The sequence below is a fragment of the Tinamus guttatus genome, unplaced genomic scaffold (assembly GCF_059628265.1).
Source record: "Tinamus guttatus ecotype Peru unplaced genomic scaffold, ASM5962826v1 Tinamus_guttatus_pri_ptg000446l, whole genome shotgun sequence".
Taxonomy (NCBI): Eukaryota; Metazoa; Chordata; class Aves; order Tinamiformes; family Tinamidae; genus Tinamus; species Tinamus guttatus.
Window position 1 is genome coordinate 21,312 of NW_028288980.1, and position 576,716 is coordinate 598,027.

Sequence of the window (576,716 nt, forward strand, 5' to 3'; positions counted from 1 at the left end):
TCTTGCAAATCAAGAAAACACTCTACTTGTAGATATAATAATCTCTGGCTGCCTATTTTCAGAGAAGAAGAAGCAGTTCTTTTTATTGCTTATTGAATGTCACCCGAACTCCACTTTCACTTCAGCTTTGTGCTGCTGCTAGCGAGCAGGACCCCTTGCATTTCACTTCAAATCCAATGAAAAATAAGTGATGCGGCCTCTGATGCAGCCGGAGGAGGGAGGAATGGGCACATCCACGAGCTTATGGGGCCTGCAGGGACCTGTGGCCGCCGCTCGAGGCAGATCAAAGAGATGGACCGACGTCTGCAGGTGATGTGTCCCTACCAGCCAGCAGGAGAACTTCTCCTGGCTGCAGTTTCCTTGTGCGGGATCCTGCGCCATGTTGCAGTCCCTGCTGCACAGAGCTGCATCTGACCCCATCAATCCGGATTTTTGTGCATCCCGAAGAGCCAATGGTCACGAGCCAGGAGCGGCGTCACGTGCCATGGAACAGGCCCTCTACCACTGCTCTTCTGTCCTCTCCAAGTCACGCCGTTAGATCATAGAATCATAGAATCATTAGGGTTGGAAAGGGACCTTTGGACATCATCTAGTCCAACCTGCCTTGTTGCATTACTGCAAAAATGTGTTTTTTGCCCATCTCGGTGCTGTTTGTATAAAGGGGCCACACTTGGGGTGGTTCCCTGGTGGTTTCCCTGGCCAAGCAGCCACGGTGAGGGCTGTGCTTGCCTCAGGTGGGAGCAACCAAGGTTCAGCACCTTCTCCCATCCCAGGAGCTGCTCGGAGCTGCCTCCATCCTTTGGACAGCCCCTAAAACTGAGTAGTCCCAGCAGAGTTTCAGGGCACTGCTTGGTTTCTTTATGGAGCTACAGAGTTAACGTGGTTCAGGAAAAAGCCTTACAGCCTAACTTGGTCTAAGGCTCAGGAAGGGAAAACCAGATTTAAAACAACTCAAAAGAGATACCTATATCAAAAAAAAATCTTGTGAAAATTGTGTTTGACTCAAGGTTCCTATTTGTATGAATCTTCTCATACAAAACAAGCAGATCCCTTTTTCTTCCCAAGGTAAACCTCCAGGGGCAGTATGAATGTGTGCCGTGGAGTTACAATAAATATCTGAGAAGATTCCTGGTTCACTGTACTCTTCCTTTCCCTCCCTTTTTCCTTCCCGTGGGTCCCAGAGGCAGAGAGCTGCAAAGCGAGATGTTCTTCTGAGCAGCATGAAGGGTTGATTTCAACGCCTGATTCATCGCTCGTCCCATGCAACACCTCCAAATCTCATTTCCACATCTTCCTTCTGGACACATCTTGAGCACGTGTTTTTGCAGGGGGGACGTGAGCAGGGATGAGAAGAAGACTTCCTGCTATTTTTCCCTGCTTGCTCGTAGCCCTGTCTTAGCTATCGGCCTGAGGAGGACAAACCTTGCGGCCAGGTGGCAGCTTATGCCTTGCCCATTTCCAAGTATGACCTTTAATTGTCCCTAATAGTGTGGTGCATCCTGATTAGGACCGCTGCAGGGCCAGGCTGCCTCTCGTGAAGGACAGCAGCCGATGCCATGGGACGTGGGGACACTGCAGCCCGCAGGGACGTGGGAGGCCTGGCCGCACCTGCAGCAGCACAGATGGCCCTGAGGGTTCTGCCTCCTTATTGCAGCCTGGATGAATTTCTCCAGAGGGTGAGAAGTCCTTGCTGGAGAGGGAATATTGTCAGGATTGCACAGGTTGCTTATCCGAAGAGCAGATAACTCGCAGATGGCCTTTACCCCCACAAAACTTGCCGAGGAACAGGGAAGCGGCAGCATTGCGGGTTCCTAACCAGTGCAGCAAAAGCATCCATATGATCTCGGAGCGCTTTTTCCCCATAGCCGTGGGATGCCCATGAGTGGGACAACAGGCATTCATCGAAGACGTCTGCGTTTATTTCAGACTTAATGAAGCTAACCCAGAAGCGGGGACGGACCGTCACACCCGGGCTGCCTGGGCTTGTTGCTCAGAGGACTCCAAACAAGCGAATTGTCTCAGGTGCCAGGATTCTCCCGCTTCCTTTTTGACAATGCTTTTTTTTTTTTCTCTCTCTCTCTTTTCTCCTCCCTCTTACAGCGATTCCCCCTCGGCGTCCGCGGGAGCCACGTAACGGCTCAGCGCGGGGCCCGGAATTATTTCACAGGAGCGAGCGCCGGTTGCCATGGTTTCCGAGCGGCAGAAACTCCAAGGTCATTCCCTGGAAATGCCAGGAGCCTCCCTGGCCTCGCGGCGCGGCCCTCCCGCGCCTCCGCTCCCAGCCGGGCCGCGGGAGCCGCGATAACGCTGATAAGAGGAGGATGGGAAAAGCCTGCACCGTGCCGGCGGGCAAACAGCGTCGGGAAGCGCTCCGGAGGAGGCTGTTTTCCGGGCCCGGCGATGGAAAGCGCCGCTCGCCGCTGCACGGGCGGTTTGGGTGCACATGAGGATTCTGCAGGGCTGGGTGCGCGGCCAGGGTGAAGGCGAAGCAGAAGGTGACGTTGCAGGGGCAGCCTGGTGGGAGCAGCCGCACAAATGGGCAAGCAGATGAAAACAAAGCGCCTAGGGGAGGAAAATACAATTGCAGTCACTTTCATGGGGAAAAAAAATATATATGTATACCTGGGTATTGACCTGTGTGCTAGTGACCACGGAAAGCAATTCGTGCTAAGGATGTTCTGGATCCCTCCCAGCACAGGGATCACCTGCAGAAGTGGCAACCTCTGCCTAAGCACTTACCAGGTCAAACCAGCAAACAGGTAATGCTGCTCAGGCATTACTTTAGAAGTAAGAGTTTTCATTCTGGCAGGAAATTACTACAAAAGGCTTGCGATTCGCAGGACTTTTGTTCCCATCTGTAGAAATGCCCAAGCCCAAGTATGCATTTGCAAACTGTGGTTTGCTGAACTAGCATTGTGGGAAAAGAAAACGCAACCTTCTAAGATGTGGCCAAGGCCGCCTTAGTGCAGTGGGCATGTTTCTTTACATGATGGGGTGCACACATGATGCCCTAGTAGCCTATGACACAAAAAAGAGTGACCTCCTTGTCAGTGCAAAAAGGAGAAAATACCAAAATTTAGAAGTCGCCTGGAGAACACCTACATTTAAGCAACAGAGGGTCACTTTGCAGTGGGTCACTGGATGCAGTATACACAGCTACAGCCCTCCAATGCATCTATCAGCATCTAAATTCCCAACTATTTTCCCAAGATTTTCCCTGAAATACAAGCCTGGCAGCCCCACTTCTGCATTCAAGATGCTGAAGTGCACCCAGCTGTGCTTCTGCACCTGCATGCAGCTGTGCTTCCGTGCCCATAGCCGGGCACGGAGCGCTCTGTGGCTCCCAGCCTGGGATCTCATGGGTGCTGCCAAGCCCGAGCCCTGCTCTGTGTCTTCTTCGAGGGCCCTTATCAGAAGCACATGCAGAAATTCCACAAGAGACAGATAGCCAGGGTTGTCCACAGCCTGGCACGCACAAGGCAGCCGGGACACCCAATAGCTGTGACCCTGGCCAGGGAATCTGAACAACACCACCCCGTCCGGACCACCTCTGCCTCACTCTCTGTCCTTGGAGGAACCATGTTGACCTCTCTTCTGAGCCCGGCTTTCCCAGCTTCCAGATTATAGGGATACATTCCCACACGGGACCAATGGCATTGGAAAGGGCTGGCAGTCGCTTCCCAGTGGCTCCCCAGCACGTTGCCTTTGGGGCCTGCAGCCTTTGGGCCCCCTCAGTTTCCTCACCAGTGCATCTGCTGGACTGTCTGATCTTCGTTTGCAGGATCAGGACATGTTTGCTGGGTGAGCTGGGTATCTAAACTCATGCAGCAAACATAAGCATAACAAATGTAAGCCCTCTTGACTTCTCTCCCTCCGTTACTCCAGTTTTCTCCTGCATGGTACCTGAGCAGTAGCATAACAAGCTGTTGAACAGTTTTTCCTTGCCAGATAATTTTGGCCTAGTTCTGATTTGCTAAATTAAATGTTTGGGCTCCCTTGAAATAAATCTTGTAGAGGATCAAGCACATAAGTCATGCACTTTATGTAGCTTAAGTACCTCCTGATGGTTCCCCAGGTCGAGTACTCAGCTGGTCTCCTACTTGGGTGTGTAGGTGGCTTTTCTCTGGTGATGAAGGTAAAAAAGGGCAAAGATATAAAAAAGCAGCATTAAAAACACATAAAACAAAAAACAAGAATGTCAAAACTTTCCAAATCAAAAGTTAAATTCATTCCAGGCTTACAGGCCTACATAATAAAGAAGATGTGCATATATGCATACAAATAGCTAAGTTTTGCACAGACATGTGGATGCCTATATACTCATCTAAAATTTTCCATCTCATCTCCACCCAGTCTTCCATTAGAAATCATGTATCTACAGATTTTTTCTTGTATAGACTATAGCTGTTTGATGAAATTTAACACTACTCTGCTTTCCAGCAAACGACCACCAGCCCACCAACTGTGAGACCAGAAGTCATCTCCCACGGCTCACAGGAAAAGCAGGAGGTGGCAAATCACGCCCTCCATCCATCCATCCATCCCCTTGTGTGGACTGCAGAGAAAAATGCTCTTTTTTTCAGCCTGCTCACCGTTATCTCAGTGTTCAAATAAACTGGAATGAACAGCATAGGCATGTTGTGGGAGGAAGACTTCACCTCTCTTTCTTTGCAGGGGAAGGCCAGTCAAACCACGAGACCATCTTGTACTAATAAATATTTTCTGATGCAATAAATGGGGAAGTGTGCTTTCAGTTCCTGCTTCCTATGTGAGGAAGACACATCGTCTGCACCAAATTGAATTATAGACTAAGACAAGAGAGGAAGAAAGAGCAAAGTCTATATCTGTTTTTTTACATCACCAAAAAATAAAGGAGCAATTCTTCCATTTCAGATCAATAAAAGGCAATTGAGATGCATGCATCGCATTAATAAAATAATAAGTCTAGGTAGTTAAAAGTTGTATCTTTCCATCTTTGCTTCCCAGATGCAGCTTTGTCCAGCCAAACTGCAGCTGATTTTAGAGCCAAAAGACAAAATTATTTTCTGGTTTGCAATTCAGGCAGGGGAGTAATACAGACATAGAGCAATGTTCTGTAACCACATCCTGTTGTGTCTCACGTGAAGCTCAGCTCAGTACGGGGGGCCATGCCTGTGATTCAGACTCCTCTACAGGCCTGGAAGCCTCTTCTCTTAATTGGAACTGACCTCATCTCAGACCTCATAAAACAAAGCCATCCTTTTCACCCCAGATCACCAGGTGTCCAAGATGTCATTCCAACTCTTCCATTGCATGCCAGCCACCCGCTGTCTTTCCTCCAGCAGCCTGGCTTTTCGAACTCATGAATTTTCTGCCATGTTCAGCCATGAATAAGTGAGATTTTGGGAGCCAGGGCAGAAAACATTTGCAAGGGGAAGGAACCACTGCATATTTGACGCTAAACTACCTGCTGTCTGAGCACTTCCAAGGGGACCTCAGGAGATAAGTTTGCCCTCTGTCCAGACGTGCCTGTTGCACCAAGCATGAGGGGAGTGACGCTTAGGGACAGGCTGCCCTTGGATGCCTCCCATGGATCTCATCTGCCACCGTCTCGCTTCGCCCGTGGGGCACAAAGTGGAGCCCATGGCCACCACAATCTCCTCTCTTGTCTCCTCACTTGTCCCTCCCTTCCCCAGGCAGCTGCTCTTGCCCTGACTTGCTGAGCACTTAGGCTGACATTTGTGCTCCACAGCACAGCCAGAGAGGCCTCCACCTTGGCCCTTGTCCAGCGTTTTGTTCAGTGGCAGTGGAGGAATCTGTGGTGGGTCCAGCTGGAGGTCAGGCAGCGGCGATGGGGAGAAAGGCTGTTTTCACAGCACGAGTTCATAGCTCCCTTGGCCCTTTGTGCTCGTGATGCTGAAAAGCCATAGCCATTCTATTGTTTCTGGCCCTATAGCAAACCCATTCTTCCTCATGCCCTTTCTTTACTACTCAACTGACCTACAAGCTGGGAGCAGTTTGTCTCTTAGTGCCCCTGTAGAAGCACTGCTTGGCGAATGCATCTTTAGAGCCAGAGACACTGGGCTGGGTTCTGTAAGGCCTTTTGTTCTCTTTTGTTTTGTTTTCCATCTGACCTGCCCTCTTACAGAACAGATCCCAGACCAAAGTGCTGGAATGGCAAGGCCGTGACAACCAGACACAAACAGAGATGACACTGTGCTGGTAGAGACAAGGTTAAACAAAACCAGATTCTGTCTGTGGTTCTTCCTGCTTGCCACTTATGCGGGCTAGGCAGGCGCCATCAGCATCTTCACCTCACAACCATGGAGACTTCAAAACGGGTGAACATGGGTGTCCTCCGTTCTCTTCTACGTTGGCTTTTTCTGAGAGGACTAAATGACTGGTCCGTTATTCACCTCCCCTCAGTCCACTGAAGCCTTGAAGTCACAAGATATTTTTAAAGAAGACATTGGATTCCTCAGGCTGCTCCATTCTTGCTTAAAGCTGAGACCAAAGTGAGCTGGATAACAAACATTGGCCTGTGGAACCGTGTGAGTCTATGGAGACATAGCTGAATATAGAAAATCATGTCATTCTGTATAAACATTAGCAGCTCTCCCAGTTCTGTTGGAACAAGTCCACTGAGGTCATGAATTAATTCACAAGGTTTTCCCATCCCATAACAAATTTTTATTTAACGAGACAGTGTGTGTGCGGGTGAGTGTGTCCAGGCCAAAAAAAAAAAAAAAAGATATGAAATCGGTGAAATTGAAAACTCAGGAAATGAGAGCCCTTGTGCGTAGACATTTCTTGCACCATCAAACAGACAATTTCTTCTACTCCATCTTGCCAGAATCTCTTGTGCACACTTGGCTCACCGACAGCGCAGCTATTTGTCTACGGATCTTCTTTGTTTCACTTTTGCCTAGAAAATGAGCAGTTTTCAGGAAACTGGTGTGTAACATCACGAATGTCCTCAGGGAAATGGCCCAGAAAGAGAGACTTCCTGGGATAAGCTTCGCTATAAGACTGAGGGCAAGTACCAATGTGTTCGTTAAGGACTGTGTAAGCAAGGTTAGCACTTGCATCCATATTACCTTCTCAAGACAACCTTCAATTAGTATAGCTGCCATTTTACGCTGAAATCCTAAAAAAAACTCTCCAGGAAAGGGCCTTTTCCTACCCAGGGTCCCTCCTAATTAGCATAATGACTCTGGATTAGGACATTGCAAATCCAGAATGTCAGCAAAGTTGGCAGGCAGCCAGTTTGGGGTACACTAGTGAATTTGGGTACGAATAAAACTGTTTAACTTAAAATCCCACATGCTGGGGAAAGGACAAAGACAAGCAGCAAGTCTTCTGCCCAATACATCCCTTTTACTGTGCTGTGCCATGGAGAGGACTGAGCACGTTTTCCTCTGAGTATTTGTCTAGTTAATTTAATTTTTTCCCACAGCCTAATCTTTTCTGGAAGCCATCACTTGGGTCTGCTCTATTACATCTCATGAAATATGAACATTGCAAAAGTCTAAAACGGAGTGCAAAGCTAGTAATGACTCTTGGAGGGAAGGGCTGCCAGTGAGAAGGGTGAATAACCATTTTTCAGAGAAAATCTGCAAAAAGGGGCTCTCTGCTTCAGCCTCTTGCCAGTATCCAAAACACTGAAATGAAGTGTAGTTACAGGCTTCAGCAAACCAAAGCACTGTGCCAACATGCAGACTCAAGCACAAAACTGTCCAAAATACCGAAATACAGTTGCTTACTCAGAAGCAGCCTCACTCCAGCACCATTTATGTGGGTGGATGTGGCCATAGGAGGGTGAGGGGAATGCGGGGATGAGAGGAAATCCTTGCAGTGACTCTTGGTGTTGAGTATCTCAGGTGACTTAAAAACTGGATCTGTTTGTGAGGAACATAACCTGGAAGTGCAATGATACTGCTATGAGCCCCATGTGCTCTTCAGGGGTTCCTCATATTTTGAAGAAAGCAAGAGATTTGGGGGCGCATAAATCTACACTTTTATCAGGCTTTCATGAAATCCGAGGTGTGCACTGAGGTATATGCTTTTCTGACCGACAGTTTTTCCCTTCTTTTTTTAATAAGTACTAAAAGGGGAAATTCTGCGTTATACATCTATAAATGTCCTCTCAGACCTCAGCACCAAGTAATCTTATAAAGTAACTTTTTGGCAGAAGCAGGTCAGTCCGTGGGTCTGACACGCTGCTGATTTGGTGTGCAGATGTGGCACTCACCCAGCCCAGCTGCTGGTGCAAGCTGGGTTGATGCTGTAGACTAGAGGCGGGATTTTTTCGAGTCTTCCTAAATCCATGCCTGAGTATGCTGCTTTATCTGCCTTATGAGGAGGACAGGAGGTGAAAACACAGACCATCAATTTTCATGCAGCTGTGTTGTGTAGGAGTTTGATTTGCCTTTGTGCAGATGAGTAAGCAGCGAAGGAGCATCCAGCTCTTGGCTCAGGCTGCTAAAGTATCAGTACACTTAGTATTTCTTTAGCTTGCAGCTCAGACCAAGGAGTAACAGTTTCATCTTTAGAAGATGGAAAAACATGGGAAAAGCCCATATATTTCATCTGAAACTGAGATTTGTGTCCCCCGGTGTGTGGGCAGGCTATATTCCCAAGACTTCAGGTGACTGAGTGAAAAAGATGCTCAGCCCTGTTTGTTGGGATATGTTCTGCTTAGCCTGAACCACACACCGAACAGGGAGAGACACTTCATCTTTACCTAAATCTTCAAGAGTTGGGAAGAATGTCTGTGGAGAAATCAAGAAAAACTCAGTCTGTCTTGGTACTTATCTTCAGCCTGAGCTGTTTTATCTGCTTGGTAGGCTTGAACACTGTGCGTGAGGTTGAGGTATGGGCATATGCACCAATCTCTAGATTGCAAAGAAAAAAATAATTGCAGCGACTGGTGAGAATGAAGACTCTCTTGCTCACTGATGTCAGCAGCAGCTTGAATATTGCTTGTTCTTTCTGCATTTTTTTTACTGCTTTTTCTCCTTTTGAGGCACCCCATGTTGAATAGCATCTCGTGCTGATGATGCAGATAAAGAAAAAGATCTTGTATGTTAGCAAAGACTGAATGCCCAGGAAGCTGTTCAGAGCTGGGATGACTGGGGTGTTCTGTTGAAAATGTCACACTAACAAACTAACACACACTAACAATGCAATGAGTTCATAAAGTTTGAAAAAGGACTAACAAAAGACAAATGATGTAAGAAAGACAGTAAAAAAATGGAGTCATTCATTATTTTTTCTGTGTAGCTGGCAGAACAGAAGTTAAACAAGGAATACTTGCTTGAAGCCAAAATCTTCCATTGTCCTGCTGGTCACTCTCTCTGCCTGCTTTCTCTTTGATTTTATAAATGAAATGTTGGAGGGATTGCTGTGCTCAATAACTTGCTGCAGAGCTTTCTTCTGAAAGGCTAGAAGAGTTTCAACCCCCTCTTTTTTTTGAGGTCAAACCATGACTTTCCAGAGAAAGAGGAGAGAGAAGAGCATGCATTTGCTATCATCACTTGCCAAACACAGAAGTGATGCCAGAGAGGAGGCTCCTCTTCTGTCCTCATGGACAGCTAAAGCCTCCACTTAACTATCCCTACAGAAAAAAACAAAACCGAAACCATGGGAATGGAGGGGCTGGCAGGGCACCAAGTCGTGCTAGGTGGGCTGTACCCATGGTGCATGCCAGGATGAAAATTAATTTGGCAATAGCACTTGGCACTGCTATGCAGCCTACAGCTGCTTCATCCTTCCCTCCATATGTCTTTAAGGCTACAGCTGCTTCCCTTTTAGAGGCTAAGCTGGAGTAAAGTCAACAGGTGGAGGTTCCCAAGCAAATTGCCTCGTCCAAGTAAAGCATGGATGGTCTGGCAATAGGGGATGATGGTGGGGCTGCTCTTGGGCAGCATTGCTCATATAACCTTCAAAGATGCAATTTCTGTTTCTATGAAACCACTGAAACCCTGGCCTTTTTCTTTTCTTCATGATGGTAAAAAAGAAGTACACACCAAAGAGTTAAATGAGGCACCTCGCTTGGCTGCAGAGCCTTTCAGCGAGTCTGTGTGAGAACTAGATCCCTGTCCTTTGACTGTGCAACCTTTTCTTTCATTTCTGTAAGACCTTTGACTTTGAACTGATAGTTATTTAGCAAGACAATCTTCCAACAGGAGCAATAACCATTACAAAATGGTTACTGACTAAAACACAATAGTGGCCTTTTGATAAAGCACCTTATATAAACCAATGAATCAATGTCTTTGAATCTCATCCATTCCTCCTTCATGCCCACTCTTCACGTTTTTCCCCCTCTGTAGGATTAATTCTTCGTTATAATCTAAATGCTTACTTTTTGGTGAGTTATAAATCCCAATTGAATATCCTTTTTAAATATATGAATATAGATGCTGATGTACGACACATGCAACAGATGCTAAACATTTTTTTTCAGCTTCATATGTCTCTGGCTAGAAATATAATCAAAGAACTCAGCTTTTAAGGCAGGAAAAAATGGGCCTCCCATGGAGAGCAAAAACTAGGAAATAGCTCATTCTAACCTGGAAAGAAACTGCTGTTTTCCCCAATTCTTTTGTTTTCTGTTGTTTTCTTTAGCTATGCACATCAAGACAGAGCTAAATTATTTATTCTAGTGTTGAACATTAACATGAAAGACAGGAGGGACTCACTGCCTATGGCCAGGATTTCACTGTTTCCTGTGGTTACCAGAAATACTCACAAGACTGCCTGACATAGGTCTGATATAGCTGTCTAGAAAATAATGAATGGTACACATTATATACTGGGTTTCATATACTACGGCTAACCACGCCATAGTGCTGTATAGAAATGGAGGAAATATTCACTGAAGTCAGCAAAGCTGTGGTGGAGTGGTTAAACTGGACATATAGAGCTGAATAGTATGGCAGGAAGGAGATGGCTCTATCTTGGTATGTTTCTTTGCAACGATTGGCCCAAGGAATTGCTTACCATTGAAAAAATCAACTAAAATCAAAAAATACTTAGAGTTGTATATTTTCCATTATTTGTAAGCTGCCTATAATGTGCTGATGTCTCTGTGCCTCTTGTTGCCTCATCTGATTGCACAGTTTTATACTCAAAGCATTTACTAAGCCCTTCTGGATGTATTTTGAAGTTACCTGTCTATCAGAAAGAACATTTTGGTCCATGGTAAACATTACAAATTCTTTTTAGACATTCAAAGACAAATCTTGGAAATGGGATTCAAACTCATAACAGACATACATGTATGGCATTGCACCTAAAAACTTTTTAGAAGTGCAGCTGCTATTTCTATATAAGAATTTCACTGAAACATGTTTCTACATGACAGTCTAGTGCTTTACAGTCCGATTTTCTCTCAGAAAAAAAAAATCTGTATGAATTTTATTGAAAAGGTAAATTCAGCTTTACCCAAAATGTCAGGTCTAGACCCTTCTGTGAAAAAATCAAGAGGTATAATTATAGGTTAAAATTTAAATGGGTTTAAGTATGTATTAAATAACTGCAAGTTAATGTCATATTTCATTACAATTCAGAAGCTCTATAAAGAAGTCCAGCCTCTGATTTCTACGTAAAAGCATAAAGAAGGTTGCTTGGGTAGATAATCCTCTTATTACATTGCCAACATTATTTCAGAGCTTGTTACGTGGAAAAAAGAGATCCAGATTTATACTTATGAAATTTCCTCCATTGGCATCTAATGCTACTTATTTGGAGATGAAGACGAAGAAACAGCTCATTCAATTATCTGCACTGTTCTTGCCGTTCATGTAGTAATGTTGTCAACTGAACCAGGAATAAGAACCACCGACAGAGGAACTATGCTGGAAGGACTGGCTGCTGCCCAGCTAAGCTGGTAGGAACGGGCTCTGACAGCTGCACTGCTGATAATTAAATGTACATCTGACCTGAACGGGATTTGCAAGCACGTGTTAGAACATAGTCTTCCATGAACCAGTTACTGAACTGTTCATTCTGCACATTATTAAAATCACAGACTGAATTTGTCACTGTCTCCAGAAAGGTTAATATGCTAGTAATTCAGTAGAAACATGAACATAAAATAATAATAATAATAATAAAGAAAATATCCCAGCGTCTCTCAAATAATGAGTCAAGTTCAGCCTGAACACTCTAGCTTTCAAGCAAGTTGCAGCAGATGAACCTGGGGACAGCACTAAGACATCTGAAAAACATTTCATGACTTAACCATAGCAACCTCAGTAGATTGCTATCTAGCTAACAAACACAGTGTGCAATTGTTTAAAGGAAGGCCACAGTGAACAAGGCACTGAAGACCATCTCCTGCCTGTAGCAGATTATCCTTCAGATCTCCCTGATAAGGAAGTAGAATTTGGCCTAGGGACTCTCCAAATAAAGGACTAATTTAGAACTAACGTTATCCTGCCCTCCTCACTTTCCTGATTCTTTTTAGTTGCTCTAAAGAAAAGCTCTCTCTTTTGCTGCAGTTGATGATAGTTTTTCTTTTAAAATTAAGCTGGCAAAACTTAACCCACTGTTTACTGGAATATGTAAGTTAACCTGACCCCCTCTATATCATCTTTTTTATTAATTAGGATTGGTATGATAGACTTTCTCTCAGTTTCATCACATATTTTACAATTAACTCAGACCATTTCTCTGTCTTTGGTCTTAATTAATTTTTAAAGAGCCCCTGAACTTTTGATGCAGAATACGCCTCTTTCTTTGTCTGCACGAGTTTGTGTTCTTTTCTCTCTCTCTGATAGTTCTGCAGTCCTGTAGAGTACCAAGCAACAAGCAACTTCTAGTGAGCAGATATCGATTTATTGGCTTACACAAATCTTTACTTTTGATCTTTTCTGCCTGATCTTCATGAGCATGATGCAGATAACCCTCCTTGCATTCCGAGACAGCACATGTTTAACTAAACGTAAGTCTGTGACTTACTGCAACCATGTACTAGTTCTGTTCAAGGAGGTGATTTCTCAGGACAAAGCCACAGGGAAGGCAGTCTTCTAGCATGACTTAAACAGTTCTTAACATAATCCATGTAATAGAAAACCCAGGCAATCTGGGTTTTCTCTTCTGAGAAAGTGCTATCTCTTCTGAGAAGTAATAAGGAATGAACAAAAAATCTCCATCCATGCATCTTGTATTCTGCTGGTTTTCCTTAAAGGGCTAACCCACAGAAATGTCAAATGGGGGTCACTTAGCCCAGCCTCCTTCCTGAGATGCTAATCAGATCAGCTATGAATTTGTCTACATGAGTCCTAAAAACCTTCAAGGGCAAAAGAGGTTTACTTGAGAAACTCGACCCAGGTAAGTCCGTTGGGCTGGCATCCAAGAGCATTGAGAGAAGTGGCACCGTCTATCATCTTTAAATGGCTATCAAATAGATCCCCAAATGGAGATCAAATAGATCCCCAAAGTTGGAGCAAGGCCAATGTTGCACCCATCTGTATAGAGATCAAGAAGGACAATCTAGTAAGTTAAAGGACAGTCGGCATTTGTGGGTAATCATCTCAGCTGTCCCTCGGAAAATCAGAGTCCTCTTAAAAGCCATTCTAAGATTGAGATTCAGCCATTACAAAGGTCAAGAAGGGTGTAAGGATCCTTGTAGACTAATGTTGAGTCAACAGCCTACATGAACCCATGGGTCATCTGACATAGAACTGGGGATGACAGATATAATTTGAGAAAAGATAGGATCAGAGTTTCTGCAAGGAGGCACTTTTACCCCAAAAGCAAAGTCAGACTATGTGGCAGGGACACAGAGGGATCGTGGTGTCCCATGTTTGGAGGAATCAAGTCCCAGATGGACAAAGCTATCTGACCTCATTTCTTTGGGAAGGAGGATGGACTAGAGACCTCCTGAGGTCCCTACCAGCCTGAGTGGTCCTGGAATTTGGGGAGGTCATATGGCTTCTCCAGATAATCTAATTCAGTGCGTCTCCTGTTGAAAAGGTTTTTCTTGATGTCCAGTCTGAACCTCCCAAACCTCAATCAGTAATAGCTGACCTTTGTCATAATATTTTCCACTACTGAGAAGAGCTTGGCTCCACCACCGTTGTAAGAAGTCAACTCCTCCAAATGGAGCCTGCTCTTTTTGGGATCCTCTGAGTAAACTCGCATGTGGCAGAATTTTATAAGCCATTTTTGGAAATCACTGGTAAGAGAGAGATCTGAACAGAGGCTGCTTTTCAGAAAACCAATAGTAATGTCTCTGTATTTCTCTCTTCAGCCTTTACAGAGCTGAAGAATAAGAACAGAATATTAAAGAATAAATAAATACCTGATTTCTTTGCAGGCCCATCTGTGAAAGAGAAGAACACTTTCAGATTCTGCTTTGAATAAAGATATGAGGTATGTCACGTGTAAAAGACTCCAGGAGTAAGACTTGGGAATAAAGTCAAACTTAAAGCCAGGAGAAAAGTTGGAAGAAGGGATTGGCATCCTTTTCCAAGAAAAATTTTAGTACTTATCAGACAGTAATAGCTTCAGGTTAGGTTCCTAGTCATAAATTCCTCTCAGTTCTTGCAGTCAAGTGGCATGCCACAGCGCTGTTTCTGAGCTCTAGGCTTATGTTTCTCACAGGATAAGGTTCAGAAATGTGTTCCACATCTCTGCTGCTAGGATGTGAAGGGCACCTCATCTAACCTCAGTAGTTACTGGAAAGGATTTTCTGGCTGAGATGATGGTAGAGATCAGCTAGTGCACTAGTAACTCTCCTTCCTTGATCTGTCTCCATTGCACAAAGCAGCTGCTGATTTTTTAAGGTGAGTGGGTGTAGCCCAAGAGGTTAAAGGCTTCTCAAGGGTGGCTTACACTGCCATTTAAAACGACAGCATGAGACCTTGTTCATGCTGACTTCAAAATATGCAGGTTGGGAGAGAAGACAGTATGTGCGAAAACAGAAAGGGAATGATAATATACTAATGCAGTATAAAGAGAAATAACCAGGATGTTTCGGGCTGGAAGAGGTATCCTGGTTAATTTAACAAGAGAGGCACTGGTTGTAACAGATGCTTAGGAAATAGGATAACTAACACTATGGCTTACAAAAACTTATGGTGAGTTGTGATCCCTGTCAAGTACGAAATGCCAGGCTTTACACAACTGATGGATATGCTGCAACATAAATACAGATAACAAGCTGCTGATGACAGGAGTGCTCTTTTAGTGCTTACACTCTGGGCAAAACAGTCTGAAGATGTAGATGAGCATAACCAGGATTTAAACCCGCACCTGGCCTGCAATAGTGAGGCTAGTTTCTTCCTTTCTTCAAGGAGTCGCAACAGAGTGACATGGTAGTTAAATGGCTTTCCATTTGAAGAGACCTGAATCAATTGCAAGAATAAGCATATTAAAATTGATTTTCTGTCCAAGTCTCTTCAGTTGCAACTATAGAGAGCATCAGCCTCCTTTTTGCCGTTAGAATTGCTTGTAAGAGGTAACCCCTACTATTACTATGCCATGCTGTGAGTCGTTCATGCAAATGCCAACATTGCTCATTTCGGTGTTTACAGATACAAACATATGTTGGCATATATATTTGCTAATGATATGATGTAACTGCTTAGTTTCCTCTAATGATTAAATTATGTCTAATAAGAAAACAGCATTTTCATCCTGAAACACTTTAAGCCTTGTAGGTAAAGACTGGCATCAGTCAGCCTGAAGCTATGTGGTACATGCTAATTATCAACAAGCATTGTTATAGATATATATTAAGTCCTATCTTTTCTCTTGTCTTGTTTTGCATTTAATCTAGTTTTTATTATTACATTTGAAAGCAATAGCGCACAGGATTGTAAGGTCAGAGGCTTCACTGGGAATATGAATATAAATGGACAAAAACATAAGTAGATTACACAATCCAGAACATCTTGTTACCAGGTTTAAATAAGCTATGTACATGCTATTTCATTTTTATATTATCTATTGACTGAATCTTTCCTGGAACTGAAAAGAAAGGCAAAACATAACTTTGGGTTCTCTCTCTTCTTAAAGATGAAATAACTGTACCTGTCTTCTCTGAAAGGCTCATACTTTGGAGGTAAAACTATACAAAGACAAAACAACAGAAACACGAAACCTATGTTAGCTAGACAGCTACAACCCTTCCAGCTAATCTTGGCAGACAGACTCACTACATGATGCAGGATGTGTCCAGAAAATGGGGTCAGGAATTTTTTATTCACAAAGTGTCTTCATGTTGACCACATTTTGTACAAATATCTGTAGCTCACAAAACATCCCTGGTCAAAACAAAAATAAAAATATCTTCTGCTCAAGTTCACGTGTTCCCCAAGTGAAAACAAAAAACGAACAAAAATGAACCTGAGACTCTCAAACTCTCAGAGCGTGGGCTCTCCCACACATTATCTGTATGTAAAGTTCAAGCAAAGGGCTAGAAGTTTCCCATTCTTTTTCAGTTTCGTAAGTGAGTTTGAAACAAATCTGGACAACTCAGTGCCAAAAGGCAAAATCTTTCTTCCAAATCCATTGTAGAATAAGAGGAAACTTAGTTCTCTGAGGAAAATGTTTTCCAAAGACTTGGATGGGAAATCTTCTAGAAACTAACATAGGGCAGCCTAAAGTTAAAAAAAAAAAAAGAAAAGAAAGAAAAGGTAAGCAATTCTGCAAAACAATGTCTGACCTGCTCTTATTTCCCTGAATGCAACTGTTCTGCAAGGATTTTTTTCCCTCTAATTTGAATTGCATTAACATAATCAGAAATAAAGGGCAATTTATCTGTTAGGCCTCTGTCTGCTCTTCTGCAGCTCTGCCTAATGAGAAATAGGATGTGTCTCCACTTGCACAAGTGTGTGCCAGAACTGTGTTAGGACTCCTTGTTTTCAAAAACTACTAGATATTAAAGTTCATTTCATGTGGAACATGACACATTTGTTTTTAATCACAGAAGGGCTAATTCTGTACTTCTTTTGTTACAAGTTGTTAGATATCTATTTTTACTGACATAAAGATGTTCTCAACTGCTTACTCATCCCTCAAAAGGAGTTAACCAGACATTCAAGATCGCTTGCTGACTTAAAACACTTTTATTTCAGAAAGGAATATCACATTAAGGCCATGTAAAATGTCAATGGTTTCCTGCACTGAGGCATTGCAATTATCCTCCTCGCAGAGAGGGATGAGAGACATATTTTGCAGAAAACACAAAGTATGCTCAGTCACAGGGAGTCTCATTAGAATGGGGTGGGTACCATTTAGGAGACTTGGAGGACAGAGCAACTGTTGGTCTATGGGAAAATATTTCAGGCAGTGACTTGAAGCACCTGTATTTTTTTTTTATTTCTCTCATTGCAATAGAAGATAGTAAGTTAGAGAAGAAGGATATGGCTGGATGGATCTTAGAGCACTTGAATAACATGTTAAGGACAATGTGTATCAAATAATTTTCAGATACAGGTAATCTGCTCAGCTCTGATGTGAGAGGGAACTCTGTTGCTCTGTGAAATCAAGTCATAAGAGTTTCTCTTAGCTATGTTGTGCGATAACTCAATAGTAGAGAGAATGGTTTTGATCCCTTACTGAACTAGCACCTGGTGATTATTGACTGTTTATCAGTCAATAAATTCATTAGCTTTAATTTCCAGAAGTTCAGTGCAAGGCAAAGGTCTAAGAAAATGACTGCAGGGTTCTATCTCTACCTATTTCCGTCTCCATACAAATTCTGGTCTAAATACTGAGAGCTTTCTGAAAACACAATAAACAGAGAGATAGATCCACTTCAGCATGTAGTGACTAAATTATGCTTCTGTGAAATCTTCTATCCAAAGCATCCAAATACAGGAAATCCAAAGCATTTCCTATAGTTTACTGCTTCAGCTTGCCCATGGCAGCTGCAACTGGCAGCTGGTTAAAACAGATCAACAAACCACTCCTTACTACAGTGGGATTTTCCAGGAACAGTGTCATTTTGTTTTATTTCCATGCTAGGCTTGAATAGCAAACACTGAACAGAGATTATTCTTATCTTACGTCTGTTTTTTTTTTTTTTTTCTCATCGCCTTCCACTTACTTTGTTCTACATGAAAGCATTATGGTACGAATTTGAAGAGTTTGAATTTATTAACAAAATAACTTATTGATAAAATGATCTGTCACTAAAAGAATTTAATATGTAAAGTGATCATGAATGCATGCATTAGTATATACTCCTTGCTCTGAGTCTCCACTGCTCTCAATGGGAGTTGAGAAAATGGAAATTATGACTAATTTTTCTGTGCGATAGAACTTGTTTCCTTGGAAAAGGGTTTAGATTCTGGACTCTTTTATTGTGATGTACAGTAATAAAAAAGTGTTTCACAGTTACGCAATGCATCAAACACAGTAAGGGGTCAGATTGCTCGCTGCATAGGAACAGGCACCTTGAAGTTTTCTACCCTACAGCAAGACCTGACAACATGGCAAATGAGCAAAAGGACTAGTATGGCAGGTAAAAAAACTTATTTATTTGAGGTATGCTGGCAAGCCTCTTTCTGTTCTGTGCACATTGAAACAGCAGGAGGACCTGGTCCCACATCCCAGATACGCTGGGATACTTTACCTACTAAACACAGATTGGCAGCAACACTGCTTTTAGAAAAACATTTTAGTTTTATTGCAAAGCATAGTAGCATTATCCAAATCACTTCAGCTACTCTGTGAATTAAAAATGAGGTGAAGAGTGGTGCAAAAATCAGTTCCATTTCAGGGACTGCCACTGTGTAATACTTTGCAGTGATAAACTACAAAAGTCATTTCACAGCATAGTTCACGATAAAAAGCAAATAAACATGGTTAAAATTACCAACAAAATCTTGTAAAATAAAATGGCAAATTAATGTAATAAAAATATAAATTTAAGGTCCATGTAGCTGGGTACGATTTCACAAATTTGTGCAAAAAAAAAATCCCTTTCAAATATGAAAAGCTGAAGTTTTTCTGCTACATCTTCTTTCTAATTCATGTTCTAGCAGAATATATATATTTTTTTTTTGCTCTGAAAACTGACACATTTCTGAGAAACAAAATTCTCACCCTCAGACTGATGGAAAGGAAGGAAACATATCCACACCAATTTCATTGCAGGAATGAGTCACCTTTTATCCTTCAACCCTGCCTCCAAACCTACATACCTCCATTCTGGGCAGAACACAAAAACTACAGATTTATTCTTCAGGTTGGAGCATAGACTTGCATCAACTAAAATGTGGCTAGATCTATGAAGTGACCATCTATTATCTCCAGAGGAAGGGCTTTTTACCTGCTGTTTTTTGGAGCAGCAGGATTTGATATTTGAGATATTTCCAGTGCAAGAATTGACAACAACCACCTGACACAGGTGGTGGAAGAGCCAACAAAGAGTGGTGCTCTGATGGACATCAGGCAAGGATGGGCTGTTTGGGGATGTGAAGAGTGGGGGAAATCTTGGCTGCAGACACCAAAGAGCTGGAGCTCAGGATGCCAAGAGGAGAGGACAAGGTAAAAATCAGAACCACAGCCCTGGAGAAGAGCAAGTGTTGGCCTGTCCAGGACCTACCTGGAAGAATCACATGAGAGACCAACCTGGCAAGAAGAGGGGTCCAGGAGAGCTGATTGATTGATTTTAATGGATGCCTTGTCTCTGCTCTCTCCTTCTGCTCTCTGAGAGCAGAAAATGAAATAAGCAGTCGGGACTTTATTTACTTATTTATTTACTTACTTACTGTGGAGGAACAAGGAGGTCCTGACTAAATTCAAACATAAAAAGAACATGCACAAGAGGCAGCAGCATGTTCAGGTGACTCCAGAGTAATACAGAAACGCTATCTGAGCTTGCAGAGATGGGGTTAGGTAAACCAAAGCCCATATGGAGATGAATGAAGAGCTCACACTGGGTGCTGATCTGTGTGGAAAAAAAGGACCTGGAGAAGGCAGAGGTGGTGAATGTCTTCTTTGCCTCCATCGTTATTGGTCAAAGAGCTGCCCTCAGTAATCCCATGAGCTGTGGAGCCCTGCTCTGCCTACCCCGTTCAGATGAGGTGATCTCCAGAAGTGCCTGTCAGCCTCAACATTTCTGATACTCTGTGATTCTTTAATCAGTAACAATTGTTGATGAACTTGCTGTGATCCAATCGGGACTCTGTGAAAGTTACTCCTTTAGATGACACTCTGAACAATAAATGCATGTGTTTGTTGGCTGCTTTTGCAAAACCTTCTCATTATCACAGAGTGGCAAAATTTTAAGCACCTGGTGTAAAGTGCTGGACAGTTGTCCCAAGGTCAGAGGTTTCTTGGTTTCCGACTGCCAGGAACTTTGGCTAAGATCTTTCAAAGACTGATTTGAATATTTAATGAAAAGCATTGTAAGCATCTGTTATTAATTGCAATGGATAAAGTTAAAAATGAAAAAAAATGTCTTGTAAAATCAAGGCCATGCAATGTTACTTTGGCTCTTAGTATAGGTATTTGCAAGCTTGGAAGGATTTCTGACCTGTTAAGGATAGCCTGTGCCCCATGGATAAAAACTCTATGTTAGTGCCAAATCGTGCTGTGTTCTGGTATGTTTCCTGTTTGTATTTTTTTTTAATGCATTATGGATATAATGTCAAAAGAATTTGATAATGGAGTCATCTTCTGTTTTCTCCATAGGAAAGGTCTTCCATCCCTTTCAATTATATTGTGCTCACCTTATTTTTTTTCTAAACCTTAGATTGAAGAGGTTTAACTGATCTTTCTCTGCAGTTTGTGACCTAGAGGACAAACCGTTTTGCTGGTCAGAGGACACTCAGTCTTCTACTTTGTTTTGGCCATCAGCCTGCTGCACGGCTTTGAGTAAGGTATTTCATCTTCCGAATTGCCTTTGTGAAATGGCAATAGCAATATTGACACCCCTTTGAAAAGGGCTTTCAAATCTACTGACGGAAAGCTCCATGTAAGAGCCAAAGAGCAGGAACTGAACGTGCTGTGCTTCAGTGCCAAAGAACCAGCTTTCGGTGCTGGAGGAGATCAAAAACCCTCTGACGCATGAATCAAGCTCAGCAGAGATAAGAACATATTAATGCCATTATACAAGGCACTGGCAAGATTCTCCCAGCAGTCTGTGTGAGTTTGTTGTTGCGCATACTTAGAAAAGATTAGCCTAAGCTCAAAAAGGTGTAGGACAGGGCTGATGTAACGATTAGAAAGGCCTCTCTTATAAGAGATGGCACAAGTGGTTTTGACTTATTTGGTCTACCACGAGCTTTGTTTTCTTAGAGGTTACGACTTCTGCTTAAAAACACACAGGAAAGAAGGAAGAGACACGAACAAAAAAGAGGGAGAGGAAGGCCCTTAACCAGTGCTGGCATGGGAATAAACAAGCAGCTCCTGCAGATCTCAGTCAGAAAGGAGAGATTTGTTCCATTCAGAGAAATAAGGAAATGAGCAAATAGTGCAGCCAGGCCACAAGGAAGTGTTTGGTCCATTTACAAGCAAGGCTGCATGATGTGATTGCTGGTGGTAGCAGGCAGCTGGTCTCCGTTACTCGAGAGAAAATGTGCTATAGAGACACCATCCATCCTCCTGCCTCTGCTGCTCACTATTCCTTCTCAATTCCAATATCCACATCCACCCCAGCCTGGTCAACAGGCATTACTGCCCCAATCAGTAATGACACCCAAATGCCTGAAGCTGAAGTGAAGTCCTATAGATATGTTGTTTTAAAGATCACTGTGTGTCTAATGTATTGTAGCTGCACGCCCTTGACTGGAGCAAGGGAAGCAAAGAATTACTTAAATGCAGCTATATGCATTGTAATGACTTGAATAAATGATGAAATAAGTGGTGAGAGCTTTTGACTGTAATTAAAGCCTGTGGAAATACAATTAGAAAAAGAATATTTTGTCTAGCAAAACAAACATATATGTGTATATTTTGCCAGTGTCAAATTATTTGCACTAATCCTTAAAAAAATATTCTTCTGAGATTACTCGGATTTTGCTTTTCCAACTGATGAAATCAAAAGCAGATCGAATAACCATAACTGCCACAGATGTAGCTGCTATTTCTTCATAATCTGTCTGCCTTTGAGCAAACTGTAACATAGATGGTGAGATGCTGGAGCCTGTCCAATAATGAAAAATTCTCCTCAAAGCTATAGTATGCTTTCAAGCTTGCCTGGGCTCTGAAAACCATGTTTTTGCAATCATCTGGTTTAACTCTCTCACTGCTGTCTTTGCACTGTTCAGATGCTGAGTATTGAAGGTCTGTGACAAGAATGGAAAATTTTTGTATTTTCTCTCTCTTCACCCCAAACAGACAGTGGACTGGCCACCAAGGAAGCTGTGTTTGAGGAGCCTCCTCATGTAACCCATGTGCTGCTGGAGACCCAGGAGTTCACGGTCTTATCTCTGCCCTGAAGGATGGGAGGGTGACAGGAAGATGAGAGGGTGCAGAGTGAGGGGAGAATGCAAAAATGCTGGACATCATTGTATAAATTCAACAATAAAAGCAAAGGGATAGTGAAAGGGAAGGAATGCATTTTCCTTTCCAATTTTATTAAAAAAAATAGAAAACATAGGAAAACTTCTCAAAGACTTGCAAACTTGAAACATGGTTGATTTTTACAACTCACCGCTTCCTCACTTGACTGTGGTTCCTTCTCCCTCCTATGATGGTCTGAGTTTAAAACTCTCTTCACCTGCCTGTCAAGGATGCTCCACTCAGTCCAGTGGATCTTGTCACTTCCAAGCAATCCTTGATCCTCAAAGATGGTCCAGTGGTTACATAAAACACTCCAGGTCTATCCTGGGCCTATCAGGGAGATCTTCCTCCTTTTTTTCTTCTAGGCTTTGCTTAGCTTGTAAAACATAGCCCCACAGTCAGTACTTGAAAAATCCTGCAGGATAACTGTTTCTGGGGAACTGGTCTTTCTCCACATGCAGCCTAGGGCTCCATCAGACTTGATGCTCTTCTGGCAAAGGGCATCTCATGTTGCCCAACTGGAAGGAGCAACTATGAGCTGCAGGGTGCATAGCACCAAACACCTCTCTCACATTATAGCACAAAGTGAGACAAAAATAATAAGAGAACAGCATGAAAAACAGTCAATAAATAGTGAGAAAAACACTGACAGACATGGTGGGCAGAAGGAAAAAGTGGGGGAGGTGCTTGTGGGGGCTGAAAAACTCTGTTCTGATATGCAATGTTACTTTCAAACTTGCATAACACTGATATATAGTAGTGACTACATATAGTCTATGTAGTTTATGCAGTTTCGATTTTCTGATGTCTATATTTAGCAAGATGACATCTGTGTTTTGAGCTTTGCAAAGGACAAATATTTTATGTCTCCAGATCTAAGTCTTGAGGTATTATTTATATTTTAAGATCTAGGTCTTAAATGAAATCTTGCTGTGGACATAAATTAGAGGGCATGTCAGTGGCTCTGTAAAAAGAAAATCTGCCCTTATCTCCGATTATTTCATCAGTGCTTTAGGTTGCCTTAGAAAGGAAAGATGAAGCCTAAAGACGGAAGAAGAGAAAGCAATGCTGAGATTATCTGAATATCTAAAATTTGTCTGATGTCTATTAAACTGCCAGTTTTGGAAAGGGTCTTCTGCTTTAACATCTCCTAAAGGAAGAATGGTAAGACGTATCGAGACGGCAACTAGTGTGAATTGCCCAGAGTGAATGTGAAACTGAACCAGCTCCTAAGCACCCATCAGCACAGAGAGAGGCCCTCACCAAGCCAGCCCTGGCCTCAGCAGCACCACTGGCACCTGGGCTGCAGGCAAAGGCAGCAGAGCTCCAGATCCTTTGCTTGCCCTGTTTGGACGGCTGCCTCTTGGTGTTGCTTGGCGTGGACATCACCAAGGCCTGCTCACCTGCAAACAGTTGCCTCGGGGGCTTGACAGGTTGTGAAATGAGGGTACTCGCGTTGTACAGATTGAGTTTCCACTCCTTGAGGCATTGCTGCTTGTGCTGAGCTGGTATCTAGTGTTTAGGGAGCTCAGTCCTAAAGTAAGATGTGCATATATATCTGGCTTCTTATCACAAACTTATCACCAAATTTCTCTTCCGATTTCTGGAGTATTTGCATTCTTGAAGGATGGGTAAAGTTGGCATCTCCCTGGATTCAGGTCAGTGCAGCACTCCTAATATAACCCAGTGCTGCTTACATGCAGCCCTCACATCCTACCTCTGCCAGGCACTACCTGAGGTGGCAATTGCCACTCATGGCCTCGCCCCAAGGCTGTGTCACCTGCTGCTTGCAGACCCCATCCCTTCTAGGAAGTGGTGGGGCTCTCCGGAGCTCTCTGTTGAGAGGTGGGAAGCTCCTCTCACCTGATCAATCTACATCCTAGACAGTGTCTCGTCTTCACATGCACCCGGTGAACCCTTGGAGCATGACAGTGCTGCATCTTCCCCCCCTCCCCTAAGGGTTTGTAGGAAAACATTATCATATGAAAAACACACGTGAGGCCAGAAGCGTCTAGCAGAGCGTGATGTTGGACTCCTCTGGATCTTGCAGCCACTGCTACCAGGGCACACACATTTCTGGCCACACACAGGATTGTGGTTCGTGACCTGCAGCAGTTCACCAGGCCGCGATGAGCTGCGCATCCGCAGGATCCGCATCGGCCTGCGGGCTCCGGAAAGCCACAGACCCATCCCAAGCCCCATCACCGCTCAGCCAAAGGTTTTCCAAAGGATACAGACAGAACCATCAGTCTGACCCTTTCTGCTAGCTAGCTAACTGAAATGTTTCTTGGTCTGCTGGGGATGTTAACGCAAGATACAGCCAGAGCCAGGATGCAGATTAATCCCTGGCAGGGTTGGTTTAACACGCCAGGGAAGTGATGGAAACAAGGATTTCTTTCTCCCTCTCTCACAGCCATCCTGCAGAGCTGTGTTGCCCAAGGTGAAATATTTACCTGGTGGACAACCCAGAAGCAAAGAAGGGGAGAGCTGTGCTTGATTAATAGAAAGTATTGTATATAAATAACTGAGCTCCTTCTGCGTCAGCTCCTTCTGTGTCAGCTGGGGTGAGCAAAGGGACAGATATGATAAATTTCATTTGTTTTTGCTCACGGCTAGTCACAGCTCTCCAAGATGGACGGGGTGAGAAAAAGACTGTGAGTCTCATTGCCGCCCTTCTCTTCTTGGAGACGGTTTCTAATCATTAAAGGTTAGTGTGGCTGCACCATGGATAAGTAAGGCTGTAGCAAAGCTGCTGCAAAATTGGGGTAAAACTGATTTTCTTAAAGAAACCCAGTGCTTTCAAAGGATTTGTGCCACGCAAAACCCAGTTGCTTCCCAGAACTTTCTGATCTTATGTCTTCCCTTTCCAGTAAGAGGTGATCTGTGTGGAAGTGGTGAGTCCAAAGCAACCAAAGACAAGTGATGAAAACCTAGTCAGGATTTTGGGGAGGTTGTGGGGGTGCTGTGAGCAGCAGGAGGAAGGCAAGGAGCTGGTCTTTGGGGCTGGGACATGCAAGAGCTGAGCTTTGCTATCAGTGCCTACAGCGGTGTGTGCTGCTATAAATAATGGTTGCAGTCACCAGAACGAACCTTTGCTTTCCCTGTGCCCCTTCCCTCCACGCTGTGAGTTCACACTGTGAGCGTCATTAATACAGAAACGTTATTGCAGGAGACGTTATTTGTCACAAGCATCTCCCAGGAATGAGCTGACCTCCGCTGGCGCAGGGGCACTTTCCAAGACTTCACGGTATCAGAGCAAGATGAAATCACATTGCTACTGAGCTATCAAGACATCCCATCCTGGCCAAGATGCTGCTCGAGGAAGAATAAACTCAACATCATTAAACTGCGCATCTTCAAATGTGTAGCTCACCATACAAAAGCCAGATAGCAACTTGTACATGTTTGCTTGTTTCACCAACAATAGATCTTTTAACTAAAAGGTCTTTGAATTGAAAGCACAGACTTCAGAATACTTGTCCATAGCCTTTCAGATTTTGCCTTTGATAATTTTACACGAAGAAAAGCAGAGGGAAAGTCACGAACAGGCAGGTCAGAACATGCCTTGTATTTCGTCTGGTCAGTATGGTACTTTGTCACTTCTGGCAGCAACTGTGGTTGCAGGGAGTTTGCTTAAAAGGATTGAAAAAAATTTAATGTTATTACATGGATATATAATGCATAATGCATTATTATGCAAGGGAATAACGCATAATGAAGATATAATGCATCAGCAGGGTGTAAATGTATTCAGCTATTCTAGATAACTTTAAAAAAATGGAAGTATCTCAGGGTTTGCTTTCTAAGAACTGACATTTCAGTCTAAAGTTAATAGAAAATTCTCCACTTTTTCTTTCACTCCCCACTGATATGTCCAGAAGGTTATGCATTAGCTAAGCAGAAATTAGAAAAAAATAATTATATTAATAAAATAAAATAAATCAGCCCCAGGAATGCAATTTTAATTTGGTTCATTTTAACATTTTTATTATCTTTCCTAGACCTGTTCAATAATACAAGAAGTTTCTTACCTAATATTCAAAGATTTCAGGCCTGTTTTTGTTTGGCGTAGGGGTGAGTTTCCCTAGCTTCCCCCCACCTCCCCGCAGCAAAGGAATGGTCAGCATTTGTAAAAAACTGTATAGCTGATATCTGCAGTCTCAATGCCATGCATCACCTTGTGCTCCAAATGCAAAGGCAGCATTAAAGACTATGGCTAAAGTTGCACCACAGGGACCCTGTCCATCAAAAACACGAAGAGGGAGCCAGGCCAGCGTGTTTCCCTGGAGCAGCATCCTGCTGGGACATGCCCGGGGGAGCAGAGGTGCTAACCCCAGCAAGGTGCTGCAGTAACGCACCTCTTCTGCCTCCGGCATCATCTCCAGGTAAATTCAGAGCAAACCTGGGATCCCACTACCCGAGGTGTCCCCCATCTGCTGAGCTCAGCAGCTGCAGCATGAATTTGGCACTGAAAACTGGTGTGGAAAAACAACAGCGTTTTGAGTGCCTTGATTTTGATCAGCTCTGGTTTCTAACGCAGCTGAGTTCATGGCAGGCAGTAACTCATGTTCGCTTTCCTCTCTGAACTCAGGAGGTTTTTCTGTTTTACAGTAGAGAACTGAGGCAAGAGGTGAAGCAACTTATTAAAAGTCAGTCAGGAAAGCGATGAAATAGAAAGAGCCCAGGACTTCAAAATCTTAGTCCTGATAATTAATTAGGGAATTGTCCTTCCTCTCTTCTCACAATGGATGTTTGCTGTGATCCTCTGAATTATCACAGCATGGCTTTATAGTTCAAATAAAGGAAATCTTTTTTAAAAAAAAAAAAGATGGATAGAATAAAATCTTGACTTTTAAAGAAATTTAGATACCAGCTTCAGTGTCCTCTTAAATGGTTTTAAGCATGCAGTAAAGTGAATATTAAGAAAACAGGCACCTAACTGACCTGCTTACTTACCCTAGTGCCCCTGAAGCCCACAGCTAAAATCCGCCAGTGTGCATTTTCCACATCAGGCATAAATTCTCTGCTATTTGTAGGCGTTAAGAGGGAGGCATCTCCCTATGTGCCAGCAGTGGTGGGAGCCGCACCAGGCAGGCAGGAGCCAAGGCCACCAGGCCGGACTCTGCCAGCTTTATTTCTGGCTGAGCACTGAGATGGCCCAGCCTGCAGCAGCCCCATGTTCTGAGACGTGTTCAGAGATGCTGCGTGAGGAAGACACTCACTACAGTTGATTGATAGCACAAAACTGGCACGAGGAGACCATAGAAACCACCAACGCGCCTTTGACTGCAGCACACATGAACCTTGCCACTAAACAGCTGAGCACACCAGGCTGCCAGTGCAACTGATTCCTTAAAGTTTGCTGTTTCAGCAGTCCCTCCCAGCTAGCAGGCTTGTCCACTAAGCCAATTTATCAAAAAGGTAAACAAAAAGAGGGGAATTTCTGCTGGCAACTGTCCGTTTAAAGACGAGAATAAATACTGCCGAACATTTTGCTCCTGTGCTGAGCAGGATCATCAAATTAATTTGTGTCTTAAATGCTCTGGAAAGCGTTGCCAATCGGGCACAGTTCTTGTTATAGCTGCAGGGAACAGACCAGCTCCAATGTTCTCCAGCTCTTCTGGGAAATGCATATGTATGTTTCATAGTGTGCCTAAGCAAATTGTAACGGCAGAACATCAGCTCCAAGGCTCAAAAGCTACTGAAAATGAATGGGATTCTCTCCATTGACCTGACTGGGTTTTGGATCACAGCCTGAACTGTTTTTGAGCCAGTCTATCTGGACTGAAGCATCCAAAGCTGTATGTTTTTCCCAACACTCATGTTATTAGGGGAGAGTAAAGTATACTGGTATGACAGCGAAGACCGCAAAATATTTTTTTTCTAGACCAGCCATATTTTCCCTCAGACATTATTGTAGAGTCTGCCACATCATCTGAGAAAGCTCTTAGATTCCATCTTTATGGGGAATCTTGAAGCTTTCCACTAACTTCTAATCAGCAGCCAGATGCCGCATATCTTAAAATACATCGCTAAGATAGACTCCCTGAAGCTGCTAGTAAACTTAGAGTTAAAGCAATTTTTGGAAAAAGGTGTAAGAGTGAAATTTATAATTACAGCTTGATTTGTGCTCAGCTGTCATCCAGGATTTGCTGTCTAACCAACATGGTGAAAAACAAACTTATCTAAAAATCTAAATAAAAAACTAGTGAACTCCTCTCTTTCCAAAGTTTTCCAGGGATTCTTACAACAGACCTTGCTACTTTACAAGTTTGAGTTTATTTCTCTTTTGCCTGATTAATGGCTTGCACAACGCTTGCTATTGCATAAAACAATTTGTCAAAATACTTTTGCGAAGAGATATGTAGCTATAAATCTCGCAGAATGCTAGACCTCTGATTAGAATACTATTATTCTGTGTTTATATCTGTGAATGAATAAGGATGCACTGCCTCCACACTTCAAACATTGCGCAGGTTTCCCTCTGTTTTACCATCCCAGCTTCAGTTTTTAAGGTGGGAAAATCTATTTACTGTAAACTGAGGTGCTTCATGCCACCACTAGTAAAGCGGCAAATAGTATTTTCATTATGCGTTGTCTTAAACACTTTGCAGCTTGGATATAGCCTAAGTATTACTTCTCTTCTCTTTTTTTTTTTTTTTTTTTTTAAATAGGGTGTTTAGACTCCCCTGGCACATGATGATGCTTGAAAGAAGATGAAGTTTCCTTGCAGACCAAATAGCAGCAGTAAATGATGAGATCGCTGGCCAGATAGATAGATAGAGCGTACATCCAAAGTGGTGGAAAGATCAAGGAGAAGGCAAAGGGGAGGTCTCCATGTAGCCTGAGAAACAGCCAGGTGGCGTTCTGATTTGAGAGTTGGCTAAGAGATGGATGAGGCCAAGAACAAGGAAAAGCTCTCTTTTTTAATGCTGTGCTCCAAGAACTGTGAGTGGCATATACATTTCTTGTAAGTGAATACAATTTTGGATGTGCCAGATGATTAATTCCTCTTCCGCTAGGAAAAGACCCAGGCAGTTCTGCACTTTGAACTCACCAAATCAAAAGTGATACTGGGGAAAAGAAATTGGTAATATTCTACAAAAGTTGGTGGTTTTGTTCTACAAAAATAGATGCCTCATTTTCTCATTTTCCATTTTTTTTTTAGTGCTGGAGTTACTGTCAGAATCTGGAGGCTGCACGTGAATCATATATGTGCCACATTCAAACCTCATGTGAATAGTTCAGAAAACATGGTGGAGATTCTATTCTAGTACTTGATATAACCATGAGAACACTTTTTACATGGTATTTTGTCAACCCTAGAAATACATACCTGCTAAGATCAGTGAGATTCTAGTGTGCTTAATTTTTAAAATGTGAACACTTTAGTTGCTTGGTGGAGCTATTTTTCAGGCAACCAACAGAAGAAATGAGCTCGTTAAACATTCAAGGAGAGGAAAAAATCTTAAAGGTAACATACATTTTGACAGCATCCTTTTAAGTAATTTTTGTGTTTCTGCTTGAACTCCTTCATAAGTTATTTATAAGCTATATCACGAAAAAACCTAAACCATATGAAAGAACAATTTACAAGCAATGAAATCTATATTAATATCTGAAAAAGTGTATCTCCTAAAATAACAAGACCAACAACTATGCAGTGTATTCTTTTCAGGTTTATCCTTTTCTCCTTGGCTCCCTGAAACTACAAAGCAAACACAGAGGGAAAACTTTCTAGGCTGGTGCAATTCACTGCAAGTCAAATTCTGCAGGGTGCTGATTGCCCTCTGAATTGCAGGTTGACTCTTTATGAGCATACATGGGCATACATGTATGAGCAGTATGTCTTACCATATAACAGACATCTGCCATACATCCAGTGGATATTCTATACGCACATAGAGATGTTCAAGGTGCACTTTACTATGCCTGTGTCAGTGCCTACCCCTGGAAGGCTTTTAGCTTAAGCAGAGAAGGCTCCCATGCCTGCAATCTGCAGTCTGCAATCTGTCTTGCATCTGCTGGAGCCAATGCAGCCCCAGAGGAACATGTAATTCCATCTGCAGGATCAGGTGGAAATCTCCACACACTAGAAGTGAAGTGTAGCAGGGGCTTTGATTTGTCCAAAAAAGGAACTAGTGATAATACAGAGTCATGTGAGCTTCAAGGATGCTTCATGGTACTTATTTACGCATTTATTAGTGGTCTTGTATTTACTGCCAGGAGAGATACTGCTTTGTTTCTGCCTGTATGGATTTCAGTCACCCATCTGCTCAGAAAAGATGCCAATTCTTTCTGCATTTCTCTCCTGTGCAAGAACTAAATTATTAGATATTAATGTTTACAGTCCTTCCACCTTAATAATGGAAGTTTTGGGAATAATGAAAAGACAGAGCCATTTTTCTAAGCTAGCACTGGTCATACGGCTTTATGCATATATGGCTCTCTCTATATATGGTTTCATACTGAGATCTTAATTGCTTACTTTATTTTGCCTTTCTTTTCTATTGGTATAGGAAAAAACATGAAAAAGCACATAGGAAAAGGCAATAGTTATTTGGCTTCAGCAAGCCTGGCGCTCTGCAAAGCCCTTGGTCCTTTTTCCTGCCAGTTGGATGGAATTATGCACCAAAAGACTGGTGTGCAGCTCTGTTGTAAGCCTGTAAATCTTATGGCCAAGCACAAAGCTGACAACACCAGCTAGAGGATAAGGCCTCCTGTTTGGCTGGTGGAGAAAAATGTCTGGAGTGCAGCATCACCTCGTAGCTGAGCAGAGCCTTGGCACATTATACAACACGTAAAGACTACTGTTCCCTGCCTAATAGAGCTAATAGAGAAAACAAACAAACAAACAAACTCACAGAACTATAGGGCACACGGTCTCCCGTTTGGAAAGACAAAGTGTACAGCACTGTGTTCTCTGCTGAGCTACTGTTGACATCAAGCTTTTAGGAGAGTGCTGTTTAATGCGCAAAGCAAATTCACTGGAAGATCCCTCCATATTTTAGGAGAACAAAATAGTTGAAGGGATGGCCACATACAGAGAACATTGATTGCATTGCAGCACTTGGCTCTACAGTTTGAGGAGGTGGAGTGGCCTCCACCCTTCTGGATAGCAGTGAGTAACAGCTTTCTGCTAGATGCTGAAGAATGGCTGCCACCACCCGAATTATTCAGGGCATTATTCAACCTGACAAGATGAAGATTTATTTTCTCGGACTTTTCTCCTTAATTGTGATAGGGCTGCTGCATGATGAAGAACAGCTGCCTTGCTGCAGCATTGCTGCACTGACCCTGGCCACCAGCCCCAATCCTGGGATGACCAGCCCCAATCCCAGGGCCACAGAGCAGCCTGTCTCCCCTATTCTGCAAGAATACCAGCGCTTATTAAAAGAAGAAAGTAAACCTTTAACACACTCTAAGACACTAGAGTGGTTTGATCTGGTTCCATGCATCAGACTAGAACAACCATCTTACCCTTTAATAATTGCCTATTCAGTTTACAAAATTGAAGTTATCTTCTCTAGCATTTCTTAAAATACAAAGACAAAAGCAGAACCCACCAGGAGACCAAAAGACATTTAGATCAACACTGGAAAAACCATAGTTGTTCTATTTCTTCTTTTAACTATGTCCCCTGGTTTTACATGGGTTGCTTTGGGAAACACTCATGTCAAGCATCTCATAGAATATAAAAAGTTGTATAAATAGTTCAACATTTTTCCACTAAGCATCTTCCTTAGAGGTGTGGAAACAACAGATGAAATTGTAATCTAAATCATCATCCTTTAGGCTGAGATGCCACAAGAATGCGTATCTGTAAAACCTGGGCAGTGATTTGGCTAGTCTGCGATATTTCAAGTAGTGCATTGTATTTATAAAATCAGTTTTCCATCTTGCAGGATGTGGCAATATTCTTTCAAAACTCATTCATTGCATCTTGATTCTAATCTGTGCAGAAGTACAGCTCTTCTCAGCTAATCAGCTCTTGTTGCAGGATGCTGTCATAGACTCCCTGAGTAAATATAGCTTGCTTGCCATTAGGCAAAACATTGGGATAGGAGCGGAGTGGCAGCTTTATACTTTACAGAGGCCTTGGGGCTGCGCAGTAGAATCTCTATAGAAGCATTTCCAGTTCAAAGATCTGACAGCCCAGTTCCTGACAGCTTAAAGTATTTGGGGGGAGAGCTGCTCTCCAGAATTAGAAGTTATCTGACCTCATTTTACTCTGTGATTCTAATGAATGAGGGGAAGGAGGAATGATCTGTCATAAAATTGTTCCTAATTTGGTCTAACCCACTCAGAAAGCAAGACTGAAGCAGTAGCAGCTGCAAAGCACATATACTGTGTCCATACCTAACAAGAGTTAAGAGTTAAGTTCAGCTAGGCCACAGCTGCACCTTGCTCTCCTGGTATCCCTTGTATTTTATCTTCTTGTCTCACATTCAAAAAGTCTGCTTCAAAGTGTGTCAGGAACACTTGTCGGCTTCTGCAAGTGCACTCCACTTCCCATAGCACCGTGTGCCGAAACCGCCTCTCTCCTTCCCTCATTAGCACATCAGTGGAGCATCTCGCAAGCGCAGTAAGAAGCCATCTCTTCGTGCACTTCTTGGTGTGCTGAAACCAAGACGAATTGAAACAGGTAGCATGCACAACTGAAGAACAGTGGTATTTCAATTAGATGGTGAAGAAGAAGGTGAGAGGAAGTTTATGACCTCATCTTCTTCCACTGCAAAAGTAAGTTCATTCAACAGCTCAAAGCAAATATAAAGAAAGCATACAGAATCATTATTTAGAGTGGCCAGTGCTCTTGGAAATGTTCTCTTGTTCGGCAGCAACAAATCTTCCTATTCAGATAAATTACACAGCTATGAAATGAATATGGTCTCCAGTTAAGTTAGTGGCAAAACTTCTCCATTGATCACCATGAACAGATTTAAATACTACTCAAGAAACCAACACGGCCTACAAGAATCAACATTTTGAGCAAAGCCATTTCACAGGCTTTGTGAAGGGACAATACTGTACAAAACTACCCAATATCAAAAACTGAGAGCTGAGACTTCAGCTCTGAGCACTCAAATCACATTTTATTCCCATCTTTCAAACTACTTTTACTCCTCTACATAAGTCCTATTCCTCTCCTGAGACTATACACAAGGATTCTATGGAGTAATAGGGATTATTGAAGAGCATGGCAGGTCCAAGTGGTACAATTAATCTGCCTCTTTCTGTTGTAGGTCAGCTGACCCTTACATGAGCAAGTCCTCAGAAATCAGGCAGGTCTTCACTGGGTGTCTTGACAGTGAATCCCACCTTATGGCATCATCACATGTACACGTCAGATGTACATTAAATGGATATTTGTTGCACTGAAGGTGCCACACGGCCATTCCTGTGTGTCTCCAAGTCATATGTGACCCATTTGACATAAACCAGTTGACAGACATCTTTCCAGATAGGTCAAAGTTTCAGCTGTTATTGGGATATTTCCTGCTACAAGTTAATGCCCTGTGGATAACAATATATATAAAATACATTTACAAATATATAAACATTTACAAATATATATATATATATACACACACACATATATATATATATATTCTATATATATAATTCAGAGAACAAAGTGTTTGAATCACTCATCTTTTAACATCTCTTTTAAAAAGAGCATGCTCAGCTGTTTAAAGATTGTTAGTAAACGTAGCTTGATTGCTAGGAAAACATTTACTGCATTAAAATGCTGAACAATATCCACAGACTGTTTTCTAGTGATTAATTTGCAGTTTGTATTATTTAATGTCTGTGTTGTTAGCATGTCTGCCAGGCAGTGATGTTGCCCAATGTCAAAACCAGTGTTAAGCTCAGCTTGTTCTTCGACGTGTGACTCTGCAGGGCAATAAAATACTATACTTCACATAGCAATGACAACCTCTCAGGAGATGCTATTGTATTGTGAAAAGCCATTGTGTTATTAAATTTAGTACATCTATGGCTCCTAAACCTTTTGTCATGAGACAAATATGAAAGTCTCCAGTTTCTCGGATAGAGCACTGATAATGACATATATGATTAGAAAAAAACCATAAGGAGCTGTATGAAAGAAGGCCTGTATGGTGACAAATAATATGGTACTAACAGGTGGAGATTAATGCTTGAGGAAAATTCCTTTAAGGTTTGAGCTATAGAGTACCTTCTTCCCTAGCAGGCTGGTGCCAACTGCACAGAAAGAAGAGGCATTTTGCTGAATGCCTTACTTCTCCTGCCTCAGTATCGCCTTTTATTTCAGCTTATCTGAGCCAATCTTCTGCAGAAAGCAATGTGTTTAAAAGAAAACACCTTAGCCAGACCAGAGACTGAGCAGCAAACAAGCCTGTTGCTTTTGCTGGTGTGTTCCTAGCCATCACATCACACCCTTAGACCAGTCACCACTTACTCACACAGAATGGTTGGGGTTGGCAGGGAGCTCTGTGGATCATCTAGTCCAACCCCCTGCTCCAGCAGGGACACCCAGAGCACGTGGCACAGGGTGGCATCCAGGCGGGTTTGGAAGATCTCCAGAGAAGGAGACTCCACAGCCTCTCTGGGCAGCCTGTTCTGGGCTCTGTCACCCTCACAGGAAAGAAGCTCTTCCTCACATGGAGACGGAACTGCCTGTGTTTTAATTTATACCTATTACCCCTTGTCCTATCACTGGCCACCATCAAGAAGAGTTTGAACCCATCCTCTTCACATCCTCCTCTCAGGTACTTATTGATCAGATCTCAGATCTCTCTTAAAACTCCTGTCCTTAAAAGAAATAAGAATATTGACATAAGTCCATACACTGCAACTGCAGGATGTATCCTTTTAAGTTTAATATAATAAGAAAATTAAGAAAAAACTTCCTGGGCACAACAAAACAAAGCAGAATACTGATTGGATTCTGTGCTCATTTTTTCGGCAGTGCTCAGTGTATTTTTCCTATATTTCTTTTTTCAATAAACCTTCATCAGAGCGTTTTTAGAAAATAGTCACACTTTTAGTCCCAAAAAGACAGCTTCATTCCAAGCATTTCACTTACAGATGTCATTAAGACATACTGAGTGCAAAAGAGAGCATTTATAAACTAAACAGCACTCTGTGGCATGAATATTAACAGGATTTCCTGACTGAAACTTAAAATGATTATATAAAACAGTACTATGTCCTTGAGATTATATACGAGCAGAAGACAAAGGCTTCATTGCTCGTGTTACTATATAAGAACAGAGACCTCTGAGTTTTCAGATTTAATGTTTAATGCTAGGTTTGCTTCGGTGAGATTGCCGCAGGACTAGATGCTGTGGACAGGAGTCAGCCCTCTGCTCCTGAAGTCACAGGATGGCCCTTGCAAGCCATCTAGCACAAGTGGAAGGAGGGATATGCAGGCCCTATTTTCTATGTATAAAGAAGAGAATAAAAAGCTAACAAAATGTAAAATCAGGCAGTGTCAGCGTGCGGTTTTCATAGCCTCCCATGGAAGTAAGGGCAGTAGCAGGAGAACAACTTCCTTTGCATCAGGGAACACGCTGCAGTGAAGTCTTCTAGTCATTTCATAGAAACATAACATGTGCATTTGTAGACTCTGTGGTTTTGAAGAAAATCCAGCTAAAACTTACAAAATTGGAAAGGCAGTTTGCCCGCTTGACTTTTTTGTTCTGTTCATTGTGTGCATTTAAATGCTTACAGTCCTCTCAACCGTGGCCACATCCACATGGAACACTTGGAAAGCAGCGAACATGGTGCTGTTCATCTGCCCAATGATCTCGTAGCTTGGGTCATTTTGCAGGTCAGACTACCACGAACACCTGGGCTGATACTTTACTTTTTTCCCCCCTTCCCTCCCTGTAGAAGAGTTTATTGCAGCTGGAGATGTAAGCCAGTCATCTAAGCACCTGATATTTGCGGTAGGGCAGGTAAAGGTGAAAAATCCTCCCTGATGCAGTGCTATTGACTGTCAAGGTCTACCAAAACAAACCTGTCCTGATTACCAGTGTCGAAGCACTGTATGAAAACAGCACAGCTAACAATCAGTTAAATGAAAGGCAAGACACTTGCCACATCCTACACTTCATTAATTCGAGTCTCTGCAGCATGTCTGTTATTCAGGCTGGAACGCTGAAACGGCAAAGTCTTGAGGCAAAAGGGACAGCATGTCAAACCTTGACACCAGAACTCATCCGTGCATCTAATGTTGCTTGAACTAGCAGCACCACGAATGACTTCAGTACATGCAGGACTTAGTCCTGACACAATTATTTCAGTAAATTTATTCAGCTGAATGGCAAGTTAAACACTTAAAGAGAAAGAGATGAACTACTGAATCACTCAGTACATCCCTCAGAGGTGACCTATGACTATAGGTTACTGCTACACAGTACTGATAAGGTGAAGGGTAGAAATATATTTTTAATGCTATGAGATTAAGTTATTTCTTATCAACTCTGATAGGCCGGTACCCTACTCGCTTCAGCCCACGTACAGCTTACGCAGCTGACCAAATCTATGTAAAGGAAGATGCAGGTCTGTAAGGAATCTGATAAGATCTAGAGCAGTGAAGCAGGATGGTGTTATTTAATTTTAAATTTAAAAAGAAATTCTACCTTTCACTACTTCTATACTGGCTCCATCCCAAAAGAAGAGAGTCCTAATAATTGCATCAGGCTTTGACTCAGATTTGCGGTTTGCTGTCAACCTAAAGCCCTTGACCTTTCCTTTGGCTCTTGCCAAAGGAGGCTGGTCAGAGAACAGCTCTGTAGGAGCAACCCTTGGTTGCCTAGAGCAGGGGGATTTAGAGTTCAGAACTCAAAAAGCTATTTAAAAAACAAGAAAAAAATACTGAAATTGCTGTAAGACAAACAAGACATTTGTCTGCTGCACAATATCTTGCATTTCTCTTAAAAAATAAACTCTTACATGCTTAGCAGCAAAAAACATGAACTTCTCTCTGTGAACTTGTATGTTTCTATGGACAGACCTGAGAAATGGAGTAATGGAAAACTGATTTAACATGCCACACGGTCATGAGAGAAGGGGGAAAAGGCCAGTAATAATCAATTCCAGTGAATTTTAGTCTAGAGGCTGAGCAAGGGGAGTATCTTGCCTAAACTGAGTGGTTCCAAAAGACAATTGTTTGTATGTCTGCAAATAAAGTCAAAGCGAATTAAACCTCAGAACTTGTTTTGGACTCCAGAAGAAAATACCAAGTAATATCTTCTATAAAAACATAAATAAAACCCAGAAATTTGTATTCCTGCACTGATGCTTTCAAAGGATTAGGTCAAGCACAAAAGCCTTGTGCACTGTGCAGCGTCTCGAATACAGCAGAGGAAATGAACACCTCCTGTCAGGTAGGAACCATCACCAGGACCTATGGGAAGAGAGGGTGTCAGGAACAGGATCTGATGGTAAGTCTCTCCTTCTTGGTTGAAGGCCTCACCTACGATCTCTCCTGCTACCTACCGACACTGACAGTGTGCTGTGTTGAATGTGAGGCACAGGCACCTGCTTTTCCACAGACTGATGTCTTTATGCACAACTGCCTGCACAAACGACACGGGTCGCTGAATGCACAGGTCAGCTTGGTATCTTCAGACAACGTGCCCACCCAAGGGCCTCAGCCAGCGCTGAAGCAGCAATGCTGAACATCAAAAGATGCAATATAAATGCAAAGTGTGTGTGAAGAGTGAGAGGGGAAGACAGGAGAAAAAGACACGCATCTAGAAACAGTTTTATAGGCAGGATGCTGTTTCCTGGAATGTATATTTTTCTACTACAGTTTACTTACCATGACAGACTCCCAGGAACACTCTGGAGTAAAATCTGCAGACATAATGCCCTATACATTGTTATTATCTTGGCAGAGCTTAATAAAGCCAAGATTTATGCTTGCTCGCCTGCAGATTTTTTTTATTCTTTTCCCTGCAAAGACAACAAGAGCAGTTTCACCCAAAAACCCAGTCCTGGCTTTGGAAGAATGGCCATTTCTGAGAACATAACATTTAATCCCATACAAACAAAAATAAGACATCCTGAGTGAGTGGCTATTTTGAAGGTAGGGAGCCAAAACTTTTGTGTACAATCCAGGGAAGTGAGGAGAGGGACACAAAAAAAATAATTCCAGACTTTTTGGTAATGAGACATTCTAAATTAATATTCAATGGCTTTGGAAAAGGTAAGCCTACCAGGGCAGACTGAATGCTTTAGTAACATAGATCTCCCCAAATTTCTCTCCAGGAGTTTCAGGGATGGGCTTTCAAGAGCTTCACACATGGAAAAAACATGCATTTTTTTTTGCATTTTGTGGAGTCCCTGTGTGGCTTACTCTGGCAATCCATAAACAGGTGTGTGACCAGGAAGGTCAGTCTTCAGCATTGACCTTCAGCAAAAACACACTTTTCAACTTTCCGTGCAGAACCTGGCTCTGAACAGAAAAAATACAGGGCTTGCATGCAAGAAAATATGTCCATCACTGCAACAACAATATGGCACATCTCAGTGAGACCTTATAGGATGAAAAAGGGTTTTTTTAAAAAAGCAAGATTGAAGTAAGGTTGATTTTACTCATTCATGCTCTCTCCTTTACCTTACTCAAGATAGCAAGGCACTGGGACCCCAGTGCAGCCTCTCATGGTGCAGGGCTTGAGAAGCAAAGACAGGGGACCACCTACACCCAGACTGAAACAAAGACTTATCCCATTGAAAGATCATGGCAGAAGATCAAGAAGAAGGAATCACAGGAATAATAAAAACCCACATACAGATGAAGCAGAGGAAATGATTGCCAAGGATTCAATGAGGAGGAATAGACTGAAGAGACAGATGACCATAATCTGCCGCAGACGCTACTGACACATGCCATTAGTGCAGACCTTCTCCCACTGCTTGCTGCTTGTGGTGTCCCCACAACCAGACGTGCCCATTCATGCCAGCCTTAATAATACTTCTGTTACAATCTTTGAAACTCGCAGATTTGCCAAGGTAGTGCTACTGAGAGGGAACAGAAAGATTTTTTACTTGCTTAAAGATTTTGGGAGCCTAATTTTAGCACTCCCCAATATTTTCCTGACTTCAATTCAGGCTGTGTGTTAATTCCCAGATGTGTAAATTGGATGATGACCAATTTGACCTATTTGCTGCAAGTTCATGGGGTTTCTTTGTGCTGTGTGACATGGTGCTGAGCACAAAGCAGCACTGAATTTGGCGTCATGCATCAGCGCTACAGAAGTACTGAAGTTTTTTTAAGATAGGCAGGGACAGGTTTAGAGTGGGGATACAAAAGCCACACTGACCTGACAATTCTAGTCCAAGACATTGTTTCTCCTATAAATGTTTAAATGTAAATCTTGGCAAGTCCTTATTACAGTGCCTGTGCAAACACAGCTTGCTACCCTCCGTACCCATTTTTAGTTAAGTCACAGAAACAGCTTATGCAGCATTTCCTGTAATGTTCAGGTCCACTTTTACTTTTAGGGCACAGAGATAAGAAGTGAGCTCACTTTAATTATGCTTAGAGATGGATGGGGATTCAGTAGGTGTAAACAGTAACATCAGGGCTCGCAAAAGCTGTTTTGAGTACTTCTGCTGCAACACTGACTCACACAGCTTCTCCAGGATAAGCACCTACTGTGTACAGTCAGAGTGTCCAGGGAAACACTGAATACACAAAATCTGTGTCATTAAATTACACTGCTCATTTTAAAATACAGCTGTAGAAAAAAATAACTGACGGAATCACAATGCTTAAGGTGCAAGTATGACTTTGCACTTAAACTGGGAGTTCAGTACTTACTGACTCTTGCTGTCTTTGAAAGTCTCTCCCTTAATTTGAATTATATCTATAGCTCCATATTAAATATTAACTACAAATGAGCAACATAAGAACACCATTTTTATGCAGCCAAAAATAAACGCTGAGAATCTGTTACTCTTGGCTTTTTTCTGCATCAAATTATTCACAGAATCTCAGGTTTTGATTAGCATTTGCATGCAAGAGACTCTGAAGTAGCACTGAAATTCAACGGACCATCAAACTCTTTCTGAATTTTCCAGGAGCAATTTTCACAGAATCACAGAGTGGTTGAGGTTGGCAGGGACCTCTAGAGATTGTCTAGTCCAACCCCCTGCTCCAGCAGGGACACCCAGAGCACGTGGCACAGGGTGGCATCCAGGTGGGTTTGGAAGATCTCCAGAGAAGGAGACTCCACAGCCTCTCTGGGCAGCCGGTTCCATTTTTGGAGATTCCAACTTGTACCTACATAAGCAAAACACAAAGGACAAAAAAAACCCCAAAGTTGAACCAGGCCTAAGTGCATTTTGAAGTTCTAACCATAGGAGTACAGAAATATGGGTTGCCAGTTTAGTGTATTTGGGTATTTCTTTCTGTGATGAAAAGATCCAGCAGTGCAGCTGCAATGGAGCAAGTTCTTCCACACATTTTTCACAGACTAGACAAGACTGATCAGAGAAAACAAAAAAATCCTATGTTGTTTTTGAGCAATACTTTTCATCTTTGCCAACTCTGTCAAAATCTTCAGATGCCCCTAACCAAGGAGAACTAAATTCAACTCATTTTGCAGCAATCAGCTACAGAGTCTGACAAGGCACTTGCACAGTGGGAATTCCCACTGCTGTATTTTCCAATACCTGTTCCATGTGATTGCAATAACCTCAACCTTTTTCTCTTCTTTGTTGAAAGAAATCAATTGCATGTTTGACATGACTGACCTTTCTCAATATGTATGCACACAAGGAGTACATTGTGCATTTGCTAGCTCCAGTATAACCTTTCATAGAATTATGGAATCATAGAATCATTATGGTTGGAAAAGACCTTCAAGATCATCAACGCAAACATCGATTGCATCCAACTCCTGTAGCAAGGAGAGACTGAAGCATCAACCATGAAGTGACACCACCATCTCTCCAAGCCGCTCACAGGTAGCACGATGGGTTTGACAGAAAAAGATCTCCAGATGTTGTTTCACATGATGATGCCACTCAGTGCTAGGCACCTCAGCACCGAACACCCACACACTTAAGTGCAGTCATTTCTCCATGTGCAGAGAGACTCTGTGGTAACACCAGCCCTCTGGTGTGAACAGGAAGGCAACATCACGCAGCACAAGCACAACACACAAACCAAGAACTGTGTGTTTTCCTAATTTAGCTCAAGTCTTCATCCGGGGGCTACTTTCAAAGGCTTGTTTTTGTCTCTGTTCCTGTCAGCGTGGCGGTCTTTTTATAAAGAAGGATTACAGAGAAGGGATAAATCTTAATTTATTTTGTAGTCAAGAGTCTACTTATCAGATTCAGTTTTCCATTTCATGCTAGCCTGAGAAATCTTCCTTCAAATGCCTCTTAAAGCAGAGATAGTAAAGGGCACCAGATAACAATCTAATGCCATCTTATTATCTAATAATTTTGGCACTGATTCATGCAATATGCTTCAAGGCTATTTGAGACTAAGTGTAAAAAGAAACTTAGATTCGTCATAATATTTTGCCTTCCTGAAAATGATCTAATAAGCATGTACTTTCTATTAATTTAGAGGAATATGTGACAGTGCCTTGATACTTAACCAGCCTCACTATAATTTTTTTTTTGAATTAATTTCCTGAGAAGTAAAGCTTTCTTGTCTTGCTACAGAAGTAATCTCATTAGTAAGCAATGGCTTGGCCAAAGGGGTAAACTCTGCACACAGTGATCACTGCAGCCCCTCTCTGAAGCCCTGATCACTTAGATCAGAAGGCAGGATGCAGCCCTGCACAAAAACCCAGCCTGAGTATTTGTGCTTTGCTCAAGCACAGTCTAAGCCTTCAGGCTAAAATCTACCCCTGTGCAAAGGCCCAGCACAAGGTCTACTGGCACCTTTGAAGCAGGGCATGAGAAGACCCCTGGTTCGGTATGACCTCACTGAGCAGTGCAACAAATCAGCCCTCTGCAAGCTGCTTTGGGGCGGGAAGGAGGTTTTTTCACCAACTTCCCAGCAACAGATTTTGCCTGGCACTCCTAGACTTCTTTCGACAGCCAAATACATCAAGACTTGCATTCCTCCGTCTTTCACCATCCCCAAACCGACCCATTCTTCCCAAGTCATCACCTCCCAACATCAGCATTCCCCTGTCTCCAAGTTTTCAAGCTGGTCCAGCTCACCCTTTCCCTCCCCATGCAATTTTCTACCCACTACTTACCCCCAAAAGACACTTAGTTGCCTACAATCTTTTTTTTTTTCCTTTTGCTCTCTTATTCACATTGTCATTCTCCCCACACGAGCCATTTTGTGCTCACATGTCACTGCTGATCTCTCATCAGCAGACTGGCTTTATTTTTTTCCACTCCCCTCACCTCTTTCCCACTCCAGAGTGCTGGCGTGTCATCTCTGCTCCTCTTCTCCTCAGCACCACTCTCTGCTCCTCCAGCCTCTCTTCTTCACCCCTACGGCCCCACTCACTATTTGCATCTGCCAGGTTTCTCTTTTTCTTTCAGTCAGCTACGTATTCGAGGATGTGCACGCAGCACACACACATACAGAAAAAAACCCACACCATAAAGGGCCTCACTTCTAGGAAAGAAGCATCAAAAAAGAAGAGAATAGGACAGGATACGGGGATATCTGTAGTTGATATGGAGGGTATTTGTAGTGTTTTACAAACATTACTCATTGGAACCCAGCAGACACCTTCAGTGTAGAGGAATTAATTCAATAGCATTTTTCAATAGGTATAGGAACAGAACAAGTACGCTAGATGTCAATAAAATGAGCAAACAGATAATCCCATTAAACCTATATTTTTTTAAGTTTCTTTGGGTTACTTCAAAAGCCAGCAAGTTATGCTTTAGACAACTGCCCTAGTCAAATGCCAGCCCACATTTGTACCAGGCTGATCAACTGAATAAAAGAATTTATTCGAATTTCAAGAATTTGCAGACTCTCAGTCACTGGTTAGTTTTCTCTTCAGTGAGAAATGCAGTTTACAGCTGCAGGCCTCCCAAGCATGCAGTTTTAGACATTTTGAGATGCTGAAGTCTGTTTATAATAATAATAAATGGTCCATTCATTCTTTTCATGTGGATTTCAATGATTCACCAGTTCCCACAGGTTCAGTCTGCAGCACGAGGTGTGAAAGCATTAGCCTACCAAAATATCTAGTGTCATTACAATCAATTAACAACCGCCCTGCATAGGCAGGGAATAGTCCTTACCTTCTAGGATGGGCTTTCACCAGCTGCAGCAGATCCCATTTTGATTTTGATCATTTCTGTTTTAGAAGCTATAAAGCATTCCACACAGACAACCAGTTCAAGCTTGTCCAGAAATTAATGTTATCAAATGGATTGCAAATTGGCAGAAGGAGTGAAAACCTGAGGTAATGACACATGTCAGTGCATTTTTCTCATGAGGAGCTCTATGGACAGAGGTGACAGGAAGCACATGAGACCCAGTGCCCTGGGTCTATTTGCGTTATAGTCTGGAGAAGAAGAGAAGTTCTCTGGTATTCATAATATCTAGCTATTTAGTGAGAATGGAGGAATTAAATAAAGATCAAAGAAAACAACAGAAATTAAAGCACAAGATACAAAGACAACTTGTCCAGGAAAAAATGCAAGTTAATAAACACATATGTTCTGTAGAAAGTAACACCAGATCTTTCAGAGTAACTGCCCAAGGCAAACCACGATGGCTTAACCATGGGTTTGCTAACAGAGAGAGAGAAAAAAAAAAACTTCAACACAACAACAAAAAAAAATACGGAAATTGGAGAGGCCTTTTCTTCTATCACAGCAGTTCCTTAAGGCCAAATCACAATTCTTGGTATGGGCTCAGAGCCACATCTTGCAGCCACCAGGAGAGAGCGCTAGGAGTTTTGGTCTGGTATCAGTGAGGGAGAAGGTACCCTCCACATTTCCTGTTCCAACCATGCCACTCCATATGCCACAAAAAAAAAATACAGTGTCTGGAAGGGGAGATCCCAAACGGCAACAAGATGAGAGTGGTGATCCCACATTTCTTGTTCAGACCAACAGAAGGGAATTATTTCACATAACCCATGCGCGTCACGTCCTCCTTGCTGTCTGTGTGCAGCTGCATGCTTAGTGCACCACTCTGCTCACAGGCTCGTGGTGTGTGCTCTGCACAATGTCCCCAGGGAGTCACTCCCAGGAGGAGTTTAAATCTGGTTACTTCCATGCGTGAAGATGTTCAAAGTGGGAACGAAATTCAGAGAGTCGCAAAGCATCCTTAGACACCGGCTGACCTCCCCTGAGGGGATGGCAGCAAGAAATTCCATCTTTTGGCTCCTTCACATATGAGGCAAGGAAAACGTGACAATAAAAAGACTTTGGAGGAAACAATCTCCCACAGCACTGGCTAATCTAACTAAAAATGACCCATTTCTAATTCACTAGATAGCATGTAACTTTTATATCTGTATAGAGATCCCTCACTGTCAGTAGGTGTGTTCCTTTACAGCTAACAGAAAAATAAAAATTAAATGCTTCTTCATTGCAGAAAAACTCACTTACATTCCTGCAAGCCTTACCAGTGTACCTTAAGAGCCCTCAAGATCACTCCAACTAGAGGAATGAAAGGAACATTCAAAGTTTGCAATAATCCCTTTCCTCAAGAGTAAGAGGGAGTATCAGACGTGGCTGCAGCTTTCAATACATTATTAATACAAGCCACTTGGCAGCATTTGTTTCTCTGAGATAAATCTCATCTGTTAACACAGAAAGAAAAGGAGGGAGACAGCTGGTCAGAACCGGCCACAGGAATATTTGCTGTACAAAAGCCAACCAAATCAAAAGCCAGTATTTTTGCACAGAGAACTATAAAGTGTGGACATAAAACAAAAGGCACAGAAGAGTAAATACTTGAAGAAAATGCATTCATTTACCAATCTCAGAGAACAATTGTAACATAAACTACAGAAGCAGCTCCGCGACAACGCAAACTAATTGAAGTATTAAACCATCTAAACAAACCTCTTATCAAATAAAGCAGGCAGCAAAGGAGATCACGAATCTTGGGTTTAGTGCAGTGGTTTTCAACCTGCAGATCCCTGATTCCCTCCCAGGAAACACATACACCTTGCACAGCATGAATGATTTTCCTACCAACATTTTCTTTTGCATAGAAACCATACATGGACCATGTGGATGTGTATATAGACTCATGTGACTGGGATATGCACATACAAACCCCCGACTTCATGGTTCACATTACCAAAACAGAGAATAGTCATCAGCGCAAAAAAACATGCAAGTACAGGTCTGCAATCTGTCAAAACCCCCTTAATGTGCTGGGGACTGGATTCAAGAGAATGGGAGCTAGGCTAAATGATGAAAAAAATAAAACCAAACCAACCAACCAAACAAAAAACATATATGAAAAGGTTGCCTAAAGCTCTTCAGTATGAAACTCATATTTTCATGCAATGAAACATTTTCAAGTTTCAATGAAAGACTGTTTTTTTTAACCCTGTGTCCACTGGCAGAACTGGGCAGAAAAAGGCTATATGCTAATATAAGCCAATAAATTAAACAGCATGCACGAACACTCCGAATTACTAAATCTCAGGGATACATGCCCAGAGCAGGTAGTGCTCTCCCAAACAATTCGTGTGCTTAACACTGGCCAAGGACCATTCCCAATACTTTCCCTACTGCAATGCTTTGGATGTTGCCCCTCTCCTTCTGAAATGAAACAGAATGATGTTGGCCTGACTGAATAAGTCTTCCAGGTAATGTTTAATTTATTAGCATAGATAGAATCAAGACATTTGAAATGAGATTAGGTTTTTCAGCTAATTTGCTCAACTACCATGTTAGATGGGAGGAAAGGAGAAGGCCAGACCATTGAACAAACGTTCCAGGACAGGCAGAAAGTCCTTGTGTTAGCTCAGAAATAATTTGTTCCCAAATACCTGCAGAATGATTTGATGTGGGGTCAAGAATGTAAGATAACAACCAAACGTCATCTTACGGGGTCAAATCAAATCAAATAGCCCATCAAATCATTTTGCCCATCAAATGGGCCAAATCCCTGACTCAAATGCCTAAACACAGGCAGCACGGGATGGGGGATTGGTTTATGTTTATCAACACTGTCATTGTCACAATCAAAAGCTCAGCCATTTTTTGTGGCATTTAGTGCTTACTATGCCAAAACTGGGAGTAAATCAACTTTGTGTATTAATTAAGATCCCTAATTCTTCACCTCGTGTGAGGACCCCTATTCACTGCATGGTGGTCCTCAACTGCAGTGACCCAAGGTCACTTTTCCCAAGGTAGGAGAAAGCTGCTGCAACCGAGCAGTTGGGTGCTCCTGGGGGTGCATCTACAGCAGTCCAAGATGTATTAACTTAGTGTTTCATCTTCTCACCTTATCTTTCCTCAAAAGAAGCAGTCCCCGGGAGTGAGCTGGTGGGGAGAGCAACCTGTTTTACCTGATAAAATAGGTGAGGTGTGCATCTGCAAATGTGGAGAAAGACAGTGACCAGGAAAAGAAGTGGATCTTCTTCCCAGCCATTTCATGGAGAGTCTTTCTGAAAACTGCTGCCCCAGGCACTGCTATCTCCTGGCAGAGCCCTGTGTTTGTCCCAGCGTGGCACGGCTGGGGCAGAGATAGGGAGGTCTGTTGGACGCTCTGGGTCAGGACGGGCTGCATGGGGCCAGTCGTGGTGTCCTTGAGCTTGAGGAGAGCGACACACATTGCAGGGGCTTTTTCAGAAAACAGTTCAGTGACTGTAGGGAGGAAATTTCCCTAAAAACTCAGTCAAAAAGATTCCTGCACTTCTCTTTCCCTTACAGAATGGGGAAAATCTGGGTCTGTTTATTCCATACCAATCATCTTCTCTCAGAAGCTGTAATGAAGCTTAGTCATCTGTTTCATATCCTTGGTCATACAACTACTCTTTAAGAGTAATAATTTATTTTGTGGAGCTGAAATTTCCCTTCTACTCCCCCCTCCCAACTTCCTGGAACATGGTATCACTCTGATATACCATACTACTCACACTGAAGTTCTGTAAGCAACATTTACATAATCACCAGATGACCCATTCATTCCTGATAGACCTAAGGCTTTCTTTAATCAAGTCTATAGTTCCTCTGTCATGTATTCCTTGCTAAGCAGGCCAGATTTATCTTAAAATGTCAAGAGCCACTGTGACTAATTAATTATTCTACCTTATCAGTCTTTGAGGAATGGCTTCAAAACCATTGAAGATCCTACTTTGAAACCATATTGTCATACATTAAAAAAAGAAAACACTTAACATGCTCAAAATAACAGAATTATAGGCAAAAGAATAGAAATAAGAGAAGTTCTTACAGAGTGCAAAGCCCAGTAACACATCATCAGTTTCACACACTTCACAGGTTTTTGTTTCTGAAGAACTTGTTTTGTTATTTGCCATGTCCTGCCTTAACAGGAACAAACATGTACTTTTTATAAACGCTGAGAACAGAGAACAACCTCCTCAAGCTAGCAGAGCTTCTCTCTCTGAAAGGACAGGTCCTTTTTCTATCTCTTTCCCAATCTCTCCCAGTCCCACATGTTTTTCACCTCCCACTTCCAGGTTTTAGAAGCATGCCATGTGCTTTGATCTTCAGTCCAAAAGCCCCTTTATAATCTCAAAGTGTATTAAGTGCAATCAGATTCCGGAAGGGACAAAAATAACAAAAGCATTTATATATTTTCTTTCTTCCCAGACTAATGAAATTAACTGACAAACAAATAAAATGGAAAAGCTGCACTAAAGCAAGACAACCCCTTCCTTGAAATGAAATTGTATAAATACCCATCTATGTCCATGTATCTGAGACTAAGCAAATGCTATTGCATTTTTAGCTATGCTTATCAAAATATTTAGCTATGTTTTATCAAATATTTGATCAGAGTGTATGTTAAAAAAAAAACACTGAAGAAAGCAAATTATCCCTCAGCAGATTTCCACAGTACACTGAGACTTCTAGAAACATTTTTATTATATTCAGGGCTATTCAAGGTGCTTAAAAGATGGTAACAGATGTTAGAGCACTCGCATTAACAGTGCTCTTTCTTACTTAGCTATAAACATGGAGAACTACAACTTGCCTCCCCTACAAAATAAAGCAAGTGGAACTGGAAGAAGAATGTAAAAGTTAATTTCTCATATGTATCCATCTGACATTTGTATTGTTTTGTACTGACATTACCTTCTTTCATAGAAACACTAGTTCTGATAGGGCATGCAGTGCCTTCTGCATATAGAGATCCCACATAGTGTGAACTGAACTGGAAAGATATATATACAAATTATGTTTCTGGTCATACTATAGTGTCAAAGGGAAAATACTTCTGTGTTATTTACTCCTCTTCTTCTCCCATCATGGTGAGAATTGACCGTTTTTTTCACATTTAAGAAATGCAAAAGTCCTTTCTTAGAACTCTTGGAGGGTTTTCTGACAGAAAATCACACTGAATGCTTAGGATGTTCCTGTTGCCTTACAGCAGCCTGCTGTAGAAAGCATTTGCATGCAAAATAAAACAATGTCCTCTTTTCAAGCACACTGGAACTGCACAAATCAATACACTGTGTTGAAATCATGAAATCGGTTTCATATGTTCCTTCACTGAAGAAATAAAGAACGAGCAAATGCCACTCAGCAAAAAGAATAAACAGCATTTCTCTAAAATATATTGACCGGAATGTTTAGTATTTTGAAAAGGATTGTATATGTTTAATTAAACGGGAATATCACTTACCATACAAGTTTGCTGAATGACGTTATGAGGATTTTTTGCATAAACCTTTAGCAACCAGATTTTGTTATGGAAATTGCTTCATTTTTATGTTTAAGCCTGTGTATACCACCCTTTTCTTTCTCCATCTGCTAAGAATGGCTAATAAAGCTGCTATTGCTTAGAAATGAGGTAAGCCACCTCTGTCTCTACGTTCTTAAGCGCCGTATAGGGAAAGGGAAAACAGTATTCGACAGAGCTGGTGTTTTCATTCCCAGAGCTTTGAGAGAAAATGATGCCTCTAAGAGTGCGGGAAACGGCTGTTCAGTAAATATAACCTGGAAAACAATATACTGTGATATCAGCTGACTGCAGCACACATTGCAACAACAGCGGGAGGCCAGTGGTCCAAATATACACAGGACTTCCCCGGGACCTCCAGGGGGAAGGAGACCGAGACCAAGGTTGAGCGAGAGGCATCAAGGGAAGGACACATTGTGGAAGAGCTGGGAGAGAGTCTATGCACCCTCAGCAGCGTGAAAAATCATCTACTGGAGTTACTAGCGATTTTCCACAGCTGTGCAAGGGTCAGAATGGAAACATCTTAGTCCTGGAGAAGCCTCGAAAGGAGTGAGTCGGGGCATCAGTAGCCTCAGTTCCCCCTTTGGCTCTAGGGACCATCCGTTTGCTGCTGGATGTGACTGTCTTCTCAGCCAACATCTTGCCTGGGAATGTAACCCAGATTTTGGGCAGTGTAGCTGTCATGTTGAGGGAGCCTGTCCTTGTGTGCACAGACCAAAAGGATGGTCCCGGCGGGAGCACAGCCAGCATTGCTTCGGGCCCTTCGATACAGGAGCTCAGCAACTGCTGCCAGCAAACGAGGAAAGTGTGCTCGCCACCAGCAATGTCCCTTGGGACACCAGCGTGCCTCCAAGGCTGATCTCCAGAGGAGCCAGCATGGCTGAAGAAATGCTGATTAGGGAGAAGAAATCCTTTGAAGAACTAGCCAAATGACAGGCCTTATCCTCCGTACACCCTTCCTCAAAGCACATCGGGCCCTCAGGCTATTTGTATTAAGCCTGGAAGAAGTCCTTTTATCACATCCAGCTGAGAGTAGGAGTCATTCCTTCTCCGCAGATAAGCGGTGGTCACAGTGACCCAGGCACGATCACCGCCGGGCTGCATTACTGTAATTCACTGTGCCTAAGGCTCTGTGCAGCTGTGCCAGATGTCTCCATCGCTGGGGTTGTGATGAGCACACCGCGGCCCTGCTCAGCTTCACTTGATGGACCCCGGGCGACTCATATGGCAGCTTTGCTCTTTGTACTTTGCAAATTTAATAGGTGGACCAAATAGCTATATGCCTAAGATGTCAGATTTCAGCCAGACATCTGCCTAGTGAATTTCTTGAGGCATTGCAGCCCTCAGGACTAACATGTGACAAGCAAAACACAAGATCTGTCCAGATGAGATGACCTAACTCTGGAGTAAAACACTAGAAAAAGGTAGTTAAATAGAGAAGCTTAGAGCTTTCAGTTAATTCTGAAAAATCTTCCTTGCCCTGGTGCTGCTTAGGATTTTTTGTATATATGAATAGCACCTTTTCCTCAGAATTTTCATAGCATTTTCAAAACTTTGTGTGGATTTGCCCTCACAGCTGTAGAGCCATTTCTGAATTAGTAAGTGGAATTATTTTGTGCTGATGACAAAAGAAGGATTATTATTGTTGTTGTTGTTGTTATGAAGTTGTCATTTTTGGGAATGCCGCCATCTAGGCTGGCGTCACAGCCCTTTCCTGAGTGGCAACCATAAATCTAAAAGGCATGGACACTCAGCGCCTAACGGGACCATGCTCACCTAATGGGTCCTAAGCTGCTGGCCCCATGTAGTAGGCTTGTTGGCTTCTTCGGATGGAGCTACAGGATCTCTCTTCATTGTGCAAATAGGTTTGGCGTATTATGGACGGAGAAGTTTGTCCATAGAAATCATCAGTTGCTTCCAACGCTTGTTCAGGAAATGCTGCCTTTACTTATAAGACATATAGTGAAAACGCTGTGCAGGTAGTCAACAGCAGATACTACTAAGTGGGGATACACAGTCCACATTGCCAAATGATATGCCAAAAAGAGGTGGCAAGATTTACCTCTACTCAGGCTCTTACTTGGTCTTTGCAGTGACCTGAGTGGAGGGTCTTGAGCCAGGTGGGGGATGGCTTGTGGTTGTGAGAGCTGGAGCTGATCTGGTGGTTTTGGAGAAAGAGAGGGATCAGACCAAACAGTGTCACAGTCTAAAGGGCTAGAAGATGTTGTGAGAAAGTGAGCATGTTCCTTGCTGGAAAAGCAATGCAGGTGCCACTTCATCTACTCAAAACTGTTGTGCTTATTGTCCGTAATTAAAATCCTTCAGTTTAATTAAAGAGGGAGCGGACCTTCAGGTCCACACCTCCTACTGCACAGTCACAAATACTGCACAGGCAATAGGTAGGTTTGGCAAATTACCTGACTAATGAATTATTTGAAGCAAGCCTGAATCTGGAAGGAGACCTGAAGCAAAGCAAGTGCTGCTAGATACAGCAGAGCAGTAGTCCTAATAAAAGGACATCCAAATCTCAGATTTATTGTTATCTCATTCCCTAAGCGAATTAAGAACACAGATCTAACTAGTTACTTACATAGTTAGCAAGAACAGGTTATAGCTTGAAGAGGATGAAAATCCTCATTCCATGAAGAGCTTATATTCAAGTCTCTAGCACACATTAAGTCCATGCCTTTGGCTGCACACTTTTCTGTTACCTCCTCCTCCTGCTTCTGGAGGTCACTTTATTTCCTGGCACACATGAGAGGTGCCCTAAGGCTCTTTCTAAGGCTCTTTCTGCGTTAGGCTGCATTATGGTCTTTTGCCTGGTATTGCTAAAATTCACCATGCTCTGGCTAAACCGGCCTGTCTGCTCTTAGCTGCTCCAGACTGCCCTCTAATCTGAGGGAAGATACAAGTGTTATCCACTAGGTCTGTAGCATCTAGGTATGCTTTTTCCAAGGGTCATCTGTCCTGCTAGTGCCATTTCTTTCAAAATAGCTGGATTGCAAGAGAAAACACAAGAAGAAAGTCACTGCTCAGAAACCGACTCAAAAGATCTGTCTGATACATCTGCCAGATGAAAGGCACAGACACATAAGAAACATAGCTCTGCAAATGTCTCATGGCCCACAGCTAGTGGCCCATTTAAGCACTATCTGTGTATTGTCCCTTTCCGCTACAGTTTACATTGTTCTGCTAGAAGTTAATAATTTACGATTCCTAATGCTGAAAGCTTGCAGTGGATAATCTGAGAAGATAAAACATTTATAGCCAAATGAGGAAGATAAAGGCATTTCCATAATCTGCTCCTGGTCAATCTTGCAGAGCTATGCTATTCCTACAGCAGAGCTAAGGGATCTGTGGATGACTTAATGAATTTAGGATAGTCCAACGAAAGGACTGGGTAGCTGATGCCTCAGAAATTTGGTGCAAGCTGTAGTAACGCTGAGCCTGGTTGTTTTACACCATTCTTGGCATTCTTTGAAGTCACACTTGCCTACAGTCCTAAAAACAATGATGTGTTTCACTAGTGCAGGTGTCTTGCATGCCTTCATTTGATTGCTCCTTGTCAGACAGCCCACTGCACAAACCAAGCTTTACCTTCTGCAAAACACAGAGTTTGTCTTTGTTCTTCTTGTTTCTACTACTATTTACATCTCTAATGAGCAATTCTCAGAAGAGAACGTTTGACTTGCAACTGGAGACAAACGATGCCTGCAGTACACCATGCAGAATATCTACCTCGAAAGCCTCAAGAAATAATTCACATCAATAACATATCTGCATGATGGCATTTCACTTACAGATAGAGATGATGATGGCAATAATGATAACACTAAAATCTGCTGCATGCCAGGTGAAATCTGAGCTAGGGGGTAGAGATTTTCAGCAAGTTCTGTTCTGGAAAGAAAGACTGTAAAGTCAGCTTCTCATCACCTTTTTTAGCTGAGGCTGGCAATATCAGATAATGACGAATATCTTGAAACAATGGGTTAAATAACATTTTTACATCTTGGTTGCTGCTCCCCTCTGAGATACTAGAGGCTATTAAAGCATATTATAATTACTTACCAAAATTTATCATTTGTCAAGATCCAGTTTCTGGAAATAAACGAGACGAAACTCACAACAGTGGGTGAAAGACAAGTGCACTCATTGGTATCCTTTGTTTTAGACAAGAGCTCTTCTACAAATATCTGTAGAAAATTCCTTTAGACGTACACATACAGTTGGTCAATTAGTCCAATCCAATGTTCTCAAGAGGGCCCATTCTATAAACAGGAGAGAGATTAGGATTTGAAATACCTGAGATCAAAATTTGATTGCAAAATTGTCGGGAAAAATAAAGAATGGAAGAAAACTAAGACTTGGACCGCTCCACTGTAAATTTTGTAACCTCTAACATCATATTTGACAATTTTAGCCAAAAGCCACCTATATAATTTGCATATAAGGCATCTTCTCATACAGAGGATTGGGAGTGTAACTGAAAACGTTTCTAAAGACACAATTGCAGCCTATCTGGAGCGACCATCTGTGTGCACATAGACAGATTAACATTTCGTATGCTGCATTCCCAGCCGTTTCGCATGTACCAGTGGGAGAGGCCTTTGATGTCTCAGTTCATAGATACTTGATCCTGATTACACCATATTTGGCATGCCCTGGGCATTTCTTTCGCAAAAACAAAACAAAAAACAAATGGTTACAGATACTTCATAATTCATCAAAACAGGACAATTGTCATGTCTTTGAGCTCATGTAAAAACTCAGCGAACAGGCTTGTTTTGAGAGATATTATGCATTTAAATCTTCTACCCTCTCTATATGAAAGAGAAGCCCATATAAAGAACAAAATAGACCCCAGCACTAAATAAATATCGCAAGGCACCTAGGCACCTAGAAACAATATCCAGAAATGTATTGCTAATATTCATTTTGACGAAGGATGTGTTCTCTGTCCTTTACTACCACCACAAAGTCTCGTCACCCATCTACAACACCTGATGACCAAAAAATCCTGCAGTGCAGTATTACATGTAATCTATATGGCTCCCTCCCTTACCAGAGTATCTTTTCCAAAGCATGTTGCCTGGTAAAAGCAAATGCTGCAGTTTATTTCACCCTTGCTGTGCAAGCCCTACTTTATGCAGTAGAGTCAGCTAGGATTAGGCAGGCTAGAGACAAAAAGGGAGGATAAGGAGTCTGGTGTTAAAAAGGAAAGGAAGAATAAAAATGCTATTAAACGGAGAATAAACGTGGAAAAGAGGGGTCACTTGAGCAGTGCTAGCAGCGAACACAAGTATCACTGGAGATTCAATCAGGAGAAGGAGGCACTGGAGGGAGAGAAGGAACCAGGAACAAGAGGCCCTAATATCCTAGGCACTTCATGTGCTTCTCTAGCTGATTTGCTCTCGAAATCTTTCATTTTCCCACGCAGAACACAGGAGGAAAACCAGTGCAAACATGGGCTTACTGTGTTGATAAACTCCTTTTTGTTGTTCCTTGTCAGCCAAGGGTGGGATTTCACAAGGAACACACCAAGAATACTCACTAACGCTGCTGGACATTCACCCCTTGTTGGGGGGGGGGGAAGCTTCTTTTTCACATAGCCACATAGCTGCTAATGCCAGCATAAAGGAGGTGGCAGGAGTGGACGGTCTGAAACGTCAGGCTATTGTGGAAATTAAGTTCGGAGCCACTGAGTTGTTCCTGGAGGACAAACATCTGCAAACATCAAGTGCAGGGCAGGCTGCTGGGGCACCACACTCATCCTTTGCCAAATGTCGCCTTGCTCTGGTGCAATCTTCCTCCTCCTCCTCCCTCCAGGAATGCATGGAAGTGGCATAAACGGGAAGGAGAGGAGATGCAGTCCTTTTCAGCATAAATCACTGCCGATTAGGCAAATCTCTTCTTCAGTAGGACAGTCCTCTGAGGAAATACACATCACGGCTTTCCAGCATTTTGCCAGTTAGGTGCTTTGCTCTTTATGCCTGAATGAATAACAGCACTTATGTCAAAGTACGAACATGACCCAAAAAGAGATATTTTATTTATTGGATAATCTACCAAAAAGCTGATTTTGATGCTCCTGCCGTGTCAGTGTTCAAGGCTATTAAATAGATTGCACTGTCAGCATGGAAACCTGCTTAAATGCTGAGGCGGAGATGATGAATTTGATTAGCTACAGAAACAGACTATTTTATGCACTGTGCAACCTATGTTTGCTTAGAGACTGTGAAAGTTTAAGAAATCTTTGACAAAACAGGGCTTTGAATGGAGAAGCTGAGGGCCTCACTTCATTAAAGGCTTTTGTTACATGGAGCCTGTAGCCCAGGACTACCATGAAAGTTGTCTTGTAACTTAATAAATACATACACACACACATATACATATACACACACATACAGACACATATACATACACAAATAATTTTGTGGATCTGTCCTAGCATTACTGATGGGGGAAAGAAAGAAAGACAGGGTCTTGTGAAGTTCTTTCAGTCTGAAAGTTGTGTAAGAAGATGCTTTTATTCAAGAATTGTATTTACGGATTGCCTAATCCTAAAAAAAATCATGAATAAGTCCACTTGTGGACAAGCTCTTAATTCGGAGGTCTTTGCTCTGAAGGATGCAGAGTTTGTGATGTAGTTAAAAAATTCTTGAAAAACTGGTCTGTTTGAGCAATGTGGTTCTTACACCTGGATTAAGAGACAGTTACAGGCTATGGCAGAAAGCATCTGTTAGGCCAAGCTCTCAGGCAAACCTTTCTGTCCTTTTGCATTTGCTGCCTCGGGGGAAACAACTGCTAGCAACTGTTCTCAGCACTCTTTGAACCTCTAACGCAAATAAATATCAAAAAAGACTTCTGAAATCAGACTTGAGGGTTTTTTGTTTGTTTATTTGTTTTCTAAATAAGATAGAACACAAAGGCAGAAATAATTTAATTGGATCGAGAACTTGACCATTTTTGCTCAATCTTTATCAAGGAATGTCTCATAGGCTGAAAAATAGAAAGAGTCAGATCATGTCTCCGTGATTTGACGTAAAAAACAGCTTCATTAGTTTAAATCGGATGATCACTTTGGATGATTGTTTTGGAGGGTAAAGTGATTAAAAATTCTTGTCTTCATTTGCAACCTAACTTCTAAATCATTGTGAATAGGTAATTCACAGGCACAAGAAAGTGTTGCTAGGTGGAAAGAGACCAGTTTTCCCTCCTTCTTTCCATCACTATTGGATTAGTAGTAGTAGTACTAGCAGTACTTGCAGTACTAGTAGCAGTAGTAGTAAAAGAAATGCAAAATCTTGCAATAATAACAACACTTCACTCATTTCACCTATAAAAATCTTCATCTTACAACAAAACCTTGGCAGGGAGCTAATTAGAAATATAGAATTCTTTAACTGATGAGCTTCTGACCATAAGGGCATTTTCAATTTCTCACAGCATCCCAGATGACTTTGCTACAGAAAGGCCTACCTGAAAAGCAAGAGAGCCTAATTGGAACAATTAATTGAAACAACATACAGTTAATTTCAATTATGAGACTGCTGCCTGCTCTGCTGTCCCTTGTTGTGAGGGCTGTTGCATTGGGATTTCATTCCAACAGCCTCCTTTGTAAAAGCCGTGTGAAGCTCTCATTTGTTGCTGGTGGCTACTGTATTTACTATTTGTGTTATCATTAACACGTACCAGCTCTGCTGCTGTACCACATTCCCACAACTGGTCTACGAGTCCAGGGTCAAAACATTTGGGACTGCTAAAACAAGTGTGGCTTTGCAAAACTGAAGTACCCATCCCACCAGGAAGAAAAAGTTAAAAGTCATTCACTTACATGTATTGCTTCTTAAGTCTGCCAACATAAAATTTCCACAAGAAAAGCCAAAATACACTTCTACAAAAGAAGTCCTTTCCCAGTGAAATACCTAGCTCTGATACATACCAGATCCTGGGGGGGAAAAAAAAAAGAAAAAAAAAGAAAAAAAAAAAGAGCCGCAAAATGTGCATTGCACAGGCAGGCTATTCACAGTGCAATTTTGTGCCTAGCAAACATTGAGCCATAAACTCTTGCCACCTGCTCATCATAAAGCAGGAGCCTCCTTGCTGTCACTTGTTTTTTGCCCAGAGAATCAACACGTGACAGTTCATACCACTCTGCACAACATGGCCTTGCCTTGGTGACCATGCCTTGTAGAGCTGCCTTAATGTCGCTGCATTTCCTTCATCCACTCTCTTCCACCCTCCTTTGTGATTAATGAAGTTATGGACCTTTCTCTGTGAGCGTAGAATTTTGTGCTGATTTTTTTTTTTTTTTGGTCAGTGCAGAAGCTTTTGTACACGGTGGATTGATACTATCTTCACTCACAGAAATTATCTGACCTCTATCCAGAAATAGCATACGTCTCTCTTGCATCTGCATACAGCTGGTCTTGGCCTCAAGAGGGTATCCAAGACTTCAGCTTCTTTGGGGAGAAACTGTCTGATTCCGCCACTAGCCTTCATTTCATATGCCGCGATGACTCCGAAGTCTGCTGCGGGGATCTTACATAAACTGCTCATTCAGCAAGTCTGTGCTGAGCTGAGGACATGACTAATTATAATTCTATATGGTTGAGTGGATCAGGACTGCACTGTTTAAGAAAGGGCTGCCTGCAGAGCCACGTTTGCTCACAACAGACACCAACATTTTACCTTACTTTTCTCACGCACTGCAATCCCCACAGCGCATCAGAGAAAGCCACCTGGAATTATTATTTTGCGTGGTTCACCCAGCCCTTTTCGTGTGTGCTTCCACAGTCCCCTTCTTAGTTCTTGCAGGAAATGCAGTCTGGAGCTGTGTCTCATATAATCTCATCAGCTGGAAAAGCAGTGTGCAGCCTTCCCAATTATCAGCTGTGTTTGCAGCTCTTTGAGACGCTGTAAAAGAGAAAAATGAAAAGACCAAATAACTATCCTGAATAATCACTTAATAATATTCCTGCCTTAAATGCACTTTGCATATTTTATCATTTATTTTGCCAATTGTAGACAATTATAAATTGAAAAAGTAGCATTCCCTTGTAAAAGCTTTCTGCACAAATGGGCTTCACATGGAGATAATCCTAGTCCTGTGAAGATTATTTGAGGGAACAAGAGTTGCCCTAACACTCCAGGGTTTGCATCAAGAAGATCCTTTCAACTTTGCACAACGAAGTGTGCCAAATGTGCTCATTACGACTGACACAGGAGGGAAAGTACGTTGCCCTTCCCTGAAACGCTTAGATTTTCTGGAGAAAATCCAGCATCTTGTAACCATGCCATGTTGGGTAGAGAGGGTCCTCAGTGGACAGACGCACGGCCCAGGAGATCAAGAGCAATAACCCGTGTGCACCGACCCGCAGAGCAACGAAGGTGACAAAATCACATGCATAAGGACTTAGCAAAATTAAACATGGTGGTGAATGGAAAGCTGGGGTGCAGGAATGGTGTAGTAAAGGTGACCTAACAGTGAGCTTTCCTAAAATATTCTGGACCATTAAAAATCTCTACGAAACTGACTGCTGCAAAGGAAACAGAGGAGGAAACTGTGAACCTAAAACTGTGTGAGAAAATATGTTGTATCCTCCTATTTATGAAGTCTTACAAGCTTTTCTGTGCAGTACAGCCAAGTACTCAGGAACTGGGTGGAGGTTTCTCATAAGGAAACTCATCCAGTGGCAACAGTGGTATTAGCTATAGCTGAAAAGGGCCTCACACATTTCATGGGAGAGATCTCTATTCATATATAGATATGAAAGACCAGCACTCCAGATACTTTGGTGTATGCTTAGCTTAATTTTCTTCTTCTGGTACATTTTACTGTTAGCCTTGTCTGTGCCATTCAAAAGAGATAACAGAAAATTGAAAACTTCAAGCCATTCCTGAAAGCAGAGAGATAAGGATAATAAAATCTCATTTATAGGCATAAATGGATCTATCACTTATGGAAGTAATTTGTCCTCTGATGTACTCCTATTGCACAATTGGCTAGGTGCAGACAACATCAGCTGTCTTTTACAGCTCAAATATTGATTATAGCTGCTAATAATAACTAGAATCAATAATCTGATCTGGAATGTCAAGCTATATGCTCTTACAATTCAAAGATGACACTACCTTTCAATGCTGCTCGTTTCTTTGTGTTTACAACATTACATCATAGATCCTAATTCAGAAGCTTTTCGGTAATCTGAATTTCAAGTGATAGATTACTTCTCTTGATAGCCCTCAGGTTATCACAACAGTAACACCTGCATGTGATTCCCAAAATTGTGTAAAATAAAACTCTACGAGACCTATAATCATTTCAAATTTTGTCATAGTCTCTCAGGAATTCTGATATTCTCTTAAAGAAAATGAATGTGCTTGGGCACTAAAGAACGGGTCACAGCCTTGGCCTTAATACATTTCATTCTTTGCATAGATTATATATGTACTCTTTGTATTTTCAGCCTTATTTATTTGTACAAGAAATATAACCTGTGCTTCTGGCTGCAGCACGAAGTTTTTTATTATGGTCATTTGCTCACCAGGTGCCTTCTGCACCCAGGCGGGCTCCCTGCACTGCCCTGGCCCCACAAAGGCACATGGTAGTGTTAAGGCACTTAGTGCAACGGGACGGGACTTGAAGGCATCTCTAGGTACTGCAACAAGCATCTCCCACACTTGTGGGTGAGACACAAATACAAAGAGCAGATGAAATTTGTCTCAAGAGACAAACAAATACCCAGAACATGAAACTAATCATGCGTTTTCGCTGAAACACACTACAGATATAAACGTGATTAGATCAGCAGTCACTGCAGGAACTTAAATCTATGTGGAAATAGATCTGTACAGAACCTGATGGAAAATCTGGGGCACCGTGCTAGCACTGCCATGTATTCATTTTTTAAAAAAAATTTTTTTCAAGTTTCTATGCAGACCTATGACCCATTTATGTTCCCAGTGAAATCAATCGCAAATTTAATAGGTGCTCTATTTTTTTTTTAATTTTAATAGGCACTCTATTTATAGAACAATGTGTAACTTAAAACTGTGAGTATTCTGGTTTCGCTACATCTCCTGCTCCTCAAGGAATACCTCTTGCTGTAGAACTAAGTGGTATTTTATGGCAGTAATTGTAAAATTGGCCATGTACTGTGCCCCAAATGCCTGTTTAGTACATTATCTCACTTGGGAGAAGAGATTTTTTTAAGATAATATGATGCCACAATCACAGTTCATCATTAAGACTTTGCTTGGTTTTGACAGAGCATTCCTCAAAACAATATGAAATTCCTTTAGATTTCCTAGTCTTTGACTTCTGCCATGCTGAGTCTGCCCAAGTTCAAGGGATATCAGAAAGGCTCTGATGACATGTGAAAATTGGAAAATGTGGAGCTACTTCCCATTTGTCAGTCTTGTACATTTCTCTGCAATGTCAAAGGTGCCTTCCGTGATGCACTTCACCTTCTTTTTTAAGGTTATCATCTAAGCAAAACCTTATTTTATTTATTTTTTGTTATTCCAGCTGGGAAATAGCAAAGTGGCTTACTTTAGGACTATTTCATTGGAAGAATTTTACTCTGATATCCATGTTGACTGAGGAGTGCAGAAACGGCCAGAACAACATGTCAGATTTGTTGTTTTTGCGTGGACCTGATACCACTTTCAAGAAAAATAAAAGCCACTCTGAGAGACACAGATATTGTGACGATTAATGTTCGTGGGCACGTAAAATGGTGCTTGTGGGTCCTACACTTGACACGTCTGACTTAGCAGGGCCTTACTAACGTGCCTTTAAGTACATATATTTCAAAACTTCAGTCTAGATTTGCATGACCTTTAAAACAATTTAAATGACCCAGTGCACAAGTAATTTACAACCTTTCTGAGCTGAAATAATTTTATTTAAAGAACTTCAAAGCACTCTGTGCCCTTTAGTCAATGTTGGCATTACAAAGGCTGCCGGTCCCTGGTCACGCAACCTTCTCTCCTGAGTCAAATTGTACCTGCTGCATTAGACAAACTATCCAATTCTTTTCTGTGTTTTGTTTTGTTTTGGTTTTTTTTTGTTGTTGTTGGTTTTTTTCCCTAACAAAAAATCCTAGAATCCAGTTTGACCTTTAATTTAATCAGTTTGTCCCTTAATGCTAGGACCAACCAATCCTATTTGTTTTGGGCAATATTCCTATGCTTATCTTGGTTCTGCAGGGTGAGTACGACATCATTATGTGTCTTCCAGTTTTTTAACTGTCATGCTGGACAAACTTACAAATTTGGCCATGTTTTTTGTTTATACTTGAAAGGAATATTCATGTACTATAAAAATCTGGCCCGGTTAAGCTTGGCAATAAACCTTAATCATTTTACCCACATGAACATAATTAATGAGTGCATTAGTTCACATCATTTAAAACTAAAATTCAAAACATAAAATTCAAGACAAGTAAAGCCTAATACAGTTTCCTCAATTCTAATTTGGCTGCTGCAGCTTTTACTCCGTTCTCACATAAACGTCAGCTGTGCTATTGCAATTATTTACTGCAACACCAGTGGCTTGAGCACCAAAACACTTGTTATTCAGAAATTCAAAGCGATTTATATTACTTGCATTTTTAAGCCATACAATTAGAACTTAACTTATGTCTCTCTCTGCTCCTTTTCTTTTTCCCTTTCTCCTCAAGACTATTCACAAAGCCGGATATATGATGCTCCATCTCTGAAGATGTGTAAGGTCATGCAAACAGAAAGCAAAATGAGTGTAGACTACCAAACTGAAAGGCAAAACCTCTGCACCTTCTATGCAGAGAAGTAACAAACCATGCAGGGCCAGAGCAGGGTATATTGGTCTGTACAGCAAATTCCTGCATGTCAGTGGGTGCTGCATGTTAAAGAAGAGGTTGATTTAATGTATGATGCCCAGACCTATTTGCTTTGGTATATATTTGTCATATGCAATTTCTTCCTCTGTTTGGAAATTGCCAATATTATTCGCCCTTAAGGCACCATGCAGCTTTCTCACTGTTCATAACAAGTTATCTAAAATTGTGTTATGAATTGTGATTCATGAATTGGATAATGTTAAAGAAAAACTCCCATTAAAGGTACCACCTTTTAAAAGTCTCCCCAGGTGCAGAAGTCCTACCAGGACAGAGCCAGACTCTTCAGTTTCAAGCTTCTTGGGATCCTGCAGCCTGTAAAATACAGGTGACAAAACATCCCTCCTCTCCTTGGGGCCCCTTGGGAAACATATTAAAAATTGCAAACTCCTCGGTTTGTGATACGGGTCATTAGTGATCACTGAGGATACCCTATTATCCTTAATCTGGGCCATTAAGAGTAAATTAAGGCCCTTCTGTTTGTCTGCAGTGTTTCAAGCAACAAGAGCATGGCAGTATTCTGTAATGAAGCTGTTTTCAATGTTGCATGGCTTTCGCTCATTTCACCTTTAAACTAAGTAAACAAATAAGTAAATTAAAAAGAACTAAGCAAAGCACTACAAAAGAGATGCATTAATTTAACTGAAATGCTGTATCATTTGGAAATGGCAATGTAAATAACACCAAAACACAAATTCCTGTAAAAACTGTCACAGATCGCTTTCTCTATTATTATAAAAAAGCATGGAGCTATCCTACTGTGCTAGATGTTAGGTCTGTTTTTAAACTCGAACTAGATTACAATGTTAGTGGGTCATAATGGAGCTATTGTTCTGCCACCCTGTACACGCCAGTTCAATTCGACTACTGATAACAACTCAGCTCCTGGAATTCAGGTTGAAGGAGAACGCTACACCTTTATGTCAAGTCGTCTAACAAATGCAAGTGTGAATAAACCATATACTTCGAAAGAGCAAGCACAGAGATAAGTGCTTCGTTCTCACATTAATGTGGGAGACAACAGCCTTGGGCATAGCTGTGATGAGTCAAACTCTGTCTCTGAAAGAGCCTGCACCACGCTCTGCCCTCATCCTCCCTCCCTTCCATGCAAAGACCCCGGACACCAGGGCTCGCACAGGGTGATTTATTTGCAGGACTTTGGTTTCTGGCACAACGTTTTCGCCCGGTGTCATTCAGATCAATGCATAATTGATGCATTAACCCCAGACACCAGTACAGGCTGGGGACCGACCTTCTGGAGAGCAGCTCTGCAGAGAGGGACCTGGGTGTCATGGTGGATGATAAGTTGACCATGAGGCAGCAGTGTGCCCTCGTGACCAAGAAGGCCAATGGGATCCTGGGCTGCATTAAGAAGAGCATCTCTAGCAGGTCGAGGGAGGTGATCCTGCCCCTCTACTCAGCCCTGGTGAGGCCGCATCTGGAGTATTGTGTCCAGTTCTGGGCTCCACAGTACAAGAGGGATGTGGAGCTGCTGGAGAGAGTCCAGCGCAGGGCTACAAGGATGATCAGGGGCCTGGAACATCTGCCCTATGAGGAGAGGCTGAGGGAGCTGGGCCTGTTCAGCCTGGAGAAGAGAAGGCTGAGAGGGGATCTAATCAGTGTATATAAATACCTCAAGGGAGGGAGTGCAGAGGACGGGGATGGTCTCTTTTCAGTGGTGGCCACTGATAGGACTAGAGGAAATGGCCGGAAACTGAAACATCAAAAATTCCATAGGAACTTAAGGAAAAATTTCTTACCAGTGAGGGTGACAGAGCACTGGAACAGGCTGCCCAGAGAGGTTGTAGAGTCTCCTTCTCTGGAGATCTTCAAAACCCGCTTGGACGCAGTCCTGTGCCACGTGCTCTAGGTGTCCCTGCGTATGCAGGGGGGTTGGACTAGATGATCTCTAGAGGTCCCTTCCAACCCTAAGCATTCTATGATTCTATGATTCTATGATTCTATAATGTGCATCTCCGTGCAGTCCCAGGATTGTTCTGCATCACAAAAGAGCTGCACCTGAAGCTTTCAGCTCTGCTACTTGAAAACTCCTTGAAAGGTCCTTGAAAACTGCTCCACGCATGAAGATAAGCATCTGGCTTGTTTAACTAAGAATAAAAAAAACTTTGTAATTCAAATTTGCAAAGCTATACCCAAAGCCTCCTGTGCTTGTCCAAATAATAAGGCAAATCTAGTGCTTTCAGTATATTGTTAACCTCCTCCCAATAAAGCTTAATGAATCTTAAGTATGAGGAGAAGAGAACGGTGGATTAGAAATGGAGAAAAGCTAACAATGTGTTGCTGTTGCAGAACAATGTCTGAAGTCTCCATTGTTGGAGGGCTTTAAAATACATTAGACAAGCATCTGTCAGGAGCAACACAGGAACATCTGAGCCTTCCCTAGAGAAAGGGGCTGGATCAGAAAACTATAGAAGGGCCCAGACAGACGATTCTTGGGGAAGGAGGCTACATATACAAACATATATAAAAGTTTATCTTAAATAATTTACCTGCAGCTGCTCTTATCCAGATGCCAAACATACAAAGGGAAAGTCAGAGCCAGACTTGACCTGCCTCCAATCACAAATCTCGCTGAAACTGATGGAAAAAAAATACGTGAAGGCTTTATGATTCTACCTCCTGTTACCAGCATCCATGGTTATTAAAACAGCTACAAAAATTATCATAAAAACAAATAAAAATAAGAGTTTGTTGTGTCATAGTGATGACAGATTTCTACCCATTTGCACCATCATAAATTAAGTTACTAAACAGAGTTACACCTTTCCTATATCTTTACAAATATTTCTTTTTTGAAGCAGTTCTTTGCGCTGACCCATCTCCATCTGATACAACACACATTATGTTACGTTTGCAACATCTACAGAATGATGCAAATTATGGATATTTTACATGCTGTTTGTTAAAGAATTGGACTGAAATGATAGCAAATACTTAAAAAAAAATAAGAGCATAGCCATTTACAAAGTGACCATATAAGCACTTCTGCAGCTTCTAACTCAAACCTAAATAATACAACATCTTTGGCCAAAACTGAAGCCCGGAAATAAAAGTCTTCTGTTGATTCATTTTCATCCATACTAAAGGCAGAGCCACAGCAGCAGAACCACTGCACATTAAACAGATACCAAACATGCTTTGGCAAACTTCTTCTCAGCAACAAGTTAAGGATTTCTAGCAGTCACCAACAGTCAGAAAGAAAAGAAAGAAAAAAAAAATGGACACACATTTATTAAACCAGAGTATTAAACCAGAGTGCCTGGAGTTAGGCATATAAAACTCCTTAACTCGCAAAGTGAGCTGCAAGATGTTCCTGCATGAGATTCAAACATAGAATTTAGTCCCTGATGGTAGGCACACAAGTATTAAAATATTGACTTTATTAAAGCAGTGGGATTAAAATTGTACTAATGGCAAAAGCATGCCAGCAACTACAACATAACCAGAAAGCTCTCTCCACGCAAAAAAAGGTAAGAAACAGAGAGGACCTCAGAGCTGCTGGCATCTTGCTATCATCTTGCTCTGAGGTTAACCCTGTGGATCGGTTTTCTCGATCATAAGCTCTTCCCAGTCACTGTCACTAATGAAGACTTAGACGAGCCACTACATTTTTCTAATTTCTCCCAGGAGAGGACAAGAAATACAAGAATTTTCCCTTTTTTGGGTGTGTGTGCGTGTGTTTTTCCTTGGTATGTTCAGATACCAAAAGGGGTTCTGCCATATCCAAGCCAAACACGTGTGTGCCACAATCCTGTTTTTTTTTTTTTCCTAAAAATAGCCCAGGTAAAACCTAGATAAATCTCAAAATCTCATAGCTCTATGTGGCTGGTGGCAAGAGTCAAGAGGATAGCAACACTAACATGTGTCACCAACAGGGCATATGAATGACTAGAACCAGATGGGATGAGGCAGCAGAATCGGGTCATTACAGGTCTTTTCAATGCTGTCTTTAACTATAACCTAGACGGGAAATTTCACAGCAAGGCATGCTTAATGTCTTCTCTACTTGAAGGGGGCTCTTTGGCTGCAAAACGACATGATGCCCTGTTGGATGACCACAACTGGCTGCAGTGGAAGGAGGTGGGATTTCATGAAGATGACACAAAGGAAGCACCAGCTACACCAAATGCTCTGCAGGTGGCTGGAGATTTCCCTGCTTTAGCTTCAGGCCATTGCACATCTTGCCATCTTCCAAGAATGTGGATAATTCCCTTCTTTCATTTAAACTGCTATCCTGGCAATTATGTATAGTCTGTTAATCTAACTCTCCTGAGTCTTCCATTTAACACAGTTCCTTTAGTTTCTTTTTCTACACTACAACTTATTCTTCTATCATTATCCATTTCTGGTTTGTATCTTCTCTTTTTTAAAAATATTTTTTACATTATGGAGACTAAATTGCATTCACCATTCCAAATGTAGAAATATTACAGGCGTTATTAGAGTATTATTATTTTAATATTATAACTGGGGAAATGCAGTGAAATGCAGGGAAATGCAGGGTGAACTTCATATGACAATGAAAGATAACTTCTGAAATACCCATACAGCTCCCTTTTAACATGACAAATGTCACATCCTAAAACAGGAATTGTAGGAATAAAGTTTCAAGAATTCCTAATATGTCCCAACTACTGCAGTTTTCTTTACCTGCATGCTAAGAAACAAGTGTGCCATTCTTGTTATAATAAATAATAACAAAAACCTCACCCTGAAAACAGGATTTCATAGCAGAGACTGTTAACAAAATCTTTGCTCTAGATGATTAGTGATTCCTTTTATATCCATCAATGTGAATTTAAAATTTAAATCATGGAGCATACTTTTCCTCATTAAGGGCAAAAGCTTCAATAATGGAATACATCAGGAAAGGCACACATACAGCTGACTATAAAAACAGTTCTCAAAAAATGCAAAATTAGTCTGAACGTATACAATACAAGGGTATACTGTAAGAAAGTGTTAAAAATGGCATGGTCAGAATTGGCTGAATAATGGATTTGTAAGTATTTTGGGGAATAATCTTGCATTATTTTCTCGGCTTTTACTTGTGATATCCTATTATCCATTACTGGCTGTCTTACTGATAAAAATTTTGGCCTATTTAAAATTTTTATGTATTTATTTTTAATTCTATCAAAGATACCAAAAAAATCTACTAACTGATGTTAGTAGACTAACAAGTGGACTAATTTGTCCATCCAATCACAGGCCACAGACTATCTATTTCTACAGTAGTCGCCATGAAATTACTTGAGCACAAGCCAGTCATTAATAGGTATACCCTCTTCTGATACAGAGAAGCATTATTATCTCCATTTTACAGGGCAAAGAAGCACAGAAAAAGTGAGCTGCCCAAAAATGTTTTATACTTTTTTGAGAGACAGAACCTGAATCATTATCTCCTGAGATGTTGTTCAGCATCTTCACAGGCATATTCCTAAGAAAAGCAGACAATGTAGCTGCAGTAGAAAAACCTAAGTAACGGCTCATTATATGCAAATAAGATTTATTGTCTCATATCAGGAGCCTGTATGCTGTATTGGCACTGAAATGACTAATATTAGCTGTAGAGATTATGTTAAAATGAACCTCCAAGGGGTAACAGAGAAATGATGGAATAGCAATGATAGCAAAATGACGAGCTTGAAGAGGTATGTGCATACACTTTCCATCACTCAGGTAAAGAGAAATGCTTAGGACAGTATGATAGAATTGCATATCAATGATGTAACAGAATTTGAGAGAAAAGAGGGCTAAAACAAAATCTGCATGAGCTGGAGTCTCCTCTGGGTCAGCAGATGCAGGCAGCTCTGTAATGTTACAATGGAGAAAAATATGTCAAGACAGTGTATTATTAGAGCAGGCTTAAACTTCCCTTACACAGAGAACAAATGTTACTAATAGCTGTAGGTCCTGGTTATTCCGGGACACAAATGAGAGTAAATGTCTTCAGAGAGGAGCCAGTGAACCCACAGCGCTGCAGTTCAGCTTTGAGTTTATTTTTCCTGAGTGGGTAACATCTGACCTGGATGACATGGGCTGATTCACTTTCATTTAAACAAAATTATACACAAAATTAAGTTCTTCGTTGAAAAAAGATCAAACTTTGAAAAATGAAAAGAACCTAAGTGTTTAAGAGCTTTTAATTCCTTCAACTGTTCATCCAATCAGAATTATAAAGAAAAAATAAAAGAAGCAAGGTTCTATGCATAGCATTTGACATCAAGATTAAGAATTCTCTAAGTATAACTCTGTAATTAAATTAATACTTGATTTGGTTTTCAACAGACATGAAAAGTATCCTGCCAAATCTCAGATGGCTAATGGGAAAGAAGATACAGAATGACTGTAACCAAAATGAAATAGAGGTGAAACAACTGAGCTGGGGTAGACCAACTCTATCCCAAGACAAGGCCAGGTGCTGCAGGAGAATGCATGACACATTATTTTTTATCGAGGAAAAAAGCAGAGCTGCTCATTGAACTACTGATTTCCTATGAAACATGCTTTTAAAAAAAAATGAGAGGAAAGTCACCATAAATTGAATACGCATGCAAATCTGGAAAAAAAAAAAACCTAATATTGATTAACCAGAATTCGATGGTGCCCAAGAAATTTAAGTCTTCCTTAATATTGTGTCCAGTATTGTGTGCAGTTCTGGGCCCCAGAGTACAAGAAGGATGTGGAGCTGCTGGAGAGAGTCCAGTGCAGGGCCACAGGGATGATGAGGGGCCTGGAACATCTGCCCTGTGAGGAGAGGCTGAGGGAGCTGGGCCTGTTCAGCCTGGAGAAGAGAAGGCTGAGAGGGGATCTGATCAGTGTCTATAAGTACCTCAAGGGAGGCAGTGAGGAGGATGGTGCTGGCCTCTTTTCACTGGTGGCCACTGACAGAACTAGAGGTAATGGCCACAAACTGAAGCACCAGAAGTTCCACAGGAACTTAAGGAAAAATTTCTTAGCAGTGAGGGTGACAGAGCACTGGAACAGGCTGCCCAGAGAGGTTGTGGAGTCTCCTTCTCTGGAGATCTTCAAAACCTGCTTGGACGCAGTCCTGTGCCACGTGCTCTAGGTGACCCTGCGTGTGCAGGGGGGTTGGACTAGGTGACCTCTAGAGGTGCCTTCCAACCTTAAGCATTCTGTGATTCTATGATTCTACGATCATCACCTGTGATCTAGCCAGAGGAATTAGGAAAGCAGTAGTAAAATTAGTGACACAAAGTTGGCTAATCCATTCAGTAGAAGACTAACAGAAATGGCATAAATGGCTTTGGCCATGGGGATCAGGCAACCATCCTGCTTTGTCTGTAAAGGGGTATCACCAAAGGACAAAAGGGTGAATGCTAACCCCTTGTACTTCAATTTTCAGGGGAAGGAGATACCATAACACTATTTGCTGCAGTTGGAAAAAAGGTCACACAGGGCATTTCTAGCAAGGAAAGTATTAATGTCAGCATGCAAGGCAAGGGTGAGACCCTCTCTGGGTCAACGTCACCTGAAGCATTTTGTTCTGTCAATGTTGCAAATGCTGAATTCAAACTTGAGAGGGGCTCATCGCCCCACCGGAATGACTAGGGGGAAGATACATCTCAAAGAAAGAAACGGAAGGGGCTTGGCTGGTTTAGCTTAGCCAAAAGATAGCTGAGCGGAGGAGGAAGAAATATAAATAAAACAACTGGAAGTAAATTCCAGGTGGAAATTCCTTGCCATGCTGGAACCAGAAAACAAGGTGTTATGGACAAGCATTCCAGCAGAACTCCCTGGAGAAAGAAAGAAAAAAAAAAGTACTCCAGAAAGTCGTAACACGAAGCATAATCAATTATAAAAGAACATCTGTGATCTTGCTTTGCACAGATTGAGACTAGATTAGATGTAACGACCTTCCCTTCCTGGCTTCCGTTTTTTTATTATAAAAGCATACTTTTCCTTGTGAAAACAATTTTCACAAGGAAAAAAAATATGACATTATAATAATAAGACATATGCATACCTACCCTACCCAAGTATATCTTAAAATGGTCCAGGCCTAATAGAGCTGACTTTTGGTCAGCATCATGAAAAATTGAAGATATGCATTACTATAAACAATCTCATTTACATTGCATACTTGAAATAGACACAGAAACTGCATTTCACGGTGTCATTTCACAGAAGCAATTGCCTTGCAAGCAAAACGTAACAATGCTTCAGCATGCAGAACTTTATTAGCTCCCATACAAATTCAAAGACATCAGGATTGACAAATTTTAACGGAACCTAAAATTCGAAGGAAGTGCTGCTAAACTGCCTTTCCTCTGTCCCTTCTTGCACTTCTTGCCCATTCTGAGTGGGCTCTTGGTTCCGTTCAAACTCATATATTGCTTGTTTCCGTATAGTCCTCCAAAGCTGAGCAAACCCTTAAGTGCTCCAGATCCTCTGCTCGCCCGTTCATGGTAAGTGCAAGCAATCCTTCCCTCCACATAAATGAGCAGTGATGTCCTGGTGATTATAAATACTCAATTAAGAACACCTCTGTTAATGTGCAAGAACATCAGAGCCTACTCCAAACTTTTCGGGAACATTTCTTTCTGTCCCCCAACCTATTTCTTATGCTCCGGTGTTTTCAAGTGTTTAATTAATCACATTCCTTATTTTTAGTGCATAAAGCCATTTTTTATCCTTTGCAAGTAAGAATACAAATATTATATAGACTCCTACACAAAATATACACAGTTTTGGGAACTTAAGTGTCAGATTTCCCAGTATGCATGTGTAACTCCACAAAGGCCAACATTTACAGTTAGTCATGAGTGTACGTGAGGAAAAAAAAACTTCAAATTCCTCTTTTTTTTTTTTTCACTGGAAACATATACTTTTGGAGGAACTGTATCACATTGTCCTAGGAGATGCAATTTTCATGGGAAAAACCTTCAGAAACTACTCCGGTCTGGGTATACTGAAAACAAATCTTGAGCCACCAGCAAGATGAATCTGTATCTGGTTTGTCAATGAGGATAAAGGATTTATGTCAAGTGTCACATGAGGGTATGTTGCTTCTAAAGGATATCTCAATTTAGAACTTAACCATAAAAAGGGGAAGCATCCACACAGCTGAAGAACAGCTGGGCTACACCCTGAAGCCACATTCCCTCCCACCATGTAACACAGAAATAGAAGGTCTTTTCTTCCACAATTAAAGGGCTACATAGCATGAGTTTTAAAAAAGGAAAAGGAAGAGGAAAAGGAAGAGGAAAAGGAAAGGAAAGGAAAGGAAAGGAAAGGAAAGGAAAGGAAAGGAAAGGAAAGGAAAGGAAAGGAAAGGAAAGGAAAGGAAAGGAAAGGAAAGGAAAGGAAAGGACAAATGGAAGGGAAGTGAAGTGAAGGGAAAAAGCTTTATGATAAACATCCCTTTTGTTCGTCTTTCTGAAAAACAAAATGAAGCAACTTACTTGGTAGGAGTAGGAAAGAGTACTGTGCAATGATTCCAACACATAGTTTACAACAATCTCATTTGTGAGCTTGCTAAATATATACGCAGTACCACAAACAGAACATGGATTTGGTTTTAGGAAACAAATTTAACTACTTTCAGGTTCTGACACTAACATCCCTTTAGCTATTCTGATGTCTTCCAGTACTGTAATATTAAATATGAGGCACTTTTGCCTGCATCACACGTGCTAGCGCCTCACAAACAGGGGAAATTGGTTAGTACATGAGTGAAGTGACAGACGCATGGCACAGATGAGGAAATCCTGTCCTCACCGAAACCAGTGGCAAACTCAAGTTGATTGCAGAAAGGCAAGAGTTGTATCCCGTGTGCCTCTGTTAGGAAGAATAAATCTAAAAGATACAAGTATTTTCATTCCACTAGCTTCTTCAGAGAAGAACTATCCATTTTTCTTATTCCACTGTTCACAACAGAATATCATCTAAAAAGCAGTATTAAAGTCAATAAGGACTTACCAATCCTCTCTGCCTGTTGTCTACAATTCAGATGATAATGGGAAAGACTACGAGGACTTTTTTGCAAATGTTGGCTTACTCCTTGAAGGATATCCTGAGAACATCACAAGAAAGACGCTTCACAACCAGAAAATATTATTAATTATTCATATATGGTAAAGCTATGTAGAAAGCACAAACCATTGGCACGACTAGCACTTGTCACAACAGTGTAAAGCCTTCTGATAGTGTGAAGAGGAGCCTCAAAAAAGGCCAGTTGTGCATATATCTATTTTAAATTATTCCTGTAGCATGTCTCCTGTGTCTCATATGCTCTGTATCTGAGCTCCACTGCAGGCAATAGTGCAGACCCTGACCCTGCATCTCCAAAACTCAGCCATGAGGAACCTCCTTCACCTACAGCCATACTGGGATCCTAGCCCACACTGAGGAAAAAAAAAAAAAAGAAACCACACTCTCATATAATATATATTTGGAATCTTTTTTTTACTCATGAGACCTTTCTTTATTAAAGTTGGATACTGTAGATATACCCTCCCTTCATACTGTTCACCAAAGTCGCTGGAGGCAAAAGTTTCATTGATCGAAGACCTGAGAGTCAAGGAAACCAGGAAGAGAAATAAAAAAACTAACATGTTCATGTACTCCAGAAGGTCCTTTTTGTTCTTTTGCTCTTTATTCCTCTTGCAACTTGACTTTACACTATCTAACCAAATACGTAAATTGTCCCAAAGGACTCAAGCCTATTAGAAGTCCAAATGTTGTAAAGCGATGTTGGAAAGTTTCTGAAGCTCAACATCCACTGCTATTCCAAAAGAAAAGGTAATACGGTGCCATTTCTTATTACTTTTTATGTCTGATTGGTGTCTGATTGGTTCAATTAACTTCTTGGCAATATTTTTCAGCTTTTTAAAGAGAATGTCACTACATGTGCAAACATAATCACCAGCTGTGGGCTTAAATCAAGGTGGAGACTTGACTTCTCTAAAAACAATTAGCAGCACATAATTAGTTATTCATAATATTTAATACCTGATACCACTTGACATTTTACAGACTTTTGCACACATGAACAGATTACTCTTTGGCATATTCCCACACAGATGGCAAGTTTTCATCATTACAAATAAGAAATCTGATACCAAACTTCATTTCTGGTGAACTGAAGCTGAATGCCTGCTCCATATAAAAGAAAAAGTTCAGTTAGGTTCAGGAATAATTTTCTCTAAGTTCCCACAGCTAGTCCGATCTTAGAAGCTAGGCCAAGGTAACACCTAAATGTTTTTGGAATTACTAACTCCAAGTTCTGTATGTCACATATATTTATAATGCATACTCAATAATGTTAGTGCAAATATAGATTAGTGCAAATAGCATTGATGGATGCATGACATCCCTTGCAAGACTATGGCCGGTGTGATGGCACAACACGCCAGGACCTGGGGCAAAGATCTTTTCTGCCCAAGACCCTTTCCTGGAAACTCCTCTGCAGCCTGAGCGGGATCCGCTGCATTTTGATATGGTTTTGAAGTGCCAGGAAGTATTTAAGCCTAAGTTCTGCTCCGGACTCCAAAGCCTCAGAGGAGCAGACAGCATCCAGTAGGACGCGGAAGATGATCCCCACCACACAACTGAGCGCAGCCACGCACTGAGCAGGGGCAATGCAGGGGCACAAATAAATCACTTTTCTCCACTCCAGTAAACCCACAGTTGCCCACAGGCACACGAGCAAGAGCATTAACTTCTCAAAGGCTGCTGACAGCTACGTCCAACCCTGCATTTCTATAGGACTGGGGTCTCGCCGCGTGCAGCTGCACTCGGCGCACGGCTTATGAATTATTGCTGTAATGATAACGGGAGATTTGTGGGAATGCTGCTCGGCCCTAAGTAGTGCGGACCACGCAACAGCGAGCACCTGACTGAAGGCAGTATGTCATGCTGAAAACCTGCACGGAGCAGCCGCATTTTCGGCGGATCACTTACGCCAAGCAATCTTCCCGGTGACCCCGTTGAACCCCTCTTGTACAGAAGGTATTTTTCTTATTTGAAGCAGCTTATGTTTGTCAGGATGAGGTTGAATCAGCTAAGGCCAGGGATGCAGAGAGCAGGAATGGCATTCCCCACATTTACACTGGCAACAGAAAAATGATTCCCAGGAGTATTTCAGTTGCCTGAAATTATATCGTGCTTCATTTAATAGGTCTCTCATACACCAAATATTTGCCCATTTGGAGGACCTGCACACTCGCTCATGGTATCAACTGCAAGGGAGATAACCTGCTCGGCAGCCGTCCTTGCAGTTTAAGATCTGTCTTTAATGGAGCCATGATACTACCGGGTGTGATTCAAGAAGGGGTCCATTCTGTAAATAATATATAAAGAAATATGTTAAAACATCCAAGAAAGCTGGAATCTCGCAGACAGTTGTTTCCTCCAAAGAATCATCCCCATTCGTTCCAAAAAGACTTTAAAGTACCAGGCTAATGCTGCTTTAATAAAAAATTTATTTCCAAGGAACGAAGGAGCAACCACCTCCTCCTACTGGAACCAAGGAGCTTGGTGAGGTTTAATGCTCTACCAAAACACAGTGGTAATGCAAAACAGCAGCTCTGCGAAAACAAGTGAACGAACGAAAAACGGAGAATCACTAAACCTCAGTTACAAATTCTACCAGAGCAATGAGCAAAACCAGATTAGCTATTAAGGATCCTTTTCTCCTTTTTTTCTCTTTCACCACGACTAAGCTGGACGTTGGGAGGGCTACAAATGAAGGGCGACCCCCCCAGCCCTCCCGCTTCTCAATAAGAGGTTAAGCTCGTGATCACAAGACTTTGGCGAACGTTTTTGCGCCAATTACTAATTAACTACAGTGGCTGATCGGGTAACCTGAGCACCGACTTTCCTCCCCGGCAGCAACGACTGCTGCTTTTCAGCCCTGTTTTGCTGCGGGGGAAAGGACGGCAGGAGCGGGGCGGGAACACAGACAGACAGACGGACGGACACAGGACACACACGTGCGCGCCCACGGGGAGGGGGGATAAAGGGCCCGAAACGCCGCCGCTCCGCGCAAAGGGGCTCGCGGCAGCACCCGACGCCGCGGGGATGGGCGGGTTTTTTGCCTTTTTTTTTTTCCCCCCCCTTTTGGTGGGGGTGCGGCGGGCCCGGAGCCGCCCCCGCCCGCGCAGGCCGCCGCGCGGGCGCGCGCACACGCGGGCGGGCTCGCCGCCCCTCACCGCGCCGCCCCGTGAGTCACGGGCGGCCCGCGGCGGCTCCGCGCGCGCGCTCCCCCCGCGCCGGCCTCCCGCGCCCTCCTCCCGGGCCCGCCCGCCCGCCTCCTTTGTGCCCGGCCTCCCTCCCTCTTTCCCTCCCTCCCTGCCTCCTTCCTTCCTTCCTTTCCCCGCCGCGGCGATGCGGTCGCGCCGGCAGCGCGGAGACGGGAGCGCGGCGGCCCCGCGCTGGGCGCTCTGCCTGCTGCTGGCCGCGGGCTGCCTGCGCGCACACGGTGAGTGCGCGACCCGCGGAGCGCCCTGCCCCTGCCTGCCTGGCCGCGTCTTTAATGTCTATGCGTTTTTTATTTCTTATTTCTATTTCTATGCGTTTTTTATTTCTTATTTCTATTTCGTTATTTATTTTTATTATTTATTATTTGTTATTTTCATTTATTGTTTTTCATGTATTATTTTCCGTTCCTTATTTTTCCTTTATTATTTTTCGCTCGTTATTTTCCGTTTATTTATTTATTTCTGTTCTTTCTTTCTTTATTCTTGCGCGGCCACCACCCCCCCTGCTCCCCTGTCCCCCTTCCTGCTCTCCGCCTTTTGGGGGGGTTGTTGCTGGATTTCCACCTTCCTCCCCAAGTTGATCCCCACGCGGCAGCTCCCCGCGGTCCCTCTCTGCTGCCTCGGGTGAGGTGAAGGGCGGCGGGGGGCGGCTGCATTTGCTGGCTGGGTCTTGAGAATCTGGATCTTGCTGGGAGAGCCTGGATATTGCTGGGAGGATGGAGATCTTCCCTCTCTTTATTTTTTTTCCTCTTATGGTAAGGAATAGGAGTCCCCAGAAGGCACACAGCGGCTGTGGAGGTGCCTCTGGAAGCCCTTTGCAAGTCGGACTCAGTGGCATGGCCCTAGCTTGGTGGCATGGCCGTGGCTCCGGGCCACCTGCGGCCGCCCCAGGGCATCTCCACCTGGTGGCAAGGCTGAGCCTCGCCAGCGCAGGGTCCTGCCTGCGTGCGCGGTGCCTCCGGGGTTGTCTCCTCGCGTGGAGGACACCAGCAGTGGAACATACACGTTGGGTTAACTGGGTGGTCACATAAATGTGTTTTCCACACAGCTGGAGGAACTGAGCTCCACGCCGCTCTCCTAGGTGGGAGACGGGTGACGATGGGTGTCAGTATCAGTGTTGCATGGCCCTCAAGGTGCAGGTTGCTCTTGATCTTCTCATAGACCCCAGATAGGCTCGAGCCTATTTCTTTGATGGTTAGCGAAGCGCGCCTGCAGGTGACTGGATCCTGCAGTCCTGGCAGTATGCGATATTTTGGGCAGTGGGTCCGTCAGGTGGAGCACAGCTTGGGTCATGCTGCACCTCATACGAGCAGCTGTGGGGGAAGAAGAGAGCAGGGTCAGCCTGGTCACATCTCTTCTCCCACAGCCCTCGCATGAGGGGCCAAAATGGCACTGAATTTGGCAGTCACTGTTGCAGAAAATCCCGACAAGGGATTCAGGAAAGGACGGCAGGAGTCCACCAGAAGCCTAAGTGTGGTTCTGCCCAAGTGTCTGCAGCAGCTGCTGTTGGTTGTAGTTTCGGGCTCTCCAGGGAACAGAAGCTCTCAGGGTTTCCCAATCTTCGTTGCAAGCTTTTCTGGGGCTTGGTGTCAGATAACAGCACACAAGTGTCACATGTTTGAGGCTGCCTAGACAAGTAATGTGACAACTGGCGCAAGGGGCTGAGGCACGCGGTGAGAGCGGCGGTGACCAGAGAGAGCAGCTCCTGGTTTATCTTGGGCGGCTGTCAAAGCCGGGCACCTTCACCGTGCACACACCACTGCCTTATGAGCCAGGCTCTATTGAGCACATATCTAGAATCACTGATATTAACGTTAGCAGTCACATGTTGTGTAGCTGCTGGTTTTCCACCTTGTGTTTTCTCCTTCTCTTATCCTTAAGAGGAAAGGGGCTTCTAGTGTGTGATTTTCATAGGAAGAGGAGCTCTGAATTCATGGCTTATGGGTACTAAACTAAAAATCACAGAGTGTCTAATGACTGGAACTACAGGGAAACTCTCCGAGGGAAAGGAGGAACTCCTCAAACACACTAGATTTGACTTGCAGTGTTGTAACTAAGTAAGTGGCTACCTGGTATTGCTTAGCCTAAGAAAAAGGAGCATACGTAGTTCCTGGAAGTAACTTTTACCTTAACTGGAGCTTACTATAAGTGGCCTTTACAATTTGGCACCACAGATGATATGACCTTTACCTTCCCGCACCTGTGTGGATGTTAGGTGCTCCCTGCTTGTCAGGGGCTAACAGAAGTATTTTTGCTCTGACATTTCCTTTGGCGTAGTCCGGAGAGATGATGCTTTCTTGGAGACTTGCAGCAGTCTAGGTTGTAGAGTGAACTTTGTAAATTCCATCTTGGTTGTCGTTTCACTTTGTTGTGTGAACTTCTCCATTCTGTTTGGCCAAAGTGATGTTACACTTAAAGTCGCAATGTGCTGTGTAATCTTGGCGAGCCTTATCAGCAAGTTATTCCAATTTGAAATAGAATAACTAAGGACTCTGCAGTTATTTTGGGATCTCCAGAGTGGCAGGCTTAGTCTAATATCTCTTGTATGCTATTTTGGGAAAGTTTAGCTGTTCCCACTCTGCGAGCCGAAGTGAGGACATTTGAAAACTAACAGGAGGCAGTCATTTTGTATTTAGCTAGTAGTACGGCCATACTACTAGTTAAATACATGTATGGAATGGAATAACATGTAACCATGGTTTGCATGCAGAAGGCTACCTCTGACAGAAGCAGCTGGCCAACACATAGGAGATCTTAGTGCAGGAGCAAGTTGATAGCTGTGGTTTCTGCAGCCACGAGCACGACAAGGCAGTGATAACTCAACAGCCCTTGACAAAACGGTGGTAGCTTTGCAGAACCATGCTATTAAAAGGTTCACGCTGGTGTAACTCCCGTTCGGAAAAAGGTAGAGGGTTGGAGGTGTAGAGCACAGAGAGGATAGGAAATGTTTCATGGTAATTGTATTCAAAGAGTGCCAGTATAAACTGTCATGACTTGACTGAGTAAAACACTAACCTGCTTGTCAGATGCAACCTGTAAAACTGCTAAAATATTAGCAGAGCCTAATAAGCTGCTGTTTCAAATCTTTTACTTCTCATGCTAGAGAGAGCAGATGAAATTGCCCTTGTTTTCCTTGCTTGTGTTCTGTCCAGGACTTGTTGTTACCTAGTGGCTGATTGCTAGCCAATATAGTGTGAAATATATCTGCTTCGGTAGGCCGAAAAGCTTCCCTCTGCTTGGAAACCGCTTTGCATTTTGCATATCGCTCACAGAAGACATAAGGTAACATGCAGTGATCTACTATAATTAGATGCCCTTTGCTGGCCTTGGAATGCCAAGACAAAGCACTACCATTAAATGATGCAATAAACCAGGGAGGAGCAGGAGTCTTGCATCATGCCAGGCCAGTGCAGCCAAAGCTAATGCATAAGCTTGCACGCTTGCCTGCATGCGTTTCATGGAGCACGTTGAAGAGCATGGCTGCTGATGAGGCTGGTGCAGCTCCAGTGACAGCTCTAATAGAGCTTCTGGACACGGTAGTTTCCCTGAGGGATGGGGTCATTGAGCTTCAGAACTAAGATATTTTGGAAAAGACGGGTGGACAGTGAGAGTCACACAGTGTGCTAACAAGCTAAGATCCCTGTCGGTTGGGAGAACAGCAGAATTGGTTCCAGAAGGTAATGATAACTTATTTTGCTCTCTTAACATCGTATTTGACCTAACTTTAAGTAGCAAGAGCTGGATAAGTCATCGTACTTTGTTTCTTATATATTTAGGAGCTTTTTTTTCAGTGCTCTTGTCTGAGGACTTCATTAGCAGCCTGGTGGTGAAGGACTCTGTCCTTCATGATCATCTTCCAGACCGCAGAGCTAGTGCTGCTGGAGTAACTCATATCAAGAAAAGCTGTTGTTCAGCTACAGGGCAGATTGCTAAGCTATCTCACTGTGGGCATCCTGGGGGACCTGCTACAATGCATAAGCAGCAGAGTACTGAAATGCTAATTGAACTTGATGTTAGTCACATTTCAACTCGGTTTGCTCAAAGTTTGACAAGATTTGAGGGTGCAGTGCTGGGCTACGGACAGCAGAAATCAGTGTGTGTGCATCCCACTACCACTGGCCAATCTGGACAGCTCAGCAGCGAGACCACGAGGTGAGCTGCCTGCTGTCCTGCAGGCATGCTGTCACGCTGCCTAAACTCTGTGCCCGTGCTGTGAAAACCTCCCCTTCTCCTGGCCTGATTATGATAACTGCAGTCGAAAGTCCCAGAGCTCAGATGTGGTCTCCTGCTGATGGTATTTTATTAAGCTGGATATCTCCTCCCACTGCTGATACCAAGGAGTTTTGCCAAACGCTATCTGATCTCATGTTTCTCTTCTTATTGAAGGTGCAAGAGCAAAATGTGAGGAATCCCAGTTTGCGTGTAGTAATGGACGCTGTATTCCTTTACTCTGGAAATGTGATGGTGATGAAGACTGTTCGGACGGCAGTGATGAGACGACTTGCGGTAAGTACTAGGGCAAAAGCAGTATCTCTGTAGCAGTACTTGGTGATCGTCCTTTGTGTTGGAGTGGGTAGCGAGGTAACAGATTGGTAGGTGTCCCAGGGACAGGGTCCCAGGGTCCCAGGTGTCCAGCACCTCCATTTCCATCCGGAATAGAGAGCAGAGGATAAACTCCCTAGGGCATCCGAGGATCTATCTTGATGCCTGTATTCCTCTGAAGTAGTGAAGCTTCACTGAACATTGTGAATATCTGATGGGCTTGGTGCCTCAGGTAAAAGCTCAGGACTGAAACTCTTAATTTGCCAGGATAGTTATTGTGAAGAACAGACTGCAGCTCTTTTTCTCTTATTGCTTTAAGATGTGGTAAAAATCAGCTGCTGTTAGCACTTAGATGTGCTCAATCCATGCTTAAATATCTTCCCCAACTCTTTTTTTTCTCTTTCTGTAAGAAAGTGAGGCTGTTCAGCCTCCATTAACGCTAAGTTTACCTCTGGCTGGCAGCTCTTGCTTTAAGCACACTTAGGGGCAAGGGCAGGGTGACCAGATGTGATTAGACAAGGCAAAATGGGCTCCCTGGCCAACCCCCGTGTGTTCTGCCTGATCAGGTCTGAACGGGTACCCTAGGGCTATATAGCACTGCTCCTCGAGTGGCTCTGCAAGGCAGATGCCTCGGTGAGAAACTGCTGGGGTTTAAAATTCAAATATAATTATTATCCATATCCATCATTAATATCCATAGTCCTTGCTGCAACTCAGGTTTGTTGAGAGTAGCAGCTCTTCTAGCAGCATGGTCACTCTTAGCAGCACTCCTTCAGCTTCCGCTTGCAGGAAGGTGGATGTTTCTCTGCACCACTGTAACTCTTTGGGAAGTGCTGTCATTAGGCTGGTGGGAGAAGATGCTAGTGGTGCTGCATCACTTGCCTAGAGCAGCAGAGTCCATCCTCTTGCTGCAAAAACCTGGCTTAGCTGTGGTTCCTGAACAAGTGGCTGTCCTTCTCCCTTGCAGTAAAGAAGACGTGTGCTGAATCTGATTTTGTGTGCAACAGTGGTCAGTGTGTGCCGAACCGATGGCAGTGTGATGGGGATCCGGACTGCGAGGATGGGTCCGACGAGAGTGCCGAGCTGTGCCGTAAGTGAGCCTGGACCACCCGAGCTGGTGGGGAGATCTGGGAGATGGTGGGGAAGCTTTGGGTTTGCACCTGCCTGCAGCCTGGCTGTCCTCGTGCAAGAAGGAAGTTCTTGCTCTGGAGAGCACCTGAATAAGTGATAGCTTGGCTGTGGCCGCATCAGTAGCTGGACGAAACTTCTGGCTTGTTACAAGGGCTCGGTAAAGAGTGGGAGATATGTCCCTGTGGTTGGTAACTGATAGGAAGGTTCACCAAAGTTTTCCCTAACGGTGAGCACACTGGAGCCTTGAGTGTTACAGTGGCTTGTTCACTGAGCGACCATAGTCCTTTAGGAAGACTAGTTGCAAAATAACCAGACTGGGTGACTGGATATGTGTGGGGAAGAAAGCTAAAGTACAAAGACATAACTAGAAGCTCTTGGAATATACTCCGATCTTACGTGTTTTAGCTAATCCAGGAATATAGATCCTGTGGATCTATAGCGCTTCATTTGTCTGTATCAGTAGGATCTGCACTGAAGAGCAATCTCCATGCTTCAGCCTCAGGCCCTGCTGCTGCATGCAGTCTGCAACTGCATGTTACAGCTCAACCTTCTGCAGTACAACTGGTGTGCAATAACACAGCTACTGCCACAAAGATACTCCTGCTAAATATTAATCTACTAGGAAATGGGAGTTTTTATTTCATGCTGACACCTAACTGCAGTTGTGTCCAGAGCTGGAGCCTTTCACACTCGACTTCAGGAGGACTGCTTAAACCCAAGATCACTAGTTCTTCAGTTTCAGGACTCTTAAATTGAACTTAAACTTTTTCCAATAGATATGAGAACGTGCCGGGTAAATGAAATCAGCTGTGGGCCTCAGTCAACCCAGTGTATCCCAGTGTCCTGGAAATGTGATGGTGAAAGAGACTGTGACAGTGGAGAAGATGAAGAGAATTGTGGTAAGGGAAGAAGGAAATGGTGGCTGCATAACTCTATTTGAAATTGACTTGACCTGAAAGGAGCTAGCTGGGCAGTATACCTGGGAAGATAATTCTTCATAGTATCAATATCTCCTTAATAGTACATTCACGTTCATGTTGCAGACTTGTTCCAATGCTTCCCTAGTTTCCTAAGTTAGAGTTCATCATTATAAGCTATTCAATACTTACTGTCAAAACTAACCAGAAATTGCAATAGTTACAGGCTTAGTTGCATGTCAGGCAAACCACCACAACTTGTTCTCTGCAGTTTCTCAGCAGGTAACTCTAGTTGGTGATAGCATCTTGTCTCTTAAAGATACGGTAGTGACTTGTAACCAAGCTGTAGTATTTTGCTTGTCTGAAAGTACAGATTAGGGAGCTGGTTTCAGGTGTTGAGGGACAATTCCAGGGCAGTACTCGAGCACAGATATGACCTCTAGCCTCAGTTCAGCCGTTCTCCTGGCTCCTTTTGAACCGCCAGCATAGGAGCTGCCTGAGCTTGCTTGTGAGCAGAGCCACAAGGTTGACTTCTGTCAGCACTGCCTTACCCTGGCAGGCAGCAATATCCTGAACTTCACTCTTCTGCTCTACATCTGTAGGATAGCTGCCATACTTGGCAAGCAAGTGCCTATTTCTGCTACCAGTAAATCTGCAGGCAGTGTCTCTAATGGAGCTGATAAAACTATCAGCCTAGGCATACTGAGCTGCTAGCTACACTACTGCAAAATGAGCATAATTGGTACTGCCATAAGTTGTGTGGATGTGCAAAATGCCACAGGATCAAGTGGTGCAAAATCTTGATCTGTTTTCCCCAGTTGTCCAGGCAAATGGGCCACTGCTATCCTGGGGACCAACACACAGCACTTCAATTTCAAACTACAGTGCATGCTGACCATATGGCTATCTTAACCATAGTCTGTACTCCAGAGTTGGCAATTCTCTTACCTTCTATCTCTGATTCACAGAGTCTGAGCCTGTTCTCCCAGAGACTAGCACTCCAAAGGAGAACAGTCCAGCTGCTCTAGAAAAAGTCATATCTACCCAGTAGCACATCTGATGCCTCTCACTCACTGTAACAACTAAAATGTTAAGGACAGTCTCTGCAGGGTTCAGTTGGCCATCTGCAGGACACTTAGGCTCTCCCAGAGCCTAAAACAGAATGCTGACCTACCGTCAGCTGATGAAGCCAAGAACATGCAAAGCAAGTTGCCCTTCATAAGAAAATCTGCCCTATTGTGATAATCTGCTAATCTCTCTCTCCTATTACTCCAGGCAATGTGACCTGTAATCCATCAGAGTTCACATGCACTAGTGGGCAGTGTATTTCCAAGAGCTTTGTCTGCAACAGCCAAGATGACTGCAGCGACGGTAGTGATGAGCTGGAGTGCGTGCCCCCAACCTGTGGTGCTCATGAGTTCCAGTGCAAGAGCTCCACTTGCATCCCTGTCAGCTGGGTGTGTGATGACGATGCCGACTGCTCGGACCAGTCGGATGAATCCCTGGAGCAATGCGGGCGCCAGCCCGCTCCCGCCGTGAAGTGCTCCATGAGTGAGGTGCAGTGCGGCTCGGGCGAGTGCATCCACAAGAAGTGGCGCTGTGATGGAGATCCTGACTGCAAGGATGGAAGTGACGAAATCAACTGCCGTAAGTTAACTTGCTCTTTTCTTCTACAGAAGGTGCTCCTTTGGTTCTGTCCGTTCCCTCAGCAGACCTTTGAAATTTAACTCTGCAGTGGCTCTGTCCTTAGCTTCTCGGACCTGTAGACCAGACCAGTTCAGATGTGAGGATGGGAACTGTATCCATGGGAGTAGGCAATGTAATGGTGTGAGAGACTGTCTGGATGGCACTGATGAAGCCAATTGTAACAATGGTGAGTGTGGAATTGAGCAAGGGTAAAGATGTCACAGAATCTTTCCTGGAACTGGTGGTCACTCTTTCCATTATATCAGTCATTCAGTGCTCTGGACCTGGCAAATTCAAGTGCAGAAGTGGAGAATGCATAGACATCAGTAAGGTGTGTAACCAGCAAAGGGACTGCAAGGACTGGAGTGATGAACCCCTCGAGGAGTGTAGTAAGTGAACATACTCATTGCACCACATTGACTGAAAGCTACACTGTGATACTTCTTTGAATTTCTGGCTCTCAGACTGTGGGATGCCTATCTGCACTATCTTAGTGACAAGAAAGCAGCCAAAAGCAATCCCCTCAGTAGGGTAGCTTCACTCTAGCCCATCAGGCTACTAGAATAACTTTTCAATGGCTACAAAGCCCTTCAAAAAGAACTAAAACTCTGCTGAAGCTTCCAGGAGCTTCAGCTGTGTAACAAGTTGGTAGCTGCAGACCGCAAGCAACATGACGATGGCTGAGCAAAAGTGGACCTTGACCTTTTGGTCAAGGTGGACCTTTTGCGCATGGCTTCAAGTGCCAATAGGGTTTAGCACTTGTGACAGATTTAATTTGAGGATATGAGTATGTAGTAAAGCATTCCATGAGTAAGACTTTTAAAGACTAAATGTAAATGTGTTTGCTATCTAAGGAAAAGCCAATTCTCCTCTTCCAGACATAAATGAATGTCTTGTGAACAACGGTGGATGTTCTCATATCTGCAGAGACCTTGTTGTAGGTTATGAATGTGACTGCCCTGCTGGTTTTGAACTCATAGATAGGAGAACGTGTGGAGGCAAGTATCAGCTATGTTGACCTGGACCCCACCAATGAATGGTGTTGGATGAAAGCAAATGAGTTATGTTGTCTTTGCAGATATTGATGAATGCCAAAACCCTGGTATTTGTAGTCAAATTTGTATCAACCTGAAAGGTGGCTACAAGTGTGAATGTAGTCGTGGTTATCAGATGGATCTTGCTACTGGAGTGTGCAAAGCAGTAGGTAAGCATTTGCGTAAGATTTCCATACCTCCTAGGCATGGAAGCCACGTAATGTACCTTACTTGAAAGGAGGCACTACCTGTGCTGTTGCAGATGTTATGACCTTCTTCATGCAACTTGTAAGGTTACTCCTAACATCCCTTCCCGCAGACAAGTTGTGGGAGGGAGAGACAAGGACAGTGAAGCCATCAGTATCCACCTTCATTAGGGGAATGGCCAATGCTGAAACTCTTAATCATGTCTTAAAAGAATAGTTTGTGATTGCTTATCTAGAACTGCACATAACCTGTACACTGTTTTTGCAGGGAAAGAGCCATGTCTGATTTTCACCAACCGCCGGGATATCAGGAAGATTGGCCTTGAAAGGAAGGAATACATTCAGCTAGTAGAGCAGCTAAGAAACACTGTAGCTCTAGACGCTGACATTGCTGAGCACAAACTCTACTGGGCTGACTTCAGCCAAAAAGCAATCTTCAGGTAAACAGACTAAAAACTTACTTATAACCCTAGAGTTTCCCCTACGCATCTTGCATCTTTGGTGCTGAGAACTAGATTCATAATACTCTACACTGAAACACCAAGCACAGCTGGTGCAAAATCCAATCAATATCTATATTTAATGCTGATTACAATTCCTGTTAATAGTTGCTAGAACTGAGTGAGGAAGTACCTGCTGAAAGCTCTTTGCTTTGTACGTTGTGTCTGTATGTTGTATTTGCTGAGGCATTACCAAACAGCAGTACCTGTGGAGGGAGCGGTAAAAACAAGTGACTTTTGTCTTCCAGTGCCTCTGTTGATACCCGTGACAAAGTTGGAAAACATATCAAAATCCTCGAAAACATACAGAGCCCAGCTGGAATTGCTGTGGACTGGATTTACAAGAACATTTACTGGACTGACTCAGCCACAAAGACCATTTCAGTGGCTAGCCTAGATGGCACGAAAAGGAAGGCTCTGATTTTCTCCGAGCTAAGAGAACCGGCTTCCATAGCTGTAGATCCTCTCTCTGGGTGAGTATTTGTCCTGGTTCTCTAAAAGTATCAGACCTGCAAGCTTCTGTATCCTCATAACTGATTTTGGTATCCTTGATCTAGCTACTTGTTAAATGGTTATAATTAAGCCTTAAATACTACACAGTACTCTAGTGCATCATACAAAAATTCTACTTTACAGCTTTATGTACTGGTCAGACTGGGGTGAGCCAGCAAAAATTGAGAAAGCGGGAATGAATGGATTTGACAGACAGCAGCTTGTGACAACAGAAATCCAGTGGCCTAATGGAATTGCTCTAGGTATGTTGAACTGGTGTCAGAGCTATTCTGGACCTTTATCAATTTGTTCACCAAAAAAACTAAGGTCATCCTTTCATAGAACTGTTTGCAGCTGCTGAGAATAGTAAGTTCCAGCATGTTTGAAGGCATTGCAACAGGCAGCATTACTTCCCAGATGTGGAAGTGGTAACCCTTCCACTGTGTCTGCTGGAAGGGGCAAAGGCCACTTAGGCAGCACTGCAGCAGGCCTTCTGCATTCCCAATAATAAAAGATGAGGGTGGCTGTGGCAATTCTTGAACTTGTGAGTTCCTTGTGTGTTCTCCTGTGGCAGCAGTCTATGGAGATCTTCCCCACATAGATACTGGTTGATTTTTTTTTTCCTTTCTGCCATGCCCTTCTTCTAGATCTTGTAAAAAGCCGTCTGTACTGGCTGGATTCTAAGCTGCATATGCTCTCCAGTGTGGACTTGAATGGCCAGGACCGTAGACTTGTGCTGAAGTCGCATATGTTTCTTCCCCATCCTCTGGCTGTAACAATATTTGAGGTAAGAATAGGTTGCTGGGCTCCTTGTGTCTGAGCTCATGCTCTTGCTGACAAGTGACTAACAACTGTGTTGCAATAGCTGACTGAAACTAACCCAGAAATAATGAGATGCAATGACTCTGTCTTCTAGGACCGTGTGTACTGGATTGATGGGGAGAATGAGGCAGTTTATGGTGCCAACAAATTTACTGGAGCTGATTTGATCACTCTAGTGAACAACCTCAATGATGCACAGGACATCATTGTGTATCATGAACTTGTTCAGCCCACAGGTAACTTCATATCGTTTATAACTATGTCAGCATACGCTTAGGTGAAGGCCGTACTATTTGGGTGGTGGTGATCCAGCTGATAGAAGCATGGGAAAATTATCTTATTTGTCTATATAGCTTTCTACTTGTATGCTGTGTGCTAGCTTTCTACTGGTGTGCTGGGAGATCCTCCCTGGAAATGAGAGAAGTGGTAGCTGCAGTGCATCTTCCTCAGATAAACTAGGTAGAAGTCTAAAATTTGCCAAGAGAAATCATTCTAGTAGAGCAATTAACAAAACGTTGTGCTATACTTAGCATGCAAGCTCACTCCTGTCAGTTGTTTAAAACTAATTTGTACCCACAGGCAAGAACTGGTGTGAAGACAATATGGTAAACGGAGGCTGCAGCTACCTGTGCCTGCCTGCTCCTCAGATAAATGAACGCTCTCCAAAATATACTTGTGCATGTCCTGCTGGATACTTCTTGCAGGAGGATGGTCTGAGATGTGCAGGTAAGGTAATGTGACTGAAATGCTTTCCAGATTGGACAAGGAATGGAGTGAGGATACTGAACGTGTAAGAGGCCAGCAGGGCAGTATAGACAATATATATATTGCATGGGTTAGTCTAATGTAATTAATCTTTGAAGGGATGCTCCTGCAGCATGCATTACTCAAGCATGCAGTTTGCAGTGCTATTCAAAGTCCATGCTTGGCTTTTGCATCATCATCACTTGCAGTAATATCTTGCAGCTATATGGCTTTCTGCAGAGAGCAATATGGTATGCAAAAACACACCTAGTCCCCTTCTCAAAACATCAGGGAAACGTGGCCTAAGTATAAACTGGCTGTCCGTGCTGAGAACTGACAGGCTGAGCAAGGAAGTGCTTTCCGGGTGCAAACAGGCTGCTGCTCTCCTGAGCCCTGACTGTACATCAGGGTTGCCTGTGCAGTCTAGTGCAGCCAGACACAGCGATGGACCACTTGTTGTGTTGGAACATTGACTCTTGACTGCCACAGTCAATGTGAAAACCTTTTGCCCTTAGTTGGTGAGAGTAGTGGCTGCTCTAAAGGACTGATACATATGCATATCTCAAAGGTGACCAGCAAACAACTAAACCTCACACAGAAAACCTGAAGTGAGGGATGGAGTGGCTAATGGTTTTAATGATTCCCGCTTTAAACATCTGTAGGTTATTAACTGTTTAAGATGGTTCTTAAAAGCTTTTCATCAAAAAATCAGTTATAGCTGAGGGTGGATTTAGTAGTGAAATAACTAACATCGGTGTTACCAATTAAGCTAACAACCTGCATGATCATTGTGCCATCTGCTAAACATTCGCCACCATGGATGTTATAGCGGAGCCATCTCAGAACTTCAGGATTAACTGGGTTCTTGATCTATAATTAGTTTCAGGTACTGGAACAACTGTGACTTACACTGAGGCTAAAGATACCAGCACAGCAGAAAAATCTCCAACTGTTGGACTAGTTCCTGGAGGTACTGGTCCAAATAACTCACACTGTTAAACATGACAGAAACAAAATTCAAACTGACCCAATAGCCTGCTTGGAGTTTTCCTCCTCTGCGTGCATATAGGGAGTACAGGTCATGGATACAGTCCACATGCAACAGCTGGAGCCTGCCATGATTAAACTGGTTCACTTTATGGCAGAGTGGAACCCCATAGTGTCCGTGATGTCCCAGGAGTGCTCAGGAGATGAGCAATAATAATAAAAAAAACAGTTTCTCCTAAGATAAGATGAAACCTGCTAGGCTGTTCTAGCAATGCGTTATTGCATTAATACGATAGTCCGAAGCAGGCGCTCGGCTCAGTCTAGAAGCTGCTCAGTGTGCTGGTCTGTCGGTAAGCAGCCTCACGGTTTCATGAATTCTCGCGCAGGACTCAACATCAGCGGCACCGTGTCTGAAGTAGCTGCTGCCAGAGGGACGTCGGCTGCTTGGGCTGTTCTTCCCGTCTGTGAGTACAGCCTTCGGGAGCTTTTGGGTGTCCCTGTTGTGAGATGAGCCTCCGCTTGGTGCGGAGTCTGGCCTGATGCTGCCCAGTGCTTACGGTCTTCTTCTTTCCCCAAAGTATTGCTGGTGATGGCTGCAGTGGCTGGCTACTTCATGTGGCGTAACTGGCAACACAAAAACATGAAAAGCATGAATTTTGATAATCCTGTCTATCTGAAAACAACCGAAGAGGACCTCACAATCGATATGGGAAGACACAGCGGTTCAGTTGGCCATACCTACCCTGCAGTAAGTAAACCTTTTGACTTGTCTGAGGCTTTTGACTAATCTTTGGACTAGGGGCAGCAAAGACTGATGAAACAATGACTCTAATTTGGGCAAGTCTCTGCTGTCCAGAGCAGAGGCCAACTAACTGCCCCTGAATTAGTAGGCTGAGTAGAGTGAGAGTTCATCCTTTTGGCCAAAGGCTGATGTTTTAGGAGGTGTCTATCCCTGTGCCTTGCATGGAGTTACCCATAGCTGTACCCCGCAGAAAAAGCTCCTATTTCAGACTACCCTGTAGTGAGGCTATGCCTAGTGTGGTACTCATCACTAGTGCAAGGTTTGGCTAACTGTTTTCTGTTGTAAACAGATATCTGTTGTGAGCACGGATGACGATATGGCGTGAGCTTTGGATCGGCAATCACTTCATGTTTACTTACATTTTACACTTTTGGGGATAATAACCAGGCTTGTGGCTGAGACTTCCTCCATTCTTGGAAGAATGAAGATACTTTCTGTATGTATGGAACACTTATGTAAATACCTATTTTATACAGCTTAGCAACAAACCTTGTAAATACCTGTCCACAACAATTCAGCTTTTAGTGGTTACGGTTTTATCAGTAACCCTTGAATTGGTCAGTCAGTAACACCACTGGCCAAATATAAAGCACTTTCCATAGAAAGCCATATTCCAGCCACAACTTGTGCTATATACACCTGTACATATGTGTATAAGTCACTTGTAAATATTCCTAGAGAATCACTATTAAGCACTTTGAAATATTTCAAATGTAAATTATTGTAAACTGTTTTTTTTCAATGGTTGGGGCAATGGCAATAGGAAAAAACGGGTTACTATGATTGCCAAAAATTTGTAAACATAAGTAATTTTGTATGTACGACTGAAACAATCTTGTTTGCTACCTGGTAGAGGTACACATGTATGAATGCTCTTTAAGAAACCACTGTAAATCTTAAATGCAGAGGAGGGGGAAAAAATAAAAAAAAATAACTAAAAAATGCAATTAAATTGGTCTCCCTTCTTATGACATAAGTGAAGTAGAATATTTGGCCAAAAGACCTGTAGACTGACTCGTTTTATATTGTCAGGTATTGCAGTGACTCTAAGACCACTTGAAGTACTAGGGCCTTCCTCTTGGATGATCACAGGTCTGACAAATAAATGTGGGTATCCCTAGGAAGGTGGGATTCACCTGGCTACCTAGTCCAATGCTGGTAGCATGAAGGCTCTTCCTTAAGCACTGCACAAGCCTAGTTCCTTAGACAACTACGGAGGGATAAGGCTGTGTTAACTTGCAAATTCAGTGGCCTTCAGGCTACCAGTGGAAGGCAAGTCTTGGGAGAAGCTCAGTCATGCTTTGGTCCTGCCTTGGTAAATCATTCTCAGTAAAAACAGTTCTAAAATAGTAACAAAAAATCACAATAAAATTTGGATCAATTCCTGGACTTGGTTTTAATGCCTATTCTCGTTGCAGCTGTTCTTTCTTGTACTGTGAACTCCTTTCCTCACAGATGAGGATAGCTGCCAACTTCTGCAGATTAAAAATAAGTTGTTTCTAACGAACTCACAACTCCTCCGGGAGTTGAAGCCTTAACCTGGCAGCTCTTAAGTATCTGCAAACATTTTTATCTACTTTGCTGGCTAGCTTCTATAATAAGGTAGGAGAGGTGTGGTGTTTTGGGTGAATTTTCTTGGTTTCAGTAGACTAATCTTGTAAGGCTTATTAGTTTTTGGATGGAATTCAATTTTTTTTAATTAATTTTCCAACTCTAGATATTACAACATATTTCTATGGAAATGTTATAGACCCTAAAATAGATTTTTTTTAATTTATTTATGAAGTTGCATGGCAACTGAATACAGGCAAAACTCTGCCTATTTGTGTGTTTTGTTTTTTGTTTTTTGTTTTTTTTTTTTTTAAACAGATGATGTACTTCTCCACTTTCTTGGTGAAGTTCCTTGCTATCACTGGTTTAATAATAAATGGCACATTGAATAGACTAATAAAGATGCTTTCTCACATTAACGTTCAGTGTTGGAGTTGCCACTTAATCCCAGTTTTTCAGAAGCTGAGTTACAGAGTTACGGAAATTGCGGTTTTGGGATTTGTTTTTTATTTTACCCTCCACATACTGAATAAAATTATCAAAAAGGGTACTTTAGGGCATAAAAGTAGTTTCTACAGTCCGTAGAACATCTGACCTTTCATGTGTTCAAAGAGCACCAAGGTTATGAAGTGGGGGTGGGGGCATATAACAGGGCCTGTTGCTTTAATCCTTAAGTTTTATTCTGCTTTACCCTCTTGGTACCATCCACAGCATGCTTGGAGAGTAGGCAAGGATTCCTTCTGTAAAAACATACCCAACTTGAGTAGACAAATGCCTTGATATCTTTGCACAACATACAGATGTCATTCAAATATATATGTGAAAATATATATGTGAGGAAAATATGTATGCGAGTCGCTGACACTTTGTTTTAATGCTCCTTCGTGTGACTTTTTTGGCACTTGAAGGGTGGTATAGCTGCACTGAGAAGTGTCTCAGAAGGAGCCTGTCACAGCGCTTATTGCCACTAAAATAATTCTCATAAGTCAAACGTGTTTCCACTTCTCTGCTACAGGCTCACGTGTTCCTAGAGCAACGGGGTATAAGCAATCTGCTGGGTTGGATTTTATTGTCAGCATGTGACTTATGTCCCATAAAGAATTTACTCTCAATAAGATATGTAAACATAGTCTCAGCAGCTTATTTAAGTAGCATTCCATGCTGACTTTCTTACTCCAAATCTCTGTGGTTCTGAATACTATTTAGATACTCTTCAGCATCCATTAGCCACTGTGAGTGCAGGGCTTGTTATAAAGTTAGCTTCTTCCTTACCTTAAAATTATTCAAATTTCTGTACTATTATTCTGTTCCCCTGATCCCATGTCCTATTCTATCCTTTTCATCTGCCTTGGAGCAGTAATGTAAAATCTACAGTGCCAACAAAAATAGAAGAGGAAAGACAAAGAGAATTCTTGAATTCTTGCATATTACTGCTTCCCATCTCTTTTCTACCCCATTTTTCCTTGGCTATTTGTAGTGTTCCTTTTCCCAACGTTACTTTATTTTTCCTTCTATCTAATGGAAATAATCTACTTTTAGTCTACCAGATGTTTGCTGAAGCACAATGTAGATGTGTTTTTTTTTTTTTTTTAATGTGGTGCTGAATCTTGCTATACTACACCAAAAAGGGATGGGGACAAGGAGCTGGGCTTGGAGAAAGGGGATAGGAGACTTCAGCAGCTATAAGGTTTCCCTGCTCAGAAACACTTTAATTTATAACCTTGGATACAAGCAAAGGCCTTCTGCCTTCTGCTGTAGTCCCCACACAGCAACCCTGCTGTTGAAGAAATGTGCTGCTCCTTGTTGGGAGCTCAGTGTGAGTTTGTCACATGCTCAAAGGGTGCTTTTGGAAGAGAACTCCTCTACTGAAGTACAGAAGGCAACCTACTGCAGTCCTGGTTAGTGTTTTTCAGTTTTGTTTCTTTTGAAAAACTTAACAAATTTACCATATGGGAAAAAAAGAAATCTTAAGAGTAGGAAAGTGAGGAAAGGGGTTGCTGAACACCTGGAATTAAGACTGGAAGAATTCTGGTAGTAGTACTGCTCTACACGTCATGTCATGACCTTGAACAGTCAAAGGAAAATGATCGTATAGGGTTAGGAAAAAACCTTACTCCCAAGCTGAGCAGTGTGCAAAAGCCTGAATTAACATTATGACTTTTTTTTTTCAGTGAATAATGAACTCCAAAAGCACTATGAAAAAAAAAAGCCAAAGGATTTTTTTTTTTTTTTTTTTTTTGCAGAGATATCCTCTGTCAAAGATTAAGCAATTTTCAGGTCCTGTTTTTCTTACAGATGCAGTTTCTTGGTATTGTACTTCAAATGCATGGGAATGGAAATACTTTACTGTGCTGTCAAGGCATAGATTTAAAGTTTAAATACTTGGATGGGAACTTGAGATCGACTTAACATTCAAAACAGTCCTTTCCCTCCAGTGGAAAGTATTCGTTGTTGAAAGGTCTCCTGGAAAGGCTTGCAGGGAATACAGAGAATGCTGAAAGAGTTCGGGTGCAGCTCTGCATGCTGAGATCCCTGTGCAGCAGTGGGCACAACTAGTGCATTTGTTGCTTTTTGCTAGCTTTTTGCTAGCTGCATTTTTCAATACTCAGTGCATTTTTATAGTATATACACATGTATTTAAAATTCATCCTTTCTAATTCAGAAAGCATGTGATTTGCGTGGTGGATTCTGGCTGATGAATTCAGCACAGAAGTATGTGCCTTAAGAAGGTCTTCAAGGCCTGGAATTAAAAAGCAGTTTGTAACCAGTGTCTCACTGGGGCCTAGGCTTTCAAGTAACTTTTTCAGAAGAAAGATTTTGCTGCTTTTAATCTTGGCACATGGGGAAGAAGGTGATCAGGAACCATTAGCTCAGGGCAGATCAGGCCTGACTGTCACCTTTGCTAAATGACCTCATTTGTGTATGAGAGAAGAGCAGTGATGTCACCCACGTCAATGTTAGCAAGACCTAAGCAGTTGACACAGAGTTCCTGCAGTGCATGAAACAGAGTCCAGGTGATAGCAAACATTCATACCCCCTTTTGCAGAGTTTGGTCTAGGTCTTTTCATTTGAGCGCTCCATTGGTGGCAGCAAGCTTCAGTTTCCTATTTTCCTCACGTTGCAGTTGTCCTTTGTCACTCTTTCACTTGTTTTAATGAGGTTTCCTTTGTTATTCTTTAAATTCTATTTCTGCTGCTCTAACTTGCCAAATAAAAGAGTTTTGCAGAGGGAGTATCATGGCTTTGCAATGGCTGGGAAGACCTGGTGGTTAGAAACTTTTCTTATTCTCCTGAGGTGACACCAGTGTTGCCTGTTTTCACCTATGGAGACTATTAAATGTATAACAAAGCCTCCCTCCCCCCCCCCTTTTTTTTTCCCCTAATCCCAGCTGAAACAATTAATTTAAGATATGTATTCCCGCTTCCAGGTACAGTAATCTGTAATTAAGTGAGGCTTAAAAAGTGTTACTGTGCAGGGCGTTCTCCATGAGCTTGGCTGCGGAGGGCTTGGATGTTCTAGCTTGGAATTTGTTTCCTCCTTGAAAGAGTATGAAGTGATGTGAGTTTCTAACTTAGTCACTTAAGAGTGCTTCCCACCTTTTCTTACCCACCTTGTCTTACCACCTTCTCTCGGAGCTGTGAGATTTGATGCCTCCACATTGTAAAGCTCCTGCTATCTGGTAAAACTGGGCAAACTTGTAACCATAACACACCTGTCACCTTGCCTCAGCAGTGGAATTTGCAAAAAAAAAAAAAAAAAAAAAAAGCTTCAAAGGAATTGCATAGTCAACTACTATAAAATGACCTGCCCATAGTGAAATAGCTGGTGCTCCCCAACCCTTTTCCGTCCTCGGCAGCCTTCACTGCTGGTGTAGTTTATGTTAAGGTGACCTCAGAAAGTGAAGCTGTAAAGCTTTACAGAGAGCCTGACTTAAATAGTCTTGAGAACAGTATTTCAATATTTGATACGCTGCGTCCACTTGAGAGAAAAAGGTGCCAAAAAAGATACCCTTTTCACTATATCTCAGGTGCCAGCTCTGAAGAGCCACCAGCTGATGAAGACCAGCATTTTGTTGACTGTTATCTCAATTCAAAGTTACTCCACAAGCAGGAGGCATTCACAGCTATGATGTGACACCAGGTGAGGGCCCTTGTTGACTAGGTCAGATCGTTAGAAGAAGAAGCTCCAGGTACAGAGTGCAAATGTAGCTTGTTTTGTCACAAATTTCATTGGAAATTATCCTACCGCTTTCATCTGGGGCCGTAACTCAGGCTCTGCTGTGGAAGAAATCAGTGCTAATAAACAGGCTTGACGTTTATTTTGTTCTGCTGCTCGTTGCCTGACTCTTCGGTCGCAGTTAGTTAATTTACCAAACTCGGTGTGGCTCTTCTTTATGCAGTACTGTAGGGACAGCGTAGAAAAGAATGTGCCCTTAAATCATATCGGAGTGGGAAGAAGTCGAGCAGCCAATTTAGAACAATCACATTTATGGATTTATAAAGAACTGAAATAACCGCAACTTGTGTAAATCAGTTCAGGACTTTCAGAGTTCGTTATAACAGGGCTTTTGTTTTTGTAGTTCTTCCTGCTTCTTCTCGTTTACAAGCTGCGGTTGTATGCTTTAAAACAGGGAAACCCTGGTTCGTAATTAGGCTATGGTTTTCAACACCACTGTGGCTATGGGAAGGTTATGGCATTTAATTCTCTGTATTGCTTCTGGCTTTGGAAAAGTCATGGAAACTTGCTGAGTGTCTTCGTCTGCTCAGGCAAACAAACAAGGAACAGCAAGCAGGTAGAGGAAGATCCTGTGTTATTTAGGATTTTCAGACAGGAACAATAAAACTTGGTCTTTATTTTTTGCTCATTATGTAAAATCTAATAAGTTATTTTATTTTGATTGCACCATGGAGCACAGAAGCAGTTAAGGTTCAAGACAAAGCCATCGCATTAATTTGTCTTGCGGTGGCTTTGTATCCTGATGCAGGGATCCCGTGGGTATAGACGGTTATTTTATGAGCTATAGAGAGAGAATTCTAGAGAGAAGAGGAAGTAAGAACTGCCAGATACCAGTTTGACCAGGATTGAAAGTCCAGGAGATCAGCTTGGCACAGCTCGACTACTCAACTAATGACCACCAAGATGGTCATAACCAATCAGAGGCATGCACATGGTATATACAATATAGTAAACATGTGCTGGTGCTGCAACAAGTAGGAAGGAAATCAAATAAATGACTGCTTTTTCACTGGTACGAGCATACCTGTCAAACAGGCCAGTTTGCTGTTTACACTAATCTTGTGCATTCCCTGCATTCTCCTCTTTGTTTGCTCTTCTGCTCAGGGCATACAGCTTATTTTTGCCTCAGTGTTTCCACCTCTAGAAGCTGTAAGGGAATATGCAGATTTCACACACACAGGCAGGTTTCAAACAAAGAGGCTGAGTGCCCCCATTTAATCAAATTTCAGTGAAGACTTGAGATGAGTTCCTCCAATATTCTGCTACCGCTGTTAACCCAGAAGGTTGTATATCTGATGTGCAGCATGAAAACATTCGTTTCACTGCTAATTTTACATTTCTGCATGAAGCATGTTATGTTTGGGAGAGAAGATACAGCAAATATGTGTATGAAGTTCATTGCAACGCACAGACCAAGTGGGGACGTCTTTGTTCCTCAAGCTGCATTACACCCGTGTAAGATGCAGGCAACATGTTTGAAAGTTATGAAAAGAATAAACAGCAAAGATTATGTAATTAACTGGAGCTGAAATACTGAACTGTAGAAAAACCCCTGGAGGTTTTCTAGCCCAGCTTCCCTCTCAGAGCAGGCTGGCTTTAAAGCTAAGCCGTATTGCTCAGGGCCTGCTAAACCCCATTGCTCTTGTGCCGGGATGCAGCTGAGTGCAGCAGAGAGGTACGCAGCCCTTGGCCAGCTAAAAGCCTTCATTTCCCCCAAGGAAATCCTTTTCTTCCCTTCTCCATTCTCTGAAAACGGCTAAAAATCTCTGAGCTCCCAAATGAGACTAGATTTCTGCTTTATTGTTATTTAATCCTTGAGCAATACCTTGCCAAAATGGTAGTGTATTTCAATGTCAAGTCAGTAAGATCTTCTTGAATACAGTAAGCTATGATGGAGAAGAAATATTTTTGAGGGGTTTTATCTGTAATAATCTTCTACTTTTAAGCCCAGTGGAATAATTATTAATTAATGAATACTGGCATTTTATTTAAATGCAAACTGCCACAAAACATGGTACTTTTCTGTGAAAAAAACAGTAAAGGACCTGGATGAAAATGTTAACTAAGAAAGTGTCCTTTCTTGGCACAAGAGAGTTAATGCTTTCATTGAAAGTAGAGGTACTTAGGACATGCCTCAGAAAAGCTCCTGAGTGTATTTTTATATGCTGAAGGCTTCAACTTTCTGTTAAGTCAGAGTCACAGGCAATAGCTCAGAGGCTTTCTTTCTTCAGGTTACCTACAAAGTTCAAGAATAACTTGGATTTGCTGTTTGTTGTGTAAATGTCTCATATATTTGTCATGCCTTAACATATGTATTTTCAAAAGGATCAAGCTGAAAATATGACCTGAAGTATTAAGAAGGTAACATTACTGGCCTCCAGATATCTCTGATGTTTTACATTATTATTCCACCACATATATATATATTTTTAAGTAACATTCTTCTATAAAAAAATACATAATATATTGCTGCCTTTTGACCCTTGCATTATTATAGAGCATAAAGATTTTTTACTTAAGGAGACAGGATTTAATTAAAAGTATAAGGTAGGGTAGAATAGAAAAAAAAGAAAGTGTGTTATGCTAATTTGCTCAATTGTTCCAAAGACAACAAGTGAAAATACTAAGTTAATACAGCTTGTGTCACTGTACCATTTTTATCCTATTAACAAAGGACATTAGCATAAAAGCAGATGTACTGTATAACCCTGCTCTTCTATTGCTGCGTTAAAAGTGGAGAATTGAATAAAATCGGCTAGAAAACTATTCGATGGCTTTAAAAAAAACAGTAATTTGTTAGTTTCTTGTTAATGCCTAAAATGATTTTGCTTCTGTGTTAGTATTGCCTTCATGATCTCTTTCCCTTTTAATTTCTGCAGTGCTCCTAGCTCGCGTGTGTAGCCACTTCCCTCCCCTCCAGCACCCAAAATAAACTCACTGCTGACTCCCCTGGCACGGGAGTCCCCATTTTTGTCCACTTTTGTGCGCTAATTTAGTGGGAGTGCCAAGGGGAAGCAACACACCGTGAAACTCTGGCCAATTATCTGCATGCCTTTCATGTGTGGTCAAGTGCAAGAGGCAAAGCAGAGTAAAATCCAGTTTCCAAAGAGGGCAGTTGGATTTGTGGCATGAATAGCTTGTTTCCTACAGTACCGGTTGCATTTTTTTGTTGTTTCCCTCTACATTCTAGTTAAAATTAATTAAAATTCTCACTCCAAAGAGCTGTTGAAGAGAGGCACATGCTATCCTTCACACATGATGACCTGAGGATGGCAAACAACCTTAGTCACCATCGCATGTAGCGTTATGCAGAACGGAAAATAGTGTATTTAAGGAACAACTTAAGTGAAACAAAATGAGAGAAAAAAAAGGAGCAGCTTGCAAAAATCTTTGTGAGAGAGTGTCACAAATTATGAAAAGAAATGGTGTACATTGGGAATGTTTGCTGCCTATGTATCTTACCTCAAAGTGGGGTGTCATTCCCCTTACTGATGTAACAGCTTAACAATGTCATTTTCCAGGTTCGATAATCTGTAGGGAACAAATTACCTAATGTCTATACATTACCTAGTGTCTCAAGCTCAGCCATTCCCCAAGCGTTAGCAGAAAATCTGAAACTCTGGGCCTGAAACTTGTTTTTCTTATTCCAAAGTAGCAGCTCCGCAGCCCCAGTTTTAATCCTGAAACAGCAGCCAGTTAAGATCAATGGGACATACTTTGCACCTATGAATTCCCCAGTATCAGAATAGCCTAAGTAAGTCATAGAAATGAAGACAATTATTAAAGTGTGTCAGTTAAATTTTACAGCAACAGCTTCCCTTCATATTTAATTGCCAGGTAGACATTTGACCTGTGTAGAATATGATATAACCATTGCACAAGAGAACTTTCTCTGATGAAGTAAGGATCTGGAGTGAATAGTTATTGTGTAAGAATTTAATCCTCTTGATTTGATGGGTTTTGCAACAGTTAAATGAGCTTAAGAAACCAGTGAAGCTTTAAGGTCACACTCTGAGGATGGAATATGCCTCAGTGAGGAGGAGAATTCCTGTGTGCCTTTAGGAAAAGAAGTTTCCTTTGCTTTCTTGGGCTGAGGAACCCTTTACTGCCACATGGTGTATCACTGGCATCCACCACATTTGGGACTTTTTTACATGAAATTATGCAAAGAAAATCCTATTATGTACAATATGTTTAAATACTGCTTTTCTGAAATTAAACATTCCTCGAACTCATGTGAGTGAAAGAACAAATCTTCAAGGTTTTGAATAGCTGTATAAAATCATCAATTTTACTCTTCGTAAGCAATCAAAAAAATAGTCATCGGAAGCAACATATTACCTTCCATCATATGAAAGTACTTCTATATACCAATTATTATCCCGAGGAATGAGATGATATTGAAAATGTGTTGGCTAAACAAGAACAAATACATTAATCTCAGGAATGCCAAAAGAAGCATGCATTGATACCAAGTCTTGGAAAACAGAACAGCATATGATTAGTTCAGGAAAGGAATATGATTCAATTTTTGTTATGTAACAGAATAAAAACATTTAATGGTGGAAGAAATAATAAATACAAGAACATAAGCTGTTGAAGAACAAGACAATTTGCAGAAACCCACAGTAGGATTATGGCTTCATCTTCTGCATCCTGCAGCCCCTGAAGCTCTGACTTTGACATTGGTGCTTTTCTTGTGACACATCGTTGTGTCCATCCGTAAGAGTGTCTGTCACCCAAGACTGGTAGAGGAGAGTGGATTCTAATATTGTCCAACTAAGAAAGAAATAAAGACATGGAGATAACATTCATGCCTTTTTATCTGGCCGAAGACAACATTTTTACTTATCAAGAAATTTAATCCATGGAGATTTGTGTAGAAAGCAATTTTATAACTCAAGCTTTTGAAAAAAATAAGAAATTGCAGTTCAGCACTGCTTCCAAAATGTCATCTCCTTGACCTCTTCTTGCAAACACACATGCACATGCCCACAGTGGTTTTGTCATACAGACATAAAGTAATACTGATTTCCCTTTAAAGAGAACCGAAAATGGAAAGTGAATAAATGTTGTTAGACCAGCTGCAACTAGGTTTCCCTCAATCTGCCCCCTTTTAGTTTGTTCCTTTATACTCCAGAAAGGTCCCCTTTCTCCCCTTAAGAAAAATGAGCGAAGAAAATCAGGAGCTAAAATGTTCCTTATTTAGCATTTAGAGCATTAGCTCTCATGCCTGAATATGAACCTGTCAACTTAATTCTACTTTGTGGGAGGGATGCTTACTAGTTTGTATTCAGGTTTTCTTTTCCACCACATGCTGTGTTCTGAAAACGTATTATCTATATAAAGATTAATAAATAGGATTTCTTTCCCATGATGGAAATAAACATTGGTTTCTGTGCCAAAGGACTCTCCAAAAGCTAATTCCAATCTTACTCCACTTTGTATTATTTTAATTATAGAGTGTGTTCCAAAGGTATTAAATGATTGATTTATAGTTAGAATATGTCCATAGTTCCTATATATTTTATATGTATATTTTTATCTAAGTGCTTGTTCTGACCCTGCACAATTCTCTCATGATTATGCATCTTCGTCACACAAGCAGGGGGGAGGCCACGTCACTAACCTGAGGTTTTGCTTGCTTCACTGAAAGTTTTGAGGCTGGAAACCTGCAGTGACCAAGGCCATATGCTGTGCCACAAAGCTGAACAGAAACAAGCCTTTCCAGGCAGTTTTTTCCCCAAACACTTAAAAGACAACAGGACAAGACACTGGAGCCCAAAGGCTTCTGAACTGTCTTAACTGTGGCGAAACGCTCAGGTAGGCTGATACAAGGTGAAAAACAAAACAAAACAAAAATAAACAAAACTCAGCAAATCCTTAAGATAGGCATGCTTGGGAGAACCTGCGAGTGTGATGGCATCATGCTCATCTTCACGACAGTCAAGGCACCGTGCAGCGCTGGGCTCCATGGCCAGCTGCACACAGGGGTGTGATTCCACATAAATTCCTTTATAATAGGTAAAGTGCATGTGAATTTAATCTCCTGGGGTTACTGAGCCTCTGACTTTCTTCGCCAATTAATAAACCATGGTTTGTCTGCTTAGGTTTCTTGTCTTTCAGCCACATTTGTTGTCACTAATGACCTCTTCTCTACCCAGCCTCTTGGACATAAACCCCGTATTTTCTCATTTTCACTCAGACTGACACAATAGTTGCTTTCAGGAAAAATGGTCTTTAATTAATCAACTTATTAGCAGATGTTCTCCCCAGGCTCTAATTTTTGGTCTAAGACTGTATTCCACTTTCCTTAGGGGAGAATTTAAGCCTGGTGAAAAATCAAGCTGTAAGAACTGAAATCCCTTCCTTCTCTTATTGCAAACTTTACCTCGTTGCTCCACCGGAGTGTTTTGATGCTGTAAAAGATTAACTGTTGAGCAGGCAGACCTTGGGGTCTCTGCTGTGAGTACCAATTAGCGCACCTTCTGATTAATGTGAGGCTCATTTACAGACAAAAGAAATTAGGAACACCAACGTACTCCCACAGTGATTGCCAAGTGGCCAGGTAATAGTAATAGCTCTTACTCATCCCTTGCCTTAAGGAAAACTGGGGCAGAGAAAAAAATGGAGCAAAACTTCCCCAAAATTAAATCTCTCCCCTGAATCATTCATTTTCTCCTCTGCAGATCATAATTTCACAGCTGTCTACATATAGAGATGAAACATGTTGTAGTTAACTGTCAATCAATATAAGGTCACAGGCTGTGGCTGCCCAAGAAGGAAAAGAAATGTTGTCCAGAATTTGTGCAGATTTACTTCTGAAGCTATTAAGCAGTTCTCCTTACTGCAGATTTATACAGCTACTAAAAGCAGCGCCTAATCTTTCTTGCCAAAATTAATGAATGACTCAAGCTTATTTACATATCTACTGCTCTTCTTCTGTAGTAATTTGATCCAGCATCTTTGTGCCGTGTAAAATAACAGTAAATGAATTGGGAAACATAGGGAACACTTTTCCCTCTTTGTTTCCTCTTGCCACTTCTGCACTTTAATTAGGCTCACTAATGTGTCTGAAATGGCAGATACAGAGAAAACAAGTCAGCAGCAAACTCCCATCCTGATGCTGAGGGTCAGCTGAGCTTTTGCGTGCACATCAGCAAGAAGAAATCACAGCCTGAGCTAGGAAATTGTGCTGGGATTGTGCTAATACCAATGAATTTAGGTCCCTGGGGTGCTTCGTAGCACAGCGTGGATCCTTGTCTTGCAGATTTCAGCATTAGTCGTTAACAATCCTCCTCAGTAAAAAACATGGGTACTTAATTGGCTGTGGTCACATCCTGACATCCTGACCCCTATGATGCTACTGAAGTTTGTAATGAGGGCATATCTGTCTAGAGTCCATACATTTTAAGGTCCCATCTCCAAGGCTGTAAACAATAATTCTGTATTTAGAACAGGTGGCAGCTTTGTACCTATTGCATGCTAGCCAGGAAGGTAAATACAACAGTGTCATCGTTACTGTGGTGTTACTGAAATTCTAGTATAGCCCAAAGTTGTCATAAAAGGAAGGACTACCTTATGCTAAATAATGGACAGGAACAGGAAAAATGATTCTACTCTGAATGATTTGCAGTCTCTTCGTAACAGAGTGAAAGGTAATGCATCATTTAGGAAAGATGTATAATAACAACACTCTTGAAGAAAATATCAGATGTGCTGGTTTTTGTAGCATAATGTGGTACATACAACTGGATCTATTAACTTGCATGTAAACATGCAGTCTTTGGTGTGCATGGACATCCTCAAAGCCAGAGCCGTGAGCTCTGGGTCAGAGCAAAATCAACAAAATGACCTTGCCTTTTTTCCTTTTTTTTTTTTTTTTTTTTTTTTAATGAATTACAGTTCATGGATGAGAAAACAATGAAAAAGAGCTACAAAAACACTCAGAAATGCTTGCGTGTTTAAAATCATTCTTCAGGTAATGTTTATACCAGGCAGAATAGTTGCAATGATGCATTTTAAATGTCTATTATGTTTTATGTTAGGATCCTGCCAGATTTCAAAGACCATTTCCCAGTGGACTAACTCAGTACTGGCATTGTCTTATGAATATGTCAGCTGTAATGCATCGCATTATATTTAACACAAAGATCCCATTGAGACTGAATTCCGCCTTTTCCTCCCACTCCTCAGGAGCAGGGGCTGAATCAGGGAGGGTCCTGGCCCCAGTCCATACCATGTTTAGGATACGTGCATGCTGCGTGCTCCCAAAAGGGCCTCATGTTCTTGCTCATTCCCGGCTTCCCTCTGCCTTATTGAGCAGTGCTGCGGAGCCGAGTTGGTGTCCCTGCCAGCTGGGGACAGCTGTGTTTCCTTGATGGATGAAGCAATCCCTTCCTGATACTCTGTGGGAGCCCGGATTTACTGGATCATATCCTCAGCTGGTGTAAATCACCCTGAGCCCATTAAAATTAACGAAGGTGCACTGATTTACTCCGAGGTGGCTACCACAGAATCAGGTCATTAATGACACCTAATGCCATCATATTTTTACACCACCACACACCTCACAAAAAACAGGTTTGAATGGTTCACAGCCATTTAGATGCCCTGGAAAGAAAAGGGGTATGAAATGTCCCATAATTCCTGTACCAGCCACTCATTTCTGGAACTGTTGGTCAAAATTTGAATGCTACGAGTGAAGAAAGACTTTAAAAAAAAATAACATTCAACCAGCTTTCAAGGGAGCTAAAAAATGCACACACATTCAAGGACTTTGCACTACACCGTTCACAGCCAACAGATTTCCGTCTCAGAAAACAAGATATTTGAGACAGAGATTTCAGCTGATCTCCTTGAGACAGAGATTTCAGCTGATCTCCTGTGACTGATGCATTGACATTTGCAGGAATCCTCACTCTCTCCCATCAATTTATTATTCATCTTTCACCATTTATCCAGGGATTGCTCAATACGGTCTACAAAGCTTCTTAAGGTTATCTTGTGCCGTACGTTCCCTATTAGTATTCACCCTTCAGACTCTGTATTGTCATTGAGTAATTTCACATTTTGGCCAAATCATCTATGAGTTACAACTGGGAAATGTTTTATCCTGGGAATTACCGCGCTTGCAGTTCTGTGCCAAGTAGATAATTGTAGCAGGATATTGTGAGGTGACTGCAGGGGTAAGTACTCTGTTGTTCTCTCCTCCGTATCCTGCATGAATGCAAACCAAAATCAGATGTGCTTTCTCAGGCATAATTTGAGTCCTTGAACAGATTGATATTCTCAGAGGCCAAATCAAACACAATAAATCCAAAGCACTCCTGACTCCCTCTTACCCTGAGGCATACAAATGACAAGTTTGCACCTGCAAAATGAAGCACCTATAACTGATCACTGCGCTTTTCACAGTTTTACATTTCAAATGATCCTGCGCCTATGCTCCAATATCTCACCAAGTCAATACTTAATGCTGCTTTTGCTCCTTAAGCCATGATATGAATAGAGTTGGGTGGATAAAGATGACTTCAGGGCAGGAGTTTAACTCACAGAATCTTTATTGCTAGTGATAAGATAAAAGACAGAGGGAAAAATAGCTTCTCTCAGTTCCCTGGATAAGTTTATAATGCTAATTACTTAAAATTGAATCTTTTTCCTCATTATTTTATTAGTGCGTTCCAATCACTTTAGTCTGGAAATCTTTGAGATATAGCAAAATCTTGTAGTGCCAATTTCTGCATTAAAAAAATATAAGGCATGGTGTTGTTTGAATGGATCCCGAGTTTTAGCTGCATAATCAGCAAATCCATGGATTTTAGAAATCCAGTATGCACATATCATAAATTCTCTCAATTTTTCTGGTCTTTTTTTTAGGTACTTTGTTTCTTCACCTTAATCTATTCATAAAATTAAAACTACAAGGGCTATATTCCTCTTTTCTTTACAGGTGATATGAAGCAAGAGCTAGTGCCATAAGCTTATTTGTAAAATCATCTAAGCCCTATTTTCAGTGAGATTTTTAATAATTGATAGTCCATGCTGATAAACTGGCTCTCTTTCTTTCCTGGAGAACGGGCTCTGTCATTTTTCAAGTACAGAGTCATGAATATACAGCCCTTGTCAATTACTTACTTTATACCGTGATACTTGCTGGAATAAAATATTTTATTATTGGTGGCGGTGGTTTTAGCTTTTTGGATTTCATTTGTTTGATTTTTACCTGAAATTCAGAGGGGAGAATTTTGCAAATGCCCCCACACTGTCTTTTGTTTCCCCAGCCATTCATTTTGTTGTGTCGTCCTGGTACCAGGTTCTCAGTGTGATGGTGGATGAGTTGCTACATATTTAGGTTACGTGCCATCTGGAGTCTCATGATAGCCAGCTCCTTGGAGGGTGTTTCATCCTGGCTGTTGAGTCTGCACTATGTGTCACAGCTGACAACACGGCCCTCTTGGATATTGCAAGACATTGCAATCCGTTTTTCTGGACTGCTGCTTGGCTTAGGTTTTACATACCTAAAGATCCTTTAAGGGCAACCATTTGGGAGAACTCGCTGTTCTTGGCACAACATGTGAAAACGCCATCACTAAGAGAAGTTCTGTTCTCGCAGACCTCACTCCAGGTGTGCTCAGGATACATCTCTTCTAGTGCCAGGACCCATCCTCAGGTGTAATCCAGTCTTAGTGGGAAAATCACCTCCCTGCTTTGCAATCAGCAGCAGCTGAGGGCTATTCTTTGCTCTCTGTTTAAACCAAATTTTGCAGCCTTTGAAGTGACACTACTGTGAAGCAGGGCACTGCAGGTTGCCAGCCAAGGCTGCCAAGTTGTAGGATGCCAAGTTATTAAGAAAGAAATGTATATCTGGCAACCCAGCATCACTACCAAGTACAGTAGAGCATGTGCACTGCAATATTGACTTATTATTTCTCTTGGCACAGTTGCTGAGTAGGATGCTGTAGAGCATCATAACTAGGAACTCAGTGTTTACCCAGATCCCCTTTGTGCTTGATGTTTTATGAATACAGGACAGCGAAACTGTCTCTGCCATCACGACTGGAGAACCTCTCCAGTTTCCTTTGTCATCCGTAATGTCGGAGAAGCCTGTGAGCATCCCATGATCCCTGTCACTGCATAGCCTCAAGCCTGTCCTCCTCCTCTGGGCAAGAAGTGGCTGCCCATCCACCCAGCCCTGCAGAACAAGAAACTCTTGCTCCTTCATGCACACCACACAGCTCACGTGATGGCATCTCAGCTGTCTAGCCCCAGGCTCAGACACCCTGGGGAGCATGAGGATGATTCATTTCACGTCTGCAGCAGTGTCCCAGCTCTATTCCCTGGAGGGGATGAGAGTAATGTGTGCATGGATGCCAGCATCCCATCAGGCTGAGTTGTGTTAACATCCAGCAAAACCCATCACAGAGCCCTCAGAGGAGGATGGGGCTTCAGGATGAACAGGAGCAGTGCTGATCACCAGCACCAAAGGGGATGCCTCCTACAGAAGCTAAAAAGAGAGGATTAATCACAGGGTTATCTGAATTCCTTGCCTTTTGCTCTGCAGTCTGGCTTAACCTTTCTTCAGCCTGGTTTGCGAGGTGCAGACCTGAACCACAACTCACCTCTGCCAAGCCACGTCCAGACCTGGCCATTCCTAGCAGGTACATCTTCATTCATGTATTCGCACATATGTGTTCCTGGGGGAACCACAAACTCTTTTTTGAAACCATCTCCCTGAATTCATTGAGTCCAGGATTAAGACTGTGTCTGATCTCATCAACACATTAAATATTACGCTTATCACACAGGTAGCAGCAATAACTCTAGGATAATTAATTACCTCAGGTACTTGAGCTCTCAGAAAACTCTACAGTGTTTCTGTAAGTCATTAATATAATTTAACTGTACAGCGAACACAACAAATTAAAATACAGAAACAAATCAATCCTTTTTTTTTTCTGTTTATTAGACTTTCAGTTTGTCATCATCGTTAGCAAGTATGAGTCATCAGAGCTTGTTTATATTGCTCATGCAGGTAGTTGCCGTAGCACTTGGGATGCTGCATTTGCAGTCTGAACGCGTAGTATTGGCTTTACTAGGGACAGCTTACAATGCTGATCTTTAAATACTTTCACTTTTCTGTTGTTTTCCAATTTTTTTTTAATACAGAACTCCCTTGGGAATTTTCATAGATAAAAACCTGTTAAAAGACAATGGCATATTAATATCTATTAGCATGTCATCATGATATATCAGTATCTAGTAATATTTTTTAGTATTTTTAACTCTCTGAGCATCAAGACATCAATTAAGCTTAAATAAATTAAAAATATCAATCCAGTTTCTCCATCAGTATGACCTGTTACAGCTACAAAAAAAGGCTGAATTTCCTTCTAGTAAGCACAATGCCACACTGATTTACACTGTTTTATTTGGCCAGAGTATCAAGGCTGCAGAAGATTTGTATTGCTATCAGAAGTGAGTCGGGGTAGGCTTCAGTTTGACTAAATCCAATCCAAGCCCACATAAAATTCACCTAAGCATCAAAGAACAGTCTAATCCACCTGCTTTCCATTACCACCTTGTAAGGCACCTAAATCATAGAATCATAGAATCATTATGGTTGGAAAAGACCTTCAGGATCATCGAGTCCAACTGTAAGTCCCTCAACACAAAGTAAGTGCCTCATCTAGAGCTTTCTTTAACACTGCCAGGAATGGTCACTCCAGCACCTCCAGGGCAGCCTGTTCCAATGCTTCACTATCTTCCCGTGTAGAAAAGTTTCCTAATATCCAACCTAAACCTCGTCTTGTACAACTTGAGGCCATTTCCTCTTGTCCTAGGCACAAGGCACAAATCCACTGGGGTGCTCTTCAAGCATTTAATTGGCAAGTGTAGCACATCCTCCCCTTGTGCCCTGAAGGTATGGGACAGATTGACACTTCTTGGAGTTAAATAGGCAGCTGCCCAAACTGCTTTGGTCTCCCAGAGACACCTGAGGGCCTGAGCACAGCTGGTCTTGGCCTTGGAACTGGGGTTGGCAACAGATTTGGTGTTGGCATGGATGTTGGCCTTGGCATTGGTGTTGGCCTAGGCATGGGTGTTGGCAATGCCTTTGGTGTTGGCATTGATGTTGGCCTCGACACTGGTGCTGGCTTTGGCGTTGGTGTTGGCAATGCCTTTGGCATTGGCCTTGGTGTTTACAGAGGCCACGACACCTCTGCCTTTCCTTCCATCCCCTGTGACTGAGGCCAGACGGTCAGGCTCTCAGGAGACCTGTGGACAACCTTCCTTGGGACATGAAGCAGGAGCCTTCCTAATCCTGACACAGCCCTACTGCAGGGACACAGCGAAGGCTGAAGGGCCCCATCTGCACAGAGGGACCTAAAACCAACAGCTCTTTTCCTGGTGCTTGAAGGAGGAGGCAGGACTGCTGTAGGTTTGACAAAACTTGTATAGCTGAGAAGGGGGCTGATCAAGGGAGAGTCTTCATTTCAAACTCCCTCCCCAAGAAGCAGTGTCGGTTAAGGTGGATTTCTAACTTACGATTTACCGTCTGTGGTTAAATCCACTGTGCATGTGGACACATGTGTGTGTGTTTTGCTTTCATTTCCTTTATAAATTAGATTTAAGACAAATGGTATTCCTTGTACACTGCTTCCGTTACCCAATTATCTATAATTTCTCTTTAACAATCATTACAGTTCAGTCCCTCTGGATTTCTGCTAGCCTAATATTCATTAGCGTATTTGCTCACACTTGAGGAGAAAAAGATAGAAAAAAATAATTTAAAAAAAAAAAAGAAAGTGAAAGAAAACCCTAAAATAAGTGGATATTGCAGGGTTTGTTTAAGATCGAGATTCAGCTGAAGGCAGAGCTTATAACAAAACAGTTCCTAATTCTGTGTGTACAAGGCAGATGGCAAGCCGGGGATTTCTCCCATTCTCCTGCAAAACCCAGGGGATCTGTGTAGCCAAAGCAATGCAGATCTGTGTGGGTAATAGTGTCACAGGCTTTGGGGGAGCACACGGGGCAGAGCACGAAGGCCAGTTTGGCACACAGCAAACCTTTGGGAGCATCTAAACTGCAGACCCCTGAGAGACAACGCCAGGCAGTGCTGGAATTGGGACAAAAATGCTTTATTTGAAGACGTGTGCATCCCTCCAGTGTGTGCGTGGCAAGCTGAGAGCCTTGAGAAGTTTCACACCCACTATACATTGGGGTCTGTGCTCTGTATGAGCATGTTGATTTAGCTCAGTGGGAAGGTATGGAGAACGTGCCGGGACAGAGAAAAATATTTCTGGAAACCACTTCTGAGGAGCCATTCAGGAACATTTAGACATACTTTTAGAACTTTTAGAAAATACCAGAAATGCCAGCTTTGACAAGATTGCCTTTGCCTGCAGCCCAGGGAAGACTAGGAAGAAAGCAGAGTATTCAGAGAGCAGCCCTCTCCTCAGACATTTCTTTTTCTCCTCAGAGTAAAATTCTCTTCTAAGGCCCACAAACCTATCATTTGTGCACTGTAATTTGCCTTCCATAATTGCACCACAAGTTACACAGAGCTTGGGTTTCTAGTCTTGGCTTTCTTATTGCTTCCAACCAGAAACGAGAGCAGGAAAAAAAGAAAATTTCTTCTCCATCTTTTTTTTTTTCTTTTCCTTTTTTCTTTTTTTTTTTTTCCTTTTTTTCTACTTCAAAAATAAAGAAGTTGCTGCTTCTGGTGATGTGTTTGCATTGGTGGGGTTATGTTTGCCCAAACTATCCCTAGCAGCCAAAAAGGTCCTGTGTGCAATACATTACCTTTACACTACAGAGTGGTGAAGAATCAGCAAATACAAAGAATCAGACATTTGCTTAGAATAAGGGAAAGAGTGTCGTGCTTAAACACTCTTATCACTCTCCTGGGTTTTTGACCAATTCTGTAAAATCTGTCCCCACTCCCTGGCCTGCCTTGCTCCCTTCTGGAGAATTAAAGGCATATTAATTCTGGAGAATTAAATGACATAATATGGGTCGAGAAGCTAAATGGTGATAGAAACTGTTTTTCAGGACCCCTTGGTCCTAGCAGGGGATTTTAGTAAGCTACTGAGGAAGTTGTTTTGCACATGTTACGGAAATAACAGAGAAATGAGACGTACAAATGTACATATCAGGCTTTCAGTCCTTGAGGCCATTTTCAAAATTATAACATGCAGCATAAGGATCCTTTTCCTTTCTTTACAATTCTTAAAACAGTTTTCAAGCATGGGTGCTGACAATGTAGGCAATTCCCTCTGCTATTCTGTCAAGATCCTGGAATAGTTATTATCAGTTAGCTACATTTGATTTGTTTCTCCCCAGTCCCTCTCATTTGCTGTATGCTTCTCCATCACATTTCTCATCCTCCTTATTTTGCTGCTTATGAGCAACTCCCCACCCCATTCCATCTTCCTATGGGCCTAACACCTCTCCATCCAGCACGAATCTGGGTTGAGCACCTACATGAGGGCACAAAATGCAATCCAGGCAGCCCTGCCCCAATTCCAGCACAGGAATCATCCTCCCCATGCTCTTCCCCCCCAAACCTGGCTCTCCTGTGTTGTACAAACACTAGCAACAGTGAGAAGCTCAGCTGCACTGGTATTACCTTTGCTTTTCTCATATCTTCCTGAAGCCACCCCGATCATACATATTGTATTATATTGTATTGTATTTCTTTGCTGTCTCTTACTTTTCTAGATCTACCTACAGAGGCAAAATTTAGGTCTGCTGATAGACCTCTCCAAGCTCTCTAGGTCCTTTATTTCTGCAGTTCCACACCTCTGTGAAACAGTAGATGTTGGGCTACTGCGGTACATCCAAAGAGGTACCCAGAGGACTGAAGCTTTAGGATGTAGCTGCAGTTTTAGGATGTTATGCCATCATGATTTCAGTACACACAAGTAGTGTTTGTCAAAACCAAGAGAAGCAAAATCATAGCGAAGGACGAAAAATCTGGAGGGTCTGTTCAGTCTCCTGCTAACCTTTGCCTCAGCCCTGATGTTTGGTTAGTTAATTGCCTTGTGAGAGAGAGGAAAGAGACTTGAGGGCTTCGAGAGCGTTAGACAAAATCCTTGGCTGATGTAGACTACTGAGCACTGTTGCAACACTGTCATCCCATTGATAAACACAGGGAGATACAGGAAACCGAGCTGGGACAAGAGGAGAAGCCAGGCCCTCTATTTTGGGTTAGTCACTGTTGGAAGAGTCTCCAAACTCCAAAAAGGGAGTAAAGAACCAAGAGGGGGCAAAAAGACTATCAGTGTTTTGGTGAAAAAGGCTCAGAGAACTGCCACAATTTTTATTTTCCCTCCACCTGTGAAATTGCTTCTCTAGCCCACAATTACCCATGGCAGCAGCAGCGGCTTGTTCCTACGGAGCAGCTGCTAAACGGTGTCTTCCAGGCGAATCTGACAATAGTTATCGTGCAGAGGGCTCTCTTACATCACGTGGCAGCTCCAGGTTGACATTAAGCATCATGCAATTAACCTGTCATTATGTCTCCATCCAAAATTAGCATTCATAGTCACTAATGGGGATTCGTGACCTGTTTTTTGAAACAGAAGAGCAGAGTGTACTTTCTAAAAGAACACACTTGCAGTATGATTTTCTAAACGGTATTTGAAAAATGTTGTAATTGGGTTAAAAAAGGCATTTGATGCTCTGACCCCCTTCAGAAACCTTCTGTGTTGTGTAGCCTCTACCTGTTTTTTTTTTCCTCTTGCCAACCTTTGAGAGAAGAGATGCAGAAGGGAGGTACTGTTTTTTTTCTTCTTTTCTTCCAGACAAAGATTTTCAAAGGTATAGTCATCATTTATTCAGATATAATATCAGCAAAAGATCATTTTCCTGTCTTTTTAACCCTACAAATGATGGAGGGAATAACAATTTTTGAAAAGAACAGGAAAAAAAGAGTAGGGGCAATTGCCCTGAACATTCAGAGAATTCAGAGTAGTACAGACTTATTTTCCTATAGAAAAAGTTTAGCCTGTAAATCAAATCAACTGTGTGCAGTGTATATGTATGGAGAAAGTGGGAGAACAAAAGATAATGCAAACGGCCTGTTAAAACCACTCGTCCTAACCTCATGAAATGCCTGACAAACTCATCCTATTCAAGTAAGTGATTTATAAGTGACACATGGTTATGATAAGGACAGCAGTTCTGTAGAGATATTTTTGCACATATTCATACGTGTGTGTGTGTGTTCCTGTGTGTGTGTGTGTAAAAACACATAGGAAAATCTGGCTATAATCCAGCATGAAAAAGCGTCCTCTGTCCTTGCAGTGACCAGTGCTTTGCTAGGCAATAAGGTAGGTTGAGCGATTTATTACAGAAATTCTGTTTGTATTAGAAAAATCACTTCTGGAACTTAAAATCACAGATTAGCACAGCCTGAAGCATCTCTGTCAGGAGCAAAAGCTTTTCTTCCACTGCACAAAGTATCCAATTTCTTCTGAAAAACTCCAAGAGGAGCTTGTTTGTTTTTTACCAGGCTTCCTTTTATTCAAGGAAATGCTAACAATTTTACTCCTGCAGAGCAGGGGAACAGCTCAGCCATGCGATCAAGGCTCCAGCACGGTGCAGGCCGAGGATCCGGAGCCACTCCGGAGGCAGATGTCAGAGGAAAAATCCAAGGAAGTGCAGCTGCGCTCCCAAGGCACCTGGGAGGGCCAGGATGCGCAATGACATTGAGCAAACAAAAATCCAAAGGACTGCAGCCTTGGAAAATCCTCTGAGGATTGGAAAACTGGCTATTTTGGGACACTGGAAAATAGATTAGGAAATCGACTATTGCCTTGGAAATTTGGGTTTAGAAAACCCTTGTTTGTGATGGCAGCTCCACCCAAACACGAAGGTCATGCTCAGGTTGTGACGCAGGGCTGGACATGCTCATGCCTAACCTGAGGAAGAAGAGGAGGCACGTCTTCATCTTGCTTGGATCTGGCAGCTCGTGGCCAGTTAATTCAGATTTGGGCTGTAGCACAAAGAAGACCTGCGCACAAGGGCAATTCAGCTGCAAAGCAGCAAGTGAAAGGTTGATAAGGAAGGTGACTCATGGTAATTTACTGCTGCTTGGATCATCAGGAGAGGAAAAGCTCAGGAGGGGAATTCTCAAGAGAATTCCAGGTGTTAGGAAATGAGAGTGGACTGCATGGGGATGTTACCAGGATGGACATGTTTGACAAAAGAAGAAACTTGGAGAGGTCTGCTGGTGGGCTTGCAAATTGTGCATGGAACCAAACCTGGCGCTGGGCCCTCTCCAAGCCTGCAGGGCCCTCTTGATGTGATGTGCATGAATGAGTTGTCTTTCTTCCTCTTGCCAGCTGATTTATTTCAGTAAATTCTCACCATGCAGCATCAGCAGTTCTCACCGTGTTGCCTGAGGGAATGCATAAATCCTGGGGAATGGCTATTGGGGGTCATGGCACATGTATCTATAAGATCAACCTGTAATTGAGTCCAGCATAACTCACGATTATCTTGTCACAAGGAATTTAAGGTGGGCTGAAACTGTTTGCTTTGTCATTATTTTTGGGGGGAGGGGGATATTGTGGTAATATGGATCATCATAAACTGCATCGGGCCGGGATTTATGAACACAGCCTGGGTGTCTGGTTCCTGCTAGGGGAGGGGATGCAGCAAGGAAATGCAAGGAAGCAAGAGTGTTTGTTGAAAGAGCACCAAGACAATGGAAATTCAGAGCATCCTTTGTGGCTCACAGGACGGGTGGCTCTCCAGTACAGCTCAGCATCCTGACGTCCTAAACAGGAACAAGCCTCATGCTGTGAGACAGCCTGGGAATGGCGCTGCCAGCTGGTGCATTGCTGATTTTTCATTACAGACTTTTTCTATATATTTCTGTTTTGTTTTGCAGCTCTATCACTGGTGATGTTTCGGGTGCTTCAATAGCAGTAATATTAACAGTGCAAAATATTGCCACGTTAAAAAAAAAAAAAAAGAGGTAAGGGTGCTGATAGTCATAAGGAGAGCAAAACCTTTGTAGATGTATGTCAGCACCTTCTCTTTTGGTGATCCAAACAAAAATCTCGGTGCAAAACCAGCAACTGAACTCTGTCACCAAGAAAAGAGCTTATTTCTGCAAAGGAGCAATGCTCAGAAAGCATAAAACTTGTCACCTGAGAAGGCCACCCCTCCAGTACCCATTCAGTGGCCTGTTAGTGACATGGTTTGGTCTCTACTAGCTGTTTGCTTCCACCTTCCCTACCTACCGTTGATATCAATTAGCTCAGATCTGTTCTTGCTGCTGCTGCTGTTTTGTGCTTTTAATGCGTGTTTCTGTTCTCTGCAGGCTGGGACCAGCTGCCTCTGTCTCAAGTGCTGTTCATGTTTATGAATGAGCTGCTGCATGCAATCAGCAAGCGTACAGGAAAGCAGAGCAATAGGTAACACAGAAGATACTGGTTCATTCCTCCGTGCTGCTCTTTTGCTGCTTAATTAATTTTTCTCTCAGCCTTCCTAGTTATAAAACTTGGCCATGAATGCCTTCAGCTAGAGGAACGTGGTGGTGTTTTCCTTTTTTTTTTCTTTCTTTCCACTTTTTATTTGCATGCTTTCTGCTCCAGCATGTGGTAGATAGATATTTCCCCATTGTTCTTCAAGTTCTTGCAAGTCCACCTGACATGTAGCTATTTCTGGGTACTTGGCCTGCTGCACACCACAGCCATCACCAATGAACATGTTAGGGCTCAGTCCCATGGGCAGATCCTCCTCCCTTAGAAAGTCACTCTGCATAAGCAGATCCGTGATGTCTATGTCCATGCCCTTAGCCTGCAGCAAATGCCAGGCATCCAGTTTGCTTTAGATCACTCAGAAAGAGGGCTAAGTGAAAGTTGCGCTATTTTGCATTTCCCGTGGGCTCTGTGCAAGCAGCCTCTGCGGCTCATCTGCTGCATATTGATCCGTTACTGCTCTGCCTTGGTAACCTCAGCTGTGCTGGCATCCTGAGACCCAGGTGCATTAAGACCGTGAAAAACACATGCAAGTTTTTCTTTCTTTCACCCTGAATAATATATATGCTACCCTGTTTTCTGTGGTAGCTCTACCCTGCTCACTAAGCAGCTAGCTAGTCCTGATAAAGCTTCAGAAATATGTGCTATGTAGGGATATGACTTAGGCTTTTTTTCCTTCCTGCTAAGAGTGTTTTGGGCCCATTTGCCCTGCTCCTGTCAGTCTTTGCTTTGCTGTGATTTATCTTCCTATCATGTAGGTGTCTCTGTGTGAGATGTCCTGTTAGTGCAGCTCCCTTATGGCTATCCACATTCATGCAAACACTGGCTTGCATCTGGCTGGGCTGCCAGGAAAATGTCTGTGTGCAAGGGCTGATTTCTTTTGAAGACCTTTCTCTTTTACCTTTGTGTAGCGGCTCCCTGAAGAAGACCTAGGCTGGGATACAGCAACTTCACCTCTTCTCGCAGTGTGGCTCCTATAAAATAGTGAATGAAAACTTGGTAGCCTTCCCCCTCAGAGTTCACTGCAAGATCTTAGCCAGACTGTACTCCTCAAGCAAGGCATGGTTTGACTCACAGGTTAGTGGTACAAGCTTCAATCCATTGCAATGCCACCTGCTTCTACTGCAAAAGAATTTGAGTGATTCCTACACCCTACCATCCACAGTCCTCTCATATTTGCTAAAAGATCTGTTTTACTCTGTTATTATTTTTTTTCCTTTTTGCTTTCTTTTTCCTTTCTTCTTTTTCTGACAATAACTATGATAAATTGCTGCACTGAGAAGTAGAGGGGAAGACCACAAACCTAATTTTCCTCCTCCTCAAGTCACCCCTCATGGTTTTAACTGCCAGCCAGTCTGACTGCAGCCTTGCTATGCTTTTTGATTAATGTTAATTGAATAATATCAATAATAATATTAATAGGACATGAATAATTATTGAGACAATTGAGACATTGAGTCACTGTAAGTAATATTCTCCTCATTGTCAAGAGAGCTTGAGAACTTGCTGGGCTTTAATGAAAATCCCATATGGGGTCTTTAAAATAAACCCCCAAGTATCTTTTCAGCATGTTCTCCAGGGATAGCTTAGTATGTCATTTAAGTTGTCTACTTTTTTTTTTTTTGCACTTTTAATTCAAAGATGGAAATATTGAGTGAACTCAAGGGTTCGAGAGGGCCAGAGCAAGTGATATTAAAGGCTTTTCCTGGCCTTAAAACATATAAATGTATGAACAGGTCCTCCAGCAAGGTAAGAGCCAATCCACTTAGGCCTTACAGAGCTATATGAGCTCTTTAAGGTAATTTTAAATAAAAATTCCTTTTTTTTCTTTTTAATCCAAGAGAAAGCAAGCATATTCAACTTTGACCTGATTTGCTCAATGAAAAGGCATTGTAGCTGTTCCCTTCAGCAAAAAGTCAGTATTTTCTAAAAGGACAACTGAAAAACCTGTCTTCTAGTGACCCTCCTGAATTTCAATTGAAGTTTTCTTTTGTGAAATTGGTGTTCTCAGGAAGCTTTTTTCTAGCACACTCTCTGGTTCATTAGACAGCATTCGTCTCCTTCAGTGACTGCCTAACCTTCACTTTTCTTCTTCAATCCACAAAAGATTATGCAATTCTTATTATTAACACTTAACTTTTCATTCGATCCATGGATGATATATTGAAAAATATTATAATGAAAATAAGCAGCATATCGAATAAGGTTGCTAAGAAAATGAAAATGAGAAACTCATCCATCCATTCCATTATTTTATCTGGGCTAAAGGTCCTTAACGTCTGAGAATCAGATGTTCCACTGTGTGAGAAATGATCTTGCAAGTAGTGAGCCACAAGCCTTACAGGCCCTCCTCAAAAGTGAGGCCAGCGAGTCTGTTAGAAAGCACACAAAATGCCAGCATCAATGCCAGCGGGACCTGAACTCTAAATTGAACCAACAATGAGAACCATTCAAGGTTTTTAAAGAGTAAAATGATGATTTTTCAAACTCATCTTATCTGCTGTCTGATGTAGTTAAGAAAAAGCAAGTCTTGAAAATGCACATCAATTTGTATTGTTAAAGTTACTAACAGTTGTTAGCTACTAAAGCTACTAACTAGTTGTTAGTTGTTGTTGAAAGCAGACTGGTGTCATTCAAAAAAAAAAAAAAACACTGATAATCCCTAATAAAGGCCCTGATAATCCTTAATATAGGTACCTTACCTTTTACATCAAGAAAGAATGGGCAGTGGGGAAGAATTTGCACAGTAAAACATTCTCAAGCACATCTACATTTGAGTTGCTGAGGCCTATCCAGGCCTTAAGCTGTGTAACAAGAAGAAATTTAAACTATTCAGAGTGATGCTCCTTCAGGATCTAGACTGACTACAGAGATCCTCTGTAAGGGGCCGCTCCAATACTCACCTGTTTGGTACTATCATGTCCAACAGAGCCACTGAGAGAATACACAGAACCTAATGGTGAAAGTTATTCTGGGGGAAAGGGAAGGAAGAAAAAAACACTTTAATGGTTACAACCCACTAAAGGATATTAGTAAGGCAAAGTATGAAGGTAGAAGTAATATTTTCTATTAGATCAACTGACAGAAATCACACTCTGAAGAAGCACTTTTTCAACAAAAGCACATCCATCTTTTTCCCTAGTTATGTCAGCCAATCTAATAAATCCGCGAGTCTCCTTCTCTTATATATCTTGTTTCACATCATCTTCCAGCATTTCATGCAAGGACACAAATGTGGGCAGAGCTCAGACCTGTCAATCTAAAACAGCTTTTCAGAGTACTTGCTGCCTAAGATCTAAGAAGCTTCTGAATCATTGCAGCTGGACTGTTTCCAGATCAGAGTCAGGGTCTTCTTCCGAGGCCTGAGGACCCATAGCTGCTCAGATTATGCCCTTTCCATTGGCACATGGGCTTTGAGATGAGGAAAAAAAGAAAAAACAGAAAGCCCAGGTCCTCCCCAAGGCCAAGGAGGTCTGCATTTTAGGGAAAGGTGTTGCCTTGAGTTGTTCGATAAAAGGCATTAGTGTTGCAACCAGTTCAGTTTCTCATTAACCACCTGAGATATTAAGCAGTGTGTTGGAAACCCCTTCAGCCATCCCCTTTTGCCACTACTGGTTCCAGCACCCAGCAGGTGGGAGGAATCCTATTTGCTTACCTCTGTAAAGCATTTTAAGTCCTACTGTCTTCAGTGAGTAAAGCCCTGTTCAATATCTGCATGATAACTATTCATTGTTTTTATTACGGAAAATTGAAGAAATCAGTATCGTTCTTTCTCTCCCTTGCTTTTCCTCATGCCTTTGCATTTTGAGATTGTCCTAAGCCTATATACACTTGAATTAGAGAAATGTCTGTTTTCTACTAGCAATAAAACTTTACATTTTTCCCCCCTACCGATTTTTCATAGATTCATGGATCCATAATCATTCACGTCACAGACTGAGGGAGATGAGGCTGGGACAGGATAATAGCCTCTAAATCCCCTTCTGTAAGCACTCAGATCTTCCCTGTCAGCAAGATTAAAACGGTCAACAGCAGTCTTCGCGTGTCTGTATCTCACACTGAGCTTTCACCACTGGACTGGTGACTGGCAGGGAGAAAAACACAGAACTGCTGCTGTGCCCAATGCTACTGAGATAGAGACGGAAGAAAGCAGAACTGTCACCTCTTGCGATTTTTCCAAGGACAGGTGAATGCAAAGAAAAGGGAAGAGTAAGGAAAAATATTATGCTGCAGTTTAACCAGAGGGGGCAGTTTCTATTACCAAAACATAAAGTAAGAGAGAAAGAAGTATCAAATGCTCTCCCAGCGTTTGAGGTGGGGAAGGAAAATGAGAGCATGCACTTGGACAAGCAGAGCAGCTTTCCCGACATCGCTCCGCTGAGCTCCCAGCCCCTGCTGCTCCTGGGACCCGAGAGCAGCTACAACTACTACGTGGACGATGAAGATGAGGAAGAGGAAGAACAAGGTAAGTGGCCAAGCGGAGACTCCCTTGAGGGAGGAAACAAGCCCTCCTTGCCTGCTCCTTGCTCCCCTTCGCTACCCGCGGGAGCCCCAGTTCCCTCCTCGTCAGTGCTGAACATCAACGTGGGCGGCCAGAGCTACCGCCTCACCTACCAGGCCGTCGCCATCTACCCCAAGACCCGCCTGGGCCGCCTGGCCACTTCCACCGACCGGCGCTGCCAGCTGGGCTTGTGCGACGACTACGCCGCCCAGGTGGACGAGTACTTCTTCGACCGCGACCCGGCCGTCTTCCAGCTCGTCTACAACTTCTACGCGTCGGGGGTGCTGCGCGTGCGAGACGAGCTCTGCCCCCGCAGCTTCCTGGAGGAGCTGAGCTACTGGGGCGTGCGGCTCAAGTACACGCCGCGCTGCTGCCGCATCTGCTTCGAGGAGCGCCGCGACGAGCTCAGCGAGCAGCTCAAGGTGCAGCGCGAGCTGCGCTCCCAGGCCGAGGCGCAGGAGAACGAGCAGCTCTTTCACCACATGCGCTACTATGGCCCCCAGCGCTGGCACCTCTGGAACCTCATGGAGAAGCCTTTCTCCTCGGTCACCGCCAAGGTGATGGCCGTGGCCTCCAGCTTCTTCGTGCTCATCTCCGTGGTGGCCCTGGCGCTCAATACTGTGGAGGAGATGCAGCAGGTGGACCGGAAGAGCGGGGAGAGCCGGCCCGTCCTGGAGCACATTGAGACACTGTGCATCGCCTTCTTCACGCTGGAGTACCTACTGCGCCTCGTCTCCACGCCCGACCTGCGCCGCTTCGCCAGCAGCGCGCTCAACGCTGTAGACCTCATCGCCATCCTGCCCCTCTACCTCCAGCTGCTGCTGGAGTGCTTCGCGGACGACGACCAGCCGCGGGGACGGGGCTCTCAGCATGAGCACGACATCGAGAAGGTGGGACGAGTGGGCAAGGTGGGACAGGTGCTTCGCATCATGCGGCTCATGCGCATCTTTCGCATCCTCAAGCTGGCCCGGCACTCCACGGGGCTGCGTGCCTTTGGCTTTACCTTGCGCCAGTGCTACCAGCAGGTGGGCTGCCTCCTGCTCTTCATTGCCATGGGCATCTTCGCCTTCTCTGCCATGGTCTACACGGTGGAGCATGACGTCTCCAGCACCAACTTCACCAGCATCCCCCATGCGTGGTGGTGGGCTGCCGTAAGTAGAAATATCTCACCTTGCTGGGTACCCAGAGGCGCCTCCCTCCCCTTCCCTTCACCCCTAGATTTGCTGTCGATCTCGAAAACAGCAGGCTGAGATCAGCAAACATCTGCTCTGAATTCTGAGCTTACAGGACATATGCACTCACTCATGCATGCACACACACTCACGCACCTCTTCTGCAAGCTTAAATCAGGGCTTAATCAGGGAGATAGATCGTGTCGAAATTCCCCTCTCTCCATATGCAGATGGGGCTTGTCCTTTAAAGGAGAAGCGGGCAAACAGACAGGAATAGATGGTTGCAGAAGGACGTGTTTTTTGCATTTTCATTTCTGCTGGTATTTTTGAATAACTCCGTTGACCCGACTAATGGCTACAAGAAGCTAACACATAGTTTAGGTGCTATTCAGCAGGCTCTGGACAGTCAAAATTGCAAATTTAAGTCTTTCCCAGAGCTCTGGCCATGAAAAATGCACATAGGGCCAATAATTGTTCTCCACAAGGAACTATATCCTTTTCTTTAGCGGGCACCCCCTAAGACATAGGCACATAAAGGAAACGTGTGGTATTTGTACTGTGCCGAGACTTGCAGAAAAGTAAACCAAAAAGGCACAGAACGGCTCAAGGGGCGGAAAAGGATGAATTGCCTGGTTCGAAACTCACATCAGTCAATAGTGACAGCAGGTTAATGTCACCTTGCCTCTTATTTTTTTGCAGCTGCTGCACGGAGTACAGCAATTTTAGCCCTGTCGCAGACAGGGGAGATTATCACACTGCAAAAATGCAAAAACAGTGATTGGAGAGAGGGTAACTGTCTGAATTCCAGCTGACGTGCCTCAGAAATGGAGACAGGATGATACCGTTTTTAGAGGCTGCTGTGGAGGGCAGTGCTCCAGGGCATGTGGGCACATCTCCCTGAGAGGTCTGACCTGTCACTGATCCATGCTGGAGGCAGCATTTTCCAAGTTGGTGGTTTTGTATCTTTCTGGGGCATGAAGATTTAGCCAGGGATATTGAGCCATTCTGGTTTCCCCACCTGCTCTCGCGAAACAAAAGTCAAGACTTTTATAGCGTTTGGGACCCGTTTCCACCGCAGACACATAAGCAACCAAGGAGAGCCATGCACTCACTTCCAAAAGGTCATTTTTTTCACCAAACCACTTCAATATCACTGGCATGGTAATGCTTTCCAAGGTAAGCCATGGAGACAAAAGTAACAGCAGGTCATGGTCCCTGTGCCCACACTCTGGCAGGTTGTGTGGCTCACACTGTTCTGCAGACACACAAGTGCACCCACTTGCACAAAGGTGCTGAGTGTCCCCCAAGCTGAACAGTGCATGTGGGAAAGCATCATGTCACCCTCAAGTGACATGCGGAGGGCATGGAAATAAAAAATCCTACCTCATATGTAACCGGAATAAGGTGGTTCCTTATGTCTTGTGCAGGATATGTGTAAAATCTATCGGGCTCACCTGTGCAAGCTGCTGGACTCACTGTTATGCTGAAACTCCTATAAATCCCATACAATTACATATATGAAAAAAGCCTGTTTAGCTCAGCAAGGGTCTCCCGAAGAGGAGCACCTTGCAATTCTATGGCGTAACTCTTTTTCCAGCCTATTTATTCTTTAAGAATAAAAATTGATGTATTCAGATCATTCAAATTTCAGTGAAATCCATCCATGCCCTCAGCCTCACACACCCCAAACTGCAGTTTTCCCTTCCACACTGCCATAGGTAATACAGAAGAGGATGCCAGTGGAACAGGACCTTATCACAGGATAATGACACTGTCCTGGCTGGTAGAGATAAACATCTTGCCTCCATCTCAGTATTTATTTTTGGAGATATTTATCCTGTATTATCATTCAAATCCAGTGACTTAATTTCCATTAAACCAAATGACTAATCCCTTTTATTCCGCAGGAAGCACCAGGTGCATCCTACAAATATGCTTATCCAGTGTTGTCTCATGCACCCTAATGCTTTCTTCATTTGAAATAACATTGTATTTAGCATGTTAGAGGATGGCAGACGGCACATTGTGACCTTCCAGAGACTTATTTCAGTGCTAAAGCCACAAGGGCATTTCAATGAAACCCCTATTTCCTGCACTTTAGCTGTTTCTGATAGAATTTCACATTACCTTTTCACAGCTGCATACAGCATCTTCAGCTCCTGTGAAAAATATTAAATAAGATTGCTTGGCTGAAAAATATCCCTTGTTTAAGAATCAGATTAGGAAGTGACAGATTGCAGTGGCCTTAAAGTCATGCCTAACAGGGGGGAGGGGGCAGGAAAAGAGCTATATTTACTAAATGTAAGGATTATAAGCAAACAAGATACGTGCTTTGGAAGCATGTAACTTAGGAGTTATTTATGCCAGTAGTTTCAGTAGTTTGGGAGTTCATCATTCAAATGCAATGTCCCCATAAGCAAACACTTCATGGACATGTGGTAGCCCAAACCAAATTATATCAAGACAGGATTGCAGGACTCTCTACAGTACCCATCACATATAAAACACAACCCCTCCACATGTAGCTAAGAAGAAGAATTTATGAAGTTTCACAGGTAAGGTGATGGCAAGATTTGCCATCATATAACATGGAGATGCTAAATACACTTCCATAAAAAAAAAAAAAAAGGAAGAATTAAAAGAAAACACACAATTTGCTCCATCCCTGAATCTTTTTTCAGGGCAAAATTCAGCCAAGGTTTCCGTGTACCTGTCAGATGAAACAAACAGGAGTGGTCCCTATTGAAGCTGTTCATGTAACAGGCTTCCATAACTTCTGACATATAGCTGAGCAGGAAAAACAAACAATTTACCACTGTAAATGCATATTGTAAGCATATGCAGCAAACAAAGACTTCCGGTCACCTGAATGAGACCTTTGTTTCTTTTCTTCTTTTTTTTTTTTTTCCCTATAGCTCCTTACAATCATGTACCCATTAGAGGGAACTTTATTTAGGAGCTTTAAACAAAAGAGCTCTGCTGGGCTGCGTCTTCTTAGAGTGCATATATTATTGAAATATATTTTGCAGTTAGCTGAAGCTTTCAGTATGCTTTTCATTAAGCTTTTCATGAAGAGTATGTACTCTTCCTTATATACATGATATTTGTAATATATGGCATACATATGGTATATATGTAGTATGTGTGTGTGTTGTGTGAATATGCTTGGAATATATATAACATATGACAAAGTTGATTTTTCCCTACATAATCTGCATCCAAGTTAATCCCCAGAGCTCCCGTAAGTGTGCAGGGTTCAGGCTCAAAAGCTCATGCAGGAATGGGCTGCAGGAGCGGGGCTGCCGGAGGTGCCGGGTTTGTGCAGTCAGGGAGCACCTCGAGCTGCTCACCCTGGCCAGGAAAACCCCCCCACTGGGCAGGATGGCTGGGAATTTTGTTTGGAAATTTCCTCTGCAAGACAAAGCTTTCAAAAAAAAAACACCAAAAAACAAACAAACAAAACACTTCCCTGCAACCACACTGTTTTTTTTCACTAGTGTAAGAAAGGATTTTCTTTTTAACAGAGGGAAGACAGGTGGCACAGAAGAAAGCCAGTGTTTTGGGTTTATGACCCAAAGCACAACAGTGCTAACTTCTAAGTTGTCTGTGAGCACACCTAGACAAGGGGATGGCCACCCTTGGCTAGCACACCTAACGCTGGTTTGCCCGCAGGTGAGCATCTCAACGGTGGGCTACGGCGATATGTGCCCAGAGACCCACCTCGGCCGCCTCTTCGCTTTCCTCTGCATTGCTTTCGGCATCATCCTGAACGGCATGCCCATCTCCATCCTCTACAACAAGTTCTCAGACTACTACAGCAAGCTGAAGGCCTACGAGTACACGGCCCTCAAGAAGGAGAGGGGGAAGGTGGACTTCACGCGGCGGGCGGTGAAGAAACTCTCCGAGTGCTGCGGGGAAGGCGCTGGACGCCCCGTGCTGCGGGCCTGATGCTGGCTAACGCGCTGCGATGTCAAGGCAAACAAATCTGCTGATTCCAGAATTGAGATGACGTTGGAAAGGCTCCTGAAACCGCTTTTCTATGAGCTTTCGAACACGGGAGAGCGGCGTAACCTGCGCATCGGCAACGCCTGTGCAGCTTAGGCATCCCACTCCTATTTTCGCTGTCATGTAGCTATGGCTTCGCGTGCCAATTCTACCTGTCCAAAGAATTGTCCTGCTTAGGTGAGTAATGCCTCAGCCTGGCACCTCCTTTGTGACCCATCATGATGGGAAGAGCTAAGAGCTGAGTCTGGAGCTGATTCCAGAAGCATTTCCAGGCCTAAAGCTTTTTTTTTTTTTTTTTTTTCAGATTTAGGATTAAGTGATAAAAATAAATTTGTGGTACAATGTTTGGCATGTCTTCTTATTGAGTTGTTAGGATAAAAATGGGTCTGACATGGGACACAAATGTTAGAGCAATTTCGGAAAAAAATGTTGGAATAAAACATCTGGTAGATAATAGCTTGTAAAGGTTTTTCCTAAAAAAAGAATCTTATCAGTATTTATAACAGTTTTTAAATACAGTTTAAACACAAGTTACTTTGAACTTATTTCAGCAACTGATGAGATTGTAATGAACGGGAAGCAGGGCATCCGTTTTTCTGGTACAAACAGTCATTCAGGACACATTTCCAACACACTGGCTCCCATCCAGTAGCATCTTATTCCCTGGGATTACTCGGCCTGTTTGCACAGCTGCATGTAGCTTTCCCCATTAAAGAGCATTGGAAACTCACCCCAAAAAGCATGCCATGAATAACACTGAAGAAAATGTAATAAGCTGAAAATTCAGTTTATTAGTTTGCAGCAGATGAGAAACATTAATATTGTTGTTATTATTATCATTTCTAAACCACTCCTGTGCCCGTGCTGTCTGGAGGGACGCAAAAGGCTGTGTTCAGGCCTCAGTGTCACACTGGGGACTGTGCTGCAGGTGAGAAAGTTCATTTATTTCACCAGTCCAAGGCACAGCCTGGCCCCAGTGAGATGCATGGGAGGACACAACATCCGTGCTGGGATCACCCAAGGATACGGGGCGTCCTGGTTTAACTCCCACGCAGGATGCAGTCGGCAGTTGCACATGCTGTGCTTGTAGGATACAAATACTCGGCCTCGTGTGCTCAAGCTGGTCCACATCTGGCCACCTGGAGCAAGCCAGAGCCTGAGTACTCATCCTGGTGAGACTGGTCTCTCTGGGGCCCCAGGCCTGAGATGGAAATCACCAGCCTCATTTCACCCCCATGTGCCTCTCAGGTAGGACCCCTCTAGATGTTTTTCAAGACACCGGCTGGAATGGGCCTTCTGCATGAAACACGAGCAGGAGAAAACAGTGGTTCTCTCTCATGTCATCAAGAATGGCAAGTGGATGCTCTTTTACTTGCCCAAGGGGATTTTTATGTGTGGGTCCCATATGGCTCCTCCAGCTATTCAAATACAACTCGGAGCGGGTCCCTCTGAAACCTCCAGCAGAAGCTACTCCACTTTGGATTGGGTAATGATGCAGGCGACAGTAACAGGAAAGCTGAGTGGGCTGGAGCTTGTGGCACTCATTTAGGTGGAAAGCTCTGGGCAACAGGCCATTGAGGAGACACCTGTCTATCCTGGCTGAGCAGCAACCCCCCTCCCAAAAGCTTTGCCCTCCCCTAGTCCAAGGGATCTCAAGCCTTTGGGTGGCTAAACTCACCTTGCACTCAACCCAAAATAGAAATGAACAGGCATGGGCCAAGATATTCACTCTGGATGTGGAGGAAAATAACTTCAGGCCCCATGGAGAGAGGAAGAAAATCCCCTCTCTCCACACACTTTCCTCTCTCCATCATTCAGCCCCACCACATTAATGAAAGGCACCTCTAGTGCCTTTTTGATGCCTCTGTAACTGACCGAGCACAAAAATATAGGGGTGCAGAGGTAGATTCTTGATTGGTTCATAGCCAAAATATGTTCTGATTTGAGCTCGGAGCACTGCTGGAGGTGACACAAGGTACACAGTAGCACTGTGCAGGCAGAAGAACAGACCTCCGGCAACAGCTAAATGACACATGAAGCAGAAGGTTGTCATTTTCCTATCTTGTGAGTAATAACTTGCTCAATTGCCTTGCTCCATTCAGCAGGGAGCAGGTCCCCCACAGACAGGAATTTATTGTTCATTTTATTATCAAACACCCAGCATTTGTTTCCTCTGGATTATCTCGTACAGCTTTCCGTCCAAAGCATTTTGCCTGTTGTGGCTTAACTGATATTAGTATGAGTTCACGTTATACCACCGTAAACTGGTGGATTCCAGCAGGGAAGAGCACAGCTAGAAATCGAGTATCGCGACACCAACCCAAACCCTAAATCCTGCCCAGAGCAAACTGCTGCGCCGCTGCTGCAGGCTGTGCCTACCAAGCCAGCTGGGTTTGGAGCAGGAGCTGGCATTTTTCCAGCTCCAGCTAATAAAAGGATTCCTCCGGAGAAGGACCACACTTCATTTACTCAGTCACATCCACTAAGACTTTCGACAGCATCTCCGGTGCCCCTGGATTACTTAGATGAAATAGTCAAGTGCTTTGCATGATGACATCAAAAAGTAATGCAGGATAGCCTTGATTATCTTGATTACTTGAGTGCCACAGGGCTTAGAAAATAAATAAATAAGTAAATAAAATCAAAGTAGCAAACAACATCAAAGGAATACATGCATACATACACACAACAAAGACGGGCAATGGCATTAAAGCTACAGTAGGAAGGCCCTGTTTTATGAAGCAACAATTTTATATAGTTAGGGTTTGGGTGAAACGGCGTAAGGGTGGTTCTCACATCACTGAGAAATTAGATTGTTTTCCACATGTGACCATGTTCATTTCTTCCACTTTAACTAATTGCAGATATTAACGAGCCCCAGAGGGAGCTCTTTATGTTCATAAATCCTATCCGTATGTTTCGGAGCAGGCTTGGCAAACATCTGGTCTCTCACAGACAAAGAAACAGTCTGCTTATCTGGACGGCCTAGCTTCATTTTTGTACAACTACGTATTACTTGTCCGACTCATTTTAGGCCAGGGAATTACCTAAAAAGAAAATGTGTGGTGGGTGGGAGGGGGGATCTTTAAAGATTTTGCCCATATATTATGCAGAAAATAATACCTCCAATTAGAATATGCTTTTTCACAGATCCTTGCCTTAGAAGAACATCATTTTTTTCAATTCAGTTAAGCAGCTGTTTGCTTTTCTTATTCAGAAAGATAGTGCTTAAAGAGGTAGCTACTGTACAACCACAGTTTAAAGGGCATCTGTTGGTGTTCCCAGGCCTCTAGGACAAATAGTAACATACGGTATTTAGATATGAACACAGTAAACTAACCATGCTTTAAAGTTTTTGGAGAAAATAATAACTATCAATAAATCTAGCAGAGAAAAAAAAGAATGTTGCTTACGTACTTGCTTAAAAATAGATTTAACTGTTTAGAATGTTCCTTTTCTTATGTCACGTAAAAATATTTGATTCATGCTTATCTGCTATTTACAAAACCTTCATTAAGTTGTTTCTGCATTGGAGCAATTGCACGGCAATTTACTGTAATTCAGATCTTTATCTTGGATTAAAAAAAAAGAGGAAAAGTGAGAGGCACTAGCTTTTATGTATTTGTGTAATTTAATGGAAATACACTGAGAAAAATCAAAGCATTGCAAAGTTAGTTCTCCAGATAGAGTTTTTTTTTCCTTTTCTTTTTAATAAAGCATGTCATAGTTCAATTCTAATCTCCAAAATGACTCTATTTCTTCATTCAATTTGCTCCATTCTTAAGCAAAAGCATTTGTTCCCCCTATTAATAACCAGGGGGTTACTGGCATCCTGCCTAAGAAGTCAGTCTGTCACCACTGCTAACTTCTTTGGGTTCCCTGCTGTTTCCTTCACTGGTTATGGTGGATGAAACGTGTCACAACTGCACCAAGGTCACCAGCTGTGGCTAGCAGTACCCAGCACATTCACCGAAACCTTCTGTGTGGATGAACTCTGCAATGCTCTGTGCTCTGGTGGACATGCCAAGGGACAGATGTGAACCATGAAGGACCAGGGTGAAACCCAGCCTGCTTCCTCACAAAAAGGTTGGACTTTGAAGTCAAATTTCCATTGTTTTAGCTCCTCGACAAGCTGCAGCCACAACGAAACCCAAGGGACTCCTCTAACATCAACATCTCCATCTCTCCCAGTCACCCTTCAGGGTGAGATTCTATTATTTTTCCTAACATCTAAGTATGACATTTTGAGTGAAAAAATATGGAAACGGGGTGTAAATGTGGTCTAGAAATTCAGGAAATCCTCCTAAGTGCACACATGCTCTGATGGTTTGTTTCACCATGGCACAGGCTCCTACAGGGCAAGGCAGACCAGTTTCCTTGCGGTCAGCACAGTCTCTGCATGGAAGATAGTTCACTGCTGACATCCAGAGGCAGCAGTGACACCGCTGCCACCGGGGGCCCATCAAGGGTGGGAGTCAGGGCCATTGCCTCTCTTTCCATGAAACAGACAGCAGGCAGACATCCAGAGGATGGCCAAAATATAGTGCTGAGTTCTGCATATGTCTAAAACAGCATTACAAAACAGAAATGCCATTACTCACACCAGAAAATCATTCAAGAGATGCAGAAGTTCAACCTAAAGTTACCATAATTGTAGGTCACGTGGATTTTTCTGGATGACGTTGAATATTCCCTGTGTTTTATTGACAGGATTAAACAGAAGCAATCAAGGTACGGCCTCAAACAAATATCACACTACTGCAAGCATGCAGCATGCTGCAGGCAAAACAGCCGTCATTTTCTGGGTGTATTTTTCCATGCAGAGCAGAAAAATGTGTATGTCTACGCACTGTAGAGAGACAATAGTGTCATTTTATAAACAGACTTCTTGCAGCTGAGCTAACCCAAAGAGCCACCAGCCCCATTGCAAAGGGATCTCTTCGCTCTGCACCTCTTGCTCTCTTCCTGCACTGCTCTGCCTCACAGCCTCTGGTTAGCAGCACAGAAGAAAATATATGCTTTTCTCTAAATAATCTGTCACCCTTTATTTAAGTTCCACTGCAAAATCCATCTCCTGAAAAAAAAAAAAAAACACTCCACTATATACAGTTTCCAGCTCCAGTCTACTATAGTCAGTCTACGATAAAACAGTGGCCAGTCCAGTGTTTTATAGCACAACATTAAACACAAAATTTGTATTCTTTAATCTTCATCCACAGCCTCTTCTTCAGATTAAGAGAGCTTGGTTACAAAAGAACAAACCTAATACGTGCACAGATATCTGAACTTAATGCTCTGTACATAATCTTAAAGCACAGTGCAAGAAGAATGGCGGATACTCTCCGTGCATTGGGAGCAGACAAAAACAAGTCATTTGAGATGTTGTTGTGCAAATTCCATTTATCCCATGAGCAACTTTTTGTATGTGTCAAGTGCTTGTGTCAATGTCTGCTTTACTGCTGACACCCAAGCTGTAAACTGAAGAGGTAAATACTCCGACAATATGAAGCTAAACCATCGTCCATTAAAGAAAAAGGTCCTTTAAAAAGGGCATGATACTGCTTAAAATATGAAACTTAACATTATGTCTGGCACCTGTCATCGATGAGGAGATTTTCAAGGAGAAAACAAAAACACTGTAGTGACATGGATTCTGGTGGGCAGGCTCTGCTAATTCCATGGTGTCTCTGTTTTGACTAAAGTAAACATCAAGCTATTTGGCACATAACATTGCAGATACAGGAAAAAAAAATGTGACAAATCAGTTTAGACATTTCTCAAAAAATGACTTTAAACTGGAACTGCTGATCCATCCATTGCTGAAAGACTTCGAATCTGAAGTCTGTTTTTTACCTCTTCAGGCAGAACATAACAGAGAAATAGCAGAAATAAATACCAAAGCGGAGGTAGCGGTGCCAACAGTATATTAAGTAATCTCAGACAGGACCTCAAACACAGGAGAAATTACTTTGACAGGCATGAAAACTGGCGCTATTTCCATCCTGTGAAAATGACAGCAGATATTGTGGAATCCACATAGAGAATAAGAGAGTGGTTCAAGTATGGCCAACATCTAGTCCAAACCCCTGCACAAGAAGGGTCATATAGAGCACCTCCCACAGCATCATGTCCAGGTGGGTTTTGAGCATCTCCAGAGACTCCTCAGCTTCCCTGGACAACTTTTTCCAGTGCTTGGTCACCCTCACAGTCAAGAGGTTTTTCCTTATGCTAAGGCAGAACTTCCTGTGCTTCACTTCTATCCCTGTTGCTTCCTGTCCTGTCACTGGCCACCACTGACAAGAGCCTAAGGGTGTTTGCACACACTGACAAGATCCCTCTTACTCCTCTCTGCTCCAGGCTGAGCAGCCCCAGCGCTCTCAGCCTCTCCTCACAGCAGAGCTGCTCCAGGGCCCTCCCCAGCTTCGCAGCCCTGCGCTGGCCTCTCTCCAGTAGCTCCGTGTCCCTCTTGTCCCAGGGAGCCCAGGGCACGCGCAGGACTCCAGACGTGGCCTCCCCAGGCTGAGCAGAGGGTCAGGGCCACCTCCCTCCCCCCGCTGGCCGCCCTCTTCCTCCTGCAGCCCAGGACACCACTGGCCTGGTGGCCACAAGGGCCCCTTGCTGCCTCCTGCTGGGTCTGTTGTCCCACAGGAGCCCCAGGGCCTTCTCTGCAGAGCTGCTCTCCAGCAGGTCACCCCAGTGTGTGCTGATGCCTGGGGTGGTTCCTCCCTCGGGGGAGGACCCTGCACTTGCCTCTGTTCAACTCCATGAAGTTCCTGTTTGCCCAACTCTCCAGCCCGTCCAGGTCCCTCTGAACGGCAGCCCAGTCCTGGGGTATCAGCCGCTGCTCCCAGCTTTGTATCAGCAGCAAAGTTGCTGAGTTGGCACTTCGGCCCCTAATCCAGGTCATTGATGTAGCATTGAACAAGACTGAACACAATGCTGTCCCCTGGGCACACTGCTAGTTTTAGACCATCAAGAAGATTTTGCACCTCTGAGCTCTGTCTTCATTTCTCAACCCACTTCACCATCCTCTCATCTACCTCACACTTCCTGAGCTTGTCTAGGAGGATGTTATGGGAGACACTGTCAACAACCTTGCTGAAGTCAAGGTAGACAACATCGAGGCTCTCCTCTCATAGAAAGCTATCATATTGGTTAAGCAGGGAAGTGGTGGAGTCACCGTCCCTGGCAGTGTTTAAGAAATGTGTAGATGAGGAACTTAGGGACATGGTTTAGCAGGGATGCTGGTGATGCGTTTACAGTTGGACTCGATGATCCTAAAGGTCTTTTCCAACCATAATGATTCTGTGATTCCATGACTTTCCCTTGCTGAACCACGCCGACTACTCCAGCTTTTCTAGTTGGAGGCCTGTGGCCAGTGGTATCCCACAGGGGTCAGTACTGGGCCCAGTGCTGCTCAACTTGTTCATCAGTGACTTGGATGAGGGCACGTAGGGCACCCTCAGCAAGTTTGCAGATGACACCAAACTGGGAGGAGGGGCCGACACTCCAGAGGGCTGTGCTGCCCTTCAGAGAGACCTAGACAGGATCAAGAGTTCAGCAGAGAGGAACCGTATGAGGTTCAACAAGGATAAGTGCAGGGTCCTGCACCCAGCGAGGAATAACCCTAGGCACCAGTACAGATTAGGGGTTGACCTGCTGGAAAGCAGCTCTATGGAGGGTGATTTGGGAGTCCTGGCTGACAACAAGTTAACCGTGAGGCAGCAGTGTGCCTTTGTGGCCAAGAAGGCCAATGGGATCCTGGCCTGCACTAGGAGGAGCGTTGCCAGCAGTTCAAGGTGATCCTGCCCTTCTACACAGCTCTGGTGAGGCCGCACCTGGAGTACTGTGTGCAAGTCTGGGCTCTCCTGTATAAGAGGGATATACAGCTTCTAGAGAGGGCCTAGCGTAAAGCGACAAGATTAAGGGATGGAAACATCTATTGTATGAGGAAAGACTAAGGGAGCTGGGCCTGTTTAGCTTAGAGAAGATTGAGAGATCTGATCAATACGTACAAGTACCTTAGGGGTGAATGTAGGGAGGATAGGGCCAAACTCTTCTCTGTGGTGGTCAGTGACAGGACAAGGGGTAATGGGTACAAGTTGAAACACAGGAAGTTCCATCTCCATGTGAGGAAGAACTTCTTTACTGTGAGGGTCAGAGTCCTGGAACAGGCTGCCCAGAGAGCCTGTGGAGTCTCCTTCTCTGGAGTTCTTCAAAACCCACCTGGATGCCACCCTGTGCCACATGCTCTAGGTGACCCTGCTGGAGCAGGGGGGTTGGACTAGATTGTCTCTAGAGGCCTCTTCCAACCTCAACTATTCTGGGATTCCAGGACCAGCTTCTTTTCTTCCACATCTGTAAAGATGACATCCAGGAGGATTAGTTCCACGATCTTTCCAGGGATGGCCTATAGTTCTTAGATCCTCATTGCTGCCCTTTTTGAAGACTGGAGTTAAGAGCAACATTCTTCCAATCTTTAGACATCTCTCCTGTTCTCCCTGTGCTTTTAAAGATAATGGAGAATGGCCTAGTAACGACCTGTGCCAGCTCCCTTAACACTTAGGAGCTTTTCTGCAATGCCCCTAGATTTGTGTATGTCAAGTTTGCCTAAATGATCTCTAACTTCATCCTTCCTAACCAAGGCACAGTCTTCCTTTCTCCAGACTCTGTCTTGTCTCCAGGGTGAGAGATTCCTGAGGGTTGGAGTTAGCACTAAAGACTGAAGCAAACAAGGCATTCTGGGGTTCTGCCTTCTCAGTTTCATTTACCACCAAGGTCCCTGCCACATTCAGCAGGAAGCCAACATTATTCCTATTTTTTGCTACTGAGGTATAGGAAGACCACCACTGCTCAACTCCCAAGCTTGGAAGAAGCAATCCGTGAAGACTAACCAACTTTCTTGGACTCCTCTTTATTCTACGGTTTTATGCCATGGAATTTTTCAAAAAGACCCCTGAGCCATGTATTTTTTCTCCTGGAGTCCAAGGTTGGGATAACACTTTTTGCCCAAGTTCCTCCTTGAACGATCCTGAATTCCACCATCTCAGGGTCACTGCACCCAAGCCTTCACAACCTTCCAAGCCCCCAACCTTCCCATCTCCAGTCAAGCCTCCTTTGTTAATGCAAGATTCAGCAGGATATGTCTCCTTGGTGCCTCCTCTGTGTTAAAAAGTTATCACCTGTGCCCTACAGGAACCTCTGGGATTGTTTGTGCCTAGTAGTGTTGTCTTTCCAGCAGGTAACAGGGTGGTTGAAGCTCTCCATGTGAACAAGGGCCTGTGGCTTCCAGCAGTCTCTAGGCCTCATCAACTTCCTCATGCAGATCAGCTGGCCTGGAGCAAATGCCCACAACAGTGTCACCAACAACAGCCTACCCTTTAATCCTCCCCCCTAAGCTTCTGCCTGCTCATCACCCATACATTTCACCCTGTTTTCACCTAAGCAATAATTGGGGAAGAATCTTTAACTCACAACCATTACAACAAATTTCACAATCACCATATTATTATCTTTTTCTATGAATAAGGGTTTGTTTATGTATATTTTATGTGTCTCTATGTATTTTTTAAATCTCCGTTAATTCTTTAAAGTGAAATCCCTGGGGGCTTTATTGCTATTAAAATGTCATCTCCCTTGCATCTGCTCTTCAAACACAGAAACTGCTTCTGGTGACTTCTTAATTCAGTGCCTCTAGCACCAATACACCAATGTCTGTAGACCCAGGGCCCCTGTTTGTTTCCGCCCTTAAGCTTGTTCTGAGTATTCCACTGTTGCAATAAAAGGTGCAATCTATGTAGGCAGACTTTACCTACTGTAGCTGACAAGGAAAAAGCAGATGTGGGGAAGGCATAGTGAAAATTAGAGAAGCAGTAAGATATCGTATTTTGTACATTGTCAGCATACTTGCAAGGCATTTTTAATCAAATGCAGTACAGAAATCCAGGATTTAAAAAAAAAAAATCTTTCGTGACAGCACCTAAGATAACCAAATCCACTTCAACTTTATCATCTTGGACAAACTTTAAGCATACAATTGACACGAAAAAAAATGATATAAATTGATAAGGTTAAAGCAGAAACACCTCGGGAATTATGGCGGGTAACTAGGTATTTTTTGCTTATTTTTCAGTTTTCTGTCAGTGTTTTTTCCTCTCTTAAGTCCTTCCCTCTAGAAGAGGTGCTTGTAAATGACACTATACTTGCTATTTTGGATGCTACAGTGAAATGGGTTAGGGCTGTACATGCACTTACAGGAAGAAAATTTATGTCAACAAAAGCTCGCACAACTGATGCTTGCCAATATAGGCACTGCAGAAAACATGGAGAATATGCTATAGCATCCGAGATCCTTAAACAACACTCCTTTCCAGTAATCCTGGTTGCAATTTATTAGATAGCTAGTACTATGGTATATACTACAAACAGGTCTTGTAACAGGTTATATACCCTGAAAGCCTAGAATCCCAAAGCATTTTAGAAATGGAAAATAAAAACTAGCTTTAAAGTTGCTGATTGCTTTAAACAAAACAATTCCAATAGCAAAAGTGAGCAGCACTCACAGAATGGAAGCCTATTAGGAGGCAATTTGTTATAGGCACTGAAAACCTCAAGGAGAAGATGAGGAAAAATGCTGGAGGAATGATATGCCAAGATGACCTTTCGATTTTCACAAAGCAGACGGGAAAAGCTGTGCCAGTAGTGAGGCTAAAGGGACTTCTTTGACAATGACCTCGAAGGTGGTAACACAAACTAACAAACTCCATGCACTTCCTGCAAAAAGTGGCAAGTACCTCCTACTAGTGCCGTTAATAACGATCCTTCCTTAAGCATTTAACAAGCCTCATCAGAAAAAGAATTCTCTGGTAGTATTTGATTATTAGTACCTTTTCGCCCCCACACATTCCACAGGAACTGTAAGATACATTTATATAAAAAATGCCCAGTGTCAGCTGGTGTCCCTTCATGCAGAGGTCTCTACATCCACTCTAGAGTCTACAACCCAATGGTAATACTTTACATACAAGACATATTGTCTCAAATCACTCTTTCTTTTTTTTCCCCTAAAACACTCCAGCTATTCTGCAATCCCCTGATCCCATTTTGTCCTTGGTTCCATTCACAAATGCACAGCAACCAGGTACATTCTCCACTTTTCCTGTTGTGGACTGTACTCCTGACTTCTGTCGCATAAAGCGGGACTTACAAAAGATGGTGGCTTCAGAGCACAGGCAGGGAAACAGTTCGATCTCGGCACGGCAGTTTTAAAACAAAGGTCCTAAAATTCCTGAAGCGCCCTTGCTTCCCAGGGAGCACGGGCACAGTCACTTCCCTGCTGCGCAAGCACTTTCACCTTCTTCTTGCCAATAAAAAGTAGTAGTGCTACCTGTATGAAAATCCTTGTAACAATTTTAGGAATTAAATAATGAAGGCATGTAAAGGTTCTTCCTTTTTCAGACACAGATACACTAGAAATTATTTTGTTTCAGTGTCTTTCGAATACAGGCTGTGCCCTCAGTCTTCATGCTGGTAGCACACAGCACACACAGAAAGAAATGGAACAGCAGCAAGTAACACGCACAGTGGGGAAAATAAGTCCACTGTGTCAAGTAAATTAGGTGAATAAAATAGTTTTCAGTCTTCCAGTCCTCTCTGCCCTCTCCATCTTACACTAGGCTATCCCAGAATTTGATTTCAACCAACTTTATAGATGTACTGCGACAGGAGAATTTATTTAAGCTCTATCCCTGCTGGGAAAATAATGGCATCTTTAGCACAACCTTAGCTAATGCCTACTTTAAAGTGGTATTTCTTTAACTGCAGTCTGTAAGAAAAAATACTTTCAGTTACACCAAGTTGTTTTTTTTACTAAATACTTTATGGAATTTAAAGAGAAGTCACAGACACTGTCTCAGAAATGCAAACAAACCGGTGGAAGATACTTGGTTAAAGCAACTGGCATATGGAATTAAAGCACCTAGTTAAAATATTCAAGTAGATTCATGTTGCCATACTTTCTTATACAGTTTTTTGATAGTCACTTTTCTGATGACTGTGCTACAACTTACTTTTTCTGCTGCCTATAACTGCCTCGGTCGAAAATATCTGTCTGTGCCAGATTTTAACCAGTACTTTAATCCCCTCAATAATCTCTAAATTACAAAGGACTATGTCAGTTTTCCAGCTTTTATTTTACTCTGTCCTTATATATGCAGTTACAAATGCCATTACGTATTTCTATTAGGTTATCTTGGGCAGTAACTAAGGCTTCAGAAAGAGTCCACTAGAGTTTAAAATCATTATCTGATGCTAATTAAAACCATCTAGTTCATTGTCACAAGAGAAAATCCTGTTAAGAGCAGCTAATGAGCTTGCAACCTTGAGTAACTGATACTGGAGAGGATATGCCTTTGCAAGCATGATCTTTTCGAATCAGTGCCAACCAGGCCTAATTAGGCCTAACCTTCAAGTATTTACTAGTACTTGTAAGCTGATGTGGAGTTGGAATGAAGAACACTCAGAGCAGCAGCAAGTCAACAGATACAGACAGAAACAAGTAGCACCGGAACCACTTGTTTTCACTGTAATGTTCATGCACTGCTTAAATTAACCCAACAGGAAGTGAACTATTAAAATTGGATTTATGATTTAAAATTTGTCTATCTGGGTACCTTGACATATTTTTTATTAAAAAGTGTTTCTCCTTAAGCAAAACAGGGGAGAAGCAAAATACTATTTCCTGTTAAAATGAAATCGTGTATTCCATTGTTTTGGATAACGATAAGTTATTTAGTCATATACACATAGAAAATATATTTATCAATTCCAGCACCTGTACACAGCATTTACAGTTTCAATTTTCACCCTTATGAGAAGCAGAATATTTTACTTTTCACGCTTTTCCATGACCTAACTAGGTAATCTGATTTTCAGGGATGCTACACACTGGATCATCACAACTTCTGATTTTAAAAAAAACATTATTGTAGAAGAGAGATGCAAAATATAAAAACTAAAAACTTCATGACAGCACTACAGGTAATAGGTTATATAGTCTTGGATTTCTCCTGGGACGTTTTCATAAAATACAACACTATAAACACTGTGATGTTTCACTACCATCTAAAATCATGGAAGTCTTATCTTATTATTATTATTTTTTTTTTGGTACTTCCAAGTCCCGGGATTCCCCTTTTTAAACGAAAGTTTCTGAAAATGTATACTTTAATTAAAATACATGGGCACATGTCATGCCCATAACCTAAGGAAAGAACAAACCGCCATTAGCACAGGAAAACAGTTCTCACACAAATAATGATTGAAATTCCCCATTTCAATAAGTTCATACCAATTTATCCCGATTTATCAAAAGCAGGACTAAATTGGATCAGAGCTGCATTCTGGCATTACTCATAACTATGACTACTAGTGCCCTCAAACAGTACTGATTAAACAGTACTAAATATTTCACAAATTTGCCTCTTCTGGATCAAAATAAGAGGCCAACAGCAATCAACAGGACAATTTTTCTTTATGATAGGAAAGTAAATTTATCTCGCTTGTCTACTGGAAAGGGAGATAACACCACAGGTTTGCTAGTCCTGTTAAAAGTCTGTACTTCTGGACCCAGTCTGAAAAAGGTCAGGCACTTTTTTCATTCTATTTCCATCAGTTCTTAAAAGAAGCAGATCTCCATCAGTGCTTCACAGATGTGAATATAGCTTTGGTCGTTCTGCCTTTTTTTTTTTTTTTTTCTCCCCTCTCCCCTTCGAGGAAACCAGGAGGAAAGACAACTAAAAGGCATAATAGCCCCGCTAAAAGTAATTTCTTCAAAACATGCATCACGGCTTCTACAGTAACTACGACATAACTTTGAAACACCCCAACAGTTATTTTTGTACAAGTTTCCAGGAAACACTTAAATTTTTGAGTGTACATTCAGAAGTTTTCACAAGCTCTTAAACTGTCTTGAAGTTTCACTCTGTGACAGAAACCACTCAGACTGGCGCTGCACACGGCAGAATGAGAGCAACAGACAAATCATTTTACAAATGGTTTATTTTACAAATGCAAACACTGCTTCTTACAGCATTGCACTGTGCAAAATCTTACGAGCCCTCCGTTGGCTGCGCTGATGTATTTGGTCTCTTTAGCTTCACTGACACTACGACGTCAATTTTTCTAGTAACGCTTCTATGCCTTTAGCATTTTTATTTTGCTTCAACTTTGGGACAAGACTTTTCAGTCCTTTTTTGACTGCATTTGCCACTTTTTGATCAGTACTCCGGAGAAGGCTACATGAAAGAGAAACAGGAAAAAAATAATAATAAAAAAAAAAGCAAAGATGTCAAAGATCAGCATGTAGGTTATATGGAAAGAAGCTGTTATACAGAGTAACACAGTAGCTAATGAGGAAGAAACTAGTTCAGGGCAGGCTCTCTTGTCTTCTTTTAGATAAAAAAGTAAAACTTTCCATATGGTAAGAGACACCAAGGGAGAACACAATGAACACAACAATGCCAATCGAAAAGAATCTTCATAATATTTTGTGGACATAAAATATAGCACCTATGGATGTAAAAATGACCTATGAGAATAAATAAATCATTTGAAGATATAAACATATCATTGACAAATTCAAAAGCACGGAGCAGAAGTCAGATGTAGAAATCAGTATAGAACAACTGTCTGTGTCATTCAGGTTGTTAGAAAACTTAATTTACGGAAAGTCATACTGCAAAATCTGCAGCAAACCCTCTCTTAAGTCTTTGGACACCTTCAGTGTTTCAGGACTCAGTTTCTTTTATAAAAGTCAAATTAAAAGGATGAAGGGCACTAAAACCAGAGGTGCACAGGATGAATATTTAGCACTCAAGTGCACACACAATCTGCAAACAACTAATGCATGCGCTTCACCAGCCAGAAAGCCACAACGGTGGTGGGTATTTCAGAGTCTCAGATCTGCACAGAGGTGACAGATGGCTTCCAAGAGCCAACAACTAAACAAAAAAAGTCTAATCACAGCTTCATGGAGAACCAGCAGTGCCAGCGAGTTCTCGCTGCAGGAGGGATCTGAGTTCCATTATGACAAAAGAAAGACCAGAGTAATTTCTTTAATGAGAAGGCTTTAAAAAAAGATCAACAATTATTTTATGTTAAAAAAATACAGCTATTGTCCATACTAACCAATTTAAATTTAGCACTTCTATATAATCTGTATAACCTCAAATGCATGCAGTTAAGCAAGGATGAGATTCTTTCCTACGTGCTACTAAGTTAAACAAGGGTCACATGAAAAACAGCTGGTTGAGCTTTGTCTTCCCAGCTGCCTAAACAAATGAGAATCATGCCCAAGGAGCCATTAAGAGAGCTTCAAACCCCTAAAGATTTAGTTTTAATTAAAATAAATCCCCTAAATTTCAGCACAAAACTGAGACACTCTTCTTCCCTCTTTTCTTTTCCTCCTCTTGGGTACGTTTCAGTATTGGTGAAAACTTTTCACTGATGTTTTGAGAAATAAGCACTCCTACTTTGTAGTAATGCAAACTTACCAATCACCCCTGCAAACTTACATCACCGTGTAGTGTCCTTAATATCACCATATATATATATATATATATGCACACACACACTCATACAAAGAATCACATTCTTAACAGACCTTTCTGCAAACCACAAAACTTTTAAAGAAGTTGAATGCCTGGCTGATATTCAAGTTAAAGGAGACAAACTATTAGACAACCACTGTTCACCACTTGTTAGACTAAGTGCATTTTACTATTTTAGCAATTATTAGCCTGCACTGGTAATCCAAATACTAACTGCCCTCTAATTCAAAAATGAGCAAACAAAAGATTAGGTGCTGGATTTTTCTAATATGTAACTATATTTTTTTCCACTGAAGTTGTCAAAACATACTGAGGCTGCAGTCACGATGACAGTGGAACAGCTATTAAAAAGTTATGCATGAATAAAATTCTGTTTACTTGCTTTACAGATTTTGAATGCTCAAAATAATTTAGTTCATATAGCAAACTAGTAACACCGAATATAAAATGAATCTCTCCAGCCTTAGTTTGGGAGGGGAAAAAAAACCCAAGTACATTAGTATACTATGGGTGTACTAGCCTTTGAAAACAAATCTCTTCAGAACATCTGTGTGTGTAGGATTAGACAATAATTTAAAGGCACTGAATGCATTTATTGAACTTCAGACACCTGTTACAAAAGGCAAAAGTGTTACCATTTTGTAAATCAAAAAATCTTCACTGCCAGATCTATGATGACTATGATGTTTTATCTCACTAACGATCAGAAAACACTATTCAAAAATAGAATTAAACTCAAATTTTTAGTAAAACTTCAGTACTTAAGAATCTCTTAATTCATTCTGGAAAAAGAGGATGAACATCAGAGTAGAGACTAATAGAAAAAACAGCAGGGAGCCTGAAGTAATTTTATGGAAGGAGAGGTGGTGGGGCCAGGAGTGGAAGAGAGGAGAGAAGGAGACAGAAGGAAGAAGTTGTTCCTATTTTGCAGAAATATATTGTCTGTTTGAACAGTTTGCTCATGTTGGCTCCAGTAAGGCGATGCCGACCCAGCAGTTTTGGAACACAGAGCACCAGGTTTTAAGATACAGCCTTCAGTTTCTATGACCTGACACTGACATTTACAGGAGGAAAATGGCATTAATACAGCTGTTGGCATGTGATAAAACAAAATGTGACTGTTAAATTATTAGCCAGATTCCTACTGACTCCTTTTGATCTCATTAGTTGCATGGTTTGCTGCTTTGAAATTGTGAACAAGTTGGCACATCCTAAACCTTTTCATCGTCCACTCCAAATACACTTCTGCTCTACTGTGAGACGTACCCAAGCTCCATAATTAAGGCATCAAGACAAAACAACAAGTTAAGGGGCAAAAAATCTGATTTGCATGTGCTGCCCGCATGCTTCAAAGTTACTGCTGTTACACATGCTTCAGAGTTACTTATTTTAATGTAATTATTAGTGGTCTTTTAGGAATTTTCAACTAGAAGGTAGGGCAGACACAATTTTAGAAATGGATTTGTTTTCTGATCTTTTAAGATGTTCAAACACAGAGCTACATCCCAATGCTGCACAAGCCTAAGCTCAAAGAACAATCTGAAAATTCATGTGTGCATTTTTCCAGTTGTACCAGGTTGGACAGCTGACCTACAGCAACATGAAAGATAATGCCAGGTAAGTACAAAAAGGACATTTTGCTAGAAGAAACTGCAACTGATATTCTCTTAGCTGTTCAGAAAATTAACAAATTGAACACAGTTGTGAAGTCATGTGTCTTGCTTACCAACAAAGAACTATGGCACCTCGGTTCACTTCGGCCCATGACTTCATATTCTCAATACCAACACGTTCCAGTAATGTTCTTCCAAAGCAAACTACATGATGACAGAAGGAGGTAGAGGAAGAAAATAAAACAAAACACTTACATTAAACACAGAATCCTGTGTTAAAAATTCTCTGCAACAGTGATTTGATTAAACAATTTTTAGCCACGGAATATTTACAAAGCTTTACTCACTCAGAATAACTGATCATTCAGTGCACTGTATACTTTTGTAGACGTGAGAGTAATTTCAAACATTGCGTAAAATTAATTAAGATAATAGCAGCACTGAGTAGTGTGAAAACTTCCTAGTACAAAACAGACATATTTGCTGCTCCTTTCTAAAAGGGTGTCAAGGGCTATTCATGTCTTAAAGAAAGCATTCATAGCAAACAAAGAACTTGGTAAAAATGACACCAAATGAAAAGATAATTATATGCAATTAACTGGTACACACACACCTCTGCAGAGCAGTGTTAATTTTTTAAGCATTGAGAGGAAAGGCTGCGCTGTTCAGCCTGGAGAAGAGAAGGCTGAGAGGGGACCTGATCAGTGCCTATAAGTATCTCGAGGGAGGTGGTGAGGAGGTATGGGGCAGCCTTTTTTCACTGGTGGCCACCAACAGGACTAGGGGAAATGGCCACAAACGGAAGCATCCAAAGTTCCACAGGAGCTTAAGGAAAAAATTCTCAACAGTGAGGGTGACAGAGCACTGGAACAGGCTGCCCAGAGAGGTTGTGGAGTCTCCTTCTCTGGAGATCTTCAAAACCCGCTTGGACGCAGTCCTGTGCCACGTGCTCTAGGTGACCCTGCGTGTGCAGGGGGGTTGGACTAGATGATCTCTAGAGGTCCCTTCCAACCTTAAGCATTCTATGACTCTACCTCTGAAGAAACAGAATTCATGGTTAAATAGATGGAATTCTATTTAAAACTTCAGAGCTAAACCTCTGCTGATGCATGAAAACACCAAGGTCCCTTATTTTGATCAGCTGTACTGATATTTCAGGAATCTATTTACTCAGTAGCTCTGAAGATTAACTGGATTTGCAGAATCACAGACTGGCTGAGGTTGGCAGGGACCTCTAGGGATCATCTAGTCCAACCCCCTGCTCCAGCAGGGACACCTAGAGCACGTGGCACAGGGTGGCATCCAGGTGGGTTTGGAAGATCTCCAGAGAAGGAGACTCCACAGCCTCTCTGGGCAGCCTGTTCCAGGGCTCTGTCACCCTCACAGGAAATAAGTTCTTCCTCACATGGAGGTGGAACTGTCTGTGTTTCAACTTGCACCCATTACCCCTTGTCCTGTCACTGGCCATCACAGAGAAGAGTTTGGGCCCATCCTGTTTACATTATCCCCTCAGGTACCTATACATATTGGTAACTAGTGACTAATGATGCATTCAAAAGAAGGGACCGAGGCAGACTTCAAGTCAAGTCTCTAACAGCTGGTATACTATGCAAACTTACCTGGAGGCAAACAACCAATTTTCAACACCCAAACTAGTTTTCACTGTAACTTTAGCATACAGTTCCATCCAAAGATCAGGTTGACTTTCACTGAACTTGTTCCTAGTCTGATACGGATTTGCTCATTTGCTAATACCATGCTATAAACTGACGGTGACAATTCTGTAAGCAACCTTGCAATAAAAATGAAGAAACTAAAAGGGCACAGCTTTTGTTTAAAATAGGAATTGTGTACTGTTAGCAGAAATAAATCTGGATAACTACCTCTATATAAGGTATTCTGTGAAAGACCCCGAGATAAAACTTCACACTTTTGACACTTTTAATTATCCATTTTTAAAGAGAAGTAGCAAAAGTATTCTTTCAAAAGTATTTGAGAGTTAATGTAGATTTATTTAAAGGAGTAGATACCTGAATATATCAATGAAAAAAAAGTGTTTAACATCATAATTTCATAAAGAATTTCCTCTCCCACCCTGAACTTCCCCCCTAACTATACTATGCTTATCCTCCCTTCTTCCTTTTTTCAAAAAAAAGTATCAAAAAATAATCTCCATTAGAATAATGTGAAAAAAAAATCCTAGAGATTTAAGAGTCTTCACACAAGATTTTATAGTTACGTAACAAAGACAAGTTTAAAAAAAAGAAAAAAAAGGAGAACATCTGTGCCCAATTTCTGCCTTCTGGTATACAGAATAGCGAAGATGTTCTATTTTTGTGAGTTTTTACAGGTTATAAAGCAGTAACCCAGCAACACTAATGAACACAGTCCAGTAATTAAAATTCTGCCTATAAGAATAATGTAACAAATCTTCCTATTATAAAGCCTTTACCTTTGCTATTCCTATAAATTGATGCATAGTTTTGTGAGGCTAGCAGGACATTTTAAGCACAGAAACAACATTGTCCTAATTGAGAAAAACATACCAATATCCACCATGTAGAAAAAGCAATCTTCCCTTCAGCAATTGTTCATGTAACTCACAACAGTCAAAAGATAAATGCATACATCTTACAGCATCTCTAAGATCTCCCATGTATTAATGTGTTCTTAAACTATCAATCTTAATTTAGATTAGGTAGTTACTTATTCTGAAGTCATAATTTGATCAAATAAAACTGAATTTTGAACATACCTTCTTTTCCACTCTCTTTCATTTTTTCATCTTGCTCAATTAACCACTTCAAAACTAGATGGCCTGCTGGATGCTCAGCAATGTGAAGCTTTAAGGCAAAAACAAAGTTATTAAATGAAGGAGTTTCAACCTGCATTTTATTCTCTGACCATAAATAGTACTGCTTGTTTTATCCACCTTTTTCTCTGCCATCAGTCCCCATTTCACACTAATTCAGCTAGTCATTATCTATGACCAAATAGCAGCAAGTCAGAATGCAGTATAAATATCCAAAATAACCAGTTGTCTGTTTTCTTTTTTTTTAATCATCCTTCTTGCTAGTATATGACATGGAGTAATATAAGCTCTGGCTGCCACTCCATATTCTCTAATGTTTTATCCACCACGCATTACACTGAGTAGATTCTCCAGGTCTAGCTGCCTGCATGCAAACTTCCCACATATGCACAATTTCCAGCATTCACTGCAGTATAACTCACAGAACTTCAAAGAAAATGAATGGTTGTGTAAAATTGCACTAAGTGTTTACTGTTAAAAAAAAAAAAAAAAAAAAAAAAGGGATAACTTTTAGAAATAATGGCTAGAAGCAGCATGTCTCTGGAAAGCCTTGGCAGCAGCAAGCCTTTCATGCAGTTGCCTCCAGTTCTCTTTTTTTTAAGACTACAAGGTATTTTCAGCATTCTTCCTCCATCTGTAATTTTTTTCTATCTACAAACTAAGTTGGTTTCATCTGAATTTTCTATGTTGTTGAATTCCATAAGCACTGCAGAAGGACAGGCACTGAAGAACTGAGGAAGATGAAGCCAATTCAGCAAAATTATCAGAATTTGGAGGACATTAGATTTAGTCTATGCAACATCTTTCATTTTCTAATCCACAATGACAAACTTGACTGAAGTTTAAACTCAACAAAATAGGGTAGAGTTTTTATCTTCTTCAAAATGTGCTTGGAAAAACACACAGCTAATACCTATGAACCTAGTTATAGGAACCTATCCTACCTGTCATTCTCAGTATACACATTTAAGGGGTATTACAAAAATTCTTGTTTGATTTCTTAGTGCTAATATTAAAACAGAAATTGCAGTATGACTGCCAGCTGTTTTTCCACAAAACACTTCAGTTTGTTCTGGAAGATTCATGTACCCAGGTTTCCAAATCATATGAAATGTTGACTTCAAGTTTCCATTACTTCATATGCAAAGCTAATAAACTATGAAAGGAAGAGGTCAGAAAACAAAAAGGCTGCTTTTATGTACAGCTACAGTCAAGAAAGCACATTAACCTCCTAAAGGAAAAAATGTGCAAACCTCATTTCCCCAATATATGCAAATTCATAGCAAGACCTCAACATCTTGTCCTGTTACATTACCTGCCCATCACAGCCACCTGGAATCAGCTCTTCTGCTGCCAAACTGGCAATTGCATCTAGTGCAGGCTGGATGTCTCCAAGAGCTGTTCCCAAGATGTCAGCAACTAGGACAAACGTACTTTTGTCCATCACCACTTCTTGAGTGTGTTCTTGCAAATACTCTAGCAAAGGTGAGGAAATGGCTTCCAGGAGTTCACGGCGACGGAGCTCTGTATTCTTCTTGCTGATGAAAAAAGACACATGTTACTGCAGAGGACTTGCTTTGTGTGCCCCTCAAGAAGGTTCAGAGGGCTCTATGCAACTGTCAAGGTCAGTAAGACACATCAATCATCCTCCTCTCTATTCTGCATACTAGCAGGTATATGTTGCTCAAACAACAAGTTTTAAGAACAAGTGGAATAGGAAATTAAAATGTCTCAATGGTTCTATGTCCTTTGTTTAAAGCTGACTGCCAATAAACCTGACATATTTAGCTTTTTATTAACAGTGGCAGTGTAGCCTGTTGATTTTCTATTTATTCTATTGTATTAAGTACCGGGAGATATTGCTAAAAGTGTTACTCACTTCCCTAAACCAAAAGCTGGTAAGCTGGTAAGCGTCACTGTCAGTATCGGAGACCGAATTAAAAAAGCAATTTTTCACTTTTATTGATAATTTCAAATATACTTTTATGCAACTCAGAACCTTATGCAATAATATATGTTAAAAATTTCCTCCCATGATAAGACTGGCTTTAACCAATTGGTTATACTAGTCTTAACAAGGAAAGCAACATGGTTTGTCACTTTACAACCTAGAAATATTATCACACATTAAATAAATTAAAAAAGCATGACATGCACAGATCGTATTTGCTGAAATCACATACTGTTTAATACAAAAACACCATTTATCACTTCTATCTGAAAACTTATATTTGTTTTGCCTTTTTATTTAAACTCTAACAATGTAACCTTTGTACTTCAGTTACCTATGGGCATTTCCATCTCCTTGCTGAAGAAGTGTGATGATTTCTGGCACAAAATGTGCAGGGTCTCTAGGACTTAGCAAGTACAACAAGACCTTCTTTCCATGTTTGTTGTTTACTATACTAGGCAAGGAAGCATTTATTTCCTGTGAAAGCAAACAAACAGCAAAGCATTAATGAATAGTTCTGCACCATTGATAATGAAAATATGTAAATTCAAAGATTAAGGAAGTAGAGCTCTATACTAAGAATAAGACTGCCTGCTTTTGGAAAGAATTCCAAAACTCTAAACAGAATGAAAGCTGGCAGAAATGAAATAAATAAAAAAGAAATATAGTTAAAAATGTGTTTATGAAATGCATCAATATGATTGCTTAGAAGCCACTGTAAAAGTATAGCATTTGTTTTCACTATACATGCGGGTACTAAGAACAACAAAACATATCCTGCTATATCCTGCTGTGCAACCAAACTCAGTAAAAGACATAAACGAAATAAAGACAAAGGATCATCTATTACGGCAATGAAGAGTAAAGACTCTCAAACAATCATACATAAATACACAGGCAGGGAGAACAGCCCACATAACAGCAAGGTGTCTATCTTAAATCCATCACAAAATCCAAGAGTAATTGCAGAGTTTCAGTAACAGAGTAAACTTGGCCTCTGTTGCGAGTACAACCAGCAATACTTGCAGTTTACTGGCACATGGGCAGAAATACTGGCATTTCCCAGGGAATGGTAGCAATAGCCACTGGTAAGCTTCAGAGTGGGTTCCTCGCACCTTGGTGCATGAACACAGCTGTGGCAGAAAACTCATTAAGGTATAAAAGAGTCACCTTGTTTAGAAAAGCACTCCTCCATATTCAGAGGCAAGCACGTGTATTAATCCATCTGCTTGACCTCTCATCTCCCAGAATTCCACATACAGGTTTCACGTTGTACAGCAAAACACACTTAGCTACCAAGCAGCACTGGAAAACTCTCAACGCCATCCAGATGCTATTGACCCTTATGACAATCCATTTCTGATAGCTTTTAATATACATACAAATTTTGAATTTAAAACAAAGTAGGACTGCACTCTGGGCACGCTCTACAAGCCACCGCCCCTGAAAAACCTCCTTATAACCATGAACAACAGCTAATAAAGGGAACAATTTAAAGCACATCACTTTCACCAACTTGCGGTTTAGGTTGTTGGTTTTGAGGGAAAGAGAAATGTAAAGATTGGAAGTTGGCAGGAAATGGCTAGATGCCTTCCTTATTTCAAAAGAGTTGCTTAAAACTAGGTGAAAATGCGTTTCAGTGAATGGAGATGAACTTTGGCTTAACACGTAACACAACCTAGTGTACCTATGAAATAAAAAGATAAAACTTCACATTCCAGACACATATATATATATATATAAACTTTCTAATGAGAAAGACATGTTAACTCTTATTTTTGGGATATACATTCAGATTATGTGAAGTTTATTCACCCGTTAAATGCCTGACACAGTGCTGAAATATTGCTGAACTGCCAGTAATGAAAAGAAGCATTCAATTCAGCACAATTAAAGACAAATTTTCTGCACTTCGAAATCAACCTATGAAGCAGATGTTTTATATAACAGAGGTCCATTTTTATTTAAATCCTCCAAAATTCCTCCTCTTATCCCTTTCCAAATTCCTAATTCTGAACAAAATTCAGTCATGCTCAGTGTCCCAACTGTGAGAGAATATCAATGGAAGCTTAATAATTTATACTATGTTCTTTCTCTCAATTGGTAGCATCCTTCTAGCATTGTGTGAACTCTAGAACTAACATGAAAGAGGTTTTTCCCTCAACTTTTCCCAAATTCCAGAAGGTGCCTAAGCAACCAATGTGCAATTGCAACCATATATGTAGGTTTAAAGCAAAACATGTATTCTTTGGTCCAGGTTTAAGTCTCTGTACAGCTGAGAGTTGAGAAGGCTTTCCTCTGAGCCTTTTAAGACCTCACAATCACAAGACCTGCAAATTCCTGACCGTTCTGCCAAGTCAAATAAACCATTAGTTTTAAAACAGTAAACAAAATTTAGGTCTTGCCCAAATACTGCAAACTTTTCTGCCTAAAAAGATATGTTTTACTATTTTTTTGTTGTTTGAAATTGAGTATGAGCAGACTGAAAAGCAGCACAAGATTTTTAAAAATTTGAGCTATTCTTTATAGACGGTTAAATTTTTGATTCTTCTATACAGCATGTTTCAAAACCTGCTCTCACAGAAGCACAGAATCGTTCAGGCACTTCTGGATCATCTAGCACTGACTGTTCCTTTGCTCCTTCCAGTCAGAGTCCATTGGAACTAAGGCAGTGTCTGGTCAGGTTTTAAATATTCCCATGGATATAGACTCTGGGTGACATGCTCCAGTTTTTGACCACTCTCACATTAAAGTTCTTTGCTATGTTGAGATAAATTTTCTTATGTTTCAATTTCTGCTTACTCCTTTTTGTCCTGTCACTAGGCGGCATTGCAAAAGCTCTTGCTCCAGCTTCTTTATGCTCACTAATCAGGTATTTGTAAGCACTGATAAGATCCTCCCTTAGTCTTTCCGTCTCCAGACGGAACTGCTTCAGGACAGAATCTGTCCTGATCTGTCCCAGATGTCCCTCCAGCCTTAAGGATTCTATGATTCTATGAACTCTCTCAGCCTCTTTCCCACAACAGATGCTCCAGTCTCTACATCATTTTGTGGCCCAGTACTGAACCTGCTCCAACATGTCCATGCCTCTCCTGTACTGAGATGTGGCCTCCTCAGGGCTGAGTGCAGGAGAAGGATCACCTTCCACTACCTGCTGGTAATGCTTCACCTAGAAGCATTTGGGTCACCAAGACCCAAAACCTTCTGTGCAGAGGTGCTTTCCAGCTGGTCCAACACGTACTGGTGCATATGCCTATTCTTGCTCAGGTGCAAAACTGATTATTTTTCCCTCTGTTGAGCTTCATGAGGTTACTGCTGGCTCATTTCTTCTGCATAACCAGGTGGCAGGTCAACTTTCCTCCGGGGTCTGAAATCATCTGCAAACTTGTTAAAGGCAAACACTGCTCCATCATTCAGGTCATGAGGATGCTAAACAGTGTTGTAGCTAGTGTTACCTTTAGGATATATCACAAGGGACATATAACCTTCAGTTAGTGATTGTGCTGTTGTGATCACAACCCTCTGAGCATGGCAGCACAGCCTGTTCTCCGTCCAACTCACTGCCCACCTATGCCTGTGGTTCAGGCAACTGGGTGTTACAGGAGACAGTAACAAACACTTTGCCAAAGTAAATACAGCACCTGCTGCTCTCCCCTCATCCATCAAACAAGCCACTCCACCTTCCCTTGGTAAATCTGGGCAGACTACTCCAAACTACTTTTTCGTTCTTCATGCTTCTGGAAATGGCCTCCAGGATTATTTGGTTCCATCAGCTCCCCAGGGATCAAGGAGATGCCTCCATCTCATCGTCAGCGATTGGTTTTCATTCTCCACTTGAAGCGTTGGCATTTGATCTCATGTGATAATTTTCATTTTCCCTGACATCCTTTCCTCGGGCTCATGTAAAGCCAGATGGCCTAATCTATTTGTGTGAAGGCTACTCCTTCTTATTCTCATTTTCTTATCTGTCTAGACTAACGCAGTAACATGGCCAAATCGTAAACACTCTGTTATCCTGGAACATCATGAGTTCTCAGATGGTGGAAAAATACCAACGATTCAGATATTATACAGCATGCTGGAAGTCCCAAATAAAAATCAAGCACTGTATCTCAACTCCAAACAGCAAAGGGCTGTAAGAGTACAGAAATGCATCTTGTATGAAAACAGCCCAGACCTGTCAGGGCTTACTTGCTTGGACCTTGCCCAAAGTTGTTACATTGCTCAGCAGATTCTGGAAACAAATAAAAAAGCTGTGATCACTGCTAATATGTTTAATAAACACAAACTAACTCCATGGGGAGAGGTTTTCTGCTCTCCAAATCAGAGAGAGAAAAGACCTGACTAAAATTCCAGGGTAGGGGAGGCAAACCCAAATCCCTCTATACGGAGTTGCTCTAAGAGCAATTGCTTGTATTTTTGAGAATAAACCACACAGTGACCCCTTTCTCTCCATGTTTTTTTCTTCACTTGCAGACTACTGCCTTGTTTTTACCTCTGTTACTACCTCTCATCACTGACACAAGTTATAAGCACTTTACAACCTGTATGTCCATACAATAATTATGCTGCTTGCATGAAAAGAGATCGTGCCATACGAAGTCTCTTGCATCAGCATAAAAAGAGCATTAATCTACAGATTAAAGCAGCTTAAAAATAAAATTTGCATTAAAACAAGATCTAAGTGTAAACACTTTATGAAACCCTGTTAAATCACGTTTGGATGAAGGGAAATGGAGCATTCCAAAAGGGAACAGATACAGATTAGCTTATACTATCTATCTTCTTCCATTCATCCAGGAAAATTCCATCTAGGCCCAGCAAAATGGCTTCAGTATTTTCATGTTTCAGACATTTATCTGTATCCAATTTGAAAGTCAGATTAAAAATACTGGGGGAATTTTATTTGTGCCAGCTGCCATTTACTTATCAATACATTAAGTAAGAAGTGTAAGCTTTGATAATTAGAGTTAAGTGGCTTCAGCACTCAGCCAAAAATCTCCTGAGTATTTAATCTAGTTTCTGATCAGGCTGTTCAGATATGCTTTATTAAGTCATGTTAGACTCAGGGAAGATATTCTGTCCCTCAAAGTTTACCACAATTTATCTTAAGGTATCATTTTCATGACTTCCTGTTACTCCTCCAAAACAGCTAAATGGGATGTTCCTTGCACAACAAGGGTGATTAACTATGGCTAAGGTTCAGATGACAAGTGGGTGAGATTACATCATAGTTCAGAAATTTTCCATAGTTTCAGTCTCCTTGAAAAACTAGCGGAGCTTAAATTTTTAGAAGAAAGACATTCTACTTTATGGAGATTCCAGTCACTTGCTAGTGAGACTATAGACAGACATGCACAGAAAGGGCAATTTTCAGTAAGCGCTGAATCTAGTTCAAAAATTAGAGAACAGCCAAAAGTGCTAATATCACGTGTAAGACAGCAGAACTCTCTCTAATGAAACAGAAAAGGTGAAAGGATGGAGTTGTTTTTGGAAAAAAATGGATTCCAATTTTTATCCTTCTATACACTGTCAAACACACCGGTAGTATTTAACATAATGTTTTAAGGAAAAAATACTTACAGATATAATTAACTGTTTCACAAGTTTAGTATCATCGATGCAATCAAATGCTGCCAGCAAGACCAAATGAGAAAATTCACCCTGCAAAAGCAAGACAGCAGAAGAGTTCAAAAACGTGCAGGCAAGTTTTATGCATACACTAATTAATTTAGCAATAGTAACAATTTGTCTTAAACATCATACAAGCCTTGACCAAATTTTGTCTACATTGTGAACTCTCTCTCATTCTACTCCCTCTCTTCTCAGTTCACGAGAAACATGTTTTTAAAACAAAGGTAGATTAATTTTCTTTGCTATTTTAAATTTTTGAATTGCTTTGTCATATGCAATCCTCTAATATAGTCCCATTGTGTAATCACCACTTTGAATCACAGACTGGTTTTACAGGAAAAATATGTATAGGTTTTTATTTCTATGGTGGACTTGTCTCCAATTGAGATAAATCACTTGCTATATTTTCAGAGAGCATGTCTATAGCATATTAAAACCTAAGATTTTAAAACCAAATTCACCTTTAAGTCAGTGAGACTCTTTACACGAAAGTTAGGTCAGGCCATAACTAGTTCTAGTATGGTTTTAGCTATTCAGCCACTGCCTATATGAAAACAGTGCATATATCCTACATTTTTATTGTTTAAAAGTATAAAATAATTACTCTTTGAAAAAAAAATAAAGTAATGCATTCTGGCAAACTTATGAAGGCAAACGTTATTTCACTGATACTAAATGTTAATAAATACAGCTACACAATACTGAAGTTCAAAAAAAACGTTAACAACAAGTTAATCAATGAGTAAGATGAAAACACAAAACGAACATCTACTCTTAAGCTATCATGATAACCTCTTTCTGCCTCAAACAGCAAGTAACTTTCCTACTCATTAGTTGAAGAAAAGAAGTTGGAATTGAAGAAAACACTTAGGCAATATCACTAATTACTACAGCCACAAGAAGTTAGAAAGCAGGTATAAATATAAAGCAAGAATTAAAGCAATTTCTTCCAAATATTTCCGCTATTTTACTGCACAGCATTACTACATGTAGCCCTTACAATGAAGCCAGTAAGCATTCAAAAAAGTTATTTCAAGTGACTCATTATACTATCACTAATTTAAACCTAGCTTTATTTAGATGTCATAGTTGTTTATAGCATCACTTAAGAGACTAACTTGAAAGTATTCCATCAGATTAGTGCAGTTTCAGAGAATAAAATAAAAGGCTACTGAGCACTCACTGTTGCTATTTTTTCAATATATGTCTTCATGGTTTTCACGATGACTTTTCTGTCCTATTCAAAACGAAAGGAGAAACTTCAGTCAGTATGTAACGCTGTTTTTCAAAAAGTAGCATGTTACTTACAGTAACAAAAATATGACCTTCTGTTTCATAAATCACACACAATGACTAAATTTCAAAATCTTCAACGCTAGTGAAGACACTGTTTCTAAGGTGAAGGGTTACACCTAAATTACGAGGAAATCCTCAGTCCCAGAGAGGTTCTGAGAAGCATCCAGAATTTCAGTACAGTACTGAGACACCCCCAGAAATGGCGATTTAAAATCTTCCCATATAATCACCTATATCCTTACCATTACTTACAAGAGAATACAATTCCGCTCTTCATTTAAGGAGAATTTTTTTGCAGAAAATTTCTTCAGTTTTGTACTTTTGGCTCCTACTGGCATTGCTCAATCTCTAGAATGCTTTTCTTTTTTCACTTACATGAAAAGATGAGGAGCTATACTACTTCCAAAGGAGCTGATGTAATCCCTTGCATCTAAAATATTTCAGGAGACAGGATCAGCAGTTCTTGAAGAAGACACTCTAAAATATAGTTCTTAAAAATCTATAAAGTTTTGGCATTTCAAAGCCAAATGTAGATCCTTGCTATGATTTCTACAACTTCCCTCTCCCTACTGCCAATTTGACCTGCATTAAGAAATCTACAGAGGGTACAAATGAAAAGGGTCTATGTGTTAGCTCCAAGAACTCTGCTAAAAGTAAAATGAGATACTTCCACTATGAAGGATCTCATGTAAGCACTGACCCACAAAAATCTACAGCTTACACTTGGCAACAGGGGAAGTGGAACCACTTTTTAAGCTTGCTCTGAAAAACTTAACTGCATCAGATACCTGTACTGAGAGAAGGAGCCTTGTGAGCAGTGAGATTCACATAGCCTCAAAAGGCTATGGCGTGGGTAGACATAAAAAACACGATACCTTGGGAGTACCATGCCATAAACAGTGCATAGCTACTCGTGCTCCATCATGAGTGTGTGCCAGGTAGATGACAGCTTCCCTGATGGCTTCTATCATTTCCTGAGGAAGAAAAGATTATATAGTGTAAGAAATTTCTCTGGGGGGGAGAAGGAAGAACTGTAAGCACGAAAGGAATTTATTCTGCTCATATCACTGTTCAATCATAACACATACATACAAAAAAACTATAAAGAAGTGAGACTTATGCCTTTTCTCTCCTTGTCTTATGGTAGAACACTGAATTCAGGGGCATTTTTGAACAAAATCGTATAAGAAACCACACACAAGAACCATGAATTAAGATAAGATCTGTATTCAGCTAAAGAGGTCACTTGCTAACAGTAACAAACAGCAGCTGAAGTTCAATTAGCAGAAATAGAAAAGAGACAGCAAGCCCAGAAGGGTCTACCTGACTGTCTTTAAGTCTAGAGTTAGATAGTGCATAGAGCTGGGACCAGAATGGGGCTGACACACACCAGTTCCATCTTTGTAAAGCCCTGGGATACCAGCTTGGAATACCAGACATCACTTTCCTTGAATAAATTTATTTTTTTGCAAGATTGAATGGAGAGAACTTATAACTGGAATTTAATATCTAAATGATGAGACAAACAGCTATGATTGTTTCAGGAGAAGGCAGGAAACAAAGTTTAAGGCTGCTGAGGGAAGGGACCAATCCGATTATCATTTGGTCGAGGGCATTTGGGCAATGGGTGGAAGACATCAAGAAATATGTTGGAAAATTAAACTGTTGGAAGCAATGTCCTTACCTTTACATACATACTATTCAGCAGCTACTGAGAAGGATCATTTATCAAACACACAGAAAACACTGAAGTTGCTGCACTAGAAGTTAAAAAACTAACGAAAACACACAAAAAGAAACCATCCCAAACACCACAATCTTTTCATTGCTTCAATCACACTGCTTTAATGTCAAAGCTCACTGTAACTCTAAGTCTCTATATAACACCTCATCGTCTAACTGGAGTCATTACATGTATTGAAAAACGAACAAAAAGAGCACTTACAGATCTTTGCTTTGGAAGAGCGTGAGTGAAAAAGTCCAGAAACACCTTATGCACTAGTGAGTGTTTTATCACAGCCTCTCTACATTTTGGGAAGAGGAAAAAAGGAAAAAAATAACAACATAAGCAATGATTTCAACACAAGTCGACACTACTTCATATTAAAAAAAAATGACACAGATACCACCGTATGGTATGCAGTTATTCCTCTAAACAAGCCTGAAAAAACATACACTTTCTCCCCTGGAAGTCAAATAAGCACAGAAGTTTCACACAAGTTGAGAAGAACAAAAAGTCATTCTGGAGGAGACTTAGAATATGCAGAAAATTCTACCGAAACTAATAAATTGTACAGCATGGCACATTATTTTCTTCCAAGAGACCACGAGGCAAGATTGTCTAAATATGCATTACAAAAGAATAATGCACTGCTGGTGTTCTAGAAAAAGTTTTCATTGATTTTACAACAGTAAAATATTCAGGATGTTTTGGAATCACTGTTAGTTAATCATTATACAATGCAGTATCTTACTTCTTAGAAGAAACACGCATCAAATCACAGGCTCAAAAAAACACACACTTACTTCTGTGCCATTGGTGTAAGAATCTGTTTCATTTCATCCAGAATGGCCTCTCTCTTTTCAGGCTGAGCTTCTAACACTTTATCCAGTGTTGGGTCAACTGGTGTCTGAAATGAGTGCCCAAACACAGGTTTAGTGATTTCCAGTGGGTATCGAATCTTACAGAAAAAAGTTCATCAGCAGCTATATGCATAAAACTAGTTTCTACAGTTTCAATTAATTGAGGTTAACTTCATTTATGCCTTACCCTTACCTCAGCAAGGGCAACTACTTCAGACTAGGCAGATAAAGGCAACTACATGAAAAGGAATTTTATCAGAAGATACAATAGGTAAGACAGACAAGATACACTCTACATTATACTCTAGAATATGAAAATACCTTACACTAAAAAGTGCTAAAATCTCACCTTATAAACCTGGAATGTGTTTCCATAAAGTTCTTCTGTCAGCATATTCCTCTGCTCCAAAACAGCTTTGTCGTTATACGCATACTCCACTACAGCAGATGCTTCAGCATGACGGAGCATTTTTCTCACGTGGCCTTTAAAACTTTTCATTATTTCTGCAACTTGTTGTTTTGTCCTTTTTCATAGGAAAAAAAATGGCAGGAGTTAAAACATCATGAAGGAACTGACCTTAGGAAGCATATTTAGGTGATCAAATAGTAGCATAACAACATAGAAAATACATGCACCTAGATCACCCTCATAGCATTTATGAAAAGATTGTGAAAAGGGCAGCATTCTTGAGAAAACATGAGGGATTATAAAGTGGTCATTCTCAGAAAAAGAAAAGAAACCCCCAGAAAAATCACAATAAAGCCTGTATCTAATTTTATGACAGTAAGGATAATACTGGATATTAGCTTAATCCCTATTTCCAGTGCAAAGATTACCGTCCACATTACTTCAAGGTCAGCAACTGCAGGGTAATCCACTGCAAAACACATGCACTGTACAGACTTGCAAAAGGTATCATAGTTAGATCCCTCTGTACACACAAGTGTCTTAAGATTAGCTCATTTGAGTAAAATGCTGCCATGTTACGGAGATGGCCAGAGAAGCAAAGAAGAAAGATTAATGTAGTGAGTCTGTGTAGGTGTTCCATAAACACAGCAAATATAATTGAAGGAAGATAGAAGAAAGGAGAAATATCAAGTAGCTAGAAGGTAGAATAGATAAGAACAAAACTCTGCTTCTGCACTACAAAGTATAGAAACCAAATTTAGAAAGTGGGGAAATTCTGCACAAGAAAGGATGCTTTTAGAAACCCTCCACCTTCAACAGTGAGCAGAAAAGCCTTTACAAATCAATTTCTGCTTTTCAGGCAGAGGCCAACTTTGAGCGTGCTTTTGTGCATCTTCAGCACTTTAGCCAATACTGTGTCTCAGCTTTAGGATTACTTTTTGCAACAAAAAAAGTGCTGTTAGCAGCATCAGCTAGTCTCCTGCTTCGTTACTACTAAAGAGACATATTTTTTATTAATAATCAATGCATTACAGATTAAGAGGAACGTTTATACCAACAATATGACGATGCAAGAGAGACTTAAGTCAACTCACTTTTTCATACTTACCCATACATAAGAAATTTCTTCACTATATTCCTGGAATATTTTGACTTACTCAACTCTACAAGGCTATCTAGAGGAGAGGAAAAAAGTGTTCAGTTAGTTTTTGTTTTTCTTAATAACATCTCTACAAAAATGAAATGGCATTACATAAATAATGCTTTGACAGTCAGCTAGGAATAAAACGTAATTTAAATGGAAAACTGAAAATGCTCAAAACAAAAAAGTGGAATTATCACTTCTCTTAATGCACACCAACACAGTAAAGAAGGTTGCAAATATGGTGCAAATAAGAAAAAGTACCTTTTAGTTCTTCAAATGTCTCCTGCCTTTGCTCGTTGTTACCATACTGGATAAAGCACTGGATCACTCTGGTTGAATCATGGGCAAATGCCAACTGCAGGACATAAATATTTTATTCATCCTCAGGCTTTCGTATGACATTAACACAAATTTGGAGCATAACGTATTTGATCTTCAGTACAGTTCTATGCCACATATAGGATGTAATAGCAATTATAACAAGTTAATTGCTTACAACAAATCCATTTTTAAGCATTTTTACTGCCATAAAAGTACTCTAATCACAAAATACAATACATGCAGTTGTTGGCAATGAAGGCAACTGTAAAATGCCTCAGATATTTACTACCGACAAAGAGATAAACGTGAAATGGTTCATTTGCTCTGGAATTTCAGAGTAGAAGTATGTTCCACTTGGGCATGGGAAAGCACGAATCACTAAAGTGCCCAATGATATAAATGTTACTGTAAACTATGCTATGTTAAGTAGTCTTTCTACTTATCTCTTGAAATGTCTAAGACTACTTAGCATAGCAATTGTCAGGACACTTCAATATTCTCAGAAGGAGCTTTTGTGAACTCATGTAAGTCATTTGTTGCAGTGGCATATATCTTTTCCTTACACTTTTAATTTTCCCATGAAGTAGCTTTTGTAGTTCATTCATTAGCTTTTCTCGCTGTGCCTTATCACATTTCTTCCTGAAAGGAAATAAACAGAAGAATCTTAACTGAGGAATTAGCTTTTTGATAGTATAATTCAGTTACGTCTACAAATTAAGAAGTAAGAACATAAAAACCAAAATGGAGTTAGCTTACAACAATTTATTAAAGCTATGGCTATGTATAACTAAGTAGGTTTCAGTTTCTATACACTAAATCAGTTTTTCAACCTAAAATTATCTTCTAAAGTAACAATGACTAGAAAAAAAAAAGATATTTCAGATCCACGAAGCTGCTAATGTCACCAAGACACTGAAGACCTGTAAGCATTACACAGCCAAAACCAGGTAGCAGACACACACAAAATAATTCCTTTTTTTTGACTTGAGGTCCCAGTCCTAGAGTTACAACTGTCCAGACTGAATGTCACAAAAACAAACAAAAACAACTCTGCAGTAACCAGACTGTCAACAAATTGTATTTTTGCTCTATGATTCACAATTCAAAGAGAAAACAAGATTCAAGAGAACTCTCTTCCTTTTTTTTTAATCAGCTTGCAATTAAACATGCCTGCATAAAAGCGGTATCAACACATTTTTAGAAAAAGTGATTCGTAGAGTGTGATGACCCAGAATGCTATTTCAGTCATCTGCAGAAACACATCTAATCACATTGTTCCATCACGGAAATATATGAGGAGATTGTACAAGTGGCAAAAAAGTCTCCCTCTACTACCACAAAACTTATGACTAGAAGCTAAATGAACGAATGAACCATTCTCACCTTCTCACATTTTCCCATATTTGCTTTGATTTCACAATTATGTCATAGTTGCTTTTGTCATTGAGTTGTCTGCTTTGCTTTAATTCCTTCCTTTTCTTTTTGAATTCACTCCATTTAGGTTTCTTAGAATCTGGTCCTGAAAATAAAAATAAACCTATTCTTTACAATAGAAGAAGGTACAAGAAAATCCTCCATTGTTGTAAACTGCAGTCACTCTGTGACTGCTCAGGCTCTTTGCCTACAATTTTTCATCTAGCTAATATGAGTGTGCAAACCCTAGCAGATATGCTAAGCTGGCAAGTTTCACTTCCAGAAAACTGGATGCAGAAGGCAAACAGGCAGTGTTTCCTCAACGCTCTATCAAAGGATGCATCTCGTCTACCTTAAACATCAACCCAGGATGCATCTGCTACTCAGTGACTGTGCAGTCTGAAGTCATATTCCCATTTTCCTTTGTTTTGCTCACCCATGTCATTTTCCTCACTCAAAAGCATCCTGATTTAGAGACACAAAGTTGAAAACTCAAATAAAAAAGTTTACAAACAAAGACCTACTGTAGTGTCTCCTTTTTAGGCCACCTATAAGGAGGCCAAGACAAGGATTAAAAAGTAATGCTAACAGTTTAAACAGAGAGGACACAAATATTCTTTGTCTCTGATCTCGCTATCACCGTTCACACTTTTAAAAAACATAACAGAAAGAGCCATGAAATACTCAATGGAATAAAAAGACCACAGTTTGCAATCTAGTGCCCTGCAATAATGGACCATACACGCAATTTACTGTTTTATTCAATGCCTTTCTCATCAATGATTAACTTTGCCAAGTTTATCGCTTTAGTTCTTTCACAGGTACAATCTCATAATACAAACATGCCACTAACTATCACCTCATACTTCTTTCTTATGTAAAGCCTTGTATCTTAGGCTGTGCACGCCCTTCTTTTTCACTAAATTAGGTATTTTATGTAGGAGACTTCACACAGCTTCGCAAGCTCAAGATGATTTTATACAAAATATCTCAAGTGACTAGTCCTACAAGGTAGGAACAAATAAAGATGTACAATACATGGCAGTTTTCACTTATACACAACTAAGCCCTCCCCTACCTTTTTTTAAAAGGCAGCTTGATATAAATTTCCAGACAACTAGGGCATCTCAAGCAAAGTCCTTCTTAAAAAACAGATGCATTAAAATAACCAACCTCTTCCCTTATTTTCCCAAGCAAATCACATGTACAAAACCTCAAAACTCCCCGCACAATAACCTGTTTTTCATTTTATGCTGTTTCTATTTAAGCCACCTCAGCGAACTTGGTTTCAGTGCAGAGATCAAAAAACACAAAGTTACCATGTCCATGAGGTTATATTAAGTAAAGCTGAATACCTAAAAAGTAAAGGAAAGAGGAGAGAAGAAGTCCTAGATGAACAGTAGGTTTCCCAGAATATGGTGTCCGTAAGTATCCAGAATTAAAAATCCACTCACCTTTCTCTTCACCATCCTGGAGTTTTCTCTTCTTCGCAGGTTTTTCCGGTTGTTGCTTATTCTTGAATTTTTTGACACTAGCTTTTCCAGGTCTTAAGTTTCCTTTCACAAATTTCTTGGAAATGGATTTGGGCTTTCCCTCCTCATCTCCCTTGCTATGAAACTTCTTTGGGGGACCAGAATCTAGTCATTGAAAAACACAATATGTTATCCTAGAGCCAATGTGTCCTTAAAACAATACACTATTATTACCCCAACTATGACATAGGCCTCTACACAATATATATTCCAAGCAATTCTTCTAGATAGAAGTATAATGGCATATATTAGTAGTCCTAAATCATGTTACTCTTGGTCTTGTTTTTGTATTTATTTGTACAGTCATCGCTGTTTTGAAATCTCAAGTTCGAGGTAGAACAGAGCAAGTGCTGAAAGACATTTTATCAGTGCTAACCCACAGCACTTCTCCCATTCCACTTCAACTCTCAAACAAACCTTCTTTGTTAACCTGGAAATGCAAGAACTAAAAACAAGACGATGATTTCCAATTTTGCTGTAAATCAGTACTTTACTTCAACCAAAGGGGGCTGAATGGTAGCAAACGGACCTATTTCCAAGTCAATTAGTTTTTCTGCTTATTTTCTGGCTGGTTTCTCTTGGTCAGCACAGTTTTACGCACAAGACAGGAAATACAAATTCTAGCTTTTTCTGTATTACACTAGCTCCTTAAACAAATCACTTCCACGAAAGAAATTTTGTCTTCTTACCATTATCTTTCTTAAATTTCCTCTTCCCAGGCGGTGCTTTCCCACGAGGCGCTTTTCCACGCTTGCCAACGAATTTCTTTTTATTTTGGCCTTCCATCGTGACGACACTCCCGAAGTTCAACCGAAACAATAAAAAGAAAGAAACTTCCGCGCTTCGTTGACGATGACGCAAAGAAAAACACAACAAACAAACAAACAACACACCGTCAACTCCCCGGAAATCAGTTAAAGCGGCCGCTGCAGCTCAGGGGGCGCACACTGGGCGCTGGGAATGGGCTGCCCCGTGAAGCGGAGCCCAAACGGCCGCTGCCCGTAACGGGGCAGCCCGTAACCGTTGCCCGTAACGGGGCAGCCCGTAACCGTTACCCGTAACGGCCTCTCCCCCCGCCCCGGTGCCGCCGCTCACCCCACACGTGCCGCCGCCGCCCGCGCTTTACGGCACCTGCCGCGCGGGCGCTGCCATTGGCCGCGGACGGCCCGCCGCGCGACAGCGCCGAAGCGACATTGCCGTAAAGCGCCGCGCGCAGCCGGGCGGAGGCGGGGAGGTAGGTGACGTGACGGGCCCCTCCGCCAATCGGCGGGCGCCGAGGGAGGAGGCGGGCGCCGCCGTTGCCAGGAGACGGCAATGGCCCTAACGGCCTCAACGGCTCCAACGGCTCCGCGCGAGCGGCCGCTCTGCGGCGGGGGAGACTTGGGGCCTCGCTGTCAAACTCACCCTTAAAAATGCCACTTATTTGTTTACTTATACGTACATACATACATACACACATACTTGGGGAGAAGCCTTGAAAGGAGCAGGGAGCTGATATGAGGCAGTCCCGTCTTCTGACTGGTACTCTGCGTATTTCTATACGCATTCCAGCATCTGAAATCATTTCTGATCTCAGCACTGTTTCCTTTCTCACCCGCTGCCCTTTTCTGGCCTGCCACCAGCTTTTTGAGCCGAGCTTGCTCAGTGCGCAGCGTAAGCAGAGTCCTGGCTTAGAACTCAGGTAGCAGTAAGGAGCTAAGCAGCAGTACTGCTGCGGAACAGCAGGCGGAGTCGTGACTTCAGAACGCTGCGAAGACGTTTCGTTGTGTGAAATGTCAGTGTGCCCTGTTTGCTTCAGCTGTTCTGCGAAGTCGTCACTCCCAAATGGAAAGGGAATTGCGGCTCCAGTTACTACGCTCTAGCCGTGGAAGGAAGTCAGACCTTAAAACACTTCTGTAATACTGCCTGTAATATATTTGGCTAAAGAAGTGATACTGAAATAAGTGATTTCAGGTCAGTACTGTTATGATAGTATTTTTTATTCCTTTTATAAGAAGCACTCAATAGTAAACTGCAAAAAGAAACCATCATAGGAGATTCAGGACATTATTTTCCATCTCCTTGAAACATTAATATAGCATCTGTCATAATTACATCAAAATTGTGTGTTTAAAAGAAGGAGAGAGTAGCTTGAAGCTTGTTTTAAATCAAGGGTATAATTTCACAGGCCTCCATACTCCCAGTCCAAGTGCTTTGCAGCATTTTTTGAAACAATTCCTTTACATATTTGAGATAGCTTTTCTCCATCTTTAGATATTTTCATTTTTTCCTTTGTAAGTTTATTTTCAAGAAGAAGAATTGGAAAATGTATTGTTATCTTCAGCTTATTTGCTATGTACTCAATAGCAGTATCTCCCAGAGGAAAATCGTTGAAAATTTTGAATGTTAGTTAGAGATTTAAAGTGAAACAGCTTATCCATTTTATCATTTATCCTTAAAAAGAATCAGATAGATTAAAAATAGTTAAGATATAATTACAGAAGATATTTCTTGAGCTGCTCAGGTTTACAGGGTGTTCAGGGTGTACTTAAAGTTATTGTATAGCACAGATGTTTTACTGTCTGTTTTTATTTCTATTCTCATCTTCTTCTGGATACTGTTTTAATGCCATTGAGATAAAAATGATGAAAATGAAGCCAAGAGATTAAAATTCAGAAAAGTGAACTTGTCTGTAATTTGCAACAATATATGGTGAGATTCATTTTCATCAGTTTGTCTGTCTACTAGGAGTCTGATCTCAAGATGCAGATGGCTATACAGATCCTTCTAAAACTGTGCCTTACTTGCATAATTATGTGTTACTTCTCAAGTGTGTCAACTTTCAACTTCCTGTCAAAAACACCTTTTTAGAGTCCCTTAAAAATGTGGTCCTGTTAGTAGATTTTATTTTTAAAACAGAAGGAAGGAACTGCTCTTTTCCATCAAAAATAAGCAGTAAGAATCGCAAGAGCAAGAAAACCTTTCACTGAATAGTCACAGCATGGACAAGATCATCATAAATGTCTAGAGCATTTTCACACAGTGCATCCATGGCCATAAGGATTTGTCAGTGCAATAAAATTGCTGTGGAAGTAGCAGAAACGGCACTAACATGCTTTAAGTTAGATACTATTCTGTCATTGGCTTCCAGTTCAGAGAGATTTTGAGTAACTTCAGTTGTGCTGAAGTTAATACCACTTTCTTACCACACTTTTAAGAAATAAGAACTGCACTGAAGTTAACAAGGAGTTTTAAAATAGCAGATACCTTGTGCTACGTAAAGATTCACAGCACTGCAGTATTTCTGCTTATCTGGTTCTAGCCAAAACAGAATTCTTTTTGTCTATAGGGAAGATATTAAGCAAACAGTAACAAGAAGATCTTTATTCTTGCATTTGTTAACATGACATTTATCTGTATGTTTTCACCATCTAAAAATATTCTGGCTCAGGGACACAATGACTTAGCCTTTCTGTTAAGGCAGCTGCAGTGAAGACTGCAGCAGTGTAAGGCTCTCCAGTGCCTCATGTCAGGCTGCTCTGCTCTCCTCAGGGAGGCTCCTTGGGCCAGGCCTCTGGAGGTGACCTTGAAAGCTGTAAGGGAAATGCAGTGAAACCACCTTTCTCTACTGCCAGAGCAGCATGAGAATAGCTACTATAGAGGACAGTCAAAACTGCCTCATTTCATTTCCATTTTTAAGTGGTACTAATGGTACTTAGTTTTTGAAGAGAGATAAGTACACTTCGACTACATTATATTTTACAGCTTACATTATTTCCAAAGAAACAGATTGTTCTGCTGTCCTTCTAATTACCATTAGAAAGCTGCTCATTTCCTGTCACTCTTCATGCCCTTTTTTTGCAGGGAGCATCTCCCTATCCGAGCCTTTCAGCTCATCATCTCCATCGTTTCCTGAAGAACCCAAGACAGATCTTTGAGCTGCTGACACAGCCAAAGACATTTGTGCTGATCCAGCTGCCTTGTGCCGGGGACTTCTCTCCAGTATCACTTCCCGGGGACTGTAGGAGAGATGATCATTAAGCAAGCCAGCAGGACTGGACACACTTTGCTCTTTACCTATTCAAAAACTTCCTGCTTTATACTGCCAGATGATGTTTGCAGCCCTAAAGGATCCCTAAGGATGTGGAGTTAGAGATAATCTGGGTCTGCTGTTCCCTGAGCGAGAAGCCCTGAAGCATCCAGTTACTCCTGCTGCCAAACAGGAGGAGGAATCTGTGGTGACAGCAAATAATGTTTTTTTTAGCAGTGCCCATCCCTTCCCCTATAACAGCAGTTACCAATGTCCACATCTGAGCTATTGCTGGTAGCAAGGGTGAACCCTGCTTTCAAAGATTACGCCATAAACAAGTAGGCAATGGGGCTGTGGACATTTCGCTTCCCGCCCACTGTCGGCATTCAGTTTGGCTTTTTTCTGTATCACAGAATGTTTGAGGTTGGAAGGGACCTTTGGACATCATTTAGTTCAACCCTCTGCATAAGCAGGGACACCTTGCACAGCATCACGTCCAGGCAGGTTTTGAACATCTCTAGAGAAGGAGACTGCACAACCTGTCTGGGCAGCCTGTTGCAGTGCTCTGTCACCCTCACAGTCAAGAGGTTTTTCCTTGTGTTCAGGCAGAACTTCCTGTGCTTCAGGTTGTGCCCACTGCCTCTCATCATGTTGCTGCTGGCCATTGAAAATCTTATTAACCCATCTTCTCAACTCTCTCCCTTTAGATGCTTGTGTCCCCTGCTAAGACCCTCCTCTCAGTCCTCTCTGCTCAGGCTGAGCAGCCCCAGCGCTCTCAGCCTCTCCTCACAGCAGAGCTGCTCCAGGGCCCTCCCCAGCTTCGCAGCCCTGCACTGGCCTCTCTCCAGTAGCTCCATGTCCCTCTTGTCCTGGGGAGCCCAGGGCACGCGCAGGACTCCAGACGTGGCCTCCCCAGGCTGAGCAGAGGGTCAGGGCCACCTCCCTCCCCCTGCTGGCCGCCCTCTTCCTCCTGCAGCCCAGGACACCACTGGCCTGGTGGCCACAAGGGCCCCTTGCTGCCTCCTGCTGGGTCTGTTGTCCCACAGGAGCCCCAGGGCCTCCTCTGCAGAGCTGCTCTCCAGCAGGTCACCCCAGCGTGTGCTGGGGTGGTTCCTCCCTCGGGGGAGGACCCTGCACTTGCCTCTGTTCAACTCCATGAGGTTCCTGTTTGCCCAACTCTCCAGCCCGTCCAGGTCCCTCTGAACGGCAGCCCAGTCCTGGGGTATCAGCCACTGCTCCCAGCTTTGTATCAGCAGCAAAGTTGCTGAGGGGGCACCTTGGCCCCAAATCCAGGTCACTGACAAATTTGAACCAATATGCGCTCCGTACCTGGGGGGCACCACTGGCCACAGGCCTCCAACTAGACAGTACCATTTGTCACAACCCTCTGAGCTATGCCAACCAGCCAGTTCTCGATCCACCTCGCTGTCCGCTCATCTTACCCACCCTTCCTGAGCTTCCTCATGGGGATGTTACAGGAGATGGTGTCGAAAGCCTTGCCAAAGTCAAGGTAGACAACATCAACAGTTCTCCCATCGTCCATCCAGTCAGACATCCCATTGTAGAAGGCCATCAGGTTAGTTAAGCATTATTTCCCCTTGGGGAATGAATCCATGCTGGCTGCTCCTGATCACCTTCTCCTCCACATGCTTAAGAGATGACATCCAGGATGAGCTGCTCCATCACTTTCCAGGGATGGAGGTGAGGCTGACTGGCCTGTGTTTGCTCTGGCACATGAGCTCTGCCAGCTAAGCTTACAGACACAACACTGAAAACAAGTTTGCTTCCCCTTCCACCAGGAAAAAAAAAGTGTTAGCAAAAAAGGCTCAAGTTTACTTTGGATTTCTTCACAAGTGGTAGTGCCATCTGTGGCATTCCTCATATAGCTGACTAGATAAAACGTAGTGATACGGAGTGAATACTATGAACGTTGCCTGTTGTTCAGATCGTCTATTAAAGAGAAGTTTTACTATATCACAATTTTAGGGACTGTTTTCCTAATCCCTATGAACTACTTCTAAAAAGCTGTGGACTTAGTGAAGACCCCTGAAATTACAGTTGTCTCTTAATAGCTCCTGGGAAGGGCCCAAAGTTAAGAAGGTCTTTTTATCAAACCTTGCAGGCCACTTCAGTAGGGAGGTCAGTTTTGGTTGGCCTTTTCACTCAAATTGGCCTTCCAACAATACATGAAAGGCTCAAACCTGATTGTATTTTGCTGGAAGTGTATTTCTGGTCATACAGTTACCCAACTTGTTTGTTTTGACTACATCTTATTAATTCACACTTTCAAAGGTTTCACTCTGAGAAACAAGCAGAGTCTGTAAAATAACTTTGTGTTCTTTACAGATGAGATTATTTAGTGAGAGATCTCATCCGAATCTGCACAACGAAGCTAGACTTTCCTCCCTCTCTAGCTACACAAGCCAAAAATGCATATTTTGAAGTATCAGTAGTTCTAACAGAGCTACAGAAAAAGCACAAGTCAAACATCCTGTAATTATGTTTTTATTTCACACTGTGCTGCAAGTAATTTACAAATGGGTTCCGGTAACACTTTGATATGGATAAGGCAGTCTTAGAACATTTTCAAGATATATGCAAAGATGACTTTAGGTTCATATCTCATAGGGAACCAAATTAGTTTCTCCATGGAGAGAAAATGAAATTATTTAACATGCTACCCCGGTGAGCTAGAAGATTAAGAGCAAGTGTATTGAAAAATCAAGAAATGTGTGCCAGAAGTTGAAAGCATCAACAGTGCATATTGCTCAAAGTCTTTTAATACATTTTACATATAAACATGAGGTAGGTTTTCCTTGCTACTCTAAAATACAGTAATCTCAAAAAAGAACTTCCAAATCTGAACTAATGCCAGTTTACAGTAAAACAGAAGAAAAAGAAAGAAATCATTCTAGATCCATATCAAATGAGCTTTCTGGAATAGTTAAGTCAATTCAGCAATTGATTTAACAGCAATTTTAGTCTATAAATGTCAGCCTAGGCTAAATTTCAGTTTAAAAAAAAAAGAAAAAAAAAGTATGGAACCACAGTATCCCCTTATTGTGTTACTTGCATAAACTCTTTTATTACTGATATGTACACTTACAAATTGATTTTACACAAGGACCAGTAGGCCTACTAGGAACCGAATTCAATTCTGTCTCATTGGTTATTCAGCTTGGTGAGAATCTCACTTCATCTTTTCAGGGGCCGAATTGCAATATATTCTAGACATACCTAAAAATGGATGAAAGAATAAAACAGTCACAACATGCAGCTTACAGCATCAGCTGAATTAAGCATAGTAAATATATTTTACTCTGGAGTAAAAACTATTGCTTTTTTTTTTTTTTTTTGGTATTTAATAAGGACTCTCATGACATGGATGTTACTGTAGTGTAACAGCCAATGTATGTCAGATAAGCCTCAGTGGAATAAGGCAAAGGAGTCAGTCCCCTCTCCTGGTGCAGGATTTACTAACATGCAGATTTACTAAAATTGATATTGCGAGGCCTTTCACGTAGATTTGCAGCAGTGCAAGGAAGTTTAAAATGCTACCAAGTCTCACGTAGCCCATTTTCACAATGGCAAAAGCTTCCTCTTCTCACACGTATAGCAGCTCAGGTCTTGCTCTCCACAGAAATGACAGGCTGGTCCTTTTTTTTTTTTTTTTTTTTAAAACCTTATCCTATAGAAATACCACAGAGCTGTTTTAAGGGAGCCAAAAACAGGCTCATTTGCTCTTTCACTCTCTCAGTGCTGTGTTACAGGAGGAAAGCTCCGCACTGGGGACACTTGGTGCACTAGAAATCAGGGAGGTAGAACGGGACTGGCCTGCAGGGGTTGGCATCAAGTCCCACCAGGTTCTCCACAGCAGTTGGGGAATCTTAAGCTGGACATGGAAATCAGGTCTTCCCTGCCCCATCTGCACTGATTTGCATCTCCTAGTCTGGAACCTGGACTTCAATTTTAGCCCTCATTTTATTTTTAAAAACTTTATAAATGCTTGCATATTACAGAGAACATTTTTCACAGGGAAGCCTTTTTTTTTTTTTTTCCCAAATCTCCCAGAATTCTAGGAACTATTATGGAAGGGCAGGGACAGCATGCAGTGGGAGAAATAAATAACAAAACAGCAGGACTCTGCAACCTCACAGGGGAAGGCTGTGAAATAGGGCTGCTGTGTTGTGGCTCTATTTCAGAACCAAGGACTCTAAGCATTAATGCATAAAGAACAGCAGTCTAAATTAATGAACTAAACATGCTTAATTAGTTGGCAAGCAACCTTGAAATCACACAGTGATTTTTTGATTACATTTTCAAACCACAGTCCCACTTTATAGGACCTAAATTACTGCTATATGCAACATACAATTTGACCACTTTTCCCCAGGATGTCTTTCAAATGACTAATGGCACACATTTACTGAGGAGTGATTTCTATGGCTTACCTAAACTAAAAACTCTTAAGGAAAGCTTATTTTGCTCCTAAGAGCAGGCAGCTGTCATTCTTGAAAAGTCACTCACGCTCATACAGTAAATCTAACAGTAAATACAGGTTATAAGAGACCAGGAAATTAATTTCTCATCATCCTCACAGAAAACGTGTATCAACCAAACCAAAACCATAACCACACTAGACACTGTCCATGTCAGAGGTTTTTCCACTGCATGGCTGTGTTTATAGTTATCGCTCATCTTCTACAAACAGTCCTATTGTAACCACATGTTAATTTATTTAGTCAAAAGGCCTCCGCTTGAAAACAAAAACATCTAATGTGGTACATTCTTAATGCACTGGTGAAATTGCTTAATTATTTATTTTCACCAGACACAAAGGGTTTATTGTGGAACTGTCATATGGGTCTGAGCTAAGAAATGAGATAAAAGGGAAATATAATGAACTAACGAAATATTATTTCCCATGTGTACCTCTGGAAAAATCAATTTTACCAGTTTTATTATCCTGTCTACTTTTATGCCAAATACAGCAATAAGAACAAGAGGGATCCATCCAGCCAGGTTTTCTCACAGGTCGTTTTTGCTTTGCAAGAATTGAGGGTCCCTTCCTGCTGGCTGTCTTGATGTGTTACTGACAGTTTTTCTCAAAAAGGAGTCTCACCCAGCTGCAGCAACACTACAGGCTCCCTGCGGTGTTGGGAAGGGCTGCAGCACTCACGGATTTTTCCTCCTCACATGATTTTATACCCAGTTTCAAGGTATGTACCCAGCCCTGTGCAGCTTAGTGTGTTGCCAATTTGGCAAGAATCATAGTGACGTAAAGCACATGTCAAAAATAGCATTTATCCTAGTTATATTAGTTAAAAGAAATGCATATCCATGTTCTGCCCAAGATGTATTTTAATGTATTTGTCAAAGCACTAAATCAACACAGATCTTACAAAACTACTTCCTTCTGCTCTCTGTTGCACAACCTGAATGGAATAATGCATTATATAAGAAATCACTGAAATAACAGTGCCCTAATGCCTGTGAAATTAAAATAAACCATGAGAAGTCAGAATCTTATTTATACACAGTAGGTATGCTTCCTGACATACAAGACTTGACCACTCAATCTTTAGCCATTAAATGTAATGGTGTATTTTAGTTAAAAGCATTTCTTACCTAAAAAATGGATTCTTTAGGTCAAGAATGTTACCAGATTTAAATCCTGTCTGGTCCACCACAGCCACAATCTGAATATCGTAACTTTGTCTGTATCAGAAATAAAAATATAAAAAGTGATAACAGAGGTAAACAATAGTTGTATTTTTAAACTCTTGTGTTAAAAGATAGCTACTGTCTGAGCAAAAACCATTTAGTATAATAAGCAAGAGAAATTATTTTTCTGTGCTGTCAGTGCTAGGACTTGACTCTTTAGATAAATAAAATTTACCAAGACACTCAAGTAATGCTAAGAATTTCTATCCAAGAAACATGATCATTTTACACTGACAAAAGGTAACAGTGAAAGGTCTTTGCTCTTTCCAATCAAAATACCATATATTTCAACATTAACACACACAGAGTTAATACTTGATTGTCATCACGATCAAAAACATGTAGCAGGCCCGAAGGCATTAGGTTCATTCTTTCTGGAACCCAGGATTTCACTGGAAAGGCTAATTTTTAACAGGACTTTTTGCAAGTCACTGAGTTTGCACAGAGAAGTGAAGAGAAGCAGTTGGGCCATTGACACCATCCTTGCTGTAGATACTAGCACCTTCAGTGTATGCCTGTATTCAATAATGCTGTTTTATGACATGCCTCTAATCAGCAATTGACCTGGGCTGTCTCCCAGAATCAAGAGCCCATCAGCAGTATTGTAATGCTTGTTTCTTTGTTTTTTTTTTGTTTACCTTCCTTTGTCTGTTTGCTACTTTTGGAATGTCAATATTCAAATTACAGACTCTTCAAGGCAAAAATTTCAGTAGGGGTACGGAAATATAAAAGCTTTTCTGCTCAGTAAAAACAAAGTATATTCATTAAAAAAAAAAAAAAAGTGAATATGCAGTATAATAGCAACATACAATACTTAATGCAGCATATATTTCTTAAACTCAAGTTGACTTCAAAAGGTGAAATAAGACTCCTTGATTTTATGTATGAAGCAGAAAGATTAAAAAAAAAAAAAAAGGCTCAAGCACACCCAAACCAGTGCTCCTGAAGAGTGGTGTACAGGGTTATGCAGAGGTGGTGTCTTGATCTCAAGGGTAGGTCGTTTTGAAGCAGGACTTGAAACCCTGTGGTAACATGTAGCTAAACTGCTCCTCATTCTCAATCTAGCAGGTCTTCAGCTCAGCTGTCTCCGAGCTATGCTCTGTTGTAAATATGCTTTATATGTTGAAACATTTATAGCAGTCTTTCTGTGGTCAGCTATGTTGAGTGTTTCTCTTATATGTTAAAATAGTAATGCCTTTTATTTCTGAAAGAGACACAGGGAGGTGAGTGAGGGGCTCCTAACCAGAAGACCTGGCAATGTGACAAGTCCCAACGTTGCAGAGCGAGTGATCGCTGACAGGTTTGATCTCACTGGACTCACCAGCGAGTACAAAAAAAAAAAGGAGAGAGAAAAAAAGTGTGATTCACCTTCCTACACAGAAGAGGCTTTGCTTTCAATTGCAAACACAAATATACACGAGCAAATCAGGCTGCGACTTGTGTGAACCAGTCTCTTGGTGACTGTTTTCAAAACAAAATACAGCAGTGGAGTTTCCAGAACTCTGGTAGACGGCAAGAGCAGCACACAAGTCTCCTGAAGAGAGGTCTCCTTTCCATTAACATCAGTGGAAGCACAAGCAAGAGTCCTGTGAAAGCACTGGGAGAGCAGGTCCAGAGCACTTTTTTTTTGTAGAAGTAGCAGTGTGGAATGGGGTCAGGGTCAACTCCACCTCTTATCCCTGCGTATGATTTACTGAGGGGCCAGGCTGATAGCGCTGCCAGAAAATGACCACACTGATGAGTAGGCCTGGCCTGAAGTTAAGCCTACTGAATAATGCTTGGAAAATATTCTTAATTAGGCTTAAGAAGCTGTTGGGTCTGATAGATAGACGAATGAAAATCCAACAAAAACAAGAAGTAACATTGTGACAGGTGCCTGGGTTTCCCAAGTGGAGTTATGTGGGAAACAAACTCACAGATGACTGACATGGAGCACTGGGCACCTTCTGGGGAGCAGAACCTTGCAAGGCCAACAGCACCTAGGTAAGTTTATCAGTGAGATGTGTAAATCTAGAATTACCTACAGAACAATGTCAAAAATAGCAAACCTAGGTACAAATGTACCCCAAACTACTTGGGAGCAAGACAGTTTACCTAGGTAGAAACAGGACAGAGAAAAGGAGGTAAAAGGACAGAAAAAAAAGATTAAAAAATAGGAAAATCAAGCCTGTTCCTGCAGCCAGAAGTCATGGTGCTTTCTGTGGCTAACAAGGATCCACAGGAAGGTGCATCTGACTATGTCAGTGTCCATCCCAGGCCTCATGGCACTGGCAACTAACACCACTTCTTAGTAGACAAAAAAATCAGAAAAAGAAATTGCAAGGGAAAAAAAAAGAATGAAAGAAATAAATGAAAAATAATCACAGAGAATAATTCATATTAAGAGGAATTTAAATACCATTAATAGAGCCTAAACGTGATTCTACCTCTACTATCCCTTCCTTTAAAACCAATTCTGCTGTGCTAAATTTAGGGGTCTCTGGCTATTCATATGCAAGAAGCAATGCAAGCTTATGTGACCACTAATAAACCCTGTTATTGGATCATGTGTTTTGATTCAGACATTATTATAAAGAAATATTCTTTCTGAGGTATGCCCCTTTACATTTTCTCTGTGATCCACAATCAACAAAAAGGCTACTTCTATATATGTATGGGCATATATATTTAGAGAGAGACACCTGGCTTACAGGTGTATATAATAGAGCTAAAACAGACACTACGCTGCCAAAGTTTTCAATCACTTACCCGTCAGAACAGGTTCTGTAGTATTTATACAAATTGTCTTTGAGTGCTTCAAACAAGAACAGCCACACTGGAAAACCTGCTTCATGAGGCTTTATCCTTACCTCGCATTGGCAACAAACAACACTTTTCCTGAGAGAGTTTCCCCCTCTTTAGCGAAGAGGGGTGTCTGAAGAAGGCAGCGTACTTGGTACCAGTGTGTGAGGGGCTCCATCGGTGCAGTCGACAACCAAACAGTTGCCCTAAAACAAACAGTAAAAACTATCTAGACATGGTTTCTCATTTTCTTCTTTCAGAAACAATTTAAAGTTATCAGGACTTTGGGTATATAGGGCCTAATAGGACCCGCTCAAAATAAACTTTCAACTACCCTGAAGCAAACTAGTCCAGCGACCATATCCTGTGTTATTTTCTTAATCTATACCATGCTTGTCACTACCAGACCTGAGTGCCTCAGACAACTATGGAGACTCAGAAAAGAGGCTTTCCAGGCTCTCATTCTCTGATTAAAAGAAGTTACAAGAAATATAGGTTTGTTCCGAAAGCTGTAATGTGGTTCTTCACAATGGTGATTTCATCCCCAAACACCACTCCTGAAGAAATTCCTCTTTTCAAATATTTCCACCTGTTAAGTGGAACACAGTTGTTTTGCTGAAAGGGGCTGATGGTGCTAAGAAGGCAGTAGCACATGCAATATTCTGAATCCAATCCACTGAAATTTGAAGTGCTGAGATGAAGAACTTCAGAATGAAAGATCTGCAGATTATGCAATCTTCCACCCTAAAATAGAGACCTGAGCTAATGATTTCAGCCCTAAAAACCCTTTTTGTTTTAATGGAGGTAGTATTCTGATCTCTTCACAATCAGACAGTTTCAAAAGTTAATAGTTTTTATCAACAGAAATGAATAGAAATGAATTTTGCGGTATATTGCAAAAAAACCCCAAATCTGGATAAATTTAAGTGGAAAAATAAAACATATAAAGCTGAATACAGACAACTGAAATCTATCTTTTGATTTCTTAGGTGACTATCTAATTTTCATTGGAAATCAAAGATTATCCAATTTTCATCTTACTATACCAGATGGGTGTCATCATTTTGAAATGCATAGTGGTGTTATAATGAAAACATTTTCCTAAATCTTAGAGGTTTACTGCATTTCCATTTTGTAGGCAGCTACCTGAAATCTCCTTTCCACTTCACCCATAAACTAGATCAGGCCAAAACAGAAAGTTCTAGCTCATATTTGTATGCTGCTTCCTTACTTACACTGTAAGGCATAGAAGTGTATCTAATATGAAGAATTAGTATGGTGTAGATAGATACACCATATCTACGTATGCACCTTGACCATTAACAATTCCTGGGTGAGCTGTATGTTAGATATTGCACATACCAATCAATGGAAAGCAAGATCACAGCCTTCTGAGTTATGCTGCTGAGTACTTACAGTGATCCCACAAAAGCCACATCAAACCAGAAGGCCAGGCCATGGATTAGTCCAGACTGCATCATATGGAAAACGAAAGGGATCTCCATTCTGCAGAGAACAAATAAAATGTTTCCGAAGCAATTTACCCAAACTACTGAAAACAAAATTCCATGATCTCCATTCACTTACTGAACCTATCCTATACTAATTTCTACATTTCCATTCTTATTTATCAGTTCGTGCCTCTATTTTCCGTATTTTTAAAAGAATATGCAGTTATTTTCAGTGCCAGTAGAAATAGCTAAAGGCACTAGTTTAGGCATTAATTTTTATGTGCCTTATTTGCAACAGAACTGAACGACCCCTTTCCAAAGCCTTACTATGTTGCTGATGACAACACTACAAATTCTTAAAAATATTGAAGTTCAATTTTCCTAAAGGAAAATTTCTCATTGCCAGTGAAGGGCGTGTTTTTATATTAAATACCATTCTAACAGGAAAATGCTCCAGTAGAAATATCACAAACAAAATGACTCTTGGAACCAGAAGCAAAAATTGAGCGGGAGGTAGCTGGAATAGTTTCATTTTCAGAAGGGGTGTTAGTGACTATGCAGTTGCAGCCAAATCTCTCTGCATCTTGCAGAGACAAATCACGAGGCCAGCATTTATGTACAGAAAAGCAAATAATACTTGGTCGTGGTTTGGGGAGACAGCATACATAAATTCCCTCCTGAGAACTGCTGAAACTAGCCAACCCTACCCAGTTGAAACTTGAAAGTAATTCTCCAGATGTTTCCCTCTCTCAGAGCAATTCCTCTCTCTCAGCAGACCATGTCATACATACGGTTAGTTGTGAGTCATGCTGAAACAACAAGTGTTCTGAGTTTGAGGGACAGCCTGCGAGATTTTCTCTCATGTCTTGCAAAGGCTGTTGATGTGGTCTCTCAAGTTCTCTGACAAGGTATATTTTATTTCAGTAATATATTCAGAAGGAGGCTGCTCTACTTCTGGGACAAAGACATGCAGTGTGGCACTTCTGTAAGACTTTTTAGCTACCAATTTGCGGTGAAGTAAAGAGGTCCAACTGACCCCTCTTAGACCAGAGCTTTCAAAAAGAGTCCAGCAACACAGCTTGCAATGACCCAGCTTATCAACAGGTTTGAGGTCTTTCAAGATGTGGAAGCAAATGACAGAAAGGGCTTTGTCACCAGAGCTAAACCAAGTGTGTCCCGACCGATAATGCTAGGGAGCAAAGGCTCTCTTCTCCTCCCTTTCCATAGGAAACTTCTTGGACCTAATCCCTCCTGTTTCACAGGCTCATGACAGACCTTTCCACCAACAAGAGGCAATCCACTCTGCAGATGAACGTGGTGGTAACTGCTAGAGGCGCCCCAAGCACCGTGCCATGCCACCTCCCCGCTTCTGCGCTCACCACTGGCCCGAACCACCAGCTTCTTAAAAATACTAATCACAGAAACGAAGCACGGGAGAAGCGGTGGAGTCACCGTCCCTGGCAGCGTTCAAGGAACGTGCAGATGAGGCGCTTAGGGACACGGTTTAGCAGGCACGGTGTTGAAGGGTTTATGGTTGAACTCAACTATCTTGGAGGTCCTTTCCAACCATAACGACTCTGTGAGGGACACTGGTGTGTGCTAACCTGTGCAAGTCCTCCTCCACAGCTTCGGTGAAGTTGATGGTGTACTTCACTGTCCGAGCCATCAGGATCCTCACGTCGAAAGTGTCCTGCGGGGAACAGAGCAGCCACGTTACCGCTGGGCCTTGTCAGCACACAAATGTGCTGCTAGACAACAGGAGAAAAAGAGACGAAACAACCTGCACACCGGCCACCTGAAGCAAACGCTCACTTTTAACAACTCTGGAAGAAAATGCACTACCCGCAGGATTAAACATACTCGATAGCTTACGTACCTATTAAAGACTGTCTTGTTCAACCCACAAAAAATAAAACCTATACCAAAATTGTTCATCACTTCTAAAAACAAATTGCTTTTTTTTTTAATCTCATGTTTTAATAAACGCTTCTGTAATGCACAGTTGGCCAAACTCTACTAAGAGTCTGGAAGCAGCTTAAAATTAAATTACAAAGTGTAAAAAAAAAAATTACATAATGTGGATTGTCCCACAGAAACAAGTTAGGAGTAGTTAGTCCCTCCAGCAAATGAAAACAACATTTTCCTCCTCATCTTTATTTCTTCCATCATACGTCCTAATCCTAGTCTATCCTATATTCACAAGTTTTCCTGACAAGTAAAGCAAAGCCTTGGCATAAAACCAAACCAAAATCTATGTAATAAATTAAAGGAAAATCAAGGAAATGTGTGGGATTTTTTTTTTAATGTGGCTTTTATGGGGCACTGAATTTCAAATCATCAGAGGAAGAAGAATCTCAGCTGAGAAACAAACAAACGTCCTTCCTACAGAACAAAACTATGGGGTTTCAGTCCTAACTGAAAGCTAAATATCTAACACTGGGCACGGATGATGCTGCAGTCAAAGACACAGCTGAAACTTGGTAATTTAACATATCTACTTTATGCACTGAAAGCAGCACAGTGGAAGAGTCACAGCAACTCTCAGGCATCTTCCCAGGTTCCTGGGCAGGTTGTACAGCCTCCACTCAACTGCAGCTATTGCTACTTAAACTAATTAGCTTAAAGTTAGCCCAGACTTGTTGCAGTAGGACTTTTACATTGTGTATTGTGATGCATGAAGTTGAGGTGGGGAGGTGGTTGTGGTTTTCTGTCTTTTTGTTTTTTTTTTCTCCAGAGAATTGAACAAGGAATAATCCCTATTCCTTCCAGCTAGGTACAGTCTTCTATTAAAAACAACAAGAATTGAAGATCCTCAGCCCAAAGAAACAATAAAATAAGAATACTTCAATGCTAAAATAAAATTTGTTTCATATTACACAAACCTGTTTGTTTGGCTGCTTTCTCTTTTTGCTTTAGTTGGTATATTAGAGAAGAAAAAGAAAAATGCCAAATCCCAGCACTTAAAAGAGAGGTTGCAAACAGTGAGGGAGGGTGGTTGCATATTGTAAAAACAGATATACGCGTCCTGTGGCTTTCTGATGTGTGAATATCTCTAGACATCCTCTACTTACAGCAAATACAGGAACATTGCACATAGCTGTTAACCTTTGACAGCAGCTCTGTTCATAGCTTTCAGAGAGTCCTGGCTTTCTGTACCACAGTCACAGAGCGTAGTCAAACTAGGTGCCACTACACCTGCAGGGTTTTGTGGAGGGATAACGTAAGGAGAAGAGAAGGGAAAACACACACACGCAGACGTCTACAAACCTACCACAATGGGTTGTCTGAAATACTCGTCCACGGCTGCTTTACGTAGACTGGAGAGATTGACCCCGTAAAAGCACTCTTGGTACCTAGAAACATCAATACATTGAAAAGGTTCAGGTAAAAAAAAAAAATCTGGATTCTAGTGCATACCATAAAGACCAATGCCCCATAGTTGTCCATAAAAGGGGAAGTTTGCCTGAGGGCACTTTTCCTTCCTGCAATTTGCTGAAGTCCCAATTCCAGCCACCCTCAGTTTCCCTCCTCAGCTTCCCTTCCCTGCAGACACCTTCTACAGCACTGAGGTGACTCGAGTTCCTCAAATGGAAACACAGAGGTTTTCACACTAGATACAAAAGACAGACAATAGGAAGAAGGGTTCAGGAAGCCAGTAAATTCATTTTGAAAGCCTTTTATCCTGTGCTTGTCCAGAAATGGGAGCGAACCTGGTACAAATTAAAACAGTGCTGAAGACCCCTGTTTTACTTGTTTCTATTGACACTGAAGAAGAAAGCAGAAGTTCATCTTATATCAACTGAAAAACAATGAACAACAGCAACAGAAAACCAACAGTTTTATCTTACCAATTCAAAATGTTCACTGAACGCAAATCCAGCCTACCTAAAACATAAATTCTGAAATTGAAGTATACATGCCTAAAGCAAATTCCCAGATCCTGGACATGATCCTCTTATCAACCCCATGAAGTTAATGGGTATCTTTATTTTCAGGTCACAGATCCAAAAGGGGATGAAGAGGGAGAACAGCAAGGGAGATAGATAAATTTCTGTGATGAAAGTGTCATCTAAGTGTAAAACCATGATTTGAAGCTTTCTCCTGAGCCTGCAGAGCACTTAAAACAGGAAATCTCAAATTTTTGTTTCTATTGTTACAAATCATACAGCTCTTAAACTGTCAATACTTAGCTGACTAGGTCTAAACCAGTTTAATGACACCCCTTTATGATAAATTAATTCTGCAATATTAGTTCACTGCTAATTGCTCATGGGAAAGATGTCTGCGTGACTAAATCTGAGAGGATCTCTTCAAGGAACAAACTGGAAAAGCACAAAAGAGGGAGTAAGCTGCAAGTGATCTTTTATCCTTTTCTAAATGTTTGCTGTACTGTTCAACTGAATTATCTACTTTTGTCACTGAAAAAATATATCCTGTTTTTAACAACTTTCTGTATATTTATGCTTTATGTCTTCCTATATTTGCAAGGCTTTTGACAACAAAAAAAACATTCAGCTCTCCCATGGCAAGCCACATACTAACACACTTTTAGGAATGATTCCTGGTAGATTAATGTGCATTTCTGAAGCACGACAGTAAACCAACCAATACGCATGAAGAGAAACATAGCCAGTGTATACAGCCTCATAATTATTATTGTACAGATCCCAGGCAATAATCCTAAATGCACGAGAACTTTTTAGCCTTTCCTTTGCCCAGTAAGCAGCCTTGAGTACTCTAATGCCAAAGCACTCCTCACAGAATCGCACAGAACCACAGAATGGTTGAGGTCGCAAGGGACTTCTAGATACCACCTAGTCCAAAGCCCTTGCTCAAGCAGGGACACCTAGAGGTGTCCAGGCAGGTTTGGAAGATCTCCCTAGGAGATCTCGAGATTCTCGTACAGGATTTTGGATTGTTTTCAAAGTCCTGCAGTCTTCACCACGAACAAGCTTAAATTACAAATCCAGATACTTATTTTTTTCAAGTATTATCGTGCAGAGTAGTGGTTCCAAAAAAATTTAGATCTTTCTGTTACGTATGTCACAAGTTGTTATCTTATTTGAAAGCAGTTTGCTAAATAGGAAACGATTTATTACACACAAAATACATCTCATGCTCTGAGCAGCAAAGAATAGAGGAAAGCAGTCTTTTTTTTTGAGGCCTGGAATTTGATGCATATATAAGTACTATTTTTCAACAATTACCTTGAAAAAAAAAAACAGAGAGAGAAAGTGCCCTTGAAAGTTGATAGTGAGAGTACATAAACTCCAGAAGTATTTAATCATCTTCCGGAATTTTTTGAGCATATGTCCTTACAAAACCCAACTATATGAAATAGGAGGACTGATGATAAAGTCCTCTGCTTGGGAGGCATCTCAAGACAGCAAATAAACTATATTATTGTAGCAAAAACTATTTTGTCTAGCAGCAAGTCAAACAAAATCTGAAAAAAAGAGGAATCTCACCCAGGGTGATTGTCTTACATATTTCAACCATACTAATCACAGATATTCTCATCAAAAGTAAAAAAGTTTTAATAAAAATTTGTCAAAAATGGGAGACAATGACAAAAATATTCCTACTGCAGAGTAGAAAGTTATTGCTGCAGACTTGAAAGATGTGTTTTTACCTTTTATACAGTTCTTTGAAAGCCTCACAGTGTTTGTCAGACAAGGCAGCTCATATAATGTGCAAGTGCAGAATGTGAGGAGTCAAACCCTGCGGGTTTAGATCTAGATGAAGTCTCATTGCTTATTTTTTTTAACCTCATATTTGTGCTACCACTCCCATGTCTCAATTCTTAAATGACGATAGTTGGCCTACTTCCTTCCACCGCCACCACGACCACATTGTTCAGTGCTCATGAGGATGTCCGTGTGCATCCACCCCAGAGGTGTTCCCCTTATCACACAGGGTTCTACACTGGCTGCAGACAGAGGTGAAGCATCCCAGGCAGCCTGTAATGGAACGCTTCCACATCGGCAGGAACAGACCTGGGGAAAAGAGCTGTATTTCTGTGTCAGCTACTGACTATGCATTTCCTTCATTAAATGATGAGGAAGCTGTCTCTTGGCACGATGTAACGCTCAGGTCAGATTGATATGTTATATGCAGGCAAAAAAAAAGCAGGGGAGAGGGATCAGGACGTGCTTCAGCAAATACCAGGAGTTACCTCTGCATTCCTTTTTTTCCAAGTTTCTTGGCACAGAGTAACCCTGTGGCTTTTTCCTCAGTTCTAAGCATGTATGTTATACCATGTTCAGAGTATGTGCTATCTCTTAACTTATGCAGGTGAGACAAAAGAGCAACTGTAAGGCATTCAACATATAAGACCATTTTTTCTCACACATTTCATCTCTATAGGATAAGTGAGAAGTTCTAATTCAGAGGCAGACAGAAAAAAAAAGTTTGCATAAAAGAAAACATCTTCCTTAATATAAGAACCAATGAATAGCTTTGATGAAATCAACTTAATGGTTAGATACCACACTGTAAGCTGAAAGAACTTAATAATAAGTATAATCTTCCATAATATTTAAAAAGAACTAATCCTTTACACAGCACTTTTTACCCAAGAATTTCAAGTAACAATCTATAAATGATTAATTTATAAATTAATTGATCTGTAACCTCTGAAGGAGATATTTAGAAACTGTCTTGCCCTTTGCTGAAAAGAAAATATCTCTTTTTTTCTTTCTTATTAGAATACTGTTATTGATATTCTGTCCCATATAAAGGCCATCAACAGCTCAACAGCAGATACTAGCATTATTAGCATTAAAAGGGTTCTTGTTGAAGCTGCATAAATATTTTGGGCAACAATAATTTACCATTCTCACTCAAAGAACACTGTGGCTAGAGCCCAGTGCTGTAGAAGTGAACATGAAAAACATAAGAGAGTTCTCTTCCAATATTGACAGATACGAAGTTCCACTTTATTATGAATCAAACAACTAATTTAATTTTTAACTATTAGTGAACCTCCAGGCAATAATAAAATAAAATAAAATAAAATGTCATTACCAAAAATTGGCTCTGGAGTAGTGTTCCATGTACAGCTGCTCATCGGAAAAAGGAGCGAAATGAATGTCACTTAATGTTGGAAACATCATTCCTAGTAAACAAAAGATAATATACAATAGCAATGCAGAGTCCCATTGACATTTCTTATAGGAATGTCTTCACTAGCAAGAGATCACCAGTTCACAAGCAGCAGTTGCCAAACACTTCAACGGGATAACATTTATTTCATCAGTATATGAATTACTAAAATCTGAATATATTAAAGCAGTCAGTAACAAAAACAACCCACAACAAGTGGGCTGGACAAACCAAGAAACTTTAAAAAACCCTGTTATGGTCCTGTATCAACTATTTGAAAAAAAAAAATTAGCTCTCTTCAAATGAACTGAAATGCTACCTTCTCAATGATCTCCAATGGAACATCTTGTTTGCTTAGACTTTTCTCATGAAACTTTTCTCAAAAGCTTGTGTGAAGAATTTTCATTAAAGCTCAGATGATCCTGAGTTAAACTGCACGCTATGGTTTTGGTCAAATTAAGAAGAACTACTGGTAAGGAAGCGGTTATGCAAACTTCACTGTGTGGCTTTTTATCTAGGAATATTACAGGACTCCACAAAAAAACACCTTTTTTTTTTTTTTTTGAACAGGGGGCACTACATCAGACCGCCTAACAGCATAAAGGGAAGCTCTTGTATTCCTTCGTGTGCATGGCTGTGAGAAGCAGGGAACAAAGACTCATCATTTTAGAGACCATTTTAACATATCTCATCAGACACTTTTCTACACGGTACAAAACATGATGCATAGTTGGGAAAAGGAAAGTCTTTTTGCAGGTACATCATGTAGGATGAGTCTATAGGAACTGAAGAAAGAACAACACCCACTCACAAAATAGACATGCTTCTTAAAATTGGCTGTAGGGAGAGTATTAACACATTTGCAGAGAAGAACTAAACTTACCTGATTTTATTTCTGCTACTAGCAAGTTAACATTCCATCAGTCCACAGAGAATCATTAAGTTTAATAATCACTGCATAAGGTGAGTCCAGTAACTTACTCCCTGCACGAGTGAGGAGTCGGAACCTGGGGCAGGTACTTGCCCAAGTATCCACTCACCTTGAGCTGCCTCTGAGAATGAGCTGCCTAGGGATCAGTTTCCAGAGGTGCTGTGGAAAGCAGACCCTCCGAAAGGAGACCTTGAGAGTCTAAACTGGAGCCTAAATATCAGCGGGTGACTTTCGAAGAACAGCACCCGGAGGTATTTTGGAAGAGGGAATTCAATAGCAAAGCCAGAATTAAAACTCATTAGCACCTAACCTTGAGGCACCGATTTAGTTTACGCTTTACAAGATTTCCACCCTGCAGTAATTTCATGTGAGAAAGACTGCTTTTAAAGAAGTCTTTGAAGAGAGTTTATAGTTCATTACTCATGTAGGAGAATTTAGCAGATAGCAATTGGTTACCTAGATTTACCTCACAAAGAACTTTCCCACAACGTCTTGGATTTTACAGATTCCCTTCAAAGTGTCTCCAAACAGGAGAGGAATGAAATGCAGAGTACTAATTACTTTGATACGTCATTAAAGAGGAGAGACCCAAGCATTAGAAAAAAGTATTTGGGTGAAGCCCAGTGAAAGGATCTCAGAATAATCTGAAATTCATAAATTCCCCTCCCCTACCCCACTACCCCCCCAAAAAAAGAGTTTGCTGTTTTTCCAATAAAAGTGACCATATTTGGCCATCCCGATCTCATCTACACTGCATTTGAGGGTAGTTGGCCATCTTGTTTTATGATACACTGCAGGAGAGATGCAATCATAGGGTACAAAAGGGCAAGCTAAGATCAAAACAAACCAGTAGCCAAAAAACAACATATTCAAGAGCCACCTCCAGCAAGAAACATCAGGGAATCACATCATGGAGCACGGGCAATGGAGGCTGCATCATTATACTTGCCCCTTTGGGCTCTCTAAATGCTGCCAGTGGAGCTAGAAACAAGGCATAAACCCAGACAATCCCGGACTATCAGTGCAGGTCTTTCCTCTTCCTTCAGAAGCTTTTCATCTTCTTTTCTCTGTACAGAGGAATAAGAGCAGAGACTCACTCACCATTGCATTTCAGCCATTTTTTGGAGTGGAGGTAACTTTCCAACATCCTTTCATTGAACAGCATAAAACCCATTGGTTCAGAAATTACCACATCAACCCTCTCAGGTAGGGAGATATCCTCAACTTTTCCTGACAGCACGGTGATCTTGTCAGAAAGGTTGTTACTTCTCACCAACATCTGGAGAAAAAACAAAATATACACAAGAAGTTCTTGGCTTCTTTGATTAGCAGGTTTTCTGCAAGAGATCTAAATCGGGATTAAGTATTTTACACTGAAGAACAACAACAGCAAAAGAAATATAATTGTCTTTCCTATTGTGTAAGCAGTAATTCAGTTTTTCATTTTCTAGACAGATGTTCATTTCACACACACACACAAAGTAGGAACTTAAATGGTATATGTGACCACAACCTCTCAAATTTCAGTAAAACTGTCTAAAGGTGATTGAAAAAGATGGGTTAAAAGTACAAGTACACAGAAAATGTGTGTTTCCTTAGGAATTTATTCTACAATATGAGATTTGAGTGTTGAAGATAAAGAATTAGTATTTTGTGCTTTCTGAAAATGAATACTGAGAAAGTTTATATAAAGATATATTAAAAATTTTTACATCTATTTGATCAATCAGATCCAAAATACTGCACCAAAATACTAGCATTTCCTCATACGGAATCAAATTAACTATTTAAAAACTCTTACAGGAGTTTTAGAGAACCTTAGGTTTACCTAGCTTCACCCCCACTGTAACAACCCTTTAGTATCTATATCCCAAACAAGGAAATCACTTTTGCTCACTATTTTGAACGTAATAACCCTTTAACAGCACAGAGCAGACTGCATAACATTTTGGAGGAAAAAATACTACATTCAGGCAAGGTTAGAGACAAAAACCTTCACGGAGAAGACACAGTGATGAAAGCAGACACTTGGCTAACCCTCATGCAGAAGGAAAAAGCGAGGCAATCAAGCAGAGACCTCCAGCAGTGGCTGCAGCCACATGATCTTTATTCTCCTGCAATGCTGTGAAATAAGATCAGTTCCACATTTCATTGCCAAAGATGAACAACCTCTCTATCCCCATAAGGATGCTGAAAATCTTGAAATCCAAACTTTCAGCTGTGGAATAGCTGTGGTTTTGGTCAAATTGTTAGTCTCTGAAATACGCCACAATTTCAGAGCAACTTCAGAGTATTTTGAACAAAATAAACAACATCTTTGAGTAGCTTGTTCTATCCAGGAGATGCTTTAGTATACAGATACAGACTTTTTCTTGACCAAATTCCCTGCCAACACCTGTGCAAGGCAGAGGAAGAAACCCTCTGCATGGGACATGGATAGATGGAAAAACAAGGAACCAGAAGAGAAAACGCACCCAAAGGAGGATAGAGGTAGCCAAGTGGAGGTGAATGGAGAAGACAGCGGGAACAGTTGACAAGTACTAAAAAGAAGATGTGATTGCAGCGGTGTGCTTATAACACCCACAGAAATGCATTAATTCAGCAAACTTTTTACAGTACAGACCGGGCTAAAGGCACCAGCTAAGAAACATGTGCAGTTGCAACTCATTCTAGCTACAGAATGAAAGTTATTAATGCTGTTGTTATTTCACTCTAGCACCTTAAAAAACAGCACACTTAGTGATTTTCAGCCATAACCTGCTACTACACACCATAGGCAAACACAGTAATAGATCTACTTAATGAAACAAACAAACAAAAATACTAAATACACACTTTTTAAATTAACTAAATACCCGTGGTTACACTTCGACTCACTTGTGCTTGTATCCATTCTAAAAACAACTTGACTTGTTTTTGTTTGTTTGTTTGTTTTGTTTAATTTCTTTAGACCAGAGACTATACAAGCAAAAACATTATGCTATTTAATTCTGGAAAGAAAATTACTATTTTGCTCCCAGACGAGTTTTTTACCTAAAAAGAGTTTTAACTCTGAAGGAAAAGTGCAAAAGCAGCATGGGTGCACAAGGGCAAGAAGCATTGAGAAAATATTTACTTGAAAATATTTGAGATAATGGCAGGGAGACAAACTGAACAGAAAACAAGATTTTTTTTTCATTACTTTTCGTATTATCATTATGCAACTTAAAAAACAAGCAATGTCTAGCAAACACAGTCAATGCTAACACTTCAGATCAGAGTTATGATTCAGTAAAACAAAAACATCTTGTGCTTTCAGTCTTTCAAAGTTTAGCAGAGACGAAAATTGTATTTTTGTTAAGGAGTTAAGGTCATCTCATACGGTTTGGGGCACAGAGACCCAGGGAACAGAAACTTCTTGTTATTCACATAACATTCTCAGTCAGTTTCCTACCCGTGTGCTCTGGTTGTAATCTGAAGAACCAAAGCAACCCCATGTCTGGCCAGATTCTCAATCTGCATACCAAGGTTGTCTGGAAGCCAAAGAATTGGCAAAATGCAGAAGCATTTTTACATAAATAATTGAAACTAGATTAATAGCTTTTGATTTTCTTCAGAGTTCTCTCTGAAATAAATCTTCTGATCACCTGTCTTATGTCAGCTACTTGTCATAGACCTGCAGACACTCCTGCCTGCAGGTCTGTGACTCTACTTTTTTTTTTTCTGATTTTTACAGCAGTTTAATTAGCCTTAATTAAGGGTTCATATCTAGCCAGGTTGGTGACACTTAAAAGTTAGTTTTGGAACTTTTGAACAGATGCAGACTATAAGTGTCTTATGTCAAAGCATATATGCTTCTCCCAGGCAGTGTTAATCTAAAACTGAAAATACAACAAATAAAGTACACTGGTGAGACTATAAATACCAGCCATGAAATAAGTCTTTGTCCCAGCTACCTCATTCTCCTTTGGCCTGAGCTTACTGCAACAAGATCACTAACACTGAGTTAAAATAATTTTCATGAATTGAGGATTTAAGTGCAAAAAGTTTTATATATCTTTTCCAATTCAGCCGGAATACTGGCCATGCCATTTAAAAGCTGAACTTATCCGAACTATTGCCTTGAATCTTCCAATCAGTATCCTTAATTGAATCTTCCAATTGGTATCTTTATATTGGCATCCTACTGTTTTTACTAATCTCACTATATTTATCTCACTATATACTAATCTCAATTTTTACTATTATTATTTTAATATTGGCATTTTCTGTCTTTTTTTTTTTAACAACTCTTACTGACAAGTGAGGAACAAGCAGCTGAGGGTGATGGCAGCAGAACTTTTCTATTTAATGCTTCAGGGAATCATTAACCACTGTGTGCCAAAAGGAGAGGAGGTATGTGTGAGTGGGTGTGTTGACAGGGTTTTCACTTCCCACACATTATTTCATAAATTCTGGCTATCACCAAGTCATGGTCAGCACAATGTACTTGAACAAAAGAAATAAAGCTGTTGCAATAGCTTTTGTGAAGGGGAAAAAAATCTTGAAAATAAAATGTTTAATTCTACCCTTTATCTTCTGGGTTTGCCAGTGACTGAAAGGAATGTGTTGTTTTCAATAGCTGCGTGAGTCTCCTGGCTTTCAGAAAACCTTGAAGGCATGGAGAGATAGAGGATAAAATCAATTTCTTGAAACAAAATACAAATGGTTAAATTTGTATCTGGTACACGAATTCGTGTCCAATGAATTCCAACAATCTGCCACTAAATGTGGCCATGTAAGCATTTTTCTCATCCACTTTCACACAGCATTCATGAAAATCAAACATTCAAAAGTCTTAGGCAAAATAAGAAGGTTTTTTGACAAAATCCAGACCAAAACTCATCTCTGCCATTCACATAGGTTAATGGAAACCCCTCACATTATCTCTTCTCATGATAGGTCCAGTTCCACATAAAGACACAGCAGATCTTCAAGGCTACTAAAGAGAGACTCAGAAAGAGGCCCAGCTGCTATACATGAAAGTCTGATAGTCAACATTGTGGATCTTATGAAGCTATGAATAATTCAGTAATTCAGTATGACTTCCCTCAGAAAGTCTGTGACAGACTAAGCTGTCTGAAGCATGAGATTCTATTTTGCTTTGACAGAACAAAATTCTGCAGAATTCGTTATGAAGAAAAACACCAAACCCTGAAAAGAGAAGTTTGACTCTCCAAAATGGCAAATAGAATAACTCTACCAAAAAAAAAAAAAAAAAAGGCAGCATCTTTAATAATCAAAATAGAAGTAGTCAAATGACTTTTAATCTAACTGTGCAGCTACATACTTACTGAGGAACTATATATCTATAACAAAAACTGCGGCTGTTAAACTTATCAATGCACTTAATGCTGAGAGATGCAGAGAAAACACAGTAACTTCTTCAACCTCTTAGAAGACTTGGAGAAGGACTCAAGCCGGTAAAACTATGTATTCACAACCAAAGACATTTACAGGTCTTTGTGAAACCACTTCACAAGCCCAAAAGTCCTCAGTAGAAATGTGACAGAGGTTTTTGCAATTGTCTTAAGATGGCAATACAGTGCAATACTGCTAGGCAGGTCAAAGGTTAGAGTAAGTAAGTTAGAGTAACTCTCAAGTAAGAGAGTTTATCTGGAAGCTTGGCATATCTGTCTGCTCAGATTTTGCACCTTTGGCTCAGCTGTATTTACCCAAATGTTTATGCCACTTCTCTGATCTCTTTTAATAGGAGTAGTTGCACTTAACTCAGAACTTAAAATAAAAGGCTTGGTCCACACTTAAGAGCTCATATACAGTACCAAGCCCCTTAAACCCAGCTAAATTCTAAGAGTGTCTAAATAAGATGCTTATTCTGTACAAGTTCCATCATTATTATTCTGTACTACTGTGCTTCAGATATCCAGTTGCATTCAGTTGAAAAAATCCAGTGATTTCACAGAATCATAGAACCACAGAATGCTTAAAGTTGGAAGGCACCTCTAGAGGTCATCTAGTCCAATCCCCCTGCACACGCAGGGTCACCTAGAGCACGTGGCACAGGACTGCGTCCAAGCGGGTTTTGAAGATCTCCAGAGAAGGAGACTCCACAACCTCTCTGGGCAGCCTGTGCCAGGGCTCTGTCACCCTCACTGTCAATAAATTTTTCCTTAAGTTCCTGTGGAACTTTTGGTGCTTCAGTTTGTGGCCATTACCTCTAGTTCTGTCAGTGGCCATCACTGAAAAGAGGCCAGCACCATCCTCCTCACTGCCTCCCTTGAGGTACTTATAGACACTGATCAGATCCCCTCTCAGCCTTCTCTTCTCCAGGCTGAACAGGCCCAGCTCCCTCAGACTCTCCTCATAGGGCAGATGTTCCAGGCCCCTGATCATCCTTGTAGCCCTGCGCTGGACTCTCTCCAGCAGCTCCACATCCCTCTTATACTGTGGAGCCCAGAACTGGACACAATAGTCCAGATGTGGCCTCACCAGGGCTGAGTAGAGGGGCAGGATCACCTCCCTCGACCTGCTGGAGACGCTCTTCTTAATGCAGCCCAGGATCCCATTGGCCTTCTTGGCCACGAGGGCACACTGCTGCCTCATGGTCAACTTGTCGTCCACCATGACACCCAGGTCTTTCTCCGCAGAGCTGCTCTCCAGAAGGTCAGTCCCCACCCTGTACTGGTGTCTGGGGTTATTCCTCCCCAGGTGCAGGACCTTGCACTTGGCCTTGTTGAATTGCATGAGGTTTTTCACCGCCCAGTTGTCCCGTCTGTCCAGGTCCCTCTGGATGGCAGCGCAGCCCTCTGGGGTATCGGCTACTCCTCCCAGTTTCGTGTCATCAGCAAACTTGCTGAGGGAGCACTCTGTGCCTTCATCCAGGTCATTGATGAATAAATTGAACAGGACTGGGCCAAGGACTGACCCCTGGGGGACCCCGCTAGCTACAGGCCTCCAACTAGACTCTGCACCGCTGATCACCACCCTCTGAGCTCTGCCATCCACCCAATTCCTAATCCACCTCACTGTGCACTCATCTATCCCACACTGCCAGAGCTTGCCCAGGAGGATACTGTGAGGGACGGTGTAATTTAATTCAGAAGTATTAATTATATAGCTATATTCAGTTAAAAAGCTGAAATCCACAGTCCATCATTCCTGAGAGACAAACTGCTGCCTTTATCCAGCTGCCCTTTGTAATGAAACGTCCTGCCAATGTTTCGTTTAAATGTGCATTATCACCATACCATATCAATCTCACAATAACACATGTGATACACCTGATGAGATGGCAAACGATGTATCATTATATGCAGCTAAAAATCTTTAAATCCAAATAAGAGAAAACAAACAGATGTAATTAATTTACTGTACTGAAGACAATATGGTGCATATAAATATCACCTACATAGTACATTGCAAATAGATGCAAACATTATGGTGGCTGAGAAGAATTTTTGCAAAAACACTGGTCCCCAATTCATATTAAATGTAAATTCCTGAAGGTGTGATGGAGAGTGAGTCTATAAGCACTCTTACGGGAGCAATCATGGAGTCTACTCAGTGAGAACAGGAGAAAATCTGGTGCACAGGCACTACCATCACCTCCAAAGGCACATGAGGTTTCTCTCTCCTCTACCAAAAGAGACCAGGTAAATTTGGAAGAAATAACTGCCAAGTTATTTGGTAGTTCCATTATTTCTGTGTAATGTTAGTGAATAAGCAATTTTTAGTATGTTGACAAGACTGACATAAAAGTAAATAATAATGTTAGGAACTCCCTTAGATACTATTCTTTTCTGTGTGGAGAAATGTCAAAAGAGGGAGAAAACTAAATTCCTAGCACTGTAATAATGAGTTCAAGTTTTAAATTAAATATATATTATAAATTATTATCTCTCAACATTTTTACTTCAAATGAAAATAATGTGTTTAATGAGTATCCATATGAGCTTCACTGGAGTCACATATTTATACCACTATATATACACATATATATACACACACACACAACACCATTCACACATAAATACCAACATAAAAAAGATGCTAAGGTCTCTCTAGCTTTCTGAACTAGCCTTTCATTAAAGAAAGCTCCAACTCTAGCTTTCTTTAATGAAGTTGTAAAAGAAAATGGAAATGAAAGCAAGTTAAACTGATAACCAGTGAAAAACCCACTCAACTACTAATTGCACCATAGTACAATTTATATATATATACACATGTATATATGAACTCTTTCTGTATAAACTTATAACCATAAAAAGGAATCTACTTTAAAGCTAACATAGCTCTCAGTGAGATACTACAGCATTAATGTGAAGAGCTGAAATTCAGTTCATAATTTCTCTTAAGTCAGTAGAATGTTATATGTTGTATATTTGTTGTATTAAAATTGAAAAAACAAAAATGAGAATATGATTTGTTAATCCCACCTTCAACAGGATATAGCTGAAGCAGGTGGCAAACACAAGAAATCGAGGCAGAAATGAGATAAGAAATGGATATAAAGTACTATTCTTCTCATAATCCAAATGCTGGATAGATTATGCTAATTTACAACGAAATTGCACTGTGGAATGCTAGAATTCTGTAAATAGTATCTTCAGTATGCAATAAAACTAATTCAACTAATTTATCCAACTAAGCATGCTTTTATTAAATAAACTTGAACTCTTAAAACATACTATGTTCTAACTGATCAGTTGTGCTGACTTGCCATATAGTTTATGAGGGTGAAGCAGTTTTCATAAGAAATTATGACTACATGATTCTGTGATTTTTCTTCTGAGAATTGACTCTCACCTTAGGAAAAATAGAAGAGGGAAATGATCACAGTTCTATGAAGTATCAAAATCTGGGTAATTGCTTTAAAATGTTCTTTATTTCTCTTCCTAAACTGTAGTTTTAAGTAACTTAGCACTCCATTCACTCCAGGGGAAGTGCAGTTCCATTTCTAAAACCAATAGATTCATGCTGTTTTTCTCCTAGTAAGTTTCCAGGTATTCTACTCGCATATATGTACTCTCATACATACAGGATTTGATAGACTACAGATGCAGCATATACCTTTTCCTAGTTAATGACTTTCCTTACTTCTGACCTCAAATCACATTCAAGACGGTGACCCAAAGGTTAAAACATATTTAATGCTATGCCCACCTACAAATTTGACAAATTTTATCTACCCACAATACTCCTTAGTGAATCCACTCTCCACTCTTCCCTCTGGCACAGACTGACCACCTTCTATATGTTTACCTTTTTTAATGCTTTGGATGGGTGGAAAAAATGACAAACATCAGGAAAAGTTTTCTCTTTAATCAGGAAGATTTTTTTCCGACTATCCCATTTATCATAAAGCGATAGATATTTCCTTGCAGTATGTTTCTCCTGAGTCATGCTAGTACACCTAGCTGGTTGTATATGTAAGACATACATCAACCATTTGTCAACAGCAACATAAGCGAGGTGGAAGTGAATGCAAAAATGGGGAGATCACAGAGAATCTTGTATTACAACTGGAATTAAAAAGACTTGCAAAATGCCAAAAAAAATCCAAAGACTTTATATATTAGTAAAAATTTCTACCTGAGGGAAATAAGAATGTCTAATATCCACATTTGTTTCTTCAAGATGCAAACACATTCTCTTTATTGCCAGCAGTAACACAATACTTCACATATACACATGTTATAGCTGGCAACTAGTATATACCAGCTTTCATCAAGGTAAAGGCTGAACTGTTACAGTCAAACATACAGGTAGTTCTTTTTTAATCTCCAAGGAATTAGTGACTCCCAATTATTGAAAGGATATCAACATTATTTTCAGAATTAGTAAAACAAAAAGAGAAAATATTTAAAATGTTTAAAATACTTCGAATTACATTAGAATACTTCATTAAGAAATGCGCAAAAATATCTTTTAAAACTAAGAGCATCCTTCAAATACTTCTTTTATCCCACGAAAATACACTGTTTCTTCTGAAGGTTGGAAGATCTAATACTTTGTAGGAAACTCAGTCAACTGGCTGATCCCACAGATCTCACAGAAAATTCTGAAAAAAAACCCAGCTAAGTATTTTTGGACAGAACCTGTGAAAACAGCGCCTGTTTGTTAAAAAAAAGTTTTTTTTTTTTTCCTTTGGTTCTGAAGATAAAAAAGCTAATCACAACTAGGTATGTTCAATTCTTTTTTTTTTTCCAGAAACAACTAGCATATGGTTTATATGACAAATTCTAAGATTAAGAACACGGTCAAAAATTACCTTCTCAGAAACACTGGCATCTAGACCTGGCTTATTATGCAAGTCAAACTGAAATCTTCAGCATTAACCTATTTGATGCAGAGTTCTAGATCTCTCCTCCTCTCATACTACATTGTTTTGGCACTTTATTGAAATGGAACACTTACCTCTGCATATTTTGCCACTGAACTGGCTTCAACTGCATAGACTTTCCTAGCTCCAGCCTGCACTGCAAAACATGAAAGGATTCCTGATCCGCAGCCCACATCTAGAACCACCTTGAAAACAAAAGGCAGACCAAAAGGAACAAAATCATGAAAAGTCACTTCCTGACACCTGTTTTGACTACAAAAATTTTCACAGCTGAACTCTGAGTTTAATATACATGATACTATGCTTAAATGTTATAAATTACACTGTGAAAAAGTGAAAAGTTTCTTACTGATGAGTTTTAATGTCCTTAATCTTTATTTTAGCAGGAAAAGCTATATTTTTAAAAGACCGTTGATTCGCAGGTATATGTAAATGTGTGGGGCATGGAGGAAATAGGATTTTATGCTGAAGTTTCTTCAGGAGAAAAATGTAAACACACTGTCCTTAGCCTGAACATCCTGCGGAGGGAAGGAAGACAAAACTATTAAGAATTCCTTGAAACTGTAAAAAACTGTGATATTCCTTGAAGAATTCCTTGAAGCTGTGATAAAAAAATAACTCCTTGATATGGAAATATAAAACAGAGCTATATGTTTGTTCAAATATTGTTTCTATTTGCTGACATCAATATTACATTTTTTTATGCTTATTCTGGATGCATCTGCTTCAGTCCCTCAATCATATTTAAATCCCAAGCCCCACTTTCCCTGTTGGCCAGACTGTTCACCTGTTGCAAGCCAAAATGTTGCCTAAAATGTTTTGAAGGGTCCAATCGGATTCAATCTGAGTCAAACCCACAACTTAAATATAATATGCATTCATAGTGAATACCACAGCTAAAAATACCATCAGTTTCCCCTACTCTCTGTCCCTATCACGCCCCAGTTTTCCATATGGTGCATACTATTTACCAGCCTTTAAAAGGAGAGAGGGAAAAAAAAAAGCACACAAAATATTTTTGGCAGAAAAAATCATCTTTCAGAACTACGAGCCCATTCAATTCCCCAAAATTCACTCAAAGTGACATGTAGGTTACTCACTACCGAATGGAGTTCAACACCCATGGTTTGAATCTGTTGTAAATCTGTATTACAGGACTCCTCCAGTGTGAAATAAATTAACATTGCTTCTGTTATTGCACATAGTTTCAATTTGGGCGTAGGAGCCAGAACCTTCCCTTTATTCATATTTTCTTTCCTAGTGAAAGATTTTATTAAGCTCATTTTTCAGATCACCAATGACAGACTGTCACAGATCCAGTTTTATTCTCAGCATTTTGGCAGGTATTAGAACATGCCCCCATGCCCAGAGGAACTAACTCTTCATAACAACAAGTGACAGCAAACGTTGGGTAAGAGAATAGGGAGGAAGAAAATAAAACCAGGCCAATTTCACTGAACCATAGATCTGACAGAAGGGCTGATAGACTATTTCTCAATGCCCAAGGGGAAACACAAATATTACAAAGATTTCTCTGTATATATGTGGAAGTTAAAAATAAGAGCCAACTGTTCAAATTTGGCGTTACAAATCTAGGGGAGAAGTTTTTGCGCTGGATCTGTTTCCGATACCATTTCTCATCTCACACCTATGTGAATGTCAGCAGGTGGTACAACTGAGTGAGAACATTTCAGGATAAAACGGGCAGCCGCTGAGGGGAGCTGCTAGGGCAAGAAGCTCTGGAGGACAGGAATGGACTGCAAGACATCCAGGAGGCTGAGAAAGTGATGGCCAGGATCCTCACGGGGACTTAAGAGGAAAAAGCCCAAGCCATGCAGTGCAAGGAAAGGAAACAGGCAAAGGGTGTGCAAATAAGTAGAGGACATAAGCTCCCAAGATGGAATGAAAACCAGCTGAGTCCGAAGCAACATTCACACCAACAGGAGGAGGGGACAATGTCACTAGAAAACCCTTCCTGCAGGGGATGGGGCACTCATCTGCTGATCTGACATGCTATCTTGGAAGGCTTCTTGTACACAAGGCCCCAGACTAGGAAGCTAGAAAAGGAATGCGCAATCCTCTGGCCCTTGGACTACTTACTATCAATTGCTCCTTATCCATGCAGACACCAATGATATTCTCTTGAATGCATCAAGGGTGACTGTAGAGTCTCTGAGGTTGAGAGTGAAGCCCATGGGACCACAGTACTATGGGACTCAGTGGTGTTTCCTCAATCCTGCCCATGTGAGGGCAAGAAGGACTAATCTAACTTCTCCTGGACATCAGTGCCTGACTGTGCAGGACTGCTATAACAGGAAGATAACAGACATAATTTGTAATACTGGAAATTCCAACAGATACATGAGGATGGTTAAGTAAGGTTAGCCTGCAGAGGCTGTGGAATCTCCATCCTCTGTTCAAAACTCCATTCAAAATGCAGGTTTTGGACTAGGTATGTCCAGAGATCCTTTCCAGCCTTAATTATTCTGTGGGTCAGTGATCTCTCAACAACAGAACTTGATCCCAAATGGCCCCAAATGGCACTGCTGCACCTCGTACAGAACAAGTTGCTTCCTCTCACCTCCCTCTTAGGAGCGTTTTAATAGAAATGTAAGAGCGTTCACTACAACGAAGTGCTGAGAAATATCAATACATGGAAATAGCATGTTCATTTCTAAAGAGAAAAAAGTCTCTAAAGAGAATTTTAAGATAAAATAATAGACAGGTGGTTGAGTAATGATAGTATATGAAATGTAAATTTAGCTACTTCAGTATTTATCAAAAATCATACAGTTGAGAAGCACCAATGCCACATCCTTCTGATTACAGCTCCTGCACAGATGAGTAACTTTCCAAACGTGAATTTAATGAGAGCTACTCACATGTAGAAGTAGGTTTGCATGCCCGAGTGCTTGCAAAACTAGAGTCCTAAAAAGAATTTTTGAGTAAGAGGCGTGGAGGGAGTAGACCGAAGCAGCAACAGAGCAAAGCCATAAAACTAAAAGCAGAGAGTTTAAAATACCCAAAACCTATGATTACATTTATCATTCAGAATTATCATATATGACTAAGAATATACAGGGAAAATTTTACTATTATTATTATCATAGTTATTATTAAAAAACATGGTCCTCTGACTGTGCAATGTGAATGGTTAACTTCCCTGACCCTTTATCCAGAACCACTGGAGCAATTCTAATGCTAGTTTCTTTCCTTTTGAGCAAACTAGATTATTATTAAGCAAAAATAGATTATGAAAGAGGAAAACAAAAATAAAACCAAAAAAAATGAAACAAACAAAATCAGAGAAGGTTCTGGAATCTCAGACTTATTTTCAAAGAACTAGCAATGTACTCAGTTTGAAATTGCACTATGCAGTGCTACAGTACAATTTATTTTGAGGTCTTTTCTTCGATAAAACTAATTAAAACACTTTGAACTCACCCTATTGATGATATAAGAATTCAAAATACAGGAAAGTTTTACTCTGAAAAAATAATGAAATCTCTGAGGAAACTTCTAAGCAATCCATACAGAGGAGAATGTGACAGTAAGGATATACATACCACTCATACCAGTGTGAAAAGTCCAGCCTCAGACACATTACACTCTAAGTGGGTTCTCCTTATTCTTTTAAGTTCCCAGTGAAATAAATTGTCAGTCTCAGCAGATGGTCCTGAAATATCTTACTTTCAATAGAAATAATGTGTTTGAATGCATCACTGAGAACTCTCTCAAAGGATCTAGAATTAATTTCATTCACCTGCTGATCACCTGCTTCACTTTCTGATATATTTTTTTTTCAAAAGCAAAGAATAAGAAAAATATATATTTTAAGCCAAAAATCCATTTACTACTGTAAATTAAGCTTCTTTCTATTCAGGACTTTAGAGAAGCAGGCAGCAAAGGCAAAGACGTCTTTCTTTGGCAAAGAAGTATGCCAAAGAATAGTTAGAAAACAATCAGGCAAATGAAAACTCTTCCCATGACTGAAAATATAAAAATAATTGTGCCTCCTTTTCTCTCCAGATTTCCACCGTTAGACATTTGCCTACCTTACATTTTCATGAGTGAAAGATAAAATACAGTTGCAGTATTTCTAAAATAGCCAGCTAAAGTCTCAGCAGAATGGGATTCGGAGTTTCTTATGGGAAACTATTTTGCCACAAGGTATCGAGCTTAATATTCAACCACATTTCTTCAGAAAAAAATGCCATTTTGAAAAGGACTCAGGAAACAGAAAGATCATTTTCTAGGTGGGTGGCCAGCAACACCCAGACTGCAATAGTCTTACTATTAGGTATACTGAAGAGAAGCCAAAGAAGCTCCAACAGTTTGGAAAATAAATAAACCAAGAGCAAAAGCACACAGCTGTGCTGCTGCACAGCAGCTACACTGACTAAAGAAGGAAGGAATGTGCAAAGCATGAACTCCTTACCACAGGTACAAAAATGAAACAGATACATGTTACTAATAGACATAAATGCATTATAGCATGTGAGCAAGACCTGCTGATGACACAAAGTTACTCAAGAGAAGAGAGATCTAACAAAACTAGGTGACTGCACAATACTAAGATAAATTAAATTAATTTTTAGGAAATCTGTATTACTTGCATACTATTCAAGTTATCAACAGACAGATGCCTTTAGAGAAAAAAAAAGTTCAGATTGCAGAATATAGAAAATTCTGACTAAGATGTCGGAATTCTATAATACAAATCTGCTGTATTGCTTTACCTGCACCACTCTTGTCAATTTTTATAAAAATAGGTTCATTGGAATTGATGGTAGATCTGAAGAAGAATGATAGGAATGGTAAGGGAGCACAAACAATTTCTTGTTACAGAAGGAGACTGAGGGAACTGGGCATTCTGACCCCAGAAGAGAGATGAAAAGGCAACTAAGAAGACACGACAGAAATTCACACAGTGGAGGAATAATATAAGAAAGTCAGATGGGAAAATGAATCCTTTTTTGCCTCGTAACATAAAAGCAAAATGACAGAAGTGGAAAGCTGACAAACTCAGAATCTTATTAAAGAAGATTCATTTCCACATAATGTGCCATTATATTACATGCCTATATAACAAAATTTATTGTTTTAAATCTTACTAAGGATGGAAAGAGATAGGACTGCACAGGAGGATGGCCCTGCCTATGGTCAGAAAAATCACTAGAGTTAATGTAACCAATTTCAATTGAAAAAAAAATCAGAAAGTAAAAGACATACGAAATATATTAAGTCCTGTATATTAAGTCCAAACTACAACTGGCAAATGAGTGGGAGAGACATTATCCCACATTTGCTCAGTGTAAATTTTCTTTTATCTTTTTCTGAGATGTCTGGTCTGGAGAATGTAAGAGGCAAAGTATTAAATGAAGCAACAGAAATGGTTGTTATATTAATTATGGTAGTTTTTAAGATCTGCATATATTTATGCTGGAGATGAGTATATACACCTGAATTCATGAGCAAAAGTTCCTGCATTCTTTCCAACTCATTGGCACATACAAATGGAGTCACAGCAGTCAATTACATCTCACTCAGTCTATAACAACTGCAAGGTGGGAAAACATTTAGTGTAGACCTCAAAAAAAAAAAACATTTTTGCAGGTATTTGCAAGAGGCTATGTGACACAATCTCAGTTACACAGCTGACAGTTAAAGAAACTCACAGAGGACAGCAGAGGAATTTGTTACTCATGTTTGGATCTATATTCTGGAACATGCATCCTAGGATATATAGTGTACCACCACCATCATGCATTGTCATCCGTGCATTTGAACATTACAAATACAAAACAAAAAACAAACCCATACAAGTTAGTATACTCACACACAAAGTCTCAGGTGAGAAAAGACTCAAGTATGATCAGTGCTGCTCAATGAGAAGTTTAAAGCCTAATCAGTACACCAAAATATTTAAAATTGTTAATAAAGCTCACCTTGTCTTGAAAATCGATGTGGTTTTGTAGGATAGCACTGTGATACGTGGCTGTCCTCACAAAATCCTGCATCATGTTCATTTGTTGAGATAGACAGCCATAAAACTAAAGAGGAGAAAAGGAAAATAGAGAGAAAAGATAAAGCACATCAATCTTTCTTTCTCTGAAGTTACCAAAAACCTGACAACGCATTGAACAAAATGGACTTCCTAAATAACCTGGTGACCAAGTCAGGAATATAACTGCAACTTAGATGCCACAAACTGACACTGAAGTTTCATTACCTGAAAATACTGAGAAGCAGATGAGTCATCTGTTCCCTGGCTGAACACAGAGTCTTTCTTTTGCTTACAGCATTTCTTCAATGCACTTGAAAATGTGCTGTATTCTGGGGGAAAAGAAAAACAAAAAAACCCCACAAATGTAGCAAAGCATTACTACCAGAGTAAAAACAGAATAAATGTTATGAAATGACAGGTGAGGAACACACTCATTAAGACTTCAGATACATGTTTCATTTAGTTTACATCGCATTTAGTTTACACAGAGTCAAGTTTCAAATTTCATTAAACTAAGAAGACCTGATACAAAGACCTGAACAGCATCTGCTTTCACGACTGGATATATGAAAAGCTTTTGCCAAGGATTCTCCCTTATGGTCAGTGAAATGGAATAGATATCTATGATGGAGAACTCTAGAGCCATGGCTGAAAATGAGCCTCAGCATACTGCTTTGGGTTGATCTTTGTTAATTCATGCTGAACACAGAGAACCATCTAGAAGCATTTGTGATGTATGGGTTTGAGCTAGGAGATGTACAGCCTAAAACTAACACAGGCTAACTGGCCTAAAAAGTCAGGCTGAAGACTATGCATCTTTAGAAGCAGTCTAACAAAGAAGAAGGTTCAGAGTAGAAATATTTCAGCTGATGCAGACGCAGTGGGTTTTGGTATTAGGCAACTAACAGGATAATTCAACCAGATAGCAGTGAGAAGCATATCTGGAATGAGAAATAGGAGAAAAATGTCAATGGGGGAAAATAGTATGATTGATAACAATTATGTAAAGGAGGAAAATCGTGTATCTTCTGCTCATATGAAGACAAGAGAAGACAAAAAAAAAATCAAATTACACTATGCTAATAGTCAGAGACAGGAAACTCCTGCACCGGTCAGAGATTCAAATGCAAATAGCCAGTGCCTGAAGCATAAAAGTATGTACATTGGGAAGCACCTGTTAAGACTGTGAATGCTTTTGAAAAGCATAACTAAATAGTAAAATTAATGTATCAACACAGTAATCAAGGAAAAGAATCTCCTCCATTGTTTCACGAAATTCTGATATCATGAAAACAAGATTGGGCTGAACTGATCCTTTTGTCACTGCAAAAGATAACTTTTGCAAAGGAAGAGAGTTAAAAGTGGCGTTCCTTCTAGCTTTGGATATCAGGGCAATCTCAATTTCAAGTTGCCAGAGAATGAAAACAAAGACCCATGCTTACATAAAAGTATTGTCACTGGAAAGTCACAAATAAAGTAATTTTAATGTTTTAACTCAGTTTAAAAAAAGTTTGGCTAGGGATTTGAGAGTGAACCCTAGCAGAAAATGTTAAATTGTTCGTAGAAGTTTAAAATGATTCTGAAGCTTCACAAATTCCTGCTGTTGTTATCCAAGCCTCCTAGTTTGTGCTCAGCTAGAAATCATTACAACCTGGAAACCGGATGGAAAAAGCTCTACCTTTCAGACAGCCATTCATTGTTCCACTCTACGAATTCAGCACTGAAAAAGTGACACTCATAGTTCACCAGGAAAGCCCAAATCAATTGAGGACACACTCCCTTGAACATGTAGGCAAGCTAGACTAAACATAATAAAATCTGCTCTTAAGCCTCCTAGAATAAGTAATGTCTCTCATTTGAGCTGAAATTATGAGCAGTCTAATGGATACAACAAAATCAGCATGCTGAAAGCCTGGAGAAATAGGTCTGGGAAAAACTAGGTTTCCGTGTTAGGATTCCGAATTAGTCACTTTAACCTTACGCCAGTAAAAAACTACACGTGGCAGAAGCCGTCAAACACAGCTCATCCATTTATTCAAATAAGTTTCAGCTTCTGATGAAATCTGCCACAGAACTGATCTGTTACCACCACGCAAAAAATTCTCCTGACATTTCTAAGTGAGAGAAAGTCCCACTCTGTTACTTCTGGCCTTTCAGCTCCAGTGGGAAAAAGATGTCATCTTAAACATCTCACTTTGGGGTGATCTAGGGATTTGAAATTACTTATGAATTGCTATTGGTTATGAATTCCAGAAGTAATAGTAAAATGTCATGAAAGTGTGTGAATGCCATCAGCATGCCCTTTTCACACCCACACAACAGCGATGATGTGCAGAATGTCACGTTAAGCGACTGGCTCATAAGAAGGTCCAAAGAGAAGACAGTGCCAGGTTTTTGACGGAAATGCAGGAAATGCCCTTCACTAAACGAAGAGACAAAAGCAGAAATAACACTGGATATTGGAAATCTTTTCCAGGCGATCACCCAGGCTTTACCCATATTTTTCTATCTATCTGACAGGTTCAGCAATATGTTTGTTTCCTTTCTTCTCTACCATCGCTCTGCAAAGGTCAGTATTGTTTATCATGTCTGCACAGAGTTCTTAGCAGTTTTGATTAACACTCAGAACATCACCTTTGCTGACCAGGAATGAAAATGGATTTCAAAACAAACACAGTGTAAGAAAAAATGGAAAATTGGAATTGAAACTCAGTGAGGCTGTGCAGTCTCCATTCTCGGAGGCTTTCAAGATCTATCTGGGAACAGCCTCGAGCAACCTGGGGCTGACCCTGCTTTGATTAAGGGGCTGGAGCAGATAAACATCATGGATCCCTTCCAAATGAATTACGACAAAATGATTTTATGATTTTATGACAAAACTATGATTTACTTGTGACACAATCCTCTGCTATATACAAATAAGAAAGATGTTTGCAAATGAAGCTCTTCACAGTGCTGGTAAATTACAACACTAGTTATCACTGAGTTGGAGAGCATAAAAAATAGAAAGAAATAATGGGAAGCCCTCCATGTTTCTTCACAATGCTTCAGAATGGACCTCGGATGCCCTTAAAATTTTCCTAACAGAGTACATACAAGACAACATTTTTGGAATACGTGCCTTTAAAAAGTCTAAGATTCTAAGGGAAAATCTCTTAGGCTGCACAAATTGCCAAAAAATTATTCATAACAGTTGCTGCCAGTTTCAAGTATTATCTGAGAAATCAGATACGCATTCATTTCTGATGATTATTGTGACAAATAACAAACTTTTAGATTTTAATGTAGGAAAAAACCAAGTAAGTAGTAAGCTAAAGCGAACAGTGCACACAAGATAGACATATGAAATAAACTGAAAAAAATACATTGTGAAGCTTTCATAAATTTTCCCATGTAAACCAATCAACTATAGAAAAATAGTTCTAGTTTTTTAGCATGGACAAGGAACACAATGCTTCTTTGAAAGCATTCCTCTCCAGTCTGTCTGCTATATCCACCACGCATTTACAATAGCCTATCCTCTCTCCATTTGCTTATGCAAACAAACACACTAAGCTTGTATCCTCTCACGCTCTCTATAAAAGAACTCGTGCTTCCTTCCTCTAATATGAAATACGTCCTTATTTGCATATTGGCCAAAGTGCTTAAAACGAAATTTAATTCTGACCTTGCTAAGAAGCTGGGAATTTCATGTGTAATACCTAGAAGTATATCCAGAAATGGTCCTGGTCCTTACAGAAATAGATTTCATTTTTTATTTAAAAGTGGAAGAGGATAGGAGAAGAATCTATGCCAAAAAGAGTAGGTAGGCTTGGAAACTCCTTGTTTTGCATACAAGAGTCAAACATGCAGAATTGAAAATCAGGAAAGCATTTTCCAAGAAGAGCCAAAGAATATTTCTCATTCATCATCAGTCCTGTATCCTTCAGGATGTTCTAGCACTCCCTGCATTTGTTGCTTCTGTTATCTTCTCAATGCCTTGTAAAGCCTTCTTCTTTCCACCTTCAGAACTATTTCTTTTGTTTTATTCTCTGGAAAACCAGCAGATTGGGAAGGTGACACTGAATGGTCTTGATTACATGGTTTTCAATGACAGAAAAGCAAATTCCTGCACTCCCATCTCCCCATTCACTTTAATCAATCTTTTGATTTTCCATTAACAGGTAGAAAAAACAAAAAACCTTGCGAGTGTGAAACCCACATTCTAATAGTAGTAAATTAATGAGTCAAAGCTTTCAAATGCAATGCATTTATGCCTTCCCACACAGTGTAAGACTGCCAATAAGCATGCCAACAAGAATAACAATGTCCGTGAAAATAAAGGCATGCAGACATATTTATTGTTTTCAGTATCTCAAAAACAAACAAACAAAAGAAAGGGGCCTTATCTGGATGTCGTTCAGAAAGAGAATACTGACAGAATATGCTATAGATATGTAGTTTATATTACTACATCTAGGCACCAGTACTCTTAGTAACTACATGTGTGCAAACTCTTATCCCACAATAACTACATCTCCTTCCAGAGAGAGGTAAGTTTCTTCACTATTATTACACATATCGTGATAAAAACATTCACACAAGTAGTTACCAAGGAACTGCAAAAAATACCCAGCTTACTCCATAATAAATGTTCCTCTGGAGCAAAACACATCTTACAGAATTCATTATTAGCACTCAGAACAAAAGTGTCAGTTCTTTGCCATTGAAAAGACCATGAAAAAAATCCTCACACTTGTATGCTGAAGTGCTTTTTCAGGGACCTTCTTAAGGGGAAAAAAAGAAAAAAGTTTTCTCTTGCAAAAAAGTTCACAGAACATAAGAACATCAAACATCTTCTTTGAAAGCACGATTTGTTAAGATTTTGATATGTTTCTTATTCTCCTATTTCTTTTTTTCTTTTCAATTAACATGTCAAAATGCATATTTCTGTGAATCCTTTTGCCTTGAGAGGAAAGTTGTATCTTGCAGAAAAATGAAAGCATATGATATTGGGGATTTGACTACTCATGTATCTGCACTAACTAACATTTAATGTTGGACATTAAGTCCATCCTATACAGTTTATCAGTGACATATTACAAAGACTGTTGTACAAATGGCCTTAAACTCTACTGGTAAATGGATAAAGATCCCGTAAAAAATGGTTGCTGGGATGAATGCTAACAGGAATATTCTTCCAGAGAATTCTGCTTCTTGTGTACCTGATGCATGGGTAGCCCCAGACCTCTGCAACACCCTCACACACCACAGGCCTGAAAAGTCACTATAATAACTGCATTCTGCATTTCTGTTTCTCATTGATATTTCTCTTTGTGAGATGCTTATCTTCATCACGGAAGACACACACACAAGATATTACCATAGTGCACTTCACCCATCTGCTTAAAACAAATGGACCCGCTCATTATGTTGAAGGGAAGAAGATGGGGAAGGAAGAAACAGGAGGCTCTGGGGGAGAAAAGGGGAAAAAATGCTCTCTGGCCAATGGTTATGAACACAACAGCAAAGGAGGAGTGCTATTTTCACACACTTTTGTATTATTACCTGAGGACTTTCATTAAAATGCAGTACTTACATTAAGCAGTAAGTTTGCTCTAGGGTCTATGAAAGGTGCACAGATATAACTTTAATCCATGTTTGGAAAAAAAAGTAAAGCAAAGAAGCCTGTAATTTCTTACAAGACTGTATCAAATGATCAGACCAGTCAGCCAATATTTTATTAATACTTGAGGAAAACTTCCATTTGGAACAACAGAGCTGCCTGGTATCCTCATGAAAAAAATCCCACTTTGCAAAACAGTAGAAATCTGCAGCAAAAAAATACAATGAGTTTATTAAGGCTTGATTATTTCATAAGTTCTCTGAGGTAAACGTATTATTTCCAAATAAAGAAAAAATAAGCCTTTGTTTTTACTTAGCAGTGTGTATTAAACTTCAGAAAATCACAGTGATGTCTGTTGCATGTAATCTAATAAAATTTCAGAGCGTTCACCACACAAACTCAGATAAAAAAGGTAGCAGATATCCCTGGGTTTACATCAATTTGACTGTTGACATCAATTAAACGTAGAGATTTTTCTCTCTATATAATTACCTCTCAGATAGTTAAAGAGATTTTCATAGCCATAAAAATAGCATATGAGATTAACAGGTTCTGATGTTCATTTCAACACTTTATTAATATTTCAATGAGCATTAGACTGTTTTGTTGTGACTGACTGGATATTAAATCACAATTTACAAACCAGGTCATTTATAGCAATGCTATCATGAGTCAATTTCTCCAATGTTCTGCTAAACTTTTTTATTATTCTGGATTTCTGCAATGGAAATGCTTTTATCCCAAACACATTAGTGGGTGAATCATTTCCTCCATCAGCACAGGAAGACTTGATGCTTAGAAATTCAGTCAGTTAGCACACAGGGAATTTTATCAATTGTGTTTTCACATGAAACAGGACCAATAGCACTCTGCCATTAGCATCAGTAACTAGATGACACATGTTCCAAAGGTCGCTCTTGGTTCTTTTATTTATATTATTATCTTAATCTTATTTCTAACATCAGTAACACATGCTTTCTCTGAAAGAAAACAATTAATCAATTCCAAACTAATGTCTCATACATTCCGAAATCTGTTTTATTCTGCTATAGCTTTCTATCCATTAGTGACTCACATCCAAAGTAAAGCAAGTGAAACCAAATCCACAAAGCAGGAAGTTATCATCAATAAGGATATTAAACAAGTATCTTTAATTTCAAGCTGCAACCGTACTACAAAGTAATGTGAACTAGGAGATGCGAAAGCTTCCCCACTGTGTCAATCTCACACTAAAAAATGTTACCGAAAGAGTAAGTCATGATTTGAAAAGTGGCATTGTAAAGTATCTAGATGTAAACACTTCACTATCTTTGCAACAACCACAAAAATTGGAGATTTGACGATAGAGAGAGAAAAACGGGTATTAAAGTTGTGGCCAAATTTACACAAAGACTGCACGAACTACTGTGATATTTCAAACACTTTCTAAATTATACTGTTATTTTGGAACATCAAAGTTAGGAAATATTAAATCTTTTATTTTGTTCTTCCTCAAAAGAATGGATTATTTTTATGGGAACTCACTTCTTCAGAACATAAATTAGGCTTTAGCAATGTCAGACTATTGGACTCAATACAGCATGATTAGATGAAATGGATAATTGAGATAAATACAGTTGATTTAGGTGGTCTGCTTCTCTCTCCTGATTGCAAATGGTCACGACAATCAAGATCTCTCTACATTAAGGGTCTCTTGCTCAGGGTTTAAGTGATGCTTAGGGAGAAATGCCTTCTGAACTGGTGGGCACAGATGTGCCCCACAGGCAAACACCATCTGGTAACACAGAATTAGTGGCTATTTGATTTCAAGATATTGACAGGATTTTCTGACATGCACCTGGCCTTGCTGGAATGAATCACTGTTTATTCTAAAAAGAAAATTATTGCCCATGCTCCAAATCTCCTCCATTTTTACCAGAAGACAAGACTCTAGAGTGTAAATGAATTTTAAAACATTCAGAATGCTGCAAATCTTAAACATTCAGGACATATTCCTGCCACAAACACACTGCCACCTCCAATACAGAATTAGTCCCCCTGTACCGAAATTTGTAGACAGTAAGACCTAGCAGTGAAATGAGATGTTGTAGATTCAAGAAAGATTAAGTATTTTATTAATGATACTGAGTTTGGGTAGAATATCTATATATCTAAAATCCCATAGATAATTATTTTTCTTCTAAAGCTGTGGCGAATTTGTGCTAAATTGCTTGCCTACATAAAGGAAGAAAGTGAAATTACCAGATCACTATATTAAGTTCTTCCAGCAATCAAAATCATACAATACTTTAAGATACTAATGCTAAAAACATTCCTACAGAAATGTTCAACGAAAGTCTGTAGAAACAAAAGATGCTGATAATTGTGCCAGAAGTGGTCAGGTTTTGAGCTTCCTTTCTTATCTTACTGTCTTGAAAACAGCCAGGAATGATGCCAAAACACTACAAAACAGTCATGAGTAAGAGCCTCTCCCTGTATCAAAAACTGAATCATCTACAATGATCTGCTGCTGCAACAACGAAGAACATCGTACATGGACCATGACAAACCCAGAGGTCCAAACAGCAAGACTAATGGGCATGTGTGCAAGGGAAGGTGTTTCACTCTTAGGATCTGCAAAATGAACGGCAGTCTTCAACACCAAACCACAGACAGCCATTCCTACACATTCCTGCTCTTCACTTCCAAACACAGCCTGGGAAATTATTACCAGACACGTAATTCTTCGGAAGCTGAGCAGATAAAACTGTTCAGCCCATCCAGTTTTTGGGATACCGGAGTAAAACATGGAGCTGAAGTCTTTTTCCCAGAAGATAAGAAGTTAGGGATCACAGCTGTGCATGTACTGTGATTTAGAACAAAGCCTTTTTTGATTTTTTTAAAGATATCATATCAGTAATACAACATCCTGCTGCTCTTCTGAAACAAGCTGCTGGAATGCTAGATTTCAAGATTACTGTTAATTGACAAGTTGCAGTTACAGTTGTACATGTTGTGTATGCTCTCTTCTCAAAATATTGCATCTTCTTCTTAATTCCATAAAACTCTTCAAAAGTTTCAAGATACAACACTAAAGATATTTGTTAAATTAGCTGCATTCTATATCGATTAAAACAAAAGCACCAGACTCCTCTTTTTTTAGTGTTGCTGAAAAACAAAATCACTACCTTCAACATAGAATAGAAAGCAACTGCAGAGTAACACTGGACTGTTACTGCATAGATCACATTATTTGACATGGATTCTTAGTTTAAAACTGCATAGTTCGACTGTAACCAGTCGGTCCACTTCCAGCCTTAAAAAAAATGCATGGATTTAATGGAAAGTAAAGTTAAAAATGGCATTTTTCTTTTTCTTGTGCTGTGCTCCTATGTAGTTGACACAAATTATTAGAACTGATCAAAAAAATTTAAGGGAAGTTGTGCTAGCAAAATGCCATATAGAGACAACAACTCTCGGCATGTCCAGCACCTAGACTCACTATGGAAGTGGCTGGAGACCAAGGTTAAATTTGAAGGACAAGAAAGGAATCTGCATCCTGGGCACAGGATGAATTGTTCTTGCAGGATTGTAGTAGAATGCAATTCCTTTCTTGTCCTACAAATTTAACCAATTAATTCTCTGCTAAATTAAGCAGGACATTTCTACCCAAGAGTAGACAGCTACATACTCAGATTCCTACAGATGAAGTTACAGACTGGTTGGTTGATCTGCTGCAGATAAATGATCTTTGTTTCTGAAAGAGAAGCCTGTAGGCTAGTGCTAACTTTCACTTTTATGGCCTGCTTGATCCCACTCAGATGTTTAACACATGTTTAGAAGGAAATGGAAGGCACAGGCTATGATTTATGGGTGCCTAAATGCTGCAGCCAGAGCAGCATGGGTACAAGCAGGGCATGAATTCCCCTCTCTTCCATCCTTACTGCTCATCTCACTCTACCTTCCCAAAGAAGAAAGAAGCCTTTAAAAGCCTTAAATTTTTATGGCGTATTTTCATAATTAACATTTCTACCCAGTCAAAAAAGTGAATTCTCTGTCTGCAATTTTTTGATTTACAGTATTTTTTTTTTGTATTTTTATACACATACACATATATATACACACAGGCACACACACTCACATGTGCATAAAACTGAGACTAGAGTTTACACTCATACATAGCAAACAACAAAAGGTTGACTTATGCTCCATGGCCTTACCTGGAAACAGGTCATTTTCTCAAGGCTAGACACTATTTGGCATAACACAGTATAACAAACATGTAGAAGAAGGTACCAATAAGTACTCCTTATGGCCCTGGGGAAAAATATCCTACCAATAACTTGCACCTTAAAGCAGGAGACAACGTTGCATTTGATACCAACAGACTGATCATTCAATCTGACCAGACTTTACTTGGACCTATCAGTTATACTCCAGCAGTCAATAAGCTACTGAATTGGCTGATGGACCTTTTTATTTTATTTTTTCCTGCAGCAAAAAAAAAAAAAAAAGGAAAACATTCTGTTTCGTCAGGTTACAGCTAAGCAGAATTGAAAATTTGGGATTCTGTTATAGTACTTTACCTATTTCATAAAAAGTAGCTATAAAAACAATTCTCCAAAGAAAAGGGCTGAACAGGCCTATACAGGTTAAACCAATTAATATTCCATCCACTCTTAGGAAGAATGCCAATCATGCTGAAACTAGCTGAAATTTTCAAATATTTGTTTGTAAAAGTAGAGAAGAGAATTAAGAGAAATTTCTTTTGCTTTGGGATTCCAAACTAACACTGCCTGTAGAAATTAAGACCTTCCTAAATTAGCAAGACATCATAGAGAATGCAAAACAAGGATTAAAGAAAAACTTACCTAGCTGAATACTTAACTACTAGTTATTAATTATTTAAACACTTAATTGTTTGGATAATTAAAACTAAATCTCAAAATAATCTAATGCCAATTACCTCTTTAATTTTGATGTGAGAGTCTGTAAAGGACAATACCAAATTGTAGCCTCAAAAGAAATAACTTGATGCAATTCAGTATTGAACTACGCTACTCAGATAAATAAATTTTAAAAACAAGTCATTTTTAGGTTACTTTGGTATTGTTTTGCTAAAGCAAGATACTAAAAGTGTAAAAATTATTTTCCCAGGGATATAGACAAAAAACTATAACAAGGCAGGATTTTAAAAGTTCCTGGGATTTGGTAGAAAAATCAGATGAGTCTAAAAATTGTATTATTTGCTATGGGAGTGCAATTTGGAATGCATGTATGTACAGGTGTGACATTCAGATACAGCATCAACCATATACATGCAGCTTGTCAGCTCCTGATATTTTGTAACATGTGCAAGCCTTTAAATAGGCTGTGAAATTTTAAATCTAATTGCCTCTGTTTTCAACAGAATATAAAATGGGAATAATTATACCAGCCTCCTCTGGAAGTCACCAGGCCTAGTGACATAGGTTGCTACATAAGAACTGGCTATAATTCTCATACAGAAAGCAACATCTTGCTGATAGCTACACAATTTCACAATGAATTGTGCCCACAAGGCAGGCTACTTAGAACAAAAAATGACATTGCGGCAGCTGTAAAAACAGACCACTTCTACTAAATGTTATGTTTCTATAACAGAAGGACTTTTTCTCAGCATGACAACATGCAAAGTATTTATCCTGTGATGTCCAAGTGTATGTTGCACTACTCCACAATTTATGAGCATTAGCAGATCTGCAAGACAATTTCTGACTGAGAAGCAGTAACTCATAGATTGCATGCAGGAATCATTACATTTACCAAGTATTACATGTTATGAAGTTGTCTTACTTGTTATCTGCAGTCACTTTCTTCAAAAAACAGATCTGTGCCTGTTTTGTAAAAAAACTTAAGCCCACTATGAAAGTTTGCACAGCAAAAAGGATGGTTGGAATGGGACAGGGAGGCAAATGAGGTTGCACAAATTATGATCATTGTAAGAAAATGTAATATTTACATAGCCAACCACAGAGGTGTAAGATGGCACATATAAAAGTAAATTTCACCAAGAGAGCAGCATGACAAGAAAGAGAAGATAAAAATGCAAAAGGTACTTACCAGCTTGTGATTTGAATTGGAGCAAGGCACTGTTGTATCCCAGCGTAATTAACACAGACTCCTTTCCCAAACGACAGTATTCAGTGTCTCTGTTAATCAAGCATTTAAACACACAGACTCCATCAGCTGAAGGGAAAAAAAATACTTTAGTAGAAGTTAGAAACAAAACCACGAACAGAACTAGATGTTTCTCTTGACTAACAATAAATAGCCTGAGCTTCCATTTGAAGCACAAAATTCAGGGGAAATACCCCTATATTCTCTACTATGTTGTTTCTTAAGTTGATTTTCCATAGTGTCCCACAGTTTTCTAAAATCTACCCCACTTATCATGTTTACACCACAGTTCTCTTATCCTCAACCTAGATCCTGATGAGGTTTTAAATGCACATTTTTTCTGCTTCTTTTGCTGGTGAAATCCTACATATCATGTCCCAATAACCTCCAGGGATGCTGCTCTGGCACATGGCACCGGCACATGGAGAAGAAAGAGTCAGTGATCAATTCTATCACGTAAAACAGCTTTTTCCAGTGAGGCACACTGTATCCTCCTAACATTAATAAGCTGATCCCAAGACAAAACGATGCAGGTTTCCTTGGATGAAGAAGAACACGCAGCTATGTGAGAGAGAGCAAGAGGGGCAGCAGTGGGCAAACCTTCACACTGTGCTCCTTGTGGAAGGGGATCCAGTATCAAAGGTTTATGCAGGGTAATAAATCAGCCATGTGCTGTCTCATTATCAGCCTTGCAGCTGTCAGGAGACAACTGCCTGAGCAAACTGAACAGAATCCACATTCGCACTACCAGAAACCTGAAATAGGTTGGGGAACTTTGTGCTTATGGCTGCTATGGACATGGGCTACAACATGCAAAGACTTCAAGTAATGTCCTATTTGCATTGCACATATCTTGACCACCATAAGGATTCCATTTCCTTGCATGGTTCTTTGAATCATTTTAGTCCACTAATAAGTGCTTCATGCAGCTTTCCCATGCACATTTTATCTTTGTGAGTAGAAGTGAAGAAAAGGAAAACAAACAGAGAAAAAAAAAAGGCAAAATGCTTAAGGAATAAAGAGAGACAGAAAGAGAACTAAGAACAAAAGTACAAAAATTGACAGTAGCAAAGAAAAAGGACATACACCAATATGCTATAGAACATCAAAAAGCAAAGCTGAAGAGAATCCAGAAGAGGTAAGCTGAAAAGCAAGAGGCAATAAACAAATTATAAAATGTCAGTAGAGAAATTCAGTAGAAATTTAATGGTACATTGTTGAGATGTGTTACTTTGCTAATAGTGTTCAAAGGAGCACAGGGAGAAAGGAGAAGGCATGCACAGACACATATCATATAGCTAATATAGTGCATTTTTTAAGCCTTACACTTCACTGCATCAGCTGTGATGAGGAGTGAACTGAGAAAAAGGCACTGTAAGATACTGTCTATCTCAAGCAAGGCTTAAGCATACAAAAAAAAAGGTTGTTAAGTAAGAAGTATCACATCTGAGCTCGCTCACTTTTCTGTCTGCACATTCATTGGTATATGTAGCCTTTTCTGTAATTTATGCTTGTGAAATAATTAAAGGCACGCTAGCATTTTATTTCTCCTAGAGCAAGTCTAAAGTGGCTACATAGCCATCCCGTTTTCCACAGCTTAAGGGTTCTTTCCATACATAGTATTAACAATAACTTCTAAGTAAGTTTCAACCCACGTTTTGTTACCTAAGCACTGTCTGCACCCTTGATTCACAGGCCTGAGACTTGGGAAATGACAGTTTCTCTATCAAGAAAGCATTTCATATTCATACACTTAAAAGTTAAATTTATACATCAGTTGATTCATCATGCAACTCTCTCTCAATGTTCAAACTTCCCTCCTGTATCAAGCTTATCACAGTAATCAACAGCAGGACTAAACAAAAAAACAGGGGGAAGGAGGACTTCATTAACCCCAGCACTTTCCAAAATACTTGGACAAATACCTGAGTGCACCTGCCATTCCCAACAGCTTTGTCTTTCTGTGTTCCAAAGCTTAACACCCTCACCAAAACCTTTTTCTTTTTAACTCTCTAGTTAGAGTTTCCCCTGCTATAATCTATCTATAGCCAATGTCTCTTTTAACAGCTGACATTTGGACCCCACCACACTCACTTATCCTTCTATTCACTCAGCTGAACAAAACCAGCTCCCTCAGCCTCTTCTTAAGCACCATATCCTGCAGTCCCACAGCTGTATGGGATTGCTGGAATTTGCCAGAGCATTTCATGGATCTGCAAAGATCAGCACTTGGACTTCTTGGGTTCCAGGTCAGGCCTGTGTCTTTCCACATTTCCCAAAACGCAATGTTTGTATCCACCAACAGCCACATGAACTTTCAGAGAGGTACATATACTGCAGGAGCTATTTAAAATGACTAGTACTGAATAAACACTAAATTGGACCTGTGAAAGTGAAATGCTATCTGTGCAAACAACACAGAAGTGAATCAACCCAGTTGCAGTTCATACTGTCTTCATATGCATACACGAACACACACACTTTGCCTTTTCATCTGCATACGTCTCTTCGTTCATACTGTTTTGAGTGATGGTGGGCGATTTCTAAATAAGCTTAACTAGAAGAACTTCCTAAAATTATTTTTCCCGCTATCCTAAAATTACTTTCCCAGCTACCAGAATCACCCTTTCAAGGCTTTAGAGAGCCCCTCGAGACCACTGATCACAGAATAACTCAGGATGGAAGAACCACCCCTGTTTTCTGAACATCCCATCCCCAGGACCTTATCTGCAAGGCTGTTATCCCACGCTCAGACTGTACACCATAGCCAGAGATACCTGCTACCAAGGTCTGCTTCATGCATCAAGTTCCCATAACAAGCCAAGGATAAGCCTAACAGGCCAGGACTGTGTCCTTGCACTGTAAGCAGAAGGACTGTGGCCTGTTAATAGCAATGGTAATATTAATATTTACTGAGCCATCGGGTATAAAAGTGCTTATACAGATTAATGTCAGGCTCTGCCAGAGCTTCCATATAAAAGGCAATAGGATAAACCCACGTACTATTGAGAAACAGCTTCTAGGAGGAACACTACCCATTACCCACTCATCTTTAAGCCTGATAAAGCTGCCAGGATTGCACATACCTATCAACCCAGGTATGCATAACATCTCAACCCGAACTCAAGTACCATGCAGAAAGCTCTCAAAAGCCTTTCTGAATTTGAGACAATATTTCCTGCTATCTCCCCACACCTCTCTAGTCATATCTTTATAGGAAGAACACAGATAGGCCTAGGATAATTTATCTTGATATAATCATGACAGCTATTCCTACCTTCTTGTCCTATTTATTTGGAAACGGTTTCAAAGAAAATTTGTCTTTCTGTTTTCCCAAAGCAAGGGCTGAAGGTCCAGGGACCTTTCTTGTTCTTTTCAAGGACAGATGCGACATTGGCCTCTATCCCTTCTTCAGGAATCTCCCTCAATCTCAGTAGCCTCTTGAAGGTGAGATAGATGCTTCACAATGACACAAGACACCCCTCTCAACACCCTCAGTGAGTCCCATGAATTTCTGGGGTGAAAAGTTATTAAAAGATCTCTTTCTTCTTCAAGGTAGTCCCTCTTGTCCTTGTACCATTCCCAGGCTCTGACGCCTGGCAAGCCTTGTTGATGAAGACCGAGGTAAAGCAGGTATTAAGTACACCTGCATATCTGTGTCATCTATCACCAAATCAGCACCCCACTGAGCCGGAGGCTGAAACTTTTCTTTTTGTCTTTTTATTTATTATTTTCAAGTCTAGCTGAGTTCTGGCTTTTCTAATACCTTCAAGCTGGAGCAAGGCTTCCAGGTATCTCCTTCGCGCGCTGTCCCTGCTGCTCCTGCACATGTTGCTTTGGCACCAGAGCTCAGTCATAATTAGCAATTACTCCCTGTTTAGTCAAAGCGGTCTCCTGTTTCTTCCTCATTCTCTTGAGCATCAGCACATGGATGATGTAGTCCTTAGAGACCTGTCAGTTCTCTTGAACTTGTTTATACTTCCAGTTTGGCTTGCATGCGGAACCTACTGGTTCTCCAGTTGGTCAAAGCCTGCACTCCTGAAGTTCACATACTCAGCTACTCTCCTTCCTCTCTTCCCTCAAGATCTTCAATTCCAAAATTTCAACATTGCTGCAAACAAAGCTGTCATTATCATTATTCTTTCAAAAGAATTATTATTGTTTTACATTATTCTTTCAAAACCTGAAAACATAAGCTTGATCTAGGACTGCTGTTAAATAGGCTATAACCAGGCTGGAATTTGCCTGGTTATAGTCAGTTCTTAATATATACACCTAGATAACTAAGAGAACCTGGATCTTGACTTTCACTAATAAAATGCCGTAATTTACCTGGAATTGATTTCCGCATGTTTGATACTTTGTATGAAGAATAAGGATAAACCTTACTTCATGTGTAAGTTCCAAATATGGGAAAAGATTGATGTTTTGAAAACTTGACAGAAAACTGTGTTGGACTGAGTTGTGCCTGATAACATTCCCTATGTATATAACAAAATGTTCAAAATGTCTTTGCTTGTCTTGTATGCTTATCTTTGGAATGTATTTTACAGTCAGGCTACATAACAACTGCAACTTTATTATGGGAGAAGTCTATATATTTCTATTTAACTCTTAATTTGGAATATTTTTTATTTTTGTGTTAAACAGTTCAACCTTTTCATCAGATTGCACACTTATTAGAACAACTGTTCACAGCACCTAAATAAATACTTATTCTAAGACAGTATGACAACAATTCACTCTGAAATAATAACCATAAAGATAATGTACATTTCAACAGCCAGCCTTCCCAAATCAACACGACTATTCCCATGTTTTGGGAAAAGAAGCAGTAATTCATCGACTTCATGAATCCTATCTATGTGTTATACAAAAGTGCATCCCAAATTAATTCACATAAATAAAAAATATAATTTGCTGTAGTGACAACTGACCACCATCCTTTGAAACACAAAAAACATTTTATCCCACGATGGGTATTAATTTATATCCAAGAGAGTCAGGCTGAGCAGTTGCAATTGAAAGATTTCGCCTATTGAGGGCAAAGTGATGATATCCAGCCTAGCCCAGGGAAAATACCATTTTCAAAAAGAGGTTCAAAAGTTTAGCAAGAGCCTTGACACTGCTGCTTGCTAATGTCTGAGATCAATAATCATTGCATGAGATCTGAAATTACATAATGGTAAACATGGGAGTCTCCATAAAAGAATGCACACAATCCTGAAGCCCACACAGTCTGGGCTAGAACCCTATTCCAGTAAAGTAAACCTAGGAACACATTATCTTCTGGTCCCTGAGATGTGTCCCTGGAATATTTGTTGACAAAACAACAACAGCAAGCAACCAGACTCCTCAAATCAAAACTTTTGGGGGTTGATCTGAACAGCGATCCACTAAAATCATACCAAACTGGTCATATCATGGGAGCATGAATTAACTCAGCTTTTGCTGGTTGCCTTGTCAGTACTGCCAAAAAGGTAAAAACATGAACAATGAAGCAATCTATTTTCTTGGAAAGGTGAGGGTATGCCAGGTACTGCAAATCAGGAACATAACTTGACAGCAATATGAACTAAATTTACTGATCAGCAGACACACTGTTTAACCAATATTAAAAAAAAAAAAGATTAATTCCTCCAAAGTCAGTTTGTATTATATGTCATCTCTTAAAGAATTGGAAATTTGGGGAACACTGAAAGGGATTTCAGTATTTTGAAGTGAAATTCACGGCTGGCCTTGGTAGATAGCCACCATTCCCGTGGAAGTTCAGCTATGCTCCTGCAAGGCAGTATCCGTCAAACCAGGTACGACACCAAGAACAACTGTCACTTTCCAAGGTCCACAGGAAAATTCTGCAGCAGAACAAAGCACAGACCTTATGTTTACTGAAAGAAAGGTATTTACACCATATCTACCTTAGCTTACTTTAGGCACTCCCTCTGTTTTTTTGCTTATGAGTTAGTCTGTGGAGAGGATCCTAAACTTTCCCCAGGAACGGTCTTCTGCAGAGAGCCTCAGTGAGCACTCGTTACACACCCTCTCACTCCAAAAACATTTGGAAAACCAACTGAGTGACACTAAGCTACTGAAAAGTGTATGGTGAAGAAACAAACTCAAAAAACTATCAGGAAAAAGTACTGGTTCCCTCAGGATCTAATACCAGACACACAACAGATGCAGCATTTGCTCATATCACACATCCTTTCAAGGACTAGGAAAATATATTTTGAATAATGCGCTGAAGAATTATAGCCTAGCCTCTTCTGTAGAAAAATACCTGCAGGCAGAACATCTTGTTACAGTTACCAAAGCAGACAACCATCATGCTGTGTGACTACACTGCTTAAGTATTATAGACGTGTCTGAACTAATCCTGTTTGAGGCAGACTGGAGGAAAAGGTACCTCACCTTCCAAATGCTATAAGGGTGTTAGCAATCACTAGCAATTACTGAAGGGAGACCCCAGCTCATAGCTGTAAGAGAATTGGTTCAACAAGTAAGCTGAACAAAAGCACATGTGGAGGCTCCACAGACTCAACACAGGCAAATGATCTGCTTAAGTTCCCGTAAACAGAATCTTCATAATGTGAACACAACAGAAACCAGACTGGAGTGTCACAGATGGCTGTATACTAATTAAATAGAGAATTTTAACCCTTAGAAAACAAAATGAAACAAAGTCCCCAAATGACTATGCTTTAGATTTGCGCAAAAGAGAACTTCAGCACTGACCAAAAACATGAAATAATTATATGACCCCATGGTCATTATGAATATTCTGATGAATATCTCATAAATCTAAAGCAAGTATGACTGTGCTCATCAATTCCCATCAGGAGCCAAGTGATTTTCTGATAGCCAGAAAATCTTCTGAATCCAATCACCCTTTCTTCTTGATTATCTTTTCCTTACACCTAATAAAAGTCACTGGAAACTTCTGATACCAAAAACATCAAAAGTTTGGAAGACCGAGCAAAAAAAACTTATTTGCCAAAAGAAGTATTAAATCTCAGTATTAAAGGTGGAACAAAATTGCTGCTTTCAGTGATATCCAGTTGCCCTATAGAGAAACACTGCATTTTCTGTTTATTGCCAAATGAGAAAACAATACTATTTTTCATAATTTCTCTACTCATCTATCCACAAATACACACATGCCACAGCAATGGTCCCATTATATGCATTAAAAAAAATCCTTGTTTTTTTCAACTTTCATTTGCTTTTAAAAACCTGGAGTAGCAGGAGATAGGGAGAGGCGGAGAAAATGCAGTGCTGAAAGCAAAATTATACAGAAAACAAAGTTGGAGACTCCTACATGTTCTCGGTACAAACTTCTTGCATATTATTAATTATATAATTTTTGCATGTTATATGCATTTTAGAAAAATATTGCATTCCACTATCCCAATCTTCAAGCTGGACTCAGTGGCATTAAGACAGTTAATACTGCAAATTTATAGAGTATCTGGTCTCATCTGGTCATTTTCATCAAGCTAAGTGGTTTTGTCAAAACAAAAAGAAAAACCTTGTACCATTACTTTTCCAAGTGAAATTATGGGATGAATGGCTGTGTATATTTTAAAATAAATACAAAAACATACCTGTCCTTTTAACTTCAAAATTTATTAATCTTGAATTGCTATTCATAATAGTATTAGGTAAACAATTTATGTATTAATCAAATTCTAAGGATTTGTTAACAGAATGGAATATGGCTTATGCACACTTTGACTTCTCACTTAAATCTTCCTACAATCTTCATTTGAAACTGATAATGAGGAGTGAATTTAATGAATGCTTCAGTGCAAGTTCTCTCACTCACTGTCTTCTGTCGTATATCAGTTTCTAACTGCATTTAATATTTTATGGTTATGTCCTAAATCTAGAGAAGTCACTCGCCTCCCAGCATGGAAAGCTCCACACTTTTGCTGGTGCTCCTGTGGACACGGCTCATGCATTTTTTGAGCTGCAGGGACAAGAGGGCAAGCACCCAGAAGATGAGATCTTGCTTCTTGCTAGCCCATAAACTGCATAGTACAGCACAGGCACAGTGAAAAATACAGTCACCATATACAGAGCTGCAGAGAAGTTCCTTCAGCTTGACAGACAAGCAGCATAATGCTCTGCATGAACAACATGGAATGATAGATATACATCAATCTTTGTATTTCAGTGCCAAGGCAATGAAGAGGCCAGTGTCCTGCCCTGCAGAAGTATTTGACTGACAAGGGAAAAGCTGGTGTTCTGTTTTGGTTAAAACACAAAAAGAAAATAGAGCACTTCAAATTTGGTACGCAGAATCAACACGATTATTTCACTGTGTTGCTATTTATATCACACTGAATGCCACAGTTCACTGTAAACACCTATAATAGTCAACAACTACAAAAATTTTTGTTTTTCTATCACCAGGAGACTCAGGAACATTGCCGATAAGCACTGCTTTTCCCATCCTGCAGAGAACAGAAATCCTCTGTGACACTCTCGATGTTCCCATCCTCACATTTAAAACAGTTTCGTATCCGTTCGCTGTGGCTCCCAAGGTCTACCGACCTATAAAGCTGGTGCTCCGTTAACTCATACTACAACACCTCGTCAAGAACCATATACACAGCTAGCTTGTGAAAGGGCTCATGTTTTTATTGTCTACAGGAGAGACAAATCCACTGCAGAAAACCTCCCAGTGTGAAAAAAAAATTACAAACGAGATTCAAAAACAAACATACACTTTGAAAAGCCTAAGAAGAAACAGAGCCTAAAGAATGAGGTGAGTATCACGCTACTGGGTGAGATGGTTCAGAAGATGTTATTTGCATTTCTGAGAAAGTTCCAAGTTTGAAAGCATGCCCTTACAATTGATCAGAAATCAACATACAGCTTTGTAAACATGCTTGTAACAAGAGGTGTTCAGGTGGAGCTTTGTTCAATAAGAGCTTTACATATTAAAATGAAAACAAAAACAAAAAACAACACTATGAGAAACCCTTCATGATTTTGTCTTGCTTCACTTTCTGAATATCCCAAATATTTAAATAAGGATAGAAAATAGACAATATTGTCATCCTAGAAAGAAAACTATTTTCACCTAAGAATATGCTTGCATTGTTAGACTAAAAAAAAATAGAGTATGTAAACGTAGGTAAATCAAGAATTCATTTTCATCTCTTCTATTTTTTATATTAAAAGATGACCTTGACTTGATGCAGTCCTGAAACATGACCCAGCAAAATAGTCTTGCATTTCCCATGGCACACTTGTATTTAGCTTACCTGCCTGCAAGCTGATTTGTGAAGGTATGCATATGTGAACTAAAAACACTCAAGCAAGAACATCTGTCCAAATTGACAGACATGGGATTTGACACATATTTTCCCATTTATTAATTGGCACATTAAGTAGCATACAGGATATTCAAGCTCAGCAGTAATGAAATGTGTTATTTTGATATATATTGAGTGATAATGGGTAAGTCCCTGTAACTTTAGGAAAAAAAAAAAGACTTTAAATCAGTACAACATAATATATTTTGTTTCAAACTTGTTTAAAGCTGCACATAAATTTTCACACTTTCACACCAGAAAGATTTAAGACCAAAATGCCTTAGTTATGTATGCTTACAGAACAGCTGATCACAGAGTAGCCTTAAGTTAAGCTTTGAAGGAAAATTCAGCATTCCAGAAGAGCACATTTTACTCTTAAGGAATGCACACAAAGCTTTTAGGTTATGTTTTCTCTTTTCTTGGCACCCATACCCCCTGATGCCGTCATGCAGCCGCAGCAGGATTCAGGAAATGTGTAGATGAGGCACTTAGGGACACGGTTTGGCAGGCAGGGTGTTGAGGGCTTATGGTCAGGCTCGATGATCTTGAAGGTCTTTTCCAACCACAACAATTCTGTGATTTTGGCATCCAGGTGAGTCCTGGATGGTGCCCTCCATCAGCCCAGGTGCCTCAAGCACAGAAGAGAAGCCCTCCCAAGCAGGGAGGGAGGGATTTTGCCTGGGTGTAGCAGCCCAGAGACCAGGGAAGGTGCTCACTTAGACCCTTCCCACATTGCCTGCATGAAGGGAGCACCATCTAGCAGGAGTGCAGATGCAAAAACTCTTGATTGGGGTAATTTTAAGCATAAATTTTTACATTTCAGCTGCATCTGGACAGCATCGTTATCAGGCATCTCTCTTGGCAACCAGATCTGAGGAATTTGAATTTCCAAACAATCTGAACAATAGTAGCAGGAACAGCAGCATTACTATATTATCTTTTTTCCATGATAGTGTGTCAAAGAACTATTCTTCCATCTGTGATTTATTGGTACTTTTTATATAAGCTTTGAGATGCTATTCTTCTGCTTGAAAGCAATTGGCATAGAAAGTTATTTGAGCTCATTATCAGGAAAAATAAAACAACTGTGAAATTTCTTACACTACTGTTAGGTCAACAGCAAAAATATGTTTCAAGGCTCTAAATGAACTGTAGACACAGCAATAGTTGTCAAGCTTTAGTTCTAATACAACATTCTTAACATGTAAAATGAGTGCTGATTCAAATAAGTCAATACTTTTAATGCAGAAATCTAATAATTGCTGAAAATGAGGATAGACATGTGCCTGCTTAATACAAACTACATCAGTAAAAAAAAATGGCTCCTACGACCTATATTTTCTTAAAATGCTAAAATGTAGTGAATAAATGCAAAGATGACTCAGAAATAACCTGGCATTAAAGTATGAAGAAGGCAAGCTGGGGAGCAATGCTCCATCCAGCCATCTTGCATACTCCCTTCCGACTAGTTCTTCCCCCACGACATTCGCTGTGGTTGTTGGACACAGCACAGCATGGCCAGGGAGGTGGCACCACATGGACAGCCAGCAGGAAGCCTAAAACTCAAGTACTACACCATATCTTTTCTTCAGATATAGACAGGAAGAATAATCTCCCTCTTAGTTTTTATAGTGAATGGCCCTACTTCAGCTCTTTAAAAAGACTGCTGTACCACACAGTGAAAGTTCTGCAGAGACCCAAGCCTTGAAGACTTGCCCAGCAATACTCTAGCAATTCAGAGCTATTCACCACTATTATTTGAGTTGCAAAGTCTCTACAACCTGAATTCTGTGCAATTTAAACCTAAGTGTATAATTACATTTCTTTTAATCTCAGAATACCAATTTACTCTGTTGGTAAAAAATGAATGGCAAAAGAAAAAAAAAAGAACTAATAAATGCTTGTATTTCAAAAGGACTTAGATAACTCATATATTTTTCTCATACCCTTTCTTCTCAGACAATGAACAAGCCAAATCACTACAGTGACAAATTCACTTCATATATATTTGTATATAGAGTGGTGCCAGTAATCACTTTATAAATGTTTATTTCTATTTATCTGCTTCTAAAAATGGTTAGACAGTGGTTGTTTACTTGAGAAATAGACCTACTTTGCAGGTAGCTGAAACTGCACATAGATCCCTATTACATAACTGAGCGATGGATATTTGCTTTTGGTCTGCTCTTCCTCTGATTAAGGTGTTAGGTAAGATACAGAGATTTGTTATCTCAAAACGGTTTAATGTAGTTTCAAGAAGAGTGTAGCTGCAAAGTTATTTAGGAAAACATTTACGCAACAGAAAATGGCATTCATCTCGCAGGGATTTTCCCTGACTGATAGAACTCTGTCAAGAACATGAGATTTAAAATTTGCTGTTATTTCACCACAGTAGGCTCTAAATGTGTATCATGTGGCTTGTTGCTTTGGTTGATTCTTGAGACTTTTTAATACCCCCACACAACAGAGCACGATGCTAAGACCCCTCATCAGTAGTGAGCTCAAGGGGGTTCTACCTGCACGGCGAAACATCTTCCAAAGACACTGCCTCAGGCCTGGGAGTTATCTGCAGGAAACACACTCAGAGTTAACATATAACCTGACCTTTGGAGGCAGAGCTGCTCTTACCATGCACCTGCTCAGCACAGAGCTCTGCTTTTATGGCCAGCTGTGCAGCTTGACCAATAAAACCTGTAATCGCAGGCAGATCAGGAGCCGCTGATTGCAAGCTGTGAAATAATACTGTGGCTCTGAACGGTCTGTGCCCATTTTACGAGTATTGCTATTTATTCTGTGTGCCTTGAGAAGTTCAGGTATCATGTTGCAGTACTAATGTAAATGACACATCTCATTTTTAAAAACACAACCCAGTTTATGGAACAAAAAGCTAGAGACAAGTGGACAGGTTGATATTTGGAATCAGCAGTTTAACATTTTTTTTCTGATATTCAAGCCACTTCACCTATACAACTACCTTATTACTTTATGATACTGTTAATGTATTTAATATATTTGAAACACATATCCAGCCTCAGGAGTATTTTAATTGCTTCACAGAGGGGTCAATACCAAAGAACTATATACAAAACCTAGTAACTAATAATAGGATTCAAGAATTCTGGATTTGGTAAGTCCAGCCAAAAAAAAAAAAAAAAAGGAGCTCCTTCCTATGAAATTTCCCCTGCATATGTTTGCACCTATTATTACTCTCTCTACATACCAACAGTGCCTCACATGTATTTTATATCCTGCTTACTTGGAAATCGAATAACCATATGCGTAGTCAGAAAAACTAAGATGTCAATAAGGCAATTCTGCTACGGCTTTGGAAGCCCTCCTAGGATTCACGCTGAAATTCCATTTCATGCTTGGAACGTTCCCCGCAGGCGGCACTGTGAAACACGCAGATACCTCTCTCTGCTACAAGCCCTTGGCTGCCAGAAGAGCCTGGCACAGAAGCAACCGGCGCTGATGTGGTCGGCCCATCACAACCTCAGCGTGGACTCGGTTTGCCTTCCAGGTGTCTATTATTAAACGGTTGAGATTTTCCTGGGCACAAACAACCCGATCGCACTAGCACATGCAGAAGCAATGCCACCCATGTTATTCCCATGACTCCCCAGCTGGAGTCAATGTCGGTAAATCATAGAGACAGAATTAATAGCATGCGTGTTTGCAGGATCAGGATTTATGGCTAAGTGACCCCCTATCAATTATATAAATAAACATAAAAATATATAACCAGTTTTCAAGTGAGCTTACAGATGCAGATAATTTAGTGAATAGATAACATGCAAAATTATTCAATGTTTGAAAGAGGGAGAAAATAACCTATTTTTAGATTTATCTACCTCAGGATCTAAATATATAGTTTCAATTTAGCTAAACACATACCTAAGTGCATATACACATAGCTAATAAACATAGCTAAATGCTTAGCTTCAATTCTACTCAGAGAGTCAATAAAAGAAAATTCATACACAGAAAATCCAAAGAACACGAAAATATTACTATAGAACCACCACAAATAATAATGGCAGTATTATTATGCTGACACAATCACATGATGGTGCCCTGTGACATCATAATTATAGCACTATTGCTACAAAAAAAAAATCCTTATTAAAAAATTACCCAACAGTAGGACACCAGCAGCAGAGGGTTTTGATGTACATGAGACAAGTGCGGGTCGACAAAATATCTTGCTGAACATACTACACTGTTGCTGACTAAGAAAACATTTCTCTGATCCAAATTTACAGTTGCCAATTTGTTGCTTGTGCGATACACTGACCGCTCTAAATGTCTTCGGCTGGAAAAAATAAGGTAAGGCAGAAGTCACTCCAAGCTCCCCTTATGACAGTGAGAATCTTTTCACTAATATCAGTGGGCTCTGAATTAGGCCATGCTGGCATCTTTTTTTTTTTTTTTTTTGCACATAACTTAGGTAATTCAGTGAAATAAAACTATATTCTTATATGCTTCCAAATAACCTCCTCTCTCTCTCTCTCTCTCTCTCTCTCCAATAAGCCCAGAAAAGTAAACTTATTTCAGAGATAGTAATTCCCCCCCTGCAATTCTTAACACATACTGTGACACTCTCTAGTCTACTCCTAACATTAAAAAACCAACAAACAAACAAAGAACAAAATATCCACACATTTTAATTTCCTTATTCCTTAGCTTTGTAAAATACAAAACAAGGACACCACACTATTTTCTCTGTCATTCGTGTGTATTCTCTATTTAGGCTGAGAATTCTTTATGGAAAAAAACAACATTTTCTATTAAATATGTAGGCAGTGCTGCACAACAATGTAAAAGCAAATACGCACGACATCAGCCAGGTATTTTCACTAAAGTATGCTGTATACCTCCAACACAAGAGAAAAAAATGTAAGAAAAATGCATTGTCAAGGAAAATATGCATAGTTCTTAATGATACCTAATTCTGTATTACAGCTCTTTATAGTACCTAATTCTGTATTATCTCTTCTTTACATGAACATTGGATGTTCAAAGTCATAATTTATTTTTTTAAATTAAGATTGGGCTGCTGCAAAGTTAAAAAGAAATAGCAGCTTCTTGATTCAGTGAGAGATTAATTTCTTCCAGTTCATTATGGATTATTAACTTATTACTGTGAAAAGATGTGAAATATGCTGGTTCAAGTTACCAGCAGACATTTAGGCTGGAGGATTTTACCCTGTTTCCTCAAGGACCTTATTTCAGAGTTTTAGGTTCCAAAAGGGCAGGACATCCCACGTACTGGTTCACGATACACCTTCAAAACCCTGCAGGGCAGCACAGGGCTGACGTTCTTCCTAGAGAGCTGTATAATCAGCAATAGCACTGGGGCCACCAAAACACCCCATAAATCGCAGGTTAATATGCAGAAGAGAAGGAGCTGGTTCAGATGACAAACCCTGGGAAATGATGATTAGACATGTCCAGGCAAACGCAGTGTCTTCCCTGCGTGCGTAGACACATGCCAAGCTATTTACTCCTGACTGACCTCTAATGCTCCCATTCCTGCTGCTAGAGTTTCCAAGAACCTCACGGTTTTTAAACCATTTATCTATACCACATGGTGAATGGGCCAAGAAGTTACATTATTGCCTTTTAAAGAAAAAAGAAAAAAAAGAAGAAGAAGAAAAAAAAGAGATTAGCTATATTACTGACATGATGGAAGAATACAGAAATGAATCCAGGTCTCTCAAATTTCATACTTGCCTCCCCAGCCAGAGAAGCACATTTGTTAGATGACAGTCAGAAGCAATGTTGTGGTGTAATATGCAAGCACATGGGGAGTTGAATAGAATACAAACAGAGCTGTAGCAATAATAATAATAATCCCCAAGCAATACAGAATCTAGTCTGGTCTCCTTCAGACTAATTACAGATGTAACCTATGAATTAACTTGTGAGAAGTTTTCATTTTCTTCATTTGTTCATAACTCTCTCTATATATTATTCATTTCCACATATATTACACCCACATATACACTTGTGTATGCATGTGCACATGCACATGTAGATACAATCATTAGATATAAAAATACCAAAAAAAGTAATGCTAATGAAAAAAAAGGGCCAGGCATGCACTTAACACAAAACTGACATGGATTATTTATTTTCATTTTATTTCCTTCCAGAATAAAAGGGCCATTTTTGGTCTGGAAACCACTATTCATTGTAAAAGGTTTAAAGTTAGGCATGAAAGAGAGAACGTAGCACCTGGGAAGTTAAGGACCCTTGTGAAACATAACTTTGGGAATTTACAAACTCAAATAATCATTAAAGTACTTGGCATGATGACATAAAACAGATAACAAAAAATGTCAGTTTTCGTATTTCTAATACCTTATTTTAAAAAGTCCTTTATACATACTAATCTGTGTCTTTGGAAGAGTTCTCTGCTGGAAAGGACCTTCAATTTCCCTTTGAAAAAGAAAGAGAAAAGACTTGAAAGTAGGTATGATAATTTGAAGAGATTTGAGTATATTGTTTAAAGCTTTCAGGTCACCAGCATGTCAGGAGGCACTTGAATTCTCTTTATAAACTGTGGTCTGCATAAACTTTACTAAGCAACTTTTTTCTCCATTAGAAAAGGAAGATTTTCATAAGAAGAAAAAGACAAGAAGAAAGGAAAAAAAAGAGACAAACCACAGCAGTTCTGCTGCTTAGTGATCTGCAGTGATTGCGCTCTATCATCACACTATTGACACCACTATTTGTGTGATGTGCACATGAATGTCCAGCGTTAAACCATAAACAAGCATTCCCAGTTCACACTAGTAATATTTTTTCTAAGATATTTCAATCTGATATTTCTGATTTTCAGCTTGTAACTTAATTTTATTTCCTTAGTTTCCCAATGCTTTAAGATCAAAAAATGGTCTCAGTATGGGATAGGGAAAAAAAAAAGCCATATTTCCAACTCCAAGGTACTGCACATGGGGAACCAAGCAGAGGCCACATAAAAGCACATGGAGTTTATGTCTTGTGGTTAATGGCTCGTATCCAATCCACCCCAATGCTGTTTGAAACTCACTGCCATGACTGCTGATACCAAAGGAGTTGGTAGAGCTGGACTAGCTTGCAAGGATGAATTTTCCAAGATGTGAGGTTTTAGTTAGCATCTTTATTTCGAAGCACAAATAGAACAAGTTTTCCTTCCGTCCAACAATGTTATGTAATTTCTCTTTGTAATTTTACTTCTTGTAAGTTTACTAATTGTTATTTTACTAAATTTACTGAAGACATGGATTCTAGCACTAGTATTTATTAACAAAAAGGAGTGGAGCTGCTCTGCTGCTCTGCTCTGCTATCTTGCAAGACAGTCAATCCTCCAGCTTGCCTGCATCTCAGCTCTTTTGATCTCTGCTTCATCATGCACATCATTACCTGCCAAAGAGTAAGTAAGTGACAACGTTAAACAAAGAATATAATATTAACAACTCGATCAATAATTGGATGTCATTCCTCCTACAGTTCAATACTTGGCGCTAAGGAGAGCTCACAGGCAGCTCTTTAGGAAGATATGATTAAGGATCTTAAAATAAAGTAAATACGTATGCAAAGTGTGTTAAAATCCACACTTTCACTGGGACAGTCACTTAAATTATTGTATTGACTCTTCCAAAATTCATGGTTACTGACTACAGTTTGTTCTTTCTGATCAGCATTGGTTAAAACGCATTAAAAAAAACAGTTCAGCTCTCATATGTAAAGAAATTTACCTGTAGCTGGCTACAGCTAGCAGGTGGTTACCTTGCTGTAGCATTTACTCTATAGCCTTTTTGTGTGTACATAATCCTCAAGTTTCTCCTCTCTTTTTTTTTTTTTTTTGACCTCACCTATATAAAGAACAAAATACAAATTTATTACGGACTTCAGAAACTTATTAGAGACCACAGAAATTTATTACAGACTACAGAAATCTTCCAACTTTCTTCTTTTTTTTATCAGTCTCACAATTTTTATGTCGGTCTTCAGACAGAACAAATAACTTTCCTGGTAAACTGTGCTTACTTTGAATATAATTAGACATAAAATTATGATATTTTTTCTTGAATTGGAAAAAAATACTGTGACAACTTCTCCTATTTACTTTCTACCATCTTCAGCTTAGATTATCAGGTATAGTTACTAGGCATGGCAATGAAATCTGTCCTAAAAAGGTATCAGAGATTAGATTATTTTTAGTAATCTCAGGAAAAACAAACAAATGAGTGAGCAGCTGATATAGCACACACATCTACAAATCTTGTGCTTTGATGTAGAAACACACGGATACTGCAACTATTTGCTACCATCTCTATTCTAAATTTCAGCAGCTCTGAGCAGTTTTTGTCTGTCAAAGCCTAAATCTTGGCTGTGTTTGTATTTAAAAAAAAAAAAAAAAAAAAAAAAAAGGAACAGGACATCAATAAATCAGCAGTAGGAACTCGAATCAATACAAGTTTCTGAGGAGTTTGCATTGTATTTCTATGTGTCTTCCTTACACATGTAAGGAAGCTTTACTGCAATTGCCTACTGAGCTGCCAAAGAACTGGGAAAATATAGTGGAAAAACAGTGCCTAACAGTCATTCAAAGCTGCTAAACAAGAATAAGGTTAAATTAAAGTAGAGGTACTTCTGCTAGGAGAAGTCCCCAGAATCATTACAAATTTTGGTCTAAAGACCTCAGCCTTAACCTTGCTAGTCCCAGTTCGAGATCACTGCTTGTTTACCTACCAAAATCAACACATGACAGGGAATACAAAAGTCATCATACTCCTGGAAAAGCTGCAGGACTGCAACATTTGCATCCTCTCTGCATCCTGCATTACAGTGGGCCATCTGCTCTTAGGATCTCTTAAGCAGGTTGTAGCCCTGACCACAGCCTGGCCATTTTCTTGGAAAACCTCTTGAAACATCAATTTCCTACTTTCATCCCAGGAGATGTAAATGTTTCTACCTGCATTTCTGTATTCCTATTATCATAATTCTGTAAGACTTGTGTTTTTAATATCCCATCTCCTAAAAGCAATGGATAATGTCATGGCCAACGAGAGTGCTCCCGCACCCAGTTCAATACCTCTGAAAATATTTTGACCTAAGATCAAATTCTCTGTAACCTTTCTGGAGTGGTTTTGCAGACTGCATTTCCATTCTCCAGGTTAAGAGAAGTCATGGAAAGTCACCAGGACCTGGTGATCATCCTTCTCATGGACAACACGTTTCATCCACAAGTGCCAACAGCTTCCAGCTCTCCTTGGGCTCACAGCTCGCCGGGAACCACTGCCCCGATGGACACTTCTTTCTTCTCAACAGTGGTACTTCTAGCTCTGTACCAGTCCCAATACACCTCTATTCTGCAAAGTCTCATGTTTTCCCCCATTCTACACATAATAAGACTGTATTGTGGAATCTCTTCTTTCTCCTCCACAACAGCTGAAGCAGATAGGTCTCACAGAGCAGAAACCTTCTTTCTTCTTCCCTTCTCGAACATCCTGCACCTATTTGTGAGTTTCTGCCTCTCTGGCCCGTGACTGGCTGTCCCTCCTCTGGGGAAACTCCATTGCTTCGGAGTCCTTTTGGAGATACACGGACCCTGGACTGGGTTCACTAGTCTTCAGGCACTGTATTGTCCCAGTGTGAACGGGAAATACCAAGGATTAATTCCCTGATCCGACCCAAAGAGTCAGCACACTGATGCTGCCAGTCAGGAAGGTAAATCTGGCAGTTTATCAACCACAACAGCATCCAGCCACGTTACCTTTAAGCTCACGATGATTACTAGACATAGACAGCACAGCCTGTCTTCGTATTAATCTCTGTATTCAAGTGCCGTTATTACATTAAAGACCTTAATTGTACAGGACTAAATAGAGCAGTGGTAGGTGAAGCATAAAACCTTCTGCTTGCCAATTAAACCACAGACCTACAGTTAAAGGATTTCTCTAGAGTCAGAAAAATTTTAAGTGCTCTGCAAGTTAAAGGTAGTTTGATCTGGGGGTATTTTATCACTTTGAAAATACATATTAAAAAGTACACACTTCATTCAAGAGTAGATCTTTCCAAACAAATATTTCTGTATCAGTAAAGAAAGCAGGTGGAAGGCCAAACATGAAGAACATCTTTATCAGCAATGAAGAAACAACAGTCTTTCTACAACACAAGTTTAGAGAACCATAGAATCATAGAATCACAGAATGCTTAGGGTTGGAAGGGACCTCTAGAGGTCATCTAGTCCAACCCCCTGCACACGCAGGGTCACCTAGAGCACGTGGCACAGGACTGCGTCCAAGTGGGTTTGAAGATCTCCAGAGAAGGAGACTCCACAACCTCTCTGGGCAGCCTGTTCCAGTGCTCTGTCACCCTCACTGTTAAGAAATTTTTCCTTAAGTTCCTGTGGAACTTTTGGTGCTTCAGTTTGTGGCCATTTCCTCTAGTTCTGTCAGTGGCCACCACTGAAAAGAGGCCTGCACCATCCTCCTCACTGCCTCCCTTGAGGTACTTATATACACTGATTAGATCCCCTCTCAGCCTTCTCTTCTCCAGGCTGAACAGGCCCAGCTCCCTCAGCCTCTCCTCATAGGGCAGATGTTCCAGGCCCCTGATCATCCTTGTAGCCCTGCGCTGCACTCTCTCCAGCAGCTCCACATCCCTCTTGTACTGTGGAGCCCAGAACTGGACACAATACCCCAGATGCGGCCTCACCAGGGCTGAGTAGGGGGCAGGATCACCTCCCTCGACCTGCTGGAGACGCTCTTCTTAATGCACCCCAGGATCCCATTGGCCTTCTTGGCCACGAGGGCACACTGCTGCCTCATGGTCAACTTGTCACCCACCATGACACCCAGGTCCCTCTCTGCAGAGCTGCTCTCCAGAAGGTCGGTCCCCAGCCTGTACTGGTGTCTGGGGTTATTCCTCCCCAGGTGCAGAACCTTGCACTTGGCCTTGTTGAATTGCATGAGGTTTTTCACCGCCCAGTTGTCCAGTCTGTCCAGGTCCCTCTGGATGGCAGCGCAGCTCTCTGGGGTATCAGCTACTCCTCCTAGTTTGGTATCATCAGCAAACTTGCTGAGGGAGCACTCTGTGCCTTCATCCAGGTCACTGTTGAATAAATTGAACAGGACTGGACCAAGGACTGACCCCTGGGGGACCCCGCTAGCTACAGGCAAGCGTAACTAAGTTCTACTTTTTTTAAAAAAAAAAACACAGCTAGAAGATTAGATTTTCAAGGTTCTTCATCTAGAAAGTTTGAGGAAAAAGTAATTTTCAACATTTCAGTGTGAGTACTGAGGGAAAAAAAAAAAAAACAAAAAAGAAAGAAATGCCAACACTTCCAGTTATGCCAATTCCTTTTTTGCTAACATAACTGTATTACCAAAAAGAACAAACTTGCTGATTCTTCTGTTCATTGTTCCTATCCAAACTTTGCAAGAACATATTCAGTCCCTGTCAGGGCAACACTGCCCGTTCGAGGTGACCCTATATGTATAATGAGATCCCTCAAATGAGCAAACATTAATGCTAGACAAACACGTAACTCTGGCAAAATCTAGGAATTGCTGCCTTGCAACCTTTCTCACCTATTTGATGCAAAAAATGTCTTCACACAAAAGGCAAGACAGTTTGCACCTCGCAACAGGTTTGCAAGCTCTCCCGTTTCAGCAAGAACAACCCCGTAACACACTGATCACAGCATCTACCCTCACTCACAAGTAACCAAACGAATCCTTTTTGTAAGCTGTGCCCTGGCACTGCTGGAGATAAGCACCACACCATTTGTTCTGTACCTTCAAAGTTTTCACCTGCAGCCCCCACGCGTCTTTCCCAGGAGAATACCCGGTATCCTTGAACTTTGCACGGGCCTTTCACGCGCACGTGTGGAAGGACCGAGCACGCACACATCAGCGGCGACAGTTACCACCGCCAGGTCACTGCCTGCCGCAAGCCAGGTGCATCCTGCCTGGCATCAAGGATTTGTCACTCGTGCTCTACACAACGGCACCTTCAGCGACTGTTTGCTTTGACGGGCAAACAACCGTCGCTACCGGCTTAGCGATGAGTTCGCTTGCGCTGTTCACCTACAACCCTACGGGAGCGCGCCCCGTCCCTTCCAGAGGGTCGCTCCAGCGGCGCTGGGATCCCCGCGCTCACCACGACCCCGTCACCCGCTGCCGTTACGGCCGCTCAGCCCCGCCGCCCTCCCCGCGCCCGCGGCCGCGTCTCTCCGCAGCCCCCCGAACGCCCCGCACGAGGCGCCGGGACCCCGCGGCGACCGTTAACGGCTCCCGCCGGCGCCCCCCGCCCCTCGCGGCGGCCGGCGCGGCAGCTTCACCGTCGGTCACCGTCACGTCGGCGTCCTCCTCGCCGGGCTGCACCTCGAGCTGCAGCGCTCCGTGCGCGGCGCCGCCGAGCTGCAGCCCGGCGGGCAGCTCCTCCTCGCTCACCAGCAGCAGCCGCACGCTGTAGCGCAGCGCGGGCGCCATCGCCATGATCGCGCCCCGCCGCAGCCGCGCTGCGTCGCCCGCCGGCGCTGCTGCCGCCGCCGCCGAGGCGCCTCCCGGCGCGGGGCGGCACCGGCCCCGGCCCCGGCCCCGGCCCCCGCACCGCCCGCGGCCCCGCAGCGGCCCCTCGCGGCCGCGGCGCCCCCGGCCCGGGCGGCCGCGGGTAACGGCGCCGCGAGCGGGTTACGGGGCCGGGAGGGAGGGCGCGGAGCTGGCGGCGCGTAGGGGCTGGTGCTGCCCGCGCTGCGCTGGGTGCAGCCGGTGGCGAGGCCGGCGGGGGGATAAGCGGTTCAAACGTGGCCCCTCGCCGCGGGGGGACCCTCGCTGCTGACTGCCGTGGGGCTTGCGCCGCTGGGCGCTTGCTGCTCAACAGCACTGCGAGCTCTCACGGAAGCATCCCGGCTGGAAAAGAGCTTCCAGATCATCGAGTGCAACCGTAAGGCCTTCAACAGCCTGCTTGCTAAACCATGTCCCTAAGCGCCTCACCTACACGATTCTTAAACACTGCCACCCCCATGAGCACCAAGTGCCCCACAGAGCCAGCTGCCTGCTTACGACAGGGTTTTTATTGCTGTTTTTTTTCACTTCTGTTTCATTCTGCAGCCTCATTTCCTCTTTGGCATCATGTTCCACCTGTGAGAAGACCCTACAAACACCTGCAGGTAGGATGCACACATCCTTCATATGATGAATTGCACCAAAATTTGGCTGGAACTACTGTTCAAGGTTTTTTTTTTTTTTTTTTTTTTTTTTTTTTTTTTTTTTTACTACTACTTTTGTGTATAGAATGCAACGTTTTTGCCTCAAAATTGATTCATGTAAGTCACAGGAAAACAACCTCCACCCCAGTTTTGGGTTTCACTGGCTATCAATCAAAGCAGCAGTTTCAGTAAGTATGAAACTAATGCTGTGAACTAATTCTTTACTAATAGCAAAAAAATTCCAACCTTGTGAGTATCTACTGCCATGGCATGTATTTTACACCTAGAAACCCAACTAAGTTTAAGGTTTGTAATATATCACATGTGTTTACAACAACCATATTCAATATGGTCATTATTGAGCCTCTCCTCTAGAGCTGAAGCTGGACTAGGACAGATCCATCAGGGTCCACACTGGGCCTTGCCAGCTGCAACACTGCTCTGGTTGGACCCGGATTTTCCTTCTTTGCAAAACGGTTCTGCTTACAAAAACGCTTAGAAGAAACTCCCGGCAGCACCGCGCTGTCACCGAGGAGGTTTTCTGTTTTGTTTTGTGGGTAGAAACGCCATAGCGGTGTGGGTAATCCAGCTATTACGGAAGAATGCGTCCAGCGGGATTGAGCAAAATTTGGAATCAGCCCAGGAGCAGCAGCATCACCTGGGAGCCGCAACTGGCTGTGGCCTTCTGCAAGCGGAGCCAAAAGCGGATCAATGTTTTCTGCCTGCTATCATCAAGTGCCATTGCAGGCAATAGCTGCCTTCATGTTTCAAATGGCTTTTGTCACAGGCCTTGATAGGCAACAAAGCAGCAAACTGGTTAAAAGGCAGTAAATTGGGTAGCTGTAGTCCGCAAGATGTTTTGCAAAACGGTAGTGAAAGTTGTAGACAAGGCAATTTAAATACATTTAGAACCATTTGATACAGTGTGTACCTTAGTTGATATTATTAACATTATGCAGCAAATCACCTTGTTGAATAATAGACCAGCTCCATTTTGCAACCCTTCTTATTTTAGTGTCGTATAGCACCCAGTACTCCTGAATTTCTGGCGTGTTTCTGCCATGTTTCATGCCTCATGGTCTGTATTGTGCTTTGGGAGGTTGAACTAAACGTCTATAGTTAGATAATTAAGTCACCTTAATTAACAAAAACAGAGATTGAATTCTGCAGGCTGTTCCTGGTAACAGTGTAATACTGCAGCTGGCAGTGCTTTTGGACCTTTATTTGAAGTGAAATTCAAAGGAAAAATCAAGGACTGGTTCATTTCACATGATTTTGCTCAAGAATATCAGCTAAGAGCAGAATGCAGCTTTTCTACCTTTATTGTAGTTTGTGTGAAATAATCTCTCTTAATCTTGGTGCTCAATGGTCCTTTTTTAAAATATTTTTTTAGAACATGTTACCTGGAGGGTCTCCTCCAGTATGTGGTAACATCCTACATTTTTGATACAAAAAGCAGTGGAAGCAATGTTGATACTCAAATGAGTGAGTTTATCACAGTCTATATCTATTTGGAGCACAGAGGGCTATGTAACTGAGCTGACGCCTCAAGATAAGAGTTTCTTCTTCAATCTAAGACAGCCTCACTGTAATTTCTTTACTTCTGTGGCTGCTAAAATATATTTGCAGTCTTATTTAAAGGGATGAAACTTTTTTTTCTTTCAAAATCAATAGTATCACAATCCAAAACATCTGTCCATATAAAAACTGAAGCAATTCAAATATGTTTGTAACAAGAAAACAAATTTATTGATTTTAAAAGACAAGACACAATTTTGTTTTGAAAAACACAAGAAAGCTAGCCTGAGTTCAAGTCTGAAATATTCAGAAAAATCCTACTGTCTTTAGTATGTTCCAGTCATTTTTTTAAACAACACACTAAAAGTTAATATATATTTTTATAATTATAAAAGTTCCCCAGTTATTGTACAGTACACAATACAAATTGCCCACAAACTATTATTTAGCTCCTGCCAATTTTGAGAGGACATGATATACTAAAAGATTTAGCATTTCTCACAAAAATCACATCAGGAAATACGTATTTACAAAATCAAATACATTATACAAAAAACCATCACGTTATTCTGTAAAGATGTCTTCTTTAAATAATTAAAAAGTATATTCAACTGTAGTCCAAAAACTGGAAAAGAACATTACATTATCTCACACATACAATCTACAAAAAGTTGCTTACCTCATTTACATAATATATTCAGTCAACAGGAAAATAAAAGTTTGAATATTTCCTAGTGTTATCATGTTTCTGTGCTGCAGGACTGAATGATGTAATCTGCCACTTACTAAGTGAAATTTAAATGATGGCACTTAAACAAAATACAGTATAAAATAAATGCAACAAGGAAGTTCCATAGAAGGTAAGAAAGCCCTGAGTGATGATAAAATTACTGATTGGTAGCTCTAGAATTAACCTAATTAAAGTTTACCATCTCAGGCACAATTTTTCAAGTTTTTGAAAGGCACTCAAAGTTTCTTTAACAGCCTCATTGGTTATTAACTGTAAATCCAAATCGCGGTGAAGATGAGTGGAAATGGGCAACTGGCTTTGGTACAAAATGGTATTTTTCTGGCCTATTTTAAATTGTTTTACTGGGTTACTTTAAGATGGGTAATCAATATTTAAACAGTCACTTTAATATTGTATTGAAGGAAACTTTACTTGGGGCAAGCCTTTGAAACTCTGCGTAAAAAACCCTTGCTGATATCAGTGAGTCTAAAGGCATTGAACTGAGTTCCTGGTACATACCAGTCAAGGTATGGTTGTTCCTCCAAAGCGAAAATTCCTCCAACAAAGACATTTATCATTTCAGAGTAAAATTCATCCATTTTGCAGTACTCTTGTTAAGGTGTTCCCGCACTGAATCAAGAAGTAAAAATACAGAAAAAGCATCATCCTGATTCAGATTTAAGTGAGGCTCATTTGATGCTCAAAGTCTTGTTCTGGGCTGTCTTTTCTACAGTGAATTTCACCCTTAGTGATCAATCTACAAGAACAATTCTTACCAAATGTTTAACTACTCAGGGCTTCCAATCCCAGGATGTTGCTTTGTTTTGTTTGCAAAAGGAAAAGGAAAAAGAAATAGGAAGAAAACAAGGGAGTTAAAACGATCGTTTTCAAACTAAGGCATATTTTACTTCAAACAAACACTAGGCAGTCACTTTGTAAGTGGCTTTTACTATTTCTTAAGTTAAACTGGTAAATTAAACTCAGGTCTACTGGCACATAAAATCACTAGCAGCAATGATCAAGGCATGCAAACTCAGAAGCATTTACAGTAAATTATGAATAAAAAAAGTTGTTAAATTAAAACCCTTTGAGTATTGCATTTATGTTAGTTATTATGCATTAATTTGCATTGTTAACTGACTAAAAATGTTTACAACTTGCACTATACTACTGACATAATTTCACTAAACAACTTAAAATTAGACTTTTTTTTTGTCCTCAGCTAGGCTTAAGTAAGTGCAGCTGCACCTAAGTGTTTGCTGACTGACTGATACTGCAAGAAACCGGCAGGAAGTGTACAGTACTCTCACTTATGAAGATGGCATTTCTGTCTGTATTTTCAAATAATCTACTTGATTCTGCTCTTGTTCCCTTGTTCTTGGGAGCACTGTTTTGAGAACAAAGGACTTACTAACATGACAAAAGGCTGGTACAATTTTTAAGCTGCTTTTAAAATTCGGTAAGGGCCATGCAAACTGCACCCCTGTAGGTGTAGCTGAATAAAATACCTTCATTTTTTTTTTTTAGTCATTCTTGCAGTGACTGAGTGTTAAAAGTGATATGAATATAATTGTGTACATTTTGGACATGTTTATCAAAAAGACTGCAGAAAATTTCAATGCAAATATACGAAATATTCTGTAAAAATCATTCTTGTTCACTAAGCCTTTTTTTTGTTATTCCTAAGGATTCTTATTTTTAGTACTGCATATTGCAATACTAACCTACCTAAGGAGATTTTTCAAAATAGTCTAAATATATTTTCTAAACCTTCATCTTCTAAAGGCATCTTAAAGAAGACAACTTAATGCCTGTAGAAACACACATTTGATTTTCTTTATATATTTATGCACTTACGAAAAAAGGAGGTGAAGTACTGTTTTATATTAGACAGTACACATCAATGGCAGTGGGTATTTTGCCTAAATCTGTTGAGCCTCCTATGACAAAACCATTTCTGTATAGTATGCAAGTATTTAATTTAGAAATTAAAAAACACTCTCCACAATCCTATCAGCTATTTCAAAGTACTAATATTCAATGGACTAATTAAATTAGCTTAAAAGCTTTGCTCCCATTATGTTACTTACAATGCTCAAAGGGTTAATGCAAGGCATTACATTAAATTAATTTTCTAATACTAGAACTAAGCACTGTGTGTTTATGCTTCTATTCCAGTTTTTTTTGTTTGTCTTCAAATCACCAAACAAATCAGCAGAGATACTAGAATTCCATTCATAGATTTGTTTCAAACGATATACACAGAGAATGTCCTGTTAGAGACATGGGCCCAATTTTCAGAAATTTATCCTGTGTTCTCAAATGAATGTTTGTACTATGAAGCTACTGTCATATATAAGTACCAAAGATTATTTCTCTAATTAATACATCTATTTTTTTTTCCACCATTTTTGGGGGTGGGGTATAAGTGGTTACTTTAATTGTATACATCCACTCTGAATTACATCGCATTGCATTGCATCTGTAATAAAAAAGTTTGTCTAGACAGTGCAGATGTCACTTAGTGAGAAGAATAAAGATACCAGAGGAGGTCTCCTATGGAGAGCAAGATGAACAAAAGCAGTCTTTTAGTGATTTCAAAAATACCTCGTTTTAAATTAAATTTGTATATAGACTTACAAATTCCTGAATGACAGTACACCAGTACATTACCTGTTAAACTATTTTAAACTAAAGGCAGTAATGAATGCTGAAAATCATAATTTTAAAGTAAATAATTAAAATCTCTTTTCCAATTTTTACGGAACTTTTTCAAAAGAAGGTGCTTATAGCATGCTACAGTACAAGAGTTAAGACACAGAAATAATGATTAATTGAAACAAACTGTTTTAAAACTGGTTTATGAAGAGACAGATTAAAACATGCCAACATTTCTTTTTCATATAAAACTTTTGAAAATTGGGCCCTGTGCTTTGACAAGGTAGTTCAACAGCACCCATTCCCCCACACTGTTCACTGTGCCATTTGTGCTCATGGGGGAAGTGCTTCCAAAGAATTGCTTTGGATTCCACGTCACGGTCACACAAAACCCATAAGCCACGCGGCCCATCCCCGTGCCCTCCGGCGGATACGTGCCGGGCACGCTGCAGAGCGCGAGCGCGGGACGTCACAGCACAGCCACATGCTGCACTTCATGAAACCTGGACTGAGGTATTGTATCTCTGTAGCTTAGCCATTACTAATACCAGACTATTAACAATATCAAGAGTGTGCAAAACGTTTGGCGTCAGCGTGTTTGATTAAAGTTCCAGTAAATGTAAAAGCGAAACAGTAATCCCCCATAAACCTGTAAGTACACAAAGTAGCTTACAGTAACTTTTTTTTTCTAAAAAATCTGCTTAAAAAGTATGAGAAAATAGTGTTTAAATTTGTTCAAGAATAATCGATTGATAAGCATAGGATCACGAACAGTTTTCTGAACCTGGGATAGTTCCAATTTCTTTTGATAACTCTGCTTTTAGAAGCCATAAAATACATTCCAGCTTTAATATTGGAGTTGTTTCGTTTGTTTTGCACTTTGTGAACAGTGAACAACCGGGTGGGAGTGGGAAGCTGAATAATGAAAGATATTCAGGTCCCACCTCTTCTAGCAGTCTAGTTTTACGTATTACAATCCTCTTAGCAACAACAAATGCAACATTAAAACAAGAAAAGACAACAATACAACACTTAAGGTGTGTCAAACAAAAATTGAAGCCAACAATAATAACAAAAATCTAAGATAAAAAAAGTTGAAGATGAAAGTCATTGAATTATTTTATTTTACTTGTAAACATTTTATAATGCACAATGAAGGGGAGTAAGTATTTATCACAGCTTAGTTTTAGGATTTTTGGTGAAGGATGCAGATGTACTGATTTCTAAGCAAAAATCAGAACACACTGAGTGATATATGTGAGAACAAAATTACTATGAGAATCAGTGCATATATGAATTTATAAATAATGAATATAAACCTCATTTTCACTTTTTGCTGAGGCACAAACCATCTACTGACATCAGTTAGAATTATGTCTACACAGAATGAGCAGGATGGGCTGGCCTTCAAACTCTGCAAAGTAATTTGAAATTAATCTTGTGCACCAAAAATGATAGGATATTTTAGTTGATCTGTAGCTGTACTTGGAGCATATGCAACTCTAGCAACAAACTTGTTTGCTAAAAATACACTGTTCATTTCACATGCTCTTCACCCATTTGGTATATAAGACCTTTAAAGATTGTGTTATAGACATAACAGACAAAGCAAAATAAAAGAATCCCCATTTTTTTAATACAGTCTTCTCTATAAAGTTGTTTTTTGTGTGTTTTTGTGTTTTTTTGTGTGTTTTTTTTTCTTTTTTTTTGTGCTCTCCTTCGCTTTTTGGCTTTTTTTTTTGCTTATTTATTTCCACTACTTTTATGTAGCAAATACTTGTGTCTGCTTTAAGCATAATGAAATGTTCAATAAGAAAAATCTGAGTTGTTTAATGTCAATTAATACAGACTATGGAAACTGTCATTATGAGATTTAATCATTAAAATGTAATATCTGTTCGATACCTCACAAAATATACAAATTGAAAACATGCGCTGCATTATGTACCTGCTCATTTATTTCTTTTTACTTTTTAAAATTAAAACTAGACAAGGGTTTAGAAAATATATAGTCATGCTTGGGACTAGGGTCAATCTATTTTGACATTTGACGTTGCTATTAAAGCTAGTTTTGCTTTCCAAATTCCCAAGCAAATTTTATCTGTAATAAAGTGAAATCCAGCTAGAAACAAGAAAAAAATAGGTTTATTGTCATTCTAGGAGGGATATTAAAATCATTTGATAATAAAAAAATCCTTTTCTTTTGAAGACTATGTAACCTGTCCTTACTTCTTAGGGAATTTGAGAATGACAGGCACACCTTTTTGAATTAATTTAAGAGTTAAGAGTAACAAAAAGTACTAAGTCTTAGCTTCAGTTCTCTTTAAGGCACCATGTAATAGCCGAGGTACAATGATCCCTGATGTACATTCTTAAATGGCAATGGTCCATCTAGCCACCTATTCAAATTCTACACAATTGGGAATACGTATAAGTGAGGTGTGCCAGTTACACTGCCTTATCTAATTTTTGTAAAAATTTAAATCCACTTTAAGAACAAGGAAATATTTTTGAAAGGAAAATGATGCAGGTTGCTACATTCCTTGCATTCTATATATCATCTTTTATAAGAGCAGCAGACTGAACCACTAGTAGGAAAAGACCTGGAATAGAAGAAAGTCATCCTAAGGGAATGTATTCTTTTATATCCAGTTCAGCATTAAGTAGCACGTACACTTAAAACTAATAATAATAATAAAGTCACTTATATTTCAGCTTCAGTTTCTAACAACTCTATTACCACTCAACAGCCAACAGCACCTGTTCAGTGGTCCCAAATACAGAATCAGTAGTCTTCCAAACAGATGAACTGGTTTGCAAATAGCATCTGGAACAATTGATTTTAAAGGAAGGTTGCATTGTTTGATGATCAGATGATTAGGTACGTTCATTACGTACACATTACCACATTCTGTTACAGTTTTGCCATTTAAACTCGCTTCTTTCTCAGAGAAAGAAAACGATAGATTTCCCCAACACTCCATCATTATTACAAAAATTCCCCTTGAACACTCACAATATTATCAAAATAGTGTCTTCTAGTTCTGTCCATTGAAAAGCACCTTTTTTAACAGATTTGATACATCTGCTGTCAAATAAGTATGCCTCCAGTGTAAATCAAAGAAAACATTTTTCATATATCACAGAAGTGCATCTAAAAACCTATGTATATGAAATCATCATAACTAATAATTAGCTTTTTTTAAAAACTATGAAAAAATTAAATTATAATAAGAGGACAAAAACATCAACATTAAGCATTGCAAAAATCTTCCTTGACATTTTAAACTAAGAAAAGTCTTCATATTGAATGGCCAAGGTTAATGATTTTACAAAAAAAAAAGAAAAATTTAAAAAAATTAAAAAAAAAAAACTATCTGGCAAAATACGAACACCCATTTCATTTCACAACTCCAACAAAATTAAGTTTAGTACAGCAAAAACTCAACAACAGCTGATCTTCAGCCTTACTATTTTTTTTTCTTTTCTCATTTTAAGCCTCAATGGCTAATGGGGGGAAAGGGTCAGGAAGCCTCCGTATTAGACCGCAGTATACGTGTTTCCAGTCGCGCTGCATTGCCTGATAGTCTGGGTACTCGTGACAATGTGCTCACTATGCAGCGGGTTCAGGAGGTTCTGCTGTACTCCACTCTCAAGTACTGGCTGCATGCAGTCCACCTGAAACGCCTGGTTTAGCTCGGTTTTCTCCCTCTTGGCTTGCGGCTCTCCGTTTTCGTCCAGCTCTTCATCTATTTCGCTTTCAACTTCACTGCCCTCATCTGCACAAACAAACCACCATGAAACTAGCACAAAGGCAAAAAAAAAAAAATCTAATGCCAGGGCCTTTACTTTGCAAATAAACAGAGATATAAACAAATAGTGTAACAAATTCATTCATCTTTGATCTCAGCAGTTACATGCAGTTGATGATAACATACTGAAGAAGCAACTGCAATATCAAATATAAGTCTAACTACCTTAGGGTCAGACTTGCAAAACACTTCTCGTCTCCCAGACTCTCGTCTCATGACTCTCCCAGTCATTATTATATGCTGCATGTCATATATAGCATGTAATGCCCATATTAATACATCCACCTAAAATAAACATGCATTTTATATCATGTGATATATACTCTATATAAATACTGCTTTCCTGTATTTCAAAACATAAAGACTTACTTTGCTCAGAAATGTATTAGTTCTACACAGAATCATACTTTGAAGAAATTAAAATGCATACCTTTATCCATATTTCCAGGGGACACAGCATTTAAATCACCAAACTGAAAAATAAACAATAAAAAATGTTTGCACAGTCTTATGCAAATGTGAAAGAGCAAGTGTGTGCTCCAGTGACTTGAGTGACTATGTAACTGCCGTGTGACAAAAAAATTTACATAAATATGAACAAAATTGCAAAGATACATGTCTACATTTATTACTAAACATCAGCTTAGCTTCTCCTATACTCTCTTACCTCTCCCATAACTGCAATGGGTGTCTCCCCAGTTGCCTGCGCAACGCGGTGTTCGACTAAGTAAAACATGTATTCGTCGTAGAGCAAGCGGATCAGATGAAAAGAGCCAAAGCTGGCAGCACTGCGCAAGGTTAAATCTCGGATCACCATGGAGCTATTTAGAAACAGAAAAATATACATATTTCTGAATTAAGTATCTGTAATTTAAACACATGCCCATATGGAAAATACCCCTCAAATGCAATATTCTTAAAGGCATTTACCCAGAAAGATAAGATTTATAGTGTCTTCAGAAAGAAATGTCCAAGACAGGGAATTATTAGCTTCTCCATTTCCCTGAAGGAAGTGTAGGACCCCATATTACATAAGTAATGATCAGTTTTCAAAAAACATTTTAAGATATGCAGAACTACAAATACCTGAGCATGTGTAAAATTCTGTCTTTTGGAGTAAACTATTAAAACTTTTCAAAATCATGTTAAAATTATATGATTTAAAATAATGTTGAAAACCATAGCATATATTGTGCCCACATAATCAATACAAAGCTTTTAATTCTCACAATTATTAAACTTCCAAAACTTAAAATTGCAAAAAACAAGTTCATGTTATATTGACAAACACAAATTGCAGATGGAAAAATAAATATGATAGCTTTAAAAAGCAGCTGATACAGCCTATCATTTTGAAAGAATAACTGTTTCAGAAAGAAGTTATGATGGCGTGCATGTCTTTTTTTTAATATATTAAAAAAAGTTTTGTTTTCCTTCCCTAACATAGTGTTTTAATAAATAATATTAAGCTAGCGGCTTAACTATCATATATGATCAAGCAAAGATGTGTTTCTAACTTAGGGCCAAATTCCACCCTCGCTGCATTTAAACATGTCTTTTAAAATAATATACAAAGATCAATTAATTTCCCGTTCAGTTGTAAGTCGTCCTGAGGGCTTTTTGGTTTGTTTTTGTTTTGTTTCATTTTGAAAAACAGCTTTTCTTATTTAGCCACTACCTGATATTAAATATGTCAACTTTACTGCAATGAAACAGTTCTGCAAATAATAGAATAGTAAAAGCATTACAGAAATCGATTAAACACTACCTGTAGAAAGACCATTTTAACAGAAATTGCCGAGCTGCTTTAGGAAAGCTTGGTCTTCCTTCATATGGTTTCAATGCTTGCATCATGACATTATCAAGCCAGGCAGCCCACTGCTCCAGAGTGCTCTGCTGCTGAAGAGTCATCTTGAAATCTGTCTCCAGTCTCTGAACCATGTTGTCATCACACTGGCACACCCAGGAAGCCTGCTCCTGTTAAAAACATGGAATTCTTCAATGAGAAATATGTAATTCATTCTTAAAGATTGTGATAATGACCTACGATAACAGTTTTCTGTATTTCTTTCCAAAAATAATAATTACAAAATTGTTTAACTTTTCTCATTCATAATTTTTCCACTAAAATATTCAGGAATTTTCAGAATTTCCTGGGAAACTAGGCATAACAGCATGCAGAAAGGACAGTCAAACAGGGGTAATAGAATAATAAAAGAGGGAGCAACATTTCAAATGCAAGATTACGTTTGCTCAGAAAAAGTTAAGTCCAAAGACAATTTCTAATCTATATTTGATCATCAAACTACAACAGAAGTCTTTATATGTAAACAACAGTTTCTGTTTTCTGCCAAGAGGCAGTAATAGGTTACGCGTTGCTTAACGTACAACAAAAACTGCCCCAAACCATACAGTAATAAGCAATTTAGTTGGTGTTACCAAGTACAGCTAACAGATACTTCTGAACACTAACTCTTGAAATTTAGAGAAAGCAAATGGAGACCTACTGTGGGCCATGTCCATAAAATATCGCTATGACTTGCCAGGCTAATACCTGAACATTAATGAACTCTTTATCCTTTTTTAACATATTGCAACACTCTGTAACTACATCTTGGCCAACTTCTCAGCCTTTAACAGTGAACATATGGTTACATAACTGTCCGTGTTATAACTCATTCAAAATCATATGTGAAAAGCAAAGTGATAAAAATTGCTGCTTTGGTAAAAATTACCAAATTTTTGTTCAGGTAAAATAAGTTTAAAAAATAGCTCTCAAGAAAAGAGACAGAGATTTACCAAGTGGTTGGAGACCATCTACTCCAACTCCCCTGCGCGAGCTGTGTCACCTCAATCACATTGCAGAGGATCATGTCCACGTGGGCTCTGACACGTCCAGGGACTCCACATCCTCTTTGGGCAACCTGTACCAGTGCCCTGTCACCCCCACAGTTCAGAGGTTATCCTCATGTTAAGGCAGAACCCCTATGTTTCTGTCTGTACCTGTTGCCTCTCATCCTATTGATGTCACTGAAACCTGTCCTCTCAACTTCCTCCCTTTAGATGCTTGTGTCCCCTGGTAAGACCCTCCTCTCAGTCCTCTCTGCTCAGGCTGAGCAGCCCCAGCGCTCTCAGCCTCTCCTCACAGCAGAGCTGCTCCAGGGCCCTCCCCAGCTTCGCAGCCCTGCGCTGGCCTCTCTCCAGTAGCTCCGTGTCCCTCTTGTCCTGGGGAGCCCAGGGCACGCGCAGGACTCCAGACGTGGCCTCCCCAGGCTGAGCAGAGGGTCAGGGCCACCTCCCTCCCCCCGCTGGCCGCCCTCTTCCTCCTGCAGCCCAGGACACCACTGGCCTGGTGGCCACAAGGGCCCCTTGCTGCCTCCTGCTGGGTCTGTTGTCCCACAGGAGCCCCAGGGCCTCCTCTGCAGAGCTGCTCTCCAGCAGGTCACCCCAGTGTGTGCTGGTGATATGCAGTACAGTGATCTAGAACATTTCAATTTGATGAGTAAAAATTAAGAGAAAAATTACTCAAAGGAGGCAAAAAACCCATGGAAAACCTATTTTAAGCCCAATAAAAATACCAACTTACATTCTATAGCAAACCTGGAAACCAGTTCTGATCTACTGTTTAGAATCTACTGAACATAAGAAACCGATGTTACTGATGTACGTAAATAAGCAAAACATTCTAGGTCTTGATAGAATAATGACACACAACAATAAAGTTCAAAATTAACTTAAAGATTAAGTCTTAAAAAAGGCACTTAAAAAAAAAAAGGCAGCCATTTAAAGCTATATTTTACCTGGACATTGGCAAAATCAACACGGTTGAGATCATTGAGCATCTGGTTGATCTGGGAAGTGTTTTGAAGCACAGCACGAGCTGCCTGAGCCAGGTGATTGAGGGATGTGTATCTTCGCAGAGTCTGGGCAAAGGCACTTACAGCGGCAACCTGTGAAGAAATCCATTTCTCTTTAAATATTGTATGTAGATTGATTTGCCTTTGATTCTTTAGTTTCTTTTTAATGTTCTATGCAACTAATCCCCCATATGTGCATTATGTCTATATAGTAGAGGAAATAAGATTTTCTTTTTTTTTTGTTTGTTTGTTTGAGAGAGACTGTTTCTTATATTGTTATTTGCACTGAATTCACCCTAGACATTTAGCATGGAAATTAAAATGCTACTGCTTTTAGATCTGCTTAGATGTCCACTCAGAATGTTTCTGCAAAAAGAATACTTCAAAGTTTTATTTACCTTGGTTTGTATCATCCTCTGTGGAATATTGTTCATGGCATTTGAAAGCCAACCTTCAAGGCTTTTTGCAAAATTGCGAATGGCTTGGGTCAAGGCACCTGTAAATTAAAGAATAAAAGAAGAATGAAAAGCCCACCCTAAATCGCTTGTCTCCTCAGTACTTACGTATTCCACACTGAGATTTGGTGTATCTACATGTCTTCCAGTCTAGGTTTAAAATACTTTATTCAGCTTTAGATTATGCAATAATGATTTTACTTTGAATTTAAGGAGCAGAACTGACTTCCTGATTATCTTGCAAGAACTGTATCATCAGCAGTAAATATTGTTTAGGGCATTTCTGTAGAAGAATTTTAGTAACTGCAGTAGTTGTTTCCACTCCATAGAAAATTTAAATCATAGTATTCAGCCTTCTATTTCTTCTTAGTACTTCTTTTAAAAAATAAATCCGTGTAGTTTTCACAAGAAAGCCAAAGTAGCCCAAAGGATGGCCAGCATGCTGCTTATTCCAGTCTTAGAGAACAAAATGCAATGTGTGATGCTTAAGCAGAATATAAGATTTTGTTTCACTAACAGGAAGTGGGATTGCCATGAAATCTGAGGGTTTTCTTCTTCAATACAGCAGCCACAGAACTGTTATGTAAACTACCCTTGTGCATTTAGCACTTAACTGTTCATTCAAGCACATTGTTTTTCTACCTATAGAACAAGAAAACATAAGTGCAAGAAATGATGTAAATAATAATACATGCATGATATTTAGTTATTTAAGAAAAAATATTACTGCTGTTTCAATTTCTAATTCATTTGCTACTCTTTTTACCCAACTATGTATTACAAACCATTTCCATCACTGTAACGCTAATCGATTTTCAAAATAGTTCTGAAATAAAGAAGCTGATTGACACAAAAAGATGATTAACTAGGAAGAAAAGGCAGCAAAAGAAAGGAATTCTAACTCAGGAGAAGTATGTGTCATTATTACTTCCTTGTTATTCTGCTTGTATAAGATGACCATGAATTTCTAGGGGGGCTTCCCATTAAATACTGAATTTTCTCATACTTCAACCTTAAGTATGCATCTAGCCATTACCAAAAGCCTAGGCATCTCTTCCAAACACTCTTCAAGATTACCTGCACACCATGATAACAATAATAGAAAACTAAACTTTTTGAAAGAATCACATGTTTTGCTGCCCACGTAAGTTCTGATACTCCCTAAAATGTTACTAGACATGAAGTAAAAAGGTTTGATTTGAAAAAGCACCCAATAAGTGTGAGCTCTTAGGTAAAAATGCTCTGAAATGTAATTTTCTAAAAACAATATTTTACAATCTTTCCCATACTTCAAATTGTTTTCCTGGGGTAACACAATGTGGACACACATTAGGTACAAATTCTCTGCCTAGAGTAGTAATTCTAGACAACTTAATTGCTGTCCATTCTGTCACTTGTGAAAAGAAAAGAAGGCCATTTTAAAGCAGAAAGATCTATTGCCATTCTAATATTTGGCCTGTTCCTAGATTACTGTTAAATAAGAATCAATTTTATTCCTGACTTACTTTGACAGCATTATTTTTTAAGAAAAGGAATTTGGATTTCTTTTTTTTTTTACACAGAAATGTTACATTTATTCTGTGGACGCTGAACATGTCAGCTGCCAAATTTAAATCAATGATTAACAATAAAACTATAAAAGCTTTTTCTCAATTTCCATTTCTTTTACATTCTGGTAATTATGTTGCATTTAAAATGCAACTGAGTGCACAGGAGCATTTTTGCAAAAAAAACTATTGAAAACATGAACAAGAAAAAATAAAAAGCTTAAAAAATAGGATACAGTACTTACTTCATGTACTGTCCTGATTAACATTTTTCTCTATGTTGAGTAACTGCTGTTATATGTTTCCATGTCCAGGTAAAAAAATAAAAAAGTCTTTGATGGAGCATTTACAGTCACCACCTGTCTATACAGTTCAAGTTTACCTCTAAACTAACACTGTTCCAAAGAGGACAATGAATTTCTCTAGTTCACCCAGTTCAACTCTTGACGTGGTCAACCATCAAACACAACTGTAAACCTTCCTTTTTGGCTTCTTGTAATGGGTTGAGATATCCTAATTCAAAAGGAGGAGTTAAAATACTACTAATGTTCTAAATATTTATCAGGAAAGAGAGCAAATTTGTCTGTAATATCATTTTATTGATTGATAAGATGGTAAAGAAAGCCAGCTGGCCAGAAATCAAGCTGGATTAAAAAAAAAAAGAAAAGAAAAGAAAAAAAAACAGGCTTGTGGCTGAGCCTAAAAAGAAGCAAGTATTTTAACTGTCTTCAAAAGATAGAAGGAGCTGTAAGCAGAATAGCCTTGTGATGTTCACATAGAAGAAGTCTGTGGAGAAGAATTTGTGCTTTTTTCCATCAAGAAGTGTGAAAATCTTCCCCAAGAACATTATCAAACACAATATGTATTAATTATTCCAATATGACTTGTAATTTTGCTTTTTCATTGGATAGAAAAGTAAATAATGAAATATAAAAGTAATTCCAAATTAATGTATAAACGTTTCACCGATAAGGTAAGATCAGTAAAATTTTTCAACAAGTCAGTATTTGCAAATACTCTTTGAACTTCTTATGACGGATGGAGGTGAGCAAAAAATATGTTCACAATATGAAAAAAGAGCATGACTACAGGAGGTCCTAACTTTTAAAAATATTAATTCAATTTTATAATATGACTGTTAGTTTCATGGAGAAATGCTTTATAAAGGAATTCAACCTCCCTTATGTAAACTCATTTCCAAAACCGGCCACAAGAATACATTGTTTAACCAATGAAGAATTCTAATAAAATCAACATTGAAAAGTAAGTTGTACTCTTGGTTAATGGTTGAACAGCCATAGTAAGAGTCAGTTGCTGTCTCTTTCTTGGATAACATATATTAAAAAGAACGGTAAATCAAATTAATAAGTTGGACTAACAATGTTTGAGTTATTCCTACATTGGTTTAATAGGTCCTGATTTCAACAGCCGTTACTAAGCAGCAAAAGATTACACACTTTTTCTGACATAACAGAGATTACTATATAATGTTTAAAATAAAAAGCACTGAAGTTAATGGAAAGACTGGCTGGCATCCACACGCTTTGGCTCAGAACCCTAGTGTGTTTATGAGATATTCTAGACGCAGTGTAAAAGGAGCATAATTTTATCTTAAAAATGATGAAAACATGCAAGGCCTTTTGTAGACAGAAAGCACCTTTCATAAGAAAATATCCTGATAACCAATTAAGGTCTTACAATCAAATGCAATCAAATTCTTCCTTCTTTTTTTTTCTTTTTTCCTTGCTCTGTTTCTTTTTGCCTTAAAAAACAAGGCATATGTTTCTTTTTTTTCTATAAAATGCAAGGCATATGTCAACTCTCAGTACATCTTCCTACTCAATAGAATTAAGAAGAGATGATGCATAAACACTTCCACATTCTTCAAAATCATCCTTAAGACTTTCCTGAAAGGTCCAAGTCCACCACCACTACATACAAAATCACACAAACTTACAAAATACTTTCTTTGTTCAACTTACTAGGAATAGGTCTAAGGACGTCAGGAATGAGAATCTCCACCAAAGCCTGGTACATCACATGGTCACAGTTACACATCCACTTCAGAATAGATTCATTTTTGCACAGAGTAATCAGCTTTGATTTTGGAAGTCGACTTTCTATTTCACTCAGATTGCTGGTGTGAACAAATGAAGCAAATCAGTAAATAAAAATACATTTATATTCAGATAAAAATATAATAATAGGCATTGAGGATTATTATTTAATTAAACAGATGTCTCAATCACATTAAATAGAATTTCTTTACACCTTGTAACATGAAACTGTATTAAGGGAAAAGCTTCAATGTTTCTTCTACAGCCCATCCAGGAGAAGAAGAAAGAAGAATCATTTTCACAGAATCATAGAATCACAGAATCCTTAAGGTTGGAAGGGACCTCTAGAGATCATCTAGTCCAACCCCCCTGCACATGCAGGGTCACCTAGAGCACGTGGCACAGGACTGCGTCCAAGCAGGTTTGGAAGATCTCCAGAGAAGGAGACTCCACAACCTCTCTGGGCAGCCTGTTCCAGGGCTCTGTCACCCTCACTGTTAAAAAATTTTTCCTTAAGTTCTTGTGGAACTTTTGATGCTTTAGTTTCTGGCCATTTTTATTTTTTCACTTCAAAGAACTCTGCAGAATACTGTGCTACAATACTTTGACTTCAGTTGTCCCAAGAAAAGAAGAAATGGAAGACATATTCATTTCAAAAATGTAGTTAGACACCCACAAGGTACTTTACTGCATTACCACACAAGGTTATTTTTTCTAGTTAAGTGAAGCATATGAAAGAAATTACAATTTCCTTTTATTTGATATCTCTTCTATTACCATGATCAGCCCTGAACGCAGAGAAATGTTTACTGACCTTGGTTCAGTAATCGTAGTGCCATCAGTTGGAGTTGAGGGAGAATAGCGCCAGAAAGTTTGCCACAATTTTTCTATCAGGCTGAACTGAAGATTTACTACCACATCCAATATTGCCTGAAAAATAAAAAGCAAGCACAGATAGTCTTCTGCCCAGTTACTCCCAACTCCAAATTGAACTATAGCTGTAGCTATTTTTCTTCTTCATGATTTAGCAGAACAAAGGCAATCTACATTTCTGAAGTGAATAAGCATTTAAATAGCCTTGCTGTTAGTTACAACTATCCAGAAATATAAATTACACTCTAATAAGGCCTAGTGCAAATGCACATAAGTCCTCAGAAAAGAACACCTACATAAATTTATTAAGTGAATTCACCCAAACAAAACATTTACCAATATTGCCAACATAAAGAAAACCTGCCATTTGATTTATTAAGATACTTCAGAACAGATTTGAATGCATGTTTAAAAATATTCTAAAAGATAGGCTATTTAATATGAAATGTGACTTAAGCATCTTAATCTGTTTCCTAAAGAGAAGAAAAAATATTTTTTACTGCTTTTAATGTAAATAAAGAAATGATAATCTGTCATGCATTTTCTATTAAGAAACCAAATATCTGCACATATGGTCTGCAATCTATTTTCTCTGATGTCCTGAAAATATATACATTTCACTCTCCTATGTGTTACATATTGTTTTCTTGTCCTGTAAAGAAAGACTCCAGAAAAAAAAAATGATTTGCTCATGTCATTGCAATGAAATACGCGAAGTATTTCAGGAGAAGAAAATGTAATTAATGTGCCTGCACTATGCTTTGTATTACTCTTTTGTAAGTAAAGATCGCCACTAGAAGTGATGAATTTTCAATGTAGGAAGTACCTCACAGTGCTCTCGATACAGACTCTGCAGAGATTTTATGTCCTCAAAGGTAGTACCATCTGGCAAAGAAGATATTTCAACTTCTCCAAACTCTGGAAGTACTCGAGATGCATCTGTTTCCATGACAACATTAAGGAAAAAAAACTATTTTGAATGGTGCCAAGTACAGTTTAAATTAGAAAATATTCAAGAGCAACACAAAGAAATTAATTACAAAAGGTCGTAATGTTAAAAAAATACTCTTATACATGTTACATTTAAAAACTGTACAAATCAGCCAGTACTTTTCAAGCAAAAGCTGATATGAAATTACTCTTGACAGGTTATGAAGGATGTCATATATAGGCACACATACACACATATATATTACATCTGTATAGAAAAATGCAAAATGCAAAAATTTTCAGAATATTACAGGATGAAGCCAAATAGTTACGTTGATATGTAAAAGATTAACATAATTTAATGGTTTTTGTTTTGGTAAGCTGAAGAATTTATATGTAGTTACTTATGATAGAGTTTAGTAGGCTCAACAATATATTTTTATTTGAAATTTCCTTTCAACTTTGGCTTGCAACTGAAGCCAATGTGTGCTTTTAGTATTTGTCACAAATGTTTCCAAGAGACAGGCTGGTTTGAAGGAAAAATGCATCCAGAGCTGGAAGGGAGGTGGGCACATGCAAAGGAAGATTCAAAACATGTTAATTCTACCCCCTTTGTTCCCTGTGATTTCAATAATAATTGAATTAGGACAAAGGATCTTGTAAATGTCAAAATACAAACTCAAAAAAAAGAAAGCCTATAGCAATGGGCTTACTATTGCAGTAACAGCCAGTCAGCCTTTTTACATAAACAAGTTGCTAATTACTATTTGTTTCCACTATTCAGAATTTTAAATGCAGAGCTAGATCTGTGAATGTATATCTGGAACGTTTTAAACATGAACCTTGGAGCTCTCGTTTTAACTATTTGGTTCTTCCAGTTTCCAACACATTAAAAATAGACCACTTGCCGGCAGGTTGCAACTGCAATGCGTAAAGAAACCCAACACTTTATTTTTATTTTAAAAACATAGAAATGCTGTAGTGAATGTGTTGGAAACCCATTAGCAATTAGCAGAATTTTGCATGGCAACTTCATTGCAATCTATCTAGTATTACATGTAGCTTATAAATATATTTGCATCTTTTTGCTCTTATATGATAAGCACTATATATTTTACAATACGGAATATGTAGTTTAACCACCTTTTTGTTCTGTTATTAACAAAAATTTTTAAAAGGTCTTGATGACTTCAGAAATAATTATTGTACCTATGTGACTTAATACTCGTGATGATAATGATAATTTTTATTTTTACAGCTGTTTAAAACAGACTTTCATACCTAAAAATTGTTGATGGTGTTGACTTTGGGCAATTACAGTTTGTTCAACAGATGTGCCTGTCTGTTGACCACTTCCTGTGAAGCCATCTGCAACTCCATCCACTTTCTGCATAGGCTTATACCTAGAAAAATACCAAACATGGAATTAGCACTTCTGTTCATTTCTTCATAAAAGACGTAATTGATGTTATGTCTAATTCCTGAACCCTGAAATAAAGTTTTCCCACTTCATGTAGAGGAAAAATAATAGAATAATTTACTTTTTTTTTCATGTAAGAAGAAACAGTGTGACTATGAAAGGCTAAAACATTACTAATGCATTGCAGAACTCATAAGGTGGTATTAAAGAACCAGTAGAACTTCTTGTGCAAATTAGCTTAGAAAGAGCATATCTCTAAAAACAGCTGATTTACATCAAGAAGAACCACACCTTTCCCTTTCTAGTGACCTGTCTTCCCAAGAATTAAGTAATTGAAAAATATGCGTTCATTAACTTAACCATTATCTGAAGACAAGATGCTTGAAGGAAATTTGAAATGCAAGAAACAACTCTCAAAAGGTTAGGAGGCCTGAGAAAGTGACTCAGAGTTCTAAAATCTTCATTAGTCATGTCTCAAAACTTTTATAAATGATAAAGGTATAAACTTTTATAAAAGACAATGATTTCTGTGATATAAATGTTTTTTTTGTGGGCAAGTGTTCTAAGAAATCAATCTGACAGATTCAAGTTCCTGCCTGTCGAATGCAAGTGAGAATTAACCCTCTCCCAGATTTTAATGACAATGTCTAGTTGCCACTACAATTCCTATTCAATATCCTGGGTATTCCTGACATGCATTTAAAGATACAATAACATAATATATACAAAAAGTACACTTTTCAATAGAAGGACTCTTGGACTGATTAATTTGAAATTTTATAACGTTAGGAATGTTAATGCTTGGGAAGAAAGAAAATACCTATGAAAATCTCTAGGACATTTATGTGAAGATATCGCTTTTTGTAACAACATAGTGAAAATCCTATGTCGGATGAAGTTAATCCTCAGTAAGAATTTTGCTTTAAAAAGACTTTAATAAGAGTAAAATTTCATCTCTGGGAAATCAGTAGCCCTTACTACAATTTCCTAAGTGGTAAAATTTAGCTTTTATAGAATTGTCCAGCCTTTTTGTTTCATTATTTTGCCTTCTACCAACATAAAATCTATTCCATTTTCACTTTTTATCTAAAACTATTGTCATTAATTACTGAGAAACTAGTCACTGAAAATAATAATTGACCTTACAAAAATATTATAACTTTCAAAAGATACTTCACTCAAAGGTATTGCTTGATTTTTATATAGCTTCATATTAACACAGTAATAGTTTCTAAAGTTTTAATTGATGAGCAATATTTTCTGAATTTGTGAAAAGCTTCGATATCCAGCAATACAAAAGCACTGATATCCAAATATGGAATAAGGTAATTCAGAAATGATGCAGAATGATATGGTTCCCTGGCTACCCACTTAGTTTAGAATACAACTTCATTGACTCCCATAGTCTACTTGAGACATAATTAACAAACAGAAAATTTCTCTCTCACTGCAGAACAGATTAAGAACTTCCAATTAAAATTCATGAAAAGTAAATACTCCATATTCATTAATAAGATAAAGCAGAAAAAAGAATGATAATAAAAATGTCTGTCTGATGTTAAAAGCACATACAGAAGTGTTCAGACAAAGGAACAAGCTGAAAACAATCAAAACTGTGAGAAATCAAAATCACTAAATAGAAATGGCAGTTTTTTCATTTACATTTTTTCTCCTCCAAAATTATACATTAAACTCTAACTTCATGAAGAAAGAGAACAACACCATAAAAATACACCATTTCTCTGTCTGCCATGTAAAGAACTGATGCTTTGATATGGCTTGCTATAAAATCAATGTTATAGTAGACAATATATCCAGGAAGTGTGAGAATATAGGCAAGACTACAGTAAATAATACAGGTTATTTTCTACATAAAAAAAACATGCAGGGTAAACAAAATACTTAGAAAATAGTAATACTTTCTGATCAAAACAATATATACATCTTTAGTGAATGCTACGATATAGGGTGGATAGCAGCATGTTTGTTGTACATATTAAAATATATGTTAGCTAAACACTCGTATCCTATAAATGAAAGCAAAAGGTATAATTGGTATGTGCACAAATTGAAAGATGTATTTGAAAATACCTGCAAAACTGGAAGTTTAATTCTGCGAATGAAACTGAAAACATACATTGTGAAGAATGTCCTAAGAGAAAAATAACTGTGCTTATACCTAATTTCCCTACTGTAAACCATAAAGATAACTCAATTTCTAAGTTACAAGGTTCTGTTTATGAAGAGATAAACCAAAACAGCCTAAAAATTAATCTTGACTTTAGGGATTTCATCTCTGCTACAGTTCCCTGAAATGGTCAGACAAGGAAAACTTAAGGGCAATAGATTTCACAATGATACTGTAGTAGCATACTACTGCCAGTCCTGAAACTGTGCCAATATATTTGGCATAACATTAGATATCATAATAGTTTATTTCTTCCCAATAATCTTTGTGTGAGCTCCATTCACTGCTGGTCAAAGCTTCAGCTGATCCAGAATTGATGGATAATACAAACATTTAAACACCATGCTTTCTCCTCCCATGGAAAACATCCAGCAGCAGGATGTTCCAGGCAAGTCAGGATTTCACCTGCAAATCTGAGTCATACAGCAGGTCCAGCTGAAAATTTGTTTTAGCTTCCAGCCAAGGGAGCCAGATACAGTTTTTAACTATGCATTTCTTCACTGCAGTTCAAAGCTACTTTATGCTTCTCTATCGGTGGTTGCTGTCTGCAAACCATGGCCTCAGCTGGAAGATAGGACTGCTAGCATCTCTGATCTGTAGTTATCTAACTTCTAACACTAACTTCTGTGTGCTACTCATACACTCACACATATATACACAATACAAGCATATCTCAGTTTCCATTAAAAATAACCAAACAAAATATATGGACATTTTAATAAACAGGGAATACAGTTTGATGCTGTATCACCAAGTAAGGTTATAAAGAGGGAAGAATAGTGAAGTCAACATGCCAGACTGTAAAATATTGGTGTTTTACATATTTGTTAATCCTTGTTCACAGAAACTGTTTTAGTATGTATATTCTTTATGAGATAAAATGTTTTGTGACCATCAAACTTTGCTTTAAAAAGCCTGTTTTTATCAGAAAATTTAACATTTTCAGGGTCAGATGAAGCATATTGTATAACTAAGGATGATTCACAATTTCCAACTTTAATGAAAACCTCTAACTTTCTGGATGAACATCCTTCTGCAAACTTCTATATTTAATTCTGTACTGCTGGCATTTTCTTTGCCGCGCAGAATAGAGACAACAAACACTTTTTCACAGTGTTAAATGTCAAAGTCTTTGATGTCTTTGTTTTATTTATTTAGGATGCCAGGATTTAGGCCAGCTGAAATTCAAAGCTCTGTGCTCTCCTGAACAAACTCAAGGGATGAACAAATATCCTCAGAACTACTTTATATGAATCATACACCAGCAGGACTCTGTAAACAACACTTCCACTTCTAAGATATCTAAGAAATCACAAGTTTTCAAGAGTATATACAGAGAACAACTTAAAAGGCAAAAAGGTAATTACTGAGATTTCCAGGGCAAAGAGATACAAAGCTTCACGTGGGAAGACATATTGGGTTGGCTAATTTTAAGTATTTAACACCAAAATGATCAATGGCTGTGCCTTCTCCAGACAATGTTGGAGACAGCTGATAGAGGCTTTCACTTCTCTCCATTTCTGTTCTGTTTTTTTCTCACCTGTAGAATCAAAGCATAACCGACCTCTTTACCACAACACAGTATTTCTCATGTAACTGAGACACCTCTTCAAGCAACTTCCCAGTATATTGTCTTTTACTCCCTTCATCAAAATCTGTACAAATTTTTGAAACAAATATTAAGATTGGCATGAATTAACTATATTAACTATGAGCAGAAGGGTTTGTGTGTGGATGTGGACGTGCAAAACTCAGATTAAAAGGAAGGTATGCCCTATAGAAAAGTTTAGCCATTCCTTTCTGATTAAAACTTTTTTTTTCCCTCAAGAATTCCCAGAACAATTTTTTTTTTCTCGAGAACTCTCAGAAAGTGCAATGGCTTTCAAACACTTCTGAATATTCATGTGAACCCCAGAAACAACAGATGCAAAGAGAAAATTCTTAAATTACCTTACAGAGAAACTATTCTGTTCACTTTATTTACTGTGAAGAGAAAGAGATCAACACCAAGCTGAGCTTAATCATGAGCTTACATAAATAATAAAGGAAATGAAGAAACAAAATTTGAAATCCAAGCTCTAGCGACTTCTCTTCAGCTAAAAAACCTCAAGTCTTTTTGCAAACCGATAAAAAATTTCTAGGGCCATATTTTCTCATGTTGACTCATACCTGCAACAGTGATGTCAACTGCACATCTGCAAACTTTTATCCTTACAGCAGGGAATTTGCATTAGAAGTTGGTTTTCTTATTCATCCAAGCAAGAAAAATCAAGGTTTTAAGAACCAGAAATACTAATAAGTATTCATATTTATTTCACACTGTACCTCTGTTTCTGCTGCATGGGCTGTTGTCTCATAGCCATATATTGCATGTCCTCTTGTAGTCGATTAAGAGGAGAGTCTGGCTTGACACGAATCCCATAATAATGATATTTGGAATTTCCCCTTTATGGGAAAAAAAAAGATAGGAAAACAAAGAACAAAAGCATCAGCTTTATGCAGAAATATCACATTTACTTTACAGTTTGCCTTACCTGTAAAACACTTGCAAGTTGGGATTGGCCCTCGTTTCACACCTGTTGTAATTCTACCAACTTAGGAAATTACTTCACTGTCATAAACTAGTATTTCTCAATATTTTACACCAAGAATCTACTTGAAAAAGAAATATAAAATACAGAAAAGTGAAAACCATCTAGAAATGGGGAAAAGTGCAGTTCTTAAAATTTCCAAACAGCAAGTTGTATTTTAAATGCACCTGCAATATATATAACAAAATTTAAATACATGAACTCAAAAGATCAGAAAAAATAAAAATACTATTACTTGTGGGAAAAGCATAAATGCTCCACATTAATACATGGAATTGACAGAAAAAGAGTTGGAATGTTAAGACACTGATTTTATTTGTTTACAGAATAGCATACAAGTTTCTTCACTGTTCACTGTTATTATTCTTATTTTCTATTATAATTTGAGATTTCATTAACACAAACCTAGTTCCAAGCCTTCTGGTCCTTAATCCCATGAAGATGGATCGTATGAGTTTTCCAAAGGAGGCAGCATTGACTGGATCCAACTTGTGCTCCTGACAATGTCTTAAATAATGATTATAAAGGGTACTTCTTGGGAGACTCACTCCTTCTGCAGTTTCATAGTTGTCTAAAAGCCACTGGAGCTATATCAAAAACAAAAGAGTAAAAAAGAGTAAATTCAATATTATTTTATTTTTTAAAAAATCTTAACCATCCAGTATCAAACATACATCATTTCTGAGACCACTTTTCAGGTTTGTTAACCAATGGATCTATTCTTCAGTGAAACAGATTTTTTAAATGCTAGCTACAATATAGTGTTTTGTGATCTTCAAAGTTAGCAAGAATTAGCTGAACTCATTGCACTTGTGACCTCTAGTAAAATTATTATTTCTTAAAATATTTTTGAGTCAATGCTACAAACCAGCACTTCATAAAATTATGTATAATTTGCAGAGAAACAAAAGCCATAAAGAAATAGTCATAAACATAATTCCTATAAATTGGAAACAAATTCCTTGTGTTAATAATAATTTCATCCACTAAAAACCCAAGCCAAGAATATTGCATCTTCGTGCTTTACAACTAAATCTTACTCTAATGAGCTAGATAGATAGATAGTCACACAAATATATAATAACTTTCAATTTAGTTCAATAAAGCAGAAACACTAAAAGCAGAAACAATAAAGGATATACAAGATGTATGCGTTTATTATATTTAATGTATTGGTCTGGAGGATTATTTACTTTTAGCATACTACTACAAATTTGTTTCATCAATGTTCCATGGAAGTTGCAATTTAAAGAACATGTATATCAATATTATAGTGTGCATTATTCATGAAATATGAATACTTTTACTTCTAGCTTTTTCGTTATTGAAAAACTATTACATATTAAAAGACCATAACAAATACAGTTGGCTTGTAGCTTTGTTTTAATCACAGTATGCCATTTATGATAGAAATTTACTTTATACTCTCGAACACCATTTCCATTCTTTCTTTTTATATGGTACATGTCAGCACATAACTTTTTTTTTATAATTATTTTTTTTTTTGAAAATCAATTCTACACAAATTAGAAGTAGGCTCTAAATAGTTCCAATATGGAAAAAAAAAAAGAACATTTGGAGGTAATTTTCCATTTTGGACAGACAAAAGGAAAAAGCATAGTTCATCACTTTTGCTTATTTCTCATTTTGATATAAGGCTGAAGGAAAAACATAACCATAAACATTAACCTCTACCTGAATGTTTTAAACGGCTAATTTCACAAATGACCAGACACCAGCATCTCTGTGCTTAGAAACAGAAGTCTTATAACTTTCAATTGTTGCATTTCATCTCTACTAAACAGAGTGGATAAGTACCATGAAATAATCCTAGTTCCATAAAGGGAAAGAATTGATTGACAAATAAAAACAGTTATTTCCCAATTTACTTCTATGTGAAGAATTAAAGATGCTTTCTTCCAGATGGTTTATCATCTATTAAAGCACTTTAAGTGTACTTTATTAATGATCTGAATGTCTAACAGATGTCATTTTAACCATAACTCGCATAATGCAACACTTAGAAAACAAAACTGAAGGCAAGCAGAATACAGATATTTTTGCTCTAGAGCAAGTTTAGTTCAGTAGCAAAAGCCTGAAGTCATTACTTGCTATACTACTGCCTGGAATGAATAGTGTAGCTGTTACAGAATTTTAAAATGAAAATGATCTACAAACTTTATAAATATATTCTATCTAAACAAGCTTTAAAAATACCTATTTTATTCAAGAAGATATACAATTCTGAAACTGAGGTTTTCAGATTTGAATCTTGGCTCATGGATGTACATCTCACTATCAATCAGAAACACATTTTAAAGAGTGTGTAACACAGAGAATGATAGGACTACAGCTTTCTCAGTTGTAAGAGTTTCTATTGTAATTTGCATCGACTTTAGTGCCAAATTTTTGGACTACAGAATACAATTAAACGCAGACTTACTGACATTTAAGGTGTTCAAGTCTCAGGTTAGATTTCTGTCTCTTCGCCAAAATATTATGGTCTCTTTAATCATTACATTTAAATATTTTTGATATTATTAGGATGCTTTACCATTATAAGAATTCTTGGTAAACATCAAAGGCAGATTCTAGAAGTCCTTCTGTACACTTTGTATAATTTTACTTTCCTCTTCCAACTTCAGCATCTTCTAAATGCTGAAGTTCTAATGCTACAAGATATTCTAAATGCTAAATCTTATAGAATAAATTCTTCCAGTGAATGTTACTAACTCCAACTGCCTTTGTATAAAACAATGTCAAATTTTCACAAAACAAATCTAATTTATTCCCCATATTAGCAGATTTATACAGGAGAAGAAGAAAAACAAAAACCGCAGGCCAAAACCTGCCAAAATATACATTTTTCATTTTACTTCTGAGTGACAGCCTACATCACCATACTCTAATACAACCGACCAAATTTAAATTTCTATCGCAAAACAAAGCAGAGATTTGAAACTATACACATTAGTTAGCAAAAAGCAGGAGGCAAAACACAAAAACTGAATGAGGAAAAAATACAATGCTGGTTATACTAACAGAAGAAAAAAACATGTCAAGACAGACTAACAACTTCCATAAAACTATTATTTGCGTAACAAATTTTAAATTAACTTTTGCACTTTTTCCTTTACCTCAAAATTATACATCACAATATTTGGAAATCGTCTTTTTACGCATCTATCTTCTACCTTCTTATATGGAAAACTCTTTAAGTGTAGGATTTACAAACTAAGATAAAGCAGAAGTCAGTAGAAAGACAAACATGTAATTCACACTATATATTAGACTGCTTATGATTTTTTTTTCCAGGTCATCACACAGATCTTCAGCAACCTTAAGTAATTTCAGAATTAACTTCCTATTGAGAATAAACAAAGAAACACCAAAAAATAACCTAATGATGTGACATATTTGACTCTTCTGTCCCCTTTCACATGCCCTTGAATTAGTCTGGGTACACAGACTCTTCCTTGCAGACAACTTTATTTAAAATGTCAAAACCTAGAAAATTAAGAATTATTTGAACATTATTTCGACATTTACTCTATAATCTGCAAGCAGAAGGTGTGTTAACTTTTGTTAACACAGGTACAGAACCTAAGAAACAGACACACTCTGCAGAATAAGGACATTTTAACCCCACAAAATAAAGCCACGAGAGATGTAGTGTAAGATTACAAGCAACTAAGACAAATGGTTAAGAGCAAAGGGCAGCAATAAAATCAAACAAATGTTAGGGGCAGGCTAAGCATGCAGAACAAGCCAGGGATAGTGTATGTGAAGAAGAGACAACTTACATGGCTGTTGAGAAGAGAGCTTCTGTGAGTGGACAGACCATCAGACTTTTGCAGCGTCTCAATCGCCATTTCAATCTGATAATAGATGTCATTAAAAAAAAGGACTCAAGACAAGATAGCAAAAAAAGGCTGATCAGAGAAAATTTGACAGATTGCTTAAAGATCAACAGAAATGTTTACTCCACTCCTGACTAGGGTAAATGGAGTACTAAAAGATTCAATTGCAAAGTTCCAGTGAAGGCAAACAGCCCCCCAGTGAGGCCAGAAAGACCTTTTTCTTGCATGTGAGCATCCTCACACATCCTCAAAGTCCATTACACCTCTCTCCACGCTCAAATAAAAAAAGATTCACTGAAACATTAAAAAAACTCACCAAGAAAGATTATCATTAACAATAGAAAAACACTCCCTAAATGCAAAACACACTCCCTATTTTTCCTCCAGCTATATCAAAAAGACTTGTGAGGAGCTAGGAATCAGAACTCATTTTGAAACAAAAATTCTCTCTGCAATCACAGAATGAAATCTTGCCCACAAACAACTCTATATGTTTTCTGACATTAGCTTCAAAGGAACAAGATCGCACTGGCTAAGCTCTCTTTGAACATCTCCACTTCTTGAGCTAAATGGAAATTTGGGGATTATACATACAGCACAATCCAGTCTTTAGGAAAAACACTTTGAATTGGTTTGCAATGAATTTGTCTTGTAACAATATATGAATAATACCAACAATCATAGAGCAGCATCACTCCTAATGCAAATATATAAAGAGAGTACACTTGCATCCATCCTCTTTTCTCCGAATTTTAATGCATCTTTTCCTCAAAGACAGTGTTAGAAACCAAACTGGAACTCAGCTGTAGTTTAACTAGGGAGCTAAACTAGCAAAACCAACATTGAGAATGATAGAGACCATGCAACATGCAGTAAAAATGCACATTAATTAATTAGCTACATTAAACAGTAAAAACAAAAATAATGAAAAAAGTTTATTTTTTTTGACAACTTATTCTCCTTGTTGTCAGTTTGTAATGGACTCTCCATATCCTACTGTTAATATCCCAGTATTATCCAATGATTTTAGTAATTTATCAGTTTGATCTGATGAGATCAGTCTCAATTCATCAGAGCTTAATTTGTTCTATATTCATTCTATATACAGCAGAAGCTTAAAAATACTTTATATTTGAATTTATACTTCATATTTGAATTTACTGCACATATAAAATTAGTTTTTTAAAAAGTTTTAAGCCAGAGTTTTTATTGAACTGTCAGTTAAAAAAAAAAAACCTCATCTCTCTTTTAAAGATATTTAAAACCAGCAATGCCAGCCTTTTCATAAGAAAAGTTATTGAAAATGAATTATAATTATGTAAGAAATTTTGCCCAGATATGGCAAGAATATGTTTTAAATATCTTGACTTCTTCTTGGTTCAGCGCAAAATATAGTACAGCATTCAATTACACAAAAAAGATGAAATACTAAAATTATCACTACGATAAAAATTACAAGCTTATAATGCTATCACAGTAAGACCAATTCACTATTAACTGCAGCCATCACAACATGGTACTGCAATCAAACAACAAAGAACTTAGACACATTTCAATCCTAATTCTGAATCTTAGTCACTGCTTGACAATACTTTGTTTACAGCAGTACTACAAGACTAAAGTTACACATCCTACATCTTATTGCTGCCATTGCATTACCCTCTCATTTTGCTGCAATAACTTACTGAAGCCTTTTTCAAACAACAAATCTACTAGAAATATTAATATTTAGACCAAGTGAAATGCATTCCTTGCTGATTTATTCCTTTAATGCCTTCTGGTGGTATGTTACAGGCCAAATGAAAAAAAAAAAACAAAACTTTTTTATCATTGCTGGATTTTGTTTATTTCTAATAACATTTTGCCAGTAGGGCCATGGAAAACATTGAATCTGCGCCCACAACTCCTAGATATTAAAACATGATTTTTCAAGCTATCAAATCATTATGACCATCTAGTCTGCTCTTGCTGCTAGTTCAGACTAAGTAGTGTTCGCTGCTACTAAAAGAAGTTAATAGCTTCTTCAACCTCAAGAAAGTATCACTCAGTTAGTTAGGCACTTTTACAGAGATATCTGATTTACATTCAAAATCGTCATTTTCCGTAGTCTAGAAATATTTAGCATTTCAATTAAAACTATTTTCACTGTTATCTTGCTCATTAATTCTAGTCTAAATTTTGATTGGATGAACTTTTATCTTTACCTGACAGATATGTAAGATAAATCTTCATTAGCAGAAACCTTCTTCCTACACAGGTTCATAAATTAATCTTTTAAGTATTTTAGAGCATAAATATATATGCCCAATTTGGAGGCAGATTTTCCAGACAATGAGTCATTCATCTTGCCTTGTTTGTTCCTGACCTTCTAGCTACTTCTTGATTTTCTATCATCCCAATATACTTTATTTTTAAAATCTCAAGCTTTCAGCAGATTTGAGTCCTCAGGTTTTCAAAACGTTCTACAGGAAATTAGTTACTGACTATATAGAAAACTCCAGCTACTTGAATTAGAATTTGTTCATGTGAAACTTACACAAATTAATTATATAGGCATGAAATGTTTCGTAAATATTTTGAGAATTATCACCTTGAAATTTTGTGCAAAAAATATGGAAACAAATTAATATTTCAAATCATGCACTGCACAAGCACATAGACTGATATTTCTTAACATTTCTAAGAATATGCACGGAGACCAATGACTAGCTATATATATATATGAAATACCAAATGAGAGAAAAGTACACATTCATTCATTTGGCTGTATGATTCGTCCATATATTTCTATTCTTCCTTTTAAAAATGTTTAATTAATACAGATTTTTTTAAATTCAAGTCTAATCATCGATAGCTGAAATGTACACTATCAATGTTAAACAGCACATTGCCACAGCAACTAGATCATGTTAAAAACTGCACTACTAATGGCAATGCTAATCAGTGTACATTCTAGTATAAATACAGGACAGGCTAAAGTAGAGCACAACAGCTGCAGGAAATGTGATTTTAGATTTCTCTCAGTTTACTTGTTTAGTCAACAAAAGGACGGTTTCATCCAATATCACAGGTATTGAGGGTATTTCTGATTGCTGTATATATTACCTCTATCCTAAAACAAATTTTTAAAAAGCAGTTTTTGTGTGATCTACAGATTAGAAAGTTATTAACTGCAGCTGCTATCTTATGTTCACCATTCATAATACATTACTAGATAAACATACTTTAGAATCTCTATAGCATAGATGTAGCAAATAACAATCCCAAGCTCATTTTGAAAAACTGTCTGCCTAACACTCAGTGCAAAAAAATATTATTTTCTGCATGATTCAATTAACACAAAATATTTATAGTAGGTTGTTCTGAGGAGTTCTGAGGAGTAAGTTGTTCTGAGGCCATAAGAAAAAAAGCATCAGAAGTTTAATCCCTGTTTCATGATTAACCTGGATATGTTACAACTTATTTTCCTCATCTGCTGCACTTTAAAATCACTATCTACTGACAATAAAACACACAGTTTTAGGTGGGATCTTAAAACTAAGTTCATCTGTTTCATTATGGTCAAAAAGATCCTGTCTTTGTTCCTCTGGTACCTACCATTCACAATGCCTTGTATTCACTTTATAAGGCTTACCCTTTTAGGCTTTAAACCAAGTGGACTTAGAAGGAATTTCAATTACAGGCTCCATTATGAAGGAATTACTAATTCACCATATAAATACTAGAAAGATTAATTTGGTATAGCCAGCCATGCCAACTATGCTTACCTAAATAAGGTGTAAACACAATAATAGCCACGATAAGTGGACTCAAAGCCTCTGAAAATATGAGGCTTTCATTATTTAGGGTGCCACCAACATGCCTTAATTGCATAAATGTCATACTGTTGGCTGAAACTCATGCCAGAGGGTTGAGTTGCTGCAATAAGCTTGGCAAGGAGCAAAGAGGCTCAAAAATGAACAGTACTGACCAATGTAAGAAAACTCAGGCCCAGACAGGAGAAATAAATTCAAAAGTTTAACAATCCTCATAATAGGCAAAGCTGCAGCAGAACACAGGGCTTTAACAGACCCTGTGAAATGTTGCTAAAGAGAACAAACCAGTATCAGGAAGGTGTAATGAAAATTATTATTTTAAGTCTGCTGAAATAAAAATAAACAATTAAATAAAGAGAAGAATATAAAAATATGTAAAATAACCCTGGCCTTTTTGCTAGTAACCTTCACAAGAATACTGATAAACCTTAAAATCTTAGTGATTTTCATTATGTTGATTCATTTATAAATATAATACCACAGTTAAATATATATAACAGCTACTGTTCAACAGTCAACGTACTTCCTGAGAAGCCTGGGTGTACATAGCATACATATATTGGCTAGTGAATATAATGTGTTCTCTTGTGATTACAGGAGAATACAAGGGGCTAACACAGGAAACAAAATCACACGTAACACCCATAGATGAGCACAAATCCAAAATGTTAGGAGTTTAGGATGGATAAGTATTCCGTCACAAAATTTTCCAATGACTATTTGTTTTCTAAAAGATGGATAAAATTCCATCCTCTTTCTCTTGTTTTTCTAGTAGTCAACTACTGTTTTATTGTTGTCTACTGTTGTGTACACACTGCATTGTGTATTGTTGTGTGGAGAACACATACTCCAAATTAATCACTAGATCTTTCTGTGGTTGGTTCTTCCACACTCGATCCAAATCCTTTAAAGAAAATCAACATAACCCTCTTGCCAAGCTTATGAGAAGACTTTGAGATCATGCACATTCCATCTAGCTCTGAAAACATATGGAAAAAGTCATGTGTTTCCTGGAATTTTTTTCTTTAGAAAATCATAAGTTAAAACTAAAAGGTAAGTTGAATTCAGACAGTTACTATAAACAATTCTAAAAAATTTAGGGCAAGATAAAGCCACAGAGAGAGAAAGGCTGGCAATTTTAGAACAGAATGATATTAGAGTAGAAAGAGAAGATTCCACTCGTATAGAAAGGTGATAGCTCTACACCACACAGAAGTGGGCCGTTGTGAGAACATCAGTGGAAAGTCAGCTGGCATCCAGCTTATGCATTTTCAAATGAAAGAAATGTAGATAAGAAGATGGAATGGAAGAAAAGAATATGGGGTACGGGTAGAAACTCCCTTTAGATGGAGTTACCTATTTATCTAGTTACCTATTTTGAGTACCCAAGGTCAAAAAAAAATTGTATTTCCTAGGACAATTTTAGTATGTAATTAAAACAGAAACACACCATGTTTCTAACAACACCTATCCTTGTTTTCTGATATATTAACATGAGAGTTTTTTATGTGCCAAAGCTGGAAACACACTACTAGGTGTTATATGGTGTTTCCATAGAACTGTGCCAAAAGCCAATGACTGAAAGCTGATGCCACATCAAATCCGAAGAGAAGCAGCTGCAGCTCATCGCAGTCCCTCGTCAGGTCACTCTCCCTTTTCCCCATACTCCATGCCTTGTGAAATACTGCAGTCTCAAACTCAAAACATACAATGACAAAATAAGGGCCTTACAGGGGCCTTGACATAAACATATTTTATATAAGCAACACTGAAATTTCTGTCTTGTTCTGGAGAATATAGAAGTCATGATATTCCATGACCATGAAGCAAAAACTGAAGCATGAGGAGAAGTCTTTGGAGATAGAGGATCATAAAGGCAAAAGATCCCCAAACCTTTTAATCTTCCCATCCCTCTAGGTAATTCATATCTAAGCCCTGCTTTTAATAACTGTGGTACAATTTGATGTAATTTACTTAGAAGACAAAGGAAAAAAAAACTACCTTCTAGTATCTGGAAAACAAGATCAGATGCCTTTTTTCACAAAAAATGTGCTACTGTGCTCAGAAGAAAAAGACCTGAGTAAAGATTTGTTGCTAGTCAGTGTACAAGGTCAGACTAGATAACCTAATATTAGTTTAGAGCATAAAAATCAAATTAATATAATGTACATAATGTGATCACATTATATACATAATGTGATCTTAGACAGATGAATAATAATTCTGCTGCAATCTACCAGTAGAGTTGGGGAACAGAAAAAAGAAAAAAATCCTCTATCAGTTAAGAGATTAGTAAGTAAAAACTAATTTCAAACTGTAGCAGTGTAAGTGGAATCAACTTCAAATCGAAGTGTAAGTAGATCAACTCTAAAGCTTGTCAGGAAAAAAAAACAAGACTAACAGATGGGAACATCTCACTGGCTGTCAAGCAAAACAATATATTTATTATTACTAAATAACTATGTATTTTTTTAAGTTTTGACGTTACAAAATATGTTCATTACATTATTCTATTTTAGAGAACAGTCCTTTGATATTTACTTGTAGAAAACAAATGGAAAATGATCTGGCTTCACAATTAGTGCATATGCAATAAAACTCCGTATTTCTTTCTTTACTGCAGATGCGTCTTCAGCAGTGGAACTGCCTTTTCACATAGGAATCAACATGTAAATCACCTTCAAACAGACCACCAGCTAAGCCAAATTAATTCTTGTACAATGCTGTCACAATCTATCTTTGACCAAAATTGGCATTTTAAAAAGCTGTTTATCTCATCCATGTCTGACATCATAGGTTTTCTAAATGGAATGTAGTTCTATTTTAGTGAAAAACAAAACAAAAGTTATGGAAGTGATTTAACTGTCCAGAAAAGGGTATCATGGCAAGAAGCAAAAAAGTTATGGAAATAAAATGACATGGGAAAATGCTAACAAATTTTATTCATTCATACTAACATAAACTAATAGTGTGTATATACTAGAATAGTTCTGAAATTGCACAACTCTTAATGTTTTGTGCAAAAAAAGCATTGCTAAGGTCCGCTATAGCTTGAAAAGAGTAGCCGTCTTTTATATTTTTTTCAGAAAATAGTATGGAACATGGAATATTATAAGCAAAAATATTAGCTGTTTATTAAGAATTAATTCTTTATTAAACCTGAAGCAAAAATAAATTATTTTAAACTATAAGAAAAATACAGTGAAGACAAATTTAAAGTGAAAATTCTCTTAGTCTGTTTTACTGAAGTCTGTAAAAAGCATTATCGATAACTCAGGAAAACTAAGACTTTTAGGTTTCTTTACCCAAAACACAGTCAATAACACAGAATTATTTTATATAATTAACACTTAACCTGAAACATTTTTAACCTATTTTAAAAATATCAATTTGAAATTATGTCAACTAATTTGCTGATTGCAGAAAGGTAATGATATGATCTGTAGGGGTGAAAAACAACGAAGTAAATGAATTTATATGGTGGGGACAGTAAACTGAGCCTCTGTGACAAAAATAACGAGCTTGTGATGCACATATATGTGGGTAACTTTTCATGCATTTCTGCTTCTTTCAACTCCATGATAAAATTATCCAAATTAATTCAAAATTTGGAAACTCTTGCAGAGTACTCTAATGGTAATCCAGTCTGGATATACCCTATCTTGATGTCTCCAACAAACTCCCTCAGCAAGAATGAAAAGCATTACAATGGTGCAGGCAAAATGAGGATCACAAGTGAAATGAGCTCTAGCTACGCAGAGTACTATTGAAATAGAACGTTTCACTGCTCTAGTTTGCACAATTTATTCATACCGTCTAGTAAAATGAAAACAGAGTTGGTGTTTCACATTCCAGTTTAAACTGAACCTTTTATGTTTTAATTGACTCCTGAATGTATCAGCTGAAATAGCCTAAAATGGTAAGATCTAAAATTGTTATATATTATGTCCCTCTGAAGTAGCAAGAAGTGAACTTCTATATATGCTAACATCTCATACTTACAGAACTATAGAACTATATCCATTTTAATGCCTCAGAAAATAGCCGAATCATTTTAAGTTCTAAAAAGGCAATTTAATCATTTTAATTAGCAATGTTATCTCTTCCAAAAAGCAAACTGATACATAAGTATAATGTTACTTTGTTACTTAGAGCAACTTAACTGAAACACTTTTTTTTTTTAACACATGAAACCACAATATTCTTGAAGATATGAATCTTAGATTTTGATAAGTTTTGGAAAATTTGAGTTCTGATTTTGGCAATTTGGGGCATTTTATTTGCAAAATGCAACATGAGATTTTGCTATCATTCAAATGATTCTAGAATATCCCACTTCAAACTAAGTCTACTCCTATTCATTTGTTTACTGCATGCATTTAATCTTTGCTTGATTTCACATTCAATTTGTCATATCCATTTACTGAATTCTGTCATCAGTGTATAATACCAAACTTACAGTATGATACACTGTAAGTACACTTGTAATTCTTTTAAGAATCAAAATTAAGAGACTCTATAGGATCATATAATTTATCTGATGTTATAGAAGATTTTCATCATCAGTCTAGGAAAAACTTAGAGGAATATTTCTTTTTTGCTCATTACAGTGGTTCCTAAAAATAAAATCCCTTAATTTCCTATCCCCTTGAGTACTGATGAATCAAAATTACCAATCATGCTGTATCACCTTTAGGACATTTTTCAACTCTTCTAGCTCTGTATCTCACAGTTATCTTCCACATAATTTCAAGATCTCTATCATCACATGAAAATGCCCAGAAGAATTATGTAAAAGTGTTCATTAATGTTATGCAGCAAGACTAGACGAGTTAAAAATCTATCTTCTTAATTGGAATACAGGCTGATTGAATAAGCTGTCACAGGAAAAGTCTGTATTCAGATTTAAGTTTCCACAATATTATCTATCTCAGCTGTAACAGAGTTGTCACACCTTTCCATAAGCCATGTCCCTTATTGAATTTTGAACCTGAACAGACTTCTGAGAACTACTATAAATAAGTATATCCAAAGCATTAAAAGGTAATACATCAGTGTTCTGACCAAATGTATATATTTTGAAATAAGCTACCAAAGCAACACTAATACATAGTTGAAATGCATAACAAATGCATGAAAGTTACACTTATCTATAAGTAACACTGTTCAGATCTAAAACATTTTTTTTTCTCAGCAACATCTTTTTCATAAAGAGTACAAAATGTTGAAGGAGACTATTTTAGGCCACAGCTCTACAAACTCTCAAGCTCAAACTTATTCTTATGTGAGCATCATTAATGCATTCACTGACATTATTTGTATGCATAAAGCTAAGCTACAGAATGCAAATATCTTCAAGCTCTCAAAGCAAAGGTCTTCACATTTGAGTTCTCACAATATTTTTATTTCTTACTCATATATATTGTTTATCTCACAACCAGTAATTCTGCCAACATAACAGCACTACACATTCTGTCTCCAGAAGTATATGTCAGCACGCAAGGACATCCTAGTGATGAACCCCAAAGATTTTACAGAGGTCTGAAATACTTACTGTAGCTGGGGAGGCCCGCGTTGTATGCGTCACCGAATGACCAGAATTTTCCATGGAATTGCCAATCAGGTAGGTTCCTCCTGAGCTGCTAATGAGCTGTCCTCCTGTGACACCCATCTGAATCCCACCAGTGCCCACCATACTGTGAGAGGACACCACTGTCGTCACCTGGGCAGAACTTCCTTGAGTATCAAAATAATTCCCCCCGGTGTTTTGGCTGTACATCTGGGTTTCTGTGTAAGGGTAAGTTGTTGATCGGCTTCAGGAGAAGAAAATAAAAGGAAAATAAGTTATTTGGCTTGTTTATTTAGGTGAGGGAATATAGTGTAATTCCAGAAATAAGGTACAACAGCTATAAACAAATTATATAAGGTTGGCAAACAATCAATGCCTCCATCTAGAAGCACTGAATAAATAATTTACTAACTCAATGTTAAATGAATTATCTGCTAAAACTTATGGAAAAAAAGTCAGTCCCCAGAGAAGCACAGAATAGAAATGTGACATATTGTGAAATAATGAATTTTAGTGAGATATCATATATTTTGCACTGTATGTACTGCAAAATTGCAAAGGACATACAAATGTCAGCCAAGAGAAGGGAAAGTTTGTCTGCTTTTAATGATTCATATATCGTCTGTAGTCTCTAAATAAGGGCTGACTGTATCTCAACACTTGTATATATATCTGTATAATTATCCATATATAACGGTAATCTTTACCACTGTCTTAAGAGCAATCATCGGGGTACACCAGTGGGTCAGACTCCAACAAAAATACACACTTCCTTTTCACCCAACTACCAGGCTTATAACTTGTTCCTCACAGCTATGTGATTATTAGAGATGCTTAAACAAACTTTTAGCAACACAGATCAGCCAGGTAATAACAAGTGAGATGTGTAAGTTATAACATGCAAAAATAATTGTAACTCAGCAAAAAGTCTTAGAACTGAGACAAAATTCAACCAGTTTTGGTAACCAAAAACGAAGACCAGAGGGGATGATAAAAAAAAAAAAAAAGGTAGTGATCGAAAGCCTTTAAGGTGATAAACCAAGCTTTCAATAAAAAATTTTACATATATATATATATATGAGTAATATGAAAATAACAAATAAAATTCTATTCAGGTATATGAAGAAAAGGTCCAAAGGTCCCTTCCAGCTTCAACCGCTCTCTGATTCTGTGAAAACACAAAACAACTTCTAAATCCATTAAACTCTGCATTACTGTCTGAATTAGGTACAATGTCTTGTATGTGATTACAGACACTTACATAATTTTACTTAGCTTAAATTCTAGAGACACTTCTATCTCTTCAGAACACTAATACTTTGGGGAAACAAAAAGGAGCGAATAAAAATAGTGATACTGAAATAGTGTATCTTCTTGTGATTCTCCCTTAAGTTTTTAGTGGGCACGTGCACACATGGCAAGTGATTTATCCCAGCATCTTTTATTCTTCAGTTCTATGAAAATGTCAAGACTCTGATCTTTTTACCTGCATAAATCAGTGCTCCTGCCAACACACCATGTCTCTATTTACATGAGCTGATTGTGGCCCCAGTTTTTCTTTGTGCCATCCTCCTCATATTTATATTTGCTTGGAAAATATTATCTATAGATTTATGTGAGTTTTAGTCATGTTTTAGAAATGTCTGTCTTGTTGAAATTTCTATCACTCACTATTATTTATTTACAAAGTAATGCTCATGATGAATGTTATGCTACCACAACATGTACGAAAATGTCTGTGCACGAAAGGCAAGATAATCTCTTTCCCACCATATTCTGAAGTTTCTCTAAAAATGTAGTAAATCCCTGTGTTTGACACAGAGCTTCTGGAAACTACAGAGAATCCTTCCTCTGACATCAGGAGGAGGTTTTATTGCAGCCAATGGATAGCTACAGCTCCAAGGCGTGGCTAAGTACTGCAAAACCTAACATTGACACAACAGAACATAACACAGCAGTCAAACAAAAATTACCACTCTCTCTCCGTCGCATATATCTTCCTGCCTCTCCGCAAAAAATCTGCTCCTATGACTAAATATTCATTCAGGCATTGCTAATCCACCCTGGTTACCAAAATAGATTCAGAACTTTTTAATATAGATGACTTCTCAGTGCAATAACCTCCATCCACAACAGTTTCTCGCATTGGTGTAGAGGCAGAGAACTGATAAAACAATCATTTGATTGATAAATCTATGATAAAAATCATTGACAGTAAGTTATCCTTTCCTATAACCAATTTTTCTTTAATAAAAGTGCAAAATGTGCAAAAAGTGCAGATAACCAGAGTCCAAACCCAGACTATGAAAGGGCAGTTAACACAACACTGGGAGCAGCGGCTGATACCCCAGGACTGGGCTGCCGTTCAGAGGGACCTGGACAGGCTGGAGAGTTGGGCAAACAGGAAGCCCCAACATGGGGTTGAACAGAGGCAAGTGCAGGGTCCTCCCCCGAGGGAGGAACCACCCCAGGCATCAGCACACACTGGGGTGACCTGCTGGAGAGCAGCTCTGCAGAGGAGGCCCTGGGGCTCCTGTGGGACAACAGACCCAGCAGGAGGCAGCAAGGGGCCCTTGTGGCCACCAGGCCAGTGGTGTCCTGGGCTGCAGGAGGAAGAGGGCCGCCAGCGGGGGGAGGGAGGTGGCCCTGACCCTCTGCTCAGCCTGGGGAGGCCACGTCTGGAGTCCTGTGCGTGCCCTGGGCTCCCCGGGACAAGAGGGACACGGAGCTACTGGAGAGAGGCCAGCGCAGGGCTGCGAAGCTGGGGAGGGCCCTGGAGCCGCTCTGCTGTAAGGAGAGGCAGAGAGCGCTGGGGCTGCTCAGCCTGGAGCAGAGAGGAGTAAGAGGGATCTTGTCAGCATGTATAAATACCTTAAGGAAGGGTGTCAAGAGGCTTGACTCTTTTCAGAGATGGCCAGTGACAAGACAAGAGGCAACAGGCACAACCTGAAGCGCAGGAAATTCTGTCTGAATTTCAGGAAAAGCCTCTTGACTGTGAGGGTGGCAAGAACTGTCACAGGTTGACCAGAGAGGTGATGGGATCCTGTCAAATTCTACCTGGACATGATGCAATAGAACATGCTCTAAGTGACCCTGTTTGTGCAAGGCAGTTGGACTCCAAAGGTCCCTTCCCACCTTGATCCAGAATTCTGTGATTTTTTTTTTCCACAAGCAAATAAAGTACTTAAAGCACACAATAATGCATGACTGTAAGAAAAGCATGCAGAACATTAAAAAGAAAAGCATGCAAACCAGTAAAGTCACCAGATTAAGTAAATCAAAATTGAGGAGAATGCTTAGAAATTGCTCTCTTAAAACCTGTATGTTATTCTTACTGGATGGGAAAACAAAGTTAGCTACAGAGTTCTAAAAGTTCTGATGGTGAGTCACTGCAGACCTATAGTCCAAGAAATATTGTATTAGTAGTGTTAGTCACAGGCTCTGTAATAAATCTGTCTGGCCTGAAGACTGGGGCTTGCTAGGCCTCTTCTGTCTGGACCTGTGTAGGCTTGCCTGGAGGTTTAACTTAGCTACACTAATAATTGTTCAGTGTTCAGGTCAACGTTACCTAAACTATTTCAGCTTATTTTAGTTTACTATGTTCGTGTACAGCTACAGGCGTACCGATGTCCTTCATTCTCTAGCAAATGAAGAGTGAGAGCAACTTGTTATTCTATGTAAAATGGATGATTTATGAATAGAATCCTAGAAAAAACAAACGCAGGGAAGATAATCAGGGGTATGGGAAGCATCCAGCAAATGTACTATGTTGAGTAAATTGAGATGGAACATGGAAATACAAACCACTGAAGTACAAACAAGGTATACAGCACACTAGAAAACATAAAAACAGCCACAATTTGACCTAGTATCCATCATACTTCTTCAGACAAAGGACCTAGAATAGTGGTAACTTTCTGTAATCCGCTCTGAGATGGAAGCTATTGACTTTGGTGTGCAGGGGAACAGTGGAAAGGTGAGTATAACAACACAGAAAAAGGATTAGAAAATATGTGAGTGACAATTTTAACTGTATGGTTAATAATTCTTTGATTAGACTTTTAAGTAGAGTATCAAAGAATTCTTGTGTTTGCATAAAAAGTGTTTTATATCAACATAAACCACACAAATTGCAGTTTAAAAATTGGTGGTGAAGGTAGAGAATACAGGCTTCTGCTTGGATACAAGGAATTACAGGAGTTTAAAACAATCTCTTTCCCTCACTGGATTATCAGAAACATATTTAATTTTGAATTAATATTTTACAGTTTATGTAAGAAACAAATTCATGCTTAATACAGGATACTCACCTGCTTTCTTAATCTAAGTGTATGCATAACATTCTTCCTTTTTCCACTGAAAACTGCCATGTTAGCAGTAGTACATTGTAACAACAGTACATTTTTGTTTAAAGATAGCGTGACATTCTTGACAAGCTGAAGTGTTACTAACCAGACACAAATGTAGATATCATCACTCAAGTAATCTTATTTTAACGATATATATGACAAGTTGTAGGTTACACCCCTTGTATTATCATTATGCTCTCATTTATAATACAATCAAATTACTTTTAAGTGTAGCTAAACCATGATATGAAATCCGTGGGAAGAATTGTGCTATAAAAATAGAACGATTACACATGACAGACTGTGAAACCTGACAAACTTCTCACTGCTACAATCAAAAAAATGAAGTAACTGTTTCCTTCTACATATTGAATGTACATCTTATGTGGCTAACCTGTATGGATTTAAACCAATGCTACTGCGTTCTTTGTTCTGAAATAAAGAATAATACTTGTCAAACATGCTGTAACTTTTATTGTAGAGATCTCTGTAGGCTGAATTAATGTCTTCATCCTAATTATGGATTACAGACTTATCATAATTTTTATTCCATTGATAGAGTGCTATTGCCATTTGCCTTATGAAAGCATTTCATGAGCTAGAAAGAATGTTTTTGATTCAGGCATGGTCATCAAATAAGTCAAACACATAATCATAAAGAAATGAGCCAACAGACCAACCAGTGATGACTCTAGTTAACCATATCATTTACAAAGCTAATCTTTTCTGAGAGTGAAACAGAGAATTCCTAGAGTATATGGCTTTAGCACACTATCAGGAACTTGTCAGGATGCAAGAGTTCTGCCTTTCAGATTCCATTATGATGGGCAGAAAATGATGTACCTGGACAGTTGCCCAAATATTTTAACAAAAGAAGGTTGGCCCATATATTTTGTATCATAGCAGAAGGTAACACAGCCTATTGCAGGTTAGGGAGATGATAAGATTTTGGGTCACCTCTGAAAATTCTAAAAAGTCAAAACCTCACGGATATAGCTCAAAATCAGCTAGCCTAGTGACAAAATAAAAAGAGGGGAAATTAATATACTATTTGTTTAAAAAGAATGTAACTTATGTAAAGATAAAAAATAGCAAATATGAAACTAACTCTTTATGCTCTGAAGAGAGCTAGCTGTCAGCAAGCTAGAATTACAATCTTGCTTACCTGTCAAATAAATGTCATTCTAATGCCTAGTGCATATATCCCATAGCTTGTATTTACAGAAATGAAATTTTTCCATTCTTAATATAAAGTATAAATGTATACAGGAAAAAAATAATTTCATAATATACAGTCTTCAAAACTCCTGAGTACAAATATAGAATGGTCCCAGTTCCCACAAATAAAACCAAAGTTTCTAGAGAGGCGTATGTTCTAAAAAAGTGGCATTTCTCTGTATGTACTTTTTCTGAAAAACAAATTGATTAGTAAATCATTAGTAAATTATTGTTCCACAGAGAGGAGAAAGACAGTCTGGATAAGTCTCACTGGCTGAAGGAGTGTCTTTGATATACCATGAACTCATTCTGCAGAAACCAACAAACAAACTCAGGTTCCACAAAATCCTGAAAACGTAAAGGCTGGTTCTAAGCAGTCAGCAATATTCATTTCTGTTTTAACCAGGACTGAGCAATCAGAGAGTTTTGTGTCCTATATAATGCAGAAAATGCGGGTGCCAGCTGCTCACATGGGAAGATAAAAGTGGTAAATGGAAGTGGCCAGGTGTGCGGTAAGCACCTCCCCACGTGTGCACAGAGGCACTGTCACCAGTGGGGAGGGGAACGACCAGCTTGGAGGAGTGGACACCCTCCCGGCTCCTCCAGGGCTGTCCCAGGAGACCGTCAGCCCTGTGGTACAGGGGAGAATCCTGGACCAGGCAAGATGAAACAACAGGGTGGCTCTCCAGAGCACTCTCCTGACAGAGGGGTCACTGCCGAGGCATATGAGACACACACTGTGGGAAGCAGGGGATCAGCTTTGGGGATTGTGCAAGACTTCTGCACAAACTGTTTTCCTGCATGAGGGGCTTTCTCTTGTGTTTTCATGCATGTGGAGGCTGAAGAGCCAGTAACCACGGGTCAGAGGGCCTGTGTCTCTTGTGAGGCCAGCAACGGGCACAGGGGAGAGGTGGAAGTAGATGCCAGCATCTGGGTTAGACCACGTGTCAGAGAGCTCCTGCGCCTGGATTCGCAGCTGAAGCGTGTGCGGGTCTGTGAGTGACTGCGTGACCACCAGCAAACGTCAACCCGGACCAGCTGGCAAGCTGACCAAGTGGCCCGGGAGCCAGTGTGTGCCTGTGTCTAAAGGTCAGAGCACAGGAGAATGGTCTACAAGAAGATAATTAGTTTTTTGATAATTAGTTCCAAATTATCTTTTGCCATCTAGGGAAAAATCCATTAATACTTGTTAATCTTTTCTTTTTAGAAAGCTTTCTCCATAGAAAATCTTACATAACTCAAACTTCACTTGTGTTGAAATTTAACATATCTTAACCCCAAGAAAGATAAACTGTAATGCATTCATAAAGATACCAACCATCTCAAGATGCGATGAAAAGTAATATATGCAATGTTGTGCCAGTGAACTCCTCCTTTCACTTATTTTTGAAGTACTGTCTACAAAACAAATTGCTAGTAACTATACCAGCAAAACTAGAGGCATAAAAATTTCTGTACAGCCTCTTGTATAGAGACTGAGATATTAATCCGTTCTCAGAGTTTTTTAGCAGCTCCTTTTCACAGATGCCCACAAATCTTGGCTTTTTATAAGACTTGTCACCATATTTTCTTTTTTTCCACACATTGGTATTCAGTTCCCACATTCTCAAGCACTTCCTCAAGCATTAGGACTACCACCCACTGCCTAATTGATCACAGTCCCAATCTTTTTAACAGTTATGCCTGATTTTTTCCTTTCACTGACTGCTAAGTGAAGTTGCTATTTTCCTTGGTAATTTGGTTACTTACATACATCTACTTAACATCTAAATACAGTTAAGAAAACAACGTATTTTAGTTTTAAAATGTGTTCAAGAAAATCAGGCAATATTTTACAGACTGCAATAAAAGTCACACGGCGTTAATGTGGATGTTTAGATTTAAGCTTCCAAATGGAAGAGTGAAAGTGCTAGAACTTTCTGAAGAAAAAACCTACCAAAGTGTGGGGAAAAAAACATTTTCCTTTATCAACAGCTGGTTGTCTTTCATCATTTTTTTTCAAAAATAACTTACGACAAACAACTTCATTCAAAAGCAACTTTCTATAAACAAAATCTCAATCCAAATGACTACAGATTAGCAATCTTCTAAATTACTTTCAGTTGCAGTATCTTAATCTAGGTACTAGTCAAAAGTCATTCTTGATAATTGGGAAGTCCTATCCATTTCCCATATCTATGTACAATAGATGTTTAGGATTCACAAATGAGAAGAAAACAGGTAAACCAGAATGGGAGAAAAGTAATCAAATTATGATCATTACATTATGAGAAAGCTAGTCCTGTGGACCAAATTTACCAAAACCTTCAAAGATTTTCATTTTCAAACAACAGAATAATGTACAAATAACACTTGAACTTTATCACTTGAATTCATTTTAAACAAACCTTCTTCTTCAATAAATGTGATATAATTAAATTTTTTATCCCAAAAAACTCTTTCAGATGACAACAATAAAAGATCTTTGATTCAACCATTTTTCTTTCAAGCCTGTGCCTGATAGGATGTCACCAAAAGTGTATATTTAGCTACCCATTTTAGTGAGCACTCACATTCTGAAGGTTTACCAACTTACATAGCTCCGTTAGTGTAGACTGTGTCACTTCCTTCCACATACTGAACCTGGGCTGGGTAGACGTGCTGTACTTGTTGCACAGTCTGCACTTGCTGTACCTGCAAACAGGAACACCAGAAACGTGGGAATGAATGGATGGAATGGCTAATGCTTCAGTGCACTGAATGGTTTCAAAGCTGTATGGGACAGCTCTGTTCCCACAGTTAATAAATAACTGAGAATGCTGTGTCACAGCACAGCAATGGCACAGAAGGCTATTGTGCTTGCACAATACTGTGTTGAACGTTTGCAATATGGTAGGCAACTGGAGTCCCAACACAGAGGATGCTTGTGGAATGTAGATGTCTTCAGCACCAGAGATGGAAACAATTGGAAAGCATAAAAAGGACGAAGAGAAGCTTAACTATATGCTTGTTTCTTTTGGCCATATATATGCTGGTTGCCCATGGCTTTTATCTCATTTTAGGTCTACAAGACTTAAAACTACAGCTTAAATGTACCACAGAAAGCTTTAAAATATGGTTGATATCGAAGTAGTTTAGCTCTGGGTTAATCAGTCATAATTAGATTACATTGTTAAAATGTTCATTTCGCAGTAATGCTTTGACCCAAATGTACAACAGAGGATCAAGAACACCAATCTCAGTAATAATCCCTTTCCAGAAGTAACATTACTTAAGGCATATTCCAAGAAAAGAAGTTTTTATATCAATAAAAGAGCATTATTTCCTAAGTGAAACTGTAAGGGATGGACGGTCTTCAAGTATTTTGTTGAGAGGGCATGCCAGCCTCTAAAAAGCCCATCATCATCACTAGCCACATTAGTAGACTCAATTAGTATGTAGGGCAGCTCCAGGACCTACAAGTTTCCAATGAAGTCTTAGCATAGAGGACACATGAAAATTAGAGTTTTGTGCCTTTGTGACAGTAAAGATTGAGAATCTCATGTTTTACATCTGCCATCATTAAAGAAGCCATATTTTGGCCCTGTAACAGTCCAGAATCTACAGGAGGTGCAAGGACTTAGAGGCTTCACACACGTGCTCTGTGTTACCTTAGGAACTGGATCAGGGAAGTAATGATGCACAGATTTATTAAATAGATTTAATATAATTTTTAGTTCAGTGGCTACTACCTTTCTTAAACATTTTGTTGGAATACAACTGCAGTTTGATACAGTTGGCCCTAATAATGCATTTAGGGTTATAGCAACTATAACTATAATAACTATAACCCCAAAAGAGTATGGGCCTCAAATATTTGATGCATCACCTCCAAAAGCTCTTCAAGAACATGTTAATTTTAATACTATCACCCTCTACACTATGTTTTATGAAGTTATGTAAATAAGTATATTTTTTCCTACTCTTTCTTTTATAATAGTGGCTCAGACTGTGAAAGAAAATTAGACTTTGATAGAAACCATTTCTTAGGTTGAGGTTAAAATGTAATCTTGAAAAAAAAAAAAAAAAAAAAGAACAAACGAAATGAAGCTACTCTAGCTGATAGAAAATGAGATATTTCCCTTAAGCAACAGTACAGATGCACAATTTGATGGTTACAGCATACAGTAAAATCAACCATTTTCTGATTTGCATTCTGCATTCTGATTTGCATAAATTACATACATGCCAGAACTACAACTTCTCAACTTGAAAAATGTATTTTAAAGATGTTTTCTAATTATTAAGATACAGTGGTGCTTCCTCTCTGAGTAATATTTAGTTTTTTAACAGGAAGATTCAGTTCTTAAATTGTCAGTTTTAGTTTTCTACACATCAGAATTTTAGGCAAGTCCTGATTATGACAACAATCAATGCTTTAGAACAATTTTCTGAATTAAAAAGATAACATAAATAACAGTATTCCACAAAATCTTTTTGAAGAGTTAAACTAGTTTTATTTCAATCATATTTGAACTCATAAATTATATTAAATAGTATTTCCACAAGAGGAGCCTGATCCAAATCCACTACAAGAAAGTTATGCTGGTTAGCATGTTGGGAACCAATACCACTTAAAATTCAAGTTTGCTAATATGTGACAAAACCGTCTAGTTATGGAACAACTGATGGAAATGTATATGTGAAATACATAAGCAACAGACTATGATTATTTCAACTCTGTCTCTGAAGCTATTTCTTCCTGTGCGACTCAAGCTCTGTAACCTGTAATCAATGGGAGAAAGGGAGTCACGGTTAATCACTCTGCTAAAGAGCACCAAACTGATCTTCTTAATTTGTACAGCGAGAAAAAAGTCTTCAGAGCAGGCTTTATTCTTAAACCCAGTAATTTGTCACCTGCTGTCTAATGGGTACATTCCAATTTCTGCCCAGCAGTACAGCTGGGGGGATATTGTTCACATGATGCCATCCTCCATATAATGTGGGTCCCCAGGAACTGCACATTCCTGTCTAACCTCTCACAAACTGTATTTCATTCTCTCTTGGCATACACTGCATACAGAGAGAAAAAAAAAAAAAAGAAAAAAAGCACTCTTTTCTATTAACAAAGGGAATGACATTTTCCCTCTGTAACACAGGTGTACTGATAAAGCAGAATATCATTCTGTGCACAGCTTCTGTCAGTAAATGCAGGCCACTTCCCATTCTATACAAATTATTATGTTCTGCCATTTTCCTTGGGCAATACAGGCTGTTACCATTTCAAAAGCAGTGAATACAGCAAAGAGCAAGATCTTTACTACAGAACTCAGAGGATACTGCCAGAAGTAGTATAGATTTTATCAAAACTCAGTGGTCATTATATAGAAAACTGAAAAATCCCCAAACACGCTGATTTTCAGATTTTGAACAAAAGGATTTGTTCAATTTGTCATACTACTAAATATCAAAACCTGCAAAAATGAAAATTTTCATTAATGAATTGCAATTTCCATCATTGTTTACACATATTCTTTACAAGCCTAAATCGCCCTACCACTATAAGAACTATCTCATAATCTGTAAATAAAATAATCATAGAATCATAGAACGCTTAGGGTTGGCAGGGACCTCTAGAGATCATCTAGTCCAACCCCCCTGCACACGCAGGGTCACCTAGAGCACGTGGCACAGGACTGCGTCCAAGCGGGTTTTGAAGATCTCCAGAGAAGGAGACTCTACAACCTCTCTGGGCAGCCTGTGCCAGTGCTCTGTCACCCTCACTGTTAAGAAATTTTTTCCTTAAGTTCCTGTGGAACTTTTGGTGCTTCAGTTTGTGGCCATTTCCTCTAGTTCTGTCAGTGGCCACCAGTGAAAAGAGGCCAGCACCATCCTCCTCACTGCCTCCCTTGAGGTACTTCTAGACACTGATCAGGTCCCCTCTCAGCCTTCTCTTCTCCAGGCTGAACAGGCCCAGCTCCCTCAGCCTCTCCTCATAAGGCAGATGTTCCAGGCCCCTCATCATCCTTGTAGCCCTGCGCTGGACTCTCTCCAGCAGCTCCACATCCCTCTTGTACTGTGGAGCCCAGAACTGGACACAATACTCCAGATGCGGCCTCACCAGGGCTGAGCAGAGGGGCAGGATCACCTCCCTCGACCTGCTGGGGATGCTCTTCTTAATGTACCCCAGGATCCCATTGCCCTTCTTGGCCACGAGGGCACACTGCTGCCTCATGGTCAACTTGTCGTCCACCATGACACCCAGGTCCCTCTCTGCAGAGCTGCTCTCCAGAAGGTCAGTCCCCAGCCTGTACTGGTGTCTAGGGTTATTCCTCAAAAAAAAAAAAAAAAAAATCCTACAGCTTAAGAGCAGCTAGAGCACAGTGTTAACTAAAACATCTTATCTTCTCTTGTAGATTGTAACGATTTAGATCAAGATAAAAGGGACACTAATTTACGTTAAGTTTTTAATATAGTAATTAAAAAATGATAGTTTATAAAATAGATTATTTAACTTCAGCCTCTCTGAAATTCCGCAATGCTATGATTGTTAGTGCTGCCCAAAGTAATTTATTGCCTCTACATTGTACTGCAGTGCATACTTCTCATCTCTATCTTAAGGTAGTTAGATAGTTTCTCCAATCAAATAATTTAGGTAAGTGGACTTTATGATGGAAATTTTTACTTTTCGGTTTCTTCAATAATAACTTTCTTTGCCTTATTTTTCTTCCTTTATGAGAAAGTAACAGTTTTTCATCTAAGAAAACAAGAGACTTAAACACCATTTAAGTTGAAATCTCTTAAGGTTCATGGGGGACAATTATTTAAGAATAATTTTCCTGGGACAAAATAAAGTCACATTAAAATCTGTATTTTTAGAGAAAAAATAAAAAAATAATAAAAAAAAGATTATGTCTTTCTTCTCTTCTGGTTTATTTGTTTATTTATGATTTTTCCTAGCACCTTCTACTCTAATTTTAAGAAAATGTATTAACCATGTTTTTTAGTTTTGGGGGGAGAACATAAACTGGAGACCTTGAAGAAGATATTAACCTTGTACAAAAAGCAAGAATTGAATATTCAAGCTCAAAGCAGAAAAGAAAATGGAATATATCTTACAAAATGAGAGTATGAAAAACTTGTATACTATGGGGGGGGACTGGTGGGCTACTCATAGAAATTGTTGTCTGGGTGAAGGACAGGAAATTAACAGACTGGCCTAGGAAATAATACATTAAACAGGGTCAAACAGAAGATCTTTTATTCATCTTTGTTTCAGTGATTCTATGAGTAGGATCAGAAGTTAGCAGCTAAAATATTCCAGGAGAAAAAAAGAGAATGAAATTTCAATATATGTATTTCATTATTACTACCAGCTGAAGAAAAAAAAATAAAAAAGCAAAACAAATGCTCAAGCAGACTACCTCAAAGGAACAAATGAAGAAGTAAATAATATTTTTATCTATGAGAGTCAATAAAAATTAAGTGAATACAAACTTTCAATTGAAATACAGAATTAATCAAAAAAAACCCTAAATTGAAAATATTAGTTTTTTATAAAGAGTATTTATGTTAAAATTGCTAAAGAAACAGTAGAGCAGTAGGGGTAAAATAAGTAAGGATATTCAATCTCTATTAAAAGATGAACATATAATTGCCTGTAATGCCTGTGCAAAATGAATTGGATATGCATCATTTTTCTGTTTTCAGAGATAAAAATCATTTTTGCACCTTAATTAGTCTGGATTACTTTTGGCAAGCAACATATAAATAGCGCATGCTGTAATATTCTTAGCATATTCATGCTGGTATAATGACTAATGTCAGTTCATGATTATGTTTTTCATATGCTAAACATGATTTTGCATTAAGCTGCAATTTTGATTAGCAGACGTATGCATCTCCAGTTTAATGATATGCTTTTTTCTGAATGCTATGGACATAGTCTATGGAGAATATGCATATATGTTTTGCTCAACTTCTGATGTACGGATATACCTTTTTAAAAGAGATTATGCAATTATTTTTAATTTTGCTGCTTCACTCCTTCCATGGCACAAACTACAAAGTGAGGCTAATGTTGAAGTCTTAAGCTTGCTACTATATGCAAGTGTGGAAAATCCTCCTATCTGAGGAAACAGAAGCCTAGGAAAATTCCTCAGGCTGTTAAAATGGCATTTAATTATGCTCCTGACTTTTTGGCCTTAGTCTGGCTACTTTTTATTATATACGTGGGGTGGCGTGCCAGAGACTGAGTTTTCATACGTAGCCCTGTTTGCACGATGCTTGTGCCTGCTCGTGGTGGCTGCATCCCCAATCTCTTCCTCAGCTCGGACAATAAGCATCAATGGTGGCTCCATGCTGACTGGGGTCATTCTGATGGACGGACTCTGGGGGGACGTGGGCTAATGGAGCATGCACCAGCCAGCTGCTGTGCAAATATGACTACAAATCAATCACCTTATCCCATAAAGATAAGAGCCTGTTGAACTCTAGCACGGATGTAGTTGCACACCTGGATCGCCCCTTGAGCAGGCAGGCCCCCAAGATCACTCCTCAAGGTCAAGAGGTCCTTTTTTGGTGACAGAACCTTCTGAAATGACAATACCATGCTAAAACTTTGCAAAGTTTCCTAAGTTGTATCCAGGATAATTGTGCACATAATCCCTTAGACATAAAGTGATGACCAAGTCGGTGACTAAGATTGGGTCCAGCTGCACCCAGACTCCTCCAAGGAGTTTAGAAAGCAAAGGGGTCTAATCCGAACCTCGTGACTCAATGGCAGGGTCTCCTTGGCAATTCTGTATGGCCCTGTCCTCTGTGCAATAAATAGTAGTGTACCTTGCCATTGAGTCTTGTTAAATCACTCTCCCGTGTCAATAAAACATATTATTACTACTCTCATACATCAGGTGCATCTCTCCTCGTTCCACAAAAATGTGGACATGCCTCTCTCCTCCTATTAATAAATCAATATAAATGTATAAATGTGAAAATACATAACTTTTGGCTTGTGATAAACCCTGGTCTATTCAAAAACAATGATTCTGAATCTTAGCATTCAGCAAAACTCATGAGGTGCTCTACTCTTTTAATAAACTATACTTTTGGATGTAGCTAACATTCAGCTGACATTTTATAAGCAGAAAAAAACCCAAAAGCATGCTCTGTACATCGTTTCTCTAAAACCTTTTCTTCCCACTTTTAACATGGGTCACTTGAGCTTGCAGATATGGTAATGTCTTCCGCTCATCAGAAGAATGATTTTATTCAAATAGTTTTTTTCTCTTTTTTTTTTTTATAGAGAAAATAGACTGCTCCTAAAGTATGTACATAAAGTAAAACTTCAATTTTAGGCAGATGTAACTTAAGCACAGCAAATCTTCAGGACAGACTCCACCTGCAATGTCCTCAACAGTGACAGTTTCACTGCCAATCCCTTTCATTTCCCCACTATTGAAAGTCCTTCTCCCATCCATGTTCTTCATCACATTTCCTGCTGGCATACCACATTCACACCTGCAGTCTTAGTTCTCTCTTCCTATGATCAGATCCTGCTTTTTTCCAGCATCCTTTTCTCTCTAAACAACTCTCTCCCTCATAGAGAGTTTCCAATGTCGCAATGCTTTCTGCACTGGCTTTTCCACATCCTTGTTTCCCTTTCAAACCAGAAAAATTATAGCAACAAAATCCTCTTTCTTGGCTGGGTGAATCTGAAGTTTTCTTCCTGAAACAGTGGCTGTTTCACAACAGCTGATTTCTATTCTCGAAACTCTACTAGAGAAATACAACCAAATATAACCACAGAGAAAAATAATCCAAAATACAAATGGAATATTCAATGAATGGAATACTCAGAAGCAACAGCACTAAAGGAGGGGTAAGGTCAACCAGGGCTTTTTAATACAAAATGTCCAGCTTCCTGTTGTCATTAAGACCTAACGAAGCAGTGAAAAAAATAGCTTCTGTTCTCTGGACTTCTGTGCTTTGTCATGAGCATGACATTAATAAAAGACAACTAGAATAACTTGAAGAACTGAACAGTAGGTGATAGAGATAAATTCATTAGTTACATGCAAAAATGAAGAGTCTCATCCATGCTGTAAGTTTTCAGAAAACTAATAATTCTGAAACTGATAAGTTTCAAAAAAATGACAACTTTGCACAGGTAAAATTTATAAACACCAAAGCCGTATAACTATTAATCATTATTTTAGAAATAGAGCAGATATTTATAAAAGACCACACTAACAACTAATATGTTAACAGTCTCGAATCCATCACACTTATCAGTACTTCATACAGATCAAATTCAACAGGTAATAGCAGACTGCTGTATGAAAATATCCTATCTGCTTAAAACAAACACCTGCATTGCACTACCAAATAGCCGTCTTTTATCACAAAAATATAGGAATAACAAATTACAAAACACATAAACTACATCAAATAAGCATCTGTCATCTTAAAAGAACATAAGTAGAAGATAAATTATCCAGATTATGTTTCATAAAAGAGAAAGAAAAAAAAAGTCTAGAACTTTGCAAAAGTTTAAAAAGAACTAGCCAGAAGAAATCTCCTAAAAAAGGTTAGTGGAATGGATCATGGAAGCTTCACTTAAAGCCTAATGTACTATTGAAAAGGGCTTATCCTAATCAGCATGTGAATTACGAGAGAGATGTAAAAAAACTGAGGTGAATACACAATATTTGAGATAATTCTTGGGAAGAATTTTTGAGCAAATAAACAATGACAGACATTAACTCAATGCTTTAGAGTTTTTTTCTTTTTCAAAGCAAACATACATCCTAAGCATAGATGAAAATAATAGCAAAAGCTATAGTAATTAAATTATGAAACACTATATCCCGATATTTACATCAGGAAGGAGTCACTAGTAAAATGGAAAAGACTCTGGAATAGCATTACAAAGGACATGGATAAAATCTCACCTCAAAACTTGACTGAAAGCTGGAAAATTTAATTTAGGGAACAGTGCTGCACTGTCACAGTAACATATCACAAAACTTAAATTTAAATAAAATAAATTATGTGCAGCTTTCATATTATATATTTTGAAACCACAGAGGTAATTTTTGATGATAAAAAATCTCCCAGACATCTCCCAGAGTACCTATTAGACAGCTAAATTCTGTGTACTAAGGAATAGTCCTAGAGCGGAGTCATGGCATTCACATTCAGTCCTTGTTTCCATCTCCATATTTTTTCCTCCATTTTCTTCAGGCACCAGCCCTAAAGGTTACAGGTGCTGCATAGGTTGACAAGCCATCTCACATTACAGAGCTGCGTACTACAATAGCACTTAGGAAGTATCCTTAATTTCCTGGTAAATCCTCATTATCAATTAAATATTGTCATAGCTCAAATGGTTCTCTGGCACTGTACAAGAATCTGCAAGGAATCAAGGCTAGAGATTGCTTTCAGTTTTATATTTACATTCTACTTATTTTGGAAGTGCAAATGAAAGGAGAATTGAGCCAATGATATCATATACATGTCCATTATTCACATTTTAAAAGGAATAAATGTAAATATTTAGTAATGTTAATGTAAATTTCTAAGAGCTATTACATAGAGTTATTACTCCAATTTCTAAGAGCTATTTCTCTATGATAATCTGCTGTTAGAATTGTGAATGGGTACCCTCCCATGCCTGCCAGATGCTCTAGTTCGAGAAACAGATCCTGAAAACAGTCTTCCTTTTTATGTAGGTATTTCAATTCCAGGAAAATAAAATTGATAAAAATGGAGCAAAACTGTTCCTTTAACAACCTTATACAAGATCCATTCAGTACGTTGTGAAAAACTATACTTCCCATAAACACATATTTTTTTTTTCTCCAAAAAAAGGTGCCAGCCACCTACCTGTTGCTGAACTGGTACTTGCTGTACTACCTGTGTGGGCACTGCCGCCTGGCCAGCCACAGACGTCTGCAAAGTCACAGTTGAACCTGTATCTGACCCAGTCTCTGGTGTCTGCATCTTGGACTCTGAGTAAAATTAAAATGTAAAAGGTTAGCACATAAAAGCTTATTCTCAGAAAGACAACTGAAGATGATTTGTGCCTTCATGGGAAGTGTATACTGGGAACTACAGGATTCCTTAGTTTTATACAGAATACATGTTAATATAGAATCGCAGATTCATTATGGTTGAAAAAAACTTTCAAAATCATTGAGTCCAGCCATTAACCCATCCCCACTGTGCCTGCTAATCCAAGTCCCCCAGTGCCTCATCTTCAGGTTTTCTGAGCACTGCCAGGGACGGTGACCCCAGCACCTCCCTGGGCAGCCTGTTCCAAGGCTTCACCGCTCTTTCCATGTAGAAATTCCTCCCAAGGTCTAGGCTGAGCCTCCCTGGCACAACGTGAGGCCATTTCCTCCTGTCCTGTGGGTAGTTACTGTGGAGAAGAGCCCGACCCTGCCTCATTGCAGCCTCCTTTCAGGTGGCTGCAGAGAGCGATCAGGTCTCCCCGGAGCCTCCTCCTGTGCCCACTAAATAACCCGGCTCCCGCAGCTCTGCGCTCCAGCCCCTGCACCGGCTTCGCTGCCCTTCCCCGAGGGCAGTCCCTGCCCTGCTCCTGCTCCTGCTGGCCACGCTGTTCCCGACACCAGCCGGGAAGCTCTCGGCCTCCTCGGCCCCCTGGGCGCTGCTGGCTCGTGTCCACCAGCACCCCCAGAGCCTTCTCTGCCCCCAGCTCTCCAGCCGGTCGCGCTGCATGGGGTGCTTGTGACCCCAGTGCAGGACCTGGCACTGGACCTTGTTGAACTTCATACGATTGGTGTCAGCCCATCAATATGGTCTCAGTCAATATAACTGACTGGAATGCAAACCAAAATTAATTGAAAATCTGGAAGTATATGTTGGTATTTCTTTTAAGCAAACCAGTGAAATTATTTCACGAACCAGTGAAAATAATAACTGTATGTGGCTGCCAGATCTTCAGCATCTGATACTTTCAAAAAAGAGAAGCAAGCTACTGGCATGATGGATGCTTCCTGCTCTTCTCAAGACATAAGAATGACACAGATAATGGCAGTGCTCTTAATGCATTATTAATGTGTTGAATATTTTAGTTTCATACCTTAAAAACATAACCTTTTTAATAAATTGATCCAAGACTGACCCAGTCCTGGCTCAGCACCTAAGTCACTGATAACAAAAAAACTAAGTATTAACAATTTACTTTCAGTGGAACTTGCTATTAAAAATTAGTGTGTAAATGATCTGTCACTTAGTCCAGGATTTTATGGTAGGTTTTCTGAATATTTAGATAGCAAAGCTGACAATTAATCATAATTTCTTGATATTGAAATTATTTAGAAAAAATAGTTTGTGGTAAGTGTATTTTTCATTTTGATACATAAAAGCCTGTGCACCTCGGCTCACAAACAAATACTGAAAAACAAAATGGAAAATAAAAGTGTTGTGTAGCTGTGGTGTGGCCTGGCCAAAGCTAGGCCAGTTCTGCCAAATGAAAATTTAAATGTTTTCAAAAAGCATCAATGTAATCCTATGGATATGCACACTTGGAAATGACCAGTAACCCTATCCCATTAACTTCCACTTGCATTTCCTGCTCAGTGGCATTGTTTCCCTCACTGCAGGGTGCAAACACGCCTCTCGGCTGAGGAAGGAGCAGCGCTCCTTTGGCCGGGTGCAATTTGACTGGAAGACACTGTTGGTTTTCACCTCGTACCTGCAAAGCGCCACGTGGCAGCTGGGACGCGGTGCCCAACTGTAACAGCAGCAACCCAAGATGCTCCTGAAGCCGGAGCCCCGCGCCCAAGCCTGAGCCAGGCACACGGTACGTTCAGGTGCTCGTGGCAGTCGTGCCAGGTTGACGACATTCTGTTAGCGTGACAACTTGTTAACCCTGTCATAAAAGGGAACAGCTTCTTTTTAGGAGCGGAGGATATCTTCACCGTAAATAACCTGTGAGTCACTAAGGAACTATCAAACTATAAACTTGGTCTTAAACCATCCTAAATTTAAAGGTACAATGCATCTGTACACTTGTACTAATAATAAGGTAGGATAATTGATTGCTCTGTAGGTTGCTTCATCAGTAGGCCATCTAGGACAGGTAAAGTTTGTCTAGAGAATACAAACCTTGCCAGCAGTACTCCCTGAGCATAAATAAACATAACAACTTAGCATCAATTTATTCAAAAGCGTTTAGGTTGCTTTGGCTCTGAATCCCTATCCTAAATGCAATTCATTGCAGATTATAGATTGTTCCTAAATATAAGGCCATATAACATGCCTTAAAGTCAGCTTTTGCTATCTTCCTATTCACTAGGAGCTGCTGTAGCACGATGTTCATGAGGCAGTCAGCAAAATTCTTTCACACCACATCAAATTATATCGACTAGTTACATGAACACATTTTCATAATCTTAATAAAGTCTTTTGAAATGATTTTTTTCCTGATGCTTGCATATATGTGGGAGAACTGCGTATTACAGCAGGAAAAAGAAAAAAAAAAACAGAAAAAGAAGAAAAAAACCACCCATCACCCTTTCCTAATGGGACTGTCAGGTGTATTGCAAGCAACAGATGCGTGTCTGACAAAGAACCTCTTTATTCTGGCTAATTAAGCAGCCGGACACACCCGCCTGTTAATGGTGTTGCTTTGCATGGCCCCCGCTAGCTTAATCATGCGAACGTGAAGCTAAACAGGCCACATTCTGGAAGACAGCTAATTAACCCCGCCGAGTAGGACAAGAATATTGCCCGGAGCCAGCTGCTGCCCGCGACCCGGTTAGTGTTTCTTCAGTCTAATGGACAGGACTCATGCCAAACAGGGAAGATGAGAATTGCCCTTTTTCTGCACATCCCATGCAATTTATTGTTGTCTGTTAAGCTTTCTAAAGACTGCGTGCTCTTTCTGCTTTCTGTGATTGAAATACTAGGCTAAATATTTTAAGAGTCAAATGTAATCACTTATCAAAAAACATTGTGGTAAAACACTCTAATAGTTACTGTTTATTTTATTATTGGACCACTTCATCCTGAACTCATTTACTATTTCTAAGCTGCTAGAATTTGCAAAGTTTGGTTCAAATGCATATGCTTTATGGTCCACACTGAATAACGTAGCAGGTTTTGATTCAACATGAAAGTCTGCAATTTACTTCCAAGTGCCACAGGAAATTTCTTTTTTTCTCCTTGAGAATGGTTAATAAAACATTCCAGAAGGTAAAGTGAACAAGATCTTGTTCACATGCAGTAATTACATGTTTTTAATAGCCACAATTAAAAGCTGATCTTAAGATCTTATCTATTTGTAATGACAAATCACTAATACGCTCATTTAGAATTTCTGGCAACATAACGTGTTACACAAACACATAAAAAAAATGTTGATTCACTGCCTTCACATCTCATTTCCAATAGCACAACTGTCCAATAACAGCACACCAGAAAGGAGAAGCAGAGAGATATAAATGGGAAGGGACCAATACAAGTGGTAACTCCTGGTTACTCACTTGAAGAAAGCTATTAAAAACAAAAGAAAGGTCTTAGCAAGGAGATTATTGATTGTATGACCTAAGGACCATATTAGTCAACAATTCTCACATTCCCTAGCTTAGGAAATCTCTGGAAGAGATCAAAGAAAAAAACATGTTTAGGGTTAATCACGACACGATCTACAGAGTGGTTTTCATGTGAGCTTTTTTTTGCTTTTGTGTCACTAGTATCAGGCTCACACACACTCCTTTAACAAAACGCCTGCAGCACAAAAATATGTTCAAAAATAGATTTTGTTTTTTAAAACAAATTTTTAAAAGATATTTTTAAAGAAAATCTGAATCTACTTCAATGCCAGATTGCATTTGCATAAGTGACAGAAATAATCCTGTACAGGCAGTATACATCTAGCCTTCCTTCCTGCAGTTTTTCTTCACATATTTTTTGATACGATAGAGCTATTCAAATACGGATTAATAACTGCATTAACAAATTCTGTATCTAGTCAGGAAATCACAACTGAAAGGCACTTCATTGTAGAATTATGAAGAAAATTCCATCCTGCCACTCTGTTCTTAATGGGTTATCCCTTCTGAATAGTAAGATGATGCTTGATGCTGTAGCAAAATAATTATAACTTTCAAATACCTTAGCAAAGCCTAGCAGTTCGATTTTGACTGAAAAAGTTATAGAAAGTCAAGCAGGATGCCTAGAATTATTAATACAACCTCATAAAGCATGCTAACAACATTCTATTAATATCTCATAGATCCTTAACTTATCTAACATCTTGGGAGAAAAAGACAGTAAATTGCTATTTATGGGATATCACATTTACCTATGTTCAGGTTCATTAGTCATTGCAACACTTATCCATTGCTATTTTCTAGGCAGCAGAAGAGAGGATATTTTATCAGAAAATCTGGAATGATGCACTTCTGGGCATTTTTACAGGCAGCTTTACTGACATTTAGGGACTTCTATAGAGAAAGTGCAGAAGCAGCTGATGTGTTTGTTTAAGGGAGAATGAAGGACAACCAAACTGTAAGAGAAGTTGAGAAGACTTTGGATCTAGACTCTACTGGACTTTAAAAGGCTGTTTGCATTTGATGCACTACGGCTGTACACAAAAAGAATAGTAGAATAGAAAATTCAAATGCAGACACAGGAAATTCAGGTTTGCAACAGGATAATTAAAAAAGGAAGTTTCTGAAGGTCCGAAATTCTCCAACAAGAAAAGGGATAGAAATGACAGTTTGCATCTGTGCAACATTTGCACAAAGAAAAGATGAAAAAGACAAGCACAGAAAGAGATCTCCAATTTCTCCATGAGCTGACAGGTAGAAATACTAAGAGCGAGGTCAGAAAAAGCTGGTAGGGCTTCTGAAATAACTTACTCGGTATGCTTTGCAGATCATGTAACTGCCCTGGTAATATACTGTCCATTCACTTTGCTTCACTGGATTACAGCAAAATAGTTTCCTGTCTCCAGCCAGCAGAGACAGAGAATTGTTTGTTCGTTCACTGCTCAGAACCTCACAGCTTTCCACTACTAGGCCCACTGCCATGATGAAAAGCAGTTGTTTGATTCCTACTACATTTTTTTCTCATGGATTCTGGTCCGAAAGAAGGCTTTATTCCTTGGATCTTCTTTTCCAGAAATTGCCCTGGTTCTACTCTGCTGTTTTCCTTACACACAAAAAGAGAGTTAATAAACTCATGAGAACACTTGGGACTTGTATCATACAAAGGAATAAGTATGGAGTTGCAGTGAAAAAATGAAAATTTAATTCTTATAGAGATAAAATTTCAAGTCTCCAATTTCGCTCATATTTCAGTCAGTAAATTAATTTAATCTCCCAGAGATAACAAATAGTGGGTACTTTACTTACAAAGCAAATCAATATGGATTTTAGTATAGATTTATAAGGATATTTTTCATAAAGAACTAAAAAGCCCTAACTCCTACCAACTATTCACTCATTTAGCATTCAGAGATAAATCACAGAAACACGAAATAGTTCTAGTTGGAAGGGATCTCTTGAGACCACTTGGTCACAGCTCCTTCCCAAGCAGGATGGGTACCAGGCAGTTTAACCAAGGTTCAACAAAAGCATACAAATAGTGCACATTACATGAAGAATTACTTGATTGCAAAGCAAATCTTGTCTTAGTTTGAGACCTCACATAATTATCCATGCTTTTAAACAACCATGCTCAAATATTACAGCTGAAGCACATGAACCAATTCAGCTTTTGCAGCTATATTTAATAGCTGAGCACAATCAATACATAGAGAACATTTACTATATCACGGCTACAAAAGTGGGTTTTCCCCACTTTTCCCCACTTTTCTATAAATTAAGTAATTTATAATGAATATGCCTACTACTAACCAAATCTATACGTTAATTCACAGCTGAAATGTCAATCCTACTTATTAATCATATTTGCATTCAAGCACTGCATTCAAGCACTGCAGGAAAAACAGAAGTTCCCTTGTGAAGCGTAAATTCGATAAATCTACAGTACCAGGAGAACTCATGCTGTAAGAAAATATGCTGTCAAACAAAAATGTCTTCCCGACTTACAAACAAGTAACTCTGTACACATCTTCTATAAGAAAACACAAAAAGAACTGCATTCCAGTTTTACCATATTTACCAGAATCAATGTTTTTCTCTTCTTCCCCATCCCATTTCTCTCCACATTTTCCCCGGTTTCCAAAGTTCCTGAAGGAAAGTTTTCTACCCTAGAGAGGACTGCTTTCACATAACATCTGTCCACCTCAGACCTTTAAACATATGGTTGTTCTGTTCTTTGAAAGGAAAATTCTAGTCCGTATTTTCTCTTTTGGCTTCTGAAATGTGGATAGCTCTGAACTACATCTTTTATCAAAAAGGAATATTCAGAATTTACCAGATTTACCAGACCTAGTGATGGCACATTCAAAAGAAATATTACATAATTATCACCTAAACAGATCAAGTATGTTCAGGTAAAAAAGAGGCGCCTGAAGTCTCCTGTCTAAGATACACGTGGCAAAGCTGTTTTTCTTAAACTTTGCTTGCAGAACAAAAAAAATGCATTAAAATATGCAACTATTTGTTTTTACATTCCACAACGAACATCAGCTGTTGCAAAGAGTGTTATAATATTAAAAAATAACTACTATTTCAGTGCAGAAATAATAAGATTACATCCCTGTAATATAGGACTTAAAACATAAACTGAAACAGTTATATATGTGTTAAGATGTTAAAGTGAAACCTAAAACTAAATCATAAATAATTATTTTATAAATTGCCTCCTATTAATTAGTTATTAAAATATTCCAAGCAGAACCCTTTCTACTTACAGAATACAGAATATTTAAACCTAAGATTTATATGCTAAATTTTATCAAATGAAAGGTCAAGAACACTATTAAATAAAAAATCAGTGCCCCCAGATATTTCCAAATTACATTCAAGTTGCTAGGTTGAATAAGTCAAAATTGAAATCAACCATCTATCACAAGGTCTGATTCTTCTAACACGTATACAAACAGGTAACATTAAATTTATGATTTTACTTCATGTGCACAATTTTGTGTGCATTTTAGAAGTGCTAGGCAAGTGATGAAATTAACAGCATGCATGTCCATATCTGACACAGTTCTACCCTAAAGTTATGAAATATTTCCAAAGCAAGCTGTCTTGAAACAAAATGTACCAGGGAAAAAAAGCATTTTCAACAAGTTTTGCTTTTCAATCAGGAAGAAAAACACATAAAAATGAACAAATATATGAAAAAAAAAACAAAAACAAAAAAAAACCTAAGATAGATGCTTCAGTTCCACAATTTATAGCAATGGAGGATGCAGAATATTCTTCTTTAAACTTCTAAATGTCAGCAACAATATGGTAAGAGTTACTAGTGAAGGCATGGTGCCAAGGACTGGAAAGATAACATTAAACAAACTGTTATTCTGCATTTCCCGTAAACTTGGTAACAACGTGCAAGCTGCTTCAATATTAGAACCATGCATTTTCCAGTGTACACATAAGTGCTAGCTCTTCCGAACTACCTGTGTGTTGATCTTCCTTGATTTTTCAGGAAAAGCAGTATAACCCACAGTAATCTGTCTCACACTTCACCGCATTATAAATGAATACAGTAAACAGTACGGGGAAGAAAGACAGTCATAATTTTATCCCTTACTTTAAGCAGGAAAATTATATTTGCATTATCTAAACTTTTCTATAAAGGTTGTTGTTTACTATGCCAGGTAGAGATTCACTTTAAAAAATCACCATATGCTACGCAACACTGTACCTTTTAAAATGAGTCATAAAGAATAGAATCAACAAACATAACAGTGTTTACACTCGTAACGCAGCAACCTGTTGAGATCCAGTATCTCCGCAAACCCACTTTATTCTATTGCTTACTTTCCTCCGCTCTGGAAGAGGAATATATGCCAAACGAGATACGAACATTAAGCCGGGTGCCCAAATATACCGCTTATATGAGCGAGGCACAAAGGATACAGAAATGGCCCCATTCTCCTGCCATCAGGCTCCCGCTCCCCAGCTTGCCCCCTGCCCGGCGCGCGCAGGGCAGACGTGCTCAGGAAGACCTCGCGCTGCCTGCGCGGGGCTGGCGCCCACGTAGCCGCCCCGTGTCCAGCACCCCGGCCAACAGGCCCGCTCCCTGCAATGGGGGAGCGCTCTTCTCAGGAAGCATGCGCTCCGGAGGCTAATATACGGGGGGTTTCTACATTTAAGTGTGTGTTTCTCTATGAACGGACACAGAAGAGAGCGCACATCTAAGTAGAAGCACCTATTTTGTTCACATAGAGATACACTTTATCCATTGGTCCAATGTAGAGGAACGAGGATGATGAAAGGCCTGGAGCATCTATCATATGAGGAAAGATTAAGCGAGCTGGGCCTGTTTAGCCTGGAGAGGAGAAGACTGAGAGGAGATCTGATCAATTTGTGCAAGCACCTGACAGGAGAATGGGAAGATGGGACCAGGTTCTTCACGGTGGCCAGTGACAGGACGAGGGGTAATGCGAGCGAGTCGAAACACAGGCAGTTCTGTCTCCATGTGAGGAAGAACTTCTTTCCTGTGAGGGTGCCAGAGCCCTGGCACAGGCTGCCCAGAGAGGCTGTGGAGTCTCCTTCTCTGGAGATCTTCCAAACCCACCTGGATGCCACCCTGTGCCACGTGCTCTGGGTGTCCCTGCTGGAGCAGGGGGTTGGACTGGATGATCTCTAGAGGTCCCTGCCAACCTCAACCACTCTGGGATTCTGAGAGACTGAGCCCATGTTCAGACATGCCATGTTCAAAGACCATGCAAGGCAGAAGACTCAGGCACGGGGCAGAAGCCGTATTTGGGGATAACTTGCACACAGAGAAGGCAGGTGGAGCTGGGGGTTCTGCCCACTGCTTTTGAGGACTGGAAGGCCTTGATGCTCAAGGACTCATAAGGCCATCATGAGTTCAAGCTCGTGCTACGGCTGTTTCTTTATTCTTAAATCAGTGTCCTTATAAAACTGTGTCTTTATAAAAGTGTCCTTTATAAAAGCCTCAGCTGACCGACTGAAAAGACAGAAGATAGAAATGTTCCTGTCCAGGCCTGCAGCAATCAAATGGAAACAGACACACACCAGAAAAAAAAAAAAAAAAAGGCTAGGGAAATGTGACTGACATCCCTCATGCTGTTATTGAAGATGAATGAACTGAATAAAGTTAGATAAAACTGATGGCCCAATGTTCCATTTCCTACATGTGTGGAGCAAAGGTGTGTTACAGAGATACCTATACCATCATATATTTCTGTATGAAAAGACATTTATTATGTTCCTTAGGAGGCAGGAAGCTTCGGCAATATAAATGCCTGTGTGAAGCTGCTAAAAGGCAAACTGCTGCCCTAGCAGAAGCCAGAAACAACCTGATCTGCAAACCTGGACGCTTAAAGCTTACACAAACTGGCAAGGAGGTTCTTTGAAAGAATGCTTTACTGTGGTGGAGATGGATGTGCAACATCAGGCAGATGTGGTGGATGTGCAACATTTTTCTGACCACAACACTGATGTTATATGTATCTTAATAGCCGCATACACAATAAGCAAGCATGCTTGGGCCTTTGGTATAAAGGAGAATACAAGTTCTAATATAATGGGGCTTCTATGCCATTTATGTCTCCTTCTCTGGAGATCTTCCAAACCCGCTTGGACGCAGTCCTGTGCCACGTGCTCTAGGTGACCCTGCGTGTGCAGGGGGGTTGGACTAGATGACCCCTAGAGGTCCCTTCCAACCTTAAGCATTCTGTGATTCTATGACTCTATGTCAGGTGGCACAGGTTTCAGAAATTACAGACTCATCAGGCAAGAGAATTTTCAAGCTAGCCTTTACACAAGCTGCTAAAGAAATATAATGTTCACCACTCTGTTACTATTTAAAAAAGACTCCGCGATAGAGATATTTAAGACGATGCTGAAAAATAAGATGTGGAAGTCTTTACAGCACACTTTTCATTGCATTGACATGTTTTAAAAAGAGATATAATCGTAACTTCCACAAAAGTGTTGGAGCAAGGCCCATGGATGTGAACTCTTTAAACTCTGCAAGAGCTTGGCAAACCATACACTGGGATTGATTTTAAATTAAAGAATCTGCAGCTCCGCTCAGACAGGGAGACCACATCACGGTGACTCTAACAAGAGATGTGAGAGTGGCTGTGCACATTCATGGGTGAAATGTCTGCGGTGCCTGAACCTGAGAAGGGGGCAGGCCTGCGCACTGCTTAACAGACTGCAGCCACAAAGCCATCAAAAGGGCGTTCTACCCTTAAGAAGTTCAAAAAGTGAATACAGATCAGGACAGAATCGACAAAACTGAGAAAACCATCACGGTGAGATGGAAAAGAAAAAAATAAAAAAATCAGTAAAGAGGTATAGCAGAGAGGAATGGCTGGAACCAAGTTAACAGTTGTTTGTAAGTCTCTCAAGTCCAGAATATTCAGTGATTGGGGTTGGAGTTGTGGAATAAGGATGGCAGACGGAGGTGTCATCACGCTATCCAGCAGTGCCATTGCTAGGATTTTTCTGGAAAACTCTATCTTCCTCACACAGCTGGTGAAGCCCTGGTTCTGCCTGGCATGTGGGAGTTGGGCCTGACAGAAATACAATACTTGCATCCAGTCTAGATGCAAATAAAGCTCAAAATGGATGAAAATCCTTACATTTTTTCCTCTACAGCTGGGGGATCTAGCACATATTTTGGGGCTTTTCTAGGAGCTGCTGCTGAGCTATATCCCTGTATGGCCAATATCACTGAAGACTCTAACTCTCGTTACCTGTACATGGATTATTTAGAGCAGGGGCCTGTTGGGGACTCTTCAGTTCTAGTGAGATCATTATGGTGGGTATGGTGAACTGCACTAAACTAGCAATTGGACAGAGTCAGCACTGAACTAAAGACAAGCTAGAATACACCTCACTTTGTTTCAGGAAAATGACTGGCAATGATCTCAGCAGTTTTCAAGGTGTACCTGTGATTTATTGGGTAGGCCTAGGAGGTATATTCTTCAGCGTGTTTAGAAAGGCTCTACTGCTTTTGAAAAGGGAGGGTTGAAATTGTTAAGTCACATGCTAAAAGTGCTGCTCAAGAAACTGCAAAATGTGACACATTTCAAAGGCTATTTAGGCAAGTTTGAAACACCTGCAAACCAAGAGGCCTTGACACTTGTTTATATTGCATGAAAAAGCCTTAAGAGAAACACGTCCCAAAGAAAACATCTGCCCCGGCCACATAAAGGAAGGGAGTGGGCATCGAACAGCAGCAAGATCAGAAGTAAAACAGCAAGAAGTTTGGCCAAATGGTGCAAAAGACATGGAAAACCCAGAGAAGAAGGGTCCATTCAACTGCCAGTAAAGAAGACAGATTTTTAACAGAGAGGCTGCTCAGAAGAATGTACCTAATCTGAGCTGGATTGGCGTGAACTCTCCTCAATGCTGAGAAACAGTATTAGTTATTGCAGTCTTCACAGAGGTGCAGACTTTTTCATATCTGGGAGTGGGGAAGATCACACTAATCTGAATCAAAGGTCTGCTGTACCTTCTAGGACAGTCTTGCAGCTTTCCTGCAAGATTGTAAAAGCTGAGGGGTTCAACCCTGGCACCGGGGAGACGGTGTGTCTTGCAAATGGTCTGTCTCACCGTTCATGAGGAAAGTGGGAAAGTGTGGGTGGCATTTGCTGTGCATCTGGGACAGAGTGGGGCTTTGCTTAAGGTCAGTACTAAATACAGTGCTGACTGGGTAGGAAAAAAGTGTTTACTGTACTGGCTGGTAGCCATGTCAGCAAACAGGAAAACAAATAATGGGCAGCAATATGAAAGATTATTCTCTGCTGGTTGACAGGGAAGGGTTCATCTGTGACTATACCCTGTTTGCTTTTGACCTGTGTCTGGAACAATAGGTTGATCACTGCCCCCTGTTCAAAGAGGAACATGGGACTTTGACTGTCACCATCAATATGGTCGTGAACTGCATATTTGATAATGAGATAAAAACAAATGGGAGGAGAAATACGCTTTTTGACTACATGTGGATAACAGAAACAAACAAGTCTCCTACTTTTCTGCAGCACATACATATACCAGAGATACATCTCCAGGCATTTACCAAAACGACTGGTTCCCTTCAGTGTGCATTTCTCCAGGACAAATACCTAACTGCAGACCAGCCTCAGAGCATTGGCTAGCAAGTTTCCCGGCAAATCAGAACCACACAGAGTTTCTTTATTACTATTATTTGTATGGCTACTCCCTTGACAGTGCTCTCCTTCCCCAAAACACTGTGTCCTTTTCAAAACAGAATGCTATGGACATCAATTTCTAGACAAAGCAATTACAACACCACTCTCTATGGCCTGTGGATACCAATGTATCCTTTTCTTATATCATCATAACAAAGAAATACATTTTTGAACACATTCTAGAACTACTTAAAACTATAGTCTGATGACTTAGGACAAAATGATAAGACAGTTATGTCCCTTGTAAAAAAAATGGTGTTTTCCCCATGACCAGGACTTGTCAGCTCACCTAAATAGCCAATGAGCAGGCAATTCCAGCCCCCTGAACACTCATCAGTATCAGAGTCTGTGATGATGAAAGCAACAGTCTTGCAGGGCATCTGCAAGCAGAGATGATAAACCTCTAGGCACTCATATGCAGAGGTGAAACAAACTGAGATGTTGGTGTTGCACTGCAGGGTCACACTTGCATCAGCTTCCATGACACAGTGGCTACATTTTCATTGACAAAATCGTGGGAGGACATTTCGCAAGCCAGATAAAATAGGAAACTGTAGAACTCATCTATTTCTCCTACAATGGTGGTGTTGGGTAGGCTGGATCTCTGTCCAACTTTATCCCAGTTAAAAGCAATCGGGCAACTTGGCACTTTGGGTTTTCCATCATACATTCAGGTCCCAAAACTCTAATTTCAACTGTAATTTTCATCATTTTTAGCTCTTTTCCAGCATTTCCGCACCAGTATGGGTAACCTGAGGCTTCTGGCTTGTGACAGAGGTGTAGATCTGTAACATAATCTGAGAGAAGGCTGACAGTCTGTGTCCAAAATGCCAAATCTCATAGACTTCACAGCCCCTGTGCTCACTGCTCAGTTCTAGGGTACACCAGATGTCCACAGGCTCTTCTTTGCCTTGGGTTGCAGAGGGCCTGGCACATTTCAGCACAAGTGCAGCACGACAGAAAAAACAACTTGCTGTTTATCCTCACAGGAAGCACATGGGAAAAAGAGACCAAGAGACCTTAATTTGACCAGTCCAAGTAGGCTCAAAAGGTGTTAACATTCTCAGAAAAAATAAAATAATGTGTGTCCAAGAAGATACTGATTTGCTGACAAAGGAACAGAGTCTAGTAAAATCATAGTGATGTATATTTTCATCAGGGGCTATTTTGTAATACAGACAACTGGCACTTGTCCTACTGCAAAAAGCACACTCTCATGGTCAGCATCATGGGCAGTTTGGTCCCGGCTGAAAACTCTGCTTCTGGTATAATTCTGTCAGTGGCCTGCTCTTACACCCATGGAGATCTGATTCTAAAGCCTGCTCTCTATGGCTCAAAAAACGTTGATCTTTTGTGCAGCCCCAGCCAGAGGACTCCATTCATGTTAATGGAAGCATGTGACTTGTCCATGGAATAAACTCCTATTAAATCAAAAGCTGTTCACACCCAGTGACTGACTGTGTGGCCACGCAAGACATAGGCTCCCATTTTATATTCAGTGCCTTGTGGCATGTTATGGATTTTAATCTTTCGGTTTGGGCCACGTACATAAGCAATTCAATAGAGAAGGCTAAATATCTCTTTTTCTTCCAATGATAGTCATCTCAAGAGAGCAGTACTACTTATGATTAAGGAACATTTTTTTTCTCGCAGAATGTGCGTGTCATTCAATGTGACCTTCCTGTATGCCTATGATTGCAGTTTACCTTGCAGTGCTTTTCATCGTGCAACATTTCTGTATATGTCAGATCTCTCACTGCTGTAAGCTCTGTGAGACTCACAGCAAAAGAGAACACTATTGCCATTATTTAGAAAAATTAAATAGTGCTTTTTGCCTGTAATTTAGAATGTGGGATAGCTAGTAAGGGTTTTCTGCAACCCACATCATTAGTGGCTTATATAATTATTACATCTCGATAGAAAGCCTGATAAAACCAGAGATTTATTACACTTTGTAGGAGAGTCCTGACATAGACTAAGAATTTTTGGTTGCATTCATACTGCTTAAATTAGTAGTAGGAGAATATGAAGCATTATGCATGTTGACAACTTCAAGAGTCAAGCATAATCACCAAGTTTAAAGAACTGGCATAAGTGGTCAAAACCAGCTCTAATCTCTAAACAAATGTTTCATAACTATATGTATTGATACCTAATTAAAGTTAACAAATCTTCATCATTCTATGTATTGCCTAGTCCTATATATCTGCAATGGCCATGTCACTGCTGCACATGCTCCTTGGGTTGTGCTGCAGATCATTCCACCTGCCCTACTGCAGCGGAGGGCAGGAGAAAAGCGAGGTTTTCAGATGTCTCCTGACTGTGTGGTACTGGGGGCGCCTGCTGTGACATATCCTTGCTGTGAATTTTTAGGACACAGTCTTTTACTCTGCAGGGGACATAGTAACCAAAAAGTCCCTTCCAGGGCATTGTTCTCTGCCCTAGCAGGAGACATGTTCACTGCTTCATCAAGTTAGCAAGACCAATTAGTATTTAAGAGTTGTTATGGCCCCTGTAACTTCTTGCTGCCAAGACACTTGTGTTGACACTTTTCTTAATAAAAATTTCTTTGTAAGGGATTTTTTTCTGTTTTACTCACCTTTGAATCAAGGCCTCAGAATCATCATCACCAGACCTTTACTGCCTCCTAGTCCGCCAATCTCTGTGGCTGTAATGGTCATGGTTTTTCTGTTATATACCACCACGACTGCCCTTTCTGTTCCCCTGCTGCAACTGACATCTCTCAGAGCATGGGTATGAGGGCTACATTTTAAAGCCTGAGATTTGATGCTTCCACATTAATCTTGGTCTGACAGAACAGTCTTAATCATATCTTCAATCTTCAGCATCTAACTCTTCAGACCTAGGCCTGGTTCTTCTGCCTTGCATGGTCTTTTGGGCGAATCCCCCTGGCACTTTCTTTACTACCCTCAAACTCATGTTTATCTGAAGCTGGCGTTGGTTCTGCCTCCTCAATGCAGCACAGAGGGCAGCTTGTGTCTCGGAGCACCGCAAAGCCCCAGGCTACTCCAGAGACACCCATGCATGGTTGTGTGCAGGACGTCACAGTCTGAACATGGGCTCAGTCTCTCCTTTGTACGTGGCAGGGATTGCACGGCGGGGACCTTGGTGGCCTCCTACGGGGGCATTCCCGGGCACATTTGTGGCTGGTCGTGCTCCCCACTTATAGTAGTCCGCTGCCCTCGTCAACTTTCAACCACCCCAAACGATCTGAGCGCTTGTCAAGTTGGGGGTCCTCAGACAGGCTTCTCCCTTTATCCTTTTATTTGGTCACATCCCATTCCTTTTCCAGCTGTCATCATTCATTTCATTAGCTCCTGTTTTATAAATAGGTCACAGAATCACAGAATGGTTGAGGTTGGCAGGGACCTCTAGAGATCATCTAGTCAAACCCACCCTGCTCCAGCAGGGATACCCAGAGCACGTGGCACAGGGTGGCATCCAGGTGGGTTTGGAAGATCTCCAGAGAAGGAGACTCCACAGCCTCTCTGGGCAGCCTGTGCCAGGGCTGTCACGGTCACAGGAAAGAAGTTCTTCCTCACATGGAGATGGGACTTTTCATGTCAGCAGCCACCACAGAGAAGAACTTGGTCCCATCTTCCCTACATTCTCCTGTCAGGTACTTGTACAAATTGATCAGATCTCCTCTCAGTCTTCTCTTCTCCAGGCTAAACAGGCCCCGCTCACTTAATCTTTCTTCATATGATAGATGCTCCAGGCCTTTCATCATCCTCCTTCCTGTACATTGGACCAATGGATAAAGTGTATCTCTGTGTGAACAAAATAGGTGCTTCTACTTATGTTTGTCACAGAAGAGAGCACTCTCTTCTGTGTCCGTTCATAGAGAAACACACATTTAAATGGAGAAAACCCCCATATACTAGCCTTCCTAGGAAGAGAGCTCCCCAGTTGCAGGGAGCGGGCCTGTTGGACACGGGGTGGCTACATGAGCACCAGACCCATGCCGGCACCGGAGGTCTCCCTGCGCACGCCGGGCAGGCAGCAGGGTGTCTGCTGGCAGGGTGGGACCTCTTAAATTAGTAGTAGTCACATCTTGCTCTAGGAAATGCTGTCCAAGTCCTGCTGTGGAGGACTATTCATCCTACCCCTGCGCAGTCCTTTCTTCATTTCCACCCTTCATGAACTTTGATGCAGAAATGTTTCAAACTGCTTGGTTATTATTAAGACCATTAAAGGTCTACATGTTAATATTTTCTCTGTTTTGCACAGTGTGTACGTGTGTTTGTGTAGTCCCAGATCTGCGAGAGACAATTAAATCCACAGAGGACTCCTTCGCTAACAGACAAAATACTTTTTGGTCCTGCTCATGTAATACTAATTCACTCAATTTTATTATCACTCGAAATATTAAAAATTATTAGAAGTTTTTATTATAAAAGATACGATAGATATGTACGGCTCAAATAGCAGTAGTAACACTTCCCAATTTATATGCAGAATACCCCCTTTAAACAATGTAAAATGTTAGCCAAGAAAACAAAGCAAGCCCTGTTATACTTTTTATTGTTTACTAAATATGTTTTGCTTGACCAAAAAGGAATTGGGTGCATGCACGCCTGTGATGAAGCCACCAGACGATCACAACTGGGAAGTGTTTATGCAAAGCAAGGTGTAATGCAGGCAGCACACTCTCTGCCACGTGCAGGAAATACACAGTGGTACAGCACTGTAGTTGGAGAAATCTGGGAATGAAAAGTATTTTGAATAGTGGACATGTTGAAAGCAAAGCCAGAACACATCTCAGAAACAAAATTTTGTTACTCCAAAGGATGGATTATATACAATTCCTGTTGTGTTTTCTTTTCCAACTATTAATTACATCATTAATTGCATTCAATTTAAATTACATTCTTGCCAGAAATGAAAACATACTGATTGTAAAAAATACTGCGTACACCCAATCAATAAGTATTTTTGGAGAATTACTACCATCATTTTGGCATCTAAATCATGCTAAAGCAAAAACTTTCAGCCAACAAGATTACTTTAGATTTGTCCTTATCCAACTCCTGCTGTTGGCTCCATTTCAGCACTGCTGGGAGATAAATACTCCCAATAGTTGATGAACCACTATCATGTAGTTTAGGTGCTATGAATTATTCCTTGAAATGTAAGTGTATGAACCTTAGACTCAAAGCTTTGACTGAAAATAAATCAGATACTTCAGTAGACAGTATGAAAAAATTTAGACGGCATATAAACCTCCAGTAAGAATTTCAATATTTATTCTTAAAAAGACAAACAAAAATAAACAAAAAAACTTTGTGCAGCTTCTTAATATAAAAATAAGTTTCACTTAAGTAACAATCTTTTTTAACATAATTTTCCTTGCCTTATACTAGACTACTGCATGCAAATAAATTGCACCATTTAAAAATATTTGGATCAATTCTGTTGTTTTCTGTGTTAGGAAGCGTTCCTGTAGGAAGATTCGTGCTAACAAATTCTTAAGTATTTTTTAAGCAGAAAAAAAAAGTAACAAAGAACTGAGTGCTTTGAACAACAGGTATACAGGTAGTACATGAAACACAAAAGTAGAATATGATCTCAGACAGACAGAACTATACTCCTTGAGGCAGCTATCAAATTAAATCGTTACTGTTTCCACACCGAGCATCTCAAGTCAGAAAAAAATACCTGCAGGATTTAATGTGTTATCTCAAAGTTGTAATATATTACAAATTTATCATTTCCATTTTGATAGCTACAGTCCAACCTTTATATAAAAAATCTGCGCTACTTTATGATATGGAATGATTTTGTGATATAGTTATGATAAATAATATATTGTTAGAAGCATTACTGTACAAGAGAGAGAAAACAGGTTGAGAGAATGGAAAGATCAAACAACTGAAGTAACACTCAGTTCAAGCCTGAAATCTAACTAAATTGATAACTATTACCTGCAAGATGGCAGAAGCACAATACAATGTAATAGCTTAAAAATTTGTTCTTTCACCAGCTTTCTAGGATCTTGACTCACTAATTTAGTGAGTCTCTTTAGTAACTACATTTCTGTAGTAATTTAGTTTCTTTATAGGACTTTTCTGTCCTATAAAAACACAGATGGTGGAAGGATATATAGAACTCTTTCAAATCAAGAGTTGTGAATTGATTGTAGTAACAAAAACTGAGGTCAATATAAGTAAATAAAACTTTCTGGGAAAGAATTGGATGTTCTCAATCCCTGGCAAGTTGCAGTCTACCATCCTTCTATGACCAGAACACACCCAGAATAAAGCCCATTCTGACAGAACTGTACAGACACTTCCTTCACAGTTGTGGTTTTAGAAAAGGAGCAAACTGTAGTTTCAAGAAGAATTTTCTGAGAAGGGTACTAAACAAATTAGAGAGATCAACAGAAGATATTAAAACTGCTTGAAGAGCTTTCATGTTCTGTCCCTGGAATTTAATTCTCCATAGTGATACAATTCAAACTACTAAAAGTGGCAAATAGTACCCCAAACTGTATTACAGATTGAATGCAGCATTTCAGTTGAATGCAGGCCATGATGTGAATCATCTGCTTTTACAATTAGGTTTAAAATTTACTTTCTTGCAGTGACCAACAATAACAACCATTTTTCTGTGAAATAAATGGATAAGATTAGGACAGACACTAACACTGGAGTTGTAAAACAGCTTTGGAGACCTATCTATGCTGAACAGTTCTAGTTTTCATTTAGCATATTTCATTCTTCGTTGATATTGTCAATTTAATACCATGTTGCTCCTATAGAAGTTCCTCAGAAGGAATGAAAAAAAACAAAACAAAACAATGAAAAGTACTGAAGAATGCTGAGCTTATGTCTCTCAAAGTGTGGTCATTTGCTTTTAAATTTACCAATATATGCAAGAGACTGAACCAGAATATGAAATAAAAAAAAACAAGCCCCTGAAGTTAAACAAATGTTTAAAAACTGACTAAAGAGTAGCTATGGGGAATTATGATCCTAAGGACCTATTCAAAGGTACCTGGGCCTGCGACCAGCAACATAGCAGGGATCTGCCCATATCTAGATTCTTTCTGGATCCTCCTTTCTTTCCAACTGCAAGTGATACATACTAAAGAAAATTTTCTAAAACCCATTAATGGTTTATGGCCCTGTTCTTTCCAGAAATATGCATTTGGAGCAGTTTTGTTATGGTTACTTGGTTTCTTTCGATTATTTGGCAGCAGGATAAAAAAATACAATTTTAGAATGTGTGTTCTTTTCTTTGTCATTTCCCTTACTGATAGGGATGGCAAAATTGTAAAATATATGCTATTTAAAATAATACTTTTACCATTCCTGTTTCCCTACCAAAAGCATTCAAAATGGCAAACACTTTTCAAAACTCATTTATGAAAACTGCAGTGTTAAGTATTATACATCAGAGTGCTTTTTTAGGCTCTGCAACATGGCTTTTTCCTGTACAGAAAACCATAGCTCTCTATCATTCCCTCTCTTTCAACACAAATATGCTTTGCAGTTTCTAATTGTCACTCATATTACATGTAACATAGGCAACTTAGCACTCAATCAATATAAGAAACTGCAGAAGTTAAACACATACATTATTATTATGATGACAGAAAATGCAATGAATGGTCTGTGGCTCCATTTGCTTTGTCAGAGAAGAAAAAGTTAATTATCTGCAGCTGTCAACCATGAAGACTTATACCTATTTAAATCAACAATAGCCTTGAAAAAGCAAAATCATTTTTCATATCTAAACTCATTTTTTTTCTTTATTTCATTTTAGAACTGACTTTTTTTTTACTTGTAAGCCACATATCTTCAGAAGAGTGAATAAAAACTTACATATAAAAAATGTAAAGATTTTTTCAAAAAAAAAAATCCCTATACTGTGTTAAGGATGCATTTGACATACAAAATGAGAATACTAATTTTGTCATTATTGTACTTAGAATTTAGATAAAATAAAACAATATTTACACATACAAATATCTAATATAAAGACACAAAAGAGTTTTGGTTGCAAAATAATACTTCATGAACAGTTAGGAAAGGTGGCAGTAATGAATTAAATGAATTAAATTAGAAACTCTATGAATTTCACAAAAAGGCTTAAATTATAATTTATTTTCAAATTCAAACTTCAAAAAGAAATGTTTCTGTTAAATTCTGAAACATATATAGAATATTTCTTTTACAACATAATAAAGACATTCACCAAAGGTGCAAGTTTTTAAAACATATTTCTTCTGTTGCATCCTTCTTCTATTTCAGTCTTTTCCCCTACCTAGTACCACTCACTCTTATTTTAAGGACTATTTGCAATAACATTATTTGAAGAAGAAACACGTTGATTAAATCCGTTGGAATTTCAGCCCTTGAAATCCCTTGAAATTTTATTTGGCCTTGAAAGCCCTTCGAATATTTCAGACATACATACTATATATACAAAGCACAGAAGAACAAAACAAAACAAAAAACCAAAACAACAACAACAACAACAAAACCCCACAAAGCCAAGTTCTTCAGGCCCATCTTTAAAATCATCCCTTTCAGCACCCATCCATATATCTTAATGCAGTCTAGGAATGTTGACTAAAGGTCTTCTATTTGACATCTACCTGCTAAAATATTCATCAACATCATCTAGATTCATCACAGTGGGATACTCTCCTTCTATTGGTATGCACATCTAGGCATGAAATTCTCAGCAGTTTTAAATACCATAGACATAAATAGTTCTTTATACCAGAGAAAGTTAATTGAAATCTTGTGTGTATATGTATAATATATGTGTGTATGTGTGCGCGCATATATATACAAGATAAAGTGTGTACCTTTATTATGTACATATATTCTACATACATAATGTACATATATATGTACAGTCCCTGAACTTGCATCAGAAGGAAATGTAATAGAGATGGAATCCAATAAGAGCATAAATTAAAAGGGAACATCAGTGCTTTTGCAGGACATAATCTTGATTCCAGAATAGACAACTGAAAATGTACAGTTATGGGTTTTTTTCACTGTTACTTACTATTTTAAACAGAATGGGTTGATTACGGTTGAACTCAATGATCTTGAAGATCTTTTCCAACCACAAAGATTCTACGATTCTATGATTCATGATGGAACTATGGATGGATTCTATGATTCACTGAAGTGTGACATTACTACATATTAAATGTTTAGTTAAAATTTATTTTGTATTCTAAGATTTTGCGAGTGCAGAATATTTTCAGTCATAAATTGAAATTTATTCCTATACTATGTATAAATTTTATTCTTGTAAAAAATTTATGCCTTGGACTACTGCTTGGTTTGTTTTATAAGTTGTTAAATATTTTAAATGTTACTACTATAAACTGAGCTAGATTTTGCTATATTCATATCTATATTGAAAGAACGGTAATTGTACCTTTTCCTCTTGCTGATTGGAATGTAAAAAAAAAAAAAAAAAAGTCACAAAAGGAGAAATGGATCACCTTTCCACCAAAATTAAAAGATTCAAAAATTTAAAATGCTAGCAGAAATGTCATTACACTTCTGATCTGAAAATAGAAGTGATAAGAAAACAAGTGCAGAACATTCCGTGCAAGAAAAATGCAACAAGTCTTTTTCAGAAAACATGGGAAGAATCCAGTCTAGAAATAAAATAAATGAATCCACAGGGTGGCAGAAAAGAGACAGAAAATAATTCCCGACTCTTCTTGGAAGTAAAATGTGTAGCTTTAGGAGCTCTTCGCTTAGCAGCCTGCCAAAAGATGATCCAGGATTAAAAATGAGGGAAAGTTCTAATTCATCCACTATGGCTAGTAAGCACACAATCTTACTCTAGATAGGAAAGGGGAAAATATCCTGTAAATATGCAATTGAGTAAGTCCATATGTTCACAGCAGTTCTTCAAAGTGTATTGTAATTTACTATTAAAATAAAAATGCTGATTCCTAAATTCCAGTACTGCAGATAAAGCTGCACTACAAACAGTAGAGTATAGCAAAAGTATTCCAATTCAGCCTAAAAACATAATCATGACTGTGGTCTGTTTTCTAGCAAAATAAACGAAAATTAAGATAAACTTTAACATTTCTTAACTAGAATGCCTAAGCATCATTATCATCATTAGTTAGTCACACAACTATCAAAATGAGGGGAGGGAAGGAAAAAGGGAAAAGCAGGGAAAAGGAGAAAGCAGGGAAAAGGAAAGCTGTCATTTAGACAAACACCCCTAGAGTAGTTATGGTGTAAAAGTTCAAAAATTATTTTTTAAACTCCATGAAACCACTGACACTGAGTGCATAAAACAGATGTAACAGTCTAATGGAGAAAGATTTCTCTCAAAAATAGGCTTCCACACTAATCCATTAGTTCTAACACTGCCATCTGTTAGGAATACTTTATACACCTAGCAGTTTGTGAGTTCAGATCCATGCCTGTATGAAGAGTGTTGAAAACTTCATTTCTTTCCTACCTTCTCGTAATTACTGATAGGGACAGAATGAACACTTACCTTTATGACTAATTCTTATTAACTTGGATCGCCTCTTTGATTTTCTTGAGGTAATATAAAAGATGTTGTAGTAAAAGGACCAGAAATTAGTTTTTAAAAGGATATGAAATATCTGATACTAATTGAATATACTTGAGAATTAATAAAAAATAAAATCTGTTTTCATAAATCTGTTTTCATACAAAAAATACTGTTTCCATACGTACATATGTACTCAAAAGCCTTTAAAATGATATTTTGCTCAAACTAGATCATAATTGTTATCTGGACATATAGAAAAATAACTGAATTCTCCATATTCCTAAAGAGACTGCGTAGGCAAAAATTACTGTTTACAACAATAATTGAATGAAAATATTAACGGATCATCTCCAATAGTAAGACAAGGACTTCATGACCTATTTTAGCTTTTACTATAGTATGTCAGGATCATGACCAAGTAAAATTTTCATATATTAAACTAATAATTTATAAACATATGAACTATATAGACCTAAACAGAAGAAGAGTGCTGCTGAAGTGTAGCCAACCCTGGAATTCTAGTCCATGAAATATGTATTTTGGTTTCTTAATGACTTGATTTTAGAACAAATTCTGTTTTTTTACTCCTCTATTTCAATAGATTCACTGACTTAGATCACTGTCAGCTCATTGCAGGATGGGTGCATTGTACAACATCATAAAAACAGATACTTAAATTATTTATGGAGATTTAGATTATTGTAGCCAATTAATTAGAATGCAATTCATAATCCATTGGCTTTTCTCATCACTTCATGTAATATGTTTATCTCTTCTGCATCATCTATTAGAGAGATGAACTCTGAACTAACAGCAGAAGGGAGTTTATTCTTCTTAACTTTGATTTCTAGTATGTGTGTATTAAAAACCAAAATTTATCAATTATTTTATTATATTACTTTATGAATTTTATCAGGCTAAGGGAAAAAGAAAAAGGAATTACAAATGTATCCAGTAGTTAAGCATTTCATTTCCTCATTCTCTGTGATAAAAAAGAGCAAACCCTTAATTTTCAGAGGAATGCTGGCCCATGCAAAAAAGACCTTGCCTAAGAGCTCAGATAGTTAACTTCAGTATTCTGTTTTCTCATATTCATAGTTTCCTGATCTTCACTAGGTCAGTTAGTCTGTCTGAGATTCAAACTTCCTCTCCATGGAACAGCGACAATTGTATTTCTCTGCCTCACAGACATGTCAGAAGAGCAGAGACATTGAAATCTCTGAGATCCAAGTCTCCTGAGATTCTGCAGTGTAAAAAGTGTCAGTACGCAGCACACAAAAGAACAGTTTTCATATTTCCAGAACCGACAATACTGACAATGCTGACTGAACAATTAAGTCTTGACGGTTATTTCCTATCCAAATATGCTCTTGGCTAATGCTTAAGACTGATAAATCAATTCCCATACACCTTGTATTTTAAAACCAAATAACCTCACATGGATACAGAAATAGAAATTACATAATCAGTAACACTTAGACATCAATTTTACAAGCAAATCATCAAGAGGCATAAGCTCATATGTTGAGTAGTAGATGACTTGGACATCTAGTGACAAAGCTCAAGGTATGCTGACAAGTTCAGTGAATTTAATTAGTTCAGTATCAATAGGGAAAAAAAAAACTGTCATGCACAGCTTATTCATAGGTAGACAGCCACTCTGTTCTGCTAAAGCTTTGACTCTATATTTAACCAAACTTTGTGCAACAAATTTTAAAATTGATTCAAACAGATTTGAATCAGTGATTGAATTCATACAACCCAACGTACTGCAGACACATTTATTGCTGTTTCTTCAGCTTAATCTTCTAAATTTATTAGGAATAAACTGTCATAAGGAGGTCTAAAAAAAATGGAAAGAAAGTAGGAAAGAAGCTTGCAAAGCATGCTAAATCACATCATGCTCAGAATGAACCTAAGGAGATAATTTTCTGAAACAGTGATAATTGAATCACTCAGTTATACAATGCTAAAACTGCACTGAATAAAACACTACATCAGTCTGGATTACCAATACCTCTATTTAGTCAGCACAGTACTAGAAAGGTAAATACTATTTTAACCAAAAGTGTATATTGAATAGCTATTAATTGTAAAAAAAGATTAAAATGTAACAAGACAGGTAGGTGAGGATAAAGTTGCTTTTGCTGAGACTACGCACAAAGCAGTTAAGCCTCTGCAGCAAGTGTATACAGAGAAAGTCATGCACCACATGTGCAATTTAAACACATACCTCCACACTGTATGTTATACAGACTGATCCATCTGGACGTAACAGTGTTTTATACTAAGTACAGCTGAGCTGCATTACATGTTTAACAGATTTTAATCAGTCTTTTAAGTAGGAATCTAAGATAGATCAGAGAAAGTGCTCCAAAACTGTAGTTTGAATTTATAAAAAATAGTTTTATAGTTTTCAGTATCAGAAATTCAATTTTGAAACATGGGAAACTGTATACAAATCAAGCATGTGACATTCTCCGTCTGCAGAGAGCCTGAAAGACAGACAACCTTAGAAATCTGAAGTACCTTTTTTCTCAGCTAGCAATGCAACATCCTCCAGTATACGTGTATGGATTCCCTCTACTCCTCCACCTAGATCTGAAATTCTCCCAGGAGAATTCATCATTTTGCTCTTAACTGAATGCTTGACTTTTCTTTTTCGACTGCCCAGACATCAGGGATATCTGCAACCAAACCCCTGCGTTCAAACTGATCGTAAAGAAGCAGGTGAACAAGACAGTGTAGACTGATCACTCTAGAGTCAGGAAGAATAGACAAAGAAACTAACAAGAAATTCTCATTTCCCCTGTTACAAAAAATGAAGAATATACTGAGCAAGCTGCAACAGCAGAGCCATTATGAAGCCTACCTGGGTACCTCAAGAGGGGAGAAAGCATCCAAACATGACTACTGATAATAATGAAAAAATAACATGTTGTTTCATATTTTCACCTATTAGTCAGGACTGTCTGAAGTGGAAACAGTAAAAAAAAGAGAACATACTTTACACCTATTCTTCAAAATGTAGTGTTTGCTTATATGCAAGGAAAAGATAAATCATGCATTGTGGTTACTACTCTGCCCTCATGCACAACTCATCCAGTTTATGGAATGAGCAAACTGTCCCTCAGTCTTTCTGCCAACTGAAATTCAAGTATTTCAAGCCTTTAATAGAGAATGATGGGCTATGGAATGATGCAGACAACACATCTAAAAGAACAAATTACTGTGAAATAAGCAGGATTTTGCTTCAAATTATTTTACTCATTCAATATATATTTTACTCATTCACAAGCCTAAAAAGTTCTCCTACAGAAAGTGAAAAAATGAGATTTAGTATTCATAACTGCATCACTCCAAATCTAAAGACAGTATTTGTTCTTGAACTCTGGCTACAGTATAACATTTGTGAATAGAAGTTTGGTACATTTCTAAGAGGCCCTGAGACCTCTCAAATCACTGCACTACAAAATCAAACCTGACTTTATGTTGTATTATTTTTTGTATAGCAAAGCCTAACACATTCAGTGTATGTATTCCAATAATTTAAAAAATGGTGAGATGCTGATGTTAATGTAAAAGTTAGACAACTCTTCAAGGAAGAAGTTATAGCTACAAGCAAAAGATTTAGTTTCAGGAAAAAATGCTGAACAGATGAGTAACTAATGTAAAAGAGTTTTCTGTCAGAACAGCCAATAAAACACTGAAATCTCACAAACAAGTAAAAACACTTACCACACTGTTAAGATTCTGACAAGTATGAAAATAACAAAAGGCTGATACTGCCTTTTGCTCACACTGCTGAATAACATTCTGGTCTGGAATGAATTTAAGACATAGCACTCTGTACTCAGCACTGATTCTGCTGATGCCAAGTGGCTCTGCATTGAGAAAGACAAAAACTTCAATATAAATTTTGGAAAGCATACCACAGCCTTGCTATTTGCACTTGTTCAAGAAGCGTAGAAGGCATGATAACTGCTTCTTCTTTTGTGTTTTCTTATAAATGGATATAGCACACTATACAAAATATCACCTTTCCAAATCAAATCTAACATACAGGAAAGGAAGAAAACAAGGTTAAGCCACCAAGAAAGAGGAAGAAAAAACATTTGATATACAATACCTTAAGATCAATTTCTTTTAATTATTTTGGTATTTAAAAGTAGATACAATATTAGAACAACAGAAATAAAAATTTGCAGCCAAAAGATTATGAACATCTCTTTCGGGAAGACCCCAATCTTTTCTAAAAGAGTAGTGATACATCCATGTTATAAGAGGATACTTAAAATGGCAAGGAAATAGGCAAAACAATAGGAAGGAAAGACTTTCTTCTAGAATTTTATCCAACAGCTCAAATAAGAAACTGCAGTAGGACAAGCAAAGCAGTACAACCCTGTAAGGAAAGCTTTAACAAACATTAAACTTTCTAACTTTGTATTTTCGTCCTGTTTTCATCAGGAAAAAAAAATCACTTTGGATTTAAGAAATCTCTTCAAATGTCATAACAATGCTAACAATACAGAAAATGACATTACGTAAGTAATAACATATGTATCCTTATATAATATGTGAAAAAAAATTAAGGCTTCACTGTTCAGCAGTTCTCCTGATGGAAAGATCTTTTTAGGAAATACATATAATTACAATTCCGGAATGTGATATAACAATTACAATACAAATAATGAATTCATAATCTCACATAGGATTTCACATCTAATTAGCAGACGCTCCCACTAGTCACTGAATCTGTGATAAACCATAAAGCGTCATTCAGCTTTTCGAAAATAGAGCAATATCTGGGTTTCTAAAATTATGGATCAAAATTTATTCAATCCTACAAAATACCTGACAAAATTAACCCAAAACACAGGTTTCACAGGAAACTTTTGTACTTCTAAGAGGGTCTGGGATAGATACAGACTACCCAAGTTCTAAGTACAGGCTTTTCCTGTCTTTACATGCTTCAAAAACAAATCCTGAGGCACAAACATATATATACTATATCAGAATAGTTTTTGAAAGAGAAATACGTGGCAGCAGCAATTACCTTGCTGCTTCATTTCTCCTCAAACACTGTATCCTCTTGGTCACCATCTCCAGAAAGGTCAAAAGAAATCTCTTAAAGAATTAGAAAAATTAAGTCATGAATGGATACTACAAAGTACTAATGTGAAACTATGGGAAATATTTAGTACTATCACTTGTATATCCTTTTATTTACAACAACATTCTTTTCTCATTTTCTTTCTAAATTATTTAATATTTTCCTTCTCTGAGGTCTCTCTGAGGTATTTAGTATTTTCCTTCTCTGAGGTTCTGTGAACCTGCAAAAATATCAGTTGCCAGAATTGGAGGAATACTGAAGTATCAAAGACAATCTGAAAGTCAGAATTTTCCAGTATTGAAAAGCTTTGTAGTAGAAGTAAAACATGCCCATTCCGAAGAACAATTTCTGGAAACCCTAAATTGGTGGCTTTTAAGCACATAAATTGAAGAATTCAAACAAAAAGAAATGTTTAAAAGGACAGTAGGAAATGTACTAGCTTAGCTGTGATTACTGCCAGAATTATCCAAATGATGAGAGAGCAGAAGTGAAAGCAGGATAGAGCAGAAGAAAGAGCAGAAGTACTAATGAACACATAGGCAGATACCTCTCTTCAGCACAAAAAGTCAAGGAAACAGTTGGATTAAGATGCCAATTACTACTTTATAGCAGCTGCTCTTGTTTACATTAGGCTTATGCTGCCAAAGGCAAAAATACAAACTGTTCATGTTACAGAAGTCACAACTTCTTCCTGTAAATGCACCGTGCACTGGGGAAGTCAATATATTCAGTCAACCAAGGCACAGTGGGCCACACAGTTTTTGGTACCCAGAAGAAACCTGGTCCAGATTTAAATTTAGTTTTCGTTGGCTACCATTAAACCATATATGCTTAACACTGTTTTAGGTACCTAAATAAATGTCATTCATAATCTAACTACAACAACACATATTGTGAAAGTTGAACATAGGTTACTCTGTTTTTCATTATCATTCTTATTCATTCCTTAGAAGGCAACTTACAAAATCCTAAAGGAAAGTCAAAGGAAAGCCTATGACATGCGAGTATACAGAATCTTCTTTTAGCATCTTTGAACCCCTTTCCACCTCTACACCTAATCTTACAATGAAAGGAAATTACATTAAATTGTAAACTTGTTTCATTAATTGTTTTCATTATGTAAGTAAGTCTTCTCTTCTTTTGACTGTTCCGCATAAAACAATCTCTGACCTGTGTTTGATTTTATATATCCTTAATGTAGCAGAAGTTAGCTCACATTGGCTGAGCATCTCTTACAGCATTTAAGATAATAAACTTTATACATAATAATTTATAATTTCTCACCTCACATCCATAACATTCTACCCTCTAAAACAAAACAAATTCTAATATTAGAAAATATTAGAATAAGGTTAAAAAAAGAACTTTTTATTTCTTCCATGTGTTCCACCCTCGATTATATAAACTGCACTGACCCAGAGAAATTCAGCTGCCTTCGTGGGATGAGGATTTCAGATGTGTGGAAGTAAGAAAAGAATGGCTATTGTGGCAAATCAGAAGATTTGAAGCTCCCAACGAGATTTTTTTTTTTTTAGGAATATCATAATCCCACAAAATTTTTGGCCCCATAAATCTTTGAAGTATATGGTTTTTCTTAACAATGAAGAGGCTCAGGGCTACACATATTAATAAGAATACTTCCCAGACATTTAGAAACCACACATGCACACACACACTTATGCATTTTTCCAATTAAATACAAGTTATTTGGAATGCAGTCCTAGACTTGTACCTAACCAATGACTGGCTTTATATAAAGAAAACATCTCCTACTTCCTTAATCCTTGAAGTCAAGAGATATCCACTCACAGTCTTTTGTGTGTATATTTTAAAAACAGTAAAATTAAAATTATTTTAGAATGTATTTTAAAATAGTTCAGTTCCACAAAGTCCAATGACACACTTAAAACTCTGTGTCCTTTTGGACATGTCACAGGTTTGTCACGGGTCTGTCAACTTGGCAAGGTCATCAATCTCTTAAAATGGTCAACAACAAGGATACTAGTATTATTTTGTCCTGCCTAAATAAAGAAGGGCTGCAGGACTGAATCTCAGGACCATTGTAGAGTAGGAGCTTACACCCGTCCTTCTCAGAGAAGCCATTTTTACTTTATATCCTTCAAGGACACATCATGAAGAGAGTTATTGACACACACAAATAAGCTGCAATTCACAAACAGCATTCTGCACCGACATGAGATTAAAAGCTATGTTTTTATGTGATATAGGCCCAGTAAATTGGACCTTAAGTATTTAATTAAGCAGAAAACCAGCTCATTTATGTTCTTCACTATTCTTGGCAGATAATTGTGCCATAAATACAGCATAAGATCCCAAGCAAATATTGTATATGGGTAAATGCATTCAAGGAGAATATCATATATGCCCTAGCAGCACACAAATAACAGCTGTGCCCCAGAAAAATAATTGCATGTTCTATTCATTCACACAACTACACTAATGTCAATACAGATTTTTACTTGTAATCATTCAGTACCTAAAACTTTCTTTACAAAAACAAAAAATGTTTTTAAGCATTCTGTAATTTAACATAGCTGCCTTTCACCAATACCAGATAAATTGACTTCATTATCTCTATTTGTTGTTTTTATCATAGTAAGTATATGAAAAAAGGAAGATACCACTAAAAATGAAACTGTACATGAAAAGTTTTTTGGGGGGTATGTACACTTTACAACATACAGACATTAAAGAATAACAAACATACATAATGGTTTCAACTTCAGTCTAACTATTCTTACACATGATCAGTGAGAATGAAATGTTTGCATAAAAGAAAATTCTGGAAATAAATTTGCATTTCAACAGCAGTAGATAAGAAGTCAGTAGCAAGTGTATCATGTGATGCCATAACATAATAATCCGCATGGAAATTCAGTTGGATGGATGCATGCAGACAGATCGTATAGATTTTTTTTTGCTGTACTTCTCATTTTCTATCAACCTTCAGGCTCTACCTTCAGGTTTTAGAGCTTTATTTCCATAGCACTATTTTTTTCTAATTTCCAAACATTTAAACAAACTGCCTTTATTTAATATTTTTATCTCTGGCATTTTTCTGCCATTAAATGCTTTGATACTCTACATGTAGTAGAAACCCAGTTATTCAGGTTTGTCCAATTGGAAAACAATTAGGGAGTATCTATTCTATGTGACTTTTTATGATCTAGAAATATTTGTAAGCATAAATATAACATATGGAAATTAAGCTATCTGGGAGAAGGTGAGAGAGGAGGTGTGCAGTGATAATGAATGCAATCCTGGAATGCAAATGACACCCATACAGAAATTCTGGAAGTAATCTACATGATTTTGGAATACATTTTTGCCATAATAAATACTAAATAAATGACCATTGATTCTTATAATGTAAGATGTATTCAAATGCTTCAGGCCTCCTCTGAAAATGTCACTAATGTACTATATAAATAAAACAACTTTTAGTAAAATCACCTTCAAAAGGTTGTATCAAATGGCAAATATATTTTCCCGATTTTTGTAGCTTTTGCTTCCCGCATATTTCCTATCATTTAATTATCAGTTTTCAACCTCTTCCTACATTACAAATGCTGAATTTCTCTAAATCTTGCAAAGTCTTCCAGCTCATTAGCTATAGCAACAGTAGTTTTTTAAATCATACTAACATCTCTCTCACTACAAAAAATTTGTAGTCAATAGCTTTTGTTTTAAAATCCTAGAATTTGAATCAATTGATATACTAAATTAAGAACATCAAACTAATTTGGAAGGTTACGCAGACTAGTGCTTAAATTCTACTTATTAATAGAGCTTACAAACTTGAAATTAAGCATCTACTAAGTACTTTGAGACAGAAACACCTAACTATCTGTTTTAGATATGTTTTTTAATTTGGCATTTACATATGACATACATGAATATAATTTTCAAATACAATCATACGAAAATATCTGGTCACTGAATATCACTTGGATATCGCAAAATATAATCGTCACCCTACTGATATCTTTTGCTGTGACAATTCCAGTGCTAGTTATGTCAAAGAAAAACATTCTGAAAAAAATGATTTAAGACACAGGGTACTATTTACACAGTAAGACCTAAGAAGTTCATTTAAATGCCTTTTTTTTTTCTCCAGAATGCAATCTGTCAAATTCTTGTGACAAAGCATTTTGATACTATGCATCAAAATCTTAATCTACTGAAACTACTGAGTCCAGTGAAACACTCCAAATGAAGTCAGTAATATTAACTTACTTGCATTTTATAATTCTCTATTCCACACTATGTAGTTGCTAGAATTGTCACTTTTATCAGTAACTGCAGTGTGTGTTTTATATTAGAACAACTTTGACCTACTCAAAAGAAATAGTGACATTTTAATGCAATATAATAGGTTTTCAAATGACTAACTTGTGTTTTCTGTTAGAAATATTGATCTTTACCATAACGGTACTTTAGCCACTGTTCCTAAAAGCAGGCACAGAAACTGAATAAAGGTGTTAATCTAATAGAGTTTTACATCTGACCTCTGCACTCAATTCCCAACTCAGTCAACAAGGCCAAAACATTTAAACATGAAGGTACTTGTCTAGAACTGCAAATTTTACCACGTTGTGAGAGAACCTCGCTCTCTCATCTCATCCCAAATCACCTGCTTGACCACGTATTTCTATCTTTCATATACACTAGGAAATACATAAAATACATGGAAGAAATACTGATATACTAGCAAGACATCAGCTTTACTGGTAGCTATTCACATTTTTATACATTACCTCTTCTTACAGCACATCCACAACACATTTTCAAACATTTCTGAAAAATATGTTAAGATTCTAAAGATTTGAAGTAAGGCAGTATATTCTACACCTTAGGAAACAAGATCTTCTTCATACAGATTCTTGCATCACACGTGTATCCTCAAAAACGAGAACTGCTGCATAGTATCTGCTAGCTGAACCAAGAGAAGGTAACAGAGCAAACAATAACTTCATACAATCCTGACTGTGACTTGCAATCACTTTCCAGCCATAGCTAATACCACTTCATCCAAAGAGGAATACATACTCCAAAGAGTATGTCCTTCCTCCAAAGAGGAATACTGAGAATACATACAGTAGGCAGTTAATAGAATATCCTCCTTAGGGAAAGCCTCTTTTTAACTTCATTAATTGTGACTCATTCTATTCCTCCATAATGTGCATCTATATACTTGTAAAGTTGCAAACTTTCCATGAAGTTCTAGGACAAATCAATTTATAAAAGAAGTCAGGATTAAAAAAACGTATAGAATGCGCATTACATATTCTTCTTATATGATAATCCATTCAATGTTTGTTTTTTGCTACGTTCCATAATATCACACTTTACTCAAGCTAAGCAGCTTTTTTTAGGGTAGTGTCTGGGTGTTAGAACTATTAACAAGAATGTTCATTTTATAAAGAGGCTTGACACTTTGAGAAACAAAAATTTCCAAAATTCAGACTACTTTGTTATGAATAGAAAACCATGACAACTGTTTGTACTCTTGCTTTATTACTACATCCGGACTGGTCACTATTGGAAATTCAACCTATTATTGTTGCTAGGAGTCTGTTGCTGTGCAACCTAAAAGAGTTATGCAGCGCTTTCAGGGTAAGAAGCGTTAAAAAACCTGCAGGCCTCCTTCCGTGGCTCTATACTGTTTGTTTAAAGAAATTAAAACTTTTCACAATCAATCAACCCACAACTCCATATATAACCTTCAAAAAAGGGGGAAAAAAAACAACAGTGATATATTCTAACAATGTAAACAAACAGGAAAATAAAAAAAAAAACACGAAACCAATATATATTATCTCTGTTGCACTTAATGGAAAGTAAATTGCTCTTTTCTCTAATTCATCATATACAGAGGCAGATTAAAAACATAAACATCAAAAATTTAGATGTTAAAGTTACGACAGCTAAGATTACACTGTTGCACAACATACTCTGAACTGACATTTTATGAGAGAAAATTCTTGAGAGAAAATACATTAGGTTTGTTTTTTGGGTCATTAGCTAGGAACTTAGAAAATAAAAGTAACTTTAAAATGGCAAGATAATGCTCAAAATTTGTTCTCAACATCAAAAGATGTCCAGCAGATCGGTAAGATTCCAGAATATTTATGTCTAAATGTTTTTTTCTGCCTTTATACATCATTTTCAAACTAAGATTTTGCCAGTATATTGGAAATCCAGATATATCTCTCTGGATTCAAAGCTTTCAGTAACATTTTTGCAGATATGTTCAGGAAGTAGTTATAAATGCAGAAAAACTGAATAATAGGACTTTTCTCTGCTCTTTCTAATAATCTTAAGGGGTTCCAGTCCGCGTCAAAGAACAAGTTGTTCTATAGTATCACAGTTAAGAAAGCCCAGTTTATTCCTGATTGGTTCTTCAAACACAACTGTGCAGGGTGTGGACACTCGCCTTCAGACCCAGCAGGCTGTTGTGAAATTAAGTGTAAATCAACCACTAACCGCCTTTTCTTCCCTGGTAGTATACATTTTAAGTTTACTGTCTTGAACTAATTATTTTGATATTTAATTTTATGAAACTTTCACCACTCTTTGCAATTAGGTAGGTAGCCATATCATAGAGGAGGGAAAAAAAAAAAAAAAAGTTTCTTTAAGAATACAAGGCTAAAAGATGAAAAGAGACATAATATTTATACACTAGACATAACAACTGCAGCTACAAAACGGATTCCAGAGGTCATACAAAGAAATGCAAGAAATGGGTTTATGCTGCTCAAAACAGCAGTCTAGCAGTCAGAGCTTACTAGAGGAACTTTGAAACAATAACAAACTTAACATTATTTTGAAAAATTTTAGGGGCTGGAAGGAAGAAAACAAACTTCTTAGGAATGCAGTTCTAAATATTCTTTTGTAACTAGAAATTTATTTCTCTTCCAGAATTTGTAAGCATGCAATATCAAAAGCAATTTCTTAAATTTCTTAAAGCAAATTTCTAAAGCGAAACCAAATTACTTCTCACCTAAGGATAATGTGCTTATATGCCTCAAACCACAAAGTTGTTTCATGCCATGCACTTAGGGGATTTAGCCTAGTAAAAGGGAAAGTGATTACTCTAATGGAGGCCACAATTAAGTACTAGAAATAAACAGGTGTTTCCATCAATTAATATAAACAAGTACGATGACTGCCGCTTTCCTTTGTATATTTTCATTAAGAAAATATCACCACAAAGTTCAAATTTAACCTAGTGGCTGCGAATAAAGACGACTAGTAGCTAGGGAAAATAGTCTAAAATGATTACATCAACACTGCCATGGCTAAAAGCAATTTAAACATGATGTACAAGTGCCCACTGAGTTTTAATTAAAACCTGAATACTCATTATCTGAATCAACATTTACGCCATACGTTATTTTGTTACAGCTTGGTTCTACCAAGAGCGCTGTGCTGATCAAGGACACATTAAAGACAGGAAGTACTTTGTCAAAGACAGAGAGATTCAATAGGCAGCGATCCAAAGCTATGGCCACCTACAGCTGTCCCATAAATGATCTTTCATTAATACCATGTGATAGTCCCTTCATTTCACTGAAGCAAATGAATCTCTCCTGCTGGCATATACATTTGTTTCCCACAGAACAGGTTAGGGCACAGAATTGTTAAACCTGGTGAGATGCCCTGCTTGGATTCTTACTGATCAGTAAAGAAATTTGATCAGAGACCGGTCCTAATAAGGCTGAAGCCAAATGCAGCATTTCTCCACTGGCTGCTATGGAAGTAGTCTCATCTGTGATACTGGCAGTTCAGGAAAGCTGATGAATGTTACCTAAGCAAGTAGCAGGTTATTTCTAAGAGACAGTTCCACACTGTCAGTGATTTAAGAAATTCATACTGTGCCTGTTCCTGCAAGAACCCTATCCTTCACAAGGACACCACAGGAAAATGTACACAGAACTGCTCCTCTATGTGTTTCCTACACACACACACAAACAAAACAAAACAAAAAGATAAAATAAAGGCAAGGGGAAGCAGAAGTAAAAGGAAGACAAAGAAAAGGTATGTCGTAAAATGAATACAGATATAGATATTGCCAAAATTAACAGAAAAAAAAGCATTTAAGGCACTCAGATATTCAGGTTATTTCAGCATAGAGAAATAGCATATGCACTAGGATCCTCACAGGACAGCAGTATTTTCCACTAATTTCTTCACTCTTGCATCTTTTAAACATGCAATTTCTTAATCCTGTAGGACTAGATTTCATTCCATGTATTCATTTTAAAGATCTAAAAGTGAAAGACATGTTCCATCTCTCTGCAAAAATACATGCTGTATGGGCATATACACCCATAAGTAAATATGTATATACACATATACATATATACATACACAGGAACACATATATGCTTTTTGTATTGTAGACACATACAAACAAAATACATATCCAAACAAAATGGTACAGATGTAGCCATCCATTGAACATTGATTACTGAACATTTTCGATTGCAAAATACTTCCATGTATCTTTACAAAATTTACTTTTTATTCATGCATGGTTCCACTCATCCATATTTAGTTTCAGATTTTACTTTTCATCAATTCTGAAAACAGTGTAAAGAGAAAAGTTATTAGACTGCATTTAAATACATATACATTTTAAATTATTGAAAATGCAGCTACTAAAATACTAGGTTTTTGTAAATCCATGAATTCTACTAGTAATTTAAATGTGGCATACCCCAAAGCACTCCAGAAACAGACAATATAGAGCTCTTAACTGTGACTCAGCTGCCAAATTTCCCTGTAGATACTGATAGCAGCGCATGAATCCTGTTGCATATACTATTGATACTAACCTCTCATATCTGTATAGATGATATTAACTAAAGCTAACTATGATTTTTCCGTGAAACTGTTTCCATACAAACTTCCATACAAAACCTTGTCTAAGGTGTTTAGCCATAAATTTAACTGAGTTTTTGCTTGCATATTGCTCACAGCATCCCCACAGCTAAAGAAGAAGCGCCACGGAGCAGAAGAGGAAGAGGTGAAACAGGAAAGATGAGTAATGGATAGGCAAGGTATACGCAGAACAGATCAGGAATAACAGCCATTGGCTGAGAAAGGACATGGGGGAAAAAAAAAATCAGCAAAAAAACTAGTAGTGAAATGCTGTGAACATAGTTTGGTCTGTATTAGCTTTCTGAAAAAAATTCACTGTTCTGCTCTAAACAAAACTGAAAGCACTTTTGAAGACACTATAAATCTTCAAAATGACTGCTAATTGGCACACTTCACATAAGACAAAAAGCAGGCATCTTATGGGCACAATTTTGATCACCTCTAACATACAAAATACAAAGAACACTGAATAAAAGTACAGTATAAGGAATTTACAATCATAAAACTATATTTCACTTAAACAAGACTGGATATGTCTTTTTTTTGTTTACAGTTCTTAATGAAACTTAGGATGTTCTTAATATCTTTATTTATCAAAACTACACCATTATGTTGCATCACAACTCTTACTATTTTCAAATTTAATAATTTTCATGATCAGTTTGTCCTTAGCGTGAGTTTGTCATTATGATACTAAAAGTCACAGCCTAAATTATGAAAACAACAATCTTGTTATTAGAATACATACTCTGGCATGCAATAAATTATCAATAGATCTTTGTATCTCTTTTGTCTGTACATAAATAATGCACTCAAAAATGAAAACATTCAGATTTTGTCATATATAAATGATATAAAGGATTTTAAGGGAATATATTAATTTCTGAAAGAGCGCTGTCTCTAAAAGAAGCACGATCTATCAACAGCCATAACTTCTTGACCTCTTATAAATGAGTGGGAACTTGTTCCTTACCAGAATTGCCCAATCTGAACATTTCGAACCATAAACACCAACTTTTTTGAAGCATGCAGCAGAAAACTAGTAATTTAATACTGATTAATATTGTTGAACTTGTTTAAAAGTTAATGAAGACGATCAAAACTGACCAAGAAATAGCAGAGTGTAGAAACGGATGTTGAAAATTATGACTGTAATGAACATATTAAATGACGATGCCCTGGGATTACTTATATCGTAAAGAATACTTGTACAAGGTTTTTTAAAAGTTGTCTTCTAATTGGCATCTCAAAAGACTGTAGTTATTTTTAACAGGATACATTCTGACAACCTCAATGCTACAAGCAGCAACAGCCCCAAGGGTGCCAGGCCAGGCAAAGGAGCTTTGCAATACAGTGTAGCAAAATGGGCAAATCTTAATAGGCTCCCCCTGCCCACCAAAACAAATAAACAAAACAAAAAAAAAAACAGATGCTAAAGAGTATATTTTTATGAATATAAATCCATAAGTTTTTTTTAAAAAAATAACTTGAAATTTGTAAGAGAACCTCAGAGCCTCCCACTCCTTAACATGATTATTTCATGGAGTTTGGACAGGATTATGCATACTCAGATTGCTGTTGAAATAAACAGATCCTGAATGTCTCTTAATTTTTCAATCATATAAAATTGACCAAGAGAATCTTCCTCAAAATACATCTCAAATTTCTGTAAGGTTTAGATAAAGCATGCAAAAGCACCCCAAAGAAAGCTGGAGATTAGCAAAGAAGAAACCAACGTGACTGCCGGCAAAGAACACAACATGTAGCCTCCATAACTAAGGATTAGTGGCTGCAGGCTAACTCAACAGCCCTACTGGATCTACGTCAAAAATACTTTGGATGTGATGTTTATCAGCCTTGTCACACTCCACTATCTCAGGTAAGCTGTGAAACATTAAACCACACGGGAGAAAAGAATCCAAAAAGGGACAGGGTAAAACAGTAGATACTGAAGAGGCTAGTAAGGATTGAAAATGAGCACTAAGCAATACCAAAACCAGAATAATAATTATAAAATATGCATCAATAGATGTCACTGTCATCAGTGACATAACAAGGCAGCGAAGCAGGACCAAAGGATAAACTGCAAAAGAAGTGAAAATGATGACATAAAGAAAAAAATTTAGAATTTTAGAAAAATTTTAGTTTTATTTAGGTATCATAGGGAAATATATTTTGAAATATAGGGAAAAAAACAGAGAGGGAAAATTAGCAATCAATCTTTATGTATACACATATACACATTATATTATTATTTTTTCATATGTTTTTCAAACATGTACTCACAAAGATTTTGCAAAATTTGGGCAACATTCTAAAAAGACTACTCCTATCTTTCAGCACTGCTTAATGTTCCAAAAATATTTTTTTATCTTTCCATAATATCTGAATTTTGAATATCTCTTTAAAAATCTGTCATTTTGACTTTTATCTACACACTTAAAGTATAGTAATTGTAAAATTAAGTTATTTCTATTTTCTATTACTATATTAAAGCTACCTCTAAAGCACTTCAATCTCACTCTGAGTAGGGAAAAATATGAAAAAAAGTCTTGAAGACTGATGTTTCTGAAGATACAAGTATCCATGCTGTCTGTCATCTGAGCGCAAGAAATAACAAACATCTCACCATGTTTACCATATTCTTTCCCCTTCTATAGGCTCAAGAGCAAATCCAAGGAGAGCAATTCTACAAGCAATGCACAAGAGATTTATTATATCAGAAGCAGTGACACACAATTACTCTCACAGTAAGACTATTATTTTACCAAACATATCTCAAATTCAGTACCACACTAACTTTTCCAAGCTAACAGTACTCAAACCACAAAACACAGTGACTTAAAAAAAGGCTTAGCTGGTTTTTCTTAGATAGATGCCAACTTTTTTTATTATTGTTATTTTTGTTCCACATATGGCTTAAAAACAACCCCTTCAACTCATTTTGTTTTTATTACAGATATAAATTTATAAACAAAATTCTTAATTAAATCTGCATTTGTCAACTTATATTGAATCTACTGGATATGTCATAATATAAAAGTTAAAACATACATAAGTGTTCTTAAATGAAAAATATGAAAAGTAAAAAATGCTAAACAATTTCCATGGGGTGCTTTAAAGTTTCTAGTTTATGTATACATGTCTAGTAACTATGTCTAGTTACGTGTAGTTATGTCCAGTTTATACTAGAAATCATCTATCATCACTTTTTTTTTTTTCTTTCGGTTTTAGGAAGAAAAAAGCTAATAGTAAGCACAGCCTAAAACCATGAAGTAATGAATACTGATTAATATATCAAAACACCAAATTGAAAAAAAATGGGGAAATCCAAAACAAAACAACGTGATGAATTAAGACAGAAATGTTACAACAAACAGTAACAAATCTCTGATGACAGTTACTGTATTGATAACAAAAACGGAATACACAGCAGTACACAATAATTTGTTTTTTTCTGACTTACAAAGTTATAATATGTTCTAAGCAACATTTTTCAACTGAGACCAAAAACTTGAACCTAAAGCTTAATTCAAATACAACTACTTTAATAGTGTTTTAAGTATTAGTAAAAGGTTTATAAAACATTGTTAACTGTTATTTATAGTTGTTTAATAAAATTATTTTTTATTAGCTTATCATCATGCACATAGAGGGAATCAGAAAAAAGCCCTCCAATGTAAAGAATGTACTGCAACATATGAATTAAAAGTACACGGAATAAAAGGCAGTAAGTAAATCTGTAACTCAATAAGGGGCATAGCAAAGATTAACAACAATATACTACAGTAACAGACGCAACATTTAAAAACATACATATATCCCATTGTTATATTTGCTTTTCAGAATCGCCAAGTAACAGTAAAAATACAGTATTAAAGAGATAGCATTAGCTATCCTATTTTTAGCATGGGACCATCAAAATCTAAGCTATTAAACACATAACACTAATGCTGAATATTATGAACATAATTTTCTACATTTGCTAAATGTTATTTTAATCACTTTTCTTAACAAAACTTTTTGTTTTGTTCAGTAAGACTTCTATCAATTTAATGTTAATTCAGCACTGCCTGGCTTGTAAAAATATGTGTGTGTGTATATATATATATATAGTATAATAATGTAATATATATTTATATATATTAAATATTAAAATTATATAAATACATTAAATATATTTATAATTTATATTTACATATAACACTATATTATATATATGTATATGTGTGTTTGTGCGTAGGTATATATATCTATATAAATTCTTAAAGAATAGAAGTCCATGAAAATTGTTCTGGCAATGTTATTCTGTTCAACACTTTCTTTAGGACACTTCTAGATTCCCTGTGCATTCATTTACTTAGCTCAATGGGAAAATATATATATATATATATATATATCTTTTCCAAGCAGAAAACGTATTACAGGCAAATTATGGAAATCTTATAACCCTTTCCTGTGAACTTCCTGAATTTGACGAAGTAAGTACAACAACTTATGAACACAACCCAAATGCTGGTTTTGAATAACATATTATCTTGTTTTATGCCTTAATCATTTAATTAGATTTGAATAGGAATGAAATAGATTTATTTAAATAAAGAGATTACTTCCTAATACTGCCTTGATTATTGTAACTATATTTATCACAATTAGTAATATATACAATGTTTTTTTGCTTATGCTTTGAGCAATTTTGAATCTGAGAGGTACATTAATGTTGCTGTGGACTTCAGTAGCTGAGTAAGACTTCTTCCACAACAGCCAAACCCCAGCTTAAAACAACGTATTACCTGAGCCACCTCCATCCACGCAGGCAGTGATTCAGAAAATGTCTTTTTGATTTCACCAATAATAGAGTTACTGGCATACACACATCCTCAAACTACTGCTTTCTATTTGCAGCTAGTTAATAAAGCAAGCATTTTTTTCCTAAGCAAACACCCCCTTCATAAACACTCAGCACTGATCATCTATGCTTCCCACATCCTTTTTTGGACACATTCCAGTTCCTAATGAACATAGCAGAGATACAGCCCAAATACAATTAAATGTTTTAGGTGCGTTCAGCACATGAAGAGAAAAAAAAACTCTCCAGATTTCTGGCCATTACCCTTATTAAATGTGATCTACAAATCCCCTAGCAGTTAGCCAAATACAGACTCTTTTATCAGTGGACCTCAAACTGGGCTCCACAAACCAAAAAATCATATGTTTACATATATCCCCCTTCCCCTCGAGCTCCCTCTGAATGGCAGCACAGCCACAGCCTTCTGTCACGCGCAAACCTGCTGAGGAAGGGTGTACTTGGTCCCCTTATCCTCACTAGTAATAAAGTCACCAGTAACAGTACTGGACCAGCATCTCCTCTCATCACCATGGCCTCTCAAAGGCAATTGAGAACGACTTTGCTGTGACACTGGCCAGCTCCCTCATCACTTGTGGTTACATCCCAGCGGGCCGTATGGACTTGAGCATGTCCAGTTGTTTATGTATTCCCTAAGCTGATCCTCCTCCACCAAAGGTAAGTCTTCCTTGCTTCAGACTCCCCCTTTGGTCTCTGGAGTTCATAAGATAGGCGTGGTGTACATTCATTATAAGAAAGAATGCATTTCCTAACACTGCATGAAATACAGCTAACAAAACAAGACTGTTTGAGAACAACAGATACAACAGAATTACATACTAAAAGGACAAAAGCAGTGAAGATAATGAACACAGTCATGTCCTATTAAAGATGGCAAACTTGACTCAGTCGTACATGGACAATGGAAGTTAAAAAAAAATAATAATATCTGAAGGATTAATCTTGTTAAGAACACCACTTCCTACACACACAAAAAAAGAAAAAAATATATATTAATGATGTAAGATAATAGCAGTAATCTAATTATCCTAAATCACACAAATTCATAAAATGGTATTGTTTGAATACTGACCATCTGGATGATTTGAAATAGAAATCCTGTATACAGTAATGAAAAACATACTGAACCGCTACAACTGAACCAGTTAAAAAAAAAAAAAGGCATTAAAACACTATGAGAAGGTCTGATCCATCCATCAGAATCAGTATTTGCTTGACAAATTATGTTACAGGAGGATCAACTCTAGTTCTCAGTCTATTGCAAATAAATGCTCTCTTGTTTTGACGTAAGTTTGATGATGGATACTTCAGTCACCGAACATAGTGAAGTCCTTCTGCAAACCAGCAGGAGGATTAGAAGACACTAATTCTCTGCGATATGCACAAAATACAGCAAAATTCATATGGATTTACCTGCCTGTTATTGCTCCTGCAAATACCCTGTAAGAAATATTTTCCTTATAGGAAAAAGAAATTTTAGAAGGATAGAATAAAATGGCATAACTTAAGATGACCTTCAACCAAAAGACATCTACAAAGCTGAAATAAGACTGTACCATGAAAAGCCACGTCACTCTCCTCACCTCAAAACCCAAAATGTGCACAGGATTTCCAGGGACTGGATCAGAACTAGATGTTTATTTTCAAGCTGCATCCCTCAGCTCTAAAGCAGATGATGTTTTATATCCCACAACATCAGAAAGAATGGTCTAGCACACAGACTAATATGCAAGTTTTAGAAAAAACTTACTAAAAATTATAGAGAAGTGTAATATTACAGAGTTACGTGAAAATGTATTACACCAAGTCTAATTTCAGATGTTAAAAAGATTAATTTTTCATTTATTCAACCTACATCAACAAAATTAATATAAAAGAACTGATTACCAATTATTTTGAATTTTGTAATTCAAATGGAGTGGTTTAATAGGCAGTCCAATGAAAACAGGACTGAAATAATTACTAAACAGACACCTGCCTCCTGACATGACCTTAAGCTACCTCATGCTTAAGAAACTCGTGTCAATTTGACCTCTGATCTGACTTTCAATGTGATAAGTCAGTTGTTATAGAGGTTGTTCAACTGCCCCTCACTAGCCAAGGCTAATGCAACTTTGAAGACAACCAGGAAGTTTTGCATAAGTAATCCAAATTCTTTCCAAAAAATCACATACTTACTTGATAAAGAAAGTACTTGATAAATGGGGGCAACATACTTCCATATTTAGAGCGACAGATATTTAACTAAAGGTAGTTTAACTTTATACTAAGTAACACAAAATAATATGTATGATCAGATCAGTATATTTTTAATTTGCAAATTTGAGAAAGTTTAATTTAAAAGTGGTGACTGTTGAAAAACTCTTTCTCCAAAGAAAACTCTTTGGAAAGCAAAAAAGCAAGAATGTTTTTTTAACCAAGGCTGGTAATTTCTCTTCTTTCTTTTTTTTTTTAAACTGTACCTTCCCCAAATCTCCAAAAGTTCCAATGCAAGTAAGACTGAATCCCAAGAATAAAAGTTACATTAAAACACTCTCATTAAAAAGATGAATGGCAATTATTTGTCTACAGCCTCATGCATTTACTAATTGAAAAACCAGAACATACACTTCAGCAACAAGGAACACTGAATGGGAAATATTTTTCCTTCAGTAAATTTGGAACTCAGCTGTCTCTTCTAGTTATGTCCATTTACAAAACAATAAAGTAGTAATACTCTAGTGAAATTTTCTTCAGAAGACAGACCCTTTTATAAAATTAGGGCTTTAGATGGAGACCTCCCAAGAATTTTAAATGTGAATCTAAAATTTAGATTAAAATGTCAAAATGACATTAAATGACCTTTTGATATAACATTGATGTTCGGCTGGCATCATAAACAAGGTAATAGCAACAGAATTAAAATTTGTAACTTCTGCTTATCTATAAGGAGTGGAATTGGTAACCCTTAGTAAGCAGCAGTTACCTTTTCGTAGTCCTACTCACCTAAAACTTGCACTTTTAGATTGCACTGTCAGCTGTTAGAAGTGCAGAATGCTGCTACAGAACATGGAGAAAACAATTCAGATAATAGCATCAGTTGTAAAAATAAAATATGATGACAGAAAAATAGCAGCTTTTGTAGATGCTACGTGAAAAATGTGCCATTATACCAAAAGGCATGAGCTCAAATTCACAATCCTGGTCACCTAATCCACTAGAAAGTAAAACCTTACAAACACTTCAAGAGGTACATAAGAGAAAATGCAAAAAGATTAATTAATTACTATGAGGTAATAAAATGCGCAAAGGAAACTTCTTTTTTTTTTTTTATGGTAAATAAACAGTAAATACCACAGTGAACATTCTCAGTTGTTCATTGCTATTTGTAGTGCTAGTACCCAAATTTGAACAAAATTGAAGCCTATAAAGGCCTATAGCCATGTCTATAGACATGGTGCTTATCTTAAAGAGCTTACAAATCCATTTGAAATAAGAATCCAGTAAGAAGGGGGAAAAAATAGAGTAACAGTACTGTATCAGTTGTACCATCTAAATGCATTACACAATATCTATACGCACTACATTTTTACTCAAAGAACAATTTTAAAAGTATATTCAGTGTACTGAGTTCATGAATGGATGAATGGCATTTAAAATTACTGCTAGATGTTTTTCAGCTGTCATTAAATGAATTAAAGTCACAAAATGTTTTAAGTACACTCCATCAAATTCACTGATTAATACAGAATATTTGATGTTCACACAGCACTGCTATAGGTATTATAGAATAATTTAAACAGGTAAGAGTGGTAACAAGTAAGTTGGACGGTAATAAAGGAAGTCTGAATTGCTAGCATTTCACCTTCCAAGCCTCAATAAAATTGACGTTTCAACAGATTAAACATCTTTACTACATTCATCTTTTCTGGATTTTGGTTTACGAAATCCAGGAAGATAAGCTAAATACTAATAATTTACCATACTATAGCAGGAAAACTGCTAACAGCTAACAATAACTTGTAAGAACGGCCATTTTAAAATACACTACCCCTAGTCTTGCCTCCACCTTTTCATAGTTTTCCAAAGGGAAAATTATTATTCCCCACATTAAAAGCATTGCCTTATTAATATTATAGGTATAGAAAAGACATATTATAAAACTACAGAAGTTGCAATTCAGAAGTAAAATTAGAAGACTTTAATCCCAATTTCATTCAGTGACAGTTTCAGTGAGAAAGCAAAAACCCACATGGCAACACATTTTTTTTCAAAAAAGAATTTGACTGTAATTAAAAATGTAAATAAAATATGAACATACACTTTCGTTGGTAAGTGTAGATAACAGACTAGCGAGCAATATTGCATAACACACAAACCTTACTAAGAAATACATGAATTTTTCATGCAAACCCATCCAGCTTCTCAGAGGAGCAATTATTTACTTCATTAAGTAAAAACTGCTTCAACTACATGCTATACAGTTTGTCTATAACTATATGTTCAGTTATATAATGAACTGAGGTTGTATATTGAGTGTACACATATAATGCAACAGTACCTTTATTGCACATTTTAGAGTAATATTACCAATATAGCAACAGCTTGCTATATGGTAATGCATGAAAAAAGGTAGAAAAAAGTGCAGCAAGGTTTTTTCCTAAACCTTATATGCACTACCCATACTCAAATGAAAAGATTTTTAAAGATTTTTTCTGTTTCTATTTCAAATAGCACAGCACCCTCTGGTGAATCTATTAGAGGAAACTAACAAGAGTCGTTATGACTATACAGAACAAAAAAAATACATCTCTAATAACAAAAGGGTACATGCCTAAGAAGTTTCAAATTTCAATCTCTTCTTTTTTTTTTTTTTGCCAAATTCTTATAGCTGAGCAAACTCTCCCTGTTAATAAAGAAAAATAAACAAGGATGTACTAAAATGGAGAGGCACTAGAAACAAAAGAAAAAGCTTGAAACTAATTCTATATTCTTAATAATAATTCTTTTTTATTATTAAAAAGATATATTTAGAAAAAGGCAAAGCATCAACTGAAGCAGAATGTTGCATCAAGCTACCTTTTTCTTCATCTTTCAAGCAAGTAAGTTATTAAGATTTCAGCTATTCACACATGCCATAAATGCTAAATTTCATGAGCAAATAGTTGTGAGTCCTTCTCTAAAAGTTTAATAAGAAAATGATAAAACAAGTAAAATATGACCATGTTTCATGGAACATTTCGGGCTTTCATACAATATGTTAACCATTAAAACACATCTAATCACAGAGAAAAGTATATTTTGCCAGTCACAAAAGCAGAGAAAGCCACCTGCTTTTGGCAGCTCTTTTGTAAACCTCTGGAAGTCTCAATACAATGAACATGAAATGAAAGTGACACCTGTTTAAATCAGCCATCTGTCCCTAACACACCAGATTTAGTCAAATCAGAGTGTACACTGTTCCTTAAATTTCCAAAACATGAGTATGAATAGCACCTGTGAGCAAGAGAAGTACTGCCATCATTCATAACCACCCTTAATGGAAAGATGTTTAAAAAATTCAAATTGACAAAAAAAAAAAAAACTCACAACCTTAAAAAATAGCCTGTAGGTTTTAAAAGCCTCATTAATTTTTCACTGCTCATATTTTAGTAAAAAATAGTTTAATTCATAATTTTAAAGTATGCTTATTTTGGTATGCTAGTATGTTCATTTCGCAGAGTCTCATTTAAGAATGGAACGTGCATAACAAGAACATTACTGCACCACTAATAATAGTTTTTTAAATAATCTTTCAAAAGGCATATCTTCTTTTTTAGTTTTCTAATTTTATTTCCTAAATATCCCATATGATAACATCTGCAATTAGTAACTTTTGGGCAGACTGCAAGTAAAAACACACTAACAAACAAGCAAACAAATGAACAAAAAAACCCACTAATTTAGAATGCTACAAGAGGGTAGCCTTTTATAAAAGGAGATAAAAGTAAAGCATGAAGACCAAAAACACTAACTAGAACACCAGAAGAAATTACGATGATAAAAGATTAGCATCCTGGTTATGCTTCAAGTAAGAATAAAAGAGCAGCATCCTTCCACACTTCCTTTTCAACATAAAGTGTAACAGAAAGAAACAGGAAGATTTACTTTCAAAGACAGTATTGTGAATCACTGTAGCTGTGGAAAACATGAAATTTGATAGTACTAACAAAGCCAACACAAACATCACCTTGTTTAAAACTCTGTAACAGCATCGTACCTTTGATTCTCATTTCATTTATTTTCATACATACACTGAGAAGATCCCTCCATACTGCGGCAATATAATTTAGCTGATTAAAAGGACAACAGAGCATTCAACCCAGAAGGGATCATTAGGGCATGCTGAAACATAGTTATTTATATACATAGTCTAAAGCATGAGAACAGCCACATAAAAATCACAAAGCCACTTATTTTTAAAAGACTGGTTAGCATCACAAACATCTACTATTCTGATAGCTCAGGGCATTAGGGAATGAGAACGCTAAAGGCAAAGATCTGCTCTATGATTAGTAAAATATTGCAGAGAATAAACTGTCAATAATACTTTTCTCAATAAGGTATACAGTATTAACAGAGGTGATATGGTTATAGTTGCGTTAGAAAACGCTGCCACTGCCTTAGGAAACATAACTAAATAATACTAAAAAGTCTTTGTTTTTTAAACAAGACTATCTATTTTTAATTAGAATGTTTAAGAGGCATCCACACTCCTCTTCAGAGAGGCAAGCAGAAGTTTTGTCTTACAGCCTGTGCAACCTTCTTTGCTCACAGGGGTCTAGATCCATGTTCTTCAAGGACGGAGTGCAATGCCCAGAAGGAATCCCGTCCTGAACTGGACTCTACCCTGTGGTGATAGGGCTGCTCAAGCTGTGCACCGTGTAGGGCTGATGTCCATCTTTTGAAGAACATTGGATGTAAGGAATGATTTCCTTACCAATGAATCACCAAAAAAACCCACTACCTAACAAAACTACTATCAACTGCATAAAGATACAACCATATCATACAACTGGAATAGTACTACAACATACTGAATGCATACAGACATACCTAACTTTACAATCACACTAATAATTGTTAATGCCCACACACCTTATTTGACAGCAGTGCCTAGAGAAGTTGCAACACATTTTTTGTTTTCATTTTGAATGAATAAATAAATAAATAAATAAAATAACAAGGTGAAAACAGAGAGACCTCTGGACAATGCCAGTAATGCATTTTCTGTTTACACAGTTGGCCAGTGAAATATACATTAAAGAGAATGAGAGAGAGAGAGAGAGAGAGAGAGAGAGGAACGGCATGGGGGGAGGAAATTCAATAGGCCTTAGCTGAAGAAATATTATCAATAATGCACTAACTATTTAGCATATTTTATACTTGAGAGACACTTTGAAAAAGCAATGTTGTTACACTGGAAATGCGAAAGAATGTAAGATAACCAAGAAATTCTAGGTAACAGCGCAGTGAGAATCCTAGTTTTCGATAGGGAGCTCTACGGATGTAAATATAGACAAAGTATACATATACCTCTGTAGCTTTGAGATTCAAATAAATAATAAAAACTTCCTTCTGAATATATTTTTTCTTAATTTTATTAACAAAGCAATAAGGAAATTAATAAGTCATCACTTTAAAAGTAAATAAAGCTTGCAAACTGCACGGATAGGTGATTTGACAGGACAAGGAGGACAGTGTAATTGGAAAAAGAGATGTTAAAAGAGAATCTCACTACTATAATGAAATACCAAAAGTATGTTTTGCCCAAAAGAATAATTAAGTACATAAAATACAACTTGCCTATGCTGGCAAAACAAATCTTTACATCTTAATAAACAAACATTAAAAAAAAGAAAACAAGTATTTGGAATTCAAAAAATGAAAAAATATCTTCATGAATAACATGACTTCTATTTCAGACTGAATGGCAAAAAAAATGCCTTTTTTTTTTTCTTCCCCAGATATTATCTCAAAATACAGTAACAATCAAAAGGCCATTTTTTCTACTACTTTTTGTTTGCTCCTTTCTTTCTTCTGCTGTTTAGCACACAAAGTTGCGGGCACAATGAAATGTCTTCAATCTCATTCACTGCAAAGAGTTTAAGCAAACTGAGATGGATCCTCTTCCCAGCCATCTCCACATGAACTCAGTGTGCAAAAACTACCAAGTGCACATACACTATTCTGTATACATACACTGCCAGTATAAAAGCATCATTTAAAAAGCCCCCCAAAACAGAAGGACGATAAAGGAAAAAAAAAATGCAACTGTATGTGTGTATAGAGGCATTGATAAATGGCAAAGCATTTTACCATACAAAGAGAACACAGCTTGCCCTAAAATTGGCAATGGCATTAAACATGATTGAAGAAAGGAAAAAAAAAAAAGCCCCAGAGAAAAGTAATGAAAGCCAGCACATGATGGCTGTTAAAGGATTGAAAAAGTTTACAAACACCCGCACCTTCGGCAGGCACGACAAACCAGAACAAGGCCCCGTAGCGAGCGAGGAGCCCTTTCCCGTGCGCTCCCGAATCCATCGGGAGCTCTCCCTTCTTTCCCCTCTATGATTTTTTTTTCCGTTTTTATTTCTTTTCTTTGGGGGTGGGGGTGTGCGGGTTTCGAGCAAGGAATGCGCGGCCAGGATGCCTCCCCCAATCCCACCCGCCCACACGCGCGCTGGTGGGGACAGGAGGCCACGGAAGGGACGTACCCACCGCATCCTCGCCATCCTCCTGGAGACCCGGGCTCTCCGGCAGCGCCGCGAGGCCCCAGCCCGGCCGGCCCGCTCCCCGCCGCCGCAGCGCGGACAGCCGGGGACGGAGGAGGCCGGCGAGGTGCGGGGGGCAGCCCGGGGGACGGGGAAGCAGGAGCCGGGAAGGAGGGAAGGAGGCAGCGCGACGCTCCGCTCGCCGCACCGCGCTCACTGGTGCAGCCCAAGGGAGCAGCCCCAGCCCGGATGCTGCTGGGAGGGGGGGGAAGGCAGCGGCGGAGGGGAGGGAGAGAGAAGGGAGGGCAGGCGGGCACCCACCGAGCATATTCACCTGTGCTGCGGAGGGCTGTGGTGGTGTTCCTGCTGCCGCTGCTGTTGCTGCGGGCGCCTGTTGTTGTTGTGGTGGTGGTGGTGGTGGGTGATGGTGAGGAAGGGGGTGAGGATGGGGGTGAGGAGCAGCGGGAGGAGGAGGAGGAGCAGGAGAGGAGCGGTTGTTGTTGATGGGTAACAGTCGCCAGGACTACGGTGACTATGGCGCTTGATTCACAAGGCAACGGTTGCTATAACTCACAAAAGGCAGCGAGCGAGAGAGGAGGAGGCGGCGGCCCAGCCGGAAAGGCCCGGAAGAGGCGGCGCCTCCCTGACTGACGGCGCCGCGGGGCCACCAAGCGGCGGGGGCGGCAGCGGCGGCCGCGCTGCCTTCGCGGGGCGCCCCGGCCCCTCCGCGCCGGCAGGGGCCGCGGTGGCGGCGGGGAGCGGGCGGCGGCAGCGGCCGCGCAACGGTGGCGAGCGGCCGCCTAACGGTCACCGACGGCCGCACAACGGTCACTAGCGGCCCGCCGCGGGGCGTGGCCTGCGGCCGCCCCCAGCGCCACATCCGGCGGGCGGGGAGGGCTCGGATGGGGCTGTGGGGGGAAGGAGGGCGGCGGCGCCATCGCGCCCGCCCCGGTGCTGCGGGGCCGGAGCGGCCGCCCCCGCCCGGCGCGGCTGCCGCGTCTCCCTCTCGCCCCGGGTCCCGCCGCTCTCCCTGGGGAAACGAGGGGCCAGCCCGGCGGCCGCCATTTTGAGGCGGGAGCGGCGATGGCGGCGCCGCGGCCGCTGCGCGTTTCTGCCGCCGGGAAATGTCTGCGCGCCGGGGAGCGGCTCCCGGGGCGCCCCGCTGCCAGCCCGGGCTGGCCGCCCGCGTGGCATCCTCGGGGGCGCTTCGCAGCGCGCCGCTCTGTGTTTCTTAGACGTGGTTTGGCCGTGGCGACTCCATTTGCCTCTATTCCCTGTATCCAGATGCACCTGGCAGGCACTACTCGTGGGCTGCGGTGACACCTGTGCCCGCAGGTGTGGGTTGAAGTTGTTCCCTCGCAGCACAGGAGCTTTTGCAACCCGTTAGGTTCACTGTGATTTCAAGGCCTTGTGTAATAGCCGCTGGAGCCGTAACAACTATAAAATACTGAGGTCTAAGTATATAAAAATAAAACCTTGATTGACAGCCGTAAGTGTGTAACAATAGTCTTTTTTTCGGTAAAGGTTGACCATGCTATCCCATAGACACCCTCTAATTACTCATTCAGTGTATCAACAGCCTAGAGATGCTAAACTAGTAACTGCTCTAGTAGGATCTTCCCATCCCACCGGATTTCTGGGTGATGGAAGAGCTCACAGGGTCATTCATCTGCAGAAGTAGCTTTGTCAGTCAGAGACATTGCGAGAAAGAACCATAAATGGTCATACTGACTAGCAATTTACTGACAGCCGTCAGTAAATAGCAGTTATTGGTAGCAATTTATTTAATATGCTGGTTCTTTTGAAGGTTATGTCTTGTTTTGGTGAACACCTTTCATCGTGTATGTCCAGCAAATAAAAGTAGTTCTGCTTAGCTGATAATACATCATACGTTTTGAAGACTTGTGCATTCACCGAATTCTAAATTTCATCCGAGTGATGGAAAGGATATCTCTAAAGATGGGACACCGAGTATTTAGTCTAATAAAATAAGTACCAGCAAAGTCTCTCTCAAATTCTGTGTTAATGTTACATCAACCTTCATGTGATGGCTGAGTGTTGACACCAGAATTTGTTCCTTTTGATATCGGACTGTCTTTGTGTTCTGTGAGTCATCACTTGCATGTGTATTTGCTTGGCAAGATCAACAGGGTAAGCTGTGGTTAAGTGCTATAAAGTTGAGAGATAAAAGCACTGGGTTGTTGATAATGTTTTTTTTTTTTTTTTTTTTCAAATCATAGAACTTCATGTGCCCATACTCTTGGAAGGAACAAATCAAACCTATTTCAAGCCTTGACAGGAATTCAAAGTACACACACATATATATATCACTAAGCTTCTCTTCTTGACACAATACATTTGTAGAAGGTTTTAAAAGCATTTCCAGTCTATGATTATGTGATTACCTGCTATGTAAGAAAGAGAATTTTAGCTCCTTTTGTTGCATGGAAATTATTAAATGCCTTCAATGATTTGACCTTTTCTTTTATGAAACTAATTTGAAGAGATAATCACTTGGAAGAGCCAGGTTCTAATAGGAACTTCAAATTATTTTGCTTCGTTTCAAATACATGTATGTGTGTGTTTCCATCAAAATGAAGTTTTAAAAGTTAAATCTTTATCAAAGAAGGTAGGTCTCATTTTTTGATTTTTTTTTTCTGTGCACAGTTGCTCATTGCTAAAAATCAATGGAAGCACTACTGGCAATACTAAATCATCTGCCAAGTAGGAATATGAAAGCTATTAATTAAAAGCCTCGTATTTTACATTTAGATGCAAAATATTTTGTATATTAAAATGAACCTGTGCCACCTTATGTGGACGTGGAATAATCAAAACCAAGGTTAAACAGAAGTCACTAATGAACTGTTGTTAATCAAAACTTTCAACAGTTCAGAAAATAATTAGTTTTGTATGAAGGAATTTAAACGGATATTTCTCATGTAAAGGCGGATAATAGCAAAGTTTTGTCATATCTTCCCTTTTTCATCTTGAATAGAAGTCTTTGCATTCTCTAACATTCTGGAAAATGTAGAAGCTTACAGGTATTTTTTATAAGGTTGAAGTTAGCATATCTTACACAGGGTAGCCATTTTTATGTCCACTGCATGGAATGTCTTTCCAAATGGTTTGCTGTTTCATGGTCTTCCATTTGTAGCATAAGTGAAATTTACCATAAGACATTCTTAACAGACGGGCCCTACGAAATCCCAAATCATTAATACCTACATATTTTCAAAAAATGGCATAAGGATGATAAAAAAAAAAAAAAAAAAGTTAAATGAATGCCAGCGAGTCCTTTTGTTTTCTCTGAACCCCTGATGCAGTGGCCTCTCTGACGGCCCCTTGCTCCTGTGTGGACTGAGGGTGGACAGCACCGGCCCATCTCTACTGGCCCTGCATGATTTTGAACATCTCTTTCATATTCTCAAATCATTTTTCTTACAGGCCCTCTGGAATCACTCCACGTGGAAGAGTCATCCCCTTAATTGACCCCTTGATCTGATTAAATCAACTCACCGTGGTCAGTGACAAGGATAAAGTAATTAATTCTTTACCGATTGCAATACGGCAGCTGGTGAGGAATTATCTCTACCTGCATTCTGGTTGCGTGTGGAATTGGTGTAAATTTTTACCTCCGTCAAATTGCAGCTGCACTTCTTAACTACACTGAAGACCAAGTGAGTATTGCCATTTCTGTAAGAAAGCCAGACCACTCAAGTTGTCAATGAAATTTTTTCTTTTTTTTTGGTGAATGTTCCATGCAATACTCTGTGAGAACTGTATGGCTTACTCTATGAGTGACAGTTTTATAGATAAATCTAAAAATCAAACCACTTCTTCAGAAGAACTGTCCACCCTCAAGAACATATGCCTAGTAAATCTTAATTGAAACTCAGCGTGTAAGTGTAAACAATTTTAAACCAAATCATCTGCTTGTTTGTATAGGTTCAGCTTCTTTTTTGAAGTCAAATGGGGATACTTTATTACTAGAGTGGATATTGTAGGGTCCTCTGTTAGGCTTGGCATTTGCAAACAACAGCCTGTGTTTGTGATTTAATGCTTTGCATGTGGAGTCAGTTGGTCAAACATATACAGCATTATGAAAGGATCTTGTGATGGGAGTATGTTATATGATCAAGGTCTCTGTGACCTCTTTTGGTGTAAATATGTGCAGTATTTCTCATGATGCTATTTCTCTCCATTGCGGTGTGCCTAGAGAAAACACTTCTTCAAATATCTTATGTGTATTTTAATTTCTTTCTTAATTTGTGCGCTCAAATCTGTCAAACGTAAAACCTGTTACAGGCAAATGCTTAAAGATTGCTGCTATTTTTGTGTATGTGTGTGTTTGGGATTTTTTTTTCCCCGCTTTTTGATAGCACTGAACGTTGCAGACCTGTAGGAAGATGACCAAACTCACTGACACAGGCAGCTTCATGTTTGCTTAAGTGGGACTCTGCAAGGACCTGAGCTCGTTTTTACTGCAGCTTCTGATAAAGGACAGGAGGAAGAAGGCAGTAGAGACCACAAAAGCTCTGCAAAAAGCTGCCACAGAGCCCTGGGCACCTTTTCCCTACCAAAACAAGTAGAAAAGGGTGGATACCAAAAAGAAATATGTCCACTTCTCAGGCTGAACTTTCCCTTCTTTCTTTTCCCTCCCCTTCTTTTATTTTCCTTACAATGGTTACCCAGATCTTAAAGCTTGCAGTTTTTGAAAATGCAAGATTGCAACCTCAGTTGCAAATGCTTTTGTATCAAAACTTCATTTTCTCCTATAAGAATAAATAGTTTGTTATTTTATGTTCTCTTAAAAACACGTTTGTTTATGTTAGCTTTATGCAAGAAGATAGCTTTCTGGCGTAAAAATGTGCGATTTGGACATTTGATCCATGAGGATCTTTTGGAAAGAGTTATAAAAAGCAACAGAGTTAAATAAAATGATCCTTTAAAAGCCTTTGAGTTTCATATGGTGACTGAGTGATTAATAGCAATAAATGTTGCAATAAGTTACGTGTTTAGAAATATCTTAAAACATCTGGTTATTCATATAGGGATTTTTTTTCTGGCTGAAATGCACAATATTATATACAGATTTCTCATTGTAGAATGATTTTATTCTTTACCTAGAAAAAATAAGAAAGAACTCTTATTTAAAGGCATGATTGAAGAAAAAAGTAGCTCTAACGTGAGTAATAAAGATTGTCTCTTAAATACTGCTTCATGGTAAAAGATTCCCTCTCATGTTAGTGTATTAGATGTGCCTGCCTTCTGATTAACAGAACATTCCTTCACTTAATGCTTGTGGTATCAAACACGGAGATAGTGCATCCGCTCCCTTCTTCAAGGCAGAGTCACCAAGAGCTCGCCGCCCAGGACTATGCGCAGTCAGGTCCGTGACCCCTCTGGACAACGTGTTCCAATATTCAACTACCCTCACTGGAAACAAGTGTTTCCTTAAGGCTGGATGGAGCACATTGCCAGGGCTGGCATCTAACAGATCCTCCTCAAGGTGTGAGTCAATGACTTGCTGTCTTGATGGCCACCCTCCAGCAGAGCTAAACTACTGCAGAGCCCCACACAAAGGCAAAGCCTTGTGTGATGGTGATGGCCCACCCCATACTCACAAGATGAAGGCTCTGTGGTTCTAGGGTTATTTCTTCATGTGACTGCTGCAGATCCAACCTGTCCCTCCTGGACATGGATCACCTGGAGAGGCAGGTTGGGGGTGCAGCTGTTTAGGCACTCAGCCACTCAATGGATGTCCTTTTGAGATGAACCCCTTTAGGACCGAGTTTAGTCAGGAGCTCCTTGTTCATCCATGAATCGTCCTGCCACTTTTACTTGATTTCCTGTCCTCTGATGTGGACCATTCATGAGCTTGCAGCTGGTGATACTTGAATACCAGCCGGCTTTCCTGGACCCCTCTTTTATCCAGGGCTATATTCCATGGGATTTTTTCAAGCAATTCCCTGAACAGGCCAAAGCCTGCTCCCCTGAAATCCAGGACTGTGGTCCTGCTTTTTGCCCTGCTCCCTCATCACAGGATCCTGAACTCCACCATCTAATAAAGAAGCCAAGGCTGCCTCCAACCTTTACATCTTCCACCAATTCTTTCTTGTTTATAATAGTTGAATCCAGCAGATCATCTTCCCTTGTCAGCTCCTCAATCATCTATGTTGGGAAGCTGTCACCTATGCAATTCAAAAATGTCTTGTGTTGCTTGGGCCCTTCTGTGTTGTCCCTCCAGCAAGTATCATGGTTGTTAAGGTCCCTCTTGAGGACCAGGTCCTGCGAATGTGAGGCTTGTTCTGGTTGTCTAAGGAGGGACCCCTGTGTTTCTTCTTTGTCCTAGCTCTCTAACCCTGACCCATCAGTTCTCAACTGTCTCATTGTCCATCTCCAGGCAGAGCTCCATACATTCCCACTCATGCCCTCTCAAAGGACATCCCTCTGCCTCACTTCTCCACCTTGTCCATCTTCAGATGCCTGTATTCAATCTTGATAGCACTCCAGTCATGAGAGCTATCCCATCAATCTCCATGATCCTCAGTGCTAGGGACCTAGTGACTTTTCAGTAACTGATGCTTTCAAGATGGCTGAAATAGTTTCTTAATCTGCTGTGAATTGCACAAAGCCTACTGCTTTTGAATCCATAGAGTATATTCCCAAAGATATTAAATGTGCGGTACTTTTAAGAATGCAGTCTTACTTTCTACCACGTTTAAAAACAACACGGGTATTATTTTCTCAGTTTAGACATCTCTTCTGCAGAATTTCATATTAGGTTTTTGATGGATGCATTTTAAAATGACCGTAATTAAGTACATGTATCACAAATTGGAAGTTATTTCAAATACTGTGGCATGTTTTGTCTATATTTTTGGCAAGATGTAGGGGGAACAGTAAGATCTACATTGTGCAAGTTGTTCACTGCCAACTACAGTATCTGTTCAAATATAATGTTATCATCCAAAGAAAAATAAATATAGTCTTCGAAGACAAGAGAGCAGAAGCATTAAGAAGTGCTCAGATTTTCACAATATCCCGCTGAGCCAACAGAAGAGCAAGAAGTCTGAATCCTCACATTCTGAACCACAATAAAACTATTTGCCTTCCCCTGTAACTGGATAATCATAACACAAATTGGAGGGCCTTCATTTAAAAGCAGGTATTTCTTACGTCCTCCCTGAGCTTTCTGATATCAAGCATCAGACACTGTTATTATCTTTATATCCTTTCACAGAGTACATCCTTCCTACAAATTATGCACAATAGCTGCATGGAGAAGAGTCTAGCTGTAGCTTCAGCATGTAGTTGGTGGGGGACCATCCTCATTCACACCTTGAGTGACTAGAGACTGTGCTGTAATACCTGAATCACACAGGCAGCTCTAACCTCCAAATTAAAGTTGAATTCTGCCATTTCTAGAATTCTGCTTATAACTTTACAAATTCAATATTCTTTGAACGGATTTTTCATACATGTAATTTTTAGAAGAGCGAGCATTGGGGCTATTTATCTCTATTGTCATCTGTATTCTTGAACCAGTAGGCTCATTTTGACTTTTAGTATGTAGAGACTTATTATAAATACGTATCTCTTTATATGCAAAGTTAAAGAGTCCAAAAACAGTTTTCTGCCAAAGTTAGTTTACATTTAATGTAGCTGTGTAGTTTTTCTCAGTAGTTGATGGCGATACTTAATGAGATTATAGAATATTCTACTGTAAAAGGATATATTCATGTCATTATATTCATGTTATTATGACTATAAAAGGATATTATTCATGTTTACAGGATAGCACATATTGTACAGAATTTATCATGATTTCAATATTAAAATATTTTCTTTTTACAAGTCCTCCCACAATAATACTTCATTTGTATTTTTTCCCTTTCTCTCCTCACTTCTCCTTTCTCATTTATTTTACGGGGTAGTGGGATTCCTTAGAGACCTTGGGATTATTTCTTTTCAACCCACTTCAACAGAAAATATTTTTTTATATATTTTTCTATCATATATGATGCAAAATCAATGCAATCCTATTGGATTCTTCCCTGAATATATATCTTACAGTTTCCTTGTCTGGATTCAAATAGATTTAATCAAAGCACAAAAACTACTATCACTGGTGTTGGCCCTTTTGATTATGTCTCCAGGCTGTATTTCTAGAAAATCTATGAAGTTATTAGTTTACTTTGCACCCTAGTTAATTTCAAAGTATTATATTTTCCCTGAACAAGAAATAAAATTTAGGTTTATACTAGTAATTAAAGTACAGCTCCAACTGAAACATCGCCAAATAATATGGCGTTTTTTTATTGAATCAGGACTCAGAAAATATACAGATCGAGAGAGGGTTGAATTATGGAAATCTTGTAAGTGAGAGAGAGGAGATGAGATGAAGTAGTAGCCTTGACTGAAATGTGTTAAGTGCCACAGGAGATCTGGACCTTTTACCAGGAGGCTTCTCCTCCTGAAAACTCATGTTACAGCTTTTCTACGCAGGTTGAGAAAAGAATAATGTGTTTGGTTTTCAGATGTTCCAAAACACTTACCTCAATCTCTGTATCCAGCATGTATGACTAAATACAAGGATTAACTTGTAGTGCTGGACACTCACTACATCTGAAACAGGAGGGAAACATGAGGAAGCCTGTTACGCTAGTCCTGCTTTCAGTTTGGTTAAGGTGCCAGGAACTATTTTGTGCAAAGTACACCCATGAATATAAATGACATGCCATCAACATCTATTTACACTGGATGAAAGGGCATTGCCATAATATCTAGGATCAGCACCACCAAATGGCAGAGTAGGCTGACAGTGATTCCCTAAGTCTCAGAAAATGTGTTAACTTCATAAAACACTATGCAAATTTGGCACTGATGCCAAAATGTGCCTTAAGTTCTCAGTTCAGAGGAAACCCTTAAGGTGCCCTATGTGCAACAGCAACGCTTCAGTCCACTTCTGACTCATCTAATTCTACACACTCAAAAAATAAGACTAGCACTTAGTGTTGTGCAATCTTTTAAAAGAGTTTAGAAACACTTTTTTTCCCTCCTCCTGCAATGATTTACTTATTTTATTTTATTTTATTTTATTTTATTTTATTTTATTTTATTTTATTTTATTTTATTTTATTTTATATAGGATACAAGATAAGTGGATGAGACTCTTCAAGTCACAGAATCACAGAATTACCTCTCGAGATCATCTAGAGGTAGATCACCAACCCCCTGCTCCAGCAGGGACACCCAGAGCACGTGGCACAGGGTGGCATCCAGGCGGGTTTGAAGATCTCCAGAGAAGGAGACTCCACAGCCTCTGTGGGCAGCCTGTTCCAGGGCTCTGTCACCCTCACAGGAAAGAAGTTCTTCCCCACCTGGAGATGGAACTGCCTGTGTTTCAGTTTATACCCATTACCCCTTTTCCTTTCACTGGCCACCACTGAGAAGAGTTTGGGCCCATCCTCTTTACATTCTCCCCTAAGATACTTATACATATTGATCAGATCTGCTCTCAGTCTTCTCTTCTCCAGGCTAAACAGGCCCAACTCACCTAGTATTTCCTCATACAATAGATGTTGCAATCCTTTAATCATCTTTGTGGCTCTCTGCTGGAACCTCTATAGAAGTTCCATGTCCTTCTTGTACTGAGGAGCCCAGAACTGCACCCAATACTCCACATGCGGCCCCACCAGAGCTCGACCCCCTCCCTCGATCTGCTGGCAACGCTCCTCCTGATGCAGGCCAGAATCCCATTGGCCTTCTTGGCCACGAGGGCACAGTGCTAGGTCTGTCCAAGTCATGTGGAATCCAATGTCTATACAGGGACTTTTCCCTTTCCCCTTGCAGGAAGAAATGAGGGGAAACCCACCCCTCATCCTCTCCATTTGATGAGGCCAGCAGCCACCAGGAACCGCCTGCCTCGTGGGTCTGTGGGTGTGCGCCAGCCTACCCATCCCCTGCTTGCCCTTACCACTGGTAAGAAATACCAATAATATTTCTTACCAGTGGTAAGAAATAATATTGCCACCCTGTCCAGGTCAAAATATCTAGGACACATCTCTGTGTGGGATAAGCTGGAAGTATTTCAAGGAGAAAGCTGGGTGTCATGGAAGAAATGGGGATGCTGCAACAAGAGCATGTGCAGAGTAACCACCATGATGAAAGGCAATGAAGTTGTTTTCGCTGGAGAATGTTTAAGAGGCCACCAGCAAAAATCTGCAGGAAACTCTGCCTCATTAGCTATCATGCTGCTAGAACAATTTTGTCTATTTTTACTTCCAGAAAGCTAATGTGAGAAGAAATATTTAGTGACATGGCAGTGTATCATCATGTTTTCGTACATGTTAACCAGCCAGAAGGTGTCTACTACAGGAGAAGATGAATTTAGTAGCAATATTTCCATTGCCACCAACTGCAAAGAAAAAGTGAAATGAAGGAAACAGATGATAAGAAAATGCTTCTTTACATCTTCTATGCACTAATTGCCCCTATAAGGCCATTCACAAGTCCTGTTTTTGAAAAATAATATCACCAACCAAGCCAAGTGGAAATAACTAGCCAGCACTTCCAAAAAAGATTGAGTTAGAAATCTGCAAGATCTATAAAGAAACTACATTTGTGCTGCTTCAGTTCACTTTTGCAAGTATTGTCCCTGAGCTGTTTTCTGCCCAAATTAATGTAACCTTTAAGGGTCAAAAACCCAGCCCTAGGAACAAGCGTAAAATATTTCCTATTGCCTGCTGAACCCTTTTAGTACCCAACCAACTAGGGGAAAGGGAGTTGCTAAAAAGGGAGGCCTAAACACCTCTATCTCATGCAATATTTTGCTTTGCTCTTGCTACTACTAAATGCAGTTTTCTTTATGCTGCTTATCTCCGTTTTCTTCCTCCTATCTTCTCTTGAGTGTCCCCATGTACTTGTTGAGATCCTTGTTCCTTCCCCAGCTCCAGAATAGCAGCCAGTGTGGGTAGTTACCGTCCTCTCATCAAAACCAGGAAGCTATAGCAAACATATTGGGATTGACCCAACAAATTGACCCAGTTTGTCTCCTGCAAGTTCAAGATGTGTCACAAGCTCAGCACAATTTAGCCTAGTGGAGTCTCAGTATGTAAAAACTCTAGCTCAGGGTAGGTGGTGTTTTCCTTTTAAACTAGCAGTAATATTAGGACATGATCCAATCTCAGAGACTGCTAATCTAATGCAGCAACTGGAGTTGGGACAGTTTTCCTTTCAGTTCATACATGTAACGTGCATCTTCTTTTCTGGTGTTGTTATTTTCAGCTAAATTATGCCAACTCGTATGGCTTGATTAGAAAACAAGCACCAGATGTTGAGAAACATGTAGAAACAGTAGGCATCTAGCTGACCAGCCCTACTGAGAAAAATGGTAATTGATGGACATTTGGGGAGAAAAAAAAAAGACAGCAAATAAAAAAATATGACTTGATAAATTTGTAAAATCACACACCAAAACTGGTCATTAACGTTAAAACAAATAGATGAACAGATGGAGGTTAACAGCTAGGAGGTTCCTGGGAAAAAAAAATCTGCAAGCTTTGGATGCTATGTTAATAAAAGAAGTTTAAATCTATACCAAGGTGTAACTAAAAAACATTTAACCATTACTCTTCAAGAAGGATTACCTATATTGAGTGAGGAGTGATGTGAATGTTAACATTTATGCTGGACTTAGAAAAGCATTGAAATAGTTAAAATAGTTCAGAACAGGGAAAAAATAAGGTTTTTTTTCTCCAAGTCAGAAGATTATATAAATTTAGGTTGGAAGAAGATCTGCTAGGGCTCACTAGGGTTTAAATAGTTACCTCAGTGCTTGATTTATGTTCTCAATTACCAGCTATGACATATGAAGCGGGTGGCTCATCAGCTGAGCCCGACCCAGGGCCTGGAGGCAGCTTTAGGACTCGCTCTCTGGTGTTAACTTGTTTAAATGTCATTAGCTTTCCAGAAGAGAACTGGAGATTTCTAATTATTGGAACAAAATCTGCTATTATAACTAATCTGGTAAGATTAAATAAGCACAGCTCCTCATAGCCTTTGAAAGAGTTCAATCAGAGTATGAGAAGATCTAAAAAAGACATATCATGATCAAAAGGTAGGAGAAGAGGTGGACTAAGACAGACTTGGATGAGAGTGTCACTAAAATGACAATATGCCCACTTCCAACATACAGATTTAATCAGGTATTTGTTAACCCTAAATGCTAATTTAATTTTTGTTTTTTCCTCCTTTGGGGGCAATAGATGAGAGAGAGATTGATATAAAACCACTGAAAGAGTGAAGAAATGGGGGAAAGATGGGATCTGAGTACAAGGCCCAGCACACTGGGATTCGGTGAATGAGAGGTTCCTCATGAGTCTCTCCATTTTCCATCCTCTGGGATGGAGCTGAAGCATTGAAAGAGAGAAGGAGAATGAGGTATTTGCTTACACGTGTAAAATTGCTTATGAAATAATTACTAGAGACATGCTTTCAATTTCTTCTTAGTATTAGAATGAACTGAGGATAAGGGTCAAGATTTCCTATTAAAACAGCCTATTAAACTGGTTGAATTGAGCACTAGCTGTCAGTGGGGAACCTGACCTCTGCATTCTTGTGCGGAGATCTGTGAGCTGCAGCATGCAGACCTGGGGAGCTCACATTGCTGAACATCTTCCAGGACCTTTTAGAAGCCCATAATGAACTAAACTGTTGGTAGCTCTGCAAAGGCTCAGACTTACATGCATAAGACTAGTTCAGCTACACAATGAAATGCTTTCTGTGTTTAAGGTCAATAAAACATAGAAAATAGAATAGAATAGAACAGAACAGAATAGAACAGAACAGAATAGATCATGGCTTAAGAACTAGGCATGGAAATCTTTTCAGTAGCAAGATTGAGTCCTTTCTCTATATACCACATATAATATACCATAGTATACATACTATATACTAATCTATAGTATAGTATTAGTATCTATATGCTAATAAAATCTCATTAGTTACTGAGTATCTGTAACTGATCCTTAGACTGAGAATTGTTCTCAAAGCATATGTGGTAAGCTTCAACTCTACCCTAAATATGCAGTTTTCAGACACAACCATTCCAAAACAAGACTAAACACGGCATAGGGCTGCCTGTCACAGTAACCTCCTTCAGACATGGGCATGTCTAAAAATGATAGTGAATATTATAAATAAGTTTATTTATTTATTAAAAATAAATATAAAAGTAAAAATATTCAGCAAACATCTTGACAGTAGATACTTAAAACCCGTAGACAGTCATGTGAACTGAGAGTCTTATTTATAGGACATGGGAATATTTCTGAACTTTGTTACAGAGGACCTAAAAGTAAGGGGTTCTTCTGTGGATTTTCTGTGGAACAAGGAATATTTAAATCTGAATTTACTTGGCATCTGGGTGATTAGGTAAAATCTATCATTTCTGCTTCCTCATGTTTTATTCTTGTCTCTTTGAAGAGTGGTGATTCTTACACATATTAAAATCTATCATTCTTTATTTTCTAATGGGTAAGCTACCAAAGATACTGTGCTATAAATAACAAAGTCCCCTTAGAACACCTTAGAACACATTCACAAACAAGGGGCCTTCCACGAATTTCTGTGGCATTTTGGAGGACATATTTGTGGGATGTGTATATACCAAATTGTATACTAAAACTGTTTTGAGAAATTAACTAGTAGCTTTGTTAACCGTACAAAAGTATCATATGAAATCTGTTTAAGCTTCATGAAAATTACAGTATCTTACATAGTGGAAGATGAGTGCATGTTTCCATCTATATTTTTCATGGAACATTAAAATTTAGAAAATCAAGGAGAATTTGCATTAGAACAAAGTAAATTTTGGATACAGGTTAATGAGCAAACAGTTTCAAAACAAGGAAAGCATCACTAAGGTCTTTAGGAATGCACTGCACATTTGAGGATTTTGTGATAAAGGACTTTTTATTAAAATGAAACAGTATTTTTTCTCATCTGCCCCATCATTTCTTTTCTCATTTAACAGCATGATCTTCACTCATTATGATATTAAAGAAAAGATAAAGAAATCCCTCTGGAAAAGCCTGGAACAAAAGCATGCAGTAGCACTGGAAGCTCTCTCCATTACCTGAAGTAGTGATAGGAAGAGTCCTTTATTGTAAAATGCGTTGTAAGAGGATAACAATAAATCAAAAACTGACTTTATATTAATGCAGTTGTCATAGCCAATTAAAAGAAAAAAAAAACTTGCATGACTATTACCGTCTGCGTGTTCTCTTTGCTCAAAAATAATGAGCTCAATCAGCACTTTCTCCAAAGTTTTTCAGTATGATAGTACATTGATTTTGATCTTACATTCCTTGCTTTTGCTTAAAACTCTCACAAAGGAAGGCAGATCAATGAAAGTTATATGTATAAAGAATATCACCTTAGTTTCAGATATTTATCACTATAAAACTAAGGCATTTCTTGTACGGATTTAAAATTGACTTTTGCCAAGACATCAGTTCAACAAATGAAAGTTGGCTATTGTACAATAATGACTAAAAAGCACTACACATTCCCCATCTGCTTTTCCAATTGTTAAATAAAAATAACAAATCTGAATGGGAATGGGAATGTTATTTCATATGGCGCTGCAACAAATGGTTTTGTAATAGCTAAGTTCAAATGTACGTTCTTATCCAAAAACCACCTCAGTGCTGAACCCATTTCCTCAGATCTCCATCATCATTCATATAACTCTTCCTTTTGTTTTCCTTTTTTTTCAGAAAGTTGCCCATTTCATTTTAGCTCCTGGAGTAGAGACTGTGTCAAAGGCTTGTTTTAAGATTTTTAGCTTCCTGTTGTAATCAGAATGGTGAAGTCTCATAATGCAGCATCGAAAGTCTTGCAAATATGCCAATCTCATGGCTGAAGCCCTCTGTATGAGGACAACCAAACTCATCCCACCTGTATACCTGGCATGGAAGCCCTAGGCTCAGCAAGCTGCTCAGCAGGGTCCTTGGAGAGACCCTCAGGAAGACCTAATTCTTCATATTATCACAGCAAAACTGTGGTGGCTGTCCTGTATCCTCAGAAATTCCTGGTAACACCTGGGAACATCTTCAGGTAGCTGCCAGGATAACAGACGCAGAAACATTTTTGGTGGGTTTTTCTTCTAACAAAGTTTAGATTCATAGCTGAAAGAGCATTGCAACATTATATGGTTTGCGGGAGTGCACTTAAACCAAAGCCAGTAAGCAGCTGGAATGGAAGAGGAGTCTTTCTTGCAGGCAGTCCTTGCAAATTAAAATCACCAATTGAACAAACCAAAAGCGATAAGCCAGCCACCTCAACGAGGAGGATTAGTCTCGGCCTCTTGACACTTTTTCCATGACAATTAGCTGGGCAGATATTGAACACTAAATGGAAATTACTTCTTTAAAGTGAAAAGTTCTTCACTCTTAAAAAATAGGAAAAAATGAATAGAATAAAATAAAATAAACCAATTTTTTTTTTTCTGTTGATCTTGAAGGTATTCCCAGTCCTATAGCTACCTATCTTCTTGATACGTGGGGACACCAATGCTGGCAGGAGACTCTGCTGAAAGCAGCAGGCTCTGAGACATTTGTAAGAATGCCTAAGCTTGGTGCAACCAAAGAGTAAGGAAGGAATCTAAAGGCAGTGCTCCTTGCCTGTAATAGCATATAAAGGAAGAATAGCTCAGCAGCATTACCTCCTTCTCTTTCATTATGGGAAAAAAATGGTTGCAAAACTGCCCAGGTAGCATTGCCTTCCCCATGTTCCACCTGATGCTGACAAAATCAGAGATTTTGGGGTGTTTCACAGATTATGCAGTTATGCAGTATGTGGTGGCAAATCAAACAGTCCTCAGTATTTAGATAAGCATTTTGCCCTTTATGTGGAGCAACACAAAATCTTTGAAGATTCTGGTTTTTTGACTCTTCAAATTTTACTAAAACAAAAGTTATAAAAGGTGAACTTCCCCCCCACCTGCAAATATTCCAGTACCTAGAACCATGAAATTACCTAATGGTAATTACCTAAATTTTCACTAGAAATATATGTTTCTAGTCTTTTTCATTACAGGGAAAGCTGGAAACTGTGATCGCTATTATATAAAACCAAGAAATAGATAAAAGCAAACTAACATATTGTATTTTGGAAATCTGAGGGATCTGAGATCTCACAGTGTTTGAGCAATTCAGTTGGCAATACAGCAAATAACTTACCAAAAAGGAGCATATATATTAATCAGTGTTCCTGAGCTTTGCGAAGAGAAAGAGAAGAAATTAAGATTCTGAAGAAGAATATATGGAGATTTATAAAATACCTTCTATGTGAGATTTTTAAAACACCTTCTATCAGATACCTTCTCTGTACCTTCCACTTTCTTGTCAACATCCAGAGGAGTGTACTCTACCCATATAGACCTCTATGGTATAATGCACAGGGCAGGATCACTGATTTACTCATAGTCAGTCAAAAGAGCACACTTTGATATAAAAGTCTTCTTATGTAGCCTGTCATGTGGAAGAAACTGAACTGTAGTTGCTCAGACAGAGTCAAACACAAAGATGAAACCTATTGGGGATGCTCACCTACAGCATCAGACAAAACAGACGTGGAATTGTTCACATGAAATAAACTCCATTCATTGCACATCTCGTAAATTCTTAAAATGTTTGTTCTTTATGTGAGAGATTCTCAGTATTTTCCATACCACATGCACTCTTTTCATCTTTAGTTGGATTCAAGCACCTGCTTCTTAAAATATTGGAGACAATAGATCCATCACAGCTTTCTAATATATACTTTATAGCTCCAAGCTGAGAGACAAAGCTTAAGTACTCTCTAGTAATAAATAGATGATCTGCATATTTATTTCACCAGAACAATAACAAAAGAAAAAAACTGTCAGCCTGATTGTCACCTGCTAAGATGTACTTCACATACTTCAGCACTGAAGATGATGGAAATAGACATATCTCGCATTAGCACAACCTCCAATCCAAGCATGAATAATAGGGTGCCTTTAAGGCATCTTGCATGCCTTATTGTTGCATGCAAGATGCTCTAGAACGAAGATCTTCACTCTAAAGTGACACCTTTCCTCATGGCTGGGAGGGGGGGTGGGGAAAAAAAAGAAAAGGAAAATGAAAAGCAAACAGCTTGTGCTGACAAACGCTGTCAGTTCTGTGTTCTCTTTTCTCCTGGCTTGTGTATTTGGTTAGCATGATGTGAAAATTGCATCCTTGCACGTGCCTGTCCTACCCGGGACCATCTGCCGTGAGCGCCCTCTGAGGAGACCCTTTTCCCTGGGCCACCATGGGAGAGGCTGATGGCTCTGCTGGTCTGTCTCCAAAGGGTGCACAAATTACTCAGAATGACTCTCCCATCCCATTCCCAGGTGGAAACACAGGCATCACCTAAGGTTTAAAGCTAAAGGTTGCAATAACTGGTTTTAACTTTCTGTAGGCTTGTTTGGGGAAAGGAGGTATTTTCTGCCATAGGACATCTCAGTAATTCTGTGGCAGCACAAAGATTTGCAGTTCCCTAGGCCATGGCTTTCTAACAGGAGAGGAGCTATTGTCTTCAAGCAGGGCCTTCAAGAACTTCTGTAATGAGCTACTACTTTGATTTTAACCATGCTCTATCCTGAAATTATGTAAGCGTAACCCTGCACTTTTGATTAAGTTCTATTTTTACGCATTTACTTTTGATCAAGTTCTATTTTTCTGTGTAGAAAATGCTCAGGTGTTTTTCAATGAAACAGGCTCTTTCATACGGTATCTTCCAAATGATTTTTCCAGAAACCTGAAAATTTGCAATGTTTGTTCCCAATACAACAGTACTGCATCTGGCGCATCAGGTGTTTTCTTAAGTGGACACCTAGCATACTCTCAGCCCCACTGAGCAATTCCAGGGCCCTAGAAGGAAACAGGATTTGGATATGGATGTCTCATAGTTTCTGTGAAAGACCTGGTGCACCACCTCCCAAGAATGACTCCTGATTCTGCTCGTGCAAGGAAAAGGGATTGAAAACACACCTTTCGCGTGGCCAAATGTGGGAGGCAGGAGCAAATCTGTTGTGCCGTGAAGAGCTTTGGCTGCTGTAATAAGATGTTTGGGTGGGAATGTGAGTGAACTGAGCTTGATCTGAATGCTAATTTAGCTGTAAGGAGGGATGACCTGATTTCTACTGACTGAATGGGTAGGAAACGCACTCAAGCAACCTTGACTCTGCTTTTCCTGGAGAAGGATAGAGAAGAGGAATACTTTTTTTGTTGCTGTTGTATCAAACACACACACCTACCTGACTCCTAAAAAAAGAAAAAGAAATGCACTTTTAGTATTCCACATAATGCAGTTCTCTTGACCCCAAACAGGGTTTTGAATATATTGGCTTGAAAAACTCACTTTGAAAAAATTCTCTCCCAAGTCAAAACAGGGAAGCCTTGATGAATTTTGTTTCCTGTGGACTCCTTTTCATCAAATCAATGTTTCTCTGGATCTGATTCACTCTCACAAAGGTGCAAATTAGTTTAGTCAGTATTAATGGCTAGGTCTCCCTTGGTCACTCCCATAAAATATCTAATGGAAGGCTCTAACAGCTGAAACATGCGTTCTCTAGTGCCATATTGATCATAGCTGGTAAGATTTGGTAAGAACTGGTCAGAACCAGTGCTTGCTATTATAAATGATTTCAAAGACATAAGCAGAGAATATCCTAGAGCCAAAAATCATAAGTATCAGCTGAAAAAATAATAGTATAGGACAGAATATAAGAAAAAGCGGGGCTGTGAGTATACCTTATATTAAAAAAATGTCAAATACCATACAGAAACACAGCTCAAAGAGTGAGCTTTGCATAAAGATCAAAATCCCAAACTGCCTTATAGATCCAGTGCGGTGCTTGACAGCCCGGGTAGCAGAGGGAGGTTTTGCTGTGGGGTTGCCCTCAGCTAACATCTAAGAAACAACCGAGCAGCACAGCTCCAGCTGGGGGTATCTGAAGTGCACGGCTTCTGGAGAGTGCTGCATTTTCAGAGGGAGAGTGAAAATGGAGCAGTAGCCAGAGGTGAGGAAAGGTTGGGGAAAATAAGGGATAAAAAGAAAGCAAGCAGTTGGAGTCTAGATTTAGGCAAGTAATCTATCCTTTGCAGATTTAGGACAACTGTGAGTGAGTCTGTGGGAACAGGTAAAAAGCAGTAGCACACAAAGCAAAGGTATAAGAAGGATGTTGAAGAGGGCAGCCTGCAGAGGAACATCAGTAACCCACAACCTGAAGCTGCTAGCAGAGAAGACAGCAAAAAGGCAGCTGGCGACTTGCTAGCACCCACCCACCTGCGCATGGGCCGCTGCCACCTCTGTTTTATCTGCACTTTAAGTTTTTTCTGGTGTCCAAAGTGATGTTTTGAGAGGAGGTGCTGCCTAACACCACTTTTCTCCAGACAAATATCACCAATTTGTCAGTATTTGGGCAGTCAGCCCATGCTGCTGTTGGAGGCAAACCTTGGGGAAGACTTCCTATTTTTGTACCTTAGAGATGTGTCACTTCCATTCCCCAAGGCTAATGCTGGTTTGTTGGGTAGATTTATCCACTTTTGTTTGTCAGCCTACTGGAGTACATCTTATCAAGCTCTCAGTGCAAGAGGAAGCCTACCTACCTTATCTCATAAAACTACATTTTGCTTATTCTGTCTCAATTCTTCATGCAGCTCTGCTTCTGTGCATCTCCTAGAAGGCAGTTTGCAGATGCTGTAAGTGTTAAACCCCACGTGATACACATGACTACTCCCCAAGACACAACAATCTTGTCTGTTCTGGGGCAGGTCATTAAATATGCTCATGTTGAGACTTTTCTGGAAAGATGTCAATGCACAATAACTGCATTCAACTGATTAACTGGGTTAGAGCCTTCTTTTTTAGGCAGATAAGGCAGCCTTGGCTTTTTTCTTTCCTTGTTTTTTTTTTTTTTTAAAAAAAACTGTTTCACAGAAGCAATGCTGACGTTCAGAACAACTTCAGAATGGAAAAAGACAGGACATTCAGAACTAGGAATTATATACAAATGCCTAAACAGAAAGGCAGAGCTGAATGGTAGTCAGATTGTAAGAAGAGGTAAAAAGACATGGAGCTGTAGGTAGAATTAACATTCTGGTTATAAGGAGAGGTGTCAAGGTGAAATTTATTACCACCACTGAAACAGGATTTCTGCATCTGCTTTATTAATACTTTTGACCAGATGATACCAAATTCTGTCACCAGTTTCTGATCAAAGCATAAAACTGCCCTGCAGGTCTCTAAAATTTTCCTTTTATTGAATGAAGAGTATGAATGGAGGTATATATGGGTATATTGAAACAAGTGAATATTACCAAGGTGGCTGAGACCCCCTAATGGAAGGGCACATGTTCCTTCTCCATTCAGTTTCTCCCTCTCCTATTTTTTCAGCCTTCCTATTTTTTATACCCTTCCTCTCTTATTCAACGTTACTACTTCCATCCTAGTAATTGATTTGAGAGCTTACATTTTGCTGCTAACTTATATTCTGTTGTCACTATGTCACAATGTGTATTATTTTAAGTCACCGTAGGCTCACTTATAGTCAGAAATTACTGCTCCAAAATAAGATGAAGACCTACTGAAAGGGACTGTAATAAGAATGATGGCTGTGGAAAGCAGGCTTCAATGGCTACAGTCTATTGTTCACAATAGTTTGATTCAACAACTTCAGAAATGTTCAGGAAAGTACAAATTACATCATTAGCTGTTGAACAATTCCTTAAGCTGATGAAAATTTGCTGCAGAGAAATAATGAAGGGAAAGCCTAGTTTAAAAGCCTAAGTAAAAGTAAAGCGTAAAGTAAATTTACCTTCTGCAATTTATTCTATTACGTGTCAAAAAACCAAGGGTGTAAAAATTAGTTCTCCATAAGCTTGTAAAAATCCACTTTTTTTTTCCTGTTCTCTCCTATCCCCTTCAAGAGAGGGATAGATCTCAGGTCTTCGAGAATCTTTGCGCTTTATGTATATCACTAAACTTCATCAATAGTGGTCAGGCTTGGCCTCGCACTGATGACATGAGATTGGGTTTTTGCTAATACGATCTTCTGTTGACAGGGCATCACACTCCAAAGGGTGTTGGTATGGATGACCGACATCATTTAAAATGCAATCTGATTTTCTGTTGCCTTTTTTTTTTTTTTTTTTCCACCGCAAAGTGTTGGTTGTTGCCATGGTAATTCTAATTGATTTCTTTCTATTGTTTTGGCAGCCATTCCTAAAAGAGGCCCTTCTGTATAGGCTTTTGTAACTTGCTGTAGATCCTGTGATCATATAGACTATTAATCAGGTCCATAATGCGGCACTGTCTTCGCTATAGTCTTTTGCCTAGGTCGCCAGACTCTTGTCATGATCTTGCATATTCCTCCTGCATATCCTTCTCTTGCATATCCTTCCTGCACAGTGCCTGTGCGGTAAGTCTTGCCTACCTTTGCAAGTAAAAAAAATGTCTTTTGGGACTCTGAGCTGTCATAATTTTCAGCTGTTATTATGTCAGCACCTCTCTCTTCTCTATTTTTTGTTCTTTTTGCTTTGTTCAAGTAAAGGCTGTTGTGCCCATTAATCTCTCTTCAGAATGCTAATGCAAACAAACACACTTTTTCTAATTTGCAGTTTTAATCGGGCACCTGTGCCCTGCACTTCTCTGGGAATTCTTCTCTGATCAACTACAAACTATTAATCTTCATTTCCTTTTCTCCTTCTAGTTTTCCCCAACCTCAGAAAATTGGCTCCCTCCCCTAATCTTACCATAGCCCTAACCCCTGCTGTCCATTCTTTACATGTACAAATAAACACTTTCACTTCTTTATTTTCAAAAAGAACTTCCAGTAAACATTATGTTCAGAAAGAACTTCCAGTAAAAGCTCATTTACATTGCAAATGTAATTATAAAACTAATGACATCTTCAAAGTCCTCTGAGGAACTGTCCTTTGTCATGAATTTATTTTAAAATGCCATTTAGCCTGAATATTTTTATTTCAGTATTTATTTGAGGCTTCAAACAGCACAAGAGGAACAGAACAGCTCCTGTACTATGCCACCGTTCAGTCTTAATAATGTACTCTTGTTAGTTATCTACAATTATTCCAGCTTTGGAGTTTTCAATTTGTTTTTAAGTTCTTATTTCTGATACATATCTGCTTTTTTATCAAAAGAGAACAAAATGGTAGGATGGCAGTGGCAACTTCTTTATCCGCCTTTTCTGAACAAATAGACAGAAGGCAGTATAAGAGCCCTGAACAGAGCAGATTCAGTTCCTCAAACAGAAGTGTTAATTGCAGGAGGATGATTGCTCAGAAGCTATGCAGGTGGCATGGTCAAAAGGCAGCATCTTGTTTTTAATGCATTATTCTAGAGATGGAACAGTTGAGAAACAGCCAGTGGAGACTGGTGGCATCTGTACAGGCTCCAAACCAAGCTGATACAGGACGGCAATGTCAGTTCTGGTATTCCCAGCCAATAGGATCCACGCTGCAGGTTTCCTCTCTCACTGGGAGCTGAGGAAATCGGTGCCCTGGTCCTCCCCTGGAAGACTGATGCCAGCCTATTAGCTCCTCACTCAGTGGGCTTTGCCAAGATAATGCCATGGACTAAGACCCAGGTTCAGGGATCTCCTATCTGTGCAACTGGGCTACTGACCTTGTAGTCTCTTCTACGTGCTCCATGTCCCACAATTGCATGGACTGTTCTAGGTTAGCGGTGGTGGAGCTTTAACATCTCATTTCTCACATTATTGCTCAACGTGAGGATAATTTTTTTTTAGATTCACAAAAGTTAGTGGAGGGCTTTTCTAAATGGAACTTGAACATCTTAAAAATAAATCTGAGGTTTTAATGCTCTGTAATTATCTTGTCTGTTATCTCATCTGCGTCTTCATCTTTCATGCCTTTCCCTGATCTTCAAGCTTGATGAGGAGTTGCCATTTTTTAGAAACTCGTCTCCTGAAGCAAATTCTGGGCAATTTTGAAGGGATTTTTTCCTCTACTGAAGCTTCATAATATTCACTTGGAGGAGAGGAAATTAGTCTTGAGTATTTACAGAGGAAAGATCAGTGGCTATTTTAAACTTGAAAATAGTACCAAATTATGTTATTGCATAAGATTTTTTTTTCTTAAAGCAATATTTTTCCACTTCTCTAAAGCACGAAATGGAAATTGTATTGCTCTCCAGCATTAAGTTGCACAAATACTTTATACTGCAACATTACAGTGACCTTGGGAGAAAGTTTTGTGAAGTAACTTTCTAGACATACATTCTAACATACGTTAGAATAAGCAATCTGTCATCAACAATAACTGCCTAAAATGTATTGTCAGGAATGTCAGGGCTTAGTCTGTAGATCCTGCTTTGTCTTGACTGGGCACCTCTTAACACATGCAAATTTCATACATGGCCTTTTTCACTGCAAGGTCCCTCAGGGCCTGCCCTGCAGAGCTGCTCTCCAGCAGGTCACCCCCAGCCTGTTCTGGTTCCTGTGGTTGCCCCTCCACATGTGCAGGACTCTGCTGCCTTTGCTGAATGTCATGAGCTTCCTGTTGGTCAGTTTCTCCAGCTGTTAAGAATAAGTTTTCAAAGAAAACTGCTGTGTCAGAAAATGTAAGTGGGAGGACAATGGTGGAAGGGGTAGGTTAAAAGGTATGACAGAGTGGGAAAGAACATTTTTCCCTACATTGAAGACCGGAAGAAAGACAGTGAATGATGTAAAAGTACTTTTCATTCTTTTCATAGGCAAAAGGATCAAGGGTTTGGTATTCCCTGAAGGATGAAACAAAGCAATATGAGTATTGTGCTGTCTTTCTAACATGACTCCTGGTTTAAAGAGACTTCCTCCATCTCTCTCTTGGCCTTCGGTGAATACTAACACCACCAAACCAGATCCTCAACCCTCTGTGTAAGTGCTCCTCAACCATGTTGTCTCAGGTATAGGCTGGCAAGTCCCTCTTAATGCTGTCCTCCTTTTTTTTTTTTTTTTTCATGGCGTGAAAAAGAATAGCTTGTTAAAGTTTAAATACTACTAGGTCTTCTGTTTGTTTGTCTGATATTGGGATGTTTGCCATCCAAAGCAGACACATTAGTTCCTGGCAGCAATAGCTGTGCTAATTGCCTTAAATCCAGCAGTACTGATGTTTGCAGAAATTAAAAACCAAGTTGATCCTCGCCACTGTCACTGAGAGCTAGCAGCTAGTATAGGTGAGACAGAAAGATAGCAGCTGTGTCATACTGCAGTGAGATTTGAGCTTAATGCATACAGGAGGGTTAATGTAAGAAAGCCTTCCTCATGGAAGACACTCATGTCTATGTAAATAACTGCTTAAACTTTAAGTATACAATGCAAACCTTTTTAAAGTGTTGTTACACATGATGAATCATGCAAGCTTAAGCCTGAGCCCAGATCTTTTTTCCAAATAATAAACTTTATTTATCTGTGGCAACATTTTGCATCTCTGGAATACTTCAGAAAAGAAATCTCTTCAAATTTTGAGTTGGTTTTTAGAAACTGTTTAGTTAATCTATAAAATCTTGGCTTTGAATTTGGCATGGATCACATTAGAACATGTACTAGATGATTTTTCCCTTAGGATACGTACTAACAGATTGCTACAACAGTATTAATTATTTGCATTCCCCTCAAATTGCAAGTGAGTATTAAAGCACCTACGGTACAAGCAATAGCTTCAGAGTAGAAAAACATATTGCCTGGCAAATGCAAATAAACTGAACTTACTTTGAGATGACTTACAATTGAGTTTTCATCTTTCAGTTTAAATAAAATGTTGCAGTTGGCAATTAAGTTTAAAATTTATCATCTTCTTAGCCTGCAATTCCCAAATTGCAACAGTCTAAGTTGCATAGAGTGTCTTGTTAGAAACTTCTTGCCTCTTTAGTGGTATGTAAAAGGCTAACTTTAAAGAAGAGAGAAAAAAGGCAAAAAATGTGAAATAACTTTGAGTACTACAGTGACCTCTGAAGCATACTGCCAACTCCTGTAATTTTACTGCAATAGTTTTTTATATTTCTGAAGTGCTTTTCTACCTTACAACTTCCATACAATGAAGACAAGAAATACAAATTAATTAATGAGGAAAACAAGGTGAAATATAGAATGAAATATGTCATAACAATAAAAAAAAAGTTCTTGTTTCACCAGTTTAAAGTATATTCAGTGAAACAACAAAAATACATTAAATTTTGGGGAGGATTCATTATCATTTCTACTTAAAAGATATATTTTTAAAAGCAGTTTTGTAACAATATTGTATAACAAAAATAAATATATTTGTACAAGGATTTTCAGATCAAACACAACAGTAATGCATCACCACAAATGAGACAGCACATTAAAATATGCACAAAAGTCAGCAACCCTTGTTTTCATTGCACAAAAGTCAGCAACCCTTGTTTTCATTGTTCAAAATGAATGAAAAAGAAGAGACAGGAAAAATGGAGAATTAAAAGATTTTTTTAAAAATGCAGGTCTTTATAAAACATTTTTAAATGCAATTTGTAGACTGACAGTGCCCCTTTCAGTTTGTGAGATGAGGCAAAAAAGCTTCCCACACCTACACATCCATATAAGTATGAGCACAGATTGCTCTGCACTGAAGGATAGTAATTTGTAAGAAAAGTAGATTTCCATCTGGAAATATATATATATATATATTTATCTAGAAGCTTCTGAGAGACAGAGTATCTATATGCTTGAAATAGTGTGTTTTATATTTCTTTGCTAAGTGCAGTATTATACATATTAGCTATATTGCTAATACTATACTATAGTACTATACTATACAGGAAACAGTGACCATTATTGTTCTTATCACAATGCGCTATGAAGATTCAAATTAAAATTGATGTACACAAGACATAGAGAAATAGTACAAATAGTTTGTATTTTAGATCTGCCTAATTCAATAAGTCTAGTGCCAAATTACAGCAGAAAAAAAAAAAGTGTTTTCTAGCTGTAAGCAATGCCCTGCATTCATTCAGGTTAGTAGCTGCCTTACAGAGCAGTCAGATCAATACTGCATCCCTGTTGCTAGAATCATGAAATTGTTTCTCAGAGTAACTGAAGACACAAAGCTTTTGTTTTCTATAGATGTCAAGTGTGTGAAAGTATAAAATTACAATGAGTTTGGGCCATGAAATAAAGGTTTTTGTGTTTAGTAGATACAACTTTTAAAAATTATTTATTGTTCTTCTTGAAAACTTACCCAATCTCTAGGGCCTTGTTTCATGCGGATGTGCTCTGGCACTTCACTATCTTTTGAAATATCTTTTGTGAGGACAGAAATGAGACACGGACCAGATCCTTCTGTCCTTTATTGTGTATGTATTTGGAGAGAATAGTCTTCACTGATTTTGCAGTTGTTTTCAAGTGAGACAAAATGCCTGTACATGTAAATACATTTTCAGGGCAACCTGTGTGCATCTGCATCCAAATCCGCTCTCTGACTGAAGAGGCTCTTCTCTGTGGTCCTTGCTTTTGCCCTTTAGTTATGTCAATGCCACTGATAGTAGAACAGAGCTCTAAAGCACATAATGTAACTGATTAAAGTTAAAGACAAAGAGAAAATATTTCTTCTCAGACCAAATTATGATAGTGACCTGTTTTTTAGAGCATGATTTGCTTACAAGACTTTTGCCAATGGGTTGGAGAAATAAACTAAAATATAAGAAATATGCTAAAATGTCAAGGCACAGCCCAAGATAACAGTGGCACGAACATGTAACATAACATGCTGTCTCTAAATTGTCCCTCACAGCTGAAGGATGCCTTACAATCAGTTGAAGTTGGGCAGATTAGCTAGCATAGAGAAGATTAGCTAGCATAGAGAAGACTTTCTTGCATGACTGAGTCTGTATTCCATGACAATTTTAGGAGTTATGGTTTTATTTTATAGTTTTCATGAAGTATATATTCATGGTTTTATGAAATATATCCACATTTATCCACCAGGATAGACACAAAATTTATATAGCATTTGAATGAAATTTTGACAGAAATATAAGGTTCTTTTGCTGCTGGTCTTGATCCAGGACTCAATTTTACTCCTGCAAGAAAAGCAGGAAGCTCCTGTTCGGACCCTCCTGTAAGTGCATCTGGATGGCAGCATCCTCCTTCACTGCCATTTCAGAGATGGGAGCAAACCCATCTCCACCATGGATGGTTTCCTGCACTGAGCAGCTGGGAGGAAGGATGCAAAGGATTCTTCACATTTCTGAATACTTGCCTTAGTACACATGTGTGTTTATCTTCTGGCTTACATGTTTTTTAGACTTATAAAAATCCCAAACAGAAGGAAATTTATCTAGCATTGGTGAATTGAATACTCAAAATTTTAGATTGCAGCCTCAGAGAGATGATAAAGAGAATTTTAAACTGCACAGCAAATTCAGAATTGCCTGCACAGATAAAACTAGGACCTTAAGAAATTCTTCAGTCCCAGAAAGCTGATGATAATGCATTTATAAATTTTAATATTATTTGTAAATTTTGCTGGTGGTAAATAGAAGCTCTATGTTTAAACTGAACTGATCAAATGTTTCCCTTTCTACCCCAGGGGGATGAAAGTTTTCACTTCAGCTTTATGTCAGTAGTTATCTTGTACTTTCTACATATAAACCAGAATTCCTTGCCGGAAGACTGTTCATTGCTGAGAAATCTCTATACATAGTATGAATAGTATTAGAAACTTCAGGATTTTTCTGATAACAAATGTATTTATTAAATATAATAAATGATTGTCTTACACAGGAGGCATAAATAGTTTTAATTTTTATAGTTCCTAACTAAAACATATTCAATATGTGTTTCAGTGATAAAATTACAACTGTGTGATATTAATCTTAAAATAATAACTTCTTGCAGAAAAAAATAGGTTAATTTAACTTCACATTCATAGTACATTAATATCAATACCTTCACTTAACATAACCGATGCAGAACATGTGACACAAAGTCTACATGACACTGTCTTTTTCACGAAAGGGGTTTGTGTTCTACGCTGTTTAGGCTATAGTGGAAATCATAATATTTAACAATAACGAAAATGCCCAAGGCCTACCTTTTTACGTTTCAGTCAAGTATTAGACTTAAACTGCCTAACGTCTCCGAGCACTGATAATATTCCAGCCGTAGAAAAATTGTTTCCTTTGGTCCAATAAGAGTTCCGTTATTTTCATGCAACTTTTTATGGAAGCAACCCTTCTTTGATTTTTTAATTACAGTGAGAATTAATTGGGCTATTCTCCCAAGTGCAGCATCAGTTATCATTTCAATGCAGTGCTTAGTTTATTCACCAGGGGTCATCAAAGGTCTGGATTTTCTTTGTCTACTGGGATACACTAAATGATGGAAATTCGGCGCTTTCTTCAGGACCTGGCATTTGGAAACATTCCTCTACTCCTCCTGCATATCTGTTGCTCAGCTGGAGGTAACTGTACAATGAAGACTTAGATTTACACCATAGTGGTCATTTTGGCAGACAACTGAGCCTGAGAGTCAGTTTTTCAAGGCAGTATTCTTTTACTGCTAGTGAATTCAAATGCACTTTTTGTGCTGTTTATCTGGTCTGTTAGCCAATACTAGGGCAATAAAAGTTATTTGTTCCTTGCATATATTTGTAAAAATAAATATGGGATAAAGTGGCAAAGCAGACGTCGGGCCCAAATGTGGTCCTCCAAATTCTGGATGGTTTTTACAGCACAGAAGTCAGACTTTGGAGACTTTGCCAGATTATAGCCTTTCCCAAAAGCAGTAATAATGAAGAAAGCAGGTACAAACTTGCCTAACAAAGCATCTAAGTTGTGGAAAAGGTATGCAATATAACAAGAGTTCTTGTTATGTATGTGGATTGGGCTGCCAAAACAGTGTATGTATATGCTCCTGGACCTTCCGCATTCATGACCCTGACAGACTGTTGTTTAGAGTCGATAAAAGTCCTACATTACCACAGCTGAAAGTTTGAGACAACCTACTGGCTGCTTTTAAATTTGCTGTATCTCCCAAACAACCTGCTTTGCAGATCTTCTTGACATCTAAAAAACACATGCATCATCCTCTCACTGGATCAGTGGAGCACTGATATATTTTCTCTTATTTGTCCTATTTTCAGAGCATTTGAAAAGCTTTTATCATTTGTACTGATGTGACATTTGTTTAAAATTCACTAATGCAATACAAAAATGTCGATGGGATCTTCGATAGAAACAGCTATATGTAGCCATGGTAGAAAAATAGTTTTCTTAGTTTTGCCCTTACTCCCAGAAAAATATCTCAAAAACGGGCATCCTACAATTGTCAATTTATGACAATATTGATTGTCATAAATCAGCTGACCTCAGAATTTTGTATGTGTATTTTTTTCCTGTCCTATTCCTGAGAGGGAATTTTTACACTCAACATTTTGTGCCTTTTTCTTTTTTTCGTAATCCATTTTTTTGGTAATCCAGTGACAATTGCTGTATACATACTTGCTACTGCTTGATGATTCTGTCCCTATCTCAATACATGTATCTTTATATCTTTATGCTTTTTGTTGTCATGTATCATTGCAGTCTTCAAATGTTTTTATCATGAAAAACCTAACAAAAAAAAGAAGCAGCAAAAATTTGAATAGGAAGGTGAGAGAGTCATCTATAAAGAAAACCTTAGGATATTAAAACATAAAAAAAATGTTTCCTTTTGAGCTAATTATCATGCCTTATGACCATTTCCACAGTTTCAAAAAGCTGCAGTACTGCTCTATCTGACTTACTTGGTCACGACAGGCTCAAGATTACCAGACAAAAGCATACATACTTTGGCCTAGATCAATATAGCACGGATTTATACCATCTGATCAGCCATTCCTCATTCTATAAAACTATCCTAAGTCTGCTAAAGAATATTATTTGCTTCCAGTTTCAGGTCATGGATACAATGTGTTAAGTACTCTTCAAGACAAGAGCATCTGTTTGAATTAAGAGCTTGGCTAACAATAAGGGAGTGAGAGTATATCACGTGAATGAAATACCACAATTGATAATGCTATAACTCATAATGTTTTGGGACTCATTTTAATACTCCATCTCACAAATAAGTCCACTTTGGTGGAAAAATGCTTGGTTTCACTTACTGTGCCTGTATCAAGTAATAAGTCAAATATATAATTTTACTTAAAAGCATTCTTATTTTATATTATATTCTGTACTCATATCACCATGTATATACACTGTGTGTGTGCATGTATATCTACATATACACACACCACAAACATATATGCATATATGTATATATACAACATAACCATAATATCCGTCGATGGAACTCACATGGCCTCAGGAAGTGTTTTTCAGATGCTTATAAACTTCTCTGTTAACTTTTATTGCATATAGTGCTGAGTTGTACCAAAAGAAAACAAACAAGCTCCCTAAAAACCCCAAACCCCCCAAAACTGGCACCTGTGCCCTAAAACAAGATTAAGGAAAAAATGTGCTGATTTGACCCGTATAAAAATAATAATTAAAACGCTCTCCATTGGTTCTGCAAGAAGCTTTGATCTTTCCTTCTCTTTTAGGAAGAATTCTAAATTTGGTAGATGATGATGTTTGTAATCCATTTGAAAATTCACTCCCAAACCACCAAATCACAAGTTTAGCAAAGCAGACACGGTGCGTGTACCTGCTCACTAAACTTATTTGGGTGCTAAATTCTTTAAAAACTCTGTTTGCACTGAACATTCCCAATCTTCCCAATCCTCCCAATCTAAAGCCAATCTGACAGGAGAAAAATAATCTCTCTGAAAAAATGGATGAGGCTTTAGATCAATTTTTCAGGGACAGATCAAGGTTTACATTGCTCCTCTTTCCAATAACTAAAGAAAGAAAATTACCCTTCTCGCCATCCAAACAGAAGAACCTTTCTGCTCCACACAACATAACAATAAAGACAAAAGAGATCTTTATATACTTACCCTGATCATTTTGCAATGTCAAATCATTTTGTGGCATGTGCAGTTTATGACAGTCATCTCAAACTTTGCTGACTAACATGGTACTTTTGAAACTCTCAGTGCTCCCATGCTGTGGATAGTGTATATGCTAGAACCACTTTAAAGACCAAGTGAGATAGGAGCTAGCCAGATATTCATTCTATCTGACTTCATATGAAATAAGTTCAACACCAGAGAAGTGAGCAGGAAAGGCTCAGCAATACAGTATCTGTGATAGTGTGGCTGCCAGGAAATACACTGAATATTTATAAGAAACCCCTAAGAGTTTCACATTAATTTTTCTGATCTCTTTTTATCTTTACCTGCTCATAATTCTCCTTTTAGGCTTCACAAATGCCAGCAATGCAGACTCTTGATCCCAAGGAATAAAACAGCAATTAGTGTATTTCTAATGCCTTTCATGGTCCAGTATCCATGGTCACCTTCTCATGCTGACCCCAGAGACATGACTGCCAGAATACTCCAGCACTGCATCTAGAAAAAGCTGTTTTGACAGCAGCTTCTTATCTCCTTTTCTGACATATATCTTCAGTTAGCTGCCTGGCAAGACAGAGGAGAAAGCTCAAGTGGTGGCTATGCTCTTCATATTACCTTAAAAGCAATTTTACCTCTTGAGGAATATCAAGAGCAATTAAACTTTTAAAGACTGTGCTTACCTTGGCTTTTGTGAGAAAGCCTTGTTCAGCTCTGGTATGAAAAGTCCTTGTTTATAATATTTAGGCTTTTGGAACTGGCTGACAGTCTTGGCTGACTTTTACAGAAAATCCCTCCTCCTTTTTTAAAAAGAAAAATCTTGTTATTTGTAGAGAGACTCCTAAGGTTATTTAAAATACTCCTGCCATATACTCATATTATGCATTAAGAATCCTTACCTTTGGTATAAAATCTTACTCTTTCTCTCTGAGAAAATTTTCAGTGATCTAAAGCTAGTTATATCATTTATGTTTCTTTCCAAATCTTAAATCCATCTATTCCCTTTCATTAAATGCCATAGAATAAGTAGTGGATTTTTTTCAGCTGGCTTCATCACCTGGCAAACACATAACATCACATTTTTGCATATTGTGTATCCCTGCCTTCATTCACAGATAAATCTGAGTATAAGATGTTGTTGAACCTCATAAATCTTATATGTTTAATAGATTTTTTCCTAAAGTATTTGCTTTCAAAAGAATTTGGACACCTGTCCGTTACTTCAGTTGATTTCCAATGCAGAAATGCGTTTAGAGTTGAATATCACCATTTTATTCATTAATTTGTAATTTAAGATAGTAAATGCAGCTGGTGAATTTACAATTCGTGCTGATATTCCCTCTGAAATATCTTCTTACTGAGCGGTTACTGTTAAGATATGGATATCTTATCTCTTCACCTTCTAAGAAGTTCTTTAGTTAGAATCTGCTGGAATCTTCATTAGATTTGCTTTTTTTCCCCCATAATTATTAGTTCTGCTACTTATCAGTGCACTCTTCTTTGTTATTTGCTTTCCAGATGATTGAGTCTATATTTAAAAGAGCTGATAGCCAGCAAAAGTTTTCTAATGCCTTCTTCTAATGTCAGACATTGTTTGTGTTAGGTATTTTTCCATAATAAATTCAATGGTAATGTGGAATGGAGAAGGGAGAGACTGGAGCTAACAAATTCTGCACTGAAGCATTTGCTAATTGTGTTTATTTAAACAACAATGTACCTGAATGTAAAGCCTTGACATTGTGTATTGCTAACTTAGAACATTTCAGTATGTCCTAGAGATATGGTGTTCAGACACTTGATAAAGGCTTTTAGATGCTTTCTTTAAATCTACAATGTCTACTGCAAGCAATTTTTTTTTCTATTTTATCCCTTCTGCTATTAATATTGCTAGCATGAAGATCTCCTGGGTCAAAAATCAAGCCTGCTCTTCACCTCACCTATTTCCTTTATTCTGCTTCAAATAACACTGGAGTGGTCTTCACCTATCCCTTCAAGAAGGGTTTATTAAGACTCATCAATTTCTCCAATTGCTTTGATTGTAGCAGCATTGTACAGTTTTTCTAAAGAACTTTCCTGACTTTGTACTTGTATCAAAAGCAAGTGATTTTCCTGTTCTCCTCATTGTGAAAATCTCTCAGCAGTTCCCTAATCTTCATCCTGATCTTCACTTTCAGCTTTCCTAGATTTTAACTTTTGCTATTTTTCACTTCTTTGTGATTTGAAACAATGCACTCCTTTGATCTGAATGCTCATATTCTTTGATAGAGGGAATCACAGTTTTGTTCTCTTTTTTTTTTTTAGCATTGCCATCTTTTGGAAAATCTCCATTCATCTCTTCTACTACAACTTCCTTGTTATAGTAATGATAGGGCAAGCTTGTCCATTAAAAGCTTGCTGAGCTAATAACAGGCTACAGCCAAACCTTTCAGTAATTGTCCCTGCTCCCTGGAAATACGATCCACTGTCCACTGATACGCTAGCATGTCTCTAGGACAATTCCAGCCCAGTGAGAAAACCAGAGCTAAAAAACCTCTTCCTGCTTAGAAAAGGCTCCAAGGCTTCACCATTCTTTCCATGTAGAAATTTCGCCTAATGTCTTACCTATCAAAATGCAAAATGCATCCCAATAATTTTACAGAATAAAGGGAATATTCTTAGAGCTCCAAATGAGATGATACGCACCCATTTTCTAGCTGTGTGATATTCTGGGGCTGAATGCCTGATTATGATTCTGCTAATGCAAATGTATATCAGACTTGTTCCACTGGCTTCAGCAGAAGTGCTGCTTGATGATACAGTTCTCATTAACCAGCTGAAAACGTGGTCAGTCCTGGCGTAAAAAGAACAGAGGAAAGTCCACTGAGTTGATTTTAAAAGGTCTTCTAAACTTCAACTGTAGTTTTCCTCCTACTGCTCCAATAGATTTCCTTTTCTGTAGAAGAAGAAAACTGACATTTCAATCTATTGATACACAAAAGTACCTTACTAGTCTTTCAAATCTTTTTAGCAGTGCTACCTTTCAAATATAGTAAAGCATGCAAAAGCTTTCTGTTAAACACAAGCATGATTTCAAGAGCAGTCAGACTGCCATGAAAACCAACAGAATGGAACCCTGATCTCAGATTAGGGTAAATGAGATCAAAAACAGGGCCATTAAATGTAGGCAGCAAACAAAATTAGCATTGCTAAGCTGTATTCAGGACTGAGAGGGTCAGCAAATTTAGGAAAGATCACATACCAGTTGCATGAGGCACACAAACATTTTCAGGAATGATGGCACTGTTTCTTGGAAACCAGTGACTCAGCAAGGTTATTTGGCTTGGCATAAAATTGGATTTTTCAAGAATTAGGGTATATTTCTACATATCTTGTGCAACTGTCACATGTGCTGTAAAGGACTGGGGCCTTGTGCCTGTTTTGTTGATGCGTAGGCCTTTTTTTCCTTGTCTTTATGCAATGTAATAAAACCCCCTGAATAGTAGCAACAAATGCTTGCGGTTTATCTGCTGCTGGAATCGTGCCTGTAGCTAACACTATTTCTCATTTATAGGATGCTATTGAAGTAACTCAGTAGCCAGTATCAGCTCAGAGGGGGCCTTTGTTCTCTTTGTTGTTATTGTTAAGCTGTTTTTCAGGGCGAAAAAATAAATAATAAAAGAAGAATCCTTTCTGTTCAAAAAGACACATAGAGACTGTTGGTGACATTTCCAATAATGTTGTAAAATCCATGATGCTCTGTGGATATGCACAATTGTAATATGATTTATTTCTATTCCTCTTTTGGAACCTAGCAGTATTCTCCTTTCCCGTGTTAGTGTGACATAGGCTTCAATGACATCTGTCCACATGAGTGTGAGTTCTTCTCATGTTACTTTGCAGAGGTAAAATACACAAAATAATAAAAATGCAAATCAAAGAAAGGGACAGAGAATTAACCCATGTTTCTTCCATCCCGTGTTCATGTATCTGCTCCATGTTTACAAGATGCTACTGCCCTCATCTGGCTGTAACTTAAACTCACTAATGCTTCCACCTTTTATCATATTTGGTGCCAAGTTCTTTCTTCCTGTCACCAGGAAGGCAGCAGCTGCCTCACCCCCATGAAGGGTGGACATGTCACTTCTAGAGAGCCTTGATGATGTTAACCTTGTATAAAAACTCTGAGATCATAAGATAATAGGGAAATGTGCCCTTCCTTAAGAAAAAGCAACTTACAAATGGAAGTCGTGTTTGCCATGAATTAGGTCTGCTGCATGACTTGATTCTGCTTTTCAACACTTTTCTTTTTCCCAACCATGGCATGCCTGTGTTTTTAGGGGCCACCACATTTAAGCTAGGCAAAGAATTGACTAGAATGTGACCTTGTGGAGAGGTATGGCATGGCATCACCCCCCCACCCCAACCCTGCTGTTTCTGGAGGGCCCTGGCACCTTGCTACATGTTGTCACTGTGCAAAGAGGCACGCTGGAATCCCCTGATGTGATTTCCAAGTTTTATTACTGGAGGTTCTAAGGAGACTCAGTGAAGTGAAGGACTTCCCCATTTAAAATACAATCCTGCAGCAACCGGGGCTTACATGCTTATTCAGGCTAAATAATGTACAAACAGGTGACATAGTTCTAAAACGCTTAATTGTTGATGTTTTTCATCAACTGCTTCATGTGCTTTGCTGCGAAATAAAATCTTATTACTGGAGCTCATGAAATGTTGTTGCACAGAGAGCTTATGTTATCCTAGACGTCTGGGTGAATTATTAACATGGCATCATGTCAGGTGTTCTTTGTCCCCTGTTTCTCTCTCTCACTCCTGATAATTAGCTGGAACTCAGCATTCAATAATGCTGCCTTGTTAAATGCCTGAAGGATGAGGTAAGGTTATAGGATCAAATACAACAATTTATAGTCCCACAAAGACTCTAACAGGGAGCAGGCTTTAGAGGTAAAAGAGTAGACTACTCAACTTTCCGTCCCCTTTCCATCAAAAAACAATTACCATTTTCATATAATTTTATTCAAGCTTTTTCTGTGGCACTTCATAGGCCTGATTTGGTATTAGTGCTTATGCAGTGTTGTCTTTGATTTTAGTGGAATCACTTTTGTTTTATTTTAGTGCAAACAGTTCCTGAATTAAGATTTTCTCTCTCTCTGTGTGTGTGGGTGTGGGTGTGGGTCACAATGAGCAACAGAGCTTGCCCTTTTCTATTACCTCCCCTCCACCCCACCTCAAAAAAAAACAGAAAGAAAGAAAGAAAGAACAATACACATCAAACTAAAACAAACAAACAACTGGAAGTTGAAGAGGAAAATCTCAAGAAGTTCTTCCTGATTTTATGGGGAGACCTTCTCTCCCCATATACAGTGAACTCAACAGTGAAACTCGGAGTATTCAGGAACTGCCAGCACAGAGCCCAAGAAGGTCACATACCAGCTCAAGACCTTCTCCAAAAATGTGAGACAAAAATAGGAGGAATAAGGGAATAGGAACCAATTCTCCTTTGTAGTGCATTCTATGCAGTCAGTTATTTCAGGGAAAAGTGGATATACAACTATGCCTTGCCAAACTTGTAGCATTTTGCACCCATGGTAACTTGCTATTAGTGGGTGCCTAGGGAGAATACGCTCAAGGGTTTAGACAAAGCTGGAGCAATGTCCTACGACACTGTGAATATAAATCAAAGGGATTAAGACAAATTCAGAGGGTGACAAACCACCACAGGATGGTCTTCTAGATGGAAGACAGATCATTAGTAGCTAACGTATTCCAGGAAGGAACAGTTTCTATTTTAAATGATGTTTGCAATGGCTTAACCTGGAATGAAACTATCAAATATTCTTATAAATATTGCTGGCAACTATGGTTCCAAACTAAGGTTACTCATAAGCTGTCTTCTTATGTTAGCAAAGAACTTTGATAGCGTGGGAAGGAAAAAGCTGGAAGGAAGAAGCTAAAAGGAATTCCTGCCTGTTCTTCCCGTGTCTCTGTACATGTATATACATGTATGTTATATAGGTATGTATGGCTGGTTTTGTTCATTCAACTTTTCCTTTTTCCTGAAAAAAAGTTTGCTTATGAGCCTCCTGAACCAAAATTCAGAATTAGTTTCAATAACCTAGATTAATTTCCTGTTGCTTCTAGTTTAAAATAACTATACTTAATGTTTGGAATTGAAACTTAGTTATTAAAACTTTGTCATACTGACTCTGTGTTGATTATTACATTATCCACCTATCATATTCTTTACCCTTTGATTCTTTAAACATACACCATTCTATATAGTAAATGAGAAAGAAGATGAATTTATTTCCATTCACAGGACCATTCTTTCCCAGTAGATATTGAGAAAAGCAGTCTAAAGTACTCCTCTTGTTCTTGATATCTCTCAGCATTTTGAGACTTATTTCACAATTTACTCAAACTTTATAAATTAATTAGATAGAAAGCACATTTCTGCTTTCAGGGGATTTAGCTATGGCATGTTTGGAGCAACACTGGTAAAAAGCATCTAAAAATATGTCAGTAATTTCTTTTTAAAATAATATAGGTTAAACCCCAAACTTCAATCTAAATTTAGACCTAAGTAAGATTTTTAGTCAGTGCATAAAGTATAGGGCAAGATTTTTTACCCAATTTACCCACTTTACTGCAAGCAGATGGGGGAAAATATCTGCCCTCATTGATATTTATTCACCCTAAAACAGATAAAAAGTTTAGCATGCTTAGTCAGTTTAGTAAGTTAAATTTTACCATGCTATGGTAAATCCTGACTGAAGAATTCAGCAATACACAACTGGTAAACAACAGAGTATGGCAGAGAGACTTCCAGAGGAAAAAAGGAGGAAGGATGATAAGGGGAAGGATTGTTTCCTGTTCTTTCTTTGCACAGACCTTAACATCATATCCTGAAGTCATTACATGCAAATAAAAAGTAGTAATAATAAATCAATAATAGACCAGTGGCAATTAGTAGTGATTTATTTGATGCCACGTGCTGTGCTCATTAGGCAATAAACAGATAGTTTCATACCTTTAGATTTTTCCCAGTATATCTGGCCAGAATTACATCCCTATATGGAAAATTTCCAGGGTAAAAATCTCAGTTTTGCAGAAATGTTTTTCTCCTCCTTGGGGAAATGTCAAACTGACACATCTTGCCTAACTCAGCTTATACTAGGAAGTGTTTATTGCTATAGCACTGCTGTCCAGGTCCGTTCCCACTTCCATGAAGCCGATACTGCTACTTTTACTTTTCCCTAGAACCATCACACAGGCACTATTTATTTATCTCCTATTAAAGCAAAGTTTTCTTCCCATCCCGCCAACCAACGGTCGCGATGGCAGAATGGAAACTGTGTGAAGAGATGGGCTAACAAGAGAAATCACAGTGCTTACAGACTCATTGCTGTGATTACAAATCTGTCACCAGCCATGCTAGCTGAAACTTTCGTTTTGTTTTCCAACAGATTTATGCTGGGGGTTTAAGGAGGGAGTGAGGTACCCAGGTCACCCTGATTTGCATCAGCTTATTCTCATTGTGCCCATTCCTGGAATAGCAGAAAGCAGACAATTTACTTGTGTAGCCAAGCCCTAAGCATGCCTCCTGGTCGCCGGGTTCAAACACAGTATTTATCAAAGCAAAGAACACAGAATATTGAGGAAGCAGTTACATTTTCTCCTGTCTACATAGACACACTTTTAATGCTCTATCCTGTGTACCCAGTTGCAGCCATGCATAACGTTGGTATTTTCTGGTAATAGTGAAGGTTTGTTTAGACTTTTAGCTAGAAACGCAGAAAGGTCCTCTTTGTTACAGTTCACTGAAATGGCCCATCTCATTTGTGAATCATTAATGTTACTGACTGCCAGGTAAATTTACTTTGGCTGTAAATCTATAAAAGCCATGGGAAGATGTGGTAGAATGACTTTTCATACCTACCTTTAATTGAGAATGTTATATATTCAAGGAAGACAGGGGCAACACGTACAGTAAGAATTACGAAGGACAGATAGAAACCTTAAAAACAAGCATTTTTCATTCTCCAGAATTAATTTTATCATTGTTTCTGTAAGTAATGAACTGCAGTGAGCAAGTATGAACAGTCATGTAGAAATTGTCCTTCTCAAGACTGCCTATTACAAGCTTTTCTAAACAGCTTCTTGAGGAAGCTGGCTTACCATTCCTTTATTTATTTATAGGCAAGAGTTTAAAATCTGGTTTGTGCAAAAGGCAAAAAATGTGATTGTAGGTAGGAAGCAACAATATCTTTAGAAATCTAAGCAAACAAAGTATCACAGAATTTTCCTGTTGCCCTTTCAGGCAAAGATAGTCACTCAAGCCTTAAACACAACATGAGATTTAATTAGCTGCAGTATATATATGTATAAATTAATAAATTTATATTCAGAATATAAAGCCTTTTTTTTTTCTTTTTGAAGAAGCTAAGAATATAGAAATGGAGCCTATTTACATTATAGGTAGAGATCGTATGAATTCAGAAACAAACTGTAGTGCCAAACTGCTTTGGCACACCTACAAGTCAGTACAAACAACTAAATAGTAACGACAAAACAACATCATCAACAACAATAACAAAGAGAACAGAATTCCATCTTGTAAGAAGTTCTGATGTTTGAAAACAGGTTTTTGTTTTTAACTAGGAAACAGTAGTGATTTATGCAATAAAAGGCTCAAACACGTCCATTCAGAGAAGATTTTGGCTGGAGGAATGCTATTGTCATGTTCGGTTCTTCATGGTGACTTCTGGGACTTGCTGGCCAGAATTTGCTCAACTATTTAGCAAGTTTTCTGTATTAAAATACAAGAGGGTAAATAAGAATGCACGGGGCAAAGTTTATGTCCGGTAAAGCTCTCCTAAGCTCACTCACCTGCCATTTAATGACCTTGGCCTGCTGCTTGGTTGTGTTCACACCTGACTCAGTCAGCTAGTTTGCCTAATAACTTTGCAGTAGGATCAGTCTGGTCCATTATTTTCTAAGATCTAAGGACTTAGTTTGTATTTTCTGCTTAGATTTGTAGCCTGTGCATTATATTTTATGCACTGACTTCATAAACATCCTGTACTCTCAGGATGTATTTTAAATAGAATGGGCTGTTGTCTCACGGTTTTGCAAAGCAAATTCCCTCTTGCATAGTGAAAATGGACCCTCTTTTCTTCACACTGGAGATGTTCTGAAGTAAGAAGTTCTTTATTGTTAGAGCATGCAAAAAACAATAATGCAATCAGAGAAAGCAAAATCCCTTTACATGTTTGACTGGAGATTCCACATAAGCAAAGAAACCAGAAAAGACTATCAAAACATTAAAAAAGTTAATTAAATGTTCTGCTTTTATTTGTGCCTCCACCCAGTGTCTAAATAAACACTGAGACATTCGTCTTTACAAACATCTAGTCTCACTACATCTTTAATTAAACCCAATCTTAACACTCTGACTCAATAGAGATGGCTTTTTTTTCAGAGAAGAAATCTCTGAGATTTTTGTTCCTATTTCTGTTTTGAATTATACTAACCCATACAAATACTAGCAGTTTTATGGTGAAGAACAATGGCTGGAGCAGTTTTCTTCTAAGGCATCTCACAATAAGAGACTCTACTAGTCATGTCATTGAATTGTAAATTTCCAGTTTTATTTTGTACCATGCACACACACCCTTCATTTAACCTTTTACATAAAAAAAGACTTTACAAAATTATGAAATAAGACAAAAATAACTTATGATTATATGAAACATAGCAGTAACAAATCACAAAACTATACATATTAATGGAGAGAAGGTGTAAGTAATTACTCTGAATATTTGTCTCATGGTGTGCAACAGATGTGCCTCTAGAGCAAATATGAGCTGGATATACAGTATTGTAAATAGAATTCAAATCTCTATATGTGAAAATATATAAACATATTCAAAAGTCTGTAAAGTTTATGGAAAACATACTTCGACTTCCTTTCCTCACCAAAGTGCTTCATGTAAAAATATTACACACATTGCTATGCTTTCTGTACAGAATAAAGGGTTTTTTTTTAATTAAATAAAAACCTACTCAGTTTATCTTAAAATGTGGCCTTCTTTTTTACTTCCTCTTTTCTTAGAAATATAAAAGAAAAACACAAACACAATTTCACATGAACAACAAAAAGTGCTCTTTAAAAAATATTTGCTATGAAATTCCACAGGAAAAGCTGGGAATAAAGAGTTTAAATGTAATTTAATATCATCATTCACACCTCTTCAAGGAAAATTGAAAAGACAAGACAACATGACATGTGGCAATACTTTAAAAACTAGTACGAGTAAACCATAGTGCCCATATATGTGTGTGTGTGTACATATATACATATATATATATACACATATGTATATACATGCACATGTATATGTAGATATATATACATATATATATATATACATATATAAATATACTTATATGGCTATATACACACACACACATTCTCTCTTGTATATAGGCAGTATTTGAAGCTACATTTAAACTCCAGTGTAGATCCATTTCTAATGTACATACAAATACCCTCCAAGTCTGAAAACAGAACTTGTAAAAAAGAAAGATTTCAAATGTTGTTTACCGTCCATAGTATAAAATAAATTCATCTCTTACATAGGAATCCCTTTAGAAAATTAAAATTATCCAGCATTAAGAAGAAAAATATAAAAATCACCAAGGCACATGTATTTGCATATAATTCAGCAACTGGCGTTAAGGTTTGTGTTTTCACAAGCACCATTCTTCCTTGTAAATGTGGCAAATATGATTCCTTGTTTAAATAGTTCAAATACATCAAATGATTTCTCTTTTCTATATAACTGCCACAAGTGATGTAAGCTCATCCTCCAAGTCAGCCTGACCATAAAGAGAATATATCTCTGATATGGAAGTAAACAAAGCTATACTTTTTCACAGACCAATAGCACACTCTCATGTACTTCATGTGACAACTCTACCTCCTTCTTTTTAAGCTAAGTTTCAAAAAGATTTGCAAGTGATTCATATGTATGTATGTATGTAGGTAAACACATACATTTATGTAATTTTTTTTATATATGTGTGTATATATATATATATGCATATAAAAATGCATCAATTGTAAATCTTTTTTTCCCCCAAATTTAACAGGTGAAAATAAAAATTATGAATACCCTTTTTGAATTCTGTCTTCTATCCTCTATCCCTTTGGTCTGGATCTTTCAGGACTTACAAGTTTCTCTCTACTAAGTAGCTTTTCTGTCCTCCTATAGGAAGAAATATTTCAAAAGACTCAAAGGTCAAGGTGGTAAAGATCTGAATGCTGTAGCAACAAAACGTATCCCTATGTGTCTGAAATTGAAATTTTGAACATGCCTAATAACTCCTAGTGAACAAAATTAAATCTGTGCATCAACGATAGAGAGGGCCTAAGGTACCCTACAATTACAGTTTTATTAAAAAAGCTAAAACTCACTGTTGATGTGTTGGGCCAGATCTTAAACTAATGCAAAAAGACTGTCTTTTCGCTGTGTATGTAACAGTCCAATGCATGAAAACCAAAAGTCACTTACGGCAGTGCAAACCACACATGGTAGCAACTATACCTGCTAGGGTGAGCGAAAACTGAGTGCCACTTTCCCTTATAATTTGAGAAAAAGGGGGAAGCATTTTGTAAAAAAAAATTGTGCAAAATTTTCTGTATTTAAGACAGACTTTTTACTGCACCTTGTACATGATTTATGTACATGCATGTATATGCCTTGTATTTATTGGATGAAAATCATTCCATTAAACATATAAGCACATATGTCTGTATATAAGAACACAGTTGATGAACGCAACCCTCAGAGGATTACCAGTGCTTCTAAAAATCTGAACATAAATTCATCTATGCAAAAAAGAGGCATATTGATATTTGGCCCATTTGCATTCAACAAATCAACGAAAGTTTCTCAGTATAAGCAAGTGTTGGTATAAGCAAATTTCAACGTTGATCTTTCTAAGACTGTGAGTTTTTGTAGCATATTTATGGTCTAGCCTGCAAATATAAATCTTTGGATCTTTTGCTTCATCTTCGGTCTGGTCATGAGTATGAAGTTCTACACTACAAAGTTAAGAAGTCCCCAAAATGGACTCAAATAACCTCAAAATTCAACCTTAAATAATCTAAGAGTTGCTTCCAAGCAATATAAGATCATTGTGGATAGGACAGAATCTCCACTGCACAACGATGTTCTTACTCATACTCCTGTGGTTTGGAGTATTGACAACCTCATTAGCTTCCAGCCTTGATTAGACTTGAGGACCAGAGCCTGAGACTAAGTAAATAAATCCCCCAAATGGTTTGGTTTTAAATCTCTAAATTACCATAGGTAACATTAGCAATTTTCTTAAAAGAAATGTGGTAAGGAAATAAAAGTATTAAGGCCAACAAAAATTTTGTTAAATCTATATATGTTGCTTTTAAAAGAAAGCTATGCATTTTAAGGAAATTAATCTTTCTACAGGGTATTTTAAATTTTTCTACACAGTTCTACAGCAGATATAGCAATAAGTTCTCTCAAGTTCTAAAGTCCAGATATTGCAATAAAGATAAAAAACAACAGAAAATTAAAACATTTATTTTTATCTAGCAGCAATGCTAAACACAGAGAAAGTCTAAGTACTTTATTATCTAGTGCATTTAAACACTTCTTATACATTGCATAAGGCATTGGATTAGAAGGAATATTGGTAAAATTGTAATGCCATTGCATATGGCCTAAAATACAGAGGAAAGGTCAGTAAGAAATCAGTATTAGTGATCTTTGGCTCTAAAAAGAAGCCACAGCAATACCTCCAATGTGTGGTGCTAGGGTGTATGTCTAATTGCTTTCCCTTTTTATGCTGGTGTATGTTTAACTTTGGAAGCATCACAAGTAAACAGGTTGTGCAAACAGCTGTGTGCCTTTGAAATGCTGATAGTGTGCTCTGCTTTTATTCCTTTTTTCTAAAGTTGTATTCTTCAATGATTACATCAATTAATTTAAAGAATTACAGTCAAAAGCAGATTTCTTGTTAAATCTTTGAATTCCCTTTAGGAATAAAAAATGAAGAAACAAGAAGATTTATTGTAGAGCATTTCAGAAGAAAGAAACAATTACTAACATTTGGCAAAGTTTACTCATGATGAATGCCCACTGATTGCGTGTCTTCCTCTCCAGTATGTATGTATATTCACCCATATCCCCATACATACATGGCAGTCTTATGGAGAGAAAAACTGATAGTGAAATATCAAAAGGGCAAGATGATATGGAATTAAGTTCAATATGAGTGGGAACGAATTAGCCTTCTGTGTAGACGGAAGAAAGGTGGCTGGGACAACGATCCATTGCACTTATTTGTAGGAAACTGCTGTCTTCAGGCAGGCTGTAAGTTGAATCACCGAAGATACCTGTGGGTCCCGGTGGAAAATCATAAACTGGAAAAAAAAATGAAGAAATCTTATGCAGAGAACTGGACATGGCTTTAAACCAAATAGACAAATAAGCAAGTAATATACATGTTAATTTATTACTTACAGAACTTGCTAGGTGAGGTGTTTCAGTACTATCAATCAGAACAAAATATGAACTATAAGAAGTTTCATGCCAACTATGACTTTGCCCATCAGATCTGGGCCACATAGCTGCTAGAGCTGTGATGATTTTTAAATTATACATCATGCTTGGCTATGGAATTTCATCCTACTCAATACCTGATAAGAGATAGTAAAATACTGTGGGATTCATTTGCCATAATTAGGATCACAGCACATGAGTAACTTCAATAAAAATAAAACCCAAGGGTATACATGGGAATAACAGCTTGTTTTTTAAAAAAAGCCCATCTCTCATCTTTTGGATGATATCTTTATATACCTGAATAGTTGTTTCTTAGAAGTGATAGATTCACTGGCCTTTCATTGCACTACTGAAGGACCAAGATGTACCATAGCTTTCAAAGCACGACACACTCTAAGTGAATTCCTCTTGTGCAGAAGGACAAAACAAAACTTATGCATCAATTTTTAATCTCTACTTAGGCCCTAAGAATAACTCCATTGTGTTAAGCTGATCATCTGCACAAAGGTAACTTTCCATAACCACATGCAAATGGCCTTCCTTCAAACAGAGACAAACCAAGCGTGCATAGAAAAATGTGCACACAGGTTGCACTCATCGCAGAGATGTGAGCAAGTGAACTGAAGACCAAGAAAAAATATGCAGAAAGCCAAACCAACAGTTGGAGTCATCTCAGTTTTTACTACAATATTGGTAGGAGAGTGGAGTGCCTGCAAAAATATCTTGCAAGACTCAAAGGACTGTAGTTCAAAGTGAATATATGACCTGGTGACTGACCCACAGGGAATTTGGAGCCTGGAGAAGCCCACAACAGCACACAATCTGCCCATGGGCCAGATGTTACGGAGACCACTGCAGCTGGTCACCCCAAGCTGCTCCACAAAAATCTGAAAACCATCTCCTCTTTGTGGAACGCATCATCTGTCCTTTTCAGACAGAACTAACGATCAGCAGTCTGATATGTCCAAGTCATGCTCACAGACACAGCAGAGGTGTTAAAAATGCACGGACTGTCCACAATTGCCATTTACCTGTAATACCAGAATGAGCTGAAAAGGTTCGATGGAAGGCACCAGACCCTGCCTGGCTCACTGGTGTGGGAGCTAAGCAGTCTTCAAAAGGAGGAACCATATTGCAAGATAGACCATGTTGCACGTTTTTCTGAGTGTCCACATAATGGGGAGGGCAGAAAGTCTGAATCTGTCCATAAAAACCTAAAACGAGGAGAAGACAGTCAGTAAAACATCTGGACAGCGATGCCAGGGATGGGGCGGGAGGACCTTGGCCATGTAAAAAGAAAGGTAAAAATCCTGACTGTGGCAGCAACAAAACTTCGGTTGATTTTTAGCCAGGAAAGCAGCTTTGATATGAAGTTCTCTATGACTTCCTTCAGTTGTTATTAGTTCCTAACACACTCTGCTTCCTGAATATACTGTAGCTAAGATGATTTGTGAGAGGCATGGACTGGTTAGATGATGAGAGTTTGCAGGAAATCTCTCCCTTCTCTGCAGTCCTGGTCTCTATCTTCTTCAGACTTTGCACAGGGCTGTTAGCTGAACTAGCTAAGCAGTCACTTGAGGCAAAAAAATGGCAAATTACCCAAACAAGGACTTGGTAAAAGCACAAGATTGAACCCTGCTGAGAAAGTAGAAGAATAAGAAAGTAGAAGACCCACACAAGCACTGAATAAATTAACACTGAAATCCACTACAGAATATGCATTTATATAAGCAAAACCGATCTTGGTAAAACAGGGAAGTGGAGTGACAGTCAGATATTCAGCAGTATGTTGGCCTGGAGATCTTGCCTGTGGAATCCTTACTTGATCATCACCTAATGACTTTGTATTAAGTTTGTTTTTGAGATAAAGGCTTCATAAAGGCTGGAATTTATAGCTAAAGACTCTAACCTATGCATTTACTTCTGGTTTCTATAATACTTAAATCACAGGTCTTAGATCATGTCAGAAATGAAACCCTTATAATTTTGTTTTAAAGGACATATTTCCTTCAAGAAAACCTGGGTTGTCATGAACCAAGGTCCTCCCTGCCAGTTCTCTGCGTGCTCTCACCATTCTCTTTCCCTACCTAGAAACTGAAGAAAAAGGACAGTACACTACCTCTGTATTTTCAAAGAGAAGCTGTGGGACTTGACTATCAAATAACAGGTCCAAGAGTTAAATAATGTCTACAGTTTTTCTAAGCAAATAACTTATCATCTAAAGGGCTAGTGGGTCATTTTATGTAGGATGTGCAGTGGATGATCATACCAAAAGTCACTGTTTCCCCACCTCAGAAAGCAACCCAAAATAGGGTTAAGGACTTAAATATCTGTGTCTCAAGTTTCTTCCAAAGACATCATAACTGAGAACACTGATGTGCAAGGTTGGCTCTTTTTGCCAGTCTAGTTAGCCAACTTTCAGATGACATTATCCTTCCAGAATAATTCCTTTTATCTTAGTAAGGTCAATAACAATAGCAATAACAACAACAAGAACAAACAAACAAAAACCCTCCCTAAACTCTTAGAACACTGAAATGAGTGAAAAAAAAAGGATATATAAAGGATATATAAACTCCATTTAGCAGGTAATGCCTTACAATTCAAGAACCTAAACAATTCCCCTTCCTTTCACAAAAATGTTCAGTTTATTTTGGGTATGATAAAAAATGAAAATGCCTTTGATATTTTCAGGGATTATGAATGTTTGCAGACTTTCTTTGAAGGACTTTTAGCACAGGGTGGAAATAAGGAGCCCTAATTTTGACTGTTACAGGGACAGCCAATGCAGGTATTGTTTCAGCTTTCCATGAGTTCAGGCATATCCAAACTGTGGAAATAGAAATGCACATTAACACCACATGCGCGCTCAGCTTTCATGCCTGGGACCTACTGCTGACCAGGAGTGATAAAAAACGGAGGGGTAACGACTAGTTTCCTGCCATGAAAGTACAGATGCTTACAAACTGAGAAAGCAAAAACCAGCTGTCCTGATGGCATAAGGAGAAGACTATGAGTAGAGAAGGTCTTTTAATGGGAAGCATGAAATATGGTATCATGACCTATTGATATTTGAGAGTGATGCATCTAAATATCTTGGGTATTAAACGATGCCTGGACATAGGCATCAGCACTTTAATTTATTACTTGTGATTCAAAATCACATGGAATACCCAGTTCTGGCTTATGAATAAAAATATTTTAAAAATCAAAAATTGGAATCAGTGCATTTCCACACTCCCATTCCCAAATAAATCTTCCAACTTCAAATGCCTCCACAGGGATATTCTGAGATTAAAAGCATGTTGAAATCATAAAGCACTTTACATGTTTTTGTATTTTCATTAACTTCCCTGGGGAAGTATCCACATGGGACTGTTGATAATGTTTATGTGCAGATAAGGTATTTTGTAAGTAATACGGTTGGAGAAATAGAAAAGATGCACTAGAAAACATGCTGTATCACATGAGGTGATAAAACTGATTTCCTGCCAAGTGGGAGGAAGAACACACAGTTTAGGAATTTTATGAGTCTAATTATTTTTCCTTTGAGGTTATCTTCCTGTCGGTGCCTTGAGGAAGCATACAAATGTTGGCACACGAGATGTGCTGGAATTGAAATGGAAGAATTAATATGCATCTGAATGGGCCAAGGTTGCAGATAAGAAAAGATAGCCTGAACTTCTACTTAAGAGAGCAAAAGGGAATTTATGGAGGTTTCTAGATAACAATAAAGACTTTGAAAACTATTTATTAGTCTTATTAAAAATAGTGGTGTACATATATTAGATAAAAGCCTATTTTTTGCATGTCTTAACAGTTTCGATCAGATAAACAATTATGTGGAAAAATATTCACACAGCTGTCAATATAGTTTTTGAAAACTTGCATAAAAAAGAGCATTTTTGCCTTTATAAGAAGCAGAAAAAATATATGTATTTATTAAAAAGCAGAAGCATGCTTCCTCTTCCACAGCAACTCGCAAGTGTATGCAGCAGGCACAAGTCACACACTCTGTGTTTAGTCCTGAAAGACTGGACCCTTACATGTTTCACCATCTCTAGCACGATTTGTGGGCACTAATAGTCCTGAGCTCAAGCACACTTTTTTTTTTTTTTAATAGTTTAATGGGAACTGCCAGGCAAGTGTGGAGTCACCATCCCAGGCAGCATTCAATAAATGTGTAGATAAGGCATTCAGGGATGTGATTTACTAGGCAGGGTGTTGAAGGGCTTACAGTTGGACTTGATCTTGAAGGTCTTTTCCAATCATAAGGTTCCCATGATACTATGAAAACTTGGGCAGTTTACAAAGCATGTTAATAATTTACAACCAACAGTCCTTCAATGGTCTGTCCTGACATTTAAGAAACAACTCTAGTACAATAAAATAGACAGACAGAAAAAACAATAGCTCTGTCAAACTCGATTTAGAAGCTGATTAGCTACTAACAGTTTCCACCTTTGAAAATGCCCTTGAAAACAACTGTTCTCTGAATCAGCAACAGAGCACACTGTGAATGTTGAGTTAGACAAGTTAACAGAAACAACCAACTGGTCACAGCCAGCTGGCAGGACCCCTCAAGACACTTGCTGAAATGTCTTTTCACATTGCTCTCTCTCCTTTGCTATTTACATATTTCTTCTCAGCATCCTGTTCTTGCAGCAGAACGTTCTGGCATCAACTTTGACTATTCCTAGATTCTGGCAAAAAAAAAAAAAAAAAAAAAAACAGCTTACCTTGGGGTTAAGCTATTGTGAGTCACATCCTATGGGTTTGCTCATTCCTCAGTCAAGTAAAAGAATATTGCCTACCAAGCTCTACCACCTTTGACGCACTCTTCCATTAACCACTACTTTGTAAAAAAAAAACAGTGAAGAGCACACAGAATTTTCATCAACTGGCAAACACCAAATAATTTTTATTTTTAATTTTTATTTTTAAAAATATATTTTTAATTTTTAATTATTGGAAAATAAGTCCAGTGTATCCATTTCATAATTCAGTGTTATAAACAACCAGCTTACAAACTGGAGGGACGTACTTAGGAAAGAGTAGAACAGAAGTTCATTCCCCTCTCCTGATCTTCTTCAGTTATTCAGAGAAAAATGACAAAAACAAGCAACAAAAAGCAAACAAAACAAACAAAAATGCCAGAAAGGTTTTCTTAGTGGAATTCTAGAAAAAAACTTTTCTTCCCAGGACTTCAACTCTGTATTGCAACAACTTCTCTCTTGCTAAACTATTAGATATCTCTGCATTGTACTAGGAGCAGAAGCTAGACCAAAAAGCTCAGTTTGAGTATAGTAATGAAGCTGGAATTTGCTGGATTGCAGTTAGGAAAATAGTATCTTTTTATTCTCTGAGCAATTCAATGTGGAATCACTGGCAGGCAGCAAATCTAGAATCACTTAACTCCTTTTCACTTACAAACAGAATTTGAGCTGTAGTATTTAACCTGAAATTTGGACTTAATAGCTAAGAAATTGTTTCTAAGCATTTAGCCAAGTTCCTACAACAAGCTAATTTGATGGTGCTCATAGAGAAACACACATGTTCCAACAAAGGAACACTTGAAATAACTTATTTCTTTTACATAAAAATGAACATTTGATTCATACTCCTTCATTACAACACACACACAAAATCATGCACTTTTAATGCTGACTAATAATGTATCCAAAACTTTATCCTTTTGGGGGATAGGAAGGGAACCTGAGGAGGGAGCTGATTTAGCACACCTGATAGAGCTTTCAGTGTAATGAAGTGCATGCAATAAGATAAAAACTAGTGCAATTCCTATCATACTGCTCCAAATTGTGACATCCCAGGCATGTGTCATGAAGACTGAGATGGGGGGTGCAGACAGTGTGGAAACTCTATTTTAAGACAGACCTTGTTTTGCTTTATTAGTTTAACACATCGGCTTCATTACCACTCAGCCAGATGTTTCTTAATGTTTTCATTTAAATAACCAACAACTGTTTCTATTCAAATGCATTCAATACCATTAATTACCCAGTCACTTTATAAGGCAAATGCCAGCTGCAAACATGGGAATTATAATAGAGAGTTTGTCAGTAGTGCCCTCTGGCATGGAAAATGAATATAAGCATTTAAAACATGCACACACACACATGGAGTTACTTCAGTTGTTTCTTTGCATCCAAGCACTGCACCTATAATAAATGATGTCATGACACAGAACGAACAGTTATTTTTTTCTGGCATGATAAAATTATTTCTTGAGAAAAGTAAAATATTTATAGATAGAATAGACATTTACTCTAACAACTTCTCTTCTGTCTCAAATTCACAACTGAGATACTAGTCCATACAAGTGTGTGACAGAATCCTGATCCCATTGAATAAGTTATGACTAAGTTCTCATTCCAGTTGGTAAGGAGAAACAACTTCCATAGCTAACAATGCCAGAAGATCAAAAGTTTTTGACTGGTTTCAGGACAGTTATTTCCTTCTCAGATCCCTGTCTGGTGCCACAACAAACAAAACACAACAACAAATATTTCTGAAGAAAATAATTAAAAATTACAATTGTTATTAAGAACCGTACACTACTAATGAGTAGTCTTCGCTACTAAAATCATGTAAAATTTTTACAATAGCTGTCTTCAGCATGAAGCAATTCAAAACTGTGTTCATTTCAAGCATATTTCTAATGGATCCACTTGATGAATTTCAAAAAATAAAAAAGGAAAAATCATTTGGTAGCATTCGCACATGACAGGGGAAATGAATGAACAGAGACTTGAAACACTAATTGTTATTCCATATTGACTTGTGAGTATGAAAAGCTACAAATGTTTTGGGCGTTTACACTACTGAGTTGCAATTTGATATTATAACAACACATTTATTTAAACCTGATTTTTTTTTCTGTGAAAATGTAGCTGTCAATAGCATAATTCCTCTATAGTACTAGGTCCAGTAATTCATAGTTGCTAAAAATTAAAAAAAAAAGGCAACTTTTCCTATTACCTATTTTGCATCTTTTATTCCATTATTCCATTAGCACTGGTCATCAGCTTAATTCACAAACATATATGTCCTAAGCTGTATGCACAATTTTAAAGAGTGGTCATATTTTTAGTGCAGAGCTTTTCAAATGCTATCAGAAGCCTACAAAATCAAGTGAGCTTGGCTCATGCCCCAAAGAGGTCTACCACACTTTCCACGATATGCAGGTCAAGACAGTAACCTATGAAGCAACAGTTTCTACTACAGTCCTTTCCCTTCCTACCTCACTTACCTGTCCTTATTTGTTTGGGGCAATAGCTTGCTCCTACAACTGCCTGTGCACGGGGGAACATGTGTTTTTAGTAGCTCTGCAGAGTGCCCTGCAGTTGTGCTTTGCTGTAAAAGTTCATATGCACATTTAGAGGAACAGGGCCCTCTGTCATTGCATCTATAACGCAGCATGCTGGGGATGCAAGAAGGCTGGCAAGTAATTCAGTAATTCCATACTGTGGGCTCCAGCACTTCAGGATATCAGATTTAATGCCTACAGTAATCCTATAAAGGACACCGCAGCTCAGTAATGCCATCACTTCCGAACATCACAGTTATGTGCTGCAACTGAAACTGTGGATCTCACAAGACAGTGTCTTTAGTGCTATCTTTCTTATGAAAGGAAAAGTAAAATTTTGTCTGTGAGATTTTATTATTAAAGGAAAAACAGTGCAGGAAGCTGTTAATACACAAGACTAGCTTGGAAGCTTTCCTTCTGTCTGAATGCTAGTCCTCTTATCATCATGGGCTTCTGAGATGCTCAAGCTTTCAGTAAGGCCGATTGCTAAAAACATTTTTGTTCAACAAGTTTTCTGGAGATGAAACCCTTTCTTCCTTGGTACAGCCAGTTTAAACTGAGTTGACAAGTTTAACACTGCATATTGAGACAGAAAAATGTCACTATTGTTTGGTGGCAGACTGGGCTGAAAGTTCAGTGGCTACAGCTACAGCCCTTTAAATCATGAAAAGGCAGGTTATGAACTGCAGGAGACAGAAACGAACAGAGCTTCTCACAGTCACCTAATATACATGGAATAGTCCAGGCTGGTGAAATAGCTCCATGGTATTCTTCTGCATTACAAAGATGTGAGCAAAGAAGTGGGAAATCTTTGTGTAAGCACCGGGAAAACTTAATCACAGACTCTCAAAACATTTGTTTTTGCAGCATGGAAGGGAAAGCGCAGGCAAGCAAATGAGGCATACAGGGCAAAGCTTTTAGCATAGAGCATAGGACTGAAGCAGCTGTGCTTGAGCTGGAGGGACATTCTGAATAGATAGCTCTTAGAACGACAATAGGTAACTTCACATTTGAAAAAATGCTTAACCCCCAAGCATGACTGTTGTTATTTCAACATACGGTTTCCTTGTACATTTTTCCACAGTAAATAAAAGGTTAACAACTTTATTCCACGTTGTTTTCATACTAGTTTTTAGTGAAGAGATCTGTTGCCATCAATAAACATGCACAGGAAAGTAACATAATGTGGGAGGACATAAGATCTGAGCCGAGAGGCCAAGCCCTTGAGTCCGTCTGTGCTTGGGCCACTCTGGAGATAATTAAGAATTAATAATTAGGAACAATTAACTTCTACCTATGCAAAGTGCAGCTCTGGTCCATGTAAGCAACATCCCCGAAGAAGAGGGAACTCTCAAGATTTCTCTTGGGTGTTCATGACTTTAGTGGCCCATGTCTTTTGTCCTTTCAGCTCCCGTGTGTACAGTTGCAGGGGGAGACTGGAGATATATTAGCACTACTTGAGACTGCTGTAAAGAGCAGACCCCACATCAGAGGTAGCAGAACGTACTGCACTAAGCTGTATGAGTCCTGTGGGGAACAGCAACCACAGCAAGGCGATTACGCTCAAAGACTACTTTTGTTCCAAGGAGGATGACAGACCTGCAATTATCAAACCTTGAGTTCATCCGGGTGGATGCCATTCTGGAAGATGAATTTTACCAAACACTCATGCAGAAAAAAAAAAAAAAAAAAGAGAGAGAGAGAATTGAGTAAAATACTGTATGCTGTGGAAATGGGAAGGCTATGAATTTGTTGGACCTGCTCTGGCACATGAACAGTATATTAAAAATCTATGTTCTACACTCTAGATGCTATATTCTAGATTATTACTGCTTCTTTAATCAGGAGATGAAGAAAGCCAACAGGAACTAACAGCCTTCGTAAACCTCATGTTCTCCTAATACTAGTTAGTGCTGAGTTAGCTCTTGGAAGAGGAGCACCTGGCACAGATCTAATCCATATATTATCTAGTGTGATCCAGGGAAGAGGACAGGACTGGGACTTTGCTTTTTCCCCCTCACTCTCATTTGGAAAACTCATCCCTGTGCCTGAAGAGATTGTTTCCAGTGGCAAAGAATAAATTTAAATGAAAAAATACCTTAGAGAAATCTTGGCTTTCTCAAGAAAATTTCTAATATTTCTATGATGATAACTCTCAGAAGAGGTGATAAAAAAGAATCCTGAGGACTAGGAAAGTGCTCTGCATCTTGTGCATATGAATGACAAACCACATTTTGAAGGAGTTGAGGGGATAAAATTTCTTCTGTCATCACGTTTACAAAATGTTAAGGTAGTTACTGTTCCATTCCAATATCAACTAAAAGCAAAACAAAACAAAACAAACAACCTGATATTATTTTCAATCATTGCTGACCTTCTTCTTGGCTTTAGACCTTTACATGTGATTGAACAAAAATGGAAAGAGGAAGCATGTAGAAGCCGCTTCTACAGTACAAGTGAGAACACAAGGCAAAGACGTGCTAGCGAACGAAGGATTCTTCATCGCTCACCAAGTGAAAGGGAGAAAAACATTCAGTTTCTGGAACACCTGTTAACAGTTTATGTTTAGAGTTGGGAGCAATCAGAAACAACACATTTGAAAATTAAAATCAAAGGCCACAACAGAATTATTTGAAGTTATATTTTACCATCAGCTCCAAAAATAACTAAACGGAGAAACCTGTAACTCCTTTGTAAGATGAATAAGGAGTAGCTAAGCTGAGCATTTTAAGGGAGTCTGAAGACAAGGCCCTGAACCTGCTTCTTAGAGCCACAGGAAAGGTGCTTTGAAAACATCAGTATCAGTTTTTAAAATGCCTGACTTGAAGCCAAGCAGCAGTGACTCAACACAAAACACCAGTGATGAAGATTTTTCTTTCTTACCTTGGATGTGGAGGCTGTTTGGTTGGCAAGAAGGGTTTGCTGCTGCCGTGTACGTCTTTAGGTGCATTCCTGTAGGCTGTGGAGGGAGAGGAGGGGTCGGTCTCTGCACCAGGGCGGGTGGGACGGGGACCCTCCGTGGGCTGACGTGTTGAGGAGAAGGCGCTGGAGCAAAAAACCTAGAAAAAGACCAAAACGTAAAATCCTACACAAATAAGAATTAAAAATGCTTTCTGCTTAATATTTAAGATAACTGTATACGATTTAGCAGTGTGTGCAGATACAGATTTCTGAAAGAACAGTGTGCAGCCCAGATATGTAGACATTTTCAAATGTGACCTGTCATTAGATTTGAGCCCTGTGAAATCAAAGGGTGAATTGCACCTTTATGGTAGAAAACTCCTTTTAACTTCCACAAGAGAGTTTGTAACCGACATCTCAGCATTAATAGGTGTCTAATGGCAAGGCATTTTAACAGTTGTATCTGTCAACAAACTCCTCTCCTCTCTTACTAGCACCTACAAACTCTGTTCACTGGCTCGATGATGTTCTTGTCCAGGTGCAAGTCTCACCATTTCATAGAAATTTGTATGTATTATATATGGCTTTTCAGAAAATTGTCAGTCTAAAGCCAATATAATGTATATGAAACCAAGTGTTAAATCACTTCAAGTTAAGGAGGGTCTGATGGCATCACGATATTGATCTGGACTCAGAGGCCTGCAGGAGAAGCAGAATTCAGAATGAAATCTGCAGTGCAGCTGCCACAGAGGTTTGTCACTTTGCTGGCATATTTGCATAGCTCTATCCCTGCCAGAACTGTTAAGAGTACAAAATATTTTCCAGGACTTTTACGGACTCTGAGTTTAACCCAAAATTTATTGTAATTTGCACTTCCTTGAAATTGTATACCCCAGAGCACTTTCCAAGTAAGTGCTATAGCCATTTTTGCAGATGGAAAACTTACGTTACAAGACCTGGGCTCCCTGTACCAGATGGCGAAATGTCCACTAGACATTTGTCTTCGAAAAAGAAAAAGAAAAAAAAAAGAAAAAAAAAGAAAAAGAAGAAAAAGAAGAAAAAGAAAAAGAAGAAAAAGAAAAAGAAGAAAAAAGAAAAGAGGGGAGGGAAGGGAAAGGGGAAAGGAAAGGAAAGGGGAAAGGAAAGGAAAGGAAAGGAAAGGAAAGGAAAGGAAAGGAAAGGAAAGGAAAGGAAAGGAAAGGAAAGGAAAGGAAAGGAAAGGAAAGGAAAGGAAAGGAAAGGAAAGGAAAAGTTATTTCTGCAGGACAGTGAGTGGATACAAACATGGGTATTCCCACATAACACATCTGGATAGGGCCATCGTATGGATAGCACAAATTAAACCCAGGACACCTGAGATCTTCTCCTCAGAATCAACTTCTGTCACATATCCTCTATATGATTTTGATCTTGTTTGAAAACTAGTCACTACATCTCTGTCAGATCCATAACTTATATTTGTATAATAGCAAATGGACTTTGTATGATTTACTGGCTACTGAGCTTTCATTTACCAATCTTTTTCTTAAACGTATTACATACATTTTGGTTTGTCTTTCTGTTGTTTTCATGCTTACATCAAAAAGACATACATTATGGCACATATGCTGTATAATTGGAGAAAATAAAGGTGTCACTACTGAGAAGCTTCTTCCAATATCTTTTTGTTTGACAACCAGTAAGTGTAGGCTTTGAGTCAGACTGGGGAGTGAAAGAATAAAATATACATGTGTTCCATAATAATAGTTGAGATTAACAGTGAAAAAGGTAAAATTGGTACATGTATCGTGATAAAAATTTTAGACAGTTTTTAAAAAGTGTTTCAGCTGTCTGGCTGTATATCTCTCTGAGAAGGCCTGGAGATAGCTCTTTGCATACCCATCATGAGGAATGACTGTTGATTTGCAGCCAGAGATCAAGAATAATACACAGACAAATCTTTTGTCAACTATCATTATTTTTTAAAAATGTGGTATATCATCCTCTGTATTTTAAAGATTCATTTGTGCAAAATAATCATTGAAGAATGGTATAACCACTGGCGAAAAGCCGGGAAAAGAATCTTTTTTTTTTTTTTTTTTCAAAACTCAAAATGAAAAGCACAGTTCTGAAGATTTTGCATTTGATTTAACATGTAAAAAACCCCCCCAGTGATAATACCCTACTTTGTGTAGCCAGACAGGACTCCTTTTTAGTAGACTTCGGTGGTATTTATAGTGATTTATGAATCACTTCACGAATTCCTGGCTTAATCATTTGGGTGACTATAGATATCTATTTGCACTTCCCTCTTGTCTAACAAAAGGAAAACTTGGGACTTACTTCACCACAGATTTGTCCCCAAATTAATCACAGGGTGTTACTGGGGGAACTGCAAATTTAATTGGTTTCTGAAACAATCGGGACCAGTTTGTAACCCTTAGGAAACCGTCACCAAGAGCCGTGGCTGTGTCCTGAGCAACCTGTAGAAAGGGAGGGGAAGGGATAAACTACTAGTGCTAGTAGGAGCTTATTTTAGCTGAGTGCCATGTAGTAGATCACCAATTGTAAATGTGTATTGGGTAGCAAGGAAGAAAAAACCGAGCTTTTATGCCAGATGTACTTTACCCAGAACCTCCTATGGTTTGAGACAGCTGTACTGAATTGCTTGGGCATCATGGGGCCAAGGAGAAGGTTTTTGGAGCAAAATTTGTTAAAAAAAGGAAGAAAGGTAATTACATATGCTTATTAATGAGGTAAAAAGAAGACATAGTTTACTTATAGTTAACCCCTGATAAAGTATAGCACACAGTGGTACTACCAGAAATTCAGACAGGAACAATGTTGCTGTGCTGGATCCAGCTTTATCTTCATTGTCCACTTTTTTTTTTTCCTCAACTTTGCACTAGAAAAGTGAGTGTATGCCATTATTTACACAAGATCAAACTTTACACCTCCAAAATGGAAACAAAACATTGAAGCTGAAACCTTCAGTCTTCAGAGATTGTATTTTTCCTTAGAAAGATTTTTAAATGATTTAAAGCTCTGTTTAAACTGGCTGGACTTATAGTGCATTTTACTAGGCAGCAATAGCTTGGGAATACAGAAAAATGTTATGAAGTTAGCACATCCTCTAGCTGAGGATAGAGGATAGACTCTAGCTGAGGATGTGCTCCTCTCACCTGGTTTCAGTGGCAGTTTTGGCTACATGGAGGACAAAGTAATGAGCTGTCTGTAGCAGGCTGCTGCCTGCCCCAGTGTCTCATCCAGTGCTGCCTTCCCTTCTATTGCCTTCTACTTCTAGGCAAACACGGACAGTGTCGGACAGCTCTACAGGTCTTTGTGTTCAACACCACTTTTGTTGTCTGTCACTCCACATGCTAGTTCTACTCTCTGCATTATGTGCTAGTGATTTTGCAGCTCCCTACCACACTGCTGAGAAAGCAAAACTTTCAGTTGTGCTACGGAAACCCGACATATTTCACTCTAAGTCCAGCTAGCTACCAATGACAACCCTAAAGACATGGTTTAAAAACAGAGAAACATATATTTTTCCAAGCACTGCTTTTAAAAATCAAACATAATTTCCCCAAAGTCATGCATGCATCTATTTGGCCAAAACAACAACGTTATACCTATGTATGAGATAACACACTTCATTGATTTTTTGTTGAAATTGATTTTTGTCTTTCCCTTTTTCTCCTCAAATAGTAAAAAGTCTTCATCCCTAAAAGAAACATCTTAGTTTGTAGGAAAAAAAGAAGTCTATGCTTTTGTTCAGCCAACAAATTTGCATTCATACAGCTCTGCTGCTCTCCACGGGCCTCGCACTCTGCATAGCAATGATCCCACAGCAGGCTTCCATCCCCGTGGTGTCTGGGGGAGATGACCGCATGTGTCACCAGGCGTCACTTCTATATCCTTCTTTTCAGCCATTAGTAAGTGTTTAAAAATCCCTTTCAAGATACAGATTCTCAAGCTTTAGGAACACAGGAACTGCTATAACCGATCAAACCAGTGGTCCATCTAGCCCAAAGAAGGGGCCAGAGAGAAAAAAAGAACAGCTCTTGTGACAAGCACCCAAGCATGTGCTTTGATTAGAAGAAGAAAAAAGAGTGGAATTTAAGCAAGGGAAATGTGAGGGGCTGTCTCAAAATACTTTAAAAGCTCCCTCTGCATCTTCTGTGGATGTATCTGTATTAGAGAACTGAGTTTCTTGCAAATGAAAAAAAAAAAAAGAAAATGCTTTTGGAAAAGAGACAAATGGAGTGCAGAAAAATCCCAAGTTTTGCTAGGTTGGCTCTGGCCCAAGCTCAGGGTTATATCTGCTGCTCACCTCCACTCTTTGAGCTTGCAACAGTTTGCTGTCATTTCCTCACTAACTAAAAAAGGAGATAATGTCTTTTAGCAGCCAATTCTCCCAAGTGTCCCAAGTCTGGAAAGAAATTACTGTACTGATTTCAAAACCTCACTGTTAAGATCTCTAACTAAAGGCTTTCCAAGAGCTGTCCCTTGTATGCCACATACAAAGGGCTTTATAATGTATGAACATTATTAGATGTCCTGATTCCTTGGCTGGATACCCTCAGGGGCTCTTGTGTCTGGAAGTCTGCCTTAGAGGCATTTATTGTGTTACGAAAGAGATATAAAAGAAATATAACCACATAATCATAGAAGTAAACAGAAGCACTGTCACTGACCTTATTATAGCATTACAGTAAATTGGACGGTTCAGTCCTAAGCCTTTCCTTCCAACTTATAGAATTTAGAAATTGTGTCAAACTTGTATGTGTCATCCCTCAGGGCCATACCACTAGCTATGGTTCACAGAAAGGTGAAAAACTGCATGGAGCACAATGCCCATGCAAAAATTCTGTCCTAGTCTCATATCTGCCAACATGTTATTTCTTGCACAGAAGTGAGCTTTAAAAAGCAGATGTATGTTGGTTTTTTTGGGGGGGGTTTGTTGTTGTTGTTTTGCTACCACAGACATTCATGCTTATTGCAAAAAAAATTCAAGCACCAACAGTTTTATTCCACTGAGTAGCATATGTTAATAAAATAAAAACAGACTTGTTTCTTCTGGGGTTTAAGTAGATTATTTTCCAAATTCATTGTATGCCTCATCTTCTTTTATTATAACAACAAGAGTAAACAAAGCCAAATATATATTCCCTTTTGTATACATGATTTTTTGGGTGATATGATCACTTGCTCTCTTCATTGAACAGTCAGTATTCCAGAGATTATTGCAAATCAGGTGAGTGTTGAAAGTTAGACCCTAACAGTTGGAACCATCAAAATGTAAGTCTGCTTTTTTATTGTGCATGTTCTCTTTGATGTGTGCAGCAGTTTCTTGGAGGCCTGACTTGCACTCAGTTTTTCATGCAGAACCAGAGTGGTATAAGATAGGTCCCCATGCTCAGGCCAGACTTTCACATTAATTAGACTTAGGGTCTTGTGCCACCCTCTCTACAGTTACCCTCCCATCACAAGGTGGATAAAAGTGGAAGAGAAGCCACCCACTTACTTCTCCATCCCCTTGTCCCTGGCAACCCAGCACTACCAAAGTCACAAGGATGGCATGGACCAGTTTTAACCCAATAAATGAATGAGGTCGCAGGGGCACATGCTCGATCGGTCAGCCCTGGCTCTTGAAGGTCCCAGGTGCATCTCAAGAACCACAGGGAACAAATTCCCTGCTTGTGTCCCTAAATCCTGCAGGTCTGCTTCATGAGATGAAGATAAATAGCCTAATACATGCTTGTCCAAGCCACTGTTTATGGCCTTTGGTTCACATTTTCATACGAATCACAGAATCACAGAATGGTTGAGGTTGGAAGGGACCTCTAGGGATCATCTAGTCCAACCCCCTGCTCCAGCAGGGACACCCAGAGCACGTGGCACAGGGTGACATCCAGGTGGGTTTGGAGGATCTCCAGAGAAGGAGACTCCACAGCCTCTCTGGGCAGCCTGTCCCAGGGCTCTGTTACCCTCACAGGGAAGAAGTTCTTCCTCATGTGGAGATTTAACTTCCTATGTTTCAACTTACACCTGTTACCCCTTGTCCTGTCACTGACCACCACGGAGAAGAGCCTGGCCCCATGCTCCCTACAATCACCCCTGAGGTACTTGAACATGTTGATCAAATCTCCTCTCAATCTTCTCTTCTCCAGACTGAACAGGCCCAGCTCGCTTAGTCTTCTCATATGATAGATGCTCCAGTCCCTTAATTATCTTTGTTGCTCTATGCTGCACCCTCTCTAGCAGCTCAATGTCCCTCCTGTACTGGGGAGCCCAGAACTGCACACAGTAGTCTCTATGTGGCCTCACCAGCACTGAGCAGAGGGACAGGATCCCCTCCCTCGACCTGCTGGCAGTGCTCCTCCTGATGCAGGCCAGGGTCCCATTGGCCTTCTTGGCCTCAAGGGCACAGTGCTGACTCATGGTTAACTTGTCAGTCAGGACTCCCAAATCCCTCTCTGCTGAGCTGCTTTCCACAGGTCAGCCCCCAATCTGTCCTGGTGCCTGGGGTTATTCCTCTCCAGGTGCAGGACCCTGCACTTGTCCTTGTTGAACCTCATTGAGGTTCCTCTCTACCCAACTCTCCAACCTGTCTAGGTCCCTCTGAATGGCAGCACAGCCCTCGGGAGTGTCGGCCACTCCTCCCGTTTTGGTGTCATCTGCAAACTTGCAGAGGGCGCACTCTGTGCCCTCATCCAAGTCACTGATAAACAAGTTGAAGAGCACTGGGCCCAGTACGGACCCTTGTGGGACACCACTAGCCACAGGCCTCCAACCACACTTGATCCCATTTATCACCAGTCTAAGGGCTCTGCCATCCAGCCAGTTCTCAATCTACCTCACTGTCCACTCGTCCAGTCCACACTTCCTAAGCCTTCCTATAAGGATGTTATGGGAGACTGTGTCGAAAGCCTTGCTGAAGTCAAGGTAGATAACATACACGGCTCTCCCATCGTCCATCCAGCCAGTCACCTCATCATAGAGGGCTATCAGGTTTGTCAAACACTACTTTCCCTTGGTGAATCCATGCTGACTACTCCTGATCATCTTCTTTTCCTTGACATACCTAGAGATAGTCTCTAGGATGAGCTGTTCCATCAGATTTCCAAGGATGGAGTTGAGGCTGACCAGCCTGTAGTTTCCTGGCTCCTCTCTCTTGCCCTTTTTGAAGACTGGAGTGATGTTGGTTTCTTCCAGTCCTGCAGCATCTCCCTCACCCTTCATGACCTCTTGAAGATGGAGAGCGGCTGAGCAATAACCCCTGCCAGTTCCCTCAGCAGCCTTGGGTGCATCCCATCTGGGCCCATAGATTTATGGGTTTGCCTAAATAGTCCCTAACCCAATGCTCCTTGACCAGCAGAAAGTCCTCTTCTCTCCTGGTTCTCTCTCTTGTCTCCGGGCTCTGTAGTTCATGGGGACTGGCCTTGGCAGTAAAGACAGAAGCAAGGTATCATCACTCCTCCCCAACATGGTATAAAGAGAGCCTACTTTCAGGAGTTTATGTAAATGATCTGTATTATATTCAAAAAAGAGTTCCTGTATTAGTTTTCATTCTAAGCATTTGTCCTAATTTGTGCTACATGTTCTATAATCAAATCAACACTACAGCAGTACATTTTTTTCTTTTTAGGATATAAATTTCCATTTGTTAAATTGAGTGAAGATGAAATTTTAGTGTTTTGATTTGTTGTTGTTGTTGTTTTTAAGCCTGAGCAGTTCTGTATACAGGAAACAGCAGACAAAAAAGGGAGTGTACAAAGGTAGCACGACATATGAGAATTGAGAAGCTAGTTCCAGGCTAGTTCTTTTTAACTTTAACAATAGTTAATCTGCAGAATTCTGTACTATCCTGAGGCCAGCAAAATTTCCAGGGACTTCATGAGTTAAGTCACACTCTGACTCTCCCTGCTATGCTTGTCCACGAGTCACCCCTTCAGAAACATGCTAATGAAATCACATGCTAATGGTTTGTGTTTTTTTTTGTTTTTGTTTTTTTTTTTTAATGAAATTTATGATAGCGATAGCTGCTGATCTAACATTGCCTGTTATGTGGTGCTCCAGCTTTTGTCGGACACGACTGCTGGACTCACCTGACAGAAAACTACACTAGGAGAGAAAAGTTTCCAGAGAAGCAGGAGAGCTTCAGCAGCTTACAGGTTTTCCAAGGATGACCAGAGCCAGTGCCAGGGAAATAGGCTGGGTCCTTGCAGCAGGAACAGGCAAGCAAGGAATCTGAAGGGAGCTCAGACCATCACGAAATGGCGATCCAAGATTCCTGTGCAATGGCCAAAAAAAACTAACCATGTCTCAGGTCTGTCTGAATTCAAGTGTTCAGACTGAACATGGAAAGTGCTTTTGGCTCACCACATTTGCCTGAGCCATTCTGTTCTTCCTGGCAGAGTTAGTACAGCTTTCCTCAAACAAAATTATGCTCGGTTGTTTAGTATTTGATGCCTAGGGTGCATTCTTCTGGGGTTTATAATTGGACATTTTATGCTTTCCAAATTACTGACATTCTATCCCTTAAGGAGATTAAACACTTGAAATGCATTAATGAAATACAGATAATAATGCTTTAGAATGCTGAAAGTGAGAGAGATCAGCAAAATAAAGCCTTATAAATAAAGCTTCCGTACACAGATATTAAGAATTCAATAGCTTTTAAGCTAGTGTATCTTGCTGGTTTTACTACTGAAAATCTATTTACTTAGTCTCTTTATTCTTACAACCTGACAGACTTCAGTTTCAATAAACAAAGTGGAAATGTATACCATACACGATATAAATAATTGGAAGGACTTCTGAAAATAACTTATGAAACACCCAAGAATGAAAATTAAACCATTTTCAAGTGATTTGCTTTCATACTCAAAATATATGAAATCATGGAAACAGCAAAGCCCAGGGGGCTTGTTTCTAGCCAGCAAAAAATGAGTCCTGACTATAAAACAAGCTCTGCAACTGGAGAATTAAAAACAAACTCCATTCATTATCCATTCCTCTTAAAAAGACAAAAGATGCCAAGTTCCTGCAGAGACACTCAGAACTGAGAGAATATTGAGAGGAAAGAGTTCAGAGTTTCCCATTGTACATGAAGTGAAACAGGGATCCCAAGGTGGCCTCTTCTGGGAGGTGCTGTTGGGCTCCTCTGGAATTTGGCATGTCCCACTTGGAAGGACTTGGCTTGTTCAGGTCATTGCTGGAGATCAAGGTGGTGTTTGCAGAAAGTCCCTCAATGGAGACAGACACCAGGTCCTATATGACACCATTGGCTTCTCCTTCCTTGGTCATCACTTTGGGGCAGCAACGTTTCTGCCCACTTCAGTTATTCCTCAGGCTTTTCAAAATGAAAAAAAAAAGAAGCAGCAAAATAAAAAGAGGTGGTCTTACCTCTCAGAGTCCACAGCTGAGAGAAGAGGTAGCTGTTGGGGTGGATGGTGAGGACTGCCCTGAACGTTGCATCCCGGGGAAGGGAGGTTGATGGGCTGGGACAAGGACACAGCTCCCACTGCCATGGTGGCACTCTGGCTTGTCTGGAGGCCGGGGAACACAGCTGCTGAGACCGACAAAAGAGAAACCTCACATCAGGCTTGCCACCACCAGCGATCACCCCAAGCCTCCTCCGCAAAATCTCTAATGCTAACTCTTACCAGAAACCGTTCTTTCCTTGGGCTTGTTTTCTGCTGGAAAGCAAAAAAGAATCATACAAGCTCCCCCCGACCACATGAACTTTGCTGTTGCCAAACGATACTCTCCTAAAACCATGCAGAACACAACTATCAAACTTGTGGGATTTTTTTTTGGAAGAGCTCAATAAGCTATTTCTTGAATAAGCTTGAATAAGTTTGTTCAGTTTCAGGCCAAATCTTGACATGCTACAGCTTCATACTCTAGAAGAGGTGGTTATTTCATCCAACCTCATTCATAAAACTCTAGAATTTTAACCAGGTCCTCAAAGAGCATTGTTACAGATGAAGAATGTCTATGGTATCTGTATGGAAACTGCAGAACAATCATTTAGAAATGATCCCATATTTCCATCCTCAAGACTTTCTTGGTTGAAGGGGAAAAGGCAGAGAGCATTTTCATGCTTACACAACTGCATCTGCTACACCTTGTGATGAAATGCCATAAACACAGCACAACCCTGAGTCATTTGAGGGACCCACAGACTATGCAAGGTGCCTGTGGGAGGTGCATGGAGATACTGCACAGCAGGAGCACCCAGTGGAGTGAAATCTGCTGGAATTGCCAGCAGAAATTGCTGCTCTTGAAACTTCCCAGGGTAGACATAGTGTTATGTCAAGTGACTCCTTAAACCTTGTAAAAAATGTGAAAGGAACCAGACACCAGGTGCGTACAAATCCATGGCAGTCCACAACTGTACTCAGCAACAGGTCAATGACCTAGCAGAGTTAGTCTTAAAGAGGCTGACAAAAACACTTGGGGTAATACTGTAGAAATCACTAAGTTGTATGATGTATGTTTTTTCCTCGGAGTGGTATGGGGCAAACATTTCTAGCACTATTAAATTCGTATTGTTTACTCATAATACTAGTAGGAATTATTTATCTAAAGAAAGGGCTTTCAATGCATGATCATAGTTAAACATTCAACCTAAATGGTGTGAAACCAGGATAATATTGATGGCAATAAACATTTTCACTGACTCCAATATACCACCAGGTAGGTCCACACAGAAAAGCACAGAATAAACATCAACAGTATTTTACAAAAGACTTTTCTTTCTAGCAATACAATTTAATCTAATCCATTTAAAGGCATATTAAAGAAGTACAGTCCAAAAATAAACAAACAAAAAGAACCCACAATTACCCACTCTGCAACTTATGTCACAGGTTACAAGAGAGATGTAGCCCTGAATGTGAACATGAAGATGATTTACCTCCAGAGAGATTGCACAATTACAGCCAGATTGCACAATTACAGCCAGGGAAGATTCAAGTTTTCACTTCCAGAATCTCATGAGAAATCAAATTATCAACACAAAGAAATTTTCAGTATCTCTGCTAAGACATTTTCCCTGTATGTAAAGCTAAATTCACATGCATTCTAGTGAGTTTATATAGGAACAAATCAGGTGGAAGGAAGAGAAAAAATGATCTGAGCAAGATTACTTTAAAAAAAAACCCAGAGAAGTAGCATTTAAAATTTTGTTGAAACCCAAGTTTAAGAAAATGATCTAATTTTGTCTTTTAAAGGAGTCCGAAACCTGTAATTTCATGAAACATTTTTAAAATACAAAATTATCACTCTGCTCTGTGCAAATTACCAAGATAGGTATAATTAATTCCTTGGATTTATTACAGTCAAATCACCATTCTGTCAATCTGTTTCTGCCCTCAAAATACCTTTCTTCCTACTCCTGCTGACAGGATTTGGGGGAAGGCCTGAGCATTTTTTGTATAGAGAAAATCTGGAGGTTTCACTTTGTAGTCCACATTGAAATAATATGTTCATTTATTTCCAAGACTTTTAAAAAAATTTATATTTAATTCTGCATTTCTATAGGGTATATTTACGTTTCCTTGTGAACAAGGAATTTATCAGTGCTCAGAGGGAAAATCTGAAATACTTTTTGAACTTGGGAACATCAGTCATACATTTTCCCCTTTACTCTTGCCTTAGGTGCACATATTTCATACAGAAGGATCTTCTGAATCTATAGGATCTTCTGGACAGAAATATGTGTGCATGGGTTCTATCAAGCCTTAGGTAGTAAGCTCAGCAAAGATAAAACATGCTGCAGATATTGTACTAATGCTGCCAGGTGCTCTTTAAGTCTGATGTCTCCTATATGCGTGGATCTGAAAGAGGTCTTGGTACATTAAGAAATGCTGCAGAAATCAAAATAACATTATGAAGGGCAAATTGCAAAGTTGGCCCATCATGTGGGTTCTGCTGATCCTTTCTGTGTCTTTTTGAAATGATCTACAGGTAGATCAGAGCTCCTGGAGGCATCCTCAAGGCTTATAAAGCCCTCCCGGACAAAACATAAGGCTGAAGAGGAAAACAAGTCCAGGGAAACACCTTGTGCAGTAACCAAATCTAGTTCTTTTTGTAGGCCTCTTCATTTGAGGCCTTTGAGACTTCCTGTCCCTAATATTGAGGAATCACAACACTCAGCACATATAGTGCCCTTGTGATCAAGGTCCTTTACAGAAGCATTGTCCTGAGATATACTGTCTTCTAAGATTTTTTTTTTCTCTAGGCTCACAGAACTGGAGGAAAAAAAAAAAAGAAATTCCCTGAAAAATCACCAGTTGCATCAGAATAAAAATGTCAGAGTTAGCACACTTAGAGGCCTTTGATAAAAACGGTACTGGCTACTACCAAAAATATCACAAAACAGTCCACATCCTAAATAAGATTTGCTATTCTAATTTTTGAATGTTATTTGAATTCTTTTAGATCTCTACACATTAGACATTTTTCATTGTTACTCCTTCCTCTGGAATATTACAATAGTTCATAAGGAGGAAGAAGGAAAAAAAAGATTGTCTTCTCTCCCCTATGTCTTATTAACTGCCCACCTACCTAAGGCGATCTGAAGATGTTAAACTCACAGTGAGCAAAATGCATTGCCTGGAAATAATCTGGAAGTATTTCAAGCAATAACAGTCTGAAAGATTTCAGTGAATGGTTGCAACACTCATGCTAATTCTAAATGCTGTGATAAAATTAAAAGATGCTTTTATATAACATTTTGTAATCTAATTTACTTTTGTCTTTGATTTCTCTGTTTTTTTTTTCTTTTTTTTAAGTGAGAAACCTCTAATGTTACCCTAGTAAATTAGCTAATTTATACTCCGTTCAAATTTCTTTAATAAAATCACATAGGCCTTGGATCAGGCAAACTTCTATTTAGCCTTAATTTTAAGTACTGCAGGCATAATCCAAAGATAACTGTTGTGTTTTTATTTAAACATGACGGTTTTTGCAGATTCTGTGCCTCAAAATGGAGATTGTTATAGGCGTTATTGTATTTTAATATTCAGAAATGTACTAGCAGCTAAATGTTCACTTTTAGATATTTATTCTTTATATTTCCTAGGAAAAGTGAAGTAAAAATTAGCTTGGCTTTAAAAGTGCGTAAGCTAGAAGCAAGTCAACATCCAAGTGAGAAAAGTTTTATTTAAGGTTATTGGTGGAGAAGATACCTGTTCATGTTTCTACTTTCTACTACTTCTACACAGAAAAATTTCAGCTATTACAACTTCTCTAAAAGGTTCCAGTAGAAGTGTTTTCCTTTCAGACTATCTCTCAAAATTTTGCTTATATTTAGAGAAGATGTTGCTTTCTTAGAAATCAGAAGCGTGTCTTTTCCATGTCACCACACTGAAGATTTTTGATGATTTGCTCATCTCTCCTTGCAGTATGATTAATTTTAGGATTGCCATTTCCCCTCAAATAATTCTTTCTCTGTTGTTATCTCTCCTTTTCGCATAGCATATTATCTATCAACCCTGATGAGTAGCTAATGGAACAATCCATTTCAGCTGGATTGCGTCATTGACAAAATGAAGTGACATGGATTAATTTATTCCTGACACAACACCCCATTTGAACTGAGGTGAAACAACACCACTTGCTTTCTGTGAACAAGGAAATAAAGCCAGGAAAAATGTGCTAGGTTGTGGTTAGGGGCAACACTTGTGTAAGAGAAACCGGTTTCTTACTTATACAGAGAAAATGCTGCTGATGTTGATTAACTCTGATAGTAGAAAAATTGCTGCACAGTAAGATGCAGTGACAAGTAACACAAAAAATAAGATTATTATGATAAAGAATTTCGATACTGAAAAACAAGGCATGAATGAGATTACAAAATGTTATGACATACCTCAGAAGTCATTTATGGACTATCCTGCGTATAAACAATTTTCAGCTAAGGGCTGGCTACCGGCAATCACTTTATTTGGCTTAGGATACTGACAAATCATTGGGCCACAGTCTGTTCAAGCCACTATCAGCCTAGATTCAGACTAATCCAGCAGCTTGGATTTTAAACATTTAAGTATAGTCTAAAAGCCAGATTTGTAAAAGGTTCAGTGCTCAACAGATTTCAGTGAAAACGTCCTACAAAAATGTTCAGGAATACTGTTCCTGTATATCTTCCATGACTTTTAGGCACTTGAAAGAACAAGCTCAATCTTTTCTTCTCTCACTGTGAGTTTTCTTTTATACTAATGCCAGTAATTCCCTTTTTTATCTAAGCTTTTCCCAATATCTAACTCCACCTCAAAATACAATAAATAAAACACATGTAAGCAACACCGTATTACTACAAAGGGGAGGTATAGATTGCCTGCTCCAAATCATATCTTTAAAATCTGAAATTTCCTTTAGTTCTCAGACAACAGATGCTATATTCCGACCGTGATCAGACTAAGGCATGTAAAGGTTGATGACACAGTAGTGAACCCGTCAGTAAGTCAGTAGTAATAAGGGTTTTATAAAAAAGGTGACAGCATAGTAGCAATAAGGGTTTCATAAATTATGATTCAGTCAGTCAATGTAGGAAACATAGCTTTCAGTTTCCTGGTCTTTTTTAATATAAACCTACATCAACACAAGCCATCATATAGTTCACAACAGCCTCAAAAAAGGCATATTGAGAACTTTATGTCTGGAAGCCTCTCAGAAAAATAAAACCACTTTTTCTAAGTGACCGTTTCAGAAAATGCCACTTTTCACTGCTGCACAAAACATCCAGCCCCTTGCTACATCTGCATTTCAGTTAAGACTTGGACTCTCGACTGTACCAGACTACAGACTATTAGAAGACGTATTGCATTCTGCATGACGGTGAAAACCAGATGCCTTCACAAGTATTAAGGTGCTTCATAAAAAATGTTAACATGCTACACACCATTGGGCTGAACTTTGAGATATATTATCACTTATAAATTCTCAAATGTTTCAAATTCTGCCAAAATGTGAACAGCCATTGTACATTGAGCTAGGTGTGAGAGTTATGTATTTTAATAAGAAAATCCCCAACACTTAACTGAAGCAATAAAAATAGGATGATCACTTCTACACCCTACATGTATTTATTGGAGTATTTAGAGTTACACAAAATATGAGAACTCATAATGGAACATTTCAGTTCATTGATGCAGATCTATAAGAAAACTGATTGTAATACATGAATGATGAAGAAGACAAATATTCTTTAAATTCTAAATGAAGCTTAAGGAGTTCAGGAGGTCTAGAAGGAATGGCAGAAATGTATTGCTAGCAGAAGCTAAATGCCCAGAAAGCAAAATGAGCCCTCCTTCCTGCGGTAGGTCTTTTCATAGATAACATAAAATTCATCATCCCTTTCCTCAGTCAAAAAATAGGTAAAAATCTGATTAAAATCTATCTTGTCATATTACTTTTAAAGTTCTACCCTTCTCATGAGATGAGGATGATTTTAGAGGACACCTTGTGCTGGGAAAACATCCAAAATGTTAAGCAAACAATAAATATTGCAAGCTTTTTTTTCTGTCCCTTTGCTATACCTTGGTAGATCTCATGAGGCGACTCTGGAGATGGTCTCATGGTATTGGCTGCATCATGTGGTGAAGGGGATGTCTGGAGAGGCTGAATTGTGAGGCAGTCATTCAGGATGTCTTGGTCAAGGTCCAAGCCCGATCGCAACTGAAACACAAGACAAGGAAGGAGAAACTATTATCGCAAAAAAAAAAAAAAAAAAAAAAGTAAAAAACCTACCAAAGAAAAAGCCTTGAGATGCCCAAAAATCGCAAGGAAAACAAGCAGAGGGGTTATCAGGAGAATGAACTGCAATTTCAATCCTTCCCCTCAAAACCGCTTGAAAACAGCTGTTCAGTTATAGCACATTTTTTTAATACAAATCTAAGAAAGGAAATTCCTCCTGATGCTATGCAAGAAGAGCATCCTGGTCCATGTAAAATGGAGAGCTACCAAATGACTGAGACCTCTTGCCTTAGCAAAGTGATGCTGTAGAAACACAGAGACTTTCCTGCAGTTGTAGTGCCCCGTGGAAGCAGCGGATGTGTCAGGGATTTGTGCAACTGTAGGCACCAAATGTTAACACCCGCCCACAGAACAGGTTCAGGTGTCAGCAGAAACGAGGGTCTGGGGACGAGCAGCCCCCGGGAATCACTCCATGTGGTCGGCACAGAAGCGGCACCGAGTTGGAGGGAATGGGGAAGGGGAAGGCAAATGTGAAGGAGAGAAAGGGAGCAAGATTTTCTTGCCAATGTTTTTTCATTCATCATTCATATCTGCAGTCTGCTCCAGGGTCCAGATGTTTCTTCCAGCATAGCATGAATGACTGTCTGTTTTCTATTAGCCACAAGTTATTCTGTTTTTACTGCTATCACCAGTAATATAGCTTATTTAAAAAAAAAAAGAAATTAAGTACACATGATTTTAAATGCCAAAGGTACCTAAGTTCAAATTCCTTTCAAGCACATTATGCATAACATTAGCTGAACCACGTGATTCTAAATTTCTCTGCACTCCAAGATGAAAATAAATATGACAAAACACTAATTCCATAAAAAATGTAGGATTTTATCATACAGAATAAAACTTACGGATGTTTGCTGTGTAAAGTGGCTTGTTTCCGATTTTTTTTTTCTTTTTAAATAAAGAACAAATCACCTCTCTGTCATCAAAAGGCATTATTTATGGAGGAAAGAGTGAGCATAACAAGGAAATGAGAGCTAAATATTTACGCATTAAATATGAGCATTATATAGGAGCAATAGCCAAAACATCCTTAAATATGTTATATGTATTTCAGTTTTGCACTGTTTGGGGATTTGTTTTGCATTTGCAAATGCTTTGACACTGAGAATAAATCTATTATGGCAATCTGTGCTGACATAATTTCCTGGCTTGCACAACAGTCAACACTAAATAAATACATTCAATACAAAAGAAAGAAAAATAATGAAACCCAAAACCAGAATCAGCAACACAAACCCAGTAATATTGAGAAACAAACATTGGAAGACACATTTCTGAAAATGGTGCTAAAAACAGGCATTAATTATTTCTGGTTCCCATTTAGGCTATTCTTTTCACAGACACAAGAGCTAAAAATGCAGTTTTTATTCACATATACACATATGCACACATGCACACGGGCACACACATACACAAACACTCATGCACACGTGTGTGTATAGATTGTATAATACCTATCTTTATAATGACAATTTATATATTTAATAGAGGAAAAATCCTGAAAAATGCTGGCAATAACTCCAGGACATGCATGTGAATTTCCCTTGGAAAGTAAGCCTTGCTACCCAGTCTGAAGAGGTGAGGAGCACAGCGCAGAGCTCTCTACTCCACGTCCCATCCAAAAATCCCATTTTCCCCCAAAAGACAATAGGAATGCTGCATTGGCGCCAGGTCAGCCTGCGTCTACCCTCTAAAGCTCATCCTGGGCTCTCAGTCTCTGCTTAGCCTTTTTGAAACCTTCCTCTGAAGGCAGGATCCTGTACTGGCTGGTCAGTAATGCTGGCATACAGATGGCAAGGGCCAGGCTCTGGCTGATCCTTGTAAATATACTCAAGATAAGAGAATCTCAGGCTTGGCCAAACATTTTTGCAGATTTTCATTATTTTTATAGAAATACTTTAAACAAAAAGTTTTGATCCCTGCAAAAATCTTGTGCGTTTTGCCAAAAGTCGTGAAAACTGAGTTTCAATTCTTATTCTGTGCACGAAGAAATCCAAGGTGAATAGAGAGATGGTATCAGAACAAGCAGGGTCATCACACCACAGGAAGAAGCAGCTGGCAGTCCCTCTGGCTTCAGGGTGAGTTATATCCCTCACACCTACCTGGCTGCAGAACAGGACTTCCCTCCTGATCCCCTAATGCAGCTCAACTCAATAACACTCAGACTGACAACTCGACAGTCTACATTTGAGAGCAATTAGCAAGTTTTCTTGCAGAATGGCTAAATCAGCAACCAGCAATTTTGCACTGATGACCAGACATTTTCAGTGTGTTTTAAGGCAGCCCAAACTTACGCTGGGCCTAAGTACAAGTTCAGCTTCCTTGTTACTTCCCTTCATAAAACAATTGTCCTAAAAGATAGATTCTCAGCTTCATTAGTTCAGTGCATGGCAGACTTGACAGGTTTTGTATCTGAGAATCTGAGATGTTCCATCATCACCACGCAGAGATTTTTCCTAACATAGAAAACATACTTACTTACAGATTTACAGTTATTTTACTCCTGTGATAATCAATTAATGTTTTATCATCTTTCGGAACAATGGTTAGAAATTCTACTGCTGTCATTCAAGCATTTTAGATATGATTAAGTAGCTAGCCAAGAATAAATGATACAAGCAGAAATAATTATAAGGGAGCAAGATTCTAAATTCTCCAATTTTCAGTTTTGTGGTATAAAAATACAACAGCAGAGATTTGCTCTTAATTTGCTGCATGACATACTTCCAAAGGAAATGCATCCTGAAAAAAATTATTATTCAGTTTATATTTTTCTGACCAATATTTGCTTTATCTGAAATATGCATGGTTTTATACAACCTGGTTAGTTTCTCAGCTTTATTCTTGCTCAACAGAAATGAGATGCTACCAAGAAAAACAAAAGAAATGTCTGGTTATGAACATAACTGCTAAGAAAAAAAATCAGTTCAGGATTTTTCAAACATGTTTAGTTTGCTTCCAAACCACAAACAATAGGATCTCAGCAACTTTAAAACCTGCCCAGAGGCAATCACATTAACTTTAGTAAAAGACTCGGTCCCCTAGTTCTTTCAATTTGCTAGTTATTTAATTCAAATACCACCACTTCTAGTCCCTCTCTCTCTCTCTTTTTTTTTTTATTCTTTTATGAAAGCAGGTTTAAGGGACCCCAAGTGCTGTGTAACTAGTAGGATAGATCTCCATACAAGGTTGGGGAGCATTGGTTACAGCTGAGACTAATTCTTTCTTTTCTAACACGGGTTAGAGCTTTGGTGTCTGCCATGTCTAAAACCAGCAAAATAGAAGTAAGTCTATGCTTTGTTGAAAGGAATTGCTTTACATCAAAGGCTTATAGCATTTTTGTTGCCCTGAAAGTGGTCAGTAGAGTTGGCACTGGAAAAATCTATGCGGAGCTGCACATTTTAATAGTTTTTCCTAAGGAGTGGCCAGAAGTTAATACTTGCTTGTATAGTTAGTGAAATTATGTCCTGCTAGTACCTGACTGTGACAGTACACAGATCTGACACTGGGAAATTACAGGTTAAATAGAAAGCTATTCTCCTTCAGTATTTATTCACATGATAGGATGTCTGACTTGATCAGGCAGTTTGTTCATGCAGCTCAACTTTATCACCATCCCTCTATTTCTTGCACAGGAGTAAGCTTTATTTCCAACAGAAAATACAAGTTTACACCTGCCAAACATCCTAAATCTTGCAACTGGAGGCTACAGACCTCTTGAAGCAAGAAGTAATACAGAGAGGAAAGCTCCTCAATAATCTTTGTCCCCAGCAAATCAACTTGGCAAGACCTCTGGAGAGCCGTAGAATTATTCTGCTAATTTTCTGCCACATCTTTCAGACAGGCACACCAACTATTTGAGTCTGCTTTTGCGTTCTGTTTCAGTTAAACACTGGCTGGGAAAACGCAATAAAACTGAAATTAATATAGCCTACAGGCCCACGGACATTCGGCTCTATATGAAGAAAAGCTACTTTCGCTCTGCTATAAGATTTCATAGAATCACAGAATCACAGAATGCTTAAGGTTGGCAGGAACCTCTAGAGGTCATCTAGTCCAACCCCTGCACACGCAGGGTCACCCAGAGCACGTGGCACAGGACTGCATCCAAGCGGGTTTTGAAGATCTCCAGAGAAGGAGACTCCACAACCTCTCTGGGCAGCCTGTTCCAGGGCTCTGTCACCCTCACTGGTAAGAAATTTTTCCTTAAGTTCCTGTGGAACATCTGATGCTTCAACTAAGCATCAAAACTTCAACTGTTTACTAAGGACATTTAATTTCAAGAGCAAAACCAGCTTCAATCTTTGGGACCTTGCCTAAATCAATAAAGCATAACAAGAATGTTTTTCAGCAGATTACATTGAAAATCAAAAGCAACTCAGCTGCACACTCAGCTAACCTTGGAAAATTTTCAGGCAATGAGAAATTCTGATTATGAAACAAAATTCCAAGATGAGAACACTGCTAAGCTGAAGACAGACTAAAATTAATTCTAACTTTGTTATACACAGAACGGGTTGTTTTCTTTCAACTGGCATTATTATCATATGAGGAATAGTTTGGATTATTTCCTTATAAAAATGATACAGACCCCAGAACACAAATTGAGGGAAGAAAACTGCAGTTGGAACATATCCTGAAAGGAATTTAGGAAAAAAAAAAAAAGAAATCAAGCCTGGAATTTTATTTTTAAAAAGTGAATTAAAGTTGGGGTGTATTGTAAATGGTTAATTTCTGAAATAAACATTAAACCTTGCTTAGCCATAATTGTGCTCTGTTGATAGGTTGCCTCTATATGCTTGAAAATACTGTGTTTTAGGATAGAAGAGGCTCCATGGTATGGCATCTGCTGCCTTAAAGGGCCCACATTTTCACAAACCTTGCTTTCTTTGCTTTTTTTACTCCATTCGTAGAACTGGAAGACATGCACACTTGTGTGCACACATACAGGTACACGTCCACACATGACCTCTCTCCTTCCATATCTGATGTGTCACTACTAAAACATGCAATTATCCTGTGAAAAAAGTATTTACCTATGAGCTCTTCTCTTTCATCCTCTTCTGCTGACAGTTCTAACAGCTCCTGTTAGATTTTTTTTTTTTTTTGAGAACAACAAGCTGAGCTGTGCCATTTAAAAAGGGTGAAAAAAGTCCTACATTCTTTTGTGTTAGATTGATTTAGGAAAACATTTAACTAGTACATGATACTGCTAATCATAACTTCTTCCAGGTAAATGCCACCCAGCAAAGTTTTTTCCCTTTTGAAAATAGAATAGCCTGACAAATGACTGGAAAGCCTGACTTTATGATTGGAAAAATGGGTGTGGAAAAAAAAAAAATATATATCCATCCACCTAGTGCTTTATTCACACACCTTTAAACACACCTTTCTGCCATAGGTTATCAAAATTTACCATGAAAACCTGTACACAACTTCACATTCCATTTTAAACCCTGCAACATCCCTCACTGTTACACTGGCCTTTACTATTAGATTTTGTGGAAATCTCCACTGGAATTTTCTTTGTGTATGGACAGGTTCCTTCAAGGAAACACTTGAGTGCTTTAAAAAATAGCTCAAATGCTTAAAATAATCCTTGAGAGCTTAAAATAATACCTTGGCAGGGTACCTGCAACCTCCTAGGCATAGTCTACACAATGTTAATCTTGCTGGATCATATATTGATAAGACTTACCATCCTCATAGACAGGGCAGTGCATGTGATTGATAACAAGGAAGTGAAGGCAAACACACAGAAAAGGTATTGTTTGCTATCAGAAATGAACATGAAGAATAAGAAACACTATGGGCTGTTTCAAGTCGAGAAATCTTGATTTCTTTTTCCTTTTTGCCATGTGTGTAAATTTAAACAAGGGTGATGCTGCTTCTTCCTTCTGGTGCACCTCTCTGTGTATCACATAAAGCGCAGTGAGGAATCAGTAAACGTTACCCTCATGGAGAAATGACAGTTTCTTGATTAGAATAACAATATACAGTGTTTTCACTGTTTCTGGCTGCCTGAAAAGCAGAGGTTTGCATGCACCGTGGAGCCTCCTTGCAAGGGACACACAGCGCATCCCACTGCGCCTGGAGCAGCATCCACCACCCGCGGGGCTGCATCGATGGGCGCAATGACAGGGGTTGTCAGCTGGAGCCAGCCCTCTAATCATTTTTAAAGTGGGTTTTGCTGTTTCTCACTGGCCACGCTCAAAAGAACTGGTCACTTATCGTCTCAAAAGTTTTACAACAAATTGTGTGATTAAATTCCTTAAACACTCCTGCCCATTACTAATCCCTTTTTGCCAACATCCCTTTCAGGAAAAAAAATTGCTGCGCTCCACGGTGCCTGATTTATATTTCATTTTGAAAACAGGAAGTAAAGGGATTAAAGTTGAGGATTAAAACACTTACTCTTTGCAACATTTCTTCTGCCGAATAGTTTCTGAGTTGCCATGGGCACTGCTCACTGACCCTTAGCCCCTGAATTTTGTATTAATGGAATCTTCTCAATGGACTCTACAGAGAACAATTGAGGGAAAATATCCTTATGCTCAACTGTTCTTGAAGCAAGAAAATAGATTTGCCTCCCTCTATTCTCTGTTCTCTCTCTTTTTCAGTTTTAAAAGTGAAATCTCAACTAAGAGTTTGAACAAGGGTTCCTGAAATCTGAAAGATACAGAAGTACATTGGGTTCATACTGTGGGATCTGGAGAAGAAGTGCTTGTTCCCCACAAAGCAAGTGTTCATAGACAGAACAGTTTCTCCAGATTAATATAGTCACATAATTGATAGAGTCACTGCTAGCTTAATGCCCTAACAACTTGCTGAAATATCAATGATGATAACCCTTCACTTACCCTTCTTGGTTCAGTCTTTCCTGATCAATTAATCATTTGAGTAAGAGGAAGGAAAAGTGCACGACATTGTCAGAGATAAGAATTTTGTATTTTTTTTTCACAGATGAATGATATATTTCCTGATATGACTGACAAAAGGCAAAGGTAAACAATCTACCAAGAATACACAGAAAATTTGGCTTTAAGCTGTCATGAAAAACATTATGTAAGAACTGTTTTCCAATGGAGGCATATCATATCTTTGAATACACAAAATTATTCTTATTTTTCCTAAATTTCCATTAAGACAGGTTTATATATGCTGTATATAAAAGTACTCCAAAAGAGAAGTTGCAAACTGTTAGAAAGGGGATATAAAATGATCAGAGTTCAGAAGAATACAGTGGTCCAGATCTGCCTGTGAAGCTGGAGATTTTGTCTCTCTCCTTTTTTTTTTCCAATTCTGGGGATGCATGGTGGCAGAAAAGCAACATCTGCAGGATTGTAACAAGCCATACAAGGATGTCTATGTCCAGGATATCTATTTCTGATGGGACACTTGCTTGGGGTCAGCACTTGCTACTCAAAAGAGTCATGCCAATTGCCTTAGCTGGATGCCTCATGTCTTTATTTCTCTGCTTCCAAGATGCTCCACAGCTACTACAGACTAATCCACCCTACAAGCCTCTGCCACAACCCGCAGTAGGAGTGGATGTGATTGAGGGCAATTCTTCATCTTAGACTTTGCTGATGTTTTTGTTAGAAGTATAGTAAAAAAAATCCCTATTTGCTTTCAAAAACATGATGGCACAAAACCTGAAAAAGATCTTCTTCCACACAGGTCTAATAAGAACACTGATGGAGAGTCTTTTTTGTGGGGAGAGTAGCTTTTGTTCCAAAACCCAGTGTTCTGTCATCATTTTACAGTTGACCAGTGTGTGTCAAAAAGGAAGATTATGAGGCAGATATGCACCAAGCTGGAAGCACAAGGCCGTGCAAGGCTTTTGCCACTGGATTGATGGATTTTTTTTTTTTTTAAAGGACAAAATTTAGAAAGAGGCATTAAATGTTGCATATGTTCATGACAGGAGACACACAAAGCCAGTGGAGGGTCTATTTTATTTGCAGTTGAACTTGTATGTTACTTAATACCTTGTAGCAGATATTTTCCAAGGCACACATGTAGAAAAAAGTAAAGCTTCTATGCTTGTGCAAGACTGAGCCTTAATTTTCACAAGAGCAAATTCATATTCATGGGGAGCATAATAGTAATATTCAATTTCTAAGCTGGTTTTAGATCACCATATAGATAACGGTAAGGCTGTGTGTTTCCTTAATGATTCTGTTTTATAACTTGATTTTCACAAACTTCAACAAAAAGATTTACTAAAAGAATCACATGTTTTTATGCTCAGACTCAGCATTACCCATCTGCAGATGAAAGAAATTTTCCACTGTCATTCACTGAAAATACATAGAGTGCACCCAACTTAAAATTACGTTTACTTGCATCGAGTACACATTACTTTTGCCCAATCAGCAACTCCATAGAATGACTCACGGAATAAAATTACTCACTATTGTGGAAGATAGATAACAGAGCTCAACCCCTAAGTGTAACTTTCCTTATTAAAGCTCTTCCATGTATATGAACTGTAGGATCTAGAAAACACACAAGATTTACCTCAACTTAGAAGTTATTTCTATCATACAGCTACAGTTACTAGCTACAGCTAGTACTATAGTACTATACAATATTTAGATTCCAACTAAAATAAAAACTACCAATCTGATATTTTATTAAGGCAAAAAAATAGCATTTTGTAAGAGGAATGAATATGATGAACATTTACTGAAACAAATATCCTCCCTCATTCATCCTGTTTTATCTGATTCTCCATGCCAAATACCAGTGTATATTTCTCAGGATAAAAAAAAAAAAAGAAATAGGAATTTCAACTCATGAATTACCCTTCCATGTCTTTCTTTTCAAAAGTCTTGCTCTTTTACCACTGAGCCTGGGGACCAATCAGTTAGGCTATTATAGTCACTCTGCTTCAGAAAGGTACGCAGTTAAAAAAATGAGTTTTCTTAATTTTGGAAAGAGGTTATGAAAGGGCTAAACCTACTCGTTCTGGATCCTGGGATGCCCTGAAAATGCACTGAAGACAGTAAAACCTGTTAGGTAATTATTGATTACCTAGGGAAAGTGGGAAATGTTTTTTTGAGATCCTTAATTAATATTAGGTCTAAGCTAGACAAGGATTAGCAAATACACAATACATAAAACATTCAAATGGACTTTTCCAATATGTACCAATACGCTTTTAAAATAGACAATTCAGATAAATTTTGTACATAGAAGGAACGAAGGAAGAAAACAGAAGAAAGATCAGAGGGTATAGGAGAATATGGGACTGACAGAAAGGATTGGAGTGGTCTTACCACAGAATACGTACCTCAGTGACCTACTGATGTTCATTTTGGGCTGCATTTCCTAAAGAATCAGAGCTACAAGGGTGGAAGGCAGAATAAGAAAGGAAATGGAAAGAGAAAAGCATTATAAAAACAGAATCGGGGAAGAAGAAAAAGCAGGGCAATATATAAATCAAGCATAGTCAGCCTGAAGATTAAATAATTCAGAAGTAGGTAATTCTTCTATATCAGGCCATGCACCCTCCACACTCTTTTAAGTTACGTAGACTGCGTCCCACTGGTGGTTGGCGTTTTCAGAAGAAGAAAGTTTGAGAAACTGAAAATGATCAGTACGCAACAACCAAGCTATTCTCTGATCCATTTGGTTTGGAAGTGAATGAGCACTGATACCCCTTGCAGTTCTTGTTTATTTTTTTAATCTTATAGAGACATGAACACTCTCAGTGTGAAAATATCCTGTTCTCCTTGAAACTCACATGGCTCTTAATTTCTATTATAGATGGTGGAAACAAGTACCACATGGTAAATTCTCAGTTCACAAAACAACATATTAGTTTTCTGGCCTTTCAAAGCTGAAACGAAGGGATAACCGAGGAGAGGACAAGTTTTAAAACTAATTATAGTGCAGGGGCATGTTGGGCACTACTGTTGCTCTCAGGGCTAGCTGATGCTCTCGTTGTAGGTTTTATCAAGTTTTTCTGTCACTGACTGACCTGCTCATTTGCTCCATTCATCTTCTCCAAGGAAAGATGAACTCCCAGCACAATCAGCAATTTCTTACTTCTTAAAATAAAGGAGGAAGTACTGCTTTTTATCCCACAAAATTATTTTAAAAGTAATTATGATGCATAAGGTTTATATTTCAAATACTTTACCAAACATTTTAAACTTCTGTTTCCAAGATTTTACATGGCATTTGTATATCTATTTATACATGAAGACAATTTCTGGAAATCATATAGAAATGACTAAAGCAGGCATGGCCCCTTTCACCATTTTGCTTGCCTTTACAAAGTAAATCAAAGTTGCCTGTACCACTTGCTAAGCTACATTCATTAAATGTGTTTGTTCCAGGGACTTCTTGGAATCTAGGACTTCATCCCATTACCTGGAGAAATTCCCAGTTAACTGTATTTGGAGGGTGGAGGCGTAAAGAAGCTGCCTTACATGGAGTGCACACACAGACATTTTTGACCTATATAGTGAGTCATAAGAATATATGAATAAAAGCTGGTTACAAGAATTCAGAGATAGCAAATTTGTCTATGTTATTTCTCATCGCTTCATACCTTAGCCCCACCTTAAGGGGACAAAGAGAGGGTCAAAGTTTTGAAGACATATCTCAAAAACCTGGGCTGAAGACTTGGGGTAGCCAGATTTTAGTTTAATTAGTAGCTGACTCTACTACTATGAATATACATAACTCTGCTTGCTACTTTAACACTATGCAGCATCAAAAGTACATTTGTACACACCGACTTGGAGAGCCAGCAACTTAGGACACCAAAGTAATGTCACATAGGGTGTAGGAGGAGGTTAAAAGGACGATTAAAAGCAGTCAGTCACAATATATTAAATGAATCCATGACTAACAGGGTGTGACAGCAAAGGGTTTCATGCTTTTCAACAAACAGTTCCCTGCGGCTGGAACCATTACTCCACTGTGCCTTTATCACCTTGGAATTTTTATGGTTGTTTTTGATGAATTCTCATTTTTGTAAAGATTTTTTTGATATTAAGCCAATTTTCATTTTTAATTAAAGTCACAAATAATCTTAATTCTGCCTTAAAAGGTTTATTGTTTCTTGTTTTTTAATATTATCACTGCCAGGAAATATTTCCAATGCCAAAGCACAATATGAGTTAGCAATTTTAAGTTCTCAAAGGTCCAGTAACTACGCTGAGCCTTGTAAAATTATACATGGTAAACTTCGTCTGTCTTTTAAAGATCTGGCTTGAGTGATGCCACATTTTGTCTTTTGTTTTTCTGCAGGCTTGATTATTCCCCCTTACATACATAAGCATATCTCAGGTGACCAATGGCATAAATAAATCCTTATCAAACAGAAAGGATGCCAAAATAACCAGTTTTAAGCCCAAATGCAGACACAGATAGTGAACTAAGGATTAAAATAGTCAGTTTTAAACTGTTCAGGAGGAGTGGAGAAGAGCAACAACAGAAAAACACAAAATAAATGTAAATGTGAGAAGGGAAACCCCACATAGTATTGTAATTTGCTGCAATCAGAGATGCTTCCTGAGAGTTATTTTATCCCTACACTAGCGCATGCAGGTTCCCCTTTTATCAATACTAACTTCCTATAACATAGAAGTTTAGATTTTTATTCTCAGCAGACTAAACAGTCTAATGCAGCAGTGTCAGTGATTAATGTGTGATATGATGAAAAATACTCAGGAAAAAAACCCCACAGTTATTTCACTAGATAAAAAACTCAGCTTTTCAAAGATATGTTTATATATATTGACAACTGTTGACTCATGGACACCACAGAGACTCAGCATTTTGAAATGTCTTGATATTTGGAAGTGTCTGGCATATGAAAATATAATTAATTGTACACTACAGATTAATACTACATACTGTCCATCTGTCACAGTCCATCTGTTCTCAAAATATATCTTTCTAACTGAGGTGAGATGCATTCACTGGAGGTTGCATCACCAGGCATTTAACAAGGGGCATTTTTTTTTAATTTTAAAATTTTTAATTTGTTTCATTACATAAGTTGAGTGATTAATCAACAGATCTCTAAATATACAGCATTAAAGCAATCAGCCTCATTACATCAAAGATAAAATCATAATCTATATGAAAACCAGACCTATTATTTTCCATTAGCTGTTTTTCTAATCAAGCAGTTTGGAAATCAGCAGGTACTTAAGATGCATTGATGCAGCTAATATTAGAACATTGGCTTCCCTGTGTAATTTTTATGCGGACCAACGTACTAGAAAATTTACCTTTTTCCTGGCTTGTTGGTCTTTGGAAGAATGTGCTTTCACATGCTTTCTCAGAGAGCTTGGGTCCGTGTATCGTTTAGTACATCCTGGAATCTGACATGCATAGGGTTTCTAAGCCAAGAAGGAAAAGGATAATGACACTGTTAAAGGATAGTAATGCCTGTTAAATCACAGATCATTTTAGCTTCTTCAAAAAACCCTTTGAGTGTTGGGATGCTGCAGGACATTACTAAAAGGAAATTCATGCTCTTTATTACTACAAACAGAATGTCCAGTAATTTATCATAAAGGTAAAGAAGAAAGGTAAATGTAAGTTTGAAAAGGAAGAGAAACCAAAGGAAATCTTTCTGAAAGTTTTTAAACCTTTTAAAAATTGCCATTATGGCATTTTTTTTTAAATCAGTATAACAATTATTGCTGGTTATAATTACAATTCTTCTATCCTCAGAGCAATCTTTGATTTAATCAGAAAATACTTTCTTTTAGTGAATTGGGTAAAGAAATTGCAGTAAAGGCCTGGAGAAACTGCAGTGAAGGCATCATAGAGGATATCTGCTTCAGAGAAAGAGATCAAGAAAAACATTGGTTTACTACATTACAGAGAAAGCAAGCAAAAACCAAGCAAGTAAGCAATCATCAAATGCTGAAGTACCAAAAGTATTGCACAAAATGATCTATCTGAAGTAAACAGTCTTTTCCAGCTTGTATTTTCCAAAAACATGTATGCCTTTTTAGGAAGAAACCTATAATATAACCTATAATATCTTACATTAAAAAGTCTAATTTGCCAGAGTTCATAAATCTCTGACCTGCTCGTCTTCTCTGAAGACTTGTAGGTACTCAATAGAGTATTAAATGATTTCTAGGTCTAACTGTTTGCTGAAACGGGTTATTTCATAGCTTAGTCTTGTGTAGTGACTCAGGGTCCCTAAAGATGACCTCGGCTGCTCACCGTGTCCAGGTGGGTCCGCTGGTGCTTCGCGCGGTCGCTGGAGTTGCTGAAGGCCTTCTGGCAGCCGGGGTGCTGGCAGAGGTAGGGCTTTTCGCCCGTGTGGCTCCTCAAGTGAATCTTGAGGTTTTCCAGTCTGGAAAAGGCCTTCTTGCAGCCCTCAAACTGGAAAAGAGAGAGAAACAGCATTACAGAGAGGCAGGTGCAGCAAGCTCTCAAGATGACCACTGCAAGGGAGGCTGGAGAGGCTGCTGCGCTGCCCTGTTGATGGCATTGCAAGGAGTAAAAAGCAGCCCCAAAAGCCAGATGCAATCACCTCAACGCGTATTTGTCTCATGACAAATCATTGACCCTCAGCAGTAGTAGAATGACCTTTGAAATAATACTTTACCTTTCTGCCAAAAAGTAGAATCATTAGGTACTAAAAATAACGGGCTCCTCATTAGAGAGTCCATCAAAATAGGACTTAATACATTTGGGTAACCAGTAATCATGTATAATACACCCAACCTGCACCTAATCTAGTTATTCATTTAAAGGGAAAGGTAAGTGCGTGTGAGCAGAACACCAGCTCTTCACCTGTCACAGGAGAAACTGAAGAAAAATCAGTTCTGCTTGACATCAACAATTTTATGTACCTTTGATTTCAGTTAGGCGTGAATACTTACAACTGCTAGAAAGGCAGCCCTTTATAATTCTATCAGTCAACGCCAATTGACCTCATTAGTTTCAGTCACTGCATATCCCTTTGAGCTGCATCTAAAATATCTTCTGTGTAACACAAAAGCCTGTAGTTCTTGTATGCTTGCAGAAATAATACTGCATTATCAGAGATGTCACACATTTCCAACATTCTAATGTAAAACTTCCCAGTATTTCTCTTCCTGCTCAATTAGTTGACAAGAACTGGGCAATTGTCAGATTAATATAAATGAATTTTATTGTATTTTATTTAGTGCATTTCTATGTTTACAAAAGCTCAGGCTGGAAAACCCTCACTTAATCTGATCGAATAGCATACAGTTGTTACTATACAGCATGAAATTCCCCCCAGAAAGAGAAAAACATGATATAAAATTTTAATCATTTGATTTTAAGCACTTCAGTTATTTAGAATGATGAAAGAGCTAGTTACAATTTCAAAGAATGATGTGCATGAAGAAGATGCAGACAAGAAATGAAAAGTATCCACAAAAATCCTCCAAAACAGAACAAAGGGACACGAAAGTTCTGGGCAACACGCTTTAATTGCATTTGTTTGTTTTTTAAGAACAGAAGTAAAGCCGGACTATATGTCATCAAGGCAACCACTGTGTAGAAAATAAATACATTAACTATGAAGAAACATGATTAAAAGTAAATATAAAAGCTTAAGAAAGGGATGAGCCAACCTTCATGATAACTTAAACGCAATTTTCACTTTCTCTCTTACAGATATTTCAGAAAAACTCTCAGCCCACACAATTATTTTCTTATATCCCAGCCATTATCCAGAACATGCCTACAGTGCTTCTAATATTATCCTGGATTGAGCAGTAAAATTTAATGTATGTTTGTACATATAGCACTCAAACTACAAGTGATTTTAGTGTATAAGCCAAATATTATGTAAAACCATTTTATCATTTTCATAAATATTATTACAAAATATTCTGTAATGAACAGAAAAATCTAGTCAGGTGTACACTGTCAGGTTCCCCTCACAACTGATTGAATGAAAATACTACGTTTTAAATAGTGGAGGAAGCATAGAAAACATGAACACCAAAAGATTGATATGAGCCTATGGCCTTTGAAAAGGCAAATCATACAAGGGCAGATATGTTAAAATAACAAAAAGCCTACAGATAGTATTGATAATCCATGCAGACAATGCAGACAAATTCTTGCTAAATTAATAAAAAGGTACCCTTCCATTCTAATTATAGCAACGAAACCCTCTCTCTCCCCATATATATTCATACACACATATATACATTATATATGTATATATACAGAGAAAGAGGGTTTAGCTACTGCACCTATATACAGGCATACACTAAAGGTATATAGGTAAAGTATAAAGTATATAGGTATATGCTGTTTATGTACTAAATAATTAATTCTACTATCCTAATTACTTTGAATTCTATAGAATCCAACTCAGCCCAGGGCAGATGTTCAAGAAGTAGATTCTCAATTTCATTTTTTTTGCTCAGAAATTATCACATAAACCTTGAATCTAAAACGCTGGTTTAATAATTGTTCATTAAACATATGTTTAATAATTCCTTATGTCATTGTAAAGTTATTGTTTAACTGAAACAGAATAAAATATTGAACTGTACAGAATTGGTAAATACTAACTTAAAAAATAACAAAAAATGTATCTTTTAAAAATTCATTTAGATCCACTGCAATCCATTAGCAAAAATTGAAATCTCAAGCCTGTATTATAACTGTCTTATTATATGCTTATTATATACTGTCATATAATTGTCTTTATTCATTCCTGTCACATGCATATTGAAACCATTAGCTAGCTCATAAAGTCAATTTCCTGCTTCTATTGCTTTATTTCAGTATCGAAATATTTTGTTATGCATAAGCTTTCCTATAATCACTAAATTGTTGCTCCCTGTTTATCACTAGCTATTCTCCCAGAGTCCCCAAACCAAACCTACTGTCACCTAGTTTAGTGACAGAAAATATTTCAGGCTTCAGCAAAGCAGAATATTTGCATGTTCATAGCACTAGGAGAAGCGACATCACCCCAAGGAGAAGCGAGGAGATACGACCGAACAACTCAGCTATGGGCCACGATGGACCCACAGGTGAAGAAATGCCCAAATCCAAAAAAAGGACTTGGAGGAAATTTACCCAACCCAACGTACACACTTGGGATGAACCAGACAAGCACTTCAGATGCCCCCCTGCATGACTGCACAATACGACTGTGATGTTTGGCAGGGTATCATATTCAGCTGCAGTCAGCTTGCAGTGAGATCAAAAAAGAGATAAAAAAAACCCGCTCCCAGAAACCAAGGGGGAAAAGTATGTCTTCTCAAAGACAGAAAAAATTGCTGCCTGTGACTCACAACTTCGCTGTATATTGACCTGAGCTCATTTGCAACAGCACAGCATTGTCTGAGATTGCTCTGGAAAAAAACCTCACTTCAATGAAAATACAAACCATTTCTGAATTGTACATGATGCTGCAATAAACAATCATGCAAATGGAAGAAATGGTATCCATAAAAAGTAGAGAAGAAAACAAATAGAGAGTCAACCATACAAATATAGAGTCAATCATACAAATATACACTTGGCCCCAGTCCAGAACTTTCCATGGTTCAGCAGTCATGCAATATTTTCTTGAAGACTTATCAGCAGATAGAGGACACTTCAATAACTTAAATTCATTTTATGTCTATGTGCCAATTATTTTTGAGCACGATATACTGAAAAGGTAGGTTCTGTGCCAGCACCGTGATGAGTTGTATGACAAAGACAAAATATCTTTCCTCGGCTTTACAAGTTATTACAAGACATATAAAAGCTGTTCTTCATGGCAGTTTCAAGCAAGAACGATGCATTTCAAACATCATTTGTCTTTTAAAACACATTTCCCCTCCTCAACAGCTTTAGCAAGTGTTGTTCTTCAAGATACACGAGGGCTTTTAAAAAACTGAGTGTAAGACCTTATATAAAAACCTTTAAAATAGCTTATTATTCACCCAGATTCTCTGGGTTTGCATGGCTATCTAGTGAATGACAAACATAATTAGTGTCAGGCGCCACTCAGACTAACGACTTCAGGTGCTCACCAACAAGGACGCAGCATGCCATCGCTAAGATTTGAAAGCCCTGGTTCATTTCATGTAGAGTGAGTGGCGTGCTTTTAACCCTTGAGGCATTTAAATGGAGGAAAAAGTAACATTCAGAGGGACACTTCACTCTACTGCAACCATTTCTGTTTGAATGGAGTTCATTTTATGATTGTTTCTGTGGATGCACACTGCTTGTACAAGGCTATGTTTTTCTCAAAGCTCTGCAAAGGCTGGGATTTTTTTTCTCTTCTGCTTTTATAGTTAAGCTTACAAAATAATACATTGTTTCAGAATTATTTGCTCCAGTGACTCACAATGGACTAAGCTTATATTTATGGCAGATGTTTGTTTGCCAGACCATTCAATGAGCATGACCAGAGCATATTAAAGTCAATAGGTATTTCTTTTTTTTTTTTTTTTTTTCCCTCTCTCTCAGAAAAGAAGATTCCCCTCCACCACAGTATCTCCACTTCAGAGGTTCAGATGTTTCTGGAAGATTCCATGAAAACATTACGATCCTGCCTTGTATAAACATGAAAGCAAACAAAAGATAATTATAGAATATGTCAACGCCTGAAGCAAATTGTTACTTGTTTTCTCTTCTTTGCACTTCCAATTATAAAAGACATTATATTCAATGGAGAGATTTATGAAAAGTTATTTAAACGAGATAGATGTAAGACTGCTATCTAAATAGTGGCAAAAATGGCTTATTTTAACAGGTTTTATCTAAGTAATACATGTATTACTTAGAATCATGATTAATAAACTGTACCCTAATCTGATTTTAAGTTTCCAATAATTTTATGTCTTTGACTAGATATGCACTGCTCCTGTAACTGAAAAATTCAGATAAATCAACAGATCTAAAGAACATTAAAGCAGAAAAAAGATGCACCTTTTTTAGCATATGTAAATGGACAGGTATATACATCAGGCTAGTCTCCTAGTGTGTCCTGTTTAAACAAAACATCACCAGTTAAAAGTGTATGCACTTCACTGCATAACTATATAGGTAGACTGATTATTTGTGTATCTGCCTTTTAAGGTGATTGCTATTCATAGAGAAGAACTGTGACAGGACAAATGGGAGCAGTAGAGAAAGGACTCCAGAAAATTAGAGCAAAAATGGGCTTTCTTTCCTTGAGAGCTCTGTTTGCAGATGACCCTTTTTATTTAATACCTTCTTGATAATAAATTTAACATGCTTATTTCCTCATGTCATTTTAATATTCTGAAAATCTTTTCACATTTCAATAATCAGGAGTTATAGAGATCAACACAGTGCTCAATACTCTTACTTTGCAGATAAGCACCAAACCTGGAGATGGAAATACCTCTACTGAAGTGAAGCGTGGTACACTGGGCATTATTTATCTCCTGAAATAAAGGTGTCAGAGATTCATTCACCATAATATAGTCTCTTGTTTTCCTTAATTTTAGTAAGCATGGCCATTACAGCTGTGGATGCTACTTCTGTTGCTATAGAGACGGTAAATATTATGACAAATGCCTTCAAAAGAAGCTATTACTGAAGGCATCAACCAGTACCAATTCAAAAGCCACATGGAATAGAAACTGCTACGGGAAGAACGAACGACTTGGGAATTCTTCACTGCTTCCCTTGGGAAGATAGTGTTCCTGTCTTTTTATTTATTTATTTATTTATTTATGTTGTCTTTTCTCTCTCTTATTAGCTGGCTTTTCCAATGAATTGTCTTTGATGCTCTCATAACTGAGGACACCACTTATGTACCTTTTGCTACTAAGCAAAACCTCTTCACTGTTAAAACTACTCATGTTATTCTAAACTCTTGAAAAGAGCCAATCAGACTTGAGTGTTTCCTCCTGTCAGTAAACCTAGAAGAACTCTATATGCTTTGATGGAGGGAAAAAGAAGTAATTCACTAACAGGTATTTTTTGAAAATACATACAGGAAGATATTTTCCTCCCCAATATGTATTCAAACAGGTAGAAACAGGTTATCTCCACAGTAGGGGTCTCATGTCAAAGATGTGCTGGTGATCGAGACCATTGGCTTCGAATATGGAGATGAGGGACTATATATCATGCTCTCTTGGGGACTTCTTGTACCTCAGAATTTTGCTGCTGTGGATCTCAAAAAGGTCTGTGTTTTGACGCTAAGGAAAAAAAAAAAAGATAGGAGCATGGATCCTTTTAAACAATAGCCCAAAATGAGAAGAAACCTGAGTATAATGGATTATTTCTCAACAGAACTCTCTGCCCAATTACACAGAAATAGAAATAAACAGAAATATCTTTATACAGTTAGAGATACTAACTTTTATTTGTTTCTGCAACTTGTTCCAGTGCTAAGCCATCCCCACAGTAAGACTGTTTATCCTTACATTCAGATGTAGCTTCCTATGTTTCCTGATGCCTATCGTCCTATTGCTGGACGAGAGGCATGCAGAAGAGTCTGGCTCTGTCGTCTTTGCTCCCTGCATTCAGATCATTATACATTAATAGGATTTCCCTGAACCTTTCCTTGTATGACAGTTGTCCAAAGTCTTTGTAAGCCCTTCACAGGAGTTGCTCTGTCCATGTCTGACACGCTGGTCTCATTCCATCAGATATGGCCTCAATAGGGCTGAGCAGAGAGGAGGGATCACCTCCCTTGACCTGCCGGCAGTGCTCTTCCTGATGCAGCCCAGAACTTCTTGGCACAGGAGCACACGGTTAGCTCATGGTCACCTAGGTGTCCATCAGGACCCAAGGATCTTCCCCGTAAAGCTGCTCTCCAGCTGATCAGCCCGCAGCCATATTAGTGCATGGGCACCTCCCCAAGGACGGGTCTTGACTTTTATATTTGTTCCACTCATAGAATCACAGAATGGTTAAGGTTGGAAGGGACTAGAGATCATCTAGTCCAACCACCTGCTCCAGCAGGGACACCCAGAGCACAGGGTGGCATCCAGGTGGGTTTGGAGGATCTCCAGAGAAGGAGACTCCACAGCCTCTCTGAACAGCCTGTTCCAGGGCTCTGTCACCCTCACAGGAAAGAAGTTCTTCCTCATATGGAGATTAAACTTCCTATGTTTCGACTTATGCTCGTTACCCTTTGTCCTGTCACTGGCCCACCACGGAGAAGAGCCTGGCCCATCCTCCCTACAGCCACCCCTGAGGTTCTTGAACATGTTGATCAAATCTCCTCTCTGGAGAGGAAAACTCCAGTCTGGAGTTTTCTCTTCTCCAGACTGAACAGGCCCAGCTCATTTAGTCTGTCCTCATACAATAGATGTTCTAGTCCCTTAATTATCTTCATGGCCCTATGCTGGACCTTAGAAGCTCCACATCCTTCTTGTCCTGGGGAGCCCAGAACTGCCCCCAGTACTCCAGGTGCCTCCCCAGAGCTGAGCAGAGCAGGATCCCCTCCCTCGACCTGCTGGCAATGGTCCTCCTGATGCAGCCAGGATCCCATTGGCCTTCCTGGCCACAAGGGCACATTCCTGCCTCATGGGTAACTTGTTGTCAACCAGGACTCCCAAATCCCTCTCTATGGAGCTGCTTTCCAGCAAGTCAACTCCTAAAAACTCCACGAGGATCATTTCTGACCCTCTTTCCAATTTGTTAGGGTCCCTCTGAACAGCAGCACAACGGATTGGTCTATCCCTCACGCTTCCCAGACCTAGGTTCAAGACATTTTCTTACCCTCAGCATATGTATACAGGATTAGCTGCTACGTGGCATACACTCTGTTAGTAACCTCCATTTAATTACGGAGGCAAAGTTTATTTTTCCTATGGAAATAATTTTTTAGTTTGGTAAATGGATCAGTGCCAAGAACAAAGTAGAAGAGTGTGTGTTTGTGGCCACAAATGTTAATGCACTTAACAGAAGTTACTCTGAAAAAAAAAAGTTTGAATGACTCCAATTTTGACAAACTCATGCCGATGTCAACAAAAAGGTCTGGTTAAAGAGGTCTTTATTAAAGCAAGAACATAAGGCATATTTAACACATTACTTGTTTATGTAAAGTGCAGTTCAACTTAAAGTGCCAGAGAAAGAAAGGCATATAAATGGGAGAAGGCATTGTTACAAAAAACAAGTATGCTTGTGCAAACCTTGACTTATGTTTAGAAATTCAAGGTTAGATACGAAAATGCAGCAAACAATACACTGAAAAAGTAACTGGCATTCTTTTTCAGGGTTTTCGTTTGTTTGTTTTGTTTTTCTTTTTGCTAACCTGGCTTAATTGCATAAAGATAATTTAAATTTGCACATGTGAACAGAATATTTGTGATAGGTGAAGAGTACCTTTTTAATGAATAAGCTCACTCTCTTAGCGATACATAGAAGCATATTGTTCAATTTCGACTACCAAAAACAAATCTCAGATTTTTCATTACACAACAACCTCATCAGAGGATAGTAGTGTTTGCAATTTTCATATAGTGGAATTAATCAGACATTTTTCTACCAGGAAGGTAGGTTTCCCAGTCTCTTACACTCCTGTTGAATCAGAGGGACTTATATCTCTTAATCCCTGTAGTTTTCACACTCTACTCAAAACATAACATGAAAAAGAACCACTTTCATTCCACTCTGGAAGAGCTAAAAGAGATCCCAAAAGGCAACAAACCTCTTGATTAATAGTTCTTATTTTTTTCTCTCTGTATCATGAACTATTCCAAAACATAAAAAATAAAATGCCTGTGAACTAACCAGTCTTACTTATCTGGAAAAGAAATGATGAAAACATTAAAATCATGCTACTGCATTGACAGAATTAAGGCCTAAAGTTGGTAATTTTTGTTTTTCAGCCTGAAGTTTAACCAAAAAGTGTATTTACTTTTACATTTAAAGAACTGCATTATTAAAACATTAAATCTTAGTTTTATAAAATTTCTTAAACAATATGAAGGAAATTTTATAACACCCTTTACATAGGATGCTTTTTTTCTGTTCATTTGAGTGATGCAGATGTTTTACAATCACAGAACGATTGAGATTGGAAGGGACATCTAGGGATCATCTAGTCCAGCCCTGCTCCCCTAGGGTTTACAATGAAACAAAGGGATTTAGTTGCAGTATCAGGAATACTACACAGTTTTATGGCAACATCTGTACAGTTGTAACTTTTCTTCTTATGAAAAAGTGGGACTTTGCACAGATAAAAGGGGTTTTGAAGGAAAAAGCTGTCATGCAAAATGATCTCTCCACTTTAAAGAAAAAGATGCTTTGCTCATTTGGATTGACTGTTGAATCAAAAACAAAAAATTACAACCGTATAATCACAAATTTAATATTTGAGATGCAAGTTTTGCAACTAAACTCAGCATTGCAATTGACGATTTTTAATTAAGTATATAATATAGTCAGTTTTTTTCAAAGAAGTTAGCTTTTTTGTTTTAATATTACTATTTAAATGAATCCCTCAAACATATATGTGAGAAAAGTGGGGAAACACTGTTCTTTTCCAGGAAACTGAGACAAAAAAAGTACTGGAAAGGATGGAGTCATACAGTGGGACGGAAAACGTACACTTGAGGCGAACAGTATTATCTCTGATCACAAGAATGCTATATAATAAACACACAGTAGTGACCAAAATGCAATGGCACTCTTGATCCCAAGATTAATCTCCTTTTATTCCTTGCACTGCCTTCTGTTGAAAAAGCTTAAGAAAATAATCTGTGTATCTTCAGAGCTAACAATACTTTGATATCTTCTATGTGTAAGGTTAAATTTGCATTTCCATTTATTTGGAATCCATCATTCTTATTACCTACATTTCTTAATACATTCTCTCTGCCTCAGCACAGCCATTTCATAGTGATTTTTACCTGAAATTTTAATGCATATGATTGATTGTACACAAAAAGCAAACAAGAATATCTGAAGACATGCAAAGTACATAGGTACACATGGCCATATTCATCAGCAAACATCCACCAGTTTCTACCCTTTCAAGTTGTTAATTTGACTTTACCTTTTTATCAAGATAATTTGAATGGTTCAAGTTATCCAAAATACACTTGCAATTTTTAAAATCCAGACCACATGCCCCCAAAGTAAATAGTAAACAAATAAAAGATCAAGTCTACATTTTCATTTAAAGAATTTCAGAAGTTTTAAAAAACACTCCACATTACTTTTTATTCGTATTTTAAAATAAGTTTGTTATGGCAAAATTAAAAATTGAATATCAATTTTGAAATTGTGAAAATGACATTTAGACTTTTCCTCTTGTTCCCTTTTGTTCCCACTCTTTCATTGTTTTCTTCAGTCAGCTGAACTATTTGCTGAATTTGGCATGTGTGTGTTTATTGCTTCTGCTGCCCTAATAACAGGATTTCTGAATAAGCAAAGTATTCACTGCAATTTTAACTCAAAAATAGAAAAAACAAAAAACAATGAAAGCAATTCTAGCAGACACCCAGATGGGGCATTCCTTGCCAAAGTTTTCTCCTCCCAGAGAAAACGTGAGAAATAACAGATTAGCTTTAAGTCAGGTTAGCTACTGCTTTAATAAAAAGTGTTTGGATTAGGGTCTGTAAGGCTACTTAAAATAGAGCAGAAACCCCTCCCAAGGTTAACATTCAGCAAAAATTTAACAACTGAAAAGAGAGGAAATGCAGAGCTTCAGCAATCTTAAACATGGGTATTATTGCCTTTATTGCAGCCTGTACAATAGCAGTTCTGTCATAATGGCCAGGTCCCAATTCTGCACTGTTTGAATGTGCATCATTTCCACTGAAATCAGTGGGAATTTTGAATATGCAAGGAATGCAGAATTATTTTCATAACTGTCAGAGCACAGTCCATGATAATTACGGTGCTTCAAAATAACACCGCTGACTGAACAACTCTGCAGCATTTCCCAGGGAAGAAATAGTAGGATTCTGTTGGTTAATTTAAAATATCACACCAAGATCCTACATTTGTACTCCTATTTGTAAGAAGTATTATAAACTGAGAAACCAGAAGTCTGGAGTGACTTTGGCTATTCAGCAACGTAGACTTGAGCAATGTAGACTTCTGTCTTTTCCTCATTTTTCTCCATTTTAAGGAGAATAGAGTTAATATTTAAAACTTTAAGACTCTTCTGAGCAGAGATTCTAATTCAGTTCTCTTGGCAAAATGGCATTTGCCCTATGATTAAAGAGAGACTGATAGCAAAAAAAAAGAACAGTTGGAGAAAACAAGACAAAACAGCTTCCATTATAATCAGTAGGAGTAAATCACAGTAACAAACAGGCAGAGGATGTTTCCTTTTCACCCTGCAAGTAATCCATATGTAAATTTCATGCGACATTCAAAACTCACTTCCCTGCTCAGTAAATGTTTTCTATTCTTGGCTGCTTTGCACTCTCAGCTTCTTCCAATTGGGTCATGTTTGTTTAGGTTTTTTTTTTTTTTTTAAAGTATAAAAAAGGGATTAAGTCCTGTATCTAATGAAGAAAGAATATATATTAGAAATTCCTTAGAAAACTGGAATGCGCATTCTTCATTCTTCGACCCTGCTGAGAAGTGTAATAAGAATAGAAGCAGAAAGCAGCTTTTTTTTTTTTTTTTTTTTTTTTTTTTTTTCTTCATTTGATTTGCTCAGCTGAAAAGAATGCTTTTGAATATCTGGAACTAAGTCCCAAAATTCACGACAACTCAGATAATTGTCCCACACGGCATAAACCTCTGAGCTAAAAATCGACCTGAGAATACTTAAAGAAATCCACCTGGTGCAAAAGCTCTCCAAAGTCATGAGGCAAGACAGAAGGTCTGATGGACACGAGGCAAGCAAGACATAACGATGAGGAGATGGTGACAGGACTGGTTTAGGTGCTGGAATTCAAGAATTCATTTACTTTTTCAACTGACCAACAGATCTGACTGATAGATAAGACATGGCTAGGAATGAGGAAGTCAAAAGGAAGAGAAGATATTCAGAACAAGGGGTTGGAAAATGTATAGCTTTTTATTTTATATGTTTCTTTGCAGCAGAATCAATTGAATTCTAATGATTTGTCTTTGAATTTAAAATAAAAAACTTAATAAAAAGCAGAAATCAAAGGAGAATGTTACAAGTAGAAAAAGCTACCTTATTTTTCTTATGAGAGAAAATAATCTCACCGATTAGTGCCAAGTCAAAATGGAAAAGTTTTTTGTTTTGATCTCTTGCCAATGAAAATAACAGCAAGAGAAAGCACGTGAAGCTGTTGTCCTATTTTTGGTGTAATTTACCTAAGTGCAAAGAATGCAAAAGAAAAGAGAAGCTGCCTGTCTTCCCCTCCCTTCTCCCTTTTAAAACACGTAAGAAGGAGAAAGACCAGAAAAAAAAAAGTAAGAAAGAAAGAGTATCATCCTTCAGACACTACATGGTCTATACCTAAAGTTAAGGGCCTGTGTCTGTTGTTCAATGAGTAAGTTATGAGACCCTTACTTGCTTCTGGTGCAAATGTTGCACCACAACTTTTTATGGAAACCCCAAAGGGAAATTTAGACAATAATCAGCTAATGACTATACATTAATTTTTACTGCTTATGTGTGGTCCCAAAAACACCATTATAGCTACAGGTTCAGATGCACCTGTAGATGTGTGCTCATAAACAGTATCACATCTGATCACTTCTGCTCCCACCGCTAGCAGTGGCCTTCTCTTGCTTCGCAACAGCATGCACCGTACTTTCAAAGCCAACATCGATATGGGTGGCTGTGGTCAAGGCCGTTCCCTTGCATCAACTGATTATATGTTATCTGTGAACACTATGGATAGGCCAGCAATGAGATACTACTTTCCACGCAGTACATGCCAGTTCCTACTCTTGTCACATGCATGATTCTTATTACTTGACTTCAGCAGTTGCCTACAGTCTGAAAACCTAGGAAAAAAAAAAAAAAAAGCCTGGATAAATATGTCTTTTGGATTTCACACTGTAAACTCATCCAGGCACTTACCTAAAACCCCACAAGATTACTTACACAGATTTCCCTTTGATTTCTCCTTCAATTTTCAATGCGAACGCAGTCTGAAAGGATTAACTCCTTCCTCCAGCGCTCCACCAAACAAAACCCAGCGGATTGAAACGTGGCCTGCTGGTGCTTTTGCAGCACTGGAGAAGCACGTGGCAGCCTTCCACCCCTTCTGCTGAGTGGTGTAATTGGCCTGCCAAGGAGGATTTGGGGTTTTTGGCACATTCCCCCTTTGGTCGAGCTAACCAATTACCCGGCAGCTGCCACAGGGTGGCTGCAGACTGCTCTTCATCAGGGTCATTAGACTTGTCAAAACCAATTTGTCAGTAGGGCTGCTGACTGTCCTTGCTTCTGGTAGCTGTGCAACTGTCACATCAAGCAGGTCCTGGTGCTACAAGGTGTCGAGATGCTGATCAGATCCCACCACTGATCAGATGAACACTGCTCTGCCCTCACGGCACCGCCGGGTCATGGAGCCACATCAGTTAAACCACCTGGATTAGTAATCAGCTGGCCTGGGTTGCATTTCATCCAATATATACTATCTACAATATCAGTTGTATTTTTGGAAAGCCTCCTGGCAAAACAGCTGTGCGTGCAAACCTCATCCCCTCATGCATTACAGTATTTTAAGTATCTTGCAGTATTCTTAGCCCAAGTGATGCCTGCATCAGGCCAGATGTGGTAGGTCCTTCACCTGGTGTAATGCAAGTTGCTAAATAGTTAGTATTTCCCCCCAGCTAATACAGTGGCGTAAAGTTTATCCCAGAAACTTCCATGTAAACATAGGATGTGCTTCAGTGAAGGTACAGTTCAGTGCATCCCTTCTCTGTGTGTGTGTCACTAAACCGTGATGATGATAGTTCATGTCATGATTTTAACCTCCATCACTCTGTTGTAACTGCAATCAGCACAGCGGGATAACTTTCATCTTAGACTGATGTGGTATCAGTACCAAGTTATCAGGTATTTGACAGAAAAAAAATAAATAAAAAACTTCCTAAACAGGAATGGTTTCTCAAAACACTTTTTTTTTTTTTTTTAGCCCATACCTAATGATTCATGGCTGCATTTTACCGTCTTAACCAGACAGGACAGCAGTTTCCATGCTTCGGCCCTGACCCTGGAAGTGTTTAAATCGCAAGTGTTTAACAAGACTGCACAACTTAGGGAGGCTCATGAATGTAGTGTCTTTGAACACCAATGTTATGTTATTATTTAAGAAAAGGAGGCTAAGGAAGCAAGAGGAGAGATGACAAAAAAGGAAGAAATGGAGAGCAGCGCTCTGCAGGAACACGGGATTTTCCTAAAGATGTCATTCAGTATCTAATCTTCGGTGACAAGGAGATTTTTTCCCCCTCCTTTCAGCAAGAAGTAGTGCCGAAATACTGGCAAATTCAACATTAACAAAGTATTGCTTTGGGTGCCAAGGTCTGGATGTGAATCTTAAGTGGATCCTATCCTTGTCTATCCCTTCCTCCTGGACCTAAGAGAGCAGCCACAATCAAAATATGTACGCATAAAAAGCTACACTTATTTAAAGCTTGTTTTTGATTTACATACATTGGCAGAAAAATAAATCATGGCAGTGGTAACTGCCATATGAATAACAAGAGAATTGCCAAATACCTGCCAAGTATAACACACAAAACCTCTTAAAAATACACAAAATCTTTGACTAACATCCTTTGTTGTTAAAATCAGGCAAGAAGGACCAGTCAAGAAGATGAGAGAGAAAAGTAAGCCAAGAGAAAGGAAGGGATGGGACAGTCTTCACACTCCCATGATAGTTCCCCACTGCTAAAGGGAGGTAATTCTCACTTCAAGAAATTGGATTACATCTCCTTTTATTTCATGGAATAACATTGACACTACGTGATGCTAGTAGACTTAACTTTTCAGTTATTTTAGGATTCAAATGTTCTAAGTTGCTTGACATATATAGATGAATTCAGGACTGCTCATGGCTAGTGGTTCCAGCCAAACATGACCCAACTTGAGCTTTCCAGTGTTGCTTATGGGTTTTCTAATTACTTCACTAACTCCGCCAATACTTGCTGATGGGTGTTACGAATTACCCTCATTCACCACAGGCAACGTCAACCATGTTGACCATCCTTCTTCATCAATATTTAAGCAAGTTAACTGGCTTATAAGGAAAAATCAGTTTCATATTTCTCCAACCACAAAGTTACACATTTCCATCAATCAACTAAGATTTGACAATAAATGAAAAGTAGTATGGAAGTTGCTATCAGTCAAACTTGGCTTAGACTGCTCACACAAAGTCCATCATCATTGTTTACACCTTCGTGAAATCTTTTTAATTTTTTTTTCAGTAAGAGGTAGTCAGAAAGTTCACAACTGGAAAATCAAGACTAAAGTAAGCTGTGTTAGCTTTTTAAACAGAAGAATATAATTTACAGATACTTTGGGTACCTCCATTTGTTTCAGGTAAGAAGTAGGACAATAAAGACTCAGAAGAATTCTCAAAATATGCAGAGTTAGACCACAGAGCTGCATTGCAAGTCACTATTTTTTCTCTCCAGTGTGAAAGTATTGGAGTATTTACTCCAATATAACTCCCATTAGCAGAAGGGAATTATGCAGTGCTGATCAGGTAGGTTTCAGCTAATAACTACCTTAAAAATGGAGCTATATAGAAAAAATATAGCTATATCTGATCAACTAGTGCTGATGCTGGAAGATATGTGGGTTTTCCTCCCTAATTAATACATTCAGTTTTCTTTCCTCTCGTTACCTTGTAACTCCCTGGTAGATGTATTTTGAGAGTTAAATTGTGAATTAAGTACCTAGATCGAAGGTCACGGCTGCAAAGATGAGACTCATTAACATGTGGATGAGTTTTGTCAAAACTGCCTCAGTTTTGAGCCAAATTTTACACGTCTCACTAGAAAAGCATGCCTTTCTTTTAAAGTGAACTCTATTCATTGGGATTCCTGGGAAGAACAGCATGGACAGTTTCCTCTTCGTTGTTGCAAAGTATCTTGTTCAAGAGAAGTTGTTTAGAAATGAGAACTGGCAGAAGTAATTTATAGTCAGTACTAAGAATGTTATTAGAGTGGTGGGTATATTACAAGCAGATGATAGGATGGATTATATTATATTATATTATCCTGTCAGACTTAATACAAGAGTACTAAGTGCAGTGCACACCACTGAAAATGTCTCCTCTTTAGTTTCCTCTTGGAAATCTAATCAAATGTAGTGTCATTTATTGGATAGATATAGTTCATATTGAGACAGATCTCAATATCTTCCCCTTCCTAAACTGTTTTGGTACTAACACTTTCCTTGATATACTGTCTTCCCTGCTAGTATTGGCCTGCTGTGGAGAATCACACTTGGTATGTGAAATCCTTTGTTTCCCCCCGAGTTCAGCAGGGTTTCTACTACTATTCCCAATTGCTAGGAATGTTTGTTATTTTGGGGAAGAGCAAAGCAAAGACTGAATATTTTATTGTACTGCACTTAAAGCCAAAATAAAGACATTGCCAAAGAACATGCTAAGGTTTAGTTCCAAGCCCACACCAGCCACTGATTCAGACTGAATCACAAACCATACTTACATTCTTCAATTTAAAAAACCTCTCCACTTTTTGGAAGAAATGTATGAACTTTTTTTATATATATAGTTTGCTAAAATACAATGAACGTTATTCCTAAGACTAGATATGACAAGAATAACAGTCTAAAAGTGTATTTCTGCTAATAAAACCTGTCTGAAATATTTTATTTCCTTTTCTTCTACTGCTGAAAAAAAAAGATGTGATTTCTTTTTTTAAAAAAATTGTTGCACCCTTTCCTTTCTCATGACAGAAAGAATTGATGAGATCCCTCTGAGTCATCAGCGGGCAAAGAGCACCATGATGCATCATTAGGTTAGGGGGCAACAACTTATCACCTGCTTACCAGAGGAAGACTGCTACCATAAGCAGGAAGGGAAGGAGGATGAAAACTTCTAAATTTTCCTACCTTTTCCAGAGAGAGACAGCAAGGTAAGCAGACTTCTTTCTAGGTTACATAGGGTGTTTTCACCCACCCTAGCAATATTTTTTCAAGAATAAAAAGCTTGATGATTTGTGTGTTTCATAATTCCACACAAATAAGTAAAGGGCTGGGATTGTGGAAGGCTTCATATACTGAGTATGCATCTAATGAGGTGTTTTACAGCATCCATGGATGCTCGGCAGCCTTGGGAAAGGAAGACAACCAAGTTTTTCTACAGGTTTTTGCACCATGTCTCTGTGTTTTACAGACAAAAAAACAGTCCATCACCACCCCACCTGTGGTACTCTGCGTTAGGATGCTCATGCTAAGCCTGCATCTCTTGGCCCCAAATTGTCCTGCTCCTGCTCATGGTCCTCAGAACCGGATGACACCAACAGCCCATGTAGCTCTTGGAGAGCCCTGCACTTCTTTACTGTGAGGACTGCATTCAGTTGTTTAACCATTTCTGTGCTCAAAGATACTTACTTTTCCCCCTAAATATGCTTGGGAATACTCTGTACTACACTAGCATTACTTTAAATTACATTGGTTATCTATTGTCTTTGCAATTAATTCTATTAAGACACCAAAATCTCAAGATATAGAATTTTTAGTAAATTAATACTAATGGCTACTATTTTGAAATTGTTAAAATGACTCTCATGATAAAGAATTTAATACTTGGGCATATATCTGAAAAAATAATTACATAAACTTTCAAATTGTAGATTCTTAAGGCCTACAAGTGAAATAGAAAAGACAGATCTGAAAACTGAAGGCTAAAAATCATTGGAAGACATTATTATTCATTAAATATAGACTAAAATCCTAGAAAAATCAGAGTTAAGGTTAAAAAATTCAAATGCTTTAAAGCATTCAGAAACACAGAAATCATCAGCTTTATTTGCTCTTAAAGGTTACTAAAACTGTCCAAAGTTCCAGGTCCAGCTAAACGAATAAATTAAGCTGTATTAGTTTTTGTTTCTTTTCCATGCATATGCATCAGATTTGTGCACAAAATAAATACATTACTTTTAACATCAGCAGAACCTATCCTCCCTATTCCATGCTTTTTAGCAAGCTGTATTAAAAAGAGATGGTTTGCTGTGGCTGTCTTGAAACCATTTCCTGTCCATTTACTATAGCCACTGCCAGTAAAATAACTTCATTCAAACATGCATAATAAGACATTTTTGAACATGAGCTCATACATTCTAAAAGCTTTAAGAACCTACAGAAATTCTGAGATGTACATCTGCCTGTTCAAAATTAAATACATATATATTTATATATATAAACATTAAATATGTATGTATATGTATTTTTTATAAGTATTTAGTATATACATATATATATGTATACGTGTATATATATGTATTAGGAAAACATGTCACAGACCTCTCAAGGAAATAGGAGTGCATGGCAGGGAAGGCACGCTCACCTTGCTTTTCCAGGATATTCAGCTATTTCATGAGCAAAGCTACCATTTACTTATCTGACAGCTTCACCAGGTCTGCAAGTTAAAGGGCTGTGATTGTTGAATGCACGAAGCTAATTAAGTACCTCAAGTCATGTTACATTGCTCCTTGAGAACATCACCATGCAAAGTTTTCTTCAAGGCATCAGTAATATACGAAAACAAAATCCGTGACCCTTAGAAATTAAATGATTGCTCTTTCAAAAAAGAAGCTTCCAGTATAAAATGCTTATGTCTTCTTAGTAAGTTACTACATACTTAGTATATACTGTATACTCATCAGCCCTCAGATATGAGTAAGGATATCTTACTCAAGTGCCCTTTGCTTTAACAAGAATATTTTATTTGGACCCATGATTATCACATGATTTGTATTTGACACCAGAAAATAGAAAGAGTCTGTAAAGGACTATCACATGTGTCTTAGCTGAAGAAGTAGGGTTTGTAACTCATATTCTGTAATCAAGTCTACCGAAAACAAGCCCATGGGAATGCTGTTGGCACCTTTGCTGCTCTGACCCCTCCTGTGTGTGCCTCAGTACAAACTGTCTGGCTCTGTTGTTCGCCTGCTTTTTCCTTGTTTTCCTTCAGAATTTTATTCTTACTTCCCTGATACTGGCTTCCAGAAAATCAGCTAATTAAATACCACAGTGGTGACACTGAATTTCAATGAGAACTATGTGCTTCCTCTGCAGACTCTCGCCAACCTCTAAGCTCAGCCAAGGGACAAGTTCTGCACTGTTCAGACAAAGTAAATTCACCATGTTTCTGCATATACTGCCTAGTCCAGCAAAAGATGGGCTTGCGTTATGATAGATGCTGTACAAACAGGGCAGCTAATTGTCCCTGCCCCAAAGCACCTGAAATTCAAGTAGTAAAGAAAAAGCATGAGACATATGGAATGAAAAAAATATCCGAGTTGCAAAGATGCCGGTGTCATGATTTTTAATTAATGAAAAAGCTTCAGTAAGGGGATAAGCCACAGAAACCAAAATAAGGGAATAAAAGAGAACATTGAAAAGGAGCAAAAATGAAGATAAGGGAGGAGAGACTGGAGAAAACTTTCAACTGAGGTCAGAGAAACTCCAGATTTTTTGATACTATGCTTTCCAAAGTGTGCAACAGCTATTAAAACAAAATAATTCATACTTTAACAAATCTCTAATAATTTCCCTGTAAATTCTCCAAAAGAGTTTTTTCAGGATATTCAGGATAATTATTTGGGTAATTCTGGTATAAAACGTGTTACTATGGTATGTCAGTAATACTAAATTCATCTTTGAGGAGAAAAGGATGAATTTTTGTTTCTTTTTAGTGTGGATAAATAGATTCCTTGAAAGGCTAAATATATTTAGCTTCTGCAGTCACGCTCCTTAAAGAAAGTGACATAAACGAACTGGCAGTATGGCAGTATGTTTCCTTTGTTATCAATATGATGGGAAAAGAAATTCATATATCATAGATGTTACTTCAGTTTATCATCATTTGGAGTATAACTCAGAAGTGACAGAGAAACTGTTTTCTTATTTTGTCATATCTGTGAACTAGTAGGGGAAAGAATGTCAACATAATCCTGATTTAGGGTGCTAACAGTCAACATGAATGAACTATTATCTTCAAGGAAAGAAAAAGTCAGCAATACACGACTACATCTGGTACAAATATACAACATTTGAATGTTGTGATTTAATATAATCGGTCCTGGAATGATTACAACAACATTCTGTGTATTTAGTCATTCTTAAAATACCATGTGTGGGAACAGCTTTCCAAATGGTATCCACCAAGAATCAACACTTAAACATTTCAGAGGTTTCGTTCCAGCACTCTGCCATTCTAAATCAAAGATACTAAACTTATGTGAAAATAGGAATTTTTATTTCACTGGCAACACAGCTAGCTTATTAAAAAACAAAAACAAAGGAATAATCCTGAATTGGCCTCTATGATTTCTTTATTACTTTACAGAATAGCATATTTTAATTCCTTCATTTTGTTGTAGAGCTATTGCATTTACTTGCAACACAGAGACAGCAAAAAACATGACATTCCAAAGTGCACTTTTTTCCCATGATTTGTTCTCCCTCTAGCAGCATGTGTTAAGACTACTTTGAATTTTAATGTAACTGCATAAATAAGTAAATAAAAATGTTCATGATAGTATTTAGATGAATAAAAAAGAAGAAAAGGCTAGCATATGAACTGTAACTTACTGCTAGGATCATCTTGAGTTGCCACTTGTTTTTGTAGTGAAACCTTTGCAAGTTGTTATGTACTAGTGGGTTTGCTGTATTCTTTTTTCAGTATCCCATTACAGAAAATGCATTGTTTTATTTTGTCTGGTTCGGCCTCTACATCTGTTAATGGTACAAAGGTGATTCAGGAACTAAAGAAAGCATAAATCATACATAACTTCTAAGCAGTTGAGGAACTACTGTTCTGGGGTTTGTTTTTCTGGAGAGACTTTGGGAAGGGTAAATTACATGCCTAAACTCTCTGAAGCACTATAGTTTCAGGCTTGGATTCACAGTATCTTCACCTCAAGACAGGGCTGACCGGCGGGGCTCAAGGGGTGCATCCTTTTCAGAGAATTGGAGAATGGATAGCAGCAGCAGAAGCCCTGCTATATAGAAGGTATCTATATAAAGCATCTATTTCATGTCCCTATGAAGCAAAATCAGCTACAAAAAGCTGCAAACTTATTAGATATTTTTCAGAAGTCTCTAATGCTAACGGTCTCTGATGGTGATCTGCTCTAGGAATTCACTATTTTTACTGACACTAGTTTTCTCTAGTAATCTCCCTCCTGAAAGGAAGCCTCCAAATCCACAAAGCAGATAAGAGCAGACCAATCCCTCTCAACACCACTTTGCACATGCAAAATGCTGATAAGCACTTTCCCTCTTCTGTATTTCACTATGCAGCTAAAATGAGCCCAGTTTTTCCACGTCATCCAGGCCTTGTTTTCTGAGCATCTTCAGAATTCTTTCTAAACATCTGTTAACATAGTCAGATGCCCCCAGACCCCTACAGGGTTGACTATGGCTACCTAATTACCATCCCTCATATTTATTTTTGTTGAATAGCATTTAAAAAATTCAGGATCATCTTGTACTTAAATCCCAAGCCTTCAGGATGCACACAGTCTTCCACCTTCGTGTACACACTGTGTCTGGCTGTTAGGCAAACTGCTCAGTAGACATGACAGACAGATCACTGTGAAAACCCAATCAGGACACATCCCTCTGTCTGACATGACTCATCGGGGTTTGCTGACAGGGTAGGATTACTCAGACTGTTTGGCATTCACCCTTTAACAGTTCTATGATTGTATTTTCTCCAGTGCTTATAATGTGTACTACGTGCAAACATCAAAATCTTTCATAAAGCACAGTCACAGCACATGTGAGCCCATCAGCATCCCTCCAAAGGGGTTTTGGGCTTATTTGGAAAAAAAAAAAATCACCAAAATCCTCTTTAGAATGAAACTGTAGCCCTTAGTAATAAACCAGGTATTTGTGAACAAGGATGATGTCGAGCATATCTTTGTTCCGTTGAGAGGATCTGCACGGTTCCTCCGGCTGTCTGACTGCAGTTCTTATTTACACACACTGACTCAGGGATAAAGGAATCTGTGGAGGAAGGAATCACGTAGCCTGACTCGGCACCATCCACACAGCAACTCACTGTATTTTCCTCAAGTCTCATCTCAGCTATATTTACGTGTTTGTAGTGATAACCTGTGCTGCCCCCTTGTCTGTCTAGCCTGCTGCCACATTATTCAGGCCACCAGGATTTTTCTCCTACCTCAACAGCTGATGCTTAAGTAAACATAGAGTGACCCAATATGTGAGTCAAGTTCTCTAAGCCTATTTGCATTTGGTGTCAAAAGCATACCCTGCCAGGGTCAGATTACTAACCTATTTTTTTTGGAAGCAGGAGCATTTTCAGGGAATTACATTTTGTTTTTGAGAAAGAAGTTTTAAATGAAAGACTCGGCAGCTTACTAACCACTGCAGAAGCAAAATGCAGTGTATGGAGAGGGGCTTCATCCAAGAAAACTTTTTGTGGAAGGCCTAATGCCATTTGATTTGCAATTTACATTTGTATGTTAGATATGTTCATGTTTCTTTCCTCTGTAAGCACACCTTACAATGGCATGCAAGACTGCAGTGGCTGTGCCTAGTCATGTATGCAGTAGAAGGGAGGAGGGTGATAAATTGTTTTAAAACCTGCATTTATTCATATATAGATGCTGCTTTTTTTTTTTAGTTAAAGTTTTAAAAACATATGGCCTAGAAGTGCAAAAAAATCAAATTCTTCTCTCCTGAGATTGGTGTTTACTGCTCAAAAGCAGATGCCACCAGCAAGCTTTGCCTTATATGAGGAAAGCAAAAATCTAATTAAAGCCACCGCTGGCACTAAGACTAATGCAAAGTTTAAATCTCTAAATTGCACACTGCAGTCCTTGTATGAAATACTGTCATATTCCTGACAGCTTTATAAATATGGCTACAGACTTGCCATTTACAGCAGTTCACAGCTGAAATGGTCTTTCATGGCCTTTTAGTGAGATGAAGATGCAGACAGGATCTTCTGCAAACCACATGCATAGATGGCTCAGGAAACAACTCCTCTACTGTGTGAGAGCTGGAAATCTATGTCTTGGAAGCCTACTCATCAGGTTCAAAAAATTGTATTTTTCATGTAGATGAAGACTGAAAGGCCAGTATATAGCATAATAGAACCTTTAAAATAAACAAGACCAAGTCAGTGATGAAGAAGTTAGGCTGAAGGTTCTTTTCCAGTTGCATACACACTGCCTCACAATCTCTAAATTATACTTTTTGTTTGAAATTATTTTCTATTAAATTAATGTATAGGTAAATAATTAATGGATATCAGAAGAAATACATAGAAATTAATGCAACAAGCATCTTGATTGATTGGGTTTGAAGAACTTTGCTCTCGTTACAGAGATGAAAGCTGTCTCCAAACCATTTAACCCACACCACGTGACACAGACCATCAGGCCACGGATATCTTGGGCAAAGACTATATGTTTTTGTCTTCTTGGCCACATTTCTGGGACAGACATACTATTGGCTAAGCTGTGCGAGCCCTGGCCCCGCAGCCACTAATTGCCAGTGGGCTAATCATAGCTGCTGCGCTGCCTTCGGCTACGTCTGGCAGAGGACATGACTAACAAACAGGCCCGTTGCGGACGGGAGAGTCAACAGCAGGGATCAAAGAGCAGACAGCCATCCCCCAGCCCTGACTTAACTACAGGCCCTTTCTCTGGCATCGGTGTGGGCCAAAACCCAAAATTAACCACCACTAGCTATCTTTGGAAGAGATCTGCATGCAAGGACTGCTCCCTGTCCACATCTGGTCATATTGGGAGCACTCTGGAGGGGCTGTGCTGCTCTCTGCGCGTGCCTGGCAAAACGTTTCTTCCAAATGCCACGGATTTGCAAACAGAATGCAAATGTAATGCTCGGCAGAGTGGCTTAATGCAATGAAATTAGGGGAAAAGTGCTATACAAACCCCAAGCATGGAATGAAAGACTAAGTCCTACGTGGAAGGAAACACCACCACGACAAAATCCGTAGAAGTGTGTTATCCCTGCAGGCAAACCAATTCTTCAAAAAAAGGAGTGCGCTGCTACATGTTAGCATTAACACCTGAGCTGTCCTCAGTGCTGTGAAACAAGTCTGAACCTGCAAACTTCACCACTCTATTTGCACCATGGGATGAACAAAGGCTGATTTGGAGGCCTAAAGGCGAGCACTACATCTGCGTAAGAGTGACTTTCTGGGATCCTTGCTAAGAGAGCAAGAGCTAAATTAATACACTGTAATCAACATTTGCTGAGACACCAGGGGAGCCAAACTTTATCCTAGATTTCAATTAAAAAAAAAATTGTTTTGTATATGTGCAAGCTTACAGTTTAGCATATACCAGATGCTAAATTAATTATGTCAAATAATAGCTCTCTATAAAACTAACCAAAAATATTTAAAAATCTAAACAGCTGAATAATGTCCTCCACTCATGAGCTGTTTGCCATCTGAGCCTTGCCCTCAGCCTTCCCTTGCTTCCTTGTGGAAAACCCAGGGTGCAGCGGGGAGCAATGTTCTACAGGATCATATGCAGCTTCACAGGAGATGGGGACGACTCCATGTTCACACAAAAGGAAGCAGGTGTGCTGCAATCACGCTGCACATCTTGCTGAAGTCTGCAAATGACTGATGGCCTGTGCCACGTGCTCTAGGTGACCCTGAGTGTGCGGGGGGGAGGTTGGACTACATGACCTCTAGAGGTCCCTTCCAACCTTAAGCATTCTATGATTCTATGGGGAATCATTCAGCCCCTTCCCCTGTCTGCAGGTTAAATACTACACAATAGATACCCTGTTGGTGGATCTATGGATGGCAAGCATGGAAACACTGCTCTGCTTAGGTTATTATTTTAGCTCTAGACACACAGGGCATGGAAAAAGATCGCTGGGGACCAGATTTAAAAGGAACTGGTTCAGGTTTCCAGGCTTAAGGGAGGGTGACAACTGAGTTAAACCTTAATTTCTCACTTGTCCTGCAAAGAGGCAGAAGATTACAGAATGGGCTTGCAGCATATACTTAATCCCCACTCACCGCAGAGACTCTTTCCTGTGAGTTATGCCATCCTTAGCACACCCTGAAGCTCTCATGTGCTTATGCTGGAGAACATTGCCACTCATTATTTATCATGTTTCTTGAGGTTTTCGGATGACTCCACTGTTGTTCACAGCTGTCACAGTCCCAGCACCAGATGGCAGCTGGCATGTAATAACCCCACCGCACATCGGCACTTCAACACTGGGCGGATTGATTGGGGTCTTGCTGGTGGACAACGTTGATCGGAAAATCCTCTGAGCTATGAGCTGCAGCTGAGACACTCAACAAGAAACCCTTCGGTTGTTGAAGAAAGAACATATATGAGCTGGCTCTCATGGTCACACTATCTAGTGCTATGAAGGAGACAGATCAGAGCTTTCTCTCTCTTCAGGAAATACTATGACATTCAAACAATCTTTCTTTGAGTGTTTCAAACTCTCATACCCTGTTACTAAGAGTGTGCATGCCAGAGAGAAATTCATTAGCTCAGACAATGAAGAGTCATGCTGTCTTTGAATGAGTACTGTTTTTCACACATTTTACTTGCAATAATATGACCTTTTGAAAAGTGTGTTAAAAAAGATACACTGCTGCTTTTTAAAAGCAGTACTGTGGTTAAAAATAATCAGAGCTCAGATTTTCTGTATTTGTTGTTGTTGTTGTTGATGTTTTCATTTTCTCTCATCAACAGTACAGCCAGTACCTGAATCTGAGCAATAATTTCAGGGGCCTTGTGATCTAATATGTATGACATTGAACAGAAATGGAAAATCTCTTCCATCCTACTCTGACAAATAAAACATTGTCTGACGACGCACAAGTCATTTAGGACTAAATTCAAATAGTCATGGACACTTTTTTAACAAAGTGCATTTGAATGCTAAGTTTTAGATCTCTCATGCTGACTGCAATGCCAATGGAGAGGTATGGAACCAAAACCGCAGCTGCCATGCACCAAAAATCCCACAGGCCTCTGAGCCATCGAAGAACACAGGTAGAAGAACATCATTTTCTGGACTCAGCTGCATTCAAGAATGAAAACTGAGACTCACCAGAACTCCAGATCCAGAAAGCTAGGTGTGCATAGGCTTCCAGGTCACAAGTTGTTGCCCAAGGACCAAGGGGGCACCAGTTTGATACAGTTTACAGGACCTGGATTCCAAAAATGGAGCATATCTGGCCTACTGGAATCTGAGCTCCCCTCTGAAACACGGTGAAGACTTGTCCTCTAATACAGGAAATAAAACCTTCCTAGGTGCATTGAAGAGTGACACTGCATTCCCGATCTACAGGAACAACCAGGCTCCCTCTTTTACTTTTGCCCACTGCTCTGCATAACGTGGACCCATCAGGGATGTGTTTTTAGAGTCAATCCTCCTGTTAGTTAAGATTGTGACAGGCAAAACACAAAGTCAGTCCTGTGAATGAGGTATTAATTATCACTCCCCTGGAATGTTGTAAGTCAGGTATAAGTAAATCCATAAAAGTTTCAACAAGATCAGCTGCTAAATAATGCAAGAGAATGATTTGTGGCCAACATATATAACTTTGAAAGATGATCAGAAATTTGTCAAGAGAGAATAAATAATGATTTAGAAAGCTAGTCATCATAAAATACTGACGGGACAATGGTAATCTGTTACAAATGCTTGTTTCTTAACAATTTCATGCTAATAAATGTTTCAATACTTAATTAATTTGAATTAAAAGAATACCTGGCTGGGATCTAAAAAACCCTTAATTTTGATCACATCAATTTTTTTATGGCAGCCTTTTAACTTCTAGTTTGATTACAACCTGTTAATTTCCCTTTTTAAAATGAATGTGTCCTCTCACTTTCTAATTCAAATTTTTATTTAATGAGTATTTAAAGATAGGGTTTTCTTTCCTTAGCATTTCTGAGACCTGAAATTCAATTTAATTCTGCAACATTCTTGTAAAACAAGCCAGAATAAGTGTTTTGTGCCTCATTGCAGTTATCAATCCCTTTTGTGCACTATCCAGAAAGGATATGGGATTGTCAAATGCTTATTTGAGGAGCTGGATGTTTGGCCAGTCCTGTAGGAACTCATGCCTTTTAATGAGGCAAGTCCTTTCAGCCTCTCACTCCAAGGCACAAAACCAACTGGTCAGTATGGGCTGCATGTCCCCTTTGTGTCCCACTCCACGGAGTGATCCTCAATTAAAGAGACAAGCTTTGTGATGAGCTGCAAAGACTCACATTATGCTGCAGCACTCTCTGGATTGGCCCTTGTTGCAAGTGACGGCAGTCCTCGGAAAAGCATAAATGCTGGTCTGAGCGCTCCAGCACTTCAAATCTGTTGCTCTAATTAATTTGAAGCAAGTCTTACAAGTTGTCAGTGGCAGAAAATTAACAAAGACTACACCACATTAGCAGTAAGCAAGCAAGAAAAAAAGATATAGAGCAAATCTGCACCAGAGTATTTTAAGTCCTGTTTGGATAGGAAACTGGGAAATTGGTTAAAAAAAAAAAGGGGGGAGGGAGGGTGTTAAGATCCAGAAGTGAATGCTAAGGACTGCTTTCCCCTTAGCTGCTCAGAAGGAGTGAAGCCCCAGCAGCAAGACTGAGCAGTCACAACAGCATAACTGGTTCTGCGGCCAAGGTAGAGGCAGTTTTTACAGACAGTTATTTTTCTGTCATGCTCATATGTAAGACAAAGCAAAAGATGCCTTCAAAAATCAGCTATCATGTTTGTCTACCCAAATATTTGCTGGAAAAAAAAAAAAAAAGCTATCAGGGACATTGCAGAAGGCTTAGGCTATCCAAACCAATGACTGTTTAAGGATCAGATAATAACCCTTTGGGATAACGGCCATGCCTGTCCGTATGCGTGTCTCTCTCCACTGGATTTGGAGTGCCTCGACGACTTGCTGGGACCACACATCTAATGTGAATCAGTAGGAATCAGGAGAGATCAGTCCCTGACTCCTCCCAGAGTATAAAAATCACAGCCAGGCAACAACAAAACCAGGCAGTTTGCACCCTCAGACTGGCTATCCTAATCACCTGTGTCTATGTCATGCAAGGATTCTGGCTATTAACAAGTACAGATTTTAAGCTTCACAGGCAAATAAAAATGACAAATGAGTTTCAAAGCATACTAGCCTAACAGGGTTGTTTCTGGAAATTAAAAGGTTGAAAATAGCTATTTACTAACATTTACCAACATTTAGTGGCCTCAAAAGGCTTTTAAAAATCACTCCTCATATTCTTTCACTTGCTGTGGATATAGGTCAAAGTGTGCCTGTTTCTATAGTTTATAGAGAGTATTTACTAATGATGTTATTATTCAAAACTCATTTTTACAAGCGTTATCCAACAAATGTTTAATATTTGTCTGATATACTGCAGAAATGTCAAACCTGAGAAACAGCATAAAGCTTAAATAAAGTAATAGGAAAGCTTTAATACGGTAGCAGAACCTAAGTATTGATTTCAAATCACACTGAGACATAAATGCTACAGACCTCTAAGGCATTGTACTTTCTGAATCTTCCATTTAAAAATTAATATAACACTATTAATCTATCCTTTAATGAAAGGGGGGAAAAGAAACAAGAAGTGATCAGGTTTTGTTGATTTTTCCTTAACTCAAAACACATTAGGGAGGCACAAATATATATAGACACAGTTCTTCTGTAACAGCTGAGTAACCCTTCTGTGAAGCAACATATAGCAGATATCCCTCACTTACTTCTGAGTAAATGAAAGAGAAATCAAGCTTTGGGGATCTTTCAACCCAAAACGTATGTGTAATTTATTTTACCAACTTTATAGTTTAGGTTTTTGCTGCCTGCCTGGGGCATTTCCATGCACTTGGGGAATAGAGCAAGTTCTGTTTTATTCTGGATCAGAAGGCACTTGCAGTGGTGGTTCCTGGCTTGATCCCCCTTGATACCTAGGGACTGGAAAGCAGAAGTCTCTAAGTGCTGATTCCAGGCCCCACGGATGGAAATGAGCTGTGCTTAGAGCATCAACACAGGTTTGGAGATGCAGGACTCGAGAAGTGCTCTGTGCTTTCCAAATCTGAAAGTGAGACTTAACAAATTATTGGAGATAGAGGGATCTCTCATTATGTAATTAACCAAGTGATTTCTTCTAAGGTGGCACATTTTCCAGCCTCATCATTTCAAAAATAACATGTCTGAATGATTGATGCTTTTGAAATCCAGAAGGGAGTGAAACAACTTGTTTCCAAGGAACAAAGATTCCTTTTGTTGACACTCATGGAAACCTCTAATTACATGAGTCACTGGAGGTTTACAACTGAACAAACAGCTAAAAAAAACGGAAAAAAATTGTCATGGAAAAGGTAATGTGTAATGAAAAGTGTGATGTCCAGCTAGTCATTCCTGCCTTGCACTGAGGCACCTTTTTCACAGAGGCAAAAATGACTGAAAGATGCTAGGTAAGATTTGTAAGATCCTATAAGGGAGTCGTTTGTACAGTCACATAACCGGTAGCATTGTATTGAAGAGTTTTTAAAGTGCTAAACAAAATCAACAATTGCTTAGTCCGTGTACAAAATGAAAGGTCATATTCTGAAAAGGACTCAAAATTTCTAAATATATTTGACTGTTCTTTAAGCTCTTGCTTTTACTATTACGCTAAACTATTGTTTGACCTTGAAAACCAAGTCTTGAAGATGAGATATGGCATTTAGCTTTAACTAAAAAAGATTTATTTTAATGGCATAAATATTTGGGGAAAATTTCCTGATAACTATTCAGTGTTATGTTGTGAAGTACCGGGTCTTTTCCTCACCTAAGGAATGAAATTATGAATTGCTTAACGTCTCCTTATAGCGAAGTTGAAATAGAAACCCTAAAGACTGTGGGTTATTTCTTCAACTGTAACAAAAGATTGGAGATATTTTGCCTACTAGCAATTTTTATGATGCTTATTATACTGACTCTTAATGCTTCAACTACCTTCCTGTAGGAGGGTAGGCCCATCTCTTCCCTGATTTGCATCATCTCTGTTTGCAAAACTGTCCTATCTGATCAATCAGAGGATTACAATGGTTTCCTGGACTATTCCAGAAGAATTCAGAGCTAACTTCAGAAAACTCTGCCATGTTACTGATGAGCAGTCATGTTCGTTCCTCCTTTTCAGTTCCTCCTGTTTATATTTTCATGCACACAAAAGGAGGACATTTCTTCTAAAGTGAGCACACAGCCATAAAATCCTCTGCAAAAAGATACATTAAAAGTCTGACCTAGTACATTTCTGGCAAATATTCCCCACAACCATGCAAATCAGATCAGTCTGCTTTTGCTCTGGGGGAGCAGGAGTGATGCGCAAAGCAGGAGGTCACATCTAGACTCAGTCAGCAAAGAACAAGGTAGGAACTAGAGCACGTGCAAGCTCCTTCGTAGCCTGAAATACCAGGAAAAGAAAGGGCTGAAGAGAGGGGTCAACGCCAGTGGAACACTCTATCAAAACTGATGTAACCACTGTTTCTTGAGGTGTTCAAACCCCTGCTGTTATATGGTGACTGGTTTATTCTCAAAAATCATTTTCAACTGCATAAGTCCTATTTATTTGGTGATTAGTTATACTACATATAGCTATATAATAAGTTTTATAGAGAATTGTAAATACTTATATTGATCAGTTTTTAAATTTATGTTCTAGCTTACTGAGCAAGAAAAAAGGACAAAAAAAACAAAAAATGAATAAACACAAAAAAACCCTCCTCCAAACTTAGAGACTTTTAAACAGTCAAAACCTTTTAAAAGGCACAAACCACTCGCATTGATATCTATTTTGTCACCTACACAGGTAACAAGGAGCACGTATACTATCTTTGTGGAAAAACAGAAGTAAGTGCCGTCTAATCCAAGCCAACCTTCAGTGTTGTTTACTGTCTAGATGGTGTATCTGGTCTCACCATATGTAATCTAGATCTCTCTGGTCCCACTGTGTATGTCTGGTTTTTCCAGACAAAACCACACCCAGATTATGATGAATTCTGGTAATGACAATGGGATTTTGATCTAAGCTTTTGCTGAAATTTTCCATTTCTCACTGGTGAATCTTCCCTCACTCCCACTTTGGCATGGCAGCTGCAGCACCATGATATTTGACTTTGAGGGCAGCCTGGAAGCCTCTTTGATCCTGTAACATTCATCTGGATGCTTTTCACAAATAACTTCCTGGGCTCCTCCCCAGAAGAGATGCCAGACAAGCTTATGTCCAAAAGACTGAAAAAAACATGTTTCAAAGCAGGAACTGGGCAAAAGCATCCTTAAAACCCATCTGCATGGCTATCTGCAGGAATTATTTCACATTGCCATAGTTTCTAATTGTACCAGGCACTGACACAACTCTGGGAAATCAGTATAACAAAGAGAGGGCCACAGTGTAGTAGTATTTCTGCAAATAGCCCTAGCTGAGGACAGGAAGACTGAGTTAGGAGCATCCTATAGTTTTCAAACCAAGCCATTCTTATGTAGCCAATACCAAGCAGAGGCAGTCATCGAGGAGAAAGGTGAGGCTAAACATGTACCAGGAAGCCTGATGTGTGCTCCAACACCTATTTGCAGTGGATCTGATTTTCAGAGAAGAAGCACAAGCACATTGATGGACACATAGATGGACCCACAGGGCCGCAAGGTGATAGCCTAATTCTGGCTTACCACAGAACTGGACTAAAGTCATCCCATTCCTCAAGTCAAAGGGACACCAGAATAGAGGCACAGTGACATTGAGTGCTTATGCCTACTTTTCTTGAACCTAAAGAAATTCTTTAACTAACTCTAGGGCTGCAGATGTCCAAACAGCTTTAAAGAAAGTCATTTTCCTTCTTAGCTTATTGACACTGACTCAACAAATACTTCAGCACAGACTTAGCTCGCATGTCTCAGTGCTGTCCTTGAACAGAGCTTCTTCCTCGAATCTGGACCAACTATGGGAAAATGAGAGCAGACACATAACTGTGTCCATTCCCTGCCTTCTGACTCATTGCAGAGGGCTCGCACAAAGCCCATGGTCCATGTCTACTCCCTTCATCCCCTACTGCCTCTCCCCATGCCCTGTGCGCTTAAGCTTCATCTCTCCAGTACTCATAGAAAAAACACTCTAAGATAACAAAACAAGAATACAATCTTTCTGATTAGAGTTTTTAAGGCATTTCTGTGATAATATGCTTAATTATATAGAAAAGCAAAGGAGGATAGTAAGGACAGGAAATACATCACAATGTGCCTTGGTAAAAAATGCTGCACTGTATTAGCACATCAATAACATCTATGGGAATGATGACATCCTTTCAGGCTAAACAACTTTTTCTCAGAAATGTGATATAGAGGTGATACTGCTCAAGGTAAGACCCCACTCTCCCCTCTTTCCATACCCACATTAATTTCTCTCTTGTGTATGACTTGTGAGGGTTTCAGCTGTAACCACCAAGCAGACAGCTATTCTGAGCTGTGAATATTAAAGAGACTGATTGCACAAACTGTCATGTTTGACATGTTTTTATTTTATTTTAAATTCTTCTTCCATATGGAAATATGGAATCATTTTTAACATCTTCTCACATTTTTTTATGTCTTTCTATTATCTTCAAAGCAATATGCACTTTTTTTGTTCTAAAGGCTGAAGCACATACTAAAATTTAAGAGTTTTCAGTGAGCATTCAATTACCTTCAATAACTGGTTTGAAACACACCACACAAAAGAAGCAAGTTTTAATATGTAATTACCTGATCATTAGTAAGAGACTTGGCTGCATATTTATCAAAGAATTACTTCACATGTTATAAAGAGTCAATTTACTTCCTCTTTGTAAAATAAGAAAGCTAAAGATAAAAGGTTCCATTTTTGTGCAGTACAATATTCATTAAAAGTAGGTTTGGATGCATATAGGGGGCAAAGACCTAGCAGAATTACTGGAGCAACTGAGTAAACAGTGGGCCCTCTTCACCTGCTGATTCGTACCAACATCTACATTTATATCCTACAGATAGCTGAAATGCACATCTTCAAACATGTATTTAAGTGAACAACTCAAGCTGATTTTTTTTTCCAATGAGATAGTCGCCAGCCTCAAATGACAGACCATTTTCTTTTTAGACAAACAAAGCCTGGAGGCTGTTTCATCTCTGGGCTAAATTTAAACCTGAAGTAAGCAAAACTCATCTCTGAAGAGTTTGAAGTTGGATCTAACTTGTGAGGAGCTACTGAAACTGTCAATAGGAGAGGTTGAACACAAGCACCTCACTGTGACTTGGTCCACAATGAACGTCAACCATAGTCATCATATTGGAGACAGACCCAAAGCACACCTACACATAAAAAGGTGAAACCACACACTAAATCCTCCCTGCAGAACATAAATACTGTTTCCCTCAGCCATGTAATGGAGTAAGTTAGTGGCTTCAGGTCAGCAGTACCCCATTAACTGAAAAGGGTGCAGCAGTCCAGACACATAGTCTGTGGCTCAAACAGCCTGTAGAGTGAGGGGATAGATGGAAATGTGAAAGTTTCTGTTTACCATGGAAACGGAAAAAAATCTTCACATCGGTTTTCACAGTGATCCTTCCTTCTCTCTGTCTGCTAGGACTTTTTTTTTCCACATTAAAATACACTACTCAGACATGAGGTTACAAGAAAGAAAACACACATGCTTACTCGATACTGAACCTACTCCATCCTTCCTGAGAATGCTGGATCAGAGAAAAGAAGCCACATTTGAAAAGATACATTTGGTTTTGATGAATATTTACTCCACTATTTTTAAATATTATCATCAGTGGAGCTGAGTGAGTGGAGTTTATCGTCAGTGGAGTGGAGTTTCAGATGTAAAGACTTATTTGGGAATACGGATTGGATTAAATTTAAATTACAGTTGCCTGGGATAGAGGAATTAGGTATGTTTTATATGCACAGTTCCCCAAACAAAGTAACTTTTTAGGTGGTGATTGAAGTCTACAGCAGCAGCAGAGTATCAGTGATTTATGCAATGCTATTGACATAGTCAAGCAGGGAGTCCTTGCAATAGAAGTAAATATATGTAATTAGTACATACTGTGTTATCTGGGGACTTTGGAAATTAACCAGCCCAGGAATAATTTTTAGTCATTACTGTGCATAGTAAGAGATGTGATGTTTGTAACATGCGGAAAGCCAAGTGTATGCAATACTTGTAAAACACTCCAAGATGCTTCTAAATGAGAAGTGCTTTGTAAGTGTCAGCCATATCATTTCCTTGCTCTAACAGAGCCAGATATTCTGAGGAGATAATAACAGGAAATATATATTTTTAGTATATCCATTTATAGTTCAGAACGAGCTCTGCACAAATGAGCTGAAAATATTCTCAGATCTCAGTAAAAACAGATGATTTCAGGCTGAATCCTACTCCCTTGCTCCACCTGGCCAAGCTCACGGCAGGGAAATAGGCAGTTATGCAGTTGGGAATTAGCTCTGAAGAGGAGAAAAAGCTTAGAGATGCAGCCTAGAAAAGTCTGATGGGAGAATTGGCTCTCAGAGCATCCTGTTCTTTCACCATACTTTTAGGCAGGAAGAGAACAAAACAGTTGTTCCATCCTTTAAAATGTTTACTCTGAAGCCATTCAACTATTTTGCTCAGAATTGCAGCTGCGCTGGCCCTTTAAATAAGGCACACACGAAGAGAGCAGGATATTTATGCCCTTCTCATACAAATTCACACACCACACCAGGGTCAGGGACAAACTAGTTTAAGGACCGGTTAGCCTTTTTTGGAATTACAGTATAAATAATGTTGATTTTTTTTCAAATATTTGTTCAACTGTCTGTGGTATCAGCAGGTCTTTGACATATATTGATTAGTCCTATTAACATTACTTTTCCATTCAATGAGCTAATACCGCTAGAAGCACGTTTTTTAAAAAAAATAGTGATTTAAGTTGAAGCTGAAAAACAGCATCTGGACTGATGGATAAACCTTTTGAAGACATATGTGTTAAAACCGATATGAAAGAAAAGATACACCGATGTGACTAAAGAGTCTGCATGAGAAGCAGACCTGCACAACAGCAAAACATTTCCAGCTCCCTGGAGACAGCAAGAGTGAAATTTAAAAACTGCATAACCTGCAGATGCATGTGGACACACACAAACACGCATGCACCCATGATACAGCCAGGACCGTGGGAAGTGATGCAGGTGGAAAAAAAAGCAGGTGCTTCCTTAACATTTTCTGTCCATCACTGACAAATGGTTTTGTTTGTGAAACAAGATGAATAATACCCTTTTGGAACTCAAAAAGATGGAATCACTTTGTCCACTAAGTTGCAAGAGTTACATATTGGAATTGGACAATAAAACTCTGATGAACTGGGAAGTAAAAGAAGAGTTAAACATTGAGAGGAGATAAGTATGATCTTTATTGACTAGAAAGATGGCAAAATAGAGTGTGCTGGTCTTCAATAGGAATTGGCAACTGAGTCCTGAGATTCAGAGTATTAGTAACCCAAATACTAATTTTCTGAAGCAGACAATTTTTCTCATGCACTGAGAAAGCTAAGATTGCTCTTCACAGTCTGCACTGTTTTACTTAGAATATCAGATGAACAACTCACAGTTTTAAAGTAAGAAAGGACCATTATAATCATCTAGACTAGCATCCTGAATAACGCAAGCCACAAAAATTCAAGCAGTATTTTATTGAGACTAGGAAATTGTTCTTCAGTATGTCCTGAGTAAGCTTTAATGCAGCCCACTAATTTCTGCTTTAACTAGAAACTATGTTCTAAAAACACATCCAATCTAAATGGAAACTGAAATAGAAAATTACTCTAAATGATTAAATTAACTCATTTCCAAAGTGAAATTCTAAACTCTTTTAAAAAACAATGTAAAATTACTCACAGCATTTTTTTTGTATTGATTTGCTCTCCCATATTGACTTACAGCACTGCGCCTATGACACCGTAAAGATGTGAAAGTGTCAGAACTCGCTTTCCCACCACAGTGTCTGTTGACGTTGCCTTTGCCATAGCTGCAGGTAGGCAGGGCAGCTGGCCTTGCAGAATGGGCAGCTTCTGATTCTGAGAAGCATCTTAGGGCTCCCAGATGCAAACAGCCTGGAAACTTTGGGTAAGCTAGCTGGAACAGGAACAGAGGAACTAATACGGATGGTCAGGGACTACCTGCCACCTGCTTTCGTAAGACCCTGCAGAAACCAGACTAACACTTGCTGGAAGCTAAGGGACTCTTTGTCCCTCTTCAGATATATCCCATCTCTTTTCCTGGCACAGCACCTATCAGGTATGAGAAGAATGAACACCAAACTAGATTTATGACTACAAGAATCAACATATTTAGGCTCACAAGCCAGGAACTCATACCTAACCATTGCTAAATTAGTGACAAACTTCACTAAACTAGATATTCTATCTAACTCTGTTAGGAGAAAAATCTTTTTTTTTTTTTTTCCAGCAAAACAGGAACAATGCATCACTTTCCATTTACTGGCAACAAACATAGTAAATAAGCAGTGCATCTTTCAGGTAATTTGTATTTACTAAAAATGTCTGGACTTTGCAACAATACAGGCAGTTAAGTTGAAAGCAGAATAAAAAAAAATATGTATTATAGTTTTAGTTAGAGATATACCTAATGATCACACCTGTAAAAAAGGAACCTTGATATGCAGACCTTTTCTCCAAAGGACTGATAAATAAGGAAGGCCATTGTGTCTGTATGAAGCTCTATTATGTAATAAAGAAGCATATTCAAGACTTCTATAACTCTCTACATTATCATCACGCATCCTGAACAAAAATCATGTGATTAAACTAACTGAATGTAATGTATTACAAAGCAAAGAAGGAAATAATTGAAAAAATACCTAAAGCATTTTTTCAATGTAAAATCACTGCACATGATTTTAATTAATTGACATGGTAAACACGGGGTCAGATCCTTCCATTGAGTATGTGGCTTCACCAACGTTTACCTCAAACGATTTAAATACCATGGTAGTTGAATTTAGTTGTTCAAACCAGGAACTCACACCTGTACAACTGCAAGAGGAGTTACTGGGTTTACCAGGAGCTCCTGGTATAGCTCCATTTGGACAAGACTGAAAAATATCCTTTTTCAGTTACATCGTACAGGACTACTAGCTGAAAAAATCCCCTTAAGTTCTTGCTATTTAAAGTGTGCTTCATTTATTAGTTCACTTGACTAATTTAGTAGAAAAGCATTGATCTTATACCGGAAAGCTGAAGCCATACGAATTAAAATTTTAGAAAGGCTTATTTTTAACAGTGATTTCAATTAACTCTGCAAACAAAATACCAATGTAAGTGTTGATTCCTGCCTCCTGAGGCTTTCAATTCAAGATTAAAAGTATTCTGGAAGGCATATTTCAGTTAGCCATAAATTATTGGCTCAAAGTTGGAAAAAATATACTAGTAAATGGCAGAGAGTTAGGCTAGATTACATAATAGATCGCTGTTGCTTAACCTTATATACACTTACCCAGAACTTTTGCAAAAGTTTAGTCTATCATCTGAACTCTTAATCTCACAGGAAATTACACCTCACTCAAAATCCCTGACTGATTTCACTAAAGGTTAACTGGATCAGTTCGTATCATAAATTACTTTAAAATTTGTACTCTTCCTTAGGTATTTCAAAGTATTTTAAAGTTTGGTGGACCTCATTGCTTGGACCTTATTTCAAAGCCTCTCTGCCCTTCTTCCCTTCACAGGGCCTCCTTGTCTGAATAATGAAAGAACAGAAAGGAAAGGAGCAGCAGTTGCTTTGGGCTCAGGAGGCCTTCAGGAGGCTCAGCTTATTTTCTCTCTCCCTTCATATATTGGCACATTCATTGGGGAAAAGAATAAATCATATTAAAATGTGGTTGAGCCTGAGAAATAGTATAGTGTTACATGAAATGTCACCAGATGGCACTATTAACATAGTCTTCAAGTTATTCCCTCAATGCGTGAGCAAGTTTTTAAAGACAAAGTACCCATCTATCTTGTCTTGGTTGTGAGCCCATACATGGAACTCATTGCAAGTATCAGCGTCTTGTCGCCTTCGGGAGGGATGAGGCAGCAGCGAAGAGGCAGACGTGGCTCCCGGCGCTGGCGTGATGCTGCTCACCACTCCAGCAATGAGGATGGGTGCACCTGAGTCTACCAAGGCACCACATGACTCATTTCTAAGCTGTCCTGTGGGAAACGGTGCTATCTGCAGGCCTGGCTGCCAGCCAGGAGCAATGGTCACAGCAAGGCTGAAGAGGGACATGTGTGTCAATGAGGCTGTGATGCCAGAACTTTTTGCTTGTACGAGTAAAACCTCACGTTAGCGATTTTCCTTCCCTCTATTTCCTAAGAAAAACTGCATTCCTGTTACCCTGAACACAAAAATAAATAAGTATGGCAGAGAGGAAAGCATATACTAGAAACTCACTTAGCTTTACCCAACTTTTGTAGAGGTGTGAGAATGTGTACACTGAACCTTCTCTGAAAGTCTCACAACCTTGTGCTGCCACGCAGAGTATAGGCAAATAACATACTTCAGAAATTTGAAGTTGAATCTGGCAGCGATTTGTCTTATTTCTTTTGCAATTTTCTCAGTGGGTCCAAAATGGTTCTACTTGTGAGAATGAAAGTTTATAGACCTACACATGTTTAACTGGCCAGTGTCATTAAGGTATTTCAGGAAACTCAGATATTTTGTGACATGTTTATTATTTTGCTTTGATATCATCTCGCTCCGCATCAGCCACATCCAAGAGTAATATAGTGATAAATCTTCTCATTAAGGGCAGTCACCAGCTTGCTCCTTGCTTGTTAAACATCTATGCATGGTCAACTTCTTATAAAGATATACTTGAGATAACAAATTTGGAAAAGGATTTTTTTCTAATTTTTAGACAGCTATCTAAGGAATACTTGAAGATGCTCTCCTGGTATATATAAACATAATGCCAAAAAAAGATGTAACCACCTAGACCAATTTGGCCAGATTCATACTCTTTGGAAGAACTGCTAAGACCACATGCTCTAATTTGACCAGTAAGCATCATAGCAGACACCCTGCCAAAATCCTGTCAATTAATTATACCTCTGCTTAATTGGCTGTCAGGTGCACATTTCAGTGTAAAATCGAGCATCAATTAGCTAACTTGCCATATACATTTCTTACTGTTTGCCACAACATACTATACCCATAAATAGAAGATAAATTAAGATACTGCATAAGTTGTTCTTTGAGTAAAGGAACTAAGAGCAAAATGAAATTCTCATCAAACTGAAGGTTCCAACTGGCCATAAACCTGTCCTCTAGAAAAAACAAGCACTCAACCTGAAAACCATCATGAAGAAGTACCAAATCACCACATCTGACTTCAAGTTTTCTACATGTTTCAAATTTATTATAGAAATCCTAACTCCTTTAACAATAGTCTTAGAAAAAGTGCTAAGAAGTTTAATGAAACTCTTCGCAATAAAAATTTCACAATATTTAGGCAATATTCCAGGAAGCATTCCAGGTCACACTGAACTGTACAAACATCAACTATCAACAGTCCGTGTGTTAAGTGTTGGTGTTGTATATTGCCAAGCTGACCTAGCAAAATGTACTCAAAAATAACCATTCAAGTCTCATGTGATAATTAGGAATTTAGCTATTTAATTTATATTGAAGTAAATGTATGTTTTTTCATCTACCAATCTGATTTAAAAGAAAATGAAATCAAGCCATCAGATGACACAGGCCTACAGTAGTCATAGTATCTTGAAACAGAGACAATAATGTATTGAATGCTAATGGTTTATATTGTGGCTAGTTTCTATAGAGGCTCCAAACATATACTGAATGAATCTGGGAAAACATTAATATCTTAAAAGTCTGAGTCTACAGCTATGTGTACCTAAATTGAAAAGGCACAGCACTTCTCTTTTATGAAAGTTTATTCTCTGTCAATTTAATTCTTAAAAATCAATTAGATAAAACATTATAAAAATATGAACATAGCTATTTTCTCCTTCTCCCTCCACTAAAATGCTCCAGGTTTACTATATTTGGTTTTGTATCAGCGCCAGGCTGACTGCTGATGGTCACTGAGAAGACATAAACATCCATGAAAAATGGATCAAGCGTAAATCCAGTTTGCAAACCACTCTTGTAAAGCATCATTCCCACACATCCTGAGAAGATGAAGGCAAGGAGAGAGTTAGATCTGTGGGAAAATCTGCTGTGCCCTGTGAGATCTATACCTGTCCCAGATGAGAAATCGGATATGCAAAGCTGAATGGCTTTGTCCTTTTTTTTTTTTTAACGGGGAACCTCCTCACACTGACCTGACCAGGATATAGCTGGACACAGATGTACTCCAATAGAACAGCATTTCAAGAGATCAAATATTAGCCTGAGGAGCTAAGTAGTTTGGGACAAGATATCCTGCTTGCCCTACCTTGGTCTTCTCTTGGGACCTCTGCTCCCGTCTCCTAATCCTGACTGTTCAGCTCTAGTTCTTGCTCTTTGGCCATTTTTCTGTGCCCTGCTTCAGTGTCTGTTCTAGCCCAGATCCCAGTTTACAGCACAGACTTCTCAGATGCCTAGTTTCAGCCCATGGGCATTGGAAGCTCTTGATATGGTTTTGCAGCACTGCATTTCTTGACTTAAGAGATCCAGACCATGATTTACCCCGACCATGATACCTGACTCTGCCCTTGACAATTGCCTAGGCCTGATCACTGCAGCTGACCATCCTCACTGCCATTCAGATTTCCAAGACACACCCTGTATTTTACTTTTAGGGATAAGCCAAATGGCTAAGCCATCTATTTATTTTCTTGACTGGAAAAATGTATTTTTCTCTCTTCTCTTCTTCTACCTTGTACTTAAGAACTTATGAGTTAATTCTGCTCAAATCTTAATAAACGGTAAGACTCTAAGAATAAACAAAATTGTTGATATATCTGCTCAGGAGTGCAGGAAAAGACAATCTGATTATAAGTTCTGCTTCTTGTATTTTTATTAGGTCCATCTGATGTTGTTCATGAAAGTAAATGCTACAGCAAAAGACCTTGGAAAGGACAGTAAAGACAATTACATTGGAGACACACGTGGTAGTCTGATCTGTAATACATGCAGATGACAGTTTAGAACAGAGTTTAAAAAAACAAAGCAAAACAAAAACAAAACCCAAACAAACAAAACAGAGACCACTATAAATGGGAGCTGCATCTCAGAAAAAAAAAAAAAAAAAAAGAATTCCTATGTGGCCCACATCATCTATCTGGAAAAGGATCAAAGGGATCCATTTTATAATTATATGATTTTTCTAACACACAGAAACTTCTGGAGAAGTGCATGGCGTCTGCTTATGCTTTTCCTTAGGAAACAGACTTTAACTCGATGGATGGACACACATCACATCAAGTCATCTGTAGGGTGTTCACGAGTTATGAAACTTTTGCATCTCACCGCGGACAAGTCATTTGGTTGTTAACAAATGCCCTCCTTTGGGGGTAGCGGACACATATCACATCTCACCACCCTCCCCCAGCTGCTCAGCAGGGATAAGAGGAATCCTGGCCATCCATGAACAGCTTAAGATCCCATCATGAAACAGTGTGTGGACGCGCAGCGCTCGCCGGGATGCGAGTCGCTCTCAGTGCGGGAGGCTCCGTCCCGCTGCACCGCGGGTGAGCGCAGCTTGTGGGAGCCCACAGGAGCGTCTCCACTCGGTGCCCGGCCAACTCGCATCCCGACGAGGATTTCGGATTGTTCATTTACCAAACTGTGAATTCCTACCGGTGAGTCAGAGCTGTTCAGCTTGAAAGCCACGGTAATTAAACTGACATGCCATTCAGTGACCTTGGCATAATCCTAATGAGATCTAAGTCGGAGACAACAATTACTGGAAAAATAGAGGTATGGTTCACAAAAGAGAAAGTACTAGTATTTTCCATGAGCAAGATCAATGTACTTTGCAGCAGAGAAACATAATAAAGTGCTTTATCAGCTAAGTCTCTTTATTCACAACAAAAAGTGGCTTGTACCTGGACAGTACATCTGGCAATGGAATCAGGAAAACAAAGTGCTCCAAGAGATTAATTGGCTTCAAACTAAGGCCTTTACAACATTTTCTTTGAACAGACAGAACACAATGCAGACATGCCTTTTGAAAAAGTCAGCAATCAATACTACTTCAGTGCCAGCTGAGTTTCCTAGTTACTATTGTGCAGCAGCAGGTGAGGAAAAGCCACTTATACATGTTGCTGTCATTTCACTAGACGGCCTCTTGTCCAAAGTGAGAAATCAATTTTGTGGCTCTCTATTTTACTGAAAAACAGAAGCTTTTTTTTTTATATATATATTTACAACTTACTGGAAAATCTTACCTTACATTTTGAAACAAGTTTACCACGTGATAGGTTTGTACAGCAAACATTGAAAAAGCTTACACATTTAGGAATGCTTTGATGTGGTTGATGTCAGATTTTAATTTAGAAGTGGAGAGTATATGTTGTATGTCTTAATAAATTGAAGAGTTTTTAAGTGGATACATGAAGATTTAGATAAAAGGGAATGATGTTGAAGAGAAGTGGCAAAATCAAGTGATAGCACAGCATTTGTTGCTCTGCCACTTAAAATAAAATGTACAATTCCAATAAGCAACTGGAATTTCAGAGCAAACGTAGCAAGATTAGATGCATGCCTAAAACTCTATCACAGTCTGCTTTAGTTATTCCCAGAGCCTACTGCGATATTTGCTATTTGCTTTTTGTTTATGTAGTTCTTAATCGCCCAAGTTTCGCAAATATCTTATCTCTATGAAACAATGTTTTGAAACTTAGATATTTGTAATGTTCTAAAACTGGATGACTTTTCAATAGACCTTTAGCAACCTAATCAATGTTCTGTCCATCATCTCTATACCAGATTCCCCAAGCAGATGAGAGAAAAAACACACAAAAATTCTGAAATATTGCCACTTAAAACAATGGGCCTCAACTACGGCATCAAGTAAGGCTAACATTTTCATTACCACAAACCATGAAGACCATATAGTGATCAGGTTGCCAAAATTCAGATATCTGATTGGCTATTCTAATATCCATTAAGTGGAGCCTAAATGTTTTATACAGAATATATTTTATGAGGAGGTATTTATAAGAGATGAAAAGTGCAGCTTTCTGAAACTGCCACCAACAAAATTCAAAATGCCTGCTTGCATACACCTTGTGTAGCAAAATGAGACAAAACAAAAAATTTTCAGAGAATTTGAAACACCTTTAAAATCTACCTGTGGACTCTTACAAACGCAGCTGTGGGGAGAGCAAATGAAGTCAAACTTCACATTTCCCAGGATGGATTCCCTGTGATATAGGTGAATGGGTCACATACCATGCACCTGCACATTTGGCAGGCTGTATCTCATTAATTTTTCTTGAATAATAAAACAATGGCTTGAGAAACTCCACCTGAGCTAACGAATACTTTTCATCAGTTGTTCCAAGCGTTGCTGACATTTCCCTCTCCGATCCATTCAACTTACTTGGCCTGGGTGGCCACATTACGGGAACAGTTAACTATTTGCCTCTGAAATGTTTAAAGCCTCACAGGAGATAGAGCAGAAAAAGTGGGGCTCTCTTTCTTTTAGAGACAGCAATTGAGGTTTCTGCCCCATCTTGGACTTTCAATCTCATGACTGCACATTCGCAGCATGGGTAATATTTGATGTTTAAAAACTACTTGTTCATCTAAGCGTTTGATGTTAAGGTGAATATTTTTATCACTTTCAGAAATTACCTATCTTCTAATAGTAATCCTAAAAGGAAGACCACTTTTTCTTAACTTCGTCAACCATTCATCAGCTCTTTACATTAACAGTTTAAAGACATATAAGTGGCCACAGAAGTTTTTAATATTGCTTGCAACTTTGCTGGTGTTACTGGAACCAGCAGAATACAGGACCAGAGGAGAAAGCATTTTAACTTATCCTTCAGACTGCTATGGATGAAAATCCTCACAGGAAATAAATAATATAAATAGCATGGTATTCCTTTCCTGGGATACATGCATCATTTCCTGTCTTAGCCTTCCTGAAACAGGTAAGTCTTTCCTATGCAAATCTAACATTTAACAATTTCCAGTACAACTTTGTATAATACTTTAGATAATTTTACATTTCTTTTTTTTTTTCCTACGTGAAGACTGTTTAGGATGTGATGGCAAAAGCCAACAGTGTAAACAGGTATTAAATGATGAAAGAAGTATAAGAAATAAGGAGATTAAGAAGTATCTGCTGTGGTGAGCATTTCCCAATTATCTTCCAAGCCTTGCAGACTATCTGCAATATGTGATCACTATGTATGTGGCATATGACAAGTACAAAAGAAATAAAGGAACAGAATTAACTCTAAAGCTTTTTCCTGTGAGTGGCCCGAGAACAGGGGAGGAGATGCATTTCCATCACCTAAAACTGATTTTTTCAAGATGTGTGATAATACAAATAATGGGAATAAACTCATTACTTGGGATAAAAGTTGCATTCAGTGGCCTTTCACCAACAGTGATACTGGGGACCTGGGTTACCACATCTCTGTCTTCAGAGGAAATGACACTTCCCATAGATTAGGCAAAAAGTTTTGAGACTATCTCACAGTTAATGGATCAGCAAAATTGAGGATGCTTGATATTTGCTTTTAATTTGGAGCCAAAGTCTCTGCTGATCTGTATAGATGCTGTGCTCCCAGCTCATGTTTCACAGTGATTCATTTCACCGAATACATAGTGTGGGAAAGCACTGTGACATAGTTGCATATTTCAAATCACTGTGCCAGAGCTATCAATAACAATGATCTCTACACTATTCCTTTAACCCATGTGTTCTGCCATAGTTGGCCTGTTTCATTGGTGCAGGTGTAAAATCTGTGTTGCCCTTAGCAGCTGATATCCTTGATTTACACAAAATATCCCACCAGAATGGCCTACACAGTCAAAAAACAGGCATCTTCTTTGTCAGTCAATCAGAGCTGAGCAGTCTCAGTAACCCCAGTGGTCTCAACACAATATTCCATAATTAAGTTTATGACTGCATGACCCACTCCTTTAGACCAAAAAAAAAAAAAAAAAGTGTGTAGGTATGCCACATACAAATTCTGCAACAGATTACTATTAAACATCTGAAGCAAGGTTTGGCAAGTGTGACCAAATCACTTGAAAATTGTAAGATCAGAGGGCTGAAACTTCATCATACCTATTGTGTAAAGCCACTGGAAAGAAACTTAGGCATTTTTCTAAGCAGGCAAAGTACTTTTTTCATGAAACAAAAAAAAGGGCCTTGTCTTTCCCTATTGTGTGGGGGCTCCTATTCAGAATCAATGATTTTTTTATTGTCAGTGGAGGTAAGCTTGTTTGCACAGCTGTCATTTTGTAAAACAGAAATCTGAATGGTACTAGGAAAATACATCCATCAGCAATACAACAGACCTTGAAGAAGAATTGCATGATGTTTACATCTGATCATCCTTGGCAGTAACTCTGCAAGTGCTAACCAGGCAAGAACATAACTAAGAGCCAAAGCTATTTAATTTTGTTTCAGTGTATTTATAGAAATGTACCCAGCAAGGCACACTGTCACCCTTCTGTTGAGCTTGTGCCAGTTTATGACCAATAGCAAGTATTCAAAGAGGGAAAAAAGAGAGGCAGGGATTTATTTATAATGACTCTTTGTATCAAGCAAGCTACATTATGAACAGACGACGAACATTACATTTCAGTAATACATGTAGAAACGGACCTTAAAATAGAATTCCTTACCACAGTGAAATCTTCCTAAATGATTCACTCATGATCTTGAACTTTGCAATGATGCATGATAATTCCCTAGAGCTGAGAGTTCAAGGAATAAAGTCACAATATATCTTTAGAAATGACAGTACGGAAGTATTGAACCTAAATCAAAATAGTCTTTTAATAGACAGAAAAAACAATCACCCTGAGTAGATAAAGGCAAAACCAGAAAACAATTGCTATGTTACTCTAACAATACATAGCAAAACCATGTGCATTTTACAGATCTGACTTGTGTCCCATGGCAGTGCTAAATTAAAAGTTTACAGTACCCTCAGCAGCCCTTTTTTGGGATTTCCGGCTCAATCTATAGTCTGGCCAGGCTAAGACCATACCTTCACAGTGAGCATGCCTCAGAAGAACTCCTCGTTTCCATGTAGCTGCTTTCGGAAAGACTAAGTGAGCTGAGCCTGGAGAAGAGTGAGAGGGGATCTTATGAACATGTACAAACATGTGAGGGGAGACTGTAAAGAGGATGGTGCCAAACTCTTCTCCGTGGTGGCGGTGACAGGACAAGGGGCAATGGGTACAAGTTGAAACACAGGCAGTTCCATCTCCATGTGAGGAAGAACTTCTTTCCTGTGAGGGTGACAGAGCCCTGGAACAGGCTGCCCAGGGAGGTTGTGGAGTCTCCTTCTCTGGAGATCTTCCAAACCCCCCTGGATGCCACCCTGTGCCACGTGCTCTGGGTGTCCCTACTGGAGCAAGGGGTTGGACTACATGATCTCTAGAGGTCAATGCCAACCTCAATCATTCTGTTATGCTGTGAAATCCAGACGATGTGGAGGCATTAAATCAGTATTAAAGCAGTTACTCAGCCCTTCTTAATAAAGGATCAACAGCAACTGCAGGGTTATTACAGAGCCTGACTACATGAGCTTTACTGGTAACATCTGAGTCCAAGATTCTTATTTCCCTCAGTGTTTGGGCTGCAGTGCCCAGAGATGTGTGAACTGTGTTTGAAATGTGTTACATAAATCAAGGGAACCACACAGTGATTCTGCCTGGAAGAAGTTCACTGACCTTACAGCTCTGGATCCCTTCTTGTGACTCTTTAAACATTAAATCACATAGATCCTCTTAAATATGAGTAAAAACATCTTCAGCTAAATCTGAATGCTCAAAAAATGTTTTCCTTGAAAACCTTAGTATCTCTAAATCCTTCAGGATATATTAGCTTTGGTTTGTGACATACTTAGTAATGGAAACACAAGTGCACAGAAAAGTATGTGGTATTTCTCCATTTCTTAGTTGCTGTGAACGAATAAACACAGAAGTGTACTATGATAATTAATTCTCAACATTTTTTTTGAAAACCTGTATTCACAGATAAACCTTCCGACTTAGATGGCTCCAAAGTTCTCTGTAGTGGGTTACAAACATTAATTAAAACTCTGATTGTTTGGAAATCAATGTCAATAGTCTGAAAAACACCTCTTCTATCTTCTGCACAGATGTTCCTCAGATAGTGTACACATGTATCTAAACATGTGCTTACACCAAGATACTCAATTTTGCCTTGTATAAACATTATGCAAGTGTTTTATGTTTTATACTCCTTTTTTAACCAGACCTTCTGTTTTCTGTGCTTAGTAAGTTGATGCATCATAGGATATCTTCTGAAACATAAGACATTTTCAATACTTAAAACACGTTCTACTGATTCTGTTCCAAATCTCATTAATGGTCATTTCACCAGCTGAATTACCACTGATAATTTTATTTGTTGAAAATACATCAATCAGCTGTGGTAAAAAGAAAAAAAAAAAGCTGTCATTGGCATTATTTTCTTATACTTCAAAATATACTATTAGCTGATATTGTGCTGAAAAACATCTCAGGACTTACTGAATGCCAAAAAAAAAAAAAAAAAGTGTTCCGTTTGAAGTGCCAAGTATTCATATTGTACCTGAATGTAAATTGTACAGAAAGAGTCTGAAATCTATAACAATATGCTGTCGCTATTTTCACCAGAGTAAATACTGTAAATTTAACACAATAGTTTGCCTAGCAAAAGACAAAGTTAATTAAATACAGCACTTGACAACTGAGCTTTAAGCACAAAAAATATCTGCTATAAAAGAAGGAATACAAAGCATAAAATAAGCTGACAGGTATAGCCAAAGAAAGCAGAACATGAGCATTTGCCAATTGTTACCACTGGGTTTCCACAGCTATCACAAAAATCTATTTCCTTTCTAGCATAAAGGAAAACTTGAGTGAGCCTCCAATAGTGTTGTGTGCCAACTGCTGGCAAATGTTACTAATTTTATCTTAACCATTAGTTGCATTTCAGCATCAATTTTGGGCTCTAAGGAGAAAGTTATTGTATGCATCCCTTCCGAACAGGTAGGATAGGCAGCTAAGGGTGCTACTAATGCAATGCATTCTCCAGCCTTACTGAATCCCGCATCATATTTCTCCTACTAGAAACGTTCTGGACACTTGCATTACTCTTTCTTCTGTGCTCTTTCATTGTTTCTGCCCACTCTCTTAATACAATGGTCTCTCCTCACTCTTCTCCTGATGTTTGTTTCATTTTTTTCTATTTTACTCTAGAAAAAGTTACTTTTCTGGCCCCTAATAATTCTTTCTTCCTCCTTACTCGTGATAAAGCTGGTAAGAGGAACCCCTGAAGGGGAACTGGTTTTAACCGTAAATCAGATCCCATAGATCCAGAGATCAGAAAAGAGAATATAACATAACAGAAAAGAAAATACTCAAAGGCAGAGACTACAGGTTCAGGCTCTGGTGTGACAAAAGCGAGGATAAAAAGAGTCTTCCCAAGTGCGGTGACATAACTAGCTGGTCCTCAGAAACATGTTCTCTATCAGTCCCTTTAAACTCAATACCAAGATCTGGGAAAATATCTGTTCTTCTTGAACAAGATTGGCACTATAAAGTACAAAAAGTGAGAGAAAAAGATATTTTCAGCAGTTGCTTCTAGAATATATATATTCATTATTTGCTTTGGTTAAGCTGAGGAATGGAAACAAGGTCAGTGAGGCTGTCTTCTGTCATGCTAAATGCACATTGAGTAAGCTAATCATCATTCAAAATATATTGTTATATTAATTTACATATGGGGCAAATCAAGAATTTAAACTACAGAGATTATAAAGGGCTCACTGGAGTCCAAAAATAAGTCCAACATAGGGTTTATTGACTCAATGGTTCCTGTATGTGTTTACATATGTGAGAAGATGACTTGCAGTGAAGCAAAACAGCATGAAAAGAAACATGGCTTTTGGGGTTGAGTGATCACTGGTAGAGCCTGTAAGCACAGAAATCCTGTCACGTACTTTACTCCTACCTACATAGGGAAACTGAGCTTTGGGGTGTGTGTTTTCTGTAATGACCAAGAAACAAATGACCACTTTAAAAAACACCAAACTTTCTCAGTTTCTCATGGCAACATTAAGCAAGATCCTAACATCTCCTCAAGTGAGAAAGGCTTGACATGATGCAAGTCTATTTCTGGATAAAATGCCATATATTCTGCAGCATTGAACCGTTCTTTCCCCATGCAGGGTTCATGAAAGTTCGGACTCTGTTGGTACCTACTGTGTGCTTCATGAAGGTCTATTCCATGACTTTTGGAGTTTATATTAAAAGTTTAGAAAATTTATTTAGAAAATAAAATCTCTTCTAACATTATCTGTTGGTAGACATCAAGTTAAAGAATACTCTTCCTTTCTATCTAGGTGAAAAGATAAAGCAGTCATTCCTTCAGATAAACTAGTAGAAATAAAGGCAGAATTAAAACGACTCTGCGTTTTCAGGACTAAACCCAAGTTTCTGCTTTGCTGACAGGAGAGAGAATTCAGACTTACTGTGCATTTGTTCGGCTTCTCTCCTGAGTGGACTCTCATGTGAATCAGCAGCTTGTAGCGGGCATTGAATGGCTTGTACCTCCGCGGGCATCCTGCCCAGAAGCACGTGAAATCCTCTCCCTTCCTCTGGTCTATGTGGATCTTCTCTATGTGCCGCACAAGGTCCTCTTGATGGTCATACAGCGCACTGCACTCAACCCAACGGCAGTAGTGCTTGCCACTCACATCATCCAGATCACCGTCCTCATCTAGCAGTGCTCCTGGGGTGGCAGCCGAGGCCGCAGGGTGTGGGAGGCCAAGGAGGTTGTGTGGATGCCGGTGCTGATGTGCATGGTATGGGGGTGGCGGGCCCTGCGGTGGTAAAAGAAGTGGGAGAGGAGGTACCTCAGCTGCCCGGCCAGAGAAATCATCTTGCCGTTCACTTTTCAAGGCACCTGCAGGCTGACTGTCCGTGGGAGGCGCGCCGTGCTGCACCGCCATGTTGCTCAAGGCTGCCAACGGCAGGCTCGCTTGCTCTAGTTGCTGCATTCGCTGGTACTCAGCAGCACCACTCTCAGAGTAGCCTGGAAGGGTGATGTTTCCGTTAGCCACAAGAAGGCCTTTGTGGGTGTTGGGAATGGAGCAAGCTTGGGCAATGCAGCTCCCCCTCACCCCCAGAAAATGTCCATAGACTTCAGGTTGTGGGGAGATGCTAGCTGGTGATGTCCTAGAGCCGTTGATGTAGGCAACCAGAGAGGTTGGGGATGTGCGGATGATGGTGTTGAAATCGAACCCAATGCCATCAGAGAGAGGGGAGAGAGAGAGTGCCCTCTTCTTGGAGCGGGAGGACTGCGGCCGGCTTGAGGAGTGGCGAGGGCTCAGGTAAGGGGAATGGCTGTTTTCTACACCAAGCAAGTAGGACGGCAATGAATTAGAGACACTGTTACTGGGCATGGATGTTCTGGGTGGAAAATTCAGCAGGTCCTCTAGCTCATTGCCATTTTGAGAATCTTGGTGGGGTGGAAGGGAAGGGAGTATCCGGTAGCCACGTGACCACTCTTGCTTCACACTCAGAGTTGACTGACTTTCCAACAAGCTCAGCGGCAGCTCACATGACATGAGGGACCTACAACAAAGGCGTGATAAGCAAGTCAGTGATGAGACACCTTAGCAGTTCAAAGTTCATAGAGCTGTACGATGTTTCTTTCCACTGTCGCATAATAACAGGGGGGCCACATGTGAGAAAAGTTTGCCCTGATTTTACATATTCAAATGTTTCTGTGCTCACTTAGCAGCCACACACAGGCAGTACTCATGTAAGAAGGACACTTAGGAAACCAACTCAAAAACTTCAAGATTCTTGAAGAAAAGCTCCTGCTGTGAAGCTTCTTGATACACTACTACAATAATCAGGGCTTCTGAGGGCAAAGCATCAACATTCCCACCTTGCATGGCACTCACATTGCTTTGGCAAGACTGTCTACTATTTTCGGTGTTAAACGCAAAGGAAGGAAAATGATTAATGAAGAATAAATGTTTAACCTAAATCACACTACCAATTGTGATGCACACAAATAGTTCCGGATTATTAATTACAGATAATCTAACTTTAAAAAAATATATATAATGCAGAAGAACTGGCTGAAGGTATTTATTTAGTTTTTTTTTTTTTAATGAAATATCTACCTCCAAGTCAGTAGTTCAAATAAAAAAAAATAACTGAATGTTATTATTGGCTATTCCTAGAAATTTTAGGAAACTTAGCTCCAAAGAAGCTTATACAAATGTCTAATGTGCAGCTTAACAAAAGGACTCAGCTCACCACAGCACTGGTTTCTACAAAAAAAGGTAGAGAATAGGAAATGCATGAAACCTAGGGTCCCTGGTTCATGGCTTCAAAAGAGGCTTCTAGGTAAAGGGCACATTATTCTATGTGGTTAATATATAGACCATATAAATATATAAACCATATCTATGTTATGTATAAACATAAATATTTGTTGATATATGTTATATATGTTTTATACACATATGTGTGTTTGCATGTGATGTATGTATTAAATAAGTTATATATATATATTATATTCTCTTTATGTTTCAATTATGTATTGTGGCAGACTTGGACTTCCTACCAGGCAGAGGCAGGGATATTAATTAATATTTCTGAGGGCTGCAAACAGTGACAAGAACCAGACTCATATCCGGGTATACCTGAATTTTGCACAGCCATGGAAGTAGCTGCAGATTATGCTCTGGGGTTAATTCTTGGATTCTCTATGTTTATAAACTTTTAAAGAAACACAGAATTTCAGTGGTAAATCAAGTACACTAAAAAAAAATGGTTTCTTTCCTAAATCTGATCACTTGATGGCGGACAATTTATTCAATCACTCATTTGCTCAGTTTCTCACACGGAAAACAAGGCACACCAAGAGCTTCTGCTGCTATAAGAAGACTTCAATAGATCAAATTAACTTTAGGAAAGGACTAACATTGGCAAAAGGTACCATAAACATTAAATTCTTAATAATATTTCTTAAAGCTTTAAATGAAAAATGAAATTAAATGAAAATGAAATATTTACAGCCATCAGCCTAAAGAAAAGCCATATAAGTCTATTCAGAAGGAATAAGATACACCTATGTAAGTTCTTACAGACAGTTATGTATATATATATTTACTACACAGCTTTATTTTGCTAATTCAGGTTTCTAAAAGATAAATTATGTACTGCAAAGAAAACAAGACAAACAAATCTCATCTTTTCCTTATGTCGATTATACATACTGTTACGGAAAACATCTTCAGGAGGCAATTCTACCATTTTTTCCTCTTCGCAAGGAAGTAAGTTATCTATTCAAGATAAACTAGGTAGCAAGTTTGAAAAAAAAAATAGTAATATTCTTTTTATAGAGAATGCTTCAGGAAATACGGATCTGTAACAGATCTGATTAAAGGCTCACTCTCAAGGCAGAGTTTGAACCACACATGGCACTAGTAATAATCTGCAAATGATGGCACAGCCTGGCCTTTTGCTTGAGCACCTCTCAAGACTGGTATTTATGCTTCAATGAAACAAGTTATATATGCACAGCAGTCCTTCCTGCAGTGGTTGCATCGTCTGTGGAGATTTATAAAACTACATAGTTCACGTATTGGTGGCAGGCAAACACTAGGGATCTACATCCCACTAGTTAACCCAGGAGAGCAAGAACAGACCCAAAACAATTGACCACGTGAGATTCCTGGTGAATATACTAATAATTACCAAATTTCCAATAATGCTAAAATCACATCAGCTGTTCTTGACACGATTTTGTTTGGTAGGTCAACTTTTCACTTGTGACATTTGTGGATTATTTTTTAACCAGATAAACAAGGTTGAGAGAATGTGTGAAAACACTAGGTCAGGTCATTCTGGCAAGAGAAATGTCCATAACTTCTGATACTGAACCCTAGTCACGCAGTTAACAGCTGAAAATTCCTGGCATCTTTGATATGTTATTCTGCCTAACAGTATGAACACTACTTGTGTGATTTTTTTTTCCTAAAATAAATATTATTATATATAAAAAAATTACAATATATTAGAATATTTTCCAGTGGTCAGGAGTCAAAAAAGATGAAAAAGGAGAAATGGATTTGCAGTGATTTTGGTTTAAGGGCCTGACTGTGCATCAAGAACAAAGCCCATGTCTTTGGTCGGCTCCTGACAAGATCAAGGAAGAAAGCTTGAACTTCAGAAACCAATGCTACAACACTGGTCCTTTTTACCTGGAGGGGAACTTCTGCAGAGGAGGCTCTCACATATCCTCTGGCTACACAGACACAGCCCATAAGATACCTAAAACATAGCTTGAAACTTCACCTGGCCTTGCTGGGTGAATTATGGGATAGATGGACAAATGCGTCTTGCTCTGAGACAATTCCCCATGCTACACATTGTCAGTTTGCTGTATCAGAAAAACTAAGAAACATCCTGTCTGAACTGAATATTTGTACAATGTGCTGTTATGGAAATCAGTGGTGCTTTCAAAATATCACTTTTGATACAGAACAGTAGAGAAAAGCATAATGACATGGCTGAATACAAGTTGTATTAAGAAAAATGAGAATAATAGGATGGCTGTATCAGGTTAATCTTGTATGAGATATAGATCTAAAGGTGGTAATTATCTGTGAAAAAGAATTGATTCGGGCTGTTGGGTCTATTATTAACGAACTCTGTTAAAGTACAGTTTGTTACTGTTAAGGAGCAATTAAAACATCCTTGTATGCAGTGCCCCTAAATACAAATTGTCAGTCTGCAATAGAGCAAGAAAAAAAGAAGTAGGGTTTAATTTTTTCCTATGTTATATATTTACATCTGTAAAATAAATCTAAGTAGGTCTTTGTTAGCATGTTAATTTAAAATAGATTTTCGCCTTTTTACAAGTAGGGGAAAAAAGCATGCATCAATGAAACAAGTCTTATAGACTTAGAAGAATTATATTCACATATGTAGTGGGACCAGCGGTATTTAAAAAACTACTGTTTACTAATGTAAATGGATACACATGCCAGCAAAGAACTGCATTAACTCATAACATCTAAAATCAAAAGTCAATTTAACTGAAAAACCCACTTCTCATAACAAAAGCCATTTCTTTAAAACCCAGCTCTCACTCTAAGTAAGCATTTTTTGAGGGAGAAGATACATACAATTAATATGAAAATGAAGAGCCAGATATAACATGGTGCCAGATTCTCAGATGGTATTAATTGGCACATGAGTGCTTGCTGTAATCTAAACCACTTGTATCTTTGGAACTGACTCTTTTATGAATATTTACAAGGGATTTCTGCCATTACTTTCTGTTTTTTCTCTAAGTGCATAGGCCACACACCCAAGTATAACCTAGAATCTTAACAGTAAGCCCAGAAGACTTAAAAGATGTTTTCTTATCGTTTTGCATGTCTTCTGTTCACTAGCCAAGAACGCTTTGCTCTTTCCTAAGTCCTTCTCTCACTTACATCAAAGTGAATGGCAGTATTACATCTGTTTTCAAGAAGCATGACCACCTCCTCTGAAAAGTTGTTTGAAAAACTTCCTGAATGATGGGTGGAAGGTTTTATCCTTCTTGGACTATATACCAAAATCTGATGTTATCTGCAGCAAAACTCCAGTTATGCCAACTTTTTCCATCACTATAAATCAAGATGAAACATTTTGTTCTGGGTCAATTCAACAAATAATCTGTTTGACTGAGCTGCCAGAATGTAGTACATGATCCATCCTCAGCAGTACAGCCCAGGGGAAGCATTCAGTCAATGAAAGAATGTGTATGTGTGGGATATATAAATTGAAAAGCTTGAAAAATAAAATAGCAGCTCAGGCTGATGTGCTTTAACGCTGAAACAAATCAAAATTCTGTGTTTTTACAACCTATGTATTAAAATCTAAATTAAAACTTCTTTTGACAGAAAAATTGCTGAAATGGACATTTTTGGTGTGACAAGTTCTTATTTTTTTAACATTTCATTAATAAACACTAAAAGAGATTCAAAGAGACAATGGATCCCAGAACTGCTAGAATTACAGCTTCAGTTCACCCTTAGTAAATAATTCTTTGAAGTAGAAACAAAAATGTTTATCTCAATCTTGATATAGTATACACTACCATACCATCATGTAAAACTGATAGTGTTTGGAATCATACAAGTAAACTTAATATTTATGATTATTGAGCAGACAGATAGCAATTCATGATATCTGCATATTATCATGTTGATTTTTGTCTTCACATGTATGTCCTTGCATTTTTCACCAGCTTAGCCATGAATAGTTTACCATAACACATTTATATAGGAGGCATAATGAATTTTTCTATATTGTTAGAAATTAAGAGTACCAAGGGACTTTGTCTTCACAACTGAAATGACAGAAATGACACTCAAATTTCACAGTAGATTATAACAGGGTTTTCTGCCACTTAATATCAATCATAATCATTTCAAGACTGTTCCTTGCCTTGTAATAAATTATGTAAAAAATTGTGTTCAGAATAAAAACTCTCACTAAATAAGAAAGTTAAATTTACTTCAATCAACAGAAGTCATATCTGGAAAAGTGAGCAGGTAACTTCCGAAGTGACACTAGAATATTTTACCACTGTATGTTTAACTGATATGCTATATAAAATATGTTTAACTAATATCCATCAATGTGCCTACTATGGAGATTGTCTAAATGAACATTTTCCGTGTGTGTCCCCCTAAGTGTCCCTCACGCCTGTGTGTCTGTAATACTGACAGTTATCACCTCAAGAAATATTTCAGTATTTACAAACTAAATTATAAATAATTAAATGCAGTTCAGTGATATAAAAAGGCAAGATTTACAGAAAAGGGCCCTAACTATTACTTAACTACTCCCAGGAGCTGGGAAAATGGACAAATTTTCAGGCACCCAAATACTCCTTCAGATGTAATAGGGAGAGATGCAGTACACTGATGGCTAAGTGTAGATTGGACACAATTGATCTGATCTGGTCTTGATTCTGTTGACCAGTTAAACATTTAAAATAAATGGTACTTGATGAGAAGAGGCAAATGTTAGCAGGGAATTTTACTTTTCATAGTTTGACATTAGCATTATTTGATAGGCACCAACATAATTTTGGTAAGCGTAAAAACCAAGGTCACTGTCCCCACAGATTTAACACTTGGTGTATATCAGCTTTCATTCCTCACAGCATTTTCTGTCATTTATTTCCTATGTAGAAAAACATGGTTATGTGACTAGAAAAATCTTTATCTAACAAAAAACCCTATGAAGCATAGAAAATGTGGAGACAGATTTCACACTTCCTTTGAATTATCTAAACTAGTCTGTTTATGGTTAATGTGAATTACATTATGTTTGATTTCCCATGACATAACAGAGCATCACTTAGGCCACTACAATTATCAGAAAAGGTTGCATTCAAATGGCAACAGAATTAAAATATTCCCCATTCTTTTTAATCACCAAAGAGAAAAAAAAAATAATTCAGGACCTTGTATCAGATGGAGGTACACCCAGGTTGGAAGCATCCACAGACCTCTGTAAGCTAGGACTGATCTGGTTGCAAGCTGTTGAGACCTGATTAGCAGGAGGAGAAATAGGTCCCAGCCGTTGAACTGTCATGGGACTGCTGGTGACTACTAGATTGTTGCAGCTGCCTTTTCCAATGGACTTGTACTGGGGTCCATAACCAAGACCTCCTAAAAATAAACAAGGCAGGTTAGTATGCAACTCCCATGGGTGAGGACGCATAACTCATGTCATGTTTAGCACAAGAGGCTTGAACTGAGCATATTCAGTTCAAACGAAACAGGGGAACTATGCAGGATTTTAAAACCTTCTCCATACATGAAGAGCATGCTTTAAAGGGGAATAAATTAGGCCTGTTAGCAAACAAAGACTGAACTACCTGAGTGAAAGGCCTAACATCATGGCTAAACATGACTAAGCACCAGAAAAATCACTGCCAGAAGAGTTTGGTTAAACAGCAGTTGAGGGATAGCAAGCCATAATGAAAGACTACTGCTAAACTCTCTCTGATGATCAGTAACAATGCGAAGAGGTGGAAGAGCACAACCACGCCATAAATCTCACCCACCACCAAAACCCACTGCTCTTAGCAATTGCAAGCCTTCCATCCTTCCTAACATTAGCCACCTAAAAAGGGGGATTGCTGGGATGCATGCAGTTGACACCCCTGCTGTACGTCTGGTGTAGAGAAGCTCATGTGCATTTCCATCACAATCAGACTGATTTATTGCTGAGATCCAGCATTCCTGAGATGCCTGTGGAGAGGAATTTAAGCTGAATCAAACCGAAAAGTATCCACAACATTCTCTAAAAGACCACAATCTGCTTTTAATCATTGCTGCCATGACTCAAGTTGATGGCTCTTACGCAGTAGCATGGGATTACAGAGGAACATCACTGCACATGCTCTGTGTACTTTGTGTCCTAGTTTGGGTCCCAGGTCATGGTGTACAAAATCTCTTTGTTTTAAAACACAAGATGAAAAGTTAAAATGTAGGTCATGATCTGGAAGTTGTTTGATGTCTAGCAAATTCTCACAGCTGTTGAAAATGAGTAATTACATTATCCATATTTGTATCAGTTTCCCTGTGTTCAGACTCTTCTGAGGCAGGACAGTAAGATCAAGATGAATATCCTAAAAAGTATTTCAATCATTTTAAAAAATTCTTCATCCACTTTTGACTTCCACTGTACAACTCAGGCTACTTCCTTAAAAGGGGGTTCAAGTGAGTTGTGAAGTTCATAAAGAAGTAAGTCACAGTATTCATGGCCCACACAGTCATAAGAAGAAAAGCCAAATCCTTCAATCTTCTCCAGAGCAAATACCATTATCTGTAAAATTTTCACCCTAGAAATTTCAAATGATACAATTTCTTTAACAAGGGAACAGAAACAGATGTGTTAGTTTCTCTTTCAGAATTCTGTGGTTTCTTTTCAAATCCCTGTTTTTGACTTTAAGAAGCATGGAAGTTCACCACATATATAGTCCTCAGTCTACCAGTATCCAAAGCATTATGTAAACTCATTTATGGATGTTACAAGCTGATCTCATGATTCACAACCAAAACTTACTTAATGAGATGAAATATAGCAGCTCCTTAACAGTCACAACTACTTAGAAAAACACATGAACAATATAGCATTCATTTATGCTAAATTTAAAATGCAAAAGTACCTCAGACTGAAATTTATCAGGAAAGATTGGAAATCGTCAAAAACAAACATGTAAGTAAAATTCTTAGTATTGCTAGGAAAATTCCTAGCATTTTGGGCACCAGAAAAGCTTTGTGAGATTGATCTCTCCAGAGCTGAAAAATCTAATCTAAGGCATAAGAGAATGTTTTCTTCTTTTCTTTCTTGTAATTTACATTTTGTAAACATAAGAAGAAATCTGAATCAGTCTGAATCAGCATGTTATTCAGCAAGTTGTTTTTCTGATACTACAGGATGCTAAAATGTAACAAGACAACAAAATTAAGCAAAAAGCATAAGATATTCCTGATAATAATATGAATACTTGCTCAAAAAGGAAGAAAAATAAAAAGAAACTTAAAAGACACTTTCACCTCATACAAATTCTATACAGTACACCTACATACTTATGTATACTGTGTGTGTATAATTAGATATTTTTTAGAAAAACGGTTTCATTACATTGAAGCAAGGGATTTCTGCACTGAGGTATATGAAGAATAGGGAAGCATGATATAAGAACATAAGAAAACCAATTGCTATTTGATACAGAACACAGCCGTGAAATTTGCACACCTTAAATATATCACTTAATTAATAAAATACAAAACTATTCCTTTGCCTTGAAAAAAAATCCACAATTTTACCACAGAATTGTACTAAATACATTCTGATTATTTCCTGGATGATAACATAACACCTTTCTACATAGCCACTCCCAACATATTTTGGATAATAAACAATAATATCCACATGCATTGTATCCAAAAAGAGAAAAACAAGGAAATCAAGAGTTGTGCACTAGTCTGATTTTTGTTTAAAGACAGGCCATCTGACATGTAGTTGGTCCAGATGAAAATCTGAAATCACAGAAAGAGATTGCTGATTATAGATGGTGGAAAAGGAGCTCCTTGGAAAAACAAACCAACCAACAAGCATGCAAACAAACAAACAAGAACAGAAACAAAACTGAAAAATACAGTAGGGCCAAAACCAGAACTGTTAACATAGAAAGTTATGCCCTCAACACCCTGTGGTTTTCCATTGTAATTGAAGGTTCTGTTCTTATCCTCAGCACCCTCAACAATGCTAAGAACTTTTAGAAAAGAGAATTTCATGTGTCAGGATCAAGTCCAAAGATACTTAATTGGCCACTGAAAGCAGCAAAACAACAAAAAGCATATTTTTGAGAGATCTTTTTAGTGGGATGACAAATAAAATTGGTGTAAAAATTTGCCTTAGGAAACATTTGCCTGCAGATTTCTCTCAGGCAGAAATGGAAGGTAAAGTTTTTGATCTTTTTCTCAGTAATACACATTTGCTGCTATAGGGCAAAATAACATTTATTCCCATGACAAAATAAATAAATAAACAAAAGAAGAAGACAGAATGGTTATCAAGAAATAATCTATCATTAAATCATAAAATTTTATCCATTATCATTATCATCAACTTCTCTTCTGACCTGCAGGTCCTCTAGCAGCATTAATTTGTGCGGAGCTGCTGAGACAAGTCAGGGCAAAGGAGATGCAGCTCGTGCTGGCCAGGAGCTATCTGCGGCAGGACGAGCACCCCTTGGAGAGGTGGAACACAGACACCTGCTTTGCGCAAGCCTGCTAGGAAGAGGCAGCCTCTCAGAAAAGGGGTTCAAAAGTGCCGATTAAATTTGAATTGGCAGAAGGAGCATGTGCTGGATCAGCATTTGGCATCATATAGCCACTGTGTCAGAGGAGTCCTCTGTCTGGATTGGCCGTTATCATTGACCTATAGCCTAAAAAGTTAAGATCAATGGATAGATAAAGACAAGATAATAGAGGTGGAATTAATCCAGAACTAAGAAGCATGCCATGTATTCCATATAAACATATTACATATACATCAAAAATATACTTTGTTAATAATTAACAATAATATTTAACAATCATAAACACTAAAAATACCTTATGGAAATATTTTAATCCATTCACTTCCTTTTTCCTAGCCTGCTTATTTTCCTCCTTGCTCTACAGTTGGTTAATAGGTATGCTTCCTTCATCTATGATATGCAAAATTATTTCACTGCATTCTTCTGAAAAACTTACAAAGAATGCAGAAAACCAGAATTAAATAGACTAAACAGAGTTTTGTATGAAATCTTCTTATTCATATCACTCTTCTTTCTGGAGGAGAGTCCAAAAGATGAAACATTTTTAACATATTTTCTTCTCATGCATATTGATTGAAAAACTTAATGTCTGTGTCCCCTTCAATAGCCAAGACTAGTGGCCAAGACTAATGTTAATTCTGGCAACAAACTCATCTTGTAATATGAAACTACTTTACATAACCTTTGTAAATCTAGACCACGTTTCCAATGAAAATGATATTCAACAGAATGATAATAAAAACATTCAACAATGACAAAAAAGTTTTGTTTGTTGTTCTGAAATAAACATGCCAAATACATAATACCAGATCAAATTCAATCAACTGTTATGTCAATAAATTCTGCAATAATAGAGTCAATCAGAATGAAATAAATCTACTAAAAATTATAGTTTCACCTGAACATCTGTCCTGATTATATTGTTAGAACACCTAGAAATAATAATAATAAAAAAGGAGGCAAGGGTGATTTTTCCAGAGGCTTTTGTTTGTTTGTTTCTGTTGATTGTGCAGTATGCAGAGCTTTAAAAATGGTCAGCTTTAATGTTCTGCAATTTCCCCACCTTGTATAGATTTTGCATTTACAAAAACAAGTGAAAAAAAAAACATGCTCAGAAGAGGACATTGAAAAAAAATGAACATTTGTTAAGACTGTGTCCACATAGATCAGACTATAAACCACCACGATCCTTTTGAATGTTCTTCTACCTTGCTGAATCTTGTGGATACTGCAGCCTCAGGCATCCCTTAGGCCACATGCCATCACATCCTTCAGGATAAATGACTATGAGGGAGTTAGTACCCTATATCCTTGAATCCAGTTCCTTTCTTGTAATTTCTCAAGCCAGTTAAGAGGCACCACTGAACACCAGCTGGAGAGAACAACCACACAGCAGACCCTTTGAACACCCCTTTATAAAATAAAAATGCTAAACTGGAGCTTCAAAAAAAAAAAAAAAAAAAAGAGAAATAGAAAGACAGGGCTAACTTCATCTATTAATGCAGGATCGACCAATCTCTGGATCTGCTCAGGAAACTGGTCTTTTGAGAGACCTTGAGGCTTACAGCTGAACTACGCACAAGTCTCTTACAATTTAGATTAGGTATGACCAACTTCAGTTACTCAGAGTAACTTAGTTAGAATCAGTACAGTATTCAATCTGGAATTTCAGGGTATAAACTAGTTGGTAAGCTGAGGCTCAAAAATTGCCCGATTAAGATATTTTTAGAAAGTATCATGAAACATAGTAGTTTATCAACTACGTAGACACTGAAGAGAAACAGTCTTGGCATTTGTTTTCTTTAAAAATTAAAAAAAAAAAGTGACTCTATAGTTAGAAAAATCTGAAATTGTGATGCGAAAGAGCATAAAAAGAATAAGTAAATATAGATAATTTTTTTTTTAACCTCTGAGTTTTTAACCTCACTGTTTTGAGTCTTAGCTCATATTTTTCTTGGTCACTTAGAAATCGTAATCCCTTGTTAGGAAAAAAATTCCTCCAAAGCATCTGGCAGTGGCCGCTCAGAGCATTAGATAGACAATTAATCTGAGTAATATTGGCAATTCCCATGTTCTTAACTGTTTGCACAAGCTTAATCTTTACAATCAAGAAAAATAATCTGGAGGAAATACACTTAGCAGAATTATATGACCGCATTGTATTATGAGAAAAAAAAACTATGCACTGCAAAAGCTCTCTACACTTTGAATCTTGGAAAGGTGGTTTACTATCAGAGTGCACTTGGTAAATTAGCTTGTATTAATTTCCAGCACTATTTGTTATTCACTTGTATGAAGTAATCAAGCACGTATTTTCAGTGACTCTGGGGTGAGACAAAAGAGGCTGGCAAAGCAAAAAGAAAAACAATGTCTCCCTTCAAGTGGAACCAAGCTAAAAATTATCCAGAATTGATTTGAGAAAACAATGCTTTGCAGGTAATTAACTTGGCTGGTCTAAGGCACCCAGGAATGAGATCACCTAATTCCATGGAAGTGAATTTGGAGAAATATGACTTTCTAATGACCAAAATACAAATGTACTATAAAATAGATTAGCTGGGGAAACTTCAAGGAGAATGCATACTTAGTAACACAAAGACAACATTTTCAATTAGATCTGCATTTATAATACTTCATATTAACACATTTTTACTTCTATTAAGAAGATCCTCCTCCCTCAATTAAAAAGCTACTTTGAAAGCTTTTTTGAAAGTTACTTTGGTATCTTATTTTCCATAAAGAATAAGAAGTTATCAGTTAAACACCGCACAAACAGGTAAATATTTAACTGGACTAAAATATAAATCTTTCAGCCGCATAAGTAACTCCTTAGTCATTGCCTGTGAAATTAGTGGAATGAGTTCTTGCTTTTTCTTAAAGTGATTTGCCACCTGCAATTGCTTCTACTCTTGTGCTTCTTATGACAGTATATGTTATGTGCTCTCCCATTACAGAAAAACATACTTTACATCTTTGCCCTATGTTATCACTTATAAGAGTTATTCGTAGTAGCCTCTAGTAAGTTTCTATCCACTAAACTTAGGTCAATTATTTAACTTAGAGTTCTTAAAAATGAATACACTGGGAAAGCCTAGTATTTTTAAACAACTGGTAGGAATCAAGAGCAACTCCACTGGCAAAGTTATGGAAGTATATCTATCAGTGCAAAAAAAAAAGGTGGAAAAAAAAAAAAGGAAAAGAAAAGACAATTTAACCTGTTCAATATCAGTCTTGGCCAGCTCCTTAGAATGCCATTACAACACAATTAGAAAAAAAACTATGAATAACCTCAAAATGGATGGATACAGATATTGGAAAGGACAACAGAGGAGCACAATGGAATTACAGATAACACCTTTCAGTTGCAGTGACATTTCACAAAGAATCACAGAATGGTTGAGGTTGGTAGGGACCTCCAGAGATCACCTAGTCCAACCCCCCTGCTCCAGCAGGGACACCCCGAGCACGGGGCACAGGGTGGCATCCAGGTGGGTTTGGAAGATCTCCAGAGAAGGAGACTCCACAACCTCTCTGGGCAGCCTGTTCCAAGGCTCTGTCACCCTCACAGGGAAGAAGTTCTTCCTCACATGAAGATGGAACTGCATATGTATATATATGCACCCATTACCCCTTGTCCTGTCACAGGCCATCAGTGAGAAGAGTTTGGGCCCATGCTCTTTACATTCTCCCCTCAGGTATTTGGCAAATAACTCTTTGGATTGGATCTAAATGAAGACACAACATATATTTGTACAAATACGAATGCATGCACTGTTTTTTTTCAACTGACTTGAAAGTATTACTACTTGACTGGCAAACCAAAAAACAATATTGTTAAAACATGCTGATAAATTGTTTGGCTCGAGATGAAAGCAACTCTTAAACATTATTGCACTCAGCTGCAAAATAAAGTTCATTAACTCAGACATTTTGGGAATATTTCTTCTCTGATACCATCTGATTGTCATGCCGAATTACAATGTGCTAATGAATCACCACAAGGACACTGAAAAGCAAGTTTTATCTGCTGGAAGGTATCATCTTTGAAAATATTAATTCCTTTAATCTTTTAATTAACTTTTGGCACTCTTGCACTAAACTAGACATGGTGCAACATCTTCATATACAAAAGCAGCCACCTATGGAGCAGCAACAAGAAAACACTTTACAAAAATGCCTATTGGGACTGCAGTAGCACATCCCCCATCACAGTTTTCTTTTAACACTGGTTAACCTTACTGTACTGCTGTGCTTTTCTTAAGGTTGGAAATGCATACTGAGTATTCTTTTTTTTATAAATTCCTGAAGTTTTTTTCTCCTGTAATTTTAATTAGAAGATGCTCAGAGTAGACAATTTCTGTTGTCTCAATATTCTTAGTGTTTTAGAGAATTCCTGTTAGTGCTGCTGCTATCTGCTAAGGATCAAGTGCAACCATGTCTATGTACAGCTTTGTTGTTGGAAAGACTTCACTGTTTCATGCACGGAAGCACAGTGACATACCTCCTGCTCACCCCACAACTGGTGTTTTCTTGCTGTGATCAGTGGGCTACCTATGCCTAGACACTAGCTAATGTGGAGGCTGCACAGGTCATAGTGAGCAAGTGGCTGATGTCCCCAGCTACGGCCAATGTCACATCTGACCCTCTACATTGTAATGCATCAGTGCCACATTGTTGTTGCATATCAGAATCCAGCAGGACACATCTGTTCGGTGAAAAAATGTATGATAAAGGCTTTGTCCAGTGTTAAATTGCAACCCTGAGTGAAGATGACTTTCCTAATTTTTATGAATAACTCAGAATACCTCACCACTTCTTTTCAGTAAACCACTTCTGCTTCCTCAAAAGGCTGAAAAGAATGATCAGCACAAAAGAAAAATAAATGCCATCTTGCAGAATATTGATACTAATTAAGAACAGGTGGCAAATGTTAGCATTGAAAGAATTGCAGAATTTGGCTCTTGAAAGATGTAAACAGAACACAAATCTCTTGTAATCAAATTCAAACTGTTTTTGCTTCCCAGATTGAAGCCACTGTTCAGGGATACTAATTGTAATTTTTAAGACTGCAGTGTCCCTATCTGAGTTTCTAAGTTGCACAGTTTTCTCTTTCTCCACTCATTAAAAATAAGATGTTGCTTAATATTGCTTCCCTTAAAAGTTTTTAAGAGGATGCTATCCTAGCTGACAATTTAACTAGGCAGAAATAACAAGCACACAGCCCAAATAACATATATTCAAAGGAAATTTATGTTCAGTTAACTGGCTTAGCTATGGCTTTCAAAATTCATTTAAAAGTTTGTTACTTCATTAAATATCAATACATTTCAGGATCTTAAAAATCTTTTCAGTAAAAATATAATTGTAGCTTCAAGCGAAAATCTTGTTAACTGACATATACATTTCAAGTGTACTTATAAGAAACTATCAAAATCTGATCTTCTACAATAGCAGTATCTGAAAGCATTATGCAAATCTCATTCCATGTATAAAGAAATGTTTTTTTCTCTGTGTGCATTTTGAAACAAATACAATTTGTAAAAAAAAAAAAAAAAAATTACACATTGTTTTTATAATTAAAAAACTCGCTGTGCTGATGTCTGGTTGTTCCATCTCTATAAGAATCAGTTCAACCATTCCTGTGTCTCATCTACGGGAAGTGGTTGTTACTCTCCTTACAAAAAATAGCAAGCTCAGAAAGGCAACTCCTAGGGGAGTTTAGGGATCACTGATACTCATAGCTGCAAGCCAGGGAGGCCAAAAGCCCAGTACCACTCACGGAAAGGACTTAACACCGTTAAGAGCATATGCAAGCACTCCGCTATAACAGAGAATATGTGAGTTACACATTTTCCCACTTCAGGATATAAGGGTATCTCCGGATAATTCAGGAAAACTTTTCCTCAACTTACTACTTTTTTCTACCTTTCTGGATTCCTCAAGAGTCCACCTGGAAGATTACTTGTGACTTCTTTAGAAATTTCTACTACTATCTTCATAGACAATCTTATTCTGTGAAATATGACCCATAAGGTACATTGCAATAATAAAATGACAGCAGTTCTCTGTTTAGAATCTTATTTAAACTGACTTCTAAAGACAGCCACCAGTAGCATTCTTCAGGTAATACCCTATTTCAGTTCCTTAAAAGCTGGAATGTTAACACATCATGAGGCACACAAAACATTCCACTTGTCTTTCCACTCTTACCCCTTCATTCCCAAAGAGGCAAACCCTGGGAAAATCATACAAACAACGACAAATATTTAAAACCTGCATTGTCACTACATGCTTCCACTCCTCTCGAAGCTTTAGACATTTTTCTTTGAATTTTATTCTTTTATTAGCCTGAGGTGTGCTAATTAATTAGACTTTCACTGGTCTTTTGTTGCAACCAGAACGAAAGGAGGAAAAAAAGAAAAAAGCCTACTCCTTGTTAAAGTGGGTCCATCCACCTTCCACAAAGCTAGGGTAATAAGAGGGAGGATTAAGAATCACTTGAATCTCGCATACCCTGTAAAAGACAAGTCCAGCTCCAGCCTCTGTCCTTGTCTAAGCCGATTTACCCAGTATGACATCTTAACCACAACTATGGCTCTGCTTTGCTGGAGAGGCAGTGGAAGTATCGGCAGGCTTTGGCACCTGAAGCTGGTTACTGGGTAAGGATAATTAAACGTACTGAGGAACCAAAGTGAAGTTGAGTATGTGTTTGCCAGTACAGTCCGAGGAAGTGAAATAATTGCTTGCGGTTGAGGCCATTTAATCGCCAAACGCATGCATGCCCTGCTCAGTGCAGATACACCATTGCTGAAGGATGGAAAACCACACAAACGTCCCAAAGGAGACAAAAATCTTTTAAAGAAGCTGGCCATGCCAACTGTGTAACTCCCAGCCACGCGTCGGCAAAATCAAGCAATAGCTAGTTTGACATTAGTCTAATGGAGACAAACTGCTACGCAGATAAGAGCAGAACGTTCAAGACAGATTATCTGATTTTTGAGGAGTCCATCCTGCCGTCTTCCACTGAGGCTGAATTCCCAAGTACGACAGTCATTTTTGCAAACAGAACCTGATCTCATGACCTACATAGATTATTTTTCAAAATTCTGTCATATGCAGATGCTCACCTACTCTTCTTCATACAATTATCTGTTATCTCTCTTTTTTTTTTTTTTCAGTATTCTGGTAAATAATGGACTGTAATACTTTGAACTTAAGGTGGATAGGATAAGAATCACCTTTATAGTCAGCCTTCACAGGATTTCACTAATAGTAAAATTCATGTTCAGTTGCATTACTTTTAAAACTTTTTTTTCAAAAGTCATGAATGTTTTAAACACGTGTTGTTGTAACCTAAAATATAGTGCAAAAATACAGGTATATATGTGCCTTAAACATTTTCTAATGACCACAGGAGGATTATAAAAGTAGAAAATATAGAGAAAAATTGAATGTGATCACAAACATTTCAGATATTACAGTTTCTCATTCATGAATTGTTAACTGAATACCTGGAAAAGGTAAAGGTAAAGTATATTACCTCCAAATTTTTCAAAGACTGCAGCTCAAGGTCAGGAAAGAGCATAGATATTTCTAGATTGATTAATGGATACTTTATTGAAATCACTATGTAGTCTTTGTGATATTAATTTTAAAATGTGCAATATAATCAACCAAACATCTGAACTGGCCAGCAGTTTTTCCATGAACAGGGCTTCTGAGGCAACTCCTCTAGAGCAGGGCATCTCTCATATCTGTAAATGCATGTAAATTTTTAAGCATTAATGAGATTGGGTCACAGCTCTATATGGTACCTCTATAAATTGTATTGGTCTGAAAAATTAAATTTAAAGTGCATAAAACTTACATAAATCGAAATAACTGTAGCTAAGTTATATATTTTAAATAAACAATGGAAGAAGCTTTATAAGAAGCATGTGTGTTTGAATTATAAACAAGCTCGTGCTTTTTTTCTTTGCAACCCTTACAAAATTACTTCTTTTCCATGCATTTTTTAAAAGTAAGCGATCCTAGTCTAGCTATAACATGCTATGTAGTTTTAAAATCCTTCTCGCAAAAGGAGCACCTGCTTTGAGAGATTCATTCTAATGATCAAAGGGGTAAAAAACTTTTCCAGATACTCAATTTGACCATTAATGAACTTAAGGTCAGTATAAGATAATGAAATTCATGACAAGAACAATCATGTAGTAAAAAATCTTCTCTTGAATATTTGTTCTTTTTCAGAACTTCTTTTGTTTAATTTGATTGATGTAGATTTTTTCTTTCTGATTTAAACATCATATTATTATACAGTTTCTTAGTATTCTTTGAAGCTGAATGAATGAAAAATTTTCTGGGAGAAGGAAGCATCCAACAAAAAGAAATAAATGAGATGCACTATGAAAAATCTAACGCTGTCAATTTTTTTGCTGTTTTTTTGTTGTTGTTGTTTTCTGGTGAACCCAAGTCTTCATGTTTAATGTAGGAACATAGTACATCAGAGCTCATTTTCTAATTAGAATAATAATAAATTCTCCTAGCCTTCACAGTGCTGTTTATAAATCGCCACTACTCAATATAAGGCAACGGCGATGGTGTTGGGAACACACAGCTTGCTCTTCACCCTCAACACCAGGCAACCAGGCACGCTATCCTCTAGGCCTCAAATCACTATTTCACATTTCCTGATTTAGTCTTTTTCCTCCTCTCTATGCTATTCCAGATTTAAAATGGAATGGGAATTTCAGATGGGTCTGGGTGGCATGAGCGCCTTATGCGAGCCTGAGCAAGACTAAGAGGTTACAGCCCCTGCAAAAGGGCAAAGAGAGGGTGAATGACTACAAGGAGATGTGAACAGGGAGCTCAGGATACATCATGACATGCCTCTGATGGCCAAAATGAGCTCCTACATCAAACAGGAAAGTTATTTCCATGCTTCTAGATCTGACTGACCAATGTCAGCACTGATCTCCCAAATACCTCCTAGACCGAGGAATCATAGACTCATAAAATCGTTAAGGTTGGAAGGGACCTCTAGAGGTCATCTAGTCCAACCCCCCTGCACACGCAGGGTCACCTAGAGCACGTGGCACAGGACTGCGTCCAAGCGGGTTTGAAGATCTCCAGAGAAGGAGACTCCACTACCTCTCTTGGAAACCTGTTCCAGTGCTCTGGCACCCTCACTGTTGAGAAATTTTTGTTTAAGTTCCTGTGGAACTTTTGATGCTTCAGTTTCCAGCCATTTCCTCTAGTTCTGTCGATGGCCACCACTGAAAAGAGGCCAGCACCATCCTCCTCACTGTCTCCCTTAAGGTACTTACAGACACTGATCATGTCCCCTCTCAGCCTTCACTTCTCCAGGCTGAACAGGCCCATCTCTCTCAGTCTTTCCTCACAGGGCAGATGTTCCAGGCACCTGATCATCCTTGCAGCTCTGCGCTGGACTCTCTCCAGCAGCTCCACATCCCTCTTGTACTGTGGGGCCCAGAACAGGACACAATACTCCAGACGTGGCCTCACCAGGACTGAGTAGAGGGGCAGGATCACCTCCCTTGACCTGTTGGAGACACTCCTCTTAATGCACCTCAGGATCCCATTGGCCTTCCTGGCCACGAGGGCACACTGCTGCCTCATGGTCAACTTGTTGTCCACCATGACACCCAGGTCCCTCTCTGCAGAGCTGCTCTCCAGAAGGTCAGTCCCCAGCCTGTACTGGTGTCTGGGGTTATTTCTCCCCAGGTGCAGAACCTTGCACTTGGCCTTGTTGAATTGCATGAGGTTTTTCACCGCCCAGTTGTCCAGTCTGTCCAGGTCCCTCTGGATGGCAGCGCAGCCCTCTGGGGTATCGGCTACTCCTCCCAGTTTCGTGTCATGAGCAAACTTGCTGAGGGAGCACTCTGTGCCTCCATCCAGGTCATTGATGAATAAACTGAACAGGACTGGACCAAGGACTGACCCCTGGGGGACCCCACTAGCTACAGGCCTCCAACTAGACTCTATACCGCTGATCACCATCCCAGATCCTGCTGATCACTGAGCTCTTCCATCCAGCCAATTCCTAATCCACCTCACTGTCCACTCATCTATCCCACACTTCTGAAGCTTGCCCAGGAGGACACTGTGAGGGATGGTGTCAAAAGCCTTGACAAGACTTTTTTTGAATCTGAAGCCTACTAAGAGCTACTGTGGCTGTAAAGATTTTGGTGAGTTTATTCATAAATTTGATACAAAAATCCAAAGCTGGTATTCACAAAACCTTTCCATGACAGCTCACAAGCAGGTGATCATTCTGTATTTACAAATCAAAATGTCTGTGCATTATCTTTGTACAATATCATATTGTGCTAACAATAGCAAAATAGCCCATTTTATTGTTGTATAATTAATCAGTGTTTGCACAGCTCTTTGAAGTATAAAACTACAATTTATTTGGCAAGACTTGACTGTATTCATCATCTATCCACAAAGAAAAAGAAGATCTGGGTGTCCCTTCTTCACTCTCCAGCGAAGATACACACGAGCCCAGCTAAGCGTGACCACCAGAGACACATGAAGAAGGTCCATGGTTTCATGCCTACAACAGAGACATTCTTGATCTAGTGTCCTAGTGCCCTACTCAAGTGCTCTGTATCTGTGACTTCCTGTAGCTGTGTGTAAACCATGTGTTTTCCATACTAGAACAGTGTTGTTTATTCTGAGCACTTTGATTGTTAACCTTACTGTCTAAAGGAAGAGGATGACTTAAACAGCTCCTTTTGAAATATCCAAAAAAAAAAAAAAACACCCAGAGGTGAAAGGCAAGGTTTAAACACACCACTGCCCTCCAGGTCTTGAGATTTCATTATGTTATTTAAGGGATTTCTTCCCCAAATCCGCCTCCAACACAACAGTGCCAGTAACCAGAAGCAGCACGGATTGACCTCAGACTTGGCTGCCACCAGCACATCGGTAGGTGCTCATCTTTGCTAGGTGTTTGCCCGGCTCACATAACCAGAGCCTTAATGCCAAGGAACATATCACCAAATCTTGAACAGGACTCAGCAGCATCTGAAAGAAGTTTATTAATATTCCTAGTCCAGGTATATTTCACACAGGAAGAAATATCCTGAAGGCTTCTGACAGAAAATTGGGAGGTACAACAATTGGGGAGATACAACAACTGCAGTCATTAAGTCACTTCTGTAATTTGCAATTTTAAAGTTTTTGGTGCAGTTAACAGCAACAGATTTTGTGTGGTACAGTATTACCAATGACCCAGAGTGCTTTGAAGTACTGCTATTGAGAAAAAAGCAACACTGGAAATCAAAGACAGAAATGGTAACACAAAAAAGGCCAACTGACATTAATCCAATACAGTATCACGTGTTTTATATTGTGTCATTTGAACTCCAGACTGCATCTTTCACAACAATCATTAGGTATGCATGATAGAAAATAATGGTGCTGACTTCACTAACTCAAAACAGCATTTAGAAAATGTTTCCAGTTAGAAAATGAGGTGCTTTGCCAATCTTCTATACCTTATTATTTTGCTTAACATTTTTTTGTATTCTGAAATACTCCATGATTTTTTAAAGTTTTAGAAAGAAGAGAGATAGAAAACTCCTATCTATTCTTTTCTTCCTGTCTTAGAAAGCCACTGTTACCTAGTGACTTGTCTTTTGCAGTTCATATACATTTTGAATCAGCTTTCTTTCTAAACTATTTTATCACATTAATTTCAGTAAAATGTCTCCTATGCAGGAATTTCTGTAGTAGATTTTAATTGGAATAAAATAAATAACATTTCCGTAGAAACCTCTGTCACAGCTACACTTTTCTGTGAAAGTTGAACATTTTCTAATAGGGCTTCTATGATTCGAAAGGCTAAAACCAAAACTATTTCAGCAACCTTTTGTGCCCCATTTCAACTTCCTCCTTTAACAGGGCGAACAAATTGTCAACATCTAGCAGAAATGTCTTTCCAGCTGCACAGACCTTACTACCTTTTTCAATAGACAAGTTTAATCAAAAAAAATCACCAGATTAAAGGAGAAACCTGCACCAGAGTGGAGAGTCATTCATGCAGTATTTTCCACAGCAAGAATGTTCACAGCCCTGTTTTCCTGACCACTGGAGAGAGACATGTAACTTCACAGCTTTTATGTTCAGACCTGTCTGAACCAACTCTTCCAAGTCTTAGTGTGAAGTCATCAGCCCCAGAGGGTTCGTTTTCCACCCTCAGTCCCTTTTCTGAGCACTGCAGTTTTCTGAGATAGCAGCTGCCTCTGCACTTTAGCACACACTCAGGAGTGTCTTTTGCCCTTCTACTTTTTCTGCATTTCTCCTTTTCTGCATTGTGTTCTGGTTTTGAAGGCTGATATTAAGCCAACCATATGACTTAAAAAAAAAAAAATTACAACTCTCAGTGTCCCTTGGTAGGATAATTCAAGGTCTCCTTAGGTCCCTCTCAAGCTAGAGTATATTCTAAGATCCAAATCTATGAAAACACATCTACAAACATGCCCCAAAGACAATCTGGAACAATCTGGAGGTATGAAATCAATGTGAGGGCACAATTGCTTGTTAAACTTACTAGCAGAAATAAATACACAGCTGAAGGGCATTTACAAATTTCAGTCCTCCTGCTGTACCTATACTGACATTTCCAATGTCTGTAGTCTAGGTATGGCTCTTTACTCCCATCAGCACCAAACTTTTTATAAGGAAATTTCTACAGATTTCCAGAGAATGCCGTTTAGAAGGAAGCTCCTGACTTGGCACTGCCAGCCTGCATGTGTAAGCCAGTTACTTCCACTGCAGCCAGTCTGAATGCCAGAAACATTATTGCCTTTACCTGGAACCTGTTAATTTTGGTGAGAAGTCTCCATAGCTCAGGGCAGAGTTTAAGGATGGCCACAGAATAGGCACCAGGCTTTCCAGACAGGAAAGGTACACAGCATACAGCAAGTGATCTTCCAACAGTTCCCAAGGTCCCAAGGCAGAGAGCATTTCTCTTCAAGTACAAAACCATTTTCAAGCATTGCCCTTTCTTTGAAATCCCACTCATTTTCCAGCTACATGCATAAACAAACCATCCAAAGCATCCTGCTCTTGCCACTGCCAAAAGCATCAGCAGTCACAAGGAGCACTGCAGGCTGTGTCTGGGGATACCTTTCACTAATTAACTGACACTAGTGCTAGGTCAGTCATGAGAAAAACAAAGAAAGAAAAAACAACATTTGTTTGAGCGTGACAGCTAATCAGAGAACGTTTGGTTAGCTAGAACTTGAAAGTCAACTACAGATTTATTAACAGAGGTTCAGACAGTGGTTTATAGCAAATAGACATTTAATCTAGATAAAATGTGCTATGGCTTAAATTTTGACTTACCTTCAGAAATGTGGCACAGAAAATGTCGGGTGGAATGTGGATGTTAATGCTGTGCAATTAAGCACCACAGTTAGTCACCAAAGTAATAACCTTTTCTGTCGTGTCAGAAATGATGGTGAGTACCTCCCACATTATCTGGGTATCTGAGTAAAGCATGAATTGTAAATTCAAGTATGAAGTCAGGAAAAGATTAAAATTATTTCTGGATTTTTACTTATTTCTTACCTTTCAAGGCAAAAATGAACGAACTGCTGATACACCTCTCTTTTATTTTGTTTATCTTCTGTGCAGAAACAGAACCTTTATTTATGATATTTCCTAGTTATACACATAAAACTTCTGACAGTTCCAAAGACTTTTCAGTGGACAAATAGGCTTAACATCTACGAGTGACAAAGGAGCTTTTGAAAACCATATTCCTAAATGGTACATTTATTGTATAAAAGTAGGATATAACACTACTTAGGGGTTTACAGAAGTGTTCGGTTTAGGCTTAGACTCTTCATTATAGCAATAGTAAAGAAAAGATGGAATTGAGATGGAATTAAGAAAAGAGACATTAGTGTGAAACAGAAGAATATTTTCATTATAATTGTGAGATTTCAGGACACTGAAAAGCAGAGAACCTTTTCACCTTGGCATCTCCATCTTCAGTCCAGCCAATACTGAATAACACCTGAAGTGGAGACTTGAGTGATCCCCTGCTGAGGGCACTACTCTTGGCATTTATAATAATAATAATTAAAAAAAATATTAAAATTCTGGCTCCCAAAATTCACTCTAATTTTGCAACAAAGTTTGCACTTTTCTGAAACCCTGGGATAATGAGCAGAGGGACCTGTTCCCTTTTCCAGAGCTACCTCAGAGCAAAGCCAGGCAGAAGAGCGGGCTAGAGTCAGGCAGGAATGAAGGATTTGTGATGGACCAGTGAGGTCCCTCTCAAATGGCCAGGGTTGTCCTCTACACACAAACGCCCACACAGGCTGGGAGCAAAAGCCTGTGGGGGGTCATGTGTGATCAGTTCAGTTTTTCCTCATGCTTATTTACCCTAGTTGCTATCATTTTTAATATTGCTACTTTAGTAAATTCACCCTAAGTATAGGTGTCTAAATATCTATGACATTTATCTTCATAATGGTAGGGCTGATGCACATCCTCAATCACATGGGGCTTTTCCACTAACATGTGGGGAGCTGTATTAGATACAGCACAGAGATTGTTCCTGACACTGTGCTGGGACTCTTCAACAGAACAGTAACATTTACGAACCACAGATTAGGAAAATCTCATCGCTACATTAAATAATTTACTTTCTTTTATTATTATTGTTTTTTTTTCTTAGACCAATTTAAAAAAAAAAACTACTTGGAGGGGGGAAAGTGTCTTTAAAGTCAGTTGCTTGCCTTTTTCAATGTCTGAAATATTTGTCAGGGTTCATTCACCACACTGTCAGTTTTAATATACTCTGAAGTAATTTTTCTGGGAGGGTGCCTTAACACTGTGCATTAATTCTCATCTAGATTCTGTAAAAAAATATTTTTGAATGTCAGGTAGAATAAGAATCACCCAGGATCTCTGAAACCACAGTTGTCTAAGTACTTTTGAGGTTGAAAAAATATGACTTCCATGAGACTGCGGGAGATCCAGATGTGGCTGTGGAGAGCCATTTATCCCGATCTCACTGCTCTGCAGATCAGCAGCACACCACCACATAATGGTTAAGCCCCTCCTATGCCTTCTTGGAGGCCATAGGACTGGAGGAAAGGAGGCCACAGGACTGGAAATGAAGTATGCATCCTGTCACCATTGTTTAAATATCCTTCTGCATATTCATCTTCAGTAAAAACTTTTTTTTTAAGCCCCATTATATTAAAAAGTACATAGTACTATGTCAATGTCATTCAAATCAGCCTTTCTTGAACACAGAACAATGCCTTTAGGGCTAAAACAATATTTTCTACTATTGATCTTTCAACGAGTCCATTTTTGCAAGAAAGTTCCAGCATTCCAACAATAAAAGCAAAGAGCGCAAAGTAAGTATTAGAACCCAAGCCTGCAATTCTGAGTCTCATGAAGCAGTCACTAATTTCAGAAGGAAACTGGCTGGACTTTGTGGCCTCGTAGGAAAAGAACACTTTTTTTTGAGGCACATCTGCAAGGGGAAAGCATAGTGATGAAAACAGAAGTTTCCTCCTCGGGGCAGCCAGAACGGCACTTCATCTCAACAAAACTTGCCAACTCTGGGGCCTGTGCCAGTAACAAGAAGAAAAATGCTCATTAGAGGATAATAATGCATTGTCCTTCTCTCTTTACCATGCAAAACGTCTTGGATGGGAAGATAAGGTTGATGGGTCTATGCAGGACAGATGCAGGGAGTCCATTACCACCATCAACACCAGGTCTTATCAATGTTCTTATACTTTTTCAAGACAGATATTTGCTACTGTCAGGAGGGTCAGAGCTGCAGTGACTAAATGAAGGCATACTTCTCTCACACACCATTCTTGATATTTTCAGCTGGCCTTAGAGAGACCCAAAGTGGCTGTCACATTATGAGGTGAAATTCACATACTTCCAGAAAAAAATGAACAAAAATGCTTGTTTACACAAGCTGTGAGTTTGGGAAGTGATGCCTGCATGTAAAAATAAACACTTGTCATGATGAAGATATACTATCTATGAAATTTTTATCAATCAGATGCTTTCACACATGTAGCCTGAGTATAATTTGCATGCAAACAGATGTATATTTGTGCAAGCACAATTTTTAGCTGAAAGTCACCTCCAAACTTCAGTAATTTCACTGCAACAGTTCAGGACGGTTCCTGGACAGAAGAAGACAGCAAGTCCTAAATCCCCAACTTGATCAATGAAGCTAGGTGTAAGTAAGGGTGATCAAGCAAAGATACCATTCTTTTTTTTTCTTATTTCAGGAGCATCTCATTACTGCTTAGTCAACTAGCTAAATTTCTCCTGGAGGACTGCTGGGGAATTTTACTTGAATACATGTTATTTCTTAGGGGATGCATCCACTGAACTTAAGGTGTCATAATAGGCTTAGGCAAATGGATAGGAGATGGAAGAGGCTCACTCACTGACATATTCTTTGCTGCTATGGTGCTTCATTTGCCCATGCCCCATGACTTCGTGCCTTTCATTCTCCTCTTATTTCCCTCATTCCCTTTTGGGGGGGACTTCTGGAGCTGATTTCCAACTCTCAGAAATAATTCAACAGTCATCAGCTTCAGTAGCAAATGTATCCCAAAAACCCAAGACACTACTCATCCTATTTCTTATATTTCTCATGAGTCAAGAGAAAGCAAGGACTTTACCAATATCTATTCAGGGAAAAAAAATGACAGTTTTTGACTTAGCTCTGCAAACATGAGGTGGACAACAGCCTTCTCTGGTTGTTCAAGTCTACAAAGGTTTCTCACGTTAGGAGTGCTTGAGATTTCATTCCAGCACAATGAACGCAAAGTGCTTAATGCTTTTGCAAATCAATCAAAGATAAACTAGGTGATCATGATCCGAACCTAGAAGCATCACAACTAAATTTGAAAAGAGCCAGCAGAGGAATCCAGGCTGTCACTGCTGAATGCAGGAGTATAATCTCATCATTTAATAGTGATTTAGCTAGTAAAGCAGCAAACTCAATAATGATTATTCAGCCAAGCTGCATTTGCTGTGGTCCATAGCAACACAATGTAGGAAACTCCACCAGGAATCTCACATTGTTGTGTCTGTTCTGGTACCTTTTACAGTATATTTAAAAAGCTGTTGTTTGTTCAAGAGATAGCAGTCCTCCCACTTATTTATTCACTGTAGGCACTCCACCAATCACTGAATGTTAATTTTTTTGTGCCTTTCTTTGCGACTTGCATTATAGCAATTCTCAGACACCAGAGAAGCTGGTGCACCTGGTGTACATCACCAGGCCAATGTGCAATAAATAAAATCCTTTCTCACAGAAGGGAGAGGCAAACCGCGATGGGGAGAGCACATGCACTTGGAACTAAAGCAGCACCCAGCAGCTCAAGTAGCAGCTACTGCAACAAAAAACTGAATAAAATCACAGCATGCTACTGTCAATGGTCATTTTTGACAACAGCATACACTTTTTTACACCTGGATCCCTGCATTCCTGGTCCCGTGCCCCATCCAAGGCACCTACACAGCTTGGTCCACTGAATAATCAGTTCACACTCTCACAGCCCATAATGAAGGAGGTGCTGCTCTGGTTCATGCAATATGCAGTGATGCAGCCTGTAAATGCCTTGGTGGCTGGAGATGAATTTTACCCTGGCAGGGATAAACAGAGGACAAACTCAGCAAAGGGTTGCGGGTGCACTATTTATAATCCTGTCAGAAACAGGTCCGATGATACATTTTAGGGCAGCCTTTTGTCCAAGCTAAGCCACAACTCCAATGTGTAAGCATGGTCCTTTAGAAACAGTCATAGCAATTACCTTAGATCTATCAAACTCAGTGGCAGAGGAATTACCAAATTCAGTGGCAGCAAGACTAGCTGTAAACAAAAAGAGAAAACATCACACTGATGCAGACAGCTTCTCCTTTTGGTGGAATTACTGAGTTTTGAGCAATCACAGCCTTTTGAGAACTGAGAAAGATCGAGGAAAGAACATTTTTACGTCACACATATAGCAAAGGTCTCACGATGGCAGCTCTCTTCCTCCTGTTTTGGGGTAGAAGAGAGAAGCTAAACCACAGCAGGCAGCTTGGCAGGCTTCCCTGCCATTTTCTCCAAACAGCTTTGGAGTATCAAGGTCCAGATGAAGGAGCACGCTTCCATAGTGAACATCATGTTATAGGACTGCCTGAAAAGGCAGTATAGTTGAAGAAGAACACAGTATTAATGTAACGTGGTAATATTCACACAAGCCAAATGCATCTTTAAAAGCCACGTCCATGACTAAACATGCACCATATCACTCCCTCCTCCTCCTCCATGCAGGGGCACAGGCAAACCCAAAATGAGCATTATATTTGTTATGCATAAAGCACATCCCAGATGCAGATCTCAAAGCAGTGTATGAACATAAAAAAAGACTTACCCAAAATTTATGCGTTAAAAAAAATAAACAGAGCAAATGTAAATGTGTTGAGCATGGACATAGCTCAACAATTTTCAAGTGCAAAACTTCAAAAACTCACAAATTTCAGCTTTGGATTGAATTTTAACTCCAAATTTCACCTATGAAAAGGGGCCAGAAACTTTTCTTTGTATGATGAAAGGTATTATTGTTAGTGTCATTATTATTGTTGGCAATAAAACAAAACTGAAAAATCACGTATTAGCATATGTATACTCGTTTTGGCAGCACGTACAGCCTGTCCGTGGCATGGCCAGGCTAGCACATAGCCAGCAGGGCTCTGCTCCCGTCTCTGCCCTCCAGCTGGGGAGGATCCTTACAGGCTTTTGGCAGTTTTGGCAAGCTGCCATCCCAGTGAATGCAAGTGTTATAAAGCTGCTGGTGAATATGGCCCATCACTTTTCATTGGCTTGGCCCAGTCTAAAATGATAATAGTTGCCCTAGGGAAATGATAAATGGCAAGCTTGGAGTATGCTATTTTGCTGTGCTTTGCTTTGGATAACTGCAGTTTTTGAAGTGCCCTATCCAGGCCCAGGGGGTAAAGGCATAGAACTGAATACAGAAGAAGATAAATTAAACTCTTAACTCAGGATGGGTCAGAGTTGACAATATGCCTAATACTCTTGAAGGATTTTACAGCTGCAGTGTAAAAGTGGATGCTTTATGGCGTTCGGTCTAGCACTCTGGAGGGAATTTTGTAAGCTGCCAGTGCTTTTATAAAAACACAGTTGAACATATTTGGTATTATCACTGCCTTTTTCTATTTCTCTAAGTACTTTATTCGTAAAAAATTTTTTGACCACTTCTGATAAATAAGATTCTTGAATAAATAAAGACATGTACAGAGTTGAAGTCCATGCAAATCATAGCCTTCCATCACTTACGCTCAGGAGCTGCCTTGAACATCATTTATGTTCAGGAATTGAGCCATGCCTGAAATATGACAGATGGAAGAAAAACAAATAAACTTGAAATAATCTCTGCGAAAGAACCTCTTGCTACAGGCATATGCACTGCTGCAAGTAAAAGACATTGGCACATGTGTCAATGTATATTTTATACAAGCATACTTTGCGTGTATCTGAGGACAGGTAAATCAAGCACCACAGCAAACACTTTTTGATATCACCAGGACTGCCATCCAGGATTGGTTTATCCAACTCAAACAACTAATTCCAGAATTAAACTCAGAGTGTTTAATGTTTTCAGTGCTGCCCTTTTGGAGAAACCCAAACCTGACAGAAGAACTCATAACTATCCATCCCCACTGCCTGCAGCACACTCATCCTAGGCAGTTGCCAGCACTGCCATTAATGATTTGCTTGCAAAGGAGTCTTGTCTTTTTTTTCAAGCAATGAAAGGCCACTGAAGCATATAAGCAAAGCTGGAAAATATGTCATGCTGGATACAACTGAGATCATTATCATTTAATCACTTTGCTGTACCTAAACATTGTCAATAATCAGGCTTAAAAACTGCTAAGAATAGATTAACGAAAACAACCACATCAGAAAATAAGACTGAGTCAAACTTTCTGCGCAAGGAGCTGTACAGCATACTAATGAACTTTTTTCCCAGCTTGCAGCAACTGATACACAAAACAACAGTACTGCACTGCAAACTTAGCTAGGTAAAAGAGATTTCAAGTGTGGCTCAGGCTGCTTACTGATTAACGCTTCTGCACATAACACTCCTCACAGAGCTGTGCAGTTATTGTTCACAGGGGAAACCGGGCTCTCGTAGCAACAGAACAAATGAACCTTCCTGCTCCAAGCTCACAGTTCTCACACAGTTTTAACACTATGAGAGCTGCTCCTTCTCATAGAGCCAGCAGACAAAGTGAAAATCATCCCACCGTGTTATCTAACATTTCAACTCTTCTCGTGACAAAGAGGAGCCTTAGTCATCTCACGGAGTGAGCATGCTCATCTTGCAGGTGACCCTTAGCTAATGATCCACTTGTTCAGAAAAGAATTACAGACAGCTTGTAACATTTGTAAGAAAAATACAACAGGAAATTAAATACACAATTATTGTGAAGGAACTACTCTAACACTGCTGGAGTCACAGGAATGAATAGTGACTGTCGTCTTCACCACAGGCCTGGAAAGGAGAAGAAAGATGGGTCTGTGCCTATCTGCACAGTCTTCCATTACAGGTCTGGAAAGCCTTTTTTCGCTCACAAACAGTGATGTTTGCTTCTTTCTGCCCCATTTCACACATGCTGTGTCACACTCTCAAGAGCTTCCCTCACATATTGACACCTCGGGTTTTGGTGCAGCAGCTGGGGTGGAGCAAACAGCCACCAAGCTAACCTCCTCAGCTGGCATTCTCCACTGTGTCCAGTGTCACCTCTCACAGTAGAGAAGGTGTTGCCAGATGCGCTAGCCTCTAGCATGAGCCTCTAACAGAGATGACCAAGGGCAAGGCGGCCCATGTGGTATCTATCTCCACCAGACTACAGGAGTAACAGCCATAGCTGCAGCTGTTGGATGACCTCCACTGTCCACAGAGAACTTCAGACACAGCAAAAAATCACCACCTGCCAAATCCAAGCATCTTGAAAAGCATGACATAAGAGTCTGACTGGGCAAGAAAACCTGCTTTGAAGACCAGAACAAATGTTCAAAAAATGCTTAAGCATGGCCATGGTGATTGGGACCCAGGATGCCCTAGCAGGATTCTGTCCCCAGTGATGACAACAAGGTAACATCTGGGAAAAGAATAACCTTTTCCCCTAAACCACTCCTGCAACTTCATTCAGCAGTCAATCGGCTAATCCACCAAGGGATGTTTGTTTTCAATACCTCTGATTGACTTTCCAAACAAACACTTTCATTCACAGAGTAAGAGCAACCACCACAGATATTGAATGTATTGACTCTTTCAGCAATTACCTGTTGCTTTGAAGAAGAATTGGATTTTTTTTTCCACTGCATGAGAGCATTCAGGATATTGCTGAACAGAATCTGGCTCACACTCACAACACTGTTGATTATATACATAAGTAAATAGGTCAAACAAAAAATATAGCTACTAGGAGTCCTAAGAAAACCTATTCCGATAGATGTCTAAAAAGTAGATATGCTAAATATTAAATTTTAAAACACAGAACTTACAGGGAGTATTATTATATTTAAAAGACTGCCGTAATATGATGCCGTCATATTTTAAAGACTGCAGTAATATGATGCAGGAATCACGGAATGGTTGAGGTTGGAAGGGACCTCTAGAGATCATCTAGGCCAAACCCCTGCTCCAGCGGGGACACCCAGAGCACGTGGCACTGGGTGGCATCCAGGCGGGTTTGGAAGATCTCCAGAGAAGGAGACTCCACAGCCTCTCTGGGCAGCCTGTTCCAGGGCTCTGTCACTCTCACAGGAAAGAAGTTCTTCCTCACATGGAGGTGGAAGTGCCCGTGTTTTAATTTATGCCCATTACCCCTTGTCCTGTCACAGGCCACCACTGAGAAGAGTTTGGGCCCCATCCTCTTTACATTCTCCCCTCATATATTTGTACATATTGATAAGATCCCCTCTCAGTCTCTCTTCTCCAGGCTAAACAGGCCCAGCTCGCTTAGTCTTTCCTCATAAGATATTTGCTCCAGCCCCTTAATCATCTTTGTCGCTCTACACTGGTTCTTTGCTCGAAGCTCCATGTGCCTCTTGCACTGGGGAGCCCAGAACTGCACCCTATACTCCCGATGCGTCCTGTAGAGGGGCAGGATCATCTCCCTTGACCTGCTGGCAACACTCCTCCTGATCTCATTTTTTTCTATCCCTGTTTTGTGATTTCAACACCAGTTCCAAACAAAATAAAAATAACGTAATGTAAAATAACATCAGATAACACGAAAACAACTTTTCAGAAAATAATGCACACATTTGGATTCAGGTACAATATTCAACTCTTTTTGTCTATCCTGAACATAAGCCTCTGCTTTTTAGAACTATTTTAACCAGTATTGAAAAAGTGCAGGGAAAGTATTCCAAAATGCCAACAAGGCATTTTTGCTGTATATCTTACTTCTATTACTATTCCATAAGTTCCAAAGTTATATATATATATATGTATATATGTATATATATAAAACCTCTATAATTGATGCTCAGACAACTGTAAAAGGAAAGCGCTTATTGCTTTCTTGAGATAAAGGATTAACTAAAATAACAAGATACAGAAGGACATTTTTCCTTTACGTATCAAGCATTAGAAGAGAATGAAATCTGAAAAAAAAATGCACACACATAAACAATACATCTTACAAGTTCATTTTATGGTGTCTATACCATACACCATAGCAAAGTTCAAAGTTTCAGAAAATTATCTAGACATGACTGTGTGTGAGCCAGCTTTTCTGTAGTGGACATATTCCCAATATGCATAATTTTTAGCTCTGTAATTGTTCCTACTGATCATAAAGACTTCAGAGGTGCAAAATTGCTAATCCTAATCAAATTAGTAGAGTGATCTAGACTTTGCGGTATCTGAAGACTGTGAAATCTTCTTCTTCCATGGTAACTGTCTTTTTGCCTTTCTTTCGACTTTCTGCAATGCTATAAAGTATAAAAAAAAAAACAAAACACACCACATCCATTCATGGGATAATAGGAGTTTCCAATGTGAATAGCGAAGAAACAACTTCTGCTGGACAAAGGAAGAACCGGAGGTACTGGGAAGAGGTAAAATGTGATCAAGAGAGTGCATCCAAGGAGTTTATGACCATCTAGTAACCATCCCACATTGCCCCATTACAGAACCAATGTCTGAAGCAGGTTTTGGGAAAGACGTGTACATCCACTAGCCTCCCCCATGCTCTTCCTCTCACAGTGTCTCCCATTATCTTCCCCACTACATTTCCTTTCCAGTTGTCACTCTGCAAACCTCACTGTCTTCCCCTTCCCTGGTTATTCAGGCTCAAGATATCAAACCAACACAGTTTACACAAAGAAAAAAAAATTCCTAATATCAGCCCTTCAGCTGAGCTCTCTATTTTCCTTCCAACAAAATAGCACACTATTTCATGCACACGATAGCAGTCCAAGGAGAAAGATGGAAATGCTGACAACCAAGAATGAAGTAGTCAGGAACTGAAAATCAAATCCAATTTGTCCCAGGGTGAATGAATCAACTGATGTTCTCTTCATCTGTTGTACTATTCTCCAACATATATTGGACGAACTATTCCATAGAGCTGTTTTAGATATCTCCTATCATAGATCCCCTGCTTCTAGGCACATCATTTCGCCAAGAATAGGAATCAGGCTCTGCCAGTACTGAAATAGAGATAGAAAAGTTCCTTCAAAGCTCATTATATGAGTAGTCTTAAAGTCAGATGCTATGAACCACCCCCACTGGCATTACCTAATGGATGATCTTAGAGGTCGCTCAGTGAAAATGTTTATGCATTGCTACTGTCCTGACTCAGCAAAGCACTCGAACACACAGTTAATTTTCAACATGTTCTAAAAACCTACTGATGTCAAGCCTGAGAGCCTTGCTTAATAAGGATAGACTTACTTATTAAATGTTCAAAGAGAAGCAGTGTGAAGCAAGAGAGGAAAGTAGTGAGAAGCAACCCACTTGGAATAAAAGAAGATATCTTTGTCTTCTCTTTCTGTGCTTTCACCAAGAAGCTGACCCAGGCTTTTCTTAGTATTTTAAAACATCTAATTATTTTCTATCCATTCAATCCTTTGTCCGCATACACTGAGTTCTGAAAGGAAGCCACCGAAAATCTTTGAAAACAGCGGTCCCATTTCCAGCATGACCAGAACCAACAAGAACTCAAATCTTACATTCCTGGTCTGACCTTGCAGACAGTAGAGCGGACAGTCTGGTAAATCTGTGATCAACAAGAACTTACCCACAACGGACTAGCCTCCGAACCTTGTGAGAATGGTGCACCATACCTTATTCTGACATAATAGTTCCCAAAAATCAATTGCAATCCTATGACTAAGACATGCTCCATGACTTGTCCAACCTAAGAACCCTATTAACTATGAATAGATTCCTGCTTCCATCAATAAGCAGCTGTTAGTCACCAACAGGAAGCTATGTTCATATGCAGAAAGAAGTATTTCCAGCAGTGCCAGCAAAATCCTGGCTCCATCAAACACAAACTGGTGGTTTGCTGAGCTGAGAGGTTAGATTAGCAAAGTAAAGGCAGCCTTCATCATTTATAAGGAATCTTAAGACAAACCAGTGATTTTGAGCAACTACTGTTTAACACAAAATGCCTAGGAATTATCTAATGATAGATGGTGAGAGTGGAAAAGAACAGCATGATTGTTTCAGTATTTTCTCTTTTGAAGTCATAAGAGAGGCAAAGAAGATTGCATCCAGTAAAACCAGTAGCAATATCTGATACTGGAAAAGAAATGCCACTGCTGAACAGCAATAGAAAAAATGAGTCTTACCTTTACCTGTGCCTGGGGAGAAGGTATTTCCAAAGTCTTGCAGTTTGGGTTTTAAAGCCTGTGGGGCTGGCAGTCCTGGGAGCTGTGGGACTTGGAAGACAGGCTTTCCATTTGTGACCACGTGTCTCCTGGGACTCCGTGCAGGAAGGTGGGTACTGCTGTCAGTGGTGTTGCTTGGAGGAGTGACCCCTCCTCCAAGGGGCATCTTTAGGTGTTGGCTGGCAGATGCGTTTCCAATAGCTGCCTTGAGGGTGCTGCTATGTGAAGATGGGCAGGGTGCTTCTGCATGAGCTCTCATTGGTGAGCTCTGCTGTCCACTGATTGCCCCAGGTCCATAAGGAAGACCTGTTGTCTGGCAGCTCATGCTACAGGCCCTCCCATTCATTGTCATGTATTTAAAACACTCGAAGTGTGTGTTTTACCAACCCACAGCTAGAACTGATACTATTCCAAAGTCAGAAAGTAATCCATTGTGCATTAAGCCTGTTTGAAAAAATACATCAATAAAAAGAATTGACATGCAAATAAATGACACATAAAGGAGAGGACTGCACACAATGTTTAACTTTGTGACATCTCTGCTTACAAGCAGCAAAGTATGTGTGCTATATGGCCAGAGGGGACAAAGCTAAGCAATGACTTTGAACGCTAACAAGGTGAAAACCTGCCTTTTCAAATGCTTAAATTTTCAATAAGGCTATTGCTGTCTGCCTTTATGGTTACACCAGCTATGAAATCAAATGAAAGTTGGGCAAGTGAAAGGCAGTAGAGCCAGGAGTGAAAAGAGCCTCTGGTAGGCAGTTGTCATTGGGATGACCACTGTTACCTCTCATTTTTGGTCATCAGCTTAGCCTAATAATTAAATTAAATTAAAATGGTGCTGAAGAGCAAACACAGCAAGCGAGCGATATATAGATGTAGGAAAGAGATGTCAGCTCAGGTGCTAAAGGATACAAATGCATCAAAATGGAGAAGGAAACATAAAACCATGGAGAAGTCTCTGTGTTCTATCAAGCTCTGTGGCATTTCACTGTAGAAAAGTATTGCAAACAAGCACAGCACAGCAGGACTCACAAATCTAACCACCACCACTGCAAATGTGGATGCTCTTTGTAAACCTGTAGATATATCAAAATTTAAATGAAATCCTACCATGGTAAATTTTCCAAGACAGCTTTCAAATTATGCCAATTCCTTTACAACTCTGATTTTTCTCAGAGACATTTTTTTCTCAACTGTTTTCTGTTATTAAAATCTTAGAAGACAAGGCTGGTGAAGTATTTCAAAGATTATCTTGCCCAGGACCTACCCCCAGGACACAGATTCAGACTATATGTAAGCATTTCCTGAGATACTTAAGATTTTCAGACAAAAGTTGCCCTTTTCAGGATAAATCATTGGGCTAAGGTATGGCACAGATGGGATCGTTTCAGTCCTAACTTAGCTGCATAGTACACATTCGACTTCTACCACTAGGCTCATATGTTGAACATTGGGCACATGCTAAAACAGTTTGCTCAGTCGTGGATACAGTGCCTAGTCAACTTGCTCAGACAAAATAAGTTAAGCTGACACAAATGAAGCTGAAGTTCCACTTATGTCCACATATTCTTTAAGGCTCTTTCTTTTATGATGATCTTGCTTCAGCAGAACAATGAAGCATAAACTTTATCTTTGCTACATGACATTTTTCAGCATTGAAACCAATGGGATTGTGACCACTTGATTTATGAGTGAAGTTTATGTAAGACCTTCATGCTTAACCCTTGGTTTGCATGAGGCTATGGTGTATCAACTCTCTCCCTTGTTGATCTGCCAACACCAAACCAAAACAAACCAAAACCCTGAAACAAAACTACATTCATAACACACCCCCGATTAAAGGAAAAGTGTCTGCGTCAAGTGTCAGAGTGTCTATATAGAGACAAATGGATAGGTTAGCACACGTGCACTACAGTTTGCTTTCACTAACAAGGGAAGGGCTTACCATACTGTCCTCAATGACAACAGCAAAATCCCTACTGACATTAGTGGGCAAGAGTTGTCCTGACCACATGCATAAAAGATTTATGCATAAAAGATCATAAAAGTTTTATTCTAAATGCTGTTTTTCAGTGTTACATTTTTATACATGGGAATAAAGATTGGAAAGCGTGACAGTTAAAAAGCTATTTATCGTTTATTTCCATGCCTGGCTAAAGTATAAATCACTCTTTGCAATTCAACCAAGGACAGGCAGAGCTGAATGTTCTTCAATTCCCAGGGTTTGTTTGAAAAGCAGAATGTTCCTTGCCCTAGCACAGGTGACTAGCTCCTTAGAAAAGGACATATAAACAAAGGCAGTTATTTTGCTGGCAAAGCTATATGCCATGGCAGTACAAAGAGGTTACAAGTAAAAATCCTTCTTGTGTATAACTTTTGACTGTAATTTTTACTACATTGTAAAAGTGCAAACATCATCAAGAAGAGATTATGCATGACAAATGCGTTAGCCTTGTTCAACTACAACATTGGAGTCTAATCAACAGAAGAATATTCCTACACGGCTTACACAGACCTACCAGCCCTACAAAATCCCCATTAATATGCAACTATGTAGTCAATAGGTTGGTCTCCTTGCTATTCTTTTCCTGTAATTTTATTACTGTGACTAACAGTGTCCTGTGCTATCTTTGCCTTGCTTTTAAGACTGATTACTGCTGGTTTCTTACACTTGAAGGAAAGGCTTCCGGGGCCGTAATTTCTGTTCCTATATTAGTAAGCAGTATTTTGAACAAAATGACCTAAAATACATACAAAATGGCTTTTATTCTTTTTGAGAAAAGCAGAAACAAGATATAGTGTCTTATACAAGACATAAGATATAATATCTCTGCAGTTGCTTCCTCAACTCTTCTCATTCTGTCACAGACGCTATTACACTACAGCAGCATGTAAAACAGCTCTCCCTTTCTTTACTATGTTTATCCTCAGGGCACCTTGGAGAGCATTACTTTTCTCGTGTTTTAGAATTATTATTTTCTAGTATTTGTAATAACACTTGTTTGTGGGTGCCTTTTCATTGATCAAGTTTAATCTGTTTAGTATCAACTTACATTGTGTTCATGTCAAGACATTCTTATATCAATATTAGAGAGGGCAAGCAGATTAAAACCAAAATAACAGGCATGCCTGGAAGTGCACTAAATCATATACACCTAGCTAAAAGGCATATTCAATGACTGTGTCAAAAGGACACAGTTACATGCTGGCTAATTGGAACAGACTTTTGCATTAAATTTATAAATGGCTACTGCTTCTAGCAATCTATAACAATAAAAAAAAAATCTAAACACAAAAATATTGGACAACTAGGTCAATGGCTCCAAGTACAACACCTTTTTTACAAGATACTAAGAAATCATGACAAGGGTTGAAAAGTAAATACAATATATACATACAATAGATACAATATATACAACGTATAGATACAGTAGCTACAATATACAAATTAAAAACACAAAAGTACCAGAGAAAACAAATATATCCTGAGACTGAAAGACTGTACTATGCAGATTTTGTTGTTCTCTCACAGAAACATAAGCACTTGCTACCTCTTGGATGAAATATTTCTCTTCATCAGTGAGATATCCAACTCCTTTCCTGCTTCATATCCTGCTTCCGATGTCAAAGGAAACACACTAGCCCAAGTGCTTCTGAAGCTTCTATTTGTGAGCTGACTTCACTGCACATCTCCATGACTCCACGTCTATCAATAACTGCATGACAACACAGAGGCCTAAAATCCATTACTATGATTCATAAAGTCACCCTCAGAGAACCATGTAGCAAAATCTAAATTCAAGCTGGAGCCCTGGAAAATGTGAGCACTGTTCCTCCAGAAGGCAGAACAGCAGCAGGATTCACAAGTGCCTGTGCCTGCAGCACAGCATGCCAGGCAGGCCGCTCTGAAAGGCTATCAGCACTGGCTTGTGCCCTTCGCCACTGAAACCTCTGGTGGAAACACTTTTCCACCTCCATACCAGGTGGGTAAGTCCAGTGCATAGCACAATACTTCTGCAATGTCTATCAGTTACTGCCACCTAACACACCAGGCAACAACCACCATCACACTAAAACACCATGAGTACCCATGTCTCGCTCTCCCATGGGAGACACTCACCTCCACCACAGCCACTGCTCATCTGGGATGTGACCTTCGCCCCTTCCCAGCAGAATGGTGCAGCCTTCCCCTGGATGCCCTCTCCACCAGCAACGTGGCACAAGGTGGGAAACCTCCACAAGAGCTCCCTCCCTGCTGCCCCTCGCAGCTCCCTGCCACTGGTGATGGGAGGCACACGGTTCCCAGTGAAATACTCAATAGCCACTGCCTCCCCTGACATCATCCCCCCAATGAGTCAGTCTGGGCGGATTCCAGGGTCTGGATGGAGACAGAGGAAAGGATAGACACCAGAAGCACTGGCATCACCTACACCTTGCTCCCCAGACAGTAGCTGCAGAAATGGGGCCACAACAGCTCCTATGGTTTCTGTTACTCGCAGATATCAGACACAGACACAGCCCAACACAGCTGTGAGCTGCCGACATACCAGCCTGCTTTTTTGATAAAGAAATACGCACATACCTACATAGTGCTGGTATGACACTTCTTCCACAGCTATCAGCTATAGTTCTCGGATGCAGCTGGGAAGGCTTGTTACTAGCAGTGGCAATAAGTTCTTGTTGGAAAAGAAACCCACAGAAATTAAACTAGGGAAACATTAAATAAGGATCTTGAAAGCAGGCTTGTAACAATAAGCAAAAGAAGAATTAAAGCTGCAAGAAAGACAGACTATGTGGCTTCCAAAACAAAAGAGTAAACTTGCCATTCAATTTATAGAGCCTCTCCTCCCCACTCTACACGCCAGCCCACATCACACAAGTCATACACTACTGAGAACAGTAAAGAGCCTATGTTAGCATCCCCTCTTTCACCTACGTGCACACTTCCAGTGACAATTGCACTTCTGGATTACCACAGGGGGCATGACTCCAAACTGCAGTACCCTTTTTATATTACAGTTTTCCTAGGCATGGGAGGCCAGTCAAGGAGAATAAGAAAAGGGTCATACGATCTGTGGCTTTGTAGCTCTCCAAGGGTCACAGAAAGGAGTGTTGATGCAACAGCAAGAAGTTGGGGAGGTGAAAGCTGCACAAGGTCTGCACCGTGAGACTACCTGACAGAGTGCCAGACCTGATGGAGTTACTCAATACGATTGTAAAATAGACTAATTAGTTGCTACTTGCATCACCATAATTCCTAGGAAGATTAGTCATAGAAAGGAATGCCTTTGTGCGAGGGACTGCACAAGCACACAGCACAGTCACCGACAAGGCTGCAGCTGCCACCACAAGGGCGCCTTGCTCCGTGCACTGGATGATGCATATGCTAACGCTGACGGGACAGCGCACTTCTCACCGTTCTGCCGCAAAAGCCTGCTCAGGTTTCCATTAAGGCCATTAAACTCCAGCGCCTTCCCGCCAGGAGGGCAGCCGCTGCCGCGGAGCAGCGGGCGCTTCCCAGGGGCAGCAGCGCCCGCGGCCTCGCCGTCCAAAAACCCACGCGGGGACGGGTCCTGGAGCCAGCCCCGGCGGCGCCCCGCTCCCTGCCGGAGCGCCTGGCGTCGGGACGGTCCCGGGGCAGCGCGGACGCCGCCACTGCCGCCCTGTGCCGCCCCGCGTCGCCTCCGCGCGGCACCAACCTCCGTCGCGGCGCCTCCATCGGCGGCGGCTCCGCGGCCGCGGCGGCCCCGCTCCGCGCTCTCCGCGGGCTCCCGCCTCCCGCCGCGCGGGGAGCAGGCGGAGGCGGCAGCGGCCGCGCGGAGCCGCGCTCAGCTCTCGCTCCGCGCTGCCACCGAGCCGGGCCGCGCCGCGCCGGGCCGCGCCGGACTGTCATGTGCCCCGCGCTTAACCCTTGCCGCGGCCGCGCTGCCCGCCTGCACCAGGGCCGGCCCGGGGCGGGGGAGGTGGGTCTCTGCGGGACCCGGGCTGCTCCGAGGCGACGGACTGCACTGGGGTCCCTGCACGGGTGGCTGGAGGGTGCATGGGGGTAAGTCTGTAGAGGATGGGGGACTGCAGAGGGGTTGGAGGGCTGCAGGGGCTGGGGTGTGTAGGAGGGACCGCGAGTGCATTGGTGGATTCTGCAGGGACTAGGGGCTTGCAGAGCGTCTAGGGGGCGTCATGGAGGGACCATGGGGGTCTCTCTAGGGACCGGCGTGGGGATGCAGAGGGGAAACAGGAGGCCGCAGGGCTGGGGACTGCAAGGAGGCTGGGGACGCCTTGGGTTTTTACATAGGAATGGAGGCTGCAAAGGATCTAGGGGGCTTTGCAGGGCCCAGGGGATGCAGGGAACCTGGGAGTGCATAAGGGGATTCTGTAAGGACTGGAGGCTTATACAGAGTCTGGATGGGCTCTCTAGGGGTTGGGGGGATGCAGAGGGGCTGGGGGGATGCAGGGTCTGGAGGGTGCGCTGGAGGTTTCTGTAGGGGCTGGAGGGCTGGAGGCTGCAGAGGGTCTATGGTGACTGTGGGGGCTGCGGGGATGTTGAGGGGCTGAGAGGTTATGGACAGCACTAGCATCAAGGGAGAGCCCTTTACTGGAAAAGTTATTTACTGTTCCTTTCACATAGGAAGCGGTCTTTTTTTTTTTTTTTTTTTTTTTCCTCTTCTCACTTGAAGCCATCCATAAGTGTGCTGAGCATGGAGGCATGGAGCAAGGACACTGAAGATGTTACCTCACATGACCAGAGTTAACGACAGACATTTCAGTTCACATCTAAAGATAATCCTTTGCTTTCGGTGTGCTGGTTTCTGTGGTGAGACTGAAAAACTGTTTTGGGACTCAAATAGCCTGGGAATACTGGCACTCTCTTTAACAGGAGGACAAGATCATATTTTCTTAAAAAAAAAAAAAAAGAAAAAGAAAAAAAAAAGAAAATCTGAGGTTGTAACTGAAATACAATGAGGCCTGGTGAGAAGAAGCATGAAGACTGTGCAGCTTTGTTAGTCTTTTGTTGCCTAAAACCTATTGACTGGAATAGACCTAAATTTGCACATTCATTTCTGAGATACTATCAGATGAACAAATTTTTTTCTGAGATATTTTTGTGGCAACTGATGAAGGAGATATCATTACTTAACCAATTCAATATCCTTCAACTATTTATTTGCCTTTCCATTTCATATTTATTTCCATATTTATGACATAATTGAGAATAATATTGAAAGTCATAAAGTCATTGAGGTGTCAGGAGAAAAAAACAATCAGTAAATTGCATCATGGATAATACAATGTGTAACAGACATCTAGAACTGACAATAAATACATCCCAGTGTTGTTGGACTGTGTTTCTGCTTCATCTGTAGAACTAAGTCCTTTCTTCAGCACCAACTGATGATTGTGGGGGAAGGATCTCAGTGTGATAACCTGTCTCCCATTGCCCCAGGTCTGGCCACTCCAGAGCGAGACCACTTTCTGCTCCTGGAATGAGGGTGTTTAGCATGGAGGTGCAGAATGGGTTGGAAATGTAGGTAAAAGTGATCAGGAAGAGGGTGTTGATCTTGGGCCAACTACTTCTGATTCATCTTGACAGTCCCTGGTTGTGCCAGTAGCATTTACTCAACACTTATCTAAGACAAGGGGGTGGTTCTCTGGCACTAGTGACATGGCAGCGCTTGTAGAGATTTGCTTTCCCTGGACATCTAATTGCCATTTCCACCACTTGATTTCATAAATAATACCTCTTTTTACCTGAGAAACAAGTCATGATCTTCCTTCCCATGTAACCTTTTTAGGTCAAAGGTAGAATTACTGGATGGAAATTAATTTCACTCAAGTTCTGCATTCCTAGAATGAACTTGAAGATGCTGGAAATGAGGCTTATCAGTAGCATAACTTTTCCAACTTCCATAACAATTTAATCAAGAAGACTATCATTAGCAATGTTGTTTGCCAGGTAGCTGGCACAGTTAGTTAACACTTTCCTCTAGGCAGTTAATACACCGAGGTTTAGGTCACAAGGCGTGAAGATCAGGTTCACCACCAGATAGGAACAAAATGGAACAGAAGAACCAAACACACCATGGATCCTCAGCCTCTGTGCCCGAACATGTTTGAACCAGAACTGCATTTGATGTTAACTGACAAAATGTGTAATTCATTTGTAGAAAGCACACATACCTAATTTCCTTTATTAGAGATTTTTTCTCAAGAGCTGGCATGGCATCCATTCTTCTCCCTCATATCTGCTGACAATTGACACTGCTAGAAAGATCATTCCAGGTAGGACACTAATCAGAGGTGAAGTAAGAAGTACAAAAAGAATTTTCCCACAGTCCACCCAGAAACTTTAGAAGAAAATGCCAAGATAAATTGGAATGACTGTTTGTTTGTACTAAAGTAAGATTGCCTGATATTAATAATGTTTTCTTTTGTAGATTGCAGCCATGTAAGATTGAACGGCTGATAAGTGCCGCATTGAAACTCACTTTTCTTGTTTGTGAGAGTAAATCTGTTACTAATCACTTCCGTGGCATGGCCATACTACTGCAGTTTTCATCCTACTCATTTCTCTGTCTTCTCACTTCAGCACAGATATTTAATAGTGCATTAGTTCTCATACCCCATAATAGATACATATGTGTATGTTCATAGCTTTTATCTTTAGAGCACTTTAGGATTTCTGCCCCAGCAAATCTTGTAGGAAAGCACTTTAACAGGCAAGTATTACAGAAAAACATGTTGAACGATTTGTCCCAAACTTGCAATGTACATACTCACTACCCATAGAGAGATCTGTTGCCTCTTTCTAAGTAACAAGCTTCTTGGGACACTATTACTTCTACAACAGCTACATAGATTGGTTAGTTTGTGCTTCCCTGAAAACCTCTTTTTTTCCCCAATAAATTTCATGCCTTTTCCTTGGCAGAAGGCCAAGTGATTGCTGTTGACTCCTGCCACTGGCTCCAAATGCTGTAAATGCATCAGGGCTCGCCACAGGAGACAAGTGTAGCACAGTTGGTCTGGTTTCTTGCATATCCAAGATGTGTCTACTTTGCTGAACCCTGTCTCATCACTTTTGTCTCAAGCTGTGAAAGAGAGAACAAGAGCAGGCTGTCACTTCAGTAAATTGATTTTAATCAATGTAATCGACCTAATTGTCTTCTGTAAATCGATACAAATTGATGACTGGTCACCTTTATTGTGTTTGAATGTGACTTGGAGGCATGAGTGAAGAAGATGCATGCATCGTGTCGGTTCCTGCAGTTATAGAGGCTTTATAATCCAATCTGGTACGTGAAAATGTTAAAAGCGCTTGTAAAATAAGTTGTAAAATAAGCACTTTGTAGTGGCTTGGGGCAGGCAGCAGCTTGGCCTTGTTATAAATATCCCTTCTGGGATTTGTCCAAACAAAATATAACCCATGTAAAAGGTATGTTGACTTTGCACTTTCTACCATGTATTTAACATCATCCATTCCTCTTGCTACATTTTTCATTCTTTATTATGTGCCTATCATGGAAATATCTACAGTTTATAAACATAACACACACACTAACCAATACTCTGAATTTTGTTTTCTTTGTTTGATTTCACAATCAATTTTGATAAATTATAAGTCCAACTTTTTCCTAGGATCTTGTGAATAGAAAAGAGTAAAAACAAATAATTTGTTCCACTATTGTTAGGGATATGATGTGTCTTGTGAGTGACCAAAAATGCAGAAATATATTAGAAATGTATGGCCTATTTAATGCTAAACTAGTAAATTCAACATTTTTTAAAATTTAATTCTAAAGTATCTACACTACAGATGGCTTGAAATTGGTTTGTGTAAATATCCATTGAAGTGAGAAAATAATCCTCTGTGATATTTTGAACACCAAAAAAGTATTAATAAACTGTTAGAAATCCATACCTCAAGAGTACTGCTGTAGTGCAAAAGGACTACAGCTTGACTGAACATTTGTAATAGAGCAAATTGTGGGCTCAGTGGGGTCAGATCCCACTGTCTTAATTTCAAGGTCCTCCTCCTATGCTCAGGACATAACCTTGAACATGGCACAGTGTATGTCTCATGACTTCCAGACACCAGCTTCAAAGTAAAGACTGATTCCAGAGTCATGAAAACTCTTCTTAGTCATGTCAGATTTCAGACTCTTCCTGTTTGGTTTTGGCTTGCTACTATATACTACTTCTACTCTTCTTACCGTCTGCTCTCCGATACACCTGTGCACTTCATTAACTTCAGTGAGCCTGACAGTACAAATCCATAAGCATAACTGTTTTAGGTATACTTCCATGCATTTTTTTTTCCTGCATGGTTTAAAACATATTGTCATCCTGCTCATATGCTGTATTTTTATGTAACTTGTTCTCTTAAGGAAAAAAACCTCCCTTTTAAAATCTCCAAGTCTATAGGAATTCCTTAATTAATAAATAACTTTTTTTTGGTTGTTCTCTGTGATTGGGAGAGTTTGCATTTCTACAAGAAATTCTGGCATTCATAATTTCAGGATGGAGTTTCCTTGGAAAAAGTGTCAAAAATATTCTACAGTATGAGCACCACAGTGACAACTCTTCAAGCTTAAGCTTTAGGGAAGATCTTACAAAGCTCTCCAGAAAAGTTTTATAGAATGACTCACATTTTCTTTTCTCTGCCTCCAATTACACTTGCAATAACAAGATGATCCTGGCTTTCAGAAAGACCTGTCTCTGGTCTTTCTTTGGTATATCTTGTTCATTTGCATCCAAATCATCTGTTGTTGCTGGGTTAGATGCAAATCATGTGTGCTTAAAGTGGCTCTTGTTAATGCTGCCTTTGACAACATATATTATTACACAGCCTAGAGATGCATAATTTATTTAGTAAAAAACTTGACCACAGAGATCTTGAATATTAAAATAAAAAATCCTTAAAAATCATTTAGCGTTGCCTTTTTAAAAAATATTGCACTTATCAAACACCAAAATTTTCAGCATGAGCTATTTTTTTTTCAATAGGAGGTATCATATCACAGATTACAGAGAGAGGGTATATATGCAAGTATATGCATATATATAAACACAAGAACCCAAACAATCAAAAGTAGCCATATTTGATGCAAACCTATATCCATCAATAATAATAATAATAGTAAGCCTGTCAGCCTGCCTGTTACCACTGGCAATACTTAAAGAAATTTATTTTGCTTTGCTCTACTCCTCTTTTTCTGGACGGCGTGGAGAAAGTAAAATTTTCTCTTCATCCATTTTATTGCTTCGTATGTTACTATAACAATGAAATATTTCTGAGTCCTGTGGAAATAATTAACATAGTTTAGCTTTCAATAGAAATATTTTATACAGCTTAAATTTAGGCAAGTGTTAAATGTTTAGCTGGCCTGGAGACAGTTTTCTGTGTCTCATGGTACAGCAATGCTAGCAAAGAAGGAGAACAGCAGAAGAGATGTGCTTTTACTAGAGATGCTTTTACTCTTTGGTAAAAAGCATGGGTAAACTGAAGGATAATCAGTTTTTTCAGCGTATACCAGCCCACAGCAAAAGCTCACAGTTAGAAATTCCTACATGCCTCTAGGCCAGCCTCCCTTGCTTGTCAGGGGTAGCACATTGGCTTTGTTCTTGGATCCTATTGGTAAAATATATTTGCGCAGTTCAGGCCCTGCTGCAGGTGCTGGTATCAGCAGGGAGGAAAGGAGAAAAAGAGGACACACCAACAAGACAGCAAGGTCCTGTAACTCGGAGGGATGCTCTGTACAGTCTTTTATTGCTCTCCTGTGAAAACACTGTTACTGATTTCCTAAAATGCATGAACCTGGAATAAATATCGAAGAGATAAGGTGTCAGGGTAGAAAGGAACTGCCTGCTTGACCATCTCCTGGCAGGCTTCTTTAATCCTGCTGGTCCGAAGCCCAATTCACTAAGAGTTTGGGTCAGATCTTTCACTCAGTTCTTACTTGAAATCCTGAAAGCCTGTCCCTGCAACAGCCACACCAGCTTGGGGCTTAACAGAATGAAATGGTGTTTTCCTCCTTCTCTACTTCAGAGGAGTTATTTTGGAAGTTGGCTGGCTTTTAAAGTCCAAGGGGGAGCCTTCTTAAAATTACAGATTACATTAAGAAATGTGTAAGACGAACCACACGGGAGAAAAACAGCCAGCTCACTCATTAATTGCTGTATTTTAATTATAAGACCTAAGGTCATTTCTGCTACACAGCATAAGAAGATCACTCGGTGGTTTCTTAGGTTCCTCTGATTTTTCAGATCAAGACAAGGCACCTGTTGCAAAACAGATCCATTGAGACTAATCTCTTTCTTCCTACCCATCCTTTACATCATGGACCATGGAAGAGGCTGCTAGGTCAAATAGCAAGTATAAAATCAGTGGATTTATTTTTGGATGATATTCAGGTATGACACAGCCTCCAGAGTAACCTTTTGCTATTATGAAGTGTCTCTAGGCAAATAACTTCTTTTTTTTTTTCTGGATCCTGCACTTCATTAGCCATTCAGTTGTTTTCACACTCAAAAGTAAATAAGCACTCAAGATATTTTATCGATCCTCTGGCCCAAACACACCTAGAAGAAAGCTCCTGTGTGCAAGGAGACAGGTAAACATTTTTTGAGTATTATTTAACAGCCTTGGAACACCTTACAGCTGGCATTGGAAAATAGGCTGTACACAGGCTCTCTGACTGCTAGCTGGAGCTCACTGAAGTGTTCTTTTGAAAAATAAATCTATTGTTAAATATGCTACATTATATGCTATATGCAAGTTAAATATGCTGTAAATCGATGCTAAATATGCTGAGGGCTAACATTTCACAGGCCTGTTTCCTAAAACTCAATCTTAAATTCAATCTCAATGTTGAGATTAAGTTTTCAAAGGTAATCTTATTATTTTTTAACCTTAAAAACTTTGTTTACCTAATTCTAATGATCACCAAGAAAAAGAAATCGTGTGTCAAAACAATAAAAATCACTTGCCACTTGCATAGAAACAGTATCATGGATGTCTTTGAAACTATAGATCAGCTATAAAGAAAATCCTAAAATGAAGGTTGTGAGTGTTATATTCTCAAAGTTCAGAGTCATCATTTAAAAAGCAGAATCACCTGGAGTTCTAAAATATCTTTTTTTTTTCTGATGCTCAGAGAAGCTATGTCAAAACCCCATGTTTGCTAATGACTTACTCTCACACAGTCAAACACAGAGTCTGCTTGTGAAGAATACACAACATTTTCATGTGACACTGTACAAACAGTTATGAGGTATAAATGTAGTAAATTTAGTGTGCAGACAAAACACCTTCAGCCTGCCTTCTGTGCTGCTCTAAAGCAGAATTACTGCTGCTTCAGCAGTGGGTTTGCACTGACCTCTACAGGTCAGAGGCAAGACATGGTCTGTCCATGCTCCCCACCTTTGGGAAAATACAATTCTGTTGAACACAACTGGGACTTTACTGGTCTGAGCATCGTATAGATCCTCTGCAACATTGATGGAGCTACTAAGATCAGATTTGTGGAGAAGAAACGCTAGACAGGACAGGCCTATCTGCCTTACAGCTGTGAAATTCAAAAGCTTGAGGCATGGCTCAAAATTCTCAAGCTATACATAATTAAAAGCAATAACATTGCATAATTTTTCCACTGGCAATTATCACGATCAAGTACTATTTCAAAAAAAAAGACAGTATCAAAATACATGGATCTGAAAAGTGCACACTGAACTGAGCAGCGTGTATCGATCTTGCCTTTCCTTAAATCACTATGTATTTTTAAAACTAATTCATCCAAGTGCAGAACAGAACCAAAACTGATTTAACTATTTTTTTTTATGTTGAGTTCACTTGAACATTAATTAGTGGCAACGGAATTTGTGCAAGGATGTGCAAGGTACAGATGTACAGAAGTGAAGATACGGAAGTGCATGACTGTGCCTATTACAGCCTCCCTTTGCACCCTGTGCACCAGTCCCTGAGGCTACACAGTCTTGGCTCAGCAGGTACTGATGAGCATAACCTGAGCACTCATATGAAAGCTCAGTTGGAACAGAGTGAGCCAACACTTACCTCAGATGTTCACAACATTATACTTCATATCATGTATTGCAAAGAGCATGACCATATCGCCACTTCATGCACCAGGTGCCTACTGGAAAGGCACACACAGGAAACTACAGCCTGAATGTCCTTAGAGAGGACTATATACCTAGTATTGAATTAAAGCATGTCTCACCTCCTCCACTGACAACTACAGCAGTGTCAGCACTGCCCACACAGCAGTCTGGATTGCACAGCCTATCTGTTTGTCTTTCTGTCTAGAGTCCCTATTTAGACTATCGAAAACTCGGATCTCCCAACCAGCCCTTAAAATGGAAAACCCAGTGAGATCTGATGAATGTGATCTATTTGGATGGCTTGCAGGGCATGAATGCTTCATGCCCTTCTGCCTCCTTCCAGCTTGTACACAGGACAGGTGGCTTAGGGTCTTGCAGAGGAGCATTTCATAGCCATTACATTCATTCCATGTGGTTCTGTCCAGGTAATGTTGTGCTTTCCCCCACTATTTCAGCTAGACCATGTGTTACGGGTTTCTGTGGTGCAGAGGTGATGGCTTCCCTTGAGAAACTTGTCCAAGAGACTTCCATTGACCCTGAGAACTTTGCATAGAGTCTTTGTGTCTCAGTTCAGGAGAAGCATGTCTGGTTTCTTGTTAGGTGCCTGGTTTCTCAGAAATTCATTGGGGAATATTGTGGAGTAGGCTTCGCTGGGGAGGGATTTTCCTATTGCTTTGCGGGGGCTCTAGCTCACAGGATACTAAAGCCTCAGAAATGTTAGTCCTTGGAGCTGGTATCTTCTATCTTTGCCTCACTGAGCAGCAAGAGCAATCCCTGCTCTGGCCCCTCATCCTTCAATATACTCCTGAGTTAGGGAGGGACTGGGATGACTGGTATTTGGAGTGAGTCCCAGGATGTGCACCGAACAAGGGACCATAGAACACCTGAGCTCTGGCACATCTTGCTGGGGACAGCACAGCGACTGCTGGAATAGGAGAGGGCAAAATATCACCAGAAAAGATGCCATGTACGGTCTGCAGTAACTGAAACTGAAGTAACTGAAGTAACTGAAAGAGCCGGTCTGGTGAGAGAAATCCTTGTTTTTCTGTGAATGGAACAGTCATATCTGCCACATTCATTCAATATCCTGTGTATAATCCTGCTGTTCCCTTTATAGATTAAGGAAGGAAAAAAATGAAAGAAACTCCTGATTTGCCATAAATGCAGTACTTAACAGCTGGGGATGGGGGATGAATTCACTTTTTAGGCTAAAGAAGGATGAGCGGGACAGCAAGGACACAAGAATATAGTAGCTAGGTAGGAATTTCTCAATAAAAACCTTAGAAACATTTTTCATTGTATGAAAATTCCCAGGAACTCAGTATTACAGCCCCAGATGCAGTGCTACTTTTGAACGTCATACTGGAGCAGGTAGTGCCAGTCCAGTCTGGCACAGATCTCATGCTCTTTCTGCTCCAGGCCCTTGTGCTGCCATTTGGTAGGGAGACCTCCAGACTCCACTGAGTAAAAATCATATAATTTGACTGACACCCAAGAGAATGCTTATGTTGAAAGCACTGCAGTTCATGCAGTCCTAAGCGTGAGACATATGTGGGGTTCTTAGAGACATTACTCACAGCTTATTGTCTGTCTTGGAGCTGCAGGTCTACATTGATCGTCCTGCTGTGTCTTTCTTTTAAATAAAACAAAATGAATCCTGGTTAAAATTGTCCAAAACTAACACACATGAACATTGCCTGCAAGGGCCAGACAGAGCTTTACATATCACAGCAAGAGGGCCGTATACCCACTAATCACAGAGTCACAGAATGGTTGAGGTGGGAAGGGGCCTCTAAAGATCATCTAGTCCAAACTCCCTGCTCCAGCAGGGACACGTAGAGTATGTTGCCTAGTAGGAGAAGGGAAGGAGTCCAGCACCACCAAGAGCTCCCTAGGTCACCACAAACTCACAAATGCTCTGCTGAGGAGATGTCCACCTGGGAGATGGGCACAAATGCCCTTTGGCTTCATTGGACTGCCAAGGAATGTGTCTCGACCATGTAAAACAAACCTTCCTTGAGCAAATCACACTGTAAGGATAGTAGTGGTGCAGGGAAGAAAGAGTAAGGTGCTCAAGACTGCTTGTGGAGGTCGAACCATGGTACCAAGTGCACCCCAGCCACGATTGCCATGGGATTGCGTGAGGAGAGCTCATGGGCACCCAGCAAGTCCAAGCCCAGGCACTGCTCTATGCTGCCACGGTCAACAGTACAAGCTGAGGCCAGCACATGAATACCCTTCCTCACAGTGTCCTACCCTCTCCCCTGGCACTTTGCTCCTCTGCCTCTCACTGATGGAACATCCTGAAGGGGCAGTTATCACTACAGGAACACAGGGCTTCCCAGGGCTCCATCCGACTCTGGCTCTAGAGCTGGCTAGGCAGCAGCAAGGCCTGGTGTGGAGCAGGGCCGTGCAGCAACAGGCGACACCAATGATGTCCAAAAGGTTCAGGGAGAAGTGGGCTCCAGGGCAGCCTGCAGGAGGCCTCAGAAGGGAGGCCCCAGAGGGATGCCCCAGTGGCATCAGGCCACCGAGATTTTCCTTTTCTTTCTCCTCCACTTCTCACTTGGCTCCCTGATGGCAAAAGAGGCAGCTGTTGGGAAGGAGGCTGCTGTGGGCAGGCCAAGCACTGCCTGCTCTGTGCCCCATCGGTCCCAGGCACAAAGATGCAAAGAGCATTCTGGCCCCAAACCCCTGCTCTGAGGGCTGCAAATGCCAATGGCTCCTTTTCTCTTGCAGCCTCTGGAGGCACAAAAATGGGGAGCTGGGGCACACAGGGAGACATGCAGCGGGAGAGCTCGGGCTGCAGTGGGCAGGTACTGTGTGCACTTGCAGAGGCTGCATAGGGATGGCTGGGCCTTCGCTTTGTGAAAGCAGCCCCAGGGAACCTTTCTATGTTCACCAGGACCATTCCAGAAGCACAAGAAGATCCGAAGCATCTCCAGATGAGGATTTATACTCCAAGTGTACATTTCAATGTGATGAGAAGGGCGCAATTAGAACAAGCAAAATAACAAGTGAAATTGGTTGACGTCTACGGACCTCTAGTGGTGGTAAAAAATAGTTCTCTAATACTGGAATTTCTACAAAGAGCATGAAATTTATTTTATTAATTTTGTTGTATTTGAAAAGAGTGAAAACCTGTTGGTCCTGCTCTTTTCAGTATCATTTCAATGATGCAGATGGAAAGCGTTCTCACTTGTCCTTCTTTTGCCTTTTGAAATACAGAAGAACGTCTATCAATGTTTAAAATTTGGGTGGCTGGGGAGGGGGCTTGCTTTTGTCCTCAAGTAATGCTAATAACAGTTTTGTTCTTGCTCTAGTATTAATATTATACTGCACTGCACACTGTTTCTAAATGGTTTGTACAGGCTTTGGGAAAGAATTTGGGAGAGTACTGGCTCAATATGTGAGCTGTAGTTATTTGCCACCAGTAAGTTGTTATGGTTGATTATTTCTAGGTGGTATTATTTAGGGCACCAGAATTTTCTTTACGTAGCTCTTAAGATTCCTCTGACAGCAGCATGTTAGTGTTAGGTTTGGTTTTAATGTCTTTTCTGATACATTCCTCTGACAGGTATAAGTGTGTGGATATAGCAATCCGGACAGGTATAGCAATCGGGATGATTGCCAATTGTTTTGCAAGCAGAAATTTTACTATGCCATTTTTGAGGACGGTCATATGCTAAAGAACATGAGTGCTATGCACTTCCAACAGTTTATGGCAATTAACATAAGAGGATTAGTTATGGCTTTCGGGGTGTGGGATAGGGAGGGAGGTCTGCAAAAGTGGGGGCTGATATTTTATCTTTTTTTACCTTTTGATATTTTATCTTTATCTTTTTATCATTGGTTTCGCCTATAGTTTTAGCTTTTGGCTAAATAAATAAATAACATCAGTAGTGTCGGTAATATTCCTATATGTGCGGGGTACCTGAGATTAGAGAATGTGAGTGGATGTAAGTCTTATTGTGATTTCTGTAAGCCTTACTGTGGTTTTCGGAAGGAATCCTAGTTTGGAAACTATTCTGAGGAGATAAGTTTGCAGAGAAATATAAATAACTTCCTGCAGTATGATTACAACTATAACTACAGTTGATTTGGAGTATAAAAATGTTTTCAGGTATTATCGTGCAATAAAAAGAGTCAAAATGATGTTCCAAAAAAACAGTTCATTTGTGCTGAAGTAGTGGAGTACATAAGGCGGTGTTCTCTCTCTCCCTTTTGGATTCACGAAGATAAGGTAGTATCATTACAACAGCAAAATTGCACCCTCCAACTAAACTTTTACAATATTTTCCATGGAAGAATGTTGAAGGACAAAGTATATTTGAAAAGGACAGGTTTGCACATGCAGAACAGATAATGGAACTGTTCATCTGAGGTTTCTCACTGCTCAGTTGTCCAGTCTGTGCTTCTGATCTGTAGTATACCTCTACTAGCTCAGTTCAGTATCGTTATGGATATATTTGTGTTTCTCATGTTAATCAAAGCTGGTGACTTAGGAATAAATGTGACCTCTGCAAATCTTGCCTAGCCCTGCACAGACTGCCCAGCGCCAGCAACCTGCACTGCCCCGAGGGGACCCGCGTGGGTGGCAGCAGGGCCCTTTGTGAGCTCCCTTTGTGACCTCCAGCCCGCACGTGGCGCCGCTGGGTGCCCAGCCGCCCGTGCGGCCCCGGTCCCAGTGTTCGCGCGGACAAGGCCGGGAGAGGCTGCGAGTGTGTGGAGCTGTTGTAGAAGCAGCGTGAGCGCACGCACTGCTTTCCCTGGCACCGCTGCGATGCCGCTGCAGGCCAGTGAGTGAGCCGGCCCTGCTGCACTGGGCAGCTCTGGCAGGGCTGAGCCCGCCCTGCTCGGCCACGGCGCCCTGTTTGCTCCCACGCCTCCTGACAGCACCTACAGCTCTCCCGCTCTCCTTCTTTGCCCAATGCAGGTTCTTCTGCCTGCAGCCCTCCGGGCCTGCCCGGAGAGGAGAGGGCCGATGTGGAGTCCAGCAAGGCCGTTCCCGGAGGCACTGGGAAGGTACTGAGAGACGCTGCCATTGCCTTTGTGCCTGCACCTCTCGCTGCTTCCAGGCGTGCTCGCACAGGCAGGCGGGGCCCCGTGCCTAAGAGGCCCCCCTAAAGCCCTGCCACAACGTGCTCTCCTCCTTGCAGACCCAGAGTGCTCTGGATGAGGTGCTGCAGAGGGTGGCGTTTGATTCGCTCCTCTTCAGCTTCCAGGAGCTGCAGGATCTCTTGCAGGTCTGGCACTTACAAAGCCTGTGTCCTTTACAAAGGAGTGGGTCTCCCGGGGCTCAGCGTGTCCCTGGCAAGGAAAGAGGCCACTCCAAACTCAGCAGCCTGCGCACACGCACAGCAGCCTCGCCAGCTCTGGCAGCAGACAGCAGGCTGCAGGGCACCCTCCCTGCGCAGCCCTATGCTGCTGCTCCTGAGGTGCCCGAAGGCCCTTTTGGAGGCGCGGGTGCAAAGGAGCAGGGGCTGCAGTGCGCCTGGGCTCTGGCTCCTTGCTGGCGTACGGGAGAGGGGGTCGCTTGGGGCTTTTGTCCCCAAGGCAGTGAGGGTGCGTGCGGGCAGGGAGATGCTGGGAAGATTTGCTCACGTGCCAAGGAGGCCTGAGCGTGCGTGCTGCTGCAAGGGCTGTGGCGCTGCAGGCCAGAACATCGCTTTCCTTCTGCCAGGTCCTGCTGCCCTTTACAGAGTCGTCGCAGGCAGTCGAGTGCCAGAGGGCTCTGAAGGGCATTGCAAGGCTGAGCAGAGAGCTCCTGCGCTTCTGCTCTGTGCAGGTAAGGAGCCTCAGGGGCAGGCAAGCTGTAGCATCCCAGCACACCTTCACCTTGCCAGGGTGGCAGGGTGCCCTGGACTTGGCGTGTCCCACAGCCTGGCCACAGCTTAGGGCGCTGGGCAAGCTCTGTGCCGAAGACCCTGTCTCTGCCCCTGCCTCTGGCCTTAGTCCTCGCTCTGCCAAGTGTGCCCGAGAGCAGGACGGCAGCCCAGAGCAGGCAGCCCTTCCTGCCTTGCCTGCTGCCCAGCTGCCTTGGGACTCAGTGTGTGCATAGGCAAGGCCCTTGTGTGGGCTGAAGACCTGGCAGGATGCACAGGATGCTGGGCAGGGGGACACACACTGCCACAGCCTTTCGCTTGCGGCTGTGAGGAGGCTCCCATCCCCAGGGCCTCCCATCAGCCCCTCCTGCTACTTCCTGCCTCCTTTCCACAGGCCTGCGGCCCCTTCTGCAGAGGAGCGCAAGGAGTGGCTGCGCTCTCTGCACTGGAGGACTTCCCCATCCTGGGGAAGCTGGTGGGGCGACTCCTCCTGTGCGCTGCTGCCGAGGACAAGGCCATCAGCTGTATGGCTGGGGATGCTCTGCACTACCTCTACAGATTCCTCCTGCAGCGAAAGAGTAAGAGCAAGTGCAAGGGCTCAGCTCCTTGCAGGCACAGGTGGCTGTGCAAGCAAAGCCTTGTGGCCCCTTTCGACTGTGCTCATCTCCAAGAAGCAAGAAGCAAGGCTTGGAGTGCAGGAGCAGGGCAGCAGCTGGGCTGCAGGAGCATCAGGGCTGGCCAGGCAGCCCAGCAACAAGAGGGCTTTGAGGAACTCCTGCACAGCCGCCTGTCCTGTCTGAGTACTTCTCTCCTGCTTCAGGCAGAAAAAAAGCCACTTAACTGTCTGTCTCCCAGGAAGAAATTTCCCTTCTGCACTTTGGAGTGCACATAGATCCTCCCTGGCCATTCCTAGTCTCTCCCTAGAGTCCCCAGTGGCTACTTGTAAGCCTTTTATATTCCACAGGTGTGCCAAGGATTTGGTGCAGGTGTTCTGTCCGGCTGACTGCTGTGTGTTCTCCCTCCCATGCAGGCAGGAGGCTGGCAGAGGAGAGTGGAGCGGAGCACGCAGGGCTCCAAAAGGAAGGGGAAGCAGAGCACAGTGGCTTCTGCCTTTCCCTGTGCAACAGTACCAGCCATACAACCAAGGTAAGGAAGTCCCTCCCGTGCTGGACTCTTGGCCTTGGTGGCTGCAGAGCCCCTCTGTGGTCAAGTGGAATGCGAAGCAGTGGGGCCGCTGTGGTGTCCTGATGCGAGGGGAGAGGGTGCCCCCTGTGCTTGAGCAGGCAGTACCTGGAGGCTGCCTGCCAGGATCACTGCAGTGCATGAGAGTGCTCAGTGTCCCCTGTGTTTCCTCTGCTCCTTCTGGTCCCAGCTGTTTGGCAGATACCTGAAGCCCTCAGAGAGGACAGACATGGTCGTGTCTGTTATTGAGGGCATGCGAGACGGCAGCGTCTTTGACGTCCAGGCAGCTATCAGCATCCTGGACGTGGTCGCGATGGAGCCTGCTCCGTGGCTGAAGAACGTGAGTAGCCAAATGAGCTCTCTGGCGCACCCAGTGTGATGGGAAGCAGCAAAGAGCAATGGCAAAGCAGGCAGCATTTCTCAAGGGCAGTGGAGGAAGTGGCTGTCCTCCTTTTCACTTGTGTGTTCTGCAGGTGCCACAGATCGTGCGGTGCATCCATGAGAACAGGACATGCATCAGCACGGGGTCAGCAAGGCGCAGCCTGGACACAGTTCTGCTGCTGCTGACCTACACCTCTTCTATTCAGACGGTCTTCAGCCTCCTCGAGTGCTCTGCAGCATGTGACAGGTAGTGAGCGCAGCATCCTGGAGGGCTTCTACATGTGGGGAGAGTGCACCAAGCGTCTGTGGTTGCTGGAGCCCCGGACAACTGCATTTTATCCCCAAGGGCAGGACTCCTCCTTCCCCCTCTCCATCTTTCATGTCCCTTGGTGGGGTCCCAGCTGAGCAAGCCACGTGCAGAGCCGTGGCTGTGCTCTGCCCTGCCCCCACAGCAAGCATGGGCCGAGCGTTGTGCTGCTTGCCCAGGCAGGGCCCACGGGATATTCCAAGCAAAGGGGCAGTGGGTAGTGCCGGGGCTTCAGGGTGGCTCGTGCGGGGCTTGTTCAGGGCATGGAGCTGTGTTCGAGGCAGCCCTGCTGACTGGGTGCTCTGGGCTTGCAGCAGCGCCATGGCCATGTGGGAGGTGATGGTGTGCGTGCCCAGCACCTTGGAGAAGGTGCTGAGGAGGCTGCTGAACATCCTGGAGGACCGTGTCCGGCTCAGTGGGCTCAGAACTGTCACTGACGACACCTGCATGCTCCCCTCAGCTGTGAGTTCCCCATGGCACGAGGCGTTGCTCACGCTCTGGGCTGTGCTGGCCTCAGTGCAGTGGCTGAAGGGAGGCAGGACGGGGTGGTGGCCGTGGCCGGGGCTGGGGCAGCAGCAGGGCTGTTGCATAGCTGCAGCCCTCTGTAAATCCTGAGATGTGACATGTGCACAGGGCCCCCCATCCCCACCCGCTTTGCAGCCCTCAACCAGGTCTCTCCAGTGAGAGCTCTCTCCATGTCCTTTCTGCAGGCAATCAAGGCTCTGTGTGAGATCCTCCAGCGTCGCTGCTGCCAGCGGACAGTGACCAGGTTCTTCCCCGAGCTGGTCATGGCCCTGCTCCTGCACATTTCCTTTGCTGTGGCGTGTAGAGGGCAGGAGAGCAGTGCGTGCTGCGGGAAGGGCAGCCCAGGGCAAGAGTACAGTGCAGGCAGCCATGTCAGGTGCCGTGTCCTGCTTCTCCTGCCTTTCTGTGGTGCCCTCAGGCAGGGCCTGGCCTCAGAGCATGACTGGCCTTTGCTTGCCCTGCAGGTGTGCGGTGGAGGCCCTGAAAGCTCTGCTCGCGTGTGCTGGCTACGAGCAGCAGGTGCTGAGGATCCAGCAGAGGGGCGGCTGGGAGCTGCTGCTGAGGGCTGACACTCAGGCCAGCGGCATGAGCTTGCTGGCACGGTGAGAGACCCTTTTGCCCTTCACTCCATGCAGCCTGCTTTGCTGGAGACTTTGGGAGTTCTGAAAGCTGTGGTTAGGGGAGGCAGCGCTCCCTTCTATAGGGAGAGGAAAAGTGGGAGCTCGGAGAAGGTCCTAAGGCCCTGGAGTGCCCTGCCCTTGGGCCTGGGTGCACATGGAAGGCAGCACCACAGTTTGTGTGAAGGAAAGTGCAGGCAAGTCCCCACGCCGCCTGCACCAGGGCACTGTGCTAAAGCAGGAGGGATGCCAAGTGCCTAAGAGCACCTGGGGAGCTGCCATGTTGGGGAGGAGGAGGCTCCAAAGAGGGCAAGAAAGGGTCGCACTGGAAGAGCAGGCCTTCCACTGGATAGCAAGGTTGTCTTTCCACACCGGTGCTGGCCTCTCACCCTGCCCTGGGCAGGTGTGTTGGCAAAAGACCTGCACTGCCTGAGCAAAGGCTAAAGAAGCTGCAGCTGAGCCGTGACCTGTGCGGCAATGGCTGGGGTAGTTGGTGCTGTGGCAGAAGAGGTTTGCCTGCCCAACTCCTTAGCCCTGGTGCTTTCCTGCCCATCAGGGAGATGAGGAGCAACCCCATTGAGCAGCGCTCCCGCATGTTCCACCATGTGGAAACACTGCTGAGCAGGGAGGACGAGCTGCAGGCGATCCCTGCCATGGCCTTCTTTGTGGAGGTAGGTGTGGTGGCCAGGAGTGTGCGTCTGCGGTGCCTCTCAGCACTGGCCTGTTTGTGGGCATGGGCACAGGAGGGGATGGCCGTGAGGAGAGCTCATCGAGCGGGTGGGCTGCTGCTGCTAGGGCATGAGGGGGTCCCTGCAGAAGCAGTGCCGCCTCCAGGGCAGGCTCTCCGTGGTGCTGGTCCACGAGGCATCCGTGGGAAGCAGGAGGTGCTTGGAGGGCTGCGGGGAGTGCTGGGGGCTGAGGGCAGAGCCTTCTGAGTGCTGTGTGTGTTTCAGCTGATGCAGTGTACAGATGTGGCTGCTGCCGACTACAGTATCCTGTACCTGCTGCGGCGGTACCTGAGGGGGCGAGAGGTGGCAGTGCGCTCCCTGGCCCTGGGAGGCCTCTTGGAGTATTCCGAGAGACCGGAGATGGTGAGCACGGCGAAGCGCTGTGGGCAGCATGGGGCTGCGAAGGACACGGGGGTAACGTGGTGTTGGCCATGGAAGAGGATGAGGAAGCGCGGTGGTACTTGCTCCCCTTTGGCACAGCCAACCTTGAGATCAGGCTCTTAGCTCTCTACTTGTGGCCCGTGGCAGCTGCGTGCAGCAGCAGTGTGGGCCCAGCCCCAAGGAATCCAGCTCCTGCTGCCTTCGCTCGAGGCAGTGCTGTCCCCAGGAGAAGCTTCACACTGAGCAGGGGATGGGGAGCCTGAGCCCAGAGCCACTCCAAGGCAATTGGCTGAGCCAGGAACTTGTGTGTGAGGGTCTCCTGTGGCCGCCGTGGGGAAGCGAGACAACGAGGCTGATGTTTAAGAGCAGAGCCATTTTGTCAGGCTGGCCTTTTCTTGCTTCACACACAGGCTATTCTCTGTTGTCTACAGGCCAGAAAAATGCAGGATTTGCTGCCAGCGCTCTTGGAGGTGCTGCAGGATGCTGATCCCAGCATCACCATGAAGGCTCTGCTGGTCTGCAGAAATATCATGCGCCACCTGGAGAGGGCAGCAGTGGGTCCCATCGCTCTGCAAGTGGCAGAGAAGCTGGTGCCCCTCTTTGACAATGTAAGGCTGGTGTGGGAGGCTGGGTCCGGCAGATAGGCTTTGTCTCATGACAAGTGCCCTTGTGCCAAGCTGAGCCCTGGAGGCGGCACTCAGGCAGGGTCTGCTCTGAGTCTGGCTTCCTGGTGTCCTCCTGGCCCGGTTTGTGGCGTCCACCACCACATTTCCCTAACAGGTGGATACATAGGGGTGCTCGCAGTGTGACGAGCAGGGTGCAGGTGCTTTGGAAGGCCAGCAGGCCCCTGCAGTGGCCACAACCTGACAGCACCACAGGTTGGAGGAGGGCCCACCCAGGCCCCTCCTCAGCCCATGTCCCGTGGGAGCTGCTCACCTGGCAGCCTGGGTCCTCCAAGTGGTTTGGGAAGGGGAAGCCACTCTCAGGCCCAGATGACATGGCAGCTCTGCTGTCCCTGGCCGCAGCACGTTGTGGAATGTGAGGGCATCACCTCTCCTCGTGCCAGGGCCGTTTGGCATGGGCTGCGCTTGGGGCCCGCAGCCGCCATGATACAGATGTGCAGTGCCAGGCATCTCTCTCCACGTCAACCACAAAACTGCTCTAGCTCCGCGTGGGTTGGCAGTAGTCGATGCTCAGGCATCCCTTCTCCTTTGCTCCCAGGGGTGCAGCCAGGTGCGGGAGCTCTCCATCTGCCACTTGAAAGAGGTGATGGAGATGGTGACAGGGAAGCACAGGAAGAAGATGGGCAGGAAAGTGCGCGGATTCCTGCTCCCACTGTTCTTCCATGTGCACGACGATGCCCCGAGCGTGGCCAAGGTACCGTTTTGAAAAGGGCCGGGAAAGGGGGAGAGGCCAGGCAAGGTGAGGGGCCACGTGGCCTCCAGCCACAGGCTGTGCTGCCACCTCCCGGTCTCTGCTGCTCTGCCGTGCAGGCCTCCTGGGAAGCGCTGTCAGCTGCTGCCGAGTGCCTCAAGTGGGCACAGCTCAGGGAGCTGACGCGGACACGGCAGAGCTGGAGGATTGGCGACTGCTTGGTAAGGAGCCCCTGTTCAGCTGTGCATGGGTAGGCTGCTGTGCCTGTCCAGGGAGAGGGCGCTGGGAGCAGCCCTAGGCCCCACTCCTTGGGGTAGCTATGTGCTACCCCATGCTCCTGTGCTCCGTGTAGGTGGCGAGAGGCAGGAGGCGTCTGGAAGAGCACGTGCGTCAGAGCCTGCCCTACTTGGCGCACTCCCAAGCGTCCTTGCGAGAGGCGGCCGTGAGGTTCCTTGGTGAGCCCTGTCCCCTGGGGTCCCTCTCTTTGCCCCTTGCTCATAGGTGCAGCTGCCTGCCTGGCAGCAAGTGCCATGGCTGCCGCAGCGCAGGCTGCCTGGTGCAGGGCCTGGCCTTCCAGGAGCGCAGGGTGGCCAGATGGGAGCCTGAGTGGGAACGTGGAGTTCCCATAGCATCGCGCGGCCCCACCTGGGCTCCTCTTCTTCCCTGGGGTGAGCCGTGCCCAAGGGGAGGAGGTGAAGCTGGCAGGGCCCACTGGAAACTGTGGTGCGGGGAGCATGTGTGAAGGCTGCTTTATGCCTAGGTCTTGTGGGGCAACGCCAAAGGGAGAACGGAAAAGAGAAGGAGGTGCAGGAGATCCGAAAGGGTGAGTAAGGGCAGCGCTGCGCTGGCTGCGGTGGGGAGGGCAGGGGGCCAGACTGTGCTCTGGGAGCTCTAGTGCCATGCCCTGCTAGCGGGATATCTTTCTGGGCTGGAGGAAGATGTCAGGGGCATTTGAGGCAGTGCACAGCAGCAGCTTGTGGCTGCTCCTCTTGCCCCACCTGCTCCCTCCTCATGATGGCAAGAGCTGGGCAGGGCCAGTGCAGCTTGGAGCATATCCGTGGCTCAGTGGCTTTCATGGTTGCTTTGATGCTTTATGTCTCAGCCCTTCAGCACTTGGAGAATGACATCGAGCCCTCCATCCGTTCCCTGGCCACACAGACCATCCTCATCCTGAGCACAGCAAGGGCGCAGTCATGCTTAGGATGGAGCCTGCAGGCTCTGCGCCGCTGCCTCCACAGAACATGGGAGAGATGGAACCATCTGCTGTGAAATGCCTCTCCCCAAGGAGAACGGGGGTGACAATCCCCAGCCCACGCTGCCCTTCCACTGCAGACCAGCTGAGTGGGCAGAAGAGCCTGGCTCATTCTGGTCATCTGCTGCTGTTCACCCCTCCGGCTTGATGCCAGCATGAAATTGGTCGAGGAGTTTCTTAACAACAAATTTCTTCAGAGCATATTAAAATAAATCCTCACTTTATATTTTGAGTTGTTTTTTTTTTTTTTCTTCCTCGTTAATTTGTAGCGCATTCCTCCAAGGGTATTCTCTGTGTTGTAAGTAGAAGACATTTTGCCTTGAATGTTTCATTTTCAGTTGTGCTCCTCAGCAAAGCTTGTTTCAGCAACAGGAAGTTATGATATATTTCTGAAACAGTATGAATTTAATGTTAAGTAAAAGCTGAGTTGGCAGTGGCGTCTAAACTTTCCTTCCTCTCCATGCACACATTTATTTCCTTCCCTTTTCATTTACAACACTTTTCTTACTCTGCTGTTGAGGATTTCTTTGAATGTTGCTGCTAGAGCAATTCAAATGCAGAATAGTTTTAAATTCAAATGGCAGGTACGTTTTATGCTTTGTAGAGTCATGGTCTCTCAAAGAAGAAACCAAAGATTAAACCAAGATAGCAGCCTGTGTCAGAAGTGTAATCCAGTGTCAATCAGTTGTCTTGATTCAGGACAAATTAGTATGGGTGGAATCTGGACAGCATCTGGGATGCCAAATTCATACTGCCATGTATGAGATGAAGAGCAGGCAGGAGAGGAGCAAGGTCAGGCTGTTGCAGAGAAGCTGACACTATGTCTGGAATAGTAAGAGACAGGAGAAGAGCGAGGCATGGGGAATGTTTTATAAGACCACTGTCGTAGGCAGCCGAAAGGAGCTGACAGGGTTGCTTTTCTTCTCAAGCACCCATCACATCAAACTGATTTCAGAGTTCCAGGCTAAGGAGTTAGCAGACATCTAGTTGTTTTCTGAAACCTCATCCAACTATTGGTGTCCTATTGCAATGGCACAAATCACAAAGGAATATACTTTTTTAGGGACGGTGTTGGTTACAGTTAGGGTTAAGTGGCAGACCTACTCTCCTCATTTCCTTAAGTGTATAAGGATGTGACAGATGAGCCACATGATATTCACAGAAAAGCGTAAGAGCTTTTTCTGCCTCAAGTCAAGAATTTTTGTTGGAGGTTTGTTAACAAAATTTTGAAAATGCCAAAAACAGTTAGAGAAAAAAACCATAATTCAAAAGTTTACAAAATGCGGAAAGTTCTTTTCACTCTGAGGAAAGTCAGGCATTGGAACAAGCTGCCCTAAGGGGTTGTGCCATCTCCATCCTTGGAAGCTTTCTCCATGCAGTTGGATCCCACTGTGTGACTTGATCTGACCTAGTAGCTGATGCTGCTTTGAGCTAGGGGCCAAATTAATGACCTTGTGTTGTAAGGTCCCTTCAAACCATACTTATCATGTGATCCGTAGCCGAGATTTTAGATGTGATGGTCCTTGTGGTAGGATATCTTGCTGCCACTCCAGGTGTAACTAATAACTCCTGTTTCTAGGCATGCAAACAACTGCCTGTTAGCAGCAGCTGTTTAGTTTATCCACCTAAAAGATAAGGTTTAGTTTACCCACATGAACACTACCAAACTAAAGTTATTTATGATCTGGTAGACATGGTTCCTTGAGATGTGTCACCTTAATGGATTCCATGAGCTGCTCTTCCATCACTGTTAACAGAATCCTGAGTTTGAGAAGGACATGAGGACCTATGGGGCGACTATCACTTCTGCTTTTGAAGGGGAAGGAAAGCTCAGGTGCATTCCCCACAAGCATGCCTGATTGGGAGTGTCTGAGTTGATCCGTATCCAGATTGGCAGCAGACCTCAAAGTCCCTCTGTCATCACCATGTTACTCCGCCAAAATTTCACGTGTCAGGACACTGGAATAATACTTAGAATCCAAGCTCTGGGAAATCAGTGAGAGCTTTCCACTTAACTTAGTGAATTGTTGTACTGCACTATTTTTACTTCCAGTAACATCATTTTGGTACTTGGTGGAAATTTTGTTTCTTTGGTATTTTACATATGCAATGATACTGACACAGCCTCAGTGTAAAGTCACTTTTCTACCTCAACTCATCTTGACAGGAGACAGTCACTGGCAGTTCTTTACAATTATGCTGCTTCTGCCCCCAAATTTGCAGTGAAATTTTCTCACCTAAAAAAATTTAATTTTTAGATTTAATAAATCACAATGGTAAAAAAGCTTGAAAGAGGTCTACTTGAAAGAGGTCTGAAATAGTACTAGAAATGAGTACTAGAAATGAGTCTTTAATCTGAAACAATACAACACTGCTAACAAAATAAAACCACTAGGGATCCAAACTGTCTGGAATTGCTTAGAGCTGCTTCTTCATAGGAAGGTTCTTTTTTTACTTTCTGTCTTACATAGTAGTTCCCTGGGTAGTTGCTCTTCAGTCATGTGGGAGTGGAAGAGCTGCTGATCAGGCACTCGCATCAGGAAGGTCCAAACCAGATCTACTCATAGGAGATATTTTCTCATGAAAGAATGCATGACTAGCATAAAATGACCAAATGAAACTCTGCATAACTTCTTTCTCAAATTCGGTAGGGCCAGTATGTAGTCTTCGTGACAGAGCAGTTTGTTGTAAGTCCTCAGTGCACACATTTTTTAACAGAACTAAAGTTCAGCGGCCTGCATGCTGCAGGGTGGCACTTCACCCATCTCATTTTCTGCTGCTGTTCTTCTGTGCCAGCCTGCTTTTATCACACGTTCATTACTCTGCACATCTTCCTCAAACAAGTTGACAGCATATGGCATAAAACATTTTCCCCTTGAAGAAACAAACTAAAAACCACCATAATGTTTTCTATGTAGCATTTGCCTCTAGTTACAATGCTATCTCGTGTAGTATCATCTTTCACCTCTATTTGAAGATCATTACTGATGAGCCTGTAGTTACTGTGGGAGAAAAAGGTGTCTGCCATTACAGATAAATCACAAAGGTGAGAAATTGACATTTTTATTTCTTCCATAGACATCCACAGATGTCGTTAATAGTTTGCTTGATGAAATGCAAGAAATGCATGAAATGGCAGTTCACATTACAGGAGGTGGGTTGAGGACCACTGTATACATTAGTGCATTTGTTAAAGTTATAATTGGTTTCAGTAGGACGTCTTATGCTTGTGAAGGGAGAGTCTAACTAACTTTTCTGTCTCATGTGGCACATTAGGTGTACTAATGAAATGTCAAAAATTTGATCTTCTTCCAACTTCCCTTTGGCAAATGCTGGTCCATTTTCATCAGTTAGCTGACAGAGCAGTGTTTGTCCCTTGCTGTAAACAGCTTTCCTTACCTGTTTGTAGGTAAACATAAAACATACAAAACATGCCTCTTCTGGCATGTTTTGAACTTCTTTCTAATCCTGAAACTGAGGCCATTTTTCCAGAAGTCATTTAGGAAGTGCTGTATAATTGCCTTTGTTTGCAAAGAGTGGAAATTTTGCAGGCTTTCAAAGCAACTCAAAATTTGGACAGCTGAGGAATTATGGGAAGGCAAGGAATTTGTTTCCACATCTAGGACAGACAGTATTTCCCATAAGGAAATCTCCAGGTTTGTCACCTGCCAGTCCTCATTCCTCTCCTCTCACTTTTTGCCTCTTCAGTCCTTTTTGCTGAGCCCATGCTGCTTCTCGGTTCTCTACAGTTGATTCTCTAACTGGATGGAAAGCTAAACAATTTATCTGTATCTAAACCACTCCCCCCCCCCCCCTTTTTTTTTTTTTTTACTTTGGAACGGCGTTGAATTTATTCATTTGGATTAGCTCGCAGTTTGGTGTCCAAACATTATTAGCAGTTTCATGGTTATGAGCATGAGAGGGAATCTACTGATATTGCTGCAATATTTAATTCGGGCGTTAGGGGGAAATGTTGTACAAAGATTGTGTTGCCTCTGCAATAGTCGGTTTTGGGGTCTTGTGTGCACTAGCTGATGGGGGGAGAAAATCTTTTTCAGTATCCAATACTTCCCATAATGTCTTCCTGAAAAGTCACATGTCATTATGTCATTTTCTGTTAGTAAAAAGTATATTTAAGACTAAATACATTTTTATGCTTCATCATGCTTTTATTACATATTTATAATTTCGTGTTGGTGTTATATACTCCTTAACAATGGGAGCTGCCATCACTTAGAAGCTTTAGGGCAGCTCTCAACTTAGACCTTCACCTTTCACCAACCCCTGTAGAAGGAACAGAAATCACTCTTCTTCCCGTGGGACATGCTGAGCAGAAAGTCACCACGCACCACAAGGAAATGGGGAAATGAAGACGGCAAGAACCATTTGGATATGCCCTCGCTTCTCAGGGAGCTCTCAAGGCCCAGCAAGCTGAACCCCAAGGAGGAGGAATCAGCAGGGCCTGTAGCCGAGCTGCTTGTGCCAGTGGGATGGCATAAGCACCCTGCTTGTGTCTGTTCCCAGGAAAGATCATTCCCCAAGGCGAGCAGCTGAGCACTGCCAGCAGAGCAGCATCAGAGAGACTCTGGGCACAGGGTGTTTGCTGCAATAAAACCTTTATTGGGTTTATGGGGGAGGGATTGGGTGTAGGCAGGGCTGGGTACTGGCGATACAGCTGGGGTGGTGGCGCCACAGGCCTGTGCGAGGCAGCGAGCGTCAGCGCGCACTGCTCCAGCAGTGTGGCACATGGTCGTGGCGCGGCCCGGGAGGTCCATCCGTGGAGAAGAGGGCCAGGTTGCCTTGCCCCACGCTGAAGATGATGTGTATGAGCACGCTGCTCCCGGCGGCGCTGTGCAGGCGGACCTGGCAGGTGCGTGCGCAGGACAGCACAGTGAGGCGGCAGTGCCGCGAGGAGGGGAGCAGCAGCCAGGCTCTCTGCAACAGGTGCTGGAACCAGCGCGCTGTCTTGTATACATCAAGGAAGGAGCCAGTGCAGAGGGTGCACAGGAGGCTGGAGTCGTGGTGGACGCCGCGTGGTGCCGCGGGCTGGTGGAGGAGGCAGCACGGGTCACCAAGCAGGTGTTGCCATGCGCACATGCACTTCAGCTGAACACGCACGTGGCCCTGCCACGGCGAGCACAGATGGTCATGGGCTGCCTCGAGCAGGAAAGCATGGCCAGGTGGCGGGAGCAGCGGCACCAGGAGGCTGTAGCTTCCGTCGCCCGAGGCCCCATCCACGCGGGTGCCCAGGCCCAGGCGTGGGAAGAAGGAACCCAACGATAATACGTTGCAGGTGGAGAGCAGCTCGCCCAGCAGATCTTGAAGTGCTTCACAGGCGTCAGGCATGACCCATTCTGAGCCCTGGAGATGCTGAAGACCCATTGCCGCCTGCCTCTCAACTATGTCCTCCTCGCCTGCCTCCTTCTCAGTCTGCCTCTCCGACTGCTCCTCCTGCTCATCCTGTTGCTCCTTTGCCCAGCTGCACTTTGGGCTTGGCCACTTCCCTGACTTGTGGCGCCACTTCCTGGCCAGCCAGCGGTGGCCTGCGAGCAGCATGAGGGCTCCCAGCAGCAGCCAGAGTTGCCCCCAGTGCACGGCAGCAAAGAGCCACTGCTGGGTGTCAGCGCTGCCCTCCTCTCCCTGCTGCGGCCCGAGGCCCTGCAGCTGCTCCAGCTCTTGCTGCAGGTGGGCCATGGCACACGTGAGGTCCTGCAGGCGATCCTCCTGCCACTCCTGTGTGCCTGTGTCCACCTGGTCATTGACCATGTGTGGCTGCTGCACCATGGCCGGCGCTGCCAGCATGAGCACCAGGCACAGAGCCATGGTGCCCTCGCAGTCCAGGCCGCAGTGCCTCAGCAACGGTCGCGCGTTCCGTCCTGTCATGTTCCGCCCGCCCGCATCACCCACTGCCCCTTTGTGACTGTGTCCCGGCTCTGTGCTGTGGTGGACGCTGCCGCGGTGACGGTCACGGCCCAGCCCAATAACGGCACCAGGGGGCCCGAAGCCTTCATGTGTTGAAACTACCAGTGCTTCAGGCCCCTGCTGTGTATTTTATCTTGAGTGCTGCACCCCTCCTAAGATCTCTACCTCCTAAGGTGTATTGGAGTTGGAAATTTCTGTGATCTGTAGAGTCATAAAAATCTCCTGTGAGAAGCAGAGGCCAGACCTCGGGAAAGAAGATGTTTCCCTGCCTAGGCTGAGTGATAAGGAGCAGGGTTGCAGCTGCTCAACTCGGTTCACAGGCAGCCCCCTCCCGGAAATATGTTGAAGCCGGCCACTCGGCTGGGCTTGTAGCCAACTTAACCACAGATGTCCTCCAAACTAGCTTTGGAGGTCAAACACCCAGAAATGAGGAAGAAGAGGAGGAAGGCAGGACCCTCGAATGGAGGGCTGGGATCCCCGACTGGTGTGCGCGCCTGCGCACCCAGGGGTGGGGGGGAGAGTTGCGCAACTAGAGGTGGAGTTTGTCCGCCCCCCGGGCTGCCTCCTGGGTCGAACAGACTCTACGTGCCAGGATGCACCGGGCATAGAAAGGACAGTGCGGAGAGAGCGGGGAGTGCGGGGAGAAGAAACTCCTGACTTTGAGGCCTGCGCTGTCTCCGCGAGAGCTGGTCAGCAACTCTCTGCCTTTGATCTGCCAGCTCGAAAGGATGTTCGAGTCCAGATAGGCAGGTATCGCCTCGTGAGTAGTTATCCGTGCTTTCCTTCTTTACTGTGCTTTCACCTGAATAAATGCTCGATGTAGTCACCTCGTTCTGGCTGATTATTGCCAAATCCCGAGCCCATCTGGAACATAATTGGCGACGAGGATGGGATTCGGCAATTAAACAGTGGAACTCACTAGTGGAGTGCATAGCTAGGTGATGTTGTGCCACTGGATAAAAAGTGTTTGTGCTATTGAAACAGTGGAACTCACTAGTGGAGCGCACAGCTAGGTGAGGTCCTGCCACTGGATAGAAATTGTGTTCGTGCTGTTTGTGTCTGTGATCTTTATTGGCTATTGAAATAGTGGAACTCACTAGTAGGGTGCCTAGCTAGGTGAGATTGTGCCACTTGATAGAAATCGTGTTTGTGCTGCTTGTGTTTGTGATCTTTATTGTGTGTGCGACATGCCGTGGTCCTTTTTCGGGAGAGCTGCAGGCAGCACTGGTGACTGCAGGGAGGCTGCACCTCTGAGGGAGCATCCTGAATGGGGGCCAGAACCATGGAATACTCTGTGGAACCGATGGGAGACCTGCACCCGGGTATCTCCAGAACCATGGATGCAGAAGGACCCCATGGCGGTTTTACAGTTTTGAGGTCAGTCTGGGGAGACTAACCGTACTAAGAACTCGGTCCAACTGGAACATGCCAGTCAGGTGGGAGGTGCTCTGTTGTGTGCGTATAAGATTTTAGTGGGGCAGTTAAAGGAGGAACAGGAGAGGAATCAGCTCCTCCAAGAGCAATTACAGGCAGTCCGAGCCACCCAGGTGGTGCAGAGGCAGGCTCTGCTGGAGGTCAGTGATCAGAGGGAGCTCCTGGAGGAGAAATGTGCTTAATTGGCGACACATTACACGATATGAGTGGTAAAGAACAGGAGAGGGAGAAAACCAGGGCAGAAGGGGAGCCGGGTGTGGGTTATTATCACTGACCCTGACTAGGACCCGGAAACTTGGGATGGGGATATTTGGGAATCAGACAAGGAAGTCCCCACACCAGAGGAGAAGGGCCCATCGCAGGACAAACCAAAAAGGCGAGCCGTCCCGGTAATACAAAGGAAAGCTGTGCTGCCAGGGCAGGGACAGGTGGTGCGACAGGATGAACCAACCGATTTCACCCCAAGAATCTGCTAGCGAAATATAAACAACAAACCGGGGAGAAACCACAGTCCTGGTTGGTAAGATTAATGGAAGAAGGGGCTGATTCAGTGATAGCTGACAATGTCGATGTCTCAAGGTTTTTGGGGTTAACTAATGACGTACATGTACAGTCCGCCCTGCGAAGAGTGGACGGAAGCAGCAAGAGTCTTATTGCTGTCGTAGCCGAGGGTCTCGCTTACCGCCACACTACTGACAGCGATTGGCCCCCATCCAGCTCCTCCTGGCTAACTATAAGACAAGCATGCCAGATGCTTAAGCAGAGACCATGAAGATTGCTATAAAATTGGGAAGTCCAGAGCTTTATCTACAACAGCCATTGTTACCCGGGATGTGAAATAAGTTATTGGAGGGATGCCCAGGAGCATGGCGCCCCTGTCTAATTCCAGTTCTGATGTCAGAACAAGGAACCCCTATTGAGAACGTAATTGAAAAGTTGCAACAGATAGGGGACCTTCCAGGATTGGCGTTAGAGGTGGATGGAAAAGGCGCCAGTGAGAAAAGAGGTCTGAGTGGGAAGGCAGGGTCGGAATGCAGGGAGCAAGCTCGGACCTTCTGTCTGCTTCTGTAGAAGGGCGTTAATAGACAAGAAATTGATGGGAAACCAACAGAAGTATTACGCCAACTAGCACGCCGATATAATGTCCGTGCGGTCCAGGCTGCGAAGCAGCGCTCAGGAATAATGTCCAAGGCTGATAGATCAGAGGTGTTGCAACCATGGGAGGATTTAGAGCAGACAGTGTTAATAAGATTCAGATCGAAGGAGAAGCTGGAGACAGTTTCTCCCCCTCACGAGGGGCTTGGACGTCTAAAACAAGAATAGCGGCGTGGCCAAGCTCTAGTGTCTGAAGGGTTCCAATGTAACATCGCTCGCCAAGGCGATCGTTCGTTCGTTACACGTGCCATTTATTGTTGGGAACAAAATACACAAACGGTTCGTGCCTTGGTGGACACGGGAGCGGAGGTCACAGTAGTGCACAGGAACCCAGACAAGTGCAAGGGGGAAGTAATCCCTGTTTGGGGTTTAAGTGACCAGCCTGTCAAGGAAAAACTTGTGACTGACTGCCATCAAGCTAAACACCAGACTCTTGAAGCTACTGGGGTGCTGCGACCAGGGAAGGTCCAGGTGATCCAATCAATCAGGGTGCTCAACAATAGAGGGTTGACCAAAGAGTGGACACCCCTTACCCTGATGAGAGGGATACCCTGTGTAAATCATGCGGTAACCACCTCAACTGTAGCATATGAATCTGGAGTGAACTCTAGTCTCTTCCCTGCTAGGGAAGGGTTGGTATTAAACCGTAGAGGAATACTTGAATGGGATCCTGGGGGAGGACTTCTTGAAAATAAAGGCAAACTCTCCCCCCCCACTTCCCTCTCCCTGCCCCGCCTTTCCCCACAAGTGGACCAGATGTTCCGGGGAGAGGAGGAGGATTGAGAGCCATACTCTGACTTATATCCTTACAGAGAGACCAGGAGCATAACTTCAGTATAGAATACAAGAATGAAGCGACAGCCAAGCTCCAGTATGAGGGGCACGGAAGGGCCAGAGACCCCATGTAGAGATCATTAGGTATGTTGCAAGCACTGGAAATTGAACAAAATAATGTGTCCTTTGTTTTGAGTTGCACCCAGGCCCAGACATGGGTGTAGAGTGTCGCTGCAGGTATATTGAGAAATGGAGACAATGGAGTCCTCCCCCACGGAGATCTGAAAAAATCGTGTGGGATGCGACCACGGAGAAAGAGCAGCAGCTTCAAGTGTGATGGAGGCCTGTGAACTTCACCCATGACCAGAGCCTCCGCGCAGTCATCACCTACGTACTGCCCCTGGCGGATGTCACCGTTGAGGAGGTCTATCTGTGACACACCCCCACCCCCACGCTCCCGAAGATCATGCCCTTAAAGTGAGCAATGTTTCCTTTTCATACCGAAAAGGGCAGATGCCATTATGGGGTCAATCCGCAGAGTAATAGTAAAACCATATTAGCTTATGTAGGAAAAGGATGTGTGTGTTCTAGAACATGTAAATACGTGCTAAGTAAAGAAAGCTATAAGCAGGCTGTGTTTAATGACTCTAATATGTGTGCTCACAATGTAGTTGTTATTAGAGGCTATGATTTTGTGTATGTTACCCATGTTTAATGACAATCTGTGTGTGTGCTGCCATAATAGTGCCTTGCTACTGCATGAGGCAAGTAAGACTACCTTGATGACCAGCTGAAGTCTAAGCGCCTCCTACCATAGTCAAGGGCAAGACTGGGTTGGCCTCCAAGTGACTGTGTTCGCCACCAAGAAGAACCTTGAGCTCCGCTGTTGGCTGCAACCCATTAGGCGTTGAGCGGTGGGGACATATGCCATGCCAGACCTTGATGTGAGTGATGGCCACCTCTGTCTCTGAGGACCATCTAGGAGGTGAATGTAGGCCAAGCGGCCTGCTGCTGGCATGAGTGACAGCGTAATTAACTTGTGCACAAAACCACAGAACTTGCCTGAAAAATTGCTTATGCTAACTATGCTGCACATAGGCCCATTGGACTGCTTATGCCACCCTGGATCTCTACCTCCTAAAGTCTCCACAAGTCTCCACACTATTGTTATCCTCAGCGTCCCTTTCAGAAGGCATTTCCTTATTCTCCGCTTTCCATAAGGATTGGGAGACTGGCCCCTGGCAGCACAGGAGAATCTCAGAGTCCTTACACTGTGGAAGTTACGTGCTGGTGGAAAGGGCCTTAGCCTGCCGTAATGGTCTTGCTTGTTGACTTGTCTGTATTGCATCACACGTCTCCACACGAGCCGGAGAAGTCAAACGGAGCCTCCACCACCTCAGAGCTGTCGGACAAGTCCTTCACTGGCGACAGGAGGTGCTGCTGCAGATACCTTCCTGCCTGTCCTCTGGGCGCTCCTCCTCCTCCTCCTTGCTGCAGGAGGGCCTCAGCCGCGTCCTGCACTGACTCGCCCAGGTGCTTCCTGGCCAGCCAGCAGCATGAGGGCTCCCAACCATGGCCCGGGGGAGGGCAGGGCTCCAGCCGGGCTTTGTGGTGGGTTTGTAGTAGGCTTGGCAACCACAGCCGCCAGGAGTTGTTGAAGCAGCTGTGAAGGTGGCTGCATTTCCAGTTCAAGTTGCTGAGCTGTGTAGCTCAGGCCTTAAGAATGTGCAAAGAAGCCCGGACTCTTGACTGTCGCATCACCCTCTGCCCCTTTGTGAATCTGTCGCAGCTCTGTGCTGCGGCAGGCGCTGCCTCGGCCCAGCCTGGCAACAGCACAAGGGGGCACAAACCCCTTGGCTGCACCAGGGAGAACCTCCTGTAGGATTCACATCCGTGTTGCTGCTCTGAGGCGCAGTGTGGTCTTGTGCCATAGCCTGGCCTCTCTGGTACAGGGGCTGGAGTACAGAGCTTACACAGGGCGGCCGAGGGATCTGGGTTATTTAGTGGGCACAGGAGGAGACTCCAGGGAGCCCTTATCACTCTCTGCAGCTACCTGAAAGGAGGGTGCAGTGAGGCAGGGTCGGGCTCTTCTCCACAATAACTAGAGATAGGACAGGAGGAACGTAAGGCTGTTTAAAAGCACTTGAACAGCATGGGATGATGGGAGGGGGGATTATGCTGAAAATTTCAGTCTCTCCTATAGTCCAATTCAGCATAATCTAAGAATCTTTAAGAGTATCTCTCAACATGTTAACCGAGAAGTGGTTGTATAAGGACACAGCCAACTTTGTACCCTCTATTCTGTCACTTAAGTACGGGATTGCTCGCAAAAGAAAGAGATCAAGGATCCTCACGGAAAGTGAACACCTTCAATCCCCTTTGCTCCCTAAACTCTTGAACAACTGAACAACAGTGTGCCCAAAACAGGTCTGAAAATGTCATTTGGGGGAAGAGCCCAGATCAAAACCCCACTTAGCTGGGAACATAGCAGCTCCTGGGGAGACACCAGGAGAGACGAGGGGCGTAAATCTGTGCAGGATGATAGGGAAAGGCTGTCGGGTTTGTGTTTCATCTGGGTAGAATATACAGATTCATTTAAAAACAGCATCATGCAGCTTTTGAAAATCCACATTAAAATAATAAAAAGAATTCTTCACAGGACTTCTTATGGTGCATTTTATTAGTATTTTTGAAACATTGCAATACTCAGGGTGTAAAAAAAATCCATTCTAATGGTTGTTATTGAAACCAGTATTTGTCAGTGGCTGAAGGAAGTCACAAAATGCATCAGGGCAGCCTCTCTGTGCAACAGAGGAAGGAATTATTGTCTGTTATTATTTTCTTTGTATAACAGTCATCACTTAACTATTTTCAAAACACTCCAAACATTCTGCACACTTTATTTTTTTCTAGTCAGAGTTCTTAATTCAAGAGTTAGACTCAGTTTTCATGATTTTCTGGGATAGTGTCTGTGGAATAAAATCATAAAATACAGCGAAGTTCTGCACTGTTTTTTAAGGTTTTTATTCCTCAGTGCCGAGCTTCTTGCCATGTCTACAGGCCACCTGACCAAGACGAGGAGGTTGATGAGGCCTTTTATAGGCAGCTGAATATTGCCTCACAGGCCCTGGTTCTCATGGGGGACTTCAACTACCCCGACATTAACTGGGAGGACAACACAGCCAGGCACAAGCAGTCCTGGAGGTTCCTGCAGAGCGTCGAAGATAACTTTTTGACGCAGGTTGTGGAGGAGATGACGAGGAGAGGTGGGCTATTGGACCTCGTGCTATCAAATAGGGAGGGCCTAGTAGGAGATGTTAAGGTGGAGGATAGCCTCGGTTGCAGTGACCATGGGTTGGTGGAGTTCAGGATTCAACGAGGAGGAGGCAGGGCTGTAAGTAGCCTTGCGACAATGGACTTCAGGAGGGCCAACTTTAGCCTCTTCAGAGGCTAAAGCCTCTTCAGAGACCTCCTCGGTACAATCCCATGGGCTAGTGCTCTAGAAGGCAGGGGAGCCCAAGAGAGCTGGTTACTTTTCAAGCGGCACTTCCTCCACGCCCAGCAACAGTGCATCCCTGTGTGTAAGAAGTCAGGCAGAGGGGGCAGGAGACCTGTGTGGATGAGCAGGGAGCTTCTGGCAATGCTCAAGCAGAATGCAGCGGTATACAGAATGTGGAAAAAAGGACAGGTCCCCTGGGAGAAATACAGGAACATAGTCAGTGTGGGATAGATGAGTGCACAGTGAGGTGGATTAGGAACTGGCTGGATGGCAGGGCCCAGAGAGTGGTGATCAGCGGTGCAGAGTCTAGTTGGAGGCCTGTAGCTAGCGGGGTCCCCCAGGGGTCAGTCCTTGGTCCAGTCCTGTTCAATTTATTCATCAATGACCTGGATGAAGGCACAGAGTGCTCCCTCAGCAAGTTTGCTGATGACACGAAACTGGGAGGAGTAGCCAATACCCCAGAGGGCTGCGCTGCCATTCAGAGGGACCTGGACAGACTGGACAACTGGGCGGTGAAAAACCTCATGCAATTCAACAAGGCCAAGTGCAACGTTCTGCACCTGGGGAGGAATAACCCTAGACACCAGTACAGGCTGGGGACCAACCTTCTGGAGAGCAGCTCTGCGGAGAACGACCTGAGTGTCATGGTGGATGATAAGTTGACCATGAGGCAGCAGTGTGCTCTTGTGACCAAGAAGGCCAATGGGATCCTGGGGTGCATTAAGAAGAGTGTCTCCAGCAGATCGAGGGAGGTGATCCTGCCCCTCTACCCAGCCCTGGTGAGGCCACATCTGGAGTATTGTGTCCAGTTCTGTGCTCCACAGTATAAGAGGGATGTGGAGCTGCTGGAGAGAGTCCCGCGCAGGCCCACAAGGATGATCAGGGGCCTGGAACATCTGCCCTACGAGGAGAGGCTGAGGGAGCTGGGCCTGTTCAGCCTGGAGAAGAGAAGGCTGAGAGGGGACCTAATCAGTGTCCACAAGTACCTCAAGGGAGGGAGTGCAGAGGATGGTGCTGGTCTCTTTTCAGTGGTGGCCACTGATAGGACTAGAGGAAATGGCCGGAAACTGAAGCACCAAAAATTCCACAGGAACTTGAGGAAAAATTTCTTAACAGTGAGGGTGACAGAGCACTGGAACAGGCTGCCCAGAGAGGTTGTGGAGTCTACTTCTCTGGAGATCTTCAAAACCCGCTTGGATGCAGTCCTGTGCCACGTGCTTTAGGTGACCCTGCGTGTGCAGGGGGGTTGGACTAGATGATCTCTAGAGGTCCCTTCCAACCCTAAGCATTCTATGATTCTATGTCACGCAGACCTCTTTTGTAGCTCTTAAAATGGAGTAATATTCGCTTCAGCATGAGATGGCATCCATGTATCTCACCAGAGAGCAAAGCCACTGAAGCCTTGAATGAAGGAATTTTTCTTCGTTGTTCCCAGTATTCTGTTGCTGGTTGCAGAAATGCTGATTAAAAATGCTGCTAAAACGTTTTTCTTTTAGGCTACATCAGGTGTTATTACAAAGGACTGCAAGAAGCAGAAGCAAGTGAAGGGAAAATAAAGAGAAAATAAAAACTGCTCCTGAAAAGTACTGACCTGTTGCTGCTCAACACACTTTGTAACTGCAAGTCCGTCAGAGAAAAATCCCATGAATCAGTTTTCTTTGAAGTTTTTTAAGTAGACTAGTTGAATATATCTTTTAAGAAAATGCCATTTGCTATTATCCGTATGTACCTAATGTGTACTATATAATACTAGATAGATTACTATCTAGAAATATTTAATATTAATAAACTGTACCCACTTTAACACTCACAAACTAGAATATTGGTAGAAAAAATGCTAAAAGCATTCCCTGAAACATGGAATGGCAAAGCACCTTTTGAATTTTCCCTGAAATGTAGACAGAAGTGCTTTCTGTTATGCGTAATGAGAGTATTCTTTGTGTTTCTGAACAAGGAGTTCATAGCAATCTGTAAAGTTACCAAATCATTATGCATTATTGCAAATGCACATTTGATAATGCGCTTCGCATTAGGCAGAGAAAAATTGCCTCATATATAGATTTCCTTCTTGGGTCAATGGACTTTAGTAGATCCTAGAAAACAGGCTTGGAAGTTGGGTGCACCTCCATGTGCTGCTGCAGGGTCAGCAATGCCCTGGTGTCTCCTCGTAGGTACTTGCGTAAGCTGTTACATAAAATCTCCAGCGACAGAATTTTTGCAAGTTACTTACACCACCCATTGCAATCCCTGATAAATATTAATCACCTTTTAAAATCAGGTCATCTATACTTTGAGGTGGCTGAATTTAAGCAACCAAGGATCAACCAAGCAATATTCAACTAAACCAACTTTTCCCAAGGTCAAACCAGAACTTTGTAGAAGAGACAAGGTCCTTCTGCACTTACTTTCCTGCACTGAACCTGGGAACTAGACAGGATACAGCTCTACTCATTTGTGGCTCTGCCACAGAGGTTTGTGGATCCCTGCTCTTCCACAAAGCATTTCCCAGTATTTCTCATAGTTTCTCCTTGTTTGCAAATCTTCCCATCAAAACAAAAATACACAACCTTGCTGCTATCCCCGTCAGAGTGACACATGTATGATTTTATGGAAGTGATTTTAAGCTGTTTGCTGTGTACTGGCCTGAGTCCGGAGAAAGTATATTCGGATATACTTGAACATGTCAGTGGAGTTAAAGAACATGCTTACAGATAAGCATAATGGTCTCCTGAGCAGAGGTCAATTTAAGAATATGTTTAAATGCATTTCTGAAAGAGGATGCTGTTCATTCTATTCAATGCTGTTAACTCTATGCTGTAAATAGCGAAATGCTGTTTGTTTTATAGGTCTTGTGTTTTGCCTGTTCAGTCATAAGTTTCTTAAGTTTTTCTTGCCGCCATCTTCTAATTTTATTTCCCACACTAACAACACCCTGTTCAGCATAACGGTCTGTGTCTTGAAGAAATCACATGGTTTATGTGCAAAGATTTAGGAAAGCCCTTCCAGTTCTCCATGGAGTTCAAAAGGACATCATTTCTGACTGACCGTAGTGTGGACAATGATGTGAATTACTATTATTTAAGTAGACAAAATCAAGACATACGCAATTTATTCCCATTGCAAATGAGAATAAAAATATGTTGCTTGCTGAATTTAAAAAGAACAGAAATATGTGTAATTTTCTACTGTATTTTCTGACAAAAGAAAACAAAAAATAGCAAACTTTTTAGAGTCAGTTTAGATAAAAGGGGATTTTTTCCTGTCATCAAAGGGAGATTTTATTGCTTTGTGTGTAATTGGTAAAATCTAAACATTTCAGCATTATAAGTACAGATTTAGAGAGTTTATGTTTTTCTCAACTAAGGGGAATATATTTGGAAAAAAATAAATGTGTTTTTCTTCCTCACCACTTTTAAAAGATGTATATCCTTCATAATATGGAAGATGTTCAAGTATGAAAAGGCATTTACTGTTTATTTCAGGTAGTTTTTGAGACAGCACTGTTAATAGAGCAGCCACAGCGTCTTCAATGTATGTGGACCCTCTCAGGACATGTATAGACTGCCACAAGGAACAACTGCCATTACTTAGTCAAACACTGGTAAGTAGCAAATTTTCCTTACTTTTCTAAAAACAGAAAAACTCTGTTGAGAAAACTGCTGGGCTTACATTATTTTAGAAAAACAGCCAGGTTGAGATTCCTGCAAAGTGAGCACTCTCTCTTTACTAATACAATTTTGCAGCCAACAGAAAGAAATGCATTCATTCTCGGCACCAGGGAAAGAAAATAATCATTTAAAATGTATCCTTGGATTTATATGGAACAATGCTGTGATTAATTGTGCTGAAATGTTATCTTAAGAAAAAGGTGCTTTTCTAGCAAGGAAGTGGCTCTGGAAACTGGCCATATGCATTGTTTGCAGGGACTCATGGAAGTATTGTGAAGTTTTGGAGGAGGTGTTGGAAATGACATGTGGGCTTGTCTGCATAGGGGAAGACACAGCATGTAACAGTTTTAAGAAACTGGGAAGTGGAAATGACCTTGTGTTGTGAAGGATTAAATACATTTTGCTACAAACTCTTCTCAAATGCAAGGTTCCTGTAAAGCAAGAGGGTTGGTTGCATGACATTTATAGGAAAACAGTGCAGTGGTGAAGTGACATTTGAAGGTAGAATAATATTCTGCTCTGCAAGAATGGGACTGCATACAGGGCCTTTGGGTTCGGAAAGATGCTCAAGTTCTGTGAGTCTCAATTCAGCAACACACTTTGCTTCAAAAGGAAGTATCTGTGATGAAATAAATGCTAGCACAGATATTTCCCAGGCCCACGAGGAGAGCAACTGCTGCAGTGCACAGAAAGTCCCACTATAAGGCAGTAGAGCCCCAAGGAAGCAGGCTCTGATCCTGGGTGGTTCCCGAATTTCTGCATCTGAGGTTTATTTTCTCCACAAGATAAAGTTGGAGTTAAGTACAGAGAACTACAGGTGGGTAGCAGGGAAGTTGAGTGCGTCTTGGGAAAACGTGGGGAAGGCGAGTGGAGCTTGTGGCCTGCCAAAACACAGCGCTGCGGGCGGAGACTGGCATCGAGTGGAATCTGCTGCAGCCTGCTCAGAGCAGAGGATGGCAGCAAGAGCTGCTGCAGGCCCTTCAGCACGTGGGCTGTCCTGTGCCCTTCCGAATTCAGTGCAGGTCTCATGCTCCTCTCGCTGGACGCAACAGTGCAGATGGGGCCTGGCAAGTGCTAGCCTGAGCTGCTGACTCTGCGTGTCCTCATGCAGCCCTGGCTGCTGTTGGCCTTCCTAGCTGCAAGGGCACCTCAATGACTCAGGACCAACACCTGTAGAAGGAACAGAAATCACTCTTCTTCCCGTGGGACATGCTGAGCAGAAAGTCACCAGGCACCACAAGGAAATGGGGAAATGAAGATGGCAAGAACCATTTGGATATGCCCTCGCCTCTCAGGGAGCTCTCAAGGCCCAGCAAGCTGAACCCCAAGGAGGAGGAATCAGCAGGGCCTGTAGCCGAGCTGCCTGTGCCAGTGGGATGGCATAAGCACCCTGGTTGTGTCTGTTCCCAGGAAAGATCATTGCCCAAGGCGAGCAGCTGAGCACTGCCAGCAGAACAGCGTCAGAGAGACTCTGGGCACAGGGTGTTTGCTGCAATAAAAACCTTTATTGGGTTTAAGGGGGAGGGATTGGGTGTAGGCAGGGCTGGGTACTGGCGACACGGCTGGGGTGGTGATGCCGCAGGCCTGTGCGGGGAAGGGAGCGTCAGCGCGCACTGCTCCAGCAGCGCTGCACATGGTCGTGGCGTGGCCCGGGAGGCCCATCCGTCGAGAAGAGGGCCAGGTTGCCTTGCCCCACGCTGAAGATGGTGTTGATGAGCACGCTGATCCCGGCGACACTGTGCAGGCGGAGCTGGCAGGTGCGTGCACAGGACAGAACAGTGAGGCTGCAGTGCCGCGAGGCGGGCAGCAGCAGCCAGGCTCTCTGCAACAGCTGCGTGAACCAGCGCGCCGTCTTGTATATGTCAAGGAAGGATCCAGCGCAGAGGGTGCGCAGGAGGCTGGAGCCATGGTGGATGCCGTGTGGTGACGTGGGCTGGTGCAGGAGGCAGCACGGGTCACCAAGTAGGTGTTGCCACGCGCACATGCACTTCAGTTGAACACGCACGCGGCCCTCCCACGGCGAGCATGGATCGTCATGGACTGCCTCGAGGAGGAAGGCATGGCCGGGTGGCGGGAGCAGCGGCACCAGGAGGGTGTAGCTTCTGTCACCCGAGGCCCCATCCACGCGGGTGCCCAGGCCCAGGCGCGGGAAGAAGGAGCCCAACGACAATATGTTGCAGGTGGAGAGCAGCTCACCCAGCAGATGTTGCAGTGCTTCACAGGCGTCAGGCATGACCCATTCTGAGCCCTGGAGATGCTGCTGCTGCAGACCCATTGCCGCCTGCCTCTCGACTATGTCCTCCTCGCCTGCCTCCGTCTCAGTCTGCCTCTCCGACTGCTCCTCCTGCTCATCCCGTTGCTGCTCTGCCCAGCTGCACTTTGGGCTTGGCCACTTCCCTGACTTGAGGCGCCACTTCCTGGCCCACCAGCGGTGGCCTGCGCGCAGCACGAGAGCTCCCAGCAGCCAGAGTTGCCCCCAGCACACGGCAGCAAAGAGCCACTGCTGGGTGTCTACGATGCCCTCCTCTCCCTGCTGCGGCCCGAGGCCCTGCAGCTGCTCCAGCTCTTTCTGCAGGCGGGCCATGGCACACGTGAGGTCGTGCAGGCGCTCCTCCTGCCGCTCCTGTGTGCCCGCGTCCAGCTGGTCATTGACCATGTTCGGCTGCTGCACCACAGCCAGCGCTGCCAGGACGAGCACCAGGCACAGAGCCATGGCGCTCTCGCAGTCCAGGCCGCAGTGCCTCAGCAACGGCCGCGCGTTCCGTCCTGTCATGTTCCGCCTGCCCGCATCACCCACTGCCCCTTTGTGACTGTGTCCCGGCTCTGTGCTGCGGTGGGCGCTGCCGTGGTGACGGCCACGGCCCAGCCCGATAAGGGCACCAGGGGGCCCAGATCCTTCATGTGGTGAAACTACCAGTGCTTCAGACCCCTGCTGTGTATTTTATCTTGAGTGCTCCACCCCTCCTAAGATCTCTACCTCCTAAGGTGTATTGGAGTTGGAAATTTCTGTGATCTGTAGAGTCATAAAAATCTCCTGTGAGAAGCAGAGGCCAGACCTTGGGAAAGATGTTTGCCTGCCTAGGCTGAGCGATAAGCAGCAGGGTTGCAGCTGCTCAACCCGGTTCACAGGCAGCACCCCCCCGCGGAAATATGTTGAAGCCGGCCACTCGGCTGGGCTTGTAGCCAACTTAACCGCAGATGTCCTCCAAACTAGCTTTGGAGGTCAAACACCCAGAAATGAGGAAGAAGAGGAGGAAGGCAGGACCCTCGAATGGAGGGCTGGGATCCCCGACTGGTGTGCGCGCCTGCGCACCCAGGGGTGGGGGGGAGAGTTGCGCAACTCGAGGTGGAGTTTGTCCGCCCCCCGGGCTGCCTCCTGGGTCGAACTGACTCTACGTGCCAGGATGCACCGGGCATAGAAAGGACAGTGCGGAGAGAGCGGGGAGTGCGGGGAGAAGAAGCTCCTGACTTTGAGGCCTGCGCTGTCTCCGCGAGAGCTGGTCAGCAACTCTCTCTCTTTGATCTGCCAGCTCGAAAGGATGTTCGGGTCCAGATAGGCAGGTATCGCCTCGTGAGTAGTTATCTGTGCTTTCCTTCTTTACTGTGCTTTCACCTGAATAAATGCTCGATGTAGTCACCTCGTTCTGGCTGATTATTGCCAAATCCCGAGCCCATCCGGAACATAATTGGCGACGAGGATGGGATTCGGCAATTAAACAGTGGAACTCACTAGTGGAGTGCATAGCTAGGTGATGTTGTGCCACTGGATAGAAAGTGTTTGTGATATTGAAACAGTGGAACTCACTAGTGGAGCGCACAGCTAGGTGAGGTCCTGCCACTGGATAGAAATTGTGTTCGTGCTGTTTGTGTCTGTGATCTTTATTGGCTATTGAAACTAGTGAGTGGAACTCACTAGTAGGGTGCCTCGCTAGGTGAGATCGTGCCACTTGATAGAAATCGTGTTTGTGCTGCTTGTGTTTGTGATCTTTATTGTGTGTGCGACATGCAGTGGTCCTTTTTCGGGAGAGCTGCAGGCAGCACTGGTGACTGCAGGGAGGCTGCACCTCTGAGGGAGCATCCTGAATGGGGGCCAGAACCATGGAATACTCTGTGGAACCGATGGGAGACCTGCACCCGGGTATCTCCAGAACCATGGATGCAGAAGGACCCCATGGCAGTTTTACAGTGTTGGGGTCAGTCTGGGGAGACTAACCGTACTAAGACGGTGGGGTCAGTCTGGGGAGACTAACCGTACTAAGACGGTGCCAGTCAGGTGAGAGGTGCTCTGTTGTGTGCGTATAAGATTTTTAGCGGGGCAGTTAAAGGAGGAACAGGAGAGGAATCAGCTCCTCCAAGAGCAATTACAGGCAGTCCGAGCCACCCAGGTGGTGCAGAGGCAGGCTCTGCTGGAGGTCAGTGATCAGAGGGAGCTCCTGGAGGAGAGATGTGCTAAATTGGCGACACATTACGCGATACGAGTAGTAAAGAACAGGAGAGGGAGAAAACCAGGGCAGAAGGGGAGCCGGGTGTGGGTTATTATCACTGAAGCTGACTAGGACCCGGAAACTTGGAATGGGGATATTTGGGAATCAGACGAGGAAGTCCCCACACCAGAGGAGAAGGGCCCATCGCAGGACAAACCAAAAAGGCGAGCCGTTCCGGTAATACGAAGGAAAGCTGTGCTGCGAGGGCAGGGACAGGTGGTGCGACAGGATGAACCAACCGATTTCACCCCCAAAGATATTAAGAATCTGCTAGCGAAATATAAACAACAAACCGGGGAGAAACCACAGTCCTGGTTGGTAAGATTAATGGAAGAAGGGGCTGATTCAGTGATAGCTGACAATGTCGATGTCTCAAGGTTTTTGGGGTTAACTAATGACGTACATGTACAGTCCGCCTTGCGAAGAGTGGACGGAAGCAGCAAGAGTCTTATTGCTGTGGTAGCCGAGGGTCTCGCATACTGCCACACTAATGACGGCGATTGGCCTCCATCCAGCTCCTCCTGGCTAACTATAAGACAAGCATGCCAGATGCTTAAGGCAGAGGCCATGAAGATTGCTATAGAATTGGGAAGTCTAGAGCTTTATCTACAACAGCCGTTGTTACCCGGGATGTGAGATAAGTTATTGGAGGGATGCCCAGGAGCATGGCGCCCCTGTCTAATTCCAGTTCTGATGTCAGAACAAGGAACCCCTATTGAGAACGTAATTGAAAAGTTGCAACAGATAGGGGACCATCCAGGATTGGCATTAGAGGTGGATGGAAAAGGCGGCAGTGAGAAAAGAGGTCTGAGTGGGAAGGCAGGGTCGGAATGCGGGGAGCAAGCTCGGATCTTCTGTCTGCTTCTGCAGAAGGGCGTTAATAGACAAGAAATTGATGGGAAACCAACAGAAGTATTACGCCAACTAGCACGCCGATATAATGTCCGTGTGGTCCAGGCTGCGAAGCAGCGCTCAGGAATAATGTCCAAGGCTGATAGATCAGAGGTGTTGCACCCATGGGAGGATTTAGAGCAGACAGTGTTAATAAGATTCAGACCGAAGGAGAAGCTGGAGACAGTTTCTCCCCCTCACGAGGGGCTTGGACGTCTAAAACAAGAATAGGGGCGTGGCCAAGCTCTAATGTCTGAAGGGTTCCAATGTAACATCGCTCGCCAAGGCGCTCGTTCGTTCGTTACACGTGCCATTTATTGTTGGGAACAAAATACACAAACGGTTCGTCCCTTGGTGGACACGGGAGCGGAGGTCACAGTAGTGCACAGGAACCCAGACAAGTGCAAGGGGGAAGTAATCCCTGTTTGGGGTTTAAGTGACCAGCCTGTCAAGGAAAAACTTGTGACTGACTGCCATCAAGCTATACACCAGACACTTGAAGCTGCTGGGGTGCTGCGACCAGGGAAGGTCCAGGTGATCCAATCAATCAGGGTGCTCAACAATAGAGGGTTGACCAAGGAGTGGACACCCCTTACCCTGATGAGAGGGATACCCCGTGTAAATCATGCGGTAACCACCTCAACTGTAGCATATGAATCTGGAGTGAACTCTAGTCTCTTCCCTGTTAGGGAAGGGTTGGTATTAAACCGTAGAGGAATACTTGAATGGGATCCTGGGGGAGGACTTCTTGAAAATAAAGGCAAACTCTCCCCCCCCACTTCCCTCTCCCTGCCCCGCCTTTCCCCGCAAGTGGACCAGATGTTGCAGGGAGAGGAGGAGGATTGAGAGCCATACTCTGACTTATATCCTTACAGAGAGACCAGGAGCATAACTTCAGTATAGAATACAAGAATGAAGCGACAGCCAAGCTCCAGTATGAGGGGCACGGAAGGTCCAGAGACCCCATGTAGAGATCATTAGGTATGTTGCAAGCACTGGAAATTGAACAAAATAATGTGTCCTTTGTTTTGAGTTGCACCCAGGCCGAGACATGGGTGTAGAGTGTCGTTGCAGGTATATTGAGAAATGGAGACAATGGAGTCCTCCCCCACGGAGATCTGAAAAAATCGTGTGGGATGCGGCCACAGAGAAAGAGCAGCAGCTTCAAGTGTGATGGAGGCCTGTGAACTTCACCCATGACCAGAGCCTCCGCGCAGTCATCACCTACGTACTGCCCGTGGCGGATGTCAGCGTTGAGAAGGTCTATCTGTGCTCTACACACCCCCACCCCCACGCTCCCGAAGATCATGCCCTTAAAGTGAGCAATGTTTCCTTTTCATACCGAAAAGGGCAGATGCCATTATGGGGTCAATCCGCAGAGTAATAGTAAAACCATATTAGCTTATGTAGGAAAAGGATGTGTGTGTTCTAGAACATGTAAATACGTGCTAAGTAAAGAAAGCTATAAGCAGGCTGTGTTTAATGACTCTAATATGTGTGCTCACAATGTAGTTGTTATTAGAGGCTATGATTTTGTGTATGTTACCCATGTTTAATGACAATCTGTGTGTGTGCTGCCATAATAGTGCCTTGCTACTGCATGAGGCAAGTAAGACTACCTTGATGACCAGCTGAAGTCTAAGCGCCTCCTACCATAGTCAAGGGCAAGACTGGGTTGGCCTCCAAGTGACTGTGTTCGCCACCAAGAAGAACCTTGAGCTCCGCTGTTGGCTGCAACCCATTAGGCGTTGAGCGGTGGGGACACATGCCATGCCAGACCTTGATGTGAGTGATGGCCACCTCTGTCTCTGAGGACCATCTAGGAGGTGAATGTAGGCCAAGCGGCCTACTGCTGGCATGAGTGACAGCGTAATTAACTTGTGCACAAAACCACAGAACTTGCCTGAAAAATTGCTTATGCTAACTCTGCTGCACATAGGGGCAGCTTACTATTTTAGGGACCAGGTTTCAGAAAAAAAAAAAAAAAGAGAGAGAGAGAGAGATGTAAGAACGTCATTGCTCCAGGGATCACTGCCACACAAGCACTGACCACGCTACGCAGACCAGGATGCTGGCTAGCAAAATCCTGCAGTGCGACAACGACAGCTTTGCCATCATTTTTAGTAGATGTAGACTCGGCTTGGCACACAACCTTGCTGCAATGGCTATGCTTCTGCTCATGCATGACCGCAGATGTGAGAAGGCAGGGGCGTGTGCTTCATGACTCTAAGCAATCATACCACGTCTATGCATGCCCAGGTCCGGACGTTATAGCACCTGACTCATCAGTTGAGAATGGATGGTGATTGGACTCCATTTGGACAATGGACATGGGGTTGGCCATGGCTGTAGAAACTGTTATTCAAGCTGTTATTTCTATTTCCAATATTATGATATGCTGTCTCCCTTGCATAGTGATGCTGACACGAGGCATGGTTGAATTGCTATGAAAACATTATCTGTTCGGGTGATTGGCTACAATAGATCGACCTCTACAGATCACGGGGTGGCATGTATTGGAGATGGAAATTTCTGTGATCTGTAGAGTCATAAAAATCTCCTGTGAGAAGAAAAGGCCAGACCTTGGGAAAGAAGATGTTTGCCTGCCTAGGCTGAGCGATAAGCAGCAGGGTTGCAGCTGCTCAGCCCAGTTCACAGGCAGCCTCCCCCTGGAAACCTGTTGAAGCCGGCCACTCGGCCAGGCTAGTAGCCAACTTAACTGCAGATGTCCTCCAAACTAGCTTTAGAGGTCAAACACCCGGAAGTGAGGAAGAAGAGGAGGAAGACAGGACCCTTGAATGGAGGGCTGGGATCCTCGACTGCTGTGCGCGCCTGCGCACCCCGCAGTGGGGGGAGAGTTGCGCAACTCGAGGCGGAGTTTGTCCGCCCCCCGGCTACCTCCTGGGTCGAAACGACTCTACGTGCCAGGATGCTCTGGGCATAGAGAGGACAGTGCGGAGAGAGTGGGGCGGGAAGAAGAAACTCCAGACTCTGAGGCCTGCGCTGTCTCCGCGAGAGCCGGTCAGCAACTCTCTCTCTCTGATCTGGCGGAATAAATGCTCGATGTAGTCACCTCGTTCTGGCTGATTATTGCTGAATCCCAAGCCCATCCAGAACATAAGGTCTCCACAAGTCTCCACACTGTTGTTATCCTCAACCTCCCTCTCAGAAAGCATTTCCTTATTCTCCGCTTTCCATAAGGATTGGGAGACTGGCCCCTGGCAGCACAGGAGAATCTCAGGGTCCTTACACTGTGGAAGTTACGTGCTGGTGGAAAGGGCCTTAGCCTGCCGTAATGGTCAAGTTGCTGAGGTGTGTAGCTCAGGCCTTAAGAATGTGCAAAGAAGCCCGGACTCTTGACTGTCTGTCTGTTCACAGAATGGTTGAGGTTGGAAGGGATCTCTAGACATCATCTAGTCCAATCCCCTGCTCAAAACAGTAAAGAAGTTCTTCCAAACATGGACATGGAACTTCTACCATTCCTTGACCACAAGGATGTCAGCTGCAATAGTTGAGCTGCTGAAGAAGCTGCCAATGTACTGCTCAGATGCATTTGTTCTGATAAGGTGGTGACTGAGCACCCCTGCACTGTGGTAGGAAACAGAAAGCGGGTATCTCCCTGCCTGTGAGTGCCAACATGTGTGTGCAGCAGCTCTATTAATAAGCAGGAGGGGCAGGTAGGCCAGTGACCCAGAGCGACTTGTGCCCAGCTGCCAGGGGACCAGTCTTGCTTGGACATGGATGTATCTTGGCTAGGTGCTGGGAGCCTCTTCCAACTTCATGGAAACGTGATCTTGGTATTTCAAAGAGCTAGAGTCCCTATGCAGGGTGCTTGTGGGAGAGGATGGAGATGACCAGGATGCGCTCCTCTGATGAGAGGCTCCTCCACTCATCTCCCCTCCTTCTTCAGCTCAGCCTTGGCTCAGAGCTTCTGGATCTCTTTAGCCTAACTGGAGCTCCCCAGGATGCCAGAGGCACCCCGCAGGGAGACTGGCCTCAGGGACCAATCCTGGTAACTGTAACGCTGTCCACAGGCCGCACAGTGATAGGGAGAGCTCTCTTCATCTCTCTCTGAGCTGCAGGCACTACAGCTCCTGTGATGCAGCCCATGAGGAGTTGCATTTTGGGGTCAGCCTGGGACTGGTGACGGGCAGTGTCTCCTGGGCAGATGCGGGGCTAAGCAGGAGAGGCAGGAGGTGCAGCCACCAGGCCAGTGCTTGCCTAGGCAGCTCATTGGAGGATCTCATGCGTGGCTGGCGCATGATCGTTTGGCTGGTTGGGTTGCTGGGCTCGGTTTGCTGCCCAGTCAGGGCGGGGGCTGCTCCGGAGTCAGAAGCTGTATTAGTTGTGTTTAACCCTCAATAAAGGTCTTTGATTCACCATCTCCAGAGACCCCTGCACCTCAATGGCCCTCATAACTTCAGGTCCAAAGTTGTCCTTCTGCCCTTGGCAAATCTCCTTAAAACAATGTGGAAGCTGAGAGGCTTTTTCTAGGGGCTGATGATGAGCACGGCCATGGAAGAGGAGACTGTGACCAGCGGCAAGCTGTGAACCAGCAGCTCCAGGAGGTGCTCCTGGAAAGGGCAGCTGGGCACTTGAAGCAGCATCAGAGAGACTCTGGGCACGGGGTGTTTGCTGCAATAACAACCTTTATTGGGTTTATGAGGGAGGGATTGGGTGTAGGCAGTGCTGGGTGCTGGCGACACAGCTGGGGTGGTGGCGCCGCAGGCCTGTGCAGGAGCACGAACATCAGTGTGCACTGCTCCAGCAGCGCCGCACATGGTCGTCGCGTGGCCCAGGAGGTCCTTCTGTCCAGAAGACGGCCAGATTGCCTTGCCGCACACCAAAGATGATGTGGATGAGCAGGCTGCTCCCGGAGGCGCTGTGCAGGCGGAGCTGGCAGGTGCGCGCGCAGGACACCATGACGAGGCGGCAGTTCCGCGAGGTGGGCAGCAGCAGCCAGGCTGCCTGCAGCAGGTGCCGGAACCAGCGCACCGTCTTGTGTACATCCAGGAAGGAGCGGGTGCAGAGGGTGCACAGGAGGCAGGGGACGTGGCAGGCATCCGACGGTGCCGCGGGCTGGTGCAGGAGGCAGCGCGTGTCATCGAAGAGTTGCTGCCGCGCGCACCCGCACTGCAGCTGCACGCGCACGCGGCCCTGCCACGGTGAGCACGGATGGTCATTGGCCGTCTCCAGCTGGAAAGCATGGCCAGGTGGCGGGAGCAGCGGCACCAGGAGGCTGTAGCTTCCATCCCCTGAGGCTCCCTCCACGTGGATACCTGGGCCCAGGCGTGGGAAGAAGGAGCCCAAGGTAAGCATGTGGCAGGTGGAGAGCAGCTCGCCCAGCAGCTCCTTCAGCGCCTTGCAGGGGTCGGGCACGATCCACGTCGGGCGCTGGATCTGCTCCTGCTGCAGACACATCGTCTCCTGCCTCTCAACGGTGCTCTCCCACTCCTCCTCGTCCTCCCTGTCCTCCTCCTTCTCCTCCTCCCTATCCTGCTGCCTCTCTGCCCAGCTGCACTTTGGGCTCGGCGACTTCCCCGACTCACGGCACTGCTTCCTGGTCAGCCAGAGGTGACCCACGAGCAGTACGAGGGCTCCCAGCGGCTCCCAGAGTGGCCCCGAGTGGATGGCAGCAAAGAGCCACTGCTGGGCGTCAGCGCTGCCCTCCTCCCACTGCTGCAGTCCGAGGCCCTGCGGCTGTTCCAGCTCTCGCTGCAGGCGGGCCATGGTGCGCGTGAGGTCCTGCAGGCGCTCCTCCTGCCGCTCCTGTGTGCCTGCGTCCACCTGGTCGCTGACCATGAGCGGCTGCTGCACCACGGCCAGCGCTGCCAGCACGAGCACCAGGCACAGAGCCATGGCGCTCTCACGGGCCAGGCCGCAGTGCCTCAGCGACGGCCGCGCGTCCCGTCCTGTCACGTTCCGCCCGCCCGCATCACCCGCTGCCCCTTTGTGAATCTGTCGCAGCTCTGTGCTGCGTTGGGTGCTGCCTCGGCCCTGCCTGGCAACAGCATAAGGGGGCACAAACCCCTTGGCTGCAGCAGGGAGAACCTCCTGTAGGATTCACATCCGTGTTGCTGCTCTGAGGCGCAGTGTGGTCTTGTGCCATAGCCTGGCCTCTCTGGTACAGGGGCTGGAGTACAGAGCTTACACAGGGTGGCTGAGGGATCTGGGTTATTTAGTGGGCACAGGAGGGGACTCCAGGGAGCCCTTATCACTCTCTGCAGCTACCTGAAAGGAGGGTGCAGTGAGGCAGGGTCGGGCACTTCTCCACAATAACTAGAGATAGGACAGGAGGAACGTAAGGCCGTTTAAAAGCACTCGAACAGCATGGGATACTGGGGGTGGATTATGCTGAAAATTTCAGTCTCTCCTATAGTCCAATTCAGCATAATCTAGGAATCTTTTAAGAGTATCTCTCTACATGTTAACGGAGAAGTGGTTGTATAAGGACACAGCCAACTTTGTACCCTCAATTCCGTCACTTAAATCCGGGATTGCTCGCAAAAGAAGGAGATCAAGGATCCTCACGGAAAGTGAACACCTTCAATCCCCTTTGCTCCCTAAACTCTTGGACACTGAACAACAGTGTACCCAAAACAGGTCTGAAAATGTCATTTGCGGGAAGGGCCCAGATCAAAACCCCACTTAGCTGGGAACATAGCAGCTTCTGGGGAGACACCAGGAGAGACGAGGGGCGTAAATCTGTGCAGGGTGATGGGGAAAGGCTGTCGGGTTTGTGTTTCATCTGGGTAGAATATACAGATTCCTTTAAAAACAGCATCATGCAGCTTTTGAAAATCCACATTAAAATAATAAAAAGAATTCTTCACAGGACTTCTTATGGTGCATTTTATTAGTATTTTTGAAACATTGCAATACTCAGGGTGTAAAAAAAATCCATTCCAATGGTTGTTATTGAAACCAGTATTTGTCAGTGGCTGAAGGAAGTCACAAAATGCATCAGGGCAGCCTCTCTGTGCAACAGAGGAAGGAATTATTGTCTGTTATTATTTTCTTTGTATAACAGTCATCACTTAACTATTTTCAAAACACTCCAAACATTCTGCATGCTTTATTTTTTTCTAGTCAGAGTTCTTAATTCAAGAGTTAGACTCAGTTTTCATGATTTTCTGGGATAGTGTCTGTGGAATAAAATCATAAAATACAGCAAAGTTCTGCACTGTTTTTTTAAGGTTTTTATTCCTCAGTGCCAAGCTTCTTGCCATGTCTACAGGCCACCTGACCAAGACAAGGAGGTGGATGAGGCCTTTTATAGGCAGCTGAATATTGCCTCACAGTCACAGGCCCTGGTTCTCATGGGGGACTTCAACTACCCCGACATCAACTGGGAGGACAACACAGCCAGGCACAAGCAGTCCTGGAGGTTCCTGCAGAACGTCAACAATAACTTTTTGACGCAGGTTTTGGAGGAGACGACGAGGAGAGGTGGGCTACTGGACCTCATGCTATCAAATAGGGAGGGCCTAGTAGGAGATGTTAAGGTGGAGGATAGCCTCGGCTGCAGTGACCATGGGTTGGTGGAGTTCAGGATTCAACGAGGAGGAGGCAGGGCTGTAAGTAGCCTTGCGACAATGGACTTCAGGAGGGCCAACTTTAGCCTCTTCAGAGACCTCCTCGGTACAATCCCATGGGCTAGAGCTCTAGAACGCAGGAGAACTCAAGAGAGCTGGTTAGCTTTCAAGCGGCACTTCCTCTACGCCCAGCAACAGTGCATCCCTGTGTGTAAGAAGTCAGGCACAGGGGGCAGGAGACCTGTGTAGATGAGCAGGGAGCTTGTGGCAATGCCCAAGCAGAAGGCAGCGGTATACAGAATGTGGAAAAAAGGACAGGTCCCCTGGGAGAAATACAGGAACGTAGTCAGGGAATGCAGAGATGTGACAAGGAAAGCTAAGGCACGGTTGGAATGCAATCTGGCAAGGGACGTTAAAAATAACAAAAAAAAATCTTCAAATACATTAACAGCAAAAGGAAAATGAGGGAAAACGTGGGTCCACTGGCGGATGGGATGGGCACCCTGGTTACAAATAACACAGAAAAAGCAGAGGTGCTGAATGCCTTCTTTGCTTTGGTGTTTACCAAGGGCAGCCCATTAGAGCCCCAGGCCCTAGGGACAAGAGAAGAAGCCGGGGGAGAGGAAGACCTGCCCTGGATAGAGGAAGATTGGGTCAGAGAGCACCTAAGGAACCTCGATACCCACAGATCCATGGGCCCTGATGGGATGCACCCCAGAGTGCTGCGTGAGCTGGCAGATGTCATAGCTAAGCCGCTCTCTATCATCTTTGAAAGATCCTGGAGAACAGGGGAGGTGCCGGAAGACTGGAAGAAGGTCAATGTCATGCCAGTGTTCAAAAAAGGCAAGGAGGAGGACCCAGGCAACTACAGGCCAGTGAGCCTCACCTCCATCCCCGGAAAAGTGATGGAACGGCTCATCCTGGCCGTTGTCTCCAGGCACATGGAGGACAAGAAGGTGCTCAAGAGTAGTCAGCATGGATTCACCAAGGGGAAATCTTGCTTGACTAACCTGATAGCCTTCTCTGATGAAATGACCGGCTGGATAGACGAGGGGAGAGCGGTGGATGTCGTCTATCTCAACTTCACCAAGGCTTTTGACAGCGTCCCGCACAACATCCTCCTGGGCAAGCTCCAGAAGTGTGGGATAGATGAGTGCACAGTGAGGTGGATTAGGAACTGGCTGGATGGCAGGGCCCAGAGAGTGGTGATCAGCGGTGCAGAGTCTAGTTGGAGGCCTGTAGCTAGCGGGGTCCCCCAGGGGTCAGTCCTTGGTCCAGTCCTGTTCAATTTATTCATCAATGACCTGGATGAAGGCAGGGAGTGCTCCCTCAGCACGTTTGCTGATGACACGAAACTGGGAGGAGTAGCCGATACCCCAGAGGGCTGCGCTGCCATTCAGAGGGACCTGGACAGACTGGACGACTGGGCGGTGAAAAACCTCATGCAATTCAACAAGGCCAAGTGCAACGTTCTGCACCTGGGGAGGAATAACCCTAGACACCAGTTCAGGCTGGGGACTGACCTTCTGGAGAGCAGCTCTGTGGAGAAAGACCTGGGTGTCATGGTGGACGACAAGTTGACCATGAGGCAGCAGTGTGCTCTTGTGACCAAGAAGGCCAATGGGATCCTGGGGTGCATTAAGAAGAGCGTCTCCAGCAGATCGAGGGAGGTGATCCTGCCCCTCTACCCAGCCCTGGTGAGGCCACATCTGGAGTATTGTGCCCAGTTCTGGGCTCCGCAGTATAAGAGGGATGTGGAGCTGCTGGAGAGAGTCCAGCGCAGGGCTACAAGGATGATCAGGGGCCTAGAACATCTGCCCTACGAGGAGAGGCTGAGGGAGCTGGGCCTGTTCAGCCTGGAGAAGAGAAGGCTGAGAGGGGACCTAATCAGTGTCCACAAGTACCTCAAGGGAGGGAGTGCAGAGGATGGTGCTGGTCTCTTTTCAGTGGTGGCCACTGATAGGACTAGAGGAAATGGCCGGAAACTGAAGCACCAAAAGTCCCACAGGAACTTGAGGAAAAAATTCTTAACAGTGAGGGTGACAGAGCACTGGAACAGGCTGCCCAGAGAGGTTGTGGAGTCTCCTTCTCTGGAGATCTTCAAAACCCGTCCTGTGCCAGGTGCTTTAGGTGACCCTGCATGTGCAGGGGGGTTGGACTAGATGATCTCTAGAGGTCCCTTCCAACCCTAAGCATTCTATGATTCTATGTCACGCAGACCTCTGTTGTAGCTCTTCAAATGGAGTAATATTCCCTTCAGCATGAGATGGCATCCATGTATCTCACTAGAGAGCAAAGCCACTGAAGCCTTGAATGAAGGAACTTTTCTTCGTTGTTCCCAGTATTCTGTTGCTGGTTGCAGAAATGCTGATTAAAAATGCTGCTAAAACGTTTTTCTTTTAGGCTACATCAGGTGTTATTACAAAGGACTGCAAGAAGCAGAAGCAAGTGAAGGGAAAATAAAGAGAAAATAAAAACTGCTCCTGAAAAGTACTGACCTGTTGCTGCTCAACACACTTTGTAACTGCAAGTCCATCAGAGAAAAATAACATGAATCAGTTTTCTTTGAAGTTTTTTAAGTAGACTAGTTGAATATATCTTTTAAGAAAATGCCATTTGCTATTATCCATATGTACCTAATGTGTACTATATAATACTAGATAGATTACTATCTAGAAATATTTAATATTAATAAACTGTACCCACTTTAACACTCACAAACTAGAATATTGGTAGAAAAAATGCTAAAAGCATTCCCTGAAACATGGAATGGCAAAGCACCTTTTGAATTTTCCCTGAAATGTAGACAGAAGTGCTTTCTGTTATGCGTAATGAGAGTATTCATTGTGTTTCTGAACAAGGAGTTCATAGCAATCTGTAAAGTTACCAAATCATTATGCATTATTGCAAATGCACATTTGATAATGCGCTTCACATTAGGCAGAGAAAAATTGCCTCATATATAGATTTCCTTCTTGGGTCAATGGACTTTAGTAGATCCTAGAAAACAGGCTTGGAAGTTGGGTGCACCTCCATGTGCTGCTGCAGGGTCAGCAATGCCCTGGTATCTCCTTGTAGGTACTTGCGTAAGCTGTTACATTAAATCTCCAGCGACAGAATTTTTGCAAGTTACTTACACCACCCATTGCAATCCCTGATAAATATTAATCACCTTTTAAAATCAGGTCATCTATACTTTGAGGTGGCTGAATTTAAGCAACCAAGGATCAAGCAATATTCAACTAAACCAACTTTTCCCAAGGTCAAACCAGAACTTTGTAGAAGAGACAAGGTCCTTCTGCACTTACTTTCCTGCACTGAACCTGGGAACTAGACAGGATACAGCTCTACTCATTTGTGGCTCTGCCACAGAGGTTTGTGGATCCCTGCTCTTCCACAAAGCATTTCCCAGTATTTCTCATAGTTTCTCCTTGTTTGCAAATCTTCCCATCAAAACAAAAATACACAACCTTGCTGCTATCCCCGTCAGAGTGACACATGTATGATTTTATGGAAGTGATTTTAAGCTGTTTGCTGTGTGCTGGCCTGAGTCCGGAGAAAGTATATTCGGATATACTTGAACATGTCAGTGGAGTTAAAGAACATGCTTACAGATAAGCATAATGGTCTCCTGAGCAGAGGTCAATTTAAGAATATGTTTAAATGCATTTCTGAAAGAGGATGCTGTTCATTCTATTCAATGCTGTTAACTCTATGCTGTAAATAGCGAAATGCTGTTTGTTTTATAGGTCTTGTGTTTTGCCTGTTCAGTCATAAGTTTCTTAAGTTTTTCTTGCCGCCATCTTCTAATTTTATTTCCCACTCTAACAACACCCGGTTTAGCATAACGTTCTGTGTCTTGAAGAAATCACATGGTTTATGTGCAAAGATTTAGGAAAGCCATTCCAGTTCTCCATGGAATTCAAAAGGACATCATTTCTGACTGACTGTAGTGTGGACAATGATGTGAATTACTATTATTTAAGTAGACAAAATCAAGACATACGCAATTTATTCCCATTGCAAATGAGAATAAAAATATGTTGCTTGCTGAATTTAAAAAGAACAGAAATATGTGTAATTTTCTACTGTATTTTCTGACAAAAGAAAACAAAAAAATAGCAAACTTTTTAGAGTCAGTTTAGATAAAAGGGGATTTTTTTCCTGTCATCCAAGGGAGATTTTATTGCTTTGTGTGTAATTGGTAAAATCTAAACATTTCAGCATTATAAGTACAGATTTAGAGAGTTTATGTTTTTCTCAACTAAGGGGAATATATTTGGAAAAAAATAAATGTGTTTTTCTTCCTCACCACTTTTAAAAGATGTATATCCTTCATAATATGGAAGATGTCCAAGTATGTAAAGGCATTTACTGTTTATTTCAGGTAGTTTTTGAGACAGCACTGTTAATAGAGCAGCCACAGCGTCTTCAATGTATGTGGACCCTCTCAGGACATGTATAGACTGCCACAAGGAACAACTGCCATTACTTAGTCAAACACTGGTGAGTAGCAAATTTTCCTTACTTTTCTAAAAACAGAAAAACTCTGTTGAGAAAACTGCTGGGCTTACATTATTTTAGAAAAACAGCCAAGTTGAGATTCCTGCAAAGTGAGCACTCTCTCTTTACTAATACAATTTTGCAGCCAACAGAAAGAAACGCATTCATCCTTGGCACCAGGGAAAGAAAATAATCATTTAAAAAGTATCCTTGGATTTATATGGAACAATGCTGTGATTAATTGTGCTGAAATGTTATCTTAAGAAGAAGGTGCTTTTCTAGCAAGGAAGTGGCTCTGGAAACTGGCCATATGCATTGTTTGCAGGGACTCATGGAAGTATTGTGAAGTTTTGGAGGAGGTGTTGGAAATGACATGTGGGCTTGTCTGCATAGGGGAAGACACAGCATGTAACAGTTTTAAGAAACTGGGAAGTGGGAATGACCTTGTGTTGTGAAGGATTAAATACATTTTGCTACAAACTCTTCTCAAATGCAAGGTTCCTGTAAAGCAAGAGGGTTGGTTGCATGACATTTATAGGAAAACAGTGGAGTGGTGAAGTGACACTTGAAGGTAGAATAATATTCTGCTCTGCAAGCATGGGACTGCGTACAGGGCCTTTGTGTTCAGAAAGATGCTCAAGTTCTGTGAGTCTCAATTCAGCAACATGCTTTGCTTCAAAAGGAAGTATCTGTGATGAAATAAATGCTAGCACAGATATTTCCCAGGCCCACGAGGAGAGCAACTGCTGCAGTGCACAGAAAGTCCCACTATAAGGCAGTAGAGCCCCAAGGAAGCAGGCTCTGATCCTGGGTGGATCCTGAATTTCTGCATCCGAGGTTTATTTTCTCCACAAGATAAAGTTGGACTTAAGTACAGAGAACTACAGGTGGGTAGCAGGGAAGTTGAGTGCGTCTTGGGAAAACGTGGGGAAGGCGAGTGGAGCTTGTGGCCTGCCAAAACACAGCGCTGCGGGCAGCGACTGGCATCGAGTGGAAGCTGCTGCAGCCTGCTCAGAGCAGAGGATGGCAGCAAGAGCTGCTGCAGGCCCTTCAGCACGTGGGCTGTCCTGTGCCCTCCTGCATTCAGTGCAGGTCTCATGCTCCTCTCGCTGGACGCAACAGTGCAGATGGGGCCTGGCAAGTGCTAGCCTGAGCTGCTGACTCTGTGTGTCCTCATGCAGCCCTGGCTGCTGTTGGCCTTCCTAGCTGCAAGGGCACCTCAATGACTCAGGACCAACACCTGTAGAAGGAACAGAAATCACTCTTCTTCCCGTGGGACATGCTGAGCAGAAAGTCACCAGGCACCACAAGGAAATGGGGAAATGAAGACGGCAAGAACCATTTGGATATGCCCTCGCCTCTCAGGGAGCTCTCAAGGCCCAGCAAGCTGAACCCCAAGGAGGAGGAATCAGCAGGGCCTGTAGCCGAGCTGCCTGTGCCAGTGGGATGGCATAAGCACCCTGGTTGTGTCTGTTCCCAGGAAAGATCATTCCCCAAGGCGAGCAGCTGAGCACTGGCAGCAGAGCAGCGTCAGAGAGACTCTGGGCACAGGGTGTTTGCTGCAATAAAAACCTTTATTGGGTTTAAGGGGGAGGGATTGGGTGTAGGCAGGGCTGGGTACTGGCTACACGGCTGGGGTGGTGATGCCGCAGGCCTGTGCGGGGAAGGGAGCGTCAGCGCGCACTGCTCCAGCAGCGCTGCACATGGTCGTGGCGTGGCCCGGGAGGCCCATCCGTCGAGAAGAGGGCCAGGTTGCCTTGCCCCACGCTGAAGATGGTGTTGATGAGCACGCTGATCCCGGCGGCACTGTGCAGGCGGAGCTGGCAGGTGCGTGCACAGGACAGAACAGTGAGGCGGCAGTGCCGCGAGGCGGGCAGCAGCAGCCAGGCTCTCTGCAACAGCTGCGTGAACCAGCGCGCCGTCTTGTATATGTCAAGGAAGGATCCAGCGCAGAGGGTGCGCAGGAGGCTGGAGCCGTGGTGGATGCCGTGTGGTGACGTGGGCTGGTGCAGGAGGCAGCACGGGTCACCAAGTAGGTGTTGCCAGGCGCACATGCACTTCAGTTGAACACGCACGCGGCCCTCCCACGGCGAGCATGGATCGTCATGGGCTGCCTCGAGGAGGAAGGCATGGCCGGGTGGCGGGAGCAGCGGCACCAGGAGGGTGTAGCTTCTGTCGCCCGAGGCCCCATCCACGCGGGTGCCCAGGCCCAGGCGCGGGAAGAAGGAGCCCAACGACAATATGTTGCAGGTGGAGAGCAGCTCACCCAGCAGATCTTGAAGTGCTTCACAGGCGTCAGGCATGACCCATTCTGAGCCCTGGAGATGCTGCTGCTGCAGACCCATTGCCGCCTGCCTCTCGACTATGTCCTCCTCGCCTGCCTCCATCTCAGTCTGCCTCTCCGACTGCTCCTCCTGCTCATCCCGTTGCTGCTCTGCCCAGCTGCACTTTGGGCTTGGCCACTTCCCTGACTTGAGGCGCCACTTCCTGGCCTGCCAGCGGTGGCCTGCACGCAGCACGAGAGCTCCCAGCAGCAGCCAGAGTTGCCCCCAGCACACGGCAGCAAAGAGCCACTGCTGGGTGTCAACGATGCCCTCCTCTCCCTGCTGCGGCCCGAGGCCCTGCAGCTGCTCCAGCTCTTGCTGCAGGTGGGCCATGGCACACGTGAGGTCGTGCAGGCGATCCTCCTGCCGCTCCTGTGTGCCCGCGTCCAGCTGGTCATTGACCATGTTCGGCTGCTGCACCACAGCCAGCGCTGCCAGGACGAGCACCAGGCACAGAGCCATGGCGCTCTCGCAGTCCAGGCCGCAGTGCCTCAGCAACGGCCGCGCATTCCGTCCTGTCATGTTCCGCCCGCCCGCATCACCCACTGCCCCTTTGTGACTGTGTCCCGGCTCTGTGCTGCGGTGGGCGCTGCCGTGGTGACGGCCACGGCCCAGCCCGATAAGGGCACCAGGGGGCCCAGATCCTTCATGTGGTGAAACTACCAGTGCTTCAGGGCCCTGCTGTGTATTTTATCTTGAGTGCTGCACCCCTCCTAAGATCTCTACCTCCTAAGGTGTATTGGAGTTGGAAATTTCTGTGATCTGTAGAGTCATAAAAATCTCCTGTGAGAAGCAGAGGCCAGACCTTGGGAAAGATGTTTGCCTGCCTAGGCTGAGCGATAAGCAGCAGGGTTGCAGCTGCTCAACCCGGTTCACAGGCAGCACCCCCCCGCGGAAATATGTTGAAGCCGGCCACTCGGCTGGGCTTGTAGCCAACTTAACCGCAGATGTCCTCCAAACTAGCTTTGGAGGTCAAACACCCAGAAATGAGGAAGAAGAGGAGGAAGGCAGGACCCTCGAATGGAGGGCTGGGATCCCCGACTGGTGTGCGCGCCCGCTCACCCAGGGGTGGGGGGGAGAGTTGCGCAACTCGAGGTGGAGTTTGTCCGCCCCCCGGGCTGCCTCCTGGGTCGAACTGACTCTACGTGCCAGGATGCACCGGGCATAGAAAGGACAGTGCGGAGAGAGCGGGGAGTGCGGGGAGAAGAAGCTCCTGACTTTGAGGCCTGCGCTGTCTCCGCGAGAGCTGGTCAGCAACTCTCTCTCTTTGATCTGCCAGCTCGAAAGGATGTTCGGGTCCAGATAGGCAGGTATCGCCTCGTGAGTAGTTATCTGTGCTTTCCTTCTTTACTGTGCTTTCACCTGAATAAATGCTCGATGTAGTCACCTCGTTCTGGCTGATTATTGCCAAATCCCGAGCCCATCCGGAACATAATTGGCGACGAGGATGGGATTCGGGAATTAAACAGTGGAACTCACTAGTGGAGTGCATAGCTAGGTGATGTTGTGCCACTGGATAGAAAGTGTTTGTGATATTGAAACAGTGGAACTCACTAGTGGAGCGCACAGCTAGGTGAGGTCCTGCCACTGGATAGAAATTGTGTTCGTGCTGTTTGTGTCTGTGATCTTTATTGGCTATTGAAACTAGTGAGTGGAACTCACTAGTAGGGTGCCTCGCTAGGTGAGATCGTGCCACTTGATAGAAATCGTGTTTGTGCTGCTTGTGTTTGTGATCTTTATTGTGTGTGCGACATGCAGTGGTCCTTTTTCGGGAGAGCTGCAGGCAGCACTGGTGACTGCAGGGAGGCTGCACCTCTGAGGGAGCATCCTGAATGGGGGCCAGAACCATGGAATACTCTGTGGAACCGATGGGAGACCTGCACCCGGGTATCTCCAGAACCATGGATGCAGAAGGACCCCATGGCAGTTTTACAGTGTTGGGGTCAGTCTGGGGAGACTAACCGTACTAAGACGGTGGGGTCAGTCTGGGGAGACTAACCGTACTAAGACGGTGCCAGTCAGGTGAGAGGTGCTCTGTTGTGTGCGTATAAGATTTTTAGCGGGGCAGTTAAAGGAGGAACAGGAGAGGAATCAGCTCCTCCAAGAGCAATTACAGGCAGTCCGAGCCACCCAGGTGGTGCAGAGGCAGGCTCTGCTGGAGGTCAGTGATCAGAGGGAGCTCCTGGAGGAGAGATGTGCTAAATTGGCGACACATTACGCGATACGAGTGGTAAAGAACAGGAGAGGGAGAAAACCAGGGCAGAAGGGGAGCCGGGTGTGGGTTATTATCACTGAAGCTGACTAGGACCCAGAAACTTGGAATGGGGATATTTGGGAATCAGACGAGGAAGTCCCCACACCAGAGGAGAAGGGCCCATCACAGGACAAACCAAAAAGGCGAGCCGTTCCGGTAATACGAAGGAAAGCTGTGCTGCGAGGGCAGGGACAGGTGGTGCGACAGGATGAACCAACCGATTTCACCCCCAAAGATATTAAGAATCTGCTAGCGAAATATAAACAACAAACCGGGGAGAAACCACAGTCCTGGTTGGTAAGATTAATGGAAGAAGGGGCTGATTCAGTGATAGCTGACAATGTCGATGTCTCAAGGTTTTTGGGCTTAACTAATGACGTACATGTACAGTCCGCCTTGCGAAGAGTGGACGGAAGCAGCAAGAGTCTTATTGCTGTGGTAGCCGAGGGTCTCGCATACTGCCACACTAATGACGGCGATTGGCCTCCATCCAGCTCCTCCTGGCTAACTATAAGACAAGCATGCCAGATGCTTAAGGCAGAGGCCATGAAGATTGCTATAGAATTGGGAAGTCTAGAGCTTTATCTACAACAGCCGTTGTTACCCGGGATGTGAGATAAGTTATTGGAGGGATGCCCAGGAGCATGGCGCCCCTGTCTAATTCCAGTTCTGATGTCAGAACAAGGAACCCCTATTGAGAACGTAATTGAAAAGTTGCAACAGATAGGGGACCATCCAGGATTGGCATTAGAGGTGGATGGAAAAGGCGGCAGTGAGAAAAGAGGTCTGAGTGGGAAGGCAGGGTCGGAATGCGGGGAGCAAGCTCGGATCTTCTGTCTGCTTCTGCAGAAGGGCGTTAATAGACAAGAAATTGATGGGAAACCAACAGAAGTATTACGCCAACTAGCACGCCGATATAATGTCCGTGCGGTCCAGGCTGCGAAGCAGCGCTCAGGAATAATGTCCAAGGCTGATAGATCAGAGGTGTTGCACCCATGGGAGGATTTAGAGCAGACAGTGTTAATAAGATTCAGACCGAAGGAGAAGCTGGAGACAGTTTCTCCCCCTCACGAGGGGCTTGGACGTCTAAAACAAGAATAGGGGCGTGGCCAAGCTCTAATGTCTGAAGGGTTCCAATGTAACATCGCTCGCCAAGGCGCTCGTTCGTTCGTTACACGTGCCATTTATTGTTGGGAACAAAATACACAAACGGTTCGTCCCTTGGTGGACACGGGAGCGGAGGTCACAGTAGTGCACAGGAACCCAGACAAGTGCAAGGGGGAAGTAATCCCTGTTTGGGGTTTAAGTGACCAGCCTGTCAAGGAAAAACTTGTGACTGACTGCCATCAAGCTATACACCAGACACTTGAAGCTGCTGGGGTGCTGCGACCAGGGAAGGTCCAGGTGATCCAATCAATCAGGGTGCTCAACAATAGAGGGTTGACCAAGGAGTGGACACCCCTTACCCTGATGAGAGGGATACCCCGTGTAAATCATGCGGTAACCACCTCAACTGTAGCATATGAATCTGGAGTGAACTCTAGTCTCTTCCCTGCTAGGGAAGGGTTGGTATTAAACCGTAGAGGAATACTTGAATGGGATCCTGGGGGAGGACTTCTTGAAAATAAAGGCAAACTCTCCCCCTCCACTTCCCTCTCCCTGCCCCGCCTTTCCCCGCAAGTGGACCAGATGTTGCAGGGAGAGGAGGAGGATTGAGAGCCATACTCTGACTTATATCCTTACAGAGAGACCAGGAGCATAACTTCAGTATAGAATACAAGAATGAAGCGACAGCCAAGCTCCAGTATGAGGGGCACGGAAGGTCCAGAGACCCCATGTAGAGATCATTAGGTATGTTGCAAGCACTGGAAATTGAACAAAATAATGTGTCCTTTGTTTTGAGTTGCACCCAGGCCGAGACATGGGTGTAGAGTGTCGTTGCAGGTATATTGAGAAATGGAGACAATGGAGTCCTCCCCCACGGAGATCTGAAAAAATCGTGTGGGATGCGGCCACAGAGAAAGAGCAGCAGCTTCAAGTGTGATGGAGGCCTGTGAACTTCACCCATGACCAGAGCCTCCGCGCAGTCATCACCTACGTACTGCCCGTGGCGGATGTCAGCGTTGAGAAGGTCTATCTGTGCTCTACACACCCCCACCCCCACGCTCCCGAAGATCATGCCCTTAAAGTGAGCAATGTTTCCTTTTCATACCGAAAAGGGCAGATGCCATTATGGGGTCAATCCGCAGAGTAATAGTAAAACCATATTAGCTTATGTAGGAAAAGGATGTGTGTGTTCTAGAACATGTAAATACGTGCTAAGTAAAGAAAGCTATAAGCAGGCTGTGTTTAATGACTCTAATATGTGTGCTCACAATGTAGTTGTTATTAGAGGCTATGATTTTGTGTATGTTACCCATGTTTAATGACAATCTGTGTGTGTGCTGCCATAATAGTGCCTTGCTACTGCATGAGGCAAGTAAGACTACCTTGATGACCAGCTGAAGTCTAAGCGCCTCCTACCATAGTCAAGGGCAAGACTGGGTTGGCCTCCAAGTGACTGTGTTCGCCACCAAGAAGAACCTTGAGCTCCGCTGTTGGCTGCAACCCATTAGGCGTTGAGCGGTGGGGACACATGCCATGCCAGACCTTGATGTGAGTGATGGCCACCTCTGTCTCTGAGGACCATCTAGGAGGTGAATGTAGGCCAAGCGGCCTACTGCTGGCATGAGTGACAGCGTAATTAACTTGTGCACAAAACCACAGAACTTGCCTGAAAAATTGCTTATGCTAACTCTGCTGCACATAGGGGCAGCTTACTATTTTAGGGACCAGGTTTCAGAAAAAAAAAAAAAAGAGAGAGAGAGAGAGATGTAAGAACGTCATTGCTCCAGGGATCACTGCCACACAAGCACTGACCACGCTACGCAGACCAGGATGCTGGCTAGCAAAATCCTGCAGTGCGACAACGACAGCTTTGCCATCATTTTTAGTAGATGTAGACTCGGTTTGGCACACAACCTTGCTGCAATGGCTATGCTTCTGCTCATGCATGACCGCAGATGTGAGAAGGCAGGGGCGTGTGCTTCATGACTCTAAGCAATCATACCACGTCTATGCATGCCCAGGTCCGGACGTTATAGCACCTGACTCATCAGTTGAGAATGGATGGTGATTGGACTCCATTTGGACAATGGACATGGGGTTGGCCATGGCTGTAGAAACTGTTATTCAAGCTGTTATTTCTATTTCCAATATTATGATATGCTGTCTCCCTTGCATAGTGATGCTGACACGAGGCATGGTTGAATTGCTATGAAAACATTATCTGTTCGGGTGATTGGCTACAATAGATCGACCTCTACAGATCACGGGGTGGCATGTATTGGAGATGGAAATTTCTGTGATCTGTAGAGTCATAAAAATCTCCTGTGAGAAGAAAAGGCCAGACCTTGGGAAAGAAGATGTTTGCCTGCCTAGGCTGAGCGATAAGCAGCAGGGTTGCAGCTGCTCAGCCCAGTTCACAGGCAGCCTCCCCCTGGAAACCTGTTGAAGCCGGCCACTCGGCCAGGCTAGTAGCCAACTTAACTGCAGATGTCCTCCAAACTAGCTTTAGAGGTCAAACACCCGGAAGTGAGGAAGAAGAGGAGGAAGACAGGACCCTCGAATGGAGGGCTGGGATCCCCGACTGCTGTGTGCGCCTGCGCACCCCGCAGTGGGGGGAGAGTTGCGCAACTCGAGGCGGAGTTTGTCTGCCCCCCGGCTACCTCCTGGGTCGAAACGACTCTACGTGCCAGGATGCTCTGGGCATAGAGAGGACAGTGCGGAGAGAGTG

General features: G+C 40.3%; 7 protein-coding genes and 1 long non-coding RNA gene across 8 annotated transcripts; 3 read left to right on the plus strand and 5 right to left on the minus strand.

The window, feature by feature from the left end:
* Positions 1-40,544: 40,544 nt before the first annotated feature.
* Positions 40,545-304,381, minus strand: LOC148593157 (uncharacterized). The gene is made up of 2 exons (XR_015913786.1): positions 304,300-304,381; positions 40,545-40,598 (listed from the first exon to the last, which is right to left on the minus strand). It is a non-coding gene; the product is annotated as an uncharacterized LOC148593157 (long non-coding RNA).
* On the plus strand, positions 75,538-91,243 carry VLDLR (very low density lipoprotein receptor). Its single transcript, XM_088532008.1, has 19 exons — positions 75,538-75,631; positions 79,797-79,916; positions 80,920-81,042; positions 81,860-81,982; positions 83,276-83,647; positions 83,751-83,873; positions 83,953-84,075; positions 84,565-84,684; positions 84,765-84,890; positions 85,195-85,366; positions 85,675-85,899; positions 86,063-86,181; positions 86,566-86,705; positions 86,835-86,976; positions 87,320-87,466; positions 88,365-88,454; positions 88,858-88,935; positions 89,050-89,219; positions 89,563-91,243. The coding sequence occupies exons 1-19, from the start codon at positions 75,538-75,540 to the stop codon at positions 89,596-89,598; spliced, it is 2,643 nt and encodes an 880-aa protein (XP_088388134.1). The 3' UTR covers positions 89,599-91,243.
* KCNV2 (potassium voltage-gated channel modifier subfamily V member 2) lies at positions 118,778-124,174 on the plus strand. The gene is made up of 2 exons (XM_010223185.2): positions 118,778-120,205; positions 123,899-124,174. Exons 1-2 carry the CDS (start codon positions 118,778-118,780, stop codon positions 124,172-124,174), a joined length of 1,704 nt encoding a protein of 567 aa, XP_010221487.2.
* PUM3 (pumilio RNA binding family member 3) lies at positions 138,272-161,654 on the minus strand. Its single transcript, XM_088532000.1, has 18 exons — positions 161,643-161,654; positions 161,237-161,343; positions 160,470-160,652; positions 158,986-159,121; positions 158,166-158,241; positions 157,543-157,636; positions 157,246-157,312; positions 156,078-156,252; positions 155,672-155,775; positions 155,091-155,169; positions 154,021-154,119; positions 153,033-153,086; positions 151,799-151,879; positions 146,550-146,692; positions 145,580-145,802; positions 144,208-144,295; positions 141,566-141,656; positions 138,272-138,525 (listed from the first exon to the last, which is right to left on the minus strand). Exons 2-18 carry the CDS (start codon positions 161,331-161,333, stop codon positions 138,396-138,398), a joined length of 1,920 nt encoding a protein of 639 aa, XP_088388126.1. The 5' UTR covers positions 161,334-161,343; positions 161,643-161,654; the 3' UTR covers positions 138,272-138,395.
* LOC104575839 (histone-arginine methyltransferase CARM1) lies at positions 170,181-232,432 on the minus strand. Its single transcript, XM_088531994.1, has 12 exons — positions 232,276-232,432; positions 210,562-210,687; positions 199,101-199,204; positions 198,817-198,921; positions 192,943-193,053; positions 183,649-183,826; positions 181,539-181,629; positions 177,784-177,865; positions 176,117-176,202; positions 174,478-174,567; positions 173,130-173,267; positions 170,181-170,274 (listed from the first exon to the last, which is right to left on the minus strand). Exons 1-12 carry the CDS (start codon positions 232,430-232,432, stop codon positions 170,181-170,183), a joined length of 1,362 nt encoding a protein of 453 aa, XP_088388120.1.
* On the minus strand, positions 241,570-339,665 carry RFX3 (regulatory factor X3). The gene is made up of 17 exons (XM_088532007.1): positions 339,347-339,665; positions 288,437-288,561; positions 279,168-279,265; positions 271,011-271,269; positions 261,585-261,659; positions 258,187-258,368; positions 257,516-257,635; positions 252,864-252,985; positions 251,479-251,591; positions 250,594-250,709; positions 249,705-249,859; positions 246,119-246,216; positions 245,664-245,813; positions 243,632-243,840; positions 242,531-242,684; positions 242,294-242,336; positions 241,570-241,830 (listed from the first exon to the last, which is right to left on the minus strand). The coding sequence occupies exons 2-17, from the start codon at positions 288,551-288,553 to the stop codon at positions 241,592-241,594; spliced, it is 2,250 nt and encodes a 749-aa protein (XP_088388133.1). The 5' UTR covers positions 288,554-288,561; positions 339,347-339,665; the 3' UTR covers positions 241,570-241,591.
* A 43,724-nt stretch (positions 339,666-383,389) lies between these two features.
* On the minus strand, positions 383,390-508,097 carry GLIS3 (GLIS family zinc finger 3). Its single transcript, XM_010223129.2, has 10 exons — positions 507,713-508,097; positions 479,428-479,635; positions 472,412-473,516; positions 422,856-423,017; positions 421,904-422,014; positions 409,430-409,568; positions 403,290-403,455; positions 393,879-394,054; positions 384,700-384,882; positions 383,390-383,526 (listed from the first exon to the last, which is right to left on the minus strand). The coding sequence occupies exons 1-10, from the start codon at positions 508,095-508,097 to the stop codon at positions 383,390-383,392; spliced, it is 2,772 nt and encodes a 923-aa protein (XP_010221431.2).
* Positions 508,098-526,649: 18,552 nt separating this feature from the next.
* LOC148593158 (maestro heat-like repeat-containing protein family member 7) lies at positions 526,650-534,455 on the plus strand. Its single transcript, XM_088531995.1, has 18 exons — positions 526,650-526,665; positions 526,803-526,891; positions 527,026-527,112; positions 527,550-527,654; positions 528,086-528,269; positions 528,722-528,837; positions 529,064-529,213; positions 529,347-529,501; positions 529,876-530,023; positions 530,272-530,462; positions 530,551-530,688; positions 531,260-531,374; positions 531,657-531,845; positions 532,244-532,420; positions 533,034-533,189; positions 533,306-533,407; positions 533,539-533,641; positions 534,289-534,455. The coding sequence occupies exons 1-18, from the start codon at positions 526,650-526,652 to the stop codon at positions 534,453-534,455; spliced, it is 2,388 nt and encodes a 795-aa protein (XP_088388121.1).
* Positions 534,456-576,716: the final 42,261 nt, after the last annotated feature.

What these genes read in the sequence shown, in the direction of transcription:
- VLDLR (XM_088532008.1), top strand. Translation starts at nt 75,538, where the DNA reads ATGCGGTCGCGCCGGCAGCGCGGAGACGGGAGCGCGGCGGCCCCGCGC. An exon ending in AGAAGATGAAGAGAATTGTG is followed by an intron (nt 81,983 to 83,275) that starts GTAAGGGAAGAA and finishes CTATTACTCCAG; the next exon opens with GCAATGTGACCTGTAATCCA. An exon ending in GGATGGTCTGAGATGTGCAG is followed by an intron (nt 87,467 to 88,364) that starts GTAAGGTAATGT and finishes ATCTATAATTAG; the next exon opens with TTTCAGGTACTGGAACAACT.
- KCNV2 (XM_010223185.2), top strand. Translation starts at nt 118,778, where the DNA reads ATGCTGCAGTTTAACCAGAGGGGGCAGTTTCTATTACCAAAACATAAA. An exon ending in ATGCGTGGTGGTGGGCTGCC is followed by an intron (nt 120,206 to 123,898) that starts GTAAGTAGAAAT and finishes GTTTGCCCGCAG; the next exon opens with GTGAGCATCTCAACGGTGGG.
- PUM3 (XM_088532000.1), bottom strand. Translation starts at nt 161,333, where the DNA reads ATGGAAGGCCAAAATAAAAAGAAATTCGTTGGCAAGCGTGGAAAAGCG. An exon ending in TATGGCATGGTACTCCCAAG is followed by an intron (nt 153,087 to 154,020) that starts GTATCGTGTTTT and finishes CGTTTTGAATAG; the next exon opens with GACAGAAAAGTCATCGTGAA. An exon ending in GGAGATGGAAATGCCCATAG is followed by an intron (nt 145,803 to 146,549) that starts GTAACTGAAGTA and finishes TTTTTTCATCAG; the next exon opens with CAAGAAGAATACAGAGCTCC.
- LOC104575839 (XM_088531994.1), bottom strand. Translation starts at nt 232,432, where the DNA reads ATGGCGATGGCGCCCGCGCTGCGCTACAGCGTGCGGCTGCTGCTGGTG. An exon ending in TACTCCAGAGCCAATTTTTG is followed by an intron (nt 177,866 to 181,538) that starts GTAATGACATTT and finishes TGATGTTTCTAG; the next exon opens with GTACCAAGAGTGCTTTTACG. An exon ending in TTGTTTGTTGCCAATGCGAG is followed by an intron (nt 170,275 to 173,129) that starts GTAAGGATAAAG and finishes TTTCTGATACAG; the next exon opens with ACAAAGTTACGATATTCAGA.
- RFX3 (XM_088532007.1), bottom strand. Translation starts at nt 288,553, where the DNA reads ATGCAGACACCAGAGACTGGGTCAGATACAGGTTCAACTGTGACTTTG. An exon ending in GCTCTCTTCTCAACAGCCAT is followed by an intron (nt 258,369 to 261,584) that starts GTAAGTTGTCTC and finishes TTTTTGATATAG; the next exon opens with CTCCAGTGGCTTTTAGACAA. An exon ending in TTAAAATGGTCTTTCTACAG is followed by an intron (nt 242,685 to 243,631) that starts GTAGTGTTTAAT and finishes GTTTCTAAATAG; the next exon opens with CTCCATGGTGATCCGAGATT.
- GLIS3 (XM_010223129.2), bottom strand. Translation starts at nt 508,097, where the DNA reads ATGAATGGGAGGGCCTGTAGCATGAGCTGCCAGACAACAGGTCTTCCT. An exon ending in CTCCCCAGGCACAGGTAAAG is followed by an intron (nt 479,636 to 507,712) that starts GTAAGACTCATT and finishes GTTTATTTTTAG; the next exon opens with GAGGTCTTGGTTATGGACCC. An exon ending in TCAGCTGTGGACTCTGAGAG is followed by an intron (nt 394,055 to 403,289) that starts GTAAGACCACCT and finishes GTCTTTTTCTAG; the next exon opens with GTTTTTTGCTCCAGCGCCTT.
- LOC148593158 (XM_088531995.1), top strand. An exon ending in CTGCTCCGTGGCTGAAGAAC is followed by an intron (nt 529,214 to 529,346) that starts GTGAGTAGCCAA and finishes TGTGTTCTGCAG; the next exon opens with GTGCCACAGATCGTGCGGTG. An exon ending in TGCTCTGCAGCATGTGACAG is followed by an intron (nt 529,502 to 529,875) that starts GTAGTGAGCGCA and finishes CTGGGCTTGCAG; the next exon opens with CAGCGCCATGGCCATGTGGG.